The sequence below is a fragment of the Aotus nancymaae genome, unplaced genomic scaffold (genome assembly GCF_030222135.1).
Source record: "Aotus nancymaae isolate 86718 unplaced genomic scaffold, 86718_ANA_hifiasm-v0.15.2.pri h1tg000019l, whole genome shotgun sequence".
Classification (NCBI taxonomy): Eukaryota; Metazoa; Chordata; class Mammalia; order Primates; family Aotidae; genus Aotus; species Aotus nancymaae.
This window is the reverse complement of record NW_026988431.1, coordinates 499,625-1,003,213: the sequence shown is the minus strand read 5'-3', so window position 1 is coordinate 1,003,213 and position 503,589 is coordinate 499,625. Positions and strand designations below refer to the sequence as shown.

General features: G+C 38.3%; 4 protein-coding genes, 2 long non-coding RNA genes, 1 other non-coding gene and 5 pseudogenes across 66 annotated transcripts; 6 read left to right on the top strand and 6 right to left on the bottom strand.

Annotated features, from left to right (window-relative positions):
- The first annotated feature begins 26,324 nt into the window (after nt 1–26,324).
- LOC105705550 (septin-7-like) lies at nt 26,325–27,621 on the top strand (annotated as a pseudogene).
- A 16,037-nt stretch (nt 27,622–43,658) lies between these two features.
- Nucleotides 43,659–161,390, top strand: FBXL2 (F-box and leucine rich repeat protein 2). Of its 4 annotated transcripts, XR_001104711.2 has the most exons (16): nt 43,659–43,719; nt 57,096–57,157; nt 108,187–108,241; nt 108,498–108,572; nt 119,835–119,929; nt 129,088–129,156; nt 129,256–129,351; nt 129,568–129,694; nt 129,837–129,911; nt 131,459–131,589; nt 133,673–133,733; nt 134,511–134,555; nt 135,078–135,134; nt 140,042–140,254; nt 141,810–142,038; nt 159,797–161,390. XR_001104711.2 is itself a non-coding variant. In XM_012435546.2 (15 exons), exons 1-15 carry the CDS (start codon nt 43,717–43,719, stop codon nt 141,915–141,917), a joined length of 1,272 nt encoding a protein of 423 aa, XP_012290969.1. In that variant the 5' UTR covers nt 43,659–43,716; the 3' UTR covers nt 141,918–145,422. The 4 variants fall into 4 exon arrangements, 3 of the variants coding, with proteins under 3 accessions (XP_012290969.1, XP_064234648.1, XP_021522152.1); XM_012435546.2 differs by lacking the exon at nt 159,797–161,390 and having other exon boundaries at nt 141,810–145,422; XM_064378578.1 differs by lacking the exons at nt 141,810–142,038; nt 159,797–161,390 and having other exon boundaries at nt 135,011–135,134; nt 140,042–140,159.
- On the top strand, nt 85,521–86,247 carry LOC105705622 (glutaredoxin-1-like). The gene has a single exon (XM_064378575.1). The coding sequence runs from the start codon at nt 85,529–85,531 to the stop codon at nt 85,847–85,849; it is 321 nt and encodes a 106-aa protein (XP_064234645.1). The 5' UTR covers nt 85,521–85,528; the 3' UTR covers nt 85,850–86,247.
- Nucleotides 130,347–130,508, top strand: LOC135275983 (U1 spliceosomal RNA). The gene has a single exon (XR_010343559.1). It is a non-coding gene; the product is annotated as a U1 spliceosomal RNA (small nuclear RNA).
- On the bottom strand, nt 144,456–195,086 carry UBP1 (upstream binding protein 1). Of its 6 annotated transcripts, none has more exons than XM_021666475.2 (16): nt 194,878–195,086; nt 179,634–179,785; nt 171,159–171,235; nt 168,848–168,953; nt 167,886–167,992; nt 165,768–165,920; nt 165,565–165,675; nt 165,018–165,125; nt 159,354–159,457; nt 157,207–157,261; nt 156,442–156,535; nt 153,281–153,371; nt 152,402–152,520; nt 149,576–149,718; nt 148,799–148,850; nt 144,456–146,269 (listed from the first exon to the last, which is right to left on the bottom strand). In XM_021666475.2, exons 2-16 carry the CDS (start codon nt 179,695–179,697, stop codon nt 146,232–146,234), a joined length of 1,422 nt encoding a protein of 473 aa, XP_021522150.1. In that variant the 5' UTR covers nt 179,698–179,785; nt 194,878–195,086; the 3' UTR covers nt 144,456–146,231. The 6 variants fall into 6 exon arrangements, 5 of the variants coding, with proteins under 5 accessions (XP_021522150.1, XP_064234647.1, XP_021522148.1 ...); XM_064378577.1 differs by lacking the exon at nt 194,878–195,086 and adding an exon at nt 194,293–194,311; XM_021666473.2 differs by lacking the exon at nt 194,878–195,086 and adding an exon at nt 193,347–194,022.
- Nucleotides 195,087–197,081: 1,995 nt separating this feature from the next.
- On the bottom strand, nt 197,082–216,818 carry LOC135275862 (uncharacterized). Of its 2 annotated transcripts, none has more exons than XR_010343424.1 (3): nt 216,726–216,818; nt 202,218–206,491; nt 197,082–200,325 (listed from the first exon to the last, which is right to left on the bottom strand). It is a non-coding gene; the product is annotated as an uncharacterized LOC135275862 (long non-coding RNA). The 2 variants fall into 2 exon arrangements; XR_010343425.1 differs by lacking the exon at nt 216,726–216,818 and having other exon boundaries at nt 202,218–202,368; nt 206,367–206,615.
- A 1,634-nt stretch (nt 216,819–218,452) lies between these two features.
- Nucleotides 218,453–227,801, bottom strand: LOC135275863 (uncharacterized). Of its 2 annotated transcripts, XR_010343426.1 has the most exons (5): nt 226,263–227,801; nt 221,384–221,459; nt 220,270–220,323; nt 219,739–219,839; nt 218,453–219,536 (listed from the first exon to the last, which is right to left on the bottom strand). It is a non-coding gene; the product is annotated as an uncharacterized LOC135275863 (long non-coding RNA). The 2 variants fall into 2 exon arrangements; XR_010343427.1 differs by lacking the exon at nt 220,270–220,323.
- Nucleotides 227,802–229,098: 1,297 nt separating this feature from the next.
- On the bottom strand, nt 229,099–468,339 carry CLASP2 (cytoplasmic linker associated protein 2). Of its 50 annotated transcripts, none has more exons than XM_021666448.2 (43): nt 468,145–468,339; nt 442,798–442,876; nt 435,867–435,970; nt 434,314–434,405; nt 433,114–433,189; nt 430,800–430,897; nt 415,938–416,008; nt 396,159–396,305; nt 381,983–382,065; nt 377,252–377,344; nt 370,048–370,193; nt 367,550–367,685; nt 360,054–360,124; nt 356,357–356,416; nt 355,202–355,279; nt 354,384–354,551; nt 351,922–351,977; nt 350,729–350,902; nt 343,538–343,561; nt 341,451–341,468; nt 338,619–338,720; nt 338,437–338,463; nt 334,897–334,923; nt 330,926–331,096; nt 328,056–328,163; nt 322,876–322,938; nt 321,832–321,938; nt 320,127–320,150; nt 318,578–318,822; nt 316,251–316,314; nt 306,265–306,428; nt 305,095–305,173; nt 304,913–304,963; nt 297,099–297,242; nt 291,057–291,200; nt 289,879–289,985; nt 285,479–285,632; nt 282,344–282,572; nt 250,566–250,759; nt 249,600–249,728; nt 245,479–245,685; nt 234,530–234,646; nt 230,493–231,598 (listed from the first exon to the last, which is right to left on the bottom strand). In XM_021666448.2, exons 1-43 carry the CDS (start codon nt 468,337–468,339, stop codon nt 231,512–231,514), a joined length of 4,713 nt encoding a protein of 1,570 aa, XP_021522123.1. In that variant the 3' UTR covers nt 230,493–231,511. The 50 variants fall into 50 exon arrangements, with proteins under 50 accessions (XP_064234612.1, XP_064234609.1, XP_064234613.1 ...); XM_064378525.1 differs by having other exon boundaries at nt 381,983–382,062; XM_021666452.2 differs by lacking the exon at nt 304,913–304,963.
- On the bottom strand, nt 234,658–239,507 carry LOC135275861 (small ribosomal subunit protein RACK1-like; annotated as a pseudogene).
- Nucleotides 274,745–275,504, top strand: LOC105705594 (arginine-fifty homeobox-like; annotated as a pseudogene).
- Nucleotides 448,271–449,747, top strand: LOC110567298 (heterogeneous nuclear ribonucleoprotein A3-like; annotated as a pseudogene).
- Nucleotides 468,340–485,133: 16,794 nt separating the features above from the next.
- On the bottom strand, nt 485,134–485,205 carry LOC135276009 (U5 spliceosomal RNA; annotated as a pseudogene).
- Nucleotides 485,206–503,589: the final 18,384 nt, after the last annotated feature.

The following is a 503,589-nucleotide window of genomic DNA, read 5'->3' as shown; positions in this document are numbered from 1 at the left end:
ATAGCACACAAATAACTAAATGTAGGAACTGGTGGTAGTTAAGAATTTAGTACCAAAAAGAATCCTTTGGTAATACAGCTTAAAACTCTTCCTGGTTCTAGTATAAAGGTTGGAGCTCAGAAAACTGAGTTTCTTAAAAGGAAGTGTACCTATAATTGTCCATTGCGGAAGTGGGGAAAAGAAAAGGAAGGATAATGAAGAAAAGGAACCATTTCTGGCAAGCAGTAACAGAGAGTCATGTGCTCTGATGGTGTCCTCACTTTCTCTTTGATCAATGACATTCCCGCCTTTAATTTTCCATGACCCGTATCAAGCTAGATAGGCACAAAATATTGTTCCTTATCCACATGGCATTTCACTTAAACAGTTATAACGGGGTGAAACTCTAATGGATTACAAAAATATTTATTTAAAAGGAATTAAAAGGGGCACAAAATACCTTGTTCAAAAGTTAATATTAGCTCCAATTTATTCTATCCGCATTCTTTAAAATCAGCTTAATTTTCAATGTCAGTCAAAAAACACTACAGCGAAGAATTATCGGTAGACTGCTAACAGATATGGGATCCTTTTGGGGGGTGATGGAAATGTTCTGGAATTAGATGCATGCAAACCATGGTTTTCACAACATAATGAATACACTAAAACCCACTTAATTGTACATTTCAAAATGGCAAATTTAATGTGAATTATGTGTCAATTTAAAAAATTAACAGTGGTTACTAACAGCCTTCAAAGTTAAAAATGTTTTGTCTCTAACACCCTCTCTGAGGATATGGAGAAATAAGACATTCATTCTTAATTAGCAGCGAAGAGCTTTTCAAGCCTGCACTTAAAACAGAGAGCACTAAAAACTCTAAGACCTAGAAGGTTTTTTCCTTGGCTTTCCCCTTTCTCTGACAATCATGCTTTTTTCTTTCTTTCTTTTTTTTTTTTCTGTCTTCTAGTTTCACCCAATATCGTTGGCTAAATAAGAATCACGTTTTAAAGTATACAACGCATCTTAAATTGATGGAGGGCTTTTCTCTTCAGTCAATCTAATTCGTCCTAAGCTAGAACTCCCTCATGGGTGTGAGACTGCTGGCTTTAAGCTTGCTTCCTTCAGATGCGCCTGTACCGAGTCAGCGGGATTTTGTTCCAATATGAAAACACAGCTGAATTAGCTTTTCGAAACGGAATGGATACAGATCTCCAATCCTGCTCATTTAAGGCAAGTATTAAAAGCTAAATTCAGACTCAAAAAACAAGCAAAAACTGGCTCAATTCTCAGAGAAACTGCCATAATCTGGCCCCTGCCCTTTTCTTTACCTCATGTCTCAAGACGTCCCCACCTAGCACCCTCGACTTCAGACACTTCGCTTTATCATTTGTCCCGTTTTTCCTGCCACTCAGAAACTTTGCACGTGCCATTCCCTCTACCCAGGCCACTCTTCTCTCCCCCTTTGCCTCTCCGATTTCCACGCATCTTTCAGATCTTCCAGGACCACGTCAAAATATCCGAGGGAGTTTTCTAACCATCGGCGGTGTCCTCTGGGGCACATTAATAGACGTGGAGAAACAAGGACGGTGGAAAGTCACCCGCTAGCAGAGGACGTTCTAGGGCACCTTAGAGGTGATTTCATTTGAACTTTTCTTGGAGACCTTAGGAAAGCCAGCGGCGGGACTGCGGGACCTGCGCGCTCGGCGCTCAGGGAGAGTCCAGGCACCAGGCGGGCGTTTGGGCGCGCGAGCACGCGGAGACTTGGTGGGCCAGGAGAGGGATGCTGGGTCTCAGGACCGCTGCTCGCTCGTTCCTCTAGGGCTTGCACTCGCCGCTTGCTGGCCGGTCCGAGGGAGCAGCCCCGGCGAGCTGCGCCTTCCCTGCCCGGAACCCACGCTCCACCCTCCGCCCCGCCGCCTCACGCACACTCACCATCCGCCCGCACCGAAAGGCGCGGCAGAACGAGCAGGAGCAATGCCGCCGCCCAGAGCCCGAGCAGGCGGCTGTGCCACTGGGCGGGCAGGCGGGGTCCCTCGGCGGTCATGGTCCGGGAGTGCGCGGGCCAGCGGGCTCGGGTGACTGCTCCGGCTGCGCTCCGGTTGCCCAGGCCACTTCCCAGCGTGCGCCACTCGGCTTGCGCTCTGCGCTCGGCTCGCGAATCGCAGGCTTTGCGCCGGGCGCGCAGAGAGGGAGGAGCGCGAAGAGCCCGGGGAGTCTCGGGACGCTGGAGCCGGAGCGCCTGGGCCGCCAAACTCCCGGGGGTCTTCTCTGTGGCGCCGAGGAGGCGGCTGTAACCCGGCTCCGCCTTCGCGCTGGGCACCTGGAAACCTCGGTGCCAAAAGGGGCTGCTCCGGACCGCGCGCTCCGCAGGCGCAGCGCGGCGGACGGCGCAAGGAGGCGGGAAGAGTGACGAGCCGGCCGCAAGGAGCTCCCGCCCGTCTGGGGGACCCTCAGCGAGAGGGTGACGCAGTCTGAGAGCTCGAGCCCCTCTGGCAGGACCGTTAGAAAACGGTTGTCTAACTCTGTCCTCTGCCTCTGTACTTTTCAGTTGGACTCCTCCCACTACTTTTTTTTTTTTTTTTTTTTTTTTTAATGAGTAGAGGAAAATCTAACTTACCAACCTCACTCTAAGGTGTGAAACGCACGGAGTAGCGAAATTCCATTTTCCTAAAAGCGTAGCTTGAGAGTCACTGAGGAAAAGACATCTTGAGGAACGCTTCCTTCACCACTCCTCCTGGTACACTCTGGTATTCTTTAAGGAGCAGCAAGAGCGCTGGTAAGGTTGTCACCATTTTCACCCACCTCCCAAATCAGGGCTCTTTGACCTCGAAAGGCTCTGAGATTCGGACTCTGTCGGTCTGATCTGGGAGTCTACGCTCTAAGTGTCCCAGCGGATTCTGATACAGGCCAAGGAGGTCAGATCATGAGGTCAGAAGATGGACACCGTCCTGGCCAACCCATGGTGAAGCCATGTCTCTACTAAAATACAAAAATTAGCCTGGCATGGTGGTGCGAACCTGTAGTCCCAGCTACTCGGGAGACTGAGGCAGGGGAATCGCTTGAACCCGGGAGGCAGAGGTTGCAGTGAGCCTAGATTGCACCACTGCACTCCACCCTGGGCAATAGAGCGAGCCTCCATCTCAAAAAAAAAAATAATTATATATATATATATATATATATATTTATGTTTACTTAGCTCCTTCCCTTTTAACAGTTAGCTGGTAATCTAAGGACTGAGGCTTCACATGTCTGGACTGGAGGGGACATTTTAAAGCCTGGTTAGTGCTGAGAACGGAGGGGAGAGATCAGGAGGTACCTACCAGAGCTACCAACTCACTCACTCAGGAGCTTTACCTAGTAACATTTTTAAAACAGTCAATTGAATATTACTGCTTAATCCTACTGACATTTTAAAGATTCTGTTTATTCACAATTGTCTTGGCCTGTTCTGATGTGAGATGGCATGCTCTAAAGGTAATTGATATGGTTGCTTTTGAAGACTGGCTGTTTCATGTAAACATATACCTGCCTTAGGACCCAGAAATTCCTCTCCTAGAAGTATGTCCAAAAGAACGAAATCCTGTATTCACAAAAAAAATCTGTGCACAAGTGTTTGTAGTAGCTTTATTTGCAATGATCAAAAGCTGGAAGCAATTCAGGTATCAACAGATGAACAGAAAAACAAACAGTCATATTCACGCAATGGAATACTGTTCAACAATACAGGAATGAGCTACTGAATGAACTACTCGACATGTGAATGAATCTCAAGGATAGCATACAGAGTGAAAGAAGCCTTACACAAAACAATTCACACTGTGTGATTCCTTTTATATGAAGTTCAAGACAGGACAAAACTAATCTGTGGTGAAAACAGTGAGCACAGTGGTTGCCTTTGACGGAATGGGAATACAAGGGAACATCTGAAGTGATGAAAATGTTCTGTATCCTCTAATGACCAGTGATGATGAGTTTTGTTTTTTCATATATTTGTTGGTTGCATAAATGTCTGCTTTTGAGAAGTGTCTGTTCATATCCTTTGCCCACTTTTTTACAGGGTTTTTTTTTCTTGTAAATTTGTTTAAGTTATTTGTAGATTCTGGATATTAGCCCTTTGTCTGATGGGTAGATTGCAAAAACTTTTTCCCATTCTGTTGGTTGCCAGTTCACTCTAATGATACTTTCTTTTGCTGTGCGGAAGCTCTTTAGTTTAATTAGATCCCATTTGTCTATTTTGGCTTTTGTTGCCATTGCTTTTGGTGTTTTAGTCATGAAGTCCTTGCCCATGCCTATGTCCTGAATGGTATTGCCTATGTTTTCTTCTAGAATTTTTATGGTATTAGGTCTTATGTTTAAATCTTTAATCCATCTGGAGTTAATTTTTGTATAAGGTGTAAGGAAGGCATCCAGTTTCAGCTTTCTGCATATGGCTAGCCAGTTTTCCCAACACCATTTATTAAATAAGGAATCCTTTCCCCACCTTGCTTGTTTTTTTTCAGGTTTGTCAAAGATCAGATGGTTGTAGATGTGTGGCATTATTTCTGAGGCCTCTGTTCTGTTTCATTGGTCTATATCTCTGTTTTGGTACCAGTACTATGCAATTTTGATTACTGTAGCCTTGTGGTATAGTTTGAAGGCAGGTAGCATGATGCCTCCAGCTTTGTTTTTCTTGCTTAGGATTGTCTTGGCTATGCGGGCTCTTTTTTGGCTCCATATGAAGTTTAAGGTGGTTTTTTTCCAATTCTGTGAAGAAACCACATTGAGATACCATCTCATGCCAGTTAGAATGGCGATCATTAAAAAATCAGGAGACAACAGATGCTGGAGAGGATGTGGAGAAACAGGAACAGTTTTACATTGTTTGTGGGAGTGTAAATTAGTTCAACTGTTGTGGAAGACAGTGTGGCGATTCCTCAAGGATCTAGAAATAGAAATACCATTGACCCAGCGATCCCGTTACTGGATATATACCCAAGGGATTATAAATCATTCTGTTATAAAGACACATGCACACATATGTTTATTGTGGCACTCTTCACAATAGCAAAGACTTGGAACCAACCCAAATGCCCATCAATGACAGACCGGATAAAGAAAATGTGGCACATATATACCATGGAATACTATGGAGCCATAAAAAAGAATGAGTTCATGTCTTTTGCAGGGACATGCATAAAGCTAGAAACCATCATTTTCAGCAAACTGACAGAAGAACAGAAAACTAAACACCAAATGTTCTCACTCATAAGTGGGTGCTGAACAGTGAGAACACATGGACATAAGGAGGGGAACATCACACACCGGGGCCTGTCGGGTTGTAGGGGACTAGGGAAGGGATAGCAGGTGGTGTGGAGGTAGGGGAAGGATAGCATTAAGAGAAATACCTAATGTAGATGATGGGGTGATGGATGCAGAAAAAAGCTAAAAAAAAAAGTTTTATATTCTGATGGGGATGGTAGTCACATGAGTGTATATGTTTGTCAGACATTCCTAAACTGTACACTTGAAATCTTTGCCTTTAATTGAATATTTATACTTCAGTGACAAATACTTTAAAAATCAGAAACTCAGTCCTTTCCCTAAAGAGTAAAAAAGGTTAAATAGAAGATAGTTTGATGAAAGGATCACATATGGTGATGTAGACAGGTCTGAGAGAACCAGTAAGGATGGTGAAACTCCTGGGTCTAGCAACAGCTGGAAGCTGTAGGCACTCTGAGCCCTGAAGGTGTGAGGGAAGGTTGAGGTGTTACCAAACTAGCAAGAACTGTGGCCATGAAAGAGGCCGCCTGAAAGGAGGATAGCCATAGGTAGAAGAAACAAGACGCTGCCACTGGTCTGGTAGGGAGTGAGTGAGGAAGAAAGACCCTGACCTCTCTCTCCTTCTATCCCATTCCTCTTGATGCTTCCTATTGGCAGAACCATTTAAAAACTAAATGGCAGAGAAGCACAGATGCAGCGCGGTGGCTCACGCCTATAATCCCAGCACTTTGGGAGGCCGAGATGGGTGGATCACAAGGTCAAGAGATCGAGACCATCCTGGTCAACATGGTGAAACCCCCGTCTCTACTAAAAATACAAAAATTAGCTGGGCATGGTGGCGCACGCCTGTAGTCCCAGCTACTCGGGAGGCTGAGGCAGGAGAATTGCTTGAACCCAGGAGACGGAGGTTGCGGTGAGCCGAGATCACATCATTGCTCTCCAGCCTGGGCAACAAGAGCGAAACTCCATCTCAAAAAAAAAAAAAAAAAAAAAAAATCACCCCGTTAGGGTGCAGAGTTGGACAAAGAAGGACGAAGAGTGGATCTGGAATGGCCAATGGGAAACAACCAGAACAGATCATCTGCTTTTTTCTTTCATTTGAAGAAAAATAACAAGAAATAAAACAGGAGAAACACAAAATCCTGTCAGTCCTGTCTTGTATGACCTGGGAATAATGTCAACTCGATCAAATTTCTGTTTGGAGCTAAACTGTGAAATTAACCATCAGTGGTTACATTCACATAAATGTTGTCTCACATAAACAGAAAAGGGGAGAAGGAAACAATTGTCACAAAATATAGATTCTACTGTCCCCACTTCTATAACTGGTCATGAGACCTTAGTTGACCATCATTGCAATGTTCCCCTCTACTCTCTGAGCATTTAGGCCTGCATGAGTTTTTTTTGTTTTTTTTTTTTAAACTGATGAGAGGGGCCTAAAGTTGCATTCTCGCCAAGGACTTATTTTTATTAGTTTGCCACTGACCATAATTATTGGATATGGGAGTCCTCTGAGGTCTAGACATAGTCATCCTATTATGAAGCAGGAATCCAATTTCCTCTTGGTAATCAGGATCAATCACCCAGTCAGCAAACTAGCCTTCTTTTCTGTCTGTTGGTTCTTCAACGTGAGGACTACAAAATTACCAGAGTGCCGTCTCAGCTTCCAGTCTACAAGGGCCATTCCTGTTGTTGACTGGTGGAAGCATTTCTGTCATGGGCACCCAAACCTCCCAACTCACCAATCTTTTTTTTTTTTTTCTCTTTTCACCCACCACTAAAAGTTTTATCCCAACACACCAATCTAAAGGATGTGGGGATACTATGCAAAGCTTTGATAGGCAGGTTATTATGTGTAATAGAAAGGTCCCACTTCAACCTTGGTCCTTAAACCAGTCTATTATGTCTATAAGAGAAATGACACCACATATTGGCTACTGGTTTAGGGCATTTATTGTAACTGGAGTGAGTGCCCCAAACTCCCGGGGTGCTGTCTTCTAGCTGCTATCCTAACTCTGACTTACCTTTCTATGAAGCCACCTGCTTCTAGGTAAATAGCATGAGATGAGTCTATTGCCCCACTGATTTCTACAAAATCAATTTCTGGATTAGAGATGATACAATGTGCGCTGCTATGGCCATAGGTGAGAAGACACTCTATACATCTATGTATAGTGGTGCCCGTAGAAGCGAGGCAGGCAAGGAAGGCAAAATCAGATCTAGGACAAGAATTTATTTCAACAAATAAAGAAGAAAAAAAAGAATTTATTCCAATCAGGACAAATAACTTCAGTCTCTATGAAAAAAAAAAGAGATCCAATTTAAATAATCTTTCTCTACGTAGCCAATAGGAGAGGCTGGCTAGGGAATAATGCCATGTGGAGACTCATGGTGGCCTCTGATGTTGGCACATTGGACGCTCAGCAGTGCTGGTAATCAGAGGGGATCTAAAGAGAAGTTTGTGTTATTGCACTCCTGCACAGCCTCCATCTCTGCCACCGTGGTCTCTATATACACAGGTCCATCAAACAAGCACTGATATGGCTGGAGAAAGAGGCACTGATGACCGAAGACTAGGTCATCTTGCCTGCCTGATTATCAGGAGCCTCCTCTCCATTGACTGCCTCTGGTGGATAAAGGATGTATATATATATGCACATACATATACACAGACTGTGCCCATCCAAGAGAACCACACTGACATCCTTGCTATCCGTCTCCTAGTTCTGAACCTTTCAAGTCACTGACTGATGGTTAGCCATTGTCCATAAATCAGTGAAGATCCATAAATGAGGCCATCTCTCCTTTCATGTAAACCAAAGCTCCACCCGCTGGGAAGATTCTCTTCTGCTAGTTTTTACTTTTCAATAGAAAAATGTTACTCTAATAGAAAATACATAACATTTATCATTGTAACCATTTTAAGTATACAGATCAGTGGCATTAAGAACATTTACATTGTGCAACCATCACCACCGGCCACCTCCAAAAGTGTTTCATCATCTCAAACAGAAACTCTGTACCCGTTAAACAGTAACTGCCTATTCCCTCCTCCCTCTAGCGGCTGGTGACCGCTGTTCTACTTTGTGCCTCTATGAATTTAACTATTCTAGGTACCTCATACGTGTGGAATCACACAATATTTGTCTTTTCATGCCACTGTTGTTTTTAGTGCTATTCCAGTGTGAGGCTAACTAGTGCTACCCCATGGACACCCAAGGGTAAAGCAGGTTCAAGTTTTTTCTCCTCCGTTAAGTAAAACTCCCCATGAAGCCATGGGTGTGGATTGGGGGAAAGGCAGTAAAGCAGTGGAAGCAAGTGCCATAGGCGTCTAAGTCTCCTGCTCATGTAATTTACATGTTCATTCCAAGCCTACTCTCGTATGTACCATTTACATTTAATAGTAGAATTCTGCTTCGTGATTCAAAATATTCATGAGACCGACTAAGGTATCATACTCATGCAGTAACTTGTGGTCCAGCAGTCAGTCCCTATCAGGGCCAATAGCAAGCTAGGAAATGCTTATCGTATGGTGAATAATTGACTGTACATGAAAACTGTAGGCGTTTTTACTGCAATTTTTTGGGTTTGCACAGTGCTTCATAAGGCATTTTTATCTGCCACAGACACTTAAAATGTTGTACCTCTTGTAACATAAGGTCAAAGTGGCAAGGCAACTTGTACTGCAACTTAGACGGTGCAGAGCTCCCTCTGCTTTCAAAACTGTAAACCTTATAGGTTACCACATGGTAAATGATTTCAGAAACATCGTATCTTTTTATGTGTGCTGGTAGTACCTGGGTATCAATTTGTCTCTAGATATGATCCTGAGATAAGATAGTAAAAGTAGGCTGCTGTCCTTGGTAGGTGGAAGCAAACTGTTTCTGTTTGCTGACTGAATTAAAAATGAAGCATTTAGGCCTGACATGGTGCCTCACGACTGTAATCCCAGCACTTTGGGAGGTCGCGACAGCAGATCAGTTGAGGTCAGGAGTTCAAGACCAGCCTAGCCAACATGGTGAAACCCCATCTCTACTAAAAAATTAGCTGGGTGTGGTAGCAGGCACCTGTAATCCCAGCTACTTGGAAGGCTGAGATGGAAGAATCTCTTGAACCTGGGAGGTGGAGGTTCCAGTGAGCCAAGATCACTCCACAGCACTTCAGCCTGGGTGACAGAGTGCGACTCTGTCTCAAATATATTTATATTAAGCATTTACTGGGTCAATAGCTACATAGCAAGTACCAGAGCCAGTGTTGACTTTTTCTAGCCATAACAACATACCTGGAAGAATAGTTACAACTGGAATCAATGATTGATTAAGTGGAAGATAAACAAAGAATTTTTTCCAAACACTTCTGGTTTTTGCTTTTGCAAACCGGAAAGAAAACATTGAATGGCTAAAAGCACATCTTATTTTCCCTGATCTGTTCCTGGTGTGATGTAACTAACTTCTCTCTTTCAGGGACAGTATGCGGAATGATCAACTACATAAATCAAGTGCACTCAGACACAAGTGTCTAGGGACGGCTCACTCCTTATGGTCTCTGGTCGTGGTGGAAGAATATTCAAAGCCTCTGCCAGCCACTCAGTTCTTTAGGCAGTTTCAGTAGCCTCTAAAAATGCGGTAGGCCAGTGGGAAATTTGAGAGATTGTAGATTAGGTTTATGTAAAATAGGTGCAGAAAACAGAGACTAATGAATACTGTCCTGGAGCCATTTGTGGGTAGTTTGAGTGCTCTTGCTACATAGAATAATCATTTACCTTATGGTGTAAACCTACGACTGTTTAATTACTTTATTGTTTGGTAACCTATTTATTTTTTAGTAAGTCCTTATTATACTAAGTTTAAGAATGGAAGTGCATAATTAATGTAAAATATTCTATTTCCATTTTGCCCAAAATATTTGCCAACATTTGTCATTCATCATGGGATTGAGGGACAACATGAATATCAGAATACATGACTCTACTGAAGAAGCATCAGCAACCATTTCAAAAGTTGGGAATTTTTCTTTTAAAGATAGGGTCTCACTCTATTGCCCACGCTGGGGTGCAGTGGCACAGTTATGGCTCGCTGCAGTGTCAAATTTCTGGGCTCAAGTGATCCTCCCACCTCAGCCACCCAAGTAGCTGGAGCTACAGACATGTACAATGGATTTTTTTTTTTTTTTTTTTGTAATCAAGGTCTCTCTATGTTGCCCAGTCTGGTCTTGAACTTCTGGGCTCAAGTGATCCTCCCACCTCAGCCACCCAAGTAGCTGGAGCTACAGACATGTACAATGGATTTTTTTTTTTTTTTTTTGTAATCAAGGTCTCTCTATGTTGCCCAGTCTGGTCTTGAACTTCTGGGCTCAAGTGATCCTCCCATTTCAGCCTCCCAAAGTGCTGGGATTATGGGCATGAGCCACAGTGCCTGGCCGGAAGTAATGTTAAGAGCACTGCGTGAAGATAATATTTTAATAGGCTCAGTAGAGAAGACCCATTTACATATCATTCTATAAAACACCACTTTTCAATTAGATCAAATGGCTGTTCTTCTAAATTAATTTCATTCATTTTTTTTCTTGTGCACATATGTTGGTTCCATGAACAGTTAAATGATGCCAGTTTTACACAGGGCTATCAGACACTTTACACAGAAAATCAGTTAACTTCAATAATGATTCAATTATTTCATCCAATACCCAAAATTAAAATAAATCTTTTTGAAGCTTATTCTGTCAAAGAATAAACATCTGATATTATTTAAAGACTATTCTAAATTCACCTCATTTTTTTCTAGTGATTATACAAATGCAAATTTTGATGGCAAAAGTAATATTCACACTAAGTAAAGAACCCTCTGGATATTTCTTGAATTGCTGAATAAGTTATGATGCACACATAATTCATCATTTCAAACAAGTTGTGATATTCTGCAGTTTTGGAAAATTTTATTATATTACGTATTTGATGATGTTCCCTTTCCCCTTTACAATCTCTTGTAGTTTATTTATGTATTTATTTATGTAAGTATTTATTTATTTATTTATTGAGATGAAGTCTCTCTCCATCACTGAGGCTGGAGTGCAGTGGCGCCATCTTGGCTCACTTCAACCTCCACCTCCTGGGTTCAAATGACTCTCCTGTCTCAGCCTCCCGAGTAGCTCGGATTATAGGCACCCACCACCATGCTCGGCTAATTTCTGTATTTTTAGTAGAGATGGGGTTTCATCATGTTGGCCAGGCTAGTCTTGAACTCCTGACCTCAGGTGATCTACCTGCCTCGGCCTCCCAACGTGCTGGGATTACAGGCATGAGCCACCATGCCCATCCTACAATCTCTTGCATTTTGAAAAGTATCCTACTTTTTACATGTCGAATCTCCTGAAATAGCTCTCTAATTGTCTTATTTTTTTCTCCCCTATTTTCCTTCTCTTTGTCTTTCTGCTATGCTTTCTGGGAGATTTTCCTCAATTTTATTTTCTAATTCATCTATTTAGTTTTTCATTTATTTTTTATTTTTTTTAAATGGAGCTTCACACTTGCTGCCCAGGCTGGAGTGCAATGGCGCGATCTCAGCTCACTGCAACCTCCGCCTTCCAGTTTCAAGCAATTCTCCTGCCTCAGCCTCCCAAGTAGCTGGGATTACAGGCGCACACTACCATGCCTAGCTAATTTTTGTATTTTTAGTAGAAATGGGGTTTCACCATGTTGGTCAGGCTGGTTTTGAACTCCTGCCTTCGTGATCCGCCTGCCTCGGCCTCCCAAAGTGCTGGGATTACAGGCATGAGCCACCATGCCCAGCTGAGTTTTTCATTTCTAATATGGAATCATATTTTAGTTTCCAAGAAATATTTTTTTGCACTCTGAACATTTCTTTTTGTGATACAACCTCTGGTCCTACATTCTTGAGTGTCTTATCTCCATGAAGGAAGTAAAGTCCTTGTTTTCAAAGTGTTTATGTCCCTGCATAATCTCTTCTAGACTGCTCTTATTTCCCCTATTTCTTTAGCGAGGACTTTATCTATCACATTATAGCTACTCCTTCTGTATCTGGTGATCCTGCATTGTCTTTCTATCAATTTATGAGGTCATTAAGGGATGCGTGCTATAATGATACACACAGGGAACCATCTAAATCATGAGACATGCCCATTTTACACTTCTATGATTACGTGATTTACATGACATTTCCTAGGGTCCATGCTGCATAAATCCATTGATTATGGGTTTGTTTACCATAAGTAATCTTAGACAATGAGGTACATCCTTCTGAAAGCGTTTCAGGGATAAACACTCTCCTGCTAGCAAATACTGCCAGTTTGCCTACCAGGAGGTCTGTCATTAACATGTTTACAAGGAGATTTGACAACATCACCTTCTTTCTTTTTTGATTATGTCTCCCAAGTAACAAAGAAAATGAATCACAGAACTGTTGCTTAACCAATTACTGCACTGTGTTTACAATGTGCTGGGACCTCTGTAATCCCAGCAATTTGGGAGTCCGAGGTGGGTGGATTACTTGAGGTCAGGAGTTTGAGACCAGCCTGACCAACATGGTGAAAGCCCATCTCTACTGAAAATACAAAAATTAGGCTGGGCATGGTGGTGCAAGACTATAATCCCTGCACTTTGGGAGGCCGAGGCAGGTGGATCACCTGAGGTCAGCAGTTAGTGACCAGCAGAGCCAACATTGTGTAACCCTGTCTCTACTAAAAATACAAAATATTAGCTGGACATGGTGGCAGGCACCTGTAATCCCAGCTACTCGGGAGGCTGAGGCAGGAGAATCATTTGAACCTGGGAGGCAGAGGTTGCAGAGTGAGCCAAGATGGCATCACTGCACTCCAGCCTGGGCAATAAGAGTGAAACTCCATCGAAAGAAAGAAAGAAAGAAAGACAGAGAGAGAGAGAGAGAGAGGGAGGGAGGGAGGGAGGGAGAGAGAGAAAGAAAGAAAGAAAAGAAAAGAAAGAAAGAGGAAGGAAGGAAGGAAAAGAAAAGAAAATTAGTAGCTGGGCATGGTGGTGGGCACCTGTAATCCCAGCTACTTGGGAGGCTGAGGCAGGAGAATTGCTTGAACCTGGGAGGTGGAGGTTGCAGTGAGTCGAGATCACACCACTGGATTCTAGCCTGGGTGACAGAGTGAGACTCTGTCTCAAAGGAAAAAAAAAGGTCTCTATGAGTGTAGTATTATTATATTATCATCCCCATTTAATAAATAAGGATGTGAGGCTCAGTGCTTACGGTTTCCCTGAAGTCATGATACCGGGTAAAATCTCAAATGGCCTAACCTCGAGTTTTCTTCCCCATTGCATTCCCAAAGATAAAGTCCCCTACTCAAATAACCCTTCTTATCATAGGGGCCAGGCACAGTTTCTGTGTAACCCTGTCTCTGCTAACCCTGAATAGCAGGCTTCAGTTCTCTGTCAGTCTGAGGAATTGTTCAAACAAGCCAATCACACCCTCCCTCAGGAACCAGAAGTCACCCCACTCTCTTGTTATTACAAAGCCAGTGGCCCATAGCCCCTGCTTGTTCACTCTGTTCTCTGTTCCCAAATGCAACCCCTGTGTAGCCCTGCATGGCATGTGGTGTCCTCCTCCCCTAGACTGTGAGCATATGCGCCCAATAAACTGTTGTCAATCTCATCTTGGGTGCCACATGTTCAGTCATCCTCATAACCCTAGGGTGGAATCCCTTGCTCACTGATGGGGTGAAGATGAGACAATCAAAACAATCAGCAAATCTGACTTCTAAGTCCACGTGCTTTGTATTACGTCACACTGCTTCCCACAGCTAAAAGTCATGCTCCCTTCACCATCTCCAAAATGTAGACTCAGGAAGACACCCAGACATGAAGCTTGAGATTAATGAGGAATGATACACCTGGGATATTGACCTTCTCCTTGCCTGGGATCTCAGCAAAATATATCTAGGATTTCTCTAGGGTTGTTACCAGTTACTTGCATCCAAGGCAGAATTACAGCCAGTCTCCATAACCATTTGGAAGAACCAGAAAAATGTCAAAAGGGACATTCCAAAATGACTCTGATGAGGCTGTTTCATTAGCAGTGGGATCTTTCATGGGACTTGGAATCCAGGAGAGCTTCCTCCTCCCACCAGAAGTGCTGCTGGATTCCTTTTTCTCCATGCATGTCCATATATAGGTAAGGTGCATCTTTTACCTTCAACACCATAATTGATCTTTTACCTTCAACAGTGTAATTGATGTCCGTTTTTTCATCACATGACACTTCCTGTCACATCATGATCACAAATATGATGTAGGTAGTGTATTTATAGTGATGATGGGAAGCTAAGGGAGGCAGGGACTTTACAAGGGGGAAAAAATTGGGGGTGGGAGAGAGCAAAAAAGAGGGGACCTGCGGGGAGGAGTGAAGAACAAAAGAAGATGGCCGAGGAGAGTGACAGACTGGCCAAAAAGAACTGTTAAGAATAGGGAAGCCTAATACTCAGTTTTAACTTGTTTGCATTCACGTGACAAAACTCATCACTTTTCTAAAAGCTTTGATAAAAGGCTATCTTATACGTAAAAGCCTTCCGTGAATTTGGCTTGAGGATTTCGAATGGAAATAAAAAGTGCTCCAAAATGAATTTTACATTTGGGTGTACATCATGGTGGAGACAAAGGAACCGCCATTTTCTGAAGAACCAGAAAGAAGGTAAGGCATTAGAAACTAGAGGTGATTCTGATAACCCAAGCGTTTCAAACATTTTCAGAAACCTTTGGGTAGACATTGAACTTTTTGCAGAACTTAATAGATAATTGAGCTAACTATATTTCAATCTTGCAGAACAGGAAGACCTTACCTGACAATATGCAAATAATAAAACTTGAGTGTGTTTCAAGCGTCGGGGTAGTTATGTTAATGGCAGTGGTGGGGGTCCACTTCTTAAACCACGTAGCAGGACATCTATTAGCTCACAATTATTAAAGTAGTTTTTTTAAACATGTAGCAAGTGTTTCCTGTCACGTGATGATAACAAGGATGATCATACCATCTTGTTATATAAAATTGAAATGTGTGTTTTTTTTTTGAGACGGAGTTTTGCTATTGTTGCCCAGGCTGGAGTACCCTGGTGCAATATCTCTGCTTACTACAACCTCTGCCTCCTGAGTTCAAGCGATTCTCCTGACTCAGCCTCCCCAGTAGCTGGGATTACAGGTGTAAGCCACCACGCCTGGCTAATTTTTTTGTATTTTTAGTAGAGACAGGGTTTCACCATGTTGGTTGGGCTGGTCTCAAACTCCTGACTTCAGGTGATCCACTCACCTTGGCCTCCCAAAGTGCTGGGATTACAGGCATGAGCCACTGCACCCAGCTGGAAATACGTTTATCTTTCTCAATTCAGTATTAGCATCATCTCTGGGAAGTCTTTTGTGACTAAACCCAGTCACTCCACTGATAACCGTCTCCTTTGTGCCTCTACTGTACCCTCAACAATTGTCTGTCTTAGCAACTGGGGCTCTAATGGAACTGCAGATCTGTCCCTCCCAATAGTCGGAATGTCCTTATGGGCAGAGACCACATGTGTTCTGTGTTTTGAGTCTCTAGTGCCTTGAGAAGTGCTTGGCTCATGGTAGGTCCTCGGTCTATGTTTGATGAATTAATCAGACACCCGATCTGTCAGGTTAACTCATCAAAGGACCCCAACGAGAGAGCAAGGATCATGGCAATGCTGTCATTAAAATGAGGAACTTGCCAAGAGATCGCATGGGTCTGAGCATCTTCTTTTTAGGACAATGACTCTGTCCTTCATGTTTTTCTATCCTGTTGGCTACTCTAGTGCCTAGCACATAGTAAGCATTTATTTGATTAAGCTCTGCTGAATGGAAAGATGAATAAGTGAGGCTCAGTAGCAACATACACCAGCCTGTGTAGAATTTCAAAAGCTGATGGATCTGTAGGCGTCTCACAAATCATATGCTACCAGCCTGAAGCCCCTGAAGTAACTGAAAAATCACTGCACAATGAAGCATTTTCCTGCAGGCTGCCTTCGGGGCTGTGGAGGTGGTGACTGCTCCTGAGTAAACACAGGCTGCACTGAAGAACCATTGTGGGCGCTGGTAGTTCTTCTAAGTCCCTCTGGGGTCTGAAGTTCAGCCAGAGCCAAGTCCCTGCCAAGCCCCCACACAACCTCCAACTTATCCTTCCCTTCTTCATCTTCTTTCTTTTTTAATTAACTAAAAGAAAAATAACCAGGGTGTAGCAGTTAGCGGTGGGCTGCCAATGATAGAAAATTTTCTTTTGTTTACTCAGAGTGTTTGCACCTGACCTACTGAAAAACAGTAAAGAGCCCTCAGAAAGCAATTCAGATGCCCTGGCCCCAAAGGAAGACAGGCTTTGAACTTGGCAGGAAGGTGTCCGGTGTCCAGGGCAGCAAGGAGTGGGGCCGTGGTGTCCCTCCTCAGGATGAGTCTCATTTCCAGGCAAGTGTTGTCCACAGGCTGCTTCTGTGCTGGCATTCCCGGGACCCTGGGAAGTCTCCAGTGCTTCAGCCTCCCAAATAGCTCCTGTCGGTCCTAGTTTGAATCCTGTTCCTTGTTGAAATACAAATGTCACTGGGAAGGACAATCCTAGATAGGAGTCAGATGAACTGAATTTAATTCTGGATTTTGCAACTTAACCTTTGGAAATGTGAACACAACAATTTACATCTCTGGGTCTCAGTTGTTTTACCCGTAAAATAGAATTGATTATGCCATGTGACATATAGGATTTTTGAAGTTGGAATTACTTTGTAAATTAAAAAAATCTTTCTATGAATAAAAGTATTATCTGTAATAATTTCTACATGCATGGTACCTTAGCACATTGCAGCACTGTGCCTCTCTATAAACTGCTTGAAAGCAAGGACTGTGTTTCATTTTGTATTCACAGCAACTAGCTCAGTACAGGGCGAAGGATAAATAAATAAATAAAGGGTAGACGAATTGAGCAGGGCTAGTTTACAGAAGCAGGAAGTTTAAGTATACTCTAACCTTCTATCATGCCTAACATTAAGATCTTCACTTCTTTAAAGATCGCAGGGTAACCACTGAACTGTATCTTTTTGCTCTGGGAAAGCAGGGCAAACTGACCATCCCCACTGAATTCCCTGTGGAACTCTGAGCCATTAAACACGATGACTGCTATTCCGGGAACTCTTCATCCCAGATCTGCCCCAGAGAGTCCACAGGTTACTATAGGTTGAGCATCCCTTATTTAAAATGCTTTGGCCCAGATGTTTTAGAGTTCAGATCTTTGCGGATTTGGGAATATTTGTGTTATACCAATTGAACATCATGAATCTGAAGATCCAAAATCTGAAATGCTCCGATGAGCACTTCCTTTCAGCATCATGTCTGCACTCAAAAACGTGTGAATTTTGGAGCATTTCAAATTTTGGATGTTTGGATTTGGGATGCACAGCTCGTGGACAGTCTTATTGTGCTCTTTGGTATAGAGGTGCTTGTCAGGCTATGCACCAAATCTTTGTTTCCAGAAGAATATTTATCATGTACAAGGGACATGGTGAGACAGCAGGAAAAACGTAATGATGTGACATGTTAAAATCACTCATCTGAGCCCATATGCTGATTTGGCTTTTTTACTGAAGCTGAGCAAAGAGACAGATTTTTTTAAATTTACTTTGAGGTCGGGCGTGGTAGCTCACGCCTGTAATCCTGGCACTTTGGGAGGCTGAGTCGGGCGGATCACCTGAGGTCAGGAGTTTGAGACCAGGTTGGCCAACGTCCTTGTCTCTACTAAAAATACAAAAATTAGCTAGGCATGGTAGCAGGCACCTATAATCCTACCTATTCGGGAGGCTGAGGCAGGAGGATTGCCTGAACCCAAGAGGCGGAGGTTGCAGTGAGCTGAGATTGCACCACTGCCCTCCAGCCTGGGCAACAGAGTGAGACTCCATCTCAAAACAAGTAAAAAATAAAATAAAATAAAATTTACTTTGAGAAATAATGTGGACCCAACACTAGGGCCATCAGAAAATTGAATTCTATCATCATCAACTTATTGTTGGGGTAATCATTCCTTTGCCCTCCATTTCTTGTTCAGCAAAACCCAGCAAGTGGAGAGATGACTTCTAAGGCAATTTCGATTATCCTGTATGGGTGCAAAGCACAGCTGTTTTCTGTGTTTAGAATGTCTCCTATTGACCATGCTGGAGTTTCCACTCCCTCTCTCAAAATTGGTCGGAGCATGGGACCAAATCTGGACCATGCGAGACAGAGTTGGAACAGTATTATTTTGGGCCTGCCACACGAGTTCATCTGGAGAAGCAAAGAGCTGCCCAGAGCTGAGAAAAGAGCTGCACAGGATCCCCAAAAAAGATGCATCCACAAGACACATGGGAGACCAAGCCAGTGAAGAGAAGACTCATGCCAAGCAAAGGTATGCATTTTGCTTTAATTTTTTTCTTTTTTCATTAAAACAATTTTTTTATTTTGTAGAGACGAGGATACACTATGTTGTCCAGGCTGGTGTCAAACTCCTGGTTTCAAGCAGACTTCCTGACTTGGTCTCCCCAAAGTGCTGGGATTATAGGTATGAATCACTGTACCCAGCCCACATTTTGATTATTAAGTGTCTAGTGCCAATTTCTGAAACAAAACTGTGTTTGTAACTTAAAGTGGCAATGAGACCATTACCTATTAAAGTGGAAAAAAGCCATGGATCCACCATAGGTAGGGGTACAGGGACAATTACTGTATTAAATAATATTTAGGCTGGGCATGGTGGCTCACACCTATAATCCCAGCACTTTGGGAGGCTGAGATGGGCGGATCACCTGAGGTCAGGAGTTTGAGACCAGCCTGGCCAACATGGTGAAACCCCATCTCTACTAAAAACACAAAAATTAGCTGGGTGTGGTGGTGCACACCTGTAATCCCCGTTACTCAGGAGGTGAGGCAGGAGAATCGCTTGAACCTGGGAGACAGAGGTTGCAGTGAGCCAAGATCGCGCCACTGCACTCCAGCCTGGGAGACAAGATCTCAATAATAATAATAATAATAATATTCAAAGAAACAGTGGGAGATAAAAATGAACTTCTGCCTTGATCACAATCCATGTATCACTCTTATTCAACATGCCAACTTATATACTCCAAAGATTTTTATATTCATTTGAAACCTCAGTTTATTGTCTGAAGATATATATATCAGATTGTGTAAAAATATTTTTCTCTTTTAATATTATGCACTGGAGGTTAAAAAAACCACTCATTACTGAGTTAACAAATTAACAATAATTAGGTTTAGTAATTTATAAAATGTAAGATATACACATTGTAGAACTATACACATGACCATTTTCTAGGCACTTGACTAGAATTGACTTGGTCCCAGATAGATAATGAAGAAGGGAGATAAACAGATTTTGTGTTTCTCCTCTGCTCCCTACAGCGGGTAACAAAATGCTTAAGAGGGAAACACGTGGGGCTTGACACTCAGTAGTAGTACCACCAAGAGCAAATTGCTTAGCTGTCATTCATTCATTTTGCGCAATAAACAAGTGATGGTGAAATAAGAAGTTGGGAAGTAGTCTCAAGGAACATTCGGGTTTGAGGAGGTTGGCAGCCATAGCCTAGGGATGAAGCTAGGCTGGACTCCAGAGAAGCCCACCAGGGCACCTGGGAGGTACTGCAGGGCATATAGCCCTGAGGACCCCACTGGAGATTGAATTGGGCTCTTTAATGCCCGATTAAACCCTGCAGAAGGGTGTTATACAAGTCTCTCCTGCTACGGGGAGACTTGTACTAGCTGCATCTTGTATTGCTAGGTCTGGCATCTGCTATCTTTTAAAAAATTATTATTATTTTATTTTTGAGATGGAGTTTCACTCTTGTTGCCCAGCCTGGAGTGCAGTGGCACAATCTCGGCTCACCACAACCTCCGCCTCCCGGGTTTAAGCTATTCTCCTGCTGCAGCCTCCCAAGTAGCTGGGATAACAGGCATGCGCCACCATGCCCAAGCAATTTTGTATTTTCGGTAGAGATGGGGTTTCTCCATGGTGGTCAGGCTGGTCTCAAACTCCCAACCCCAGGTGATCCACCCGCCTCAGCTTCCCAAAGTGCTGGGATTACAGGCGTGAGCCACCACACCCAGCCCCATCATCTTAGTCCCTGTTTACTTTTGCTATCTTAGTCCCTGTTTACTTTTATGCCATCCATAAAACAGTAGCTAAACTTGCTTTAGTTTATTGCAAAGGGTAGGAATAGCCTTGAGAGTATAATTAGAAGCCCACTGTTTTTCATTACATTTTAAGACAGCATATTTTCCTGTCTACTGACTTTTAAGAGGGCCCTGCCAAACGGTCTACGTGAGAGTAAATGAGCAAATAAAAAGATTGCTTTGTAGCTATTTGGACTTGGTGTTTAAGGGACTTTATCTTCCTTCACATAAAAAAATAAACAAACTCTAACTTCAGTTACTCCAGCTTCCACAAAAATGTACAACGTGTGCCTACAGAAGCAAAAGGGAGAAAAGGATGGAAAGAATGACTTAGTATTCAGAGGAAAGGACTGCTACCAGTGAACAGAGGGCACTTTATGGATTGATTAGGCAATGATATTGACAAATTATTGGGAAAAATGGAAAAGCAGTAGGATCTTTTGAAATGCCATAGGGGGGAAATCTACTATAAACATAGCATGTTGAAAAATAATCCCAAAATGCCAAAGAAATTGTCTGGGAACAAGATGTACTTTTCCCTGAAGTTCTGTTCTTACTCCAAATTGTCCTTTTCACCTATATAAAAACTTTGACCACCAACCCTATCAAAAACCAGAGATACCCACCACTGTAAGTTTGATGGGTAAAGTTGTGTTTTTAGGTTTTTCTTTTCTTTTCTTTTCTTTCTTTCTTTTTTCTTTCTTTCTCTCTTTCTTTTCTTTCTTTCTTTTTTTCTTCCTTCCTTCCTTCTTTCCTTCTTTTTTTTGACATGAGGTCTGACTCTGTCACCCAGGCTGAGGTACATTGACACAATTATAGTTCACTGCAGCCTTGAACTCCTGGGCTCAAGCGATCCTCCCACCTCAGCCTGCCAAGTAGCTGGGACTACAGATGTGGGCTGCCATGCCTAGCTCTTTTCGTTGTTGGTTATTTTTGTTTGTTTGATTTGGGGTTCTTTTCTTTGTAGAGACAGAGTTTTACCGTGTTGCTCAGGCTGGTCCCAAACTCCTGGGCTCAAGCCATCCTCCTGCCTCAGCCTCCCAAAGTTCTGGAATTCTAAGCATGAGCCACCATGCCGGGCCTAAAGTTTGTAAAAGAATGAGATAGATCTATATGTTATAATTTTTTAGAAGTCCAACACATATTGTTGAGAAAATAAGGAAATTCACTGAGTATACATTATGATACTATTCGTGTAAAAAACAAAATACACTCTAGATAATACTACATAGTATCTATTTACCTATCTATTTACTATGTTACTGCTCCTTGATGCCTTTAAGTAGATGTTTTCCAAACCTTTTTAATCGATTTTTTATACTTATATAACTATCTATAGATCTCTAATATTATCTATATCTTTTTTTTTTTCTGAGACAGGGTCTCACTCTGTTGCCCAGGCTGGAGTGCAGTGGCATGATCTCAGCTCACTACAACCTCCACCTCCTGGGTTCAAGCAGTTCTCCTGCCTCAGCCTCCTGAGTGATTGGGATAACAGGCATGTGCCACTACACCCGGCTGATTTTTGTATTTTTAATGAACATTGGGTTTCACCATGTTGACCAGGCTGATCTCGAACTCCTGACCTCAGGTCATCCACTCGCCTCGACCTCCCAAAGTGCTGGGATTACAAGTCTGAGCCACCATACCTGGCCAATATATCTACTAATTATCTACAGATATGCTATATCTATATATGTGAGAATAGATAGAAAAGGTTTCAAGGAATTTCTACTTCTGGTAGTAGTAGAGATGCATCTACTTACAAGCATCTATTTAAAGGCATCAAGGAGCTATTAACATAATGAATAATTATTAGGCTAGGATCCAAGGAAGGGTAAGGGTTCAGAGAGATGATTCCAGTGTTTGGGATCTCTCTTTCCTTTGGGAGTTATTTCACCATTTACAAGGGACTGCTGAGAGCACAAGAAACTGGAAGTTTCTTTTGATAGTCTTGTTAGGCTAAAAGAACAGGAAAATGACAAGGTTAAATGAATAGTCTAAACACACTAGCTAAAGACAGAAATTTCCAGATGGATAAAAAGTCAAGAACCAATTAGGACAGAAATTTCCAGATGGATAAAAAGTCAAGAACCAATTATATGTTGTCTATGAGAACTAAGTTTAAATAGAAAAACATAGATGGGTTAAAAGTAAAAGGAGGGAGAGAGTCTTGCCACGCAAACACTAGACAAACAAACAAAAAACACTACAGTAGCTACAAAGGAATACCTCAGAGATGTTGCAGGTTCACTTCCACACAAAGGCAATAAAACATATATCACAATAAAGCAGGCCACATACATTTTTACATTTCTCAGTGCATTTAAAAGTTCTATATAGACTATACTGTAGCCTATTAGGTGTGCAATAGCATTATGTCTAAAAAGTGTACAGACTTTTATTAAAAATAAAAGGCTAACAACCATCTGACCCTTCAGTGAGTTGCAATCATTTTGATGGTGGAGGGTCTTGCCTTGATGTCGATAGCTGCTGACTCAGGGTAGTTGTTGCTGAAGTTTAGGGTAGCTGTGGCAATTCCTTAAAATAATGACAACAATGAAGTTTGTCACATCGATTGACTTCCTTTCACAAAAGATATCTCTGTAACATGCAATGATGTTTGATAGTATTTTATCCACTAGAATTTCTTTGAAAATTGAAGTCAATACCTTCTGAAAACTGAAAAGGAAAAAAACAATGAAGAAAAGCAATAAAAGCAAAAGCTGGTTCTTTGAGAAGATCAATAAAATTGATAAGCCTTTAGCAATACTGATGAGTAAAAAAAAAAAAAAAAGGAAGACAAATTGCCAATAACAAGAATGAGAAGAGTGATATTACTACAATTTCCACAGACGTTAAAAGGATAATAGCGCCAGGCATGGTGGCTTACACCCGGAGTACCAACATTTTGGGATGCCAAGGTGGGTGGATTGCTCGAGCCCAGAGATCCTAGATCAGACTAAGCAATATGACAAAACTCCATCTCTGTGGAAAAAAAAAAAGAAGACAGGTGTGGTGGACTAAGCCTGTAGTCCCAGCTACTTGAAAGGCTAAAAAGGATCACTTGAGACTAGGAGGGTGAGGCTGCAGTGAGCTCAGATCACACCACTGTACTCCAGCCTGGGTGAGAAAATGAGATCTTGTCTCAAAAAAAAAAGGTGGGGAGGATCATAGAATATTATAAGCAACTTATTAAATAATTCCAGCAAATTTGAGAATTTATATGAAATAGACAAATTCCTTGAAAGATATAAACTACCGACAAAATAGACTTTAATAGTAACAAAGACTAAAAGAAACAAAGAAGGACATTACATAATGGAAAAGGACTAATGCAACAACAGGAGTCAATGATCACAAATATATATGCACCCAATACAGGAGCACCCAGATACATAAGACAAGTTCTTAATGACTTATAAAGAGACTTGGACTCCCGCACAATAATAGCAGGAGACTTTGACACCACATTGTTAATATTTGACGAATCAACGAGATAGAAAATTAACAGGGACATCTATGATTTGAACTCAGACCTGGAACAAGTAAACTCAGTGAATATTTATAGAATTCTTCATCCCAGGTCACAGAACATACATTTTTCTCAGTATTACATTACACCTATTTTGAAAGTGACCACATAATTGGAAGTAAATCACTCTTCAGCATTTGCATAGCATTTCACAGACTTAAATGAAATATTGGTTGGCTGTTTGTTTGTTATTTTCTTCCCTTATTCCTTCCTGTCTTCGCTATTAAGCACAATTATCGGCATAAAAGAGGTTTTTAATACCTATTTTTAGATTGCATTCCAGCCTGGGCAATAGAGCACGACTCCTGTTCTCTCTCCCCCTTTTTCTTTCTCTTTCTTTTTTCTCTTTCTTTTTTCTCTTTTTCTCTTCCTCCCTCACTCCCTCTTTCCCTCCCTCTCTCCCTCCTTCCTTCCTTGATTAAAAAAAAAAAAGATATAAACTACCAAAGCTCCCTCAAGAAGAAACAGATCATCTAAATAGCCCTATATCTAAGTTTTAAAATTGAACTTATAATTAAAAACCTTCCCACAAAGAAAATTGTTAGGCCAAATGTCTTCACTGTTGAAATGAATTAATTTCATGACAACAACCTTATCCTAACAGTCAAACCAGACAAAAACAGTGCACAAAAGGAAAATCACAAATCCATATCAGTCATGAACATAGATGCAGAAATCCTCAATAACAAAGCAAATTGAATCAAGTAAATATATAAAAAGGATAATACACCATTACTAAGTGGAGTTCATCCAAGGAATTGATTCAACATTTGAAATATTTTATTCAACTTTCAACATTTGAAAATCAATCAATGTAATTCATAATATCAGACTAAAGATGAAAAACCTCATGATAATCTCAACAGATGTATAAAAAGCAGTGGACAAAATTCAAAATATATTCAGTATGAAATCAATCAAACAAACAAACAAACATAAAAGCCTCCCAGCAAATTAGAAATAAAAGAGAAGTTCTGGGCTGGGCGTGGTGGCTCACGCCTGAAATCCTAGCACTTTGGGAGGCTCTGCCTCCTGGGTTCAAGTGATTCTCCTGCCTTAGTCCCCTGAGTAGCTGGGATTACAGCCGCCTGCCATCATGCTCAGCTAATTTTTGTATTTTTAGTAGAGACACGGTTTCACCATGTTGGCCAGGCTGGTCTTGAACTCTTGACCTCAGGTGATTCACTTGCCTCAGCCTTCCAAAGTGCTGGGATTACAGGCATGCGCCACTGCACCCAGCCTTCATTGTGGTTTTGATTTGCATTTTCCTGATGATTAATGATTCTGAGTATCTTTTCATGTTCTTATTGGCTATTTATATATCTTTCTTAGAGAAATGACTATTCAGAGCCTTTGCTCATTTTTAAATTGATGTATTTTTTCATTATTGAGTTGTAAATATTCTTTATACATTCTAGATGCAAGTCCCTTATCAAATATATGATTTGCAAAAAATTTCTCCCATTCTGTGGGCTGTCTTTTCTCTTTCTTGTGTCTTTTGATACACAAACGTTCTATATTTTGATGAAGCCTCATGTATCTGTTGTTTTTTCTTTGGTTGCTTGTGCTTTTAGTGGCATATCTAAGAATTCTTTGTCAAATCCAAGGTGATGTAGATCAATCTCTATATTTCATTCTAAGAATCTTTTAATTTTTAGCCCTTACATTTAGGTCTTTGATCCATTTTGAGTTTGTTTTTTGCATGGTGTGAGGTAAGAACTCAACTTTACTTTTGTTTTTGCATGTGGATGTCTAGTTATCCCAGTACCATTTGTTGAGAAGACTATTATTTCTCCTATTGAATGATCTTGATCTTTTTGCTGAAAATTGACCATAGGTGTATGGGTTTATTTCTGGACTCTCAATTCTATTGCATTGACAACACAACTTTAAATTTTATCTAACACAAAAATTGACAAAGGATCCAAGAGATATTGACAGCCACAGTGGAAGTTTAAAAAACACTTCTTGGCCAGGTGCAGTAATCCCAGCACTTTGGGAGGTTGAGGTGGGAGGATTGCTTGAGGCTAGGAGTTCAAGACTAGCCTGGGCAACATGGCAAGATCCCATCTCTAAACAAAATTTTTAAATTAGCTGGGTGTCGGGGTCACCACTTGCAGGGGTCTGCCGGCAGACTCTGACTCAACGATGGATGATAAATTCACTCACACCCAGAACTTTGGGGTGGGGTTTGTCAGTCAGTGTGAGATCCGCTACTGAGGAGAGAAGTGTCAACAGCAGCACCATGGAAATCTGGAACACTAGAATGATGGAAATGTGTTCTTTACAAAGTAGCTCAACAGAAGAACCCTGAAGGCTCTGTGGGATTTGCCAATCTCCAAAATTAAGTACACAGAAAATCAGGGAATAGAGGGTTTGAATTCTTGCTTATGGTAGTGGGTGAATGTGGATTGGGAAAGTTGACATTAACCAACTCATTATTCCTGACAGATTTGTATTCTCCGGAGTATCCAGTTCCTTCTCATAGACTAAAAAAGACTATACAGGTTGAACAATCCAAAGTTTTAATCAAAGAAGATGGTGTTCAGTTGCTGCTCACAATAGTTGATACCCCAGGATTCGGAGAAGCAGTGGATAATTGTAATTGCCGGCAGCCTGTTATTGACTACATTGATAGTAAATTTGACGACTACCTAAATGCAGAATCCAGAGTGAACAGACGTCAGATGCCTGATAACAGGGTGCAGTGTTGTTTATACTTCATTGCTCCTTCAGGACATGGACTTAAACCATTGGATATTGAGTTTATGAAGCATTTGCAAGAAAAAGTGAATGTCATCCCACTAATTGCCAAAGCAGACACACTCACACCAGAGGAGTGCCATCAGTTTAAAAAACAGATAATGAAAGAAATCCAGTAACATAAAATTAAAATACATGAATTTCCAGAAACAGATGATGAAGAAGAAAATAAACTTGTTAAAAAGATAAAGGATTGTTTACTTGCTGTGGTAGGTATAATAATATCACTGAAGTTAATGGCAAAATGGTCCGAGGAAGGCAGTATTCTTGGGGTGTTGCTGAAGTTGAAAATGGTGAACAGTCTAATTTTACAACTCTAAGAAATATGTTGGTAAGAACACACACTTGAAATATCTAAGAAATATTTTGGTAAGACCACACATATAATTATAAGAAATACGTTGGTAAGAACACACACTTGAAAGATGTTACTAATAATGTTCACTGTGAGAACCACAGAAGCAAAAAATAAAAGCAGCTGTGACTTATAATGGAGATGCTAACAAGAATAAAGGGCAGCTGACTAAGAGCCCTCTGGCACAAATGGAAGATGAAAGAAGGGAGCCACGTAGCTAAAATGAAGAAAATGGAGATGTAGATGGAGCAGGTGTTTGAGATAAAGGTCAAAGAAGTTCAAAAACTGAAGGACTCTGAAGCCAAGCTCCAGCAGCACCACGAGCAAATGAAGAAGAATTTGGACACAGCACAAAGAATTAGAAGGAAAATGTCATCAGTTTGAGGATGAGAAAGCAAACTGGGAAGCTCAATAGCATATTTTAGAAGAACAGAACTCTTTGAGGACCTTGGAAAAGAACAAGAAGAAAGGGAAGATCTTTTAAACTCTCTATTGACCACCAGTTACATATTAGTTGCCAATAGGCCAGCTTGGACATCAGTGTTTGTTGAATCCATTTGACCAATTTGCACCAGTTTTATCCGTAATGATGGATTTAACAGCATGACAAAAATTATTTTGTTGTTGTTGTTCTTGATGGAAATTAAGATGCCTTGAATTGTCTAGGGTGTTATGTACTTAGAAAGTAACAGCTCTAAGTACCTTTCCTACATTTGTTTTTTTATTAAACAGGTATCTTCAGTTTAATGCAAGAGAACATTTTACTGTTGTACAATCTTCTGGTGGTTTGACTGCTTACAGAATATTCCCAAATAAAAGGACTCTGGAAGGTTTTCGAAAATTAAATAAGCTAAACATCCATCTCAAGATGTCATAAAAAGATTGGAAAATAGAAAGCTAAGAGCAAAACTGAGTAAACAGAATATAATCAATGAAGAACAAATTTGGTTTTTTTGAAAAGACTAATAAAACCAGCAAACTCTAGCCGAGATTGATTAAGTAAAAAAGAATGAAGTCACAAATAACCGATATCAAGAATAAAAGAAAGGATAACTATGGATCTTATAGATTTTTAAGATAATATGAGGATATTATGAACTAGATATGCCAAAAAAATTTAACAAAAATGATTCAAGAAGAAATAGCCAAATAATTCCCCAAATGTCAATAAAATTGAATTAGATATTTATTCCCACAAAAAGTCCATATCCAGATGGCTTTATTAGCAAATATTACCAAATATTTAAGAAAACATTCACAAATTACTCAACAGAAAAACAATATATCCACCAACTTGTTTTATGTCACATCATCCTACAATCTTCTAATCTCAGTGGTTTTCAATGAGAAACCAGCTGTTCATGTTACTGAAAATCCCTGTACATGGTAAGTTCCTTCTCTCTTTCTTGCTGCTTTCAAGATTTTCTCCTTGTCTTTGGTTTTCCACAGTTTGATTATTATGTGTGTTAGTGATATCTCTTTGAATTTATCCCACTTAGAGTTTGTTGAACTTCCTGAATGGATAGATTAATGTTGTTCATAAATTTGGGAAGTTTGGGCCATAATTTCTCCAAATATTCTTTCTTCCCTTTTTCTTTCTTCTTCCTCTGTGTATTCCATAATGAATATATTGATATGGGTGAGATTATCTTAGGAGGGTCTTAACCTCTGTCCAATGTTTTATTCTTAATTCTTTCTTAAATTTTTCAAAATTAATTTTTTTTTATTTCAATCGTTTTTGGGGAACAGTCGTTTTTGGGTGTTTGTTTACATGGATAAGTTCTTTAGTGGTGATTTCTGAGATTTTGGTGTATCTGTCACCCAAGCAGTATACACTGTACCCCATGTGTAGTCTTTCATCCCTCACCTCCTTCTCACCCTTCCCCCAGAGTCCCCAAATTCCATTATATCATTCTTATGCCTTTGTGTCCTTGTAGCTTAGCTCCCACTTATAAGTGAGAACATACGATGTTTGGTTATCCATTCCTGTGTTACTTCACTTAAAATAATGGTCTCCAACTCCATCTGAGTTGCTGTGAATGCGATTGTTTTGTTCCTTTATATGGATAAGTTATATGCATATATATGTAACTTATTCTTTACCCAGTCATTAGTTGTTGGGCATTTGGGCTGATTCCATATTTTTGCAATTGTGAATTGTGCTGCTGTAAACATGCGTGTGCAAGTGTTTTTTCCTATAATGACTTATCTTCCTCTGGATAGATACCCAGTAGTAGGATTGCTGGATCAAATGGTAGTTCTAATTTTAGTTATTTAAGGAATCTCCACACTGTTTTCCATAGTGGTCGTATTAGTTTACCTTCTTCTCACCAGCAGTGTAAAAGGGTTCCCTTTTCACCATCTCCATGCCAGCGTCTATTTATTTTTTGATTTTCTAATTATGGCCATTCTTGTAGGAGTAAGGTGGTATCACATTGTGGTTTTAATTGCATTTCTCTGATAATTACTGATGTTGAGCATTTTTTCATATGTTTGTTGGCCATTTGTATATCTTCTTTTGACAATTGTCTATTCATTTCCTTAGCCTACTTCTTGATGGTATTATTTGTTTTTTTCTTGCTGATTTATATGAGTTTCTTGTAGATTCTAGACATTAGTCCTTTGTCAGATGCATAGTTTGTAAATATTTTCTCCCACTCTGTGTGTTGTCTGTTTACTCTGCTGATTTGTTGTTGCTGTGCAGAAGCTTTTTGGTTTAATTAGGTCCTATCTATTTATCTTTGTTTTTGTTGCATTTGCTTTTGGGGTTTTGGTCATGAGCTCTTTGCGTAAGCCAATGTCAAGGAGAGTTTTTCTGATGTTATCGTCTAGAATTTTTATGATTTTAGGTCTTCGATTTAAGTCTTGGATCCATCTTGAGTTGATTTTTGTATATGGTAAGAGATGAGGATCCAGTTTCATTCTTCTACATGTGGCTTGCCAATTATTCTGGCACCATATTTTGAATAGGGTATCTTTTCCCCAATTTATGCTTTTGTTTGCTTTATCAAAGATCAGTTGGTTGTAACTATTTGGCTTTATTTTTGGTTTCTCTATTCTGTTCCATTGATCTATGTGCCATTTTTATACCAGTACCATGCTGTTTTGGCAAATAGAGCCTTGTAGTACAGTTTGAAGTTGGGTAATGTGATGCCCCCAGATTTTTTTTTTTTATGGCTAACAAGTTCTGGGATACATGTGCAGAATGTGCAGGTTTGTTACATAGGTATACAGGTGCCGTGGTGGTTTGCTGCATCCATCACCCCGTCATCTACATTAGGTATTTCTCCTAATTCTATCCCTCCCCTATCTCCCCACCCCCTGCTATCCCTCCTGTAGCTCCCCTACCTGACAGGCCCTGGTGTGTGATGTTCCCCTCCCTGTGTTCTCATTGCTCAACACCCACTTATGAGTGAGAACATCTGGTATTTGGTTTTCTGTTCTTGTGTAAGTTTGCTGAGAATGATGTTTTCCAGCTTTATCCATGTCCCTGCAAAGGACATGAACTCATTCTTTTTTATGGCTATATAGTATTCCACGGTGTATATGTGTCACATTTTTTCTTTCTTTCTTTCTTTTTTTTTTTTTGGTTGCTTCCAGTACTTTTTTTTTTCATTTTTTTAAATAGTATTTTGGGCTCTGATGTACATGTGTACATCCTGCATCCTGCAGGATTGTTGCATAGGTACATACATGCCATGGTGGTTTGCTGTCTCCATCCCCCCACCCCCGTCACCTACATCAGGCATTTCTCCCGGTGTTATCCCTCCCCATCCTCCCCGCCCACCCCTGCTTTCCCTCCCCTCCACCCTGACACCTAGCCCAGTGAGTGTTGTTCTCTTCTCTGTGCCCAAGTGTTCTCATTGTTCGTCACATGCTTATGAGAGAAAACATGCAGTGTTTGGTTTTCTGTTCTTGTGTCAGTTTGCTGAGAATGATGGTTTCTAGATTCATCCATGTCTCTACAAAGGACACAAACTCGTCACTATTTATGGCTGCATAGTATTCCATGGTGTATATGTGCCACATTTTCTTTGTCCAGTCTATCCTTAATGGGCATTTGGGTTGGTTCCAGGTCTTTGCTATTTTAAACAGCGCTGCAATGAACATATGTATGCACATGTCTTTATAATAGACCGATTTATAATCCTTTGGGTATATACCCAGTAATGGGATTGCTGGATCAAATGGTATTTCTATTTTTAGATCCTTGAGGAATTGCTATACTGTCTTCCACAATGGTTGAACTAATTTACACTCCCACCAACAGTGTAAAAGGGTTCCTATTTCTCCACATCCTCTCCAGCATCTGTTGTCTCCTGATATTTTAATGATTGCCATTCTAACTGGCATGAGATGGTATCTCAATTCGGTTTTAATTTGCATTTCTCTAATGACCAGTGATGATGAGCTTTTTCTCATATGTTTGTTGGCTGCATATATATCTTCTTTTTTTTTTTTTTTTTTTTTTTGAGACGGAGTTTCGCACGTTACCCAGGCTGGAGTGCAATGGCGCGATCTCGGCTCACCGCAACCTCCGCCTCCCGGATTCAGGCAATTCTCCTGCCTCAGCCTCCTAAGTAGCTGGGATTACAGGCACGTGCCACCATGCCCAGCTAATTTTTTGTATTTTTAGTAGAGACGGGGTTTCACCATGTTGACCGGGATGGTCTCGATCTCTTGACCTCGTGATCCACCCGCCTCGGCCTCCCAAAGTGCTAGGATTACAGGCTTGAGCCACCGCGCCCGGCCGATCTTCTTTTGAGAAGTATCTGTTCATATCCTTCACTCACTTTTTGGTGGGTTTGTTTGTTTGTTTCTTGTAAATTTATTTAAGTTATTTGTAGATTCTGGATATTAGCCCTTTATCAGGTGGGTAGATTGCAAAAATTTTTCCCATTCTGTTGGTTGCTGGTTCACTCTAATGATACTTTCTTTTGCTGTGCAGAAGCTCTTAAGTTTAATTAGACCCCATTTGTCTATTTTGGCTTTTGTTGCCATTGCTTTTGGTGTTTTAGTCATGAAGTTCTTGCCCATGCCTATGTCCTGAATGGTATTGCTTAGGTTTTCTTCTAGGGTTTTTATGGTATTAGGTCTTATGTTTAAATCTTTAATCCATCTGGAGTTAATTTTTATATGAGGTATAAGGAAGGGATCCAGTTTCAGCTTTCTGCTTATGGCTAGCCAGTTTTCCTAACACCATTTATTAAATAGGAAATCCTTTCCCTATTGCTTGTTTTTGTCAGATTTGTCAAAGATCAGATGATTGTAGATGTGTGGCATTATTTCTGAGGCCTCTGTTCTGTTCCATTGGTCTATATCTCTGTTTTGGTACCAGTACCATGCTGTTTTGATTACTGTAGCCTTGTAGTATAGTTTGAAGTCAGGTAGCGGGATACCTCCAGCTTTGTTTTTCTTGCTTAGGATTGTCTTGGCTATGTGGGCTCCTTTTTGGTTCCATATGAAGTTTAAGGTGTTTTTTTCCAATTCCGTGAAGAAAGTCAATGGAAGCTTGATAGGGATAGCATTGAATCTATAAGTTACTTTGGGCAGTATGGCCATTTTCACGATATTGATTCTTCCTAACTATGAGCATGAATGTTTTTCCATCTGTTTGTGTCCTCTCTTATTTCCTTGTGCAGTGGTTTGTAGTTCTCCATGAAGAGGTCCTTCACATACCTTGTTAGTTATATTCCTAGATATTTTATTCTTATTGTAGCAATTGTGAATGGGAGTTCACTCATGATTTTGCTCTCTGTCTGTTATTGGTGTATAGGAATGCTTGTGACTTTTGCACATTGATTTTGCATCCTGAGTCTTTGCTGAAGTTGCTTATCAGCTTAAGGAGATTTGGGACTGAGACATTGGGACCTTCTAAATATGCAATCATGTCGTCTTCAAATAGAGACAGTTTGACTTCCTCTTTTCCTAATTGAATACTCTTTATTTTTCTTGTCTGATTGCTCTGGCTGGAACTTTGCCCAATACTACGTTGAATAGGAGTGGTGAGAGAGGGCACCCTTGTCTTGTGCCGGTTTTCAAAGGGAATGCTTCCAGTTTTTGCCCATTCAGTATGATATTGGCTGTGGATTTGTCATAAATAGCTCTTATTATTTTGAGATACATTCCATCGATATCTAGTTTATTGAGAGTTTTTAGCATAAAGGGCTGTTGAATTTTGTTGAATGCCTTCTCTGCATCTATTGAGATTATCATGTGGTTTCCTTTTGCTCAGTATTGCTTTGGCTATGTGAGCCCTTTTTTGGTTCCATATGAATTTTAGGATTTTTTTTCCTACACCATGAAGAATGATAGTGGTAGATTGATGGAAATTGCATTAAATTTATAGACTGCTTTTGGCAATATGATCATTTTCACAATATTGATTCTATCCATCTATGAGTGTGGGATGTGTTTCTGTTTGTGTTATCTGTCATTTCTTTCATCAGTGTTTTGTAGTTTTCCTTGTAGAGATCTTTCACCTCCTTAGTTAGGTATTGTGGGTAACTCCCCTTCTAGGCACCAAGGAAGGAGAGCTAAGCAGACCCCCAGCACAATTAGTGCCTTAAGAATATCTTACTGCTCATTTATTTTCTTTTATATATAATCTCTTTATAGATAATCATATCTTAGTTTGTAGTCAGAGGAATGTCTAGAGCAGACACATTGCAGAGCATGAACTAGGGAAAAACAGCCACACCAGGACAAGAATCAATGACCCAGGAGGTAGTGCCCCTGCCTGAAAGGGTATGCACTACATGGCAGGTTGGCCCAGGCAGCAGCGTTCAGTATTGTAAAGATACCCGCTGTATGGCAGGCTTGGAGCAAGAGTCACTCCTCCTGAAAGGGAGTTGTAGTATCTTGCATCCAGTTCTTGCGGAAAGCTGGCCTCAGGCTGGCAATCCCGCATATGTCTGAGGGCTTAAAACCCCTCCGGTATAATCGTGCCTAGGTGGCTGTATACCCTGTCAGCTCTGTTGCTACTGTGCTGACTCATCATCATCAGTGAACAGCAACAGTTTAACTTTCTCTTTACTGATTTGCATGCCCTTTATTTCTTTCTCTCCTCTGATTGCTCTGTCTAGGACTTCCAGTACTATGTTGTGTAGAAGTGGTGAAAGTGGGCATCCTTGTCTTGTTCCAGTTCTCAGGAGGAATGCTTTCAACTTTTCCCCCATTCAGTATACTATTGGCTGTGAGTTTGTTATAGATGGCTTTTATTGCCTTGAGGTATGTCCCTTCTATGCTGATTTTGCTGAGGGTTTTAATCATAAGGGGATGCTGGATTTTGTCAAATGCTTTTTCTCTATCTATTGAAATGATCATATGATTTGCATCTCTGGTATGAAACCCACTCAGGCCAGGTGCACTGGCTCATGCCTGTAATCCCAGCACGTTGAAAGGCTGAGGCAGGTGGATAACCTGAGGTCAGGAGTTTGAGACCAGTCTGACCAACATGGTGTGACCCCATCTCTACTAAAAGAATTAGCTGAGCATGGGGCAGATGCCTGTAGTCCCAGCTACTAGGGAGGCTAAGGCAGGAGAATTGCTTGAAACCATGGGGTAGAGGTTGCAGTGAGCTGAGATTGTGCCACTGAACTCCAGCCTGAGTGACAGAGCAAGACTCCATCTAAAAAAAAAAGAAACCCACTTGCTCATGGTGTATTACCTTTTTGATATGTTGTTGAATTTGGTTAGCTAGTATTTTGTTGAGGATTTTTGCATCTATGTTCATTGGTCTGTAGTTTCTTTTCTTTTCTTTTTTTTTTTTTTTGTTGTTATATCCTTTCCTGGTATTGATATTAGGGTGATACTGGCTTCATAGAATGATTTAGGGAGGATTCCCTCTTTCTCTATTTTTCTGAATCATTTCAGTAGAATTGGTACCAATTCTTCTTTGAATGTCTGATAGAATTCAGCTGTGAATCCATCTGGTCCTGAACATTTTTTTGTTGGCGATTTTTAAATTATTGTTTCAATTTCACTACTCATTATTGCTCTGTTTAAGAGTTTCTATTTCTTCCTGGTTTAATCTAGGAGGATTTTGGTTTTCAGGAATTTATCCATCTCTATGTTTTCTAGTTTGTGCACATAAAGGTGTTCATAGTAGCCTTTAGTGATCTTTTGCATTTCTGTGGTTGCATATAGATGGCTTTTGTTGAATATTTATTGAGATTACTTGAATATTCTCTCTTGTTTTCTGGATTAATTTTACTAATGGTCTATCAACTTTGTTTATCTTTTCAAAGAATAAGTATTTTGGTTCGTTTACCTTTTTTTTGTTTGTTTGTTTCAATTTCATTTTGTTCCAATCTGATATTTGTTATTTCTATTCTTCTCCTGAATTTGGGTTTGGCTTATTCTTTTTTCTTTATTTCCTTGAGATGTACCTTAGATTGTCTATTTTTGCTGTTTCAGACTTCTTGATGTAGGTATTTAATGCTATGAACTTTCCTTTTAGCACTGCTCTTACTGTATTTCAAAGGTTTTGATAGGTTGTGTCACTATTATCTTTCCGTTCAAAGAATTTGTTAATTTCCCTCTTGATTTTATTGTTGACCCAAAGATTATTCAGGAGCAATTATTTAATTCATTCATACATTTATATAGTTTTTGGAGTTCCTTTTGGAGTTAATTTCTAATTTTATTCCACTGTGGTCTGAGAGGGTACTTGATATAATTTCTATTTTCTTAATTTATTGAGACTTGTTCTGTGGCCTATCATATGTTCTCTCTTGGAGAATGTTTCATGTGCTGATGAAAAGAATGTATGTTCTATAGTTGTTAGGTAGAATGTTCTGTAAATAACTGTTAAGTCCATTTGTTTTAAAGGATAGTTGAAGCCCATTGTTTCTTTGACTTTCTGTCTTGATGACCAGGGTAGTGCTGTCAGTGGAGTATTAAATTCCCCTACTGTTATTGTGTTGCTGTCTATCTCATTTTTTAGATCTAGTACTAATCATTTAATAAATCTGGGAGTTCTAGAGATAGGTGCATATATATTTAGGATTATGATATATTCCTGTTGGACTAATCCTTTTATCATTATAAATGTCCCTCTTCATCTTTTAAAACTGTTGCTGTTTTAAAATCTGTTTTGTCTAATATAAGGATGGCTACTCCTGCTTGCTTTTGGTTCCCATTTACATGGAATATCTTTTTCTACACCTTTACCTTAAGTTCATGTGAGTCCTTATGTGTTAGGTGAGTCTCTTGAAGACAGCAGATACTTGGTTGGTGGATTTTTATTCATTCCATCATTCTGTATCTTTTGAATGGAGCATTTAGGCCATTTACGTTCAATGTTAGTATTGAGATGTGAAGTACTGTTTTATCTAATGTGCTAGAGACCTTGTTTCTTTTTTCATTGTGTCATACATTGCTTTTTTTTCCCCATTGTGTTATTGCTTTATAGACCCAATGAGATTTATGCTCTAATCTCAAAATACACTAAGATTTTGGTGTATTTTGAGATTTTGTTTCAAGATTTAGAACTCCTTTTAGCATTTCTTGTAGTGCTGGCTTGGTATTGGAGAATTCTGTCAGCATTTATTTGTCTGAAAAATACTTTATCACTCCTTCATTTATGAAGCTTAGTTATGCTGGATACAAAATTCTTGGCTGGTAATTCTTTGAGGAATTTGAAGATAGGACTCTACTCCCTTTTGGCTTGCTGGGTTTCTGCTGAGAAATCTGCTGTTAATCTGATAGGTTTTCCTTTGTAGGTTACTTGATGCTTTTGCCTCACACCTCTTAAGATTTTTTTCTTCTGTCTTGACTTTGGATAACTTGATGACTATGCACCTAGGTGATGATCTTTTTGTGATGAATTTCCCAGGTGTACATTGAGCTTCTTGTATTTGGATGTGTAGCTCTCTAGCAAGGCCAGGGAAGTTTTCCTCAAATGTTTTCCAAACTTTTAGATTTCTCTTATTCCCCAGGAATGTCAATTATTCTTAGACTTAGGTTCATTTTCATGCTGCTAATAAAGACATAACCAAAACTGAGAAAAAAAAGAGGTTTAATTGGACTTACAGTTCCACATGGCTGAGGAGGCCTCAGAATCATGGTGAGAGGTAAAAGGCACTTCTTACACGGCAGCAGCAAGTGAAAATGAGAAAGATGCAAAAGCAGAAACCCCGGATGAAACCATCAGATCTTGTGAGACTTATTCACTACCACAAGAGAACAGTATGGGAGAAACTACCCCCATGATTCAAATTATCTCCCACCGAGTCCCTCCCACAACACATGGGAATTATGGGAGTACAATTCAAGATGAGATTTGGGTGAGGACATAGAGCCAAGCCATATCATTCATTTAGCATAATCCTAAATATCATGGAGTCTTTGTTCAATGTTTTTAAATTTTTTTCTTTGTCTTTGTCTGATTGTGTTAATTCAGAAGCCTTGTCTTCAAGCTCTGAAGTTCTTTCTTCTACATATTCTAGTCTATTATTCAGTGTATTGTGTATTTCTCTAAGTGCGTCTTTCATTTCCAGAAATTGTTATTGTTTTTTATGATATTTATTTCTCTGGAAAATTTGTCATCTGTATTAAATATAAAAATTAAATTTTCTGTTAATTTATTTAAGCTATTTTTTTAACTTTCTCTGGTATCTCCCTGATAATCAGCCTTTTGAAGTCTTTATCTGGCAATTCAGAGATTTCTTCTTGGTTTGAATCCATTGCTGGGGAGCTACTGTGATCTTCTGGGGGTGTATAGAACCTTGTTTTGTCATAGTACCAGAATTACTTCCCTGGTTCCTTCTCATTTGGGTAGACTATTTCAGTGGAAAGATCTGGAACTCAAGGGCTGCTGTTCAGATTCTTTTGTCCCACAGATGCCACACTCAGGGTCAGGTTCTGGCCCATGCTGAGGTCTGAGGGGAGTGGGTGGATGGGCATTTAGCTGAAAGAACACTTGGGGGTCCGTAGGCAGGTGAGTATTGTTTTATTCAGCAGCAGCTCTCATCAACAGTCTTCTCATCAGCAGCTTATTACACCAGCTTTCTCACACTGTCCATCTCTATCTCAGCTGTCTGCTCTGGCTCTGTGGCTCCTGCCATCCCCCAAGGCTACAGCTGCACGGCCAGCTCTCCCTTGCCTTTACTCTTTATCTTTCTGGGCACCAGCATGAGCTGTGCTGTGGCTCCCCTCTGTCTGTCTTGAAGACGGGTAGCTCTGGTTCTCCCTCTCTCTTTCTCTGGACACCAGTGCCATGCCAAGCCATGCCCAAGAGCCCCATGCCCAGTGTCAGCAGGGCAGTTACACCTTCTACAGACAATAGTGGCTTCGAGCTAAGTATGAACTTACACAAACAACTTATATAACAAGTGGAAGTGTGCGCCAGTGGACCAATTCCGCTGAATCATGCAGGCCTGGATGTCTGCCTCAGCCTCTTCCTTGACTAAAGCACATCTATGTATCTTACAGATGATTTCTGTGAATTTCTTTCTTTCCCTTGTGAGTGGGCCATACTTTCCTGTTTCTTTGTATGCCTTGTAATTATATTGCTGAGAATTGGACCTGTTGAATATTATAATGTGGAACTCTGGAAATAAGACTCTACCCAAGGCTTTAATGTCCATTGTTGAGGGCTGCAGGCATCCACTTGTTTAATGAGTTTCTAAATTGTGTTTGCCAAGACTGTATTCCTTGTCACATGTGCCTATTGAAGTCTCTGTTTTGTTACCTTCGCAGTTGACTAGTGACCTGAAAGAGATTTCCTTAAATGCCTAGAGACAGAAAAGAAAAAAGAAAAAGAAAAACACCCACAAAACCATAAGCCCCTGCATCTGGTCTTCACATTCTGGCTCTAAGCTAGGACACTCCTTCAAAGCTAAGTCAAGCTGGTGGCAACCCTACCTTAGCCTTCACTTCTTGCTTGTGTGGAGTCCAAAGATCAGCCACAAGTATAAGTCTAGGATCCTCTCAAGCCTTTTCTGATTGTGCATCTGGGCCCACACATGTATACTCTACTCCAGATTCCCCAGTATATGCTGTAGCCTTCCAAGGCTCTCATTCCCCCAAGAATCTTCCTCCTGATTCTCAGGCTTTTGGGTCTATCTCTTGCTTGACTCATCCTTCATTTCTTCCCCCAGGCAGCAGTGGATTGTGCATGTCTTTAAATATTTCCATCAGATCCCATGCAGGAAACTCTTCAACCTGAGGAGGTCAAATTAAGGGTCAGCCTCTATGTCAGTCTCTTACAGTAGGGGTCCCCAACCCCAGGGCCATGGACCAGTACCGGTCAATGGCCTGTTAGGAACTGGGCTGCACGGCAGCAGGTGAGGGGCCAGTGAGTGAAGCTTCATCTGTATTTACAGCATTCCCCATTGCTCCCATTACCACCTGAGCTCCACCTCCTGTCAGATCAGTAGCAGCATTAGATTCTCATAGGAGCACAAACCCTACTGTGAACTGCACATGCAAGGAATCTAGGTTGTGCATTCCTTATGAGAATCTAATGCCTGATAATCTGTCACTGTCTCCCATCACTCCCAGATGGAACTGTCTAGTTGCAGGAAAACAAGCTCAGGGCTTCTACTGATTCTACATCATGGTGAATGGTATGATTATTTTGTTATATATTAAAATGTAATAATGATAGATATAAAATACACAATAAATATAATGTGCTTGGATCATCCTGAAACCATCCCCCGTCCCAGTCTATGGAAAAATTGCCCATAAAACCGGTCCCTGGTGCCAAAAAGCTTTGGAACTGCTGCCTTAGAGAATGCAGAGATGCAGAGTCTGGTCAAGTGCATAACCAAAATGTTTTGAGAACACGGTCATATTGCTCAGCCTGGGACTAGAAGCTGCATCAGAACACAAGCCACCATCCACAAGAGTACCACCGGCTGAGGAGTAGGGGGTGCTAGATGGGCAAGCAAATCCCCCCACAATTCTTATCAAAATCCAGCTGCCTCTTTCTTTATTAAGCACTCCTTGGTTGGCTTAAATGTTTTATTAGACTCCAGAGTCTGAAATGTCGATTCTGTCCATTTTCCCCACTTAATGGTTGCTTCAGTAGAAGGACCAATTCTTGGAGCTCCCTATTCTGCTAATTTTATGATGTCACTTCTGTTGCAACTACTTTAGAAAATAATTTGGAAAACATAAATTGCTTCAGATTTATGGAATAAATCTGTAAACCAACAATTCTACTCTTTGTTGACATTCTAGAGCTGTGGTTCTCAAATGGGGCAATTTTGCCACTCTGTGGACATTGGAAATGCCTGGAGACATTTTTTTATTTCACAACTGGGGTGCGTCATTAGCATCTAATGGGTAGAGATCATGGATGTTGTGAAACATCTTACAATGCACAGGACTGCCCTCTCCCTCTAACCTGCAGTAATAAAGAATTATCTGGCCTAAATACTGAAGTTGAGTGCTAAGATTGAGAAACCCTCACCTAGAGAAATGTGTCCATGTATAGTAGGAGAATGCTCATAGCTTCATCATTTATAAGAGTCCTAAATGGGAAATGACTCAAATGATCCAAATGTCTATCAACAGTGGAAGGGATAAATATATTCTTGTTTGCATTCAGTGAGATACATTTTAGCTATAATAATGAAGTACAAACATTTATAAAGAACTACAAGAAAGTACTAGGCACAGTGGCACGCACCTGCAGTCTCAGCTACTGAGGAGGCCGAACTGAAGGATCACTTGAGCCCAGAAGTTCGAGGCTAGCCTGGGCAACATAGCCAGACCCACCACCCGCCAACCTCCAAAAAACAAAAATAAAACAAAGAAATAAAGAAATGCAAGAAGGTGATTTCCATAAATTTCAGGACAATGATCACCTATAGGGAAAAGTTGAGTGGGGAATTCAGATTAGTAGAGTACACATAAGGATCATCTGGGTTGCTGGCTATGTTCTATTTCTTGAACTGGGTAGTGTTTATATAAGTGTTCCCTTTAAGAAAAAGTACATTTGTATTCTATTACTTTTATTTATATCACATAATAAAAAATAAAAATAAAGTCTGTCAGTAATTACAGTATTTATTTTCTATTACACTCCCTACTGTATCTAGTCATATTCTTATTTGGATCTTCAAACTGATCATACAGTCCTAGGATAGATGTTCATTCAGTCAATCATCAATATTTATTGAGCATCTACTATAAGCCAGAAACTGTTCTATACACCAGGAATACAGAATGGAACAAGATAGACATCTTGCATTCCAGAGTGGGGAGACAGGAAGCAATAAACAAAAAGCTAAAAAAGATCATTTTGAGGGGTGGGTAAGTACTTTGAGAACAAGACAGAGTTAAATGAGAGAGGCTGACTGAAGTGAGAGTGACTGGAGTGAGATATTTTAGGTTGGTAAAGGTTTTCGTGAAGCTGACAGTTGGGGTGGTAACTGACCTGTATCAAGTGAAGGAAGGGGCTATGTGAAGTTCTGCAGGAAGAATATTCCACATAAAGGAAGCAGATATTATTGAGGCTTTTAAGTACAAAAGCATTTGACAGGTTTGAGGAACCCCAGGAAATAAAAGTGTGGCCAGTGTGGCATGAATCAGGGAAGAGTGGCAGGAGATGGAGTTGGTGCAGAGGGCAAGGCCTCCATCGTGTACCATTTTGATAGACCATGAAAAGCATTTGTATTTTTTTCTTTTCCTTTTCTTTTCATTGTTTTGGAGATGGAGTCTTGCTCTGTCACCCAGGCTGGAGTGCAGTGGTGCGATCTTGGCTCACTGCAACCTCTACCTCCTGGGTTCAAGCAATTCTCCTCTCTCAGCCTCCTGAGTAGCTGGGACTACAGGCACCCGCCACTGTGCCTGGCTAATTTTTGTGTTTGTAGTAGAGATGGGTTTTTGCTATGTTGGCCAGGCTGGTCTTGAACTTCTGACCTCAGGTGATCCTCCCACCTTGGACTCCCAAAGTGCTGGGATTACAGGTATGAGCCACCACGCCCAGTCTGTATTTTTTCTAAGTGTGTGAGAAGCCACTGAAAATGCTGCTGTTGTATAGGATGCAGGGGGGAAGACATGGGGTCATAGTCCACTTGTGCTGCTATAACAAAACACCACAGGACTGTGTAATTTATGAACAACAGAAATTTATTTTTTACAGTCCTGGAGGCTGGGAAGTCTAAGATCAAGGTGCTGGCAAGTTTGATGTCTGGTGAGGGCTGCTCTCTGCTTCCAAGATGGTGTCTTGTTGCTGCATCCTCTGGAAGGTATTGCTGCGTCCTCCCATGGCAGAAGGGATGGAAAGGCAAAAAGAGGCCACATTCACTCCTTCAAGCTGTCTTATAAGGGCATTAATCCCATTCACGGGGACAGAGCTCTCATGGCCTACTCCCCTCCGGAGGCCCTCTTCCTAAAGCTGTCACATTTGATGTGTTTTTACATAATGTTTGGAGGGGACACAAATATTCAAATCATAGCACATATGGAGATGAATTGGAGTGAGACAGTAGTGGTTGTGAGGTGGAGATGTAGACTGGTCAGGTTGAGAATTTAAGGTGGAGTCAAGAATATGTATTAATGGACTGGAAGTGAAGTGTGAGGAAACAGAGGAATCAAGGACAATTCCTAGGTTTTTGTCTTAACAATCAAGGGGACAGTAGGGACTTTTGCTTTGAGGAAGACTGGGGAGTAAGAAACTTGGATCAATAGGTTTATTTGGGCCATATTACAACATCGTGTCTATTAGGCATTCTGGGGCAGATGTCAAGTCAGCTGTTGAATATGATTCTTCACAGATTTTTTTTACATTTTAAAATTCTTTTTTTAAATAACTTTATTTTTGTTGCTGTTGTCTTTATTTTGCCTTTTTTTTTCTGCTTTTAACGCACCAAGCACATTCTTTTTTTCTTTATTTTGTAGAGTCAGCCAGGTTGGTCTCAAACTCCTGACCTCAAACAATCCTCCTGCCTAAGCCACTGAAAGTACTGGGAATACAGGTGTCAGCCATCACACTGGGTCCTTCTTCATAGAGTTAATGGGCTGGATGTGAGGACATCTAGAGTTCCCTTCCACCATATTCAAAACATTCAACAAATTGCCAGTTGATTTAATGAATTACACAACATGCATAGAATGCTATTCCATGAAGTGGCATGCAAAGATAATCATTTTTAATCTAAAAAAGTAGATTATAAAACAGTTACCTACGGTTTGCCACCATTTTTAAGAATATAGTATATTATAACATATTTCATTGGAAGCTTGAAGCAAATAGACTGGAATCTGAGCAGTGGCTACTTCAGGTGCTGGGATGAGTGTGGTTTTATCCTTTTAAATTCTTGTTATTGGTAATTTAAAATGTTTTCAATAATCAGGCATTACCTGTATAACGTTTTTTTAAATAAAAGAAAATCCATGGTGTCTTTCAGCTGGGCAGTCTGTCAGGTGAGGGTCATCAAGGTGATCAGGCTGAGAGCAGGGACCAGATGCAAAGTGGGAGAGGCGAAGAAGCTCCGTCCCAGGGCCGGGGGCGAGCGGTGGGCGGTCCGAAGGGCACCGCCCCTGCGGGTCACGTGCTAGCCGGCCACCAATGGCCGCCTCCGAGCCCACCTTGGGGACGGGGCGGGGCGCCTGGCTGGCGTCACCAGGACAACGGGCGTCGCCGGCGCCGTGTGACTTCGGGCTGTGGGCTTGCTCGCGGCTCTTCGGCCATGGTGAGTCTGGGACCCGCGTCTGCCCAGACGCCTCGCCCTACCCCTGCCGGGTCGGGTCCCCACACCGCCGCCAGCTAGGGTCGGGCGGGCGGCGCCGGGGTCGTGGAGAGGCTGGGCCGCGGCCTGCGAGGCTGCTGGGCTGGGCTGGGCTGGGCTGGGCTGGGCTGGGCAGGGCTGGGCGGGCCCGGGGAGGGGTAACCTGGGGGGTCCGGAGCGCCCACCTGCCCGGGGGCGACCGCGATGCCGCGTTCCCCGCCGCTGGAGTCTGGGTGACAGCCTGGACCCCCACCCAGTGGGCCGCCGGACGACGTGACGCTGTTTGGCCCAAGAGAGCCTGGGAAGCCACCCAAGGAGGGTGTGGTTAAAAAAACCATATACATGAATATCGTATGTATTTATATTGACACTAAAGCAGTCTATGTGCCTCCACTTCTGTTTCTATGCAATTATATATAACTAATATAAGACATTATCTTCCTTTCAGAATCATTCTGATAGGTTCTTTAGCACGTGGAAATCAAAATTTTGTATTTTAGAGACCCCCCCTCCCCTTTTAAAAAATAGGGGACATGAAGCTGAAGGTTTTTTTTCCGAGTGCCGCACCCTCACTGAGGGATTTAATTAATTCATAATTAGTACATTGTAAACGTCTTAAATCATTACCTTTGTTCAGTTAACCTGAGACGGCGTGTGCATGACACCTGGCCCCCTTTAAGCTCGTTTTAAAAACATGACGCGGTTTCACTCGCTGGAGGTGCTGGCTTGAATAGACAAGTTCAGAGAATTGCCTACCGAAGGTATGATTCTCCATAGGCCTTCATGGGGTGAAAAGAAGAGAGGAGCTAGACTCCTTGCTTGGGGACACACCCTTGGTATAGAATACTTGAGGAGGTATGGGGGTAGGCGTCGTTTTTAGAAACAGGTTCTTTGTTTTAACCAGGAGTAATTAAGTGGAGATTTTCTCCTTATCTGCAGGAGTTAGTGGAAGTGCTGATGAGCTGAGAATGCAGGGTGCTCCTCAAGTGCCAGCTGGCCTCATGGAGAAAAAAAATTATCATTTGGAATCCTGGCTGGCTCAGTTTTTTTCTTAATAACCAAGGAGAGGGGTGGTGGTAGGAGAAGGTGGATGGTGTCTCTCATTGACTGGAAAAGCGGCTCCCAAGTGTATGGCATTATTGCTGGCAGGAGAAGAACATCACCCACAAATCACAGTGCTATGTAATGTCTTCTTTATTTTGTGTACGTTTCTTTTTTAAATTCTGAATTGCTTTTTAAGTGACAAATTAATGGAGCTGGCAAGATTTTCAGAAAGTGAATTTTACAAAGATAAAAGTGTTTCAAATATTACAGTCATTTACTGTTATATGTGAGAAAAGTCCTAACAATTGTAGCAAGAAGAAAGAATATCCAGGAATTAAATTTTCACAGTTCTCTCCTCATATTCCTCCTGTCATCCATTTTTCTTTGTTTTTACTTATTCTACTTCTTTCGTTCTGACCGACAGCCCACCCTCATTCACTATTGTGAATTTTAGAGTTTTACTTTAAAATAAAGGCATTTACTGTACTTTTGTATTATCGATTGCTCTGCCGAACTTGTAATGCTTTGCTTTTTGTATATCTTTAAGCATTAAAAATTTAACTCATAGGAGCTTAATTGATTGAGTGGTGAGGTGCCCAGGCTTCCATGGAAGTGGGGAATGGTTGGTATAGGAGGGAGAAGGATGAAGAGGCTGCATATATATGTCATCCCCAAAACTGTATTATTATTATTATTATTTTTTTTTTTGAGATGGAGTCTCACTCTGTCACCAGGCAGTAGGGTGATCTTGGCTTACTGCAACCTCCACCTCCTGGGTTCATGCAATTCTCCTGCCTCAACCTCCCAAGTAGCTAGGACTGCAGGCGAGCACCGCCATGCCCAGCTAATTTTTGTATTTTTAGTAGAGATGGGATTTCACCATGTTGGCCAGGATGGTCTTGATCTCTTGACCTCATGATCTGCCTGCTTTGGCCTCCCAAAGTGCTGGGATTACAGGCGTGAGCCACCACTCCCGGCCCCTAAAGTCTAAATCACATTATACTTCCTTAAATGCTTGAATCTGAACATAAAACTTTAGCCATTGATATGTGACTTTGCACATTAATTTTGGAACTATTTCTCAATGAAAATGTTTACAATTAAGCCATTTATTTCTACTCTATAATAATGACAGCTAACATTTATTGTGTATATATGTACATAGTTATTACTATAGAGGCAGTAGAAATTTTTCTAAGGGTCTTAAATGATCCAGCAACCTTGTGATGAAGATACCTTTACCCTATTTTAGAGTTGAGGAAATTGAAGTACAGAGAAGTAACTTGCCTAGGTCACCGCACTGATAAATTGAGCCACATTCAAAACCTGGCAGTTTCTTTGAGAACCTGTTTATAGATTGTACTGTAATGTATAGTGTATCTTTATATGTTTCCTCATATATATGTTAGGAAATTAGTTCTCTTTCTTATTTGCACTTTAAGGTTTTTGAGCACTTATGAATGATTGTTTTTGTTGTTCTAGCACTGGGTTAGATACTACAGAATAGGGTAGATGTGCCTAGCCTTCTCTCCCCTCTCTCTCCTTCCCTTCTTTCACAAAGTTGAAATGAGAAGGAATTAATAAAGACATGAATTAGATTGGCATTCTTACTCACAGCTATTTTAGCATTGAATTTCTCCTGTCACTTCAGTTCAGTTAAGGAATTGGCATCGGCTTTTTGTGTGAATCACAAAGACAAGTGTTTTACAGAAAGCCTTTTGGATATGAGGGATGTAACAGTGTTTTTGAAAAATGTATTCTCTGAGAGTTTCCTAATTTTTAGATTTTAGTTTTGTATTCTACGGTTGTCACAAAAAGACTTCAAGGCTGGGCTCAGTGCCTCACGCCTGTAATCCCAGCACATTGGGAGGCTGAGGCGGGAGGATCACTTGAGTCCTGGAGTTCAAGACCAGCCTGGGCAACATGGTGAAACCCCCATCTCTACAAAAAATTTGAAAAATTAGCCAGGCATGGTGGTGCATGCCTATGGTCCTAGCTATTTGGAAGGCTGAGGTGGAAGGATCCTTTGAGTCCAGGAGGTCAAGGCTGTGCTGAGTTGTGTTCACACCACTGCACTCCAGCCTGGGCAACAGAGCAAGGCCCTGTATCCAAAATAAAGGAAAAAAAGGCATCTAATAATTGTTTAAATTTTAATTCATGTGGAACAAAATCTGTTGGAATATATATTACTTGTCAAGTTTTTGTTATTGTTTAACACTTTAGCTTGTAAAGCAGATTTATTTTTTGGAAATAACATTTTGTCTTCTACTTTTTCATTTTAATTCGTTTCATTTGGACTTTCCTGTTTTGACACTTCTCTTTCTGTATTTGTGGTCAAGACTTGTCAGAGGTATTGGGAAGCAGAAGATGGAGGGAAACACCACAGAAATATTTAATTGTAGTTTTTCCACATTAAAATGATTTCTTTTACCTCAAGGTTTACAGACAGTTTTGGTCTTTCTGTCATTATATGATATTAAGAGAATTTGTATGATGAGATCTATGTTAATAGATCAAGAAAAGTAGAGGCTTCTCCATTAATTGTCCTACTCTTGACAATATTGATCTCCCTTTTGTCTGCACTGTTGTGGGGTAGGAAATAATTTTTAGTAATTGTAACAATAGCTTTCTTTTATAGAGCCCGTTCTCTGTATCCAGTTCTGGGCTGATCACATTTATCTTAATTCTTCCAACCCTAAGAGATTGACGTTTGTTTGTTTATTTATCTATTTATTTATCTATTTATTTTGGAGACAGGGTCTTGTTCTGTCACCCAGGCTGGAGTGCAGTGGCTCAGCTCACTGTAGCTTCAAACTCTTGGGCTCAAGCAATCCTCCCACCTCATCCTCCCAAAGTGCTAGGATTATAGGTGTGAGCCACTGCGCCCAGCCCAAGTTTGCCATTATTATTCCCATTTAACAGGTCTTAACTGAGTAGGCAGTTTGCCCAAGGTCACATAGTTAGTGAGTGGCAGAGCCAAGATTTGAACTCAACCAGTCTGTTTTCAAAGCCTGGGCTCTTAACCATTACATTATGGCTTCTGGCCAAACTAAAGATTGTGCCCAGTGCCTGGCACAAATGTACTAATTACACCAAGATTAAGAGTCTTAATGTCCTAGCTGAGTCAGCAGGCTCTTTTAAATTTTATGACAAACTGTTGTTATGTTGTCTAATGACATCCTGAAGGATTTACTGGGTTTTTTTTTTCCCAGTTCAGACAGCCAAAGCTCAGATATGGACAGCTGTGGGTTGGCTACACACTTACTGCTGTTTTTCCTACCTCACTTTGAATCTCACTGCTACCCTGTGTAGTGTCTACATCAGCCACTGCTTCTTCCAGCACTGGGGTGGCCATGAGAGAGACAGGGATGGATAAGGAAGTCTAAGGAAACAGAATAGGGCATTTACTGGGAAGTTTTTAATGGAGTCAGAATCAAGGTTCAAACCCAGATTTCCCAGTTCTCAGTGCTGCCTCTACAATTGTGTCTTTCCATTGGTATTTTTGTTCTTTGGGCTTTTGTCCAATAAATATTTATTGTGTGCTACTGTGTGCTAGTGTCTGTTCTAGTCAGTGAATATCCAGCAGCGCATGAACCGAGAATGGCTCCCTTCTCATGAGACTTATATTCTAGTGTCAGGGACAAATAATACACAGTAAGGTGGTAAAAAGTACTTTGGAGAAAAACAAAGCTGGGTAGGAGAGAATTCTAGGGCAGGGTTGGAGAGTGAATGAGGGAAGGGAGGTGTTGCTTTTAATGCAGAATAGAAGGGAAGGCCTCTCTAATAAGGTGACGTTTGAGCAGAGGGTATGCCATGAGAATGTCTGAAGAAAGACTGTCAGGAGAGGGCACTAGTCAAAGGTGCTGAGGCAAGAACATGCCTGGTGTGTTGATGAACAGCAAGAAAACCACATAGGGGAGCGTGGTAGGAAGGAAGATCAAAGTAGTTAAGGAAGTCAAATCACGTAGGAATTGTAACCTGTGTAAAGGATTTTGACCTTTCCTTTGATGGAAGGGGAAGGGATTGGTGGGGTTTAAGTAGAGGAGTGGCATATGTGACTAACCATTCTGGAGTAAAATGAGGGGAGAAGGGACAAAGCAGGGTGACTGTGGCACTGTGGGAGTAATCCATAGGATTAGCTAATGGAATGGTTATGGAATATAAATGATTTTGAGGATTTCAGCCTGAGCAAGAGGAAGAACTGCTATTTGCTGAGATGAAGACCATGGAAGGAGCAAGCTTGGGGTAGGGATAAATAAAGCAGGAATTGGATTTTATTGACTCTTGGAGTGTTAGAGTTGGAAGAGACTTTGAGTTTATCTAGTACAATTGTTTCCTTTTACAAGCTAGAAATACTAAATACTAAGAGGTTAAATGACTTTCCCAGAGTCAAACAGGCCTATCCTACCTGTTGTGCAGCGTGAAGAACCCTGGAGTTGTAGTCATTAGATGTAAGTTCAGTTCAAATTGTAGTTTTTCTGTTTCTTAGCTCTGAACCTTGGTCAAGTCATTTATTTTCTCCAAGTCTGTTTTTCTTCTATCAAAAAGGATAATAAAGATTTCCATTTCCTGTTAGGATGTTGAAAGTTTTAACTGTTGACATTATTGCTCCCACCCTGGCAATGAGAAAAGTAAGAGAAGGTATAAAATCATAATTTAAAAAAAGTATCAGAGAGTTGACGTAAAAAATCTCAACAAAAATCTGGAAAGTAATGAATCCTTTTCAGGAGAAAAAAAAAAGAGGGAGAGATACATAGATACTGTCATCTATCATGGAACAGCAAGAGAAAGAATTTGCAGTAGATAGTTAAAGAGAAGTCAACTGTTATTGACTGCATGTAGGGTGGAGTGACAACTTGGAATCCTGAGGAGCTCCAGCCACAGTGCAGGACTACACCTACCTGCCAACTTCCCATGGCCCTTCAGTTAGTACATTGGAATAGGAGTTCGGATGCTGGGGCAAGGGAAAGAGAGCTAAGAAGGATCCCGCTGAGGTGGGCGGATTCAGCTGAAGGCTGGGGTAGGGCAGGAGAATCAACAGAAATCTCTGTAGTGTACCAGGGGCTTTATGAAGTCTAAGGCTGGGGCTGCAGCCGCCTGGGGGCATGGCAAGACAGCTAAGAAATCTCTTTATGACTGTCTAGGCTTTTACTGAGGACAAGTGAGCTTTTGAGAAGGTATAGTCAGGGTAACAGAGCAAAGAGAGATCTCCTCAAGGCACAGAAAGCAGAAGGTGCTGCTGGAGAGCAAGGACAACTCCTTAGCTGACAGCTGGAATGTGAGGGGAGGGCAGAGAGGTGGAAAGCTATCCCACAGTTCCAAAAGCTAGCATAGGTTGTAAAGCTCAAAGAGCTCTGTGAAGCTTCAACAGTGCTCCGATTTTAGATTCTCCTGAAGGTAAAGTTCTGATTTCACCCTGAAATTATTATAAACCAATCATGAACTAACACTACATACAATCTCAAACCCAGCTCAACCATAGGTTAGAAGGATGGAGCCTCCACTCCAGTCTCCTAGCAACTTAATTGAAGAAGGAACTTCCCTTGATGGAGATAAATTAATGTTCTTTTATACACAGTATCTGGTATGAAATAAATTATGAGATATACAAAGAAACAAGAAAATGTGATCCATGGTCAGGGGAAGAAAGAGGCAACAGAAATAGTCTCAGTGATGGCCCAGCTGTTGACCAATATGGATAGACAGAGAAAATTTCGGCAGAAAGATGTAAACTATGAAAAGAACCAAGTGGAAATGCTAGAAATGAAAAATACATTAAAAATGAGGAATTAATTTGATAGGCTTAAGAGCAGACTGGACACAGCAGAAGAAAGCCCCAGTAAACTTAGGGACAGATTAGTAAAAATCAGCATTCGAGATCTGTGGGACAATACAAAATTGTCTAGCATACATGTAACTAGAGTTCAAGGAGAGGAGGAAGAGCAGGGACAGAAGTCTAAATTGAGGTTCGTCAGAGTCAACTTTCTGAAAATCAAAGATTTTTATAAAGGACATCTTAAAAGGAGGTAGAAAAGGAAATACATAAAGATGAACAGTAATATGAATAATTGACACCGCATCAGAAACAATGCGGGTCAGAGGACTATGAAATAATTTTTTTTTTTTTTTTTGAGACAGGCTCTCACTCTGTCACTCAGGCTGGAGTGCAGTGGTGTGAACGTAGCTCACTATAACCTTAATGTTCTAGGCTCAAAAAATTCTCCCACCTTAGCCTCTTGAATAGCTGGGACTACAGGCACATGCCACCATACCCAACTAATTTTTTAAATTTTCTGTAGAGACAATGTCTTGCTGTGTTGCCCAGGCTAGTCTCAAACTCCTGAGCTAAGTGATCCTCCTGCCTCATCTCCCAAAGTATTGGGATTACAGGTGTGAGCTGCTACGCCTGGCCTCAAATAACTTTTTTAAAGTGCTGCTTTTTTTTTTTTTTTTAAGCAAATCTGCTAACCTGGAATTCGACATTCAAAATACAGATATTTTTGTCAGAAGCAAAAGCAATTTGTCTACACCAGACCTATATTACAAGCAATGTTAAAAGAAGTTCTTTAAATTGAAGTCATAATAAATGAAGTTCAGATTTGAAAGAATGAATTACACCAGGAAGGATAAATAGATGGATAAATATAAGGGACCTTTTAAAATCTATTTCTTTAATACATACATTTATTTAAAAAATATGGACTATTTAAAGAAGAAATAATAACATATTATTTGTTATATAATAGAAGTAAAAGTAAGCTATACAACAGTAAGTATACAACAATCAGGGGAAGTCAAATGAAGTTAGACTTTGATAAGTTAAAGATCCCCTCTGTAATCACTAAAGCAACTATTGAAAGGATATTTGAATATCCTTTGAAATATCCTTTCAATAGAGGATACTATAAGATCATTGAAGGAAATAGAATAAATGTCACATTACTAAAAAGTCAGGAAAGCAGAATAGAAGGACAAGGAAGAGATGAGGCAAATGGAAAATAAATATAAAGATGGGAGACTTAAAGTCAATCATATCAATAATTACATTAAATATAAAGACCGTCTCCAGTTAAAAGGTGGCAATTGTCAGGCTGGATAAAATAGCATGGTCCAACTATGTGCTATCTTTATGAATCACTATAAATATGAAACAGACTGAAAAAAGGTGAAAAAGATGTACCATGCAAAAAGCATAAGAAAGTTGATGTTGCTATATTAACAAAGTAGACTTTAAAACAAGGATCATTTCTAGAGAAAAATAAGGATCATTTATAATAATGAATCAGTTCATTAAAAATGCATAACAAGCTGACCACAGTGGCTCATGTTTGTAATTCCAAAACTTTGGGAGGCCAAGGCAGGTGGATCACTTGAGCTCAGGGGTTTGAGACCAGCCTGGCAAACATGGTAAAACCCATCTCTATTAAAAATACAAAAATTAGCCAGGCACGGTGGTGCACATCTGTAATCCTAGCTTCTTGGGAGGCTGAGGTGGGAGGATCATTGAGCCTGGGAGGCAGAGGTTGCAGTGAGCCAAAATCATGCCCCTGCATTCCAGCCTGGGTGACAGAGCGAGCCTCTACCTAAAACAGAACAAAACAACAACAACAAAAAACCTTAAACATCTATCTACCTCACAACAAAGCTTCAAAATACATGAAACAAAAATTGACAAAACCAAAGAGAGAGGCAAAACCACAACTGTAGTTGAATATAACAGCTCTATCACTAATTGACAGAACTTGAGGGAAAAAAAAATTAGTAAGGATATAAAAGATTTGAACACCAGTATCAACCAACTTGATCCTTGGCATTTATGAAGCAGTACACATCACTACAGAATTTTAAAAATAGCAAAATGGCAGACATAAGTCCTTCCTTATCAGTAATTACTGTAAGTACAAAAGGATTAAATTTACTAGTTAAAACTTAGACACTGGCAGAATGGATAAAAACAAACAAGCAAAAAAACTCCCATATGATCCAATGTTATGTTGTGTACATGAGACACTTGTTAGATTAAAAGACAGTTAACAGTGAGCTGGTTGGCTATACTAATATCAGACAAAATAAACTAAGTTATAATAATTGTTACATGAGACAAAGGTGATTATATGTTGATAAAAGGTTAATTCCTACTGGAACCGTAACAGTTATAAGCACATATACACCAAACAACAGAGCCACAAATATATGCAGCAAACTGACAGAAATGAAGGGATAATTTTTTCTTCTTTTTTCTATTTTTAGAGGTGTAGGTCTGTCTGTGTTGACCATCCTGGTCTTGAACTCCTGGCGTCAAGCAGTCCTCCCACCTTGGCCTTCCAAAGTGCTGGGATTACAGGTGTGCAATACTGCACCCAGCTGAGAAGTGGTTTTATAATAGTAATTGGAGATTTCACAGCTGTCATCATAGCTACCATTTGTTAAGCACTTAACTATATGCCAACATTATTCTAAGCACTTTACGTTTATGAACTCATTTCATTCACAACACTCCCATTTTGCTGAAGAGGAAACTATGGCATAGAAAAGTTAAATGACATGCCCAAGGCTTACAAAGGTGTAAGTGGCAAGACTCTTTTGGGAAATTAGATTTGATCCCTAGGGGTTTCCTAGTCACATCTCCTACTGAAAAAGGGATTCCTTTCCCTGACAATCCTGGTTCTGTGGACTCTGCAGGAGCACTGAAGAAGGGGGCATCACTGCTTCAACAGCAAGACATTCTAGTATGGGCTATTCTAATTGCTAGAAAGTTGTTTTTTTTCCTGTGTTGAGGTGAAATCTCACAACTTTGATTCACTGGTCTTTTTAATAACAGAAAATAAGCCCATTGTTCTGACTGTTGGGATACGTGAAGGTTTTCATGTTATTCACCATCTATCCCAACATCAGTTGGAGACTTCAATATCATACTTTCAATAATAGAACATTTAGACAGCAGAATAAGGAAACAGAAGTCTTGAACAACACTCTAAATCAATGAAACCTGACAGAGTTATGTGGATCACTTAACCCAACTACAGTAGAATCAACATTCTTCAGGATAGACCTGTGTAAGATCACAAAACAAGTTCCAATAAATGTCAAAAGATTGAAATAATACAAAATATCTTCATATCTTCCTTGATAACAAAGGAATGAAGCTAGAAATCAATAAGAAGGAAAACTGGAAAATTCACAAATATGTGAAAATAACACTTTTTTTTTTTTTTTCTGAGATGGAGTCTGCTCTGTCCCCTGGGCTGGAGTGCAGTAGTGGCGATCATAGCTCACTGCAGGCTCAAACTCCTGGGCTCAAGCCGTCCTCCTGCCTTAGCCTCCTGGATAGGGCTGGGATTATAGGTACATGCCACCATGCCCTGCTAATTTTTAAATTTTTTGGTAGAGTCGGGTCTCACTATGTTGCCCAGGCTAGCCTTGAACTCCTGGCCTTAAGTGATCCTCCTGCTTTGGCCTCCCGAAGTGCCTGAGTTACAGGCATGAGCCACTTGTACCTGGCCCCAGATAAACACATTATTAATCAATAGGTGAAAGAAATAATGGCTATTTAAAAATACTTTAAGATGAATAGAAATGAAAATATATCAAAACTTATGGGATACTGTGAAAGCAGTACTTAGAGGGAATTTTATAAATGTAAATGCTTACATTAAAAAAGAAGAAAGGCCAGGCACAGTGGCTCACACCTATAATCCCAGCAGTTTTGGGGCCAAGGCAGAAGGGTCACTTGAGCCCAGGAGTTCAAGACCAACCTAGGCAACATAGGGAGACCCTGTCTCTACAAAAACTTTTCTAAAAAATTAGCTGGGTGTGGTGGTTCATACCTGTAGTCCCAGCTACTTGGGAAGCTGAGGTGGGAGGATCGCTTGAGCCAGGGAGGTTGAGGCTGCATTAAGCTATGATCGTGTCACTGCACTCCAGTCTGGCTGACAGAGTGAGACCTTGTCTCAAAAAAAAAGTCAAATCAGTAATTTTACACCTCAAGGAACTAGAAAAATATGAGAGAATTTAGCTATTTCATCTGACATAGTGCTTTCTGGAGCTTGGAATACAGTGGGCACTTACTAAATATATATACAGCACCAAGACTACTCATTGACACTACTTTGAAAATAAATGTAGGGTACTATTTATGTCACTATTTCCACTTCTGCAGTTTGTTTTGATGGATTGTTTTTTTAATCCAGGTTTTAAAAATTGAGATATTCATCATATACTATAAATTTTGCTCACTTAAAAAGTACAATTCAGTGGGATTTAGTATACTCACGAAGTTGTGTGAACATTACAGCTGTCTAATTCAAGAATTTTTTCCTGCCTTCCAAAGAAACCTCATAAACATTAGCAGTCACTCTCCAGCCCTAGGCAACTACTCGTCTGTTTTCTGTCTCCATGGATTTGCCTTTTCTGGACAATTAATGTAAATGGAAACAAGCAATATGTAGCCTTTTCATAATGGGGAAAGAAACTGGAACTCTCATACACTGCTGGTGGGAATGTAAAATGGTACAGCCACTTTGGAGAACAATTTGGCAGTTCCTCAGAGGTTAAAAAGAGTTATCGTATGACTAAACAACTCCACTTGTAAGTCAATAAAGAGAAATGAAATATAGGTCTCTATAAAAACTTGTCCATAAATGTTCATAGCAGCATTATTCTTAACAGCCAAATAGTGGAAATAATTAAAAAATATCCTTTAACTGAAGGGATAAAAAAAATGTGGCATTCCAAGATGTGAAATACTAGTCAGCAATAAAAAGGAATTAAGTACTGATACATGTTACAACAGGAATGAGCTCTGCCTCCCAGGTTCAAGCTGTTCTCTCATCTCATGCTCCTGAGTAGCTGAGACTACAGGTGTGTGCCACCACACCAAGCTAATTTTTATACTTTTAGTAGAGAGAGGGTTTCCTCATGTTGGCCAGGCTGGTCTCGAACTCCCAACCTCAAGCTATCCGCCTGCCTCTGCCTCCCCAAGTGCTTGGATTGTAGGGGTGAGCTGCTACGCCCAGCCAGGTCTTTTTCTTTGATGAAGTCCAGTTTATCAATTTTTTTGATGCTTGTGCTTTCAGTGTCATAGCTAAGAAACCATTGCATAATCCAAAGCCACCCAGATTTATGCTAATGTTTTCTTCCAAGGGTTATAATTTTAGCTCTTATATTTATTTAAGTCTCTGAGCCATTTTGAATTATTTTTTTATATGAAGTGAGATGGGGGGCCAAATTCATTGTTTTGCTTGTATATATCCAGTTGTTCTGGTACCATTTCTTGAAAAGACTATTCTTTCTCCATTTAAATTAATGCTCATAAATGTAAGAGTTTATTTATGGATTCTCTTTATTTTAGCCAATTTCATAATTTTATTTTTGATTATCTGTTCTGTTCCATTGATCTATATGTCTACCCTATGCCAGTAAACACATTGTTTTAATTACTGAAGCTTTGTAGTAAATTTTGAAATCAGGAAGTTTGAGTCCTTCAACTTTTGTTTCTCTTTTTCAAGATTATTTTATTCTGGGTCCCTTGCATTTTCATATGAATTTTTTGATCAGTCTTTCAATTTCTGTAAAAAAGGCAGCTGGAATTTTGAGAAAGATTGCATTAAATCTATGAATTACTTTAGGAAGTGCTGCCAACATAACAAGTCTTTCAATTCATGAACATGAAAGTCTTTTTATTTAAGCCTTCTTTAATTTTTCTCAACAATGTATTGTATAAGGTTTCAATATGGAATTCTTATTCTTCCTTTGTTAAGTTTATTCCTAAGCATTTTTTCATTTTGATGTTGTTGTAAATAGGGTTGTTTTCTGAAATATATTTTCAGGATGTTCATTGCTACTACGTGGAAATTCAGTTTATTTTTGTTTAACTATATTGTACATTTATATGTTGTTTCCTGTAGCTTGCTGAACTCTGATTAGTTCTAATTGATTTTTGTGCACTTTTAGAATTTTCTGTATGCAAGATCATGTCATTTGCAAATAGAGGTTGTTTTACTTGTTCCTTTCCAATCTGGACGTCTTTTTTATCTTTTGTCTAATTGCTTTGGCTAGAACCTTCAATACAACATAGTATCAAATGGCTACGTATTGCTATTTTTATGAAACAGTGATAGGGTATAAAATATTTTCTGTTACTAATATTAGAATGTGGTGGCGTCATGAAATTAGTAACACCCTATTTGTAGGACAGTGATTGGGGCTGTTCTGATCTAGTAGTATAAAAACAAATAACTTTTTTCCACATTGATTGAAAACATTTTCACAATTTCCTTTTTTTTTTTTCTTTCCAGGTTTTCTCAAACAATGATGAAGGCCTTATTAACAAAAAGTTACCCAAAGAACTTCTCTTAAGGTAAGTGTAGATAAATTCTGGATGAAGAGTTGAGATTTGATTTAGTCATCAAGTTCCGAGACTATCTTCTGTCTCACTGTGAGTCCACAGCAGAGAAAAACAGACAGAATTAGCCTAACTGACTTTTTGTTTTTGTTTTATAGAATGCTGTTCAGCTTGTTGTTAAATTTTACTTGGTCTAATCCAGAATGTACTAAGTATGTACATAGCATTGGTCTGGATTCTTTTTGTAATGTGGTAAGTATTGTAATAATCTTCAGTAGGTGCCATTGTTTTGGTTTCAGTAGATAATCGTGATGAAGTCAGTAATTTGAGGAGAGATTATTGCAAGGTTGTGAGCTCCTGAAGTCATAAAGTTTTTGATGTTTTCTGGCAGAAGAGTTGAAAAATAAATGCAAAAAATAAGCACAGTTATGATATATTCTTAGCACTTAAAATGCTGTCAACCCCAAGTATTGATATGTTTTTATTCATTTTATGAGAAGTATAAGTGACAATACTATAAAATAGGCTTTTTATCTTTTATTTCTGGCTTCACTGAATATACAGTAAATGTTTTTTTGGTGGTGGTTTTAACCAAGTAAAGCTATCAAACCAACATTTGTTAGCCTGGAGGCACTTCGGTTTTCTTTAGTATTATGCAATCATCAAAAGAAATCTTATTTTAAGGCCAGGAGTGGTAGCTCATGTCTGTAATCCCAGCACTTTGGGAGGTTGAGGTGGGTCTCGAATTCCTTGAGGTCAGGAATTCAAGACTAGCCTGGCCAATATGGTGAAACCCCATCTCTACTAAAAACACAAAACAATTAGCCAGGCATGGTGCACACCTGTAATCCCAGCTACTCGGGAGGCTGAGGCACAAGAATTGGGAGGCTGAGGCAGGAGAATCATATGAAGTTAGGAGGCGGAAGTTGCAGTGAGTCTCGACTGTGCCACTGCATTCTAGCCAGGGTGACAGTGAGACTGTCTAAAAAAAAAAATTTTTTTATTTTTGTTTTAGATGTTATATTTTAATTCTTTACAAGGATTTAATAAGTGTATATCTGGTAATCCTTGAGAGTCATTTCCCTAACTCTGTTTCTCTTATCACTGATACTCCACCAAGCAACAGCAACAGAAACCCAGTTTTTATGATCAAATGACTGTAGGAAACACTGGGTTAACAAAACCTACAGGACTTCACAGGGCCTTAATAGGCTAATGTGTATGGTAACGATACACATTGGGTAATTGTGGCATTTCAAACTTACTGACCATGGAATCCTTTTAATATTCCATAGAAAATTTTGGGGGAAATGCTGATGTGCAATGAGAGATTAACCAGATGAGTCCATTCCCTGGCTGTACTAAATCTCATTTTAACATTTGGGGAATGAGTATGAGTTTTCTTTAAATATTGGAAATAATTATTTTCATCTCTTCCCAAGTTCACCACAGAGCCACTTTGTAGATGCCTCTGATTACTCACCTTTGCTGTCATCAGGTTATTAGACATTTTTCCTTCAGTTAGAAATGGGGTGAGGACTTAGCTTCTTTGTGGTAGTGATCACATTTCAGGGAATTCAGGGGGTGTTTCATTAGTCATCGGGTGGTGTTTGACACTATTGTCATGAGCTTCTCAGTGGATAAAAAAAATAAAACTGAGGCAGGATTGTATGAAAAAATATCAATTATGTTTTATTCCAATAAAACAAATTTTTTTTGGATAAGAGAGAATGTTCTTTGGCATTTTTGACAAGTTTAAAGTAAACTTTCTTGCTGACAAGAAAGAAATGTATGTTTACCATGTAAACCCAAAAGGCTTTGCACAAGCACAGTAAGTTGTTAAAAGCAATATGACTGTGTCAGGATGGGCAAGTTGTCACTATACAACTGCACAGATGCCATCCACGTAGACTACAGCGTAGATGGTGTCCCCTACGATTATGCAGTGCTTCCAGCCTTCGTCTGAACATTTCTCTAGAATGAGCATCAAGCTGTAATCTAAATATGGTATTATCCTGGGGAATCATAAGCGGCTTCAAGCAGGCCCATGTTGATCACTAAACACTAGGGTGTGATTAAACTCCACCCTTCTCATGCATACTGCTGCTGTGACTCAAGGCTACTAACTGAATGGTTTTTTCCTCTGGTAGGGTTGGCTTTTATACTCTACTCAGCTTCTGAACAGTTTCTGTCTCTTGATACCAAAAAATAAAAATAAAAAGGAATTATATCACTTTCTGTAATAGTGTCTTGGAAACTTCAGTTCTTTTAAAGATCCATGATGGACTCAGGAATTCTGGAGGTCATCTTCACTACTTAGAGCTTTTGAATCGTGCCATAAGGCTCATACATAGATCATTTTTCAGAAAGAATTGCCATTTGAGAGCAAATGTTCATGTCTCTTCATAGAGTTACATTCCCACTTGTGTTCTTATTTCGGAATCTGTAAGGGGAATTTAAATTATTGCCTCTACAGGTCTTCTCCAACTCGTGAGTCTCAAAATTAACCCTAGCCAACCATGTATTTTAATTTCAGAATTTTTTGCTGGCTTTTAAAAATTTCTGTCATTTTACTTTCAGACTTTACATTCTCTGTGTTGCTTTCCCTTTTCCTAGCTACCCTTTCTAAGAAAAAATTTGAAAAAGGGTTTGAACCAGGTTACCTAAGCATCCATCTTCATCATTAGTTAATTCCACAACACTGGGTGTAATGAAGCCCCCCGCCGCCGCCCACCCATGAAGCTTAAATCTTGCTTATTTTCTGCTCTGTTAAATTATGTCTTCATTGTCTATCCTTGGCTTCTATTTTTATTTCATGTTGTAGATTTCTTTGTGACAGTGCAGTCTCTTGCTCCTAATCTTGTTGAATTCCTGTTCACCTTCAGTCTTACTTCCTCAATACGTGTGAATTCTTTGACTTTGCGATAGACTTACTTGCTTTCAGTCTAGATCATTTTCTCTCCTGCAACTTTTGACTGCTTCTGTTACTGCCATCTTTTATTCTCAACTAGCTTCTGATCATATCAACTGAAACTTCAACTTCCTCTTTGGAACCATTAACAAGCATAATCTGGAATAATATGCTGCTTTTCATCTCTCTGCTATCACTTTGAATACACTTAGAAAAATCTATGTTTTCTTTTCATCTGATCATTTTATTGATAGTTTTAAGAAAATATGTTAATTCACAGGTTGCTTCTCTACAACTCATTTTTAGTTTGTTACTGAACAAGTTTTTACAATTTTGCTTTTTTAAATCCAACTTTTGCTCATAAATTAAGGCTAATGAAGTTTTTTTTCTACCCTTTGCTCTCATATAGCCCAACAAACAGCTTTTTTTTTTTTTTTTTTTTTTGAGATGGAGTTTCGCTCTTGTTACCCAGGCTGGAGTGCAATGGCATGATCTCTGCTCACCGCAACCTCCGCCTCCCAGGTTCAGGCAATTCTCCTGCCTCAGCCTCCCGAGTAGCTGGGATTACAGGCACGCGCCAAAATGCCCAGCTAATTTTTTGTATTTTTAGTAGAGACGAGGTTTCACCATGTTGACCAGGATGGTCTCGATCTCTTGACCTCGTGATCCACCCGCCTCGGCCTCCCAAAGTGCTGGGATTACAGGCGTGAGCCACCGTGCCCGGCCCAAACAGCTTTTTAATACTATTCTTCCTGGAGAGTCAGTTACATACTTTTTATAATAATGGAAATACTTAATTCATTGCAACCATTATCTATTAGTGAGTTGGATTATCCTTGCATATATTTTTTCCACATTGTTATTGTCCATATTACTGTTGGAATCAGACTTTCTGGGTTCATATTTCAACCCTTCTCATTTATTAGTTGTGTGACCTTGGTTGCTTAACTTTCTGGGCCTTAATTTCCCCATCTGTAAAATGGGAATAATAATAGTTCTTACCTTATGGGGTTGTTGTTCTTAGAGTAACTGGCATGTAAGTGTTAAATAAATGTTAGCTCTTATTGTTATTAATGTCAATTTTTGGATACCTGAATAATAAATGCTATTTGACAGTGAGTCCACTTTAATGCAAACAGCTGTTGAATCTAGCTCTCAATGTGCATCTTAATACATGACACTGCTAAAATTATCTCAGCAAAGTACCTGGTTATTAAGTAATTCTGTGAAGGCCCAATGCTTCATTTCATTAAACTGGACTAATTCAGTCTCAATAGAAATTACATACTACTGTCATATTAAACTGAAAATTACTATTGCTTAAGCAGATGTGTGGTTTTGTGACAACTGATTTACAACTGCAGTTACCTTGCATTATAAAAAAGTCCCTTGGAAGGGACTATTCTTTTTTTGAGAAAGAAAAAAAGTATTCTATGAATTGAATATTGGCCTAAAATTCAGATTATAAATTTTAATAGTAATTTGACTTTAAGTTTTAATTTCTGTTATGGTTGCTTTCAGATGTTAGTGATGAAGTACAAGCACATGTAAACTGTCTCGTAGGAGATAGTGATACCTGCAGTAAACAGGTTCAAACATTCTGAGAAGACAGAGCTCCAGTTAGTCAGAAATAATAATGAAAGAAAATTACTAGGCACATTGAAAAAATTAAATTACTATTATTCATGTAATTTCTTTTTAAATTTGTGTGGATATATGATAAAATTAAGTACAGTGTTTATTGGCTTGATAAAGGATATGGACAATATGAAATCAAAGACACAGTTTCATATAATATGACAGTTTTAGTAGTTGAGTTTGCTAGGAAAAATTATAAAATGACTAGCACATACATTTTCAAATTTACCTTTTCTCAAATTTGTAAGCCAATCCCATGAATGAAAATCATTGTGGTTTTTGTTGGCATCATTAAGATATAGCCCAGTGCTTATCATAGGGCCTGGGCAAGCAGTGCAGTAAAGGGCTCATTCCTGCTGTGGGTGTCATTGAGTGGGGTTCTCGCCTGCTGGTTGGTTCCAGCACTCCATGGACTTTTTAAAGGACTGCTGCCTCTATTTCCTGCTGTCTGCGATGCCTACTGCCTTATATATATTCCAGGGCATCCTAACAGGTAAGATGCTCTTTGAGGGGTACATGCTGCACATTCAAATTTAAGCATCTCTGCAGATTTCTTCCTTTTTGCCAAAGAGGTTTTTTTTAGGTTGGTTTGCTTGCTCTCGTGGTTGTTTTCTGACTTGTGTGTGGCAGTGTGGGACCGAATAAATGTGTATGTTGAAATCAGATGTAGAAGCTTAAAGGCCCTCTTTTTCATTACCTCCCTATACTGTTATGTACTATTTTGGGGTTGGAACCAAAGTCCAAATTGGCAGAAGCAACTTTTCTTTAGTCTAGATTGGGGTTATGCTTGTATATGAAAACTCTAAGGATGACTTTGGATTTTATATCTATATATTGATGCCATGAAGCACCAATAAAGCTCTTCTGATAAGAAGGATAGAAACTAGATACATTTTGCCCCAGAGCCTCATCCCTAGCAAATTATGTTAGAACATCTATTCATTTAAAAACTGTGAATTCAGTACACAGAAAAGATTGGTAAATTTGACTCTATGAATAGTGAAGTATGGTAAAATTATACCATACTAAAGATAAATAGTACAGTGGTGGATGAAATAATTAGATACACATTATGAGCAAAGGCATTATTCTTAAATATGCAAAGAAAAAACTCAAAATTATTATTATTATTATTATTATTATTTTTTTTTTATTTTGAAATGGAGTTTCGCTCTTGCTACCCAGGCTGGAGTGCAATGGCGTGATCTCGGCTCACCGCAACCTCTGCCTCCTGGGTTCAGGCAATTCTCCTGCCTCAGCCTCCTGAAACTCAAAATTATTAAGAATAAGGGGGCCGGGCGCGGTGGCTCACGCCTGTAATCCCAGCACTTTGGGAGGCCGAGGCGGGTGGATCACAAGGTCAAGAGATCGAGACCATCTGGTCAACATGGTGAAACCCCGTCTCTACTAAAAATACAAAAAAATTAGCTGGGCATGGTGGCGTGTGCCTGTAATCCCAGCTACTCAGGAGGCTGAGGCAGGAGAATTGCCTGAACCCAGGAGGCGGAGGTTGCGGTGAGCCGAGATCGCGCCATTGCACTCCAGCCTGGGTAACAAGAGCGAAACTCCGTCTCAAAAAAAAAAAGAATAAGGTAGATTGATTTTCTTAGAAATACAGTTTGAAGAGCCACAAACAAAAGAAGAAATACAGATGGCCAGCAAATGTATAAAAAGATGCTCAACAAGCCCCATATTTAAGTACAAATCGAAATAACAGTGAGGTATTACCCAAAAGTTCGATAATACTAGATTTTGGCAAGGAGGTAGGAGATACTTTTGGTGGGAATATAAACTGTAGCAGCCATTGTGTAGGGCCACTGGAAAAAATTTTTTAAATGCTAAATGTATATTCACAAATTCCATTTCTAGGAATTTACTAACATATATTTGCAAAAGCACACTGAGGCATATATGCAGGATGGTTACTGCAGCATTTTGAAAACTTCAGTTATGCAGAATTGGATTACTCATAATTCTTGGTTAATGATACATTTTATCATTGATCCATGCATTGCCCTTTTTTATTCATTTTGTGATATAAGGAATGTGCACAAATGCTGCCCCTCCTCGTTCCCCACCATCAAGGTAGTAACAACTTTGTATCTATGATTTCCTCTTAAAAATTTTTTATCTTAAATATATTTTAACTAAACAATATGTTTACTTATGCTTATTTGTAAAAAAAAAAAAAAGTATGTGTATGGCATATTCTTAGAAATGTTTTTCACTCAAAATTATGTTATGAAAGGTGATTCTTGTTTCTCTGGTTGGCTGTTGCTCATTCATTTTTACTTTTATATAATATTCTGTGTGAATGTACCAAAATTTTATTTTTTCCCCCTTTACTAAGTACTTTGATTGTTTCCAGTGTTTGTCAATAAGAGCAGTGCCGCTGTGGACATCCTTACATATGTCTCCTGGTGAACAAGTACACAATTTTCTCTGAAAGTAGAATATATGAGGGTTATAGGCTATGCAAATATTTAACTTTATAAAGAAATAATCATTTTCCAAAAAGGTCTTGCTAGTTTATATTTATACAAACAGTGGATAAGAGATTCAGTGCCTAACTGAATCTCTTTCCAATACTTAGAGTTGGTCACATCTTAGTTTTTGCCAAAGAACTGTAGAATGGCATCTTACTGTGCTTTTGTTTTGAATTTCCCTGGATTCTAGTAATGTTGAGCATCTGTTCATATGTTTATTAGTCACATGTGTTTCCTCTTTAGTGAAACACATGTTTTTGTTTTTCGCCTATTGGGTTATCAGCTTACTGATTTGTAGTTCTTTATATTCTCGGTACAGTCTTTGTAGTGATATTAACGTTTGGCTGACAAGTACTTTCTCCTATCTTCTAACTTGTTGTTTTGTTTTGTTTTTCCACATTCTAAGGCCTCTCTTAATGAATAAATGCCTTTTGTGAAGTCAAATGTATCAGTATTTTCTTTTATGCTTAGTATTTTTTGTGCTTTCTTAAGGAACTTGCTCCTTACCCTGAAGACAGAGATATTCACGTATATTTTCTTCTGAAAACTTAAAAACTTTGTTTTTGATATTTCAGTTTTTAATCACTCTGGTACATATTTTTATATGTAAGATAGGAATCCATTTTTGTTTTCTTTTGCATATGGATTATCAAATTTTCTAGGTTGATTTGTTGAATGATCCTTCCATTTCTACAGAGAAATGCCCTTATCACCTCTGTCATATATGCATAAGTCTATTTCAGTCTTCCGTCTTTTCTGTGTTTCAGTACCACATTTGGTAAGGCATCTGTATTTTTGAGAGACCAGGGGCCACAAATTTATTTCTCATACCATCTTTATTTGATTTTTGAATTAATGCCTCAAATAATTGAGTTGAGCAGTATTCACATGTTTTTCTGTTCTCTGGAAGTGTCTATTTGTCTTGGTTTAATTGTTCCTTGAAAGTCTGTTAGAACTATAAAATTATGTGAGGCTAGAATTTTCTTTGTGGGAAATTAATTGCTACTTTAATTTGTTAGAGATGAATAGCATTTTTCAAACTTTTTTTCTGTTTTTTCTTGAGTCACTTTTACTAGTTTTATTTTTCTAAGAATGTGTCCACTTTGAGTTTTAAATTTTGTCTTGGTAGCTGTCTTTTTATTTTCTTTGTGAACTCTGCTGCGTCTGTTGTAATGTACCTACTTTCTTCCTTAATATCATTAGTTTATGCTCAAGTGTTTCCTCCTTTCTTGATTAGTCTCACTAGAAGTTTACCTATTTCCTTAGTCTTTTCAAAAAACTAGATTTTGGCTTTATTTTTTTCTATTTTTTTCTTCAATTCTATTTTAATAGCTTCCATTAATAGCTCTGTAAAAATTTTTTTCTTTGAGTTTTATTCTGTTTTCTTTAGCTACCTTCATAAGTTGGACATTTAATTGCTTATTATTTTTTGAGCCTTAGACACTTAAAGCTCTACTTTTGTTGCATTCTACAAATTTTGAACTGTAGTGTTTTTCTTATTCAGTTTCAAATATTTATCATGTACCATTTTTGCTGCTTCTACCCGTCCATTATTTAAAAAAAAAAACTTTATTTTTTTTCTTTTTGTTATTATTATTATTATTATTATCATCATCTCCAATGGAACCTTGAAGCAAAAAAAAACTTTATTGTAAAATGCAATATATAGTCAGAGAGCTACACAAAAACAAATATATGAGACCAATATCCTTGTAGACACCACCTAAGTCAATAAATAAACTTTGCCAGTCATGAAAGAAGCACCTCTGTGCCCATTCAAATCACAACTGCTTTTTTTCCTCTTTGGAAGGAACCACTATCTTGACTTACAGCTATTACTATGTTTCATTTCTTTGTAGATTGATCACCGATATTTGCATCCTTACACATTAAAGTTTAGTCTTGCCCATTTAAAAAAATTGTAAATCTTTTAAGTCTTAATTAATCTTCAGGTCCTCTCTCCATATCTTTCTCTTTCATACATTTTGTCTGTTGCAGAACTTGGATTATTTGGCCTGTAGAAGTTCCCACAGTCTGGATGCTTATTGTGTCCTTGTGGTGCAATTTCAAGTTTCCTCCATCATTTGTATTTCTTGGAAGATTGAGAGTTGGATCCAGAGACTTTATCAGATTGATTCTACCCCTTTGGCTTCTGTGGTGCTGTATTTGTTCATCAGGAGTCATACAATGTCTGGTTTTATCTTTTTTGAGACGCTAGTGTCAACGCTTATTGTCTACATCATTACTGGGGCTGCAACGTGGTGATACTCTCATGCTTTTCGTTCCTTTTATTCCCACTTATTGGAATACATTTATAGAGAGGCACTTCAGTTCTACTTGAGTGCCCAGTGTTATGTTATATTTTATATAGAAAAGGCATGGAAAATGCTTGGTTCTGTCCTTTTATTTACCAGTTTTAGAAATAATGAGATTATCAGAAATAATGATGAGAAACAAAATATTTACATAGTTTCAAATAGTCTTTCCACAAAAGAAATATTAATTACAAAAGGAAAAATGGTAACTATAATAGGCCAGTCTGGCAGACACCAACTTAAGCAAATGATCAAAGTTAGCGTCACCAGTAACAGTACAGATAGACATCATATGCCTCCTCATGCAATGTACTAAGAGCACAATATCGTATCTGTGGCATTCCTGACAAAAATTTATATAACCCAAATCTAATCATGAGGAAGCATTAGCTGTACACACAAGGACATTCTACAAAGTAATTGGCCTATTTGCTTTTTAAAATATTGAAGTTATGACAGATAAACGCTGAGAAAATGTTCCAGGTTAATGGGTACTGAAGAGAAGCCATGACAGCCCAATGCAGTATATGATCCTGAATTGGATCCTGGGTCACATTTTTTTTCTTTTGCATTAAGAACCATTAATGGGACAGTTGGCAGATTTTTAATAAGATCTGTAGATTAGATAATAGTAGTATATCACTGTTAATTTCCTTATTTTGGTAATTATACTGCATTTTTAAAAGAATATTCTTGTTTGGGGAAATTCCCTTAGATTCTTGTTTGGGGAAATACCCTTAAATTTGAGAATTTAAGGATAAATGGGCATCATGTCTACAAGCTATTCTCAAATATTTCAGAGAAAATTATATATATATATATATATATATATATATGTAGAGAAAATGATAATGCAAATGCAGTGTAAGTTACCTTTGGCAAATTTGAGTGAAGAATATGCAAAAATTCTTTGTCATGCTTTTGCAACTTTACTGTAAGTCAGAAATTATTTAAAAATAAAAAATGGTTTATCCTCTGAAGGTGACCACATAGATTTTTTTAAGTTATAAATTTGTGAATTTAAACATATTTGGTAATTTTCAGTCCACTAAAATTACCTTTACTGAAAATCAAATTGTCCTGTCTTTTTGGCTCCTGAGTTCTTTTACATGATCTTAGTAGGGCTTGTTTTTAGTTTTTTGTTGTTGTTTTTGTTTGTTTGCTTGTTGAGGCAGGGTTTTACTGTTACCCAGGCTGGCCTTGAACTCCTCAGCTCAAGCAGTGTTCCTGCCATTGCCTCCTCAGTAGCTGGAACTACAGGCATGTGCCACTGCTCCTGGCTTCTTGTAGCTTTTGCTAGTTTCCTTCCTAAGATAAGACATACCAGGCTTATCTCATATAGCCCCTACCCCAGACCTGGAATGAGCCATTTCTTTAGAAGTATTGGTTTCTTTCTATGGGAAAGGATATTTCAAGACTATAGTCTGGTTACTAGAGATATTCATGATTATTGGGCTGGTTATTATTTCTAGGTATTTTCAGCACACTGAATTTATATCACGTATGAGAAACTCATAATTTCATACTTAAATTACTTATTCAAATTTAGGACTATAGGTATGACTTAATGTCATCAATCTTACATCTCTGTCTTCTTTCATCCACACTGATAGTCTTGGTTCTGGCACATGAGATTATGGAATTAGAATATCCTGTAATTACTCATTTGCTTTATTCCACATTACACATACAACAGCCTCAGAATAGTACTAATACAGTTGTCACCAACGTGAGTCCTGAAAACAGTTAATAATTTTTCTTCTTATTTCTCTCAGCCTCCATTTTTTTTGAGGTCTTTTTTCTTTCTTGATGCTGGTGTTTAATGTTCCCTCTTGTTCCCTCTCAGAACTGCTTTTGCTGCATCCTTTAAGTTTTGGTATGCTGTGTATCCATTTTCATTTATTGAAAGATATTTTTATATTTTTCTCTTAATTTTTTCTTTGACCCATTGGTTGTATAGAAGCATGTTGTTTAATTTTAGAAATTCTGCTTTTTATTGGTTTCTAGTTTCATACCATTGTGATTAGAAAACATATTTGATGTGATTTGAAACTGCTTAAATTAGTCAAGACTTATTTCATGGACATAAGATCTATCCTGGAGAATGTTCCGTGTGTGCTTGAGAAGATGTGTATCCTGCTGCTGTTGGGTGAAATGTTCAAAATATGTCTGTTAGATTCTTTTGGTCTAAAGAACAATATTTTGGTCTAAAGCACAATATTGGTTCAAGTACAATATTTCCTTATTGATTTTTCTATCTGGATTATGTGCTATTACTGAAAGTGGGATATTGACTATCTCTACTATATCTATATTGCAATCTTCTATTATCTGCTATTTCTATATTGCAGTCTATGGCTCCCTTCTGATCTGTTAACATTTGCTTTTATATATTTAGGTGCTCTGATATTGGATGCATATATATTTACAATTGTTATATTCTGTTGATGAATTGATCCGTTTTGTCATTATATAATGACCTTATTTGTCTCTTTTTATAGTTTTTGACTTAAAGTCTATTTTATTTGATATAAGTATATAGCTTCTTATGCTTTCTTTTTGAGTTCCATTTGCATGGAATATCTTTTTCCATCTCTTTTCTTTCAGTCTATGTGTATCCTTGCAGAGAAAGTGGGTCTCTTGCAGATAGCATATAATTGAGTCTTTAAAAAAAACACATTCAGCCACTTTATGTCTTCTGATTGTAGAATTTAATATGTTTACATTAAAGGTAATTATTGATAGGTAAGGTCTTATTACTGCCATTTTGTTAGTTATTATCTAGTTGTCTTGTACATCATTTGTTCTTGTTTTTCACTCACTTGCTGTCTTTCTTTGTGATTATATGATTTTTCTGTAGTGGTATGCCTTCATTCTTTACATTTTATCTTTTGTGTATATACTATAAGATTTTGCTTTGTAGTTACCATAAGACTTACATAAAACATTTATATTTATAGCACTCTATTTTAAGCCGTTAACAACTTAAATCATGTACAGGCCAGGCATGGTGGCTCATGCCTGTAATCCTAGCACTTTGGGAGATTGAAGGTGGAGGATCCCTTGAGACGAGGAGTTACCAGGCATGGCAACAGACCAAGACCTTTTCTGTGCAAAAAGAAAAAACAAAGTCACATATAAAAACTCTACATTGTTACTTTCCTCCCCTTGACATTTTATGTTTTTGATGTCTTAATTTACATTTTTAAACATTGTGTATCACTTAAAAATGATTGTAGCTATATTTATTAATAGTTTTATATTTTAATCTTTATATTAAACATATGTGACATAAATGCCATAATTATAGTATTAGAGTATTCTGAATTTTACTGTGTACTTTTACCAGTGAGTTTCATACTTTCATATTTTTTATCTTATTAATTAACATCATTTTCTTTTACCTTTAAGAATTCCGCCTCAATTATTTTTTGTAAGGTAGGTCTGATGGTGGTGAACTCCTGAAGCTTTTTTCATTTGTCTTGGAAAGTTTGTCTCTCCTTCATTTCCGAAGGATAGCTTTGCTGGGTAAAATATTCTTAGTTGGCAGGTTTTTAAAAAATTATATATTAAAACAAAATATTTGAGATGAAGTCTAACTCTGTCATCCAGGCTGGAGTGCAGTGGCACAATCTTGGCTCAATGCAAACTGCCTCCCAGGTTCAAGCGATTCTCCTGCCTCAGCCTCCTGAGCAGCTGTGATTACAGGCACACACCACCACACCTGGCTGATTTTTTTTTTGTATTTATAGTAGAGACATGGTTTCACCATGATGGCTAGGCTGGGCTTGAACTCCTGACCTCAAGTGATCTGCCCACCTCACCCTCCCGAAATACTGGAATTACAGGCATGAGCCACTGCACCTAGCCATTCTATATTTTAAATATATCATCATTTGAATAAACCTTACAACTTTTATAATTTGCAAGGTTTCTGCTAAGAAATTTGCTGATAACTGCATTGAAGTTTCCTTGTATGTGATATGCTGCTGTTTTCTTGCTGCTTTCAGGGTTCTGTCTTTCTTTAATTTTTGACAGTCTGCCAGTCCTGTGTTTTGGTGTAGTCTTATTTGGATTGAACCCGATTGGAGATTTTTGAGCTGATTTTGTGTGAATATTCATATCTATTTCCAGACTTGGGAAGTTTTCTGTTATTATCTAAGCTTCTACTGGCACCACCCCACCCCTTTCTTTTTCTGTGCTCCTTTTGGGATCCACCTCCCATAATGGATATATATTACCTCACTTCATGGTGTTCCATAATTCTGATAGGCTTTCTTCACTCTTTTTCATTCCTTTTCCTTTTGTTCCTCTGAGTGATTAATTTTAAATGACCTGTCTTTGGGTTCCCTGATTCTTTATTCTGCTTGATCAAGTCCGCTGCTGAAGTTCTCTGTGGAATTTTTCAGTTAAGTCATTGTGTTCTTAGATAAGGAATTTGTTTGGTTCTTTTTATGATTTCTCTTTGTTGAACTAATTTTGTTTTCCTGATTTCATTTAGTTGACTTAATGTAGCTCGGTGAGCTATGCAATATAAATGGACAACTATTTTTTTTTTCTTTTTAATTTTTATTTTGAGACAGGGTCTCACTTTGTCATCCAGACTGGTGTGCAGTGGTGCAATCATAGCTCACTACAGCCTCAACCTCCTGAGCTCATTCCATCCACCTGCCCCAGCCTCCTGAGTAGATGGGACCACAGGAGTATGCTACCACACCTGGCTAATTGTTAAATTTTTTTGTAGAGACAGGGTCTCATCATGTTGCCCTGGCTGGTCTCAAACTCCTGGGCTCAGACAATCCTGCCTCGGCCTCCCAAAGTATTGGGATTACAGGCATGAGTTACTGCACCTGGCTTATTTCTATTTATGTGTCAGGCAGTTTGTAAATCTCCATATTTAGGGCTGGTTACTGGTGCTTTATTTTGTTCCTTTGATGGTGTCATGTTTCCCTGATTTTTGTGATTCTTGTGGCTATGCATTGATGTCTGCATTTGAAGAAGTAAGGACTTATTCTGGTTTTTGCAGAGTGGCTTCAGCAGGGAAAGCTCATCACTAGTCAGCCCATCCAGAGATTCTGGGAAAGCTATCTGGCTTCCAGCCCCCATTTCTTAATGGTTGTATTAAAATAAATCTACATTGTTGAAGCTTTTAGCTACCATATGTTATACTTTCTCTCTTTAACTCTTAAACTTATTATTTATTTATTTTATTTATTTAACTTTTTTAACATCAATTATTTATTATCCTAATAGCCAGACTGAGTAGAAGGAAAAAGAGACAACAATTATCAATTTCAGAAATGAGAAAGGAGATATCACTGCATGTTTTACAGTTATTAAAATGATAAACCAGGAGTGGTGGCTCACGCCTGTAATCCTAGCACTTTGGGAGGCCAAGGCGGGTGGATTGCCTGAGCTCATGAGTTTGAGACCAGCCTAGGCAACACTGTGAAACCCCATCTCTAGTAATATACCAAAAATTAGCCGAGCGTGGTGATGTGACCCTGTAGTCCCAGCTACTCGGGAGGCTGAGACAGGAGAATTGCTTCAGCCCAGAAGGTGGAGGTGGCAGTGAGCTAAGATTGCGCCACTGCACTCCAGCCCAGGTGACAGAGTGAGACTCTGTCTCTAAGGAAAAAAATGATAATACAATATTATAAACAACTTTATGCCAATAAATTTAAGAACTTAGATAAATTCCTTGAATTTAAATAAATTCCTTGAAAGTCACAAACTACCAAAACTCACTCAAAAAAAAATAGGTAATCTAAAGAATTCTTTTTTTTTTTTTTTTAAATTTTAAACACCATCAAGTCCTGGCAAACTAAAGATTTCTATACATATTAAAGAAATTGAATTGGTGGTTGAAAACCTTTCCTTCCAAAAACATGCAGAACCAAATGGTTTCAATGGTGAATTCTATCAAACGTTAAAAAACAAAACAAATATCAAATTCTACATAAACCCTTCCAGAAATTTATTTGTTTGTTTGTTTAGAGAGTAGGGTCTCACTCTGTCACCCAGGCTGGACTGCAGTGGTGTGATCATGGCTTACTACAACCTCAACCTCCTGGGCTCAAGCAATTCCTCCTGACTCAGCCTCCCAAGTAGCTGGGACTATAGATGCATGCCACCATGCTCAGGCTATTGTTTTATTTTTATTTTTATTGCATTTTAGGTTTTGGGGTACATGTGAAAAACATGCAAGGTTGTTGCATAGGTGCATACGTGGCAGCATGATTTGCTGCCTTCCTCCCCTTCACCCATATCTGGCATTTCTCCCCATGCTATCCCTCCCCAACTCCCCACCCCCCCGCTGTCCCCCCCACTCCCCCACAACAGACCCCCCTTGTATAGTGCTCCCCTCCCTGTGTCCATGTGTTCTCCTTGTTCGGGTGTTTTATTTTTTTTTTGTAGAGGCAGGGTCGTCTTATGTTCCCCAGGCTGGTCTCAAACTCCTGGCCTCAGGCCATCTTCTCACCTTAGCCTCCTGACACAAGCCACTGCACCCAGCCTCATTTAACTTATTCAGTACTCATTGTCAGTCCGTATTTAATTTCAATGTCATCATTTTATTTTGATTGTGATGCTTGTTCTCCAGAAGATATCTCTGAAAGTGTTAATGGGACCAGTATTCTCTGAGTTTTTGTACATTGATAACAGTTTGTGCCTTTTATACTTGAAGGTCAGTTTTGCTGGATATTAACTTGGTTCATGTTTTCTTTTTCTGATTATCTTAATTATGCTATTCCATTTTCTTCTGGCATAAAGCTTTGCTATTTAAAACTCTGATGATGATCTAATCTTTATTCCTTTATATCTTTATATACTTTTTATATTGTTTATAGATCCTTGATATCCTCTAAATTATTTTTTGCTTTTTACTTATTGTGAAATATTTAATTGATAAAGATTGAATATATTTAAGGTATACATGACAACATGATGATTTAATATAGGTACATGTTCTGTAATGATTACCACAATCAAAATGACACATCTATCACCAGTCATGCTGTACATTAAATCCTTAGAACTTGTTCATCTTATAACTGAAAGTTTGTACTGTTTGACCAACATCTCCCCATTTTCCCCTGCTTCCCCAGCCCCTAGCAACCACTGTTCTACTCTCTGCTTCTATGAGTTCAACTTTTTTACACGCCACGTATAAGTGAAGTCATAGAGTATTTGTCTTTTCTGTGTCTGGCTTATTTCATTAGCATAGTGTCCTACAGGTTCATCTGTGTTGTCACAAATGGCAGGCAGGCTCTTTTATGGCTAGAGAACGTATTTGTTGGAACTTAAGTGGTTCTCTTAAATGTAGGAAATAATCTTTTGCATCTATACAGTTGATTATGTGTTTTAATATATGAGTTATTTCCAAAAGAAGGCATTTTTTTAACCACAAATAGCTTTTATTTTTTTTAAAAAATTGAAATATCAAAGCATTTCTTTATTCATTTGATATTTGTTGGGTGATTATTTTGGTTCACATACTTTTCTAGGGGCACAAGAAGGAAATTAATGTCATTTAGGAAAATGTCGCATTATTTATTTTTGTTTCATTTACCCAACTTCAAACATTCTACCTAGATTTTCTTTGCAAAAATCTTTCTTAGGCTCAATATAGTTTCATAATGTTGACTTTGCAAATTTTTCCTCTCTAGCTTCATGGTGCAGTTTTCTAACCGGGAAATTTCACATTTTTATCAATCAGTTGACTTACAGTTTTAAAGTGAACCGAATCTTTCTTCTTCTAGGGACTCAATTATGGATTCTTTAAGATTACTACTAGCGTTATAGTTTCAGTGGATTAATCATTATTTAAGCCTCTTGCATTTGCATTAAATCATTGATCTTTCCTTTAACTATACTCTTCTTGTTAAAATGCCTTTAAAAATTTTTCATCAGAAGCTAATTTGATTTTATATTGTGTTTTATTTTTGTACTATTTAGTTCTCAATATTTATCATGAAATGTTTATTCTTGAATTAGTAATAGAATAAATGGAACCCAGCCAAAAACATTTCTCTTCTCTCCCAAAAAGTGTAATGATTGCAAATTTTAATAATGTGCTAGTTAATTTAGCTTTTAACTTCCCTTGAAAATATAGAGTCAAAACCAAAGTGAGATTGTGCATACGTATTAGGCTCATTCTGCTACTCTGTGTCATTTTTCTTTCTTTAAATATTTCTTTATTAGATTCCTTTTAAATTCAAAGGCATGCTAGTTTTAGCAAATGAAACAACAGAAGTACATAAAGAAAAATATAAACCTCCCTTCAGCATCCCTTAGCTCTCATACGCTGAGATAACAAATGTGAATAGTGTGTATATTTTTCAATTGAATTCTTTGAAGCTGCCCTTACACCATGGAATACTATGCAGCCATAAAGAAGGACGAGTTCATGTCCTTTGCAGGGACATGGATGAATCTGGAAAACATCATTCTCAGCAAACTGACACAAGAACAGAAAACCAAACATCACATGTTCTCATAAGTGAGTGTTGAACAATGAGAACACATGGACACAGGGAGGGGAACATCACACACTGGGGTCTGTTGAGGGGTGAGAGGCTAGAGGAGGGATAGCAGGGGGTGGGGAGTTTGGGGAGGGATAACATTAGGAGAAATAATGTAGGTGATGGGGGGGATGGCTAAGGTGGAAGGATATCTTGGGCCTCAGAGGTTGAGGCTGCAGTGAGCCATGGTGCATCATTGTACTCCAACCTGGGTGATGGAGCAAGACCCTTCAAAAAAAAAATGCTGATCTAATGAAGATAGAGAGTAGATTGGTGTTAACGGGGGATGGGAAGGGTATGGGGTTGCGGGGATGAAGAGAGGTTGATTATTGGGTACAAAATACAGTTAGGTAGAAGAAATAACACCTGGTTTTTGATCAGTAGAGTGACTATAGTTAGCAATAATCTATTGTGTATTTCAAAATAGCCAGAAGAAAATAATTCAGATGTTCCCAGCATAAACATAAATATTTAAGGAGATAAATACCTCAATACCCTGATTTGATCTTTACACATTATATGAATTTATTAAAATATCACATGTGGCAGGCACAGTGGCTCACACCTGCAATCCCAGCACTTTGGGAGGCCAACACAGGCAGCATATATACACACACAAATGTATATGTGTGTATATATATATATACTTGTATATCAAATATATATATGTGTATATATGTATTTGTATATATACACACACAAATGCATATATACATATATATGTGTGTGTTTATATAAAATACATGAAATGTTGTATATATAATATGTATCTCACATGTACCTGAAAATATCTACATCTATTATGTATCAATGAAAAATTTTTAAATATTTTACATCAACTAGCTCATGTACCCAGTTTTTTTTTGCTATAGAAATGGCAGTGAAGGATAGTTGATATTCTAACCTATAGACCAGACTATTATGTGCCATATTATTAATTGTCATAAAAGAAGAAAACACCTGAATTTAGAATTCTGTAACTTTAGAATGGGACTAGCATGAAAGCATAAGTAGAAAAAATGGTTACAATAAAGTAAAACAGAAAAGTATGTAGTTTAAGAAAGTCATCTGAGGATACATTCCAGTTACAAGTATCCTAAGATTAGCCAAAGCAGATACCAGGCTGTCTGTAATGGCTAGTAGCCCTCACAGAGAACAGGGATAAGGTCTTTGAGCATGTACAGGTAGAAGAATTAGATATGTGACCACTATACAATGCAGAGACCCTGGAAAGCCTCCCACCCTCCACGTAAGATGGGACTTTAAAAATTTAACAGAAAAGAAACCAGAGAAATTTCTGTTTCTTCTCAGGGCTCTGGGTGAAGGGCTCTGGATGAAGGAGAGGAAACTTTGAAAATTCCTGTTTGTTCTCAGGGCTCTGGGTAAAGGGGAGGAAACATTGTCTCAAGAAATCTAGTACTATGTATAGATGATTCAGAAATTTCAAGCTAAGAAATTAATGTAAAACTGATGCTAGAAGGGTGAAACCTTTAGGAGAACTTGTCAGAATCAAATCAAACCTCTGGGGGAAAGTTTGTCTTGAGAAATATGGTACTATGTATAGATGATTCGAAATTCCAAGCTAAGAAATTAATGTAAAACTGATGCTAGAAGGGTGAAACCTTTAGGAGAACTTTATAGGGACCTTTCACAAACTAAGATTCCTGAGCTTTCCACACCTCAGCAATCAGATGAAAAGGAGGTCATGATAGATCTTATAAGTTACTTAAGGAAATGATCCTCAGTAAGGGAAAGTGGATTAAATAACTATTAGATCAAGCTGAAAGGGAATTAAAGCTGAAAAACATAGATGATGAATTTATACAAAATTTTGCATAAAGATGGAGAAATATAGAAAATGTTAAGAGACCCAGATGATGGGATTAGATTATTTCTAAAGGAAATTATAGACAAGGAATAGAGAGAGAATGTGGGAAGGATAATGTTTGAAACAATAGTGGCTGCAATTTTTTAGAATGGATTAAAGATATAAATCACCAAATTGGAAAAGCACATCAGGTTCTGGAAAGGATTAATGAAAATAAATTCATACCTAGATACAATATAATAAAATGGAAGAACTTTAAAGACAAAGTCCTAAATAATCTGCATGGTGAATAAGATTACCCAAAAGGATCAGCAATTAAATTGACAACAAATCTCTCATCAGCCAAAATAGAAGCAGGGTGGAAAAATATTTTCCATGTGCCAATGGAAATGCAAACCTAGAGTTCTTTACTGAGCTAAATTATTCTAAAATGAAGATGCAATAAAAAACCTTTTCCCTAATGGTGTAGCCACTGCAGAAAACAGTTTGGGAGTTCCTTGAAAAGTTAAACATAGAATTACTATCTGGCCTAGAAATTCCACTCCTAGGTGTATACCCAAAAGAATGGAAAACTTCAACAATACTTGTACACGAGTATTCATAGCAGCATTTTTCACAATAGCCAAAATGTAGAAATAATCCAAATGTTCATCAGTGGATACATGCATAAACAAATTGTGGTGTGGTCATGCGTCACTTGACATTCAAGATACATTTTGAGAAATGTGTCAGGTGATTTTGTAGTTGTGTGAACATTACAGAGTGCACTTATGCAGAGCTAGATGGTATGGCCTACTGCACATGTAGGCTATGTGGTAGCCTGTTGCTCCTATGCTACAAATCGGTAAAAGCATGTTACTGTACTGAATACTGTAAGTGATTGCAACACAATGGTATTTGTGTATCTAAACGTAGAAGAGATACAGTGAAAATGTATAATCTAGGATCACCATCATATATGTGGTTGATCGTTGAGCAAAACATGCAATGTATGATTGTATATATGTACAGTGGCATATTATTCAACTATAAAAGGGAAAGGACTCCTGATACATGTTACAATGTGGATTAACCTCAGAAACATTGTATGAAGAAATTAAGCCAAACCCAAAAGGTCGCGTGTTGTCTAATTCCATTTACATGAACTCTGCAGAGTAGATAAATCCACGGAGACAGAAAGCATATTGGTGATTGTCAGAGGCTGAGGGGAGTGGGGGACGTGTGACTGCTTAATGGATATAGTGTTTTCTTTTGGGACAATGAAGATATTTTGAAACTAGATAGAAGTCTGATTGCACAACATTGTGAATGGTTTAAATGTCACTAAATTGCACACTTTTTAGAAAAAAAAACCAAAATGTAACCATTTGGATAAATCTCAGTAAGTATTGATTGATTAAAAGAGAAAATATCAATAATAACTAATATGTTGAAGATTTGATGAAACAAGATGGAGCTATAATAGTCAACGGTTTAGTTGGATGATGGGAAGAGGGTGATTAAAATGAATTAAGGTTGTTGGATAGAAGTATTGATTAACTTTAGACTTTAGAAATATTGACATAAACTAGACCTTAAGATACTAGACATTATTACAAAGACTTCTGCTTCTACTTAGGAAGAACATGAAAGACTTTTGCTCCCATGGTAATCATTAAAGCTACAGAGTTTTAAAACCATACTTGTTATGGGGCAAGTAAAGAGCAGTGGCAAAGAGGAGGTCTGAAAAGTCTGAATTTCACAGAAAAATAAGGCCTTCATACGTGAGTATGAAGGGAGCCACAGCAGGTTCATACCTGGGGGTGGATGCCTGATCATGGTACAAGTGGACCTGATTTAGACAGACACTAAATCAGCCATGCCCTAGAGGCCAAAACGCAAAGAGGAATCATTTGGCCTAGAAATTCTTCCCCTTTTTTCCCCACTCCCTTGCTAAAGTTAAAATTTTGCTAAGAAGGCCACAATGGAGGAGCAGCCAGTAAGCAGAGAGAAATCGTCTAGGTCTTCACATTCTTGCAGAAATGGATTCAGAGTACTTGCCAGACTTGAACCAAAAAAAACAAACAAAAACTATCTGAAATTGAAGTTAAACCCTTCTTTATCACTTACTAACAAGATTTTTTTTTTTTAATGTAGTGGATTAAGGGGTTGGATATTGAGCCAAACACAACTGATAGAAGTGTACTTTTAGCTGCGACCCAGCTCCAGCTCAAGTCCAGAAGGACTATGAATGAGCAGACGCTAACTTTAACTTCAGACAGAGGGAAGGGCTTGTACTCTCTGGGAAGTTCACAACCCAGAATGAGATTATACTACATTCTTAACTGTTCTGTCTGGAATATGTTCTAAAATTATGAGCTATACAAATTAGCAGAAAAATGTGACCCATAAACAAGAGAAAACAGTCAATGTAATCCGACTTTATGGTAACCCAGTTTTTGGAATTTAGTACATGAGGGCCTTAAAACATCTATGACAAATATATTAAAGAATTTGCAGGGAAAGATGGATATAAGGAGTGAAGGGATGAGATATTTCAAGGGATTCATGGAAGTTATAAAAGAATCAAATAGAATTTCTATAACTGAAAAATCTCAAATTTAAAAAATCATTGATAGGCATTTCAGCAGATTCTTCACTGCACAAGAAAATATTAGTGAACTTGAAGACAGCTTAATAGCAATTAACTGAATCACAAAGAGAAAAAAGACAGAAAAAATTAACACATCATCAGCAACTTGTAAGGAAATATTAAAAGATAAGGAAATATTAAGAGGTCTACATGTATGTTAAAAGGTCTACAAATATTAAGAGTCGACATGTCTAACATACGTGTAGATCTCTTAATATTTCTGTAGAAGTTGCTGATGTAATTGGAGGTGCAAAAAAAGAGAAGACAAAGAATAGGGCATAAAGTGTGTGAAGAAATAATGGCCCCCAAATTCCAAATCTTAGACAACCCAGATTTAAGAAGGTCAGTGAGTAAATATGAAAAACATACCTAGGCACACTATTAAATTACTAGAAACCAACAATAAAGAGAAACTTTAAGGCAACAGAAGAAGGAAGGCTAAAAAATTTGGGGGGAAGCTGGGTGCGGTGGCTCACACCTGTAATCCCAGCACTTTGGGAAGCTGATGCAGGTGGATTGCTTGAGCTCAGGAATTTGAGATCAGCCTAAGCAGCATAGTGAAATCCCATCTCTACCAAAAATATGCCCCCCCCCAAATATATATATATACACACCAGGCATGGTGGTGCATGCCTGGGAGGCTGAGGCAGGAGAATCACTTGAGCCTAGGAGGCAGAGATTGCAGTGAGTTACGATCACACCACTGCACTCCAGCCTGGGCAACAGAGTGAGATCCTTTCTCAAATAATAAGAATACTACTCACTGACCTTTAAGAATAATTGAAAACCAAATTAAATATATTTGAAATTCTCTTCTAAAAATTACAACTTTTTCAGGTAAAAAAAAAAAAACAGAGGATTCATCACTAACATTTCTATAACTAAGAAATACTAAAGGAAATTTAGATAAAGAGAAATGAAACTCAGATCTATAGGAAGGAATGAAGAACAGAAGAACACAATAAACACTAAGTATGTGATAAATATGAAATGCCTTTTGCCTCTTTTGAAAGGTCCTTTAAAAGATAACTGTTTAAAGCAAAGATCATAATAATGTATTGTTGTCAAGTAAAATATTTGACAGTGGCACACGAGATAGGAAAAACAGTGAGCCAAGATTGCAGCACTGCACTCCAGCCTGGGTGGCAGAGTGAGACCCCGTCTCAAAAAAAAAAAAATTAGACAGGAAAGGATTAAAGGAAAAAATTCACTTTTATTCCGATGATAGAAGCAAAATATTTCCAGGTAGACTGTAAAAGGGATGTAGTTCATGTAGAACAACCATAAAATATGCATAAATATTTAATTATTTCAAAAGAGGTCTGAAAAGGGGAGGAAAGGAACAAAAAGTAGATGGGACAAATGGAAAACAAATAGCACGGTGGTAGATTTGAACCATATTCATGATTAAATGTAAATGAGCCTAACACTCCTATTAAAAGCCTGGGCGACAGAGTAAGACCCTGTCTTAAAAGAAGGAGGCAGGGGAGAGAATTTTCTGCTTTCACACTAGTGTAAAATTACCTAAGACTAAATCTAACTCTGTTAGATTTGCAAGTCTAAGTCCTAAAAAAACATTGCTGGAGAGAAATTTCAATAACCTAAATAAATCAGGAGGTGCTTCATGTTTATGGATTGGGAACCCGAGTTATAGATTCAAAACAATTGTATTCATAACCCTGGCAGGTTTTTTTGTTTGAAAATTGGTAAACTGGTTCTAAATGTTATATGGGAGTAGAAATGTCTTAGAATAGCCAACACAATCACAAAGAAGAAGAGCAAAGTTGGAGGACTTATGTGGCTATATGTCAAGGCATATTATAAAAACTGCAGTAATCAAGATAGAGTGGTATGTTAGTGTGAGGAAAAATACATAATTTATTGGCAGAAACAGATCCCCATATAAGGATCACCTGATTTACAAAAGCACCATTACGGTTCTATGGAAAAAGAATGACCTCTCAGTAAACTGTGCTAGGTCAATTAAAAAAAATATGGAAAAGAAAAATGAACCTTAATTCCCACCTCAGAACATATGCAAAGAGTAATTTGAACTAGTTCATACATACAAATTTGAAAGGTAAAATAGATTCTAGAATAAAATATACAAGAATATCTTTATAACCTTAGGGTAAGCAAATATTTCTTAAAGATGACATACTATTATCTTCATAACCATTAAAAATAATTGATAAGTTAGACTTCACTAAAGTAGGAAAGTTTATTAAAAAACAACCTTGGCCAGGTGCAGTGGCTCACGCCTGTAATCCTAGCACTTTAGGAGGCCGAGGTGAGCAGATTGCCTGACTCAGGCATTCATGACCATCCTGGGCAACACGGTGAAACCTCATCTCTACTAAAATACAAAAAATCAGCTGGGTGTGACAGCATGCACCTGTAGTTCCAGCTACTCAGAAGGCTGAGACAGGAGCGTCGCTTGAACCTGGGAGGTGGAAGTCACAGTAAGCCTAGATTGCGCCACTACACTCCAGACTAGGTGGTAGAACAAGACTGTCTCAAAAAAAAAAAAAAAAAAAAATTTTAAGAGAATGTGAAAGGACAGTTGGAGAAGACATCCTGTCCAACAAAGTTATCCAAAACATAAAGACCCCAAATGGCCAATGATTATATGAATAGGTACTCAAAATCATCGCTCATAGCAGGGAAATACATTTTAAGTAATACAATATTATTACATCCTCATTAGAAGAATGGTGTTAAGAAAACCAACAATACCGAGTATCCATAAAGGTGTGGAATAATTGAAACTCTCATAAATTATTCATGGAATGATAAATTGGCACAACTATTATAGCTTGGAAAACTTGTTGGCAATAACTACTAAAGGGGAAGTTCTAACCATAGCAATCAGGCAAGAGAAAGAAAGAAAAGGGATCTAGGCAGAAAGAGAGGAAGTCAAATTATCTGTCTTCTCAGATGATTTGATTCTATACCTAGAAAACCCCATAGTGTCTGCCCAAAGGCTCCTAGATCTGATAAACAACTTCAGCAAAGTTTCAGGATACCAAGTCAATGTACAAAAGTCAGTAACATTTTTATAGACCAATAACGTCCAAGCTGAGAGCCAAATCAAGAATGCAGTGCCATTCATGATAGCCAGAAAAAGAATAAAATGCCTAGCAGAACAGCTAACTAGGAAAGTGAAAGATCTCTACAAAGAGAATTACAAAACACTGCTGAAAGAAATGAGGATGACACAAACAAATGGAAAAACATTTGATGCTTATGGATGGGAAAAATCAACGTTGTTAAAATGGCCATACTATCCAAAGCAATTTACAGATTCAGTGCTATTCCTATCAAACTGCTAATGACTTTTTTCACAGAATTAGAAAAAAGTATTTTAAAATTCATGTGGGGCTGGGCATAGTGGCTCACACCTGTAATCCTAGTACTTTGGGAGGCCAAGGCAGGTGGATCGCTTGAGATCAGAAGTTCAAGCCCAGCCTGGCCAACATGGTAAAACACCATCTCTATTAAAAATACAAAAATTAGCTGGGTGTAGTAGCAGCCACCTGTAATCCCAGCTACATGGGAGGCTGAGGCAGGAGAACCACTTGAACCAGGAGGCAGAGGTTGCAGTGAACTGAGATCATGCCACTGCATTCCAGCCTGGGTGACAGAGCAAGACTTCACCTCAAAAAATAATAATAAACTAAATCAAATGCATATGGAATGAAAAAAAAAAAGTTCAAATAGCCAAAAGTACCCGATGCAAAAAGAACAAAACTGGGAGGCATCGCACAACTGGACTTCAAACTATACTGCAAGGCTACAATAACGGAAACAGCATGGTACTGATATAAAAACAGACACATAGACCAATGGAATAGGTTAGAGAACCCATAAATTGAACTGCACACCTACAACCATCTGATCTTTGACAAAGGAGGCAATAACAAGCAATGGGGAAAGGACTCCCTATTCAATAAATGGTGCTGGGATAACTGGCTAGCCATATACATAAGATTGAAACTAGAACTCTTTCTTTTACTATATACAAAAATCAGCTCAAGGTGGCTTAAAGACTTATGTGTAAAACCTAAAACTGTAAAATCCCTAGAAGAAAACCTAGGAAATATCATTCTGGACATAGGCCCTGGCAAAGGTGTCATGATGAAGGCTCCAAAAGCAATTGCAGCAAAACCAAAAATTGACCAGTGGGACCTAAGTAAACTAAAGAGCTTCTGTGCAGCAAAAGAAAAAAAAAAAACTGTCAACAAAGTAAATAGACACCTTACAGAATGGGAGAAAACATTTGCAAACTATGCACCTGCCAAAGGTCTAATATCCAAGACCTATAAGGAACTTAAATCCACAAACAAAAAACAACCCCATTTAAAAAGTGGGCAAAGGACATGAAGAGACACTTGTCAAAAGAAGACATACATATGGCCAACAAGGATATGAAAAAAAGCTCAACATCGTTAATCATTAGAGAAATGCAAATCAAAACCACAATGAGATATCATCTGACAACAGTCAGAATAGCTATTATTAAAAAGTCAAAAAACAGATGAGGGTCCAGAGAGACGGGAATGCTTATACACTGCTGAAGGGACTGTAAACTAGTTCAGCCACTGTAAAAGGCAGTTTGGAGATTTCTCAAAGAACTTAAAGTAGAACTATCATTTGGCATGGATGCAGCTGGAGGCCATTATCCTAGGCAAACTAATGCAGGAACAGAGAACCAAATATTGCATTTTTTTTTTTTTAATAAGTGGGAACTAAACCTTGAGCATACGTTGTCACAGAAAAGGAAACAGTAGGCATAGAGGCCTTTTTAGGGTGGAGGGTAAGAGGAGGGGAGGATTGAAAACCTGCCTGTTGGATACTGTGCTCATGACCTGAATGACAAAACGGTTTGTACATCAAACTCCAACAATGCACAATTTACCCATGTAACACACTTGCACATGTACCTCCCCAAACCCAAAATGAAAGTTGGAAGAAAAAAAAACAACACTGCTCAAAGTGGTTTTTTTAGTCTAGCAGTTTCAACCCTTCAGTCTAGCAGTTTCTTCCTAGGTATATGTTCAGGTGAAATAAAATGTATATGTCTGTCAAAAGATGTGCACAAGAATCTTTATAGCAGTTTTGTTCATCATAGCCAAAAATTAGAAGCAACCCAAATGTCACTTAACCACAGGATGGAAAAAGAAATTGTAGTATATTTATTAAGGGAAGACTACAGAGCCAAAAGAAAGTCCAAACTGCTGCACCATGCAACAGCACTGGCAAATTTCACAGACAGTTAAAGTGAAAAGGTAAAACCAAAGACTGTTTGATTCCATTTATGTGAAGTGCAGTATCAGTTGAAATTAATCTGTGGTAATAAAATTCAGAGTGTTTACCTCTGGGAGATTGTGTATTTTATCTCTGGGTGTGTAAAAGGGCAAAAGGGGACCTTCTGGTGTTGAATGTGTTCTGTCGAGAGTAAGGTAGTGATTTCATAAGTTTGTATATGTATTTTTATACCTAGGATTTGTACACATTAGTGGATGAATGTTATACTTTAATAAAAAATCATTTTTGTGGGGGCATACTTTAGAACTGGCCATGAAGCATGCAATAGCGACCATCCGGTATCATTGTGCTACCTTAGCATCCAGATTATGGTCTGGCAATACTATCTTCCACAAAATCTGGGGGTTGGACAAAGGCTGATTGTAGGACTGAGGCAGAAAATGTCTGAGATGAAACTAGAACACTTTATTGTAAAAGACAGCCAAGTAAACTGAAAGAGTTGTTTGAAAAGTACTCAGGAACCAACATGAAGGGGCTCCCCCTGGCCAAAATGGCTTATTTTGATTTTTTTTTAAAAAAGGAAGTAGGCTGGTTGCCGTGGCTCACACCTGTAATCCTACCACTTTAGGAGGCCAAGGCAGGCAGATCACCTGAGGTCACGAGTTTGAGACCAGCCTAGCCAACATGGTGAAACCCTGTCCCTACAAAAAATACAAAAATTAGGCTCAATACCCCAAGCAATACCTGCTACTGAGCGTTTTTCTTGGGAGACCGCAGCCCGTCGACATGGCTCAAGAGTTTGTCAACTGCAAAATCCAGTCTGGGAAGGTGGTTGTGTTCATCAAGCCCACCTGCCCATACTGCAGGAAGGCCCAAGAGATCCTCAGTCAATTGCCCATCAAACAAGGGCTTCTGGAATTTGTCGATATCACAGCCACCAACCACACTAACGAGATTCAGGATTATCTGCTACAGCTCATGGGAGCAAGAACGGTGCCTCGAGTCTTTATCGGTAAGGATTGCATAGGCGGATGCAGTGATCTAGTCAGTATGCAACAGAGCGGGGAGCTGCTGATGCGGCTAAAGCAGATTGGAGCTCTGCAGTAACCACAGAGCAGGTTCCACGCTGACGTCCCTCCTCAGGAGATGGATGGCATTACAAATGATGACAGCATTTCCTGGTGGATGAATTTGGGAGCACAAACAGCTTTTTTCTTCTTTCGGCTCAGTATTTAAAAGTGGATCAACTTGCTCTTAACCACAGTGCCAGGAAGATTGACAGGCCATCTTCGTTTTCTTCTAGATGCACTCTTTGGTTTTCAGAAGACTGTGACAAGTCGTGGGCTAGGATTCGTTCACTGATCCTCAATTGTTCTTTCTCTTGGGCACAAATTTCTTTCTCTTTTTTTTTTTTTTTTTTTTTTTTTGAGATGGAGTCTTGCTCTGTCACCCAGGCTGTAGTGCAGTGGCACAATCTCTGCTCACGGCATCCTCCGCCGCCCGGGTTTAAGTGACTCCTCTGCCTCAGCCTCCTGAGTAGCTGGGACTACAGGTGCATGCCACCACGCCCGGCTAATTTTTTGTATTTTAGTAGAGACGGGGTTTCACCATGTTGGCCAGGATGGTCTTGATCTCCTGACCTCGTGATCTGCCTGCCTCAGCCTCCCAAAGTGATGGGATTACAGGCGTGAGCCACCGCGCCTGGCCTGGCACACATTTCTTACTGTTCTCCATGTGTCGGCATGCCTCTACCTCTAAGCCAGTGTTTTTTAACTGTTTATCCAGACTCTTTCTCCACAATGAGGAATCCATAGTTGGTTTTCTGCTACTGCCCATTAGCTGAAATCATTTTGCTGCTTGACTTTATGGAGTTTGTGTTACGAAATCAGTGAGTATTTTGAGTGTGTTCATTCAAACTACATGCAACTCTCCACTCAACCCCACCCCATCCCATCCTACCTTGAGAGTCACTGCTCTGAACCAGTGTTCTCCAGCTTGTCCTCTCACAGATCTCATAGGAAATGATCTTAGGACCCAATTGGAGAAATCACATGAAAAGTTAAGCATAGTTGGTCTTGTTGTCACATGGATCAGAGGCACAGGCGCAGAAGCTGTGAGCATGTGGAACACGCTGTTATTTAAGCTGGCCATACAGACAATCCTGAACACTGTGTATCTATTTGATTTAGAGTACCAGCAAAAATTAAAGCAAAAATGTAAAACATTTGAGAAAATTTACAGCTCCCTACCCCAAGAGTACATCTGTGAAAGAGCCCCACACACTATGAAAACTGAAGACTCCCTTATCATGAAGTTTGGCTGTTCTAGAATTGTAAGATTGTTAATTCCCTTCTTCAGTCCCTAGTGAGAACACTTAATTTCTAATAAAAAAGAAATACCTATAGATGTAGAAAAAAAATACAAAAATTAGTTGGGCATGGTGGCACGTGCCTGTAATCCCAGATACTAGGGAGGCTGAGGCAGGAGAATCACTTCAACCTGGGAGGCAGAGGTTGCAGTGAGCCAAGATCGAACCACTGCTCTCTAGCCTGCGTGACAGAGGAGGAAATACTTAAATTGCCTATCTTATGCAAACTGTACTAGTAAGTAAAAGAAGAGTGAATTAGACTTTTAAAAAAAATTATACGTTAAGTTCTGGGGTACATGTGCAGAACGTGCAGATGTGTTACATAGGTATAATTTACCATGTTGGTTTGCTGCATCCATCCCCCCATCATCTGTATTAGGTATTTCTCCTAATGTTATCCCTCCCCAGTCCTCCACCCCCTGCTGTCCCTCCCCTAGCCTCCCATTCCCTGACAAGCCCCTGTGTGTGATGTTCCCCTCCCTGTGTCCATGCATACTCATTGTTCAGCACCCACTTATGAGTGAGAACATATGGTGTTTGGTTTTCTGTTCTTGTGTAAGTTTGCTGAGAATGATGGTTTTCAGCTTCATCCATGTCCCTGCAAAGGACATGAACTCATCCTTTTTTATGGCTGCATAATATTCTATGGTGTATATATGCCACGTTTTCTTTATCCAGTCTGTCATTGATGGGCATTTGGGTTGGTTCCAAGTCTTTGCTATTGTAAACAGTGCCACAATAAACATATGTGTGCATGTGTCTTTATAATAGAATAATTTATAATCCTTTGGGTATATACCCAGTAATGAGATTGCTGGGTCAAATGGTATTTCTATTTCTAGATTCTTAAGGAATCACCATACTGTCTTCCACAATGGTTGAACTAATTTACTCATCCACAAACAGTGTAAAAGCGTTCCTATTTCTCTATATCCTCTCCAGCATCTGTTGTCTCCTGATTTTTTAATGATCTCCATTCTAACTGGCATGAGATGGTATCTCAATGTGGGATATAGATATATATATAGATATATAGATATATGTAGTACTTTAGGTTCTGGGGTATATGTGCAGATCATGCAGGACTGTTGCATAGGTACATACATAGCATTGTGGTTTGCTGCCTCCATCCCCCCGTCACCTATATCTGGCATTTCTCCCCATGTTATCCCTCCCCAACCTCCCTACCCCCTGCTGTTCCCCCCCTAGTCCCCCACAACAGACCTCAGTGTTTGATGCTCCCCTCCCTGTGTCCATGTGTTCTCATTGTTCAACACCACCTATGAGTGAGAACATGCGGTGTTTGGTTTTCTGTTCTTGTGTCAGTTTGCTGAGAATAATGGTTTCCAGATTCATCCATTTCCCTACAAAGGACATGAACTCATCATTTTTTATGGCTGCATAGTATTCCATGGTGTTTACTTGCCACATTTTCCATGTCCAGTCTATCATTGATGGGCATTTGTGTTGTTTCCAGTCTTTGCTATTGTAAACAGTGCCGTAGTGAACATATGTGTGCATGTGTCTTTATAACAGAACAATTTATAATCCTTTGGATATATACCCAATAATGGGATTGCTGGGTCAAATGGAATTTCTATTTCTAGGTCCTTGAGGAATCGCCACACTGTCTTCTACAATGGTTAAACTAATTTGCACTCCCACCAACAGTGTAAAAGTGTTCCTGTTTCTCCACATCCTTTCCAGCATCTGTTGTCTCCAGATTTTTTAATGATCAACATTATAACTGGTGTGAGGTGTTATCTCAATGTGGTTTTGATTTGCATTTCTCTAATGACCAGTGATGATGAGTAGTTTTTCATATGTTTGTTGGCCTCATATATGTCTTCTTTTGAAAAGTGTCTGTTCATGTCCTTTGCCCACTTTTTTTTTTTTTAACCTTTTTTTCTTCTTTATCAGTTTCCAATTGATAAGTGGGTTTTAACTTCGACCACTTTTGAATGGGTTTGTTTTTTTCTTGTAAATCTGTTTTAGTTCTTTGTAGATTCTGGATATTAGCCCTTTGTCAGATGGGTAGATTGCAAACATTTTTTCCCATTCTGTTCATTGCCGGTTCACTCTAATGATTGTTTCTTTTGCTGTACAGAAGCTCTGGAGTTTAATTAGATCTCATTTGTCTATTTTGGCTTTTGTTGCCAATACTTTTGGTGTTTTAGTCATGAAGTCCTTGTCTATGCCTATGTCCTGAATGGTTTTGCCTAGGTTTTCTTCTAGGGTTTTTATGGTGTTAGGTCTTATGTTTCAGTCTTTAATCCATCTGGAGTTAATTTTAGTGTAAGGTGTCAGGAAGGGGTCCAGTTTCTGTTTTCTGTACATAGCTAGCCAGTTATCTCAACACCATTTATTAAACAGGGAATTCTTTCCCCATTGCTCGTTTTTGTCAGGTTTGTCAAAGATCAGATGGTTGTAGATGTATGGCATTATTTCTGAGGCCTCTGTTCTGTTCCATTGGTCTATATCTCTGTTTTGGCACCAGTACCATGCTGTTTTGATTACTGTATCCTTGTAGTATAGTTTGAAGTCAGGTAGCGTGATGCCTCCAGCTTTTTTCTTTTTGCTTAGGATTGTCTTGGCTATGCAGTGTCTCTTTTGGTTCCATATGAAGTTTAAGAGGGTTTTTTCCAGTTCTGTGAAGAGGATCATAGTTATCTTGATGGGGATAGCATTGAATCTATAAATTATTTTGGGCAGTATGGCCATTTTCACAATATTGATTCTTCCTAACTGTGAGCATGAAATGTTTTTCCATCTGTTTGTGTCCTCTCTTATTTCCTTGAGCAGTGGTTTGTAGTTCTCCTTGAAGAGGTCCTTTACATCCTTTGTTAGTTATATTCCTAGGTATTTTATTCTCTTTGTAGCAAGAGAATTCTCTTTGTGAATGGGAGTTCGCTCTTGATTTGGCTCCCTTTTAGTCTGTTATTGGTGTATAGGAATGCTTGTGATTTTTGCACATTGATTTTGTATCCTGAGACTTTGCTGAAGTTGCTTATCAGTTTAAGGAGATTTTAGGCTGAGACGATGGGGTCTTCTAAATATACAATCATGTTGTCTGCAAGTAGAGACAGTTTGACTTTCTCCTTTCCTAATTGAATACTCTATTTGTTTTTCTTGCCCGATTGCTCCGGCTAGAACTTCCAGTACTATATTGAATAGGAGTGGTGAGACAGGGCATCCTTGTCTAGTACCAGATTTCAAAGGGAATGCTTCCAGTTTTTGCCCATTCAGTATGATATTGACTGTGGGTTTGTCATAAATAGCTTTTATTATTTTGAGATACGTTCCATTGATACCTAGCTTATTGAGAGTTTTTAGCATAAAGGGCTGTTGAGTTTTGCCAAAGGTCTTCTCTGCATCTATTGAGATAATCATATGGTTTTTGACTTCGGTTCTGTTTATGTGGTGGATTACGTTTGTAGACTTGCGTATGTTGAACCAGCCTTGCATCCCTGGGATGAAGCCTAATTGATTGTGATGGATAAGTTTTTTGATGTGCTGTTGCAATGGGTTTGCCAGTATTTTATTGAAGATTTTTGCATCTATGTTCATCATGGATATTGGCCTGAAGTTTTCTTTTTTTGTTGAGTCTCTGCCAGATTTTGGTTTCAGGATGATGTTGGTCTCATAAAATGATTTGGGAAGGATTCCCTCTTTTTGTATTGTTTGGAATAGTTTCCGAAGAAGTGGCACCGGCTCCTCTTTATACGTCTGGTAGAATTCAGCTGTGAACCCGTCTGGACCTGGGCTTTTTTTTGGTTGGTAGGCTATTAATTGCTGCCTCAACTTCAGCCCTTGTTATTGGTCTATTCAGGGTTTCAACTTCTTCCTGGTTTAGGCTTGGGAGGGTGCAAGTTTCCAGGAATTTATCCATTTCTTCCAGGTTTACTGGTTTATGTGCATAGAGTTGTTTGTAGTCATCTCTGATGGTAGTTTGTATTTCTATGGAATCGGTGGTGATAGCCCCTTTATCGCTTTTTATTGCATCTATTTGATTCTTCTCCCTTTTCTTTTTTATTAATCTGGCTATCAGTCTGTCTGTTTTGTTGATCTTTTTAAAAAACCAGCTCCTGGATTTATTGATTTTTTTGAAGGGTTTTTGTGTCTCTATCTCCTTCAGTTCTGTTCTGATCTTAGTCATGTCTTGTCTTCTGCTAGCTTTTGAGTTTTTTTGATCTTACTCCTCTAGCTCTTTCAATTTTGATGATAGGGTGTCAATTTTAGATCTTTCCTTGCTTCTCATGTGGGCATTTATTGCTATAAATTTCCCTCTAGACACTGCTTTAAATGTGTCCCAGGGATTTTGGGACATGTGTTTTCGTTCTCATTGGTTTCGAAGAACATCTTTATTTCTGCCTTCATTTCATTGTTGATCTAGTCAACATTCAAGAGTCAGTTGTTCAGTTTCCATGTGATTGTGCAGTTCTGAGTGAGTTTCTTAATCCCGAGTTCTAATTTGGTTACACTGTGGTCTGAAAGACTGTTCGTTATGATTTCCATTCTTTTGCATTTGCTGAGGAGTGATTTCCTTCCAATATGTGGTCAATTTTAGAGTAGGTGCAATGTGGTGCTGAGAAGAATGTATATTCTGTGGATTTGGGGTGGAGAGTTCTGTATATGTCCATTAGGTTTGCTTGGCCCAGATCCGAGTTCAAGTCCTGGATATCCTTGTTAATTTTTTGTCTCATTGTTCTGTCTAATATTGACAGTGGAGTGTTAAAGTCTCCCACTATTATTGTGTGAGAGTCTAAGTCTCTTTTTAGGTCATTAAGAACTTGCTTTATGTATCTGGGTGCTCCTGTATTGGGTGTATATGTATTTAGGATCCTTAGCTCTTCTTGTTGCATTGATCCTTTTACGATTATGTAATGCCCTTCTTTGTCTCTTTCATTCTTTGTTGGTTTAAAGTCTATTTTATCAGAGACTAGAATTGCAACTCCTGCTTTTTTTTGCTCTCCATTTGCTTGGTAAATCTTCTTCCGTCCCTTTATTTTGAGCTTATGTGTGTCCTTGCATGTGAGATGGGTTTCCTGAATACAGCACAACAAAGGTTTTTGACTTTTTGTCCAATTTGCCAGTCTGTGTCTTTTGATTGGGGCATTTTTACATTTAAGGTTAATATTGTTATGTGTGAATTTGATCCTGCTATTTTGATGCTAGCTGGTTGTTTTGCCCATTAGTTGATGCAGTTTCTTCATTATGTTAATGGTCTTTACCATTTGGTACGTTTTTGGAGTGGCTGGTACTGGTTGTTCCTTTCTATGTTTAGTGCTTCTTTCAGGAGCTTTTGTAAGGCAGGCCTGGTGGTGACGAAATCTCTCAGCAATTGCTCGTTCTTAAAGGATTTTATTTCTCCTTTGTTTATGAAGCTTAGTTTGGCTGGATATGAAATTCTAGGTTGAAAGTTCTTCTTTTTTTCAAGGATGTTGAATATTGGCCCCCACTCTCTTCTGGCTTGTAGGGTTTCTGCTGAGAGATCCACTGTGAGTCTGATGGGCTTCCCTTTGTGGGTAACCCACCCTTTCTCTCTGGCTGCCCTTAGCATTTTTTCCTTCATTTCAACCCTGGTGAATCTGATGATTATGTGCCTTGGGGTTGCTCTTCTTGAGGAATATCTTTATGGTGTTCTCTGTATTTCCTCGACTTGCATGTTGGCCTGCATCACTAGGTTGGGGAAGTTCTCCTGGATAATATCCTGAAGAGTGTTTTCCAGCTTGGATTCATTCTCTCCATCACATTCAGGTATACCTATCAAACATAGATTAGGTCTTTTCACATAATCCCATATTTCTTGGAGGCTTTGTTCATTTCTTTTCATTCTTTTTTTCTCTAATCTTGCCTTCTCGTTTTATTTCATTGAGTTGCTCTTCAATCTCTGATATCCTTTCTTCTGCTTGGTTCATTCAGCTGTTGAAACTTCTGTATGCTTTGTGAAGTTCTCATGTTGTGTTTTTCAGCTCCATCAGGTCATTTATATTCTTCTCTTAGCTGTTTATTCTCGTTAGCATTTCCTCAAACCTTTTTTCAAGGTTCTTAGTTTCTTTGCGTTGGGTTAGAACATGTTCTTTTAGCTCAGAGAAGAGCTAAAAGGTTATTACCCACCTTTTGAAGCCTGTTTCTGTCAATTCATCAGACTCATTCTCCATCCAGCTTTGTTCCCTTGCTGGTGAGGAGTTGTGATCCCTTGGAGGAGGAGAGGCATTCTGGTTTTTGGTGTTTTCATCCTTTTTGTGCTGGTTTTTTCCCATCTTCGTGGATTTATTTACCTGTGGTCTTTCTAGTTGGTGACTTTTGGATGGGATTTCTGAGTGGACATCCTTTTGGTGATGTTGAAGTTATTTCTTTCTGTTTTTTAGTTTTCCTTCTAACAGGCCCCTCTGCTGTAGGACTGCTGGAGGTCCACTCCAGACCCTGCTTGCCTGGGAATCACCTGCAGCAGCTGCAGAACAGTAAGGGTTGCTGCCAATTTCTTCTGTTGTCTTCATCCCAGAAGGGTACCCGCCAGATGTCAGCCTGAGCTCTCCTTTATGAGGTATCTCTTTGGATAAACAGGGGTCAGGGAGCTGCTTGAGGAGACAGTCTGTCCCTTATAGGAGCTCAAGTGCTGAGCTGGGAGCTCCATTGTTCCGTTCAGAGCTGCTGGGCAAGTATGTTTAAGTCTGCAGCAGCAGAACTCATAACTGCCTTTTTCCCCAGGTGCTCTGTCCTGGGAAGGTGGGGCTTTATTTATAAGTTCCTGATGTGCTGCTGCCTTTTTTCAGAGATGCCCTGCCCAGCAAGGAGGTAGTCTAGTTATAGTCTGCCAGCAGAGGCATTGCTGAGCTGCCGTGGGCTCTGCCCAGCTGTTGTGTGAACTTCCTTCTGGCTTTGTTTACAGAGGTACAGTTAGAACTGCTTTGGTAATGGTGGTCTGCATTAGTAATGGTGGACTGCTTCGGTAATGGTGGACTGCCTCATTAGTCCTGGACTGCCTCTGTAATGGCTAACGCCCTTTCCCCCACTGAGCTTGACCATTCTGGGTCCAGCTGTGCTTGCTGCGAAACTCTCAGTCCAGAGCATTTCAGATTGCTGGTCTTTGTGGGGTGGGGCCCACTGAGCCAGATCACCTGCCTCCCCATTTCATCCCCCCTTTTTTTTTCAGTTGAATGGGTGGCTCTGTATCCCAGGCGTTCCAGGTGCCAGTTGAACCAGCTGCCCAGATTTTTATGAGTTTTTGTGTGGAGACCTGCAGTACCGGCTGAAACAGCCGTGCTGAAAACTCATGGCGCCTTTCAACCCAGGAATCTCCTGGTCTGTGGGCAGTAAAGACTCATTTGGAAATGCAGTGATCACTCACCCTCTGCATTGTTCTCACTGGGAACTGCACTCCAGAGCTGCTTCTGTTCGGCCGTTTGGGAACTGTCTCAATGTGGTTTTGATTTGGATTTCTTTAATGACCAGTGATGATGAGCTTTTTTTCATGTTTGTTGGCTGCATAAATGTTTTCTTTTGAAAAGTATCTGTTCACTTTGGGAGGCCGAGGAGATCATGAGGTCAAGAGATTGAAACCATCTGGCCAACATGGTGAAACTCCATCTCTACTAAAAATACAAAACTTAGCTGGGCATGGTAGCACATGCCTGTAGTCCCTGCTACTTGGGAGGCTGAGGCAGGAGAATCACTTCAACCCAGGAGGCAGAGGTTGCAGTGAGCAGAGATTGCACCACTGCACTCCAGCCTGGCAACAGAGCGAGACTCTGTCTCAAAAAAAGAAAAAAAAAGTATCGTTCATATCCTTCGCCCACTTTTTGATGGGGTTGTTTTTTTCTTGTAAATTTGCTTAAGTTTTGTGTAGAGTCTGGATATTAGCCCTTTGTTATATGAGTAGATTGCAAACATTTTTTCCCATTCTGTTGGTTGCTGGTTCACTCTAATGATAGTTTCTTTTGCTGTGCAGAAGCTCTTAAGTTTAATCAGATCCCATTTGTCTATTTTGGCTTTTGTTGCCATTGCTTTTGGTGTTTTAGTCATGAAGTCCTTGCATATACATATATCCTGAATGGTATTTGCCTAGGTTTTGAGGAATTTCAGCTAATAAATGAAAGAAGACTGAATTATAATGTCACCATTTTATAGCCCTTAATAAATTAATAGATCTAGCCACTGAGCTTTCAGTGTTTCTTATTACAAAAGGAGAAATAACCAAGTATTATGTGCCTCCTGATGATAAATTAGGGATGATAAATACAGAAAAGGAATTGAAGAGCATTAAGTGGCAGGATGGTGGCTACACTTAGAAGAAATGGAGGATGGTATTGTCATTAGAAAGGGACATGTGGGGCCCAGTGTGGTGGCTCACGCCTGTAATTCCAGCACTTTGGGAGGCTGAGGCAGGCAGATCACCTGAGGTCAGGAGTTCAAACCAGCCTGCCCAACATGGTGAAACCCTGTCTCTACTAAAAACACAAAAATTAGCCAGGCATGATGTTGGGTACCTGTAAGCCTAGCTACTGGAGAGGCTGAGGCAGGAAAATTGCTTGAACCTAGGAAAGGGAGGTTGCAGTGAGCCAAGATCATGTCATTGCACTCCAGCTTGGGCAACAGAGCAAGACTCTGTCTGGAAAAAAAAAAAGAAAAAAGGGACATGTATGGGGCTCTGGGGTTGCTGACAGAGTTCTATTTCTTGACCAGGGTAGGGGTTATAATAAGATGTTTGTCTTATAAGTCATTGGTCTATACATTTCATTTATGCAATTTTCTTTATATGCATTATATTGCTAATAGGAAAATTTAAATACATATATTAAAAATGTAAAGCTTATGAATGATAAAGAAGAAAAAACCAAACATTCAGTAAGACTTGCTTTTAGTAGACTTGTTCTGCTTTTTTCACTCTCATAAGTCATTTTTAACCAAAGTTCCTCAATTATGAAAAATATAGTGCTTTTGATAATATTAGCATTTGTTACTGTGTTTATTTGAAATACTGCCATTCTGAACCAACATGGTAAGCATTTTTTGCTTTTAGGTATTTATGATGAAGAGTAAATTTCTAACAATTCTTTTTAATACTTCCTTTCCCAAATCGAGGACCAAATGCAGAATAATAAAGTTATTTTGATCTATTTACAGCCATTAGATTCTTGCAAAACAAATAAAACTTCCTGATATTTTTCATTCATCTTTTTATTGCTTACATGCATGTTATAATTTATGATTTTGCAGGTACTCGTGACTTAGTATAATATTCACAGCAATTATATATATGTAACAGTTAAGGAACATTTTATAATATTCATATGACACTTAAATCTATGTATATGTAGGTCTAGTTCTAACAGGTAACAATACCAACATAATTTTGTGCAATAACAATTTAATTTCTCTTATGCTACTTTGTTACTAAACTTGAACATTATATGCAAGCACTTTTGGTATGCTTTCTAATCTTAAGTATTGTTTTTATAGATTTGTTGCTGTCTCCAGCTGAAACTTCAGCCTAGTGAAGTTTCTCCAAATTCAGATTAATAAAAACTTTAAAAACTACATGACTCAAGAAAAGTTGTCTAATTTGGCATTCCCAATAATAGAACAAAAATTATATAAAAACATTAATTATACCTTAATTATAACAACATAATGAAGCAAGAAAAACATTTTATTAATTAGAACTATAATATTTAGTATTCTGTGTATCTTTAGTCTATTATTCAAATACTGAAAACTCTTCAGAGCACCCAGTCGTGTAATAATAGTTATATTCAATCTTTAGTATTTTGCCTACTTCAGTTATATAGTGTAATTTTCTAGTTTTTAAAAAAATTTTGTTGTTATGAAGATATATCTGTCAAGGAGGGAAGAAAGAGCATGTTTAAGAGTTTGCTAGCTTGATTTTTATAACTTTAAAATATTTAAACCTATAATATGTGAGTCTTCATTTGTACTCTCGCCCTTGGGCCTGCAGATGTTATGGATAATCTGTTATTTTTGTTACATAGCATTTTCCAGACATACTAGGCAATGAATTAAAACAAGAAACAAATTAAAAATATGAGCATGTATAAGATATCATTAATTGAGACAATCTGTTCTTCTCCATAGCAATATCAAAAGAATCAATGACTCTAAGAGGGTATGGTAATATTATTGGATATACAATTAATATCTAACAATCAGTTTCAATTGAGTATTAGGAAAATAAATACAAAAAAGATAATACTCATAATAGCTCCCCCCCCAAAAATAAGGCTATAAAGTACCCTGGAATAAACTGAACCAAAAATAGGACTTTTTTGGAGAAAATTAAAATTCTCTGAAAGACTAAAACAAAATGCAAATAAATGTCAAAGTAAACCACATTCCTGGTTGTGAAGACTCAGCACTTGTAATTTCAGTCAAAATCTCAGGAGGAAGCTTTGGATAATTTAACACATTGATTTTAATATTTGTGTATAATAGTGAAGATGCCCATATAGCTAATACAGTTTTGAAGAAGATCAAATTGAGTGGACTTACTCTTTTGCATACTAACATTATAAAGCTATAGTAATTATAATGATGCTATATTGGAACAGTACAATGGAAAAGAATAAAGAATATAGAAACAGATCTGTGCACAAATAGGTACTCAGTGTAGGATTGAGGTAAAATCATCAATCAATGTATTAATGTTCAAAAATAAATTCCGTATGGATTGAAAACCAAAAACATGGTAAGTAAAATTGTACACTATTAAAACAGAAAGAGTAGTAAAAGTGAAAATCAATTACTTGATCATCATTTGTAAGGAAATAAAACTAAAGTAAGTGGTAGGAAAGAAAATTAGACTAAAATTAAGGAAATGCAAAACAAACACAATAGAGAAAATTAACAAAGCCCAAAATTGATCTTTTGAAAAGATTAATTAACTTATAAATTCTTACTAAAACTGATTAAGAAAAGAAAGAAGGCACAAATTACTGGTACCAGAAACAGAAGGAGGACATCGCTATAACTTCTACAGAATTACTAACACTGACACCAGAAAAAAACAAAGTCTGAAGATTCCTCTATCTGTTAAAGAAATTGAATCCACAAAGCAACCTCCATGCCCAGATGGCTTCACTTGTGAATTCTTTCAGATGTTAAGATAGAAACAATGTCAGTCTTAACATTAACTTTTCCCAGAAACAGAAAAAGAACATTTACTATATTCATTTTCCATGTCTGCTTTAACAAATTACCAAAATTTGGATGACTGAAAACAACAGAAGTGTATTCTGTCTCAGTTCTGGAGACCAGAGTCTGAATTCAAAGTGTGAGCATGGCTATGCACCCTCTGAAGGCTCTAGGGGAGAATCCATTCTTTCCTCTGCCAGCTTCTTTTGGCTGTACCACTCAGCAGTCTGGGTCTCTGCGGTCACATTGCCTCCTTCTCTTCTCAAGATCCCTAATTTAATTACATTTGCATGCTCCTTTTTCCAAGTAAGGTAATATTCATAGGTTCTGTTGACAAGGTCACAAATCTTTTTTTGGTGGTGGTAGGGCACGTATTCAACCCACTACATTTACTAATTCATTTTGTGAGACTAGGATAATTCTGGTATCAAAACCTACCAGAACATTTTAAGAAAGGAAATATACAGACCAGCCTTCTTGTGAACATAATGCAGAAATCCTGAAGAATATACAATAACATCAGTTAACTAGAACTGGTAGACATTTATCGAATGCTTTATCCAACCACAACAAAACACACAAAATACACATTCTTCTTAAGGTTATATGGAACATTCACCACGATAGACCACATTCCAGGTCATAAAACACTCAGTTCATTTAAAAGAATAGCATACAAAGTGTTCTTATAAACCACATTGAGTTAAACTAGAAGTAAACAACAGAAAGCCAAAAAATCCCAAAGTATTTGGAGATTAAACAACACATAAATAATACATGGGTCAAAGAAAAGGTCTTAAGAGAAAAGCAAAAATATTTTTAAATAAAAATGATAATGCAACTTACCGAACTTTGTAGTAGGCAGTGTTTAGAGGGAATTTTACTGCATTGAATGAATACATTAGAAAAAATAAAGATCTAAAATCAAGAATCTGGTGAGGTGTGGTGGCTCACGCCTGTAATCTTAGCACTTTGGGAGTCCAAAGTGGGTGGGTCACCTGAGGTCAAGAGTTCGAGACCAGCCTGGCCAACGTGGTGAAACCCCGTCTCTACTAACAATACAAAATTAGCCAAGCATGGTGGTGTGTGCCTGTAATCCCAACTACTTGGGAGGCTGAGGCAGGAGAATCACTTGAACCTGGAAGGCGGAGGTTGCAGTGAGCTGAGATCACGCAATTGCACTCCAGCCTGGGCAACAAGAGTGAAACTCCATCTCACAAAAAAATAAAAATGAAATCAAGAATCTAAGCTTTCATTTTAGGAAATTAGAGAAAAATGGGCAAGGTAAAGAAAAGAAATAATGGGCTGATGCAGGAGGATTTCTTGAGATCATGAGTTTGAGACCAAGTGAACATATTGAGACCCCGTCTCTTAAAAAAAAAATTAGCTGGGCGTGGCGGCATGTGTCTGTAGTCCTAACTACTCAGGAGCATCCCTTGAGCCCACGATTTCAAGGTTACAGTGAGCTATGATCACCCTAGAGTACTCCATCCTGAGTGATATAGTGAGACCTTGTCTCTTAAGAAAAAAAAAATGGAAAGGAAGAGTAGAAATCAAGAAAATTAATAACGATAGAGAAAATAAGTGAAACCAAAAGCCAGTTCTTTGAAATGTTCAGTAAAATTGCTAAACCTTTAGCCAGACTAACCAAGATAAAAGAAGAACCGAAGTACCAAGATCAGAAATGAAAGGGATCATTGTTACTGATTACATGGGCGTTAAAAAGATAATAAAGGAATATTAACTCTGTGTTCATATTTAAAAAAAAATTTTTTTTGTGGGTACATAGTAAGCATATATATGGGGTATATGAGATAGTTTGATAACAGGCATGCAGTGTATAATAATCATACCAGGGTAAATGGAGATATTTGTCCCTTCAAGCATTTATACTTTGTGTTATAAACAATCCAAGTACTCTTTTAGTTATTTTTAAGTGTAGAACTTATTACTGACTATAGTTACTCTGTTGTGCTATCGAATACTAGGTCTTACTCATTCTTTCTAACTACTTATCTTACCCGTTAACCATCCCCATGTCCCCTCCACATCCTCCTGCCCTCACTCTTCCCAGCCTCTGGTAGCCACCCTTCTACTCTCTATCTCCATGAGTTCAGTTGTTTTAATTTTTAGCCCCCACAAATAAGTAAGAATATGTGAAGTTTGTCTTTCTGTGCCTGGCTTATTTGACTTAACATAATGACCCCCAGTTCCATCCATGTTGTTGTAAATGACAGGATCTCATTCTTTGTATGACTGAATGTGTATGTGTTAGATGTATATATGTTGGCTATATATGGATGAATGTATCCATTGTATATATGTCCCACATTTTCTTTATCCGTTCATCTGCTGATGTACACTTAAGTTCCTTCCAAATCTTGGCTATTGTGAACAGTGCCACAGCAAATGTGGGAGTGCAGGTATCTCTTCAATATACTGATTTCCTTTCTTTTGGTTATATATGCAGCAATGGAATTTCTGGTTCATATGGGAGCTCTGTTTTTAGTTTTTTGAGGAACCTCCAAACTGTTCTACATAGTAGTTGTATTAATTTACATTCCCACCAACAGTGTGTGAGGGTTCCCTTTTCTCCACATCCTTGCCAGCATTTGTTATTGCCTGACTTTTGGATGTAAGTCATTTTAACTGGGATGAGATGATATCTCATTGTATTTTGATTTGCATTTCTCTGATGATCAGTGATGTTGAGCTCCATTTCATATACTTGTTTGCCATTTGTGTCTTCTTTTGAGAAATGCCTATTCAGATCTTTGGCCCATTTTTAAATTGGATTATTAGATTTCTTTTTCCTATAGAGTTATTCCTTATATATTCTGGTTATTAATCCTTTGTCGGATATGTAGTTTGCAAATATTTTATCCCATCCTGTGGGTTGTCTCTTCACTTTGTTGATTGTATCCTTTGCTGTGCAGAAGCTTTTTAACTTGATGTGATCCCATTTGTCCATTTTTGCTTTAGTTGCCTGTGCTTGTGGGGGTATTACTCAATAAATTTTTGCCCAAAACAATGTCCTGGAGCATTTCCCCCAATGCTTTCATGTAATAGTTTCATAGTTGGAGGTCTTTAATCCATTTTAATTTTATTATTTTATATGGTGAGAGAGAGGGGTCTAGTTTCATTCTTCTGCAGATGGATATCTATTTTTCCCAGCACAATTTATTGAAGAGACTGTCTTTTCCCCCGTGTATGTTCTTGGCTCTTCTGAGTTTACTGTAGGTGTATGAGTTTGTTTCTGGGTTCTCTATTCTGTTCCATATGTGTCTGTTTCTATGGCAGTACCATGCTGTTTTGATTACTATAGCTCTATAGTATAATTTGAAGTCAAGTAATGTGATTTTTCCAGTTTTGTTCTTTTTGCTCGGGGTAGCTTTGGCTATATTCTGGTCTTTTGTGATTCCATATGAATTTTAGGATTGTTTTTGTTCTGTTTTTGTGAAGATTGTCATTTGTACTTTTATAGGGATTGCATTAAGTCTGTCATTTGCTTTGAGTATATGGACATTTTAACAATATTAATTCTTGCTTAAACCCAGGAGGCAGAGGTTTTAGTGAGCTAAGATCACACCATTGCACTCCAGCCTGGGTGACAACAAAACAAAACAATTGATTCTTCTAACCCATGAACATGGAATATCTTTCCATTTTGTGTGTCTGTGTGTCCTTTTCAATTTCTTGCATTAGTGTTTTATATTTTTATTGTAGAGATCTTTCACTTTTTGGCTAATTTGATTCTTATTTAATGTTATTCAATTTTATTTGTGACTGTTGTAAGTGGGATTACTTTTTAAATTTCTTTTTCAGATTGTTCACTGTTGGCATATAGAAATGCTACTGATTTTTGTGTGTTGATTTTGTATCCTGCAACTTGATTGAATTTATCAGTTCTAATCATTTTTTGGTAGAATGTTTAGATTTTCCCAAGTATAAGATCATATCATCATCAAACAAGGATAATGTGACTTCTTCCTTTCCAATTTGAATGCCCTTTATTTCTTTCCCTTATCTGTTGCTCTAGCTAGGACTTCCAGTACTATGTTGAATAACAATGATGAAACAACATAGTGGGATCCCCGTCACTTAAAAAAAAAATAGTCAACATAGACTTCCAGTACTATGTTGAATAACAGTGGTGAAAGTGGTCATCCTTGATCTTAGCAGAAAGGCTTTTAATTTTTCCCTATTCAGTATGATACTAGCTCTGGGTCTGTCCTATGTGGCATTTATTATGTTGAGGTATGTTCCTTCTATGCCCAGTTTGTTGAGAGGTTTTATCATGAAGTGAGACTGAATGTCATCAGTGCTTTTTCAGCATCAATTGATTATGTGGCTTTTGCCCTTCATTTTGTTGATATGATGTATCACATTGATTGATTTGCATATGTTGAACCATCCTTGCTTCCCTGGAATAATGCTCACATGGTCACAATGAACGATCTTTTTAATGTGTTGTTGAATTCAATTTGCTAGTATTTTGTTGAGAATTTTCACATCAATATTCATCAGAGATATTGGCCTGTAGTTTTCTTTTTTTGGTCTTGTCTGGTTCTGGTATCAGGCTAATACTGGCCTTGTAAAATGAGTTTGGAAGTGTTTCCTCCTCATCTGTTTTTTGAAATAGTTTGAGTGGGATTGGTAGTAGTTTTTCTTCAAATGTTTGGTAGAATTCAGCAGTGAGGCCACGAAGTCCTGAGCTTTTCAAAACTTGGTGACTTTTTATTACGGCTTTGATCTCACATTCACAAATTTGATAGCTTAGATGGAAAGGACCGATTCCTTGAAAGACACAAACTAGCAAAAACTCATACAACGAGAAGTAAACTGAATAGGCATATATATTAAAGAAATGTAATAATTAATAACCTTCCAAAACAGAAGGCACCAGACCCAGATGGTGGTTTCAGTGGTGAATTTTACCAAACTTTTAAGAAAGAAATGATACCTGTTCTCTATAATAATATTGCCCATGAAATTGGAAGCAGAACACTTCCCTAATTCTTGGAGCCCAGTGTTACCATAATAACAAGACCATATAAAAATATTACAAAAAGGGAGCACTCAAGACCAACATTTTTCATAAAAATAGATGCAAAAATCTTTAACAAAATATTAGCAAGTCAAATCCAGTGATATACAAAATAATTGTATCCACAATAAAGCAGAATTTATTTCAAGTATGCAAGACTATTTTAACCATTCAAAAATCAGTGTAATCTATTGCATCAACAGACTAAAGAAAAAATCTTACGGGTCACATCAGAAAATGCAGAAAAAATACTTGACAAATTGTGGCACCCATTCATGATAAAATTGCTCATCAGACTAGGAATAGAGGGGAACTTCCTGACTTGATAAAGAACATCTACACAAGACCTACAGCTAACATCAAATGTACCACACTCAAACAGCATGTTAATGATAGGGGGAACTACGTGTGTTTGTTGGCAGGTATGCATATGGTAACTCTCTGCACTGCTCACTCTTATTTTAAATAAAAATTTTAAAGAGATAAATGTGAGAGGTGTCAAAATCATCCATGTGCAAAATGGAAATATTTTACAGGATGTAACAAAGGAATTAGAAAATAATTGAAAGGCCGGAAAAAAAAAACCATATAGTAAACATCATCATAATTGAATAGTGGCAGCTTTTTCTCTGAGATGAGAATGCGACAGAGATATATTTCATTACCAGTTCTTTTTATCATTGTACTAGAGAAGATCATAGCCACTGTAATAAGCAAAAGAAATAGAAAGTATAATTATTGGAAAGGAGGAAAGTTGGTTCATTATTTAATAGTGAATTGATGTTTTATGTAGAGACAGAGCAAGACTCTCTCGGGAAAAAAAAATCAGAATGAATAAACAAATTTAGAAATATGGTTGGGTACAAGGTCAGTATATGAAAATTAACATTATAAACTAACAACAATTAAAGAATGACATTTAAAATATTCCCCTTTTTTTTTTTTTTTTTTTTTGAGACAGGGTCTCACTCTGTCACCCAGGTTCACAGCTCACTGCTGCCTTGACCTTCCTGGGTTCTGCTGATCCTACCACCTCAGCCTCCTGAGTAGCTGGGACTATGGGCATTCACCACCACACCCAGCTAATTATTATATATATTTTTTGTAGTAATGGGATTTTACCATGTGACTCATGCTGGTCTTGACTTCCTGGGCCCAGGTGATCCTCCTGCCTCAGCCTTCCAAAATTCTGGGATTATAGGCATGAGCCACCATGCCCACCTCAAAATATTCCATTTTAATAATAAGAACATTAAATAACCAGAAAAAAAATCTAAAGATGAGTAAGGTATCTATGTGGAAAACTGTAACAATTACTGTGAGAAATTAAAGAAGTCCTAAATAAATTTTGGAATGGATCTTGTTTCTGGATTAGAAGATTTAATATGGTAAAAATCTGAATTTTTCCCAAATTTTCTATAAATTCAATGCAATCCCAGTAAAAATTTCAGAAAATTTTCTTGTGGAAATTGATATACTGATTCTGAAACTTAATTGGAAATTCTGAGTATCGAGAATAACTAAGATAATCTTGATAGAGAAGAACAAAGTTGAAAGTCTTACGTTACCAGACATTGTGACTTATTATTGAAGCTTCATAATTAAAACAGCCTTACTTGCACAAAGGCAAACAGACTAATGGAGCACAATACAAAGTCCAAAAGTGCATCCAACCCTTTGCTCCCCTGTGTGTATTTCTAACCAGGGTGCTACTGTAGCACTTGCCTCATAAAGTTGAGGTTATCACATTTGAGATAGGAAGCACTTTCCAGGAAAGAATGTTTTGGAGGGGTTGGGACTCAGTTTGCCACTCGTGTAGCTATCTGCGTTTCTATTGCCAGTATCCCCGGCTGTGTAATTCAGTGCATTACTTTTATTCATTGAAATGTGAGTCAGGAATTGGCTTTGGCGTCAGTGTGGTAGTTTGGAGTATTGCCATGCCTATTTGTGCAAATTCAGCTACTCAGTGTAAAAGGTTGGTGAGAGGGGAAATAATGTAAATACTTTAGGCAAGCTATTTTTTCATTCACTAATCATAAAACTAGGTAGTAAGCATGAGATGAAAACTGTGAATTCCTGTTCCACCTGTTGGTTCCTGTGTGTCTCAATGTGTGCGCATCTTGCTTCATTTGTGAGTGAAGCATGAATCCAGTTTGTTCCAAACAGCATACTCACTAAATGAAAACTACTTCATCTGTTATCAGTTAAGAAATAGCACTGTAGGCTGGGTGTGGTGGCTCACACCTGTAATCCCAGCACTTTGGGAGGCCAAGGCAGGTGGGTCACCTGAGGTTGGGAGTTTGTGACCAACATGGAAAAACCCCATCTCTACTAAAAATACAAAATTAGCTGGGCGTGGTGGCACATGCCTATAATCCCAGTTTCTTGGGAGGCTGAGGCAGGAGAATTGCTTGAAGCTGGGAGGCGGAGGTTGTGGTGAGCCGAGATTGCACCATTGTACTCCAGCCTGGGCAACAAGAGTGAAACTCCATCTCAAAAAAAAAAAAAAAATGCACTGTTGACCTAAATAAGGAAACTGAGGCAAAATTAAGCTAGAGAGTTTATCTCAAGGTTGAGACTGAATCAGGAGAGGGGGCGATTACAGAAGTTGTTTTTTGGGAACTCTCATTGGTTTCCAGAGTAACATTGATTAGTGATTGGCTGTACATTGTTGAACTATGGGGTAGGAGTTATGGTGACCAGTGTATGGCATTGTCGGGTTACTTTATAGCTACTTGTGTCAGTCACTCTAGAGCCCACATAGCAACTGACATCTCTTAGATTAAAAGTTTCTTTTCTTTCTCGGGATCTAGTCCAATTCTGAGGGAAAAACAGCTGTGTTAAACTTTCCAAAGCAGTATATGTAATGGTCATGGGCTTGTGCTCTTGAGCCAGACTACCTGGGTTGAAATCCTAGTTCTGCCTTTACTATCAGTGTGCCCTGGGCAGGTTACTTAACCTCTATGCTCAGTGTCCTTACCTGTAAAATGAAGATAGTAATAGCACAACACCTCATAGCAGTGTTGTGCCAGTCAAATGACTAGCATGTAGACCATGGCTGGCACATAGTCAGTGCATAATCAATGTTAACTGTTTTTTTTTTTATTATTGCCAGTGTTATTATTACTGAGCTGTGATAAAGGTGGTATACTCTTAAGGGATTTTCAAGGGAAACAGCTAACTCTTTTTTTTACCTTTGACTTATGCTTTTAGAACCCAATCCCTGCATGAAATCTGATTCTACTGTACCAGGCTAGTTTCTCTGTCTGGTGCTTGTTTCCTGCAGGGAGCTGACAATTGGATATGGCTAGCTGTGGGATGGTCATATGGCATAGGACACAGCTCTTAGGGGCAGGAGAGCCTTTGAGTTGGGCACTGTAGATGTGTAAATACCCTGAAGTACATTGAATATATATGTTTAAGTACTCATATTTTAGCCGCCACCAGCATTTTTCTATGTACTACAAGCCACTGAATCTTTTTTTTTTTTTTTTTGAGATGGAGTCTCGCTCTGTCACCCAGGTTGGAGTGCAGTGGCGCAGTCTCGGCTCACTGCAACCTCCACCTCCCGATTCAAGTGCTTCTCCTGCCTCAGCCTCCTGAGTAGCTGGGATTACAGGGGCCTGCCACCACACCCGGCTAATTTTTGTATTTTTAGTAGAGACAGGGTTTCATTATGTTGGTCAGGCTGGTCTCAAACTCCTGACCTTGTGATCCTCCCGCCTCAGCCTTCCAAAGTGCTGGGAATACAGATGTGAGCCACTGTGCCCAGCCAGAATCTTTAAAAGTCAATGTAGCCCATTATGCTTCTGTCCTTTACTTTTCACTAGAAAATGACTGTAGCCTATACTGTAGATGGCATCTGTGCAGTCACTATCCCATGGAACTGCATGTGGGTGTGTTATTGTAGGGTACAACACTCTGATGTTTTATGATTCTACTCTCCTTCCCTGAGCCCATGGATTTTTACCCCACCACTGATTGTTACCTTTGAAGAATTTTGAGGAACATTATAGGTGGCTGTTTGCCATCTTCCCACTCTCCCCCTTCCACACTCAGAGGCACAGACTCTCATATTTACTTTCCAGGACCCTCAGAATTGAGGCACTGTTCTTGTTCCTGATTTCAACCCTATCCAGCCTTCTTTCACAGAAAAGCTGACCTTTGTTTTTGGCTGTCACTCTGCAGTACTGAGGCGCACACGGCTGTTTGCTCACATGCTGTCAGCGGCAGCTCCTCTCCTTGACTGCCAGGATGTTAAGGCTTCACTCTGTCCCCTGCCAAGCTGGCAGCTACTGGTCCCTCTAAGGCATTACCAATGCCAACTAAGATTTTGTTTGCTTCTGTCTGCCTTTCTTTCCCCCATCTTTCCTATGTTCTGTGGTTCCTTGGCTTTTGGCTAGGAAAAACTGGTCACTTACAGATTTTGCCAACTAATGAGCTCCATCTTTCTGCCAGGCGAACAAATACTTCAAATGGGCTTTGTCATCAAGCTTTTTTTGACAATGTTATTTGAGGCTCGGGCATCTGAGCCTGTTTATTGCATCTACCACCAAAAGAGGGCTTATTCTGCTGAAGAGTTGGTCTTCAAATAGAACCAGTTGTGGTCTTTCTCGTGTCCATTTCTTAGAACAAGGGAAATACAAGCTTAATGATTTCTAAGGTAATTTGTACAGTGTGTCCAAAACTTCTTAATATGCAAACATTTAATATTTCACTGTAGTGATATAAAATTATAGCGCACTTGTATATTGCAGATTGAGGAATCTTGAAAAAACTGACGTATCCAGGTGGCACATTAGATTTTATCTTTCAAGTTATAATTATACTGAAATGTTAACACCATCTCGTGTTTGTGTTTTTTTCCTCTCTCTATAGAATATTTTCCTTCTTGGATATAGTAACTTTGTGCCGATGTGCACAGATTTCCAAGGTAGAGTATTCACCAGATTTTTAATCAATAAATATCAAGTTGTATTAGAATGAGTTTTAGTTCAAATTACTGAAAATTAAAACTTTATCTTTATACTTAATATAACACAATGGTATAATTTTGCATTTGATGATTTACTTAATATACATCAAAAATAAAAGCTTGGAAATAAAGGTTAATCAAAGCTTTCTTTAATAGTCTCAATAAATGTTTTTCTTTCACCCCAATCCCTCTTCCTTTACCTCCCACCTTCCAGGCTTGGAACATCTTAGCCCTGGATGGAAGCAACTGGCAAAGAATAGATCTTTTTAACTTTCAAACAGATGTAGAGGTAAGTTAGCTTTGGTTTAGACAGAAAACTTTAAAAGGCTGAGTAGCTGTTCCCTGTTTCCCGCCTTTTTATATTTTACTGCATTTAGATCTACTATTAAAGTGCTGAGGTAGAACAGAAAAAAGAAAAACTGGAAGAGATTTGCATACATCAAACCAGAATCCTGCTTGCATTTTAAATTGTATCAGTAACAGACTGCTTTTCCCTCGTTTATGTTTATAGTCTGAGTTTTACTACTCAGCTTTTTAAAGCCACACACCTGCATCATTAATACCTGGTTCAGTGCTTTAACCTTAGGAGACTTCACAAATATTTATTGACCTAAAAAATCTGCTGAGAGTTTTAATTCAGCATCAAAAGTGGAGAAATGGCAGAAGCACAAGCCCACGAGTAAGGCTGGAAATCTAAAGTGTCATCCCAGCTCAGCCACTTAAGTCGTATAATCTCTTAGTACTTCTGTTTTATTATCCGTAAAATAAAGAAGTAAAGTAATAGTTAAGTCTTTTATAATTCCAAGATGCTGATATATTTATCTGTAAATATGTAAATGTCTCCATTTAAGTGTGATAAAAGTGACTAAATAAGAAAAGTTTATTTTAAAACAACTTTAATACTCAATACTAAATTTCTAACCAAAAAGAAAGTTGAGGCAGGGAACATTAAAGGGCGTTGTACTTAGGAATTGTCTGAAGCGCTGGTTCGAGGGTCTTGAGATTCTGAAATTTATCTACCTCATGTGAAACCTAATTTATTTCCAGTTTAGCCAACTAACTTACAGTAGTGGAACTGCATTTTAATTTACTTACTCACATAGTATGTTTGCCATGTGTTTTTACCAAGGTGTACATGGTGGGGTTTTTTTTTTTTAATGGATGAGGAAATTAATATGTTTAACAGTAGGATTGAGCCAAGCAATTTCCTGCTAGCTACTTAAGCTGGCTTGACTTAGACAAACTAATGGTCGGTTGTGGAGACTCTTCACCTCCTTCTTTAGGTTACTTACTGCACGAGAGTCTCTGGTCCTCACCTTAAACCAGTGGAGCACAATACTTCCAGTAAGTGGGGCAGAGCAGAAGATTTCCCTTTATTAAATCAAAAGAGAAACCCCTTATTTCTGTCATATTGTGGTGTTCTGAGCTTGGAAGGAGCAGGGACCTCAAGGATTTGTGCCCATCCTGGAAAGATAAGCTCTAGGTCCTGTCTTAACACTGTAGTTTCTGAATTAGGTGTTCTTTAGTGCTCTTTTGAGACTTATTGGCAGCGATTACAATAGTGCCCACCTAAACATGCCAACATTCCATGCCAGTGAATGTAATTCCCCTTCAAACTAATCATCTCTAAATCTTTGTTCACTGTGTCTACTTAGTGATGATGTAGAGGACCTTTAATTTCTAAAAATTGTAGTCATTTCTACTGACCAAAAAGAGCATTATTGTTTTGAAAAAGTTGAGCAAAATAATTTCTCTTTTTCTGTGGTTCTTCACGTCTCCTCAATTTTGATGACTTTTCCAACCATACAACCTTTTTGGAAAACACATGAAGAACTTTTAAAGTCAGGCCGGATGCAGTGGCTCACACCTGAAATCCCAACACTGTGGGAGGCCAAGGCGGGCAGATTGCTGGAGCCCAAGAGTTCAAGACCAGCCTGGGCAACATAGCAAAACCCTGTATCTACAAATGAAAAAAACAAAAATTAGCCAGGCACAATGGCACACACCTGTAGTCCCAGCTACTCAGGAGGCTGAAGTGGGAGGATCACCTGAGCCCAGAAGGCAGAGGTTACAATGAACTCTGATTGTGCCATTGCACTCTAGCCTGGGTGACAGAGTGAGACCCTGTCTCAAAAAAAAAAAAAAAAAAATTAGGGCAGCACTAAGATGGCCGAGAGAAGGCAACACCAGAATGCAGCTCCCAGCAAATGAGATGCAGAGGGCTAGAGGACTTCATGATTCCAAGTGAGGTGCCAGGTTCGTTTTAGGGGGACTGGAAGGATTCTGACAGTAGCTCAGGGAGGGAGCCAAAGCAAGGCGAGAGCCACCCAGGGAGAAAGAACCAAGACAGGGCGGGCGTGTCCCCACCTGGAATGTGCAGCCAGCTTGGAGGGTCAGGGGACTTCACCCCCTCTGTGCTCCGATTCGGATCCTGTGCTTACCTCATCCCTCCTGCAACCCACAGTCCACGAGAGCCCCAGACTGAGGGTCGCGGTGGGTTGTCGATGCATATCTGAGCCATGGCTCCCACCTGGTGCCGAAAGTTGTTGACTGGACCTGGGCGGAAATTTGGACTAGCGCCAGCGGGACAGAACCCACAGAAAGAGGCAGAGTTGAAAGCAGGGAAACAGGTCTTAAGGCCTGGCAGGCCCCACCCCCAACAAAACTCAAACTGAAGCCTGTGCACCAGAGAGCTTGGCAGCAAATACACCAGTTTGACCCCAACCAGGAAGATCGAGCTCAGGGAAGGAGAGATGCCATTGGGAAGCGGGGGTCTAATTTCACCTTCACCCCAGGGAAGGACCACCCACCCAGCAACCTGACTGAATCTGAGGCAGCCCAGCAGCGCCTCTACAGGCCAAAAAAGTTATAGCTCCAACTGCAACAGAAAGGACATCCACTCAGAGATTTCTCCTGAAATCACCAACTTCAAAGATCAAAGGGAGATAAATCCATGAAGATGTGGAAAAAACAGCGCAGAAAGGATGAAACCTTCAAAGACCAGAAAACCCCTTCCCCTCCCAGGGATCATAACTCCTCACCATCAAGGGAACAAAACAAGACAAAATGAGTGTGATGAATTGACAGAAGCAGGCTTCAGAAGGTGGATAATAACAAACTTCTTTGAGTTAAAAGACCATGTTCTAACCCAATGCAAAGAAACTAAGAACCTTGAAAAAAGGTTTGAGGAAATGCTAAATAGAATAACCAGCTTAGAGAAGAACATAAATGACTTGACAGAGCTGAAAAACAGCACAAGAACTTTACGAGGCATGCACAAGTTTCAACAGCCAAATTGATCAAGCAGAAGAAAGGATATCAGAGATAGAAGATCAAATGAATGAAATAAAATGAGAAGGCAAGATTAGAGAAAAAAGAGTGAAAAGAAATGAACAAAGCCTCCAAGAACTATGGGATTATGTGAAGAGACCTAATCTATGCTTGATCGGCATACCTGAATGTGATGGGGAGAATGAATCCAAGCTGGAAAACACTCTTCAGGATATTATCCAAGAGAACTTTCCCAACCTAACAAGGCAGGCCAACATTCAAATCCAGGAATTACACAGAACACCACAAAGATATTCCTCAAGAAGAGCAATCCCAAGGCACATAACCGTCAAATTCACCAGGGTTGAAATGAAGGAAAAAATCCTAAGTGCAGCCAGACAGAAAGGTCGAGTTACCCACAAAGGAAAGACCATCAGACTCACAGCGGATCTCTCGGCAGAAACTCTACAAGCTAGAAGGGAGTGGGGGCCAATATTCAACATCCTTAAAGAAAAGTCCTTTCAACCCAGAATTTCATATCTGGCCAAACTAAGCTTCATGAGTGAAGGAGAAATATAATCCTTTACAGACAAGCAACTGCTGAGAGATTTCATCGCTACAAGACCTGCCTTACAAGAACTCCTGAAGGAAGTACTAAACATGGAAAGGAACAACCAGTACCAGCCACTACAAAAACGTACTGAATGGTAAAGAACAATGACACAATGAAGAAACCATGTCAACTAACAGGCAAAACAACCAGCCAGTAACAAAATGGCAGGATCAAATTCAAACATAACAAGATTAACGTTGAATGTAAATGGCCTAAATGCTCTAGTCAAAAGACACAGACTGGCAAGCTGGATAAAAGTCAAGACCCAATGGTGTGCTGTAGTCGGGAAACCCATCTCATGTGCAAAGGCTCACATAGACTCAAAATAAAGGGATGGAAGAAGATCTGCCAAGCAAATGGAGAGCAAAAAAAAGCAGGGGTAGCAATCCTAGTCTCTGATAAAATAGACTTTAAACCAACAAAGAACGAGAGAGACAAAGAAGGGCATTACATAATCGTAAAAGGATCAATGCAACAAGAAGAGCTAACTATCCTAAATATATATACACCCAATACAGGAGCACCCAGATACATAAAGCAAGTTCTTAATGACCTACAAAGAGACTTAGACTCACACAGTAATAGTGGGAGACTTTAATACTCCACTGACAATACTGGACAGATCAATGAGACAGAAAGTCACCAAGGATATCCAGGACTTGAACGCAGACCTGGACCAAGCAGACCTAATAGACATTTACAGAACACTCCACCCCAAACACATTCTTCTCAGCACCACATCACACTTACTCTAAAATTGACCACATAATTGAAAGTAAATCACTCCTCAGCAAATGCAAAAGAACAGAAATCATAACAAGCAGTCTCTCCAACCACAGTGCAATCAAATTAGAACTCAGGATTAAGAAGCTTTTCTCAAAACTGCACAATCACATGGAAACTGAACAACTTGCTCCTGAATGATGAGTGGATAAACAATGAAATAAAGGCAGAAATCAAAATGTTCTTCAAAACCAACGAGAACGAAGATACAACATACCAGAATCTATGGGACACATTTAAAGCAGTGTCTGGAGGGAAATTTATAGCAATGAATGCCCACATGAGAAACGAGAAGATCTAAAATTGACGCCCTATCATCAAAATTGAAAGAGCTAGAGGAGTAAGATCAAAAAAACTCAAAAGCTAGCAGTAGACAAGAAGTAACTAAGATCAAAGCAGAACTAAAGGAAATAGAGACACAAAAAACCCTTCAAAAAATCAAGGAATCCAGGAGCTGGTTTTTTGAAAAGATCAACAAAATAGACCTCTAGCCAGATTAATTAAAAAAGAAAAGGGGGAAGAATCAAATAGATGCAATAAAATACAATGAAGGGGATATCACCACTGATTCCACAGAAATACAAACTACCATCACAGATTACTACAAACAGCTCTATGCACATAAAGCAGTAAATCTGAAAGAAATGGATAAATTCCTGGACACTTGTACCTCCCGAGACTAAGCCAGGAAGAAGTTGAAACCCTGAATAGACCAATAACAAGGTCGGAAGTCAAGGCAGCAATTAATAGCCTACCAACCAAAAAAAAGTCCAGGTCCAGACGGGTTCACAGCTGAATTCTACCAGATATACAAAGAGGAGCTGGTACCATTCCTGTTGAAACTATTCCAAACAATACAAAAAGAGGGAATCCTCCCTAACTTTTTCTATGAAACCTCTATCATCCTGATACCAAAACCTGGCAGAGACACAACTAAAAAAGAAAACTATAGGACAATATCCATGATGAACATTGATGCAAAAATCTTCAATAAAATACTGGCAAACCCATTGCAACAGCACATCAAAAACTTATCCATCACAATCAAGTAGGCTTCATCCCAGGAATGCAAGGCTGGTTCAACGTATGCAAGTCTATAAACGTAATCCACCATGTAAACAGAACCAAAGACAAAAACCACATGATTATCTCAATAGATGCAGAGAAGACCTTTGACAAAACTCAACAGCCCTTTATGCTAAACACTCTCAATAAACTAGATATCGATGGAATGTATCTCAAAATAATAAAAGCTATTTATGACAAACCCACAGCCAATATCATAATGAATGGGCAAAAACTAGAAGCATTCCCTTTAAAAACCGGCACTAGACAAGGATGCCCTCTCTCACCACTCCTATTCAATATAGTATTGGAAGTTCTAGCCAGAGTAATTAGGCAAGAAAAAGAAATAAAGAGCATTCAATTAGGAAAAGAAGAGGTCAAATTGTCCCTATTTGCAGACAACATGATTGTATATTTAGAAGACTCCATCGTCTCAGCCCAAAACCTCATTAAGCTGATAAGCAACTTCAGCAAAGTCCCAGGACACAAAATCAATGTGCAGAAATCACAAGCATTCCTACACACCAACAACAGATAGAGAGCCAAATCATGAGCAAACTCCCATTTACAATTGCTACAAAGAGAATAAAATACCTAGGAATACAACTAACAAAGGACATAAAGGACCTCTTCAAGGAGAACTAAAAATCACTGCTCAAGGAAATAAGAGAGGACACAAACAGATGGAAAAACATTCCATGCTCTTGGTTAGGAAGAATCAGTATTGTGAAAATGACCACACTGCCCAAAGTAATTTATAGATTCAGTGCTATCCCCATCAAGCTACCATTGACCTTCTTCACAGAACTGGAAAAAACCACTTTAAACTTCATATGGAACCAAAAGAGAGCCCACATAGCCAAGACAATCCTAAGCAAAAAGAAAAAAGCTGGAGGCATCACGCTACCTGACTTCAAACTATACTACAAGGCTACAGTAATCAAACAGCATGGTACTGGTACCAAAACAGAGTGATAGAACAATGGAACAGAACAGAGGCCTTGGAGGCAACACCACACATCTACAACCATCTGGTCTTTGACACACCAGACAAAAGCAATGGGGAAAGGATTCCCTGTTTAATAAATGGTGTTGGGAAAACTGGCTAGCAGTGTGCAGAAAGCAGAAACTGGACCCCTTCCTGACACCTTACATTAAAATTAACTCCAGATGGATTAAAGATTTAAACATAAGACCTAACACCATAAAAACCCTAGAAGAAAACCTAGGCAACACCATCCAGGACATAGGCATAGGCAAGGACTTCATGACTAAAACACCAAAAGCAATGGCAACAAAAGCTAAAATAGACAAATGGAATCTAATTAAACTTAAGAGCAGGCTGGGTGCGGTGGCTCACGCCTGTAATCCCAGCACTTTGGGAGGCCGAGGCAGGTGGATCATGAGGTCAAGAGATCGAGACCATCCTGGTCAACATGGTGAAACCCCATCTCTACTAAAAATACAAAAAATTAGCTGGGCATGGTGGCCCGTGCCTGTAGTCCCAGCTACTTGGGAGGCTGAGGCAGGAGAATTGCTTGAACCCAGGAGGCGGAGGTTGTGGTGAGCCGAGATCGTGCCATTGCACTCCAGTCTGGGTAACAAGAGCGAAACTCCGTCTCCAAGAAAAAAAAAGACAAAAAAATAAGCTTAAGAGCTTCTGCACAGCAAAAGAAACAATCATTAGAGTGAACCAGCAACCAACAGAATGGGAAAAGAATGTTTGCAATCTACCTATCTGACAAAGGGCTAATATCCAGAATCTACAAAGAACTAAAGCAGATTTACAAGAAAAAAACAAACCCATTCAAAAGTGGGCAAAGGATATGAACAGACACTTTTCAAAAGAAGACATATATGCAGCCAACAAACATATGAAAAAATGCTCATCATCATTGGTCATTAGAGAAATGCCAATCAAAACCACATTGAGATAACATCTCACGCCAGTTAGAATGGCGATCATTAAAAAATCTGGAGACAACAGATGCTGGAGAGGGTGTGGAGAAAAAGGAACACTTTTACACTGTTGGTGGGAGTGTAAATTAGTTCAACCATTGTGGAAGACAGTGTGGCGATTCCTCAAGGATCTAGAAATAGAAATTCCATTTGACCCAGCAATCCCATTACTGGGTATATACCCAAAGGATTGTAAATCGCTGTATTATAAAGACACATGCACATGTATATTCGTTGCATTGCTGTTTACGATAGCAAAGACCTGGAACCAACCCAAATGCCCATCAGTGATAGACTGGACAAAGAAAATGTGGCACGTATACGCTGTGGAATACTATGCAGCCATAAAAAACGACGAGTTTGTGTCCTTCGTAGAGAATGGATGAATCTAAAAACCATCATACTCAGCAAAGTGACACAAGAACAGAAAACCAAACACCACATTTTCTCTCATAAGCAGGTGACAAACAATGAGAACACTTGGGCACAGGGAAGAAAACAACACTCACTGGGCTAGGTGTGGGGTGGAGGGGAGGGGAGGGGATGGAAAGTGGGATGGTGGGGAGAATGGGGAGGGATTGCACCAGGATAAATGCCTGATGTAGGTGATGGGGGTGGGGGTGGGGGTGGGGCATGGAGGGATGGAGACAGCAAACCACCATGGCATGTATGTACCTATGCAACAATCCTGCAGCATGCAGGATGTGCACATGTACACAAGAGTCCAAAATACAATAAAAAAATTATTTTGATATTAAAAAGCACTACTATTTCAAGTAAATATCACTACCTGTGGATTATTTGCTTATAAGATTTTAACTGACTGCTGACTTTCAGCTGACTGCTATATAAACACATCCCAGAAATACTTAAAAGTACAAAGGGGAAGCCAGTTTAAGGTTCACCAGTTACATAAATAATTGAATGTGAAAACCTAAAATAGCTTGCACCAGGTTTCAATCCAGTCGTAACACTTAGCTTCCCTTTTGGGCTAGCACCCTGAGTCCAGCCTAGATTATGAACCAAGTCTTGGGGTCCTCCATAGTCCTTAAACAAGACCCTTTGGAGGATGCTTGCCCTAGGAAACATTTTATGGATAGTCTTAAAAATATGCCCTTTGGGAAGGAAGTGACAACTTTTGGATATGTTGAGAGAAAAGAAAAGTTGCCTGGCACTGCTGTCAGCACTTTGCATACATTAATGCATTTAATTCTCTTCAAAGCACCGTATTAAAGAAACCGAGGCACAGAAAAGGTTGAGTAACTTACCCAAGGTCACTCACCTACTAAGAGGAGACTGTGGTTTCGTTTAACAGTGGGTTGCATGACTGGCACAATTCAAAGAAAAGGCAGAGTAAAGCATACAGGTGGCAAGCATGCAGGTGGCTTTCCTTCATCACGCTTTCCTGAACGCGTGTGCGTTACCTGGAGTTTGGGTTGGCATTTTCTTTGCCTTTAAAACTTGGATATTTTGTTGTCGGTGTTTTCATGGTTATCGAAGATTGTGGTCGGCCAAAAACGAGAAACAAGTAGTGTGTGAATCTAAAGGTGCTAACTCCAAGGGTGCTGAAGCCCATTTTAGGGCTTATTTTTCTCTAAAGCCCTTCATTCTAGAATGAATGCCTACAACATATTGTCTAGTAGATAAGACACAGAGTCATTGGCTTGAATATTGCATTGAAATGGATTTGCTTTTTTCCTCCCTCTTAGTTGGAAACAGTGGAACAGAAAATTGTGTTTGTAGTATTTTAATCCAGTACAAGAACTTTGCCCCAAAAAAGGAGGAATAGAAAGTTTATATAAATGTTACTAACTTGAAATGGAGAACAGTATATTAGTTGCTCCATTTGTAGACATGGGTGTAGAGGTGTGTTTTTTTTTTTCCTGTTTATTAGGAAAATAAATACTTATCTTTGATTTCTAAGTCATAATCTTTTTCCCCCTGATGACAAAGATTTATTTTACACTTGTCTGGAATTTTGCTTCCAAAAATATTAGTAATTATTAATACAGGTAGTCTCAAGAAAGTATAAATGGATGCTAGCAGTATCAAAGGTTGGATTTTCACCATAATTAAGATCTTAAGTAGGTAACAATATGTATCCTATGGGGTTTTTTGTTTGTTTGTTTTTATGAGATGGAGTCTTGCTCTGTCACTCTGGCTGGAATAGTGCAGTGGTGTGATCTTGGCTCACTACAACCTCCGTCTCCCAGACTCAAGCGATTCTCCTACCTCAGCCTCCCGAATAGCTAGGGCTACAGGTGTGCCCTATCATGCTTGACTAATTTTTGTATCGTTAGTAGAGATGGGGTTTCACCATGTTGGCCAGGCTGGTCTTGAGCTCCTGACCTCCAGTGATCTGCCCTCCTCAGCCTCACAAAGTGCAGGGATTACAGGCATAAGCCACTGTGCCCAGCTGTTTTCGTTTTGATGTATCCTGGTGAATTCATCATGCTCACAGTTCAGTGCCAAGATTGCCGTTTTAGAAAATGAGGATAATAGTATTCCAGACATATGAAATTGTTCCTTTTGAACTTTTCCTCCCTTTGGAGGCAGAGGTTGTAGTTAGTATTTATAACTGCCTTCTTCCACGATGCTTTTCTGTATTCCTTTGCTTTCAGCAAACACCTCAGCTGGTCATGGTTCTTTACCTGGTGGAGCGACTCAGACCTTTATTCCTGAAGGGTCTGGTCATTATAGTCCTGCATGGATTGGGTTGTTGTAGTTTGCTACTGGCATAAATCACTGGGCATGGTAGTACTATGGGGTTCCCTAAGGGATCTTCTGTATCCCACACATACTCTTCCTTACCTCCATTTTGGGAGTGTTCATGAAGTTTTTTTGACTATTAAACGAGCCATAATAGTTACAAGAAGTTGTTCCTGAAAAAATAGAAGTTAACCAGGTGCATGTTAGGGATGTGACCTTGGGACAAATCATTTCACCTGGCTAAGTGTCAGTTCTTTATTCTGCAAAGTTGGAGCAGTTATAACTCCCACAGGACTGTTATGAGCGTAACAAGAAATAATATGTATGAAATAATCCTGGTATGTGCCTGTAGTCCTAGCTATGTGGTAGGCTGAAGCAGGAGAATCACTTGAGCCCAGGAGTTAGAGGCTGTAGTGAGCTATGACCACACCACTATATTCCAGTCTGGGCACCAGAGTGAGACCCCACCACCACTAACTCCGTCTCTAAAGTAAAAAAGTGATTTGAAATAGAAAACAATTTTTTTTAAGTGGAAGTGCTTAATCAGTGTTCATTTTCTTTTTGCTTCCTGTAATATCTCTGCCAGTACCCAGCAAAAGTTCCTTTTTCAAAGCAAATGTGTTTAAGAAGGGGACTGCTAAGGAGGATGAGGGGGAGCTTTTACAATGTATTGTTATGCTTTTAAAGTGGTAATGTTTAGCTAAAGTAGGATTTTCTTTTTAAAGCAGCATTGTCTTAGATCTCTGCTCAGTGGCTGATATTCCCACAGCTAACCTCAAAAAGCCTTATGAAAAAAAAAAAAAAAGAAAAAAAAAAAGCCTTATGATCGGCAGAATAGCTGTGAGCCCTGGGTAGGGAAAGCTTAACCCCAGGGCTAAGGCTTTCAAAAGACAGGGTACAGGTTTTTGTTTTTGTGTTTGTTTTTGTTTGTTGGTTGGTTTTAGAATAATTAATGCTTTAATTGAGAATGTTTTTCAGTGCTTGCAGCCCCTTTATGCATTAAGGATAGAACTGAGGTGCAAGAAGAATGTTCCAGAATATCTTCTATTACACTTGGAAAAATATATTCAGTTCCTAGATTTCAGGTTATTTTGCTGTTAGATAAGCAGCATGAAAAAAACTGTATTTTTCCCCCAACTTTCTTGATTAAAGGGTCGAGTGGTGGAAAATATCTCGAAGCGATGCGGTGGATTCCTGAGGAAGCTCAGCTTGCGAGGCTGCATTGGTGTCGGGGATTCCTCCTTGAAGTAAGTCAAATCCAGTGGCTCACTATCATGGCAGCTTGTAGCAGACATCTTCATCAGCAAAAATAAACTAAGCCTATTATATGCTCTGTTAAGATTCTTTCTGTGGTAATTTGCATAGAGTAATGAAAGGACCAAGACTTTGGAATAGCAAACCTGGGTTGGAAACTGAGTTGTTCTGTTGTTAGGGATGTGACCTTAGGACAAATTATTTCACCTGGCTGAGTGTCAGTTCTTTCTTCTGCCAAGTCAGGGCAGTTATAACTCCCACAGGACTGTTATGAGCATAACAAGAAATAATATGTATGAAGTGACTAGCACATAATAATATTATTTGTTCACCTCTTTTATATTCCCTTTTTTTCTGCATCTTCCTAGTTTTCCTCTCATAATATTAGCTACTTTTATATATAAATTGTACTAATTGATAAAATAACTATTTCAGAATTTTCCTTGGTGTAAGCTAGAATTTTGCTTACTCATAATGGGATGTGATTTTTACATTAATTTTATTATAGTTAGCAATATATCTTATCCAACTAAATATTTGCCCCTCTCTTACTGGATAGCCATTATTTATTGGGAATGGTTTTTGTTTTTTGTTGTTGTTGTTTTGTTTTGTTTTTAAGACTGAGTCTCACTCTGTAGCCCAGGCTGGAGTGCAGTGGCACAGTCTCTGCTCATTGCAACCTCCGCCTCCCAGGTTCCAGTGATTCTCTTGCCTCAGCCTCCCGAGTAGCTGGGATTACAGGCATGCACCACCATGCTCTGTTAATTTTTGTATTCTTAGTAGAGATGAGATTTCACCATGTTGGCCAGGCTGATCTCGAATTCCTGACCTCAAGTGATCCACTCGTCTTGGCCTTTCAAAGTGCTGGGATTACAGGCATGAGCCACTGCACCCAGGCTATTGGGAATATTATCAGTGTTAAGGGTGTGTGCTGGCCAGGCACAGTCGCACATGCCTGTAATCTCAGCACTTTGGGAGGATGAAGTGGGAAGATCCCTTGAAGCCAGGAGTTTGAGACCAGCGTGGGCAGCAAAATGAGACCCCTTTCCTAAAAAAAAAAAAAAAGATATGTGCTTTGCGGTTTTCTGGAGACAGAGATGATTTAAACTTTCATGTCTTTATCCTCATGGCCTCTTGTATTGCTTATGAAGTTCACTAAATTACAATGTATCCCCCCCATAACCTTGGAATACACTTTGTGTTCTTGCAGACCTAAATATTACCACAGTGTACAGCAATCACAGACTTCCAGTAAGAATGTGCAACAGAGTGAATGCAGACAGTAGAATTTATAATTCAAACATCTGCTATACCATTTCTAAAAAAAAAAAATTGATTCACAACATCTTTTAAGTATAAAAACACTCACTTTAAATGTTATGGAACAAAATGATTTTCTTTAAATCAAGAAATTCAGTCCATCAAAACAAATTTTCTGCTAATTCGAAAGCTTTATAAACCAGTGGAATGGGGTGATTCTATCTTAATAGGAAGTTTAAATGTACCAATAGGTTTTAAGATAATTTGTAATAGAGAACATAAATCTAATCCTGGTTTCTTTGAAGAAACTCAAATAAATTAGAAGATGTGGATAGTCAATGACGCTATCAAAGAAGTACATTCTTGGCATTTGGAATAAAGTCATATCTACTAGCAAAACAATCTTATGGGACTAAGAATGCTTATTGGTTTACCCTGAGTTTTAGAACAAAAATCTATATAAATTGGTTAGATATCTGTACACATTTTTACATGTGAAGACCAGATTACATTGAGAAATAACTGTAGCTTTATAACATCTGGAAATCAGGTTGTGTTAGTTTTCCAACTTTGCTCTTTTTCAAAGTTGTTTTGGCTACTCCACATCCACCACATTTCCATATGAATTGAATTGTCAATTTTTATAAAACAGTCTGGTGGGATCTTGACTAGGACGGTGTTGAATCTATAGGTCAGTTTGGGGGAGAACTGACATCTTAACAATATTGAGTCTTCCAATCCATGAACATAGTATATCTTTCTGTATATTTAGGTTTTTAAAAATTTCTCTCAGCATGTTTCGTAGTTTTCAGTGTACAGATTGTGCACATCTTTTGTAATATTTATCACCAAGTATTTTGATATACTGTTGTAAGTGTATTTTTCAATTATTCATTTCTAGTAAATGGAAATATTATTGATTTTTGTACATTGATCTTGTTTCCTGTAACCCTGACAAACTCACTTGTTAGTTTTAATAGCTATTTTTAAAAATTCCTTTAGATTTTCTGCATACTCATGTTACCGTAAATGAAGATAGTTTTTCTTCCTTGTTTCTAGTTGATGCCTTTTTTTTCTTTCTTTTTCTTTTTTTTTTTTTTTTTTACCTGATTGTACTGGCTGGAATCTCTAATACAATGTGGAACAGAGTGGTGAAAGTAAATATACTAGCCAAGTTTCTCGATCTTACAGTGAAAGCATTCATTTATGATGTTAGCTATAGATTTTTTTCTAGATGATCATCAAATTGAGGCAATTACCTTCTGAAATTCCTAGTTGGCTGAGTGGTTTTTTTTTTTTTTAATTAGAGATGTTAGATTTTTGTCACATGCTTTATCTCCATCGACATAGATAATCATATGGTTTTTCTTTTTCAGTTTGTTAAGATCATGAATTAGATTGGCTCATTTAAACATGTTTAAACAACCTTCCATCACTCAGATAAAGCCCACTTGAATTGCCATGTATTATATATTTTATATATTATTGGATCCTATTTGCTACAGTTTTGTTAAAAAAAATTTGCATTTGTGCTCATAAGGAATATCGTCTTATGATTTTATTTTCTTATAATGCTTTTTTTCTGGTTTAGGTATCAAGGTAATACTGGCTTCATGGAATGAATTGGGAAGTATTTCCTCCTATTCACATTTCTGGGGATGTGTTCAGTGGCTGACATCTATAATCCCAGTGCTTTGGGAGGCCATGATGGGAGAATCACTTGAGCTCAGGATTTTGAGACCAGCCTGGGCAACACAACAAGACCACATCTCTAAAAAAAAAAAAAATTAAATAGCTGGGTGTGGTGGCACATGCCTGTAGTCCTAGCTATTTGGAAGGCTAAGGTGGGAGGATCACTTGAGCCCAAGGGTTCAAGGCTGCAGTGAGCTATGATCATACCACTGTACTCCAAGCTGGGTGACAGAGACCCTATCTCTAAAAAATACCAAAAAAATTTTTTTTTAATTCTGAGAGTGTTTTTGTACAATTTGTATTTTTTAAAAAAATGTTTTATAGAATTTACTATTGAGGCCATCTGCTCCTACATTTTTTTTTAGGGAAAGGTTTTTAATTACAAATTCAATTTTCTTTTTTTCTTTTTTTTTTTTTTAGATGAGTTTTACTCTTGTTGCCCAGGCTGAACCTCAATAGTACAGCCTTGGCCCACTGCAACCTCAAGCGCTTCTCCTGCCTCAGCCTCCCAAGTAGCTGGGATTAGTGCCTGGCTAATTTTTGTATTTTTAGTAGAAACAGGGTTTCACCATGTTGGCCAGCCTGGTCTTGAACTCCTGACCTCAGGTGATCTGCCTGCCTCAGCCTCCCAAAGTGCTGGGATTACAGGTGTGAGCCACCACACCTGGCCTCAATTTCTTTAATATGTATAGAACTTTTCTGATTATTTCCTTGCAAATGAGTTTTGGTAGTCTGTGTCTTTCAAGAAATTTGTCCATTTCACCTAAGTTCTTGAATTTGTTAGCATTAAGTTGTTTATCATATCCTCTTATCATTTTAATATCTGTGAAATCTGCAGTGATTTCCCCTCTCTGATTTCTGAAATTGGTAATTGTTGTCTTTTTGTGTATGTGTGTGTGTATGTGTGCTTGTCAGTCTGGCTATTAAGAGGTCTGTCAATTTTATTGATATTCTCAAAGAACCAGCTTTCATTTTCACCCATTTTTCATTGTTTTTCTGTATTCTACTTCTTTTATTTCCACTCTGATCTTTATTATTTCCTTCCTTTTGTTTACTTTGGGGTTCATTTGTTTTTGTTTTTTCTCTAGTTTCTTAAGATGGAAGCTCAAGTCATTGATTTGAGACCTTTTTTTCTAGTATGGGAGTTTCATGACATAAACTAAGTAAATACTTTGGGGAAAATTTATGTCAAAAATTCTTGTAAGCTATGTTTTCACTTTCATGCAAAATGCATTCTAATTCCCCTTTTGATTTCTTCCCTGAACCATGGGTTGTTTAGAACAATATTATTTAAATATTTCCAAATATTTGGACATTTTCCAGAATAGCACGTTACTGATTTCTAATTGAATTTAGTTGTGGTCACAGAACATAGTTTGTATGCCCTGAATCCTTTTAATTTTATTGAGACTTTTTTTGTGGCCAATAATATGGTCTCTCTTGGCAAGTGTCCCGTGTACACTTGAAGAGAATGTATGTTCCACTGTTAGATGAAGTGTGCTATAAATACCAGTAGGTCAGGTTGGTTGATAGTGTTGAGCAGATCTTCTGTATTCTTACTGATTTTTTAACTACTAATTTATCAACTAATAAGAGAGGAGTATTGAAATCACTGCCTATAATTTTGCATTTGTTAATTTCTCCTCACAGTCCTATCAGATCTTGCTTCCTGTGTTTTGAAGCTGTTATTGTGCATATAGACGCTTAGAATGGCTATGTCTTTTTTATTGATATGCCTTCTTTTATCCCTGATAATTTTCTTTACTATAAAATCTACTTTGTCTGATATAGTCACTCCAGCTTTCTTTTAACTAGTGTTGGCATTATATAAGTTTTCCTATCATTTTACTTTATTTGTATCCATATTTAAAGTTGATTTCTTATAGGCAGCATATAGTTGGGTGTTGCTTTTTTTTTGAGACAGAGTCTTGCTCTGTCACCCAGGCTGGAGTGCAGTGACACAATCTCCGCTCACTGCAACCTCCACCTCTCAGGTTCAAGCGATTCTTCCGTCTCAGCCTCCCAACTAGCTGGGACTACAGGCATGTGCCACCATGCCTGGCTAATTTTCCGTGTTTTTGGTAGAGACAGGGTTTCACTGTGTGCCAGGATGGTCTTCATCTTCTGAGCTCATGAGCTGCCTGCCTTGGCCTCCAAAGTGCTGGGATTATAGGCATGAGCCACTGTACCTGGCTGGGTGTTGCTTTTTATCCAGTATGACAATCTCTGCTTTTCAATTTGGGTTAGACCATTTGCAGTTAATATGATTATTATGGTTAGGTTTAAATCTACTCTTTTGCTTTTGTTTTCTGTTTGTCCCATACATTTTTTTCCCCTTTCCTCTTTTTCTTCCTTCTTTTAGTTTTTTTTTTTTTTTTTTTTTTTTTGAGACAAGGTCTTGCTCTGTTGCCCAGGCTGGAGTGCAGTGGCACAATCTCAACTCACTGCAGCCTCCACCTCCCAGGTTCAAGTGATTCTCGTGCCTCAGCCTCCCAAGTAGCTGGGATGACAGGCATGCATCACTATGCCTGGCTAAGTTGTGTATTTTTAGTAGAGATGGGGTTTCACCATGTTGCCCAGGCTGGTCTCAAACTCCTGACCTCAAGTGATCTGCCCACTTCGGCCTCCCAAAGTGCTGGATTACAGGCATGAGCCGCCATGCCTGGCTGAGATTAAGTATTTTTTATGATTTAATTTTATATTCTTTTTTAGCTTAGTTTCTATAACTCTTCATATGTTTAGTCGTCGTTTTAGAGTTTATTGAATACGTCTTTAATTTACGACAGTCTCCCTTCATATTGTATTACATAACACTTCCATTTCTTCTCACTCGGTCTTGATGCTATTGTCGTCATACATTTTAATTCTACTTACATAAACTCCATAATAGATTTAGTATTTTTGTTTAACAGTCAATTATTTTTAAGAGATTTATTTATTTAGTTATTTTTATTTATTTATTTTGAGACTGAGTCTCACTGTGTCAGCCAGGCTGGAGTGCAATGGCATGATCTAGGCTCACTGCAACTTCCGCCTCCTGGGTTCAAATGATTCTTGTGCCTCAGCCTCCCAAAGTAGCTGGGACTACAGGCATGTACCACCCCACCTGGCTAATTTTTGTACTTTTGGTAGAGACAGGGCTTCACCTTATTGGCCAGGCTGGTCTCAAACTCCTGGCCTCAAGGGGTCTGCCCACCTCAGCCTCCCAAAGTGTTGGGATTACAAGCATGAGTCACAGTGCCCAGCCTATTTTTAAGATATTTAAATTTAAAAATTGTATGTACCCAAGTAGTTAATATGTCCAGTCATTTCCTTTCTGTAGATATATTTTTTTAATCTGGTGTCATTTTCTTTCTACCTAAATAAATTTTTTTACATTTCTTTTACTGCAAGTCTGATTAATTCTTTCAGCTTTTCTATGTCTAAAAAAATCTATTTTTTCCTTCACTTAAAAAGAATCCTTTCACTGAGTATAGAATTCTATAGTGACCATTTTTTGTTTTCAGTGTTTTAAGGATGGTGCCCCTCTGTTTTCTTGCTTTTTCATTACCAGTGAGAAATCTGCTGTCACCCTTATGTTTTATTCTCTTTATATAACATGGCTTTGTTCTCTGGCTGTTTTTATGGTTTTCTCTATCACTGGTTTCTCTCTCTCTCTCTCTCTCAATGGAGTCTCTCTCTGTCATCCAGGATGGAATGCAGTGGCACAATCTCAGCTCACTGTAACCTCCACCTCCTGAGCTCAAGTGATCCTCTGACCTCAGCCTTCCAAATGGCTGGGACCACAGGCATACGCTACCACACATGGCTAATCTGTCACTAGTTTTGATCAATTTGGTTATGACATGCCTTGGTGTGTTTTTCTTCATGTTGCTTGTACTTGTGGTTCTTTGGGTTCCTTGGGTCTATGGGTTTATTGTTTTCATAAAGTTTGGGAAAATTTTGGCAATTATCTCTTCAGTATTTTTTCCTCCTTCCTCTGTCTCCTCTTATTTAGTGATTCCAGTCACATGTATATTAGGTTGCTTGAAGTTGTCCCACAGTTTATTCATGCTCTGTTCTTTTTCTCTTTTATTCCCCTCTGTGTTTCATTTTTGATAGTTGCTATTGTTACGTCTTCAAGTTCACTAATCTTTTCTTCTGCCATATATAATCTGTTATTAATTTCATCCAGTAAAGTTTTATTTCAGTCATTGTGGTTTTCTTATCTTTTTTTTTTTTTTTTCCAAGATGCAGTCTTGCTCTGTGGCCCAGGCTGGAGTGTAGTGGTGCAATCTTGGCTCACTGCAACCTCCACCTCCTGGGTTCAAGTGATTCTCCTGCCTTAGTCTCCTGAGTAGCTGGAACTACAGGCATGTGCCACCACACCAGCTATTTTTTATTTTTATTTTTTATTTTTTTAGTAGAGACAGGGTTTCACCGTGTTGGCCAGGCTGGTCTTGAACTTTTGACCTCAGGTGATCTGCCTGCCTCGGCCTCCCAAAGTGCTGGCATTACAGGCATGAGCCACTGCACCTGGCTGTTTTTCATATCTAAAAGTTTAACTTGGATCTCTTATTTTTCCATGTGTATATAACATGTTTATTTGTTAGCTTCATAGAAATATAGTCTAGGCAAAAACATTATAACTTTTAATGTCTTTGTTCTTTCTGCTATTTGTGTCAGTTTAGAGTAGGTTTTAGTAGATTACATTTTCTTTTTATTATGGATATATTTTCCTCCTTCTTTGAAAACATGATAATTTTTTGTTCAATGCCAGACATTGTGAATTTTACTTTGTTGGGTGCAGATATTTTTGTATTCCTATAAATACTCTTGGGTTTTGTTCTGGGATACAGTTGAGTTCATTGGGAATAGTTCCTGTTAGGTCTTGTTTTTAAGATTTGTTAGGTTGTATCAAAGCAGTGTTTAGGGCTAATTGTACTCCACTCCTAAAGGAAGACTCTTCTCAATACTCTACCCTATGCCCCCAAGAAATGTGGCATTTTTCACTCTATCTTGGTAGAAATGGACACTGTTCCTTGCCCTGGGTGAGTTCTGGCTACTGTTTGCTTTAATGCTTTTTGTTGATTCTTCTTCCCTGGCCTCGGGCTTTGGGAGTTTCATGACACACATGCACTGATCAGTGTGGTGCTGAATTCTTGTCGTCGTTGTTGTTCTGGAGATACACTCTCACCATGTTGCCTCGGCTGGTCTCAAACTCTTGGGCTCAAGTGATCCTCCTGCTTTGGTCTCCCAAAGTCCTTGGATTACAGGCATGAGCCATCGTGCCTGGCCTGTACTTAAGTCTTGAAGGGCACCCTCCACAGATCTCTGTAGTTTTTGTGACATTCTCTCCACTCCCATGCTCTTGTGAGATAACTCCAGCTGCCTCGGTCTTCCTAGACTCTCAGCCCCATCTCTTCATCTCATACAGTCCATCAGGCACCAGCTTGGTTCCCCATTTCTGTACCAGGGCAGGTTGGAAGGAGCAAATAAGGGTAAGGTTAGGTTTTGATGGCTTTGGGGTATAGCATGAAAGGGTCAGGACTCCATCCCATATGTCAAAACTGTATTTCAAATTGATGGAGATGACTTGAGCTAGTCCCTGCTGAATATGTTAAGCACTGAGTGCTGAATGGGGGGTTTTAATTTGCTGCTTCTGACCTTGCTACCAACCCACAGATCAATGAGGAAGTTTCTCTTCATGACTGAGTGTCCTCACCAGTAAAATCAGTGGGTCTTGACACTGATTGACTGCTGACGTCTATCAATTGCCAGAGATGGTTTCTCTGGAATGGCTCTAGGGTAAGCAAGTGACAGCATGGCACAGTACAAGGTTTGCCCCCTTGCTTCAAATTAATTTTTCTGTAGAGCAGAAGGAGCAGGGAGCTAGGCCTCTATTCTCATGATTTGGTGATGACACCAAGCTGTGGGTGAAGGAGAACTGATTGATGGGTAGTCAGTCTAGGACTCCGCTTCTCAAAATGTGATCCCCAGACTGGCAGCAGTGGCATCACCTGGGGGTTTCCATGAACTGCAGACTGTCAGGCTCCATTCTAGATCTATCGTCAGAATCTGCACTGTGACAAGAACCCTAGGTGATTCTTACATGCTTTAAAGTTTGAGGGAGCGCTGTTCTAAACGTCAATGGTTTCATGTGCCCTCTAGTGGCTGTCCAGCAACTTGCAGGGAGCTTTAAAATGTTTTCTCATTTTAGGACCTTTGCACAGAACTGCCGAAACATTGAACATTTAAACCTCAATGGATGCACAAAAATCACTGACAGGTAAGTAATGAAGATTAATTGGTGACTAAATAGCCATGGGGAGAGTGAAGGGAGAGAAACATGGTTGAAAATATCTTTAGCGCGCCTGCTCTTTTTCAGCACGTGTTATAGCCTTAGCAGATTCTGTTCCAAGCTGAAACATCTGGATCTGACCTCCTGTGTGTCTATTACAAACAGCTCCTTGAAGGGGATCAGGTAGGAGTGCCCATTGTTTGTGGTCAAGAGAAACACCCAAAGCTATGAACATTCTGGAAGCCTTCCTAATTGTCACATTGAAGCGAGAAATAGGTGACTCCAAGAGGTCCCAGGCATGGTCTCTCCTGAATTTCTTGTGATGTAGTAAACTCAGAGTTAGTAATGAACGCTCTACAGGAGAGACTGCATGTAAGTTTTTGTTTCTTGTTCTCTCAGTGAGGGCTGCCGAAACCTGGAATACCTGAACCTCTCTTGGTGTGACCAGATCACAAAGGATGGCATCGAGGCACTGGTGCGAGGTTGTCGAGGCCTGAAAGCCCTGCTCCTGAGGGGCTGCACACAGGTACCAGAGCGCAGATACAGCCGTTTGTGTTACGCGTCAGGTGTGGGCACATCATCGGGGAAGTTGCTTTTGCATTCGTCTTGGTGTCCCCCTGTTCCCTCCCCTGGATTCCAGCTGTCTTTTGTTTTCTCTGTCCACTCAGTTAGAAGATGAAGCTCTGAAACACATTCAGAATTACTGCCATGAGCTTGTGAGCCTCAACCTACAGTCCTGCTCAGTAAGTGGCGTGCCTTTCCTCAACACCATCTGCTCTATGCTCTCCCAAAGCAGTATGCCCCGAGCCTCCCTGCAGCCCTCCCGGCAGCCGAGACGGGCTGTGATGCCACACCTGGATTTTTCATCCTGAGTCCTTATATGACCTACCAATTTGTCACAAGATGGAAGAACAGCAGCAACCAAAAGGAATCGTCCTCGATTCAAAGCCACTGACATCGCCCCTAAAATAACACAAACCAGGTGTGATTTTTGTTGAATCGAGTACTAGGGACACTGTCGAGGAATGCTGTGAACTGGTCACTAAATAGTTGTAAGACCTGAACAATTCATGATAAGATCTGTGTCTTTTTAACTTATAAATTGAGGATGATGACTCCTCTCACGTTGTTTCAGTGGATAAAATGAAATAACACATGTGAAATTGCTTTAAAAAATAAAACGCACCTGGCAGGGGAGACACCATGATCACGAAGGTGGTTTTCCCAGGGCGAGGCTTATCCATTGCACTCCGGATGTGCTGACCCCTGCGATTTCCCCAAATGTGGGAAACTTGACTGCATAATTTGTGGTAGTGGGGACTGCGTTTGCGCTCTCCCCTGGTTAAAAAATAATAAAAAAAATAAAGCGCATATGCAAGAGCAAGGTGGTGTTTTCATCAGGGTATTAGCCTATGAAAAACCGCTGGTCCTTCCCCACCACCATTGCAAACATGGCTACCTGAAGAGGATGCTTGCTACCTCCCACCAGGCTTTTCAAGGGAACGTAGATTTTGAGAAAGGTAAGGGAACCCCTTGCATTCGGCTTTAAATGAATATATTCTAAATCTTTAGAGTCTCTGAGGGTGGGAGAAAAACCAGAAACTATCTTCTGGACAAATGTTGACCTTATAACCTGGACTATTCAAAAACAGGACCTTGACTTATGTGTAGGACAGCACTGGCAGAGGGCTTGAAGCGTAATACAGATGTGCCGTGTATTACTGTATTGATTAGTCTGTCTAAGTGAACATGCTGTTTTGAATCTTCATGGCAAAATTCATAAAATTCTAAGGTATTAATAATTTCATGATTTTTCCTATTGTCTAAAACATTTGATGAAATATAAATATACATGTGTATATTATAAATATCTAAAGCATTAATCTGCAGAAATCCAACCAAATATTAATATGTCACCTAAACTAGGAAAGTCTTGTAAGTTCTTTAATCAGATTTTAAAATTATGCATTTATGAATTTTATGAAAAATCGATATTTTGATGACTCTAGTGAGGGAGAAATGGAATTTTAAACTTTTATTCTCCATTCGTAATAACAAAAGGTCTTACTTTTTCCTGGATGCATGTATCTTATCTAAATTGCTAGACTATTTTAAAGCTGTGCAGAGATAACACAGTCGTGTCTACCCTCTACTTATTCTGTTGAAGTTGTTTGGATAAAATGCTAGTAATCACCAAAATTAATTGAACAGCAGCAGGTCTTTTTCTGCTGCTCCTGGTTGAGTACTGAGGGCATCCTGTGACTTTTCTTTCTGTGCTGCGTTTCCTCAGCGCATCACGGATGAAGGTGTGGTGCAGATATGCAGGGGCTGTCACCGGCTGCAGGCCCTCTGCCTTTCGGGTTGCAGCAACCTCACAGATGCCTCTCTTACAGCCCTGGGTTTGAACTGCCCGCGACTGCAGTGAGTACACCGCACTTTTTGCTTTGCAGCTGAGAGTTTGGCTGAGTTAACCAAGAGGGCTTCTGGCAGGAGAGGACAGGCTTGCCAGGTAGTGGTGGTGGAGGTAGCAGTTGTGTGTTGCTGGCTTTTGTTGGGTAAATTGGAGTGGGACAGTGTGTAAATCCAGTTCGCTGCGGGATGTACTGGGAGAGTATAACATGTCTACCACCAGTGAATGTTCACCTCATCCTGGTATTTCTTTAAGCATCCGAGTGAGCACATGGCGAGCAGAGCGATAGCCTCACATACAAAGGACATGAGCTTCTCCTCTAGACCTGCTGCCAGACGGACAGAATAGGGGGAATATCACGATCGCCTTCTTACTTAGCTTCTTCCCCAGTAGGGAAAAAGGGTTTGTTTTTAACAAATAATAATTTAGGCTGGCCACGGTGGCTTACGCCTGTAATCCCGCACTTTGGGAGGCTAAGGTGGACGGATCGCCTGAGGTCAGGAGTTTGAGACCAGCCTGGCCAACATGGTGAAACCCCATCTCTACTAAAAATACAAAAATTAGCTGGGCGTGGTGGCGGGCACCTGTAATCCCAGCTACTCAGGAGGCTGAGGCAGGAGAATCGTTTGAACCCAGGAGGCAGAGGTTGCAGTGAAAGATCATGCCACTGTGCTCCAGCGTGGGTGACAGAGTGTGACCCCATCTCAAAAAACAAATAATTTATATTCTGATCCTCAAGGTAATAGATTATCATTACCAGCTATGAATATTAAAATTTTAACAATAGTAGCAATAATAGTTTGACCTCAGAATCAGCAACCTTAAATTCTATCCAAGAGGCAGAAAAAATGATACTTTTTTTTTTTTTTTTTGAGACAGAGTTTTGCTACTGTTGCCCAGGCTGGAGTGCAGTGGTGCCATCTCGGCTCACCGCAACCTCCGCCTCCCGGGTTCAAGCGATTCTCCTGCCTCAGCCTTCAGAGTTAGCTGGGACTACAGGCATGCGCCACCACACCCAGCTAATTTTGTATTTTTAGTAGAGACGGGATTTCTCCGTGTTGGTCAGGCTGGTTCCTGACCTCCCGACCTCAGGTGATCCGCCCGCCTCAGCCTCCCAAAGTGCTGAGGTTACAGGTGTGAGCCACCGTGCCCAGACAAAAGAAAAGATACTTTTTAAAAATCTCTACTTTCCAATGAAACTGACCCATTCCCATGCTCACATCAGTTCTATATCTTTTAAGAATTATGTATTTCTCCTTTTACCAATTTTTTTTACTGTTACAGAGAAGGTTCTATATCATTTAGATATTTCTGCTTAGTAGGAGGAATTTGGATGATCAAAACTGGTCAGAAAGGAGGTCAAAATTATTGCTGTAAGGGAGTATTTACCTTAGAAATGTTATTCATGCATCCATCCCTATTAAGCATGGGTAATTGAGGATTAACTTATTTTTCATTGTCTACAAATTTTTTAAATTTCCTTTAGGGTACCTGAGAATTTCCATAAATGCGGGAAATCTCAAGATGATTTTATTGAGAAAAAGCTCATCTTAAATGTGTTTAAAAAGTGAACAAGGCTGGGTATAGTGGCTCATGCCAGTAATCCCAGCACTTTGGGAAGCTGAGGTGGGTGGATCACCTAAGGTCAGGAGTTTGAGACCAGCCTGGCCAACATGGTGAAAACCCTTTTCTACTAAAAATACAAAAATCAGCTGGGCATGGTGGCAGGCACTTGTAGTCCTAGCTACTTGGGAGGCTGAGGCGGGAGAATCGCTTGAAGCTGGAAGGCAGAGGCTGCAGTGAGCCAGGATCCTGCCACTGTACTCCAGCCTGGGCAGCAGTGTGAGACTCCGTTTCAAAAATATTAGAATAATATTTCAAAACAACATGCTGGTATAGCAGGAAGATTCCTGGATTTACTCTGAAGTTTGGAATGGAACTGCGGGGCCTTGGGCAGGTCACATTCCCTAAGGGCTGTTAACGGAAGCAACAGCATGTCAGAGAGCAGAAAAGACTCGCGTGTGCATCATAAAGTATGTGTTTCCATTATTCACTAGCTGGTAACTTCTGCTCCCCTGTATACTTTCTCCCCAGAATTTTGGAGGCTGCCCGATGCTCCCACTTGACTGACGCAGGTTTTACACTTTTAGCCCGGGTAAGGCATAGATTTAAAGAATAGAACCAAACTGTAATTCACCTCCCGAATTCCAAGTGACTTGGAGTGGTTTTGGGTGTGCAGATAACTACCTTCAGAAAAGACAGGCACCACATAGAGCCGAGCCCCTAGGGTGCGCACTGCAGTTTTTCCGGTTAGCCAGAAATCTAGGGACGTCCTGTAGAGGGTTCTGTAAAGGGTCTGGGCCTCACGCTTGGTCAGGTGAGTCAGGTGGGACAAGCCTCCTCCTGGCAGGAGACTCATTTCCTCATATGGACCCCAACGTGGCCTCTCTGCAGTGCCCCCTAACTGGCTGTACTCTGCCCTTTGCCCTGCGAATGCTGACCACTGGGGGCCCCTCTGGACCTGCTGCCAGGAGCCCATGTCCTCTTGGGCTGTTGATGCACTCCGCCACCTCCACCCAACCCCCACAGTGTGGCCTAGTGCTCCACATCTCCAGGCCCTCTCAGAGCCAGGTCTGTGGCTAAAATATCCCCGCTGATGTCTGTGAGCACTGGGATGGTTGTAAACAACTCTCTTTCCTGGCCGAGAGAAGGAAATGCAGCCAGAGGCAGCCCTATTCCCAGTTCCAAAGCACTGTGGTTCAAAAGACAGCTGCTCAGAAGTGCTGGTTTACTGGGTGGCTTTAGAAACAGAGCATACTTCTTAATGGATGAGAATAAGGACACTGGGCCAGTACGCAGAGGGACAGGGCAGCCACCGTTGTTGCCCTCACCGCTGGCTCACATGCGGGGTCTGTCTTGTGGACTCTTCCAGAATTGCCATGAATTGGAGAAGATGGATCTTGAAGAATGCATCCTGGTGAGTGGACTCTTGACAGCCCTGCAGGGCAGACTGCTCCCCAGTCTCTGCCGGCTGGTGCAGCCCACCCAGAGACATCCCGAGCCTCCTGCATCACCTTGGGTGGCAGGACTTGGAAACCTGTAAGGCTGTGGCAGTGGATGTGTGAGCTTTTGGCTCTTCTCAGTCACCAGACTGAACTACAGAAGAGAACAGGATAGCTCCATAAAATAAGCTTGCATGTCCAGTGATGGGGTGACTCCAAAGAGGAGAGTCCTGGGAACGCTCCTTGCCCACTCCCTCTTTGTCCCTTGCCCTAAGCCCCCTTACAGCACCAGAAGAGAGACCAAAGAACAGTTTTGCATCTCTAGAAGCAGGCAGATTTTAGAGTGCTGGTGAATAGAGGAGCTCCCAGCCCTGGAGTGTTTGAGATGAGTTTTTAATTCTCTTTTACACCTTTTGATTCTCACGTTCAGGAGAAGCCAGGATTAGGTATTAAGTTCTGGTGTGGAAGCCACACTGACACAGCGTGTTTCTCTCCAGATAACCGACAGCACGCTCATCCAGCTCTCCATTCACTGTCCCAAACTGCAAGCCCTGGTGAGTCTGAGTTTCTGTGACATTATTCACCTGTTAGAGATGAAAGCCCTCCTACCACAGCAAGAAGCTGTTTGGGTTCTCTTTCTGTAAGGTATTGTCTCTGTTGATTTCAAAGATCAATAGATCTGGGCTAACTTGGGAGGCAGGGTATCTAAATGATTACTGCTTTCATTGAATGGATAGTTTTAAGATTCTCGGGAAAAAAAAGTCCAGATCCAGTGGTTTCATTGGAGAATTCTACCAAACATTTAAGAAATTTACATCTTTTTTTTTTTTTTGAGACAGGGTCTCACTCTGTCACCCACGGTGGAGTGCAGTGGCATGGTCTCAGCTCACTGCAACCTCCGCCTCCCAGGTTCAAGAGATTCTCCTGGCTCAGCCTTGCGAGTAGCTGGGATTACAGACACGTGCCACCACACCCAGCTAATTTTTGTATTTTTGGTAGACAGGGTTTCACCATGTTGGCCAGGCTGGTCTTGAACTCCTGACTTCAAATGATCTGCCTGCCTCTTTGACCTCCCAAAATGCTGGGACTACAGGTGTGAGCCACTGAGCCTGGCATGAATTAACATCAATTCTATATACTCTTTTAGAAAATAGACAATAAAATATTTTATAACTCTTATTTTATGTTTTTGAGACAGAGTCTTGCTCTGTCACCCAGGCTGGACTACAGTGGCACAATCCTGGCTTACTACAATCTCTACCTCCTGGGTTCAAGCTATTCTCCTGCCTCAGCCTCCTGAGTAGCTGGGATTACTGGCGTGCACCACCATGCCCAGCTAATTTTTGTATTTTTAGTAGAGACGGGGTTTCACCATGTTGGCCTGGCTGGTCTTGAACTCCTGACCTCGAGTGATCTACCTGCCTTGGCCTCCCAAAACAACTTTTTTTTTTTTAATGAGGCCAGTAAAACCGTCTTATCAAAACTGAACAAAATTGTACCAAAAAAACCCTACAGACTGATATTCCTCATAAATATAGAAGCAAGTATCTATAACAAAATATTAGCAAATAGAATGTAGCAATATATAAAAATAATTATAACACCATGGCCAACCAGGGTTTAGTCCAGAGACACAAGTCTAGTTTAATATTTGAAAACTGACTGATGTAATCAACCATGTTAACTAAAGAAGAAAAGTTACATGATCACGTCAACTAATGCAGAAAAAGAATTTGACAAAATTCAAAAGAAAAAAATGTTATTTAAAAAAGTACCAGGAATATAAGAGAAAAATGCCCAGTTGCCATGTTGCCTGCACAGGGATAACCACTATGGCCAATTTCTGTCCTTCTCAAGAAATTCCTTGTGCGAAGAAAAGTGATTCTCTTTCTCTGTCCCTCTCCTCCCTGTCTCTTTCATGCACACACAGCCGCACCACATCCATGGGAGCAGAAGACACCTCCACCTCCCATTCTGCATGTTCCGTCCCACCACCTTAACCCGCTCCGAGTCAGAAATGTTATATAAGCTGCTCACTTCGAGAATGCCTCACTGCCAGGGATGAGTGACAGTGCATGACAGGAGAAAAAGCTTTAAGGCCAGCCTGAGCTGGCTATAACTGGCAGGTCTCAACGTTTTTAAGCCACAATGCTGTCGTCTGTAAAAACGGAATCATAACACCTACTCTACAGAGTTGGCCCAAACCAGACAGCTGTGACTATTCTATGTTGTTAGTGTTAATACAGAAGGCCCACTGCTGTAGGAACCGTGTTGGCAGCGGATTTTCCTGTTAGGACAGGTCAAGCACCCTCTGATTTTCCTTAAATCAGTTTTTAAAATTTCTGTGTATACTTGCATATGCCAGTATAAGTTTTTCTTTTCTTTATTTTTGAGACAGTCTTCCTCTGTCACCCAGGCTAGAGTACAGTGGCGCGATCTTGGCTCACTACAAACTCCACCTTCTGGGTTCAAGCTATTCTTCTGCCTCAGCCTTCCAAGTAGCTGGGATTATAGGCGCCCACCACTGTGCCCGGCTAATTTTTGTATTTTTTTTAGTAGAGATGGGGTTTCACCACGTTGGCCAGGCTGGTCTTGAACTCCTGAACGCGGTCCACCCACCTCTGCCTCCCAAAGTGCTGGGATTACAGGTGTGAGCCACTACGCCCGGCATACAAGTTTTTCAATTAATATAACAGTATCTCCTCAGTCTCGTATATTACTGCTAACTTCTTGATTTCTGAATTTCCCTGTATTAAAACAATGGAGAAATTGGCATTCATACACTATCTCCATCATCCTCTTTCTCCAATCTGTGTTTATAAATATACACATATGTATGTGTGAATCTATATGTAAATAAAATGAAATAAGCCCAGCACGGTGCTCATGCCTGTAATCCCAGCACTTTGGGAGGCTGAGGCGGGTGGATCACCTGGGGTCAAGAGTTCGAGACCAGTCTGACCAACATGGAGAAACTCCATCTCTACTAAAAATACAAAATTATCTGGTGTGGTGGTGCATGCCTGTAATCCCAGCTACTCGGGAGGCTGAGGCAGAAGAATCGCTTGAACCCAGGAGGTGGAGGTTGCAGTGAGCCAAGATTGCGCCATTGCACTCCAGCCTGGGCAACAAGAGTGAAACTCCATCTCAAAAATAAAAATAAATGAAATATATACGTACACAGGGAGACACTTTTTTCTGGTTCAATTTTATTATAAATAATTTTTTTATTTCCCAATTTTAAACAGCCTCCTAAAGAACCATAATGAAGTTCTGGCTTTACTCATAAGTCAATTATAAAAGCTAAAAACCAATGAACAACATTGATTACATAAATACCATTTGATGTTAACCATGTGGAGGGATTCGATTCATGAGAAAGTAAATATATTCCATATTGTTAAGATGAAGCTCAGAGAAGAATCTTTGAAGCATCAAGTTCCAACAGAATTGCTCTCCTCTAGCTTCCCTTCCCTCAAGGTTGTACTCTGCTGCCTAGTTCACAGAGCCAATAGTTCTAGTTTCTAGTAGTAGCTTCTAGTTTGGGGCTGTTACAACCAGTATTGCTATGTCTTGGATTTTTTATTTTTCAGGAATACCTTATACCATCCACTCAGGTCTCCCCACCAGGACTTGTCCAGTCCGAACTCTCAGGCATCTCCTTGCTTCACAGACTGCAGCAGCCATTCTCTAAACTGAATCCACTTCTGCACTAAAAAATTTGGCAGTCAGAGTGGTTTATATTTTCAGTTTTAACTTTACTGAAGTAAAATATACATGCAGAAAAGTACACTTATCATTGGTGTATAGACCAATGCAGTTCCATAAACTGAATACACCCTGATTGAAGGTCAACATTATTCTGACCCTGGAAAGCCCCTTTCTGCTCCCTTTCAATGACTGATCCTCCAAAAGTCATGACTTCCAAATAGCATATATTAGTTTTACCTCTTTTTGTATTTTATTTAAATTATATGAATGGAATGGTGAATACTCATCTGCTTTCCTTATCCATATTGTCGCATGTAGTTGTGTACTGTTCATTCTCATTGCTTTAGAGAATGGATACACTGTGATTTCTTTATCCTTTCTACTTTTGAATATTTGAGTACTGCATCTAGTTTGGGGCTATTACAGCCAGTATTCCTATGTTTTTTGGTTAACACATGTATGCATTTCAGTCAGAAACATCAGAATAACCCCTGCAGCCTATGAGACTTACAGTTGCTCCACATCCTCACCAACATTTATTTTCCATCTTTTTTGAAGAACAATTGTAACATCGCATTGTCTTTACAGCTCTTCCCACTGACCTTGGAATCAGAACGACGTAACCTACACAACTCGGTGATCTGGCCTTTACCTCCCCAATTCCATCTGCATCTACATGCGTCCTCTTACTTCCCACTTACTAGATGTTGATCTTCTTCCTAAACACAGTGCTGGCCATTGTCCTGCTCCCCTGGGCCTTGCACACAACAAACTTTTGCTCTTTCCTAGGATTAGCTCCTAACCCTTCAAACATCAACTCAGTGGTCTCCTTCTCAGGACAAATCCTGCTATCATATGCTCTCAAAGCACCTCAGCTTCAGTTTAAAGCTTAATTAGCATTATTTGATTTTCTAGACTCTCCAGTCTGGGCTCCACCCGTGCAGAAAAGTATACTTTTACTCATGATTGCACACATGGGGGCTGGGACAGATTTGGGGCTCATATATTTGAAAGAACAAATGAACAAATGAACAAATGGGATGTTGATGCAGTACTTCTGCCTCTCTCGTTTTCATGGTGGGGTGAATCTTACATTTGATATGCATTGGGGAAAACTGTCAGGTCTGAAACTTTTTGATACGGAGAACTTAAAGGGAATTACACAAATGTCATTTGGCTATATAATATTCATCTGAATTTATCTTCTGCAACCAAGGTAAGTTAGTAATGTCAGATCACACTGTTCAAGGTGTATTTGATTTATACACCTTGCAGAGTGTTCAATACGTCTCTGGGTCATAGCTGTTTGTACAGTTTTCTAAATGAACAAGGACATGAGCTGCATTGATTTCACTGGCATCCCCTCAGATGGAGAACTGGCCAATAAAATAGCTCTCAAGGGGGCAAACTCTGAAATTTCCCCTGAAAATTTTAATTCCATCTTTATACAATTAGAAGAGAGAAGCCACCCCCAGGGCAGCAAACCCATGACCAGAGGGCTCCAAGGTTTGTGTTTGGTCCTCACTGCCTAATGTCTCAGTCTGTTTTGTGCTGCTACCACAGACTGGATAATTTATAATGAACAGAAACTTCTTATAATTCTAAAGTCCAGGAGCTGGCATCTGCTGAGGGCATTGTTGCTGTGTCATCCCATAGCAGAAGGGCAAAAAGGTTAGCTTCCAGCTTTTTTTAGGACTTGAGCCTTGGAACAAGGGTCCTGCAAACATTTACTCATTTCTCCCTATTCCAGAGCCTGTCCCACTGTGAACTCATCACAGATGATGGGATCCTGCACCTGAGCAACAGCACCTGTGGCCACGAGAGGTTGCGAGTACTGGAGCTGGACAACTGCCTCCTCATCACTGATGTGGCCCTGGAACACCTAGAGAACTGCCGAGGCCTGGAGCGCCTTGAGCTGTATGACTGCCAGCAGGTTACTCGTGCAGGCATCAAGCGGATGCGGGTAGGTGTGGGGCAGGGGAGTCAGTCACACCTGACATTTCTAAGCAACAAAGGAAAACATCAAGAATCAGGCCAGGTGCAGTGGCTCATGCCTATAATCCCAACACTGGAAAGCCAAGGTGGGTAGATCATTTGAGGTCAGGAAAGACCAGCCTGGCCAAAATGGTGAAACCTCATTTCTGTTAAAAATACAAAAATTAGCCAGGCGTGGTGGTGGGCACCTGTAATTCCAGCTACTTGGGAGGCTGAGGCAGGAGAATCACAAACTTGGGAGTCAGACATTGCCCAGATCGCACCACCGCACTCCAGCCTGGGCCATAGAGTGAGACTCTAGCTCAAAAAAAAAAAAATTTCTGTTATGCGAACTGACGTCTTCAAAATGTTCTTGCTTAGACTTCACCCTGGAAGATTCAACCTAAGTGGGTCTGGTCTGGGTGGAGATTTCACATGGTCTGGTGATCAGAGCCCTTATAAGAAAGCCTATGTTGGGCCAGGCGCGGTGGCTCACACCTGTAATCCCAGCACTTTGGGAGGCCAAGGCGGACAGATCATGAGGTCAGGAGTCAGACCAGCCTGAGCAACACAGTGAAACCCCATCTTTACTAAAAATACAAAAATCGGCTGTGCATGGTTGCTGCCTACTCAGGAGAGTCTCTTGAACCCGGGAGGCAGAGGTTGCAGTGAGACAAGATTGCACCACTGCACTCCAGCATGGGTGTAAAAGCAAAAAAGCAAAAAAAAAAAAAAAAAAAAAGCCTATGTTAAAGGCAAGCAGTTAAGCAATTTAAGGTCATTATGAGTAGGAGGTAGAACTATTTTGGCTAATTTCCAGGTAAGAGGGCTTAACAGAATTTTAAGCCCTCTTAAAAAATTAAAAATTAAAAATTTTAATTTTTTTTTTTTTTTTTTTTTTTGGAGACAGAGTCTCGCTCTGTTGCTCAGGCTGGAGTGCAGTGGCATGATCTCAGCTCACTGCAACCTCCACCTCCTGGGTTCAAGCAATTCTCCTGCCTCAGCCACCTGAGTAGCTGGATTACAGGCGTGAGCCACAATGCTGGCTAACTTGTATTTTTAGTAGAAATGGGCTTTCACCATCTTGGCCAGGCTGGTCTTGAACTCCTGACCTCATGATCCCCCGGCCTTAGCCTCCCAAAGTTCTGGGATTACAGGCATGAGCCACTGCACCCGGCCTCATCTACATTCTTGATTATGCTTTAAGTTTAGGCAACTGCATTTACGTCCCAAAACAGCCCCATCCAGGGTGCTACAGCTGTAGAGAACATTCACTTAGTTTGCAAACAGGGCTGGTTACTACCCCTGGGTGGAAATATATCAATGTATATCAACTCAAGTGTTTTCACTTATTCTTAAAATGTACTATTGGGGGGCACAGGGTAGGGGGAGTAACAGGAGTAGCTCTAATCTATAGCATAAATTCTATTTGAACTGACTTATTAAGGTGAAGATTTTTAATGGAGGACTATAGGCTTTTCTAGAATTATGACCATAATCCTAAAAATACCAGTGTAAAAACTCTTTTTTCTTCATCCTTCCAGGCTCAGCTCCCTCATGTCAAAGTCCACGCCTACTTTGCTCCCGTCACCCCACCGACAGCAGTGGCAGGAAGTGGACAGCGATTGTGCAGGTGCTGTGTCATTCTCTGACAGCAGCTGCCAGAGCCCAAGGGGTGATGAGGCATCCTCTTCTCTAGAAGACGTTGAGTCTTCCTGACCTACTCCACCATCACCCAATCTGTTGATTCTTCACTGGGAAAGGCATTTACAGGTAAAATACTTCTGTATGGATTGCAGTAACTCTGGTGATAGTTTTCACCTTTATTCTGCTGTGAAACAATCAAAGCCTTGTGTCAGTTAACACGTGGCAAGTGGTCTCAATGCAGCCAGCACCATGCCAGAAACCTGGATCTCTTAAGAGATGGGTACCTACCTAGGTACTAAAGTCCTACCCTTGGCATTCTCAGCATTCCTCAAGCAGACCATCAGTGTTAGCACAAACTGAGCAGAAAAAATAAGCTGTTGATTTTCTACCTGATATTTAAGCCAGTGGCCTACTTTAATTCACAATTCCATTTTGATTAGCAGGACTTTTCCACTTTGAAGATAAAATAGCAACTTTATCAAAGTGACTGTACTGCAAATTCATAATGCCTGATAGTTTTATATGTAGAGACTTATGTGGAAGGCATGTTAATAGGTTTCCATGAGACACCAAAGAAAAGAGGACTCTATACTGGGTGGAGCAGGGTCTTCACCTTTCTGTTTGTCAACTTGTCATATACACCTCCAGGGACCAAAAACAAAAGCAGCTCGGAGTCTGTGTTGCCTGACTGGAAAGTAGAAGCTCTGGTGTATGCTACAGCACATCATGCATTTTTTATTAAAGGAAAAAAGCTAATTATGTCCACGCCTCCCTAAAACTGAGGGGACCTTAAAGAAAAAGAATGAGGCTTAAGTTAACTGTAATATAATCAATTAAAAGTAATGAATGGATGCATGTAAAATGGATGTTTTTGTTTTTCAAGTTTATTTTGAAATCTTAGAAATCAGGTTACACCATAACTACTCAAAAGTTTTACAAACTTAAAACTCAGATCAGTAAGTGTTGGTACCTTTTAGACTCATAAAATTGAATAAATCATTGCAATGCTTTAAAAAAAAGTAAGTCAGAGGGTTTTATTGCTATGATTTTATGGCAGACACATCCAAGGAAAACCATCTTCCAAATTGACCCTTCCTGATGTTATCTGAAATCTGGTAAGATGACCCTACTCTTTACTGAGGTTGATTCTTGCTCCACGCTGTCCACATTTATGATCTTTATTAAGAACCTATCATCATCACCTTCATTGTGAACGTAGGTGTTCATGGTGGCCAGCCCTTCCTCACAAGAACTCCCCCAAACTGAAGGGCCAGGAGCTCATGAAAAACTTAAGTGGAACAGCAAAGGCAAGACATTTTCCCATGACTAGCAATACCTTTATTAGATATACAGTTTTATATGTATTATTTTTAAGGATACGTTACCTCAGCTGCATTCTAGGAAAAGAAAGCAGATACATTTATCGTCCCATAGATGGACCTGGCAAGATTATCCGAGTAAGCATTAAAGTCATTTTATTGCCTTATGATATTTTCCAGTATTCCTGGGTCTAAAGATTGTATGGATACCATAGCGGTTACTTAAATATACATTTATACCCACTGTTGTGGAGGAGATGGGGGAGGAGGACTGATGCAGGAAGCAACGTCAATAAATGAGCATGTAACAGACTTGCTTCAGTGATGATTATGAATTAAGAGTTTTGTTTTAAAAATTAACAAGGCTAGGCGCATGGTGGCACACACCTGTAATCCCAGCACTTACTTTGGGAAGCTGAGGTGGGTGGATCACTTGAGGTCAGGAGTTTGAGACCAGCCTGGCCAACATAGTCAAACCCCATCTCTACTAAAAATACAAAAATTAGCCAGGCGTGGTGGCATGTGCCTGTAATCTCAGCTACTCGGGAGGCTGAGGTTGCAGTGAGACAAGATCATGCCATTGCACTCCAGGCCCAGGCAACAACAACAGTGAGACTCCATCTGTCTCAAAAAAAAAAAAAAAAAATGACCAGAGCCTTCTATACGCGATTTCTTTTGAGCCAGCATACAACCTATCATCAATCATCAATCACAGCTATTGGACTCAATGCTCGCTCAATGACTCATGGCCTCATTTACAAAACAAACAACAGGAGAAACTCTTGTAAGAAAATCAGGTTTGCTTCCTTTTAAAGTTTGGAACAGTTACTGGAATAAAAATCCTTAGTTGCATCAGCTTTGACAAAAGAAACTGAAAAGGCAAAAACTATGGGCCTCACCTCTTATTATTACATTTACACTGACACAGAACACACACAGGGAAACCCCTTGATTCTATTACATAAAGTGGCACTAGCAGGAACTGGGATTTTAAATGAGACACACATTTGCAAAACAATCAGAAAACATTTATTATCCTGAAATGTGTACATCCTACTATTAAAAAAACAATAACAAATTTGCTGGTGCCATAATTTATTTAGCCTGTTTCACTGGGACAAACTCATGTTCAATGCCACTCAGTATAATTTCAAGTTGTTTGATAAACATCTAAGTATTTTTACCCCGCTAGTAAAACCTGATGAAGAATTCAAAATAAGCACACAGCATTAAATGACATTTATTGTTCCATAAATCTTGAGATCCGAAAAGGAATGCTAAATAGACAAGCAAAACTTTTAAAACAAGAGATAAACTCACTTCTTTCCCCAGTGACTGGTACAGAAAACGTGGTCACACAAAAGCAAAGGGAAAAAGTCAGAAAGGAAAGCTCTCTGCCTATAGGGTCTATTAGAGTTACAGATATTTTCAAACTGAAGATGAAAACAGACCGTGCTTCTCTGTAGGAAATAATTAACCCCCTTTATGAATAAAACATAAAATGTCAAAGCTTTTACCCACTGAATTAGTTTGTCTTCTAGGAGAGATTTCAAACTCAAAATTACTCATTTCCTATTTTTGCCTGAACAAAGATGAGGATCAAATACTACATTCAAATCAGGACATCTGGGTATAAGGACAGAGAGATGCTACAATTAAAATGGAATAGACGTTTTAAAAAAATTCAGTCCCCTACACCACAGGCCTCAGACATGCTTGCTGATGGATTTTGGGAAGGTTCTGGATGAAGACGGAGATATAGGAGGGAAGTGAGAAAACAGTGGATTCCCTTTGAAAAGTATGCTAGCAGACAAGCATTTGGTTTTATTAAAGAGGCACTCTTTTTATAAAGAAAGAAGCTATAACGTGGTGTATAAAAAGCCCCTAAATAATCACCAGCATGTCTATCCATGATTGTACTAAAGCTCAATATTTGAGGAGAGGCTTAAGGGATTTGGATGGTACATTTTAGTGTTTGACAGATAACATCTAGTGTTTCCATGAAAAAAATTCATCTTGTTCATAATGAAGATCCCTTAACATCTAGTCAGAAGCTACCAACAATAATACTTTCTCCCCCTACTTGGGTCACCTATTTCCAATGTCTGGGGTAGGGCGTTAAAGGGATGGTGGGGGTGGGGAGTTAGGGTGAGGTGGGGGATGGTAGTCAGAGATGGAGAGAGGAAGAAAATGAGAGGAAAAACCACGAGTTTAAAAGGCAAAGAATCTCCAAAAATGAAAACCAGAAACTAAAATGCTAAAAGTGGAAGCAGAAGCAAAAAAGTTTTTCAATAAATCTGTGACAAAGCCAAAACACAAAAGTCTTTGTACCTATTAGGATTTACACTGATCCTCTCACCAAGGTACTCCTTATAATGCAGTTTGCTTCAAGCTCATCTTCCTGGCTTGGATCTTCTCCGATCTGGCATGATCACATCAAACGTACACCCTTAGACATGATTTCTTCCAAGAAGGTGCCAAGCCTCTTACCTGACCACCAATGGCTGCATCAGCACAACACATCTCTCCGCATACAGATTCACTGCTGGCTCCACAACAGCACTGTCCCCACATATCTCCTCTCCAGGTCAGCATAAAGTTCAGGCAACAAAAGCCAAACTGGCACAGAAAGGTAAATGCCCTCATAAGTTTTTACATTCATTTCCAAACCACATACAGTGTAAAAAGACAGCAAAGGCTGCTTCTAGGAACTGTATTTACTGGCCTCTGCCAGAGAAGCAGGCAGCTATGCCTGCACCGTGGCCTCCAGAGCTGGATGCATGCTGTGCCGATGTGCTCACTCTCACGAGGATGCTTGGCTATGGCAGTGACAGTGAGGAGATTCACCTCTCATACAACTCATTAGAAAGATCATCTTGTGTTTTCAATATGAAACATTTCATATGGTAAAATCCAATCCCAAGACTTCTTGGATTCAGTCTTCACACACTTGTAAGCGTGACTATTTGGTACTGAATATAGTTCAGTCTATATAAGACATCACTTCAAAATTATGTGGATGCCATCACTATTTTCAGCTGCAGAAAAGGGAAAGAAATTATTTCTTCAGTCAGGCTTAGGAAATTAAGCCTATTAAATGGAAAACTCCCTGCAAACTACAACCTCCCTTCCCAACTCAGAGGTTACCTTTAAATGATTCTAGAGAAACAAGCACATTAACTTGCTCTAGCTCCTCTTCCCCCAAAAAACTTCATGTACGCATTCCCTTTTTAGACATTCTGCACTTTTCACGCTTGGCCCACTATCAAAGCCCCTGCCTCCAACATTGTCTGCCAGTTCTGGGGATGGGGGGACATCTATCAAGACAAACAATAGTAATGCTTCCAAAAGCGGAACAAGAGCTGGAGGCAGAACAGGTGAAAACACCGTCAGGGCAGAGGATCTGAGGGAGGAAATGCAAATGCGTACATCTGTCTTTTCCAGAAAAATGAGCTACTCAGAGGGAGATTTCAAACATTTAAAAAATGTATCATTCCAGGCCGGGCGCGGTAGCTCACGCCTGTAATCCCAGCACTTTGGGAGGCTGAGGTAGGCGGATCACAAGGTCAGGAGTTCAAGACCAGCCTGGCCAATATGGTGAAACCCTGTTTCTAGAACTAAAAATATAAAAATTAGCCGGGCGTGGTGGCGGGCGCCCGAAGTCCCAGCTACTAGGGACAATTAGAATTACCCGAACCCAGGAGCTGGAGTTCAGTGGAATTCAGGCAATTAGAATTACCCAAACCCAGGAGCTGGAGGCTGCAGTGAGCCAAGATGGCGCCACTGCACTCCAGCCTGGGCGACGGAGTGAGACTCCATCTCAAAATAAATAAATAAATAAATAAAAGTAGTATCATTCCTTTTGCCAAGTGCCTCTCAGTAAATAGAAACATACAGGCATTCATTTAAAAAAAAAAAAAGATTTTTCTCATGAGGTCAAAGTTTGAAGAAATATAAACGGTAAGAGATCCTATGATTTCTAACACCAGAAAATGTCCACTGGTTTTACAAAACAAAACTATACAATTGTATGTTTTCTTTTTTAGACAATGTGAGTTATGCAGGGTAAAAACTGTACTGCTGTGAGAACAAAAGATTGAGCAGAAGGGTACTAAGCTAAAGATGTTTCTGAAAGTAAAAGTTAGAATGACCCAGTTCAGAGTTAAAACTCAGCCTTGCAGGTAACCTTGATGGCATATTTAACATGTTAGGCACAAAGTAAAATCAGTATTTCAGTAGTTTGGGGACACTTGATACACATGACATCTTCCTCTTCTAGGGGCAGCTTTTGTGCTAAGACTGGATTTGGATCTTGGCTCACCTGATTTTAAAACAGTCTATGAATGTATGATCTCTTCTCAAAGAATTTTACATTTAAGAATCCCTCCTCTTGAATGTTGGAGCCACCTGAACCTGGTCCTGGCTCTTCTCACATTCTCTCCCTAAATGACTTTAACAACTTCTACAGCTTTGAGTCACTGTTGATATGCTGAAGGCTTCCAAATTTACATCTCATGCCTCTGAGCCCCCAGACTGATGGTCAACTGCCTACCTGACATTTACACATATCCAAACCAAACTCTTGGTTGCTTTACCCCAATCATACTTACTTCTTCAGTGAGATCACCATCTGCCCAGTTACTTTCCAAAGAAAAACAGGAGTCAGAACTATTCCTCCCTCAAATGTAGAGCCCACCAGGCCCTGTCTATAAATCTGTAAGATACACCACCTTTCACCAGGATATCTCCTGCCTCCAGTTTTGCCACCTTCTCATCTATCTCCACAGAGTTGTGACAGTGAAAGTAAAATCTAGTCATATTACTACTCCTTTGTTTAAACAACTTCGGTGACATCCCAATGCATTTCAAGTAAATCCAAACTACCATCACCATCCGGTCCTGCATGCCAGACCCAGCCTTCTGCTTTGACTCCACCCTGATCCGCTCACCCTCGCACACTGCATGGCAGCTACATGGCCCACTGCCGGACTTTCAAAGAAGCCAACTGTTTTCCTTGCACACAACCCCATATTGCCTGGGGGATGCTACTCCTGTGGCCAGCTCCTGTTCCTTCTCATTCTTCAAGTCTCAGGATTAATGACACCTCCTCAGGGAAGCCTTGCCTTACAGTTTCACATTACCCCCAACCCAGATCTCCCTTATCCATAAGTACTCCACACTTTCCTGTTCCTTCATGGCACTTAACATATTGGTAATTTTGTGTATCTCTTGGCCAATTTTGGTTTGCTTTCCCCAAAAGGAGTTTCATGGATTGTTTTATTCAAGATCTATTGAGTGACAGAAGCATGGTGTCTGACACAAAGTGCTCACTAAGATGTTGGCTGAATGAACCGAGATTTTTTTTTCCTGTCATCTAGAAAGACTGACTCTTCTTCCTTATTTGCTAATTTCTATTACAAGTACTAAAAATGTTCTTACTTTCTCAAACTTTCTTCTTAAAATGAGTAAAGCCATTTTAAAGAATAAACACACAAGAGGCACTAATTAGAGGCCCACACTGTCTCTCACGATTCCAGCATTTTAAGACACACATACATGCAAAGTACCTTTTACGGTGGAGAATAAAAAACAACTCTCATCTTGAAAGTTCTGAACCATCTAGAAGGATAAAGTAAATATGTAAGTACAATTAAGATCCAAGTGTCGTTTCTTAACTAGAAGTGATTTTAAAATAGGAAGTATTCTTCTCACACAAATACAGGACTCAATGGTCAAAACGGTAATTCATGAAGGCAGTGTGAGGTAGCAAAGATGCACACGTGCTGCTCTGCCCTGTGTTCACTGCATCATACCTGCCCATAATGGTCCCCGAGAGACCTGGCTGGTCACCTGTGTGACCCACAGGGGCACATTCCCTGCCAGCTCCTATGGATGATGACTCTAACACAAATTGCATGAAGTGCTCTTCTATTATTACTTGCTTGCCACCAAACACTAGGGGAAAAATTATGTATCTAATCTTACATGTTTTTTAAAATTAGTCATCAAATAATAGACAAAAGGAAAACACATCCAATGACTCACCTCATAAAAAGGGCTGAAGCCTGCCACTATCCCTAGAGTCCCCCAGTGATTGGCTGCATCCTAAAGGGCTGAGGGAAGGCTAGGCCAGTTTTCCTTGGCTTGTATTCCGTATTATCACTAGGATGCCTGAAACTCTTGGTTATAAATTCTTCCAAAGTGATTCCCAACTCTCTGAAAATGATTCTCTTAAGTGTTTTCAAAAGAGGTCACAGAATTTTTCTACAGTTCTACAATTACATGTATAGAAGTAAATACCAGTGTGAAAAGGAAAGGCAAATGAGCATGCCTATTTGATTTACCTGATCACTAACAAGAATGTGAATACCAGTGGGACCCTGTCTGTAAACCTGATTAATTTGGTGGAAAGGAATATTAAACACCAGCGCAAGTTTTCGAGCGACTTCTGAGGCTATCATTTCTTCCAAGTAGATTGCATGATAAACTGAAATTAAAAGAAAAAAAAAGAACAGCATTTTAACAGTAATCTTTGATCTGTTTTCTACCTGATCTGTAGGCTCTGTAGAAAAATCAAACCTTTCAAAGTACCAAAAAAAAAAATTGTTTTTAATGAGAATAAACTATTTCTTTCCCCATTTTACTACCTTGAAATCTTGAACTATCAATTTAAAATGTAAGAATACATTATTTATATCCAAAAATATAATTTAATAAAGACTAGCAGAAATCCCTGGACAAAAAGATTTGAGGTTTGAGTTTTTCTTTATTCATATTTTTTTGCAATGAATATAGTTTCATGTATTCAAAGTTTTTAAAAACAGGAATTGGCTGCAAATGGACCTGGGGGATCATCCTGAAGTAATGGGACTCAAATTGGATTTTGACAATGGCTGAAAAACTCTGTAAATTTGCTAAAATATCATTATATACTTAAAATGAGAGGACTTTATGGTATGTAAATTATGCCTGAAGAAAGCTGTCTTTAAAAATAATATGTATTTCATGTATTTCTAGCAGTATACAAAAAGAACCCTAAAAGAGCCATAGTTCTTTTTGTTTTTTTTGAGACAGTCTCTCTGTTGCCCAGGCTGGAGTGCAGAGACACAATCACAGCTCTCTGTAGCCTCTGCCTCCCAGGCTGAAGGAATCCTCCCCACCTCAGCCTCCTAAGTAGCTGGGACTATGGTGGTGGCACACGCCACCACGCCTGGCTAATTTTATTATTTTTTATTATTATTATTATCTGTAGATACAGGGTTTCACCACGTTACCCAGGCTGTCTCAAATTCCTGGGCTCACGCAATCGACCCTGTTAAGCCTCCCAAAGTGCTGGGATTACAGGCGTGAGCCATCATGCCCAGATAAACATTATAGTTTTTGATCCAGTAATCCTACTACTAGGAATTTATCCTAAGGAATAAAAGTTATCTGTATATGCCCCTCTCCCACAAAAAAATTTAAATAATATAAAAGATACTATATGAAAAGCTAAGAATATAAACAATGGAGCGTGATGCTTCCTTGCAGAAAGCCCCAGTCACATTCCATCCAGTGTTCTGCATTTTTGCTACACAGATCTTTTCAGCAGACATCTGCACAGTGCACATCTGTAGTGAGTCTCACTCTCGTAGGTCCTGCTCAATTACTGATTAAAGCCAGACATGAATCAGGAATATCATTACTGAGAACTGTGCTTCCCCAAACAAGGGGTTTGTGAGTATAGAAACCCAGATTTTACATTACATAAAACTGAGAAGTTGGAACTAAAATTGCAGTAAGACTGTAGATATGATCTAGAGCAGGGGGTCACCAAACCACAGCCCAGACGGGCCAATTCCTGCCCTACACTTTTTTTTTTTAAATAAAGTTTTACTGGAACAGCCTTATATACATTTACATATTGTCTATGGCTATTTTAGCACTACAATCACAGAGTTGAAGGTGAGAAACCCTATGTATGGTCTAAAGAGATGGAAATATTTACTACCTGACCTTTTACAGAAAAAGTTTGCTGACCTCTGATTATCGGAAAATCTCCATTATTTTCCCACATCCCTCCACAAACACTCATGTTTTAGGAAACAACTTCCAAAATATTATAATGTTGACCATATGTAAATGAAATACAAGATCCTGATGATACATGGAGAGCTCCTTTAAATTTTTATCCTGTAAGAATTTGTATAATCTCAAAATTCAGAGCTTTTGAAGTCAAAATGATACCAAATAGAAAAGTTCATATAGTGATGGTATCCTTCCAATTTTTTGTAAAATTCAAACCACAAAATATTTTTCAGAGCTCTACTACTATTAGGGCAAATAACTGCATCTCCGAATTCCATTAACCCATCTTTTTTTGAAAAAGTCTGAGCGTGTTGCCTTTGTTCTACTTTAGAGTATAGAAAGAAAGAAATATTACCATATATCCATGCTATAAATGAGAAAACATATGCCTTCTAAAATATTTGCTTTCTTTAAGGGTCATATTTAGAGGCGAGAAGAGGGAGGGGCCAGAATTTTTATCTCTGTCCTAATCTAGCACTATACTGCACAATTAAATCCTCAGGATGAGAAGTCCTCCCAAGATAATGTACTGTGTATTATTTACAATGACATAAAGACAAAGCACCAGACTTGCCACACACAGGTGCAAAGTGCTGGCCAAACACTGGCAGTGACAAGTCCACACACTTAGGGACTATTACATACATACACTCTTGCACATATGCGGTGTTTTAAGAGTTTTCCCCACCCCTAGTCAGGAAAATGGGAAAAAAAGGAAAGAAAAACCCTCCTGCTTTTTGTTAAGCTGCCAGTGTTATAGTCATCATTTCCGTAAGTCTGATATTAAAAAAAAAAAAAAAAGCCAGAAAAGATCTCCATCCATTCAAGCTAGTTTTTCACTTGTTAGATATTTCCGGCATGAGGGGCCACATGAAAAAACAGACCCTCCATGTGGCTGAAATAACTGAGAAAGAATGCCTTTCCTCTTCTCCCAAGGACTTGGCCCTAGGGCTGCCACCTCTCATTACTGTCAAGGCTCCCACAAGAGCAACTTGGCATTCCTAACACAGCAAGAGTTCTCCAAAGCCTGCTCCATCAAGTCCTTCCCATTTCTGACGATCTCAGAAAAGAAGTGACAGAATCGAGATGCCCTCCATACCTACCATAGGGTGCCCCACTGCCATTCTCGCTTGCACTGCCTGCAGCTTGCTGCTGCCCTTGCAGCACTGTGCTGCTTGGCTGCTCCCGGCAGACATAGATGGTTAAACGGGGCCTAACCGACCTGCAATCAGAAGATGCCACTGATAAGCCTGGGAGAGAAAGCTGCCTTACCACACGTACAAATATGACAACTACAGGAATCTAAGTTCTATTTCCTTACGAGAACTTTATAATGTTATTTCATTATACAAAATAATTTACTAATAAAAATATAAAAACCACACACCTCACACCAACTATCACAGGTGGTCTAATATGATGATCCAGACTCTAAACCATTGAGATGGTCTGTCAGATGCTGGTAAATTTAAGTTTCAAGATTAAGTCAGCAAATTAAAAATCAGTAAGATTCAATTTTAATGGAATTCTCACAAGTATAGAAAGAGCAATAATAGTAAATGGTTCTTACAAGCCAGCACAATTTACATTTTCTGTCATTTTAATTCACAATTAGTTTACATTTTTAATAACTGTTTAGTAATAGTCATGACCTTGAAAACCATAGATTCTGTATAGCTCACCTAAATTAGAAGTTTTGTTTTCTTGGCAACAAACCCAGTCGTCTTCAAGAAATCAGTACTGCCCATGTGCATTTCTACCAGTCTTACAGTCTACCTCTGCCCTCATCAGTGCCTGCATCATATCTGGGCCTGCCCTGAAGGTGTACACAAAACAGTCTTCTTGTGAGCACAATGCTGCCGATGCTCGACGGCGCACACAGGCACACACGCCAACCTAGCGTGGAAACACATTCTGCCCAAATTCCCCACACGAAGAAAGGTACATTCTTATTTCAAGCGAAACAGTTTACAGTATTTTACCTTGACTTCAGTGAATTATAGAGCCGAATTCCATCGGCTGCACCACAAATTTGAACTAAATCCTCCTTGGTCAGTTTTAATAAGTCGGCACCTAGAGAAGAGCAAAAATATCTTTCTCAAATAAATGGAAAAAGAACAGAACTGCTTTACAGGCATCTGTCATTATGCAGTCCAATGTCCTTCAAAATAATCACAGGTATCCTGAATATACGCATATACATCAACAATACAAGAAGACACACAGACATCTGTCCTTCAGAGCCAAGGAAAATGCTGACTCTTCCATGTTCTGTTTCAAGAAGGTGCTTAGAAGTCTAGAGGCCGGTGAATCAAATCAATGAGAGCAGGGCCTATAGAACTCTTCCAAGTACAGGATTTCACTCGTCTACCTTATTTAGTGGCTGGGTTGGGCTATGTGAAGAAACATGTTTCTGACTCACTCCATAGAAACAAACCCTGAGATCACTCAGGCTAGTCAACCTTTTTTACAAAAAAGGAAATGGAAGTCCAGAGTTTATGGGACTTGCCTAAAGTCTGTAACAGATGGTAGCCGAACTAGGACTGGGCCTCTCTATACTGAAACATGCAATGTAAAGTCAAACATTCTATAACATAAACACCATCACAGCAGCCAGTTTTAACAGAAGAATGGTGGAGAATCACACATTATACCCCAAGATTTCCCCCAAGCACATCCTACTTACCGTGTCATTTAAAAGTGGGAATGTCTCTCTACACAGGTTTCCTACAGCACCACCTAGAGAAGCAGTGCTTGACACTTTTAAAAATTCTATCTAAACACTCCCTACACTTACTATACAAGAAAAAAAAACCTTACACATTAAGTATATAAAAGCCATATCTGAGTATATACACATCATGAACTACTACTATTTCAAGTGTAAATGATACGGCATCTAGGATTTGCTCTGAAATACAACTGAAGGCAGGAGAGGAAATGGTGGAGAGCAAGACTGACCAAATGCTGGTGGTTTTTGAAGCTAGGAGATGGCTGCATGGGAGTTCATCATATTATCTCTACTTTTTAATGTCTGAATATTTCCATAATCTTTGTTTTATTCTCTTACTAACAGCAAGGATGCAGTTTATTGGGGGAATTAAGATGACCTTTGGGATGAAGGCATGACTTCCATATGATAAATATCCACTTACATATGTAAGAAGATAATGGAGTCATCTATTTTTAAAGGCTCAAATGTGACAGCCTACTAAATTGCTAGTCTGTAAAACAAAGATCAGAGAAGCACATCTCCCATGAGACATAAGCATCAACAGAGTCATTTTATAGAGTCAGGTAAGCAGAGAGGCTCTCTTTCATCTCTCTACTAGGGCTTAACTATATGCACCTCACAGTTGTGACCAGAGAGTACTGTGTATGTGTGTGCACACCCTTAACCCATATGGAGAACTGGACAGATAACTGCATGTACAACCCTTCCTGAAATGTGAATGCCCACAAAGATCAGAGCAAGAAGCCTCACTCTCCTCCTTACCATGCTACTGTCAGTGCTGTGACTCGTGAGATCTACCCAAAGGGTACCATGGCTAGCTCCTCACCCACTTTCTTGGAAGAAGCCCCCAGGATAAGGAAAAGGGAGAAGGTCACGCCATGTGGACACTGCTCACAGTAAAAAGGGCTTAAAACTCACCAGACAGAAACGCCAATCTGCCTAATATAACAGGAGTAATGTGGGGCCTCCCTCAGTTCCAAATGTTGGCGCTTTTTCTATGTGCTATGCTTTTCATCTGCCTTCCATACAACAGTGCAAGACAAACCCCAGCTCCCCTACCCTGAAATTTTATAATTTCTAGTTTTTCATCCATAAAAAGTTTTACTTAATCATAAAGAAATGTAGCCCCCAGCTAGCAAATGACTTCCGTGTGGAACTATAATTTTAAAGAGACAACTACATGGGGAATACCTACTCATTGCATAAACACTACCACGGCATAGTAAGAAACCATGTTCTTTGTGAAATCAAGCTTTCCTTCAGGCTGAGTGTGTGTACACACAAGTTCTGTCCTCTTAAAGGATTCACAAAGTTGTGTTTTCGTGGCCCTACTGCACTGCAGGTGAAGGAAGCTAACTACCACTTTACTGTGATCCAGCATGTCTCAGGATGTTTGGCCAGGACATGTTACTAGGAGGTCATGATGGAAAGGAGTCCCAGAGTCAAATATATTTGGGCAATGCTCCCTTTGCCCCATCTCTCATTATCTATTACTGTCCCTCTAAGTAGGTTTCCTATAGCACCACATGAAGAAGCAATGCTTGGTACCTTTTAAATTTTTTCTGAACATTCCCTTAGCTTACTGTGCAAGAAAAAAAACTTACATGTAAGTATATAAAAACCATAATTGAGTACACTCAGACTATGAAAAGTACTTAGTAATAAAAAGGATTAAACTACTGATATACACAACAACTTAGGTGGTCATTATGCTAGTGGAAAAAAGCCAATCTCAAAAGATCATGTACTGTATGATTGCATTTATATAACACTCTGAAAATTACAAAATCATAGAGACAGAATATAAAGTGGTTGCCAGGGATTAGGGATGGTGGGGGAAGAGAGAGAGAGAGAGAGAGAGAGAGAGAGAGAGAGAGAGTGTGTGTGTGTGTGTGTGTGTGTGTGTGTGACTCTAAAGGGGTAGCAGGAAGGAGACCCTTGTAGTGATGGCATAATTCTGTATCTTACCTGTGGTGGTGGTTACACAAATCTATTGTGCCAATGTCAATTTCCTGGTTTTGCTATTGTACTAAAATTAGGTGAGAAATGGAGTGAAGAGTACACCAAAACATCACTGTACTAGCTCTGTAACTTACTATAAAACACAAATTATTTCAAAACAAGGTTAAAATAAAAAAAATATGTAGAACTATATACACATACACACAAATGAGTGCACGTAAGTCTGGTAAAACTGTTGACTGAACCAACATCAATTGTCTAGCTTTAACAGTATTTAATAAAAATACAAGACACTCCTATTGGGGGATAGATATACAGAACTTCCCTCTACATTTTTCTTTGCAACTTCATATTTATAGTTATTTCAAAATTTTTAAAAATATAGTTAATAAAAGAACAGAAACAAACCCCAAACATTCTCATGCACACATACATACACACACATACCTGAAAAATTAGAAAACAGTCTCGTGTAGGAAGAGAATCTGTTTTTGAGCAGCCATTGCTGTGTTTCCTGGATTGTAGCTGAAGGTTGAATTTGCTATTGACAATGAAAATGAACATAAATAAAAGGAAGCTTTCAAACTTAGAACACTTAAAACACAGAAGGACTCAGAGTTTGAAGTAAACAACACCCAAAAACAGCATGAGTCTCTACTCAGCAACCCAAATAATAACGCAAGCCCTTGTCAGCAACTTAAACATGATACACAATGGGATGCTATTGAGCCATAAAAAAGAGAAAATGAAATCATTCTGCTGCTAATGAAATCATCATTTGTAGCAACATGGACAACATGAACATTTCATTGTCTTAAGTGAAATAAGCTAGGCACAGGAAGACTTATATTCTTACTTATATGTGGGAGCTAAAAAATTTGAACACATGAAGGTAGAGTGGAAAAATAGGTAAGAGAGACTGGGAAGAATGGGTGGAGGATAAGGGAGAGGATAAGAACTGGACTAAAGGGTACAAACAAACATACAATAAAATAGGGGTAAATTCAATATTTGATAGCAGAGTAGAATGACTATACCTTTAAAAATGTACTCTACTCAGGTGACAGACACCCTAAATATCCTGACTTGATTACCACACATTATATACATGTAAAAAAATTTCTTGCATACTCCATAAATTTGCACAAAAAACAAAACTTTAAAATGTAGAACCCTGAAAGCATCAGACAGATTTAGTAGAAAGATACTTACTTCACCAGAGGCCTGTGTAGCTCCATCTCCCTGATGATTTGGGGAAGAAGAATTGCTGGGGAGAAAGGAGAAAGAAGGAAATGATTTGTATAATACATACATGTTTAAATCAAGGCATTAAAAGCTGTTAAACTATGCAAATTCAAGTAAGGCAATAATGTGGGAGAAAGCTATGAAAGTTTGCAGCAAAAATGCAAGCACAACAGGTTAGGGTGTGGGCATGATGACAAGATTAAGACACAGAAGACTATGTCTTAATTTGTGCCTTCTTTTTATCTGTTCTATTAAGAAATTCAAGTTTTGTTAAACAAAAGGGCTTCCCCAATTATCTTCAGGAATCCCAAGGAAAATGAAGGATACACATTCATTTTTAAAAGTTAGGGAAAAAAACATGAACATCAAATTAAACTGTTGAAAATAATTGCAAAAAAAAAAAATGAGCTACAAGAAATAGTATAATGATCCTAAACAAAAATATAAAATGATACTCCTTTAAGTAATACATATATCCAAGATTAAAGAGGATGAATTTCAAGAGAACAAAAGAAACTAACTTGTACCACTATCCTTGTGCTTCTGAGTAAAATGTAATGAAAAACAACTCCACAGGCAATAGGGCTACCTTCTGGTTCTTGATCACCTTTCTTAGCACCCATGCCTTAATTGCTTAAGTTTATTATCTTGATTGTTTATATCCTTTCTACCCACGAGAACGTAAGCTCCTTCGGACAGGGGTCTGTCTGCTTGGTCACTTATGTTGCGCAACACTTAGAAAAGTGCTGGGAATACAGTGAGTTCTCCAGTCTACTAGTGAGTACATAAACTTACAACTCACCTTTAAAGCCATAATCATTTTCTAAGATTATTCAGACTGGACTGACTAGGAAACTATTTGAAGCCCTCAGACATGGTAACCTTCTGGTCCTTGGTCACTCCTCTAAGTTTCTGAGTCCAAGGGTATTTTCCTACTCTTAAAGCATAATAGCCAGGCTGGGCGCAGTGGCTCATGCCTGTAATCCCAGCACTTTGGGAGGCTGAGATGGGTGGATCACGAGGTCAAGAGATCGAGACCATCCTGGCCAACATGGTGAAACCCTGTCTCTACTAAAAAATACATAAATTAGCTGGGCGTGGTGGTGTGCACCTGTAGTCCCAGCTACTCCCAGGGAGGCTGAGGCAGGAGAATTGCTTGAACCCAGGAGGCAGAGACTGCAGTGAGCCGAGATTGCGCCACTGTACTTCAGCCTAAGACTCTGTCTCAAAAAAAAAAAAAGAAAAAGAAAAAGAAAAAAAAAAGCATAATAGCCTATATAACAAGAAGCTGCCTTCTCAGTTTATCTATCCATCTCCTCAGAGAGAGAGAGACATTTTTTGTTTGCTTTCTCATCAGACCTTGTCAGCATGACTGGACAACATTTTCCTTTGTGGTATTAAGCTTTCATAATTTTCCTTCCCAACAAGAAACTTCCTAAAAATAGGGAACTCTGATGTGAACTACTCTGCATTAGTTCTGCAGCACAGCCCTGGAACGGAACGCCTCCACGGGGTACCACTGCACCGTTAAGAAGCCCCAAGTGTAGTCTCCTCCTCCCACCCTGGGCTCACTAGACTCTTGCCAGTCAAGGCTGGATAACAGAATAAACAGAGCCCACCATTTCCATTTCTAAAACCACAGCAAATCTGCAGAAATTGAAAGGTCTTCCTTTAATTTTAAAGATTCAATTTTAAAAATAGTGTATCTGTTGGGAGAGAAAAGAAATAAAGCAGAAAACCCATTTGATATGATAAGCATTGTAGACACATGAATGAACTTAGTAATAAACTCCCTTGGTCCTTCTCTCTTTACCTGTAGACACTATTAATGTTGTCTTTGATCTCACAAAGAATATATCTTGGCTATATCTTGAAAATGACCCCTTGTCTACAATAGTTGTGAATATGTAAAGCACAAGGGGCTAGGAGTAAAAATGGCTGGTAGGTAAAGAAAAGACAATGATTGTCCTCTGCCACAGAGGTACAAGCTACTTCCCTTTACTATTTTCTTCAGGTACAATACAAACAAAAGGCTGCTGTACATGGAGAGATGGGGAAATGAAGGTGCATGAACATTAGTTAGCTGCAGGCACACGATCATGCAAACTAGATACCTGTCCGGGACACTGCAAGTGCTCTGCTGTGGGGAAGTGAAAGTGGGTGCTGGGGAAGGGCTGTTATTCACATAGGCTGTGGAGGCATCGGGCCACGGAGAACACTAAAGACAGAAACAGAAATAAATTAATGATATGCTTTTAAAATATGTGGAAGAAATATTTTTGTAATTTACTCACTAGCCAAATGCAAGATTATAAAATGCAAGACACCTGACATTTATCAAGCAACCTCACAGACACATGTCAGATTTACTTCTGTGTGGCAAAGAAAAGTTTTACCTGCTGTGTGCATCTAGACACTGATTAATCTTAGAGAAGACCTAAAGTGGACAGCAGCAAAAATTTATAAAGGCATTTAAAATATATGCTTAAGTATAATTTGCTTTCGAGAACTTTCTCCTCCCTCTTTACCGGTATCCTCTTTATCACTTTCCCAACAGACACCTATCAAGATTTAAGAATGGCGAAGACAAGAAAGGATTTATAAGCAACATCTGACATCACATGGTGACCTGAACCATGGCTCTGACCTAGCTAGTGCTCTTTTTGTCCTCTTCCCTACTGAGTAGCCTCACCAGTACCCATGTCGCTTCTCTGATACCTCTAGAGATTAATAATTCTCAAGACAGACCAGACAGACCCAGCATCAAGATACATCAACTGTGTACAGTATTTCCTCTATCTACCTGTCTGTCTATGTTTTATATTTTCTGGAAGGGTTATGATGAAACTTTAGTATTTTTCAGCTCCAGGCAAAATTCCAACCAGAAACGGAACAAAGACACGGAGATACACTAAGTATTACAATTAGAAGAGTTGAAAAAGTCAAAGTCAAAAGCATACTAAGCACACCAGGGTAATCTCAAATACAAGTCTTCAGACCTGAGATACAGACATCACATGATATGATTTCACTCTACAGGTATTCTTTCTAAAAACCAATGGATCTGAGGACTCGGTTTCAAGGGTCCCCTTTCATAACATCCTTCTCTCATTTTACACAAGAAAGGCATCACATCTAACCATAGCCCTGGGGTATAAGACTCTCCCAGGCTGGACATGGTGACTCACGTCATTAATCCCAGTACTTTGGAAGGCTAAGGTGGGAGGATATCTTGAGCCCAGGAGTTAAAAGACCAGTCTGGGCAATATAGTGTGAGACCCTGTTTCTACCAAAAATATTAAAATAATAAATATAATGAAGAAAGACTCTCCCAAAGCCAAGCTAAAGATACTAGGATTAAAAAAAAAAAAAACAGCCATGTGTGGTGGTACATACCTGTAGTCATAGCCACTTGGAAGGCTAAGGCAGGAGAATCGCGTGAACCCAGGAAGGGGAGGCTGCAGTGAGCCCTGACTGTACCACTGCACTCCAGCTTGGGCAACAGAGTGAGACCCCCATTTCCAAAAAAATAAATTAATTAAAAAAAAGAAAAAGTATGTAACACTAATAACTGAGTTTTTCTGTAAGTCAGGTAGGTGATTTTCAATTCTTTGCTTTCAAAATAATTCAGGAGGACCTACTGTCAACTGACATATACTGAAATAATAAACTAGATCATACAAAAATGGCCCTGGGATTTTTGACAGACAATTCAAAAAGACTTTCAGGACCTGAATGACACTGATGAAGAAAAATTAAACCAAAATTTCTCACATCTATAAAATTCTAGAAGTTACGTTCTACGCTGCCTCCTCATTCGAGATGCATTTCTGATAACATTTCTATTTTTACATTTAATAAATATTCATCAAAATCTGTATGATTTGCTGTTTTGATAAATTGGTATTAATAATGTTTTAAATTTCTTGACTGATTTAAAAGGCAATGGCCACAGGAAATTTTAAAAATTAAATTTCAATTTATGTAAATTTGTTGTAAGGTAATTTTTTTAGGTGATCATTTAAAAATTTCAGTTAGGTCATTTGAAGACTCAAAAAATATAAATAAGAGGCCGGGCGTGGTGGCTCACACCTATAATCCAAGCACTTTGGAGGCCAAGGCGGGCGGATCACCTGAGGTCGGGAGTTCAAGACCAGCCTGACCAACATGGTGAAATCGCGTCTTAAATATATATATATATATATATAAGAAAAAAAATTTCTAAAGATTTTCAGGTATAAATGTCATATTAAGATAAAATTTAAGAGGCGTGAAATAGAAACATGAGACCAAGAAGGAAGAACGGAGTAGAATTTTGGATTTAATGAACTTTTTGATTGAAGAATGGCAGTGGTCAAATTGCTATGGCATTTAGATTCCACAGGATGCATTTCAAGAGTAATGTAACAGTTGTATCTTAAATTATAAATGCAAATCGCCACCATGCCAGAAAATTGCTTCCTTTGCAACTATTTAAATTTATAATGAAAAATTTTATGATGAAAACTTTCAGATGTCAATTTGGTAAGGTGTAAGCATATCCTTTTTCAAAATTATTTTGAGGCCAGGCATGGTGTCTCATGCCTGCAATCCCAGCACTTTGGAAGGTCAAGGTGGGAGGATCATTCTGAGGCCAGGAATTGGAGATCAGCCTGAGGAACACAGCAAGAACTGTCTCAACAAAAACAAAATTTAAAAAGTAGTCAGGCATGTTAGTGTGCACCTATAGTCCTAGCTACTCAGGAGGCTGAGGTGGGAGGATCATTTGAGCCAAGGAGTTTGAGGCTGCAATAAGCTTTGATCACATCACTGCACTCCAGGCCCAGGTGACTAGACAAGACATTCTTTAAAACAATTTAAAAACTATTTTGAGTAGGTAAGTGTCAAGACCACTGGTGTAATGGAGCTAAAAAACTCTGAAGCACTCTGAGGGCAGAAATTAAGTCTCACCAGGGGCTTAAAACACTTGTCTGACATTCATCAAAAGCAATGGATAAATGGAAAATAATCTCAACTACCCAATTATGTATCCTCTTAAAAATGAGAAAAATGATTGCGGACTTATTACTTCTATTATCAGTCAACTTTCAAAAAATAAGTCTAATCTAGCTGGAGAGCTTTGATAAACTTATTGCATGGCATTTCGCTATAAATGACATTTTAGAGAACAATGCTCATTCTTTTAAAATTAGGGCCTCTTAAGCCGAGTGTGACGGCACACACACACCTGTAGTCCAACTACTCAGGAGTCTGAGACAGGAGGACTGCTTGAGGAGTTTGAGGCCAGCGTGGACAACACAGTAAGAGCCCATCTCAAAAAAAACAAAAAGACAAAAAAACTAAACCCTTGTTTTGCATTCCATTTTACAAAATATCATGTCCTCAGTTTACACTGTTTGATGAACCCAGGACCCTGTGAGCTGACCAGCAAATCTAATCATGGGTATCACACACTGTCATCTCATCTCTACTATCTGAAAGCTTTTCCTGCTACATCATCCCCCTCCACATATAAAATAACACAGCATAACATACACATCTAAATAATGTAACCATTTAATATTAAAAGTATCAAGTATCTCTAAACTTTTGGTGATTACTGCCAGCCATTTGAAGAAATGAAGCCATCACAAAGCTTCAAGTTAGCATGGCAGAGTAAGGTAGAAACACCAAGTTTACCAAAATTCCATAAATACCCATTTCTCTTTTAGATATTTAGATTCTTCTAACATTCAAAAAATAGTGCTATTAAAAGCAAGCAATGGTGCAATGCATGTGCTCCTGAAGATAGCCTGTAATTCATAACGGCACTAGCAATGCCTGGCCTGGGTATAGTTATAGTTTCAGTACACTGTGAACACAGTCCCTCCCCTGGTAGATTAAAGAATGATCACCCATTTTAGGCTGTAGAAATTGGGAGTCATCGTTTGAGCCAATTACATACAGCTCAGAGATGAAGACCAACAGACGCACTAAGAGTTTTCTTCACCTCCAGGTAAGCAACAGTAGTGACTATTCAGTCTGGGACCATTAAATTTGGCATCTTTTCGACTCTAACACTAAGTCTGGATATCCCTTCTTACTGAAAGCCAATTGTAACTAGCCAAAAACTCTACGAAATGTTGGTCTTCCTTTGTAGGAATCTGAAGAAACATACGAAATACTGCAAACTTTCTTTTGTAAGGGATCAATCTGTACCCTGCTTTTTTAAAAACAGGTTTTCAACATGAGCTGTAACCACCCCTAGAAGCATCTGAACAAAATCAAAGACAGCCAGGGCAGCAAGCAATACACTAGGAAGATGTGAAATCCCAGGCCAGTGAACTGCTGACGTTTTGCATACTTCAGACTTGAGTTAAGAATCGTTAAGAATTCACCAACAACTTTCCCATCTTCAGATTATCTCTGGGCTATAATGAATATTTTTAATTTAGGAATTAGCAGAACCCACTTCTTTATCAATTAAATGGTTTATAACAGGAGGGGAAAAGTGAGTTATTAAAATGCCCCCAAATAAGTTTACTAAGAACCATTGGTGGGTCTTCAGCTGGGAAATCAGAAAAGGATAAAAACAAAATTGCTGCGGTGGGTGTTTTAGGAAAGAATATACAGCTGTTTTAACAATCCTTGATTTGAATTAAGAAAAAAAAAAGCCCAGTTAAAGAAAATATAACATGTGTGCTTCCAGTGGCACTGAGATGAGTACAGTTTCAGTTTCGCTGCACAGAGAAGCATGAAAACATTTTTATTCAAGACTGTAATTTGGAAATTAGTTTCTTGTGATAGTGCTTGTGACAGTAACATTCAAAGTCTACATTTAACCAGAGTAATTGTGATATGTGTAAGAGTGAAAAATCCTCTAGCAACCTTAATAGTGCAAACATTGCAAAAATGAATACGGTAGTCATGAATACATATGACGATAATTATTTTAAATGACTAACGTTCTCTGTTTGTATCTACTGAAGGTATGTAGCTGATCTAAGTTTGCAAAACAGGATCATCCTTTGTGGACTCTTCATCTGAAGAGTCATGCCATGAAATAAAGATTTGTTATACTTAACCTGACAAAGCACATACTAAACTAGATGCCCCCTGACTGCATGTTGCGGGGATCCAGGTCTAAGTGTAGCAAGGAACACTACTTTGGCCTGAAGCATTCATTCACAATGCAAGTGCCAAGAAGAAACATGAATGCCATCAGAGATTTTTTTCTACCAGTGCTGCCAAACAGGCTTTTAGAAGCACAGACAGACATACATTCTTATGCTACATGCAGAAAAATGTGACAAAGAACTGCACATGTTAATGTCAAGCTTGCTGCCATCATTTCTCTGTCCACAAAACTTTCTTATCAAGTATACATATGAGAAAGCAAAACCCTTTTCAATTACACAAAAATAATAGCTAATTTACTAAAGAAAGTATTTTCAATTAATTTCAGTGCTCTTGAAGGAGGTATGTGTGTGAAGGAGAGAGGGAGGGAAGGAGGAAGGGAAGGAGTTAGGGAGGGAATACATATCTCTGAGTGTCTTTTTTTTCCCTCCAAAACCACCCAATATGGTTAACATTGTTTTTGCTTTGTTTTAAAGTGTTAGATTTAGGAAATTTTCCTCAGTGAGGAACAAACAGAAGCAGGAAGTCTAAACAAAAGCAAATTAAATCAAGACATGGACATCAAAAACAATTTTGGGTTTACTTTGCGGTAGAAGTTGGTCCTATATCTAACACTGCACAAGGTTTCTTGCACAATGAAAAGAGAAGCAGAAGTCCCTTACACTGCCTCGCTTTGCCAGAGAATCACCGTAGTCTGCTGGCAAAGTCCGCTTGCTGGACTTTTTCTGCTCATGTTCAACTGCATCTTCAATTATAGGCTCAAGCCTCATCTGGACAAACACCAAAGATTGGGATCAATGTCTTTTCATTATACAAAGAAAGATCTAATACCCTGTTTCATGTCTCTGCAGTCCAATTAAACAAATGCATGACTAAGAGGAGTCAAAATTAAAGAAAATGCAAAACCCCAGCAGTGATAAAAATTGGACATTCTAGGCCCCAACTTAAGTCTCTTGCCAACTGCAAAGTTTTTAAGGTCTGTTTCAAAGACCTCATTGGGATTTCAGCATCTTCATTTAAGATCCCACCCAGGAAACAGTCTATCAAAATCCCCAAATTTAAGTATTTTCCCCACAAATTTCACAGAGAATATCATGTCAGGCTGCCACCCCATCTTCCCCAACCCATTTGTAACAAAACGCATCTTAGAAATAGACTAATATGCAAACCTCTGCTTCTCTTCCAAAACCAAATGCTGTACTACATTACCTCTGTGAGGATAGTGGTATCATAGGACGGCTGATACTTTTCTTTTTCATGAGCTGTTCTCTTTTCCATCTTCTCTCGGTCAGTTTTTTGTTTCCTGTCTGCACCTTTAGGCTAAAAAACAAAGTATATTATGTCATCCATCAGGCTGCAGACACACAGCTTTACAGCCCTTAATTACTGAAAACCTGGGTTCCCTCTCTTACCTTAAAAACTTTTATTTGGCAGCTAGCTGAGTGTAGATGATCTGTGTATTCCCCATTTTCATTCTGCTTAAAGGTGTCAACCTGGATCCTAAAGGGCACTCCCTTTTCACCTCCGTGCTTCCGTGGAGTAAATTCTGTGCTGATGCAGTGCACCTATAAAATGATTCAAGCTGAAATGGATTCAAAGACCTTCCACTGATTATTTTTTGATTTTGTTCCATCTTGGGTGACCTGCCACCACTATATATAAATTCAAGATCCTTTAAAATGAACTCATCACACATATTACCCAAATCATCTACCATGACCTTCCCTAATTGTTTTTAAGATATGGCTTCCCTTTCACATATCCAACTGAGCCTTTCTGAGCTCTTGCCCAACACAATGCCTCTCATTTAATGCAGGACTTGCTTCAATCTGGGATACAACACTACAGTAGCTTCCTATGTATACTGCCTACCTCCACCTCGGACTGCCTGCTAATCTCAGACCCAGAGTCCTAAGCCCTGTTCAGTCCACAGCAATCTTCACCTCATTATTTAGAGCTGCTGTTGTTAGCCCTCTACTGCCATTACCCCTGCTCTACCCAGCCAACCATCTTACTGCCATTCCTACAGACACCAATTTGTGATACTTTGCCTAGGGAAATTTCACAGTCCAGAAAGCCTACTACTCATCCTATCTGTGTCCACCTAAAATCTCTGGTTAACTCTTCAAAGTCCATTCAGGATCCAGAGGGCAATACTCATTTTCTACCACTTCTGCCCTCTCTCCTAAAACCCACCCTGGATGACAGCCTTAGGGTTTCACAAAGAGTTACTAGTAAGACCTTGGTTATTTCTGACTGCTACATATCTCCTCTTCTAATGATTATTAAAACTGATCTCTGCAATATAACAACACAACCTGAGATGTAAAGCCAGGTCTTGTATCACTTTGATTTACTATATAACTAGTTGCCTTATAGACAAAAACCAACAGTATGAGTTTATATCAATATTCAACTGATATAAACCATGCCTCCAGTGATTATTAATTGATGGAGCATAATACTTGGTAGAACACCAAAATGCAAAATATAAATTATTTTTTACAGTTCATGCAAAGCATAGCTTATGTAGGTTGATCAGCAACTAAGTGGTTTTCCTCTTCTATAGATTTCCTACCTGGTAGTTTAAATTCTACCACATACAAATTTGAACATACTGGGTATTAGAATTACTATTTTTGTTAACATAGAATAATGATATTATCACTACTTTTTAAAAATCATCTCTTAAAGACATGTTTATGGATGAAATGGTATGTCTGAAACTTGCTTTAATGTACTACAGTAGGCCGGGCATGGTGGCTCACATCTGTAATCCCAGCACTTTAGGAGGACAAGGCAGGCAGATCACTTGAGGCCAGGAGTTCAAGACCAGCCTGGCTAACATGGTAAAACCCCTGTCTCTACTAAAAATACAAAAATTAGCTGGGCATTGTGGTGCACACCTGTAATCCCAGCTACTCGGAGGCTAAGGGATGAGAATTGCTTGAACCTGGGAGGTGGAGGTTGCGGTGAGCGGAGGTCATGCCACTGCACTCCAGCCCAGGTGACAGAACGAGACTCATCTCAAAAAAAAAAGTACTCCAACAATAACTAAAAGAAGGAAACAACTAAAAACTGCAAAAGCCAGGTGATGGTTACATGGACAATTAATCATCATTATTATTCTATTTGTGAAAGTTTGAATTTTTCAGTATTAGAATGTTTTTAAAATAATGCTACAGGGAATTTTAAAACTTCAATCTTTTTTCAATCATATCCTTTTGAATGGCAGCTTTTGTTCAAGAGAAATACATCTCATGAAAAACAGACATTTTTATTACTGGGACTACTAGTGGTAAAAATAACATTTGAATAATGCTTTACATATCATAGAATGTCTTCATATTTATTATGCTACAATAGGATGAACTTATTAGATTAAACCTAACTATGTTTATAGAAAGACACTACAACATAGTTTACAGGTAAGCATTTAAGGGAAATGATACCAGGTCAAAAATTCAATCCTGCCATGACCTAAATAACTAGGTTAGTATGCTTTTAATTAATAATGTAAAAATCCAAACCTGAATGAAAGCAGAGGTGCGTTTTGCTGGGTCCCACAGAAATTCAACCGCATTTAACTGGCTTGGATTTGTCCTTGTGTCAATTATTCCCACAGACATTGGAATATCTATGTTTTAAAAAGAAGTTACATAAAAACTCATCCACTTTAAATAACTTAAAAACTTACAACTTTACTATGTTATGTTCTAATGAAATAATTGTAACTACTTTGAACTTTGTCCTTCAATGGTCTCCATGATCAACTTCTTCAATATCAAAACCCACCTAAACGAGTATCATAGTTTCTCCTACCATGGTTTATATTTCATGCTATTAAGAATATGATAAAACCAGGTGCGGGGGCTCACACCTGTAATCCCAGCACTTTGGGAGGCCAAGGCAGGTGGATCACCTGAGGTCAGGAGTTTGAGACCCGCTTGGACAACATGCTGAAACCCCACCTCTACTAAAAATACAAAAATTAGCTGGACGCAGTGGTGCATGCCTGTAATCCCAGCTACCTGGAAGGCTGAGGCACGAGCATCGCTTGAACCTGGGAGGTGGAGGTTGCAGTGAGCTGACTGAGCCACTACACTCCAGCCTGGGCAACAGAGTGAGATTCCGTCTCAGAATATGATCGATGGTACCAGTTGAGAATTAAATGGTTTCAAAATCATAAAATTCCGGGTTCATGTTAGTTTACCACCAAAAAGTTACTTGACTTTTTAACTAGAAAACAACTTTCTCAGTTCTTTATAATACAAGGATGGGGAAAAAAAGAAAAAGAAAAAATATATACTCACATACATACGTGTGTGTGTGCGTGTGTGTGTGTGTGTATGTGTACAGAAAACAACTCTCAAGACACAAGATCCTAAAACTTTCCCCACACAAGTAATAACACATGATGCCAACACAACACATTACTGGGCTTAGCTAAACAATATCCTCATCTCCATGGTCTTTTGATCACCACCTGTACCTAAATCAAGAAGTCTGTCTCCTGGGCGATTCCACTTCCATCCTTCAAGTTGCTGATGCTCTGTGTATTGTAGCCGTCTGTCATGGAATACAACCCTTATGATGCTCTGTAGAATAAGTGGGGAAAAAGAGTATTTTTAAACTGCTCCAGCTGAAATGCAGAAGCATTTCCACTACTTTTGTGTTAACCTGTAGCAGTAGAGCATATACAAGCAGATTCTGTTTTAAACATTCCATAAGTGAACTCTTCTGCCCTCAAATACCTAGATTACTGTACAATTATTTGGTGCAAAGAATTATAACTTAAAAATTAAAATCATAAATGATTATTTAGGTATTGATTTTATAAAGTAACTTGTTATTGCAATTCAGCAATCTTGCCCCTAAAATTCATATTCCTATAAAGAAAATGCCAAATGCATACAAGAGTTATTGAAAATGAAAAGACAGACAGAGAAACCCAGGCACAATGGTAAAACTTTGTTAATTTAAAATAGTAGTTAACTACTGAGTTTTTAAGAAAAGAACTGGCACAAACAAAAATCCAAAACACTGCCTGCTCCCTTGAAAAAAGAGAACTTAAATGCAAAATCCATTCTCAACTATTTAATCTGCAAGTAAGATTATCTGAAGTATCTGAGGGGGAAAAATAATCACAGGTAAAATTTGATCCAAGCACTTATTTCACTCTATTCTACAACTTCTAGACAAATTCTCTGCTCTCCACCCCTGCCTCCTTCACTTCCTATAGGTTTGGAGTACCAAACACTGTCTCATTCCAGGAACAGTATAACAAGTCATCAAAATGCATTCAGAGAGGCCAGGCACAGTGACTCATGCCTGTAATCCCAGCATCTGGGGAGGCTGAGGTAGGTGGATCACTTGAGGTCAGGAGTTCAAGACCAACCTGGCAAACATGGTGAAACCCCGTCTCTACTAAAAACACAAAAAGTAGCTGGGCATGGTGGCATGTGCCTGTAATCCCAGCTGAGGTAGGAGAATCGCTTGAACCTGGGAAGCGGAAGTTGCAGTGAGCGAGATCACGCCACTGCACTCCAGCCTAGGTGACAGAGCAAGACTTCATCTCAAAAAAAATGCATTCAGATATCAGGCTTGTACTAATGCTTCTGAAATATTTATAAATAACTTTCTTAGACTATGATACAGTTAATATTTTCATTGAGTCTCTGCTGGCTTGAACAGGAAATTATTTGTTAACAATATATAAAAATATGACTTTAGTACCCCTGCTTCCCCCACCCCTCAAATATTATCCAAGCTGATAAATGTGTTGAAGGCAGTCAATTAAAAGTAGCAATATTTTTCTTTGAGACAGTTTAAAAAAGAGGCTAATGTGAGAGAAATTTGTAGGGCTCAGTGGCTGAAGAAGTTCCAAAGCACCTTTCGTAACCTATCATTTGATCCCCAAGTATCAGTCCAGGTGCCCTCCAGGTACTGGGCAGCTGGCCTTCCCAGACATGCCAAATTAGTTAACACACCAAATTTAGATTGACTGAATCCAATTCCCACCACAAGGCTGCCCTTCCCATGCTCACCCACTAAAAAGGCAGATCCACAGAGGGGAGGGTCTTTCCAACAGAATGCCCCTCCACACTGAGGGCCCAGCGGCACCTGGGCCCTGACATGCCACTCTGTGGGAAGATGGAAGGATCAAGTGAACTTGTCCCTTGCTAACACTTAGCCACGTGAGGTTTTACCTTTCCCCAATTAAGATTCTTTCATTAACCCTGCCCTGTAATGCTGTGGAATTTATAACTAGCCATGATGTATAACAGATACAGGCTAGGTGGGGCCACGCTGTATGACACTGGAGGGGGCAGGGATGAAAGTTCTGAAGATATATTCTAAAAGAAACAGGTTGGCCAGAAAACAGCTATGCCTCCTATACCTAGGATGACTGAATTCTTCATTCAGATACATCAGTAGGTTGAACAGATATTTCGATTTTTTTAAAATGAAATTTTAAAAAGCAAAGGATTTTTTTAAAGTTTTATGTCCACATTTACATTCTTCGCCATATTATCTTTTACTTTTAGAGATGCTTATAGTTTTTTGTTGTGGTAGTAAGTTTTTTACCCCATAACTGCAACTAACTTTTCTACTACTCCTTGATTTCCAACGTCTATCACAATTATTCTACCCAGTAACTGCTCTAATTCCCATTTTACAGGTGAATAAACAAAATACAGCTCAAAAAGTTAAAAAGTTTTAATACAACAATTTTTGAAGTGAAATTAATTTTTTTAAAACAAATACATTATCTGTTGGGAATTAAAATGGACTGTCCTTACCTTTACTAATTTTCCACTAATCTCAGGCATATCACCCATTTTCCGATTATCCAGCATCCGAATTTCATAAGACTGGCCTATTCAAAGAAATTGTGTATAAAAGATGATCCATATAAAGAACATCACTTTGCTTAACATAATTCATATTGTATGTTTCTCAGAACATACATTACACAATGATATTTGTTAATTTGCTAGAGAAGCAAATTCAGGTTGATCATTCTCTTCCCTGAAAATCACACCAACCTTCTGTTTGTACATTATTACAGGAGACAAGAGTTTCTGTCAATTTATCTTCATCTGCCATTCTCTTACACTAAATTTTTATTATGCTTGCATTATCTAAGACTAATTTTTCTAACAGCTTTTCTGAGATAGTTTACATACCATAAAATTCATATTTTAAAAAAGTGTGTAATTCATTGGTTTTCAGTATAGTCAGATAGTTTTCAGTGCAACCATCACCACTAACAGTTTTAGAGTATCTGCATCATCCTAAGAAGAAACCTATAAACATTAGTAGTCACTTCCCATCCCCCTTCCACACCTGCTAATTGGTAGCAATCACTATCTACTTTCCATCTCTACAGATTTGCCCACTCTGGATACTTTTATAAATAGAATCATACAATATGTGGGCATTTATGCCTCACTTTTTAAACTTATCATAATGTTTTCAAGGTTCATCCATACGTAGTATGTATCAGTCCTTTTCACTACCAAATACTACTTATTCCTTTTTATTGCCTAATACTATTCCACTGTGTGAAGAACATACCAAATTTTGTTTATCCATTCATCAGTTGATGGATATTTGGGTTGTTTCCACTTATAGTGTTCATTAGAAAACACGGATATTCACATATCAATCTAGATAATTAGGAAAATGCTGCTATAAGAAAATAATGTACTCCAAATCCACAAAAATATTTTCTGGATTATCTGTTATTAAATAACAAAAATGATAGTATAACTTGGCATGCAGAAAATCAGCAAATATTAAAGAATGCTTATAATATCACACGAAGTCGAGAATCTTTGTTACTACCAATATCTCGTTGATACTCCCATGGGGCTTACAGAAAAATATACAAAGAATTCTAGATGATAGAATCAAAATTCAACAAAGGGTTATCAAAATGCAACTACATCACTCCAAGGCTGGTGACGGAAAACAACATATATATAGTCTGTTACAAAGAAGTATTGCTTACGTTCATCCAACAGAGAAACACTAAAAACACCTTTATGGCAGGAGACATTTTTAAAAAATTAAAGACATAGATTGCAAGAAGATATATGCAGTATATTTAACAATGGATCTAAATTCTGAAAACAGTAAGAAATAATTTTCAAAATAAAGAATATAAATTTTTTTTAAAAAATGCACCATTTAGGCCAGGCACGGTGGCTCACACCTGTAATCCCAGCACTTTGGGAGGCTGAGGCAGGCAGATCATGAGGTCAAGAGATCAAGACCACCCTGGCCAACATGGTGAAACCCTGTCTCTACTAAAAATACAAAAAAATTAGCTGGGCATGGTGGCGTGCACCTGTAGTCCCAGCTACTAGAGAGGCTGAGACAGGAGAATTGCTTGGAACCCAGGAGGTAGAGGTTGCAGTGAGCTGAGGTCGCACCACTGCACTCCAGCCTGGCACCTGGTGACGCAGTGAGACTCTGTCTCAAAAAAAAAAAAAAAAAAAAAGAAAAAGAAAAAGAAAAAAAATACACCATTTATATTTAAAATTACACTCAACTTCACAAGAATTTAGGAAATAAAAATTAACAAAAGGTTTATGCTGATTATCAGATCAATAAGAAATATTTATTTATTACTTTTTTTTTTTGACATGGGGTCTCGCTGTGTTGCCCAGGCAGTGGCGCAATCTCAGCTCACTGCAACCTTCACTTCCCAGGTTCAAGCAATTCTCCCTACTTCAGACTCCCGAGCAGCTAAGACTACAGGTGTCCACCACCATGCCCGGCTCATTTTTGTATTATTTTTTAATAGAGACAGGGTTTCACCATGTTGGCCAGGCAGGACTTGAACTCCTTACCTCAGGTGATCCACCTGCCTTGGCCTCCCAAAGTGCTGGGATTACAGGCGTGAGCCACTGCACCCGGCCATAATAAGTATTTAATTAAAAATTGAGTGGGCAAGTATGGGGAGAAATAACCTTGAATAATGTACAGAATATAAACTAAAAGGCAATCTGGCTGCACCTGTCAACAAATTACTATACCCTTTGACTCAGGGATTCTGATTCGTAAGTAGCATTACACACAAAGGGCTAATCTCCCCAATACATAAAGAGCTCCTACAAAATTGCTAACAAATGTCCAGTATCTCTAGAGAGGAAAATAAATGAGCAAAAGAAATGAACATGTGAGTTCACAAAAGAAGGAAATGCCAACAGTTCTTAAACACATTAAAAAACACTCAACTTCCATTAGAGAAATGCAAATTAAACCACACTGAAATCATTTTTCACCTATCAGATCAGCATAAATCCCTCAGTTTTCTGCTGTATTAGATATAAAGTCTAACAGAAAGAAAAGTTGAGGATTACTCCTGATTTTTAGTCAAAGAATTAAAGAAGAGTTGCCATTTCCTGACCTCAAAGACAGTCAGAAGCAGAAAAATCAAGAGTTGGCTGGGTGCAGTAACTCGCACCTGTACAGTCAGAAGCAGAAAAATCAAGAGTTGGCTGGGTGCAGTAACTCGCACCTGTAATCCTAGCACTTTGGGAGGCCAAGGCAGGCAGATCACTTGAGGTCAGGAGTTCAAAACCTGCTTGGTCAATATGGTGAAACCCTGCCTCTACTAAAAACACAAAAAAATTAGCCAGGTGTGGTGGGGGGGGCACCCGTAATCGCAGCTACTCGGAAGGCTAAGGCAGGAGAATCACTTGAACCTAGGAGGCAGAGGTTGCAGTGAGCCAAGATTGTATCACTGCCCTCCAGCCTGGGTGACAAAGCAAGACTCCATCTCAAAAAAAAAAAAAAAAAAAAAAAAAAATCAAGAGTTAACTGAATATATTAAGTCTGACTGAGATACTTACAGGATATCCAAGTTAATAACCAAGTTGATTTACAAATCTAGAGCTACAAGAAAGAGTATGGTTGGAGATATTAATGAAGGGCTCTTCAGGGTACAATTAGGTAAACCCATTTAAAGACAGGATCACCTAAGGAATGAGTGTAGAGAGAAGAGGGCCAAAGTAGTCTCCTGGCATGATGAAAGTAATCCAGAGAAAAGCAATCAGAGAGGTGGGAGGTGGACAAATTGCACAGGGTCCTAGAAAAGCCCTTCCTTTCATTTGGCTGCCATGGAGGGGAAGAAAATTTGTCTCACTGGGATTTTCTTCTGATTCTCAGAATTGAAAGAAATCAGGAAGAAATCTCAATGTTCCTCTCTTCTTTTGTACTATTTTTCCTGGCCAATCTAAGGAGGAAACATCTGTACTCTGAAGAGCCCTTCCATCTATTTCCACACATAGGTCACAAGACTTATTGCTTCTATATTAAAGCACTCTAAATTTTTATTCTTCTAAAATCAAAGTGGGTTTTTAGAAAAGACTCTTCTAATAAATTAACTTTAAAAAGAAAAGACTCGCTGGGCATGGTGGCTCACACCTGTAATCCCAGCACTTTGGGAGGCGGAGGCACACGGATCACCTGAGGTCAGGAGTTCAAGACCAGCCTGACTAACATGAAGAAACTCCGTCTCTACTAAAAATACAAAATTAGGCCAGGTGCAGTGGCTCACACTTGTAATCCCAGCACTTTGGGAGGCCAACGCAAGCAGATCACAAGGTCAGGAGTTCGACACCAGCCTCGCCAACACAGTGAAACCCTCTCTCTACTAATAATGCAAAAATTAGTTGGGTGTGGTGGTGAATGCTTGTAATCCCAGCTACTTGGAAGGCTGAGGCAGGAGAATCACTTGACCCGGGAGGCGGAGGTTGCAGTGAGCCAAGATCATGCCACTGTACGCCAGCCTGGGCAACAGAGCTATACTCCATCTCAAAAACACAAAACAAAACAAAACAAAACATTAGCCTGTGGTGTGGTGGTGCATGCCTGTAATCCCAGCTACTGGGGAGACTGAGGCAGGAGAATCGCTTGAACCCAGGAGGGAGAGGCTGCAGTGAGCCAAGTTTGTGCCATTGCACTCCAGCCTGGGCAACATGAGCAAAACTTCATCTCAGGGAAAAAAAATAAAAAAATAAAAAAATAAATAAAGAAAGAAAAGGCTCTGTAACATTTGTTATGCTTCAAGTGGTTTCCCTATTGGAAACTATTATATTCTCGTTTTCTCCTGACTCAGCCTCCCAAGTAGCTGGGACTACAGGCGTGCACCACCATGTTCGGCTAATTTTGTATTTTCAATTACTCGGGAGGCTGAGGCAGGAGAATCGCTGGAACCCGAGAGGCAGAGGTTGCAGTGAGCCGAGATTGCCCCACTGCACTCCAGCCTGGCAACAGAGCGAGGCTCCATCTAAAATTGAAAAAAAACAAACAAAACAAAGAAACAGGAGTATTTTTTTTGTTTTGTTTTTTAATTTTAGACAGAGTCTAAAAAAACCTCACCTTATTTATTTATTTATTTTAAAGTGATTTATTTATTTAAGAGAGAGAGAAACAGGAAGAGAGAGAAAGAAACTGCTAACTCTCACACTGAGTGAGAGAATCCAGAAAGACAGAATCCAGGAGAGGAAAGGAGCTTCCACAATGAGTGGAAGGGAATAGAGAGAGATGGAGTTTAGGAGGGGAAGACAGGCTTCCACGAAGGGAGTGTTCGTGGAAGGGGATCCAAACGTGGAGTCCCAAACCACCTTATTTCTAAACTCCTATTCCTATCATAAAACCTTAGTGACAAGAACTGAAACTAATCAGAAGGAAATCTATTATGAAAAATGAAACTAAACAAAAAAAAATTCTGAAACATTTAATGGAATTCTTAATCCAATAAACACGCTGTTTCTAGGGCCTAAGATCTGAATTTTAATTAACATCCTTTTTTTTTTTCTTTGAGAGTGTCTCAGTCTATTGCCCAGGTTGGAGTATAGTGGTGCAATCTCAGCTCACTGCAACCTCCATCTCCCAGATTCAAGCTTTTCTCATGCCTCACCCTCCCAAGCAGCTGGGATTACAGGTGTGTGCCACCATACTTGGCTAATTTTTGTATTTTTGTAGAGACAGGATTTCACCATGTTGGCCAGACTTACCAGTCTCCCAACCTCAGGTGATCGAACTCCCAACCTTAGGTGATCTGCCAGCTTCGGCCTGCCAAAGTGCTGGGATTACAGGTGTGTTAATTAACATTCTTAGCAGAGTATTCTCCAAGTAGAACTCAGCCTCGAAATGAAAATGTATTTGGGAGTAACTAGGAGAAACTCTTTTCATTTGAAGACTTAGGGGCTGATCTAGCAGCAGCAATGCAGGCAATCTGGAGTCAGAAAGGAGGTAAGATCAAAAGTCTCACTCATTATCATGAGGTGTGCTCAGCCCCTAGTTGTTAAGACAAAAGGCATCCTATTCCAGCCAGATCCCTGCCCAAAGGGAGAGCCAGCTACGAATTCTCCACCCTCCAGTGGCTCCATGTTGGGACTACAGTTTTTACTCCACAGTTAAAGTCAGAGACTTAATTCCTCTTCTTATTCGGGAATAACCAGGCAAACACAAATACAAGTTGCTTTCTGTTTTGGGGGGGTGAGGGGGACCAAGCTTTGCTCTTGTCACCCAGGCTGGAGTGCAGTGGTACGATCTTGGCTTACTGCAACCTCCACCTCCCAGATTCAAGAGATTCTCCTGCCTCAGCCTTCCAAGTAGCTGGGACTACAGGCATGCACCACTACGCTTGGCTAATTTTGTATTTTTAGTAGAGATGGGGTTTTCCCATTTTGGCCAGGCTGGTCTTGAACTCCTAACCTCAGGTGATCTGCCCACTTTGGCCTCCCAAAGTGCTGGAATTACAGGCATGAGCCACCACACCCAGCCTTAAACACAAATACAGTTTTTAAACTTGGCCCCTCTGTGGTTCAAAAATAATACAAAAAATGACACTAAGACTTTAATACAACTAGAAAAACTTGCTCTAATTTCTACTGACAAAGAGAAGACTACGCAGAATTTTATTTTTACTATTCTTTACAGCATTACATAGTGGCAAATATTCTTCATCAAGAATGACCATTTCAGCTGGGCGTCACGCCTGTAATGACCATCACACCTGTAATCCCAGCACTTTGAGAAGCCAATGGGTGGATCACTTGAAACCAGGAGTTTGAGACCAGCCTGACCAACATGGTGAAACCCCATCTCTACTAATACAAAAATTAGCCACGCATGGTGGCTTGTGCATAGTCCTAGCTACTCCGGAGGCTGAGGCAGGAGAATCGCTTGAGCCTGGGTAGTGGAGGTTGCAGTGAGCCAAGACTGCATCATCGCACTCCAGGCTAGGAGACAGACTGAGACACTGTCTCAAAAAATAAATAAAAAATAAAATAAAATACGAAAAGAAAAGCAAGTCTAGTGAGCTGAAAATACTTTACTAAGTCTGGGTGTTTGTCTTATTAGTTTAAATTAGTAAGCTTCCATTATTCAGTAGACAAAGAGGTAGGGTGAAAAATACTAAGAAATGTCTCAGTCTGGTCCAATCCTGGTGGTGCACACCTGTAGTCTCAGCTACTCAGGGGGCCTGAGGCAAGAGAATCGCTTGAGCCCAGGAGTTCAAAAACAGCCTGGGCAACATAGCGAGATCCTATCTCCAAAAAAAAAAGAAAAGAAAAGAAAAGAAGAAAGGAAAGGGAAAGAAAGGAGGGAGGGACGGAGGGAGAAAACAAGGCGAGGCTCAGTGGTTCATGCCTGTAATCCCAGAACTTTGGGAGGCCGAGGCAGGAAGATGGCTTGAGCCCAGGAGTTGGAGACCAGTGTAGGCAACAAATAGTGAGACCCCCACCATCTCTAACAAAATTCTTTTTAAAATTAGCCAGGCATGGTGGCCTGTGCCTATAGTCACAGCTACTCAGGAGTCTAGGGTGGGAGGATCACTTTAGCCTGGGAGGTCACAGGGCAATCAGCCATGATTATGCCACTACACTCAAGTCTGGATGACAGAGCAAGACCAAAAAGAGGGAAATGGGAGGGAGAGGAAGAGGGAAATGGGAGGGAGAGGAGAAAGGAGGGAGAAAGGGGGGAAGAGAAATGGAGCAGAGAGCGAAAGGAAGGAAGGGGAAGGAAGGAAATATACACATACAGAAAATTTTAAAACTAGTTTAAGAATTCATGGAAAATCTTGGGTTTAAAACTTTTGGTCAAGATGATAAATGCTAGGATTTAAAGACAGAAAAATAAACACTATATACTCTTAAGTGAACAAATGTATAATTCCAATTTTTTGAAAGAAAATGTACATACAGGCAAGAAACAGACCAAAAATGTTAGTCAATTTTCAGCATTATCCCTTCACATATTTCCCAGTTTTTCTACAATGAGCATAAAACAGTAAAAAAGTTCAAAAAAATTTTTTAAATCAGAATTCAATGTGCTTTCAGTGTATGTATCCAACAAATTAATTTCTGCATTCCAAGTACTTTTGTTTACAGTGGTAAGTCACATCAGCCTGCACCTACACTCCAAACAGCAATCTCTCCTCTTTCCAAAGATAAACTCAGCCGGGTGCGGCAGATGGATCACCTGAGGTCAGGAGTTCAAGATCAGCCTAGTCAACATGGTGAAACCCTGTTTACTAAAAATACAAAAAATTAGCTGGGCATGGTGGTGTTTGCCTGAAATCCCAGTTACTGGGGAGGCTGAGGCACGAGAATTGCTTTAACCCGGGAGGCGGAGGTTGCAGTGAGCTGAGATTGCACCACTGCACTCCAGCCTGGGCAATAGAGCAAAACTCAGTATCCAAAAAAAAATAGTAAACTCTACCCCCACATCTCTATTCTCCCTCCTTCCCAGCCATCCGTTTCATATCCCTGAAACGTAACACTCTGACATAAAGTACTAACAAAATATAGAAGATAAAATTTGATGCTGTTTATTTAGCCACAGACTCCATCCTGGTGCAGCTTAAGTCTATTTTCAGCACATAAGTGCTTCATGTTCAAAATTCAGGTTTCTTGCTAGCTGGACTTCTGATTCATTCTCAAGTTCCATACTGAAATCACAGTCCCTAAAAATAACTGACATCCTTTCCTATTTGCTATTCATTTGGATTATGTCTTAAAAATCCTATAATAAATCTTCCTCTTCAGACCCTCTTTAATGCAAATCAGTTTACACAAACTATTACTTCAGCTGCTCACAGTAAAATTCCTACAATTTTCATTAAGTTGTAAAATATAAGAAAAAGATCCTAATTTTTAATTATTACCAATAATAAATATTGGCTACAATGCCAAAATATTTATTTTATATTTCTGTAAGTTCTTACATGTCAAATGTGACATATCCACACTAACCTTGGTTCAAGTAAGTAAGTGTTTCATCGTGCAGTTTTACTGCTGGCGATGTTGCAGCACACATCACATACTGAAAGGGTGGATGCTCTGTTTCACCATCCAATGGAAGGCTGGAATCTTCCTGCTTGAAAATGGGCAATGCCAAGACATCACTGAAAAGCACAAAACCAACACTGACTTTACTTTGGGTTTGAAATATTTGTCTACAGCCGTAACACCCAGAATGCACCCAATCTCATCTGAAATATTTAAAGGCATGTAAACATTTAGGGGTAGCATGTTTAAGATTAGAAATCATATGTAGAATAAAGGAACTATTAATACTATGTGGTTCATCTAAAGGATGGCATTAAAAACTCCTATCTCGGGGAGGGAAGTTGGGGAGGACAGCAGGGCAGCTCTGATGAAGTGGATAAAAGACGGACAGTGCATGCGTGCGCGCGCGCGCGCACACACACACACACACACACACACACATATATGGCACTTTAAAACTTTTATGGTCCAGATTGTTTCTATAAAAAAGAGCAAGTCAAAATTACATAGCTACTTGATTGAAAAGGCAAGAATTACTGGTGCCAAAGGTGGGTCACACTGACACCATGGAATTACAAAGAAGCATTTGATTAAAATCGTGCTTTACAAAAAGTTCCCTGCTGTGCCTGGCAAGTAGTAAGAACATAAAGCTTCATGCCTAGTCTAAAACAAGGGCTCCTTCTGAGAGGTAAACAGTAGGAGTAGAAACAGCTGCTATGCTTCCCCCAAGAATAATCTGGGGCATTGATTAGGAGAGAGATGAGGGGGTCTTCTGGGGCACTGTCTATATTGGATGTAGTTGGTTTTAACAGCTTTATTGAGATATAATTTACAAATCATAAAGTCACCCTTTTAAAGTATGTAATTCAGTGGTTTTAAGTATATTCACATCATCAGTATCTAATTCTTTAATTCTAAAATATTTTCTCCCCTCAAAAAGAAATCCTGTACCCATTAGCAGTCACTCACCATACTATCCCAGACCCACTCAGCCCCTGGCAACCACTGATGCATTTTCTATCTCTACAGATTTGCCCATTTTGGACATTTAACGCAAATGGAATCATATGACTATGTGGTCTTTTGTGATTGGCTTCGTTCACTTAGCATGTCTCTTTTTTATTTAGTTTTTTTTTTTAAAGATGGGGTTTCACCATGATGGCCAGGCTGGTCTTGAACTCCTGACCTCAGATGATCCACCCACCTCGGCCTCCCAAAAGTGCTAGGATTACAGGCGTGAGCCACCGCACCCAGCCCACTTAGCATGTTTCAAGGACCATCCATGTTCTAACATATGCCAATGCGTCATTCCTTTTTATGGCTCCATTCCATTGCATAGACATACCATATTGTGTATCCATTCAGATGATGGGCACCTGGGTTGTCTCCATAGCAATTATGAATAATGCTGTTATGAACACTTTTCTACGTTTTTATATAAATAAATTCTGCTAGGTATACACCTAGAACTGGATTACTAGATTGCATGGCAACTCTGTTTATTTATTATTTTTTTGGAGACAGTCTCGCTTTGTCACCCAGGCTGGAGTGCAGTGGTGCCATCTTGGCTCACCACAGTCTCTGACTCCTGGACTCAAGTCATTCTCATGCTTCAGCCTCCCAAGTAGCTGGGATTAGAGGCATGTGCCACCATACCCGGCTAATTGTTTTGTGTGTGTGGTTTTTTTTTCGAGATGGAGTCTCACTCTGTCACGCAAGCTGGAGTGCAGTGGCACGATCTCGGCTGACTGCAACCTCTGCCTCCTGGGTCCAAGCAATTCTCCTGTCTCAGCCTCCCAAGTAGCTGGAACTACAGGCGCCCACCAGCACACCTGGCTAATTTTTGTATTTTTATTAGAGATGGGGTTTCATCATATTGGCCAGGCTGGTCTTGATCTCCTGACCTGGTGGTGATCCACCCGCTTTGGCCTTCCAAAGTGCTGGGCTCACAGGCGTGAGCCATCATGTCCGGCCTCCGTTTTAACTTTTTGAGGAACTGCCAAGCTGTTTTTCAAAGTGGCTGCAACCCCTTTTACATTCTCCTTATTAATGTATGGAGGGTGATTATTTGTCTTTGAGATAGTTACCTGAGTTGTACATTTGGATCTTAACTTTTCTATGCTCATTCTTCAACAAAAAGTAAAATGAAAATAATAGTAGCAACAATAAAACATCCAAATGAATAACTACTATATCAACACCAATAATAGGGACTTGCCTGAATTGCTTATTTTATTTTTCCCACAAGTTGTTCACTCAGATACCTGGGTAGCCAGGTCAATTCAATTCAAAAACAGAATGTGAAAACAAGTGAAATGGGATGGAAACCCTGGAAGAGAATGTAGTCCCTACTCTCCACATGCATTTCTATTAAAGCACTGTGCTGATTTTCAAAGTTACTATCTTATCCACTAATTCTGCCTCTCTTATTTATACCAGGAATTGTCAAAACACTACTAGGTACACAAGTAATAACTAAGGATTACATGGTTAGCAATGGTCCCCAACACTTCCATAGAGTTCTCCTCAACATCTTGACCTAGGGATTTTGCTCTACCTAAGCTCCTGCCCTAGGGGCAGATATAAAAACTTTTTAGAAGACTTCGGGCCAGGAGCAGTGGCTCACACCTGTAATTCCAGCACTTTCAGGCTGAGGCGGGTGGATCACCTGATGTCAGGAGTTCCAAACATGGCAAAACCCTGTCTCTACTAAAAATACAAAAATTAGTTGGATATGGTGGTGCATGCCTGTAGTCCCAGCTACTTGGGAAGCTGAGGCAAGAGAATTGCTTGAACTTGGGAGGTGGAAGTTGCAGTGAGCCAAGATCGCACCACTGCACTCCAGCCTGGGTGACAGAGCGAGACTCCATCTCAAAACAACAAAAAAAATCAGATCACATCTTTATAAAAATCAGTCCTAATAGTCAAATTGGCTCCAGGGAAGATGAAAATATATACTGCATGTTATATATATGTAAGCATTTAAAACCCTCTCAGAAAGAAAGAAAAGAATTAGATGAGAGTTGTGACTCAGAACCATTATTTATACTGAAAAATGACAAACGGAATAATTTAACACTTCAATGCTAACTCCTTGGATTGATCATTAGACACAGATCATCAAAATAAGATGTAACACTGCATGAGAATGGCTTTTTATAAATTGTCACATATGGAAGACACAATGTTACATGTTTCAGATCCTAGAAGACAACCACCTTTTTATTCACTTGGTTATAGTCTCAATGATCCACACAAAAAATACCATGCTCATGGTAGGTGCTAAACGACTCTTGAACAAACTTAACATATAAACACATAAAGATCATTTGTTATTAAATTTCTAATTAATTTTTTACGTAATAAGAAAACGCCTTCCAGTCAACAAAGCAACCAGTGATCCTTTTCAAACAGAAGTTAAACCATTTCAATTCTCTGAATCCTTCCATCAGCTCACTTTCAACCAAAGTTCTTACGAAATCCTACAAAACCCTATGCAACCAGCTCTTCACCCCCTCTTCTTGTTCCCCTCATTCCCCCTGCTCCAGCTACACCAAGCCTCCTGGCTCTACTCTTCTACTGGATGTCCTAATGGCTCATTTCATTCAAATGTCATCTTTTCAGTGGTAACATGACACTACAGTCCTCCCACCCACACTCCCAATTTCCCTACCCTAGCTCTATACACAACTCTTACCACTTTCCAACAATATACAAGACTTATTAAGTTTGTATCTGCCATTGGTACATAACTCCAAAAATGTATTTCTTCACTGACTGATGCCAGCTTCTAGCACAAAGGAGCTCAAATACTTGCTGAAGCAATGAACTAATTGCAGCATCAATAATCAAGCAATTAGTATTAAGATTGAAAACCAGGTCTCCAGACAAGATTATCATTTCTACCATGTTCAAAGTCCTAAAACTTTGAACTTGGGATTTTTGTAATTCCATAAATGGAAACAGACTTTTGAGTACTAAAGACAGAATGTTAAACTGAACTAAAAGACGTAGGATATTTATTTATTTATTTATTTATGAGACAGACTCTGGCTCTGTCTCCCAGGCTGGAGTGCAGTGACATGATCATGGCTCACTACAGCCTCAACCTCCCAGCTCAACCTCCCAAGTATCTGGGATTACAGGCATGCACCACTGCACCAGGCCCAAATGATGCATTTTAGAAGGCAAAACTGAAAGATCTACATGTTGGTAAATTTTAATGTAGCTTAGCACCAAAAGTCAGAATGCTATAAAAGACTGAAAATCACAACAAGCTTGATCAAATGATCAAATGAAGTATAAAAATCTACTAGGACACCTAAAATTCCAGCAATGTAAGATGCCTTCAGGGAGGACAAATGAATGACTGCAAGACCCTATTGTGAGGCAGAGACTGCATCGTACACACTTTCATAGCTTATGAATATCATTATATGAATGTACCAGTTTTTAAAAACAGGTGAAAATTTGCATTTTTCTTAAGATAGATAAAACATATTTGGAAATTAAGTGAAAATTCTAAAGAGTCATGTAAGAAACTAAGTAAAAAAAACAACATAGAGAACTGACCATTTAGTAACGGCAGGTAAGTAATTTAAACGAACCTATACCACATCCACCCTCACTGAGAATGGGGGAAAAAAAGCTGTCAGAGAACACATATATCCTTAAAAGTACTGAAGAACTAACAAGATAAGGAAACAGGCCAAAATCTGAAAAAGTGCAGCAACTCCAAGCAAGCCTAGAACTGAAAGTGGCTTTTACCTACCCGACCTGAGGAAAGAACTACAAAGCCATGTTGCAGTTTTAGTGGCCTTGCTGGTAGAGAACACAGCCATCCACATTAAACTGGGATGGAAACTGCCAGATGCTCAGGGTAAGGGTGAAGAGAAAGTACTGGTTAGTTTCTCCAACGTGGTCTAGGGAACCACTGACAGGTAGGGCTCCCAGGGGTCCGACAAGCAAGTGAAAAGATTCAGGCATCAAATTATTCCAAGTAATATTGAAATGCCGGTACCCCAAAATAACCAGGCCTAAAAGGACAAACAAAACTCTAGGAGCAAAAATGAAGAGCAAACACAACAGATGACATATATCCAGTTCCAGATTTTGTCTGTTGGTATTCAGATCTTTTCTGCCTCTACTGCAGAAGGTTAGAAGCCTGAAAACTACATATAGAAGAATTATTGCTAGACAGAGTCCTGTCAGGTTCTCCAAAGGCAAACACTGGTGGGAAATTAAAGAGCAGGAAAGGGAAAAGCCAGATGCAAAAACAGACAACTACACAGAATGCAGCTGCTGGAAATTTCAGGGCATCAGTAGCCGAGCCTCCAGGAACAAGCCCAAGAGCAACCAGGTAACATGACCTCCTCCTCCAACCCTTCCAGCTCCTTTGCAATCAAGTACTTCACTAAATCCCTCTCTGCTTGACACATCTAACTGATTTCTATTTTCCTGATTGGACACAGACCACCAGAGATTTCAGATGCTGGAATTATCAGATCCAAATTAGAAAATCATGCTTATTCTGTTTAAAGAAATAAAAGAGAAGCCTGAAAATATCTGCAAAGAACAGAAATTTTAAGGGAAAGCAAAACCGAGAAAGAGCAAATAGAACTTCTAGAACTGGAAAATAAAACTGTTCAAAGTAAGAACTCAGGTTTACTAGCAGCTCAGACAGAAGTGAAGACTGAATTAGGAGACTGGATTATAGGTAAAAAGAAGTTACCCAGAAAGCAGCACAGAGAGGGAAATGATGGAAAATGCAGAAGAGAAGTTAAAAAAGGACAAAGTGAGAAGATTTTGCATTAAATTGAAGTCTCAGAGAATGGAATAGTATCCAGTATCTAAAGACAGGAAGGCTGAGCAAATTCTAGAACTAGTGAAATATACCAATTCACTGATTCAAAAAGCCCAAATGACCAAACCAGGATAAATAAGAAATACACACCTAAATACACCATAGAAAAAACTCACAAGCCAGTAAGTATATGAAAGTTCCATTTTCCTAGTAAAGAACTAAGGGAATCAGTTGAAAATAGGCATGAGGGAGGTAGAGTTGTGAGGCTGAAGAGGTGTCATCAAGCTTTCCAGAGGGTAGGGGAGGAAACAGATGTTACAGTATAAACTACAGAGCAGCAGGAAAGACATACTTGACACCCAAGGTCATGAACCAACCACAACTAACAAAATCTGAATACCCTCACATCCATTAAATAAACTACACGTGTAGTCAAACATTTACTCAACCAAAGAAAGTTAAAATTGACTAGGTGCAGCGGCTCACACTTGTAATCCCAGCACTTTGGGAGGCCAAGACAAGTGGATTGCTTAAGCCCAAGAGTTTGAGACCAGCCTGGGTAACATAGTAAAACCCCGTCTCTACAAAAAACACCAAAAAAATTAGCCAGGCATGGTGATGCATACCCATAGTCTCAGCTACTAGGGAGGATGAGGTGGAAGAATTACCTGAGCCCGGGAAGTCGAGACTGCAGTGAGCTATGATTGTACCACTGCACTTCAGCCTGGCCTACATAGTGTGGCCCTCTTCTGGCTAAATTCTGTGTTTTGGCAAAGCTTTTTAATTTAAAAAAATTTTGGCCAGGTGCAGTGGCTCATGCCTGTAAACTGAGCACTTTGGGAGGCTGAGGCGGGCAGCACCTGAGGTCAGGAGTTTGAGACCAGCCTGACCAACATGGAAAAAAACCGTCTCTACTACAAATACAAAATTAGCTAGGTATGGTGGCACATGACTCTAATCCCAGCTATTCGGGAGGCTGAGGCAGGAGAATCACTTGAACTCAGGAGGCGGAGGTTGCCATGAGCCGAGATCACGCCATTCCACTCCAGCCTGGGCAACAAGAGCAAAACTCTGTCTAAAAAAATTAAAATTAAAATTATGGTCAATACACAATGGTTTGTAATTGTTATTCAAAATAAATTTTTAAATGTTTTCAAATTTCTTGATACTTTCATTATGAAGTTACTACAAAATATATAGCATCCTATTTATATCTAGATAGATCGAGACAAAGTAGTAACTAAAAGAAACTGTGGTCCTACTCTACTCAAAATTACTGCTAAAAATAAGAGATCCCTTCAAGGCTAAAGAGTATTCACAAGTATATTTTATCTTTGCATTTTATATAAATATAAAATTACATGTTTATAAAACAGTTTGACCACTACACATCAAAAGTGTCAAAATCATAAAAGAAGAAAAAACTAAAAATTGTTACAGGAGACAAAAACTAATGTAATATGGAATCCTGGATTGGAATCTGAAAGGGCCAAAGGAAGAAAGCTGTGAATTCCAAATACGCTTTGTAATTTAGATAATAGTACTGCACCAAGTCTAAATTCCTGACTTTGACAATAGTAGTCTGGTTGTGTAAGTAAGAGAAGCTGGGTGAAGGGTACATGCGAACTCTCTATACAACTTTGTAACTTGAAAAATTTCAAAATGAAAAGTAGTTAAGTTGAATGTTCAACTATGAATATATAAATGAGTAAAAATTAGTTTTATCATAGTTCTTATCAAAGGCAACAATTTCAATTTCACAATCTCCAAAAAACTCAGAGTTAATTTTTTTTTTTTTGAGACAGTCTCACTCTGTTGCCTAGGCTGAAGTACAGCAGCGCAATCTTGGCCAACCACAACCTCCGCCTCCTAGGATCAAACGATTCTACCTCAGCCTCCTAGGTAACTGGGATTACAGGTGCATGCCACCATACCCGGATGAATTTTGTATTTTTAGTAGAGACGAGGTTTCACCATATTAGTCAGGCTGGTCATGAACTCCTGACCTCAAGTGATCCACCTGCCTTGGCCTCCCAAAGTGCTGGGAGTACAGGCGTGAGCCACTGTGCACCCAACGTGTTTTCAAAAAGACTCTACCATCAAAGGCTAACAATTTCATATTCATCTATTAGATCTGCCCCAAAACAAGCAAAGTAAATACTACAATGCTTCCCTTAAATTCAGTCATGAAGCTGTGGCACCACGCCTGTGGTCCCAGCTACTTGGGAGTCTGTGGCAGGAGAATCCCTTGAGCCCAAGAATTAGAGGCTGTAGTACAGTGATCATGTCTGCAAATAGCCACTGCACTCCAGCCTGGGCAACAAAGCAAGACCCTGTTTCTAAAAATAATAATAACAATGTCAGTCACAGAACCTACAGCTAAGAAAGAAAGAAAAAAGCATCAGACGGTATTTCTATCCAAAGCAAATGTTTAAATGTGTCTGGGCAAACCAATAAATGCCACCATGAAGAAACATATCAATATACCACCAAGCTTCAAACAGCCCTTACTGAAGGATATAAACTGTACTATATCTTACAGGGGCAGGGGAACCCTAATTTTGAAAACTGAACACAGTAAAAAAAATCTATAGGCAAACAACAGAATTACATAAATTAGCTGAGCTAGTTCTTAGACTACATCAATTTCTTGAACGTAAGATTTCAGTCAGTAAATCTTTTTTTCTTTTTTTTTTTAAGAAAGGGTCTTGTTCTGTCTCCCCAGGCTGGAGTGCAGTGAAGCAATCTCAGCTCACTACAACCTCTGCCTCCCGGGCTCAGATTCTCTTGCCTCAGCCTCCCAGTAGCTGGGATTACAGGCATGCACCACCATGCCCAAATAATTTTGCATTTTTAGTAGAGATGGGGTTTCACCACATTGGCCAACCTGGTCTCGAGCTCCTGACATCAGGTAATCTGCCTGCCTCGGTCTCCCAAAGTGCTGAGATTACAGGCGTGTGCCATCACACCAGGTGACTCCTATCCTTTAGCGCAAGGGTTGACAAGTTATGGCCCAAGAGCCAAAACCAGCCAGCCTGTTTTTATACAATTATGGGGTAAGAATGGTTTTACATTTTTTAAAGGGTTGTAAAAAAACAAAATATGACAGAATCCATACAGCCCACAAAGCCTAAAATATTTACTACCTAACCCTTTACAGTAAAGGTTTGTCAACCTCAACTTTAAGGTAATAAATTTTAAAATGTGAACACTATAATCTGAAATCAATAAATTTTTTAAATTAGTTAATTTATTAAATCATTTCCTGTACTGCAGCCAAGATTAAATCCAGGAAAAAGTTTTTAAACCTTGAAATGAGAAGTTTTATAGAAATTGCTTCATGAAAAGAGTTTAGGGAAAAAAAAAAAAAAAGAAATTACTGCCAATTCTGGGAGTATTTTGAAGAACCATAATAAAATTTTTAGATTTCACTAATCCTAAAATTGTTCTACACAGATGTTCCCTGACATACAGTAAAGTCCCAATCAACCCATTATAAGTTGAAAATATCATAAATCAAAGATAAATTTATCAGCCTGGCTAACATAGCAAGACTTTCTCTCTACTAAAAATAAAAATTTAAAAATTAGCCAGGCATGGTGGCACCGCCTGTAGTTCCAGCTACTCTGGAGGCTGAGGTGAGAAGATTGCATAAGCCCAGAAAAGTCAAGGCTGCAACAAGCCGTGACTGTTCCACTGTCCTCCAGTGTAGGTGACAGAGCAAGACCTTGTCTCAAACAAACATTTCATGTACCTAACATGTGCATCGCAGCTTACCTAGCCTACCTTAAACATGCTCAGATCAGTTAAATCAGCCTAGAGTTAGGCAAAACCATTTGGCAACACAGTATACTGACTGGAAGCGATGGCTCACTGTCACTGCCCGACATCACAAGAGAGCATTATACCATATATCACTAGCATGGGAAAGATCGAAATTCAAAATACAACGTACAGTGTCTACTCGAGGTGTTTCTGCTGAATGTGTATGGCTTATACAACAAAAATTTTACATTAAACCATCCTAAGTCGGGGACCATCTGTACTTCCAAGATATATGTCACCTACTCAGGGACATTCTATTTTAGCATGAGACAAAAAGAAAATCATCAGCTATTAATAGCTACATAATAAACCCTATCCTTACTAATCTTTCACCCTAATACTGATCTAAGTTGAAATTCTGTTACCTTACAGGGTCTGTAACACTAATTTTTTTTAACTTTTTAAAAAATGGCTGAGTCATTCATGGGCACCCCAACCCTCTCAGGGCTCCAGGGCCAGACATGGAAACTACAATAGTGTACATTACCATGTACAACATGATGTTCTGACATATATACACTCACTGTCCAATGTTTAAATTCAACCAATTAATAAATGCATTACCTCACAGTTACCATTATTGTGGTGAGAACATTAACATCCACTCTTTGCATTTTTCAAGAATACACGCATCATTAACTATAGTAACCTTGCTGTACAATATAGATCTCTTAAACTCGCATTTTACCTTTCAATCAATATAGGAACTGGTATCAGCTCAAAAGTTTTGATTTAGCAAATTATTTGTAAACTATGGATGTACCTCCCATTTCAATATATACAATGTATATCTTTTGGTTCAAGAGATTTATACCATAACGAAGTTTAACAAACAGGGCTCAGACAATACCTTTTGTAAAGTAATAATTTAATATCAAAATTTTTATAAAAGCTAAAGAAGCCATGATTTCCTATTATCTTCAAAAACATTTCAATACTGATCCCCCAAATCCTGAAAATTAACTTGGCTACAGATGATAAATTTCATACAGTGAGATGAAAAGAAAATTACCAGGTGGTCCAAAAGACCCTCTTTGAAGTTTTAATGTGTACTATTTTAAAAAGTCATTTGGTTATCTACTCCACACTTCGCAAAACAAGAATGACCCAGATTTCAAGTTACCATGGGTTTCAGTCTTCACTCTGTGTGGGGAGAAAAAAAATCAGCCTTCATCTGTTCAAGCCAATCACTTTAACATCTATGACCCTCAGATAATGCATTTACAGTATAAGAAATGGAGTGGTCTAGATTCTAAAAGGTTTCTAAGGTCTCTGTCTCTAAAATTCTGTTACTGTAACCAATATTTTTAAAAACATTTGTGACCTGCCTCATTTCAAATAGAATCTGCTGCATTTCACATCTCACATCCAAGTATAATACAAAAAAAAAACTAAACAAAAACAACAACAAAAAGTATAATACAACAGCATACAGAGAACACCTGAGAACCAGAGCCAAAAGAAAAAAGAGAAGCAAAGGTAATGTAATTAGCTCCAAAATACTCCCAATATTATCAGCCTATATTATTTTACACAAACATATTTTTCCTACTTTTTTTTTTTTTAAAAAGAGAAAGGGGGGAAAAAAAAAAACTAAAGAGAAAGGGGTTTCATTCTTGCCCAGGCTGGAGTGCACTGGCTATGAACAGATGCAATCATAGCACACACTACTGCCCTGAACCTCTGGGCTCAAGCAGTCTCCCAAGTAGCTAGATTTACAAGCACACCAAAGATCACACCTGGCCATTTTTAAGTCAGACCATAGAGAGAAGCCATTTCTTCCTTTCAAACTATCCTCCCAGAAGTTGAGGAAACCGTTCCCTAAGAGAAGTCTTAAGAAATACCTCTTGTTTTAAGCCATCCAAAAAGCAAATACAGTAAGCATGTTTCGTTTTGAAAGAAAAATGGAAAGCTGTCTACAAAATCAGTTTGTATCAAGAAGTCATTTTCCCAGTAATTAAGTTTACTTCCTGAACTTTGAAAGATTAAGCTTTCCTTCCCACTAGATGCCAGACGAAGTGAGTGAATGCTCATGCTGGAGAATGGGTGAGCCATTCACGGGTACCCCAACCCTCTCAGGGCTCCAGGGCCAGGCATGGAAAGCACAACTGCAGTCCAGGGAGGCCTGCAGTAGCCAAGGCCTTCTTCAGACTTTCTCCACATCAAATCAATTTTGGAATTTCCTTAGTTTGAGAATTTCAAACAAAGAGCCTTGAATTTCCAAGAGACAAGCACTCTTCATCTCTTAGTTTTTGAGGACTCAAATATGAAAAAAATAAGCTTCTTGAAAATGGTAATAACCTTCAAATTTCTTGGAAAATTTGGATTAAATGACACAACCAAAAGCATTCAAGGGAAAATTATCCCTGTGAAGAGTGTTGTAGGTTACACAGACTTACAAAGCTCTCACACATTACTTTAAAAATACATGGTCATCAAGACTGTATTTCCTTTTCACGGAAATGAACTACATACAGACGTTATTACATTAAGTTGGCTGAATCACTAAATCAAAAAGTACAGCTCATATAAAACAGTAGAAAAAGTAAAAGCTCAAAATAGCTATCAATAAGTAAGCTTTTCAACAGCAAACTTTCATTTACCATAAAAGAGAAGCAACTGAGGAGACACACATACTGAACCTGCTTCACGTGCGTCTTTTGCCTTGACTGTAAGCCTCGTGCTTCCAGTGGAGCTAAAGAGCAGCATGGCACTAGAGAAGTGCGTTTTCACAGAGAAGTACGGCCTCTAATACTCCCCTCTGGGGTGACTCCATGACTTTCAGTAGCTCAATTTCCTCAACAACTGAGACAGCTGTTTTAGAAAATAAGCCGCCTCATCTAGAGGCCTCAAGTTATACAACTGCAGAGAGAGGAGGTGCCAAGTTCAGGGAGCCCAGCAGAGACCAAATCAGAGCCAGACGCTGGGGAACTCCGGGTGTAAAATACGCTTTCCACCACTCGCTTCCACACTCCAATAAACGTCTACCTTTCCGAGAGTTCTTTATGGCTTATAATTTCTCTTCAAGATTTAAAGACCCAATTATTTCAAGGAGCAGCCCCCACCATTCCAGGCCAGCTTTGACCCCGAAGTCCTCCTCTAGAGCTGCAGTAAGATGTATGAATGCTACTGGGAGACTGTAGAGCACTTTGAAGACATCAGGCATTTTCTAAAGAACAGAAAGCTACACTTATCCACGTTAATGAAAAGCTGCCAAACCACCGATTTTTAGACTTTATTATAATCAAGTCAACGCTCTGGTAAACTATATTTCAATAAAGCCACGAAAAAAATACAGAGCTTCCAAATTCCTAACAGTTAAAAAGGATAAAGGGCAGAGACTAAGCTCAGATCTGTTTCAACCTCTCAATATTAAAATGAATGGTTGCTGGTACAGACAGGAAAGACTAAACAATTGCTTGTGGTGCAATCATACTGCATCTTCAAACCCTCAAGAGCAAACAGCCTGAGAGGGTAGTCTCCAAAATGAGAAACTTCATTTTGAGACAATCAAAAAAACAAAACGAAGTCACTGTGCTACTCCCACCGCTGCTATTCTTTCAATTATGATAATTTACTAACATCAAGTGATTAAAATCTGCAGCCAGAAGAGACTACAATGTAGGACAACAGAGTAGGAACTGATGCCAAAACGGTGGACATTATTTTCCCAATATAAGTGCTGCCTTTTCCGCACAGTGTATTCTAGCTCCAATGGAGCTTGTTAATCACTTGTAAGGAAAGGAAACCCCTTCCCCCACCAACCCAAGCCATCCTAACAGCTGGGCGTGTTTTACAGCAAATATTACGCCCTCAGGAGCGGTCCGGGGCCGAAGCTTGGTGGGGCCACCTTCCCCGCCCGCCCGTCACCAGGGTTAGCAGGGGCCTTTGGGGTTCCATGGCCCCCGACCGCCACGCGGCAGAACTCCGACCCCGCAGCCCCGGAGGCCCGCGCACCTCTGGGAGCAGCCGCATCTGACAGAGACTCAGGGCTGCGCAGGCCTTCCCCAAGGAGACAGAGGCTTCTCCCCGCCCGAGGCGCCCCGTACCTCATGCTGTAGGCGCCGGCGCCCAACTCCTGCCCGATGCCCGAGAGGCTGGCGTCGAAGTCGTGCACCAGCCCGGACTCGATCACCTCGTCCATCTTGAGCACCCAGGCCATCTTCCGGCCTCGCCGTCGCCCCGCACAGCGCGGCCTCCGCGTCCGGGGCGAAGGGGCCGGAGCTCCGCTGGCGCGTCCTGAGGGAGGGCGCGGGTGAAGCCTCCGGGCGGGGGGGGCGGCGAATGGTCACCAGCGGCGGCCGGGACCGGAGCGGCGGGGGTCCCACTGGCAGGGCACGGCGAGCCCAGCGAGCAACTGCAGCGGGAGCGGCCCGGCCGCCGGCAGCGCCTCCCTCCCGCGGACACCGGCCCCGCGCCACATGCCGCCGCCGCCGCCCAGTCCCCGCGCCGCTAGCGCTGCAGCCGCTGCCGCCCGCCCCACCCGGGACCCCACGGTCGCATCTTCCTCCGGGACTGCGCGGAGACCGGACCTCGGGGCGCTCCGAGAACCACACGGGAGCAAGCCCTCCGCCCGCCCGTCACCCGCTCCCCAGCCTTGACTCCCCGCCCCTGGCCCGCCCAGGCTCTAGCGCCACGCCGCTACGGGAAACCCCGCCGACGCCGCTCCGCCAGCCCGGACACTAGCTTCAAGGCGGCTCCGACTTAGGCTCGCGCGCCGCTTCCGCCTCCCCGGCCACGCCCCGGCCCCGCCCCCGCGTTCGCCTCACGCCCCGGCCCTCCCCGTACAGCCCCGCGCTTAGGGCCACTCCCCGCGCCTCGCGGCCCAGGAACTGCCTGGACAGTGCAATCCGGCCCCGCCCACGCGGCAGTTCCCAGCCGGGGCGGCCTCGCTGCCTCCCAGCACAGCAGCCCAGGAAGAGGAGGTGCCAAAAAGGCTGCCAGTTCCCGCCCCTTCCAGCGAGCGATATGATTGACAGGCCAACTGAGCAATACCTGCAAGCGCTAGGAAGACGCTCCCGTGAGTCTTTGTGTCCCCCGACTAAACAACCAATCAAAGTGTTCTTCCCCTTGGGCGGGCTCGAAGACGGAATTTGCTGCCAAAAGAAAGAGTTCATTGGACTGCACTGTAGGAAGCGGCTCCAAACGCCACTTCCGGAGGTGATTTGCTCCTCTGTGGTATTTCCCGGTAGTCTCGGCTTTTTACCCTCTCTAGAGAGGGAGACAGCGGTTCGCACCCGTGTGGTGTGGGAAAAGCCAGTTTTGCAGAAAAGCTCGATTGGCGTGAGAGTAAGCCAATCAACGCTCCCGAGAAAGAGCTCTGGAAAGGCTTCCCCCATCGGTTATATTGCCGAGAGCAGTTGGGTTATCCTGAATTAAACTAGCTGTTGGTCATTGTAACCGCAGGCAATCTCCTGACCTTGGGCTCCGAACCATTAGGACGCGCCACAGTAAGAGCTACGCTGCTCGGAAGGCCGGAAGGGTCTTACGACCTATGGGCACTCGCAACTGGGGCCAAAAGACAGAAATCCTTTTACCGAAAGAGATGAACTAGAAAGCAGGAGGCAGAGGCTGACTTACAGAGCCAGTGTGCGGATCAGAGTTCCTTAGGTGCGGCTACTGACGCTTGACGGGCGGAATCCTTGCTGAAGAGAACGTCAAGACCCGGGCCTCGCCCTGCATCGAATTTACGGCCTCAGAATAAGACCCACATGCTGAACGCCCCGCCCCAACTCGCCAGTTTAAGTGCAAAAATACTAGATTAAAATGTCAGCCTAATAAAACAATGGCACTGAGCCAGAAGAAAGTCTTAGACGCAGGAGGCTGAGGCAGGAGAATTGCCTGAACCCAGGAGGCGGAGGTTGCGGTGAGCCGAGATCGCGCCATTGCACTCCAGCCTGGGTAACAAGAGCGAGACTCCGTCTCAAAAAAAAAAAAAAGAAAGTCTTAGACGCCTGTGCGATGTAAATATTAACTTGCAGACTCACGCCTGTAATCCCAGCACTTTGGGAGGCCGAGGCCGGTGAATTAGTTGAGGTCAGGATTCGAGCCTGGCCAACATTGTGAAACTCCGTCTCTGCTAACAATACAGAAATCACCTGGGCGTGGTGGCGCACCCACATAATCCCAACTACTAGAGAGGCTGAGGCGGGAGAATCGCTTGAACCTGCGAGGAGGCAGAGCAAGACTCTGTCTCCAAAATTAATAATAATTACTTGCAGAATGTTTTTCTCTTTGCACATTTTTGCAAACATTTCATTTTATACAGCTACCAAAGTAGATACAAAAGAACACTTAGAAATGAGGTAATTTAGGTGCAAATGTGTAAAGATTACACGGTGCAAGCTCACACAGTAAGTAGCTAAACCAGGGCTTTTTGACTAAACATTAGATTGACCATCAGTTCAGGAAGCTCCATTCCACTATTACAAATAAATCTGCACAGATTGTCAACGGAAACATTGGCCTCATTGAGATGTCAGATATGTTTTTATTCCATGATCTCAACTCACTTCCGTAACCCAATTTATAACCAGATTAACCAGGCCTACTATTTGTTGTTGGAAAATTTGGAGAAATTGAATTGGGGGAAGATAATTCTCTGATTTTTAGAAAGAGCGTGACAGTACAAGCTACCATCAGTTTTTCAATCAGGCTGTGCCCTAAGGAAGTACTGGGTCAAACATTTAGAAATAGAGCCTCTGGCTGGGCAGTGTCTCAGGCCTATGATCCCAGCACTTTGAGAGGCCATGGTGGGAGGATGGATTAAGGCCAGCAATTGGGAGACCAGCCTGGGCAACATGGCAAGGTCCTGTTTCTACAAGAAAAAAAAAAAAGTAGTTGGGCATGATGTCATGCTTCTGTAGTCCAAGCTACTCAAGAGAGGCTGAGGCAGGAGGATCACTTGAGCCCAGGAGTTTGAGGCTGCAGTGAGCTATGATTGTGCCACTGCACCTCAGCCTGGATGACAAGATGAGAACTTGTCCTCAGAAAAACAACAACGAAAAACAAAAAACAACAACAAAAATTAGAGAAGTGTAATCCCAGCACTTTGGGAGACCAAGGTGGGAGGATCTCTTGAGTCTAGGAGTTGGAGACCAGAGTGGGCAACATAGCAAGACCCCTCTACAAACAAGAAAGAAAGAAAACTCTTAAAAATTACCCAGGTATGGTGGCCTCCACCTGTGGTCCCAGCTACACCAGAGGCTGAGGTGGGAGGATCACGAGCCCAGGACGTCAACGCTTGCAGTGAGCCATGATGGTGCTAGCCTGGGTGACAGATGAGACCCTGTCTGGAAAAAAAATAGAAGTATCAAGCAGTACTAAATAGTAATGTCATAAAGACAACAAAATATAAAGGAAGGATAGTGTTAAAAGAAAACTTTAAACAAATTAAATATAAGAGTTTAATGAAAAAAAAAAAAAGATTTGTGAATCAGGTGGCCACCCTGAACCAGAATACATTCAGAGAGACCCCAACACAAGGCCAGGTGCGGTGGCTCAACCTGTAAGCCCAGTACTTTGGGAGGCCGAGGCAGGTAGATCACCTGAGGTCAGGAGTTTGAGACCAGCCTGGCCAACATGGCAAAACGTGGCAGGTGCCTGTAATCCCAGCTACTCAGGAGGCTGAGAAAGGAGAATTTCTTGAACCCAGGAGCTGGAGGCTGCAGTGAGCTGAGATTGCATCACTGCACTCCAGCCTGGGCAACAGAGCAAGACTCTGTCTAGAAAAAAAAAAGAGAGAGAGACTCCAACACTGTTGCATGGTGGAAGAGGATTTATGGACAGAAAAAGGACAATGATGTACAGAAAACAGAAGTGAGATACAGAAACAGCTTGACTGATTGTTTTATTTGAACAGTTGGCCTCCCGTGATTGGCCAAAATTCAGTGATTACTACAATAGGTTATAGTCCATTTATGTATCCAGTTAGGTTACAAGTTACTATGTACGGAGAAACCTTTAGGCTGAACTTATAAGGAGGCAACTTTAGGCTCAATTTAACAATTTCTCCCCTTTTGGTCAGTCTCTCAATTTGACCAAAATAGAGAGGTTGACCAAAATTGTAGACATTGACATTACTTTCTGACCATTGCAAATGTACTTATTGGTCTTAAATCCCACTGGGAAATAGTATAACAGGTGGGAACAGGACTCTAGGTTACTTTCTGGTAAGTGTTAGAGTAGAGGAGACTTTTTTTTATTATGTTGGAATTTTTATTTATTTAAATTTTATGAACATTTTATGGATGATTGTATGTAAACATTTAAAACTTTAAAAAGAATATAGTTCATGTAGGAGACTACTATTAACACTATCAAGAGGATAATACCAAGACTTAGGAGTGTGCTCCTTAGCCAGAGTCACCATGAACTAAATGCTTGGTGCCACAAAGAAGAGCTAGAACTGAGGCAAAAAGTTTTCTCAACAAGGCAATTTACTTCTGCTGAAGGGTACTGCCTGCATCAGTCACCATTGCAAGATCACCCTGAGCAAAGGAGAGAAGGGGTTTTATCCCTAATGCAGTTCTTTTCCCTGTGTCTTTCTGCTATTGGCTAGGGTTGGACCACACAATCTAAGCTGATCCTGGTTGGCTAAGGCTTAAACTTTTCTAAATATGGTTAGCACACAATTTGTAAGAGAAGGAGAGTGGACTGTCCATTATAGTACAAGGGATGCCTGGACATATCTGGGCTTGTTAGGGCGTGACTAGAGCGAGAGAGTGGTTTGCAGGCTGGAAACAAGAGGGTACAGCCAGGTTGGGCTTTTGAGCAAAGGATAAGAGTGTTACACAAAAACCTTTGAAGAGGAATTTATTATTCCCTAACAATCTTCCCCATTGTCTTTTGATAATTCTTCCTCTTCAAATTTTGTAGCATGATTTGGCTTTGTTGCTCTTGATTATTTAAGAACAAGAACTTATCTGAGTATGGAGGAGGGTAGGGGAGGGTTTTGTGAGAGCTGTTTCTCTAAGTCTTGACATTAACCCCTGGATACAGGGTATGATGCAGCTTCCCGAAAAAATGAGTACACATATGACAATTTCAAGAGAGGTTAATATTGAAGACATAAGCCCCCTTCCATTTACCAAATCACCTTTCCATGAGACTCATGAAGGGGTCATTTATTCTGGAATTCTTGGCTAACTCATTTGATAAGGAGGTAAGGCCTTGTAAGGCCTTTGTAATTGTTCCATCAGGGACTGTGTTGTTGGGGATAAAAATATAGCATTGGACTCCAATCATGACACAGACTCCAGCTTTTTCTACTAACATCATGTCCAGGGCTATTCTATTTTCCCAGGCCATTTGACTAGTGGGGCCTAATTGTTCAGCTATCCCATTAATAGCATCTCTGGTATAACTGACAAATCACTGTTGATTACAGTAGATGTACTTTATCTAATCTACATTTTTGTTTATAGTTGACCACCAAAACAGTACAGATTTGAATCTTGTTGCCATCTGATATCAAGCTTTAAATTCATCTGGTACCTCTTGTGGGACCCCAATAGCATCTATGTAAATATGAGGACCAAAAGACTCATGAGGAGCACTTCTTTTTATTTGATTCTCTTTGCTGTTTTACTGATGTCATGCCAGGTTGAAAGGGATGGCCAATTGAACCAGAGCACAAGTGCTGCTCCAGTTACTTGGCAGAGTACCTAATAATAGTCCACCGCAATACCACCATACATCTGCTCAGGAATGAACAAGGGCAAACTGACTGACGAGCTCTTGGAAAGGCTTGATTTCATTGCATTCTTTTAGGTCTCTGAAAGACGTTAATTTTTCCCCCTGCCATGAGAGACACGAGGTAAAATTAACATCCGAGGTTGGAGGCTGGATGATCCTCAGGGGCTGACCTGCAGAGCCTTTAATTTCAGGGAATAGCAGTGAGACAGTCTTGCATGCTTCATTGCCCCAGCCTGTGGGGTTTTGAGAGACTCACCATGCAGCTTATGCCTAGTAGGTCAGAAGACTATCAGAGTGGGAAGGGGACTATTTGGGCCTCTGGCTGCCTGCCACACAAGTGTAACAGTTGCTTTTGCTTAATGTGCAAACAGAATATTTAATATATTCCAGCCAGGCATTCGCATCTTAGTATCCTGTTTCAGTTGCTAAAGTTTGTTTTATATCTTTAACTTCTACAATGTCTACTATAGTTTCATCATTGGATACAGAAAGAATAACTGTTTGACTGGAAGAAGATTTAGAAGGAGGAGGAAGGGAAGAGGGTGGAGGCACAATGAAGCACATCTTAAAGAATTCTATAGGGTCTGTTCCAGGAATATCAGCTCCTAGGTCATAGAACTGACCTAAAATGGGGTTACTGTCAGTAGAGGTGGGGACAGTGATGGAGATTTGCACAGGGTTACATTGTTGGAGTTGACAATTAGAGGGAGTTGTCCCTTTGGTAAAGTGGATGTAGGGTTTTAGGTTAATGCAACCTCCTCCTGGGGAGGTCCAGCCTTGACACTTGGTGGTCCAGACCACATCTCCCCAACCATAACAGAACCTCCACTGACTTCCCTGTGCCCGTTTGGTGCAAGAGTCACGCTTACAGACAGTCTTATTAACCCTGGAAGGGCAAAGGTACTTTTCTGAAGAGGCTAGCTTTCTTTGGTTCCCGAGATCTCCACAGGGCATAACAAGACAAGCATCAAAGGTAATGGCTTGAGGGGAACTAGACCTAGTTATGACAACAAGATGTGAGGTTGCTGGGGAGAGGAGGAAAAGGAGGAAGAGACAAATTAAACTTCTTTTCAACATTACTCCGGTTCGTGGGTCCTGGAATGGCAGTCCCTGATTCTGGAGAGGGTGATGCCTTTTTGACTCAGGTATGATGACTCCAACCTTTTTCAGCAGTCCCAAAGCCATTTCAGTTCTTAGGAGAACTAGAGAAGGTCCTCCTCAGATGGGTTCAAGCTTTCCCTCTTTCCAACTTCTGATGAGGACATGGTCTCTGGCTGGTGGTGGGGGACTGGAAGTTCAAGGGGTGAGGCTTGTGCCAGAAGGCCTTGAATCCTGAGGAAAGAAAAGGTGAAGCACAAACATAATATATAGTTTTTGAGAAACTGATGTTTTCTTTCAAATGTAGGGAGGTTAGCAGTGGAATTTTGATAAGGCAGCCTATAGAGCATTTTATAAGGAACAGACTTAAGGAAGTAAGGAGTTTTTCCTGATCAACATGTAGGCCTATGCCTAACCTTAACATAAAGTCCCTCCCTAATAAATTACTTCTGCTTAGGAAATTAACAAGAACTTAGTAATGGCCAACTTATTTTTATGTTTGTTTTTAAAAGTCTGTTTAAGAATTCCATGGGCCCTCTCTCTTTCCCTTGTACATTAAATGCTTGGGAAATATTTTGGGTCCGAGGCACTGATTCCCGAATTCCTTTATCATATCCCTGAGGTTTTTTATGTTTTCTCAGTGGGCTCCCATTGAGGGTCCTGGGGTGGGAATTTTTGCTCTGCTGCAGGGATATTTTGAATATGAGGATGTTCCAGTTCCTTGATTACTATAGCAGCCCTGCAGATCATAGTTATCTTTTCTCCTGAGAAGAGAATAACCTAAAATAGACGTTAATTCAGCCCAAGTGTACAGTATGGCCCCAGAAAGTGGTTGATTGGATTTGCTACTCCATAGGGATCATGTAAGAGTGGTTTGAGCTCTCTTTTTAAGCTTCAGGCTTCTGAGCTGTTAAGGGAGTATCTACAAAGGCAATGCCCCTCCTATTAGAGGTACTTCCTTTAAGGGAAAGAGGGTTAGAGTGGATTCTTTGGAGGTAGCAGGGAAAGAGAAGTTTTGGATATCTTATTTACATTGTTCTATCTCATGTTGAAGTCTTCCTGGTGGAGGGCATTTGGGCTGGGGACAGACCCAAGAGTCAGGATTATAAGAGTAGGGGGACAAAGTGAGCAGGGGAAGAGCTGGGGTGGCAGCACTTGCTTGAGGGGGAGGGAGGGATTTGGCAGAGGAAGGTGGTCTAAAGGGTCCTGCTTATTGGTGGACTTTTTATGGTTAGGAACCTCAACTTCCTGAGGGGAAGTAGTTCCTGGCTTTTCTCCTGTAGCTTTTAGAGGATAGAGGAGGATAGGCCCTTGCCACCAGCACAGGGCATAGTCTATTTCTTCCTGGGAGACAGGACTTTTGTTATTGACACACTTTATTAAAAGTTGACAAATCCAATCCTCATTAGACCTAAACTTTGGCCAGAAAATGGAGGGTTTGAGGATAGGTTCCTTGGCCCAGATAAAACAGCAATAGTTTATTATGTGTTGTTTTTTCTTATGTTTAGTCCTTTCATTATCCCTCCAATATTTTAACGTGAGACCCAAGGGACCATCAGAGGGAATGTTATTATTATCACTAGCTTTATTTCTTTTATTTCCCATCTTACTTGGGGTGTTTCCCATCCTGGAGGTTTGGTGTGGGGCTCAATCCTTTGTATTAGAGATTTCTTGCCTTCCGTTCTCTAGAGGTTCAACCCCTGCTACTGGAAGTTTCTTGCACTCCTCTTCTTTCATGTCATCCTTCTCCAGCCGCCTCCCCAGAGGGAATATTTCGGGTCCCTCTTAGCATTGGTGTGTTGGTTTAAGCCCCATGAGAGGAATCCACCATAAGCCATATGAGGTGTCCACAAAACTGCAGTTCCAGATTCCGCACTCACTTCGTGCTCAATTGCACGTCTCATTCACACACATTCAAAAACCTCCAGATGTCCCAACCAAAGAATACGTCACCACCACCCCAGATTTTCTTGCCTTGGTATGTCCTGACCAAGGAATACTTCATTGCCCCTGCAGATTTTTCCACCCTGCTATGTTCCAACCAAGAAATACTTCACTGCCCTTGGGGCTTTTCTTACCTTGGTTTTGACCAAGAAATACTTCACTGCCCCTGAGGCTTTTCTTACCTTGGTCTCTCATGAGGAGATAGGTCCCACTGCCTCTCTATGGTAGCCTCAGGGATGATGGATCGTGACCTACTGCAGTGTGACGAATAAACTCAGACTCTCAGCAACATGGGTGGAAAGGATCCTCACATACTGTGGCGACCAGGTAACTCTGTGCACAGACCAAGGTAAGAAAAGTCACGGGGGCAACAAAGTATTTCATTGGTGATCGTGACATCTTGGAGGTTGAAAGTGTGTGAATGAGATGCACAGTCAAGTGCAAAGTGAGTGTGGAGTCCGGATCTACGGTTCTGTGGTCACATCATTTGGCTTAGGGCGGCTTGCCTGTCGGGTGATTACACTGACTGGCCAATGCTATGAGGGACCTGATGTTCCCAAGAGGGAAGTGGCCAGAGAAGGATGAAGCAAAAGAAGAGTGCAAGAAACCTCCAGTAGGGGTGGCTGAGCCTCTAGCTGAAAAAAGGGCAAGAAATCTCTAGTCAGAGAGGTTAAGCCCCACAAACTCTCTAGGGGGCAAGAAATCTCTAATAAGAGAGGTTGAGCTGCATGGAATCAAAGAGACACTTTCTCCAAAATGGGAAATACCTCAAGTAAGGCAGGGGATAAAAAGGACAAAGCTAGCAACAGTAACATTCCCTCTGATAGTCCCCTAGGTCTCATGTTAAATTATTAGAAGAATAATGAGAGGACCAGGCATAAGAAAAAGCAGCAAATGATAAACTACTGCTGTTTTATTTGGACCAAAGAACCTATCTGCAAATCCTTAGTTTTCTGGCCAAAATTAGGGTCAACTGAGGATTAGATCTGTCAACTCTTAATAGAATATGTCAATAGCAAAAGTCCAGTCTCCCAAGAGGAAACAGACTATGCCCTGTGCTGACCACAAGGGCTTGTCCTCCTCTACCCACTAAAAGCTATAGAAAACAAGCCAGAAACTACCCCCCTCAAAGAAACTTAAGCCCAGGCTGGGTGCAGTGGCTCATGCCTGTAATCCCAGCACTTTGGGAGGCTGAGGTGGGCAGATGACAAGGTCAGGAGATAGATACCCTCCTGGCCAACATGGTGAAACCCTGTCTCTACTAAAAATACAAAAATTAGCTGGGCATGGTGGCATGCACCTGTAGTTCCAGCTACTCAAGTTTCAGAAACTCAGATCCCCACCAAATGGAAAATGCTGTCCACTGGCACCTAGACCTCAGATAAGGGGGAACTGAGAACTGAAAAATGACCACCGTTCTTTTTTTTTTTTTTGAGAAACAGTCTCACTCTGTTGCCTGGGCTGGAGTGCAGACGTGATCAAGGCTTACTGCAGCCTTAATCTCCTGGGCTCAGGAGAGAATCCCACCTCAGCCTCCCAAGTAGCTGGGACTAACAGGCATGTACCACCATGACTGGCTGAATTTTTTGTGTATTTTCTGTGGAGACAGGGTTTTGCCATGTGGTCCAGCTTGGCTGACTGCCATTCTTTGTTCTGAATTTCTTCTTGAGGATCCTGGAGGAAGTCATGCTCACAGGCGGTTACTATTGGAAGAGATCCAAGTTCCCCTAAGTTACTGGTAGCATATCCTCACAGGTCCATAGCAACTTCAGTCCTTGCCTCCTCAGAAGAAGGAATTAGACTGATGGGCATAAAGCAGAAAAAGAGACCAAGACAAGTTCCAGAGCAGGAAGAGAAGTTCATTTTAAAAGTCATTAGAATAAGAAAGAAAGGAAGGTATGCTTGGAAAAAATCCAGGAAGGCACATGAAGGTTAAAGAGAGAAGGTCAACTGCCCTGTTTAGCTGTGATCCTAGGACTTTTTTTTTTTTTTTGATCCTAGGACTTTTATGACCTCGCTTCTTTCCTTTGATTCTTCCCTTAGGGTGAGCTGCCCACATGCGCAGATCCCTCCTTACCTTTGGGAAGTGAGCACACACAGTGTGATTAGGGAGTTGTACACATGCATATTGGAGGCTTTCTTCCCTTACCTGGTGGAGTGTACGCAGAAGATCATACTTCGGCCATTTTTGTCTCTTAATATGCATGCCCAGGAAGCTGTTTCTCCCTGGGGCCTGCATTCAATTTACATTTCATTTTGATGTCAACAGGTGTAGACCACCAGGAAATGGTCTCTCCCTGGTGCTGCCGAATTATCATTTTTAGAGAGGAAAAGTGATAATTGCTGAAACATCATCAGACATTTATAGTGTGTCGGGAGAGAGCCCTCTCCTGCCTAGCTGATGCCTAACTACGGATGCAACATTCTTTGCTCCTTAGCTTAGCTAAATCTGGCTTCTTTTCTCACAATCAGGAAGAATTAGGCACGTGGACATATTGCATGTTGAGGAGGACAGAATTTATTAAGCAAAAGGGGAGCTCTCAGCAAAGAGAGGAGTGCTGCCAGCAGGCTCCCACCTTACAGATTGAATACCAGGCCATCACACACAAGCTGAAGAGGCCAGGCTCCTCCCCTCCAGAAGGCGTGGATTTCTGGTGGCTCCACCCCAATCCCCCAAAGTATGTGGGCCTCCAGTCCATTGAAGGCATGCCTAGGAAAGTCCCTGTGTGGGTTCACTTATCTGCACAAAAACATCTGGTGTAAATACTTGTGGGGTGGATTAGAGATTCTCTAGGGACCCTTCCTTATCTGCCTAGGCATTTGTCTGCCTTCTGCCTCTATCAATCCCCCCTCTAAAGTGGTATGTCTAACTGCCATTTAGAATAGGGACAAAGACCAATCTTAACTGCTTCCTGATGACAGGGGTGCTTTTTTGGGAAAACAGCATCAGATTTTCCTCAGAGGCCTATCTAAGGGCTCCCAGTAAAAGGGGCCATTGTTTCAGGCTCTGGTTGCATGACTATTTGGAGTTTGATGGCCTGAAGGTGCGAAGAGACAAACTGGGTTATTAGCAGACACGTATCAAGATGAAACGATGTGTGGGGAGCAAGGACAGCTCAAAAATCCCAAGGTTGCCAACATGCTCAGATAACTGGTGGCTATAGTTATGCTTGTTGAGATTTGGGTGGATGGGGCTTGGCTTTGGATAGCATCCTTGGTCTTATTTTCCCAAAAAGGGTAACCTCCAGGTAATGGGCACCCTGTTTATTCCTACCACCTGGCAGGATTTGTAAGATAATTGCCCAGAACTAGAATATTGATCCAGATTTTTACATTAACCATCCCTTTGTGTTTCTTCTGAGCTGCAGCCAGAGATCGCTGGTAGGTTCACAGGAATAAGCAGGGTTAGTCTAAAAATGTAGGCAAAAAACTTAAACACAACTAATGAGTCTAGATTTTAGAGACAAATGTATGATAAGTTTTGAAACATACTTTCCATCTCTCTAGTCATCATTTTTGTTAAAAACAAATCATGATAGGACTGAATTGTTTGCAAAATAAACTTTAGTCTTATACTTGGCCTGATTATTTGCATAAAGGACAAGAATAATTATTTTTGCATAGATGTTGTAAATTGGCTTTAATGGAGCTCTACTCCACAAGGAATCTCGATAAGACTTTTTAAAGCTGAGCCCAGCCAAAGGTTTGTACCATCAAATACCTATAAGTAGGGTGAATTCCTCTCTTCTAGAGGTCCCAAGAACATGGGGTTCCTAGGTCTGTTAGAAAGTGACATTCTTTTTTGTTTTTTGAGACAGTGTCTGTCACCCAGGCTGGAGTGCAGTGATGCAATCTTGGCTAACTGCAACCTCCACCTCCCAGGTTCAAGCAATTTTTGTGCCTCAGCTTCCCAAGTAGCTGAAACTACAGGGACACACCACCAAACCTGGCTAATTTTTGTATTTTTAGTAGACCTGGGTTTTCACCATGTTGGCCAGACTGGTCTTGAAGTCTTGAGCTCAAGTAATCTGCCTGACTTGACCTCCCAAAATGCTGGAATTACAGGCATAAGCCACTATGCCTAGCCAGAAAGTGGCATTTTTTACTCATCACAAGTTAGGAACCCTGTATGGGAACTGTATAGACAAGGTATGAGACCAGCTTTCCCAAGGGGCTTTTATCGGCTCTGCAGGTTAAGCTTGATTCCTTAAAGGAAAGCACACCCTTCGAATTAAAGCTTCTCCAACTGTACTCTGTTGCAAAAGAAAAAGGATTTTTTTTTTTTTTTGCACTGATGCAAACAACCGTTGTCATAAGTTAAGAATACTCACAACTAGTTTCCAAATTCTGGAGAAGCCAGGTAGAGAGAAACAAATATGCTCCAAATTTTGTTCACAGGAGTTAACTTACTTGATTATTAAAGGCTGTACATATTCCAAAATAAGTTTCCTTGACTCTGAAAAACAAAACAAGAATCAGCAATGTTTTAAGCAAAAGTTAAAAAAAAAAAAAAAAGATTACTTCAGTTTTCTGTTAGTTCAATCCATTATATTAACTCTTGTTCAGCTTGATACTCATAAACATTTCAGTTCTTCATGAGTCCTGTACATTTTTCCTTTATTTCAATGTAACAATCTCCACAGTTATTAGAAATCTGCATTTGAGAGCACTAAAGATCTATACATGATTATAAACCATCTTTTGAAGAGCATCAAAACCAGATAAGAATTGTCTGTGATTAACTGGAAAAAACCACCTTAAACTTCATATGGAACCAAAAGAGAGCCCACATAGCCAAGACAATCCTAAGCAAAAAGAACAAAGCTGGAGGCATCACACTACCTGATTTCAAACTATACTGCAAGGCTACAGTAATCAAAACAGCATGGTACTGGTACTAAAACAGAGATATAGACCAATGGAACAGAACAGAGACCCTGGAGGCAACACCACACATCTACAACCATCTGATCTTTGACAAACTTGACAAAAACAAGCAATGGGGAAAGGATTCCCTGTTTAATAAATGGTGTTGAGATAACTGGCTAGCCATGTGCAGAAAGCAGAAACTGGACCCCTTCCTGACACCTTGCACTAAAATTGACTCCAGATGGATTAAAGACTGAAACATAAGACCTAACACCATAAAAACCCTAGAAGAAAACCTAGGCAAAACCATTCAGGACATAGGCATAGGCAAGGACTTCATGACTAAAACACCAAAAGCATTGGCAATAAAAGCCAAAATAGACAAATGGGAGCTAATTAAACTCTAGAGCTTCTGTACAGCAAAAGAAACAATCATTAGAGTGAACCAGCACCAACAGAATGGGAAAAATTTTTTGCAATCTACCCATCTGATAAAGGGCTAATATCTAGAATCTACAAAGAACTAAAACAGATTTACAAGAAAAAAAAAACCCATTCAAAAATGGGCAAAGGATATGAACAGACGCTTTTCAAAAGAAGACATATATGAAGCCAACAAATGTGAAAAAATGCTCATCACTATTGATTATTAGAGAAATGCAAATCAAAACCACATTGAGATACCATCTCACACCAGTTAGAATGGCAACCATTAAAAAATCTGGAGACAGCCGGGCGCGGTGGCTCACGCCTGTAATCTCAGCACTTTGGGAGGCCAAGGCGGGTGGATCACGAGGTCAAGAGATCGAGACCATCCTGGTCAACATGGTGAAACCCCATCTCTACTAAAAATGCAAAAAATTAGCTGGGCACGGTGGCGCGTGCCTGTAATCCCAGCTACTCGGGAGGCTGCAGCAGGAGAATTGCCTGAACCCAGGAGGCAGAGGTTGCGGTGAGCCGAGATCGTGCCATTGCACTCCAGCCTGGGTAACAAGAGCGAAACTCCATCTCAAAAAAAAAAAAAAAAAATCTGGAGACAACAGATGCTGGAGAGGATGTGGAGAAATAGGAGCACTTTTACACTGTTGGTGGGAGTATAAACTAGTTAAACCATTGTGGAAGACAGTGTGGCGCTTCCTCAAGGACCTAGAAATAGAAATTCCATTTGACCCAGCAATCCCATTACTGAGTATATACCCAAAGGATTACAAATCATTCTATTATAAAGACACATGCACATGTATGTTCATAGAGGCACTGTTTACAATAGAAAAGACCTGGAACCAACCCAAATGCCCATCAACAATAGACTGGACAAGGAAAATGTGGCACATATACACCATGGAATAATTTGCATCCATAAAAAATGATGAGGTTGTGTCCTTTGTAGGGACATGGATGAATCTGGAATCCATCATTCTCAGCAAACTGACACAAGAACAGAAAATCAAACACTGCATGTTCTCACTCATAGGTGGGTGTTGAACAGGAGGGGAGCATCACACACTGGGGTCTGTTGGGGGGAGCCAAGGGAGGGACAGTAGGGGGGGACTGCAGAGGTTGGGGAGGGATAACATGGGGAGAAATGCCAGATGTAGGTGATGGGGGGATAGAGGCAGCAAACCACATTGCCATGTGTGTACCTAGGCAACAATCCTGCATGATCTGCACATGTACCCCAGAACCTAAAGTACAATTTAAAAAAAAAAGGATTGTCTCTGATTAACAAGATGTCCAGGGTAGTTACAGTTAAAAACATGATTGACAGATAAATTTGGTTATCTCTGTGGTTTACAATAACTCAACATAATAACCTTAATTATGAGTGACAGCATAAACTCAGAACTCAGGCATTAGAATTTTAGACATCCCATATAGTTTTGGAACATTTATTAATATTCTTTCCTAAAATATAACCTGAAGAAGATTAAACATCTTTTTGGCAATCCCACATACCCGAACATGTCAAATAATCCTATTTACCTTTCTTCCGCATGCTTCAGGGGCCCTCTGTAAAATCCAAAAGCTGGGGTCAGGAAAGACAATTTTGAAACTGAAGTTTGATTTTGGGAAGCCTGTTAAATATCTTAGAGGTTTAAAACACTTGATAATATGAAATACAATTCCAGATTACCATGTTATTTATTTTGCCAAATTAATGACTCAAACTTTTTGTTTTTGAGATGGACTCTCACTCTGTTGCCCAGGCTGGAGTGCAGTGGTGTGATCTCAGCTCACTGCAACCTCCGCCTCCCAGGTCAAGCAATTCTCCTACCTCATCCTCCCAAGCAGCTGGGATTACAGGCACCTGCCTCCACACCTGGCTAATTTTTGCATTTTTAGTAGAAAAGGGATTGTGCCATGTTGGCCAGGCTGGTCTCAAACTCCTGACTTCAGGTGATCTGCCTGTGTTGGCCTCCCAAAGAGCTGGAATTACAGGTGTGAGTGAGCCACTGTGCCCGGCAACTCAACCATTTTTTTTTCAAAGGCAAAAAACTTCAATCATTAAGCAGGAAGACTTAGCTTTTCAAACAATTCGTGTCCTGTTTTCTCTTTCTCTTCCTTGGCAGCCTATCCACAAGGCTAACTAAAATCTTTAGTTATCCTTCATTATTACATGAGAATCTTGTACAAGGAAGAGAAAGCCAAATTTTACCCTTACGTTAGTTTACTATTAATGTCAACCCCAATTTTTGAATGAAACTTTATAGACAATTCTATCCTATCTTAACCGGTTTGTCCATGAGGTGAGACTCTTATAAACCTTTTATAACCCTTTACAAATTTTGCTAAAAAGCAAATTAGTCCCCCCAAAAAAAAGAAAGAAAATTGCCAGAAATGTGCCCTCCCCCCCCAAAAAAAAATAAATAAATAAAAAGCAAATCAGTACCTTAAGAAAACCTTGTGCTTTTATTTTAATGCTCAATTTATAGAAAAACCATATAAGACCCTTTTGAATTTAGTCAGTGTTAACACAGATAATTTCTTTTGCAAGATTAATTTTTAGAAACCTTCCATAACTTGTTTAAACCTCTAGCTTTATCTTATCTAATTTAAAGCAATCCTGGCCAGGCACAGTGGCTCATGCCTATATCCCAGCATTCTGGGAGGCCCAGGAAGTTGAATCACCTGAGGTCAGGAGTTCAAGACTAGCCTGGCCAACATGGTGAAACCCCATCTCTACTAAACATAAGCCAGGTGTGGTGGCAGATGTCTGTAATCCCAGCTACTTGAGAGGCTGAAGCAGGAGAATCATTTGAACCTAGGAGCTAGAGGTTGCAGTGAGCTGAGATTGCGCCACTGCACTCCAGCCTAGGCAACAGAATGAAACTCTGTCTCAAAAAACAACAACAATAACAATCACACACACAAAAAAATCCTTTAACCCTAGGCAAAAATTTACATTTCCATGCTTTCTTTTCTTTTCTTTCTTTTTTTTTAAACAGTTTCGCTCTTATTGCCCAAGCTGGAGCGCAATGGCCTGATCTTGGCTCACTGCAACCCTGTCTCCCAGGTTCAAGTGATTCTCCTGCCTCAGCCTCCCAAGTAGCTGGGATTACAGGAACACGCTAGCCAGGCTAATTTTTTGTATTTTTAGTAGAAACAGTGTTTCACCATGTTAGCCAGGCTGGTCTCAAACTCCTGACCTCAGGTGATCCGCACACTTCAGCATCCCAAAGTGCTGGGATTACAGGCGTGAGCCACCGCACCCGGCCCACGGTCTTTTATCTTTTATTTATTTATTTATTTTTGAGACACATTCTTACTCTGTTGCCCAGGCTGAAGTGCAGTGGCATAATCCTGGCACACTGCAAACTCCACCTCCCGGTTTGAGCAATTTTTCCACTTCAGCCTTCCAAATAGCTGAGATTACAGGCACATGCCACCACACCTGGCTAATTTTTATATTTTTTAGTAGAGACGGGTTTCACCATGTTGGCTAGGCTGCTTTTGAACTCCTGACCTCAGGTGATCCGCCCACCTTGCCCTCCCAAAGTTCTGGGATTACAGGCACCCAGCCACAATCTTTTATCTTACCCTGAATATTTCGTTTCTATGATCCCAGGCCTTTAGATAAACTCAACCAATTGTCAACCAGAAATTGTTTAAATTTATCTACAGCCTGGAAGTCCCTGCTTTGAGTTGTCCCACCTTTCTGGTTCAAACCAATGTATTTTTAAAGTGTATTTGATTGATGTCTCATGCCTCCCTGAAATGTATAAAACCAAGCTGCGCCCTGACCACCTTGGGCACATGTTCTCAGGACTTCCTGAGGATGGTGTCACAGGCCATGGTCATTCACATTTGATTCAGAATAAATCTCTTCTAATATTTTACATAGTTTGACTCTTTTCATTGACACTTTGACTTCCCTTGTTACCCGACTTCAGCCATGCCAGTCGGCCAATATTTCTAGCTTTTGAACTTGACCAAAAGTAACCTCACAGGTGAAATCAACAAGCCTCAATTAAGGTTATGACTTTATCACCAGTGTATGAGGTACTTTCACAGAAGTGGTAAGCAGTTTTTACAAAATCTAGAACTTTGAAAGGTGGCTCAGAGAAAGGAATTTCAAGAAAGGAAGCTAGAAGTTGTTCATGGAGGGGCAGAGAATCAGCAAATGGTAAAAGTCACATATATTAGCCAGAAAGTACTCATTCTCTAAGTTAAGATTGAACTCGGCTGCCATTGTAAAATGGCAGAGACTAAAACCAACTACTGCCACATGGTTATAGGTCACCCTTCCAAGGACATAAAACAAGATGGAGGCCTACAGCAAGGTTTGTCACTGCCAGTTTCCCAGGCTGGCTTGAACAGCAGGCTTATGTGGGCCTCGGCCTGCATCCTATCCCAAGGTAGCCCTTTTTTTTGACAGAACCGTACAGAAAGACATACAAAGCACACCAGAGTGGCTACAGCTTGACACCAACCTCATAAATCCTTTTTCATTAATCAAAACTTTACAGAGGATATAAATCGTGATCCTTACCATTTCTTTTACCAGTTTGCATGGGGAGAGGGAGGCCAAAAGTCCAATTGGTTAAAAAAAAACTTTGACCCTTTTGCTGGCATGTCAGGCTTCTGGGTTCCCTTCCCTCAAGCCAAATGTGGTGGCACGCTCCTGTAATCCCAGCTACTCAGGGAGGCTGAGGCAGAAGAATTGCTTGAACTTGGGAGGCAGAGGTTGCAGTGAGCTAAGATGGTGCCACTGCACTCCAGCCTGGGTGACAGAGTGAGACTCCATTTCAAAAATAAATATATAAATAAATTTTTAAAATAAATAAATAAATAAATTTTGTATGAGTGTATTTTTAAATATAAAAGCTCAATCTTAGCTTGAGCAATATAGTGAGACCCTATCTCTACAAAACAATTTAAAAAAAATAGCCATAATGGTATGCACCTGTAGTCCCAGTTACTCAGGAGGCTGAGGCAGGAGGACCACTAAAGCACAGCAGTTCAAGGCTGCAGTGAGCCATGATCATACCACTGCACTCCAGGCTGGATGACAGAGTGAGATCCTGTCTCTTAAAAAAAAAATTAAAATTAAAAAATCTCAATATTTACTACCCAGAGCATGCTATAGATTCAATGCAATCCCTATTAAAATATCAATTACATTCTTCACAGAAACAGAAAAAAAAATTCTTAAAATTTGTATGGAATTACAAAAGATCTTAGATAGCCAAAGGAATCGTGAGCAAAAAGGACAAAGCTGGAGGCATCATATTGCTAGATTTAAAATATACTACAAAGCTTTAGTAACCAAAGCAGCATGGTACTGGCATAAAAATAGACACATAGGCCAATGGTACAGAATAGAGATCCCAGAAATTGATCCATGTATCTACAACTAACTCATTTTTCACAAAGGCATCAAGAATAGTCATGGGGGAAGGACAGTATCTTCAATAAGCAGTCCTGGAAAACTGGATATCCATATGCAAAAAGAATAAAATTAGACTCCCCACTGCTCATTCTATACAAAAATCACAACTCTAAATGGTTTCTGTTCATTCTTCCCCTTTCTAGTAGTCCCCAGTGTCTATTGTTCTTATCTTTATGTCCATGTGTACCCACTTTTTTTTTTTTTTTTTTTGAGACAGTCTCACGCCATCACCCAGGCTGGAGTGCAACCTCTGCTTCCTGGGTTCAAGCAATTCTCCTGCCTCAGCCTCCTGAGAAGCTGGGACTACAAGCATGTACCACCACACCTGGCTAATTTTTGGGGGGTATGCTTAGTAGAGACAGGATTTTACCATGTTGGCCAGGCTGGTCTTGAACTCCTGGCCTCAAGTGATCTGGCTGCCTTGGCCTTCCAAGGTGCTGGGATTACAGGCATGAGCCACCATGTTCCACCCCTTAGCGCCCACTTAAAAGACAGAAAGCACATGTGATATTTGGTTTGTTCCTGTGTTAGCTTAGGATAATGGCCTCCAGCTCCATCCATGTTGCTGCAAAGGACATGATTTCATTCTTTTTTATGGCTGTGTTGTATCCCATGGTATATATGTACCAAATTTTCCTTATTCAATCCACTTTTGATAGACACCTAGGTTGATTCCATGCCTTTGCTATTGTGAATAGTGCTGTGGTGAACACATGAGTGTGTGTGTCTTTTTAGTAGAACAATTTGTTTTTCCTTTGGGTATATACCCAGTAAAGAGATTGCTGGGTTGAATGATGGCTCTGTTTTGAGTTCTTTGAGAAACCTCCAAACTGCTTTCCACAGTGGCTGAACTAATTTACACCATCAATAGTGTATATGCATTCGCAGGGAACTGTCACATGCCACTGGTGGGAATGTAAACTAGAACAGCCACTATGGAGAACAGCATGAAGATTCCTTAAGAAAATGCAAATACAACTACCATATGATCTAGCAATCCCACTGCTGGGCGCTCATCCAAAGGAAAGGAAATCAGTATGTATTGAAGAGGCATCTGCATCCCCATGTTTAGTGCAGCAACATTCACAGTAGCCAAGATATGAAATCAACCTAGGTGTTCAACAACAGATGAATGGATAAATAAAACGTGGCATATATACAAAATGGAACACTCTTCAGCCATTAAAATAAAGAAATACTGTCATTTGCAACAGCACGGACAGAACTGGAGGACATTATGTGAAGTGAAAAAAACCAGAAACAGAAGGTTAAACACTGCATGTTGTTACTCACATGTGGAAGCTAAAAACACTTGAACTCGCAGAAGTAAAAGGTATAAGAGAGGGTACCAGAGGCTGGGAAGAGTAGGGGAATGGCAAGGCGTGGGGATAGGGAAAGATTTGTTACAAAATACAAAATGATAGCTAGACAGCGGGAATATGGTCCAGGGTCCTGCCCCACTCTAGGGTGACTATAGTTAATGATATGTAGTTTCAAACTCCTAGAAGAAGAATATTGAATGTTCCTAACGTAAAGAAATGATAAATGTTTGAAATGGTGGATCTGCTACTTACACTGATCAGATCATTATGCATTATGTGTACTGAAACATCACTATGTACTATACAATTGTTACATGTCTTTTTTTGTTTTAACATGTCTTCTTTTTTTCCAACAGGGTCTGGCTCTGTCACCCAGGGTGGAGTGCAGTGGTGCGATCACAGCTCACCGCAGCCTTGATTTTGCGGGCTTAAGCGATCTTCCCACCTCAGCCTCCTGAGTAGCTGGGACTACATGTGTGTCCCACTCTGCCTGGCTAATTTTTTCTATTTTTACTTTAGAGACAGCACTCATTGCATTGCTAGGCTTATCTTGAACTTCTGGGCTCAAGCGATCCACCTGCCTTGTCCTCCCAAAGTGCTGGGATTACAGGCATAAGGCACCATGCCTGGCCTACTATATGTCAGTTTAAAATATAAAATAAAATAAATTTATAAAGTTCAATCTTTAGAAAGACTTACAAATAATCCCCGTCTAATTATAGCCAACTTGATCATACACAGAATTCCTTTGATGTATCCCCTTTTACACTATCGGTCATGACTTAGACTTTGATGACATGCTTGGAGTTTCTGTTTCTTCATTTCGGCCTCTGTGGCAGAAAAAAAATTGTGTTGGCGAGATATTCTATATCATTACTCTGAGCTCGGATTTTGACCTTATTGATCTGAGAGCCTCTTATAAACATTTTTGTAGTTATTTTTCTTTTAGATAACTAATTTCTCAATTAAGTGTTCCATCACCATATACATTTATTTGTCAGGCAAACCTAAAAGGTGTCTAGATTATTGGTTACCATGGAGCTATTGTTACTTGTAAAGCCATTAATTTAAAAGTCCTTAAAACTTTTCTATTTTAAATCTTGGCTGGAATAGCATATGAAATGAGTTCTATTTCAACACAGTAGAAAAGCCAGCTGACTTAAAGTAGGCAGAAAAAAATAGATACAGAAAGAATTTAGAACACTCTACATGTTAACCTACAGCTACAGATTTTTCAAATAATGACCATTTGAGCTTTGAATTATCCTTGATGTAATTTTGCCCATCAGTTTAAAAATGTGCATAAGTACCAGGCACAGTGGCTCACGCCTGTAATCCCAGCACTTTGAGAGGCCAAGGTGGGCAGATCACTTGAAGTCAGGAGTTTGAGACCAGCCTGGTCAACATGGTGAAATTCTGTCTGTACTAAAAATACAAAAATTAGCCAGGCATGGAGGCATGCAGGCACATGCCTGTAATCCCAGCTACTCGGGACACTGAGGCAGAAGAATCACTTGAACCCAGGAGGTGGAGGATGCAGTGAGCCAAGACTTAGCCATTGCACTACAGCCTGGGTGACAAGAGCATAACTCTGTCTCAAAAAAAAATGAATATCTATATACACACATAAATATATAAAAAAAATTTTTATATGTATAAATATATACTTTTATATATATATATATAGAGAGAGAGAGAGAGCCGGCTAGAGTACCAGACAATTTGGTGTACTTTAATGTCTAAGAATCCCATTTTATTTCTTAATAATCTCTTGAGAGCAATGGAAATCTTATAAATTTTCCCAGCAAACTGACACAAGAAGAGAAAATCAAACACTGCCTGTCCTCACTCATAGGCGGGTGTTGAACAATGAGAACACATGGACACAGGGAGGGGAGCATCACACACTGGGGTCTGTCAGGGGGAACTAGGGGAGGGACAGCGGGGGTCAGGAGTTGGGGAAGGATAACATGGGGAGAAATGCCAGATATAGGTGGTGGGGAGGAAGACAGCAAACCACATTGCCGTGTGTGTACCTATGCAACAATCCTGCATGTTCTTCACATGTACCCAAAACCTAAAATGCAATAAAATATATATTTAAAAAAAGAAGTTTGCCAGGGAATGTCAGGAGTTTGAACTGGCGTTTTAGATGATGGAGACTGCACTAGTGGCTTTTAGTTATCCATCCTGCGCCCGCCATTTAGAGTGTTTATTTTCGCTCCTGGGCAACTTTCAGAAATAAGCAAGGGAAAACAGTCAATCCAAATCAAAGGAAATCAGATAAGAGTAATCACAAACATTTGAACCACAGGCATGCAGATCAAACAAAATATTAAACTAGGTGCACAGACCAAATGAAAAGTAAATTCACCAGAAAAGATAAACCTCACAAACGGAAGGTAAATTCTGTGGAAGCCACTGTTCTCAGTCCAGAAAGACAAAGGTCTTTATACCAGAAAGGACTTACTAGAAAAGCTAAAGGCCTTGTATCATCCCAGGAGGTATGTACAGTTCTTCATTTAGGTGACTGAATCCAAATCAGATCCCAACTAATATCCAAAAGCCCCTACCAAAAAGAGAACGGCTCAGTTTGAAAGAAAACTCACCGGGAAATAAAAGGCGAACCGTGTAACGCACGCCAGTTCCAAATATCACTGCTTCCTTCCAAGAATAATCTTTTTCAGGTCCCTTTTCAGACACCAGATATTTCAACCTAAATAAACAGAGAGGCTCTCTAAAAGAAAGGGGATCTGTTTCGGGAACAGAGCATTGCAGTGAGAATGCACGTGCTATACGAAACGCTGCGCATATTTAGGGTGGTAAGGGAAGGAAGACAAAGACATTTTTTTTTTTTTGAGACAAGAGTCTCACCCTGCCAACTAGGCTGGAGTGCAGGGGCGTGATCTCGGCTCACTGTAACCTCCGCCTCCTTGGTTCAAATGATTCTCCTGCCTCAGCCTCCTGAGTAGCTGGGATTACAGGTGCCTGCTGCCACATCTGGCTAATTTTTCTGTATTTTTAGTAGAGATGGGGTTTCACCATATTGGCCAGGCTGGTCTGGAACTCTTGACCTTAGGTGATCCACCCGCCTCGGCCTCCCAAAAGTGCTGGGATTAAAGGCATGGGCTACTGCACCCAGCCAACAAAGATTCTTAAAGGAAGAAAATGAGAAGGACTGCATAATTGTTTTGAATTAGTTACGCTTGGCTACAAAGATCAACAATAAGGCAGTTGCTGGGCCAGTGTCGCTGCTGAAGTATCTTTTTGTGAGGTTCCAATGGCATTTGTGCAAGGCAATGGTTTTTGCAGTCTTTTTGATAGTTTTCATTATCAGGCATACAAACAAACCTTTTCTTCATGGCCTTTCCCAGCTCTATTTGTCAGGGTATTTTTTAATATTAGTGATTTCATTTTTATTCTGAAAACTTTCACAGTATAATAATACATGGCCTTTTGTGTTTGGCTTATTATATTTTCTTTCACTTATGCTTTCAAAGTTTATACATGTATAAACTGTATCAGCACTTCATCCCTTTTTATGGCTGAAAAATATATTCCATTGTATGGATATAGAATATTCTGTTTAATCCATTCATCAGTTGATGCATTTGGATTGTTTTTACTTTTTCACTTTTTGGCTATTAAGAGTAATACTTACTAGCTGTGACTAGGGAGGGTTAAAAAATAACACTGCTATGAGAGTGTATGTACAAGCTTTTGTGTAAACGTGTTTTCCATTCTCTTACATACATACCTAAGAGCAGAATTACCACGTCATACGGGAACTCTGCTTAAACCCCTCTCTGTCGCCCAGGCTGGAGTGCAGTGGCACAATCTTGGCTCACTGCAACCTCCACCTACTGGGTTAAGCGATTCTCCTGCCTCAGCCTCCCGAATAGCTGGGCCTACAGGTGCCTGCCACCACGCCTGGCTAATTTTTTGTATTTTCAGTAGAGATGGGGTTTCACCGTGTTAGCCAGGATGGTCTCCATCTCCTGGCCTCATGATCCACCTGCCTCAGCCTCCCAAAGTGCTGGGAGTCACTGCACTCAGCCTGCTTAAACTTTTAAGGAACTGCCAGGCTGTTTACCCAAGCTCAAGCCAGTGTTCGAACCCAGACAGTCTCACTCTGTAGCCCTATGTTATACTTCCTCCATGGAAATGGTAATAAAAGCCATCCCACTTAAAAAAAAAAAACAAAAAACAAAAAACGGTGAGCCACCACAAAGGCCCACATTAGTTTTTTTTTCTTTTTTTTTCTTGAGGCAGAGTTCTGCTCTTGCTGGAGTGCAATGGTGTGATCTTGGCTCACCTCAACCTCCACCTCCCGGGTTCAAGCGATTCTCCTGCCTCAGCCTCCCAAGTAGCTGGGATTATAGGCATACACCACCATGCCCGGCTAATTTTGTATTTTTAGTAGAGATGAGGTTTCTCCATTTTGGTCAAGGCTGGTCTCGAACTCCCGACCTCAGTTGATCCGCCAGCCTCGGCCTCCCACAGTGCTGGGATTACAGGCATTAGCTGTGGTGCGTGGCCCCACAATTAGTTTTAAAGGGCTAGAGTCAAGCTGTTGGAGGGGTTGCCTTCCTTCGGAGACTCCAGGGGAGAATCGTCTTCCTTGCCTTTCTCAGCTTCCAGAAGTGGCCTCCGTGTCTGCGTTACCACAGTCTCTGCTTCTGCAATCTCATCTTCCTTGACTCTCCTGCCTGTCTCTTTCACTTGTAAGGATAATCCAGGATAATTTCTCCTTCTCAAGGTCCGTAATTCGATCCCATCTGCAAAGTCTCTTTGGCTAAGTAAGGTAACATATTCACAGGTTCCAAGCATTAGGATATGGACGTTGTTGGGAGCTATTATTCTGCCTGCCACACTCCACTTCCTTCATGTCTTTGCTCAATATCCCTTTCAGCGAGGTCTTCACTGACCAGCCTTCATAAGATCCCATTACATCTTTGCCTTTAAAAAATCCCCCCTCCCTTTTTCTTTTTTAGGGCTCACTACTATCTGAGGTATGCTACATTTTTCTTTCTCTCTTTTTTTTCTTTCATATGCAAGCCTACCTGAATGAACATTTTTCTTATTTATCTTTTGTCTCTGACCAGAATATGAGTTCCATGAGGGGACAGATTTTCGTCTGCTTTTTCAGTGCTGTGTTCCTAGGGCCAAGAACAATGCCTGACATTTGAATAGGTATCCAAGTACTGGATGAATATAAATTTTTAAATGGAATGTCATTACGTTTGTAGTATTTATTTCTCAGAAGAATAAACTTGATTGGTAACTTGGTCAAGCTAGTTGGTATTTCATGATGATACAACATGAAATTTCATGAACAAAGGGTGTGTGATCTCAGGGATGCAGTACTGGAATTCCGTATTTGCAGTTAATACATTTGTATATAGATTTCCTATGGGAATCTGCAATGAAAAAGAAAAGAGCTGCTAACTGGAAGCATTAAAAGTGGAGTCCATGAACTCCTTGTTAATTGCTAAAATAAAGAGCTTTTGAAATCAAAGCATCATGCAATATGAAAATTCGTGTTATAAATACCTCCAGACTAGTGCTTCTCAAACTTTAACATGCATATGAATCATAAACTGTAATGTGCATATACATCACCTGGGAATCTTGTTAAACATGCAGATTCTGACTCAGTAGGTCTGAGGTAGGGTCTGGCATTCTGTATTAATAAGTTTCCGGGTGATGTTGATCGGGCTGATCTGTGGAAGAGCAAAACGTTTCATGATGTTAACACAGAAATTTCAAAAGTAGTATTTTTTCTTTTATGGGAAAGATGTTAAAAGCTGAAGTCTGAAAATCTGAAGCAAGAATCCGTCTGATCAAATCATACCATCATGGGTTACTGATGTGATAGGCGATTTTCTGAACTGAAATATCATTTTCCTCTGACCAAACATCATGCACTTAAGACTGACATTTGTGATGTATAACGGCTGGTTTAAACATGAAGGCAGGGAGAAAGGTGGACCGTGGGTACACTGAGGGGTGGTGAGGGATCAAGGAAGCAGAGGAAAGGACTAGAATGTCCACTTAATTTTTTGTGGGGTATATTAGTCTGTTTCACGCTGCTGAAAAAGACATACTTGAGACTGGGTAATTTATAAAGAAAAAGAGGTTTAATGGACTCACAGTTCCACGTGGCTGGGGAGGCCTCACAGTCATGGTGGAAGGTGAAAGTCACGTCTTATGTGGCCGCAGACAAGACAGAATGAGACAGAATGAAAGCCAAGTGAAGGGAAACCCCTTATAAAAGCATCAGATCTCATGAGACTTCACTACCATGAGAACAGTGTGGGGGAAACCATCACCATGATTCAATTATCTCCCACTTGGTCCCTCCCACACTGTGTGGGAATTATGGGAGCTACAATTCAAGATGAGATTTGGGTGGAGATACAGCCAAACCATATCATAGGGCAAGACTTTCATAAATACATACCTATATTAACAGAAATGAAATTAATATATCCCATATGTCACATACTCCTTTTCTCTCTTCCTCAGTCCTCCTACCCCACCTCCATATCACACGTCTGCAATCTTGAATGTATACCTGCACTTTTCCCAAACTTAAAATCATATATCATTCACACATGCATTGATTTTTTTGGTTATTGTTTTTGCCATCATGAAAAGCACACATCTGGAAGTGCTAGTATAATTTATCTATTTTTAAAAGAATATCAAAGAGGGGAAAATCTTAGAAACCTTTAGAACATCCATTAATACCATTAGTGATTTTATCTGATGTTCTGTTCTAGATACTTTCTATTGGCTTTTTTTTTTTTTTTTTTTTGAGGATTCTTACTTTGTTGCCCAGGCTAGAGTGCAGCGGTATGATCTCGGCTCACTGCAACCTCTGCCTCCTGGGTTCAAGCAATTCTCCTGCCTCAGCCTCCCGAGTAGCTAGGATTACAGGCACCCACAACCATGCCCAGCTAATTATTTTTATTTTTATTTTTATTTATTTTTTTAAGATGGTGGTTTCACCATGTTGGTCAGGTTGGTCTTGAACTCCTGACCTCAGGTGATCCGCCCGCCTTGGCCTCCAGCTAATTTTAATATTTTTAGTAGAGACGGGGTTTCACCATTTTGGCCAGGCTGGTCTTGAACTCTTGACCTTGTGATCCACCTGCCTCAGCCTCCCCCAGAGTGCTGGGATTACAGGCATGAGCTACCACACCCAGCCCTAAATCCTCCTTTTTCTTTCCCTTGGAGACCTTCCTCCTGGAGGCAACTATACCTGATTCTCCAGGGTTGGCTATTCCTCCATTGGGTTGTTGTATGATGTCTTCCTGAGACTCTCTTCACCATCCAGGCTTGAAGACAGACAAACAAAGGGAGAAAGGACAATTGGAAAAGGATGATGCATTCAGAAGGATCAGCAGTCTCAGTGAGCTGTAGGGCTGAAACATTAGGAATTGGAGGTGAGGGAGCTGCAACCATGGAGCTCTTGCTGCCCTGACCAGGCCCGCTTTAGGTTATTCAGCATCTACCTCCAAGACAAATGTTGTTTGAGTTGCATCATGAGGCCTCATTATATTAATGCTTGCAGTACAAAAGAGAATATAGAAACTGCGTCCTTTTCTTTAACAACTATGAATATTCCTTTTACTTATTTTGAGTGCTTACCTAGGTCACGTATGTACATTTTGAGAAACTCAGTATTGTCATGGGCCAGTTATTCAAAAGCAATTTTGAAATGCCATTGGATTTTTTTAAGGCCTTAATGAACATTCATATTCACAAAGAGGAGAAAATCTTAAAAATGTTCATGTAGAATAACTAGGGCACTGATAGCACACACAGAGATTAAGTTTTCTGTCCCTGGCCTCAGACAGTCTGGGTTTAAAGCCTGGTTACACAACTTACATGCTACAAGACCGTGGGCAAATCAATTAACTTCTCTAAGTCCGTCTCTTCTTCTGTAAATTGGGGATGATGATAAAATCATAATAATACCTGCCTAAGGATTCAAATGAAAAGAAGTAATGCATCTAATTGCTTAGTGCAAGACTAGACACATAGAACAATTAACATAAAGTACTTATTACACACTTTCTTGCTGAAATATACAGGAGCAACAAAAGTCTGAATGTGAAAAGCCATAGGACAGTTTTATTGTTTTTAGGAGATTTGGATATTCTAAAGGCTCACTGAACTAATTCATTCCTGTATTTGTTTATGAAACAATTATTAAGTACTTACTATGATCCAAGTATTGTTCACAGTGCTGGAAACACATAAACGGTTAAAAAGACAACACAAATGCCCATGCGGCATTACTCACGATAGCCCAGAGGTGGAAGTCACCCAAATATCCATCATTGGATGAATGAATAAAGAAAATGTGATAAATGCATGCAGTGGAACCATTACGCAGCCTTAAAAAAAGAAAGAATTCTTGTCATGTGCTGTGATATGAATGAACCTTTGAAGAAATTATGATAAGTGAAATAAGTCAGTCCCAAAAGGACAAATACAAATAAGGACTGACTTATTTCACTAATCATAATTTATGTATAGTATCTACAGTAGTAAATTTATCATAATTTATGTATAGTATCTACAGTAGTAAATTTATCATAATTTATGTATAGTATCTACAGTAGTAAATTTATCATAATTTATGTATAGTATCTACAGTAGTAAATTTATCATAATTTATGTATAGTATCTACAGTAGTCAAAAATCATAGAAACAAAGTTGAGAAATGGTTGCTGCCAGGTGCAGTGGCTTACGCCTGTAATCCCAGCACTTTGGGAGGCCAAGGCAGGTGAATCACCTGAGGTCAGGAGTTCGAGACCAGCCTGGCCAACATGGTGAAACCCAATCTCTACTAAAAACTACAAAAATTAGCTGGGTTTGGTGGTAGGTGCCTGTGATCCCAGCTACTTGGGAGGCTGAGGCAGAATAATTGCTTGAACCTGGGAGGCAGAGGTTGAAGCAAGCCAAGTATGTGCCATTGCACTCCAGCCTAGGTGACAGAGCGAAACTCTGTCTCAAAAAAAAAAAACAAAAAAAAGTGGTGGCCAAGGACTAAGGGAAGTGGGAAGGAGGAATCAGTGTTTTATATAAGTATAGAGATTCAGTATTCTAAGATAGAAAACATTCTAGAGATGTTACACAACAATGTAAATATACTTAACACTTGAACTTTACACTTAAAAATGGTTAAGATGGCCGGGCGCAGTGGCTCAAGCCTGTAATCCCAGCACTTTGGGAGGCCGAGGCGGGTGGATCACGAGGTCAAGAGATTGAGACCATCCTGGTCAACATGGTGAAACCCCGTCTCTACTAAAGATACAAAAAATTAGCTAGGCATGGTGGCGCGTGCCTGTAATCCCACCTACTCAGGAGGCTGAGGCAGGAGATTGCCTGAACCCAGGAGGCGGAGGTTGTGGTGAGCCGAGATCGCGCCATTGCACTCCAGCCTGGGTAACAAGAGCGAAACTCCGTCTCAAAAAAAAATGGTTAAGATGACAAATTTAACGTTATGTATTTTTAAAATCACAATTAAAGCCTGCAATTGGCAAATGAAATGCTGAGTTTATGATTGTTAAGATGGAACAGGTTCAGGGCCAGGGCTGGGAAAATAACTGAGCTTGAAGAAAGACAGCAGTAGTCAGGGACGTCAGTTGGATGGCTATCACCATCTATTAAGACTATAGTCCTGGCTGGGTGAAGTGTCTCATGCCTGTAATCCCAGCACTTTGGGAGGCTGAGGTGGGTGGCTGACGAGGTCAGGAGTTTAAGACCAGCCTGGCCAAAATGGTGAAACCCCGTCTCTAAAATAAATAAATACATAAATAAATAAAAATAAATTAAAAAAGACTATGGTCCTGAAGGCCATCACTTGCAGATATCAGGCTATACTCAAAAGACAGACATTATTTCAGTCATCACAACCAATCTTACATGATAAGTGCTATTGTTTTTGCAGTTCTGTAGATGAAAAACTCAATGTTTTCAGAGGTTAAGTAACTTGTCTGAGTGGTGGAAATAGTGATTTCTATTTGAGTCATTCCAATGCATAACCTGTTCTCTTAACTACTCTGCTATACCTCCCTTGGGGAGACAGGGAAATTTGTGGGCCAGATGCCAAGTCCTTGATGCAACAGCAGAAGGCAAGGGCGATAATGATAGGCAGGTGGCAGATCTGCCTATAGGATGAAACTTAAAGGAGGTATAGTGTAGACAAAATGGATCTGATTATATATGCCAAATTTAGAAAAACAAAGAGATCAGCAATGAAGTCAGAATCAGTGAAATTGACATTAGGAACAAGGTAAGCAGAGAGAAAGTGAGACAGGAAGCAAAGACAGAAATCTCACAGTTCCTGTGGGGAAACACTCTCAATACAGCTGCTTTTAAAAAAAAGTTGCTTCGCCGGGTGCGGTGGCTCAAGCCTGTAATCCCAGCACTTTGGGAGGCTGAGGCGGCTGGATCATGAGGTCAAGAGATCGAGACCATCCTGGTCAACATGGTGAAACTCCGTCTCTACTAATACAAAAAATTAGCTGGGCATGGTGGCGTGTGCCTGTAATCCCAGCTACTCAGGAGGCTGAGGCAGGACAATTGCCTGAACCCAGGAGGTGGAGGTCGCGGTGAGCCGAGATCGTGCCATTGCACTCCAGCCTGGGTAACAAGAGCGAAACTCCGTCTCAAAAAAAAAAAAAAAAGAAAAAAGAAAAAAAAAAAAGTTGCTTCAATTTGCCTACTTGTTCATATGCATATAAAATCATCTATGTAGATATTCTATATATTCTGTCTCAACATCCTTACATATAATCTTTCATAGTAATTAGATTAGGTAGTAAACAGGGTTCTAATCACTTTAATATTTCAAACTCATTTTTTTAAAAATTTCATTTTTTTAGACAGGGTCTTGCTGTCAACAGAAGTACAGTGGCTCAATCATAGCTAAATGCAGCCTCAAACTCCTGGGCTCAAGTGATCCTATTGCCTCAGCCTCCCAAGTAGCTGGGACTACAGGTGTGCGCCACTATGACTGGTTAATTGTTTTTTGAGACAGAGTCTTACTCTGTCATCCAGGCTGTAGTACAGTGGCATGATCTCGGCTCACTGCAATCTCTGCCTCCAGGGGCTCAAGTGATTCTTGTACCCTAGACTCCAGAGTAGCTGGGATTATAGGCTTGTGCCACCACGCCTGGCTAATTTTTGTATTTTTTAGTAGAGATAGGGTTTCACCATGTTGGCCAGGCTGGCCTCGAACTCCTGACCTCAAGCAATTCTCCCATCTTGGCCTCCCAAAGTGGTGTGATTACAGGTGTGAGCCACTGCACCTGGCCTTGAACTCATTATAATGACCAACAAGTTGTTTTATTGTTTTTAACTGCGGAGAAATACATGTAACAAAATTTATCATCTTAATTATGTTAAGTCTGATTCAGCGATATGAAATGCACGCACCATGTTGTGCGACCATCATTGCTATCCATCTCCAGACCTCTTATCCCAAACAGAAACCCTGTGTTTATTAAATACCTCCTCATTTCCCTCTGCCCCAAGCCCCTGGCAACCACCATTCTATTTTCTCACATCTAAGTACTAAACAGGCCCAAACCTGCTTAGCTTCTGAGATCTGACAGGATTGGGCCTGATCAGGGTGGTATGATCACAGGTCACCATTTTCTTTTCTGTTTTTATGACTTTGACTACTCTAGGTACTTCCTATAAGCACAAGCATACACTATATGAATGACTATCTAATGTTTAAGACTGCCCAGCCAATGCCAAGGTCATTCACTGCTGCTGACCTGCCTGGAGTAAACCTCACTGTAAGGAAATTCTCTTGCCTCAGGGGCTGAACATGAGTTTTTTGAAATAAAAATCACTTTTATGAGACCACCATTCGAGGGACTAGCCTAGCATTAAACAGAAACTTCAAAATCAGATAAGCTATAGTAGAAAATGAGCAGTGTTTGGGTTGAGTTGAGGATCAATGATTTGTGTTAAATATTTGGCACGTGCATTCATCATTTATTAAAAATGAGAAAATTTATCCTAAAATCAATCAGTTAGAAGTGATCTCTACATTGTTCACCTTTCTATTTATTAGTGTAAAAAACTGATTCAGGCCAGGTGTGGTAGCTCGTACCTGTAATCCCAGCACTTTGGAGGCAGAGGACAGATCATTGCTTGAGGCCAGGAGTTCAAGGCCAGCTTGGGAAACACAGGGAGACGCCGTCTCTACAAAAAATAAACATTAAAAAAAAATTAACTGGAATAGTATCGCGTGTCCATAGTCCTAGCTACTCAGGAGGCTGAGGTGTGAGAACTGCTTGAACTCAGTTTAGGTTACAGTGAAATGATTGTGCCACCGCCCTCCAGCCTGTATGACAGAGTGAGAACCTATCTCTAGAAAAGTAAGAAATAAAACACTGATTCAGTGCTTCTAACCAGGGCTATATTAGGACCTATCTATGGCAACTCCTTTGCTTTAGGGCAAGGTTTCTCAGCCTGTGCATTATTGACATTTGAGGCCAGGTAAGTTTTTGCTGCGGAGGGCTGTCTGTCCTGTGTATTGTAGGTTTTGCACCTTTCTTGGCCTGCGCCCACTAGATGCTAATAGTGCCTCCACATGCAAATTAAGACAATCGAAAATGCCTCCAGATATTGCCAAATGTCCTCCAGCAGGCAGAAGTTACCCACAGTTGAGAACCACTGCTTTAGGTAGATGGAGATATTTATTAAATTAAAAAAAAAAGAGTGAAAAAAATCCCAAGTTCCTGATGTTCTTCATTAAATTAAAAAAAAAAAAGGAAGATGGAGAAGAAAAAGCACATTTTTTGCTTTATTGATGTAATCTAACATTGATTCTATGTCTCTACTCCGACCTAAACTTTGATGAAAATTAGTGTAAATTTGGCTTTAGACTAAAACTAGCAAAATTGTCAGGCAATCTCTTTTTGCATTCACTTCCAATAAATAATAGATTTACACTTTCTTAAGGGGAAAAATACTGTCCTATGAATCTGACATCAACATTGAATGGATACGGGAGACCAGAGCTGCACAGAGCACGCTGGTCAGCATGGTTTGCAAAAAGCAGCATCCCTGGGTGCTTTCCCACCCCGAGTAACAGGCCAGCCCCTCCCATAACACTCTAATTTCCGAGACACATTAACATGTTTCTCCCATCACCAGATCCACAACTACATATTTACAGCATACAGACTTTAGGGGTGTCAAGATGCACAGCAGGTGCTCAAATATTTAATAAGTGAATGAAGGATCAGAACCAGGTTAGTAGAAGCCAGTATGTAAAAAACTGGAGCCTAAAACATCTCACTTCTGAAGTTTTCAGATTATATAAAATTGAAGTGTTTGGGATGTTAATTTTAATTGCATTATTCTGCTGAAGTCTTCAGTGGAATCCTTAGTTCACATGTATCCTAGAACATCAGCTACTCCATCTCGGCCCATTCCCCCACTAGCTCAGGTTCTGGTCAAACCAAGTTGTGTAACAATGCCCAGATGGGGAGGCACGAAGTGCTATGTTTGGTTTGAAAAAGAAAATTCAACAGTATAACTTTACAAGATAAGAAAAACTTTTGAAATGCTAACCACTAAAATAAAAGCTATATCCAAATTTGCTTGCTTGCAAAGATGCAGATTTTTTTTCTTTTGTATTTTAGAGATGGGGGTCTCACTATGTTGCCCAGGCTGGCTTCTAACTCCTGGGCTCAAGTGATCCTCCTGCCTCACCCTTCTGAGTATCTGGGAGCACAGTATCTGGGCCACCACAGATGGCTGTTTTTGTTGCAAATATTTTTAAAGGAGAAGGGAGGGAAATTTAACAGTAGTTTAAAAAGTTCCAGTGACACGCCCTAATGCTTCTTGCCATTTTATACATCACTGCCTTGCTACTCTTCTCTGCCCACTCTATAACCCCCAATGTATCTCAGACACATTCCGCCTTTAGACTAAGTTTAGGCATCACCTCTTGGAGTCTCACTCTGTCACCCAGGCTACATTAGAAGCTACCTTTTAGAAGAAAGAATATATTTGAAAGTATTGTTAAGGGCTGGGCATGGTGGCTTATGCCTGTAATCACAGCACTTTGGGAGGCCGAGGTGGGGAGATCATCTGAGGTCAGGAGTTCAAGACTAGCCTGGCCAACATGGTGAGACCCTGTCTGTACTAAAAATATAAATTTCTTTTTATAGGCGTGGGGGTATGTGTCTGTAATCGCAACTACTTAGGAGGCTGAGGCAGGAGAATTGCTTGAACCTGGGAGATGGAGGTTGCAGTAAACCGAGATTACATCACTGCACTCCACCCTGACTGGGAGACTCCATCTCAAAAAAACAAACAAAAACTCCCAAAAGTATTGCTAAATACATGCATAGAAGTATTCAAAATGTTAGTTAATTCTAATCCTACGGCTTTCAGTATTAAATCAAATTCATTATCTTAGTATTCTAAAATAGCAAGCAATATAGATTATCTCTAGTGGTGATATTAAAAGTAATTTTTTTTTTTTTTTTTGAGACAGACAGTCTTGCTCTGTTTCCCAGGCTGGAGTGCAGTGGTGCGATCTTGGCTCACTGCAAAGATATAAAAAAGATATAAAAGATATAAAAAATTGCAAAGATAAAAAAATTAAGTTTAAAAAGCCTCATGTATTATGAAGTAATATGCTAATTGCCGTTTCTATTTACTGTAAATGCTGTTCTAGTTGAGCAATTATAAGCTACATTTGAATTAACAAATATTTGGCCTTATCAATGATGTTATCAGTTAGATTCCAGTCTTTTACTGTAAGACATAACTTGATAATAAAAGTAATTTTGACTTAAAGTTTGTAAGAATAAAATACGAAGAAACACAGCAGATTAACTGCAAAACTGAAGGCTCAGTTTCAAACCACATCTTACTTGAAAATGATAGAAGTCTATTATAGATTTTGAAACCCAAAAGAAATAAACATGTTTCTCAATCTGGAATATATGCTTTTAATTAGTTCTCAGCAGTGCAGTAAATGAACACTAATAATTTGGTAGAGAACAGCAGGAAGAAAAATTTAAACAGTAGCTTTTTGTGACTGTTTTTAAATAGCTGACATCTAAAAATGTTTCTGGAATGAACAAATTAAGGGTCTATCATATATAGTGATTTAAATAATCAATAACTTTCTTATAGCCTTATCAACTGAAATTATAGAATTGTAAACTTTTCTTTGTGTTTATATACATTAGCTTTCATTTGGACACATTAAACCATGTTTTTCCATTGTGTAGTTAATTCATTTCTTGAGTGGCTGTCTGCCACTAGATGCCAGGTACTTGATCTAATTTTCCAATTAGAGTTACTATTCAGCTTAAGTCACTCTACTTAGTTGTCAACAGTAGTTAAAGCAGTATCTTAAACCAGAGGTCAAAATTAAATCAATATTTTGATTCGAAATGATTACAAACATATCCGAAGGTCATGTTACAAACATATCCAAAGGTCAAATCTACTGAGAAGAGTTCAATGTTTAAAATGCATTTTCTTCTTACAGACAAGCTGTAATATATACATGTGTATATAGCTATATACCTTTGATTGTGGTTGCTACACCTGAAAAATCTTTTCTCCTCAGATGGACTTAGAAAATTCAAGAAAACACCACTGATACAAGACCTAAAGTTAAAGAAAAACTTTAACTGAGTAAGTGACTTGTTACACTGTGAGACAGAAAAATGACTGATATACATTATTAACTTTTTCAAGTAATGTTATGTACAGTTTTATTGCCAGTATATGCACAACAGTAAGCATAGAACTATAAATACACAATGTAATTAACAGTAGAAAACAAAATTGTTACAGGTAGAGGGAGAGGATCTAGAGAACTTTGCCTGCTGCTAGAACAGAAACAAAGGAAGGGGAAAGCCTGACAAATCATCCGTTCCGTACTCTTGTCTTAAATTCTTTACATACATTTCTACATTTTTTTCAATTAAACAAAGAAAGTACAGATGACTCTGTAACAATAGCAAATTGCTTCCCTAATTGCTATTTGCCTTTTCAATCAAATTCACTTTATATTAGGATTAAAAAAAAGTCAAGATGAGAAATCATTAGTATCCTGGTTCCAAATTATCTAATTTGGCCTTTCACCAAAACTGGTAATTTTTGAAAGTCGGCTGCACATGAAAAGAATGGGTGTAGCAAAAGGTGATTAAAAAAATGTTAAAAAGTAACAGAAAAATCACCCTTTAAGTAGTTCTCCAAAAGACACTATAGGCAGCAGCTCAGTTAAAAGTATTAGCCCTGAAGAGGTAGAGAATTTGAGCCCATTATACTAAGATAGCCTTGGCATCACCTTCTCTCTCATCAGGATCAATATTTTCAAGTAAGACAATTTCATGGTAAAAGGAAACCAGGTTCCACCATTTAAAGAAAAGGTGCTGGTCACTCCCATGTCTCAATAATTAGTTTGTTTATTACGTGAGATACAGAAGACGTCAAGGACACACACGCACTTGATTTTTTTTTTGTCTGTTTCCTTTATCAAGTTTATTTGTAAGTGAATTTGATATTAATAAATACAAAAAAAGCATCATTCACAACAAAGATATAAACAAACCAAAAAAACCCTGCAATAAAACCTTCTATTTCAGTATCAAGAAAAAAACAGGCAGATGATTTGGTGCAGCTTTCTTAAGGGATCATAGAAGGGGCATGGTTTTAAATAAAGATGGCAAGATCAATAACCAACAAACAATATCAGTTTTACAGAACTGGCTGATTCTGTAACATTTGTCTTTGAGGTTTTAGTTTTCAAACTACAGATCACCCCAAAGAAGTTGCAACTAATGACATGTATCACCATTACACAAACAGAGTCCAGCTGTAGTTCAAATTAGTCCTGCTTTGTTTCACATCATTTAAATATTTCTAGCATAGGACATGATACGGAACAAAACTCAAAGTAGCAATAAAAATATTATTCTGCAGTTGAATAAAGGCAAAAATGTTTTAGACTGTTAAAACTTTTAAAGCTTTAAGCATTCCTGTTTAACCAGCATTTAAAAAAATTTATACAATCATAACACTGGCAAAGTTAATGGGAAGACAAAGTACAAACATGTGAAATGATGAATCAGATTAAAAATTACTTTGTATCGATCAATTGATGTTAATACTGCTTCTTCTTGAATTTGGAATAACTATCATAAAAGTTACATGCAGACTGAGGATAGTCCTGTGTTACAGAAAATACAAAACAAAAAACAAAAAACTAAAACTGGGAAACAATAGTAAGTTCCAAAGGATGTGTTTGAGAATTTCCTTTCATTGATGAGGGTGGTCTATCTGTCCTTTCTTTTGAGACCTGGTTCGCTTTGACGAGCTTCACTAACTTTGTCCAGAAACATCAGTAGTGGGATCAGCTCCTCCAGAACCCGTTTGTGCACGTTTGATATAAAGATTCAGTAGCTTCATCTGCAGATTCAAGCCAAATAAATGTCATTTGAGCAAGTTGATCCAAATTATAAGATGCTCATTAAAATATTACATACATATATGTGAGCTTTGAAAGATATATTTTAGGCTGGGGGTTATGATAATGCCCGAGTTATTGCTGATAATTAAGAATAATAAATTACTACTTTTTTTGGCTAGCACATCTGAAAAGAAAAAATATGTAAAAAAACAAAAAAGTGTTTAAGTCTTTAGTTATTCACGACAGAGTATTTTATCATGTCTTTTCAAAATATGTTGTATGGATCTCATATAAAACACTTGACATGGTCTGGCTCTGTGTTCCCACTCAAATCTTATCTTGAATTGTAATCCCCGTGTGCTGGGGGAGGGATCTTGTGGGAGGTGACTGAATCCTGGTTCCCTATGCTGTTCTCGTGATACAGTGAGTGAGTTCTCACAAGATCTGATGGTTTTGTGAGGGGCTTTTCCCCACCTCACTCTGCACTTCTCTCATTATTTTCCTTCCTGTCATCATGTCAAGAAGGACGTCTTTGCACACCCTTCTGCCATGATTGTAAGTTTCCTGAGGCCTTTCGAGCCATGCAGAACTATGAGTCAATTAAATGTCTTTATAAATTACTCAGTCTAGGGTAGTTCTTTATAGCAGCATGAGAACAGACAAATACAACATTAAAGTAAACTCAGAAGTCACCATTAAAGCAATAACAAACAATTGAGCACCAGGTGTTACACAATATGCTGTTTTACATTATCCCTTTATCTTCACATTTTGAGGACTACAGAATGGTTATGTTTCTGCCTGAGATAACAGGGGTGGGTAAGAAGTGGGCAAAAGGCTGAGTGCAGTGGCTCACGCCTATAATCCTAGCACTCCGGGAGACTGAGGTGGGTGGATCACCTGAGGTCGGGAGCAAGACCAGCCTGACTAACATGGAGAAACCCCGTCTCAACTAGAAAATACAAAATTAGCAGGGTGTGGTGGCACATGCCTGTAATCCCAGCTACTCGGAGGGCTGAGGCAGGAGAATTGCTAGAACCCGGCGGGCGAGGTTGCAGTGAGCTGAGATCACACTACTGCACTCCAGCCTGGGCAACAAGAGGAAAACTCCATCTCAGGGTGGGACGGGGGGAGGCGGGGAAAGAAGTGGGCAAAAATAGGAATTCAGGTATTTGGGTTATAGGACCTAAGGATCTTAGACCACGAAGTCACTACCTTCTTACCAAGAATGTTTTTGGTATGTGTCATTTTGCAGCCTTTGACTGTAAGAAATCACTATTTTATCAAGTTTGTAATCAATATATATACAATTCTGTGTTCTAATTGTTTTTTTTTTTGGAGACAGGGTCTTGCTTTGTTGGCTAGGCTGGAATGCAGTGCGTGATCACGGCTCACTGTAGCCTCAACCTCCTGGGCTCAGGCAATCCTCTAACCTTAGCCTCCCAAGTAGCTGGGACCAAAGGCATGTGCAACCGTGCCTGGCTAATTATTATTATTTTTTTTTTCCGTAGAGACAGGGTCTTCCTGTGTTGGCCAGGCTGGTCTCGAACTCCTGAGTTCAAGTGATCCTCCCACTTTGGCTTCCCAAAGTGCTGTGGGAGCCACCACATCTGGCCTACTTGCTTCATCTACTGTTATTTCATAATGTTTTTCCACCTCTCTACTGACTTCACATGTGACATTATCACTGGCTACCTACTGTTCTGATAAAGTGCTGAGTTTTAACTGTTTTGGAAGGTTTGCTTTTTAAACATTAACTCTTTGATCCAAGAGTTTTTAACCTGGTAGCCATGGGATTCAGAGGATCACACCCTTTGAAACGACATGCAATTGTTTCCATTATGTATTTTTCTATTTTTTTAAACTTTGTCTTTTATGGTTTTATCTGAATGCATTTTTCTTGAGATGAGATTTTACCTAAGTCTTGAAGTGGTTTGTAACCCAGAGTTAAGAATTATTGTTTTAATCTATCTAGAACTTATACAGATACTTAACGTAAGGTGTGTACTTTGGCTCATTTTCCATTATCTATATATTCTGCCTTTTTGCTGTTAAGAAATAAATTTGACCACAGTTAAGACAATTCTAGGATTTGAGAAGTTCTTTAAGTGATGGTGAGTGCCTCCTGCTAACTGGCTCATAAGCCATAATTCAACAATCATAAGTTATCCTCACCCTGGAGAACAAACTTCTAATTCAGAAAAATTATTATTATCTTTTTATTGTTAGAGACAGGGTCTTCTCAATATGTTGCCCGTGCCTGGTCTCAAACTCCTGGTCTCAAGTGATCTTTCTGCCTTGGTCTCCCAAAGTGATGGGATTACAGGTATGAACCACTTTGCCTGGCCACCTTAGTAGAATGAATTTCAAAGTTCTGGTAGTAGCAATCAAATGAGAAAGGCAAGACTCATTTATTTTTTTAAGTCTGAACAATGAATCAGAAACTTTTATTTTTTAACATTTCAAGTTAAAGTTGGACATTAATTTGGGTAATAGAGAAGGAGAACAAATATTTGATTATCATAGTTCTTAAGGGAAAAACTTTAAAAATGTTCAAGTATCCTATATTTTGAGAGATACACAGTAATTCAAGAATATATAACCACAACAATATATTTATTCTTAATAAAACAGTGCTTAGGGGTAAAGATTTGAGTCTGGGATTTGGTAAGGAGTCATCTGACTATTACAAATAACTAGAAGTTGCAGGCATTTTTCTCTCACAGAAACCTACTAACCACCCCAGCAAACTGCTGACTTCACCTGAGTGACCAATGTTAGAGTAGAAACAGATAAAATACAAAATAGAAATAATAAGGGCAAGTTGGATACTCAAAGCATGACTTACTAAATGCCAAATAAAGACATATAACTAAACTATGAATGATGTACTACGGCCACCATCTTTAAAACACAGCAGCACTACTTACTTTACTGCCAGTGAGTTGACTGAGATGTGGTTTTAGCTCATCACCAATTACCGCATGAACAGCCACCAGACAGAAGACACAAGCTTTCCGAACACTGCTCTCTGAATTATCATAACCCTATAGAGAGAAGTCCACTGTTAGTATTCCAGGGGATCTGAGAAAACTACCTTTTTAATAGGGATAGAAGATGAAACTGGAAGATGAAATCTCGAGCGTACTGAGGAGAGAAAACTCTGCAGATCGAAGTTAACTTTTTAATCTTTTCAAGCATAGACAATGCCCTTCTTTCCCCCTTACTTCCCCCACTGTGCCCTCACTCTGTTAGCCCTCTCTATCAGGTTCTTACTTAGTTAGCCTGGAAAGATGCACTTCTCTGACTCTGAGGCTGCCCTCTTGCCAATTCACCCTGAAAAAAGTCTCCAGACTAATTTTCCTAAAGTGTTAGGCTTTAAGGCAGTCAGCACCTCCCCGCTATCCAATGAAACCTAAACTTGGTTGTTTGGTAGCCCAAGGTACTCCTATAATCCAGGCCTAATTAAGTTTTACATCTGTTCCATCCCTGCAATTACTTTCTCCAATAAATCCAGTCTATGTAAACTATTCCCTTTTACTTTTATTATGCCTTTAATAACCTCATTTTATTTTAAAAATTATTTTGTTTCTAATTGACAAATAATAATTGTATATATTTATGGGGTATGTGATGTTTCAATACATGTACACGATGGAATGATCAAATCAGGCTAATCAACACATTTATCACCTCAGATACTTATCATTTCTTTGTAACATTTGAAATCCATTTTAAAATAATTGCTCTTTTGAAATATACATTATTAACTAGTTACTGTGCTGTGTAATAGATAGCCAGAACCTACTCCTCTTTAACTGAAACTTTGTACCCTTTGACCAACATCTTCCCTTTTTTTGTCCATCTCCCCCATTTAATGCTTTTTTTTTTTTTTGCCAGTTTTTTTCTTTAATTTGTAAAGCTGTGCCACGAACTTCTAGCGGGTGCTGATGGTCACCTGCCACACTTGCACCAGGTTGTCTGTGTAGCCAGCAAACAGAGTCTGGCCATCAGCAGACCAGGCCAGGGAGGTGCACTGGGGTGGTTCTGCCTTGCTGCTGGTGCTAACTTCCTGCTTCAGTTAGTCTACAATGATCTTCCCCTCTAAATCCCAAATCTTGATGCTGGGGCCTGTGGCAGCACAGAGCCAGTAGCAGTTAGGGCTGAAGCACAGGGCGTTGATGATGTCCCCACCATCTAGGGTGTAAAGGTGCTTGACTTCGTTGAGATCCCATAACATGGCCTGGCCATCCTTGCCTCCAGAAGCACAGAGGGATCCATATGGAGAGACAGTCACTGTGTTCAGATAGCCTGTGTGGCCAATGTGGTTGGTCTTCAGCTTGCAGTTAGCCAGGTTCCATACCTTGACCAGCTTGTCCCAGCCGCAGGAGACAATGATAGGGTTGCTGCTGTTGGGCGAGAAGTGGACACAAGACACCCACTCTGAGTGGTTCTCATCCTGGACAGTGTATTTGCACACACCCAGAGTATTCCATAGCTTGATGGTTTTATCTTGAGATCCAGAGACAATCTGCCGGTTGTCAGAGGAGGCCACACTCAGCACATCCTTGGTATGGCCCACAAATCGCCTCATGGTGGTGCCCGTTGTGAGATCCCAGAGGCGCAGGGTTCCATCCCCGGAGCCTGAGAGGGCAAATTGGCCATCTGAGGAGATAACCACATCACTAACAAAGTGGGAGACCTCGCAGAGCACGCTGAGGGATTCCATAGTTGGTCTCATCCCTGGTCAGTTTCCACATGATGACGGTCTTGTCTCGAGAGGCGGATAGGATCATGTCCGGGAACTGAGGAGTAGTAGCGATCTGTGTTACCCAGCCGTTGTGGCCCTCGAGGGTGCCACGAAAGGTCATCTGCTCAGTCATGGCGGTGGAGAGCGCGTGTGCTGCTGCACCGACGAGGATGGCACTGGATCCACTTAACGCTTTTGATCACACTACTTATTCTATTTCAATAGTCTACAACAATCGTATCCATGAAGTATTTTTGAATCAATTATCTGAATGAATATGCACATTTTACTTGGGGGAAAAATAGAGTTCACCTCCACTAAAGTCCTAATCATTTTACGTTTCTAAAACAACTGCAGAAACGTTAAAATATCAACAGATATCCACCTAAAATAAGTATATTATTCCTAAGTCATGCAATCAATGTTAATTTTATTTTCCCTCATTTTTATATAATTGTAATTATAATGTAAATTAATTTTTCTAGTCTTTATAATCATATGAGGCATTCATTTCATGTTTCCTAATTTAACCACTATAAAGTATTGTAAGTTTAAATCCTCCTCCCCAACAACCTCCTTCCTGCTAAATTTTTCCTAGTACAAATAACACTGCAAACAGTATGGCATTCAATGTTTAAATATCATCAAGCATCTTTTCATGTACTGGCTGGCCATTTGTACATGTTCTTTGAAGAAATATCTATTCAAGTCTTTTGCCCCTTTAAAAGTTATTTGTCTTTCTGTTGCTGAGTTATAAGAGTTCTTTACATATATTCTGGATAGTAGACCCTTATCAGATAAATAATCTGCAAAAATGTTCTCCCATTCTATAGGTTGTCTTCTCAGTTTTTTGATTAGGTCCTGTGAACAGAAGTTATTAATTTTGATGAAGTCCAATTAACCTATTTTTTATTTATTTTTGATGCTTTAGGTGTCATATGTAATAATCCACTGCCATAGAGGATGACCTTAAATCTAAGGTCTAGGGATTTATCCTTGTTTTCTTCTATAATTTTTATAGTTTTAGTTACTATATTTAGATCACTGATTTGAGTACATTTTGTTTATGGTACGTGGCCAATGAAGTCTGTCATTTCAGTAGTCAGCCAGTGACCTGACAGAGATATCTTTAAATGGCTGGAGTCAAAACAAAACAAGACAAACTCTCCCAGTCTTTGCAGATTGACTCTGAGCTGGGTAATCATTCAATTAGCTAGGTTGCCTACAATTCTGTGTTAGCCCAACTCCTACTTGCATGGAGCCCAAAGAACATCCAGAGATCCAAGCTCAGGGTCCTCTAAGACAGTGGTCCCCAACCTTTTTGGTACCAGGGACTGGTTTCGTGGAAGACAATTTCTCCACAGATGAGGCAGGGTGGTGGGGGGATGGTTTTGGGATGAAACTGTTCCACCTTGGATCATCAGGCATTAATTAGATTCTCATAAGTATGGAACCTAGATCCCTTGTAGGTGCTGTTCACAATAGGCTTTGTGCTCCCATAAGAATCTAATGCCACTGCTGATCTGACAGGAGGTGGAGCTCAGGTGGTAATGCTCGCTTGCCCACTGCTCACCTCCTGCTGTGTGGCTCAGTTCGTAACAGGCCATGGACCAGTACCAGTCCATGGCCTGGGGGTTAGGGACCCCTGCTTTAAGGTCTTTTCTGAGCATACTTTTGGTGGATTCCTCAGTTCACATGATAGCCCAGCAAAACCCTTATTTCACCAATTATCTTCTTCCTCAGCTTCCTCCTTCCCAGGCTTTTCTGTTTGCTGCTTGTCCTGTCTGCTCTCCCTTGCCTCAGGTGGCTATGGGTAGTATGTTTTTAAATCTTTTCAATAGACACCACTTAGGAAGCCAATTCAGCCTGATGGGAAGTGAAACAAAGGCTAGTCTCTGTGCCAGTCTCTCAGAGAACGCCAGAGATTTAAAAATAAATAAATAAATAACCAAAATTTTTTGAGAACAAGGTCCATGTCTTTCCTGGCACCAGCAAGCTACACTGCACATACGGGCCACCACCACCAAGGCTACTGAGCATGGGAGATGGTAGGCAGTTAAGTAACTTTCTTACTGAAAGTAAAAAAGTACTTTTCAGTACATGAAAAAGAATGAAGCTGAAACCCTATCTCACACCATATAAAAAAATTAACTCAAGGAATGATGTCATAGAAAATGGCAGACACAGTAGGAAGCTTACAGAATTGATACTTCTACTTAAGCAACCACTGAGCTGGCCAAAATGAATAGAATCATGCTACAATGATATATAATTTTCAGTGGCTGCAAAATCATTAGGTGAAAAGATGATGGGGCAGGGTATATAATGAAGGGGTTACACTAACAACATCTGAACCTACTGATCAGTCTTAACATCACTTAAGGTGGGACAACTACACATTATGTGTTTTTCAATGAGATGCCACCTAAAAAAGTTTTCTTGTTTGGCTCAGTGGCTTATGCCTGTAATCCCAACACTTTGGGAGGTGGATGCAGGAGGATTGCTTAAGCCCAGGAGAAAAGCTTAAGCAACATAATAAGACACTGTCTCTACAAAAAATTTTAAAAATTAGCCAGGCAACTCACCATCCAAAACAAACAGGAAATTAAGCCAGAAAGTAATCTTTAAAACATTATACTATGTCCTGGAAGTATTAAGCCAGAAAGTAATTTTTAAAGTATTATGCTAGATCCTTAAAGTATAAACTTCATGAAGTATTTAATATGACATACTTATAATCTGCTTTGAAATAAAATTTGGTGTATTTTAATTCATTGTAGCATTACTCTAAAGTACTGAAAGTAAGAAAGTAAGCCTCTTTCATTAAGTACTCTCTTGGTTACTATCAGTTTTTGGTTAGATCCTAGAGTTCCAAAAAAAGTTGACTCTATTCATTTTTGCCAGCTCAGTGGTTGCTTAAGTAGAGGAATCAATTCTTGGAGCTTCCTACTCTGTCTGGCATTTTCTGTGCATCACTCCTTGAGTTAATTTCTGTGTATGGTGTGAGGTGGGGATTCAACTTCATTCTTTTTCATGTGGAAACTCAGTTGTCATAGCATCACATTTCTTAGAAATACTCTTCTTCCGGCCGGGCGCTGTGGCTCAAGCCTGTAATCCCAGCACTTTGGGAGGCCGAGGCAGGTGGATCACGAGGTCAAGAGAGCGAGACCATCCTGGTCAACATGGTGAAACCCCGTCTCTACTAAAAATACAAAAAATTAGCTGGGCATGGTGGCGCGTGCCTGAAATCCCAGCTACTCAGGAAGCTGAGGCAGGAGAATAGCCTGAACCCAGGAGGCGGAGGTTGCGGTGAGCCGAGATCACACCATTGCACTCCAGCCTGGGTAACGAGAGCGAAACCCCATCTCAAAAAAAAAAAAAAAAGAAATACTCTTCTTCCTCACAAAAAAACTATGATAATCAGTTGTCTATAAATGTGAGGGTTATTTTTGGATTCTATTTCATTGATCTGTAAGTCTACCTTTATGATGGTACCATGTTGTCTTTACTACCATAGATTTGTAATGTGTTCTAAAATTGGGAGTGTGAATACTCCCAATTTTGTTCTTTTTCAAGTTAATTAGATTCTTGAGACTCTTTTTTTTTTTTTTTGAGACAGAGTTTCACTCTTGTTACCCAGGCTGGAGTGCAATGGCGTGATCTCAACTCACTGCAACCTCTGCCTCCTGGGTTCAGGCAATTTTCCTGCCTCAGCCTCCTGAGTAGCCGGGATTATAGGCACACGCCACCATGCCCAGCTAATTTTTTGCATTATTAGTAGAGACGGGGTTTCACCATGTTGACCAGGATGGTCTCGATCTCTTGACCTCATGATCCACCCGCCTCGGCCTCCCAAAGTGCTGGGATTACAGGTGTGAGCCACCGCACCCAGCCTGAGACTCTTTAAATCTTTAACAGTTGATAACTTCCTCTTCCTCTTTCTTCATGCCACTTCTTTATTAAAGGAATTTGGCAGTTTTTCTCGTAGAATTTCCTACATTCTGAATTTGAACTGAATATACCCTTAGGGTACAATTTAACATGGTTCTCTATTCTCCAAACTTCCTTTAAACTGACAGTTAAGCTAAGACTTCATTAGATTTAGGTTCAACTGCTTTAGAAAAGAAAATTTTTTATTTTTCTTTTTTTCTTTTTTCAACACTGATCAGGAGAGAGATGGAGTATATTTTTATTTTTTTGAGACATGGTCTTGCTCTGTCACTTAGGCTGAAGTGCACTGGTATGATCATGGCTCACTGCAACCTCCACCTTCTGGGCTCAAGTGATCCTTCCACTTCAGCCTCCCAAGTAGCCGAGACTACAAGCACATGCCACCATGCCTGGCTAATTCTTTGAATTTTTTGTAGTGACAGTTACTTATTATGTTGCTTAAGCTGTTCTCCAACTCCTAGGCTTAAGCAATCCTCCTGCCTTAGCCTCCCAAAGTGCTGGGATTACAGTGTGAGCCACCAAGCCAAGCAAAATAACTTTTTCAGGTGGTGCATCTCATTGAATGACACATAATGTCTAGCTGTCCTGCCTTCAGTGATGTTAAGAGTGATCAGTAGGTTCAGATGTTGTTAGTCTAACCCCTCCATTATATATCCTGTCCCATCATCTTTTCACCTAATAATTTAAGTGGCTACTGAAAATCACTTCATATATCCATTGTTTCAATGAGGCCACCCTGCGTGCACGCACGCGCGTGTGTGTGTGTGTGTATTTTTATTATTTATTTTTTGAGACTCTTGCTTAGCCACTCAGGCTGGAATGCAGTAGTATGATCACAGTGCACTGCAGCCTCAAATTCCCAGGCTCAGGTGATTCTCCTGCTTCAGCCTCCTGAGTAGCTGGGACCACAGGCATGCCACCGTGAGCCACTGAGCCAGGCAAGAAAACCTGGCTAATTAAAAAAAAAATTTGTAGAGATGAGACATCACTATGTTGCCAGGCTGGTCTCAAACTTCTGGGTCAAGTGATCCTCCTACCTCGGCTTATCAAAGTGCTAGGATTAAAGGTGTGAGCTACCACATGCTGCCTAAAAAATGATTTAAAAAAAAAAATCTTTTTTTTTTTTTTGAGACAGAGTCTCACTCTGTCTCCCAGGCTAGAGTGCAGTGGGGCAATCTCGGCTCACTGCAACCTCCACCTCCCAGGTTCAAGCGATTCTCCTGCCCCAGCCTCCTGAGTAGCTGGAATTACAGGTGCCCATCACCAGCCTGGCTAATTTTTATTTTTAGTAGAGATGGGGTTTCACCATGTTGGCCAGGTTGGTCTTGACCTCCTGACCTAAAGTGATTTGGCTTCCTTGGCCTCACAAAGTGCTGAGATTACAGGTATGAGCCACCACGCCTGGCCGCAAATAATTTTATAAGTCAATAATTTCTTTAAATTTATGAGCTGGAATCCTTCTAAAAGTATTTTATCTCATCAAATACTTGGTTATCCTGAAAATAGGATAGGTAGTCTATGTGCTTTGATTCTTTCTCTTTATTAACCAATTTTGAGAATAACCCAATAATCTTCAAAGTTGGCCAGTTTTTAAAGTTATCAATATAAACTCATGAATTTCACTTTAAAATTTGATGTATTTTAATTCATTGTAGCATTATTCTTTCTGACTCTCAAATATTCATAGTTTCCTTGCTTTCAGACAAGAATTCCCAGGCTCATTTTATACATTACCTGTTCCAAACCTGGACTCAGTCATTTTCCCAAAGATACCTGACTCTTTTGAGTGGAAAATGGTATTTGAAGATCACAATCTGGGAGGTAAGGATGCTCAGTGTTACTGAGTTGATACTGATTTAGAGGCTAGGTCTAGGAAACACTTTTTGAGATAAGAAATTAAATAATATTTTCATTTGACATGTCTAATTCAAAGTTGAGGTTTTCTTCATTTTATGACATCATTATTTGCTTTGTCCTGATCTGTCTATCTATCCATCTAATCTATCTATAGATATGTGTATCAATGTTATTACTATTCAAAAATAACCAAACCAGTATCTTTCCTAACTATCAATATATTGAATGCAGTTCAGGATTTCTTTGCAGTTTCTTTTATCTTTAGGATATAGCCCATTAAAGACTGGTAATAAAATATTCTTTCTTAAGCTCTGACTGCTGTTTTCAATAGATCTATTGTCTAATTCCCCCTTTACAAGCTTTAAAAACTCTGATTCATGCTTTTTATTCGTTTCTATTGTTTTCTTACATTTTTAAAACCTTGTCTTCTTAAATTTGGGTTTAAGTTTTCATTTGCTTTGTGTCCTTATGTTTCTAGTGTACCTTCACTGTAGGCATATTTCAGGCCATTATTTTCTTCCTCTTTTTTGAAGAATAGGCAATATGTTTGTATGGGCTTGACTGCCACAACACTTTTCTGTTGCTCATGTGTAAGTGAAAGACACTTTTCTGTATTCTATATTTTAAAATAAAATCTTCTGTGTGGGGGAGTGGATTGGGCCACGAAAGCTTTTCAAGCTTCATTGCTGCAGGATTCTTTCTTCTTGTTACCCTTCTTTAAAAAAAAATTAGTTTTGTTTACAGTTCTGGGATATATTTATAGGACGTGCAGGTTTGTTACACAGGTAAACATGTGCCATTGTGGTTTGCTGCACCTATTAACCCATCAACCTAGGTAGTAAGCCCCACATGCATTAGCTAGTTATCCTGATGCTCTACCTCCCCCTGCTCTCTCCCTTGACAGGCCCCAGTGTGTGTTGTTCCCCTCCCTGTGTCCATGTGTTCTCATTGTTTAGCTCCCACCTATATGAGAGAACATGCGGTATTTGATTTTCTGTTCCTGTGTTAGTTTGCTGAGGATAATGGCTTCCAGCTCCATCCATGTCCCTGCAAAGGACATGATTTTGTTCCTTTTTATGGGCTGCAAAGCATTTCATGGTATGTTATTCTTATTAAATATTTAAAAATACGGCCTTTGGGTAGCCACCTCTGTCACAGTATTGCTACAATATTCAGTTTATTTTAGATTCAGAGGGTACACATGTAGGTTTATTACATAAGTATACTGTGTGATGCTGAGAGTTTGGGCTTCTATTGATCCCATCACCCAAACAGTGAACATAGTACCAAATGGGTAGTTTTTCAACCCTTCCCTTTTCTCCCAACTCCTTTTGGAGTTTCCAGTATCTATTGTTCCCAATTTTATGTCCAAGTATATCCAAAATGTTTAGCTTCCACTTACAAGCAAGAACATGTGGCCTTTTGTTTTCTGTTTCTGTGTTAATTCACTTAGGATGATAGCCTCCAGCTGCATCCATGTTGCTACAAAGGACACGATTTTGTTCTTTCTTATAGTTGCGTAGATGCTCAGTTTAGACTCTATTCCAAGGAATTTTTTGCTAAATAAGCTCTTTCTGGAAGGGAGCTTTTGCGGTATTTCTAAGGGCCCTGAGGATACAGGCCACTCCAGCATGATCCTGGATTCCTGCAGTACCTTTGCCTTCACCTCCAATTTTTTTTATCAGTTTTGTATACTTAGCCTTTCACTAAGAATAGGGACACCTCTTTTAGGGGTGAGAACCTGTGTGATTCTCTGGTTCCAGGGTCTTAAAAGTAACTTTTGACTTTCCTTCACACTTTTCTATACCACTGATATTTGCAGGGGAACTTGCTGCTGCTGATGGTTTGGCCCTATCTGCTTATATTTTGGGTTTCACTGGGATACCTTTTTCTAATTTTGTTGAAGATGTTTTTCATGTTTTTTGTATGCTAGTTGCTCAGTGAGATAATTTTCTGGTGAGAAAATCTGAAGGTATTCAAAAACTATATTGCTGTTACCTTCTTGCCTTTCATTGCTCTGGTCCTACTATCTACACACCCTAATTTTAATAGTCTATAGCAAAGAATTAAAATGCTAACATTTATATTCATTACCATTCTTATGCTTTTCTGATAGGTAAGATGTCTTTTCCCTATAATCATGTATGCAATAAAATCCTGCACCAACCTGTCAGCAGAGGAAATAAGAAATGTATAAGAACTTAAAGCCATAATAGCTCTTTGCTAGTATCCTTATACTCTAAGTTATTTACCCAGCAAACATGTATTCAGTACCCATTATATGTATGATAAATATATATGACATATAGTCTGTTCTTAGTACTAGGGCGTAGACAAAGAGATTTGATCTTATGTTAGGACCTCACAATTTAGTAATATTAAGCTTAGAATAGAATAAAAAATACAATACTACAGATGCATAATGAATGATTAATTCTCTTTAGACGGGGTCTTAATATACAATACTATTAATATTAGTCAGTCATTAAAATTACATTGTAAAATTTTATTTGATGAAAAAAGTTCACAACATATGGTTAAATTAAAGCATGTTACAAAATACATCTTATTGTTGTTAAAATGTTTCTATGATTGGGTTTATGTGGCTAAAGAGAAACACATTACATCTATGACTGTAAATTAGCATAACCACTATGGAGTGAAATCTGGCAATGCCTAGAAACTGTCTCTAGATGTATATATATAAGTGCATGAAGATATTACAAGGAAATTCATTATATTTGTTAATAAAAAGGAAATAATCCAAATATTTATCAATAGATGAAGGGATTAACAATTCGTGGCACATACATAAATGGCACATTATTCATTCATAAAAAGAAATGAAATTCTGATGCATGCTACAATATGGATGAACCCTGAAAACATTATGCTAAGTGAAATAAGCCAGACTTAAAAGGATAAATATTGTATTATTCCACTTATACGGAATCTAGCAGAAAATAGAATAGAGGTTACCAGGTGCTAGGAGGGAGGGAGGAAGGAATGGGGTTATTGCTTAATGGGTATAGTTTCAGTTTGGGATGATGAAAAATTTCTGTATGTGGATAGTAGTGATGGTTGCATAACATTGTGAATTTATTTAATGTCCCTAAATTGTACACTTAAAAATGGTTAATTTTATGTTATACAAATTTTACCCCACTCACATCCACCTGGCTGGTTATGAAGAGTCTTTGTCCTGAATATTGCAAACGGGAGGAAGGCTTGGTCATGCCACTAATGTTGCCTGGAAAGTACCTAAAATAACTGAATCCCAAATGTATCATGGCTTATTCCCCTACAAGCTTTGTTGCTTACCTGTATTAGACCTGGCATAATCTCTGGCAAAAGCAGATTAAGGGTTTCCTTGGACACTCTCTCTATCACTTTTGTTTGCATTTTGATTGCAGCCAGATTAATTGGGTAATCTGCAGTTTGAATGATAGGACAAAGCACTTTGATGCACTGCTCTGGACTAATTGAAGTGGCCAACACTGATGCTGCTTCTTCAGCAGATCTCACCACCTAAAAAAACAGGAAATTCAGCCAGAAAGTAATTTTTAAAACATTATACTATGTCCTGCAATTATAAACTTCATGAAGTATTTAATATGACATAATATTTAGATTTGATCTGAACATGAAAAGTGTGGGTACAGATTATAGAAAGGATTGGCAAAATGTCAGTAACAGCTAAAGCTAGATGATGAATACATAGGGCTTAGCATACTATTCTCCCTTCTTGTATTCTTTTTTGCTGCTAGATAAAGTAGGTTTTTGTTTGCTTGTTTTTGTTTTTTGAGACAGGTTCTTGCTCTGTCACTCAGGCTGGAGTGCAGTGGCTTAATCATGAATCACTAGTTCAAAGTGATACTCTCACCTCAGCCTCCTGAGTAGCTGGAACTACAGGCATACACCACCACACCTGGCTAATTTTTTTTAATTCTTAGTAGAGATGAGGTCTTGCTATGTTGCCCACAGTGGTCTCAAACTCCTGAGCTCCAGTAATCGTCCCTCCTTGGCCTCTCAAAGTGCTGGGATTACAGGCGTGAGCCACCGCACCTGGCCCTAAAGTAGTTTTTAAATCAAATTGTGGTCTAGTTGTGTTACAGTGAGGAGGCTCTATTTACTAGACTACAATGTGACTGGAGTCCCCTGCATCAGCCATTATTAGTACTCTCATCTCTAGCACTGCTCATTATTAGTACTCTCATCTCTAGGAGTGCTTAAGCCCTTTGTATCACATTAATGAGAAATAAAATAAAAATCATATGATTAATGTGTTGTCCAGAGTTAACAACCTATTTCTCCTTGTTTTCATAATGATTTTTTCCCTTCTGTAATAGGCTTGGTAGGGTAAAACACTGGTTTTGTGATGAAGACAAGAAACGGCTGTCTATCTTCTTATTAGAGTCTGTAATCTCAAGATCTAAATATAGTCTTAAGAACATATAAATATAATTGCTTTTGATGTTACTTTGGCAGTGTCTCACTTATGATCTTAATAGGTGAAAAATGCTTAGATAGGTACTGTGGGAAATACACACACAAAAAAAGAAAAAGAAAATACACTGGACATTAGAAGACTCGGGGCTAATTTCAGTGGTAATACCTTAAGGGTGTCAATTTTACGTTTTGTAGGGATGTTACAGGCCTTATTTGAGTCAAAAAGTGGATAACTAAACTATAAATATTAGATATCATTTTTAAAACTTTCAATGAAATGCCATAGATGTACCACTACTAAACACTGGTTGAATAAAACAAAAACAGAAACAGAAACAAAACTGGGCTGGGCAGATCACTTGAGGCCAGGAGTTTGAGACAAGCCTGGAAAACGGTGATTTTTTTCACTACACAAAAATTAGCTGGGCATGGTGGTATGCGCTGGTAATCCCAGCTCCTCAGGAGGCTGAGGCAGAAGAGCCACTTGAACCCAGGAGGCAAAGGTTGCAGTGAGCTGAGATCGGGCCACTGCACTCCAGCCTGGGTGACAGAGCAAGATTCTGACTCAAAAAGAAAAAAAAACAAAACCCCTCCCCCTCAAAACCCCTGCAAAAACCCAGATAGATTTAAAAGTTATGATTCATTCTTCTAGAATATTCACAGTCAAATCTTTTTAAAAAGTAATTATCCAATGGATTTCAATTTCCCTGCATCCTCACCAACATAATGTCTTTATTTCTTTTGGGTGTTAAGTGGTCTCTCACTGTGGCCTTGGTTACATTTTCCTAATGACTAATGATGTTGAACAGCTTTTCATGCACTTATTGCCATCTGTGTATCTTTGGAGAAATGTTTATTCAGATCCTTTGTTCATTTAAAAAACTGGCTATCTTTTCATTGCTGAGTTGTAAGAATATATATTATGGATATTAGTACCTTATCAGATACATGTCTGCAAAAATTTTCTCCCATTCTATGAGTTGTCATTTCACTTTCAGGATAATGTCCTTTGAAGGACAGAAAATATTTTCTTCAATTTTTTATTTCTTTTATTTTTGTTTTTGAGACAGAGTCTCACTCTGTCACCCAGACTGGAGTGCAGTGGCAGGATCTCAGTTCACAGTAGCCTCTGCCTCCTGGGTTCAAGCAATTCTCCTGCCTTGGCCCCCCAGATAGCTGGGATTACAGGCTCCCACCAAGACACCTGGCTAATTTTTGTATTTTTAGTAAAGATGGGGGTTTCACCATGTTGGCCAGGCTGGTTTCAAACTCCTGACCTCAAGTGATCCACCCGCCTCTGGCTCTCAAAGTGCTGGGATTATGGGTGTAAGCTACTGTGCCTGGCCACAATTAAGAAAAAAAGTTACCTGACCACTAAGCTAATAAAGCACAAAAATATTTAATTTTGATGAAGTCCAAATTTTCTTTTTTGTTGTTGTTTTCTGCTTTTAAAGTTATATTATGAAATCAATGCTTAATCCAAAGTAGCAAAGATTTATACCTCTGCTTTACTCTGAGAGGTTTATTGCTTTAGCTCTTGCATTTGGCTCTGATTCATTTTATCTCATTGCTTTTTTAACCTTCCTTTTTTGATTTGTCTTTTGCTTCTGTCTTGGTTCTACCAGAGATACCTAATTCTATTATTGCTCAGTTGCTTTCTCTTAGAAATGTAATTCTTAGAACTAAAAATAGAGCTACCATTTGATCCAGCAATCCCACTACTGGGTATCTACCTAGAAAAAAATAAGTCATGATAGGAAAAAGATACTCGCACACATGTGTTCACAGCAGCACAATTTGCAATTGCAAAAAATGGAACCAGCCCAAATGTCCATCAATCAATGACTGGATAAAGAAATTGTGTTATATGTGTGTACACACGCGCACACACACACACACCATGGAATACTACTCGGCCATAAAAAGGAATAAAATAATGGCATTCACAGCAACCTGGATGGAGCTGACGACCTTTATTCTAAGTGAAGTAACTCAGGAATGGAAAACCAAACGTCATATGCTCTCATTCATAAGTGGGAGCTAGACTACGAGGATGCAAAAGTTTAAAACGATACAGTGAACTTTGGGGACTTGGGAGAAAGAAAACAGGGTGAGGGATGCATCAAAATCTCAGAAATCACCACTAAAGCACTTATTCATAGAATCAAATACCACCTGTTGCCCAAAAGCCTACTAGTCCCTTTTTGATATTTTTTTCTAATTCTTTCCGAGATTATAATAAAAATCCTCACAGTTATCTGATCAATGTCACTGGTGAAGAAGGGGAGAGAGATATCATGACTACCAAGTACTATGAAATTTCATGAAAGCTGTCCTCATTACTTTGGTGCATAAACTTGTAGCAGATATATAGTTCCCCTAGGCAATTTATCACTTAAAAATAATAATGACCTGCCTGGGCAACATGGTGAAACTTCATCTTTACAAAAAATGCCAAAAATAGCCAGGCGTGCTGGTTCATGCCTACAGTCCCATCTCCTTAGGAAGCTGAGGTGGGAGAATCACTTGAACTGGGAGGCTGAGGCTGCAGTGAGCTGTGATCATGCCACTGCACTCCAGCCTGGGTGACAGAGTGAGATCCTGACTGAACAAACAAACAAACAAACAAACAAACAAATTCCCCCCTCAAAACAATGATACCTTCATTAGTTATTTAAAAAAATCAAATTCTTACTGCTAAATGGAAAGTGAAAATAAGATTGCTAAACTCTAAGTAGAAAACTAAAAGTGAGGTGAAGGAGAAAATGAAATCAAATTATTTCCTAGAGTGGGTCTATTTTAGGTGAAAGGCCATGGTATCACTGTTTAATTCATTTAATAGAAAAAAATATGCTTGCATCTTGATCAGGTATTACCTTGAATGTCAAGGCAAATGTTCAAGAAAATGATTAATAAGGCTACATTTTACACAATGTTTACATGTTTCATGAAATAAAATAATGAAAGAATAATTTAACTGCCAGGTAACTTACCTCCTTATGAGGATCTTTATGTGCTTCCAATGTTTTCATGACAGTCAATTCTGCATAGTTTTTAAATCTTGCTGGTTGATGCCTTAGGATTTCTCTTAAAACCTTTAATGCCAAAGCCCTGATTGTAGGCTAAGAAGAAACATTTAAATATTTTTAATATTTTGGGTTGTAGATAATCTTTAACATTTTCAAATTTTGTAACTTTAGGGTCTTACTATTGGAAGAGGAATTGTAGACAACTGCATAAAGTATGTGGTATACTACTAATTAAGTTTTCTCACCCCTAGTTCAAAATTTATATTACACTTACTATATTTGCAAGAAATCAAGAATTACATTCAGACTATAAAAAGAAGGTTTGGAGCCGGGCACAGTGGCTCATGCCAGTAATCCCAGCACTTTGGGAGGCTGAGGCAGGTAGATCACTGGCAGTCAGGAGTTTGAGACCAGCCTGGCCAACATGGGGAAACCCTGACTCTACTAAAAATACAAAATTAGTTGGGCATGGTGGCACATGCCCATAATTGAACCTACTCAGGAGGCTGAGGCAGGAGAATCGCTGGAGCCTAGGAGGTGGAGGATGCAGTGAGCTGAGATCATACTATTGCATTCCAGCCCGGCAAGAGTAAGATTACTTCTCAAAAACTAAAATAAAATAAAACTAAATTAAAAAAATAAAAAAAGAAGTTGCTTCTGAACAACTAATCTAAACATGTAAAATAAGTAACATGTACTTTTATATAAGAATTCAGCCCGCAACCTTTCATTTTTCCTGTTGTTAATTGTTCAAAATTGTTGAGGTACTTGGTTTAGAAGAAGAAGTACTTCACAGTGAAAACTTTATGCAGAAAGAAGCAGCAGAAGAGACTCATTCTCCCAATTTCTAAATCCGTGTAGCACCGGATTAACAGGCAATCTAAAAGAGACAGGAAGGACAGGCTACTGTTTACATATTTTGCCATTTACCTCTTTATCTCCAAGGGTTTCAAGCAATAAAAGCAATATTGTTTTGAAATGTTCATCCCAAACACTGAAAGATTCTTCCTGTGTCAGTTTCATAAGTTCATAGAGAGCGATTTTTCTTTCTTCTACACGTTCATTGTGGTTAGACAGCTCCTTCAACAACTCTGCAACTAGGTCAGAATGGTCTAGGGAAAGATCTGTCAAAAGGACATGATATTAGTTCTGTAAGTTTATAGGGTGACTCTCACAAGTATGGGGATGACAACTTTATATTACCAAATACAGATATAACCATTATGTTTATTGTAAAAAAGACAAAGAAAAAAAGACATAAGTAATTTTCTTTTCAATTCTGTCATTCCCAAAACACCAGTGCTATTTTAAAACTTTGTATAATAAAAATACACAAAAGTGAGACCAGTATAACGAACCTTTATATACCCATCACCCAGATTTAACAGTTTTTAAGATTTTACCGTTTTTTTTTTTTTTTTTTTGAGACAGTCTCACACTGTCGCCAGGCACCAGGCTGGAGTGCAGTGGCACGATCTCGGCTCACTGCAACCTCTGCCTCCCGGGTTCAAGCAATTCTTCTGCCTCAGCCTCATCAGCAGCTGGGACTACAGGCACGAGCTACCATGTCCAGCTAATTTTTTGTATTTTTAGTAGAGATAGGGTTTCACCATGTTGGCCAGGATGGTCTCGATCTCTTGACCTCGTGATCCACCCGCCTCGGCCTCCCAAAGTGCTGGGATTACAGGCGTGAGCCACTGAGCCCGGCCAATTTTACCATTATTAGGTCATCTTTGTCCCTCCTTTCCTTTTATCTGAAGTATTTCTAGCAAATTCCATATATATTATTTCCTCTTTATATACTCCAGTATATATTTCTATGGTTTTATGCCAGGAGACTTAAATGGCTTTTAGTGATGATAAAAATAACCACTGGATTTAGGTATTGACAATCTAATCCCACTATTGTAAACTTCTCCATAAATTACCCCCCCCACCGCCCTTTTTATCTGAAATAAGGTTTCGTTTTGTCGCCAAGGGTGGAGTGTAGTGGTATGATTATGACTCACTGCAGTCTCCACTTCCCAGGCTCAACTGATCCTCTCAACTTAGCCTCCTGATTACAGCTGTGCACCTATACACCTGGCTAATTTTTGTGTTTTTTGTAGAGATGGGGTTTCACCATGTTTTCCAGGCCAGTCTGGAATTCCTGGGCTCAAGAGATCTACTGGCCTCCCAAAGTGCTGGGATTACAGGCATGAGCCACAGTGCCCAGATTACAAATCTTTTAACCAATGGTTTATCCCACTCATTGTTGAATCAGTTATTTTAAAAGGAGTTAAAAATGGTGATTATCTAATCATACCGTCCTTTCCATGGGGTAGAATTCTTCTGTAGAGAGTAACTTTATCAGCTAGACCTATTCTGATTACCCTGAAGTACAGTGATAGAAAAGGCAGAATAGATTCTTAATACAGTTTTCTTTAAATTTCAGTGTTAAGAGTTGGGCCCAGTGGTTACCAAGGAGGTTTGATTTGTTTCTGCCTTCTTTTTAAAAGCATAATTACAAACTCATGGATTTTATAACCATTAAAAGTCACTTACTTCTTATTTTTAAACAAGTTATCAGACAGTGCTTTAAATCATTTTTGTAAGAATAACAGTTAAATCGAAGAACTCACATTTGAACATTACAAAATACCAGAGTTCCTCTTAAAATTTTTTGATGATCAAATACATGATAAATTCAGGCCCTGAGGGATTTCAGCAGGTAGTGGCCTGGGCTTGTGTCATACACTCATTTCCTTCCCATCTCTCTGGAATGAAACAACCATACAGCATGCTGCAGACCAATATTAGAACACTATTGCTGGTTTTAACAAGAACTATTGCAGCAGGATGAACGCACCTCTATAAGCCAGAGAAAAATCACTCCCATAAAGTTATATGTTATCAGACTTTCCAAGACGTTAGAGGATCATTCTAACAATGTATTTTATTTCAGATGGATGAATGGAATTCACAAGAAAATGCTTTACACAGGAAGTCAGTTCTCTTTTCCAGGTAAGCAAGCTTTGTAATTGCCCTAGCAGATAATTAGAAATGACTTGACATATAATGGTCTGGATAGATGACTGGCAGAAAAATAATTTCTTACAGAGAAAGCACATAGATTGTTACAAAACTGAACTATCTGTATCATACTAATGAGATAATCCAAAGGTACTGAATTTTTCCTCTTCCGACAGAGAGCATCATCATGGGCAAGTAAAAAGAACATAAGCTTTGTAGTATCATTAAATCTCTTCCTCTTATACTCTGATTGGAGTATTTTCTTAATTATTGCTGAGGTACAGTTTTATTATCAGTAAAATGAGAAAACAGCATCCATCTCCTAGGGTCACGGTGAGGACTTGGGGCCAGAATACAGTAAACTCATTAATATTAATTTTCCCGTGTCCTTCTGACAAATACTGACACAACTGTAATTCTGCTAATAAATTTTTGTGGCAGTGCTCAAGAAGTATGAAATAGTCTTTCAGGTTGGCAAGCTTTTATATGAATAACTCCACTATCCTCACTAGAAGCAGAATTCTAGAATATTATAGTTCCTAGTAAACTTTACAAAGGTTATCAGTGGCTTGTTTTGGACTTGTTAACTTTGACAAATGTGTATGCCTGACTGTAATGTGTGCAGAAACACTGGGTAAGAAACATAATCAGTAGGTATTAGATATTGAAATAATTTCCTTTTATAGAAATTCTGATTTGAACAAAATAATTATCTTTTGCCAAATTTTAGATTTTAAAAACAAACAAAAAAAGAAGATAAACTGCATGAGGGAGGAGAATAAAAGAAAAATCGGAACAGAAATAGAGAACAACTAAAAAAAGAATAATGTTAACAATGTTCATAATAAAATAGGTCAAACAGGGTCTTCCTCATCTCAAAATTAAAAATGAAAATAGACAATAAATGAAAATAACTGCCACACAAAGCTTGGGACTGCTACTACTACTGTAGGTTTTTTTTTTCTTTTCTTTATACTACTGTAGTCTAACTGAGGGCTTATCCATCTTCAAAGAACACTTACTTGAACATAAAATGGCTACCTATGTTTCAGAAGTATATCACACATTAGGCTGTGATGAAATAGTGTTCTCAAGTTCAAAAATACTATACCCAATTTAGATTTCAGTCATATAGTTTCCAAAAATGTTTCCTTTAACAAATATAAAACATATGATCCTTAGTAAAGGAGATGAGAATTAGACAATAAGGGAGTGATCTTATTAAAATGACATAATTTTGGCTTTATGATATTTTTGATATGTTGTCTTTCTCTATCTCTCTTATTTTTTTTGAGACAGAGTCTTGCTCTATCGCCCAGGCTGGAGTGCAGTGGTGTGATTTTGGCTCACTACAACTTCCATCACCTGGATTTAAGCGATTCTCATGCCTCAGCCTCCTAAGTAGCTGGGATTATAGGCGCCCACCACCATGCTTGGCTAATTTTTGTTAGAGATGGGGTTTCACCATTTTGGCCAGGCTGGTCTTGAACTCCTGATCTCAGGTGATCCACCTGCCTCAGCCTCCTAAAGTGCTGGGATTACAGCGTGAGCCACTGTGCCTGGCTGATATATTGTCTCTTGACATGAGAAGTTGGTAAAAACATAATAATTCTTCAAGCTCATTAGTAATCAAATAAATGCAAAGGATAATTTTTAAAAGTTATCAAAATTATAAATGACCAGGCATTAGGACACAGATTCTCGAACAGACCACAAGGAGGGTCTCCACTGGTGAATATATCAGTTTTCAACCCAGACAGGTAGGAAGGGTGTCCACATAGAGTAGTAATCAGGTGTGATCTGTTGGAGCTGAAGTGGAATAAGAACGGCATCCATGGTTTTGGATGAGGATGGAATGGCAAAGCTTAGCAGAATGAGGAGTATATCTGTGCAAGTGAGGAGGTGGTAGCAGAGATAGCAGAAAAACTGGTAGCAGAAGAACTGGTTGCATACAGATCAAATTGGTCAATATATTAAAGATAACAAAAGCTAGGTTTCTCACAGTAAGAAAAGAGGGTTATCAATCTGGAAATCAGAATTTCCTTGGTGCTAGAATGGAACTGGAACCACTGGTGTAAAAACATGGCTTTTGACAGATACGTAAATCTCTACCCACGCACACTCCTTAGCTCTGCCCACTGAGAGATCTAGAGAGCAGTGACATCCCACTAGCAGTGAGCACATCTAGAGTCCAGACCTTAGCCTTTAAAAACCATTTTCCATTAATAGGAACAATAGATCCTTGGAGAAATGACTGACTCCGGGACTGAAGCAGGGATAGTACAACAGTACCAAAATGCAAGGATGGGACATGTCAAAAGAACAACAAAAGCCAGATTGAATGGAATCCTATTAGTCAAATCAAGGGCAATTTGAGCTTCAAAATAAATAAATAATGATTGTTATAATGGGAAAATATGAGTCCACACTGTTACAAATATGTATGTGAATTTTCTAAAATAAACAGAAAATAAAAAATTTTCTAAATAAATAAATTTAAGTTTAATGATGAACAGAATATTTAATCTGTTTAAAAATATTAGGACCTTGGCCGGGCACGGTGGCTCACAGCACTGTAATCTCAGCACTTTGGAAGTCGGAGGTGGGTGGATCACCTGAAGTTGGGAGTATGAGACCAGCCTGGCCAACGTGGAGAAACCCTGTCTCTACTAAAAATGCAAAATTAGCTAGGCGTGGTCTAATGTGATCCCAGATACTCAGGAGGCCAAGGTAGGAGAATCGCTTGAACCCAGGAGGTGGAGGTTGCGGTGAGCTGAGATTGTGTCATTGCATTCCAGCCTGGGCAACAAGAGTGAAACTCCATCTCAAAAAAAAAAAAAAATTTGTATCTTCTGATAAAACACTTATTAATTACAAAGAAAAGTCTTGTATGCCCCACCATAGTCAAGAGATCAAAGTTAACATCAAAGTGAAAACCATGTGTTACTTGATAGGGTACAATGAAAATAATGCACCATTGCTTCTGTGACACTGATGCAAAGAATGTATAACCTGATTTTAATCATGAGAAAACACTAGACAAAACTACATTCAGAGAAATGCTACAGAATAACTTCAAAAGTGTCATGGTCATGAGAGCTAAGGAAAGACTGAGCCCTGGAGGAAAACACTGATAGAGACATGATGATTAAATGCAATGTGTGATTCTAAAATGGATCCTTTAGCTATAAGATATTGAGAGATTCTGGAAAGATGGTGGAGTAGGAAGCACCAGGACTCTGTCTCATCACCCAGACAAGAGACTCTGTCTGATGTAACTATTTTGGAACTCTAGTGTACTGAAGGCTTAGAAATTTTAAGGAAAATCTTGGATAGTAAAGTGCAGTTAATTTCTATCAATTTCAGCTCTTAGTACAGTAGCAACTACCCATCTTTCATCACCAGCCCCAGCTTATTGGCAGGCAGCTGTGCACATGTTGCTGGAACAGCTTGCACATAGCTTGTGAGATGCAAAAACAACCTTATCCTGTGAATACTGAAGATCTGTGAGCTATTGACTGCTGCTTTTCTTTTTTTCTTCCAAAGACCCTTTCCATGTCATAGACACTGCTGCTTCTGATCACAAAGGTACAGACAAAGGCAGGCAGCCATTATTGTTGTACCTTTCCTCACTATTGCAAGACGAAGGGCTAAAGTGACTTGCAGGGGCTTAAAGGCCTAGCCCCTCCCATTACATTTTTCTCTTTTTCCTTTTTGTGAGACAGACATTAAAGACCAGGATATACAAAAACAACTGCATATACAGGGAGAGTTAGAAAGTGACAGTGCATGCCCAGAAAAAGATAGAGGCTCAGAAAGGATCTGAGAAGACCTTAAGTTTATACCTCAGGCTGAAGCTGATCTTTGGCACAGAGAAAGCCTACAACAATCAAAACCAGAAACAACAAGCAAAAATAAGTCAACAAGCTCTGGGGTATGGGAGAATCTGATTTCCAATGTAACCACATTATTAGATTCAAATATCCAGTTTTCGACAAAGAAATCACAAGGCATATGAACAACCAGGATAGTACAGCATATTCAAAGAAAAAATAAACAGAAACCGCCCTTGAAAAAGATCTGATGGCAGACCTACTAGATAAAGACTTTAAAATACCTGTCTTAAAGATGCTCTAAGAAATTAAGATGTGTATAAAGTCATGAAAATAATGTATGAACAAAATGGAAATATCAGTAAAGGGATAGAAAACCTAAAAAGAAATGAAAAAGAAATTCTGGAACTAAGAAGTATGGTAACTGAAATAAAAAAAATTCACTAGTGTGGCAAAGCGCAGTGCTCACGCCTGTAATTCCAGCACTTTGGGAGGCCAAGGCACGTGGATCATGAGGTCAAGACCATCTGGCTAACATGGTAAAAACCAGTCTCAACTAAAAATACAAAAAGTAGCTGGGTGTCGTGGTGTGCACCTGTAGTCCCAGCTACTTGGGAAGCTGAGGCAGGAGAATTGCTTGAACCCAGGAGGCAGAGGTTGCAGTGAGCCGAGATCATGCCACTGCACTCCAGCCTGGTGACAGAGTGAGACTCCTTCTCAAAAAAAAAAAAAAAAAAAAAAAAATCACTAGTCTAATTACTTAATAAGCGTATTTGAGCAAGCAAAAGAATCAGTGAACTTGAAGATAAGAAAATGGAGATTATTAAAGACTGAAGAAAAGTGAACAGAGCCTAAGGGATATGTGAGACATCATCAAGTGAACAAATCTACTCGTTGTGGGAGTATCAGAAGAGAATAGAAAGAGAGAAAGAATATTTGAAAAAATAATGGCTGAAAACCACCAAAATCTGATGAAAGAAATGAACATAAACATACAAGAAGCTCAATGACTTCCAGGTAAATTGAACTCAGTGATCCACATCAAGACACATGATACTCAAACTTTCTTTTTTTTTTTTTGAGATGGAGTTTCGCTCTTGTTACCCAGGCTGGAGTGCAATGGCGCGATCTCGGCTCACCGCAACCTCCATCTCCTGGGTTCAAGCAATTCTCCTGCCTCAGCCTCCCGAGTAGCTGGGACTACAGGCATGCGCCACCATGCCCAGCTAATTTTTGTATTTTTAGTAGAGACAGGATTTCACCATGTTGACCAGGATGGTCTCAATCTCTTGACCTTGTGATCCACCTGTCTCAGCCTCCCAAAGTGCTGGGATTATAGGCGTGAGCCATCGCGCCCGGCCTGATAATCAAACTATCAAAAGGCAAAGACAGAATCTTGCAAGCAGCAAGACATAAGTGACCAGTGCCATAAAAAGGATCCTCAATAAGATTATCAGAAGATTTCTCATTAGAAACTTTGGATGTCAGAAGGCAGTAGGTTGATATATTCAAAGTGCTAAAAGAAAAAAAGTGTTAACCAAGAATCCTGTATCTGTCAAAACTGTCCTTCAAAAGCGAGGGGGAAATTAAAAGTACACTAGACAGTATGAAGAAATAAAGATCTCAATAAAGATAAATATATACATGGGCAATTATAAAAACTACTATTATTAGGGCCGGGTGCAGTGGCTCACGCCTGTAATCCCAGCACTTTGGGAGGCCGAGGCAGGTGGATCACGAGGTCAAGAGATCGAGACCATCCCGGTCAACATGGTGAAACCCCGTCTCTACTAAAAATACAAAAAATTAGCTGGGCATGGTGGCACGTGCCTGTAATCCCAGCTACTCAGGAGGCTGAAGCAGGAAGGAGAATAGCCTGAACCCAGGAGGCGGAGGTTGCGGTGAGCCGAGATCACGCCATTGCACTCCAGCCTGGGTAACGAGTGAAACTCCGTCTCAAAAAAAAAAAAAAAAACTACTATTATTCTAATAACAGACTGTAACTCTACTTTTTGTTATTCTACATAATCTAAGAGACTAATGTAATAAAAGATAGTTTGTATTTCTGAAGACAATTATATAAAGATGTAATTTTATAATGCCAACAACTGAAAAGGGTGGGGTCAGAGATGGAAAGGCATGGAGTTTCTGTATGTTTTTGAAATTAAACTGGCATAAATTTAAAGTAGCATTATAATTTTAGGATATTAAATGTAACCCCCATGGAAACAACCAAGAAAATAGCTATAAAATATACACCAAAGGAAATAAGAAATTTAAACATTTCATTACAAAATAACTAAACACAAAAGAAAGTAGTAACAAACAAATGACAAACTATAAGGCATACAGAAAACAAATAGCAATATGACAGAAGTAAGTCCTTTCTTATCAGTAATTACTTTAAATGTAAATGAATTAAACCACCCAGTCAAAAGACAGAGATTAGCAGAATGGATAAAAAGCACATGATCTATATGCTTTCTACAAGAAACTCATTTTAGATCCAAAGATGCAAATAGGTTGAAAACAAAAGGATAGAAAAATGTTCCATACTTTTGTAAATAGTAATAATACTATTTGCATGGTATATCAATAGTAAAAGTAATAGATACATCAATAAATAATAAGAGAGCAGAGGTGGCTATACTAATGCCAGACAAAACAGGCTGGGTGCAGTGGTGCATGTCTTTAATACCAGTACTTTGTGAGGCCAAGGGAGGCAGATCACTTAAGCCCAGAAGTTGAAGACCAGACTGGGCAACATAGCAAAACCCATCTCTACTAAAAATACAAACAATTAGCCAGGTATAGTGGCACGTGCCTGTAATTCCAGCTACTTGGGAGGCTGAGGTGGGAGAATCACTTGAGCCTAGGAAGTTGAGGCTGCAGTAAGCCATGATTGAGTCATTGCATTCCAGCCTAGGCAATGAAAGTGAGACCCTATCTTTAAAAGGGGAAAAAGAAAAAAAAAGAAATCTGACAAAATAGACCTTAAGTTAAAAAAAAGATTACAAGAGATAAATAAGGAGGATATTATATATTAATAAAAGATTCAATATACATCAAGAATAAATAACTACAAACATTTATGCAGCTAATGACAGATCATCAAAATATATGAGGCAAAAACTGACAGAATTGAAGGGAAAAATAAGACAGTTTTACAATAATAGTTGGACTCTCACTACTGAATTCTCACTCTCAATAATGGATAGAACCAAGAGACAGAAGATAAGTAAACAGAGGACTTAACACAACAAAACAACTACATCCAACAGACATACATAGTGCACACAGGACATTTTCCAATATATGTTGTATGTTGAGACACAAAGTAAGTTTCAACAGATTTTAAAATATGGATATAATATATAGTATCTTCTCCCACTATATGATGAAGTTACAAATAGTAATAGAAGTAAAACTGGAAAATTCACAAGTTTGAGGAAATTAAACAACACACTCTTAATGGATCAAAGAAGCAACCACAAGAGAAACTAGAATATAGTTAGAGACAACTGAATAAAAACAACTACATGCCAAAAGTTACGGGACACAGTGAAAATAGTGCTAAGGGGGAAATTTATAGCTATAGATGCGTTCATTTAAAAATGAGAAAGGATAAAGGGGCAAGATGGCTGACTGGAAGTAGCTAGTGTGCAAGGCTCTCTCTCACAGAGAGAAATGGAAAGGGTGAATAAATACACCTTCAACTGAAAAGGGTGAATAAATACACCTTCAACTGAAACATCCAGGTACTTGCATTGGAACTAATCGAGGAAACAACTTGACCCACAGAGAACAAAGAAAAGTAAGACAGGACGACAGCCCACTAGAGAGCAACACAGAGCCAGGGGAACCTCTCCACCTAGGAAAGTAGTGAGTGAACGTGTCGCCCCAGGAAACCATGCTTCTCCCACGGATCTCGGCAACCCTCGGGTCAGGAGATCTTGTGAACCCATTCCACTAGCCTTCAGTCTGACAGAGCCATGTGGAGTCTTGGCAGAGGAGCCACTCAGGCATGTGTGGAGACCCTGGAGCCTTAGATACTTGGGCTTTTTGGCAAAGTGGGAGGTCAGACCCTGTACACAGCCTTAGCAAAGAGGCTAAATCCAGGGGGCTGAGCAGCGACAGCCTGCAGGCCCCACTTCCACAGCACCTCACAAGATAAGACCCACTGGCTTGGAATTCCAGACTGTCACTGGTAGCAGCATTGCACCTCCCTAAGAAGGAGCTCCTGGAGGGAGGGGCAGGCTGCCATCTTTGCTGTTTGGGTGACTTGGCTGATCCAGCCTTTGGGCTTTATAGAGTTTGAGCTGACCAGGAGGTGGAAGAAACTCCCCAGCATAGCTGCTCTACCAAAGCATGGCCAGACTGCTGCTGCTGCTGCTTCTTTTTTTTTTTTTTAAATTTACAGCTAGGATTACAGGAGTGCACCACCACGCCCGGCTAATTTTTGTATTTTTAGTAGAGATAGGGTTTTGCCCAGTTGGCCAGGCTGGTCTTGAACTTCTGGTGTCAAGTGATCTGCCCGCCTTGACCTCCCGAAGTGCTGGGATTACAGACGTGAGCCACCACGCCTGGCCAGACTGCTTCTTTAAGTGAGTCCCTGATCCCATTCCTCCTCACTGGGTGGGACCTCACAACCAAGGCCTCCAGCCACCTCCTGTTGGTTTTCTACAGCCAACAGAGATTTGTAACCTCCCTGGGAAAAATAAGCTTCTGGGATGGAGCTTCCAGAGGGAGCGGTGGGCCACCATCTTTGCTGTTCGGGCAACTTAGCCATTCCAGCCTTCAGAGTGTCTGAGGTGACCAGGGGCTGCAGTGGGCCTCCAGCACAGCACAACTGCTCTACCGAAATATGGCCAGACTGCTTTTTTAAGTGGATCCCCGAATCTGTTCCTCCTCACTGGGTGGGATGTGGGCTCTCCAGATACTTCCTATGCGTGCCTTTGGGCTGGCAACAGGCCCGTACCTCAGTGGGACACAGCTCCCAGAGGGCGTGAAAGGCTGCCATCTTTGCTGTTTTGTAGGCTTCAAAACAGTAGGTACTACAAAATCTTAGGGACTGCAGCAGGCCCCAAGCATAGCACAGCAGCCCTATGGAAAGTGGCCAGACTTTATGTGGGTTCCTATTCCCATATCTCTTCACTGGGCAGGTCCTCCAGGCCTGAACCTCCAGTCACCTCCTGCCAGAGCTATCAGCTCACTAGCAACATGTCAACACCGTGGACAGAGCCTCCAGGGACAAAGTAAAGCCTCTCTGCCACTGCATCTGCAGTGGAACTGCCTTTTCCACCCTTGGACTAATGAAGGAGCAAAGACCTTAAGTGGCTTATCCATACCTCCAGCAAGATTCAGGACCAGTCAGTCCATCTCACACAGATCCCATACACCCCTCACTGCTTGTCACCAGACAGGAAACCCCTGGCTTGGGCCCATAGCATAGACCCTCCATCCTGGGCTGATCTCAATGAGTGACTGCTGACCTGTACTTCTCTAAGGTGAAGCCCCTAGAAGACAAGCAAACTATTCTCAGCCACCACCACTACTAAGATCCCTTCCTTTGCTGCCTCCAAGTTGGGGAAGGAATAACATTAACACTAAGATTGTGCTAGAGCTTCACTGGACAACTGAGGAGTGCCAAGTTGTGATCTATAGCCAACAATCAAGGGGGAAAAGAACCCACACTTTCAGAGCATTGAGAGGGAACATGGCTGCAACTGTGAGGAAACACAGGGGACCACACAACTGAGTAAGAGGCTACCAACTGACCAATAAGCTAAAGTGCCACCTGCTGGATTACACCCCAAAGCTTTAACACCAAAAATACTTCACTAACTGCTATGGTTTGGCTGTGTACCCATCCAAATCTCATCTTGAGTTGTAGTTCCCATAATTCCCACATGTCATGGGAAAGACCTGGTGGGAGGTAATTGAATCATGGGGGCAGTTACCCTCTTGCTGTTCTTGTGATACTGAGTTCTCATGAGATCTGATAGTTTTATAAGGGGCTTTCCACCCAGTCCCTTCACTCATTCATCTGTCTCCTGCCACCATGTAAGGAGGAACTTGTTGCCTCCTCTTTCACCATGATTGTAAGTTTCCTGAGGCCTGCCCAGCCATGCAGAACTGTGAGTCGATTAAATCTCTTTCCTTTATAAATTACCCAGTCTCAGGCATGTCTTTATTAGCAGCATGAGAATGGACTAATATACCCCTACCTGAAACCAGAGACAAAAAGTCAGCTTCAAATAAAGACCCTGTATAACGCTTCAGTCTGGTGAAAATATCCAAAAAGAAGTCTATTTGACTGTACTCAAGCTACAATGCAGTTAAAGAAACACCCACATGCAGAGATGAGAAAGAACCAACGCAAGATCTTCAGTAACTCAAATGGCCAGAGTCGTATGTCCTCCAAATGACCTCACCAGTTCTTCAGCAAGAGTTCTCAACCAAGCTGAACTGGCTGGAATGACAAAAATAGAATTCAGAATATGAACAGAAACAAAGATCACTGAGATTCGGGAGGATGGCAAAACCCAAATAAGGAAAATCAGAATCACAATAAAGTGATACAGGAGCTCAAGGATGAATTAGCCAGTATGAAAATAATAACAGAAGAATAAGCCAAGCTGAAGAAAGAATCTCTGAACTTGAAGACTGGTTCTCTGAAATAAGACAGTCAGGCAAAAATAAAGGAAAAAAATAAAATAAAATAAAAAGGAATGAACAAAACCTCTGAGAAGTACAGGATTATGTAAAGAGGCCAAATCTATGAATCACTGGCATCCCTGAAAGGGAGGGGAAGAAAGGAAACAACTTGGAAAACATATTTCAGGATCTCATCCATTAAAACCTCCCCAACCTTGCTAGAGAGGCCAACAGTCAAATTCAGAAAGAGAATTCCTGCAAGATCCTATGCAAGAAGATCATACCCAAGACACATATTTGTCAGATTTTCCAAGATTGAAATGAAAGAAAGAATGTTAAAGGCAACTAGAGAGAAAGGGCAGGTCACCTACAAAGGGAACCCCATTAGGCAAACAGTGGACCTCTTGGCTGAAATCCTACAAGCCAGAAGAGATTGGGGCCTATATTCAACATTCTTTTTTTTTTTCTTCAACATTCTTAAAGGAAAAAAAAAATCTTCAGTCAAGAATTTCATATCCAAACTAAGCTTAGCCAAACTAAGCTTCCTAAGTGAAGGAGAAATAAGATCCTTTTCAGATAAGCAAATGTTGAGGGAATCCATTACTACCAGTCCTGCCTTACAAGAGATCTTGAAAGGCGCACTTAATATAGACAGACCATACCAGCTAATACAACAACACACTTAAACACACAGACCAGTGTCACTGTAAAGCAACCACACAAACAGGCCAACATGATAACCAGCATGATAACAGCACAATGACAGGATCAAATCCACACATACCAATACTACCTTTGAATGTAAACATGAAATGTCCCCACTTAAAAGGCACAGAGTGGCAAGCTGGATAAAAAAGCAAGACCCAATGGTATGCTGTCTTCAAGAGAACCATCTCAGATGTCATAATACTCAGAGACTCAAAATAAAGGTATGGAGGAAAATCTACCAAGCAAAATGTAAAACAGAAAAAAGCAGGGGTTGCAATCCTAATTTCAGACAGAAGAGATTTCAAACCAACAAAGATCGAAAAAGACAAAGAAGGACATTACATAATGAAAAAGGGTTCAATTCAACAAAGAGATCTTACTATCCTAAATATATATGCACCTAACACAGGAGTACACAGATTCATAAAGCAAGTTCTCAGAGATCTACAAAGAGACATAGATGCCCACACAGTAACAGCTGAAGACTTCAACACTCCACTGATAGTATCAGACATCATTAAGGCAGAAAATTAACAAAGATATTCAAGAACTCAACTCCACATTGGACCAAATGGATCTGATGGGCCTTTACAGAACTCTCCACCCCAAACCAACAGAATATATGTTCTCATCATCACATGGCACATACTCTAAAACTGCCCACATAATTGGATATAAAATAATCCTCAACAAACGTAAAATAACCAAAATCATATCAAACACAATCTTGGACCACAGTGCAATAAAAACAGAAGTCAAGACTATGAGAATTGCTCAAACCATGCAACTATATGAAATTAAACAACATGTCCCTGAATGACTTTTGGGTAAATAATGAAATTAAGGCAGAAATCAAGTTTTTAGAAAACAGTGAGAACAAAAATACAAGATACTAGAATCTCTGAGATACAGTTACAGCAGTATTAAGAGGTAAATTCATAGCAGTAAATGCCAACATCAAAAAGTCCAGATCTTGCAGTGGCTCACGAATGTAAAATCCCAGCACTTTGGAGGCCCAGGTGGGTGGATCATTTGGGGTCAGGAGTTTGAGACCAGTCTGGCCAACATGGTGAAACCCTGTCTCTACAAAAAATACAAAAATTAGCTGGGCACGGTGGTACATGCCTGTAATCCCAGCTACTCAGGAGGCTGAGGCAGAATTGCTTGAATTTGGGAGGCAGAGGTTGCTGTGAGCCAAGATCACACCACTGCACTCCAGCTTGGGCAACAGAACAAGACTCCATCTCAAAAAGAGAAAAAAAAAAGAAGTCAGATTTCAAAACAACAATCTAACTTCATAACTGAAAGAATTAGAGAAGGAAGAACAAATTAACCCCAACAGTTAGCAGAAGATGAGAAATAAAAACCAGAGTTGAAATGAAAGAAATTGAGACACAAAACATCATTCAAAAGATCAATGAATCCAGGAGTTGAGTTTTTTTTTTTTTTAAATTAATAAAATAGTCCACTAGCTAGACTAATAAGGAAGAAAGGAGAGAAGACACAAATAAACACAATTAGAAATGATAACGGGAATGTTACTACTGACTGTACAAAAAATAAAAACCATCACAAACTACGATGAACACCTCTATGCACACAAACTAGAAAACCTAGAAGAGACAGATAAATTCCTGGACACATACATTCTCCCAAAACTGATACAAGAAGAAACTGATTCCCTGAACAGACCAATAACAAGCTCCAAAATTGAATCACTAATAGCCTACCAAAAAAACCAAAAAAAGCCTAAGATCTGATGAATTCACAGGTGAATTCTACCAGATGTACAAATAAAAGCTGGTAGCATTCCTACAGAAACTATTCCAAAAAACTGAGGAGGAAAGACTCCTTCACAATTCATTTTATGAGGCCAGCATCAAAGAATGATACCAAAATCTGGCAGAGGCTAGGCATGGTGGCTTACACCTATAATCCCAGCACCTTGAGAGGGTGAGGCAGGCAGATCATCTGAGGTCAGGAGTTTGAGACCAGCCTGGCCAACATGGTGAAATCCCATCTCTACTAAAAATACAAAAAATTAGCCAGGCATGGTGGCATGCACCTATAATACCAGCTATTCGGGAGACTGAGGCAGAAGAATTGCTTGAACCCAGGAGGTGGAGGCTGCAGTGAGCCAAGACTGCACCACTGCCCTTCAGCCTGGGTCACAGAGCAAGACTGTCTCAAAACCAAACCAAATCAAGCAAAAAAACAAAAAACACAACAAACAACAACAACAATGTCAGACCAATATCCTTGATGAACACCAATGCAAGATCCTCAAGAAAATCCTGGCAAACTGAATCCAGCAGAACATCAAAAAGCTAATCCACCATGATCATGTAGGCTTTATCCTCTGATGCAAGGTTGGGTCAACATACATGAATCAATAAATGTGATTCATCACATAAACAGAACCAAAGACAAAAACCACTTGATTATCTCAATAGACACAAAAAAAGACTTGATAAAATTCAACACTGCTTCATGTTAAAAACTCTCAAAAAACTAGGTATCGAAGGAACATACCTCAAAATAATAAGAGCCATCCATATAAGACAAACCCACAACAGCCAACATTATTCGGAACGGGCAAAAGGTGAAGGTATGCCCCTTGAAAACTGACACAAGACAAGGATGTCCTCTCTCACAACTTCTATTAAACATAGTACTGGAAGTCCTAGTCAGAATAATCAGGTAAGAGAAAGAAATAAAGCGCATCCGGGTCAGGCGCAGTGGCTCATGCCTATAATCCCAGCACTTTGGGATGCTGAGGTCGGTGGATCACTTGAGGTCAGGAGTTCGAGACCAGCCTGGCCAACATGGTGAAACCCACCTCTACTAAAAATATAAAAATTAGCCAGGTGTGGTGGTGCGTGCCTATAGGCCCAGATACTCGGGAAGCTGAGGCAGGAGAACTGCTTGAGAGTCAGAGGTTGCAGTGAGCTGAGATTGAGCCACTGCAGTCCAGCCTGATGACAGAGTGAGACTCCATCTCAAAAAAAAAAAAAAAAAAAAAAAGGGCATCCAAACTGAAGAGAGAAAGTCAAACTATCTCTGTTTGCAGATGGCATCATTTTATATTTAGAAAACTTTACAGTCTCGGCCCAAAAGCTTCTCAAACTGATAAACAACTTCAGCAAAGTTCAGGATATAAAATCAATGTACGAAAATCACTAGCACTCCTATACACTAACAACAGCCAAACCAAGAGCCAAATTAGAAAGGCAATCCCATTCACAACTACTATAAAAAGAATAAAATGCCTAGGAACATAGCTAATCAGAGAAGTGAAAGATGTCTACAATGAGAATTACAAAACACTGCTCAAAGAAATCAGAGAAGACACAAACAAATGGAAAAACATACCAGCTCATGGACAGGAAGAATCAATATCATTAAAATGACTATATTGCCCGAAGCAATTTACACATTCAATGCTATTTTTATCAAATTACCAATGACATTCTTCACAGAACTTGAAAAACCTATTTAAAAATTCATATAGAACCAAAAGAGAGCCCAAATAGCCAAGACAATACTATGCAAAAAGAACAAAGCTGGAGGCATCACGTTACCTGATTTCAAACTATGTTACATGGCTACAGTAACCAAAACAGCATGGTACTTGTCAAAAACAGACACACAGACCAATGAACAGAAAAGAGAGCCTAGAAATAAGACCGCACATCTATGACCATTTGATCTTCTATAAAGATGACAAAAAAAAAAGCAATGGGGAAAAGACTCCCTACTCAATAAATGGTGCTTGGATAACTAGTTAGCCATATGCAGAAGATTGAAGCTGAACCCCTTCCTTACACCATATACGAAAATCAACTCAAGATGGATTAAAGACATAAATGTAAAATCCAGAACTATAAAAACCCTGGAAGACAATCTAGGCAATACCATCCTGAACATAGGAATGACCAAAGATTTCATGACAAAGATACCAAACCAATCACAACAAAAGCAAAAATAGACAAATGGGATCTAATTAAACTTAAGAGCTCTACACAGCAAAAGGAAGTGCCAACAGAGTAAACAGACAACCTAAAGAATGGGAGACAATATTTGTAAAAATGCCTCTCTGACAAAGGTCTAATACCCAGCAACTTAAACAAATTCACAGGAGAAAAAACAACCCCATTAAAAAGTGGGCAAAGGACATGAACTGACACTTCTCAAAAGTGGCCAACACCATATGAAAAAAAGCTCCATATCTCTGATGATTACAGGAATGCAAATCAAAACCACAATGAGGTATCATCTCATACCAGTCAGAATGGCTGTTCTTTAAAAGTCAAAAAATAACAGATGTTGTTATTCACTATCATGAGAAAGAGAAAAAAATAACAGATGTTGGTGAGGTTGTGGAGAAAAGAGAACACTTAAACACTGTTAGTGGGAGTGTAAATTAGTTCAACCATTGTGGAAAGCAGTATGGCAATTCCTCAAAGAGCTAAAAGAAGAACTACCATTCAATCCAGCAATCCCATCCACTGGGTATATACTCAAAGGAATATATATCATTCTACCATAAAGACACATGCACGTGAATGTTCACTGCAGCACTATTCACAATAGCAAAGATATGGAATCAACCTAAATGTCCATCAATGATGAACTGGATAAAGAAAATGTGGTACATATATACCATGGAATACTATAAAGCCATAAAAAAGAATGAGATCATGTCTTTTTAGAGGGCATGGATGGTACTAGAAGCTATTATCCTTAGTAAACTAATGTAGGAACAGAAAACCAAACACCACAAGTTCTCACTTATAATTGGGAGGAGCTAAACGATAAGAACTTATGAACACAAAGAAGGAAACAGACACTGGGGTCTACTTGAGGGGGTGAGGGTGGGAGGACAGGAAGAGGAGAGGAGCAGAAAAGATAACTATTGGGTACTGGGCTTAATACTTGGGTAATGAAATAATATGTATAACATGTGTTTACGTAGGTAACAAAGCTTCCCATGTGCCCCCAAACCTAAAATAAGAGTTAAAATAAATAAATGAGAAATATTTCAAATCAGCAACCTAACTTTACAACTCGAAAAGAACAACAAACTAAACCTAAAGCTAGCAGAATGAGGAAAATAATAAAGATCAGAGCAGAGAGCAACAAAACAGAAAAACAGAAAAAAAATCAATGAAACCAAATGTTGGTTCTTCAAGAAGATAAAACAAGTTGACAAAACGTCAGCTAGATCAGCAGTCCCCAACCTCATTGGCACTGGGACTGGCTTTGTGGAAGACAATTTTTCCATGACCAGAATGGACAGGGAATGGTTTTGAGATAAAACAGTTTCATCTCAGATCATCAGGCATTAGAATCTCATAAGGAGCGTGCAACCTAGATCCCTCCCATGCTTGGTTCACAAGAGGTTTGTGCTATGAGAATCTCATGCTGCTGCTGATCTGACAGGAAGTAGAGCTCAGGCGGTAATGCTCACTAGCCCACTGCTGACCTCCAGCTGTGTAGCCTGGTCCCTAACAGGCCACAGAGTGGTACTGGTCCAAAGCCTGGGGCTAGGGACCCTAGAGCTAGATGGAGTAAGACAAAAAGAGAGAAAATAAAAATTACTGAAATCAGAAATAAAAGCAGGGACATTACACGCCCAGCTGGGTTTTGTATTTTTAGTAGAGATGGGGTTTCACAATGTTGGCCAGGATGATCTTGATCTCTTGACCTTGTGATCTGCCTGCCTTGGACTCCCAAAGTGCTGAGATTACAGGTGTAAGCCACCATGCCCAGCCAATCTTTTATATATATATATATATATACACACACACACACACACATACATACATACATACACTATATATACATACACACACATACATTTATTTTTTTTTTTTTTGAGACAGAGTTTCACTCTCGTTGCCCAGGATGCAGTGCAACGGCATGATCTTGGCTCACCACAACCTCTGCCTCCTGGGTTCAAGCGATTCTTCTGCCTCAGTCTCCCGAGTAGCTGGGATTATAGGCACCCGCTACCACACCTGGCTAATTTTGTATTTTTAGCAGAGACGGGGTTTCTCTATGTTGGTTAGGTTGGTCTTGAACTTCTGACCTCAGGTGATCCACCCACCTTGGCCTCCAAAAGGGCTGGGATTACAGGAATGAGCCACCATGCCTGGCCCAATCTTTGTATTATTAAGGAGACTGAATTAGTAATAAAAAATCTCCTGACAAAGAAAAGTCCAGGACCTGATGGCTTCACTGCTGAATTCTACCAAACATTTAAAGAAGAATTAGTATCAACCCTTCTTGAATTTTTCTGAAATATTGAAGAGGAGGGAACACTCCCTAACTCATTCTATGAGGCTAGCATTACCCCGATACAAAGCCAAAGATACTAAAGAAAAGAAAACTACTGACCAATATCCCTTATGAACACTGATGCAAAAAACCTCAACAAAATACTAGCAAACCAAATTCAGTGATATATTAAAAGGATTATACATTATGACCAAATGGGATTTATTCCTAAATGCAAGGATGGCTCAACATATAAAACCTGATCAATGTAATATACCACATTAACAGAATGAAGGAAGAACACCCAACACATAATCATTTCCATGACTAAAGAAAAAGCATTTTATAAAATTCAATATCCTTTCATAATAAAAACACTCAACAAGCTAGGAATCAAAGGAAACTACTCCAAAATAATAAAAGTGATGTATGAAAAACCCACAGTAAACACACTTTCTTCTAAGATCAGGAATAAGGTAACAATGCCCACATTTGCCATTTCTATTCTACATAGTATTGAAAGTTGTAGCCAGAGCAATCAGGCAATAAAAAGAAAAAAAAAAGGCATCTAAAATGGAAAGGAAGAAGCAAAATTATCTCTGTTCACAGATAATACAATCTTATATTTAGAAAACTAAAGACTGCACACACAAAAATTAGAACTAATAAATGGATTCAGCAAAGTCGTAGGACACAAAATCAACCCCCCAAATCGTTTGCATTTCTATACACTAACAATGAACAATCTAAAAAGGAACTTACACAAATAATTCTACTTCAGTAGCATCAATGGGAATAAAATACAGTCACGTGTTGCTTAATGACCTGAATAAGTTTCGAAAAATGTGTTGTTAGATCATTTCCTTACTGTGCGAACTTCACAGAGTATATGCACACAAACCCTAGATGGTATAGCCTACTATATACCTAAGCTATATGGATAGCCTATTGCTCCTAGACTACAAACCTGTAAAGCATATTAATGTACTGAATACTGTAGGCAACTGTAATATAATAAGTATTTGTCTATCTAAACATAGAAAAGGTACAGTAAAAATACAATATAAAAGAGAAAAAATGGTACACTTGTATAGAGCATTTACATGAATGGAACTTGCAGGACCGGAAGTTGCTCTGGGTAAATTAGTGAGTGGTGAGTGAAACTGAAAGCCTAGGATATTACTGTAGACTTTATAAACACTGTACACTTAGGCCATACTACATTTACAAAAAAACTTTTCTTTCTTCATTGATAAATTAATTTTAGTTTACTATAAGATTTTTATTTTACAAACAAATTATTTTTTTTTTGAGATGAAGTCTCGCTCCGTCTCCCAGGCTGGAATGCAGTGGCGTGATTTCAGCTCTTTGCAACCTCCACCTCCCAGGTTCAAGCAATTCTCTGCCTCAGCCTCCCGAGTGGCTGGGATTATAGGTGCCTGCCACCATGCCTGGCTAATTTTTTTGTATTTTTAGTAGAGATGGGGTTTCACCATCTTAGCCAGGCTGGTCTTGAACTCCTTACCTCGTGATCCACCTGTCTCAGCCTCCCAAAGTGCTGGAATTACAGGTGGGAGCCACCGTGCCTGGTCACAAACAAATTTTTAAAAATCTTTTGACTCTTCTGTAATAACACTCTGCTTACAACACAAACACACTGTACAACTGTAAGGAAATATTTTCTTTACATTGTGTTTTTTGTTTGTTTATTTGTTTGTTTTCAGACAGGGTCTTGGTTTGTTGCCCAGGCTGGAGTGCAGTGGTGCAACAGCAGCTCACTCTACCTCTTGGTCCTCAAGTGATCCTTCTACCTCAGCCTCCCAAGTAGCTGAGACCAAAGATGTGTGCCAGCAGGCCTGGCTAAAAATTTTTTTAAAATATTTTTTGTAGAGATAGGTCTTCCTATGTTACCCAGGCTGGTCTCAAATTCCTGGCCTCAAGAGATCCTTTCACCTTGGCTTCCTAAAGTGCTGGGATTACAGACATGAGTCACTGTGCATGGCTTTTTCTTTATATTCTTATTCTAGGAGCCATTTTCTATCAAAAGTTTTTAAAAATTTTAAAACTTTTTTGTTAAAACCTAAGACACAAACACATATATTAGTCTAGGCCTATACAGTTTCAAGTTCAACTTCACTGTCTTCCATCTCCATATCTTGTCCCACTGAAAGATCTTCAGGGGTAATAACATGTATAGGGCTGTCATCTCCTAGGATAACAATGCCTTCTTGTGGAATACCTCCTAAAGGACCTGACTGAGGCTGTTTTACAGTTAACTTTTTTTTAAAGTGTGAGTATACTCTAAAATAGTGATGAAAATTATAGTATAGTAAATATCAAAACCAGGCTGTGCGTGGTGGCGCATGCCTGTAATCCCAGCATTTCGGGAGGCTAAAGCAGGCAGATTGCTTGCACCCAGGAGTTTTAAACTAGCCTGGACAATATTACAAAACCCCAACTTTACAAAAAAAATTACCTGGGCATGGTGGTGTGCACCTGTTATCCCAGCTACTCAGGAGGCTAAGGTAGAGGAATAGCTTCAGCCCAGGAAGGTGAGGCTGCAATGAACCAAGATCATGCCACTGCATTCCAGCCTAGGCAACAGTAAAACCCTGCCTCAAAAATAAATACATAAATAAATAAACAAACCAGTAACACAGTTGTTTGTTATGGATATCAAGTATTACGTATCACGCATTATTGTATGCACGATACTATATTGTGCTATACGTTTATACAGTTGGCAGCGCAGTAGGTTTGTTTACACCAGCATTATCACAAAAGTGTAATGCACTGCACTATTGTGGTATGACAGCTATGATATAACTAGGTAATAGGAATGTTTTAGCTCCATTTTAATCTTATGGGACCACTGTCAGAAATGCAGTCTGACATTGACTGAAATGTTAAATGCTGCATGACTGTACATCAAAATTAACTTAACTGAGGTGAAAGACTTGCACAATGAAGACCAGAAAACACTGCTGAAAGAAATAAAAGATATACATAAATAGAAGCACATCCCACCTTCATGGATTGGAAGACAATAATGTTGAGATATCAATATTATCCAAAGAGATCTACAGATTCAGTGCAATCTCTATCAAAATCCCAATGACACTTTTTACAGAAATAGAAAAATTACCCTAAAATTAATAAGAAATCTTAAGTAACAGCAAATTGCCACAACAGTCTTGGGGGAAAAAAACAAACAAACAAAAAAAAACAAAGCTAGAGGACTCATACTTCTTCCTGATTTCAAAACTTACTACAGAGCCGGCTGGGTATGGTGGCTCAGGCCTGTAATCCCAGCACTTTGGGAGGCTAAGGCAGGCGGATCACAAGGCCAAAAGATAGAGATGATCCTGGCCAACGTGGTGAAACCCCATCTCTATTAAAAGTACATAAAATTAGCTGGGCGTGGTGGTATGTGCCTGTAGTCCCAGCTACTCAGGAGGCTGAGGCAGGAGAATCGCTTGAACCCAGGAGGCAGAGGCTACAGTGAGCCGAGATCATGCCACTGCACTCCAGCCTGGCAACAGAGTGAGAATCTGTCTCAAAACAACAACAACAACAACAACAACAACAACAACAACAAAAGACCAACCAACCAACCAACGAAACAAGAAAAGACAAAAAAAAACTTACTACAGAGCTACAATAATCAAAACAGCATGTTAATGGCATAAAGACAAACACATAAAACAGAATAGAATATACAGTTCCAAAATAAATATATGGTCAAATGATTGTTGACAATGGTGCCAAGACCATTCAACAGTGAAAGACAGTCTTTTTAACAAACGATGGTGGGAAAACTGGATTATCAATGAGCAAAAGAATGAAGCTGAATCTTGCCTTACAGCACATACAAAAATTAACTTAAAATGTATCAAATACCTAAATGGAAGAATTACAACTATAGATTATTAGAATAAAAATAGGGCAAAAGTGTCACAATATTGGATTTAGCAACAATTTCTTGGATATGATCCCAAAGGCACAGGGAACAACAACAACAAAAATAGACAAATTAATGAAAATTAAAATATTTTGTGTCTCAAAAGACAGTATCAACAGAGTAAAATTTCAACCCACAGAATGGAAGAAAATATTTGCAAATCATATATCCGACAAGGTTATAATATCCAGAATATACAGAGAACTCTGCCAACGATAATAAAAATAAACAAACTGATTCAAAAATGGGCAAAAAAGTAGAATAGACATTTTTCCAAAGATGATAATCAAATGGCCAATAAGCACATGAAAAGATGGTAAACATCACTAATCATTAGGGAAATGCAAATCAAAACTACAATGAGATATCACCACACATCCATACAGATGGCTACTAAAACAACAACAATGACAATGAAATAACTAGTATTGGTGAGGGAGGATATGGGGAAACTGAAACCCTTCTGCACTGTTGACAGGAATGTAAAATGGTACAGCTGCCGTGAAAAACAATACAGTGTCTTAAATAAATTAAAAACAGAACTACAATATGATCCAGCAATTCTACTTCTGGGTATTTAGCCATCAAAACTGAAAACAGATGAGGATGCGCTAAGGAAACTGCATTTCCAGAGAGAGACACAGCAAGCAGGACTGAAAATGGTTAGTCTAAGGCGATTCAGGACAGCAACATGGAGAAGGCATCAAGAACGTACTTCATTCACCCGTGAACAGTATGAAGAGCTAAAAGCTCTGTTTAGCAAGAACATGTTCTGACATTTCCTGAGAAATTGTCAGGAGAAACTAGCTTTGAAACTCGACCTACCGGAGTCAACAGTAAAGGTTTGGTTCAGGAACCGGCGATTCAAACAGAAAAAGCAGCAGCAGCAACAATCAGCAACGCTACCAAGCAAGATCCTTCTATCCAAGAAGGATGTGCCCACTTTCCTGAGAACATCTATCATTTCTTACGCTTTTTCTCCTATGGTTTCAGATTTCTACAGCTCCCTTCCACCTCAGCCCTTAGGCCCTTCCAATTGGGCATGGAACCCTACCTTCACTGAGAGTTCCACAAGTGATTTCCAAATGCAAGATACTCAGTGGGAGAAGCTGGTAGCCTCAGTTCCTGCTTTGTACTCTGATGCCTATGACATATCCCAAGTGATAGAACTGTAGGATCCTCCTGATGAGAAAGATATCCAGCTCTTCTTTCCACTGTCTGTATCAGTATCTCTCACCCACAAAGCATCAGGTAGGAGGACAGGCTTCCTCCCTCAGCATCTTTGCTGGTCCAGCTGTAGGTCTATCTGCCGTACAAACCTGGCCCAGCATGACAAGCCGAGGCTTTGAAGCCTACAGTCTAGCAGACAGCCTAGAATTCTAGAAAACCTCCAATATGGTAGCCTTTGGATTTTTCTGATCAGAGTACTAATAAATATGGACCATTTAGAAAAGAGGTCTTTAAAAAATATTTTTTTAAAATAAAAAAAGCAAAAAGAATGAAAAATGGTGGGGTGCGGTGGCTCACTTCTGTAATCCCAGCACTTTGGGAGACCAAGGTGGGCGGTTCACTTGAGGTCAGGAGTTCAAGACCAGCCTGGCCAACATGGTGAAACCCTGTCTCAAAAAAGATTTTTTTTTTAAAAAAAGAGGTCTTGCCTCTTGTACATGACTTTTTTTTTTTTTCCTTTGTCTGGTTTTAACCCAAACATCTGGGTCTGTGTCTCTTTGATTTCCATGGAAATGCTGTGAAAAGAGTTTTCCAAATATAGCTCAGCAGTACGCGATAACCCCACAATTCTCCCTGAGAAGCTTTCTAGTTCCTTAAATGGTCAGTGAGACTACAGAAATTCCCTTCCCAAAGCTATCTTGGATTTTCTAAAAGTAGGACAGTGGTTTTGGGGATTTTCCACTTTATTTATTTTTTTGCAACTAAGTCTCACTCTGTCACCCAGGCTGGAATGCAGTGGTATGATCATGGCTCACCAAAGCCTTCACCTCCTGGGCTCAGGTGATCCTCAGCCTCCTGAGTAGCTAGGACTACAGGTACCCACCACCATACCTGGCTTTTTTTTTTTGAGACAGTCTCACAATGTCACCCAGGCTGGAGTGCAGAGGTGCAATCTCAGCTCCTGCAACCTCCACCTCCTGGGGTTCAAGTAATTTTCCCACCTCAGTCTCCCGTGTAGCTGGGATTACAAGCACCTGCCACCATGCCTGGCTAATTTTTGTATTTTTAGTGGAGACAGGAGTTTGTCATGTTGCCTAGGCTGGCCTCAAACTCCTGAGCTCAAGTGTTCTTACTACTGCCTCAGCCTCCCAAAGGGCTGAGATTACTGGTGTGAGCCACCTCGCCTGGCCAAAACAGTTTTTTAGAAATAAAGTATATTAGTCCAGGTGCAATAGCTCATGCCTATAATCCCAGCACTTTAAAAGGCTAAGGCAGGCAGATCACCTGAGGTCAGGAGTTAGAGACCAGCCTGACCATAATTTTTTCTCTATTGCTTTTCTATTCTCTATTTCATTTGGAAATATGAAATTTTGCCAAATGAAAATTTCATTTTCTTGGGAGGCTGAGGCAGGAGAATCACTTGAACACAGGAAGCGGAGGTTGCGATGAGCCAAGATTGTGCTATTGCACTCCAGCCTGGGCAGCAAGAGCAAAACTCCATCTCAAAAAAAAAAAAAAAAAAAAAGAAAAGAAAGAAAGAAAGAAGGAAAGAAAGAAAGAAAGAAAGAAAGCATATTAGACAACAACAAAGGAACAATTAACTTGAAATATATGATAACTCTGAACTTGTATATACTTCACATATACCCAAAATATATGAGGCAAATTTTAACAAAAATTAAAAAAATTTTTTTTTTTCCAGACAGAGTCTTGCTCTGATGCCAGGCTGGAATGCAGTGGTGCGATCTTGGCTCACTGCAACCTTCACCTCCCAGGTTCAAGCAATCCTCCTGCCTCAGCTTCCCTAGTAGCTGGGACTACAGGTGCACACCACCATGCCCAGCTCATTTTTGTGTTTTTAGTAAAGACAGAGTTTCACCATGTTGGCCAGGATGGTCTCGATCACTTGACCTCGTGATCCACCTACCTCCGCCTCCCAAAGTGCTGGGATTACAGGCATGAGCCACCATGCCCTGCTGAAAATTAAAATTCTTAAGAAAATGTCACCAATATATAGTCATAATGTGGTATATTCATACAACACTCTCAATAATTGATAATAACAGTCCAAAGAAGCCAGAGAGAAGGAAAGCTTAGAGCAGAAGTAAATGAAATAGAGAATAGAAAAGCAATAGAGAAAAAAAAAATTATGAAATCAAAAGCTGGTTCTCTGAAAAGATTAACAAAATGGCAAAGGTTTAGCTAGATTGACAAAGCCCCCCAAAGACTCAAATTACTAGAATCAGAAACAAAAGTCAAGATTTTACTATAAACCTTGTAGAAATAAAAATTATTTAAAAGAAACACTATGAACAATTGAATGCCAACAAATTAGATAATTTAAATGAAATGGAAAAATTCCTAGGAAGACACAGAATACCAAATCTGACTCCACAAGATATGAATCTTATGAATAGAGTTTGCTATTGTATGAATGTGTCCCACACAGCTCATGCATTGGAAACTTAATCCCCAAAGCAAGTATTGAGAGATGAGACCTTTAAGAGGTAATGGGCAGAGCCCCCATGGAATGAATTAATGCCATTACATTAATAGGAGTGGATTAGTTGTCTCAGAAGTGGGTTCCTGATAAAAGGATGGGTTCAGCCCTCTTTTCCAAATCTCTCTCTCCCCCACCACCCACCCCCACCTCTCTCTCAATCTCTCTCTCAATCTCTCTCTCTCTCTCTCTCTCTCTCTTCCCTCCTCCTCTTCTTTCTGCCATGGGAGGATGAAACACAAAGACCCTGGCCAGATGTCACCCCTCTATCTTCCATCTGAGGCTGGAAGACTTCCCAGCATTCAGAACTGTAAGAAAAAATCTCTCTTCTTCATTAAAAAAAAAAAACAAAAAACAACAACAAAAAAACCTGAAAACAGGGTATCAAAGAGGTATTTGCACACTAATGTTTATAGCAACATTATTCATAACAGCCAAAACTTGGAAGCAATCCAAGTGTCCATCGATGAATGAATGGATAAGCAAAGGTGACATGTACACACAATGGAATATTATTCAGCCTTACAAAGGAAGGAAATTCTGTCAAATGCTGCAACACTAATCAACCTTGAGGACATTATGCTAAATGAAATAAGCCAGTCACAAAAAGATGAGTAATGTATGATTCCACTTATACAGTGTACTTAAAAGCAGACAAAAATCAGAGAGACAGACAGGAGAATGGTAGTTGCCAGGGGCTGGAGTCAGGGTGGAACTGGGGAGTTATTATTTAATGGGTATAGAGTTTCAGTTTTACAATCTGAAAAGAGTTATGTGAGATGAATGGTCATGATGGCTATGCAACAGTATGAATGTACTTAATACAACCAAACTGTATATATAAAATGCTTAAGATAGTGAATTTTATGTGTATTTTAACACAGCAAAAAAAAAAAAAAAAAAATTGGAAAAAAGATAATACTGGGACAATTGGCAAAATTCTAATGGGGTTTAAGGAATAGGTGGTTATTAATATACCAGTGATAATTTCCTGATTTAAAAAACTTTTTAAAAAATTCTGTGGTTTGGGGGGCAGAAAAGAAAAAAATTTTTTTGGTAATTATTATATTTTTAGAGACAGAGTCTCATTTTTTTGTCCAGGCTTTAGTGCAGGACTATTCACAAGCATCATCATAGTGTACTGAAGCCTTGAACTCCAAGCCTCAAAAGATTCTTCGGCTCAGCCTCCTGAGTAGCTGGGACTACTGGCACTGGCAAATTTCTTTTCCTTTTTCTTTTTGAGATGGAGTCTTGCTCTGTCGCCAGGCTGGAGTACAGTGGGATGATCTGGGCTCACTGCAACCTCCGACTCCCTGGTTCAAGGTATTCTCCTGCCTCAGCCTCCCGAGTAGCTGGAATTACAGGCATGTGCCACCACACCCAGCTAATTTTTGTATTTTTAGTAGAGATGAGGTTTCACCATGTTGGCCAGCATGGTCTCGATCTCCTGACCTCATGATCCGCCTGCCTTGGCCTCCCAAAGTGCTGGGATTACAAGCATAAGCCACCACTCAGCTGGGTAATTTCTTTTCTTTCTTTCTTTTTGAGATGGAGTCTTGCTCTGTCACCAGGTCAGAGTGCAGTGGCACAATGTCAGCTTACTGAAACCTCCACCTCCTGGATTCAAGCAATTCTCGTGCCTCAGCCTCCCGAGTAGCTGGGATTACAGGCATGCACCACCACACCCAGCTAATTTTTATATTTTTAGTAGAAATGGGGTTTGACCATGTTGGCCAGGCTGGTCTCAATCTCTTGACCTCATGATCCGCCCGCCTTGGCCTCCCAAAGTGTTGGGATTACAGGCGTGAGCCACTGTGCCCAGCCATAATTTCTTGATTTTGATGAGTATTTTGTTGTTATGCAGGAGAATGTCTTTGTTAGTTCTTTGTACTGTACCCCCAATTTTTATGCTCTTGATCATTTTAAGATTAAATATATATATACATATAGTATAATTTAGGCAAGAAATGTCAGTTGACATTTAGTCTGACAGTTTGTGACTCATGTGCATAAATGATTTTTAAATAATTAATGCTACTGAAGCTAAGTCTCAATTTACCAGGCTGTTGATACTACATAGTGTTTAGTGGATACTTTCATGCTATGTTCAATTTATTCACTCTAGTTATACCGCTGTCATGACTAAACCTCAACAAGACAGTCAACCATTTGTGACAGATTAAAACACATCAAACTCTGTAATTGTGGCAATTTTCTAGATCCTTATGCAATTTAAATTTAGTAAACTGTCATCATTTTGGCTTTTTGATATTTGTGATACATAAAGTGAAGGTAATAAAAACCCTCCTCAACTTCCCTAGTAATCAAATAACTACAAATGAATCTATTTCCTGTTAATAAAAATTTTAAAAGATTTCTAATATGTAATTACTCAATATCTAATAATCAAGGAAATGCACAGTCCATCACAATCACAAAAATTTTTAAACATTCTGTGTTGGTGAGAACATCAGCATTACTTAAACTAGTCAAGTATTTTGAAATGTAAATAGGTAATAAGTCTCAAACTTTAAATTCACCTATCCTTTAAGTAAGCAATTCTATTTCTAGAAATCTCTTAAGAGTGAATTACCTTCATTGTTCTTTTTTAAAAAAAATTTTATTATTATACTTTAAGTTCTGGGGTACATGTCCAGATCATGTAGATTGTTACATAGGTATACATATGCCATGGTGGTTTGCTGCCTCCATCCCCCCATCACCTACATTAGGCATTTCTTCTAAAGTTATCCCTCCCTAAACCCCCCACCCCCTGCTATTCCTCCCCTAGCTCCCCAACCCCCAACAGGCCCCAGTGTGTGATGTTCCCTTCCCTGTGTCCATATGTTCTCATTGTTCGATACCCACTTATGAGTGAGAACATGCAGTGTTTGGTTTTCTGTTCTTGTGTCAGTTTGCTGAAAATGATAGTTTCCAGCTTCATCCATGTCCCTGCAAAGGACATAAACTCATTCTTTTTTATGGCTGCATAGTGTTCCATGGTGTATATGTGCCACATTTTGTTTATCCAATCTGTCACTGATGGGCATTTGGGTTGGTTCCAAGTCTTTGCTATTGTAAACAGTGCTGCAGTGAACATACGTGTACAGGTGTCTTCATAACAGAACGATTTATAACCCTTTGGGTACCTAACCAGTAATGGGATTGCTGGGCCAAATGGTATTTCTATTTCTAGATCCTTGAGGAATTGGCACACTGTCTTCCACAATGGTTAAACTAATTTACACTCCCACCAACAGTGTAAAAGCGTTCCTATTTTTCCACATCCTCTCCAGCATCTGTTGTCTCCAGATTTTTTAATGATCACCATTCTAACTGGTGTGAGACGGTATCTCAATGTGTTTTTTTTTTTTTTGAGACAGGGTCTCACTCTGGCCTCTCAAAGTGCTGGAATTACAGGCATGAGCCACTGTGCATGACCATCGATTGTTCTTAAGATTCTTGACACACACAAAAAGAATTATTTATGGGCATCAAGGTTCACGCAGAAATATGCTCACTGACGGCAACATTATGAGAATAAAGAAAAACCTGAATACAGCATCATGGGATAGTGTTGAGAGAAAGGCTTTCAAGTTTATTTATGTATGGATATATATTACTATATAGTACTAGAATCTTAAAAACACAAAAGTATTAATTAATTAATTATGAAATAAAATGCACATTTTCTTACTATTAAAAATAACTAGGTCGGGCCCAGTGGCTCATACCTATAATTCCAGCACTTTGAGAGGCTGAGGTGGGAGGATCACTTGTGGTCAGGAGTTTGAAACTAGCCTAGGCAACATAGGGAGGCAACATCTCTATAGAAAATTTATTAAATAAAGTAAAATTAGCTGAGTATGGTGGTCCATAGTCCCAGCTACTCAGGAGGCTGAGGTGGCAGGATTGCTTGAGCCTAGGAGGACAAGGCTGCAGTGAGCTATGATTAAGCAAATGCACTTCAGACTGGGTGACAGAGTGATACCAGTCTCTTAAACAAAACACTAAAACATTTGTAGTGTTTTGTGCTTTATCATCAGTTTTTATATCACTTACCTGCATCTTACTCTACACTGGGATTAGGACAGGTAGGATAATCGTCATCACCCTTTTTTGGAGGTGATAATTGAGATTCGGGAAAGTTAACCATCTTGCCAGGCTATGCAGCTTAGTACGCGTTAGAGCTTAGAACTAAGCCCATTTCACCCAAATCCAAATCCTTATGGTAACTTCCTTCATGTTTTGTTCTTGAAATGTATTTTATTAATATAAATGACCAAATAAATTCTTTCTAGAGATGAAGTATATTTATAAGCTACAACTGGTTTTAGTTATTTCTGGGAGATAACTAAGGTTTTCTTGATTTTCAGCATGATCGTCAAGATGACTACCCTGTTTCTCATTCAGAGGAAGAAAACAACCAAACCACTAGAGATGAGTTCCCAGAAGATGGGAGAAAACATTCTTATTCTAAAAATCCTTACTTTTTGGGAGTTATAATAAAAGAGCATATGCATTTCTTTTACTTCATTGATTACCAGGTTCTCCAAAACAGACAGTAGCAGAGTGACCCAGAACGTACCGTCAGGAAACTGGTCAGCATCATCATCAAACATGGCTTCCTTGAGGGCAGACTTGTTGAAGGGACTGATGCTATCTGAGTAGTTATATGGATTATAGTCTCGAGAGCGTGGAGAGGAGTGAGTAGGCATCGAATGGAGCAATGAAGCTTTATTATCAAGAGCTGTTTGGCTTGAGTCAGTAGCATCACCTCCTGCTCTTAGGTCAGACATCCCAGGACCACCACATATCTATCAATGGGAAGGGGAAGGCATAGCAAATTAACTCATTTTAAGTAATTATTTATATCTATTTAACATTCTAAAAAGATATTTCTCTACTGCTTAAAAGACAATTTAAAAAAGATAACAATAACCAGCTAAAAAATTTAAGTAACAGCAATCAACATTGTGAGTTAAAACATATTCCAGATGTCAAAGCTTAAACTACAGCTGTGAAGGCAAATAAGAACTGTAAAAGAATGCTGCCTCTAATGATTATTAGAGTTCCCTTGCCAATGACTTGGTCAGACAATATATACAGTGTGACTACCAGCAGCTTCTCCATGTCAGTTAAAGATACAAAAGAACTTTCATAAGCAACACAGCACTACAAACTGCCAGATTCCATTAATAAGGTAATGGTATATCATACGATGGTATGTCAACAAAGCATAATAAAATCAAATTTAAAAAGGCTTGCTTTACGGAAAAAAGAAAAGAAAGGCTTAAAAGGCCTGCATAACTTTTGGAAGAATGACAAAGGAATTTGGGCACATTGCTGAACTTACCAAAATATGAATATATATACTTATACAAATACTGGTATCAAAGTAATTACTGCCACGAGTATCAGCATCACCACCTGCCACTGGGCAACTATGTGCCAAGCCATTTGCTAGGCACCTTACAAATATTCTTAAAATATTTACTATGCAACTATTATATGCCTGGCATTGTTCATGGCACTGGGAAATACATTAGTGAGCGAAAGAGAGAAAGATATCTATCCCAATGGAGTTTATATTTAATGGAGGGACAGACAATAAAAAAAACTTAATAAATGAATAAAGTATATGGTATGTTAGAAGGAGGAATCATAAATGCTGAGGTGGGAGGATGGAGTTCACACATTAAACAGGGTGAGTAGGGTTCACTGTGAAGCCATTTTAGTAGACACCTGAAGGAAGTAAGGGAATTAGCCCAGGGGCTATCTGGAGGCAGAATGTTTCAGGTAGAGAAAACAGCCAATACACAGATCCTGAGGAAGGAACATGCCTAGTAAGTTCAAGGAACAGCAAGGAGGCCAGTGTGGCAGAAGCAGAGTGAACAAGGAGGAAACTAGTAGGAGATGAGGCCAGAGAGGTAACAGAAAAAAAGCCTATTGTGTAGACTCTGGTTTTGACTCTGAGACATGGACCTCCTACAGAGTTGAGTGAGAGTGAGAATAGTAGGAGGTCAAGGGCATAATCAAGGAGGCCAAATTTTAATAATCAAGGTGAGAGAACTGGTGAAGATGATGGTTCAAACCAGAAAGGCAGTGGTGAGAATAGGCTGAATTCTGGATACATTCTGTAGGGGGAGCCAACAGATTTCCTGACAGATTTGGTATGGAGGATGAGAAAAATAGAGGACTCAGTAACAACTCTTGTCCATGGTTTTTGGCTAGGGAACTAGTGTTGCCATCAACTAAGATAGGGAAGATCAGCTTCAGGGGAGAAGACCAGGAATTCAAACAGGCAGCTGAATGTGAATGTGGAACTCAGGAAAAGAGGTCTGAGCTGAAAAGAGTCATATGATTTACTACACTCACAAGAACTTTTAAGGTAAGCAGTGATATCCCTATTTTCTTAATGAAGACATCGAAGCTTAAAGGTGATAACCTCATTAGCTAATAACTACCTGGAACTGGGATTTGAACTCACTCTGTCAAAATTCACAATTTGAGTTCCCTACCCTGTATTATGCTGTGTCTGAAAAAAACAAAACCAAACTGAGTCTCAATGAAGCAGTGATTCTTACTAATCTGTTATTGCTACCACATGCAGCCTTTAAGGGTAGGGAAGCTCAAATATCAGTGATAAGCTGGGTTTTGGCAGCCAGTTTACTAGGCCCACCACAATTTAGCTCTGCCAGATAGGCACTGTGAGAAAAACAACAGAAGGAAAGATGGCAGGAAGGCAGAGGAAGGAGCCCTTTAGAGATGTGCTGAAGCACTACAATGTTCTGTAACTTTGCAAACACTGAAAAACAATGAATTCCACAGGAACTGGTGGGATGTCTCATTTTGTGAAAAGTCTAAGCTGTTAGAGAAAAGTCTAAACTGTTAGAGAAAAGTCTAAGAAGCAGCAAAGTAAAAAACCACTCTGTACATAATAGCAGAAGCAATAAACTAAACAATATTCAAATATGTCAATAATATTAAATATATAAGAATTTGTAGGTTACAACATTCTTACTTCAGTGTAATGTCTTGTGATTTTAAAAATACTTTGAGAGTCAGTTACTTGCATGTTAAAAAAAATAAAACATTTGGCACATTAACTAAAAAAACAAAATAAAACACATTCTTATCTGGAGCCACATAAACTGATGATGCAAATTACTATCACTACACCTAACGAGAAAAAAAAATTCTCTAACTCCTTAGGTATTCTTACAAGACTCACTGTGATCTGGCCCATGTTCCACTCCTCTTTTCCTCTCATAATGCTCCAACTACACTGGTTTTCTTCCTAGTCCTCAATTGTACAAAGCTTGTTCCCATCTAAATGACTTAAGATTTGCTAATTCTTTCATGGAATTCTCCTCTGGATTTTATGTGGCTTTATTTAGGTTTCAATGCAAATGCTACCTTTGGAGAGAGGTCTTCTCGGACCACAAAATCTAAAATAGACTCACTTTCCTCCAAAGCACATTCTATCTTAAAACTCTAATACTCATCTCTATATGAAAATCTAAAAGGAATTTGGTGATTTTGTCATATAAATCTAATGCCTCAAACAGTGACTGCTATGTGGTAGATACTCAGTAAATACTTGTAGAGTGACTGATCCCCAAATAAGTATATTCAAAAATGAGAGAAAGCAACTTTTAATTTAAAAAGTTCTTAATGAACAATGAAATAGTCTGCAAAGTAAAGATATTAAAATACTCACTGAATCGCCATCATCTTTTTTAGAATCCCTTTTCAATGGCTCATTCATATCTTCTTGGCTACGGAAGCTGAAATTCTGGATTGCTTCGGTAACACCTCTAAGAGAGCTATAAATATCTTCAGAGTTCATATTTTCTGTGTCATAATCAAATGCACTACGAAAAAGACGACAGTAATTTTCATTTAGGTGTAGTTTTAAAATACAAACACATTTGAGGAAATTATATAAGGATATTTACAAAGACAAGATTAGAGAATGTATATTCTCCAGAGCATAATTAGCAAAACAAAAAATAGCGCTATATATAGTTAAAGTACATGTCCCTTTGTCCTTCCACCAAAGACACCTTACAGTTACTCTAGAATGCACAGACCTTAATAACTGGTTTGTGTTTCCACCTTCAAAAATGTTCTGATTAACCACAGGTCAGCAAACTATGGATGGCAAGCCAAGAATGTTTCTTACATTTTTAAATCGTTTTAAATTTTATTCATGGACACTGAAATTTAAATTTTATCTAATTTTCTACAATTTTTCAAAAGGTCAGGAAAAGGAAATAAAATTTTAGTCTACTAAGGAGTCAAGAATGTCATTTGAAATTCAGCTCATGCTTGAATCACACAAGTGTGTGAAAATTATACACATCTTTTATTTTGTATTAAGGACCAATCTCTCAGTCATATTTTTTCTTCAGAGGTATATATTCACTATTTACTTACTATATATATGTTTATACATATATTCATATATAAATATAATGAATTTATATACATGAAAATTAGATAAAATTTAAATTTCAGCGTCTATAAATAAAATTTTATTTAACATAGTTATGCCTATTTATTTAGGTATTGTCTATGGTTATTTTTTATTTCTATTGTTGATGGTTGTTTTCATACAATAGCAGAGCTGAGTAGAGACTCAAAGACCATGACTCAAAAGGCCTAAAATATTTACCACCTGACCCTTTACAGAAAGTCGGCCAATCTCTGTGATTAACTCCCAATAATGGTACTGCTTGAAGAAGAGATAAATGTATTTTAAAACAAATTTGTAAGAAGGGAGAGGATTTTTAACATTGAACATAACTTTTTTTTTTTAGACAGAATTTCAGTCTGGTTGCCCAGGCTGGAGTGCAGTGGCACAATCTCAGCTCACTGCAACCTGTCTCCCAGGCTCAAGCGATTCTCCTGCCTCAGCCTCCCAAGTAGAGGCTCCTGCCACCATGTCCAGATAATTTTTTCGTATTTTTAGTAGAGATGGGGTTTCACCAGGCTGGTCTCGAACTCCTGACCTCAGGTGATCTGCCCACCTCGGCTTCCCAGAGTGATGGGATTACAGGTGTGAGCCACCGTGCCTGGACAATTTATTTATTTTTTTTAAGGGACAGGGTCTTGCTGCTGCCCAGAATGGAGTGCAGTAGTACGACCATAGCTTACTGCAGCCTTGAAACTCCTAGGCTTAAGCAATCCTCCAGCCTCAGCCTACCAAGCTGCTAGGACTACATAGGACTACAAATACATACCATCATGCTTGGCTGATTTTTAAAAATTCTTTTGTAGAGATGGCGTCTCTATATGTTGCCCAGGTTTGTACCAAACTCCTGGCCTCAAGTGATCCTCCTGCATTGGCCTCCTAAAGTGCTGGGATTTCAAGTGTGAGCCATTGTGCCTGATCCATAAATGTTATTAACATGAACTCTATAATCAAATGCTAAAATTCAACTGAAGCTGGAATTTAGCTACCAAATTTATCATATATGTAGAATGGAAAAAATAGGCTAGAAAATGTTTGCAATATATTTTTCTTTTTTAGATGTTGATGTATTATCCAGTAATTTTAAAGAATAACTTGATGAAGCATACTATAGTACATGGCTAATGACAAAAGTCAAGCTATTAAATATGAATACCAAACTCCTCGTTTTTTTGAGACTGAGTCTTGCTCTGTGACTTAGGCTGGAGTGCGGTGGCATGATACTGGCTCACTGCAACCTCCGCCTCCTGGGTTCAAGTGATTCTCCTGCCTCAGCCTCCTGAGTAGCTGAAACTATGGACATGCGCCACTATGCCCGGCTATTTTTGTATTATTAGTAGTGATGAGGTTTTGCCATGTTGATCAGGCTGGTCTTGAACTCCTGACCTCAAGTAATCTGCACGCCTCAGCCTAGCAAAGAGCTGGGATTACAGGTGTGAGCCATCATACCCAGCCCAACTCCTTTTGAAAAAAAACTTTTAAGTTCAGGGGTATTTGTTCAGAATGTACAGATTTGTTATATAGGTAAACGTGTGTCATGGGGGTTTGTTGTACAGATTATTTTATCAACCAAGTATTAGGCCTAGTGTCTGTTAATTATTTTTCCTGATTCTCTCCCTCCTCCTACCCTCTGCACTTTGGTAGGCCCCAGGGTGTGTTGTTCCCCTTTATGTGTTCATGTGTTTTCATCGTTTAGCTCCTACTTGTAAATGAGAACACATAGCATTTATTTTTTTGTTCTTGTGTTAGTTTGCTAAGGATAATGGTCTCCAGCTCTGTCCATGTCTCTGCGAAAGACATGATTTTATTTTATTTTTTTTATGGTTGCTTAGTATTCCATGGTATATATGTACCACATTTTCTTTAACCAGTCTATCACTGATGGGCATTTAGATTGATTCCATGTCTTTGCTATTATGAATAGTGCTACAGTGAACATACACGTGCATGTGTCTTTACAACAGAATGATTTATATTCCTTTGGGTATGTATCTAGTAGTGGGATTGCTGGCTCAAATGATATTTCTGTCTCTAGGTCTTTGAGGAATTGCTACACTATCTTCCACAATAGATCAACTAATTTACACTCCCAACAATAGTGTAAAAGTGTCCCTTTTTCTCTACAACCTTGCCAGCATCTGTTATTTTTTGACTTTTCAATGATAACCATTCTGACTGGTGTGAAATGGTATCTCTTTGTGGGGCTGATTTGCATTTCTCTATTGATCAGTAATGCTGAACTTCTATGCAAACAATTTTTCAAAAGGCAAGGAAAAGAAAGTAAAATTTTAGTCTACTAAGGAGTCAAGAATGTCATTTAAAATTCAGCTCATGCTTGAATCACACAAATGTGTGAAAATTATACACATCTTTTATTTTGTATTAAGGCCCAATCTCTCGGTCATATATTTTCCTCAGAGGTATATATTCACTATTTATTATGTATATGTATATACATATAATTCATATATAAATATAATGAATATATGACACATTTTATATTATTATATACACAATGAATTACACAGATATTATATATGTAATGAATTATATCTATATAATATGTAACAGATTATATCTATATAGTTTTTATATAAATATCTATAATTCATATATTTATATAGATATTATGATTTATATATTAATTACATATATAATGATATATATCTAGATATAATTCATTACATACATAATGAAAATATTAAGCTTACAGATAAAACATAAAAATAACAAATAGGGAAGGGTTATATATAATGAATATATGACATATTACATATGTAATTCATTAAATATAGTTATATATGTAATTCATGATATATAATAAATATATATTATATATAATAAATTTATATTTATTTACATATATAATAAATATGTCATATATTCATTATATATTTAACCTTTCCTTATTTGTTATATATTTTTATGTTTTGTCTGTAAACTTAATTTTTCAAATTCATCATTATAATTGACCTTATCACCACTTATACTGAGTAGTATAATGTAATTGAAAGACATAATTTACAATTTACTGGATTTATATAGCATTTCTGAGAAATATAATTATGCCATTTAATATAATAAGCAGTAATTTATTTTAAAAAGTTGTCAGGTTTTCTTTCCACTTATTAAAAAATTCCAAATCCTATGTATTATCATTTAAGTAGTTAATTTTCAAATAAACTTAAAATTTTTTAAATTTGCTAAGGTTCTACTTTTCTAAGACCTTTCAAGTCAAGTGGGAATTGACTGGAATTATATTAATGCTTGCTTTTTAAGAATGGGAATTTACAGCCGGGCGTAGTGCCTCATGCCTGTAATCCCAGCGTTTTGGGAGGCTGAGGCAGGCGCATCACCTGGGTCAGGAATTTGAGACGGGCCTGGCAAACATGGTAAAACCCCGTCTCTGTCAAAAATACAAAAAATCAGCCAGGTGTGGTGGCGTGTGCCTGTAATCCCAGCTACTTGGGAGACTGAGGCAGGAGAATTGCTTGAACCCAGGAGGCGGAGGTTGCAGTTAGCTGAGATCACACCACTGCACTCCAGCCTGAGCGACAGAGCGAGACTCTGTCTCAAAAAAAAAAAAAAAAAAAGAATAGGAATTTACAAACACAAACCATCATGAAAAATCATCCTTTTATTACCTTGGAGATAAAGTATTCTGTGATGTATTGGTAGGAGAAGTAAGAGGACTGGACCAGTTAGCTGGTGATCGTGGTGCTGGTCTTGTCAAAGGACTCCCCATGGAACTCTGATGAAGGGAGTCAAAGAAATATTAACATATTACAAATAAGTTCACTTAAAAAAATTCTTAAGGAAGCCACACAAACATTAGGTTGAACCACACTTAAAGGCTATATTTCCAGGTCAGTATTTTAAATATTCATGTAGTTATGTCTGGTTTTCATGGGAAAAAATTTCTTCCTACTTAATTATATAACTCTTTAGACTTTTTCTGTTCTCACCTACTTCCTGCTCTCAAATATTATCAACATCCTTTCCCTCAAGGATTCAATGATATCCTAAACTAGTAATTTTAAATTAGCTTTCTGTTCTAAGCTAATTTCCTTCTTCTAACCATTACTAATACTCAAATTTTATTCCTCCTTGACTTTGCTTTACACCAAGGGAGTTAAATCTAGTCATATTATTAATATGTCTATTTTTAAGATATAATGACATAATCCTTACTCCTTTTCAAAAGATGACTGACTCTGGTTCACAAGAAATTGTTTTAGGATTACTTTTAACCCTCCTCAGACTTTACCTTAAGGCTGCCATCAGTGCATCTCCTTTGTTTGCTATCAAATGTCTCTCTTTAATTCTTTAGTTCAATTCTTTAGGCATATTATGTAAAGTTATTTCATACCAGTAAAAAATACATACATGTATATACAAACACACACACATATATATACACACACATATATCATTTCAAGGTTTCATTTACTCAGAACTTATTTCTTGAGTCATCCCCATTAGTACTCAAATAATAATTGGTTCAACTAAAGAGCATGTCCTGATTCTAACGGCTTCCAGCTGGTGCTCTCATCTATGTTTTGCTCATATTTTGCTTTTCTTGTTCATGCCCTAGCCACCGTTTACCACCATCCTAATCTATACAAATTATAATATAATATAAACAGGACAGGCATAGGGACTCTATTCTTTCCAAGACAATATTTAATTCTGCTCAGGAAATGCCAAATAAAGATGCAAAAATTATATAGTAAGGATCAAGTTTACGTTGTATAAAAGAAAGCAATTATTGTTAAATCAACCATCACATTATAGAATAGCCAAGAAAGTAAGTCAGAATTACCTGGGTTCCATTGCCAGTGTTTCGAAGGTGATTATGAAGAAGCTTGGTAGCACCATCCTGAAAAGTTTTTGGTAAAGCTCCTAATAACATTGTAAACTCTGGGGTATTGAGTTCAAATAATGATATCAGCACTGACTGTGCTGCCTAAAAAACAGAGGCATACAAGAAGTAGATGAATATATTTTTGTTACTCAATGAGACCATTTTCTACCCCCATATTTTTGTTCAATAGCACGAAGCTTGAGCAGCTTTTCCAGGGCAAAGGAAGAGACTCTTATTTGCTTTCAAACTGCTTTGTTAGAAAGATAAAAAAATATTGACTTACCATTTTTTTTTGAAGGTAAGAAGGGAATATGAAAAGTATAATAACTATAACCTAACAGACAATGGCAAAAGTTAACCATGACAGTTTCCAGGGTTACTCTGTTACATACTAGTACAGTACTTTAGTTTTCCTAGCAAGCAATTACAAGGAGAAGGGATATCTAATCTTCTCAAAAGCAGTTAACCTAACAAGTCTACAATTTGAAGTTAAAGTAAGTTTGTTCTGTGGAAATAGGAACAACGTAAAGCTTACTCAGATCATTTAAGATAAGTTACATAATTCTTTTCTGCTTAGGAAGTAGTCAACTGCATTACTTTGAAATTCAAATTATATAGAGAATTAAGGAAGAGAGAAACTCAAATCATTTATAATCACGTGACACAAGTATCCAAATCTGCACACTTCATTTTGGACCTTGCTGAACCTACTCTATGAAAAATACATCTGAATATACAACATGAGGGGAATAAATTATGTTATACTGAAACAATGGAATACTATACAACACAGTCTTGGAAGATGGCACAGCTCTCAATGTAGAAATTGAGAAACATCTATTACATACTGCTGAAGACAAAACTATAGGATTACTTCTATAACAGGCCAGGCACGGTGGCTCACACCTGTAATCACAGCACCTTGGGAGGCTGAGGCAGGCAAATCACTTGAGGTCAGGAGTTCGAGACCAGCCTGGCCAACATGGTGAAATCCTGTCTCTACTAAAAATACAAAAATTAGCTGGGTGTGGTGGTGTGTGCTTGTAATCCCAGCTACTTGGGAGGCTGAGGCCAGAGGATTTCTTCAACCTGGGAGGCAGAAGTTGCAGTGAGCGGAGATTGTGTCACTGCACTCCAGCCTGGGCAACAGAGTAAGGCTCAGTCTCAAAAAAAAAAAAAAAGAGTGCTAGAATATATACTTTAGTTCATCTAGTTTACTTTGGTTTAGAGATTCAGCATTATTTCTCCCATAGGGACAGACATCTCAATTGCTCCCAAACCATATACCAATAATCCTTTCCTCGTGAAGTGACACCTCTAATCTCCCATATAAACCTAAGTGTCTCTGGACCTTCCTTCACGTTCCATTGACCTATTTGTCTATTTCTATACGAATTTCTTCATTTATCAGCTTGAGACATTTTCTAGTGATTTCCTAAAACAGATGACAACTTAGGTTCCTTTCAATATCAGCTTTACCTTTTCCTCTTTCCTCTCTTACACTAGTCCATTTTTGTCACATCAGACAGCATCTTTAAAAACATAATTACTCCGTGCCTTAAAAATGTGCCAATGATTTCCACGGTCACATCAGTACTCTTGTTCTTGGAATACTGCAAAATTTAAATTTTGATGAACTCCAACTTATCTGTTTTTCCATTTGTTGCCTCTGCTTCTGATACTGTATCTAACAATCCACTGCCAAATCCGAGGTCATGAATATTCCTGTTTTCTTTTAAGTGTTTTATTTTCCTATGTCTATTCAGATAATTATGTGGTTTCTGTATTTTTACTATTGATATAGTGCATTATATTAACATTTTTGGATGTTAATCTAACCTTGCATTCCTGGGAAATATCCCAATTGGTCATTGATATGGCTTGGCTCTGTGTCCCCACCCAAGTCTCATCTTGAATTATACTCCCATAATTCCCAAGTGTTAGAGGGACCCATGGGAGATAACTGAATTATAGGGGTGGTTTCACCACATTGTTCTTGTGGTAGTGAGTAAGTCTCACGAGATCTGATGGTTTAATAAGGGGAAACCTGTTTTACTTGGCTCATTCTCTCTCTCTTTGCCTGCTGCCATCCATGTAAGACGTGACTTGCTCCTCCTTGCCTTCTGCCATGATTGTGAGGCTTCCTGAGCCACATGAAACTGTAAGACCAATTAAACCTCTTTCTTTGCAAATTGCCCAATCTCAGGTATGTCTTTTATCAGCAGCATAAAAATGAACTAATACAGTCATGATATATAATTCTTTTATATACGTTGCTAAATTTGGCTGGCCAGCATTTTGTTGAGGATTAAGGCATCCATATTCATAAAGAGATGCTGGTCTGTGGTGTTTTTTTGATGTCTGATATCTCTGTCTAGTTTTGGTATCAGGATAAAACTGCTCTCACGGAATAAACTGGGAGGTGTTCTTTCCTCTTCTGTTTGGAAGAATGTGTGAAGAATTGATATTAATGTTTGATGAGATTTACCACCAACGATGCCATCTGAGCCTGGGCTTTTCTTTGTGCAGTTTCATTTTATGTATTTATTTTTTTGAGATGTGGTGTTGCTCTGTCACTCAGGCTGGAGTACAGTGGCATGATCACAGTTCACTGCAACCTCGACCTCCAGGACTCAAGTGATCTTCCTACCTCAGCCCCTTAAGTAGCTGGGACTACAGATGTGTGCCACCATACTCATTTTTGTATAAATAGGGTTTCACCATGTTACCCAGGCTGGTTTCTTATGGTCTCAGGCAATCTACCTGCCTTAGCCTCCCAAAGTGCTAAGATTACAGGTGTGAACCACTGTGCCTGGCTTGTGCATAGTTTTTGATTACTAAATCAACTTCCTGTTGTACTTTTTTTTTTTTTTGAGACAGAGTTTCGCTCTTGTTACCCAGGCTGGAGTGCAATGGCGCGATCTCGGCTCACCGCAACCTTCGCCTCCTGGGTTCAAGCAATTCTCCTGCCTCGGCCTCCTGAGTAGCTGGGATTACAGGCACGCGCCACCATGCCCAGCTAATTTTTTGTATTTTTAGTAGAGACGGGGTTTCACCATGTTGACCAGGATGGTCTCGATCTCTTGACCTCGTGATCCACCCGTCTCAGCCTCCCAAAGTGCTGGGATTACAGGCGTGAGCCACCACGCCCGGCCTGTACTTCTATTTATACTGTTTATTTCTTCTTGAGTCAGTTTTGGTAGTTTGTATCTTTCTAGGAATTGTCCATTTCATCTAAGTTACCTCATTTACTGGTATATAATTATGCATAGTATTTCTCTATAATCCTTTTTTATAAGCTCAGTAGTTATGTTAAAATAATTTTTAAGTCTTTAAATCAAAAACATACATACAGATTTAAAAAAACAGTTTTAGGAAACATTTTATAAATCTTAATTCCCTTTTCAGCTCTCCAGAGTTCCCTTTTGTAATGCTTGTTTTTAATGATAGGATTGATAGACTTATACAATTATTTTTTCATTATTAGCTTGAGACATTTTCTAGTGATTTCTTACTAGAATAGATAATGATTTAGGTTTCTTTTCATTTCTTTTTTTCTTTTGAGTTGGGAGTCTAACTATCATCCAGGCTGGAGTGCAGCAGCACAATCATAGCTCACTGCACCCTTGAACTCCTTGGCTTAAGTGATCTTCCTTCTTCAGTCTCTTGAGTAACTGGGACTACAGGCATGCACTACCATACTCACCTAATTTGAATTTTTTTTTGCATAGATGAGGTCTTGTCATATTGCCCAGGCTGGTCTCAGACTCCCAGCCTCAAGTGATCCTCTCACCTTGTCCTCTCAAAGTGTTGGGATTACAGGCGTGAGCCACCACACCCAGCCACATTTGTAATTCTAGTAATTTGAATGTTCTCTCTTTCTAACCTGATACATTTAGCTAAAGGTTTGTCAATTTTGTTGATCTTTCTAAAGAACCAGCTTTTGGTTTCACTGGTTTTCCCAGTCTTTATTTCATTAACTTTTGCTTTAATCTTTATTATATCCTTCCTTCTGCTGTCTTCAGGTTTAGTTTGCTTTTTTTTTTTTTGCAGTGTCTTATGGCGGTGAATGGAATGACTGATTTGAGAGCTGTCCTCTTTTTATTGTAGGCTTAATTTATAGCTATAAATTTCCCTTGAAGCACAGCTTTAGCTTTATCCCATACATTTTGGTCTTCATTTTCATTAATCTCAACGTATTTCTCAGTGTATTTTCTTATTTCTCTTTTGATTTCCTCTTTGGCTCACTGATTACTTAAGAGTGAGCTGTTTGTGGGTTTTCCAAATTCCTTTCTGTTATTGACTCTAATTTCATTCTATTGTGATCAGAGAACATACTGTGTATTAGTTCTATCATTTTAATCTATTGAGGTTTGTTTCATGGCCTAACATGCAGAATGTTCCATGTGTACCTGAGAAGAATATATATTCTGCTGTTGGGTGTAGTGCTCATCACTGGAAATAAAGATCACAAAAATGTATATTCTGTGTACTCTTTATTTTTTTTTTTGAGATAGGGTCTCACTCTACCATACAGGCTGGAGTGCAGTGGCACAACCTTGTCTCACTGCATCCTCAACATCTTGGGCTCAAGCAATCCTCCCACCTTAGCCTCCCAGGAAGCTAGGGCTACAAGTGCATGCCACTGCACCCAACTTTTTATATTTTCAGTAGAGCCAGAGTTTCACCATGTTGCCCAGACTGCTCTCAAACTCCTGGGCTCAGGCAATCCATCTGCTTCAGCCTACCAGTGTTGAGATTGTAGGCGTGAGCCACTGTGTCCAGCCTATGTGTACTCCTTTTGCAGCAAATGTTGATGGAAATGATTCACCAGAAAAGAAAATAAATAGAAGTAGATATAAGATGCAAGAAATAGGCCAGGCGCAGTGGCTCATGTCTGTAATTCCAGCACTTTGGGAGGCCCAGGTGGGCAGATCACTTGAGAACAGTTCAAGACCAGCCTGGACAACATAATGAAATCATGTCTCTCTTAAAAATACAAAACTTAGCCAAGTGTGGTGATGCACATCAGTAATCCCAGCTACTAGGGAGGCTAAGCCATGAGAATCACTTGAATCAGAAGGTAGAGGTTGCAGTGAGCCAAGATCATGCCTCTGCACTGCAGCCTGGGTTAAAAAACGAGACTCTGTCTCAGACAAACAAACAAACAAACAAAAAAACACAAGATGTAAACAGGGATAAAGATAAGTCTCAGGAAGACACTCAAGTGAAATTGCAGGCAGATGTGTGTACAGCAGGCCTGAGGAGAAAAATGTCAAAACTGGAGAAAAGAACAGAGTGTCCAGGAAGGAGCTCTCTAGAAAATAAAATAATAATCTATGTTTTTGAGCATATGGAAAATAATAGCCATACACATGTAGCAGAGATGTTGAAAATACTATACTTAAAAAAAAAAATACTAGGCAAATGAAAAAGCAGGCAAATTATCAATAATGTATCTATAAGAAAGCAAGCAGTTGCAAATCACTTGGTATAGAAGTGAATACCTGCACAGTCAAATGTAAATCTTTTCTACTAATAACTAGTAATTGATTCATAAGTATTTTATAAATACCTTAGAAAGGATACAGAAAGTTTGAGAAAGCTAAGTCCTCACTTTCTGAGATAGACGGATATACCAAATGTCTACATTTATCAATAGATTTAAAAAAATGTCTAAAAATGGATAAATCAAACAATAGTATAAGCTCTTATTTGAAAAGTATAGGTAAATGCAGGGGGAATGATTTGGAATATTTTGAATGGTTATAAAATTAGAGGGAGGACAGTTGTAAGGGTAGGTATTTTTGATTCTAAGTTTGAAAATTATGCTTATATTAATTGGATACAATTTAAAACAACTTAAATTTTTTTTAAAAAGTTCTTCATAACTCACTGCTAATTGGTATGGTCCTGAAAATATTAGCTTTGTTCACTGTCAATCCATAATGACTGACTTGCTTTCCCAATTTATCTTCTCAACATTGTATTAAAACATACCTTCCGAACATCAGAACTTTTGGGTTCTGTTGTCCAAGTGATGACCCGAGATACTGCTAAGCGAGTTTCACTAGAATTTATAAAATCTGCTGGATCCATCTGTTTGGCCAGAGTTTCTATGTATTTAAGGATAGCAACCTTCACCTGCAGAGGAAAGCACAAAGAGAAAGAACAGTAAGATGGTTATTGTGAGACACTAGAGAATATTTCAAAAATAATAAGGTGATTATTTTTATTATTTTTTATATACAGATAGGGTCTCATTATGTTGGTCAGATTGGTCTTGAACTCCTGGCTTCAAACAATCCTCCAACCTCAGCCTCCCAAAGCGCTGGGACTACAGGCATGAGCCACCATGCCCAGCCAGGTGATTATTTTTTGACAAATAGAAAATGAACAAATAGCATCAACAACAACAACAAATACAATCACCTACCTATCTGAGGTACAAGTATATGACAGTGTTGATGATTTTTTTCACACATAATCAGAACTTTGAGGTCCCAGGTGTTTCATTCCCCAAGTTTGAACAACTGCTAAAGACTATCTTGACAAGATTATAAACATTTCTTTAAATCAGCCCTCAGAGCTTATGGCTGACCCTTAGCTAGCCTCAGAGAGCTAGTCTTATTAACCCAGTGTAATTTCGTTTTTGGGAAAATGAACAAAAGTATTTTGGAAATAAGGTATGGCAAATCAAGGTGGCAATCAAGGTGGGTAATATAGTCTTTTTTTTTTGGTCAAACATAGACTCTCACAATGAGATGAGGTTCCTTAATGAGTCCATCGGTTGTCAGAACTGCCTTCCAAAAGAACTGTCACAAAAATGAGTTATACAAGTACCACTGAAGAAAAGACAACACCTATGTGTATAGAAACATTATGTGTCAGTTTAAAGGTCTCGATATTCTCCCAGTAATCCTGATGTAAACATGCATGGAAGGCAGATGTCTGAAATATATATATTTGTGGAAGGGCTATAATTGAGCTAATTAACACATACATTACTTCATACACTTAATTTTTTTTTGTGGTGAGAACACTTAAAATCTATTCTCCTGGCAATTCTTTTTATAAATTCAATTTTAAAGTTTTATATATTTAATGTATATAACATGATGTTTTGATACACATATACACAGTGAAATGTTTCCTACAGTCAAGCAAGTCAATGAATCCATCATCTCAGTTACCCGTTTTGTGCATGTAGCAAGAACACCTAAAACCTACTCTTCTAGCAAAAACAAATATAACACAATATTATAAACTATGGTCTTCATGTTGTCCATCAGATCTCTAGACTTAATCATACTATAGATTTGCCACTTTGTATACTTTGACCTACATGTCCCCATACGACATCCCCCATTAGCGATTTTCAAGTATACAATACATTGTTATTAACTATAGTCACCATGTTGTACCTGTGCACTTAACAAACAGCACTTGACATAGTCCTGGGATACAGCAAGGATGCTAAACATACATTAAATGCTAATTTGCTGATGTAAAGAAGGTTTAAATGTATGATTGAAACTTGAGAAAAAATTGTCAAATTTTAAAGTAGTATGTTTTTCTACGTTTTTTCTTCCCTTACTATTGATTTTAATGTCATTTTTGTCACTCAGGCCAAATACGGTCTCTGGGAAGTGCCATACTGAATAAATTAGCAGGAAGTAAAATATTAAAATAAGGTTCTGACACTTATACAATTTTCTCTTCCTACTTCCAGTTAAAATAAAAAGAAGAGATCAAATTACATTTTTCTTTCCTAATGAATGAATTTTAACAAGTATTTGTAACTTTACACAGGCAACAAAAGCAAAAATAGACAAATGAGATTGTATCAAACTAAAAAGCTTCTGCATAGCAAACAATACAATCAACAGAGTGAAGAGACAACTAGAAGTGAGAGAAAATATTGTACTGCAAACCATACATCTGATAAGTGGTTAAAATCCAAAATATATAAGAAACTCACATGACTCAATAGCAAGAAAACAAACTGTTTAGGAAATGGGCAAAGGATCTGAATAGACGTTTCTCAAAAGAAGACATATAAATGGCCAACAGGTATATGGAAAAATGATCAATACCAGCATTCTTCAGGGAAAGGCAAACTAAAACCTCACCTCACACCTGGTAGAATGGCTGTTATCAAAAAGATGAAAGATAAGTGTAGGTGATGATGTGTAGAAAACGAAACTCTTCCACACTGCTGGTGGAAATGTAAATTAGTACTGCCATTATGGAAAATAATACGGAGGTTCCTCAAAGAATTAAAAATAGAACTGCCATATGATCCAGCATTCCACTAGTGGGTATATACCCAAAGGATATGAAATCAGAATGTGGAAGTGACATCTGCACTCCCATGTTCACTGCAGCATTACTCATAATACCAAGATATAGAATAAACCTAACAGTCTATCAAAGATTGGAAAGATAAAGAAAGTGTGGTGTATATACACAATGGAATACTGTTCAGCTTTACAAAGGAGGAAATCCTGTCATTTGTGATAATGCAGGTGAACCTGGAGGACAACATGTGAAATAAGCCAGACATAGAAAGACAAATACTATATGATCTCACTTACATACAGCATATAAAAAAAGTCAAATTTACAGAAACAGAGAGTAAAATGGAGGTTACCAGAGGGTAGGGGACTGGAGAGATGTTGGTCAAAGGGCATAACATTTCAGTTAGACAGGAGGAATAAGTTCAAGAGATTTGATTTCTCCATCAGCCAGGAAGGTTGTTAGAGTAGAGGTTGATGAAGCTACCAACGACAGTAACTACCATGACTCCCAGTGCTATGATGAAATCTCGGATGTGTGGCCTTCTGGCCAAGTGTCTGCAATTTCATATTGTAGGAGCATTCATTGTACCCCTGTGGGTAGCAACTCTTTATAAGTTTGCTGTACCTAAACCAAGAAAGAAGGCACATGAAGATTTCTATGGAAATTATGATTCCATGAAAGATTTTGAGGAGATGAGGGAAGGCTGGTATCTTTCAGAGTGCAAACAAATTATGGAATATAAAGAATTTCTTCAGGTTGAACGACCTTGAAGTTTGTAACTGACTTGTATTTCTCAACTATGAAATATGAATATGTGGGCTAAGAAACAGTTTCTCTTAATAAACAACAACAACAAAGAGAGACCTTTTGTACATCATGGTGACTACAGTTAAGAACAATATATTGTCTATATGAAAACTGATAAAAGAGTGAATTTTATGTGTTCTTACCACAAAAAAAAAAGATACATGATACACCTATGAGGTAACACAAATGTTATGCAACTTGATTTAGCTATTCCACAATGCATACATGTATCAAAGCATATATAGAATTTTTACTTGTCAATTAAAAGACATATTTATAATTTTAAATAAATTTACTGCAAAAACCAAAAGTTAACCTATTAACCATCAGATATGTGTAGTAGACAGGAAGAGAGACTTATGGTTAGTTTTAAAGTACCAGGCACAACTAAATTGTGACAGCACATAATATTCTGAAAAAAATTTTTTTTTTTTTTTTGAGATAAGGTCTCACTCTGTCACGCAGGCTGGAGTGCAGTGTTGTGATCTCGGCTCACTGTAGCCTCAACATCCCAACTCAAGTGATCCTCCCACCTTAGCTTCCTGAGTAGCTAAGATCACAGGCGTGCATCACCACACCCAGCTCATTTTAAAAACTTTTTTTGGTAGAGACAGGGTTTTGCCATGTTTCCCAGGCTAGTCTTGAACTCCTGGGCTCTAGCGATCTGCCCACCTTGGCCTCCCAAAGTGATGGGATTACAGGTATAAGCCACCATTCCCAGGCCAATATTCTGAATTCTTGAAGCAATTCCATCCTCACTCAGTGTGAATAGCTGGAAGGTGACTATGTTAAATCAAAAAATGAACATCAATGTATTTTGTTTATAATTTGCCATCATCAATAACTGAATATATTTATTTATACTATGTGAGGTTCAATTAGTGCAGTTGCTTGGCAACTTATTGTCATGCAAAATTTTAAAAGGGTTTCACAGAATGTATGTGTTTACTATACTAATAGGCAACATAACAACAATACATATATAATCATTTGAACATGTACATTTATTAGGATATTTTACAAGGTTGTACCCAGTTTATAATTTTAATGCAGCAAACACGCATTCTTCTTCAGAGAAGAAAAAAACAACCTAGCTGCTAGGGATGTGAAATTCTTTAACTTGTTTGTGAAACCCAGAAAAAAGAAGTCAGCAAAAATTACATTTATCTTTAAAGTATTATTAACTCAAATAAAACCACTTTGTATTGGCATTTCCCCAGTTGCTTCCGCTTGACATGTAATCACATGACACTCTGAAAGAGATGTAAAATTTTACATAAACATTCATCATTTATGTGAAAGATCAATAAAAAATTTTTTTAGATCTGATACTCAAGTTATTTGTAGTTTTCTATAATCTGATAAATTTTTTATACTTAACACTTAACCCTGTTAGCCACTTGAAAGCTGCTTTTATTTTTGACATAAGATATGGCTCCAATATAACTTTTCCCTGCTATTCTAAAACACTGATTTAAGAATTAAAAAGTTATTTTCTTTTTTTTCGTGAGACGGAGTCTCACTCTGTTGCCCAGGCTTGAGGGCAGTGGCACAGACTCGGCTCACTGCAACCTCTACCTCCTGGGTTCAAGCAATTTTCCTGCCTCAGCCTCCCCAGCAGTTGGGATTACAGGCGCCCACCACCATGCCCAGCTAATTTTTTTTGTATTTTTAGAAGAGACAGCGTTTCACCAGTTGGACAGGCTGGTCTGAAACTCCTGACCTCAGATGATCTCCTGCCTCAGCCTCCCAAAGTGTGGGGATCACAGGCGTGAGCCTGTACCCAGTCGAAAAGTTATTTTCCCTCATGGATTTGCTAATATATCTATATTAAATACATATTTATAAATAATTTAGGCTCTTAGAGAAACGATTTGTGATTCCAGTTTCCAGTATAATGTTTTCCAATAGGAAAGCTAGTTTTAACTTGTGCATATCTCATTTCAAATCTTCGCTTTGTCTGTCTTTCTCTTCAAGTCTCCAGCAACTTATTCTCTCTAAACTCAACTATCAACTCCTTGTTTTTTGTTTTTCTTTTTTTGAGACCGAGTCTCACTCTGTCTCCCAGACTGGAGTGCAGTGGCACGTTTTGACTCACTGCAGCGGCACGATTTTGAGTCTCGTTCTGTCTCCCAGACTGGAGTACAGTGGCATGATTTTGACTCACTGTAACCTCCGCCTCCTGGGTTCAAGCAATTCTCCTGCCTCAGCCTCCTGAGTAGCTAGAACTATAGGTGCCTGCCACCACGCCTGGCTAATTTTTGTATTTTCAGTAGATATGGGATTTCTCCATGTTGGCCAGGCTGGTCTTGAACTCCTGATCTGTCTGCCTCGGCCTCCCAAAGTGCTGCTGGGATTACAGGTGTGAGCCACTGTACCCAGACTCACCCTTATTTCTTAAGCTGGTTTAGACTTTCATTTGCACTGGCCCGTGAAACATCTCTATATACATATTCTATACTCCTTTCTTCCCTCTCTCTCTCCCTCCTATGTCCTACCCTCTCTCCCTTCCCTCCTTATTTTTTAATTTTTATTTTTTGAGACAGAGTCTCACTCTGTCTCTAACAAAAAGAGGCTCCCAGGCTGGAGTGTAGTGGTGTGATCAGAGCTCACTGTAATCTCAACTCCTGGGTGCATGCAATCCTCTTGCCTCACCTCCTGAGTAACTAGGACTATAATAGGTATGCACTACCACACTGAGCTAACTCTACATATATTTTAGTAGCACTTGAACACAACTACAGGTACCTGTATCATAACTTTTATTACCGTTTAGAGTTTATTAGATATTATAGTTAATAATAAAATTATAGACTTGATAGTCCCAGAAATACCTAGCACAATGCCTTGGTCATAAAATGAGTTCAAAAATATCTGTCAATCATATCAAGTAAATTCTTCTTTTGCAGGTCACTTTTTATAAAAAATATATATATATATATTTATATAATTTTTACATATATATTTTTATTTTTTATATATATTATATATATTGCCAAAAAGGAAATTAAAAAATGATATATATATTTATAAATATAAATCATATATATATATATATATACACACATTTTTTAATTGCCTTTTTGGTTTTGGGGTACATGTGAAGAACATGCAAGATTGTTGCATAGGTACATACATGGCAATGTGGTTTGCTGCCTTCCTCCCCACCACCTATATCTGGCATTTCTCCCCATGTTATCCCTCCCCAACTCCCCACACCCCGTCGTCCCTCCCCTAGTTCCCCCTGACAGACCCCAGTGTGTGATGCTCCCCTCCCTGTGTCCATGTGTTCTCACTGTTCAACACCCGCCTATGAGTAAGAACAGGTCACTTTTTAAAAGCAAAAGATGAAACCTCTTTCCCCAAGAAGTGCTAAGAAAACAACATTATACTGAGTGTAAGTTGTGAAAGGAAAATAAAATGGCCTATGCCAAAGGAAAGAGTTAAGCTTGAGAAATGAGTCATCCAAAAACTGCCTCCCATTTGTTCATAAACAGACAGCTCCAAGATAGAAGGCTACATATCTCTTCAGATGGTCTCCCTCATGCAGACAATGTAAATTAACAGTTTATTTTCGAGGTAGAGGACAGAGATGAGCCTAGAAATCATCCTTCCACTCACCCAGAGACAAATACATATTTGACTCCTTCCTCTACTCTATGTTTACTTTCTCTTATGTAAGATGCAGATTTATTGAGCATGAGATGAATGCATACATAACTGACTGTTCCTCTTTCCCCTCCTGCTGGCTCTTTCTCTTTTAAATACTAAACTCCTCAAAACCCTCTCTGGAAAAAAAGCACATGTCACAGATCCTACTTGTTGTGTCTATTCCTCCCAGATGCATCCTCGATCTTGGCAAACTAAACCTCTAAATTGATTGAGACTTGTCTCAGGCACTTTTTGGTTTAACGAAGTCAATCCTGGTAAGAAACATAATTGTGATTCTGAGGGACAACTGCATTCAGAAACGTAAGGGAAAAACCAATCCTGGGCAGTAATGCTTGTAGAAATATATTTCGTGCAGGATAGAGCAGAAAAATATAGGACTTGTTGTAAGCACATATGCTTGTTATTTCCCTGACTTTAATCTCCTTTAATAAAACTCACTAAAAAAACCTTTTAGTAAAGAATTCAGGGGTTATTCTTTTATATTAATTTTTTAAAATTATATGTAAAATTTAATAATCATTTAAAATCACAAATTGGAATCCATCTAGTTTTTATATTAACTGCAAAATGTGTGCATATAACAAATGAGAAAGTTAACTATAATTCCAAATATTATGCATACATCAGGGAAAAAAAAGTTACTATTTCAGTTAAGGATAATTGAAGAAAGGCATTGAGATTAAATTTAAAAATTCTTTGCTTAGTTAATGCATAGGCAAAACGGACATTTTGCCTAAAATACCTGTTAAAATGCCTAACACTTTAAAAAGTATTGGGAAATCACAAACATAAAATTAGTTAAGAGTGAGTTTGCATAATCAGCTTAGGGTTAGATGGCCATACTGTGATGCCTTCTAAATATGTATCATCATTAAGTTTCTCCAAAAGACTTAGAGTCTGATATTTAAATAACATTTGAAATCAAATATGTGCATGCGTAGAAGGCTTACAAAGGTTAGTAGTTGAATATAGATGCAAACACTGCAGAGAGTTAAGAAAAGAAATAATGCAGATGAAAACAAAAACAAAAAAACCTTGGAGCTCCAAAAAGAGTGAAGCTGGTCCCGAAGTGCTGGCTTGACTGTCTGAAAGTTTATAAAAACAAAACCCACTGATTGAACAGCTTCTCATATGACGGAAATACAAATATCAATATCACTTTATTAAAAAATACTTCAATTCCTTATAATGTCTTTAAAAGACCTCAAATTTTTACCTTTAAGCTTGGTGTTTGGGTCTGATCAACTGTAAATCTCATTAAAATATTGAACTGAAGATCATTTGGAAAAGATTCTCTGAAATAAGAACAGAGCAAAACAAAACAAAAATTAAGTAAGTATGTATGTAACAGCAAAGACTATGCTTAATACCAAAACATAATGTCACCCAAAAAGCATGCATAAAGTGGTATCTGCATGTGGTATAACCTATCTGGTATAGTATAAAATAAATGTATCCTCAGAAAAATATAAACATTTGAATTGGTACTCAGTACAGGGTTAAAAAGCAACACTACAGTAAATAACAGCCTATCTTGCCTCAACTATAGATTTAATCAGAAAAATATATTTAGTAAAAAGTTTAACATTCTCAGAAATGTTTCTTTACACCTAAAATCTGAATTCTGACTCACCTCAACCTAGTAAATGGGTATTTGAAATAAGTGACTTCAACAATCTACACAAGAAATAGAATTACATGATTGGTTCAAAACCTTCTGAAAAGAGATTCAGAATACTGAAATGCGTAATAAAACATTGTTTAAATAAACATAAAATACTTTTTACAGTGGATTAAATAAAATCTTCAACCTTACTTTGCTGATACCTTTTTCTTTTTTTTTTTTTTTTTGTAGACAGAGTCTCGCTCTATTGCCCAGGCTGGAGTGCAGTGGTACAATCTCAGCTCACTGCACCTCCACCTCCCAAGTTCAAGTGATTCTCTGGCCTCAGCCTTCCAAGTAGCTGGGATTATAGTTGCCTGGCACCACACTTGGCTAATCTGTATTATTTTTAGTAGAGACAGGTTTTTGCTATGTTGACCAGGCTGGTCTTGAAGTCCTGACCTCAAGTGATCCATCTGCCTCAGCCTCTCAAACTGCTGGGATTATAGGTGTGAGCCACTGTGTCCAGCTGCTAATATATCAATTAAGATTAAAATACCACCTTGAATTACTCAACCAATATTAATACAATTTTTATAAAAGAAATGCAGGGTTTGACCTAAAAAAAAGTTGCATTAAATATACAATGTGAACAGGCATAATTAACAGTCTTCTAATGGAGTCCATGCAGTCTAAATTGTTCAAAGGGACTCAGAAATCTGAACTATTAATATACAAGTTAAATATTCCCAGTTATTATCTGGTTAACTTGAAATATATTACCTTGTAACATCAAGGGCTTTCTGAACTTTTGCCTGAACAGATCCAAGCAAATCAGCACCCATTTTTTTCAGTAGCTGTGTCAGCAGCACAAACAACCAATCTTGAAGATCATCTTTGTGGACTTGTATGAAATCCACTAGAGTCTCCAAAAACATGCTGAATACCTACAGTTGATAAAGGGGAGAGGTAGGGAGAAAAAAAGAGGAAATATTGACCTCTATGTTCAATTCAAAACGAATATAGAAAGGAACACAGGAATCAGAGGCACAGCGATTGGCAGCCAAGCGGAAAAACAATCTCTCTTGCTTTTCATTGGACACTGTGATACAAGAGTACATTTGAACTGGTATCCAACTTCTGCAGAAGTTCGACAATTAGCTATTCCATGCAGCATCACTTGGTAAAGAAAGTTTGGCCATAATGGCTGGCACACCTAATGTTATCAATGACACCACAGCTTAAACTGGTTAAAGTGAAATCCATTTTATATAAAATGTAGGGAAAGAAGGTATAGTTTCACTAACTCTCAGCTTTTCCAAAGAGTGGTGCTGCATAAATAAAAAGATGACTATAACGACCTTAAAGTATAAAATTTATCTGGCATAATAATTAGAGAATTCTCAGATTTCTCAAAATGACAATTGTCATAAATAATTTGGTATGGAATATGACATTTATTAAAACTGCCTCAATGGTAATTTTAAATAATTTGAGATAACTGTAACTGCATCTAAAATAAAATAAATTCAAGATGAATGTCTACATCTAAACTTTAGTGATTTTTAAAAAGTCCTAGATGGCATACTATTAGTCTCCATATCCATTTATGGATTTTTTACCTATTTCCAACATTAATCTATTTGTTTAAAAATTTTCATAAGGTTGAAAAAATTATTATAGTGAAGGGAAGCTAATGTTTATAAGTGATGTAGCTCATAAAAATACTTATGAAAAGTGACCTTTATCTAGGCTGTATCTCTTTATAAGACACTCAACACCACACTAGAAAATTAGTTTCTAGGTAAAGAAGAAAAACCTCTTAAGACTGTCAGCCATAATATATTACTGGACAAATTATAATAAACATATTAATAATAGATTATGGGTTAAAAAAATCTTTTTTTTTTTTTTTTGAGACAGAGTTTCGCTCTTGTTACCCAGGCTGGAGTGCAATGGCGCGATCTCGGCTCACCGCAACCTCCGCCTCCTGGGTTCAGGCAATTCTCCTGCCTCAGCCTCCTGAGTAGCTGGGATTACAGGCACGTGCCACCATGCCCAGCTAATTTTTTGTATTTTTAGTAGAGACGGGGTTTCACCATGTTGACCAGGATGGTCTCGATCTCTTGACCTCGTGATCCACCCGCCTTGGCCTCCCAAAGTGCTGGGATTATGGGCGTGAGCCACCACGCCCAGCCAAAAAAATCTTAAAATCATTAACCTTTCGAGCTAATCTCAAAAAGTAATTATGTTAATTTGAGAATTAAGGGTTTTGCTCTCAATGAATATTTCTTGAATTCCCTTTATACAGTTACAGATAAACTCTTGTTTTTTCTTGTTAGAAATGAAGGATTTTCTTTATCAGAATTATAATTAATCTTTAACATTTAAACTGAGTTAAAAATAAAAATATACTTTAGCCATTTGCTTAAGATGCTCTATACCTGTAACAGCAGAAACTATAAATTTTTGAGTATTCTCTGGTCCCCAGCAATGTATCCTTCAACACTGTTCTTACTCAGTGTGGATTCCTTTAACTCTCATCCCACCCCTACCCCAACAACTCCCCAAGACCTTGGCTTCTATTAGATTCCAAACTTGGCCAACTGCTTCATTAAACTGTCTCTGGCCCTATCCTGAGGGCCAAGAATATTGTCAAGGAACTTCACTAGACCTAGTCTATGACAAATGCATGTAACTAATCTGATCCTCATTCTTACTGTTACCTGGCAAATCTGTTCAGTTATGTGCTGGCATCAGTTTGTACCTATCTAGAGTCAACTGTTAAATATTCAGGAATTTTGTGAAGTGGTTGGTAGCTTGACATCTACCATGGGATAGGAGTATTTACATCTCAGAAATTGGTAAATGCTACAAATCAGGGCTTCCTGCCTCTCCTCTAAAGCTCATTTACCAGGACACCATTATCCTATTCTTTGGTTCATTTTCACCCTTGTTTCAACACTTGTCTATGCTCCTGAAGATTGCAACTTCAAGCTTTCCTACATGAAAATCCATTCTGAAAATCACAGACATTAGAATGCCTAGGTCAACCCTCCTATTTTATGGATGAGGAAACAGGGAATCAAAGAATAATATGACTTGCCCAGTGTTTCACAGATGGTTAATAGCTAGGCCAGGACTTAAGGCTAGGTCACTTGGTTTTCAGCTGTGCTCTATTCACTCTATTGCCAGATGACTTACCTCATCTACTTTACTGTCATTCAACATGAAATTCTCCATTGACTCTTCCCTCAATTTGATTTCCTCTGTACCTATCCTTCTAATCATCATCTCTCCAAGAAAGAAGTGATCTCATTCATTTTAAGGCTAATCTATTTTATATTCTTGCTCTCTTACTTTATTCTTTTATTCTCTACTTAAATCCTTTGCTTACAGTTGCAGATGTCATCCCAAGAAATTCTCCTTCTGCTTCCATTCTATTGCTCCCACCAATTACTTTCTAATCATGATGTATAATAGCTTCTTCATTAAGTTTGGGATATTTGGCCATTCTGTAACTTGACACTGCTTTCCTTTTGTTTCCCTTCTTTCTAGTTGCTAGGAATTCTCCTTTTGCATGTCTTCATCATGATTCTGTTTTCATCACAAGTATGGCCTACTTGACACAGTCTCTCTGATCTATCTGATGAGGCCTCAGAACCTCTAGAACAGCTTTTTCCTGGCCTTCTCCAAATCTGTTTACCATACCATTACTGAAAGCACCAAGTCTTTCTGACCTCAGGTCTGGATTTCTGTAGTAGCCTGACATTAGTTTTGTATTTCCTGTATACCAGTGGTCAATAAACCATTTCTGTAACAGGCCAGATAGTAAATATTCTAGGGCTTTGCAAGCCATGTGGTCTCTATTGCAACTACTCAACTTTGCTATTTAGCACAGCCATAGACACCACATAAACAAATAAGCATAGCTGTGTGCCAATATAACTTTATTCAAAAGACAGGCAGCAGGAAAGATGTGGTCTGCAGGCTGTGGTTTGTCAACTCATGTTTCTTTGTCACCATCAGACTGTGATATCACTCTGGATGGAAACAAAACCCTTTAATGTCCCTGCGCTGTCTATAACGTCTAAAATACTTAGACAAGTTTCTAACTCCAGATTGATCTTGGGTTATCTGGCAACACAAACTCCTTATCCTTGAACACATCTCATACACTCACACTGATTTTCTAACACATCCCCGCTCCATTCATTTACACACAGTATGTGACTCCCTATAGAATTTACCACTCAAGTCCTGGTCAAAAAGCTTCTTGGACTGCAAGTCAGGGCCACCGATCTTCCTGGCTTAGAACTCATAGAGGGACTAGCTATTTACGGTGCTATTTAGGGTGCTATTTAGCTTTTCTGTATTTATGTTATCTTCCCATTTCCAACACATACCATTTGAAAATAAAGACTATATTTTTATAGTCTTGTGTGCACCAATTAGAACTAGACCAAGCTTAAAAGTTATCAGAGGCTGAGAACCCAATAAAAAGTTGATTAATAAAATCAAGTGAAATTTATCCTCTAATTGGCAGCCAACCCTTTTTCTTCAATGCAAGGAAAGACCTTCCCCTTATCCTAGCCAACATTAACTTCTTTTTATTTCCTATAAACTTTCTAGTACCTCCCACTTCTTTTTCTGGACTCAGGCTAGCTACTTTCAATAAGCCCTTTATTCTCACACTGACATATCCAAAGCTTATTTCTGTTAAAGATGTGAGATGCCATTTTCTTCAAGAAGATTTCTCTGAGTTTCCTAAGTAGAAATTTTGTTTTGTTATATAAAATGTGAGTAACTAAATAAAAATGTGGACATGTTATTTGCTGTACCCTAGATAAGGAACTGTACTATTTTTAAAATTTTGTTACTGTTTTTGAGACAAGACAGAGTTTTGCTCTATCACCTAGTCTGCAGTGCAGTGGCACAATCATGGCTCACCACAGTCTCAAACTTCTGGGCTCAAGCAATCTTCCCACCTCAGCCTCCTGCGTAGGTAGAACTACAGGCATGCACCATCATGTCCAGTTAATTTTTTTTAGTTTTGTAGAGATGGGGTCTACCTTTGCTGCCCAGGTTGGTCTTGGACTCCTGGCCTCAAGCAATCCTCCCACCTCAGTCTCCCAAAGTGCTAGGATTACAGACATGAGCCATGTGTCTGGCCTGTACTATTATTTTTAAAAAATGCTTATATCCTATCAATGGTACTAAATGATCATATGCACATACACACACGTGCACATGCACATACATACACACACACACACACACACACACACACACACACACAGAGCTGACCCCTGAACTACATGCTTCTAAACTGTGTGGGTCCATTTATACGTGGATTTTCTTCCACCTCTGCCACCCCTGAGACAGCAAGACCAATCCCTCCTCTTCCTTCTTAGCCTACTGAAGGTGAAGATGACAATAATGAAGCTCTCTATGGTGATCCATTCCCCCTAATAATTAGTAAGCAAATATATTTTTTCTTCCTTATGATTTTAATAACATTTTATTTTCTTTCTGAGATGGAGTCTCACTCTATCACCCAGGCTGGAGTGCACTGGTGCAATCTCAGCTCACTGCAACCTCTGCCTCCCAGGTTCAAGTGATTCTCCTGCCTCAGACTTCTGTGTAGCTGGGATTACGGGCTGGCGCCACCAAGCCCAACTAATTTTTTTGTATTTTTAGTAAAGATGAGGTTTCACCATGTTGGCCAGGCTGGTCTCAAACTCCTGACCTCAGGTGATCCACCCATCTCAGCTCCCAAAGTGCTGGAATTACAGATTGTGAGCCACCACACCTGGCTAATAACACTTTATTTTCTCTAGTTTAAGAATATAGTATATAATACATATAATAAAAAATATATGTTAATTGACTGTTTATGTTATTGGCAAGGTTTCTGGTCAACACTAGGCTATTAGTAGTTATGTTTTGGGGAGTTAAAAATTATATGCAGGTTTCTGGTTGCACAGGGGTCTGTGTCCCTCCCTGACCTCCTCATTGTTCAAGGGTCAACTGTACTTACATATACATACATATATACATATCCATCTTCATTCGTTATCCATATCCAAAATTTATTGAAAATTATATACAAAAATTCTTACTTGATTGTCCTACCAAAAAGGGTTCTTGTCAGATGTTAATATGCTCCCATTTCCTTATCTATGATTAAAGGACAAAGTAGAAAGTGGCTATGCTAATATAATACTAGTGATACACATTTTCTTTCAGAAGACAAAGATGAGAATTACCACTCCATAATCTACTCTGTTTGCTTTAATGGCATGACATTAATAAAATGTCATTTGTGGGAAGACGGGGGCTAAATTTTTTTTTAATTGTGAAACTTCGGAATCTTTAAAATAATTCAATGGAAGTAATTTTCAATAGAATCAATTTATTATCCCACATATCTCATAAATATAATTTGTTGGAAAATAATTAAAATATTCGAATTATTACAATTGAGGCAGACTTTTCTTAAACTCCCTTATATCTTAGGTGTGCCAGTCATCAAATATAGAACAGAAGAACATAATCAAATTAGATTAATTAGTAGATTAAAAAGCACATCTCCAAACAGAATGATAGTTTGCATAACTGCAAATAGCATTTCGTGGATTGCAAAGGTTCCAACACTGCATGAACTCTTCGGGAGAGAAAATAGAGAAAAAGGGTTAATTTCACAGTCATGCAGTAAAGTTAGGTTTCCAACAAATATTGAACCAACTTACTCTCTATTGAGAGTTCCAACACAGGGGACAGCATGCAAAAAGAAAAAAAGAAAAAAAAGAAAAACACACAAATTAGTCGCCATCAATGCAAAGTTCCTGTATGGAAGAAAAACACTTAGAAAATAAAAGTGACAAATGTTTTTCAAAGTTTTATGAAAAACTCAAAATAGTTTTTAAAACAAGACTTAAATGAATTGTATGGGAGAAGAACATATGATTTTGTTTCTGTTGCACTTCCTTGCCAGCAAAATTAAGAAAACTAAAGACAAAAACTCTTCTTTTCCAGACCCTACCAATCTTTGAGGCCAAACATGTGAAAAAAATCCAACACACACTCCCACTTCTGAATAGGGCCAACATTTGGTTCCAAAGCATAGTATCTAGAACTTTTTTTCTTTTCTTTTCTCTTTTTTTCGTCCACTCAGAAGCAACATTTTCACAGTTAAAATATTTCTGTGAAGGCTTGAAACAATAACTATTGTTTGGAAGTAAAAGTAATTATACTATACTTTTTATTTTCCCTAGGTAAGATGTGTGTTATGGTCTCCTGATCCAAAGACTGCAGACTGGTGAGCTGTCTAGAATGTCTGCCAGGAGAGTCAACTGTGCCTCATTTTAGTAGCCACAGACTGAATTCCTACCCTAGTTGTCCAAGACTCCAGAGTATGATTCAAGAGGTAGTGTTACAAATACCATAACATGCCAATTCAAAGCATGCACCATGGTGAAGGTAGTTCTTTCCAGAGTCAAATGCCAGAAATATATGGGATAGTTTTTGGCAACTCATACTGCTTGCATTTGAGGGGGAAAAAATGGGTCCAGAGCAGTCAAAATAAAAATCTGCCTCAAACTCCTTAATTAAAAATCTGCCTCAAACTCCTTAATTTAAAAAACTTATTTGATTTTTTCAAAACTTATATGATACTTGGTATGTTCTAAGGGTTTACATATATTAACTCATTTAATCTTCATCACAATCTTATGAGGCAGATATTACTATTAACTGTTTTACAGACTAATAATAATTAAGGCACATACTGCTAACAAATTGGAGGTAGAATCTGAACCCAAGCAATCTAGCTCCACTATCCATACTTGTTATTTTAAATTCTCCCTCACATTGCTTAAGTAATCCTTCCAAAAGGTACATCTTCTCTACCAGTTTAAAACCCTCAGTGACTGGTCAAGATAGTGTCCTCAAGATAATGTCCAAACAAATTTTACAGTACAACATTTGTTGTACTGCTTCATTTATAAAAATATAAAAAGGCTTTACATTATACATTTGCTGATTTATGGTCTAAATTATTGTCTTAGATGTGTTGTGGGTTAATTACTTACTTCTATATGGGTATATAAAGTAAAAATAGTTCATTTATCAAATTATAGACATCAAATAATTTCAGCTTCCAAGGGTATCGGTTCCTGAACATATGTTTCTATTTTAGTATCAATAACAAAGGGTTGATCATATACGACAAACTATGATTTGCAAGCTATTTCTAGTTCTTACATTTTAAAAAATGACTTTAAAAGCAATCAGAAGGCTATTCAGTGACACATGAAAATTATATAAACACATGGCCAGGCACGGTGGCTCATGCCTGTCATCACAGCACTTTGGGGGGTCAAGATGAACAGATCACTGGAGGCCAGGAGTTGAAGACCAGCTTGGCCAACATGGTGAGAACCTGTTTCTACTAAAATACAAAAAATTAGCAGAGTGTGGTGGCACAGGACGGTAATCCCAGCTACTTAGGAGGCTGAGGCATAAGAATTGCTTGAACCCAGAAGGCGGAAGTTGCAGTGAGCTGAGATCATGCCACTCCATCACTCAGCCTGGGTGACAGAGACCCTGTGTCCAAAAAAAAAAAAGTGTATAGACACACACACAACCCCTCACATTTTAATGTTCATAAATAAAGTTTTACTGCAACCCAGCACATACATTTGTTTACTTATTGCCTGTTATGGGTGCCTTCATGCTATAATGGCATAACTGAGTAGCTGGGACAGACACTATTATGGTCTGCAAAGCCACATTATTTATAGAAAATAGTGGCTGACTCCGATATATTAGAACAAAGTTGCATTCAGAAAGATGTTAAAAAAAAAGTTGCTTGATTCTGAAGATGGAACTGTTGGTCTAAAAATACATTTTAAAAAGGGAGGGGCGCAGCTGCTATTTTTAAAATATCAGAATACAATGCAAAAACTAACATTTTTAACTCAACACAGGATGGTGACATGTCTAGTCTATCCTTAATGAATTACATTATTGACAGAGCCTCTGATGGACAATCAATAGCCAAACAAAGACATGAAAATCTTCCCATTACATTTGTCTTCACAGAACTGACTAACAAAGAAAAACCAAAACCAAACAAACAAACCAGATGGGTAGATAAGAATTTTATGCTGCTATAAAGCCCTAAGAAGAGAAATCCTAGGGAAAATAGCAGCTGGTTCTCCATAACTATTAAGAGAGGTCAAACATTTGTGCCCAGTTAAGTTCCTATACCAATGTTAAACTTAGCTCTTCCTATTTGATCTTTTAAAAAAATGTTTCTCTTTATTACTGTATATCATGGCAGCCAACCAAATTGCATTATTGCCTTAACAAAAAGTCAAAAACTGACTTCAAGAAATAATCTAGTTTTGGTCTTATATCTTCCAGTAGCAGGAATTATTGAAGATGCTTAATAACTTTATATTTCAAAGTTGAATAGATTGTTAATTTAAATGTTTAATAAAACAAGTTCACCCAAATAACTTTCTTGTCCTTTGGCTTATATGGTCAACCAAAAATATCAAAAGTTAATCTGTTCAGGATTTATAGAAATTTTTACATTAAAGCAAGACTTACAGCTGTAATCAGTGACAGCAATATCAATATAGAATGGTTTAGTTATCTACATGTTCAATTATAAGATACAAACTTTACCAAATGTATTTTCTTCTTTGTCCTTTAATGGGATATTTAATCCTCAAATAAATATAACTTCTGATCGAATAATATTTGAAAATATTGTTTTAAAGTATAAGCAATTTATTTAAATAATTAAGTATAACCCCCACTGGATTTAAATCTTTAGCTGGATTTTAGTTTATGTACAAAGTGGGATTTCAGTATCTTTAAGGAGTGTTGTAAGTAGTGAAAATACTAAAAATAGAAAAAAATGGGGAGGAAATGAGATGTACAACAATGAAGTGAAGACAATAAAAAGAAACAGTAAAGTGAAATTCATTGATAGTTTTCTTATCATTTCCTTGCCACATCTCCCTCTCACTTAGTTAGAAAACCTCCTGTAGACATTTGGCATCCTAAGCGAAGATTTTACCAGTGTCAAACACATTGCTGGAAATGGAATATGTGACCACAGTTTTATAACAGTACTATGTATCAAGGTAAACCAAAATTTCACAGTACACATGCAGATTACATACAAGTATTTAATTAAATATGTTTTAATCAACATTAAAAATTGAACAAAGTTCTGAAAATTTTTATGGACTATTTCAATGTATGAAATGTCTCATATTACTACCAAACTATGGCTAGAACCACATTTTGTGCCTTTGTGTTAACTAATGACAATTCTTTTCTAAAAAGTTATTATTTCAAAATAAGAATATATTTACATTAATGCTATAATTAATCACAGAAGAAAACAGAATAAAATGTTAGAAACTTTTTAAATTTACCCCAATTATGTCTTTTACAAACACTAAAACATTCACAGAAACACAAAATACACACCCTGACTAAATTATATAAGTTGAAACTGTATCTTCTTTAATTTTCAGTCTTAGACCATCTATCATTGGAGAAGCTCAAATGGTTACCAGAGATTAATTTCTAAATTATGTATGATACCAAACACTTAATTTTAATTATGTTTGAAAATATTACTGCCATTTTGGGACAATAAAATAAAAATGGCTTACAGTTTTCTGCTTTGACAAAATACAAATGATACCCTGTAGAAATAAGTAATCTTAAATACTAAAACATACCTTGCCATGAGGATCAGCAAACATTCTTGTGAAAATTTCACATAATCTTTTCAGTTCAACTCGACTGCCAAAATAATATAGCAGTTAATTAATATCTTGCTCTAGCAAGAAGTCATATAAAAGTAACTTTACATATAATTCAGTTTCTTTAAAAAAAAAAAACAAAAAACGGTTAGGTTGGGCACAATGGCTCATGCCTACAATCCTAGCATTCTGGGCAGCTAAGGCTGGAGGATCACTTGAGCCCAGGAGTTCGAGACCAGCCTGGGCAAGATGGCTAGACTCTGTATCTATAAATTTTTTTGTTTTATATCAGCTGGGAATGGCCAAGCATGGTGGCTAATGCCTGAAATCTCAGCATTTGGAAGGTCGAGGTGGGTGCATCACTGGTCAGGAGTTCAAGATCAGCCTGGCTAACATGGTGAAACCCTGTCTCTACTAAAAATATAAAAAATACTGGGCATGGTGGCTCACGCCAGTAATCCCAGCACTTTGGGAGGCCAAGGCGGGCAAATCACAAGGTCAGGAGATTGAGACCATCCCGGTCAACATGGTGAAACCCTGTCTCTACAAAAATTAGGTGGGAATGGTGGTGTGTGCCTTAGTCCCAGCTACTTGGGAGGCTGAGGCAGGAGAATCGCTCTAGGAGGGGGACGTTGCAGTGAGCCAAGATTGCGCCACTGCACTTCAGCCTGGAGACAGAGCGAGACTCCTTCTCAAAAAAAAAAAAAAAAAAAAAAAAATTAGCTGGGTGTGGTGGTCCACACCTATAATCCCAGCTACTTGGGAGGCTGAGGCAGGAGAACTGCTTGAACCCAGGAGGCAGAGGTTGCAGTGAGTTGTGATTGTCCTACTGTGCACCAGCTTGGGCAACAGGGTAAGACTCCATCTCAACAACAACAACAAAAAAGCAAATCAGCTGGGTGTGGTGGTGTAAGCCTGTAGTCCCAGCTACTTGGGAGGCTGAAGTGGGAGGATTGTTTCAGCCCAGGAATTCAAGGCAGCAATGAACTATGATTGTGCCACTGTACTCCATCCTGAGTGACAGAGATCTGATCTCTTAAAAAACAGTAACAACAACAATGAAATCGTTAAAAGAAAATCAGCCCTAAAAATTGAGAAATTTGTGGGATTTACTAGTCAGGGCTAAATACAAAGTTACCAAATATCACAATTGTTCTGTTGTAACCCACACTATCTTAAAGGTTAAAAGTTATGAAGAGAAATACCATTATCGTTCATTAACAGAGTATGACAGGGGAAATTTTACATATGGCATCCCCAACACATGAATTTTATCCTTTTAAATGTTAAGACTTTTCTTAAATGTTGCTACTTACAGGCTAAAAGCATTCTAAACTATGTTTACTCCCTTGCCATTTAAAATGATACACGAAATCTAATAACTTAATCTTGATGGGCTGGGAACAATATTATGATGTGGATCTCAGTGATTCATGAAGTGTGATATGCACACATGAAAACATATTTAGGTAATACAGAAACATTTATTTTAAAGTATATAGTTCTAATAGTTCCTAAAATAAATACACAGCAAGTAAGTACATCAAACTCTCATTTCACAGGTATCAAGTCACGAAGTAACCTTGTATATTCCACTATGCTCAAACCTATGAAATACCTGAAGCTAGGTTCTCAAAGGGGTCAACTATAAAGGTTTAAAATATTACACAGACAAGGACAATGAAGAAAGCAGGGGGAAGAAAGCTAATGCCACTAATAAAGGAAACAAAATCCCAAATCCAAAACATTAACAAGTATCTGTTCTTAGAGAAATTCATTCCAATTCAACTTTGTATTACACTAAAATTCACATATTACATGCACACCAAGAATATATCTTCATTTCCAAATAAACATAAACATTCTTCCTCTCATTGAAAAACTTACCAGGAATAAATTTTTATAAACCAGTCAGTTGTATCACTATTTATTCACACATGGAAATTAAATTTAAAATGTTACTTATTTTAATATAAGTAATTATTAAAATAATCAAAAAATAATTTAATCAAAAATTTTTAATTAATTAAAAAAATAAGTACCATTTTAAATTTAATTTCCATGTGTGAATAAAAAGTTTCCTTTTAAAATGTTCTGTTAAATAGAACAAATACATTATTTTTTTAATGCAAATGAAAGTATAGATGGTCCTAAAAGACTAAACCTTTGGAAAGACACTTGGATGCAACCATATGAATTCAGGACAAGTCTGTTTCTATACCAGTATCTCTAAAGTGTTATAGAAACAAAGTAAAATCAGAAAGTGCTAATCTGATAGTAAAATCATTTTAAGACAATCTTACCTTAGTGTTCTCTGATTTTTCAGTAAGTTCTGCAGACCTAGGAGACCTTCCTTCCTTTCTGACCAATTGGAACTAGCACATCTGTTGAGGACTTCTGCCACATCTTCTGTCTGCCTCATATATGTAGGAATACTACCATTTCGAGAACTATAGGAGCGTTCTGAACAAGCACTAGATGCATCACTGTTGGCATCATCATCTGAATGCATTCCATATGATTCATATCTTCTTCGAGCTGGTTTTTTCTGTTTTACATAAAGAATCTCATTAGCAATAGTCAAAAGAATATACTGGTATTTCACAATTTCTACTGACCACAAAAGGACTGATTTTTGTTTTAAAATCAGTGCAAAGCATGCTCCTAATCATTGTAATAACAAAATGTCAGTATTTAGTTTTTCTTCAGAAAACAAGTTTTAGAAGTTAGTAGAAGGTGACATATTCTTTAACTATGGGAAGTGGTAGAAGCAGAATAAGATTATATGGAAGTTCAGATATGTAAAGTGGAAAGTGCTAAAAAATGTGGGTTTTTCCTTTCCTCCTTTCATGGAAAACCAAGAACTACTAGAATGTAAATGAATAGAAACTATACTAGAAATCTGAGTTGGTAAAAAGAAAGTATTACATCTTTTTAAAGAAAGTATAATGGATCAGAAAAACATTTTCCATGTATAAAGCTCCATTTTTTTCTTTCTACCTTTTCTTTATTCTCCTTTTACCTCCACTACCACTTCTCTTGCCACTATTCCTTCCCTTGTACTCAGCCCTCATGTCTCCTAGAGAAATAAAATACAAAGAATGATGAAAAGCTACTTAGTCTGCTACTATTTTAAGGAGGCAAACTCCTTGAGAGCCCTCCATGCTTTTCTCAATGTATCTATATTGTTTACTTCAATAAATATAAGAAATCATATTCAGATTCCTTTGATTTCTTTACATCTAAATCTTATTCGTTCAATATGTAACTACCAGTTATACCTTGCATATTTCAAGTGAAATGAGAGAGAATAAATAATTTATTTAAGACTTCCTTAAAAGAGTTGGAAACAAATCTTTATGTTATCTGATATTTGAATTTTGGCTGATTAGTGGTGAAGATATCTATAAAACAGATTAAACACAATAGTTCCAGGTGGCAATAAGTTCTCCAAAATCTAAAATCCAAAAAAAAATTATTTAAAGTTAATTCAATATAGTGTTAAGAGATGTTTCCATCACCAAAAACCTCATATTGATTTAGAGACGCCAACTTAATTTTGAACGGTAATGTTTCCTGTGTTGGGCTCTAGGATCACTTTTGTTATAGATGTCAGTGTGAATGACCTCATTTCATTTGGATGAAATAGTCAAGCTGAAAGAACCAGCACCTCCAGAGGACATTATTCAAGCAGTCTCTCTTTCTTGATAACCATATTTACAGAAAAATAGATGTCTAAGGAGTTTATTATTTCTACTTTAATTTTTAATAGAAGACCATCATTTGTTAAATTGATGAAAGAAAAAAAAAGTTATGGTATCATAAGATGTCAGAAAATAGCAATGTCTATACCTTAGTCCGTATGTCTCCTAAGAGCTGAGAGCAGTAAATTTTTAAAGAGAAAAATTGAAAATAATGAAGAACATATTGCTAAACAGCACAGTGAAGTAGGCATTAACAATGCCTATAAACATTACGTTTTTTTAAACACATAGGTACAAAGAACTGCTTATTAGCAGGCTATATCTTTAATCTTGTCAATATTCTTTAGTTCAAAGAGAAATATTGATGCTACAAAAATATTCCCATAACCAGTTTTCTCAAAGAAACCTAAATGTTCTTCCTAGTTGGATCCTTTTGTCACTTCCAACGTTAAATTTATTTCTATGATTTTCTCCAGCACAAATTAGGCTTACGAGCTGGAAAGTTTTTTCCTAAAAATTGGTAGTTGTAACTGGAACTTCTGTGCTCTGTAAGTAATTGAAGTATTTGGAATCAGATTATTGGGAGTCAAACTTTAGCCTTGATAGTTAAACATTCCTCATATAGTTCAAACACACCATCTCAGTGTTCTAAGTAATAGTTCAAGAATAACCCGATCAATGTATAACATTTATGTAAGCAGAATTTAACTGGTAAATTATCCAATTAAAAAAACCCAGAAAACATGATTTGAGATACAGGGATGAGGAATAGTAAATCTAAAACATCTGACTAATTTCATATCATGAGAACAAGATTCGATCAATATATCCCATGCTAAGGAGAATAAAGTCCCCACTTAATTATATTAATTTATAAAAAATAATCCAGTGTTGAGGTAATGGGAAAAATTCGGCACAATGAAATGGTTAGAGCAGAACTACACATGTGATAGTCAATAAATTATAGCTATTACCAACAAATATTTTTAAAAACTTGCTTTTTCAAATCTGTGGCAAACATTGTACTATATCAACACTAGTTAAGATAGGATCTTCAATTTTAAGAAGCATATATTCTTTTTTTTAATTTCAAAACAAAGATGAGGTCTTTTATAAGTTCTAGGCAAGAAACTGAGTAAATGTTTCTCAAACATAGGATTAATATAACTGGAAAGAGGAAATGATACTCAATTGACGTGGGAAATTAGCCAAAGCTAATTACATACATTTTTTTAAATGCTACTTTTTACATAATTTTAAGTGAGAAAAACAACAATGATATATGTATAGCAATCCTCTGACAAGCTATCACGGATCTATAGAATGTGTTTTTAAATCTCAGTTTAATGTGTCAGACATAAAGAATCATGAATTATATCTAACTATAAGATATGATTATGTCTTAATCATAATTTACCTTGAGGTTGTACTTTTAGTTCAAAAAACACAATTAAAAGACTAAACAAAATCCCACCTCAAACTAAAATAATCCCTAAATACCAATGCTTCAGCTAGCCTTAAAATTACATGCTTTTAAGTTCACATATTTAAATACTAATTTATCTACCCTTTCCTTAAATATACTATAGTGTATAAAGCACATTATCATATTAAAGACATCTATATTTATACTTCTGACAACTCATCAGTAATACTGGCCCTGGTATAAAATTCTGATTAATAAAGATCAAGAATTAATTATATTGTTCTGCTTTATACACTGCCCACATTTTATCTTTAGATTTAATCACTGATTTCTCCCCATCCCCTTTCCCACATGGGTGGACTGGCTTACTCATTCAATAGTTTCATAATTGGGACATCTGTAATGATAAGAAAATGAAGAAGAGTACCAAGGCATCTGCTACTGCCTCCTCCACATCAGAACCTGTGTTCAAGACTCGCATGGCACTAACAGAAGACGACAGTCGACTTGATTGGCTGATCCCATAACCCGGACCTAATTAATCAAAAGAAGGAAAACAGCTTTGAAGGAGTCATAAATATAACAGGGTCAGGTTGGGAAACTTTAAGACCCTTACGGGGGAAGGAAAAAAAACCAATGGGGCAAAGCATTTTAAAAGCAATATTGTATTTTCTGGGCACATTTAGTTTTTGGCAAAATAAAAGGGTAAAGGCAATTAAAATTACTGACAATGTGTGAAAAATAAAAAACAGTTGCTATTTATTTATGACCACAAGGTAGAAGAAAACATGGCTTGCAGATTAAGGGCTTCCAAGTCTATAGCCCTGTAATCCAGCTCTATCAGTTCAGGCAAATCTCATCCACATGGCTGAACCACAGAGTAACCAGGAACAAAGATCAATCCTCAACCAATAGTGGTTAGGGAGATCAATGAAGCCACACTAGGAATTTACAAGGAAAATAAGCTCTAATTATTATCTCCTCTACTTCCAGATAAGTTGGTTTTATTCTACAACTAAGAGAGCTCCATTCGATAGCTGTTAAGTGTCTACTATGTGCCCGATATTCTGAGGTATACAGAGACAAACCAGAGATGAATTCTATCCCCCTCAACTGCTTTCTATACCATCATTTACAATTAAAACACTTCATCCACCATTTTGGTTTTTTTTTTTTTAAACATATATACAAAGATGAGAACATAAAACAATTCTATATTTAAAAATGACATAACAGGTTATAAAAAAAAAATGTCCATATACCAGTGAGAAAAATGCTCAATGCAGTTGCTAATGGGGAAAATGCTGCTTGGGAGAAAAGAAAAAAAAAAAAAAGGTTTATCCTCCAACAAATTAAATTTAAACAATAAAAAGAAATCAATTTTAAAACATGAATATTATTTAATGGAAACTGAAAAGGATGAAATCTGAGATGAACGCCAGATGATAGTGAAAATGTACTCATCCTTCACCTGAGGCCCCATACACATCGGGGGCGTAGAGGGCACCAGTTGATCTGGAATGGTGTCTGGAGGCTGGAATAACAGGACCATACAAACCTCATCTATTACCACAGAAACAAGGAATAGTGGCAGCACTACTGTCAGGCAAGGAGAGTTAGTTAACACTGGTGTTATTCTTTATAGTTAATGATAAGAGTATTGCCAAATAGGGCAATGGAACGTTAGCATTGCACCATCATTCCTGACACAAAAACACATCTTACACCTAAGTGGACAGACAGGCCTACAGGAGACAAAAGAAGTATTCAAATGGAAGGAAATGTTGAAAGTACAAGCATGAAACAAAAAAAACGAACATTATAGTTTAAAAAAAAAACCACTATGGTAACTAGTAACTAATAAAATCTTATCTCCTTTAATTCTGACATCCAATGAGGTAGTAAATTACTATTCAATTTTACAGATAGTGCTATGGTCTAACTGACTGACCCTCCCCAACACCCCCTTCATTCACATATAGAAATTTTAATCCTCAAGGTGATGATATTAGGAGATAGATGAGGCCTTTAAGAGGCAATTTGCCCTCATAACTGGGATTAGTGTCCTTATAAAAGAGAACCCAGAAAGCTAGCTAGCCCCTAGTAACATATGAGAACACAATGAGAAGCCATCATCTGTGAACAAAGGAATGGGTCCTCATCTGAGAGATACCAAATTTGCTGGTTCTTTGATATTAGACTTCCTAGTCTCCCAAACGATGACGAATAAATTTCTGTCAGTTAAAAGTACACAATCTTTGTTATTTTGTTACAGTAGCCTGAACAAACTAAGACAGATGGGGAAGCTAAAGCCTAGAGAGAGATTAATTTGATTATAGCCACACTAGTAAGTGATACACTTCAATATCGGTGCTTTTTCAATTCTTCTGCCCTTAAACAGTAGATGTACCACCTTAACATTGTTCAAAAGTTAATACACCTCATTTTGTTAACATTAACATTTTCCATAATGGTTCACAGAATATAAATTCTGCATTCAGTAGATTATTGAAATATCAAGGCACATTTGAATATAAAAAATATTAATTTAACTAAAATGCAGAAATTTGTGAAATATTGCTCTAAAATCTAAATTTAGCATATTTTGCATAATACCATAAAGTCAACTTTTCTCTTACATACAGAAATGAACAGCCAAAAAATGTATTTTAATATTTAATAAAATATATTACTTTAATTTAAAAAGTTATTCTTCCTCAGATATATCAGAGCAGTTAAAATACTTTTAACATGAGTCACTCTTTTGTTTGCTACAGGACAGCCTTAATAAACAGGAAAATTATCAAAAAGATTGAAAGAAATGAAGATTAAACAAAGACAATACTGCACAAAATGTTTAGCCCTGCCTGAAAGGTGACTGGTCTAAGTAGTAATATAAACTAAAATACATTATTAGTTTTAATTTGACCTAACAGAAATAATTTCTAAAATGATGAAGAGGAGTTGAACAAGTTTAGAAATGTCTAGTGGACAAAAATCTTTGAAACATTTTACGGAATCAATAGTTATCTGTGAATGACAATAACAGGTAAGAGGCACCACTGTGTTTGAAATAAAGTAAGCCTTTAAAGAAATCTTGGTTACAGAAATAAATGGAAACTAAAGATGCAAGTTCCAGAGAAGCTAAGCTTTGCTCAGCTATGATTTATTTCTGATGCTTTAGGTTCCTCACACTAAACTTGTAATACAAATAAATATGTAATAAGCTATGTGATTCACCTGCTGAATAACAATAGCCAGGCATAAGCAACAATAAGATTCCACCAAAGAAACAAGTAATAGAAAAGACCAAAGAATGTAGGCAGGCCAGGCACGGTGGCTCATGCCTGCAATCCCAGCACTTTGGGAGGATGAGGTGGGTAGATCATGAGGTCAAGAGTTCGAGACTAGCCTGGCCAAGATAGTGAAACCCTGTCTCTACTAATAACACAAAAATTAGCCAGGCATGGTGGCGGGCGCCTGTAATTCCAGCCACTCAGGAGACTGAGGCAGGAGAATCACTTGAACCTGGGAGGCGGAGTTAGCAGTGAGCAGAGATCACGCCACTGCACTCTAGCCTGGGCGACAGAGCAAGAGTCTGTCTCAAAAAAAAAAAAAAAAAAAAAAAAAAAAGCAAAATTAAGGCCAGGCGCAGTGGCTCATGCTTGTAATCCCAGCACTTTGGGAGGCCGAGACGGGTGGATCACCTGAGGTCGGGAGATCGAGACCAGCCTGACCAACATGGTGAAACCCCATCAGAAAACAAAAAAAAAAGAATGTAGGCAAATGTAGCAGAGAATGGGAATAGCAAGAACAACTTAATCTCTGGGAATGCTACCTTTCATCTCTGCAAAATAAACAGGGCTAATCTGCTGCCTTTGCTATGCAGTACCCATATGTAAATAAAAAGGCTATAAAAAAGCCAATTCTACCAAAACTATGACTAAAAGACCCCAGAAGGCTAGCTAGCTCCTTCTAACATTTGAGAACACAATGAGAAGACATCATTTATGAACAAAGGAATAGGTCCTCATCAGACATCAAATTTGCTGGTTCTTTAATCTTAGACTTCCTAGTCTCCCAAACCATGGCGAATATATTTCTGTCATTTAAAAGTACATAATTTATGGTATTTTGCAGTAGCCTGCACAGATGACAACAGTCATCTTCAGCGCAAATAGCAACTTCCATGAGAATCAGGAAAACTCTTTCCTTTAGTAACAAAATTTAAGTAATTTTAAATTGTCAAATGGAACCTTTGAGATGAATCTAGAATATTAATGACTAGACAAAATATTTCTTTAAGAACTGGCATATTAAACAATGTTTACTTTTACAGTAATTAGTAGTGTATTATGAATTCCCTCTAATCTCTAACTACTGTACAGGTTTACAAAGTACAGAAACACATGTTGGTTTCTTCTTGATATATTTTTGAATAACCTGCAATATCAACATTATATAAATGCAACATTATATAAAGAAAGAAATCTTAGATCCTTGCCACTGAAGTGTAATTAAATGGTTTCTAGAGTATGTGATTAGAGCTTCAGCGGGAAGAGGCAGAGTGGTAATGGCAACAGTGGTATTTTTCATTTATGAGTCTCCAAAACAATCCCTTGTTTTACAGATAAGGAAACTCAGGCATAGAAAGGTCATATAGCTGGGGAATGAACCGAAGCCATGTGACCTGACAACATACTTTTCATTTTTTTTTTGAGATGAAGTTTCACTCTTGTTGCCCAGGCTGGAGTGCAATGGCACCATCTCGGCTCACTGCAACCTCCGCCTCTTGGGTTCAAGTGATTCTCCTGCCTCAGGCTCCCAAGTAGCTGGGATTACAGGCATGCACCGCCACGCCAGGCTAATTTTATATTTGTAGTAGTGATAGGATTTCTCCATGTTGGTCAGGCTGGTCTCGAACTCCTGACCTCAGGTGATCCACCCACCTCAGCCTCCCAAAGTGCTGCGATTACAGGCATGAGCCACTGCGTCCAGCCTACAACATACATTCTTAAACCACCACACACCCAGTCCAATTCCCTCAGCTCCTAAAAGTGGCATGATTATTTTATACACATGTGGGATTTCTTTAAATGTATATCCATGAGGATGCACCATGTATACATGTGTGCGCAGCACACACATACAGGTATTCTACAGACAAACTATTGCACATGAACTAAAAATATCTCTGACAAAGTACCTGTCACACAGCCTTAGTGATTCGTAACAGTTCTTTTTACTTTGGCACCTCCTCGCAGAGGGAAAAGAAAGAGGGAAACTCTCTGGCAACTGGGGCTGGAACATAAATAAGGGCTGAGCATATTCCTGTGGCTCTAGCTTTAATGGGGTTTTCTAAGTCAGTACAGGAAAGCCTAGTTTATTTGAGCCAAATGGTCCAGAGAACGAGAAATTAACCACTAGAAATTCTTGGCCAGGTGCGATGGCTCACGCCTGTAATCCTGGCACTTTGGGAGACCGAGGCAGGTGGATCACCTGAGGTGAGGAGTTCGAGACCAGCCTGGTCCAACATGGTGAAACTCTGTCTCTACTAAAAATAAAAAAATTAGCTAGGTGTGGTGGCAGATGCCTATAATCCCAGCTACTTGGGAGGCTGAGGCAAGAGAATGAATCCCTTGACCCTGGGAGGCAGAGGTTGCAATGAGCTGAGATTGTGCCACTGCACTCCAGGCTGGGCAACAGAGCAAGACTCCATCTCAAAAAAAGAAAAAAGAAAGAAAAAGAAAAAGAAATTCTGTACTACCATACATATCTGAGGAAATAGGAATTCCAATGGACAAGTAGAACTACGTTCTCCCTGAGCATTCCAGAGTCTGAAGAGCAACCTTCTAAATGTTACAGTAAACTGTACTGTGTTAAAGCAAAAAATCTGAAATGGTTACAGGCTTGTGCATATAAACAAAGTACTAGTTAAAATGCTGAAGGATCATGCAGAAATTCTAAGGATTCTCAATGTACATACAAAACTGTACTTCTCCAGTTATCCTTATAATACTGAAGGTTTAAAAAATCATTTAAGATTTTTGCAATTGAAGTAAATATGGTATTACTATCAGCTACAATACAATATAATCGGGACAAACAAGTTTTACAGCAGTGACATACAAAAGCAGTAGCTCATAGGAAATGACTGTTAAACTATAAAATACTATAAAAATGTTAATCCCTCCCATTAATAAGTAGTTCATATATTATTTTGTGGCATTCTTTTTAGTAACCTAAGTTAAATGATCTAAGTTGAAATGTTAACATTTCCAATGAAAAAGACAAAAGTATTTATCAAACTAGTTCACATTTCACTTGAGATTATATATTTAAATATCTTTAAATTTGTAGGTTTACTTGTTAAGAAAAATCTAGACTTCAATATTCCGAAGTTTAAATGTGTGACATTACTTGATTATGAAGGTAATCTGTTAATACAATGACTAACATATTCATTTCAGACACGTAAATCAAGTCAAAGGAATTTCCCAAACATATAATTTCCTTTCCTCAAAATGACAGAAAAGGGGTAGGGAGAAAGATCTGTCGACAAAGAAAGCTAAATCTCAGGTATGCTGAAGTTATCAGATAGTGATAACATAAGGGATAAGCAATGCACACAACACCTGCTCAAATACGTACCGAGGGGCTGAAAAGAGCGAACAGGACTTGTGTCCCTGCTGCTCTCCCGACTAGCTTCCCGGCTGCATCCTTGACTCACACTTGGTCGAGGAATACGACTGCTTCGGGCTGGTGTGAAGCCACAGCAGCATAGTAAGGGAGAAAACAGAACAGAGTTTGCATCTTAAAAATTTTTTTTTCTTTCTTAAAAACTGATCCGTAACTTAATTTTTTCTAAGGTTGAGAAGAAATTACTTTTGCTGAAGCATTACCAGGAATATAGTTAAATTCTTAAATATGGTCCTCTAGTCTGTATGAAATTAGAAAGGTAAATAGTATTTTGCTAAACTAAAAAGTCTGCAAATAAAAAGATTTAACATACTGTACAATAGTGTAAAACTCAATTTTTCTCTTTGTTCACTGAATTATAGAGGCTTCTATCACTTTTGGTATCTTAGGTTAAAATCTTATTTTTAATAGACAGAAAACTGTATACTTATCAAATATTAATCTAAAGTAAAATACCCGTTCTAAAGTTCTTAGTTCAAGATAAAGAGGAAAAAATGCCAGGTGCAGTGGCTCATTCCTATAATTCCAGCAACCTGGGTGGGTGAGAAGGGAGGATTGCTTGAGGCCAAGAGATCAAGATCAGCCTGGGCAACATAGTGAGACCCTGTCTCACTACAAAAAAATACAAAAACTAGCTGGGCATGGTGGCACATGCCTGCTGGCACATGCCTGAGCTACTTAGGAAGATGAGGTAGGAGAATTGCTTGAGCCCAGGAGGTCAAGGCCACAGCAAACTATGAGTATTCACTGCACTCCAGACTGGGTAACAGAGTGAGACCCTGTCTCTAAAACAAACAGAAACAAAAGAGGAAAAAATAAGCCAATGCTTTCAATTCCCATTCTTTTTCTCACCTCCTCACAAATGAAAAACCCACAAATACAGAAAGAAATAAACAATAAACAGGGGTGAAGAGTAACTAAAGGTGAAGTAGAGAAATTTAAAATAATGTATGGAAAACAAAAAGAAGTGAATTAGTTAGATAAAAACTTCAGAGGCTTATTGGCCCAATACCAGGCTCAGCATAAATGAAAAAGTGCTAGGAACAGTAATTCAAAATCTGTAGGCTTAAAAGAAATCTGTGCCATCTACTGAATAAAGACATTCTGAGACAAGTAAGGTTTCAAAAAGCTTCACTCCTACACAAAATTTCTAAGGAATTTATTTGAGAATGTGTATGAGCAAAGCAAAAGAGCAAAGGAAGAGAAAGAGGATCCAGGAGGTAGTGCATTCAAACCAGGAAAGCAGCAAATGAGAATCTCAAGAAGATAGCTGAGCAAGAGGCTTGGACAGCAACTAAACCAGAGAGTACTATAAAGAAAATCTGGAAAAAATAAGGAACTGCATATTTCCCTTCAGCAGTACTGAAGGGAAAGCAATACTAAAGGATATGAGAAGTGCACATTATTCTTAGTCACTTTCTATATACAAAGCAAATGAAAATGTGGTAAAACTGTAAATAACTGATAGGAGACTGCAAGAAAAGAGAATTCGTCTCTTTATAACAGGAACATTCTCCTTCAAGTGGTCCCTAACACTCAACACTCAGCGTACCTTTGGGAAGAAAAGGGTTCATAGTACACTATGTGTCTTGGCTGCAAACAACATTCATTTACTCGCAACACAGTATATGTTATTTATAGCTTTTTATCTTTTAAAGCCAACTTATGGAAGAAGGACATAAGACTTGCTTGTGGATATAGAAGAAAATGTATGTGTAAACTTTAATAATGTAAAAGTTGATAACTCTAATAGAGTGGAAGGTGAAGGGAAAAGTATGGAAGTTGAGCTTCCGATTGAGGTTGATGAAACAAGAAACACATATATGAGTATTTTCTTTAAATATGAGAATATTTTTTAAAGTTACATAAGTAATCTTTAAAACAGTAAAAAAGTTATTAAAAATAAATTGGAATAATTAGGGACCTTTTGCTCTGGAAATGACGGATCAAGTAGCAGCTATCCTAAGGACAAAGTCAGTAACATGGTTGATAAAGCAAAAAAGAAGGAAGGGAGAGTGTGAGAAAGGGAAAATAGAGAGATTCTGGGTTCATGACAGCAATGTTAATCAATCCTGAAGGCTGTACAATCTTCGCACCGTTAGTTAGAAGAACCAATAAATCCACTTTTATTGTTTAAGCCGGCCTACTGTCATTTCTATTACCTGAAATTGTAAGTAACCTAATCAATACACAGAGAAAATATTAAAGTATTTGAATAGGACTGAACTATAACATGAATGTCAAATATACAAGCAACTGGGTATGTATGTGTATATGTAATAAATATGTTATAAATTCCATAATAACCTTTTCCTTTAAAATATTAGCTATATTTTTCAAAGCTCCTGTAAGTTACAGGGTTTTTTTGTTTGTTTGTTTTAGGGCTTTTTTTTTTTAAAGACTGAGTCTCTATTGCCCAGGCTGGAGTGCAGTGGTACGATCGTGACTCACTGCAGCCTCCTACCCCCGGGTTGAAGTGATTCTCCTGCCTCAGCCACCCAAGAGCTGGTATTACAGGCAGGTACCACCATGCCTGGCTAATATTTCTATTTTTAGTAGACATGGGGTTTGACCATGTTGGCCAGGCTGGTCTCAAACTCCTGACCTCAAGTGATCTGCCCTGCCTCAGCCTCCCAAAGTGCTGGGATTACAGGCGTTAGCCACCATACCAGGCCCTGAATTATACGTTTAAGATACCTAATTCAACTCATGACCTATTCTTCAATTGTTGAATTTGTAACTATCTTATTCCAAAGTTTTCAATGCTGCCAAAGCCTGAGGGAAAAAAAAAAGTCACATGTCTCACATGAAAAAAATCTTACCCACTGAAAGCCTAGATGGACTAGCCTCTCTGCTACAGCCCTGGCTCCGTGGTATCTTGCTTCTTTTTTGTGCTGAGGCTGAATTGACCAGGACTCTTTGAACACCAGAGCTCACAGTGGACAGGGCTGTTGTAGTCAGAACTCTTCCTGGAGACCCGGACCGGCTACCAGCTGAACACCAAACACACATACAAATGTTAAGATGTGAACTCCAAGAGAATTTGCTGAAAGGATAAAAATTCAAGAAATACTGATAATAAAGAGAAAACTGTGATAGTATGGCAGGTTCTAAGTTCAAAGGAAATAGACCAAGGAAGATTTAAATATAATTATAACCTGGAAAAAAAAGGTATACTACATATATGAGCACTGAATGGTAAATCACCTAAAATATACTTTCAGTTTGGGGAGTATAAGACACTATGTTTAATAAGGACAACATTATTCTAATTTTTAGAACACAATGGTATACAAGATTTCCAAAGGAGTCACTTATCTGACAATACATGGCTATCATGTTCAATGTCAATAAGCCATATACAGTCATGTGTCACTTCACAATGGGATACATTCTGAGAAATGTGTTGTTGGGAGATTTTATCATTGTGTGAACATCATAGAGTGTACTTTCACAAATCTAGATGGTTCAGCCTACTCCAGACCTAGGTTATATGCTATATAGCTTATTGCTCAGAGGCTACAAATCCTATAAAGTATGCCATTAACAATACTGTTAGCAACTGTTAACACAATGGTAAATATTTGTGTATCTAAAAACATCTAAACATAGAAAAGGTACAGTAAAAATACAGTATTATAATTTTTTAAAACTTTATTTCAATAGTTTTTGGGTAGAGGTGGTGTATGGTTATAAGGATAACTTCTCTAGCGGTTATTTCTAAGATTTTGGTGCACCTGTCACCCAAGCAAGGTACACTGTACCCAATATGTAGTCTTTTATGCCTTACCTCCTTCCCAGTATTATAATTTTATGGGACCACTGTCACATATGTGATCATTGATTAAACGTGGTTATGCAGAACATGACTGTATTTAAAGAAAAATCCCAGTAATTCTATCACTATTTTTTTTTTAAGTATATAATAATGATAATCTGTTTCATTTTAAAGCAGTTTACCTGCTGAGATTTCTCTGAATGGGTATAGCAAAGCTATCTGTCTTACTGTTGGACATAATTTTTAACTTAACAAAATTAAATTTTATTTATTTAATTTATTATTATTATTTCTTGAGACTGAGTCTTGCTTTGCTGCCCAGCTGGAGTGCAGTGGTGCGATTTTGGCTCAATGAAACCTCTGTCTCCTGGGTTCAAGCGATTCTCCTGCCTCAGCCTCCCGAGTAACTGGGATTACAGGCATGGGCTACCATGCTTGGCTAAATATTTTTGTATTTTTAGTAGAGACAGGGTTTCACCAAGTTGGCCAAGCTGGTCTCGAACTCCTGACTTCAGGCAATCCACCCACCTCAGCCTCCCAAAGTGCTGAGATTACAGGCTTGAGCCACTGCTCCTGGCCACCAAATTAAATTTTAAATGCTGATAAAATTGGGCCAGCTGAAAAAGAAACTTGTTTTTTGCTATTTGTCTTCAAATAGCAATGAGCTCTTGGGTGGTGACATTCTGGGTTAAGGAAGTACTAAGGGTTGAAGAGGAGTAAGGACAAACATCAAATAAGTCAGATCCTTTTCTTTCTTTTTTATTTTTTTTCTTTCCACGAGATGGAGTCTTACTCAGTCACCCAGGCTACAGTGCAATAACGCAATCTCAGCTCACTGCAACCTCTGCTTCCCAGGTTCAAGTGATTCTCCTGCCTCAGCCTCCCAAATAGCTGGGATTACAGGCGCCCATCACCACACCCAGCTAATTTTTGTATTTTTAGTAGAGATGGGGTTTCACCATGTTGGTCAGGCTGCTCTCGAACTCCTGACCTCGTGATCTGCCCACTTCGGCCTCCCAAACTGCTAGGATTATAGGTGTGAGCCACCGTACCTGGCTTCTTTTCAAATGGGTAATTTTTAAGTCTTGGAAGGTGGACATATGGTCAGGAACACAGGTAAAGTTAGACAAAATCTTTTCAGAGACTGTGCAGAGGTTTAAAAAAAGTTTTAAAAACATGGTTTTAAACTAGAAATGCAAGGGCTAAATGTTAAGGACATAAGCACCATGTCAATCAAAGCACTTTATGTGTACGTGGAATAGAAAAATGGACTAGATAAGAACTCTTAAGATATAATCTAAATCTAGATTCAGAGGAATAAAAGAAAAATTAAATTTGCAATTAAATAAATCTTCATGAAAGCAACATTTTCCCTTCGCGGGCACTGCTTCTACCCAGTAAGAGTGCTGTACAGTTATATGTTATACAGTCTTACCCAATCAGGCTTCATTTCCACAAAGACTCAAATGCCAATGGAGATAAGCACAGGATGTCAGAAACGAGAAGGGCACTGTGTAAAGCAGGGAGTAGTAAGACGACTGATCAAGATGGAAGTGCAGGCACTGCCCTTTCCTGAAGTGGGAGGTGACTTTTTATTTCTAGCCACTTCTGTCTTGAGGTAATAGTGGATAGGTCATGGGATTTTTAAAAAATGAAAGTTTTGATATTTCCAGATTTTTATCATGTTCTATGGGCCAAATAATACATAAATGGAGATACACTAGACATAGTCCATGGGCTGCTGATCTGTGATTCTTACTACAGTTTTCTTGGCATGGTCCTGCTGAGCACAATTTATATTCCTGCTTAATTCTTAAACTGTTCCAGCATACAAAATGAAACTTATTTCCTATTAGTGACAGCAATATTGTAAAACAAAGCAGCGTCTCCAATAAAATTAACAATTTACTATCTGTACAAAAGGAATTCTGAATTATTGTAGGGAAATTATTCAAGTTATTTAAAATAGCTCATTTGAATGTTTCATGTTTCAACTGAAGAATCTTTAAATCCAGTTTCTTTCAATATAACCTTAAGGATACTCATATACAGCACTTGTTTTCTCCATGCAGTGTCTAAACTAAACATACACACCAAAAACATCCAAACACCCAACATGCCACAACTCACAATGCAAGATAGGCCAATGGAATATTTTATGGGAAAACTTGCAACAATATAAAAAGTATAAATAATGAACTGAGCACATACAATATGGTATTCTATTTAGACCAATATAAATTTAGGGGGTGAAGTGTGGGTAGGAGAGACTGCAGAATTTCTTGAAATGTGGGTCTATTCAGCAGATAGGAAACTTGCAGTTCAGAAACAGAGTAAACTTTCCTTTCTACTCTAGATTTACTGAATTTATCAGAATTATGTAAGTGTACTCTATACATTTAAATTCATTCCTGGCCTATCCTAGGAAATAAAATTGTCAGTGTTCATTTTGCTTTAATCATTACCCTCTCCTCTGCAAAACTCCTGATTCCTACCAAGAGTGTGATAATTCTAGTACCTATGACTCACTCTGGAATTATTCATACTTAGAAAAAAATACCAAGGCTCCTTCCCCAGTAAAGAGTCACCAACGCTAATTATTTCTTTTAGGAAAACCAGAGTTAATGAAAAGTGTCATGATGTATCCAGTGAATCGCATGGTACCAGAAAATATCCATATTTGCAAAACTTGACATCGAACACCTATTTTCTCTTGTGCTACCTATAGATTTCAAACTATCATTTTATACTTTTTATAGTATTTCAAAGCATGACAAAAGCTCCTGTTTCTTTTGAACGTTTACATCCATGGTATTAATCTGTGTCATTTTAAAAAAATCAGGATTTTGGTAATAAGACAGGCCAAAGAAAAACTGCAATTGGCAATTTTTGCCCCAATATGACTACAAATGATAAACTATGATGTTAAGAATTTCTGCTGAATAGAACCCATTCTTCATAATGAAAATAGGTGATCAAACAATAGATGCACACATAAAGTCTATAGATTCTTACCACCAATGGTATTAGCAGATTGTGATCCTGAACAAGTGTAAAGGCAGAATTAGGGTAAGGATTATAATCCATGAAGAGGAAAGGAGCAGTTTTAAATGGATGGCAGATGGAAATAAAAAAGCTTTAGTCAGTTCTCAGAAAATAAAAAAACCCTAAAGCAAAAAAAGCAAACTTTAAAAAATCTCAAAAGCACAGATGTCTTTAACAAAAGCAGTACACGTAGTAGTTTTTAAAGCTTATCAACTGAAATCAGACACTCATGTACAAAGCAGATGAAATGAAACTGCAACAGTAAATGTAAATTCTTCAGCTTTTCTACTACTGACAGTTGAAAATCAAAATCATTAAATGTTTGTTTTCATTAAACATTTAATTTAAAACTACTCATAAGGAATAACTACAACAGTGCACAGCTGAAGAGAAATTACACAAAAAAGCTACAAATGTCATCTTTCTTAAGATGCACAGAAGAAAAACAAAAGATGGGAGGAGAGGAGACAAAGTTTCTGACAGGCTGTACAACCATGTGTATACAACCAGTCACTACCAACAGAAAAAGAGACACGATTCTGTCACAAATACAGATCTAGTGGTCTCTCCATTGAGTCTCCATTTATTTATTTATTTTAGTTAGCCATCAGAACACACCTGCTTTGATCTGAGAGACTTTTTTTTTCTAAGTAGTGATACAAAAATATGGTAAGACCATGCAAGCCCTAATGAATTACTTGATGACAAAGTAAGGATGATGACCACAGTAATATTTCTGTGCAAATATATTGTAAAGAAACTTGCATACAAATCACATAATACCTTTTTACAAAAGAATTTGGAATGGAACATATAGTCATTCAAATAAATAAGCAAGCAAACAAACAAAAGTCCCTCCAATAGAACTCAAACCCAAATGATTTTATAGAGGAAAAGTCTTCTAATATTAAAGCCCTATTTGGTCTAAGAAAGCCAATTATTGTGTTTTCACAATTTAGGAAAAGATTTGGAGTATTATGGCATGAGTTTCAAAGTGAAAAACCAAATGCAAAAAATTATTCTATTTTTTAGTGACATGATTTTTGTTACAATGTACCTGAAAAGGTCTCTTAAGTATTAAAAAAAAAAAAAAAAAAAGCCCTTTGAATCTTTGCCCTGAGATCAGCCTCAGTATTATTTCAGAAAAGAATTAATATCTCACAATTAAGTTTTATCCTTAGATACTGAACATTAACGACTCCTGGTTGTTATCTTTGTGCTTTAAATTTCCTAACTTCATTATTTATTTCTCTGTTTACTGAAGGCAGTAAGAATAACAAGGTACAGACGTACACAAAAGCAGTCTAAAATTCAGCTGACATTTGATTAAGAATAATAATGAGAATCATCTGCAATATCTAAAAAAAATTAAAAAATTAAAAAATAATGAAGACAATTTTATTAGCCAACATATATAGTGCTTATTCTGGGCTAGGCAATATTTTATGTATATTAAATAAACATACTACATCATTTAATCCTCACAACAATCCTATGTAGATGTTATTATCTTCTTCATTTAAAAAACGAAATTATAGAAGTGCAGTAATTTCAAATAACCTCAAAGAGCCAGTATTCAAACCTGAGCAGTACGTCTCCAGTATCTATGATCTAAAAAACCAGTATGTACTTCTCAAACTTTATTGTGATACAAATCACTTGATGATCTTGTTAAAGATTAGATTCAGTAGATCTGTAATGGCACATGAGATTGCATATTTCTAAATAGCTCCCAGATGATGCTAATGCTAGTCTGGGCAGCATATACAGAAGAACAAGTCTTCTAACTACTATGCTACTCTGCTAAAGATTAAGCTACTTTAAAAATATACAAGATCAGGGAAGAATATGTTATGATCTACTGATTTGGTTGAGATAAAATTCCTTGCCTAGAGGACATTTGCCAGTTTTCCTATTCATAAATAATCCTCAAGTTGCAAACCAATTTGCTTCCGCTTATTTTTAGGTACTTTTATATTCTTGAGTGCTCCAATCATTACTCTGCCTGGATTTTCTAACTTTGGAAAGAGAGAAGGATCTGCTTGGTAAGACCTGCGTAACCATTATTCTGCCCCTCAATGCCCCATTCTCTTTCCTGATTTCAAAATTTAGGAATCAGGTTAAAAACCAAATAGGACACCCATAGCCTAATAAATCACCTAAGCAATGGTAGAAGAGAGTTAAATTTATTTGTTTCAAAAATAGCTAAGTAGGCCGGGTGCAGTGGCTCACACCTGTAATCCCAGAATTTTGGCAGGCAGAGGCAGGAATATGGCTTGAGCCCAAGAGTTCAAGACCAGCCCAGGCAACACAGTGGGAACCCACCTCTATATATTCATAAAAAAACTAGCTGAGAGTGGTGGAATGCACCTGTAGTCCCAGCTGCTTGGGAGGCTGAGGTAGGAGGATCCCTTGAATCCAAGAGTTTCTGGCTTGCAGTGGGCCATGATTGTGGCACTGCACTACAGCCTGGGTGACAGAGTGAGATCCTGACTCAAAAAAAGAATAACAAATAGTGCAATACATGAATAACCTTTCCCTAGAAAACTGTCCTGGTTTTAGTGGTAAGCACTAATGAAAATCTCTTGGTAAAGAAGGAACAGGAACAAATAATTTTAAATTAATAATGCCATAAATGCGACCAGGAATGGTGGCTCACACCTGTAATCCCAGCACTCCTGGAGGCCAAGGTGGGAGGATTGCTTGAGGCCAGGAGATCAAGAACTGTTTGGGCAACATAGCAAGACCCCATCTCTTAAAAGAAAAAAAGCAAAAAATTAGCCAGGCATGGTGGTGCAAGCCCGTGGCACCAGCTACTCAGGAGGCTGAGGTGGGAGGACTGCTTGAGCCCAGGAGTTGGAGGCTGCAATGAGCTATGATCACACTGCTCTATTCCAGCCTGGGCAACAAAGTAAGATCCCATATCTAATAAATAAATAAATATTTTAAAATACCATAAATGCTTACTATTCTGAAACATAGAAATAAATGATTAATTTAGCTAGACCTCAAAATTGTGTTTTTTAATTGTGCTTATGATAAACTCAGCTTCCAGTGAAATAGCAAAAATATAAATCTTAAATTTAACATGAATGCAACAGAATTGGTCATTTCAACTTATGTTTCCTCACTATAAATTAGTATATACCTGCCAAAAATGCTAACCAAAAATAGATAATTTAATAGATTTTGGGGAGAATAAGACATCAAGTATCTGTCCTTGAATATACAACCAGATTTTGATGCTAATATATGGCAATTATTTTGTCTCTAAAAAGCACAATTTTCTACATTAGCAAGTTTCTGAGTAGAATGTGAACACCTTATTGCTAAGGATTTGTGCTATTTAAAAGATTTCCATGCAAAAGTTTGTACGGCAGATGAAGTTTTTCTTTCTAAGTGGCAGCTATCAATGATGCAGCCCTAATAACACACCAAAGACAAGACAACACCCACTCAAAAAATTCCAAAACATGCACAACAACTGATCCAAAACATTGAAAAAAATACCTTCATTTTTGTCAGGTGATGATGAACCTAAAGTACAGAACAAGAACTCAGTATGTGGCTTGTCTTTTTTTAAATTAGCTTTGTCTTTATCCACTGGTCAATCTTCTAATACAGTAATACACAAGCAACACCATTATCCTAACATAGTGACAAATATAGGAGGGCTGATAAGCAATACATACGCTGTGACTGAGACACCATTTTTGTTCGACTTCTTCCTCTAGAATCTGCCTTGGCATTTCCCATGCCAGCAAGTGGTGCTGAAAGTTTTGCTCTCACCCGGCCTGAGAAATAGAATATTTACATAATTAAAAACATTTTTCTCTAATAACATTTAATAATGAGGGGAGAAAATCTCACTATTTTTAGGTATTGTCAAATTCTGTAATAATGTAATCATCAACTACGGGTTCTATTTCTTTTAAAAATTTTATAAATGGTATTTTTTTTTTTTTACGTGTTATACCATAAGCTAACTTCCCTTCAAGGATAAGAAGAAACAAACTAAAAGACCTACATTCTTAGTTTATATATTAGTCCAGCAGTAGATAATTACCATAAGCATGTCACTTATTTCTCAACTGGTAGTTGCAATTCTGAAATTTCAGTTTCCATGAAGTTTGGATTATTCTCAAGTCAACCCTACAGTTTTAAATATAAGCCTAATCTTAGAAACAACTCAAACCATCCTTTTGACTGAAAATGTACTTTTTTTTTTTTTTTTTTTTTTTTTAGACAGAGTCTCACTCCGTCACCAGGCGTCAGGCTGGAGTGCAGTGGCGCGACCTCGGCTCACTGTAACCTCTGCCTCCTGGGTTCAAGCAATTCTCCTGCCTCAGCCACCCGAGTAGCTGGGACTACAAGCGCGTGTCACCACGCCCAGCTAATTTTTTTGTATTTTTAGTAGAGACGGGGTTTCACCATGTTGGCCAGGATGGTCTCGATCTCTTGACCTCGTAATTCGCCCGCCTTGGCCTCCCAAAGTGCTGGGATTACAGGCGTGAGCCACCACGCCCGGCCTGAAAATGTACTTCTAAAGGGATATGAAGGAAGAGATATAATTAAGCAAAATATTTAATCTCTTTGTATCAGATTACTACAGATATATATGGACATGTTTACTCATCTCCTCCAATCACCATTTCATTTAGAAAATGATTTGAGGAAATATACAGCACGTAAGAGTTGGCATTTTTCTCAATATATTCCTTTTTCACCTCACAAACTGCACTTTCTACTCTATCACTGCCTATTCCCCTCTAGAAAACTAGGCCACAAACATCCTCGCCCTATTTCTAGGGCTCTTGAACCAGAAGAGATATGTTTGTCAACTGTTTAAGTTAGCTGCAGTTAATTAAAAAAAAGTGATGACAGAATATATTATTGGTAGGCACTTTGGTGTTCTTAAACAATACTCTCAACAACTATAAGGTTTGTCATTCAAAAAGAAGGGCTCAGAATTCTTTTTAGTTAAAAGATACAATTTGTAGGGTATACGAGAAATACTGGCTAGCTCAATATGACCATATTAATTAGGAAAAAACATACTCAAGAATAAGAATAAAAACTCCTTAAAGAATAAGGAGATAATACAAAATTAAGAAATGAGTGAGAAAAGATGAGAGTAATAAGAACTAGGAATAAAACAGAACCAAAACTACAAGTGTAATTGGTAGAATACCAGCATACTATCAACTTCAAGGCCCCTAATGAGCCCATGGTTCAGGCCTCTCACCCTTTTAATGTCTATTGTGAGTAGGACACAAAGTTGATTCAAAAGTAAAACAAAATGACCAAATTATTATTTTTGAAATGGAGAATTTATCTACATTGCATATAACAAAGAAATGAGAATGCCAAGTATTTTGATATTAACACTTGAAATTACAATTCCACAGTTTCAGAAATCATGTTTGTTTGTTTGTTTGTTTATGTTTGAGACACAGTGTCGCTCTGTTGCCCAGGCTAGAGTGCCATGGCATGATCATGGCTCACTGCAGCCTCAATTTCCCAGATTCAAGTGGTCCTCCCACCTCAGCCTCCAGAATATCTGGGACTATAGGTGTGTGCTACCACATCCAGCCAATTTTTAAATTTTTTGTAGAGATGGGTTCTCACTATGTTGCCAAAGTTTGTCTCAAAGTCCTGGCCTCAAGCAATCCTCCTACTTCAGCCTCCCAAAGTCCTGAGATTTTAGGCGTGAACCCCTGCGCCTGACCAGAAATCATGTTTTTGTAGAGTATTCCAATTTAAAACTTAAAATAGAAAATTATTTTAAATGTATCAGAGTAAATATAAGAACAAATTAAAAAGTTAATCTATTTGATTTTGTATTGAAAAAAAAAGTCATCCACATAAAACTTAGAGGAAAAAATATATACTTTGAATCAGAGGCTTTAAAAAGACAGACTTGAGGTAGAATAAATACAAACACTGAATTGTTTTCTACAAATTCAAAACTACAAAAATTATTTTTAAGGTGGACTGACTCGGTAAGATATGTATAGCAATTCTGGTGTAATCTCAAATTTAATTTGAATCTGTTACCAATTCCCCAGTTACTAATTCAAAAGTAGAAGATATATTTAAAAGCAGACTAAATAAATGCATTTGAACTTCAATGACAAAGCAATGGTGCATGATTTCCCAAAGTATAAATGAATTGGCATAAATTAAAAAACAAAAACACAAACACATAAGAAAAGCATTAATGTCACACTATAAAAAATGAAATTATATGCTTTATACTAAATATTATTAAATATTTTAAGCAATTATGTTTTTCCAGCATGAGATGATCCAAAGTACAAAGCAAACTAGCAGGATGAAGAATTAAAAAAACAAAAAAAATCCACACATTACTAAGACAACCAAATATGAAATGTAGAAGTTACTACCACTGGCAAATTATAAAGATTTGCAAAGAAATTAGCCTATTTTAGTTTTAATTTCTACCAATGAAAATAGTAAGGTAGAGGTATCTGTGTTACTAACAAAATGTATATAATTCTTACCATCTTCAGATGCTGTTCCTAAATAAGAAAAATAAAACAATATTTCAACAAATTCTGCCAATGTTGATATTAAGACCTACCTCACAATCCCCAACCAACACTATAACGAAAGGGTAAAAATAAAAAGTAACTTTTAGTCTGATAGCCTTAAATTAACTGTGGAAAGGTTCATTTTGAGAGAAACAAAATTTTAGGTAATCTAATGATTCACAGCAAAGAGATAAAGGTTGAAACGAGACAAATGAAAATAGCAAAATTCTATAGGAAAAACTTTTTGTCTGCTATATTTCATTCTTAAAATTTGAAATGGTATAAAAAAATTAGAAAAATTAATCACTCAAACTCTGTAATTACTCTTTGAAAATGAAGTTTTATAGACCTTTCCGAAGTAGAAATGTTTTCTCTGCATTTTCAAAAGGTCCATAAAGGAATTAGAAAAAGCTAACTGGGAAACACAGAAATAAAATCTATGTCCTAGGCCTCGTTTACCTATTTTCATCAAAGCATCTGCAAAGCCAAAAACCTATTAATCCAATTAATTAGCTATTTATGCAATATTTATGTGCACTCAAGATGTCAATGAAATCTATCAAAAATGACTAAGTATAAACACCGTAACTCACCACTACTAAAGGGCAATAATATACATGTCTGTGTATTTTTTTAAACATAGGATTGAATATCAGTAAGAGTAACACATCATATAACAGAAGTGACTCCTCAAATAAATTGATATTTCCTACCCAATCAAGAAAATATTTTGAACTGCAAAGTGATAAAAGTTTGTATTCAAAGGATCCAGCGTATCAATATTAGGATGTCTAAGGGTTTGATACATAGAAACTATCTCTTGATGGGCTATCATTTCATTCAATATTTTATTAAAATCATACAGAATAGCAGAGTCTAATATAACTAGCAGTCATGTCCTTAACCCAAAGTTTAATAAATGTTCTATCTCATTAAAATAGAAGATATATTAGATCAATTTTCCATTTACATAATAATTTAAAGAAAAATATATAGTGTCTTTGTTTTTCCTAGATCTCATAATGTGACTTACAGACTTTTTTTTTTTTTTTTTTTTTTTTTTTTTTGAGACAGAGTTTCGCTCTTGTTACCCAGGCTGGAGTGCAATGGCGCGATCTCGGCTCACCACAACCTCCGCCTCCTGGGTTCAGGCAATTCTCCTGCCTCAGCCTCCTGAGTAGCTGGGATTACAGGCACGCGCCACCATGACCGGCTAATTTTTTGTATTTTTAGTAGAGATGGGGTTTCACCATGTTGACCAGGATGGTCTCGATCTCTTGACCTCGTGATCCACCCACCTCGGCCTCCCAAAGTGCTGGGATTACAGGCGTGAGCCACCGCGCCCGGCGACTTACAGACTTAGTATCTTAAATTATTTTAAAAAGGTCAAGCTCTTAGGTAACATTACAGTATCTGCCAAAGTGAAGGGAGAGTGTGGATAATATACTATCTAATATCAGACAAAAAAATATCATACAGGGTTGTTACTGAACCAACAGATAAACTATAATCATTTGAATATTGCAATTAAAAAGGCAAAGCTTAAAGTTCAATTTTGACTAAATGTTAGTTTACAATGCACTCTTAAAAAGTCAGCCTCTGTAATCTGCATTTCATTTTCAAAAATAATCATATGAATTTATCAAATATGTCATTTGTCATATCAGTTAGTAGACTAAGGAAGTGAATGAAATGACTTAGGAGATTCTTTTCCATTCTTCTGAATCCAATATTTTCCATGAGGACTTAACAAATAGAGAAAATTCAGAGACATACTTCTAAGAGCTCAGGAAAACATTTTAAGGTAAATTGATTAAAGTTAAAACAAAATCAAATAGTTACCTAGTATTTGAGTAGACTGGGATATGGTATGCCCAACAGATAAGCCTAGCTCCAAATTTATTCAGAGAATTATGTAGCCATTTTCACACTAAGGTTATTACTAAATAAGTATTAATAATATATTTTCAGAAATTAAGAGAAGAATGAACAAGGATATTACATAGAATCTAGGAGCCATAAAAATCTTTAGTAGAATTAGGAAAGGAAGTTCTTACCATCCAGCTTTTCAGAAGTATCCTCTTTGATGAAAGTGCAAGCAAAGAACAGAGGAAAACTTAGTATATTAGAAGAAATTATTTTTATAATTCCTAGAAAACATTTTCTTTTAAGAAGACAGAATTTATAGCACAGACATATACATCAAGCTTGTTTTCAACTAAAACAGACTAGGAAATTAAACAAGATGTGAGATAAAGACTTCCCCTAGTGCACTAAGTAGAGAATTTTTAAAAAGTTGGCAGTGACTCTTATTTTCATCAGCCTAAAAAGAGAAAGGTTAGTGAGGCCCATGTCCCAGCCTTGGACTTTGCCATCATGCCATTCCCTACTCTAGTCTATTTTCCCAGTCACAGTACCTTGTTTCTTTCCTCTCTTGCCTATAATATACCTCCAAATTCCAAACTTAGGCCCTCTCAACATTAGCCTCTGTTTACCACCTTGTTGCTTCCCCACCCACATCCTTTCTTAGAACTTTCTGCCCCTATAAAATTTCACATCTGGATGAATCTAACTCACTTCCTCTATTCTACTACTTGAGATGCCCCACAGAGAAAATTATACAACCATGAAGTCATGCATACTGGCACTACTAGAAACTGGGATAAATATCTGCCTTGGCATTTAGTGCCTGTGCTGAAAGGATTTAACACAGCAGAACTGATGTTGCTCTTAAGAAGTGTCTGCTTATGGGGCTGGCCTCTGGCAATCGGTTTGGATGCTCCCTATATTAACGATAAGGTTATTTTTAAGAGTGTGTGAGGGAGTTGTAGGGACACTAAACTCTGCCACAGTGTGCCTAAGCTGTTTTTGCAAACAGTGTGATTTGTGGCCAATACCTCCTTTCTTTTTAGGAGTCTGGGATTCTGGTAATTGTGGCTGGTTGTGTAGGCAGAGTACCTTATGTGACACTCCCAATTCCCTACTGACCTCCAAGCATGAGTCTTAAGCGAGCTTCCACTATGAACATGTTGCACTGATGCATTTCTTTTTTTTTCTTGAGACAGTCTCGCTCTGTCACCCAGGCTGGAGTGCAGTGGTATGATCTCGATTCACTACAGCCTCCACCTCCCAGGTTCAAGCGATTCTTGGGCCTCACAGCCTCCCGAGCAGCTGGGACTACAGGCACTTGCGACCACGTGTGGCTAATTTTTGTAATTTTAGTAGAGACAAGGTTTCACCATGTTGGCCAGGCTGGTCTCGAACTCCTGACCTCAAGTGATCTGCCCACCTCAGCCTCCCAGAGTGCTGGGATTACACGTGTGAGCCACTGTGCCCAGCCTGAATTGCTGTATTTCATTGCTTGAGGAAGGAGTAGCCCCTCAGTCACCAGCTCTGGAAGACAAACTTTGGAAGCCTGTGCCTAGACTCCTTCAGACTATCTCACAGGTCCTTTTTTGACCTGTGAATCCTTTTGCTCTAATAAATGTCAGCCATGAGTGTCCCACCTCTTGTGTCTACTCCCCCTAAATGGCTATTCTAAACTTCAAGTCACCTCTTAGCACATGATCCTGACTATGAATCTTCAGGCAGAAAGTCAAAACAACTTCCCCAATCACACTCTTCTTAATGCCCAATTTTCTAAAATATCATATCTGATATCTATTACCTCCTCCACTTCCTTCCCTTCTATATCAGTGAAATGGTTGACCCTTCCACATTCAAGACTATCTCCCAGGCTATGCTCCATGTCACATTTCTCATGCCTTCCACAGCAACTTAGCTACTAATTATCTTCTTTCATCCTTACACTTCTAACTTTTCCATCTCTACTGACTTGCCACCTTAGAATACAAACATAATTAACTTCTCCAATTTTCTAAGACAGTAAGTTCTTTCAACCACAGATAATTCCTACAGCATTCTTTCAGCCCTTTTCTTGACCGTCAAACATAAGAATAATTTATAAAGATTCTCTTTTCAACTTCTCAATCAACCAACTAAAATCTGACTTCTGTCCATATGACCTCGTTGAAACTATATTTTATTTTCCACTCAAGTAATTCCAAAAACTCAATTGTTAGAATATATATTCACAAATACGCACCCATACATCAAGGTTACCTTAACTTAAATTCCTGTTTCCTACCACACCAATTTTCCTCTTCAGGCTGAAGTTAAAGGGTGAACTTCAAAACACTTATGATATCCCTGCTGCCAAAAAAATTCAGTACTTTAGAGATAACAAAAACCAGTGGCAACTGCTTAAAGAAGGAATGCTCTGAGTTTAATATTGATTACAGTAAAAATATAAAATGACTTCTAAATCTAACCTAATCTAATCAGCATAGCTGTTTACTAAGTGTTTTTTTTTTTTTTTTGAGACAGGGTCTTGCTCTGTCACCCAGGCTGGAGTGTAGTGGTGTAATCACCACTCACTGTAGCGTCGACTTCCCAGGCTCCAGCAATCCTCTCACCTCAGCCTCCCTAGTAGATGGGACCACAGGCATGTGCTATCACGCCTGGTTAATTTCTGTTTGTTAGAGGTGGGGTTTTGCCATGTTGCCCAGGCTGGTGTTGAATTCCTGGGCTCAATCAATCCACCCGCCTCGATCTCCCAAATGTTGGATTTACAGGTGTGAGTCACTGTGCTGGGCCTCTCTGCCAAGTTCTATACCACTATATACCAAGTGTCCACTGACAACTTCTAGTTTGAAGTCTCCCAGGGACTTCAAACTCAAAATGTATAAAACACAACAAACTTTTAGCTGCTCATCCTTCAGCAACTTATTAACAGACTGAGAGATTCAGTATAGAGGCATATACTTCTGGATCCCTGGTACCTAGCAAAAAATAAGTACTCAAATCAGTGTGTGTTGAAAAATAATAGAACACTCCCTCTAATCCATTTATGTACAGCCATAAGTGAGGCTCAAAGTAGAAGAAAACAGAGGTAATACCAGTCTCGTGTGTAAAAAGGCTACAGGAGACACAGAGGGTAGGGTGAGGTGAAGGGAGAGAGGGAAAGGAGAACATCCTTTATCTGACCCGGGAAAGAGCAACAGGCAGGTGGCTGATTGTCCCTGAGTGGAAACCTGGGTCAGATGAAGAAAAGAAAAAAGGAGTGGCACTTCTCCTTTTTATATTGAAACATGCGATTCAAACCTTAAATAACAATAGGTTCTTACCAAAAAATATATTGCTGCAAATTGGCTTTCTAGTACATATTAAAGCACTTTAAATACAATATTTTCCTTCTGGTAAAAATAATACATATTAAAAGTAATGTGTTTACTTTTAAGACTCAGGATGAAGAGAGGTTTTTTTTTTTCCAGTTTTCTTCCCACTTTGAAAAAAATTGATATATAATTCACACGTATAAGTCACCCTTTTATAGTAAATAATTCAGTGTTTTAAATATATTCAGCACTGTGCAACCCTCAGCACTAATTCCAGAACATTTTTATCACCCCTAAAATAAATCCTGTACCTAGTAACAGTCACTCCCTATCGCCTCTGTTTCTATCTCTCAGCAACAACTGATTTACTTTCTGATTTGGTGGACTTGCCTATTATACCATTTCATATAATTGGAATCATACAATGCATGCCTGTTTGTGTATGACTTCGTAATTTCAAAGTTGATCCACCTTGAGGCAGACATTTTTATGTAATGTACTCTAAATTTTAGGACAATAATATTCCATTCCATTGCATAGACATGTCCTATTTTGATTATCCATTCACCAGCAAAAGGACATTTGGATTGTCCTTTTGGCTATTATGAATAATATTATGAATATTCATGTACAGGTTTTTGTGAGAACATACGTTTTCTGATCTCTTGGGTATATAGCTAGGAGCAGAATTGCTGAGTCTTTGTGGTGACTACATTTAACTTTTTGAAAAACTGTCAAACTATTTGCAAACTATTTTCATCATTTAACATATGTTGCAGTTTTCAGTATACAAGTCTTACACTTCTTTTGGTATATTTATTCCTACATATTTTATTATTTTTACTGCTACTATAATTATAATCATTTTCTTAATTTCCTTTTTGGATTGTTCACTGCTAGTGTTTAGAAATACAACTGACCTTTGAACACTTTTCTTATATCCTGCAACCTTGCTGAACTTGTTAATGCTCTAATAAATGTCAGCCATGAGTGCCCCACCTCTTTTGTCTAATCCCCCTAAATGGCTATTCTAAACTTCAAGTCACCTCTTAGCACATGATCCTGACTCCGAATCTGCAGGCAGAAAGTCACAGCAACTTCCCCAATCACACTCTTCTTAATGTCCAACTTTCCAAAATATCTTATCTGATATCTATTATTATCATCTGATATTATATATATATGTATTTCGTGGATTCCTTAGGATTTTCAACACACAAGATTGTGTTTTCTGTAAACAGAGATAGTTTAAGTTTTTCTTTTCCATTTTGGATACCTACTATTTCTTTTCTTGCTTAACTGCCCTGGCTAGCACCTCCAATTTAACATTACTCCTAGGCAACGTTAAATAGAGTAAAACTAGATATTCTTGTCTTGTTACTGATCTTTGGGAAAAAAATCCAGTTTTGTTTTTTTTTTAAATATCAGGTAGGATGCTAGCTGTGGATTTTTCAAAGAAACTCTTCATCAGGTTGAGAAAGATGACTTCTGTTCCTAGTTTGCTGAGTATGCTTATCACAGAAGGGTGTTGAATTCTGTCAAATGCTTTTTCTGCAGCTACTGAGACGATCATGTGGTTTTTGTCCTTTCTTCTATTAATATGGTACATTTGTTGACTGGTCTTCACATAACGAAATAATCTTGCATTCTTGGCAATGTAATGCTTTGAAACAAAAAAGTTTTCTGAAAATTAAAAGCAGTAATCAACCCACTGTTAACACCTTTGTATATATCACGCCAGTCCTTCATCTATGTATAATTTTACACAAAATGATGAAATAACTACATACTATTTGGTAGTCTGCATAATTCAATCTGTTGAAATATGTCTTGTTAATGGCTACACAGCATACATAAAGATACAATATAACTCAACCATCTCCTCTGTTACATGTTAAGGCTGATGCTAATAACTTGTTATTAAAAACATGAATATTCTTTTTTTAAACATAATTGTCGAAACAGTGAATTATTAGGGCAAAAATTCTGATTTAAAAATGCTTCATGGAATTCATAAATCAGAACTCAGAAAAAGTGTTCCATCACTAATTCACACCAGTGTGCTTGATAAGGCCCTTTTTTTTTTTTTTTTTTTTTTTGAGACGGAGTTTCGCTCTTGTTTCCCAGGCTGGAGCGCAATGGCGCGATCTCGGCTCACCGCAATCTCCGCCTCCTGGATTCAGGCAATTCTCCTGCCTCAGCCTCCTGAGTAGCTGGGATTACAGGCACGCGCCACCGTGCCCAGCTAATTTTTTGTATTAGTAGAGACGGGGTTTCACCATGTTGACCAGGATGGTCTCGATCTCTTGACCTCGTGATCCACCCGCCTCGGCCTCCCAAAGTGCTGGGATTACAGGCTTGAGCCACCGCGCCCGGCCGATAAGGCCCTTTTTACAACATTCTTGAAAACAGTGGGCACTACCCTTAACTTTCTTGCTATAGTTATAGGTCTATCAATTTGTATTTGTTTGATTATAGCTGAGGTTCAAAATTTACTGTTATTTGTTGGCAATTTTGATATATGCTTTTCTTGATATATGTAGAATTTTTTCTATAAAAATAAGCCCATCTGTTTTTAATAGACTTGAAAAACTTCTCAACATTTTAACTTTTTTACTAGTATGTGGCAAAATTTTTTCTCCTTTTAGTTTTTGCTTACTTGATTTCATATTTTCATACTTTAGATTTAAATTCAAAAGATATTCTCCTTCATGGTTATTTGCTTTTATGTATAGAAATTCCTGTCCCAATCTGAGATTTGAGGAATACTCACCTATTACATCTTCATCAAGTTGCTTTATGCTTTTGTTCAATGTTTTCATCATCTGGAATATATTTCTACATGGTGCATAACATGATTCTAAATTAATTTTATACCAGATTGTAAATTATGTGTCTAAACACAATTTACTGAATAATCTATTCCTCTTCATGGTTCTGAATGCAGCTGTGCCAACATTATCACGTACTACATTCATACCTGAATTCTCTGCACTCTTACAGGTTGAGTACTCCTTATGTAAAATGTTTGGGGCCAAAAATGTTTTAGATTTAAAATTTTGAAATATTTGCATTTATACTTAACTGATTGAGCATCCCTAATTCAAAAATGCAAAATCCCCCCCTTTTTTTTTTTTTTTTTTTTTTGATAGAGTCTCACTCTGTCACCCAGGGTGGAGTGCAGTGGCGCGATTTCGGCTCACTGCAACCTCAGCCTCCCGGGTTCAAGCGATTCTCCTGCCTCAGCCTTCCCAAGTAGCTGAGATTACAGGGGTCAGCCACCACACCCAACTAATTTTTGTATTTTTAGTAGAGACAGGGTTTCGCCACGTTGGCCAGGCTGGTCATGATCTCCTGACCTCAAATGATCCACCCACCTCGGTCCGAAGTACCTTTGAGTGTCAAGCTGGTACTCAAAAAGTTTCAGATTTTGGAGCATTTCAAATTTCAGATTTTCAGGTTAGGTATGCTCAACCTGTATTGTGTTCTGGCAATTTGCCTGCTTAGTGTTCCACCAGTACTACCCAAAAGAAAAAAATGAAGCACGAAGAAGAGGTACACAATATGGATAACCAACCTCAACTTTTTAATATGATGGACATAAAAACATGAAAAACCCAACTGAATAGAGTTTTAGAATATGTTTAGGGTTTGATTAGACACAGTAGAGCCTTACAGTTCTCCCAGATCTCCAAAGGGCTTCACATTCTTGCTAAGAGAAGAGAAGTAGGAGAAAGAGAACAGGAAAGCTAGATACAAGGCCAATTCCCTTCCCAAACCCCCTTAGTAACCAGTGGCTGGATGTGGTAGAAGTGCAGTTATGAAAATTCTACAGGCAATCATGGACTCAAGAATTGTTTCTTTGATCAAGATGATGGTGAGGATAAGAGAAAAGGAGAAACAAGGCAGCTCAGATTACTCAGAAGCATGTCCCCAATATAGAATTATATTAAAACATATGAACTATCCTTAAATAACAAGAATGAATAGAAATCATGACAGTATATGAACTTGTCTTCACAGAGGCCAGGGAGATAACACGGTACAATTTTCCATCATCAGTTGTCTTACCTAGAGATGCATAGGAACCTGGATTCAGGGCACCTGCACCCAACCGCCCACTTCGCACAGACTGTCCTGCAGCATGATGTGCCTTGGCACCAGCAGCAGCATTCACATCAATGTCACTTCGTGAACGCTGCAGGCTTCCTGGAAGGGAACTGGCTTTGCTGCTGCCAGCTGATACTATGAAAGACAAAGCAGAGGTAAGCTATATTATTTAAATCACTGAAAACATGAAAATTATATAAACCTGACCATTATGAGCTAATCTGATGACAAATGGGCAACAAAAAGGCAGTGGTCAAACAGACAGTACCATCTAGTATTTAAAGTCAGAATGCCTCAGTTTCAATCACAACTAAGTCTTCAGCAATTTTCTCAATATTTTTCTATCTTGTTTCCACTCCCATAAAATGGGAAAAATGGTGACATTCTGACCATAAAATTCACAGGACTGTTTTGTAGATGAAGAGATGATGTTCAGAACTGATTTATGAAAAGGAAGTACTGTACAAGATGAATAGAAGGCAGCAGTATTATTTTTTACTATGAGAAAAATACAAGAAAAACTAGTCCAGGAGTAGAGATATTCAGAAATTAATGGAGGTTCTGCCACTCCATGGCAATGCAAATTAAGCCATTCAATTTCTGGTCTTTAGTCTTTCAGTTTTTAATTTTTATTTATTTTTATTTTTTTTTGAGACAGAGTCTTGCTCTGTCACCCAGCCTGGAGTGCAGTGGCGTGATCTCAACTCACTGCAACCTCTGCTTCCTGGGTTCAAGCAATTCTCCTGTCTCAGCCTCCCAAGGAGCTGGGATTATGGGTGTGTGCCACCATGCTCAGCTAATTTTTATATTTTTAGTAGAGACGGGGTTTCCCCATGTTGGCCAAGCCGGTCAGGAGTTTTATAAACTGTGAGCCATGACCCACTAGTAGGTTGTGAAATCAACTGAGTGCGCCATGAGAAGCATTATGAAGAAATGTAACGGAATGAAACGGAATGGAAAACAGGGCATCACAAGTAAGAATAAGTACTGCTTCCCGGAACTTCGGGTTATACACGTATACATATACAGGTACAGTGCATATGTGTGATACTGGGTTACCATGTAAAATGATCTCACTAAAGAGCACAGCAAAAGAGTTTGAAGGCTACTGTTTTAAAGATAAAATAGGCTATAACTCTTAAAGAGAAAATTACCTCTTCCAGCCACAGTTGATGGATTTGCTGTAGACCATTTGGAAGAAAAAGGGCGACTGCAAGGTATAAGAAATGCTTTTAGTAAGAAGACAATTTAACATTCCTCTGATAAAAAACAATAAAATACTACCAAATTTTGTGGAAAGTTGAGAAGTACTTCTTCTTCTTTTTTTTGAGACAGAGTCTTGCTCTGTTACCCAGGCTAGAGTGTAGTGCCACAATCATGGCTCACTGCAGCCTTGACCACCCAGACTCAACCTCTCAAGTTAACTGGGACTACAGGTGCATGGTACCAAGTGTGGCTAATTTTTAAATTTTTGATAGGGATTGGGTTTCCCTATGTTTCCCAGGCTGGTCTCAAACTCCTGGGCTCAAGTGTTATCCTCCTACCTCAGCCTCCCAAAGTGCTGGATTTATATGTGTGAGCCATGGTGCCTAGCTGGTACTTCTAATTTTAACTTTCCTTTTACAAATCACTTTAGAATAGTTCCTCCAAATCATCACATATCAACGGTGTCTCAATAAGCTATGAAGCAAAAATAAAATAATTGGCAATGAATATAGACTGTAAGCCCTACAGAGATAGGGATCAGGTTGCCTTTGTTCACTCTGCCCCTCAACACACATCCTAATAACCACCACAGAGGACTCGATAACAGTACTACTATCATTCACTTATATCCTGAGATATTTTACTTAGAAGAAAGGGGTAGTGTTATCACTAGCACATAGGAAACAACATAACCAAAGTCTCTCTCACCTAAGTTGTCAGGGGTTATGTCTGTGTAATATTTAATATAACTATATTATTTTTATAACTATCTCCTAAAATTTTTATTCTTTTAGATTGAGGCAGATCACTTCAAGATTCACAGAATCTAAAGTTGTTTGTGTTTAAAAATGTTATAATAGAGCAATATAAAATATCTTGCTTTAGATCCTTTGTCCTCAAAGTATGGTCCATGAACAAACAGCATTTAGCATCACCTAGGAGTTTGCAAAAAAATGAAAAATCTCAGACCCCAACCCCAAAATTACTGAATCAGATTCTAGATTCTAACAAGATCTTCAGGTGATTCAGATATACTTTAAAGTTTGAGCATAGTTAATAAAAAGAGAACAAAAGCAACAAAGCTCTTTTCAGATGACGAATTTATCCCAAATTTAAATAGAAGTTTAAACAGAAATTTAATTAAGTTTAGATAGGTCATTATTCCTACAATAATTATTTTTGAAATCAGATCATATCTGCTTTTATTCTGAAAAACCTATAAGAAACTAAACTGTAGTACAGTATTTGCATGACCCAGTGAGTGCCTGCTTAAATTCTTTAAGCACCCTAGGTGCCTCACTTGCCTCACCCTGGTCCCCCAGTCCTCCATCTGAGTTGCCAAGGCAACCAGCAATCTTTGTGGTGGTCAAGATCCCAAAAAGAAAAGAATTACAGAGAAGTAAGCTGACATTCTCTATTTTTGTTTTTTTGAGAAAGAGCCTTGCTCTATTGCCCAGGCTGGAGTGCAGTGGCACAATCTCAGCTCCCTGCATCCTCCGCCTCCCAGGTTCAAGGGAGTCTCCTGCCTCAGCCTCCTGAGTAGCTGGGATTATAGGCACCTGCCACTGCACCCAGCTAATTTTTGTATTTTTAGTAGAAGTGGGGTTTCACCATGTTGGCCAGGCTGGTCTCGAACTCCTGACCTCAGGTGATCTGCCCACCCTGGCCTCCCAAAGTTCTGGGATTACAGGCATGAGCCACCATGCCCAGCCTAAGCTGACATTCTCTGAGCTGCTCCTCCCCGGGGAAATCTGCAGATACATGGAGCAGGGCAAGAGCTCACAAAGATGGACAGGGCCAGTGCTAGGAAGTGGAGAAGACATCGGAAATTTTAGCAATCTCATAGGGCTAGAGAGACAAAAAACAGGGTTACGGCTGCCAAAGCAGCAAGGATTTGAGGTAGCTGACATCATGATGAGAATGGAGTTACAGAGAACTAAGTCAGATACTAGATCATGTTGTCCCTTGAGGCATTTCCAGAATTTTTAAGCTGTGCGAGAGGTTAGAAGGAAAGTAGTAGAGTTTTTTACCAGTCACACAGTGTTAAACAAGAATTGTCAAGATAACTTCTGAATCTCCATTATAATTCCTCCATTTAATGGGCTATTTATTGTTAAGTACTATTTTTGTGGTATTAAAAAAAAAATGTAGTGCTTTCCAAGCTTTCACAGACTTGAATATATAGAAGCAAAATGTGAATCCAGAATTCTTTACCCAAAGAGAAGGAGTTATGCTGGCAAGTAACCAAACCCTTGAAACAACAGACCAAAATCAGTAAGTATATTTGAGTTACCATTCTTTCAAGGCTTTACGTGAAAGCAAACAGGTAGATATTCAAGTAGCCAACTTAAGAAAGTTTAGGGAGTTGAGGATAGGAAGAGACTAGTAATCATCATTTATATGATCTTACTTAAGACTTTCCTGTGAGCTAGATGAGGACCTGTCTGATTGTGGAAGAGATGCTACACTGCCAGAACTCTTTAAGTAAGTTTGAAGACTCTTCTGATAAGATGGCTCAAGGGAATTATATAATGTTTCAGCTTCACCAGGAAAGTGGTTTCTAAGACCCATATATGTCCTGTTAAAAAAAAAAAAAAAGAAAAGCAGATGAAATAATAGCTTTACATAATTAGACATTAATAGTAAAATGTGTACATTCAAGAAGGATGAAGATAAGCCCACTGGTTTTCAACATTATCTGCTCTGTGTGAGGTGAACACTTGCTAAATTTAACAAGTTCCCATGGAAAGACTGAAGGCTTTTGAGAAAAGCAGATCTCAGTTCAAAACCTGCTGTGCCACCTGGGGTTTGTGTGGCCTTGGGTAAACCCCTAAATGTCTAAATTTCAGTTGCCATCTATTGAGATAACACTATCTTTGGAGGATCATTCTAACGATTAGAAAATAATATACAACAAGTACCTCATACAATGTCAGGTACAAAATACAAATCTGATAAACGATACTTCTTTTTATTCATGATGAAAGTGAATAGGTTATGATTAAAAAAAGAATACTAATGATTACATATCAGTGGCAATATGTAGCATGCTATTAGATGTCTAGTACAGATTTAATGGAGAAAAAACAATCTTAATTTTACTGGAGAGCTAGTTAAATAAAATACTTACTTAGGCACTTCTGATATTTTCATTCTCCCAATACATTTTGTTTAAAAAAAAAAAAAACACAGATTAAATTGTCACAAAAGTATACTACACCGACTTACTTTCTTGCCTCCACTCTGGCCTCAGCATCAGCATCATGAATTCCCTTTTTAATAGTTTCAACCAAGACGGCTGCATGCCTGTAAAATAAATACATCTTTAGAGTTATGATAAAGCTGCATGTTTCACCACAAATGATACTTACTGCCTATATGCTACATATTAATCACAAAGGGGGTAGGTGAGGTAAATAAAAATAAATTAATTAGTACACAGTAATAAATCTAAGACCATAAGATTTTCTAATTATCTGGCCCACATGTTTTATTCATGTATGGTTTCCTTCTGACAATCCAATCACTATAAATCAAAAAGTAATTATTTTATATGGAATTCAGAGAGTGTATAAATATATAGTACCTAAATTTTAAACTTTTAATAAATTAGAGAAAAAAGAATCTTCTGTGTGGTTCCTCACTAAACCACTACTGTAGAAATTATTTGCTAAGTGTGATCAGTTGTGATCTGACCAAATTTGAATAACTGCCACAAAAGAACACAAAAAAACTTGAAATTTTCTTATGCCTACATTAAACAACAAATTCAATTTTTTAAAAATGAGCTTTAAGAAGTCAAGAATTTTCAAGAAAATGCAAAATTAGCACTGTATCTCCCAAGCTTCAAACTTGAAACTAATGAGAAATATAGCCATGCAAATAGCCAGTAACCAATCAGTTGCCCATATTTTCCTCTCCTTCATCTTAGAGTTACATTAGACATTGCCCAGTATATACCTGACCAATGACATCTAACAGCTGGCGTGGAGAAACTTCCCAAAAATATCTTTTTAAAAATCTCTTTCCTCTGAAAGGAAGCTCCTTCCATCTTAAATCATTCATTACATGATTGACTGCACCTCAGGAAACTTATATGATATGACTAGAGATACATTTAAAAACTTTTGCCCAATTCAACTTGGAGAATCTTATATAATCCATTCTATTTGAGAAACCCTTGCCCATTTCACAAAGAAGAAAATCATACAATTCATAGCTCTAATGATTAAGAGGGGCACAATACACCACAGCTTTAAAGGAAAACCAGTACAAACAACCTTTGAAACAAAATGAGAAATAACATAAAACCAATACCGTCAACTTGTAAAGAACTAGTGACAATGGGGAGGGAAGGTGGAGGAAGGAAGAGGCAATGCATACCTTTCCAATGAATGAGTCTGCCACTCCTGTAACAATAAATCTAAAAATTCAAATGAACGTCTGAAAAATAAAAGTTAAATGATAACTAAACGCTGTATTGAGGAATATATTTATACTACTACACGTTGCCCCCCCAAATTTAAGCATAAGACATGATTTTTAGATATCTTGGTTTTTGTTTTTTTTTTTTCAGACGGAGTTTCGCTCTTGTTGACCAGGCTGAAGTACAAAGCGCCATCTCAGCTCACCACAACCTCTGCCTCCCGGGTTCAATCAATTCTCCTGCCTCAAGCCTCCCAAGTAGATGCAATTATTGCTATGCTAAACAGCTCAAAAAGGTTTTAAGAGTTCCTTATAATTTTAACTTAAAATGTTTGTCAAATATAAAACTTAAGGCTGGGCATGATGGTTCACACCTGTAATCTCAGCACTTTGGAAGGCTGAAGTGGGTGAACCACTTGAGGCCAGGAGTTCAAGAACACCCTGGTCAACATGGTGAAACCCTGTCTCTATTAAAAACACAAAAACTAGCTGAGCGTGTGGCACGCGCCTGTACTCCCAGCTACTCGGGAGGTTGAGGTGGGAGAATCGCTTAAAACCAGGAGGTGGAGGTTGCAGTGAGCCAAGATAATGCCTAGGGAACAGAGTGAGAACCTGTCTCAAAAAAATAAAAAATAAAAAAAATTTAACTAGTTTCACTTATTAATTTAAAAATATTTATTAAATATCTATACACTTGACACTGAAGATATACAGTGGTGATTAAGAAAGGCACAGCAATCTGGATCTTTCATTTTTATACTGTTTCCTTCAATATGTATGTATATGACTTTACATAAAGTTTGTGTACATTTTCTCCTAAGTCCTCTATTTCTCAGTTTCTTCAACTGTCTCGTACTTGAGCTCCTCTACTTCCTTGGTATTTGATGACACAGCTCTATCCTGTATTTCTTCTTTTATTAACATTTTTTCCTCCACTTCCTTTAAACAGATGCTCACCTGGTTGGTGCCAATATTAGCCCACTTATCTTTTTATAGTCTTTCTACTGGGGCAACATCATCTGTACCCTTAGTTCTGCCTATAAGATATAATTATCACATCTAGTCCTACATCTCCAGCATTGGTCTGTCACTTCAGCAGTTAAATCAAAGTTCAAACTAGTTTATGGATATCTCCACATAGGCAGTGAATGTCAACTCAAACACTACATAGAAAACAGTAATTAATTCTTACCCTTTCAAATCTTCTCTTACAGCTCACGAATTACAGATTAGGAAATGAGAAATGGAGAGGTTAAATTAACTTGCTCAAAGTGATAGAGCTAGGACTTAAACCCTGGCATTCTGACTCCAGAGCTCACAGTATGAAGCACTTGACACTACCCTCCTCATCTATATCCAATTATCAAGTCTCATTTCTACACACGAAATATATTTTGAATTTGTTAATTAAATAAAACCGCCTTGAATCAATTATCAACACAGTTCGACACAGTTCTGGTCCAGACTCTGTTTCTCTCTTCTATGAATTATAACAACTCCTACCTAATTAAACAATGCTTTTCACTGTTTCTTTTCAATCACTTTCATAGCTGGAGTAAAAACTAGGCTTGGACATCACCTCCTCACTAAAAATCTACAACTGTCAAAGATTCCTACTATCTATGAAATAATGTCAAAATTCCTCCTCATAACATTCAAAGCCCTCCACACTATGATCTCAGCTACTCCTCAGCCCTCAACCAGCCTCTTTTCCCATTGAAACCTTCCACTTATCATATGTTCTAGCCTCAGGGGACTAACTGATGGCTCTGCAATATATGGCATAGCTTTATATTTCTGCTTACGTTATACTCCACTCACTGTCCCTACAGTTAAAGGATTGCTCCCCATTTTTAAGGCAATTCTATAATACGTTTTCTGACTTTGTCTTCTGTCACATTCTTATTTCTCCAATTACTATTTTCCTCAGTTTAAGACAGGGGTTGGTTAACCTGTTCTGTAAAGGGTTGGACAGTAAATATTTTAAGCTTTGTGGACCACATACAGTTTCTGTCTCGTATTCTTCCCCCTACAACCCCGCATTTTTTTAACCACCCTTTAAAAATGCAAAAAACACCCTTAGTATGTAGGCTGTAGAAAACCAGACTGTTGGCCACATTTTACATGTAAGCTGTTGTTTGCTGACCCCTGACACAAGACATACGACTGAACAACTATTATCAAAACTCTAACCACTTAAAATAACAATGTCTAATTCAGCTTCTTCCTAACAAAGTATTTAATTAAATATATTTATCTAATTTAAAAAGGTAGAATTTGCCGGGTGCAGTGGCTCATGCCTGTAATCCCAGCACTTTGGGAGGCTGAGGCGGGCGGATCACGAGGTCAAGACCATCCTGGCCATGGTGAAACCCCATCTCTACTAAAAATACAAAAAGTAGCCGGGCATGGTGACACACGCCTGTGGTCCCAGCTACTCGGGAGGCTGAGGCAGAAGAATCGCTTGAACCCAGGAGGTGGAGGTTGCAGTGAGCCGAGACTGTGCCACTGCACTCCAGCCTGATGACAAAGCAAGACTCCGGCTCAAAAAAAAAAAAAAAAATGTAGAATTCTTTATAAACACCAAGTATACAAATCTTGTTTCTCCTGTCTTTATTATTGTTGGTTACAGTGGTGTGGAAAGTTGCCAGAATCAAAATGAAGTCACTTGTGTTAAAACACACACACACACACACACACACAACAAACAGAGCTGAGGAAGGCCATTAAGGGAGCGCTCCCATGCATAAATGACTGATAACAAGAGCTATCACCAAAGACTCCAAAAAAACACAACCTTTCACAAAGGCTATTGCAACCTTACAAAAAAAAAAAAAAAAAAAAAAAAACTTTTGCAAGGACATCTACCCAGCAAGTGCCTGCCCAACCTCAACTTGGCTTCACCGTTATTACTGATCCTTGTAGCCCAGGATAAGTACCTCAAAACAATTATGTAAGCCTCCTTATCTTTCCTTTAAAAACCTTTGTTTTCCTTTATCTCCCTGAATATGCACAGTTTACTGTTTTATGCATATTACCACTGCAATGCTCATTCCTGCATAAATACTAATATCATTTTCTTTCAGAGGGCCTCTCTGATATTTAGGTTGACAGGTGTGATGTTAAAAATTGTAGAAACAGTAGAGAAACACAGACACAGAGATAGACGCTAATTGAAAGACCTGATAGGGCTATTTACTTGTTCCAAACACCAGGTTATATTCTACTAATGTGTATCTCATTTAATCCTTATGTTCTATGGGGTTGACATTATTAGCTTTACTAACCTATGCAGGGACTAAGATTCAGAGCAGTTAAATAATTGCCTAAGGTAGAACTGTCAGTGGCATTTGTAGGACTCTAGCCCAGACCCTGACTCTCTACTCCTTGTTCTCTGAAAACCAAGGCAACCAGCAGCCCAAATAAACCAAAGCTTAATATGACAAAACTGAGAAAAGTGGGTGCTCATAATAATCACTTCATCCCTTTTCCCTTACATAAAATATGATTTTTTAAAAAAAGCACTTTTTTATGATTTTCTGGAAGGCAAGAAATTAATGACCAATTCTTGCACCAGACCAAGAATTAAACAATGCAGTATCAGAGCTACACCAAAAATAATAATAATAATAATTTAAAACAAATTTAAACTTACCTCCTCACAGGAACTGATTTTGATGTGCAATTGCTTGTTATTAAAGGTATAAGTCTGGGTACATGAGTATGCTGAAAAAGATGTTTTAGAAAAGGTTGAAAATACTACGCACTTCACGTAATCCTTTCTTCTATTTGCCTTACATTCAAGTATTTAGTTACATTACGAGAAGACAAAAAGACCAGATATCAGATTTGAAAGAAATCAAGACCAGTCTTGAAAAATTTTCCCGAATTAAAGTAACAGTAATGATGATACAGTTTCAAAAGGACAGGTGTGGATGTAATATTACATAACAAAGAAAAGTTAACTGTGTAACTGCAAAGAACTGTTGGACAATATAGTTTTGGGAGAAAAGGAGTACTAAGGCAGCCACATTTTCTGAAGTACCATGGCTATTGCTGGTAAAAAATGGTTAATTACAATGTCATCAAAGCAGGTACTTAAGTGAATCTATATCCCTAACTACTGGGAATGGACTATGAAATGGTGATTTTAATAGAACTTTCACTTTATTCTGGCTGAATTATATCTCTCTAGAATTCAAGTAGAAGTTCAATACACAAAATCTTCTGATTTCTATTAGTAATTATTATGCTCTTCTTTAGTGAAGCAAACACTAAAAAGTTCATAATAGACATTAACATAAGCATACATTTAATTTCTTAAATCTCCTGTATTCCTTCTGAGCTAATGGTACAGGCTGGGTTATCTAGGAAGTAGGCTATGAGATGGAGTTTAGCATGCAGGATATTTGTTAGGAAATGCCCTTGAAAGACAAATATCACATGTTCTCACTCATGTGAGAGATAAACAAAGGTGGACCTCATGAAGATAGAAAATAGGCTAGTCATAATCAGAGGCTAGGAAGAATAGTGGGGAGTAGGGGATGAAAAGAGGTTAATAGGTATAGAGTTAGAACAAACAAAATACAGTGTTCAATAGATCAGTAGGGTGACTATGGTTAACAACAATCTATTGTACATTCAAAATAGCTAAAAGAGAATAATCAGAATGTTCCTAGCATAAAGAAAAGGTAAGTATTTAAGGTAATGAATTCCTAATTACCCTAATTTGACCTTTAAACATATGAATGCATTAAAATATCACATTTACTCCCAAAATATGTACATCTATTATATATTAATTTTTTGTAAGTGCCCTTGGGATTAGCACCTGTGGAAAAGAGAAGAAGGAAGCAGGAGTGGAATGGGCAGAGGAAGAAATGGAACTTTGATACAACCCAAGGCTATCTTTGCCCAAAGCCATTTTAGAAAGCTCTAGAACTGAAATGCTCCCTCGGAACACTCTTGAATTGGTCCTACATGGACAAACCTTTATATTTCCACATCCATCAGTCATTGGATATGGGTAATACTGGAAAGGGGCAAGACCTTGGGAAATGCAGCTCTCTAGCTGAAATAATCCTTTAAGAGACTGGCAGCTAAAGGCTGTCTACTAACAATTCTCCTGGCATTGGAGAAGTTTCATTGAAGGATATGGCACAACAGTGTTTGCCATAGCTAACTCAACCAAAATAAAAGGAAAAACCTTTTTTCAGCTACTACAGAGAGAAACCATTTACAGACTTGAAGCTGTTGAAGATGAGAATAATGCAAGAAAGTGTGCTGACATGCCTGTTAGTCAACTGTTCAATTCAGCATGGAAGGACTCTGTGGACCTGCTCTCGAAAGCATTCACAAGAGCCCATTTCCCAAACATTATTGTGGAGGTAAAGCCCATGGAGATCCCCTAGCCACAACTATAAAGGAGGTCTTATTTACCACATTTCTCCTCTTTCTTTTCTAACCTCCCAAAAATCCTAATGCTGGGTTAACCACATCCACAACAGTGGCAAGGATGGGGAGATAAACCGACCTAACGATTGCTACATCATATTCAGGGGGAACTGTACCAAAGGAAAGTAAAAAATTACCTCAATTACAGAAAAAGCATTTAATCAAACACTAAGTCAGAAAGATTTACACTTTATTACTACAAGTTGACAATGGGGAAAAAAAGCTTCTCTAAAATTAAAAAGAGAATTAGAAATTAAGTAGAGCAATCTAAGGAAGCAGACCCTTAAGAAATAAAACAGAGAAAAACTGTAGGTAACATTTAAAAATCATTGTATTATTGGTGAGATGATAGGCTAGTATAATAACATAAAAAAGTTTGTGAAAAATGAGCAATTTGAAAACAAAGGATAAAGAGTAAAGCCTGAGAATCACAAAATGGGTACTTTCAAACAAGTAGAATTTAAAGGAATTTTTCCTGAGAATACACACAGATGTAAGACAGAGACAAAAAGTTACTCAAAAAATGATAAATGACATCGAGGATTTCAGAATTTGTGTAACAAAAGCAAGAGCAGGAAAAGATCTGAGCAAATAAGACAAAAGTACTAAATAAAGAAAAGATTCATAAAAATTAACATAAATTTAAGATAAACCCATTTCAGTCAAAAATCCTTGTCTACTGTTTAAGAATAGTATTAGTAAAAGACAATTGACTCCTAAACCTGCTGCGGGGAAACTCTTCACACGAAGGGACTACTTATAAAACTTCCTAAAGGTTGTCTGGTGGTGGTAGAGGTTGTTTTGCTATAAAATAATCAAATAGTCTCATTTTTAGAGACAACAATAAAAAGTTAAGAAAACAGGCCAGATGTGATGACTCATGCCTGTAATCCCAGCACTTCGGAAGGCTGAAGCAGGAGAATTGCCTCACCTTCCCAAAGTGCTGGGATTACAGGCGTGAGCCAGGAGGTCAGACCAGCCTGACCAACATAGTGAAACCTCACCTCTACTAAAAATACAAAAAGTAGCCAGGCGTGGTGGCAGGTGCCTGAAATCCCAGCTACTTGAGAGGCTGAGGTAGAAGAACAGCTTGAACCTGGGAGGCAGAGATTGCAGTGAGGGGAAATGGCGCCACTGAATTCCAGTCTGGGTGACAGAGCGAGACTCCACCTCAACACCACCACCAAGAAAAAGCAACTGTGAAAGAAAAGGAAAGTGAACCTGAAGTTCCACAGTCAAATTTTCAGTCCACATATTTTGAATTGGCAAGGAAGAGTCAATTCAAAAGATAAAAATATATATATTGAAAAGTGAGAAAACACTAAAGCAAAACAAGAATGACCCAGAATCAATTTTTAAAAAGGAAGTGAGAATATACCAATAAACAATGGGTCAGAAATAAAAGCAGTAAAAAAAACCACAGTTAATTACAATTGCTAAAAATAAAAATATCTTTGTTAAATTTAATTCAATGGGTAAGGGACAAAACGACAGGAAATGAATAAAATGTACACGTATACTTTTTAAAGGGAGCATAACACGGATTTTATTCTTGACAATAAGGAACTTCTAAATTACAAAAGAAAAAAAGGGAAAAAAAAAGCACAATGAACAGAAAACAAAATATAAGATAGAAAAAAATACTATTTCAAGATGATAATTGTAAAAAACCTTGACCATACATAACGTACATATAACAAGAACTGTTAGAAAAATGAAATTGACAAGAATCAGAATTTGTCACATAAAGATTTTTTTAATGAGACCATAAAAAACTTGAATAACATAAATAAAACATAAGCTAGATTTAGTGATGAGCGAAGTACTCAATTCTCTGCCAAAGAATTCTATATTTCTAAACGCTAACAGTCTACCTATATAAACTGATGACATGCTAGAACACAAAATTTCCAGGCATTCACCACAAAATAAATCATACAACCAAATTCCCTGATCAGAATGTCATGAAATTAGAAAATAATGACAATAAGAACAAAAGCACCATCTGAAAATGAAAACAATATTATTATACAATTCAAAGTTGAAATGGAAATTACAAATGATTGAAAACACAAATTAAAGAGAATGTGGTAAATTTAAATCACTGAGATGCTGCCAAAGTCAAACTCAGAAGAAAATCCAAAGCCTTATAATAATAAAGAAAAAGCAATGCAAACTGTCTAAAGATATTCCACAAAAATCTAAAAAGATAAAATGAGTCAAAAGTTGGAAAAATACATAGAAACTAAAAAATTAGAAAAATTAAATAATCTTACTAGTCAATAAAATTTTAAGTTGAAGTTTATGAAGAACCCAAAATAATGCTTCTGCCAAATAAATATAAAAGAATGTATAACATTCTAATTAGAAAAAGTCAGCTGGATACAGTTGTAATCCCAGCTACATGGGAGGCTGAGGCGAGAGGACTGCCAACATTTCAAACTAAAGATTCAAGATGCCCAGAGTCTAAAACGTTGGAAATGTTACTAGATAATCTTAAAGGCCATTAAACTCTAATAGCAGAACAATATATTAACAAAATATGTAAAACTGGAAAAAAATTCACAGAATACTTATTCATTTAAATGAATGCCAAAATCTTACTAAGTATTAACCAACCTAATCTAGCAGTATCTTAATGAACAATGGCCAAGCAGAATTTAGTTCCTGATGTATAATGGATAATGAAAAAACAATAATAATCATTTATAAAGATATTAAAGGGTTACCTGATAAAATTCAACATCTATTTCCAATCAAAATTTAGCAAAATGTGAGTAGAAAATTTCCAAAATCTAATATACTATATTCATAGAAACCCATTAAAAAATCATATTTAAAGTTAAATATGATGCCACTCACCTCAGGGATAAAACAATGATTTCAGTAATTCCCACTATACTTCCTAACATTGTTACAAAAATTCTGAATTAAGGTTGTCTACAATCTTTAAAAAAAAGAAAGAAAGAAAGAAAGCTAAAACAGGGGGGAAAAAAGGATCATTTTTGAAGATTTTAAATAAGCATTTTTAATTTTATTGGTGAAAAAGAACATTTCCTGGTAAGGCAGTATTAGGAATAAACAATTTTTTTAACAGGAAAGGAGAAACTGATCAAAGAACCTGAAAATACATTTAAGAAACAGACTTTAACATATTTATGGAAATGTATTACATGAAAATGGCAGCATTTCAAGAAAAGGCTACATTGTAATTCACCACATGCTACTGGGTCAATTGGTTTTGTATTGGGGGAAATACCGAGTTAGAAATCTTTATTTCATACGAAAATAAAATCCAGTTCGATCTAAATCTAAGAAAAAAAATCATAGAAGTTCTAAATGATTGAATATTTTTGTGTAACTGTGAAATGGGAAAGGTAATGTTTTAACTATAATAAAACCCACAAAATGAACAAGTCTCAATACATAAAAATGTAAAATTCTGATATATAACAAAGGAGCTTATGTAATATTTGAAGAAATGTCAGACTGTAGAAAATACCACAACACATACAACACAGAATTAATATTCTTATGATATATAAAAAGATCTTGGCCGGGCGTGGTGGCTCAAGCCTGTAATCCCAGCACTTTGGGAGGCCGAGGCGGGTGGATCACGAGGTCAAGAGATCGAGACCATCCTGGTCAACATGGTGAAACCCTGTCTCTACTAAAAATACAAAAAATTAGCAGGGCATAGTGGTGCGTGCCTGTAATCCTAGCTACTCCGGTGGCTGAGGCAGGAGAATTGCCTGAACCCAGGAGGTGGAGGTTGCGGTGAGCCGAGATCACGCCACTGCACTCCAGCCTGGGTAACAAGAGTGAAACTCCGTCTCAAAAAAAAAAAAAAAAAAGATCTTAGAAATAAGTGAGAAAAAACTGACAACCCATAGAAGAATTATAGAAGGAAAAAAATAGCTAACGTCCCTAATAACACAGGAAATGCAAAGTAAAATATGAAATAATGCTTATTAAATTATAAAACCTTAAAGATACTGATAAAAGACAATATTGGTAAAGGGATGGAGAAAAAGGACTACAGGAAGAAGACTGCAGGAACGAGACTAGTGAGGATAATGGATAGTTTTTTTTTATTTTTTGAGACAGAGTTTCACTCTTGTTGCCCAGGCTGGAGTGCAATGATGCAATCTTGGCTCACAGCAACCTCCACCTCCTGGGTTCAAGCAATTCTCCTGCCTCAGTCTCCCGAGTAGCTGGGATTACAGGCATGTGTCACCACACCTGGTTAATTTTGTATTTTTAGTAGAGACAAGGTTTCTCCATGTTGGTTAGGCTGGTCTCGAACTCCTGACCTCAGATGATCCATCCAAAGCTTTGGCCTACCAAACTGCTGGGATTACAGGTGTGAACTACTGCACCTGGCCTGGTGAGGATAATTTGATGCTACATCCTTAAACGAAGACTAATTTAGACATTAAAAAGAATTACATAAATGGATAAGGAGAGCTGCCCAAGCACATGAAGTTTAAAAAAGAAGCTAGGCTGGCACGATGGCTCACGCCTGTAATCCCAGCACTTTAGGAGGCTGAGGCAGGCGGATCACTTCAGTCCAGGAATTCGAGACCAGCCCAGGCCAATATGGTGAAATCCTGTCTCTACTAAAAATACAAAAAATTTGCTGGGCATGGTGGTGGATGCCTCTAGTCCCAGCTACTCGGGAGGCTGAGGCAGGAAAACTGCTAGAACCTGGGAGGCAGGGTTGCAGTGCACTCAGTTTGCTCCACTGCACTCCTGTCTGAGTGACAGATAAGATCCCATCTCAAAATAAATAATATATAAAAGAAGTTAAAGAATATATTATATATATTTACATTTTCTATATGTGTAGCAAATACATTTATATAGGCACAGAATAGAAGTTTAGAAAAGTACACATTAAATGGCTAGAGTGATTAGCAACAAAGGAATAGAATTCAAGGGGAGATTTATTTTTTCAACTCTGTTCTTTCAGGCATCCTCAAGATATGAATGAAGAGAAATACAGTCATACCTCAATTAATGATGGGGATACATTCTGAGAAATCCATTAGGCAATTTCATCATAATATGAGCATCATAGAATGTACTTGCATAAGCCTACATGGTATAGCCTACTCTACACCTAGGCTGTATGTTATACCCTATTGCTCCTAGGCTACAAACCTGTACAGCATATAACTGTACAGAATACTCTAGGAAAGAGTAACACAATGTTAAGTATTGTATATCTGAACATATCCAAAAGTAGTAAAGCTTTGGTAAAAATACAGTATAATCTTATGGGACCACTGTTGTAAACACAGCCCATCACTGACTGAAACTTTGTGAGGTGGCACATTACTATAAAAAATTTGCCTTTTATTATTTTCTGTAATATTTGTGACTATACACATATGTAACTCTATACACATATATGTATTCATACGTACATGCATGTGTATATTATATTCCATATACAAACATGTTTACTTTGCAATCCTCTGGTTCTATAATGACCATCTATGGCTTTTACTTTCAGAAAAATGATTCAAAAATAATTTGCCTTTGGGGTTCAAAAAGAAACCCAATGACTTATTTAGGTACATTGAGAGATGGCGGTGGGGTGGGGAAAGGAGAGAAAAAGGAGGAAGAAGAAAGAAAAAGTGGGTGGGGGAAGTGGGGAGAAGGCAGCAGTGGAAAAGGAGAGAGCAAACCTACCCGAATGATAAATCTGATTGCTGCACATCCAGAAGTTGCCATGACTTTTGCACTATTGGGGACCAGATTAAAAAGTGTAGGTACAATGGCTTCAGCGCCATGATCAAACTTGTTGCCCAAAACTGTTGAAAGGTGGCTACAAAGGAAGACAAAAAGTATTTTTTAATAGTTTAACATTAAGTACAGATAGAACCATATAATTTTAAATACTATTTTACTGAATTAACTTAGAAATTTTTATTTTAATCAGTTGTAATTGCAGAAAAACAGAGAGAAAGGGAAACCTAGATACTATGTATTCCCTTCTTTTCCCTATCTTTTAACTGGCTAGTCCAAAGTTGAAGTCTGGCATTTTTCTCATCTGTTTGCAATAGCACTTGAAGAAGCCATTTGATTTCAGAATTTATTAACTCTAAGGACACATCAGGTGAAATAATCAGCTCTGATGGTTCTGACCTTTGGTATTTATCCATGAGATATTTCCATTTTGATGATCCATTATCAATCCTAAATTCAACATATTTTTACAAACAAATTCAAAATCTTAAATCAATGCTCCTCAAAATGTTCTCCATTTCTACTAACAGTATCACCCCTTTTTAGTCATACATACTCCCTAACTTCTTTGGAGTAGGATTTCCAAATCCGCAGTCAAAAATACAATTCTACCATATTTTAGTTGGGTAATCTTTAGGACATCTGACTTCTCTTTCCAATTGTGTAGGTTAAACAACTAAATTAGCCTTTAATTGTATGATTTTAGTTAAAACATTTAGGAGGGATATTGTAATCACTCAAAGTGTTGACAATGCTTGCAATACTGGTTAATTTCTATATGTTTATATGTTATTGAAAATACATGGTTGGGATAGAGTTAGCTCCAATAATTCAGGTTCTTGATTCAAAGAGGTCGTATTCAGACCTATTTACTAGTGCTATTATGTTAGTTTTCCAATGTCTGAACTCACAGGCAAAAAGGAACCTCAAATGAAAAGCAAGGAGGTGTGGATATGTTTGGATGTTGTCTTCCTTTAAAGGGCATGAGTTTTACTCTGGTAGGCAGGTAATGTACTTGGGAATCAGCTTGATCTTTACAAGCTTGTTGGGAGAGGCAGAGTCTAGAGCTGCCTTACTTTAGAGGTGGTTTAGTACTATTCCTATGCAATGGCCTTTCTGGGGTTTCTACTGACTGCCTTGGGTGATCACCAAGGTTTTTCCATTCTGGTTGGTCAGATCCTAAACTTCTCCTATGAGCTCTGGGAACTGTTTATCTTATAGCTCCCAAGCATTAGTTCCTTTCCTTGCTCAGGGAGTGGTACCTTTCACATGGACAGGTTAGTGTGCAATCTAGACTCATGGGTTCCCATATACAGATCTCTGTAGCTCTTTGTGTTTGTGTGTGTGTGAATCTCCCCTCTTCTCTCCAGTATTCTGCACTGACAATTTTGACCACTTCAGCCTCTGAAACTGTAATCTTTGTTTCCTCACCTCAGTGAGATTGCCTTGCTAGGCTTAGGTTCCCCCTCCTTTCCCCATAGTGCCTCCAGGTCAAAACTTACACTGTTCAACATTATTTGTATCTTTTAAGAATTCCATTCCTGCCCTGTCTGCTGTCTAGTATCTGGAAACAGATGTTTTACATATATTGTCCAGTCTTCTGCAAGAGAGCTAGTCATATTTTAAGTGTATTTTTCATGGTTACGTTTTAATGGATTTTTGTATGGATAATGGGTTTTCTTTATTAGTTAGAGATACTGGATCATTTTAATATACTAAGACTTGTATCTTGCAACTGTGCCAAAGTCCCTTTATTACAGTAATTTATCTGTAAATTCTCTTACAGTTTTCTGCAGATAGTTATATTGTCTGCTAATAATGGCAGTTCTGTTCCTTTTCTTGCTATCCTTATATTGTCTTTTTTTCATTTCTGACTAGAATATCTAATATAATCCTGATTAGAAATATTGGTAGTAGGCACTGTTGTGTTCCCTATCTTCAAAGGAATGCATATGCAACAACACTGCTTAGATCAGAAATAGTAATAAATAGAATTTAAGTTCTATCATCTTTGTATTGTAGAAGACTACAAACTTAAAGTTTAGATTTTGCTAAGTTAATGACATATGTTGTAAAGCCAGGATAATTGCTAAAATACCAGAAATTAAGTGTTTAATATCCAAACTAGTAGTGAGAAAAGTGAATATAGCCAGTTTCCAGACCCATTCATTTTCATCTTATACTTGTAGAGTTAATGATCAAAAATCTACCAATAGGCTTTAGATACTTTAAATATCTTTATACCAACCTTAAATTGTTGCTATAAAGAGCTGTTAAGGAATTTAAAAAAAATCATACCGATTGAATTCTTACGTATAATAAAAATGATTTGGGGATCATATACTTTTTTGGCTATCTTGCTACTACTTGATTTAATGAGCACTGAATCAGTGAGTACTAAATTCATTCATAAAAAACACTTATCCTTTTATGATACTTACGCTACAGTAATGCAAGCTTCTCTAACCACCTGGGATCTAAGATCCTTAGCTGAAAGTTTAAGTGCTCCATCCAACAAGCGTAAATGTTGAAAAAAGCAATCATACTGCGCAGCTCCAGCAACAAGCAGTGATCGAATCTTCTTCAGCTGAAATAAAATGAATTTTCATTATTGACAAAAAAGGTCAAAGTGCAAAAAAAAAAAAAGCTACCTAAACTACATTATTCAAACAAGAACTTTCTAAAAAATAAAACATATGTAATGTTTCATTATATTACTATATTCTGACATTTTAGGAGCATGAAACGTATCTTGTATATAAATATGCCAACAAAAAGCCATCTGAAAAATAACATTATAGATTGTTATAAGCACAATGGAGAAATGTAATCTATAAGTACATCAATTGTAAAGTTTTAAGGGAATCTTTCTATTTTATTTATTTATTTGTCTTTTAGCTTAATCTCCAGTGTGATAATAGGGAGTCTTTCTTTTAATTGTGGTAAAATACACATTAACAAAATTTACTATTTTAACCATTTTAAAGTATGCAATTCAGTGACATTAAGTGCATTCACAATGTTGTGTGACCACTACCATCACTATCTACTAAGGGAGCCTATTTTTTAAAGTGTCAAATTTGGAAACCTTTAGCATTACTGTTTTTTTTTGAGACAGTCTTTCTCAGTTGCCCAGGCTGGAGTGCAGTGGTGCTACTGTAGCACACTGCAAACTGTACCTCCCGGGTTCAAGTGGTTCTCATGCCTCAGCCTCCCCAGTAGCTAGGATTACAGGTACATACCACCATGCCTGGATAATTTTTGTATTTTTAGTAGAGATGGGATTTTGCTGTGTTGTCCAGGCTGGTCTCAAACCCTTAGCCTCAACGGACCCACCCACCTCAGCCTCCCAACAGGAGTGAGCCACCACATCTGGCCTGCTGTTGAATTTTTAATTTTTAAAATTTTAAATTATGGATACATAATAGTTGTACATTTTTATGAAGTACATGTGATTTTTTGATAAAAGCACACAATGTATAACAATCAAATCAGGGTAACTGGGGTATCCATCACCTCAAACATCAATCATTTCCTTCTGTTAGGAACATTCCAGTTACACTGTTTTAGTTATATTGAAATATAAAATAAATTATATTTTACCATCAATCATTTCCTTCTGTTAGGAACATTCCAATTCCACTGTTTTAGTTATATTGAAATATGAAATAAATTATTGTTAACTACAGTCACCCTAATGTGCTGCCTAACACTAGATCTTATTCTTGTTTAACTGTATTTTTGTACCCTTTAACTATCTCCTCTTTATTATCCCCCTGCAACCCCCAACTACCTTTCTCAGTCCATGAGAACCATTATTCTACTCTCTATCTCAAGTTCCATATTTTTTTTCAGACTAGATGAAACTTGGTTTCTCATTAGCTGATTCAGTTCATATGGCCCAAATATGGTCCCCAAAACTCCAACTTTATATCCTTATCAGCTCTGCACTGTAGCTAGCTAACTGGAGTGTCTGAGTCATTTTCCAAATTCTTTTTTTTTTCTTTTTTTTTCAAAGACATCAGTGTAACCTGCTTTCTTCCATTCTCAAAGCAGATACAGTGTTCCTAACATTCTAAACCTAGGAATAGGACGACAGGTCATGGGACCAGCATTTTAATTAGCTAACGGGAACTTATTGATTTGAGTTCAGAACATGGTAGGGAGGGGTTAATATACATTTTTTTCATGTCTGGATTTTATGATAAATTCACCATGTACATAGCTATTCCATTTTTTTTTTTTTTTAGAAAGGAAAAAAAAGGAAGAAAGAAAGAAAGAAAAAAAAAGAATGAAGAAGAGGAAGAAAAAGGAAGAGAAAAAGAGAGAGAGAATGGGAGTATTGCTTTCTTGCCCAGGCTAGAATGCAGTTTAGTAATGGGTATTGAAAACCTCTTTTATACCAATAATTATACTTAATGTCGACAAGAAAGAATAAGGGAAGAAAATAACAAACAAGCAGCCAACCAATATTTCATTTAAACCTATGAAATGCTATGCGATTACTGAGGAGTGATTTACTTCCAATTATGTAGTCACTTTTGGAATAGGTATGAGGTGGTAATGTATGTAAGTGGGGAGTTCTATAAATGTTTATTAAGTTTACTTGTTCCAGGTCTGAGTTCAAGTCCTGGATGTCCTTGTTAATTTTCTGTTTCGTTGATCTATAGAATCGTTAGCTCTTCTTGTTACATTGATCCTTTTGCCATTATGTAATGTCCTTCTTTGCCTCTTTTGATGTTTGTTGCTTTAAAGTCTATTTTATCAGAGGCGAGAATTGCATATCCTCCTTTATATTTATTTGTTTATTTTTACTCTCTGTTTGGTGGGTAAATCTTTCTCCTTCTCTTTGTTTTGAGTCTTTGTGTATCGCTGCATGTGAGATGGGTCTGGATGCAGCATACTGATGGGTTTTGGCTTTTTATCCAATTTGAATATATATGAGTTTAATACTGCCATTTGATGCTAGCTAGCTGTTTTGTCCATTAGTTGGTGTAAATTTTTCACTGTGTTGATGCTCTTTGCTTTTTGATATATTTTTGGAAAGGCTGATATTGGTTGTTCCTTTATATGTATAGTGCTTCTTTCAGAAGCTCTTGTAAAGCAGGCCTGGTGGTGGTGAAGTCTCTAAGTACTTGTTTGTTCGCAAAAGATTTAATTTTTCCTTCGCTTGTAAAGCTTAGTTTGGCTGGATATGAAATTCTGGGTTGAAAGTTCTTTTCTTTAAGGATGTTAAATATTGGTCCCCACTCTTTTCTAGCTTGTAGGGTTTCTGCTGAGAGATCTGCTGTGATAGGTTTCCTTTTATGGGTAACCTGACCTTTCTCTCTGGCTGCCCTTAGTATTTTCTCCTTCATTTCAACCCTAATAAATCTGGCGATTATGTGCCTTGGGGTTGGTCTTCTTGAAGAATATCTTTGTAGTTCTCAGTCCATGAGAAGCATTATTCTACTCTCTATCTCAAGTTCCATTTTTTTTAGCTTCCACATATTAATGAGAACATGCAATCTTTTTCTTTCTGTGACTGGCTTATTTCACCAAACATAATGTCCTCCAGTTTCATCCACATTGTTGCAAACAACAGGATTTCATCCTTTTTATGGTGGAATAATATTCCAATGTGTATATGTGCCACATTTTCCTTATCCGTTCATTCACTGATGGACACTTAGGTATACTGCATCTCCTGGCTTTTTGTGAATGGTGTTGCAATAAACATGAAAATGCAGATATCTTTTTGATATATTGATTTATCTTCCTTTTGATATATACCCAGAAGTGGGATTACTGGATCATATGGTGGTTTTTAGGTGTTTTTTGTTTGTTTGTTTTTTTAAAGAAACTTCCATACTGTTCTCCCTGCATGTGGTGGCTCATGCCTGTAATCTTAGCACTTTGGGAAGCCAAGGCAGGTGGGTCACTTGAGCCCAGAAGTCCGAGACCTGTGTGAGCAACAGAGGGAGATCCCATCTCCACAAAAAAATTTTAAAAAGATAAAGGTAAAAAGTTAGCTGGGCATGGTGGAATGTACCTATAGTCCCAGCTACTTGGGAGGCTGAGGTGGGAGGACTGCTTGAGCCCAGGAGGTCAAGGTTGTAGTAAGCCATGACTGCGCCACTGTACTCCAGCTTGGGAAAGAGAGTGAAATCCAGTCTCAAAATACAATACAACAACTAAACTAAATAAACTAAGCTAAAATAAAGAACAAAACTAAACTAATTAAACTAAACTAAACTAAAATTTAAATTTCTATTAACAATGTACAAGTGTTCCTCTTTCTCTACATCCTTGCCAACATTCTTGTTTTTTTGCCTGTTATTGCCTGTCTTTTAAATAAGTCATTTTAATGGGGGTGAGATAATTTCTCACTGAAGTTTTAATTTGTATTTGTCTGATACCTAGTCATGTTGAGCATTTTTCCACATACTTGTTGGCCATTTTTATGTCTTCTTTTGAGAAATGTCTATTTAGATCTTTTGCCCACTTTTAAATCAGATTACTTACTTTTTTCCTATAGAATTGTTTGACTGACTTATAATCTGGTTATTACTCCTTTATCAGATGGGTAGTTTGCAAATATCTTCTCCTATTCTGTGGGTTCATTTTATTGACTGTTTCCATTGTACAGAAACTTTTTAGCTTGATGTGATCTCATTTGTTCATTTTTGCTTTGGTTGCCTATACTTTGAGGTCTTAATAAATCTTTGCCGAGACCAACATCCTAGGGAGTGTTTCTCCAATGTTTTCTTGTAGTAGTTTGATGTATTAAATTTAAATCTTTAGTCAATTTTGATGTATGTATGTGGTGAGAGATAGAGGTCTAGTTTCATTCTTCTGCAATGTGGACACCTAGTTTTCCCAGTACCATTTAATGAACTGTCCTTCTCTATTGTATGTTCTTGGCACCTTTGCTGAAATGAGTTGACTATAAATGTGTGGATTTATTTCTGGGTTCTCTATTCTGTTCCACTGGTCTATTTATCCGTTTTTACACTAGTACCATGCTGTTTGGGTTACTATAGCTTTGTAATATTATTTGAAGTCAGGAGGGATGCCTCCAGTTTTGTTCCTTTTGCTCAGGATTGCCTTCACTCATTATTGTTGGTCTTTTTTAGTTCGATATGAATTTTAGGATTGTTTTCTCTATTTTTATGAAGAATGTCATTGGCATTTTCACAGGGATTGCACTGCATCTGTAGATTGCTTTGGGTACTATGAACTTTTTAACAATATTGATTCTTCCAATCAATATGAACATGGAACATATCTTTTGTTTTTTGTGTCCTCTTTAATTTCTTTCATCAATACTTTTATAGTTTTCATTGTAGAGATCTTTTACTTCTTTGGTTAAGTTTATTTATAGATATTTTATTTGTAGCTATTGTAAATGGGGTTAAACTTTCAGTTTCTTTTTCAAATTGTTTACTGTTGGTATATAGAAATGCTACTACTTTTTGTACGTTGATTTTGTACCCTGCAACTTTACTGAAAATTTTTGGTGGTATTTTTAGGTTTTTCTAAATATAAGATATCATCTACAAACAAGGATAATTTGACCTCCTCCTTTCCAATTTGGATGTTCTGTATTTCTTTAGAAGAAATGGATACATTTCTATACACAAACAACCTACCATGATTGAACCATGAAGAAATCCAAAACCTGAACAGACCAATAACAAGACAGAAGAAGTAACTAAAAGTCTCTCAATAAAGAAAAGCCCAAGACCTATTTCACTGCTGAATTCTACCAAACATTTAAAGTAGAACTAATGCCAATTGTACTCAAACTATTCAAAAACATCAAGGAGGAGGGAATACTTCCAAACTCATTTTATGAGGCTAGTATCACCCTGATACCAAAAGCAAAGACATAACAAAGAAAACTACAGGCCACATGCCTGTAATCCCAGCGACTAAGGAGGCTGAGGCCAAGAATTGCTTGAACCCGACAGGCAGAGGTTGCAGTGAGCCGAGACTGCGCTACTGCACCTCTAGCCTGGGCAACAGAGCAAGACTCCATCTCAAAAAAAAAAGAAAACTACAGGCCAGTATTTCTGATGAACATAGATGCAAAAATCCTCAACAAAATATTATTAAACCAAATTCAACAACACATTTAAAAGATCATTCATCATGATCAAGTGGGATCCCAGGACACAAAGATGGTTTAATATACACAAATTAATAAATGTGACACATTGAATCAGCAGAATGAAGGACAAAAACCACACAATCATTTTTATAGATGCCAAAAAAGTATTCAATAAAATTCAACATTGCATCAAGATAAAAATTCTCAAAAAAATTGGGTATAGAAGGTACATGCTTCTTAACATGATAAAAGTTATATTAAACAAATACACAGCCAATATCATACCGAATAGGTAAAAACAGAAAGCCTTTCCTTCAAGGTCTGGAATAAGACAAGAATGCCCACTTTCAACACTTTTATTCAACAGAGTACTAGAAGGCCTAGCCAGAGCAACTAGATAAGAAAAGGCATTACTTTTTCAGTATTTGATTGCCAACTGTTATCCACATAAAAACCAGACATACATAATAAAATTACATTGATCAAAAGAGATATACACACTTGCACATCTGTGCTCATACACACCCAGAAGCCAAAAGTCTACTTATCCTACCATTATTGTGTATAATTTCACATTTAACTCAGAGGTTTTCTAAATTTTAAAATATATCTTTAAAGTTAAATCAGATGCAAAAAGATGTAAATGTAAAAAAAACCCTGCTATGGTATCTTCGTATTTCTGGCCATGATTGACCACAAATAACTGAAGACTTCCTAACAAAGACAAAACATGGTCCTTTGTTCATAGGGTCATTAAAGCCTTATTTGTCAAAAGGCCCTCCCTTTCATTTAGTTTATCAAAATGGAGATTTTCATGATCAGCCAAATTGGGACCCTTCAGAGCAGAACAGTCTTCAAATACAGCCCTTTTCTCTGGCTTCTTGAAAACTCTGAGGTACTCATTTGGTAAATGTAATTTGGTTATATAAACAATAAGTTCACAAATTTAAAAAATATATTGCTTACTGTCAATGCTAATATTATTTTAAATTTTATCAAATATTTTCCTTAAGGAATTTAGGCTCAGTAAAATATTCTTAACTCAAGGATATCTGACCTTTATAAATGAAATCACAGAAGAAATATTCATCACATTCACACGAGAAGAAAAAAAGCCAGATAAATGTACATCCTGCTGTGAATTTACGTTGATGCTATGAAAATACCGAGCATGCAGGTAGGTAAAGTGAACTGCTTTACTGGGAGGCCTTACGTGTCTTGAGGATAGTGCTAATATGCAACTATATAAGTCCACAGAAAGGCCAAAGCCCTCTGAATCTCACAGATTTGGTGATCAGTCAAAAACAGCACATGTGGTGATGTTACCAAATGTGTAGGATAGGCACCATCTGATTAGCCAAACCAAAATAAAAATCAATCCTAAATCAGAAAATGACTATTATATCAATATATTCTCCAGAAAGAAATGTTACCTATCAGACACTCTATTTTGTAAGTGAATACTATATAGTACTATAATTGAATTTCCATGTTTTTAAAAAGGAACATCGAAAAAGAAAGAAGATAAGACAATTAAAGATAAAAAAACTTACTGCATTGGCACGCTGATCCCAGTCATGTTTGTCATCTGACAAAATTTCCCTGATTTTATTTAATGTTTCTTCAAGTTCTCGACTAGAATAAATCTTAAAAAAAAAAAAAGATTCATAATTATAACAATGTTTCTTGCCATGAACAATATCAAAATTATGCCCTGATGTTTAAAATAATCTTTCAACTAATAAGTTTATTTCCCATTCTAGCACCATTTTTAAATAGAGACTAGAAATACATTATAGACAATTAACACAAAATGCTTTATTTTTCTTCCTTGTTACCCTTTTTGCTGTTTCTTCCCTCATGAATAATTTCAAATATACTCTTAAAATGCTTTGTAATTTTAAAAACAAGATGTGAAATATCTAAGAACAAAATTAAGTCTAATTTCTCAAAATGACTTAAAGTGTATAATTTATCTTATTGCATTCATACACATTTACACAATATTACCAAAAGGAAATGTTGTAAGTTAGTTTTGATTTTCCCTCCTCTGTCATGATAAACTATAGTTAAGATAGCTACATATTTTGTTTCCTTTGGAGTCAATCCTTTGTCAAACTGCGACATACCATTAATCTTTCATTCATTTAACAAATATTCACGTAACACAGAGGTACTACGCTAGGCAATGAGGAGACTATGGTTAGCAAAAATAGACATGGTCTTTGCCTTATGGAGATTACAATCTACTCAGGGAGATTTTAAAAATCAATTAAAGTTGGGCATAGTAGCTCACGCCTGTAATCTCAGCACTTTGGGAGGCCGAGGTAGGCAGATGATGAGGTCAAGAGACCAGCCTGGCTAACATGGTGAAACTCCGTCTCTATAAAAATACAAAAATTAGCCAGGCATGGCGGTGCACACCAGTAGTCCCAACTCTTTGGGAGGCTGAGGCAGGAGAATTGCTTGAACCTCAGAGGCGGAGGTTGCAGCAAGCCGAGATCATGTCACTGCACTCCAGCCTCGTGATACAGTGAGATTCCACTTCAAAAAAAAAAAAGACAGAGAAGTAGTGGACAAAGACGTAAGGAGAATAAAACAAAAGAACATCATATCAAAAACACCTAAAAAGAAACAACAAAACAGTGGATATAATCAACAGTGCTAAATACTGATAAAACATCAAGAAAAATCAAATAAAAAATCCCAAATCAGTTGATTTTGGTGCCTCAACGATGATCAGTGATTTACTCAAGACCTGTTTCAATGTAAGAATAAGCTGGAAAGAAGTGGGATGTAGTGAGTAACAAGTAAAGTTACAGAAATACCAAGTACAGACAACTCTTTCAGAAAAGCTGACTGTGAGGACCAAAATAAAAAATAATATCTGGATGATACGGCGTCTAGTGAGACTTATTTTTTTAATTGAAGAATCTGGCCATATTAAGAGATAAACAGAAAGAGCTTTAACCCACATGAGATTACTGATTTTGTAAACATGTGAAGGAAGCAGAAAATACTAGACTTTGGAGCACTGGTGGAGGTGCTGACCTTTGAAGAAGAAGAATCATGTTCCTGGAGCAACAGGACAGAAGGAATGTACAATAGAGAAGAATGTAACAGAAAGATCATGTTCCCATTTGATGGTGACTACTTATTTACCAAAGTAAGAGTACGGTAGGTCATATACTGAGAGAAGAGAGGAGGACAGAGACAGGCTGATGGATAGAAAGGAAAGAAACATGTCTGATAGCTATATTAAGCAGAGAAACAACTTGATCACAGAAACGTAGTAAGGATATCAGATTGTTGAGGACTCATTTTATGTGAATTCCACTAAAAATCATGTGCTCTAATCTGATTTTCTCTAGCAGCACAGTTTCAGGACGTAGAGAAAACAAAAAGTTGGGAATCACCCACAGTTGTAGTTTTGCAAAATGTGTATTAAAAGAAATCATTGGTTAATCTTTGTTATGAAGAAAAAAACAGATGAAAGGGGTTTTAGTATATTATGTACAGACCTACTGCAAGAAACCATGGTATCAAAGGTTAGATAAGAAGAAAATCAAAGCATAGATGAGAAGGAAAATTTAATTGAGAGATGATTAATTGAGAGTGAGTAGAAAAGACAATGGACTGAAGATCCTTGAAGTCGTGGAGAAGTAGTTGTTAGAGTACTTAAAAAAGCAAGGAGATCCTGGGCAGTAATGAGATACTTCAATTAATGATTTTGGAAACAGAATGGTAACACACAGATGACATCAAAATCCAATGTGTGACTATGAACTGTGTAGCTAAGGTGAAGGTAAGGAGGAGGTCTAGAAACTGAATTCATCAATGTGTGAAAATTTAGGAAAATAATAATAGCTAACATATACTTTTTGCACTTTATCTGTACTATCACAGCTATCCTCACAATAACCTTTGGTGTATGTACTAATAATTCCTATTTTAAGATGAGAAAACTGAAGTAGAGAGGGTTAAGTAATGAACCTAAGGTTACACAGCTAATGTGGTAGAGCTGGAATTCAAACCTAGGCAGCACTGGAATGTTGTCCAGAACAGTGCACGCCAATAATAAGGAGGCTGGCCAGAGAGCATGAACCTCATACAAATGGGTATAGGAATAATGGTCACAAAATGATAATAAGGAGTGCAAGCACAATAAACTTATTATCAATTACTAAGAGTATGAGAGCCAAGAATAATAAACAGCTTCATCTTTAAAGATTATTTAAAAAAAAAAAAAACAGGCTGGGCATGGTGGCTCACACCTGTAACTCCAGCACTTTGGGAGGCTGAGGCGGGCAGATCATGAGGTCAGGAGAACAAGACCATCCTGGTCAACATGGTGAAACCCCATCTCTACTAAAAACACAAAAAATCAGCTGTGTGTGGTGGCGCATGCCTGTAATCCCAGCTACTCGGGAGGCTGAGGCAGGAGAATCGCTTGAACATGGGAGGTGGAGATTGCAGTGAGCCGAGACTGCGCCACTGCACTTCAGCCTGGCGACAGATTGAGACTCTATCTCAAAAAAAAAAAAAAAAGTCAGATTCTAATCAAGGCAAGGACAATGAATGGATCCTTTAAAACTGGGGTTAAATACTCAAGGGAGTTGCTGTTTATGAAAAAGATGTTTCCAAGAGAACAATGGAAGGTGTGGAACATTTACAGGGTGTTGAGGGTGGCAGAGAGGGTCAGCTGGAAGAAGCCAATGAGTAAGTGTAAAATAGCTTTTTCCCCTCCATATATTCGAGTAGCCCTTGGCTGCCCATACCATGATGTTACCAGTCTGACAAGAATATACCGAACAAAAAAAATATTCAAGTTCAAATAAGTTTTACTGATTGTTCCTACAACACTGATCTTACCCTTATATGAAAGTCTGTAAAACACAAAAGGAGGAAGGGATATGTTTTTCCTATTAAAAGTATCTTAAAAGAAGAAAAAACATGTATCTCAATAAAGGAACAAAATACAGTCGAATCAGAAAAGTTTTTAAAGCTTTCTTGTAACTTTTTAAGATCTTAAATACCTTAAGGACAACTCTTTCTTTTGAAGCTAAAAAAGGTAATACAGGCAATGGAAGGTAGTTGCACGTAAAGTAATGTGAGAATAATTTCAAATAGACATGCTAAATAATATTCAGCATTCACAGCCATCATACTTGTAAAAATACTTTAAAAAACAACATCAAGTGTTGGCAAGGATGTGATGAAATTAGAACTATCATACCTTTCTCACTGGAATTTTAACTGGTACAACAACCCAACAGAATAACATCTAAGTAAACTTTACTATAACCATGCAATTCGACTCCTACATTTATGCCTTAAAGAAACTCCTACCTACAAATAATCAAAGACATATGTACAAAAATATTAATTGCAGGCTGTGCGTGGTGGCTCACACTTGTAATCCAATACTTTGGGAGGCTGAGGCGGGTGGATCACTTGAGACCAGCCTGACTAACATAGTGAAACACCGTCTCTACTAAAACATTAGCCAGGCATGGTGGTGGGGCGCCTATAATCACAGCTAGTCAGGTGGCTGAGGCAGGAGAATTGCTTGAACCCGGGAGGCGGAGGTTTCAGTGAGCCAAGATTATGCCACTGCACTCCAACCTGGGCAACAGAGGACGACTCCATCTCAAAAAAAAAAGAAAAATGAAAAAAAAATCATTGTGGCATGATATGGAATAAAAAAAAATAGAAACAACCTAAATGGCCATCAACAAGGCAGATAAATGAATTGTGGTCTGTTCATACAATAGAATGCCATGTATCAAGCCAAATGAATGAACTAGAATCACAATTTTACATTGTGAAAAAATATAAACAACAACATTGAGTAAAGAGTTAGGCTGTACACTATTGTGTACAACATAACATTTATGTATATTTTTAAGTCATGGAAATAATACTCTTATTTATACATGTGTCAACTCTGACTACTTCAATTATGTCTACATGAATGACTTCCAAATTTCTATCGTCAACTAATCTAATATTCTCTGAGCTCCAAACACATTAATTAAAGAATTTGAACACTGCAATGTAATGTGATTCAACAATATGATTCAATTTTATTTTAGCCTCACTGAAAATTCACTTGAAAATCTAATTGTACCAACAAATAATGGCTTGGTAATAATAAGTCAAGTATTTCATTTATAAAGCTACTTAAGGAAAAAAGAATTCTTAAAAAGGGACAGAGACAAATAATTAATTATATGAAAAGGCACACAGGCAATATTCATGGGGAGTGCCACTGGTAGCCTTACCTGAATAGAAGGGACATCTGTAAAAGCTTTTATAAAATCATCTTCATCAACTGCTCCAGCACCTCCTTCCTTAGAAGTCCCTGCTAATTAAAAGAAAATTAATTTCCTAAGGTTTATTTTTAAGCATCTTAACATTAATGATAACATGAAAAATAAAACTCTGATAACGATAAATATATAATTTTGAGGGATATTCCATTTTATAAAAAAGCATTTTAAAAAATCTCCAACTTTCAGAAACGTCAAGGTACTTTGTAGTAGTCAATTAACTATAAGGTACTGGGCTAGGCTGGTTGTAATATTCAAACTGTAAGAACACAGCCCTGAAACCCACCTCCCCATTCAATGCACCAGCAAACACACATAAACGTAAGTAAGAATAAACATTCTAAAAGTTGAACAGCAACTTAATATGACATGAAGTGTCAATAAATAACAGTGTGATGCAAAGGATCTGTGTATGGTTGGTCAGGAAAGCATTCATGAAAGAAATGAGAGTCGGGCTGGGCGCAGTGGCTCACATCTATAATCCCAGCACTTTGGAAGGCCGAGGCGGGTGGATCACGAGGTCAAGAGATCGAGACCATCCTGGTCAACATGGTGAAACCCATCTCTACTAAAAATACAAAAAATTAGCTGGGCATGGTGGCGCGTGCCTGTAATCCCAGCTACTCAGGAGGGTGAGGCAGGAGAATTGCCTGAACCCAGGAGGCGGAGGTTGTGGTGAACCAAGATTGCGCCATTGCACTCCAGCCTGGGTAACAAGAGTGAAACTCCATTTCAAAAAAAAAAAAAGAAATGAGAGTCTTGAAATTAAATTTATTTACACAAACAAATCTTCCTTTATTGCACATTGGCAATAAAAAAGTAAACTTTGTAGGCAGTAGTTATTTAAGAGCCAATAATTAAGCTATTGTCTTTCAGCTCCAAACCTACTCTTCTATACACACTCTGCTTTGAGATGTTGAACCTAGTATTCATTAAACCATTTTTTTTCTGTTAATTTTAACGTTTCTTCTTAAACTCTGGCAATAGGGGGTGTTGGAGAGAGACTGGAAGTTAAAGGAAGAGACTGGTTTCTTCCTGCTTTCCATTCTTTGCAGTAGAATCCTAGCAACTCTGGTAGACCACTCACTCTAGGAGCAGCACCTGATTCCAGTTTGCAGCTTTTCTAACAATCACTGAATCGGTTCACTGTGCCATCACACAGCACCAAGCAGCCTCCACTCTCTTCTTAGAGGTCTGAGTCCCAGATCTGTAGAGCCCCTGGATTTTCATTTCTGAATATAGGCTCCTTCTACAATGTGACTCTGTGGCTCATCCTATCCAAAACTGAAGCCCCCAACCAACATGTGGGGCAGAGGCACCTAGAATTCTTGAGTTGAGACAAAAGAGGCTGACAGAGTTCTGACTGATGATTCCCCAGTGTCGAGCAGGAATAAATCTTCTCTGGAAGAATGTTTGTGGTAAGCCCAAAGGACTCCCACCAACTAAGTTCAAGCAATGAGTTAATAATAAAAGATCAAATATACAAGAAGGCAAGAGTCACAGGGAGCAGACAACAGATTTGAGAACTGTTGATGTTAGAATTGTCCAGTACAGATTACAGAACAGATGTGAATATATATGTTTAAAGAAATCAAGGATGGACTCACAAAGGTGGCCAATCAACAAGAGGCCATTAGGAATGAAGAGATGAACTTGGGAGTGGGGGGATGAAACAACCTGAATAACTGAATAATACAACAGCTGAAATTTTTTTTTAATTAAATATATTTAAGAACAAATTAGGGAGCTGGAAGATACACCTGAATACATTCCCCAAAATGTGGCAAAGAGAAAAAGGGAAATGGAAAGACATAAAGAGATACAAAGGACATTATAAGAATATCTAATTAACATGTCTACTGGGGTACCTGAAAGATACATTGGAGAGAACAGAAGAAAGGTAATATTTAACAAGAGATAACAGCTGTGAACTTTCCAGATTAATGAAGCAAAAATATTTGTAAATTTAGGATGAGCAACATAACCCACGCAGGATAAATAAAAACAAATCCAAACCTAGAACTTGGTGGTGTAACTGCACAACTCCAAAGATAAGAGACAGTAATCAGAGAAAGAAGAGATCACCTAGAAAGAAACAACAATTGGAACAACAGATTTCTCAAGTGCAATAGTGGAAGCCAGGGAAAATATATGAATAATATCTAGCAAGTTTTGAAAGAAGAAAACATTGGCAAAATATTATCTAAATTGAGTACCTAGCACAATTTTTAAGACTACAAGTAGAAAAAATTAAATGTACATAAAATGAATATAACAAAATTATCATTACTCAAGTGCTATGATGGTATCAGGGAGTGGCAAACTTTTTCTATAAAGGGTCACATAGTAATATTTTAGGCTTCAAGGGCTATATGGTCTCTGCTGCAATTACTCAACTCTGCAAATGAATGAGTGTGTCTGTGTTTCAATAAAACTTTATTTACAAAACCAGGTAAGTAGCCAGATTTGGCCTGCCAGGTGTAGTTTGTCACACTCTGGTATAGAGAGAAAATCCAAAAAATATCCTTTGACCAACAAAGGATATAAAATTTCAGTAAGAAGAAACACGTTCAAGAGATCTATTGTATAGCATGACTACAGTTAACAATGTATTGTATTCTTGAAAATCAGTGAGAGATTTTAAGTATTCTCACCATTAAAAAATGAAGTGAAATAATGTATATATTAATTCTTCAATTTAGTCATTCTAAAACAGATACATATTTCAAAATATGTGGTACACAATAAATATATATAATTTTAGTTGTATACACACACACACATATAGTAAAATCATTCAAAATTCAACTTTCTAAGGTAGCTGGATATAAAATCGATAATCAAAAATCAATTTCATTTCTAACCACTAGCAACGAACTTAGAAATCTTAACTTGAAGAGTTAAAAAATTTGGGGAAATAAATTTTAATGAAATTTAGAGTACTGAAATAAATGGAGAAGGGGGCACGGTGACTCACACCTGTAATACTAGCACTTTGGGAGGCCAAGGTAGGCGGATTGCCTGAACTCAGGAGTTCTGAGACCAGCCTAGGCAATATGAAGAAAACCTGTCTCAACTAAAAATACAAAAAAAAAAAAAAAGCTGGAAGCGGTGGTGTACACCTGTAATCTCAGCTACCTGGGAGGCTGAGGTACCACAATCATTTGAACCTGGGAGGCAGAGGTTGCATGAGTGTGAGCCAAGATGGCGCCACTGCACTCCAACCTGGATACACAGTGAGACTCTGTCTCCAAAAAAATATTACAAATGAAATAAATGGAGAGATATTTCATGCTCATGAACAAGAAGGAATGGTATCATCGAGTGTCCAGTCTTCCCTAGGTATTGCAATAAGCTTCCAAAAAGGTTTCTTGTGAAACTCGTCAAGCTGATTCTAAAATCTGTTTGGAAGAGCAATGAGCCAAACATTCCTGCAGAAGAAAACAGGGGCTACTCGTGCTACCAGACAGCAAGACTTACAAAGCTGAAATTATTCAGGGAATTAGGTTTTAGTGCAGGAATAGACCAACTAACCAAATAAATAAAATAGAAAGTTCAAAAACAGACTCACAAATGTAAGAAATTTTAAATTTTGATACACGAAAAAGAAGTGATTCAAAAGGTAGAAACTATTCAATAATAATGTCCCAAAATTCAACAATACGCAGAGCCAATGGATTATTCAGTTTTTTTTTTAAGTTTTTCCTTATCCAGTATTAAGACTTGCAGTAGACATTCTAGCCCTGGGAAAATGGTAGGCATCCAAACACAAATCAAATATACAAATAAATATTCCAAAACCCACAGAGAGCAAATAAAATTACCTATTGCCCATGCTTTTAATGCAAGTAAGAGACAAATAAGACTTTAAACGTAATTTCAAGTAAATGAGGAAAATATAAACATCCAAGACCAGCAATGTTAACTACAGAGCCCTTAATGATAAAAATCAGAGGAAACTGTGTGGGAAAGAATCCTGGTATTTGTATAATGTTGACGTCAACTAAGGTTCTCCCTAGGACAAGAGGTAAATAGCAATTAGAAAGGAAAGGTATCCTTTTGAATCTTGGTGGATAAAGAAAAGGAAAAAACAAAAGATAAGGGCTCTATTCAAATAAGATGGTAATCAAAGAATGAGAAGTAGAAAGCCCCTAACAAATCACATAGTAAAGAAGATGCATTTCACTATATCAACGGAAGAGGGCGTTCTTAAACTTAAAAACTAAGCAAACCTTTTTTTGCTGGCCCCACCGAATCCACTTGTTACTTGAGGTCTATGAAAATCCAATACATTACCATAAACAAAATAAATAATCTAACATCTATACTGGGCTCCAAGAAGAAAACAAAAGAACAAAACTACTTTCTGCTGATAAAAGTAACTCCCTCTAAAATTAAAAAAAAAAAAAAAAAAAACACCTACCAAGAAGGAAACTATAACACAATTCTTCAACATGAATTCAATATAACTAAACAGCAATTATAGGTATAAAAGAAAGGTGAGAATACAAAAAATTCTAAATATATGAAGACTATAAATAAACCAAAATTTACTAATTGTTAATATTATTTTTTGAGATGGAGTTTTGCTCTGTTGCCCAGGCTGGAGTGCAGTGGTGCAATCTCAGCTCACTACAACCTCTGCCTCCTGGGTTCAAGCGATTCTCCTGCCTCAGCCTCCCGTATAGCTGGAACTCCCAAGTAGCTGGAATGGCTAAATTTTGTATTCTTAGTAGAGACAGGGTTTCACCACGTTGGCCAGGCTGGTCTTGAACTCCTGACTTCAAGTGATCCGCCAGCTTCAGCCTCCCAAAGTGCTGGGATTACAACCATGAGCCACTGTGCCTGCCCAAAAACTTTATTTAAAGATAAAATCACTTGAGAAATAAACAGTAAATTACCAACTATCCAAGAGAGAATAAGTATATCCTGGCTTGAATTTTAAAAGCTATAAAAAAATATTCTGGCCAGGCTCAGTGGCTCATACCTGTAATCCCAGCACTTTGGGAGGCTAAGGTGGGCAGATCACAAGATCAGGAAATTGAGATCATCCTTGCTAACACGGTGAAACCCTGTCTCTACTAAAAATACAAAAAATTAGCCAGATGTGGTGGCATGCACCTCTAGTCTCAGCTACCCGGGAGGGTGAGGCAGAAGAATCGCTTGAACCCAGGAGGTAGAGGTTACAGTGAGCCAAGATTGTGCCACTGCACTCCAACCTGGGCAAGACAGCAAGAAACAAAAAACCAAAAAAACAAAACAACCAAAACAACAGTCTCAAAAAAACAAACAACCAAAAAATCTTAGGACAATTGAGAAAACCTAAATATGTAGATGAACTGACTAAAAAGAAGTGAATATATAGGTTAATAAGTTTACAGAAAATAAAAGTGCTAGAGAAATAAGTTAAATAACACCACGAAGAAATCAGATGAATACAAAACGCAGGACAATCTTAAAAAACAACTGGCCTAGACTCCAAAAAGTCAATGTCACAGAGATAACTCCTTAACTGTTTTACAGATAACATTATAGAGTTCTCAGGTGTGGTGGCTCACATCTGTAATTCTAGTATTTTAGGAGGCCAAGGCAGGTGTTCAAGACTGTCCTGGCCAACATGGTGAAACCCAGTCTCTCCTAAAAATACAGAAATTAGGCAGGGCACAGTGGCTCACACCTGTAATCCCAGCACTTTGGGAGGCCAAGGCAGGCAGACTGCCTGAGGTCGGGAGTTCAAGACCAGCCTGACCAACATGGAGAAACCGCATCTCTACTAAAAATACGAAATTGGCAGGGTGTGGTGGCGCACGCTTGTAATTCCAGCTACTCGGGAGACTGAGGCTGAGGCAGGAGAATTGCTTGAACCTGGGAGGCAGAGGTTGCAGTGAGCCAAGATCACGCCACTATGTCACCGCACTCCGGCCTGGGCAACAGAGTGAAACTCCTTCTCAAAAAAAAAAAAAAAAACATATATATATATATATATATATATACACACACACACACACATAAAATTCTCTTGCATATGATAATAATATTATGGTTATAAAGGAGTATGCTTTTTTAAGTCTTAGAAAGGCATATTAAATATTTATGGGTAAAATGTCATGATATCTACAATTTACTTTCCAATGGTTGAAATTTTTAAAAGTAGATGTGGGAATACACCTATATAGAGAGAATTCAAACAAATATGGGTTAGTAAATTTAGGTGATGAGTATTCACTGTATGTCAGCTTTGCTGTATGCTCAAAATCTGTAATAATGAAAAGTATGAGAAACCATTTATTATAAAGGTACAAATAGGTACAAATAGATCAGGGAAAATAAAGAGAAACTCCAGAAACTGTCCAAAATACAAAGTGTAGTATTTCAATTCAATGGCATAAGGATGTTTATTTAATTGCACAGAAATAATTGGCCATGTACAAGAAACAAATTTAAATGGTGATTTAACCCTTCATAAAAAACAACATTCCAGATTAAACAAGCTACATGTAAAATAATTCATGTTTTACAATAAACGAGACTAGCTTTATAACCTTGGGAATGAACAGGAGTCCTGTAGGACAATAAATTTGAATGTCAAAAAAAAAAAAAAAAGGACAGATATTTTACCTACCATAACAAAATATTTTAAAATTGGATGCAAAAATGGCACAGATAAAAGAGAGACTGAGGAAATATTTGTAACGTTTAACAAAAGAATAAAAAATCTAATCTTTGAAAAATAAATTCTAACAAATTGATGAGAGGACAAAATAGCATGTAATTTGCAGAAGAGAATATGCTAATTTCGATTAACAGATTTAAGTATTCTGAACTTTGGCCTGGTGTAGTGGCACACACCTGTAATTCCAGCGCTTTGGGAGGCTGAGGCAAGGTGGATTACCTGAGGTCAGGAATTTGAGACTAGCCTGGGCAACATGCTGAAACCTCATCTCTATTAAAAATACAAAAATTAGGCCAGGCACAGTGGCTCGCATCTGTAATCCCAGCGCTTTGGAAGACTGAGGCGGGCAGATCACCTGAGGTCAGGAGTTCGAGACCAGCCTGGTCAACATGGTAAAACATCGTCTCTTCTAAAAATAAAACATTAGCCCGGTGTGGTGGCCTGTGCCTGTAGTCCCAGCTACTTGGGAGGCTGAGGCAGGAGAATTGCTTGAACCCAGGCAGTGGAGGTTGCAGTGAGCTGAGATCACAACACTGCAGTCCAGCCTTAGCAACAGAGCAAGACTCCATCTCAAAAAAAGAAAAAAAAATTCTGAACTAGAATATAAACTCCAGGAGAGCAAGGTCTTTGCGTTCATTTACACTTCCCAGAGAGTTCAAAACTAGCAGCACAGTAAAAGCCTTTAGTAAATGTTTGCAAGCTGTAGGCCAGACGGATAGGTGGAGGGAAGAATGCAAATTAAGGAATCACCATTTTCACAATGGCAATAATTAATGAAGTTGTTATATTCAATGCTGCAGAAGGTAAAATAAAGTCTTTATTAAAATTAAAAACATATAAAACCTTTGATTAAACAATTCAATTTAGAGGAATCTATTTTATAATATAGAAGCAGCAGAATTTCAAAACACATAAGTATATGAAGATCTGCATTTCCTGTACTGACTTAAAGTTGCAAACAACCTGAATGACATTGACAGGGAAACAGTTTATTAAATCATGGCGCATCAATAATGTGAAATACTGTTATCACTAATTAAAAGGATGCAATAGCTGTCCTTCTTGATGCTGAAGGATATTCTGCGAAAAAAAGCAACTTGGAAAGTTTTTATTAGTAAGTTTAATATGGGAAAAATAAAACTTAATGAGTACCTACATAAATGAACATGGAGTAATTCGTGGAAGGATACATATCAAACTTAACACTAGTTACCTCAGAGTAACGGGATTAGAGAAGCAAGATGTTATTAAAGTTTTTAAAAACTCTCCACTGTTTAACAATGAGCATGATTTTCATACTTTTTAAAAATCAAATTAGGTCTTTCAAGTCTTTTCATTAGAAAGAAATACATAAACTGGTTTTTAAAAAGAGAGAAATGATAAGCTGATGAAAAAATTCATTTATATTCACATGCCCATTTAGAAACAATGCTTCTTAACATGTAAACTATATTAGAATGTACGTAATAAATATAAGCCAAGTGTACAGTTAATGTAACTTCTACTTCATATGGATCAAATATAATGAGTCTAACTAATGGAAAATTCTTCATATGTGAGATAATATTAATGACATTTCACTCTTTTCTGAGGTAAACCTTCAATTTGTATTCCTATAAGAGACTACAATTTTCTAACACCCACATTTCAGTCAAAAAGTATAGGCAAGTAAAGTATGGGAGGACCAAAATGCTAACAATAATTAACATTAGTTGGCAGAATAATAGGCATGTACTGAATCTTTCTAAGTTTAAAACCATGAATTAAACATTCCATATGGTCCTTTTTCTGGAGACAGGGTCTTGCTGTAACACAGGTTGGAGGGCAATGGTATGATCATTGTGCACTGCAGCCTCAACCTCCTGGATTCAAGCAGTCCTCCCAGCTCAGCCTCCTTAGCAGCTGGGACTACAGGCACGTGCCATCACGCCCAGATAATTTTTGTATTTTGTGTACAGACAGGTTTTCCCATAGTGTCCAGGCTGGTTTCAAACTCCTGGGCTCAAGTGATCCGCCTGCCTCCATCTCCCAAAGTGCTGGGATTACAGGCGTGAGCCACCAAGCCTGGCCCCAACATGGTCTTCTTTGTTGATTAACTTGGAGCCTTGCCATAGTAAGCACTATATACAAGTGTAAATAAAAACAGTAACTTATCCACAGAGAGGCTAGGTCTTCAGTTAGCCTATTCAATTTCTCTTTTCCTAAACATTCTGAATTCCTCAAAAAACAAACCTTGTACAATAAAATGTCTTTGTCACTTTAATTTTTTGCACAAGAGGTGAAAAAAAACTAAGGTCAAATAATATAATTACAGTAAAACACATATTCTCACACACAGTGAGAAATAATGTAACTTATTGTTTTATAGTTATGATAATTTATATATTATTTACTCAAATCGTATGTACTGTAAAATCAAAGTTAAGAGGGAAAGCAGCAGAGATGGACAGTCAATGATCTGGGATTCACAGTAATTTCAGACAGACTGGCAACTGTCCAATCTCTAAATTCCAGATTTCAATAAAGTGATCTGCTATGTGGGATTAAAAATAATAAATATGTACCATATACAGTATTACTTAGGAGATTACTCAGAGATGATTCAAGAGGAAGCCCCTGTGAGTGGGTCAAGCACTGGGTTCTCATCTCATCCCTACTAACCATCTGATCTTGCTCATCATTCAATGCTCTGAGGCTCAATCTCTTTTCCTGAATCTGGGTCAGTTCATCTTTAAGACCCCTTTAGGGTGAAAATCTTCTGAGTTTTAGTATCTTCTTCAGTAAGGGAAGAAGAGAGGAAAAAAACAAAACCAAAACATGGAATTGTTATATGGTTTCACATAAAGCTCAAAAATAAAATAATGAGGTCTACAAGTCAAAAATTTAGATTCCAGAATTAAAAAACAAATTCTTAACATTTGTTTTATTATGTATATACTATTCTTGTGATCTTTATTTGTTCAAAAGAAAAACAATTTTGTTGTCTGCATGATGGGAAAAATGGGAATGACTAGCATCATTTGTAGAAAACATATTTGGACATTCTTAAAATCTGAGGTCAGACATAAAGTGCAGTAAAACAAACAAAATATCCTAAAGATTAGTTAGTACTACTAAATGCAAAATGGCAGTAACTACCTAATTAGAAGAACTGAAAGTTAAAACCATTTCAAAGTGGTCTTTGACATTAGAGAGAAACAATAGAGAGAAAATATGCTGTCCACTTGAGTGCGTGACTGAGTGAGTGAGTACAAGAGAACTTAAAGAATTGAAGATTTGGTCAATGATGTGGTTCAAGCTTCAATGACAAATCACTAACCTCAAAATGTGGTACTAGTATTTTTAAAATGACAATTATATCATCATCTAATTCAACTGTTATATTTTAAAAAGAGTAGCAGCCAAAATGATTGATAAAGGAATAGGGATAATATAACCCAGAAAATAAACTTGAAGAAGGCAATTTAACAAGAAAATACTGAAAAGCATTTCTATTTACAATGTAAAATTTAAAGGTCTGCGTTATTCCAAATGCTCTATTTTGCTGGGAATCATACTAGTTGAGCTTTAAAATGACTGGTTTATGGGTGCCAAAAAGTAGTGCTCATTTCTGCAGATTACAATCTCCATGCAATAGAATCTAAAAGAAACCTTATTTACCAATAGAAATTAGTGTGATGGCAGTATAGCGAAGTGATTTTTGTGCTTTGCCCTCTTATTAGATTAATGACCCTGGGCAAGTTACTTCTCCAAACTGCAGTTTGCTCATCAGTAAAATCACTTTGCTCAGGGATGTTCTTATATATATTCTTTCATTTAAATCTCAGAATCGTTCATTTTGAGATTTGAATGAAAGAATATATATAAGAACATTAAAGAATTATAGTAAAAATTGTTACCTAAAATAATGTAAAGTTATAAGTATTTTAAATAATCAGGTGTTTCCAGCAATTCTATTAACCATTAAGTCAAAAGAAAGAAAAATGTGTTTATCTAAATTCCTACAATGAAGTTACAAATGTTATTCAGAAAATAGACTATTTGAGAATTTACTTTATCCCTATTCTAATTAGTAAGGCACAAAGGTAACACTTTTAACACTTACATAATATGGGTTTTTATAGCAATGATACATTGGTATGAACCTAGCCACAGCCTTTTTAACTTAAAGGCTACATAATTATTAATACAATATGAGAAGAAAAGGTTGGCATACTAAGGCCAAAGAACAAAGTAAATTAACATACATGGAAGATTAAACACAAGACTTAGGAGCTTTAAGTAACTGGATAGGATACTTTGCTAAAAATAGCATACATTCCTAATCTTGATAGATATCTCTGGAAGAAGTAAAATGTATTCCAAAACTACAAAAGCAGATTAAGTCATGATTCTAAAGAAGCTCACCGTATTTTTTTATTTTAGTAATCCTACTTGAAAAGAGATTTGTTAAACCCAGTGGGCTGTGTCTGGCTTACACCACTACTATACATTTCCACCTACTATATTCCTTTAATTTGAAACTAATCACATCTATTTATTATATACCTTGGAGTAGCAAATAATACATTGAGACTGAACCACTACCATTCAATATAAAATCATGGGAAAGAGAATATATAGTATAGAAAACATAACAGTCACAAAGAGAAATAAAACAATCTTCAAGTATTTGACAGCATGTTAACAAATACTTCATTTTCCCTGTATATGTTATAAGGATGTAGATTTTAATGCAACATAAAAAAGAATTTGTTTATTCAGAATTGAAATGGGCTTGTTTCTGAAAAATACTTTGCCAAACTGAGAAAACTCTAAAAATCCCTGCATCTTTCGATCCAGTGAACTTTAGAAATTTATTCCAAAGAAATCATTGAAGACATGATGAAAGATACACAAAAGAATGCTGACACAGTTTATAGAAGCAGAAAAGGCTTATGGCAACCTAGGTATTATTTAGCCACGAATAATTTTCAATTAATAATTTAAGACAATGAGAAAATGCTTAGGGTAAAATATTAGTTAGAAAAAACTACATAATGAATAGTGCCAATTTTGTTCTTCTCCTGAGAAAATATTTGTTTATGTAAAAATAATTGGAAAAGTAATTGGAAGAAAGCACATCACAATTTAGCAGTTGATTATGTCTATGTGTAGTGGCACTGTAGGTGATTTTTGTTCTAAATTTTAATTCAGAGCAGACAGTACTTCTTTAATCATGTTGAATAATCATCTATCAGGAATTTTATGAAAGAACTATGTAACTCCCAAGGTCTTTTCCAACTCAAAAATTCTACAACTCTAAGAAAACTTCCTACAATGAATTTAAAAATCAACAATTCTCTGCCAAGACCAGAAAATCTACAGTTAAATTTTCAAAGAAGGACTGACAGCCAAGAATGGCATTTATTTCAGAAGTATTATCAATATCCTCTGGCTGGTAGCTCTTTTCTTAGACAGAAAAATGGGTAATGAACCTAAATGAGCTGTGATAAACAAAAGAAACAAGAATATACCTGCAATTGCCAGGGAAAAAAAAAAGAGAGAGAGAGAATAGGAAGAAGAAAAAGGAGGAGGAAGAGGAAGAGAAAAGGGAAAAAGGAATGAAGCCTTCTCCCTTATTTTTGGCCGAAAGGCTGCTGCCGAGATGGCTGATAAAATCTTTAAAAGATTAATTACTACAATCATGAAAGCTACTTAACATTTTCATTTAACTGCTAGGACTAAAAACTACAAGAATGGGGTTGGGAGAGCTTAAGAAAGTTTCTCCTTTTTACAAAAGAGTATCTGATTATATCAATATGATTAATATCAGAATTAAATGACTCATGATAGTAAATTTCAATTTTCTTCTAAAAAGATAGCAAACCATGAAAAAAAAATTATAAGCCACTGGTTCAATTCATAAAAATGTTAACTATTATCACCATAAGCCTCAAATATCACCCATTTTTAAGCTAAAAAAAGTTTCATAAAGTTATTTATTATCATAGATTTGAATTCTATAATTCAAAATTAAGAAAAATATTCCCCTTGTAGTGACTGAAGAGAGCTATTTGTTATAAAAGGAAGAAACCAAAAAAATGTCATATACTTTTTACTAGCGGTAAACAAGAATGCAACAAAAACTATCTTCTAATGGGGTATCATACTAACATTTGGACAAGAATACAACAATAAAATTACAAAATAAAAAGAAAATAATTAAAAATCTAAAGTATAGGTTACTTGGAACATCCAGAGAAATTGGTAAGACATTTTAATTTCAGCCATTTAGGTGTATGTGCATATATCCACATAAACATATTTATATTTATACACACATATGTGCATGTGTATATATATATCATACCATCTTTATTGCTCATTATATGACACATAAAATAGTTTAAATGAAATACTTATGATAGTTTTTCTATATTTAGAATCTCATATGATGGGAAAAAATTGGCGGTTTATATAGGAAGATCAAGGGAATACAACTCCTTATGAAACCTGGTCAAAATACACAGCTTATTTTTCTTTCCTTTTTGGTTTTTAATAAAAAGTATTACAGACAAAAAGAAAAAGCAAAAATCCTCAAGACCATGATTTTCTCACCAGTTATTGTAAGGAAAGATCTGCTTTCCCAAAATATTACAACTAAGACACATATTTATTTTTAAAAAGGAAATGAAGGAAAAGAGAAAGATATTACTGTCCTTTTAGAATTAAATACTTACCCTGGTTTTTATAGATTCATTCTATCAGAAAGTTCTAGCAGAAACTAACACCAGAAATATACTCATGGTTTTCTAATTAACACATGGAAAAAATACCCATTAAAAATATTAAAGATAAACAATATGCTGGAAACAGTTCTAATCTGATCAATGAATATGCCATGTGTTGTAAAATTGCATGAAACCTGCTTTTTCTTATTTACTTATTATTATTTAATCCAGGAACCATTTTTGAGGCAATTTTACTTGACCACCACCCATTTCCTATTGTGACAAATGATTCAATACCCAGTATCTTCAACCATTTTTTAAATGCTCGAGTATTTAAGACTTACTACCTAGAGGAATGTGTAAAAACATTACATAATTCAACATTTCTGTAACAGTTACTGCACTTGAAAATTAGTAACCAAATTCTGAAAAATCTGTTCTCTGCTTAAAACAAAAAACAAAAAAACAAAAAAAACTTCCATAAATCTTTTTCAAAATGGCATCTGAAAAATAAATGCCCTCAAGAAGACACTAATTCACAAATGCTCTTACAGGAAATAGCAGGAAACAATATTTTATACATTTCAAAAGGGCATCATATTCTTCTGAGCATTCCAACAGACTCCAGATCTGCAATCGTGCTGCAGTCATGAATAAACATATTCCTCTGAAGTTCTAAGTATGTGTGGCCATATCAAGGGCATGGAGCATGTATAACAGATTTGAAATGGATTTACATTACCTCCAACCTTAGGACCACCTGCTGAACCAGGCTTCCTTGCACTGTTGACAGGATTTCCGGATGTTTTAGGTGCAGGAACCTTGAAGGCTGAAGCAGCTGATGATGGCCTATTTCCATCCACTGATTCTTCATCATCGAAGCTTTTATCTGCACAAAACATTAGAAAAATGTATTTAAGAGAACTAAGCTTTGTTCCATTTTCCGTAAGGCTCAAAAATAAAATAAAGCCATATATAAAATCATTACTTTGGTAAGCTATGTAATACAAAATAAAGGTCCTTTGACTAAGCATTTATATATTGGCTAACACCATATAAAATTATCCTCTGTAATTTAAAATCAAAATGCAGTATTTTCATATTTCTTATACATATTAAGTCAAAACATAAAACCAAACATATTAACTCTAAAGGTAGTAAAAGTAATTTTCATGTTTTTGCTACTCATATAAGCATTTTCTGCCAGCTCCTCCCATAGTGCATCTTGTAGCATGCCCTGCCTTATTCCTTATTCCCAGATTCTGCAACTTACAATCACAGATGCGTTTGCAAATCAGTCGCCTCATTCCTCTGAAAGCTCTTAATTTCCCTCACCCTAGGAGGCTCCCAACAGTTCACATGGCCAAATACAGTAAATTCGATACTAATCAAAGATTCTATCAAAAAAAGACAGAAACAACCACAGAACCACCACTGAGGTTTGTGCCGGCATTTTTCTTTCTCTTCCCTGCCCTAGGTGCTGTAACAGCCAATCAGCTACAAGGTGACATCATCTTATGGCAGCTACTGCCAGATGAAAGGTAAAAATTCTCCATGCATCTAAAATATTCTATAATCCTTATTCTATATCAAAATTTCAAAGGCATTCAAAACTAAAGGTTTAGAAATCTAAATATGTGTTCTTATTTGACATGAAAATTTATATAAATAGAAAATAAGGTTGTATGCAATATTCATTCTGCTGGGGTGCTTATTATTGCATCAGTAAAGCATAGACTGCCACAGTGCTCATTATTGTGCATAATTAACTCTGTAATCTTAAAATCTGCTATTTAAGCCATAGAAATCAAACAAAACAATTTGTTTTCATAAATGATTCTACAAGGCTCCTTTCGGAATATGAATGACCACACTAGCATCATCTACTTATATGTAAATGAAACACCTCCCAGCATACACATACACACACACACATGCACACGCGCACGCGCGCGCACACACACACACACACACACACACACACACAGTATATGCATTTTACTCTCCTGAGAAGATGGTTTTCTCTAGGACCCTGCACAAATCAACCATGACAAATAGATGGGCGAGGCAGGGAAGCAGCTTTACCACAGGCTTCAGATCAATATGCCAGAATCTTTTCCTTTCAATGGGCTTTCTTTACCTAAACAAACACCCAGTCACCTAGAATTAAATAATTCCTATAAAGAGATACTATCGATACAACTATTAAATATATTTTAAATAAAATATGCCAAGAAAGTTTTAAGACTTTTATTTATTAAAGGAAAAAAGAATCAAACAGACACTCTAATAAAAAGCCACATTCTATTTCAGAAAGTGTTTTAAGTAATACAACTTGCAGGAAAAAATTATCTTCTACTCTTAAAAAACTGTTTTGTAGCATAACACTATTAGGGAATCAGCTTGGATAAATTAATAAGCTTAAAACCTATGCAGTACATAGACTGCTCTGTTAAAAACACTAATATAATTCCAAATAGACTTTTTGCTAATATTATGTTAAAAAATACAGCTAAGAAAGACAGGGTAGACATACAAATCTACAGAAAGTTAATTACTAAAACACAAAGTAGCCAGAAGTTCCCATGGAAACAGTATTCTGTTCCTACACACACACAAGGATTGAAAAGAGGAAATATGTTCCTACCATTAAAAAAAAAATTAACTCAACATTCTCAAACTACTGGGAAATTAATTTTTAAACTTTTTATCAAAATACAGCAAAGTGGCCGGGCGCGGTGGCTCAAGCCTGTAATCCCAGCACTTTGGGAGGCCGAGGCGGGTGGATCACGAGGTCAAGAGATCAAGACCATCCTGGTCAACATGGTGAAACCCCGTCTCTACTAAAAATACAAAAATTAGCTGGGCACAGTGGCGCATGCCTGTAATCCCAGCTACTCAAGAGGCTGAGGCAGGAGAATTGCCTGAACCCAGGAGGCGGAGGTTGCGGTGAGCCGAGATCGCACCATTGCACTCCAGCCTGGGTAACAAGAGCGAAACTCCGTCTAAAAAAAAAAAAAAAAAATACAGCAAAGTATACAAATCATCCGTACGCAGCTAATTAATTTTCACAAAATGACCATGCCAGTATAACCAGTATCCAGATCCACAGATTATTACCAGCATCCTGTAAGTGCCCTCAAGACTCCTAAAAGTCTACATTTCCTTCCAAAACTAACTAGTCTTGAATTCTAACACTTGGCTTTGTTTATTTTTGAACATTATATAAAAGGAATACAATATGTATTCTGGTATCTAGCTTCTTTTTACTCAGTGTTGGAAGATAATGTTTGGAAGAGTCATTTTCATTGCTTATAGTTTTCTAGTGTATGAAAGTACCACAATTGATTAATATCCATTCTACTACTGATAGGTATGGGCTGTTCCAGTTTGGGGTTATTATAAAATGGTACTACTAAGAGGTAAGCAAACAAAGTTAAAGGTTTCTAAAGACTTCAGCCTTATTGAGGAAGTAGTAAATACAGTAATTTATTTTAGATTATAATAAATCAAAGATGCATAGTAATATCTAGGGCACTGGTTCTCGAAATGTAGTCCCTATACCAGCAGCTGAGCGTCTGGCAATTTGTTAAAAATGCAAATTATTGGGTCCCAACCGAAACCTACTGAATCAGAAACTCTAGAGATGCAGCCCAGTAATTTATGTATTCACAAGCCCTCCTGGTCATTCCGATGCATGATCCAGTTTAAGAATCATTCCCCTAGGGGAGGGGATGGCATTCTTTCTCTATAAAGGACCACGTAGCGAATATTTTAGGCTTTGTAAACCATATATATGTGTCCTTTCCATACAACTACTCAATTATGACATTATAGCACCAAAGTAGTTATATAAACATAATATGTAAACAAATGAGTGTGGTTGTGTTTCAATAAAATTTTATATACAAAAACAGGAGGGCAGATGGATTTGGTCTATAAGCAACAGTTTGCCAATCTCTGCTCTAGGCTAACTACTAAAGAAAAGTAAGTATACACATAGAAGAAAAAGAAAATAAATTTAAAATATCTGATTGACTGAAAAGAAGGAAGAGAGACAAAAAGAATAAAACAAGTGGATAAGATAGAAAATAAAATAGTAAATATAAAACCAAGTATATCAGTAATTCTCTTAAACATAAATGAACTAGTACAGGTGAAAGACCCAGACTGAATTTTTTAAAACTGGCTGCTTAAATGAGATATATTTTTACCTATAAGATCACAAAAAGGTTAAGGAAAGATAGACAAATGATGTAGCTATACTAATTTCAAATAAAGCAGTTTGAAAAAGCATTACTAGAGATAAACAGAGATGTTTAATAATGAGAAAGAAGTTATTCCATGGGAAAAAAATCAGAGCCCTGAATATTTATGTACCCAATAACACAGCTTCAAATATATAAAACAAAAATTGAAAAACTAAAAGGAAAAATAAATAAATCTACAAACACAGGAAGAAATAAAATTTTACCCACCTCCAATAAGGTTATGGTTTTTTTTGACTATCAGCTAAAAGAATTCATAAAACTAATTCATTATCACTACCCCTAAAATTTAAAATTTGTTAAACAATAAATATTCTGGGCTTAAATTTTTTAAAAATAACTATGAAATATCAAAACAAGTCTCAATTATTTTCTTCCTAGCAGGTATCACTTACTGAAATAACAGACACTAATTTTTCTATGTAGATTGGAAGCTTCTTAAGAGCAGAAACTTTGTCTTGTTCATGCTGCAACCCCATTACCTAGAATAGTCTAAAAATAATTGTCAGAGCAAACTAACTCTTCCTGCTGCTTGCCTTGTCCCCTAACGTTTATTCTCAATATGGCATCCTGGGTTCAATAAACTCATAACACAATGACTGTTCACAATCCTCTTATGACTACATAAAAAGGCCTACCAGAACTCTAAGATCTTAAATGTCATGTAGGTCTCTCCAACCTTATCTCCTACCTATTTTCCCTGTTTTCCCTAATCCCGCCCCACCAACCTAGCCTCACTGCTATAATCCATGTCAGGGCCTTTGCACTTGCTCCTTCTGCCCTGAATGCTTTTTTCATCCATATCCATATTGTTCATTCACCAGTTTCATGTCTTTATTCATCTGTTGCCTTCTCAATGAAGTTTTCCTCTCGATACTAAAATCACAAACACCCTAGTGTTTTCCCAACACTCTATTACTCTGATGTACCCCTGCCTCCCTGCATTATTTTTTCCTGGCACTTACCATCTATATATTTCACTTATTTTGCTTATCTGTGTTCTGCTGAAATATATGAGCTACTGGATAAAAACTTTTGTCAATTTTGCCCTCTGTTTTATCTTCAACATGTAGAACAGTATCTAGAATGGCACACATTTCACAGTATGAAGACTTTCAATCATCAGTGAAAACATGGTTATTTAAAGTAATACTACAAAGGCAAACAATAATATACACTAAATAATGCAGCACATATTTTAATATGTAATAAAAGCAATAAATATTTTATAAGATACTAAAAAATACAAGGATAAAACCAGTACAGTGGAATATCCTTTCCAAAGGCCTTGTGGGGCAAAGGGAACAGAACTCAAAGTCCACATTAGATGCAGAGTCTAATAAAAGACTCTTCCCACCAAAAGCTGGTATACCAAACAACTATACCCTTGAGGTTAAAGTAAATCATAAGTAAGATCTTATCTTCCTATAGTCAATTCCTTTCAAGCTTTTTTCAAAAGAGAATAACAGAGAAGTGAATTAAATAGAGTGCTTCACTAAGGTCAACCGCTTGGGCGGTCCAGACACTCAAGATCTTAAACTCTGTGGGCTCAGACTGGCAGTACTTTCAACCAACAGCCAAACAAAATGCAAAATTTCCCTGAAAGAAAGGTGTCTGGCCTCAAATTACTCCCACAAATAATTTTCCAAAAGGCACCAGGTACAACAGGAAACAAGACACCACGAGCAAGAACAAATAAAAATAAACAGACAATAGGAAAAGACCCACTTAAAATCCTACAGATACCAGACATGGACTATACAATAACTGAGCAAACTTGACTTTGGGGACTGAAAAATTATAAAAAGTGACATAGATTTTTTAAATAACCAAATGGAATTTCAAAAAATGAAAATACAGTAACTGAAATTTAAATTCAGTGGGCAGGCATAACTAGCTTAGACACAGCTCAAGGGATCATTAGTGAACTAAAAGGTAAGTCAGAAGATACCACTTAGGATACATATAGTAGGCACTCTAATATGTACTAAATAAACAAAAAAAGGATAAAACACAAAAAGCAAACTACAAATTATGGCTGTGTTGACACTTTTGTTCTTGCTCCAAAGTTTCAAAAAAAGACTAGCATTGCTGGGCACATAAACTGTATAAGGTAAGTATATTAAAATATATTAAAGGACAGAAATGAATAAAGTGAGCAGGCTGCAGTGGTTTTCTATATAATGGAGATGGAAAACATGGAAAGAAAATGGAGGAAAGAAGGAGAGTAGGAAGAGATGGAAATAGAGAAGGAAGAGATGGAAATGAAGGAGGAAAAGATGGAAATGGTGAAGGCAAGAGAGGGAGGAGATGAAACAGGAGGAGGAAATGGAGAAAGATGGAAGAGATGGAGAGGAAGAAGAGGTAGATGGAAGAAGAGATTAAAAATAGAGCAGGAAAAAGAAGAGGAAGAGACTGGAGGAAGAAGGGAGAAGGGGAGAAACAGGCAGAAAGAATATGGAAAATGAAGACCAAGTAGAATAAGGTTTTACCTTTTGTTGCCTTCATGTAACACCTGGAAACTGTCCCCAGCAAGCACTGAGACAGTATAGGCCCACAATGACATATATGCATGCCTGAAAGTCAAAAAGCTCTGAAAACTCAGCTTTTGTTTTGTCTTTTAAACTCATTTGGTGGCATAAACTGATCTGAACTCAAGTTTATGACAAAACATGATGTGAACTGTTATGAGGCTATTTATTATATTTATTCTACTCAGTATGAATTCACACACATTTAATTCCAAAAACATGGTTGGGAGTGGTGGCTCACGTCTGTAATCCCAGCACTTTGGGAGGCCAAGGCAGGTGGATCATTTGAGGCCAGCAGTTTGAGACCAGTCCGGCCAACATGGCGAAACCTCGTCTCCACAAAAAATACAAAATTTAGCCAGGCATGGTGGTGCACGCCTGTTATCCCAGCTACTTGGGAGGCTGAGGCAGGAGAATCTCTTAAATCCAGGAGGTGGAGGCTGCAGTGAGCTGAGATTGTGGCACTGCACTTCAGTCTGAGCAACAGAGCGAGATCCTGTCTCAGAAAAAAAAAAAAATTAATGTGCTTGATTATAGGGTGCTGCCCCAGGCCCAGCAAGAGCTGTTACATAATGCATGGGGTATATATGACCTTATTAATTTTCCTTTCCCTTCCCCTTCCCCCTTCCCTTCCCCTTCCCCTTCCCCTTCCCTTTTCTTTTCTTTTCTTTTTTTTTTTTTAAAGATGGGGTTTCACCATGATGGCCAGGCTGGTTTTGAACTCCTGACCTCAGGTGATCCATCCACCTCAGCCTCCCAAATTGCTAGGATTACAGGCGTGAGCCACCACGCCCGGCCTAACCTTATTAATTTTCTAAAATCTGATACATTCTGAATTCCAAAACACAAGTGGTCCCGAAGGTTTCAGATAAGGGTCTGTGAATTTATATTCATCATGCCTTGTCCCTTTTTTTCTTTTTCTCACTGCAGGAAAGCCATGAAATGGCTTTTTAAACTTTGTACCTCACTTTTTTTTTTTAGACAGAGTTTTGCTGTTGTAGCCCAGGCTGGAGTGCAATGGCATGATCTTGGCTCACCGCAACCTCTGCCTCCCAAGTTCAAGAGATTCTACTGTCTCAAGCCTCTTGAGTAGCTGGGATAACAGGTATGTACCACCATGCCCAGCTAATTTTGTCTTTTTAGTAGAGATGAGGTTTCACCATTTTGGCCCAGATAGTCTTAAACTCCTGACCTTAGGTGATCTGCCTGCCTTGGCCTCTCAAAGTGCTGGGATTACAGGCATGAGCCACCACACCCGGTCTCCACTTAACTTTTATGGGTACATGTATTCCAAAACCCAAAAGTTCTGCTTCTCAAATTCATATAAAAAACTGTTCCATATTACATGGCAAATAAAGGAGCAAGTCAAAATTTTACCACATCTCATAGGAAAAAAATTCATTTTGTGTGGATTTTCTTCAGTGGAACAAACAATTCAGTAAGAAGAACCCGCAACACCATGAATTTTCATGCACAAAATACGCTTTACTTCACATTAAGTAGTTTCTTATACCAAAGTTCCTCTTTTCTCTTGAAGCTGTATCCTTCCTTATTCTAATTAAAACAATGAACAACAAGACTTGGGATTTGTGAGCTGTTTTACACTCTTAACATATCCAGCAGTAACTATGGTTATACCTAACAGCCAAATTACAAACTGAGATTAGGAAACAGTAATCCCTATAAACTATTATACACAGATGTCTTGGAAAACTCAAATTTTAGCTGTTTATACTTCCCACACTGTACTTTTGCAATGAGATGCTTTCCTTGGCTTTTCTCTAATCTCACACGTCTCTCTAGCAGCTCAGTCTCTTCTGCCGGCTGTTCTTTCTCTACCCCATAATTAATTAAATGTTGACTATTCTCCTTCTCTCCAGACTATCCACTCTCTATATGACCTCATTCATTCTCAATGGTTTTAAATACCTTCTATATGATGTTTGTCTCTAGCCTAGACCATCTCTGTCTATACCCTAGACCTATATATCCAATTGCCTACTAGATATCTCCCTCATGGGTTATCTCCAAACCACTCTAATTTGATATAGATACAAAATACCAACATTATCCAAAACTGATTTCCCTAAGTTCTCCCCCATCCCAGTAAATAACATCAGTGTCTATTCAGCTACTCAAGTTCATAATGTGGGAACCCACCTCAAGTTTTCCTTTGACCCACACACATTATCTACCAACAGTTCTTGTGTATAATTCCAAGCTGTATCTTAAATCCACCTATTTCTCTTTGCCTCTGCTGCCACTCCTAACCTAAAGCCAGACCAGTATTGTCTCTGCCTATATTACTACCACAGCCTCTTAAATGGTCTCCTTGCTTCTATATTTGACTTCCTTCCAAACCACAAAGTAGACAATATAATCTTCTAAAAAAGTAATTTGGATCAATGGCTGCCAAAATCACTAAATGAAAGGCTGGGAGGGGGGAACTGTAAAGGACGGATCAGGCTGATAACACCTAAACACACTGTTCAATATTTGCATCACAAAGAAAGACAATCAGACAGCATATGCCTTCTTACAGAAATCCAAAATACCACACATGAAAATATGTACCAACCCTACTCTAATAAATAAGACTTGATTCTGATCAAACCATTAGAAAATTTTTCAATTTTGAGCAAATATAGGAGATACAGAAACATTAAAAAGCAAAAATATAAAAGCAACATATGATGCAATAAAAAATTCTAGTGTGCAGGAAGAATATTTAACAGACTTTTTTCTTCAATAAATAAATGACAAGAGGAGAAAAAGTGAGATAAATCCTATAGATGAATAGAGCCTTAAGAAGTCTATCAATCAATTGCAATGGTGAACCTTCTTCAAATACTGATTTAAAACAAACTGTAAAAAGATATTCATAAAACAACTGAGAAAATGTGAATACATTATTTGACACTATGGGTTAAACTTTTAGGTGTGACAATGGTATTGTAACTGTCTTTCTAAAAGACACTTTATTTGACATATGTGATGAGTATTATGTGCATATACACACACATCTTAGTCCAGCAGGGTAACAGAGATGGAAGAAGATAGGGTAGGGATATAGATAAATAAATACTAGTCATGTACGATAATTTCTTGGAACTAGATGAGTGTAATGGAGGTTCATTAAAATACTCTCTATTTCTGGGTATGTTTGAAATGCTTCATTAAAAAATTATAATAACTTTAATCACTTTACTCCCTTGCTTAAAATCCTGCAATGGAATCCCAATAAACAACTCAAAAGGGCAAAGAAAATGAGATGAGGGTGAAATATGTGAAATCAGCATGTAAAAGATCACAGCAAATTCTTAAAAGATGTAAATAAAAAGAAGGGACATTCCCTTTGCCCTGAGTTGCCAAAAAAGAAAAGAACAGCTACTGAAGAATAACGCCATATCACAGCAAAGCTGCAATTTGGAATTCTCAGACGCTAAAACAGCAGAGAATTGATCTACCTTGCAGAATAACAGAGAAGTGACTATTTCTAAGCCAGAAAGTACAGGGATGAGTACAAGGAGCAACTGAAAATCTATGGAATGGTTTTATTAAACTCTTTCCCATCCCCAATTCAGGGAGCACAACATTTTACACAGTCTGCGCACACACACACACACACACACACACACACACACACACGATTTTTTGAAAATGGAACCACTCAAAAAATAAAAAAAAGTAAGTTCTTGGACACATTTAAACTTTTGTTTGTCAAAGTTAAAACTTAATAGAAGGATTGGGTGAGAAAGTCAAGGATATCTCCCAGAATATAGAGTAAGAGAAAGACATAAAACTTGAAAGCGAAGACAAAACATAAACATAAAGACAGAGGATCAACACAGGAGGTTCAATATCTGAATAATAACAATTAGGTAAGAAAAAACTAAGCTAATAAAAGGGAAAAGAATCAAATAGTAAAAATTTAAAACATCTTCAATTGAAACTAAAATGAAAAAATTTAAAAGTAAAAGTATTAAGAATCAAAAATTCAAGCACTTCAAAAAATAAGACAATTGGCTATATTTTAATATTCACATGAAGATGCAGTATTCTCAGCAGCACAATCTTTAGTTAATTATTTTATTTATAAGAAATAAAGTCAGTTTTATATAAAGTTTATAATAGAGGCTAAGATATTTGATAAAGTATCTTGAAATTTCTAGGTAAATATAACTGACTAGTAGTTAATATATTTTAAGACTTTTAGTCTTTTATTTAAAGGGGCCCTTTCAAAATTCAAGACTTTGAACAGTTCAATGAAGTAAAGAGACAATCACAATTTAAACCACTATTTTGTATTAATGAAATTAAATGACGCATGCCATAATAGCCATAATATCAAACTAATTAAGAAATGAGGCTCAGAATCAGATTTAGAACCTTTATAAAATCAAGCCATGTCCACTACTTAAATTTTCAAGACAGTTATAGACTGACTATTGCAGCTGTAAGAACATCAATTGTACTATTCTATATGTATAAAGAAAACATATAAACCTTTTCTTGAATATTCAAGTTTATTAGCAATATCAGGTTTGAGGATATGTTACTACTGGTGCCCAACCCCCTGGAGCCAGGGAGTTAAATGAGACTACCTCAGAAGGGTACATTATTTAATTATTAAAAATTAATAAGTAATTTACATATTATATAATTTATATAATAAAAATTTTGAATAATTATTTATTCAAAGGTACAGTATATGCACTTATATGCCCTTACCACAGACCTAAAACACAGGATGGTTGTACAACACCATTGAATGGCTACAGCGGGAGGGTAATATAGAGTTGCTTTATTTTAGTCATTGTCTATTTTCAACCTTTGTGCCTGCTGCTTACTGCCTGTATTACTACTGCTAATGCCCAATCTTCTGTCTCTTGTAATTTACTTTTTTGCCTTACAGACTTCTTTTCCCTCTATCAATGTTCCTACAAGAAAAGTTAGCCTTTTTGACAGTAAGTCAAATGGTTGCTTTCTTTCATTAATTTAAATTACCCAATCCTAGTGTATCACAAAGAATATTCAACCACATGGAAGAAGAGAGATCTATTTAGTATTAATGTCTTTCTACTGTTCTATAAACAATCGTTAAACCAAGTTATATATTAGTTTGATGTAGTCCTAGAAGGCTGGTCTCCAGAAAGCCATGGTTACGTCATCACTTGTATATATATTTTTAAAGACTCATTTTTGGAATAATAGACCGTATTGAAATGCTAAAAGTTTAGAAACACTCTATTTACAACAAAACCTTATTTCTTTCCAGCCACTCTGTAGCATAACAACAAAAGGCCAAATTCCTCTTGCACGCTTTTTGAGGCAGATTGCAGGGCTCAGCACCACATAATAATCCTACAGGTTTTTAACTCTATCTGATTTGATTGTCCAGAGCTACTGCATGATTATCTGACTGCTTGGTTTAATACTCATGGGTAAGAGTGAAGATAACTAAACTGAAAAGCCCCCAAAACCCACCCCCAATTCTTAAGTGAAAGCCATTACAGTGTTTCACAAATCCAAGTTTGCCTAGAAATAAAACTGCTAATGAAATCTTTCCTACGGTCTTTAAGTTAAGCTTATATAACACATTCAATAAATAACAGATTAGTAAGTGAAAACTTATTAATCTGTTGGTCAACCAACCAAAAAGTTGGCTAAGGATGCTGAAAAACAATCTACAGAAAAGGAAATATAAATAACCAAACATATGAAAATGATCAATCTTATCAGAAAGCACAGATGTTTATAGAGGGTGAGATATTTTTCAACCATCTGATAGGCAAATTTTAATAATAACCAGAACTGAAAAGAATGCAGGACAGCAGGCACTACTGGTGGGAGTGTAGGTGGGAAAGCCTCTTCTGGAGAAAATTACCTATACCTAACAATTCTAAAATGAATGAAAACTTTGTTTCAGAAATTCCATGTCCAGACTATTTTAAGAAATATATATGTATGTGTATACACAAACACATGTGGTTTGTACGAAGATGCTTATTTCAGAACTATCTAGAAAAATTACATATAGTAAATAAATTTCTACATAAGACAAAATGGCTATAAGATATCCATATTATAGAATACTATGCAACAGTTTAAACAAATGATAGAGAATAACACAAGATCGTATTTTTTTAAAAAATTCTCTATGCCATACTGAGTAAACACAGCAAATGGCAAAATTACATTCAGAATGGTATCATTTATGTAAACACAGTCAAAGCAAAACCATATATTTTGATACTTAATATATATGTGAAGGCACAGTAACAGGTAGGAAAAGACATATTCCACATTATTAAAAGTGTTCTCCTCTGCTTATACCTGGAATCAGGGCTTAGAGGTAGTTTTGAAAGGATTTTTGCTTTATCTTCATTGTTTGAATTTTGAAAAGGAAATGACATTTGTATATTAAGTTCATAATCAAAATAAACATAAAAAACATTAGGTAGGGGCAGTGTAATCCATTTGTTTTATACATTCATGTTGTGTATGTTTACATGATTCTGGTATAGAGTATGTGCATTGGATGTGACAAAGACTAATATGTAGAGGAGTATATATCAAACTGTTAAGAACTATACAAATCCCAAGATAGCCTATTACTATAGACATATCTTTATTGTTTAAATTTTTTAAGAAGGCAGGTTTTTTTTTAAAGAAGAGAATTAGCTAGAATGTTACCCTCTGATATTTGTCAGAGGTTGTTACTATAAAAAAAAAAAATTCCTAAAACAGTCCACATGTTGTTATGTATTATTTGAAAAAACAAAAAGTAAGTAAATATAAAACTATAACTATTTAACCTAAAATGTTTAAGAAAGAAAATAAAATCTGGATATGGCCCACACCAAATGCAACATTTAGACTTATCTACAAATTAAGGTGGTTTTTTTTTTTAAATAGGAAGAAACTTGGCAATTCCCCTAAGTATATGAGAACTTGTCAATCCTGCTTTTGTTTCTTGTCAATCCTGCTTTTGTTTTAAAAATTGGTATTGAAAAATTATTTTCTCAATTATTTCCATAAGATCATATAAAACAGTTACATAAATTCTTGGAATAAATCATAACAATATGCCAACCAAATTTTCTATCAGATTTCCATTTAAATGTACGTAATAGTTTAAATGATTGTCTACCAATACCATCATTTTGATGAATTTGTATCCTATTCCTCATAGGCCCTAGAGGAATCACTTCTTAGAAAGAAGAGGTCACTAAATACATAGTCATAGGAAGGCTGAAACTGTTAAGAGTTAAAACCTCCAGACATGGACCAGTCTTCCTTAAGAAGCTAGCAAAAAAACACTCAAAACATTTTTGAGAAACCTCAGATTTCCCGTCATAACATATCTGTGATGTTGATGTCATTATAAAGTATACCTCTAGGCCTCGTAACAAAAAAAGGTGTAATGAAAAAAAAAAGCTCAAATATTAAGTGTTATAATAGAAAATACCAAATGCACATTTGTGACTCTAGATTTGGTTCTGGCTTGCTTTCTGTGCCTGAATCTGGGACATATCATCCCAGCAAGTCTTAGTTTCCCAATCTGTAAGATGGAAATAGCAAAATACTCTGAACACTTCACAGAGTTATTCATAGCTGAGGAGTTAAAATATATTAAGTATATGAAAGTGCTTTGGAGGACTACGAGGCATTATAGAAATAATGTGTTTTAAAAATTATCCTTACCAAACTAAAACACTGGCAAAATCAATTTTTAATCAAACTATACCCTGTGTATAATCTTAAAAGGCTAAATATTTTCTAGAAAATTGTTTACTAGGACACTGACAATTAATAATCATATGAATTAAAATAGTGCCCATGGCAAGCCATTTTGCCTCTTTAAATATTTCATTTCCACAGAATTCTACTTGTGTTAAATACAACAGGAAAGATATCAAGCTGGCTAGTCAAATCTTCCTGCCAAAATCTGTCATTCCTCCCAAGGCAATGTTCTTCCTCTAATCTTTTGCATATATTCTACGTTTCTTCCAATATCCCTTCGTATCTACCACCAAGACTGGAGCTTGCTCGGGTTGCAAGGTAAATTGTCACCTTATGCTTGCCAGATCCCACACAGACACATCAAGTGAAAAAAGATGTCAAATGACATGCACACACATGCACAAATGCACACACAAGTGTACATACAAACACACAAGTGTCCTTCATTCTTTAGGGAGAAATATATTTCTTACACAGCAAATGATCGTCACCCTAAAAGGAAGTATATAACACAAGCAAAAGAAGAAAAATAAATCTTACTCACCATCTCCCATAGCCATTCAGATGGTCCAGGGAGCTCTCTGAAACCAAGAGGTCAAATAGCACAGCAAATAAGTGCAGCTCAGTGCCTGCGCCACTGGGCTCGGCCTGCAGCCACCCGGAGCACTGTGTGACCCAGGCCTCGCTGCAGCTCTGCACCGCAATAGCCAACAGCTGCTACTCCACTTCAAAATAAAAGTCTGGGGTCCTGCTGAAAACCCTCGTTTATTTAGCAGAGCCAAGAAAGACTTGATCAAGATTATTCTTCAGCTGCACATATGCTGTTGGATACAGGTTATGATGTTTCTCCTTGTACTAGCCGCCTGAAATTTAATCTAAGAAAAGCTCTGGGAGCCAATAAATGCCATCCCGCTGGGGGACTTTTAATGCAATCATCAAAACACAAGGCATGTGTTCAGCAATCATTTTCTGCTTCCCTAAAGATATCCATGTAATCAGTAGCAATCACATGATCTGATGGATTAACTGATTTGCGCCTTTTTAAAAAGGTTTTCATCCTTTTGTCGTTACCTTTTAATATTTACAACAGAAGATTGCTAGAAGTGCACAAACAGGAATAGCCCAGTTTCCATGATTAACTGCTCTCATTATGCAGGAAGCATTTCTGGCTGCCGTAAACAAATCACGTCAAAGGCAGCCCATCAAAGGCTGCTCTGTGTGTGGACAGCAGGGCCACACGGAACAAAGCTTGCTTCTGGTGGAGACAGAACCTAGCCAGTGCGCAGCTGCAGGGGCGCAGAGCACCCACTATCCAAGCTGCACAACCATCAGCACATTGTCAAGCTCCAAGAAGGCCCTGAGGCTCATGGTCACAAACAGATACATTTTAAAAATCAACCAAAGAAAAGAGCGTCTTGCTTTTCACCAAAGGGTGTGTTATAAAAATATATAAAGCTGGACTGAAAGTTATCTTACTGACTCACAGAAGCCAAATATTAAGGTAATTTCAAAGCCTAATTTCCAGGTTTTATTTTACTGCCAGCCTCCAAGGACAATTCTTTTCCTAGCAACTGTTTCAAACACAGAAACCAAAAAATACCTTACAATGATTGCATGGGTAAGACTGCATTAGGTGCTACACACACACTCGACAAATAAGAATTATGCATAGTTTTTTCACAGTGAAAGAGACGATTTGCAGTTACAGCCACCAACCCTCCTAGTGTTTACATCCTTGGTTTGCGCAGGAGATTGTCTAGAAAGCTCCATAACGACACCAGAGCCTGCTATAATCACAGGGGGACTCCAACTTTCAGTCTTTTTTTTTAAAAGGGCTGGTGTTCCCTCTTTCTAGTCACGATCTGACAAATTTTAAATCCAGTTTTCTTCTAATAGCAGAACTAATTCTACTGCACTTAAGGATTCTGCCTAAGGTACTTTTGTAATATAACAAGTTGAGTTCAAAACACCAGTAAGATGAAAAAAAGATGTTCTCTCACTATTTTAACTAAATGATATGCTCAAATCTCCGATAGAATTTACTTAATGTTCGGAACTAGGGCTTTAGAAAATCATGTCAAAGAATCCAATCAGAACTTAAAAGAGTATAGAAACGGCAAATGTGAAAAAAATCAGAGACAAAAGTATGAGATGTAAAAGTTATGCATTTGAACATGCAGGAGAGAAGAGGTAGAATAAAGAGAAAAAATAAAGAGACTACTTCTCTGAACAATAAATGTAAAAAAGATAGTGTTAGGCAATGTCTTTCCGACTTACCTTATTTCTCTCTAGCCTAAAACTCTTTAGAGATTTCCTACTCCTAGAAGTCCATCAAAACTCCTCCTATGGGGGACAAGGCCCCGATGCTATGGTTCCTACTCTTCTCCAATTAGCTCTCACACTGGTTCTTCCCTCCAACCCACTACCAGCCTCACTGGGCTCCAAGCAGCCCGGTACTCCCTTCTGCTCTTCAAAAATACAAGTCCTTTTCTACCTTTGGGTTTTTATGATCACTATTTTCTCTGCCCAAAGTGTTTTCCAACCATTTATCCCATGACTGGCTCATTCTCATTTACCAGGTCTCAATTCTCATTTATCAGGTCTCAATTCAAATATGTCACCTCTTAGAGAGGCCTGTCCCACTGTTCTATCTAAACTGACATCACTGAGTTATTTACCATCTCAATACTCTATTTACCTAACTTAATGGTTGTTCAGATGACTTTTAGCTATAAAAAAGTTATATCACCTTTATAATGAATCTTTTGGGTTCTTGTATTTAGTAAAATAATTTTTTTCAACACAAAACACTCTAAATCAATATGCTGTAAGATGTGTGATGTCTCACTATTATTTAAGGTAAAGACACACTAAAAAATCTTATTTACCATAATAGTTTCTGGTCACAGAATATCATGTGGAACAAATCTGAATTGTGTGCCATGTTTGGATAGACCCAAAACAATCTTTTTTGCATAAATACACCAAGTGAGGGAGAGAAAAGGTGGTATCTTCAATAACTCTTTGTATGCATGAACTATTTTCATAAGATTTCACGTTGAGCCTTTACCCTGTCCTAAGATGTTTTCATGTTTCTATAACTTTATTTACAGTTTTAGTTTTAGTGTGCAATAAAAATGAATCAACAAAGGCCTGAAAATTTTGTGGGGAAAAACTGTCCAGAAATAAAGAAGCTGAATTAAACTCCATGATATTAGTTTATGTACAATGTGTCCTTAAATTGTTACTTACAAAAATTTGTTTTCAGTATTTAATTGACATATTTTTCCACCTGGGAAAACTACTCAAGTATCACGGGCTGGGATGAAACACACCATCATTTTTCTCATTAATACTGGTGAAAATAATTTTTTCATCTAATGGTCTTTCACTTGGCAGCAGGGTGTTTAGGAATAATTTAAATTCATTAAACAAGGAGTAGTTATATTTCCTTCACTACCAACTGTAACTACACTGTATATTCATTTGTTTACTTGTTTATGATCTATTTCCATCACTAGATTATAGGATCCTTAAGGGGAGAAATTTCATTATCTTTTTCCTGCTGTGACATGATCTAATTTACACTTTAAGAAGATTCCTATGATTTCTGAGTAGCAAATGTATTCCTGGGGGCAAACGTAGAACAGAAGTCTATTGAAGTACTTCAGGTAAAAGCTAAAGGAGATTTAGGGTAGGATATCAGCAGTAGAGACAAAAAAATAAGCAAATTTGGGATATGTTAGTATTTCAGAAGTAGAAATATTTGATCAGTTAGAATAGGAAATCAAGTTAGGTTTCCAGCTTGAGCTGATGGTGCCACTGACTAAAATGGCTAAGACTGGAGAAGGAACAGATCTGAGGGGCAAGAAGAGACAACAGGGTTTCATTTTTGGATATAGTAAGCTTAAAATGCCTGTTAGGCAGCCAAATGGGAATGTCATCAAGGCCACAGGATACCAATTCTAGATCTAACCCAAAAGAGAGATGACTAATGGCTAGAACTACACACTGGGAATCATTAGCAAAGAGTTATCATTTAAAGCATTTGAGCAGGGTTAGATCACTAAGAGAGAATCAAAACAGGGAAGAGGAGACCTGGGCCCTAGGATTCGCCAACATGATAAATAGGTTTCCTTCTTCTAGCATCCTCTCTTGTTAATTACTTCATTAAGGAGTTTTTCAATGACAGCATAATATTATCATCAAAAACATTATGACCAATATAGACTTTAACTTTCACATTTGACCATACTTGCAACATTCAGACTGTAATAGTCAATGCAAACAATCTTTGAGGTCTTCTTCAAAAAAAGTAAATGCCAGAGACTAACTCCAAACCTCTGTTTATGGAGTGATAAAGGAATGGGAACTAAAGAATAAGAAATAAAAAAGCTTGGGCCGGGCGCAGTGGCTCATGCCTGTAATCCCAGTACTTTGGGAGGCTAAGGTGGGCAGATCATAAGGTCAAGAGATGGGGACCATCCTGGCCAACATGGTGAAATCCTGTCTCTACTTAAAATACAAAAAATTAGCTGGGCGTGGTGGCACGCGCCTGCAGTCCCAGCTACTTGAGAGGCTGAGGCAAGAGAATCACTTGAATCCGGGAGGTGGAGGTTGCAGAGAGCCGAGTTGCGCCACTGCACTCCAGCCTGGCGACAGAGCGAGACTGCATCTCAGAAACAAACAAACAAAACTCTATTTTGAAGGTAACAGAAATAATGCCACAAAATACAAGAATAACAGTGCTTTCGAAATAAACCATACCCAAACAATGAATACCTTAGATTTTACAAGTATTCTACTTTTTTCCTTAGAGTTGTAACTACTTAGTCTGAAATACACAAACGATCATGTTTTGAAAACACGCAAGTTCAGGGATCTTGTGTATAGCAAATCTCTTCCTACTGTTTCTGATTTCTATAGAAATCGACAGAGGTAACTGCTAGAAAAATGAGGAGGAGGTACTTAAGACACTTTCTGTTCAGAGAAGAGAAGTGAGAAACTTCTGGCATTCAAGGTGAGGACTGGTAGCACTGAAGTCAATTCATGCTTCTGGAACTAAGTTTAAATGTGGGTAAACAAAATCTTTCTAATGCTCACTTATTCCATCTGACTTCCTGCAACATATCATTGTCTTGGTTTAACCCAAAGAACAGTAACTAAATTATATTAGTAACTAGTTTTCCTTTGACTATAAATTCACATACTCAATTTTTACTCCAACATTATTTATATTACTAAGTTAACCACACTCTCTTTAATATGAAGCTACTTTACTAGGTGGAAAAACAACTGATACTATCTTTGGAAATATATTCTTTACATATATGGCTAACTAATATTTAAAGTCTCAAGTGTAGGTAAATGCTACCCAACAAAGCTAAACATAATTTATCAACTTCACAAAAAGGAGAGGAACCACAAAAATCAAGTAAGTACAAGATATTAACTCCAAACCTCCCTAAAGTCCAACTTAGTCTCATTTTACTTAAGAAGCCCAAAGCAATGTATGCTAGTCAAGTTCCTGTGTATGAGCCTCTTCATCATTATCATCCATGATAGTCTGCACATAGATATAATAGAACCCATCAACCCCACAATTTCTATTAAAGACAACTAAGTAAAACAATTATTGTAGGTATAAAAATACATTTTATGCATGGAAAATGGAAGGCAACAGGGTCATCATACCTCGACCCAGAAGACACAAAAAATAAGGCAGTATCACAAAAAACAGAGCACCATCATGTTACATAATTGACCTACTATTACATTTTCACTCACACCAAAAGAATCAAGAGGATAATTATCAGCAGGATGTAAAGATTTTGTTATTATATCTCAACTAAGTTTTCAAGCCACAAAATCAACTCTTTTGAATCAGTGATATAATCGTTGACCTGAAAACACATTTTAGTTCCTAAAATTTTGCTAAATATTCTTAGAAGTGTTTGAGAGCTTAATTACTCTTACCTTTGCAGACACTCAAAATCATACCGCCTGAACTTTGCACTTCATCAAATTTGGCAAATATCATTTCTAATCTGGGAATAAAGAATACATTGTGTTTGTTTGATTTTTTTTTTTTACATATAGATTAAATAGAAACAATTTCCTTCACCATTCCCTTAGAAAAAACAATTGTAGGGATTCAGCTACTTTTCTATACAACTCTCTTTCACAATTAACTCACTTACTAAAAGAAGACACAAAACCCATATCTCTTCAGTTGAAAGAAGTAAAATATAGGTAGGACTCTATATACTTGCAGGTGAAAAAACAATTTTTACACAAAACAATTTCTCATCATTGATCATAAAATCATTTCTCCAAATCTATCAAAAATATGCTAGTTCCAACCTCCTAAGTGTACTCAGTCACCACCAAGACATCTTTTAAAGGCACATAAAAGTCATGCCAAAGTAACTTAAGGCAAACATAAAAACAATGAAATATAAAATATCAAAAACTAAAAAGACAGCTAATATCACTGATAGTCTGATGCTGTCCCTGTTAACATGATTATTTTCATACAAAACCAATTCCACTGGTGCTTCTAATTTTATATTCAGGATAATTACACTTTCTACACTTCTGCTATCACTTTTCTTAGTTAAAAATGTGTCTATTATGAAAGTAATGTACATTCATTATAAAAGAAAATTAGGAAATATAAATAGGAACAAAGAAAAAACATTTCTATCAATCAGAGAACGTATTTATTAACTGTATCCCTTCTGATACTTTTCTATTCATATACAAATTTTCTTTAGAGTGAAATGGGATCATGCTGACAGCACTTTTTTTTTAGTTTTTCTTTCCCTTTCCAATATATTGTGCTATGATTTATTCTTAAATTCCTAACTTAGAGAATTGGGGAAGGGAGGAGGGTCACTGTCATATTGCCTTTAGTTGCCAAATGTACTCCTATAACTTATATATACATATCTGTCACAATTTCATTTCCTAAAACCTTACTTAAGCCTTGGTCCTCATGGCGGTCATTTCTTACCAGTAAATTAAAGATATAGATACTTTTTGAAATAAATCATTGGCTTATTTCAGTAAGAACTAAATGCTTTTTTTAATTTGAAATCTCAGAAGAATTAATTATAACAGGATTTCTAAACCTTAACATCACCTCCTACTTCCAATAAATTCAACAAATACAACTATTTACGTATCTTAAAGCATTTGAGTTCAAAGACACAGGTCCCTTTATCCTACAGAATAGTATTTTCTGGAGGGTTGGACACACACCAAGCAGGTTGCCCAGAGATAAAAGGTGGACATGAGACAGAAGGAAGCTTTAGAATTAGAAGCTGGAACCTCAGAAAGGATGCCAGGTGCAGAGGCTCATGCCTATAATCCCAGCACTTTGGGAGGCCGAGCAGGGCAGATCACCTGCACTCAGGAGTTCAAGACCAGCCTGGCCAACATGGCAAAACACACATCCCTACTAAAAATACAGAAATACAAAAATCAGCCAAGGCGTGGTGGCACACACTTGTAGTCCCAGCTACTAGGGAGGCTGAGGCGCAAGAATTGCTTGAAACTGGGAGGCAGAAGTTGCAGTGAGCCTAGATCCTACCAGTGCACACTCCAGTCTGGGTGACAGAGTGAGAGTTTGTCTCAAAAAAAAAAAAAAAGAGAGAGAGATTGGATTTAGGAGAGAGTTGTTTGAAAAAAAGCAGAACAAGACATGAAGGGGCATAAGATTAACACTCAGCTATAGATTAGGAGAACAGCAGTAGAAAATTCAGGACAGAAAGCTTGGAAAGAGAAGCGGGTTGGCAAGGAATTAAGGTAAGGCAGATAATACATGGAGACAGGAATGGAGATGTAAGCAGCTTTAGCGGAAGAGGGGTCAAATGAAATAGTAGGCAAATATAATAGGAATATGGGAGAGAGGAGGGGAAGGGAAAGGAAGAAAAAAGGGGTCAGAGTAGACGGTATCACCCAAAGGTCTTTTGGGACTGGATTGGGCTAAGAAAGACACACAAAGGAGATGATTACCTTACAGCATTCATCTTGCTGCCAGCTGTCCAGTTACTCTATATATGCTTCCTATGATTGTTCTACTCTCTCTTCTCAGTCTCTCTTTCCTTCTAATGCTTCCCACTTTACCAACTTTCAATAAAATTAACATCTGACTTTTGTTTGGTATTTATTAAAAATATTTTAGTCACCGGCTCAAAATTTTATAAAGGATAAATTCATAACTTCTTATCTTTAATGCAAACAAAATAACAAACACAGTATAATTTTCTATGTGGTCCTCACTGGATCCCTCCAACCCCATCATTAAACTCTATACACTTATTTTAGAAAAACAAACGTAATTATAATAGATGATTACTGTACCTATAATTTGATGAAAAAAGGAAGAAATAAACAATTTAAGAGCAGAGAGAACAGCCTAAGCTATTTTAAGTAATTCAGGGGAAAAAATTAGGAAATTCAATGGAAGAAAAATACAACAGAGACTGGATTGTCCAAAATATTATAAACACAATTTAGGAGATCTATAAAGCTCTCTCTAGGAAGGTTCTGACTTAGGATAAGGATAGAGGCCAGTAAAGCATTAGGAAGGTTATGACTCATAGGGTAAGGAGGACAGAATTAGAAAAGCAACTCTAACCAAAGTCCAGACTTAAAAGTTTAGAATAAGAATAATAAATCCCAAGTACAACATGAAAGAGATAGTTAGGTATCTCAGACTTTATCTTTTAAAAATAACAGCATTATTGAGATAGAATTCAGATACCATACAATTCACCTCTTTAAAGTGTACAATATAATGATTTTTAGTACATCTGCAGTTATGCAACCACAATAATATCTTTTAGAACATTTTCAATCACCCCCAAAAATAACCACATACGCGTTAGCAATCATTCTCCATTTACCCTGATCTCTCTAGTCCTAGGCAAACACTAATCTACTTCCTTTCTCTAAAGATGATATATAGCCTATGAGTTGCCATATCTGGCCATTTCATATAAATGGAATCACAATATGTGGCCTTTTGTGACTGGCTTCTTTCATGAACGTTTTCAAGGTTGATGCATGATGTATCAGTCATCCCCGTTATGACCAAATAGTATTTCATTGTATGGATTTACCACATTTTGTTTATCCACTCACCAAGTAATGGACATACCTAGATGTGGGGTGTCTCTATTTTTTGGTTATTATAAATAATGCTGTTATGAATACCTGTGTGTAGGTTTTTGTGAGGAATATGTTTTCATATCACTTGCATATATAGCTAGGAATGGAATTACTAGGTTATATGATAGTTCTATGCTTGACTTTTTTTTTTTTTTTTGAGACAGAGTCTCGCTCTGTCGCCAGGCGCCAGGCTGGAGTGCAGTGGTGGGATCTTGGCTCACTGCAACCTCCGCCTCCCGGGTTCAAGCAATTCTCTTGCCTCAGCCTCCTGAGTAGCTGGGACTACAGACGCGCGCCACCACGCCCAGCTAATTTTTTTTTATATTTTAGTAGAGACGGGGTTTCACTATGTTGGCCAGGATGGTCTCGATCTCTTGACCTCGTGATCTGCCTGCCTCGGCCTCCCAAAGTGCTGGGATTACAGGTGTGAGCCACTGCGCCCGGCCTATGCTTGACATTTTAAGGAATTACAAACTGTTTTCCAAAGTTGCTGCACCATTTTACATTCCCAACAGCAATGTATGAGAGTTCCAATTGCTCTACATCCTCAATACTTGTGATTGTCTATCATTTTCTATTTGTCTATCATTTTTTATTTTAGTCATCCTGGGGCATATAATAGTTTTGATCTTATATCCCTCATGGTTAAATGGTGTTAAACATCTTGTTATGGACTACTGTCATTTGTATATTCTTTTAAAAGAAACTCAAATCTCTTCTCTGTTTTTAAAATTGGGTTATCTGTCCTTTTACTACTGAGCTGTAAAGAGCCTTTTATATATTCAAGATATGTGTCTTATAAGATATTTGATTTCAGTCAAGTATGGTGGCTCACGCCTATAATCCCAGCACTTTGGGAGGCGGAGACAGGCAGATCACTTGAGGTCAAAGGTTCAAGACCAGCCTGGACAACATGGTGAAAGCCCATCTGTTCTGAAAATACAAAACATAGCCAGGTATGGTGGTACATGCCTATAATCCCAGCTACTCAGGAAGCTGAGGCAGGAGAATCACCTGAACTTGGGAGGTGGAGGTTGCAATGAGCTGAGATCGTGCCACTGCACTCTAACCTGGGTGACAGAGTGAGATTGTCTCAAAAAATAAAAATAAAAAAAGAAAAGAAAAGAAAAATTTGATTTGCAAGTATTTATTCCCATTTTGTGGGGTTTCTTTTACTTTCTTGATGGCGTTCCTTGAAGCATAAGTTTTTAATTTTGATGATATCCAATTTATCTATTTTTTTCATTGTTTTTTTTTTTCCATTGGTTGTTGTGGTTTTGGTGCTTTATCTAAGAAACCATTGCCTAGTGCTTTCTAAGAGTTTTATTATTTTGGCTCTTACATTTGGTTCTAAGGTCCATTTTGAGTTAATTTTTGGGTGTGGTGTGAGGAAGAGATGCAACTTCATTCGGATATCCAGTTTATAAAGCACCATTGTTGAAAAGACTATTCTTTCTTTCCCTACTGAATGGTCTTGGCACCTCTGACAAAAATCAACAGACCAAAAATATGAGTTTATTTCAGTACAGTTCCATTCATCTATATCTGGTGTTATACTAGTACCATACTATCAGAACTTATCTTTTAAAAAATATTTGATAGAAAAAAATTGTTTAATTATTATTTTAAAACTGTTTGGCTTGGCTAGGTGCAGTAGCTCACCCCTGTAATCCCAGCACTTTGAGAGGTCAAGGCAGGTGGATCACTAGTTCAGGAGTTCAAGACCAGGCTGGCCAACATAATGAAACCCCTTATCTACTAAAAATACAATTAGCCTGTAATCCCAGCTACTCAGGAGGTTGAGGCAAAGAGAACTGCTTGAACCCAAGAGGCGGAGGTTGCAGTGAGCCAAGATCATGCCATTGCACTGCAACTTGGGTGACAGTGAGAGACGACAACTCAAAAAAAAATTTTTTTTGACTTAATGTCTTTATGAATTATACTTTAGTTGTTTTAACAAAGAAGAATTGTTCTGATATAAATATAGGAATGGTCAAAAACAAACTTTAACCATAAATTTTGGAAAACATAAAGGGAGCAGTATTTGAGAATCAAAACTATCCCTTCTAAAAATTAAAGCTAGAATTTGATCACTATAACAAAAGAATAATTTGTTTCAAATGAATGTAATATTCAGTATAATGTTAACTCTTAAGAATATATGCTAGCAGAAAAAGGGAAATAGTGGAACAATAGTCTGAAAAAGGTATAAACCAAAATTAATCTGTGCTTTAACTTATAAAAGTTTAAGAACTCATTAATATGTATTATTATTTTGAGGATTCAAAATACTACCTATAAATAATGAGGCCATAGGCATCAAGAGTAGAAAACATTCTGTATGTTTGAAAAGCAAAACTCATGTACCCATACAGAGTCCTTCTCCATCGCCTACTACCTGCTAAAGAAGTATCACCAAGGAGAATGACACAAGCACAGCCTGGAAGAAAGAACAATAGACTGGGTACCATCAACCTCTCACCGACTAACTGTCACTGCTCTGGGTCTCAGAGTCTTCATCTACCAATTGGCTACCCACTTAGGGGAAGGAGAAACAGTAAGAACGGCTAGGGGTAATAAGTCATTGGCCTATTTCAATAAGAACATTAAAGTATTAGCTACCTGCATATGATAAAACCCCTATGAGGTTAATTCTAATGAGAGGAAAATCAAATAAAGAGTTTCCTCTAACAACTAGTATTACTAACAAAAGACAGAAATCAAGAAGAAGAAAGGAAAATTATAGGCCAATGTCATTTTGAGCATAGATGCAAAAATTCTAAGCACATACATGCACACTTAATTTATAATAAAATAAGAAATGAAGAAAGATGTTTTCAATAAGTGGTGCTGGGTCAAGTGAATATCCACATGAAAAAAATTTTTACCTATAGTCTTATCATTGCATTTGCCAAAAAACAAACAAACAAATCCAAGTGGATTACACATCTAAATGTGAATAAAATTTTAAGACAATTATATAGAAGAATGTCTTCATACATAAGGGAAAGCAAAGATTTCATAAAAAGAGCATAGAAATTTCTACTCATAAAAAAAATGACTAAGAATTACATTAAAATTAAGAACTTATGGACATCAAAAGGTATCATCAAGAAAGTACAAAAGCAAGTCATAGAGTGAAAGAAGATACTTGAAGCATATAGCACTGACAATGGCTTGTACAGAGAACATATAAAAAAGTTCTACACATCAAGTTTTTAAAAAGATAACTCAATTAAAAACATGGGAAAGCAATCTGAAAAGAACACCACAAAAGACGACAACCAAATAGCTGATAAACAGATTGAGTGGTGCTCCTATTTGTATCAGAAAAATGCATGTTACAACCACAATGAAACCACACCTCATCCATTAAAAATCTAAAATTAGTAAAAAAATAAGCCTAATAATACAAAATATTGGTGAATATGTCAAATAATGAACACTTGCAAACAGTGCCAGTGAGAATATAAATGGATACAACCACCCTGGAAAACTGTCAATATCAACTAAATGTGAACATACCCTCTGACACAGCAATTCCACTCCAACATATTCCAAAAGAATGAATTTGTATGTACACCAAAAAGCATATACAAGAAAGTTATTAGCAGCATTCTCATAAAAACCATAAACCAAAAGCAATGCAAATGTCCATCTACAGTTTGGATTCATAAAGTATAGTCTATTCATACAATGGAAAACTATAAGGCTATGAAAATGAACAACTGTAGCTGGATCCAACAACCCAAATGAATATATAGACATATATATATTATATAAAAAATATATACATATGTATTTTTTAAAACATAATTTTAATTACAAGAAGCCAGACACAAAAGAGTATATGATTCTATTAATACAAAATTCAGAAACAGGCAAAACTAAACGATGACGTTAGAAGTCAGGATTGAGGTTACTTTTGGGAAGAGAAGAGGAACACATTGAAAAGGATTTGAAGTGGCTTCTGGGATGTTGTAATGTTCTACTTCATTTGTATGGTGGATACAAACATGTATGTATTCACTTTGTTATAATTTATACAGTTGTATACTAATGATTCGTGCACTTTTCTGCACGGAGTTCCTACTGGAATAATCATTTAAAAAAAATTTTAAGTAAGTAATTCCCACCTCCGATTTCCATATGTAAAAAGCTTGGAAAGTTGCTACTCTGCCCTAACAACAAATAAAAAGTCAACAACTAAAAAATCAACAACTCTTCTTAGATCTGTAGGAAAAGTGAGGTCACAGGGCAAACCTCTGCACCAAAAATTGGAGATAGACAGATGAAAACAGAGAATCACAATTTACCAGAGCTGAACCCATCAGTAGAAATCTGTGTGGAAACCAGTACCAGGGTGGGAAAACCTGACCTGTAGTTGACAAATTGCTGGAGGCTCACAGTGGACAACTCTTGAGAGGTAAAAACTACAGGGGGTCCAGGTGCAGTGGCTCACGCCTGTAATCTCAGCACTTTGGGAGACCAAGGTTGGGGGGATCACAAGGTCAGGAGATCGAGACCATCCTGGCTAAAACGGTGAAATCTCGTCTCTACTAAAAATACAAAAAAATTAGCTGGGGTGTGGTGGTGTGCACCTGTAGTCCCAGCTACTCTGGAGGCTGAGGCAGGAGAATTGCTTGAATCCAGGAGGCGGAGGTTGCAGTGAGCCAAGATTGCGCCACTGTACTCCAGCCTGGGCAACAGAGCGAGACTCTGTTTCAAAAAAAAAAAAAATCTCCAGGGGACCCAGTCATGGGAGTGAGGAGGGAGACCACACTTTTTTGAGTTTTACCTTCAAGAGCTCAAACTTGGTTTTCAGAGTGAATGTCAGTGCAAATCCTATCATGTTTCCAGCAGGAAGAACTAAAAAGGAACCATTTTGAAATATGCGAGAGTATTCTGTTCTCCTTAACAATGTCTGACCTTAAGTGAAACTATTTAATTAGACTTAACCTGCTGGGGTTTTATCAGAGCCTAGCTAACCTAGGAAAATACCCACCTCCTGCTGCTCTATTTTCCACGTGGAGAAATGGAAATCTGGAACTCTAGCTTCCTATAGCCTTCCGCATTAAAAAAAAAAAAGGGAAATATATCACTCCAGCCTACTCTAGGTAGCCATCCTATCCCACCTAAGTGAGGGGAGAGGGCAGGAATAACTTAGAAACATTTGTGAAGTTCACAATCCAGAAGCAGAGGCTCACTAAAAGAGACCTACTCATAGGACTATAGAACACTTCCTCTCCCCGATACCTTACCAACATATTACTAAAGGCCCGTTTTAAGTAGCTCCTTTTACCTGACACATCATGTCCAACTATTTTTTAAAAATTACATGGCATAATAAAAGACAAAAAGAGAGAGACCAAGTATCAGAATCAGACCCAGAAATGGAAGATATGTTGGAATTACCAGACCAGGAATTTTTTTAAAACTATGATTAATATACTAAGGGCTCCAAAGAATGAAGTAGACAGCATGCCAAAAAGGGGGAAAAAAGAGATGGGTAAGCAGAGAGAGAGAAATTCTAACAAAGTACCAAAAAAATAAAAAAGCTAGAGATCAAAACATAATAAAATCGAAGAATGTCCTTATTGGTTTATTAGTAGACTGAACACTGCTGTATCTATGAGCTTGAGGAAATCTCAATAGAATTCTCTAAAACTGAAAAGGCAAAGAGAAAACAAAAGAGAAGATGCTATCTAAGAACTGTGGGCATCTATAAAAGATGTAACATACATGTTAAGGGGGATAATAGAACAAGAAAGATAGAAAGGAATAGAAAAAGTATTAGAAATAATAATCACTAAGAATATCTCCAAATTAATGTCAGATACCAAACCACAGACCCAGGAAGCCTAGAGAACACCAAACAGACAAATGACAAAAGAACTATACTTACACATATCGTATTCAAACTATAGTAAATCAAAAATAAAGAAAAAAATTCTCAAAGCAAACAGAGGGAAAAAAACACTACCTACAGAGGAGCAAAGGAAAAACTACATCCCACTTCTCGTGCAACCAAGAAGAGAATGAAGTAAAATAGAAGAGAGTGAAGTAAAATATTTAAAGTGTTGAGAGAAAAAACACACTAATCTAGAATTCTTTTTGGTTTTCTTTTCTACGAATCTAGAATTCTATACCCACTAAAATTATTCTTTAAAGGTAAAGAAGAAATAAAGACTTTCTCAGACAAAGATTGAAGGAATTTGTTGCCAGTAGAAATGCTTGCAAGAAATGTTAAAAAGGAGTTCTTAATAGAGAAGGAAAATGATACTGGTCAAAAATTCAGATCTACATAAAGGTATAAACCTAACGAAATTAGTGTAAGACTTTATGAGGAAAAGTACACAGCTCTGATAAAAGAAACCAAAAAAGTTAAGAAATAAATGGAGATATAGTCCATGTTCGTGGATATGAAGGCTCAATATTTTAAAGATGTCAGTTCTTCCCAACTTGATCTATGGATTCAGTGCAATCTCAATCAATATTCCAGCTAAGTTGTTTTGTGGATAACAGCAAAGCAATTTTAAAGTTTATAGGGAGAAGCAAAATAGCTAACACAGTATTAAAGGAAAAGAACAAAGATGGAAGATAGACACTATCTAACTTACAAGACTACAGGCAGTGTGGTATTAGTGAAAGAACAAACAAGTGGATCAGTGGAACAGAATAGAGAGACCAGAAACAGACCCACATAAATATGATGATAAAAATGATCTTTGAAAAAGGGACAAAGTCAATATAATAAAGAAAAGATAGTTTTTTCAACAAACTGTGCTAGGACAACTAGACATTCACAAACAAAAACATGAATCTAGATACAGACCTATATCCTTCTCATAAGTTAATTCTAATGGATCACAGAACTAAATACAAAATGCAAAACTATAAAACTATTAGAAGATAACATAGGAGAAAATCTGATCGACCTTCAGTTGGTGATGACTTTTTAAATACAACACCAAAAGCATGAACCATGAAAGAAATAACTGATAAGCTGAACTTCATTAAAACTAAAACTTTCTTCTCTTTGAAAGACACCATCAAGCGAAAGGAGAAAAGTCTCGGACTGGGAGAAAGTATTTGCAAAAGACATATCTGTTAAAGGACTGCTTCCCAAAATAAACAAAGAACTTTTAAAACTCAACAATAAGAAAGTGAACAACCCAAATTAAATAAGAGCAAAATATGTGAACAAACATCTCACCGAAGAAGATATACAGATGGCAAACAAGCATACAAAAAGGTACTCCAAATCAGAGGTCATCCGGGAAATGCAAAATTAAAACAACAAGACACTACTAAACACCAGTTAAAACGGCCAAAACCCAAAACACTAACAAGATCAAATCCTGGTGAGAATGTGAAGCAATAGGAACTCCTTCATTGCTGGTATAAGCACTTTGGAAGACAGTCTGGAAACTTCTTACAAAATTAAATACTGTGATTGTATTCTTTGGTATTTGCCCAAAGGAGACAAAAATGTATGTCCACACAAAGCCTGCACATTCACAGTTTCAGCAGTTTTGTTCATAATTCTCAAAACTCAGAAGCAAATTAGTTGTCCTACAGCAGAATGGAAAAACTGTGGTATTTTCAAATAATGGAAAAGTTTTCAACCCTAAAAAGAAATGAGCTATCAAACCATGAAAAGACATGGAGAAAACTTAAAATGTGTATTAGTAAGTGAAAGAAGCCAATTTGAAAAGGCTACATACTATATGAATGTGACTATATGGAGATAGTAAAAAGATAAATGTTGCCAAGGGTTAGGCCAGAGGGAGGGATAATCAGCTGAAACATTATGGATTTTTAAGGCAGTAAAGCTATTCTTTATGATACTATAATAGTGGACACATGTCATTATACATCTGTCCAAACCCATAAAATATACAACACCAAGGGTCAATTCTAGTGCAAACTACGATCTTTGGGTGATAATGATATGTCAATATAGGTACATCAGTTATAACAAATGTACCACTCTATTGAGGGATATTTATAATGGGAGAGGCTATGTGTGTATAGGGACACAGAGTACATGGGAAATCTCTATACCTTCTCTCAACTTTACTGTGAACCTAAAAGCGCTCTAAAAATAATGTCTAGCCAGGCGTGGTGGTTCAAGCCTGTGATCACAGAACTTTGGGAGACTGAGGCAGGAACTTCTTGAACACAGAAGTTAAACAGCAGCCTGGAAAACATACGGAGACCCCGTCTCTACAAAAAAATTTCAAAAATCAGCCAGGTGTGGTGATGTGCACCTGAAGTCCTAACTACTCAGGAGGCTGAAGTGGGAGGATTGCCTGGGGCCAAGAGGCTGAGGCTGCATTGAACCATGGTCACACCATGGCACTCCAGCCTGGGCAGGAGTGAGACCTTGTCTCAAACAAAAATTAAGTTAAAATCTATTTAAGAATAAAATAATTTCAATATAAATTTAGAAAAGATATGACGTATACATATACACAGACCCACAAATGTATATGCTAACATCACTTCTTTCTTTCATCCATATAAAATGATGTAGAATTTACTCAAATGGAATTCTTGTTAGTCCTGGAAGCAGAAAATGTATAGATGATCAAGTCAACAAAAAGCGTATTTCTGAGACAACCTTATTACCAGCAAATAACTGGTACTGGGAAACAACTACTGGTAAGAGAGAAAACCAAATATGATGAGAAACATGATACTGGAAGATATCACCACCTATGAAGTCGCCTTGCTCTTCCTGACATCCGCCCACCAAGTATCTGTTGAAATCTCTAGATTTAACCACACACTTACAGAATATGAAGACAAAATAACATGTTAAACCATACCACAGGAAAAGAACTGGCAAACTCCAGAATGGGGGAAGCTTCACAGAATAAACTGTCGGCTTATTCAACAAATAAAACACAAGGATAAAAGAGTGTTGGAGTACATAAAAGTTTTAAAAGACTTAACAAAACATAATGTAACATATGGACTTTATTTGAACCCTGATTCAACGAACTGTTAAAAGCACATACGTACTGCTATGGTTTGAATTTGATCCCTCCAAGCCTCATGCTGAAATCTGATTTCCAATGTTGGAGGTGAGTCTCAATGGGAGGTGTTTGGGTCATGGGTATGGATCCTTCATGAACAGATTAATGTCCTCCCTGGGGTGGGAGGAGTAAATGAGTTCTCCTGGGAGAGCTGGTTGTTAAAGAGTCTGATTCTTTTCCTCTAGCTTTCTCTTTGGCCAGGTAATCTCTGTAAACACCACCTCCTCATCGTTTTCCACTGTGAGTGGAAGCAGTCAGAGGCCCTCACCAGAAGCCCAGCAAATGCTGGTACGATGCCTCTTGTACAGCCCCCAAATCATGAGCCAAAAAAACCTCTTTTCTTTATAAATTACCCAGCCTCAGATATTCCTTTATAGCAACACAAAACAGACTAAGACACATACTTAAGACAGTTATGAAACAACTGGAAATTTGAACCCGGACTACATATTTGATATTATAGATTTGAAAAAAAAAGACAACTTTATTATATAGAGTGTGATGATGGTATTGTGGTTGTGACTGACAAATTTATTTTTCTTTTAAAAATATACTGAAATATTTACAAGTGAAATGTTATAACTTGGAGTTGCTTCAACATAATACAGCACAAGAGTAAGTAGTCTAAGGTATAACATAAAAAACTGGACACAAATCAGTAATTGTTCAAACCAAGTAATAGATAAATGAAGGTTCATTATTTTACTCCACCTACTTTAGTATCTGTTTGAAATGCTAAATACCATAATAAAAGGTTGAAAAAAATTTCTTTAGTGAATCCCCTTAAAATTTCATCATAAAGAGAAAAAAACACTTTTAAGAGGAATATACTTAATAAAAATATAAACTGAGAATAAAGAAAAAAAGCCATTGAAAAATATTTTCTGATACACTAGAAGATTATCAACAGGACCTTTAGTGATCTGACTAATGCCACACTATTCATATATTCTTGATTTCCTTTTTATATGACCAAGTTTTAAGAGTAGGTTTTGGGCTGGGCGCGGTGGCTCAAGCCTGTAATCCCAGCACTTTGGGAGGCCAAGGCGGGTGGATCACGAGGTCAAGAGATCGAGACCATCCTGGTCAACATGGTGAAACCCCGTCTCTACTAAAGATACAAAAAATTAGCTGGGCATGGTGGCACATGCCTGTAATCCCAGCTACTCAGGAGGCTGAGGCAAGAGAATTGCCTGAACCCAGGAGACGGAGGTTGCGGTGAGCCGAGATCACGCCATTGCACTCCAACCTGGGTAACAAGAGCGAAACTCTGTCTCAAGATAAAAAAAAGAAAAGAGTAGGTTTTAACAGTAGTGACAATTTTTTTTTTTTTTTTTTTTTTTGAGACAGGCTAGAATGCAGTGGTGTAATCAGCTCACTGTAAATTCAAATCCCTGGGTTCAAAGGATTCTCCTGCCTCAGCCTCCTGAGTAGCTGGGAATACAGTTGCATATCACCACACCCAGCTAATTTTTAAATTTTTTGTAGTGTGAGGGTCCGGCTTTGTTGCCCAGGCTGGTCTTGAACTCCTGGCCTAAAACAATCCTCCCACCTCAGCCTCACAAAAGTGCTAGGATTATAGGCACGAGCCATGCCATCATACCTGGTATGACTGATTCTCATACAGCTTCTGTTACCCAATAAATCATATGGTACCTTTCAACAGTACATACATTTAAAGTATTTACTTGATGAATATATTAATATTTTTAATAAATCCTTGCTCAAGCATCTCCCAAATAATGACAATTACTACCTGGTATTAAAGGATGATTACCTGATAATGGTACATAATTATATACTAAATAATAAATACATAATGAAACAGTGACCAAAAATATTATGGGACCTTAAGAACTTTTTAAATGGTAATAACATATATATATATACTTTTGTATTTTTTGAATTTTAAAACATTTCAGCTGGCTGTGGTGGAGCACATCCATAATTCCTGGGAGACAGAGGTGGGAGGATTGCTTCAGCTCAGGAGTCCAAGACCAGCCTGGGCAACATGGTGAAACCCCATCTCTACAAAAAATACAAAAAGTGACCAGGCATGGTGGCACATATCTGTTGTCCCAGCTACTTGGGAGTCTGAGGTAAGAGGATGGCTTGGGCCTGGGAGGTGGAGGTTGCAGTAAGCCGAGATCCTACCACTGTACTCCAGCCTAGGCAACAGAGCCAGACTCTGTCTCAAAAACAAACAAAACAAAAAAATTTCTACATATTTGAACCTGTATAAAATAAACAGGCTGGGTGTGGTGGCTCTCGCCTCTAATCCCAGCACTTTAGGAAGCTGAGGCAGGCAGATCACTTGAGGTCAGGAGTTCGAGAACAACCTGGTCAACATGATGAAACCCTGTCTCTACTAAAAATGCAAAAATTTTTAGTGTGTTGGCATGTGCCTGTAGTACCAGCTCATCAGGAGACAGGAGTGGGAGAATCACTTGAGCCCAGGATGCAGAGGTTGCAGTGAGCCAAGATCGCACTATTGTACTCCAGTCTGGGTAACAAAGCAAGACTGTCTCAAAAAAAAAAAAAAATTAACAAATACAATGAAAACTTTTAAAACTAGTGGTTTAAAAAAAAAAAAAGAAACAAATTTAGCAAGACTTACCTAGCAGGGGGAATTCCTCTTTTATAAAGATCCATCCTCACTTTTTCTCCCACATGTCTATAAATCTCCACTATAGCCGATATTGCAGCATCTCTCACCTGTCAAAGAATTCAGAACTTTTTAAGAAACTTATATGTATGATACAATAAAATACTTCGTCTCAAGGTAACGTTACACCAACAAACCAACTTGACGCTCTCATTTTAATGCCTCTAAACCCCTGCATATACAGCTTGTCATTAGTAAAAAACCAAGAGGACCTGCCAAGATACCTCTAGAAAAAACTAAAAGACGAATTTACAGAAATTTGAGAAACTTGTCAATGAAAACTACTAATTAAGCTTTTTAAAAATCTATTTGAAAGCTGGGTGTGGTGGCTCACACCTGTAACACTTTGGGAGGCCAAGGCAGGCACATCACCTGAGATCAGACGTTCGAGACCAGCCTGGCTAACATGGCGAAATCCAATTTCTACTAAAAATACAAAAAAATTAGCCAGGCATGGTGGTGTGTGCCTGTAATCCCAGCTACTCGGGAGGCTGCGGCAGGAGAATCGCTTGAACCTGGGAGGCAGAGGTTGCAGTGACCCGAGATCACATCATTGCACTCCAGTTTGAGCAACAAGAGCGAAACTCCATCTCAAAGAAAAAAAAAAAAATCTATATGTAATAAGATCATATAAACAACTGCCAATAATTATATTAATACAAATTATGATCATGGTTAATGTATTTTCCTGTATTAAAACTGCATTTCAAGAATGTGGCCTGAACTCAAACAGATATTTTTACACTAATATTCATAACAGCATTATTCACAACAGCCGAAACGTGGAAACAACCCAGATGTCCATCCACAGATAAACAAATAAACAAAATGTGCTATATACCACAATGGAATATTATTCAGCCTAAAAAAGAAGGGAAGGAAATTCTGATACATGCTACAAGATGAATGCGCCTGAAGACATTATGCTAAATAAACAAGCCAGACACAAAAGGACAAATATTCTATTATTCTACTTCTATGAGGTACACAGAACAGTCAAATTCACAAAGACAGAAAAGAGAATGGTGGTTGCCAGGAGCTGGGGAGGGAGAGGGAGCTGCTGGGGACTGGGCAGTTAATGCTTCTTGGGTACAGTGTTTCAGTTTGGGAAGATGAAGAAATTCCAGAGCTAGATGGTGGTGATGGTTGTTGCAAAACAATGTGAATGTACATAATGCCACTGAACTTACACTTAAAAATGGTTAGAATGGTAAATTTTATATTGTATTTGCTACAATTCAAAGAAAAAAAAAGAATATGGTCTGAAAACAGGAATTTGAAAGGTAGCTCTAGTTCCCTTGCACAGCTCTTTGTGAAATAGCAACTGAAGAGACAGTAGAATTTACTACAAACCTCTTGAGCAACAGCTAGGATCTAAAAGAAGGGAAAATCTTACCCGAGGTCACTCCAAATGCCCAAGCTGTGCCAAAAAGGTTACAGTCAAGATTCAAGTTCGTCATGAAGGACATGATCCAGAACATATACCTGTATTATACCTATAGCGTAGACTAGGGGTCCCCAAGCCCCAGGCCACGGACCCATAACAGTTGGTGGCCTTTTCTAGGACTACAACAGGAGGTAAGCAGCAGGTAAGCAAGTTTTACTGCCTGAACTCCACCTCATATGAGCACAAACCCTATTGTGAACTCTGCATGCGGGGGATCTAGGTCGCATACTCTTTATGAGAATCTAACTAATGCCTGATTATCTGAGGTGGAACAGTTTCATCCCGAAACCATCCCCACCACCCCATGGAAAAACTGTTTTCCACAAAACAAGTTCCTGATGCCAAAAAGTTTGGAGACCGCTGATATAGACGGCTCAGATAAAAAAATTTCTAACAACTGATATACCACTGATATAAATCCTCTTTGTTAAATAGGGTTATTACAATTGCAAAATGTATGCAGCCAATTTCAGCAATAACCAAAGGAAGCTGACACTCTGTCTCCACAATTAACATACAGGAAGACTAGCAGAGAATCTATGCTCTTTATTACTCAGTCTCTCACACTCCAGAAACAGCCATTAAGTCCCATCTATCCTTACTACTAGCCAAACTATCCTTACTACTGACAAACACAAGCAACTTTCATGAATATAATGTTTTTAAAAACTAACTTTGATAGATTTTTTTTAAATGAGGTAAAATCTTGATTTCAGCATCCCCTCCACCCTCTCTCTTCTTTAAAAGTAGAATAAGAGGACTAGAAAAGAAATGGTAGCCAAAAAAGTAGTCAATGCTTGAATGTAAATAAAATTTTACCTGACCGTTGGAATCTCCAAACAGGATACACAAATGTGGTACCAACTTGCTGATGACTAGTGACTGAGCCCCAAAACTAAATATAATTTGAGAAAAAAATAAAGAGAATTTGTTTTTAATAAACAGTAAACAAAACATCCTTATGCCTTCTTCTTGTCTGTAGCAATAAGACAAATATGGTGGGGAGGATGGGCACACATCATTAAAACATGAAGGATATGAGACACAAGCAAAAAATAATTACAAGCAATGTAAAATACGCAAACTTTAATAATCACGACTGACAGTGAAGACAATACATCACCCAATACATAAAAATGTTCAACAATGGCACTCTTAAACTAGCAACCCATGAACAACTTAAGAAAATCAGAGTTTTCACTTTTGAAATTGTGATTTTTTTAGACTCTGGGTCTCAAATAAATGCATTCCCATTCAGTAAATTAAAAGATCTTTAAGCTTACAGCAAGAGAGCCAAAACCCAGAGCAAAGAGCTGTGCAGACTGAGTACACTTATAGGCTCTAGAGGGCAGAAAGGACTATAGAGTAATAAATGAAAATATAGTTAAGAAAAGGAGGTAACACTATAGGAAAAGCTGAAAGCTACTACATATAACCTATGACATTGAGTAAAACCTAAAAAACTAATCCAGAGCAAGAAAAGTCCTAGTTTACACTTTTTCAGATCAGAGTCACAGTTCTGTGGCAACTATGGCTGCCAGAACTGTACATACAGCCACCAGTCTCACTGTCTAGTTACCTGGGAAAGTTTTGCTTGGTCTACGATTCTGGTACCCACCCACACTGCTCTAGGGGGAGGATGGGGGATGGGAAATGGTTATAATATGTGAAATATCATTGAATTAAAAACAATTCCAAATTTGATCCAGAACAGAAACAGATACTAAGTAAGGTATTAGCATATCAGTTCCATGACCATCTGTTTTGGGTGGCTACTATTAACATATTAAAGAAAAAAAAGAGAAACACTTAATACTGATATAACTGAAAAATTAAGAACATGAAAGATAGTAACAGACATAAAAAATGAACAGTAAAGGTATCAAATAAAAAGTTATATGCTTTAATAACAATTTTAAATGTGTTATTATCCATAGCTTTCCTTGAGTTTGTGAACTGAAGTTTTTTTTTAGAGAAACAAAAAACAAGACAGCTATTTTCAATAATCATAAAACTTACATGTTTAAGGTTTCAATAAGACACAGACACACGCCTTCTCGAGATCGAAAATTCTTGTGTTTAAAACCAGAAGCCAACTGCTCCCAAATGTACTATTTGAAGGAAAAGTAAAAACGTATAACAAAAAATTAAATTATTCATGTTATAATCTTTTATTTCTTCCCGATCTTACTACCAACCTTAGTAGTAACTGAGTATTTTCAAACTGTTGTTCATTTCTCCACTACTTACAAGTTTTTCTAAGCCAAATTACAAAATTGCTCTTACCCATTTTTATTACTTTAATCACATTTTAGTACTTATATATATTTCACTTTAGATTTTGATTATTCTCAAAAGAACCATGTACAACAACTGAAAACCTTAGAATTTCCAAGGACACAGATTTCTTCTATGATTCAGAAACCTTCAATAACAATGCTACCATTGTAAGTCCAGCAGTCCAGTAAGTATTTAAGTGGTCCAACACTGCCTAGTAACTAATATAGACTCACATGGAACAGGCCTTTTTTTTTTTTTTTTTTTTTGGATATTTCATAATTCAGACTTTTTTCCTTTTAATACTGGATCCAAATACAGAAATGTATTTGGGCAATTCATTTTGTAGCTACCTACCATACTTTTCTTTTAGGAAAAGCACAGATAAACCTATACCAATAACTCAAACCAAGTATTTTGCGCGTAACAAGAAATCCAACTTTATTTTACCAAACATAAAGCCAACTGGACCAATCAATCCTTTCTTCACATTTGGAAACACCACTTTTACCATTTACTAAATTCATATACACGACATACACAGCCATCCTCTTTCTGTACTCAGTATTCTTTCTGGAGTCTGTATTCAGTTCTACTAACGTATTTCTCTCTCCCAAGCAAACTTTCAAGAAGGTGGCTTAAGAAATTACAAAAAAAAATAAAATCTTAAATGTGAATAATCTGACTCACCAATACTACCTCTGGAATGCTATTCTATATAAATATGAACATTTCTGTTCAAAGATACATGTAAAAGGGATGCCCCTTATGATACTGTTTGTAATCACAGAAAGCCAAAAACAACCTAAAATGTAAATGAATAAACAAGTGTGGAAAGATATCAACCACAATATTAAAAAAAAATAGTTCTGAAATATAAAATACTTGGGAAACACAGTAACCACCTGTGAAAAAATTTTCTTCTGGTCTCTGTAGGAGTTGCAGAAATGAACAATACAGCATTCAGTAATTCTCAAAATAAGCTTTCTCAATAAACATTTCATAATTTACAGAAAAGAGAAACCAGAAAATCCTAAAGTATAATATAATCCATACACCGTCAAATCACTGAAATCTATTAGTTAGCTTTTTTAAAAAGCATTAAAGAGTATGAAATAAGAATAAGAAGCAAAAAGCCAGAAAGTCAAACACTGACACTGTATCTTAAATGTCAACTTCTTAAAAGCATTAGCAACAAATTACTGTTTAAAATTTCAGTGTTCATGGTTGCTGTGGCTTTAATGACTTGCTATGATTACCATTAGCAAAATCTAAATTTTAAAATGTAGGCTTACCATAGGTGGTGCTACTTGATCCATTAACTTCAGCATCAGAGTCTGAGCTTCCTCTCGAACCTTGTCTTTGGCATCTCCCATTCTGTCTATTAAAGCTACAATAACTAAAGAAGGGGAGGGAGTAAAAGAGTAATTACTTATAACTCATCTCCATTAAAAACTATATTTTACAAAATTACAAATAGCAATTGCTTCCATAAACGAAGAGTTGTGAAGTAAAGACATTGTTTTAAGTTCTTTACACATGGATCCAATAAAAAAAAACTGAGAAGTTTCAAAAGAATACATGCAGCATGATATCTCCTTATAATAATGTTCAAAAAACAGGCAAAACTAAATATTATTTTTCTTAGAGAAATGTATATATGAGGGGACAAGGAGGAAGTAGAATTCAGATGGTACAGGTTCTAAAGTCAGTTCATAGTGCAAAAATACCACATAGTCAAAATCATCTTCATGTAATCCCTTAAATTACCACTACCATTTAGTGTGGTCTCATTAGGTATGTGACCCTGGACACATTATTTAACCACCTTTTATCTATTTCCTCAGCCATAAAGGTGGTTAGCAGTACTTATCTCAGAGGAGTATTGAAAATTTAAAAATAATAAAAAGAACTAAAAGAGCAAAGGGCAGAGTAAGCACTTTCTATAATATGTCACCTACTATCACTATCACTATCATCATGCTGCATGTTCAAAAGCAAGGAAACTTCCTTTGTTACTCTTCTGATATTACAGCTATACAGTAGTCCCCTTTTATCCACAGCTTTACTTTCTGTGGTTTCCCATGGCCAACTGTGGTCTGAAAATATTAAATGGAGAATTCCAGAAATAAACAACTCATACGTTTTAAATTGTGTGCCGTTCTGAGTAGCATGATGAAATCCTGGGCTGTCCCATTCCATTCAGTATGGAATGTGTATCCTTCCTTTGTTCAACATATCTGCACTGTTTACATTACCTGCCTATTCGTCACTTAGTAGTTGTTTCAGTTATCAGATCAAAAACACATAGCATGTATAGTAGCAGTCCCCAACCTTTTTGGCACCAGGTACTGGTTTTGTGGAAGACAATTTTTCCACAGTGGCAGGGGGTGGCAGGATGGTTTTGAGATCAGGCATCATAAGGAGTGCACAACCTAGAACCCTCACATGCACAGTTCACAATAGGATTCATGCTCCTATGAGAACTAAATGCTGCGGCTGATCTGACAGGAGGTGGAGCTCAAGTGATAATCCTCATTGCTGGCCACTCACCTCCTGCTGTGCAGCCCAGATCCTAACAGGTCATGGACTGGTTTGGACTATCGGAGGCTTCAGGAATCCACTGGGGGTCTTGGAACACAGCCCCTGAAGATAATGGGGGACTACTACATAGCTTTCCTTTCTCTGAGTCAATGGAGGACTAAGTCTAGTTTAAACAAGGGAAGGAGAAAGAAACGAGATCAAGAAAGAAATATTTCTCTAGTTTATTTACAGACACATATAATTAAATGTGTATATAATCTGAAGCCAACGTATTATCTGTAATGTAATAACCCAAACTGATGTAGTAATGAACAAGAGTCAAAGAAAAAAGAAATTACATTCTTTTTGGGGAAAAAAATGACTAGAGTGAGAAGGCAACATACCAAATGGAAAGATATCATCCAAAAATCTTAAGCTTAATCAAGGAAATATCCTCACCATAAAAATCATAGGTCTAATTATGAGGCAATGTTCATCAATGGAACAATATAGATTCTTCTCATCCTGCTTGGATGTATTGTTAACACTAGAGGAATTTATCAACATCTATAAGGTTGGCCATTATAGGATTCTGGTTCTGATAGCTTCTGAAAGGCAGAAGACAATAGTAAACACTTAACAAATATTAGATATTACTATGTACTAACCACTGAATTAATTATCTCATTTAATCCTCGCAACAGTCCTATGAAAGAGAGTAGGTCCATTTGATAGAGAAGGCATAGCAGGATTAAATAACTTATCCAAGGTCACACAAACAACAAGTAGTGAAACCAGGTTTTAAATAATCTATACTGGCCGGGTGCAGCGGCTCACACCTGTAATCCATGCATTTGGGGAGGCCGAGGCAAGTTGATCACTTGAGGCCAGAAGTTCCAGACCAGCCTGGCCAACATGACAAAATCCCATCTCTACTAAAAACATAAAAATTAGCCAAGCATGGTGGTATGTGTCTGTAGCCCAGCTACTCGGGAGATTGAGGTGGGAGGATGGCTTGAGCTCAGGAGGCAGAGGTTGCAGTGAGCTAAGATCATGCCACTGTACTCCAGCCTGGGCAACAAAGTAAGACCCTGTCTCAAAAAACAATAACAAATAAATAAATATCTATATAATGTGAAGTCACAGTCATAACCATCTCCATTTACTTATAATTTGAGGTGTTTGGGTGTATGTGTATATGTTAACAACCACGTAACAATAATGGAAAAAGAAGTTGCTTCATTCCTGAGAGGTGAAATTTAACCCCAACAAGAAAATTCAAATGTTGGCTCCAACAGGGATTCACTTCAATGTTAAAAACCATTTTGCGAAACATAAACAAAAACAAAAAACCTCACATTACATAAAATTAGTATTGCAGCTATTAATTAAAACAAGAAATTCATACAGTTTTTGCACTGGAATTGCTTTTTAACACATACTACCTTGGAGTCAAATAGAACAAGATTGTATTCCTAACTCTACCAGTTACTAATTATAAAACAGAAAATTTCCTGAATTTCAAAGTTTCCTTGTCTGTAAAATATGGGAGGATGACAGAACTATACCTCACATGACTCGTGACAGGATGAAGTAAAATAAGGAAAAAGCACCTGTGCCAAGCCCATGATAACCGAATTATCATTCAATATGATGAACATTCAACAAATATTTATTGGGTATCCAGAACAGAATTTTTCACTCAATAGGCTCTCCATATGAATGTGTTAAACAAAGGAATCAATCTATGACAGACTGGAATTTGGACAATGAGACATGGAAGAAGGTTGAATCATAACTCTTAGTATTTTTTTTTCTTCTTTTAGCATTGTACAAGATGCAAACCATTTACTGGGTAACCTAACTATTCTTGTATTCCTTCTACAATAACATTTTGGGTTAAAATTGTTTAAAATTTTAGAACAGTTTACAAAATTTGTAAGATATGAGATCCTTTATGACTCAGTTATGAAACCAGGGCTGGTGATCAACATTAAATATATATTGTATATTTTTTGTTTGAAAATTATATTTTTCCACAATATATGTGGGTCACAAAAGGAAACTAAAATATTTTCTATTATTAGTACTAGGTATATATATAGATTATATATTTAAGAATTACATTAATAGAGCTTATATTCTTTTCGGAACTGTATCTAAAACTGAAAATGAATCTCAATTTTCCTAAAACACTTTTCACTTTTAACATAAAAGAACATTAAAAATACCTGTAATGATAGCTAATAACCTAAGTGCACCAAAACTAAACATTATTTTTCAAATCAAGTTATATTTATCTAGAGTTAGAGTTCAAAAAACCTTCAGAACATATTCAATTCAACTCCTTCTTTTTACAGAAAGATTCCTAAAGTGATTTGGCTAAGTTCTGTAATAGAGATAAAACCAAAACGCTAACCCTGGGATTCTCAGTCCAGTTCCTTACCTCTCTAAGAGCATACAGATATGCTGCCTATCTTGCAAAGCTGTTCTACAAATTAGAAATGATGTGAGAATAATCTTTCACGTATGTGAAGTCGTAAAGGAGTAAAAAGTAAACAGGTAAAAATGGGTAAAAAGTCGGCATTCAACTAATGATAGCAAAGCTGTAATAAAATTTTCCTATTATACCACACTGACTCTAAAGAAATAACAAGTTTAAGTTTCATTAAGGACAATGATGAGCACTTATGATTCAAAGTGAAAACAATACTGACAGACAGTAAATGCACAGGGATAACTGGAAAGAATAGGAGATTAAAAGAAAAAACTACACATAGAAGAGTGTATGAACATATGCCATCTACTTGCACAAATACAAGTGAAAAACACTAACAAAAGCAAATTAATGTAATTTATTAAGTATTTAACTGTATAAGAATCACAGAGTAAAGAAAAATTCAGTGTAGGGTGAGGTTAACCTGAAAATCCCTCAGATTCTCAAATTTGAAGTACATTTTTAGAAGGGAAAGAAAGGACCATGGGGAAGAGGAGATTTCAAAAAAAAAAAAAATAAGGGCACAGCAGAGGCATAAACAACTTAAGCTAGACCTAGAAAGAGTGAGCAAGTTTCTGATAAGCTTACAGTGGAGACAAAGTACTTGCTAAAGATTACAAAGAAAACGTCTACTGAGATGGAGAAGGAACACATATGTTAAAAGACAGCATAAGAGAAGGAAGTTCTGAAAGCAAGACAGGGTTAGGAGTCAAACTAGAATTCTGATCCCAATATTCCCATTGCCTCAATATGAATAGTCAGTACATACAACCCCATGTGGTCCTTCTGATGTCTGAAAAATAAGTGAGATACACAATACCTAGAAGTACTCAAGTCTAAATGTTCTCTGTAGCAATTAATAACAGGGAGCTACTACAGGGCAAGAGTCACAAACACAAATGTCTATGGCCAGGGAGACACAGGAAATGCTAAAATTGAGCCAGTTTAAGAAGTGCAGTATTCCAACCTTACCATATTATACCCAACTTTCTCAGTGACAAAGAGACAAGAGGATTTTGGGGGCGAGAGAGGTTATATGAATTGGAAAGATCATCACCTAGACACAAGAGAAACTACAAAGTAACTTCTTATCAGGGTTACTACATTGGCCAATTTCTTGAGACAAGCCAGAAATACAAATTTTCATGTAAAACTTCTCAATTTTAGACACTGATTCAAAATATTTTAAGAAAATACAGGCTGGGCACAGTGGCTCATGCCTGTGGTCCCAGCTACTCAGGAGGCTGAGGTGGGAGGATCGCTTGACTGTTGAGGAGGCTAAGGCTGTAGTGAGCCACAATCATACCACTGTACTCCAGCCTGGGTAACAGAGCAAGATCCTGTCTCAAAAAAGAACAAAAAAAAAAAGGAAAGAAAAGAAAGAGACAGAGACAGTGAGAGAGAGAGAGACAGAGAAAAAACATAAACAAGTAAAATGCTTGCAGAGCAGTTTTCAATATCTACTATAAAATTTCTTTTATAAGAGACACAGGTGTACTCTGTTGCCCATGCTGAAGCATGCTGGTGCAATCTTTGGTTATTGTAAACTTGAACTCCTGGGCCCAACCTCCCATCTCAGCCTCCAGAGTAGCTAAGACTACAGCCACACACCACTACGTCTGCTAATTTTTTTTTTTCTTGTAGAAACATGGTCTCACTATATTGCCCAGGCTGGTCTCAAACTCCTGGCCTCAAGCAACCCTCCTACCTCAGCCTCCTAGTGTTGGGATTACAAGTGTGAGCCAGTGAGTACCCTGGTCTATTATAGAGTTTTTAGTGGAGATTAACAGTTAAAAAAAAAAAAAAACTTTTCTGAAAATATTAACACAAAGGATCAAGTGGAATTACGTGTTGATTAAAACTAAATAATAAAGATAGGAAACCCCACCAGATGCTTCTGTTGAAAAGATAACTAGGAAATAAAAGAAAAAACTGACAGAATGGTTAAGTAGCATACCAAACATGAAGAAAAAACTTAACCACAGATATAAGAAAGTGGGATGATACACTAATATTAGGAGGCATTAACTTAATCCACAAAAGAAAATCACTGGCCAGGCATGGTGGTTCATGCCTGTAATGCCAATGCTTTGGGAGGCCGAGGTGGCAAGACTGCTTGAGCCCAGGAATTCAAGATTAGCCTGGGCAACATAGCAACACCCTGTATCTATTTTAAAATATGAAAGAAAAAAGCAAAGAAAAATCACTAATATCTGAGGCTACCCTTCTATATGCTATATAATGCTGCTGTATCATAGGATCAAACCAATTTATAATATACTCTAAAGGTACATGAAGGTCATTTGGGTTTAGAAAATAAGTCAGAGCCAACTTTGTAATCCTAATAACTATACAAAGCTGAGCATTATCCTACCATATGCACTGTACTACAAACACACTGTAAGTAAGTGCTATTCACGTATGATCAGCAGCCTAGGATCAATCTATAGACTGTCTATGATAAGGAAATTTAGAGTACCTACAAAATGTTTTTGAGGCAACTCGACCACAGAAATTTTGTTTGTTGCATCTAATGATAAAAAAAAAAAGGGCCTTTTTTTTTTTTTTTGCTGTAACCGATTTTATTGTATTTTATAAAATATTGGTCTGCAACATGCTGGCAATGAAGAAACTGACCCTTCCCCACAGATAGTCTGAAACATGGCACTGTAAGTTATATTGCAAATCTTAGCATTTCACAAAACAGTAAAAGATCCAGTAAATATTTTATTTATTTATTTATTTATTTGCCTCAAGGGTGATTTAAGTAGGTTTAAAGCCTTTTCTCTGGGTAAACTGAAATGCTAAGTAGCAGATCTCTGGGTTATATAAAATTCCTTTTTTTTTTTTTGAGACAGATTCTTGCTCTGTCACCCAGACTGATCTCAGCTCACTGCAAACTCCGCCCCCTGGGTTCAAATGATTCTTCTGCCTCAGCCTCCTGAGTAGCTGGGCTTACAGGTACATGCCACCATGCCCAGCTAATTTTTCTATTTTTAGTAGAGATGAAGTTGTGCCACGTTGGCCGTGCTGGTCTCGTACTCCTGACCTGTGGTGATCCACCTGCCTCAGCCTCCCAAAGTGCTGGGATTACTGAGACTACATTTTTAAATTTACAGGGAACTATTTCTGTTAAACAAAAACTAAGGAAAAAAGTCATCATGTCAAATCTTATTTAGAATTGTAAACAAATAAAGTTAACTTACCCATTGCTACATAGGATTTAAATCGTGTTGATAATTTGTCCACAAAGGCACTTAAAATTTCCAATCCCATTAATGATACCTACAGATAAAAAGGGATTTTAATGAATAAATATTACTGATGCATATTTTAATATCAGTATATAATTTTTAACATATAAAAGATCTTCAAAAATATACTGCCACATTTTTAAAAAATGAGATTTAAGTATTCAAGGGTAAATAGTTATGAGGTTGGAGCACCCTAATCTCAAATGGTTCAACAATAAACACAACAATAATAATGTGTACATACGAAGATAGCAATAAAGCATATTTAGCACAATGCTAACTGGTAAATTAGGCAGAGGTTACACAGGAGTTTACTGACTGAAGTCATGCCTCACTTAATGATAGGGATACATTCTAATAAATCTATCGTTAGGTAATTTTGTTATTGTGCAAACATCAGAGGGTACTTACACAAACCTAGATAGGATAGCCTACTACAAACCTAAGCTATACAGTATATCCTGTTGCTCCTAGGCTACTACTTATACAGTATGTTACCGTGCAAAATACTGTAGGCAACTGTTAACACAAAGGTAAATATATGTGTATCTAAACAAAAAAGGTAATGAAAGCACTACAACACTGCAACAGCCATGATGTCACCAGGCAAAAGGAGTTTTTCAGCTCTTTTTTTTTTTTCACTTTTTTTTTTTTTGAGACGGAGTTTCGCTCTTGTTACCCAGGCTGGAGTGCAATGGCGTGATCTCGGCTCACCGCAACCTCCGCCTCCTAGGTTCAAGCAATTCTCCTGCCTCAGCCTCCCGAATAGCTGGGACTACAGGCACATGCCACCATACCCAGCTAATTTTTGTATTTTTAGTAGAGACGGGGTTTCACCTTGTTGACCAGGATGGTCTCGATCTCTTGACCTCGTGATCCACCCGCCTCGGCCTCCCAAAGTGCTGGGATTACAGGCGTGAGCCACCGCGCCCGGCCTTTCATCTCTATTATAATCTTATGGGATCACCATTGTACATACAGTCCATCACTGACTACAATGTTGTTATATGGTATGCATAACTGTATTTGTAACTTTGAAATGTTTCCTAAATGAAACAGTTAAAAATTAAGAGCCTCTTTAATTACAGAGGCTCTTCTGTAATTAAAGAGGCTCTTATTTCATCTTCTGTCTGTGATGTAGAAACTGTAAAGAACATCCCTCTCTAACAAGAAAAAGCCCACTGGGTCTTCAAAATCATAACTGTTCTTGAATCCATCAGAAAGCTAAGGCTGAAGAATAACCAACCAACCTGAAATTAAACAAAATCATGGGACACAGCAGTAGGTCACATGTGACAGAGGACAGGAGGAAAATGAACCCATGATATAAGTGGGTAAGAAGTACTCAGTTATACTTAACAAAACTCTTTACGACTGAGTGTGGGCTAGCATGAAAATACAATCCCTACTAGCCACAGACACAAGGAGAACGCATATGCACTTAACAAGCTCTAGTTCACACCTACTTGCAAGCTCTTTCTCCACAAACCTCCACTAGACACTCTAAGACTGAGGACGGAGCAGAATATTGGATAAAGTATCTCTTGGTGGTACGAGCCTGGAGGAAGGAAACAGCTGCCTGTGCAGGAAAGGCACAAAAGCTCCTAGTACCCTTGTCCTGTAAGAAACAAAAGTTTGAAGCTAAGAAATAAAAGTTTGAAGCTCCTCAGTGAAGAATATCAAACACTGTTACTACTAAGGCACAGGTAAAACTCAATGCTGTTATGGAGAGGAAGAAGATAAAAAGCCTTCTACCCCAGAAGAAGGAGCAGAAAAACATCCTGGGGCCCATATAATAAGGTCTCTAGTTGGGGAAAGCCACGGTCTTCATAAAGCCTCACCCCGGCAGGGCACAGTGGCTCACGCCTATAATCCCAGCACTCTGGGAGGTGGAGGCGGGCAGATCACAAGGTCAAGAAAACGAGACCATCCTGGCCAACATGGTGAAACCCCGTCTCTACTAAAAATACAAAAATTAGCTGGGCATGGTGGCGCGCACCTGTAGTCCCAGCTGCTCAGGAGGCTCAGGCAGGAGAATTGCTTGAACCCGGGAGGCGGAGGTTGCAGTGAGCCAGGATCGTGCCACTGTACTCCAGCCTGGCGCCTGGCGACTAAGCGAGACTCTGTCTCAAAAAATAAAAAATAAGGGCCAGGCGCGGTGGCTCACATCTACAATCCCAGCACTTTGGGAGGCCGAGGCGGGTGGATCACGAGGTCAGAAGATCGAGACCATCCTGGTCAACACGGTGACACCCCGTCTCCACCAAAAATACAAAACTTAGCTGGGCATGGTGGCGCAGCCTGTAGTCCCAGCTACTTGGGGGGCTGAGGTAGGAGAATTGCTTGAACCCAGGAGGCGGAGTTTGCAGTGAGCCGAGATTGCGCCATTGCACTCCAGCCTGGGTAACAAGAGCGAAACTCAAGTCTCAAAAAAATAAAAAAATAAAGAAAATTAAAAAAAAAAAAAAAAAGCCTCACCCCAAGACTCAAGGACAAAAAGCCTCCTCAGACTGAAGCTCGACCAGAAAAAGAAAGAATGACCCTGTTTCCCCTAACCAGACCAGCAAGCATGAAATAAACAATAGCAGTCTACCAGTGGGGAAGGGACAAGAACACAAAGAAGAATCCTCTATGAAGCCCCAGAAAATACAGAAGATCTAAAGTGCAGAGTTGAGTAGAAACTTGAGGAAAACTCTTCATAAAATTAACCAGGTAACAAAAAAATGTGAAGCAAATATGAACTAAAGTAACTACAGCAATCATAACATCAAAACCTAACTCAACTCCTGACTAGACTGACTGCATAGCTCCACACTATATATAAGCTTAGCAAAAAAAAAAAAGGCATGTCATTTCCAGGTATAAGTACTATTTAACTTAGTCTTAAACATCTTAAACACTGTCCAATTTTCAACTATGAATTATGAGACACATAAAAAAAGCAAAAGTGGAAAAACACCAAGATCAAGAAAAAACCATGGAGCAAAACAAAATACATAGATAATCTAAAAGCTAGAATTATCAGAGCATTTAAATAACTATGATTAATGTATTAAATGTCCTAGTTAGAACAGCAAACAACATGCACGAATAAAAGGAATTCCAAGAGAGAGACAAAAACTTTAAGGCAGAGTCAAATGCAAATAATAATTTTTTTTAAATGCATTAAAAACAAGGTACAAGTGATTAAGATACTTTTGACAGGTTCATCAAAAGATCTGACACAGAGAAGGAAAGAATCAGGGAACCCGAAAGTACATCAATACAAATTACTCAAATTGAAATACACAGAGGAACAAAAAGGGAAGGGGAGAGACAAAGCATTCAAGAGCAGTGAAATAATATCAAGTTGTCTAACATATATATCATTGGAATTCTAGAAGAGAGAACAAAGTAGAAGAAATATTTGGAGAGAAAATGGCCAGGAATATGGTGAAAATAACGAAAGGCATCAAACTATACATCTAAGAGTCTCAGATAACCCCCAAACAGAAAATTCCAAAAAACACCAAGACACATCCTATTCAAACTGTTAAAACCAAGAGAAAGAAAAATCTTAAAAGTCAATGAGAAAAAGAAAAGACATTAAATACACAAGTATAGGAGACCTCCAGCCAAAAAGTATGAGAGTGAGGAGACAATGGAATGACACTGTTACAGTACAGTAGTCCCCCTTATTCATTTATGTAATACATCCCAAGACCCCAGGGGATACCTGAAACCATAGACAGTACTGAGCCCTATATATATTATAATTTTTCCTACAAAGACATACCTATGATAAAGTTTAATTTATAAATTAGGCACAGTAAAAGATTACCAACAATAAAATATAATAACCATAACAATATACTGTAACAAAAGTTATGTAAGTGTGGTCTTGTCTATCTTAAAATATCATATTGTACTTATCTGTTTTGGGACTACAACTGACCACAGGCAAGTGAAACCGTGGAAAGCAAAACCACAGATTATCATACTACAAAAAAAAAAAAAAAAAAAAAATCCTGTCACTTCAGAATTCTATCCTTAGTTAAAATATCTTTTAAAACTAAAGGAGAAATAAAAAGTTTTTCAAACAAACAAAATCCGATAGAATTCATTATAAGAGATCTGTATCACAAGAAATGTTAAGGGAAAGTCCTTAGGGAAAAAAATACATTGACAGCAGACAAAAACTTAGATCTACAATAAGAAGTAACAGTAAATAGCTGAAATTAAAATAAATATTTAAAACCTTAAAAATAAGCTGGATACAGTGGCTCATGCCTATAATCCCAGCAATTTGGGAGTCTCAGGCAGGAAGATCACTTGAGGTCAGAAGTTTGAGACAAGCCTGGCCAACATGGCAAGACCCCATCTCTACTACAAATAGAAAAATTAGCTGGGCGTGGTGGCACATGCCTGTCATCCCAGCTACTCAGGAGGCTGAGACACGAGAATCGCTTGAATTTGGGAGGCAGAGGTTGCAGTGAGCTGAGATTGTGCCACTGCACTCCAGCCTGGCAACAGAGCAAGACACTGTCTCAAACAAACAAAAAACCTTAACAATATACATATTTAATCACTGTAAAAACAGACGCACTAAAACAAATACTAGCTCTACTGCGTTTAGTGAAGTCATAAGATAAAAGGTCACTATAAAAAAATCAATTGTGGGCCAAGCAGGATGGCTCACATCTGTAATCCCAGCACCTTGGGAGGCCAAGGCAGGTGGATCACCTGAGGTCAGGAGTTCGAGACCAGCCTGATCAACATGATGAAACTCCATCTCTACTAAAAAATACAAAAAATAAAAATTAGCCAGGCATGGTGGTGGTTGCCTGTAATTCCAGCTGCTTGGGAGGCTGAGGCAGAAGAATCACTTGAACCTGGGATGTGGAGGCTGCAGTGAGCTGAGATCATGTCATTCCACTCTAGCCTGGGTGACAAGAGCAAAATTCCATCTCAAAAAAAAAAAAGGCGGGGCACAATGGCTCACGCCTATAATCCCAGCACCTTGGGATTCCAAGGCAGGCGGATCACCTGAAGTCAAGAGTTCAAGACCAGCCTGATCAACATGGTGAAACCCATCTCTCCTAATAATATAAAAATTAGTTGGGCGTTGTGGCAGGTGCCTGTAATCTCAGCTACTTGGGAGGTGGAGGCAGGAGAATCACTTGAACCTGGGAGGCAGAGGTTGCAGTGAGCCAAGATCATGCCATTGCAGTCCAGCCTGGGCAAGAGTGAGACTATCTCAAAAAAATAAACAAATAAATTGTTCCTACATACCAGCACTCAACAATTGGGAATTTTCAAAATACTATATCATTTACAACACTAACAACTATCACAAAATACTTAGATATAATCCCAACAAGTCCACGATCTACACACTGAAATCACAAAATGCTAATAAAAGTTATTGAAGGAGTCCGGTCTCAAAATGGAGGTAAAACCGCCGCCCAGTCGCCCCCAGCCTGACTCCGGCTGTCGCCGTCACTGCCGGGGGGAGGAGGGCCATGATCAAAAGGAACTAGAGCAGTTGAGAAAACTGTTTATTGGTGGTCTGAGCTTTGAAACTACAGATGATAGTTTAAGAGAACATTTTGAGAAATGGGGCACACTTACAGATTGTGTGATAATGAGAGATCCCCAAACCAAACGTTCCAGGGGCTTTGGTTTTGTGACTTATTCTTGTGTTGAAGAGGTGGATGCAGCAATGTGTGCTCGACCATACAAGGTTGATGGGCGTGTAGTGGAACCAAAGAGAGCTGTTTCTAGAGAGGATTCTGTAAAGCCTGGTGCCCACCTAACAGTGAAGAAAATTTTTGTTGGTGGTATTAAAGAAGATATGGAAGAGTATAATTTGAGAGACTACTTTGAAAAGTATGGCAAGATTGAAACCATAGAAGTTATGGAAGACAGGCAGAGTGGAAAAAAGAGAGGATTTGCTTTTGTAACTTTCGATGATCATGACAGTTGATAAAATTATTGTTCAGAAATACCATACTATTAATGGGCATAATTGTGAAGTGAAAAAGGCCCTTTCTAAACAAGAGATGCAGTCTGCTGGATCACAGAGAGGTCGTGGAGGTGGATCTGGCAATTTTATGGGTCGCGGAGGAAACTTTGGAGGTGGTGGAGGTAATTTTGGCCGTGGTGGAAACTTTGGTGGAAGAGGAGGCTATGGTGGTGGAGGTGGTGGCAGCAGAGGTAGTTATGGAGGAGGTGATGGTGGATATAATGGATTTGGTGATGGTGGCAACTATGGCGGTGGTCCTGGTTATAGTAGTAGAGGGGGCTATGGTGGTGGTCGACCAGGATATGGAAACCAAGGTGGTGGATGTTGTGGCAGTGGTGAAGGATATGATGGTTACAATGAAGGAGGAAATTTTGGCAGTGGTAACTATGGTGGTGGTGGGAACTATAATGATTTTGGAAATTATAGTGGACAACAGTAATCAAATTATGGACCCATGAAAGGGGGCAGTTTTGGTGGAAGAAGCTTGGGCAGTCCCTATGGTGATGGTTATGGATCTGGTGGTGGAAGTGGTGGATATGGTAGCAGAAGGTTCTAAAAGCAGCAGAAAAGGGCTACAGTTCTTAGCAGGAGAGCGAGCGAGGAGTTGTCAGGAAAGCTGCAGGTTACTTTGAGACAGTCATCCCAAATGCATTAGAGGAACTGTAAAAATCTGCCACAGAAGGAGCAATGATCCATAGTCAGAAAAGTTACTGCAGCTTAAACAGGAAACCCTTCTTGTTCAGGACTGTCATAGCCACAGTTTGCAAAAAGTGCAGCTATTGATTAATGCAATGTAGTGTCAATTAGATGTACATTCCTGAGGTCTTTTATCTGTTGTAGCTTTGTCTTTTTCTTTTTCTTTTCATTACATCAGGTATATTGCCCTATAAATTGTGGTAGTGGTACGAGGAATAAAAAATTAAGGAATTTTTAACTTTTCAAAAAAAAAAAAGTTATTGAAGAAGAGCTAGTTAAATTTATATATATATATATATATATATATATATACGAAGTTCATGAATTGGAGGACTTAATATTATAAAGATTTGAAACCTCATAAATTGTTCTAGTGTGAATGTAATCCCAATCAAAATTCCAGTAGAATTTAATGCAGAAATTGACAAGCTGATCCTGAAATGTATTTAGAAAGGTAAATGAATTAGAATACTCATATCAATATTGAATAAGAAAAATGAAGTTAAAGTGTAATTATCTGATTTGAAGACTTAATATAAACTTAGAGTAATCAAGACAATGGTGGGGGCTGTGCACAGAGGCACATGCCTGTAATCCCAGTACTTCTGGAGGCTGAGACAAGAGGATTGCTGGAGACCTGCCTGGGTAATATAGTGAGACCTTGTCTCTACAAAAAAATTTTAAAGTAGCTGGTCATGGTAACACAGGCATTTAATACCAGTAACTTAAGAAGTTGAAGTAGGAGGATTACTTGAGCCCAAAAGTTTGAGGCTGTAGTGAGCTCTGAATGTACCACTGCACTCCAGACTGAGTGACAGAGTAATACCCTGTCTCAAAAGAACAAATATATAGATCAATGAAACAAAAGACAGAGTACAAAAATAGACACATATATAGTAAATCGATATCCAACAACTGTGCAAAGGCAATTCAATGAAGGAAATAAATACACTTTTTCAACGAATGGTGATGTTACAATTGGATATCCATATGCAAAAAAAAAAAAAAAAAGAAAGAAACTCATCCAATACATCACATCATTTACAAAAATTAACTAAAAAATGTATGAGACATAAACATAAAACCAAATTATAAAACCACTAGAAGAAAACACAGAAGAAAATCTTTACAACCTGGAGTACACAAATAATTCTTAGAGACAACATGAAAAGAAACATAATTTAACAAGCCAATTCTAAAATTGATAAGAAAATTCAAGGGGCCCAGAATTGTCAAAACCCAAGCTCGAAAAAGAAAAAGTTGGAAGACTCAAATTTCCCAATTTCAATACAGCCTACAAAGCTTCTGAAAGCAACACAGTGTGACAATGGCACAAGGAGAGAAATATAAATTAATGAAATAGAACTGAGAGTCCAGAAATAAACCCATACATTTTATGGGCAACTGATTTTCAACAAGAGTGTCAAGACCATTCAATGGGTAAACATTCAACATGTGGTACTAGGACAACTGGATGAATGTGGACCATTACCTCACACCATACATAGAAATTAACTCAAAATGAATCATAAACCTAAATGTAAGAGCTAAAACTCTATAGTTATTAGAAGAAAACATAGGGTAAATCATTGTGACCTTGGCCATGGTTTCTTAGACAGGACATAAAAAGCATTAACAACAAACAAAAAAAGAACCAGAGTTTATCAAAACTAATAACACCTAGTCTTCAAGAAAACAACATGAAAAAAGTGAAAAGACAACCAACAGGAGAAAATATTTGTACAATATATATCTGATAAGGGACTTGTATCCAGATTACATAAAGTACTTTTACAACTTAATAGTAAAAGGAAAAATAACCCATTTTTTAAAATGAGCAAACATTCGAAACTAGCCTGGTCAATATAGTGAAACCTCATCTCTATTAAAAATACAAATTAGCCGGGCGTGGTGGCGCACCTGTAGTCCCAGTTGCTCAGGAGACTGGGGCAGGAGAATCATTTGAGCCCAAGAGGTGGAGGTTGCAGTGAGCCAAGATTGTGTCACTGCACTCCAGCCTGGGTGACAGAGCAACACTCCGTTTCCAAAAAAAAGAGAGAGCAAAGAGAAAAGAATAGAAAGTCCAGAAATACACTCACATGAATACAATCAAATGATCTTTGACAAAAAAGCAAAGACAATATATGAAGAAAAGATAGTCTTTTCAACAAATGGTACTGCAACAACTGAGATCCCCATGCAAAAAATTAATCTAGACACAGACCTTGTATCCTTCCCCAAAAATTAACTCAAAGGATCATAAAACTAAATGTAGAATATATAACTCCTAGAAAATAACATAAGAAAAAGTCTAATTGACCTTGGGTGTGGAAATGTCTTTTTAGATATGACACCAAAGGCATGTTCCATGAAAGAAATAACTGTTAAGCTGGATTTCATTAAAATTAAAAACTTCTGTTCTATTAAAGATGTCTAGAGAATGGGAAAACAAGCCATAAAACGGGAGAAAATATTTGCAAAATACACACCTGATAAAAGACTGTCATGCAAAATATACAAAGAACTGTTAATACTCAACAATAAGAAAATAAAGAACTCAAAAAAATCAGGCCGGGCGCAGTGGTTCCCACCTGTAATCCCAGCACTTTGGAAGACTGAAGCGGACAGATCACGAAGTCAGGAGATCAAGACCATTCTGGCCAACATGGTGAAACCTCGTCTCTACTAAAATACAAAAAACTAGCCAGGCATGGTGGCACACACCTGTATTCCCAGCTACTTGGGAGGCTGAGGCAGGGAAATTGCTTGAACCTGGGAGGCAGAGGTTGCAGTGAGCTACGATCGCACCATTGCTCTCCAGTCTGGGGACAGAGCGAGACCCCATCTCAAAATTAAAAAAGAGAAAACCTCAAAAAATGGGCAAAGATCCAAACAGTGCCTCACCAAAAAACATGTAAGATATATAAATAGCAAATAAGCTATTTGCTATTCACCAACAACACTAAGCACTGGCAAAGGCAGGGAGAGAGAGGAACTCTCATTCACTGCTGGTGGGAATGCAAAATGGTATAGTTATTTTGGCAGTTTCTTATAAAGCTAAATATACTCTCCTCATATGATCCAGTGATCATTCATGCTCCTTGGTATTTAGCCAAAGGAGTGGAAAACTGATGTCAACAAAACACCTGCACACTTTTTTTGTTTTGTTTTTTGTAGAGACGGATTTCACCAGGTTGACCAAGCTGGTCCTGAAATCCTAGACTCAAGTGGTCCACCTGCCTTAGCCTCCCAAAGAGCTGAGATTACAGGCATGTGCCACCATGCCCAGCCCACACTCATATTTAAAGCAACTTTATTCAGCTGTCAAAACTTGGAAGCAACCAAGATGTCCTTCAGTAGATGAATGGATAGATACATGGTACATTCAAACAATGGAATAGTATTGAGCACTAAAAGGAAATGAGCTACCAAGGCATGAATAAGACATGAAAGCACTTTAAGTGCATGTTACTAAGTGAATGAAGTCAGCCTGAAAACGCTTCATACAGTTGGAGTCCAACTATATGACATTTGGATAAGGCAAAACTATGGAGATGGTAAAAGCATCAGTGATTGCCAGGAACTGGGGTAAAGAGGAAGTTTTAGGCAGAGCACAGAGTATTTTTAGGGCAGTAAAATTATTCTGTATAATACTATAATGGTAGGTACATTCCATTATACATTTATCAAAATCTACAGGATGTACAACACTTAGAGTGAACCCTAATGAAACTGTGAGCCTTGAATGGTAACGACGTGTGAATGTAGGCTCATCAATTGTAACAAGTGTATAACTCTGTTAGGGGATGCTGACAGTAGAGGAGGCTGTGCATAATGCAGAAGCAGGGGGATACACGAGAAATCTGTTTCATTCACTTTTACTGTGAACCTAAAACTGCTGTAAAAAAAATAAAACTTATTAAAAAACAAAAATGGGCAAAGAACTTGAATAGGCATTTCTCAAGATATATGAATGGTGTATAAGCACATGAAAAGATGCTCAACATTATTAGTCATTACAGAAATGCAAATTAAAACCACAATAAGACACTACTTCACACCTACTAGGAAAACAGAAAATGTCAAATGTTGGTAAGGACATAGAGAGATTGGAACCCTTATATGCTGCTGGTGGGAATGTAAAATGGTACAGCCATTGTAGAAAACAATTTGGCAGTTCCTCCTAAAGTTAAACATAAATTTACCACATGGCCCAGGAATTCCACTCTTAAGTATATACCCAAAGGAAGTGAACTCAAACAGATATAGCCATACATACTTGTATGTCAATGTTCATTGCAGCATTATTCATAATAGTCAAAGGTGGAAACAGCCCAAATGTCCATCAACTGATGCACAGATAAACAAAATGTGGTATATGCATTCAATAGAATTTTACTCAGCCATACATACATGCTATAACATAGATTAACCTTGAAAAAACTATAAGTCAAAGAAGGTAGTCACAAGAGACTACATGTTATATGGTTCAATTTATAAGAAATGTCTACAATAGGCAAATCTATAAAGATAAGAAGTAGAACACTGGTAGCTTAGGACGAGGTTGGGGTGGGTATGGAGGGTGGGATAAAGGGTACAGAGTTCTTTTGGAGGTGATGAAAATGTTTTTAAATGTGGTGATGGTTGTACAAACCTGTGGCTACTACAAAAATCAATGTACACTTCGAATGAGTGAATTACATAGAATGAGATATCAACAGAGCTGTTTAAAAAAAAACCTGAAAATCCAAAATAGACTCAATTACACACATATGAGCCAAGCAGTATCTCAGATAAGCAGGAAAAATGTGTACTCTTAAGAATATACTTAGGAATCTATCCCCTAAGATATTCAAGTAAAATTATGAAAAGACGTGCAAAAATTATTCACTACAAGAGACTGAAAACTATCCAAACATTCATCAGTATGGTTCAGATTCAATAAACCATGGTATATCCATACTACAGGATACTATGACACTTTAAAAATAAAAATGAAGACTACACTAATCCTTCTATTCAATGATCTCCACAATATACTGTTAAGTGAAAAAAGCAAAGTTGTGAAAAGTATGTATATCAAAGAAAAGGGGAATTAAATAGATATAAACAGACATAAATGCTTATAAAAAAAAAAACAATGATGGTTGGGTGCGATGGCTCATGCCTGTAATCCCAGCACTTTGAGAGGTCAAGGTGGGAGCATCGCTTGAGCCCAGGAGTTTGAGACCAGCCTGCACAACATGGCAAGACCCCATCTCTATAAGAACTAAAAAATCGGGCATGGTGGCATGCACCTGTGGTCCCAGTTGCTGGGGAGGCTGAGATGGAAGGATCACCTGAGCCTGGGATGTCAAGTCTGCAGTGAGCCATGATGACGCCACCGCACTCTAGCCTGAGCAACAGAGTGAGATCCTGTCCCAAAAAAACAAAAAACCACACAGACATCATGATGGAAAATAAAATTTTAATGGTGAGAACAAGATACAAGGAATAGAGAAAGAAACTAGACTAGAAAGAAAATAAATGAATCTAAATATATATCCAATTAGTGGCATAACCACACAGAAGACTATTTTCAAGCGACTTTAAAACACAGTAATTTGGCTCTATCTTGTCAATGGGATACATCACACAGACTAAAACAAAACTCCAAAAAAGAGAGTTAACTGTCTGTATAAATCTTGTTGTTGTTGACAGAAAAAAGATACAGTTACAAGATAGAAGTAAAAACTGTAGTCTTAAATCTGAATTAGAAATATCAGTATTAAAAGAAAAAAAGGAAAAGGAAAAAAAAGAAAAAACAGAAATATCAGTATGAACTCATGATATATTTTTCTTTCAAATTAAAATAAAATCTAGGTTAGGTGTAATGGCTCATGCCTGTAATCCCAGCACTTTGGGACGCCAAGATGGGAGGATTGCTTGAGCCCAGGAGATCAAGATCAGCCTGGGCAACATAGGGAGACCCAACCTCGACAAAAAAAAAATTTTGTTTTATTAGTCAGGCGTGGTGGTGTGTGCCTATAGTCTAATATTGGGAGGCTGAAGTGGGACTGCTTGAGCCCAGGAGGTTAAGGCTGCAGTGAGCTGTGTTTGTGCCACTGGACTCCAGACTAGGCAACAAAGACAGAGAGACCCTGTCTCAAAAAATAAAAATAAAGCAAATAAAATAAAATCTAACTCTGTCCATTGAAAGAAATCTAGAAGCAACGACCAAACAAGGAACAAGGAATACCACTAGCACCACACTGCAGTATCTAGGCACTGCTTCCCATGAAGAAAGATCAAGAGCTTCTTGGAGAGGTGGCTCATTCCACGGCTGGAGCAGAAATACAACATCTTGTGATGACAGACAGCAAAGAAGCAGTCAAAGATTACTAGGGTCATGTCAAGATAGGACAGTTTGAATATGAAAAAGAATAATAACTGCATTGTCTTGAAACAGATATGTTAAAATATATGAGCTCATAACATGAAAATAAAAACAAAAATACATTTGAAGGATACTAAAAAAAAAAACCTCATTATTTTCACAATTAGTAGGTAAATGAAAAGAATCGTAGAAATATACCTATCATTCTATATAAACCACTATATAAATCATTTGGTAACCAAGTAACTGTCAATGGGGAACGTTTCTCTTTATAAAACTATTCCAGCCAATAAATGAAAAAATAACAATTCAAGTATCACCATTTTGCAAACTCTAATGAATTAATAGATCTAAACACTAAACATTTAAGGCCTCTAACATCACACATACACACATACACACAGAGACCTAGACCTTATGTGCCTTCCATACCTCATGTGCCTCTAGGAAGGAGATGGCCTTGCCCCCTCACCCCCCAAAAAAGGACTCAATAAGTTTTAGATCCAACTGAATTACCAATTTACAGGAAAAATAGAGGGAACAGTCAAACATCAATACATGAATGAAATCAGCAAGACCCAGACTATGGGAAACTCTACACAAGTAAAACTCAAGAATTTTTTTAAAACAGAGAGAGACTGAGGGGGAAACATTAAAAAACACTTAATAAATATATTAACGCTTAAAGGCAGAATAACCACCTCCCAAAGGCATTCACAATCCCAGAACCTCTGAATATTGTATCACACTTGGCAAAAGGGACTCTGCAGTTTAAGGATCTCGAGAGGGAAAAAAATTACCCTGGATTATCCTAGACCTAAGATATCACAAGGGTTTCCCTCCCCAACTGTTTTGTGGTAAGAACTTGACATCTATGCTCTTAATAAATTTCAAGTACAATCTACATTATTACTGACTATAGTCACCATACTGTGCATTAGGTTTCCAGAACTTATTCATCTTATAACAGAAAGCATGTACCCTTTGACCAGTATCTCTCCTTTTTCCGCATTCCCCAAGCCCTGGTAATCACCATTCTATTCTGTTACTATCTATAAATTCTATAAATTTGACCTTTTTAAGAAAGATTTGACATAAAAGTAAGATCATGCAGTATTTGTCTTTCTATATTTTATAAGTATTTTGGCTTATTTCACTTAGGATAATGTCTTCTAGGTTCCATGTTGTCACAAACAGCAGGATTTTCTTCCTTTTTAAGGCTGAACAATATTCCTTTGTGTGTGTGTGTTATGTGTTGTGTGTGTTTACGTAAACACATATATATACACACACCCCACATTTTCTTTATCCATTCATCTGTTGATGGACACGTGGATTTTCATATCCTGGCTATTGTGAATAATGCTGCAATGAACAATGGAATGCAAGTATCTCTTTGAGATAGTGATTTATTTTCTTTGGATATATACTCAGAAGTGCAGCACATGGTAGTTCTATTTTTTTTTCCTTTTTTTTTGAGACAGAGTTTCACTCTTGTTGCCCAGGCTGGAGTGCAGTGGCACAATCTCGGCTCATTGCAACCTCCACCTCCTGGGTGCAAGCGATTCTCCTGCCTCAGCCTCCCAAGTAGCTGGGACTACAGGCCTGCACCACCAAGCCCAACTATTTTTGTATTTTTTTTAGTAATGACAGGGTTTCAACATGTTGGCCAGGATGGTCTTGATCTCTTGACCTCGTGATCCACCCACCTCGGCCTCCCAAAGTATTGGGATTACAGGTATGAGCCACCGCGCCCGGCCAGTAGTTGTATTTTTAATTTTCTGAGAAACCTTACCATTTTTCATGATGGTGTACCAATTTACATTCCCATCAACAGTATACAATTTTCTTCTCCACATCCTCTCCAATACTTGTTATCTTTTTATTTTTTTATAACAGATATCCTAAATGGTATGAGGTGATATTTCACTGTGGTTCTGATTTACATTACCCTGACAATTACTGATGTTAGTTATCTTCTCATATTTAGATGAGTTTCTCATACATTTTGGATATTAAACCCTTATCAGACATGATTTGCAACTATTTTCTCCCATTCAGTAGACTGCCATTTTGTTTTGCTGATCGCTTCCTTTGCTGTCCAGAAAACTTTTTAGTTTGATGTAGTCCCACTGTTTTATTTTTGCTTTTGTTGCCTGTGTTTTCATGTCAAACCCCAAAAATCATTGCCAAAACCAAAGTCAAGGAGCTTTCCCACTATGTTTTCTTTTAGGAGTTTTACAGTTTTAGGTCTTGCATTTAAGACTTTAATCCATTTTGAGGTAATTATTGTATATGGTATAAAATAAGGGTCCAATTTCATTCTTTTGCATGTGGACATCCAGTTTTTCCAATACTGTTTATTGAAGACACTATCCTTCCCCCATTGTGTATTCTTGGTATCTTTGTGAAAAATTAGTTGACTACATATATGTAAATTTATTTAAAGGGTCCTTATAAGGGGGAATCCTTAAAAAGACAAGAGTACTTATAAGAAGAAGGCAAAGAGTCATAGTCAGAGGAGATTTGATGACAGAAGAGGTCAGACAGAGAGATATGAAGATGTTATACTGCTGACTTTGAAGATGGAGAAAGACACCAAGAACCAAGCAATGCAGGCATCCCCTAGAAGCTGGAAAATTCTCCCCTGAAGTCTGTAGAAGGAATATAATCCTGCTGACACCTTGGATTTTATCCCAGTGAAACCCATTTTAGATTTCTGACCTCTAAAACTATAAAAGAATAAATGTATAAGGGTTTAAGCTAGTAAGTGTGTCATAATTTGTTAGCAGCAATAGGAAGATAATATATTAATGAATCTCAATATTGGCTCTTATTTGGTTCCTAATTTTTCTTAAAATAACTTACTAAAAGATTTAGAAATGTGAACCCTGGACATGTGACATGAAAGAATTATTGTTTTATAACTGTGATGATGTTGAGGTTATATTAGTAAGTTTTAAAAAAGAACATACATCTTTGAGACAGTAACTAGGAAGTCCTAGGGATGAAACAATGACGTCTGTGATTTGTGACATATTGATGGGACAGGATTGGCCACAGGCTGATAAGCATTATGGTTGAATTTATTTTACTGTCTACCTTTACACATGTTCAAAATTCTCCATAATAAAGTTTTTGTAATTACAGAAAGCATGATTCCTAATGGTAAGATGTTAGAAAAAAACCTTGGTATCCAGTACACAAGGATGTACATTTTCTTTTATTCATCCTCATCCTAAGGGTTTTAGCCAATACACTAAAACCAAGCAAAACTGTTGTTAGTCTGTGAAATATTTGTAGAAAACCTTTTAAAAATCCACAAATTGGCTGCATGTGGTGGCTCATGCCTGTAATCCCAGTACTTTGAGGCCAAGGCAAGTGGATCACCCAAGGTCAGGAGTTCGAGGCCAGCCTAGTCAACATGGCAAACCCCAACTCTACTAAAACATACAAAAATTAGCTGGGCATGGTGGCAGGCGCCTGTAATCCCAGCTACTTGGGAGGCTAAGGCAGGAAAATCGCTTGAACCTGGGAGGGGGAGGTTGCAGTGAGCCGAGATCGCACCACTGGCCTCCAACCTGAGAGACGGAGCAAGACTCCACCTCAAAAAAAAAAGTCCGGGCCGGGCCGGGCGCGGTGGCTCAAGCCTGTAATCCAAGCACTTTGGAGGCCAAGGTGGGCAGATCACCTGAGGTCGGGAGTTCAAGACCAGCCTGACCAACATGGTGAAACCCCATCTTAAAAAAAAAAAAAAAAGTCCACCAATTGCAGAATAAACGTTTTTCATTATTATAATAATAAGCAGGTTACCCATAAAAATCAATAAGCCAAATGTAGTTTTATTACTATATGCCAAAAAATATAATTTTTAAAGGCACAGTGGCTCATACCTATAGTCTCAGCTACTCAGAAGACTGAGGGCAGAGGGTCACTTGAGCCCAGGAATTGGAGGATGCAGTGAGTTATGACTGTGCCACTGCACTCCAGCCTGGGCAACAGAGTAAGATCCTTGCCTCCAAAATAAATAAATAACAAAAATACAAAAGAACAAATAGCATTTATGATACTCTCGAACACTTAAAATTACTTAGGAGTTGGCCAGGCGTGGTGGCTCACACCTGTAATCCCAGCACTTTGGGAGGCCAAGGCAGGCAGATCACAAGGTCAAGAGATCGAGACCATCCTGGCCAAGATGGTGAAGCCCCATCTCTACTAAAAATATAAAAATTAGCTGGGCATGGTGGCACGCACCTGTATTCCCAGCTACTCAGGAGGCTGAGGCAGGAGAATCACTTGAACCCGGGAGGTAGAGGTTGCAGTGAGCCAAGATTGCACCACTGCACTCTAGCCTGGTGACAGAGTGAGACTTTTGTCTCAAAAAAAAAAAAAAAAGAATTCTGATTCCTTCAATTTTCTCAGTGAAGTAGGAAGCAATGCCTCAGCTGACAACAATGATTGTAGAAGAGGTACTGGTAGGACCAAGGGGAAAGGAAAAGATGTAGAAAGATGTAGAATAGTTGTTTAACTGAAAGAGTGAATGAACTAAGAAAATATAGTGGCTGGGCGCGGTGGCTCACGCCTGTAATCCCAGCACTTTGGGAGGTCAAGGCAGGTGGATCACGAGGTCAAGAGATCAAGACCATCCTGGCCAACATGGTGAAACCTCGTTTCTACTAAAAATACAAAAATTAGCTGGGTGTGGTGGCGTGCACCTGTAGTCCTAGCTATTCAGGAGGCTGAGGCAGGAGAATTGCTTGAACCTGGAAGGCAGAGATTGCAGTGAGCCGAGACTGAGCCACTGCACTCCAGCCTGGCACCCGGATACAAAGGGAGATTCTGTCTCAAAAAAAAAAAAAAAGAAAGAAAAAGAAAATATAGTTTGACTGTCAGGCAGCATTAAGGGCCCACATGATGGTCAGGAATTTAAAATGAAGCCAGTTAAAGAGGTTTCATATTTTCCCCCAACCACCTTCAGTTGCACTAGTACAGGTATAGAGTAGGCAGAGTGGGATTAGCCAGTATTGCATTTTTGTTTTTGAGACGAAGTCTTGTTCTATCACCCAGGTTGGAGTGTGGCATCACAGTCTCAGCTCACTGCAACCTCTGCCTCCCCGGTTCAAGGGATCCTCCCACTTCAGGTTCCCGAATAGCTAGGATTACAGATGGGTACCACCACATCCAGCTAAATTTTTAAAAAATTATTTTTAGTAGAAAGGGGGTTTCACCATGTTGGCCAGACTGGTATCAAACTCCTGAACTCAGGTGATCCGCCTGCCTCAGTCTCCCAGAGTGCTGGGATTACAGGTGTGAGCCACCATGCTCAGGGCAGTATAGCATTTTATCAAAAAATGACCATAAATCAAGAATGAAGAGAGAGAACAGAATTAAGAATGAATATAAGGACTAATATCCAGAATCTACAAAGACATCAAACAAATCAGCAAGGAAAAAAAAAATCTGATCAAAAAGTGGGCAGAGGGCATGAATAGACAATTTCCAAAAGAAGACATACAACTGGACAACAAACATACGAAAAAAATGTTCAACATCACCAATCCTCAGGGAAATGCAAATTAAAATCACAATGAGATACCACCTTACCCCTGCAAGAATGGCCATAATTAAAAAGTCAAGAAACAATCAATGTTGGTGTGGACGTGATGAAAAAGGAACACTTTTACACTGCTGGTGTCCACTACAGAAAACAGTATGCAGATCCCCTAAAGAACTAAAAGTAAAACCACCATTAGATCCAGCAATCCAGATCTTTTCCTTTGGGTAGATTTCCTCTGGGTATCTACTCAAAGGAAAAGAAGTCATTGTATTAAAAAGACACAGGGACATGCCATGTTTATAGCAACACAATTCACAATTGCAAAGATATGGAACAAACCTAAGTGCCCATCAACCAATGAGTGAATGAAGAAAATGTGGTATACGTACACCACGAAATACTACTCATCCATAAAAAAAAACAAAGTTGCTGTCTTTTGCAGCAACTTGGATGAGCTGGAGGCCATCATTCTAAGTAACTCAGAAAATCAAATATATGTTCTCACTTATAAGTTGGGAGCTAAGCTACAAGGGAATAAAGGCATAAGAATAATATAATAAATTTAGGGTCTCAAGGGGAAGGTTGGGAGGGAGTTGAGGGATAAAAGACTATATACCGCCAGTGTATACTGCTTGGATAACAGGGGCACTAAAATCTCAGAAATCACCAACAAAGAACTTATCCACGTAACCAAAAGCCACTTGTACCCCCAAAACTACTGAAATAATAACAAAAATTTTAAAAAAAATAATCAATGTAAATGTACGATTAATGGGTCAGCTTAATGAAATAGATGTCACGTGGGGTGGTAAAATTCTTTAAGTTCAAAGAAATGAGGTTCAGAATTTAGAGTTCCAGAATATCAAAATCACCAACAGTAATGTCACTGGTGAAAGTGTGAATTAAGGCCAGGCGCAATGGCTCACGCCTGTAATCCCAGCACTTTGAGAGGCTGAGGTGGGTGGATCATCTGAGGTTAGGAGTTTGGGACCAACCTAGCCAACATGGCAAAACCCTGTCTCTACTAAAAATACAAAATTAGCTGGTCGTGGTGGCATGCGCCTGTAATGGCAGCTACTCAGGAGGCTGAGGCAGGAGAACCACTTGAACCCAGGAGGTGGAGGTTGCAGTGTGCTAAGATCACGCCATTGCACTCCAGCCTGGGTGACAAGAGCAAAACTCCGTCTCAAAAAAAAAAAGTGTGAATCACCAGCAACTACACACTTGTAGTGGTCTGAACTGGTAGTGGCAGCATTTACAACCATGTAACTATCATTATGTTTTCATGGGTGGTCAGGTTGACTTATTTACATGTTGAAATATATTTTATCTCATAAATTATGTGTGATTTTCCTTTACAGTACAGTTAGGAGATTATGGAAATTTTTAAATTTATGTGTATCAGATATTATCTATAAATTTTATTTCAGAATTGAAAAGGGAGACGGGGGAATTAAAAGAGGGCACTGACTCTGACAGGATTGAGACTCACTTGCCCTAGAAAAAATTTTCATGCATATGTAACAAGGTAACAAAAAGCACAATGTTAAAGGTAAAGAATTGACAACAACCTGGATGTTCACCTATATGGCAGGTAAAAGGAATAGGCAACATCAACACATATTAATGAGTAGATAAACCTCATCTCTTTTGGCAAACTAAAAATGGCATATCTTTTGATTAGTTTATAGGATATATAATTGAGGTGACACCAATGTTGGGAAGTATCCTCCTCAGAATGCCAAAGGGGCTATGATTTTGAATTCTCAGAAAATACATGAAATCCTAGCACACAGCCCTGCCCTACATAGGGCTACATAGTTATAAATGCTTTCACTGTTTTCTCCATTTTTTTTTTTTTTTTTTATTCTGAGACAAGTCTGGCTCTATTGCCCAGGCTGGAGTACAGTGGCCCAATCACCGCTCACTGCAGTCTCAATATCCTGGACTAACTTTTTTTGTAGAGGTGAAGTTTCACTATCTTGCTCAGGCTGTGTTTTCTCAGTTTTTTAGCATCAACTTATCCTGTCGTTGCAGATGAAATGTAAATGTTACTAATCCTCATAACATACAAAGTAGAGCTGACAACTGAAGAGGTTTATTAAAGTAGAGAAAAGGAGTATGGATATTCCAATCTCCCTAGGCTCAAGCAACTCTTCCACTAATTTATCAGATCTGTGGCCTAAAGCAAGATACCTATGCCTCCTTTTCTACAAAGGAAGGAAAATAAATCTTAAGGACTAAATGAGACAATGCAAATAAAGCATTTGAGAGTGCCTGGAACTCACTAAGAACTAGGTAAATGGTGGTTATCATACTTAATTGTATTTTATGAGGGAAATTTTATTGTCATAATACCATTTTAAAATTTGAGGACTCCTGAAATTGCAGGACCATTCTTAGTCAATATCAACTGTCAGACTACATATATTATATATACACCTATTTTCTTTCTTTCTTTTTTTTTTTGAGATGGAGTCTTGCTTTTGTCACCCAGGCTGGACTGCAATGGCACAATCTTGGCTCAGTGCAACTTCTGTCTCCCAGGTTCAAGCGATTCTCCTGCCTCAGACTCCCGAGTAGCTGGGATTATAGGCGCCCACCACCATGCCCAGCTAATTTTTATATTTTTAGTAGAGACGGGGATTCACCATGTTGGCCAGGCTAGTCTCGAACTCCTGACCTTGTGATCCACCCGCCTCGGCCTTCCAAAGTGCTGGGATTACAGGCGTGAGCCACTGCACTGACCTATTTCCGTATTTTTCATCTTCAATTATGACTTCTCCATTGAACTCGGGACCCCAACCGTCTATCATCTCAACTTGTAGGTTAAACAACCTTCTCATAACTAACACAGTAAAAACTAAACTTTTTATATCCTTCACCCAATTTTTTCTTCTCTCAGTCTTTCCTATTTCAATAAATAGCACAATCTAACCTACTGCTCAAGCAAGGCAATTATCCATAATTCCTCTCTTTCAACCCTCAAACCCAATCCAACGGGCGCTCTTACTGGATCTACCACCAAATCATAGACCAAATTTTCCACTTCTCAACATTGCCATTGGTATCAAATCAGGCCTAGCCACCATTCTCTCTCTCTCTGCTGCTTCTGTTGTTCCTTTATAGTCAACTCTCCACAAAGCAGACACCCTCTACACACATACAACCCTCCACTGTATTTTTTTTTTAGACAGGAACTTGTTATGTTGCCCAAGCTAGTCTCAAACTCCTGGTTTCAAGTGATCTTCTGTCTCAGCCTCCCAAGTAGCTGGGACTACAGGCACAAGCCACCATGCCCAGTTCCCTCCACCATATTTAGAATAAAATACTATGACTTTATACCTGCCTCTTCAACTTCATCTTTCTTAACACCTCACTTGTTTAAACTTTAGCCAGGCTGGCTTTTTTATGTTCCTCAAAAAAACTAGGTTCTCTGAATTTGCTGTTTCCTCTGCTTCAATCATTCTTCACTCGTCACTCATGTTTCTTCAGTGTCTGCACTCACGTCACCTTTCCTGACCACCCAAAATACAGTCTCAAAATCACTTCATACCATGTTAATTTACAAGCACATGCTACCAGAAATGATCTATTTTCTATACCTGTCTATCTCTTTCTAACACAATTGCAGGGATCTCACTTTCCCATCTTCTGTTAAATCACCCTTTCAATTAGGTCTTCAATGACCAACAATTTAAAATTCCAACATCTGCATCTTGCCTAGTATTCCCTATTCCTTTTACTGTTCTTTCTCTCCAAACCACTTATCACCATATAACACACTATACGTTTTATTTATCTTGCCTGCTTATTCCTCTCCTACTACTAGAATCTAAGTCCACAAAGGCAAAGATTTGTCTTTTTTTCACATTGTATCTGCAATGCCTAGAAGAGTGAGTTCCTGATAATAACAGGTCATCAATAAATAGCCTAATGAAGCTGAATGAATGAGCCTTGTCTTGTTCAAAGCTGGATGGATCCTTAGCATCCTGAATACATAGCATACAGGAGGCATTCAAATTTACTAATACAATGACTGTTACTGAGACATTCAGATTCTGAAGTACTACCAAATCCAAAGAAAAACTGCATTTTGTTCAGTATAAAATGAAACTGAAGTATGATACTATTTGTATGTTCAAAAATTTCTATGACACACTTTTTAAAATAGAGTTAAATATGTTTTATTGTATCTTAAAACAAAAAAAAAAGATTACCCAGTTGGGTAACTTAGTTTATAAAACCCAAAAGCAACAGATTAATTAGAATGCCCTTTCCCTAACAATGTCAGACAAGTTTTTATACTATAGAATTCAACAGAAAGGGGAAAACTAGTAATTTAGGAAAGAGAGCACAGAACTGAATGGATCAATGTCCTTGAGTAAGCAAGAAGGCATGGAATCTAATACTTTTGTGGAGGGAATGGCATAAATGAGGAAAGTAGGCAATTCATCTATTATAATAAGGAAGAAAGTAGATTATATAGTCACAGCTACAAGGCAGTGTATAGATAAGGTGGTGGGAGGCTGTGGCAGTTCTCTCCCGATTGCTGAAAACTGTCTTGGGCTACATTACCTAGTGAGGAGCACAAAGAAAAGATGTAGTAAAAACAGATGAGAAGCTGGATGAGACCTCTGATGGATTCTAACTCTTAACGAACAATTAAAAACACAGCACCAAGTGGAAGTAGGGCTTAGAGGTATAACAAAAAATTAGCACACTGTGGTATCACAGACTATCAGCGTGATTGCTCAACTGTCATTCACTGATGATACATCTGAGGAGTGAAATGGCTCAAAGCCAATTTACAACAGCTTGTGTAGAAGATGGCACATGAATCTTCACTTGGGAAGGGGTGCAAACATTATCAAAGTGCTGTCTTTCTACAACAGTCTACGCTGCAGCATAAAATCAGCTATCTTATGGCCAGGTGCCGTGGCTCATGCCTGTAATTCCAGCACTTTGGGAGGCTGAGGCGGGAGGATCACCTGAGGTCAGGAGTTCAAGACCAGCCTGACCAACATGGAAAAATCTTATCTCTACTAAAAACACAAAATTAGCCAGGCATGGTGGCACATGCCTGTAATCCCAAATACTGAGGAGGCTGAGGCAGGAGAATTGATTGAACCTGGGAGGCAGCGGTTGCTGTGAGCTGAGAGTGCACCACTGTACTCCAGCCTGGGCAACAAATGCGAAACTCCATCTCAAAAAAAAATAATCATCATCAACTATTTTGAGTGTGAATATGTATATGCCTTTCTCACAGAGTAAATAAATTTAGCTTGTTTCTTCCAAAGAAATAATCTCCCAAATGATAATAATATATCATTAACTTTTCCCCAAACTTTTTAAAAATAATAATCAAGAGCTGATATGTAATGAAGCATCAATGTGGTTAGTTCTCAAACTTTATTATCCTTATAAAAAGTCTAACCTTTCCAAAACTCATCTGGGTTTTACCATTAAATCTGCATCATAATTCTAGAATTTGCCCTTCTTCTCTTTTTGAATAAAAGGTTTCAAAGTACAGCCTATTCACTGAGTTATGAGAGTATGTTACTAAGAAGAATCACTTCATTCATGGGAAGTTGCAGCCAGCATTTTAAAGCAACACTGCCACCAGAAGACAAGAAAGAAAAGTAACTACTAACGACTACAGGGAATGTTAATGGCAAAATATTTATCTGGCCTCCCAACCTAGCTACATTACAACCTGCCTACCAACGACTCTTCAGAAAGGCTCATTTCTTCTTGTACCTCATCTTTTTATTTTTCCCCAGCACTGGCCTATCTACTAGGACACAGTTTCAAATCCAAGTCAGTCCTAAACCCCGAGGGAAAGCAAAATGACAGCGAGTTCAATTGCTTTCTGCTCTCAATAAAGGAAAAGCAAATAAATAACGTCAGGGGGTCAGCATCTTTTCATTAGATGTAAAAGTCAACACAATCAGGGACCTGCTTAATCCTTAAGGATGCTTTAGAGACAAAGATAAGAACATCCCAAACATAAAATTTATTTTAAAAATAAACAGATAAAAACCATTAAGAGGGAATTAACTTGACATCTCCTTTCAACCTAAAATCGTATCCTAATGTACTATGTGTTGGTCTGGGTAGTGTTTACACAGGTGAGCACAAATGTTGAAGTGTTTCACTGATTTCTTTTTTTTAAATAAGTGATCGACATTGTGTCCTACTGCCAAGTAACACCGCAACGTATCACGGAATCGCTGAATTAGTCACTGTTCACAAGTGTAGAAAAATGTGGTCAGAAGTCAGTCCTCGGTTCGCGTACGAAGAGGCAGGCTGCCCAGTGGGGACGGGGGACCCGTGTTTCCCCCTTTTTTTTTTGGCGCGATCTCGGCTCACTACAATCTCCGCCTCCCGAGTTCAAGCGATTCTCCTGCCTCAGCTGGGATTACAGGCGAGCGCCACCACGCCCGGCTGATTCTTGTATTTTCAGTAGAGACGGGGGCTTCACTATGTTAATCAGGCTGGTCTCGAACTCCTGACCTCGTGATCCGCCCGCCTCGGCCTCCCAAAGTGTGTTTCCCCTCTTACGCGGTGGTTCGGTCGGGAGCTCTCCCGGCACTGCGCTCCCGCCCGGGATTAAAGGGCCGCAGCGGAGGGCGTGACCAGCCCAGCCTCGCCGTCGTCGCTTACCCGGTAGTTGCTCGAACCCACCCAGCCGGTGAGCGCGTCGACGGTCTTGCCCAGGCGGCCCAGGTCCTCCTCCAGGTCCGGGATGGCGCCGGGGGCGCCGAGGTAGAGCAGGAGCTCCTGGCCGACCTGCAGCCGGCCGCCGACGTCCTTCTGCTGCACCTGGGCGCTGAAGTACTCCATGCTGCGGGGCTCCATGGCTGCGGCCGCCCGCCCGCCCGCCTGCCAGTCTGTGAGCCGCCAACTTTCTCCGAGCGCCGCCCAGCCTCTAGTGCGGGTCCCCGCGGGAGCGGGCGGGTCTCACTTGGCCCGCTAGAGGCGCGGCTTGCGGGGCGCAGCGGGCGGCGGGAGCAACGCCAAGCGCTCAGCGGCCCCCAAACTAGTCAAACTCGGCGCCCCCCGAGCCCCAGCCCGCTTCAGAGGCCGCGGCCGCCGGCGACGTCAGCACGCGCGTGACGTCAGCACGACGCCGGCGAGGGCCCTCCCGTCCGGCTATCGCTTCGCGACTGAGGTGGCGGCTGTAGCTGCTGAGACCGCTGGGAGTGATAGGACCACTAGGGGGAATTGGGGCCCGACTTGGGTCGAGCCCCTCGGGAGGCGGGCAGTTCTGCACTGGCCGCTGTTGGCGGCACCCTGCCCTCGCCCTGTGAAATGTACAACGTTTCCAAGTTTTCCTCCACTCACTTCTACTCAACACTAGGGAAAGTTTCTGGTACTTGGCATCCTCCTTTCCCACCCCCCACTGCCATTTTTTTAAAAAAAGCGGAATACCCTTTAATATTCTTCCTTATCAAAAACATCATGAATTCTGCTTCCAGCCACTACCACAGTCACTGTGTAATAATAATAAAAAAAAGGCTTCGGTTTGCAGAAAGTCAAACGCACAGATTTTCAGCGTATACTGCATGAGTTTCGGCAAAGGTATTCACCCGTGTAAGCACCACCCCAGTGAGGGTACAACACGTTTCCAACACCCCAGGAAGTCCCAAGACTTCCCAATAACCGCCTCCTCCCTAGGCAATTCTAATTTGATTTCTATCTCGGTAATACAGTTTTCCCTGTTCCTGAACTTCATAGAGTCTTCACTTTTTTGGAGTCTGGTTTCTTCTTCTCAGCATAAGGTCCATCCAGCACTGTCAGTGTCTCAGAAGTCCATGCCTTTTTATTGCTTTCCATTCTGTGGAATCACTTCCATTTGTTGATCCATTCACTTGTTGGTAGACATTTGGGTTGTTTCCAATTTTTTCACAATTATGAATAAAGCTGCGACAACAGTTAGTGTACAGGTTTTTGTGTGGATATATTTTCTTTTCTCATGGGTAAATACCAAGACTGGCATTACTAGGTCTCGTAAGTTGTATGTTTAACTTTAGAAGAACCTGTCGAATTGTTTACCAAAGTGACTGGATCATATTAAATCCCCACCAGCAATGCTTGTTCCAGTTGCTCCACAATATTTGGCATGGTCAGGTTTATTCGTTTTAGCCATTCTAGTGGGGGTAGAGTGGTCTAATCCATTCCAAATGCGCACTGTATTTATCTTTCTGCCAGTTATTCGCAATCACGATGAAATGATTGTGTAGTGTCTTTCTCTTCTGATACACAGAAAGCTCCAGGAACCTTTGTGTTTTCCTAGGATGGTGTCTGGCAAATAATGGGTGCCCAATTTATGTTAAAAGAGTGAATGAATTCAACAAAAATTTATGTTTAAAATATTCGCGAATAAGAATAAACAAACTCAAAATTCAAAGAAATTTACTGTTTTCTGTTCTTTTTTCAATATTTCTGTGTTTCACATTGTATTGTGGTTGTAAAGTTTCTTTCATCTTTAATTAGTTGTAATTTCCCTCAGACTGTGCCTCAATCAAGTAAACTATGTGTGATGGTTAATTTTATGTGTCAATTTGACTGGGGCGAGAGATGCCCAAATAGCTGGCAAAACATTATTTCTGAGTACATCTGTGAGAAACTTTATGGAAGAGATTATCATTTGAATTGGTGAGCTGAGTAAAGCAGATGGCCCTTCCCAATGTCAGTGGACATCATCCTATCCGTTGAGGCCTGAATAGAGCAAAAAAGGTGGAGGAAGGCCAAATTTCCTCTTTCTGCTTGATCTGAAACATTCATCTTCTCCTGCTCTCAAACATTGGTGCTCCTGGTTCTCAAACTTTTGGATTCAGGCAGAAACTTAAGTCATCAGTCCCCCAGTTCTCAGGCCTCCAGGACTGTATTACACCACCAGCTTTCCCAGTTCTCCAGCTTGCAAACAGCAGACATGGGACTTCTTGGCCTCTTTAACCATGTGAGCCAATTCCTATAATAATTCTCCTCTCTTTAGGCCAAGTGCAGTGGCTCACACTTGTAATCCCAACACTTTGAGAGACTGAGGTGAAAGGATCACTTGAGCCCAGGAGTTCAAGACCAGCCTGGGCAACAAAGTGAGACCCTGTCTCTATAAAAAATCAAAAAAATTAGCCAAGCATGGTGGTGCACACCTGTGGTCTCAGCTACATGGAAGGCTGAGGCAGGAGGATCACTTGAGCCCAGGAAGTCAAGGCTGCAGTGAGCTGTGTTCGTGCCACTACACTCCAGCCTGGGTGACAGAGCAAGATGTCTCAAAAAAATTATTTTTAATTTTAGAAAAATTATTCTCCACATATCTATCTATCTACTGGTTCTGTTTCTCTGGAGAACCCTAACTAATACATTATGGTAATTATTCCTTGGGTGTCTAAAGGTTCTGTCCTTAAAGGGTTGCAGAAGGATATAAAACGAGGTTCCTGTCCAGAAGAACTTTACATTGTAATTGCTGGTGACCAAGTGCAGTATGTGATATAGAAAAAAAACAAAATGCAGGTGCTCTGGATTCTAGGTGCCGCTCTACCTGTTCCTATGACCAAAAGTGACTGCTGCTCTTCACCCTTGGTTGTCCCTAGTCCCCTTTCTGAACTTGCGTAACTTGAAAAGCACACTAGATGGTTTTTAAGTTGTAACTAAATCATCTTTAGGAGTAACCCTGGAAGAACCTATACAATTATTATTAATTATCATTTCTTGTGTTTTATTTTTAGTAGAGATGAGGTTTCACTGTGTTGCTCAGATTAGTTTCGAACTTTTGGGCTCAAGCAATCCTCCCATCTTGGCCTCTCAAAGTGGTGGGATTACAAGCGTAAACCACTGTACCTGGCTATAAAGTTAATAGCAAACATTGATTATTATTACTTATATATTCTTTCTGTGTTTCATTAATTCATTAACAAATATCTTCTGAGCACCTGTATTGTGATAGCTACTGTGCCAAAGTTCCAAAGATACAAAGTTCATTTAGACCTGGTCTCTGCCCACAAACTCTAATAGGGTCAAGAAAATCAACATTTCTGAGATGCTATGATAAACAGAGGGTTTTTGAAACCTAGATGAGAGGCTCCTTATCTAGATAGTACTGAGTATGGGAGTAGAAGAGTTATAAATTAGAGAAGGCTTCTTGAAAGAGGTTATATTTAAATTGAACTTTGAGGATAACTAGGAATTAACTAATTAAAGAATTGGTTTCCTGGAGAGTTGCATGTTTGTCTACAAGATGTAATCTCAACTATTTAGATTAACCATTTGTTATTATCAGTAAATACCTACTACAAAATCTACATCTTTATTTATATCACTGTTATCTGTCCTAGGTTAAACATTGTTAGAGCAGAAAGTTCACAAAATTGATATCATTTTACTCATTTTTTCACAGCACCCCTGGACCAAAAGAAATACCTAATAAGTCCATTGAACAGGTGAGATCCAAACAACTTAGTATTTATATCCTAGCGACTTACTAGGCATATGAAGAAATGATATACACAAATCAAAAAATTTATTTTTAATTTCATTCTTGAACAACCACACTGATAAATTAGATGTCTGTGCCTGTTGGTTACTGCCCAATTTCTCTAACCTTGAAATAAGACTTTCTCGTTCTGTTGCACATTGATAATCAGGCAGTCCTTTTTTTTTTTTTCATCAACACAACCACAGAAAACACAGTCTTGCAAAGATATGAAATCGGTGAAAAAAATGTACTATAATGCAAAGATATGATATTAATGAAAAAAAAAGTGCCACAATCTGATGTTGAAACTGTGCACTACTTGGAGTCATTACATGTATGACAAATACATGTAATGTATTTGGTCACCATTTCCCTTCAGAATTTAAAATATCTTGGAGTGCTCTTGGTGAGTTTGTTTCGGCACCCCAGGGTGCTAGCCACACAATTTGGGAACTTTGGCGCAAACCAATGCCTGATGATGCCCAAAGTTTCAGAAAGACAAAGGGAACAGCAAAGAGTAATCATGCAGGAAGAAGGTATGGATTCGATAAGGACTGGGCTTCACAAAGGCTCATGTCTAATCATATGTTAGGGCTTTTAATCCTCTAAGCGACCCCGTATGGAAGATATTATATCCCCAACTTAGAAAGGAAAAGCTGAGGCTCAGAGATTAAGTTCCCAGCCTCATTCATGATTTCAGATCCATGACTCAAACCCAAGATGTCTGGCTTCTGTGGTCTTTCAAATAGATAAACTTAAAGAAAAGAGATTTGGAAGAAGAAAGTTTTGAATTAACTACCACAATAATAACGCTCCTTACAAAACACACTGAATTTCTTTGAATATTTATTTATATTTTTATTAGAACTTGCCTTTCTCTGAATTGCTGTTAAAAAGAAAAAGGAAAGGAGATGGAGAAAATGGGGAGGAATTTTAAAAAAGAAAATGGCATAGGAAATATTACATTCGTTTATGATTAGTCACTAAAATTTATCTGGGAGCAGAAGTCTATTTTTAACCGGCAACAAGACTGAAATAGATCATTTAAATACAGCAGACTGCCTTCCTGACTTATTTGTTCATTATTTGTGATAATAGTGGAAACTTTGAGTAGACTTTGTTCTGCCACTGGACTTTATTTTCCATACGAAGGCTAGGAGACAAATAAATCACCACACAGCTGTTTGAAATCATGCTTCAACAAATATCCTTCAAGAAGGGCATTGTGTTAGAGTGGGGGTGGGTGAATAGATGGGAGTGTCTTGCCAAAGATTTATCACAATCTTTCTTTAAAGGTTAAGAGGGATATACATATATATGAATGTTCACAGCTTTATTCATAATAGCCCAAACTGGAAACAACCCATATATCTGTCAACTGGAAAATAGATAAATGTGGTATGCCATACAATGGAATTCTGCAAAGCAGTAAAAACCAAACTACTGATATATTCAACAATGAAGATAAATCTTTTAAACAATCACAATCAGCACATGAAGCCAGACACAAAAGAGTACATATTGTGTGATTCCATTTACATGAACTTCTAATGCAGGAAAAACTTATTTATGGTGATGGCAATTAAATAGTGGGTATCACAAAAGAAGGGAGTCAGTGGACATTGACTAGAAAAGGGCCTGAGGCAGCTTTCTGCAGTGATGGAAATGTTCCGTATCCTGATCTGGTTGGTGATGATAAGAGTGTATGCATTGGTAAAAATTCAGCAAGTTGTGTGCTTAAGATAAGTACATGATGTATGTATTATATGCATGTTATACCCAAAAAAGGGTAGGGATGGGGGGAGACTAAGAACAAGAGATTTAAAAAGAAAAAAGAAGGTAAAGCAGTTACAGTCTATTTCAGTGCTACCCAATAGAAATATAATATATATGTGAGCATATAGTATATGTAATTGAAATTTTTCTAGTAAACACATTTTAAAAAAAAACAAGGTAAAGTTGCATTTACTAATATGTAAATTATATTTAATAGTATTATATATAGAAATACTTTAAAAATATTTAATAAAGTTATGTTATAATGTTTTGGTAAACATGTTTATAATGCCTTTATTAAATATCTTTTTTTTTTTTTTGGGAAAAGGTATCATTTTGTCACCTAGGCTGGAGAGTAGTGGCAAGATCACAGATCACTTCAACCTTGAATTCCTAGGCTCAAGCAACCCTCTCACCTCAGCCTTCTGAGTAGGTGGGACTACAGATGTACCACCACATCCTGCTAATTTTTTTTCTATTTTTTTGTAGAGGAGGGGTCTCACAATGTTACCCAGGCTGGTCTTGAACTCCTGGGCTTAAGTGATCCTCCTGCCTCAGACTCCCAAAATGCTATGATTACAGGCGTGAGTCACTGTACCCAGCCTAAATATCATATTAATATTATATTATTTATACTTAATATTTTATTTATATTCAAATAATATTTAAGCCTGTGATTAAAACAAAAAATTATATAAAATATTTTACATATTAGACAATGCAAGTTTCTTGGAAAAACTCATGATCTGATATTAATGGCTTTGTAAATATAATAAAGTCCTCTATTACCTTCTCTGAGCTTCATTGTTTCAGTCTAAATAATGCAGATTCATAACGATTGTTGGGAGAGATACTCTTGAAACCCTGAGTCATGTATATGTTTTGCTAGGTATGCCAAAACTACAAGGCCCTGACTACTCATTACCTGGCTTATTTCTCTGGGTTGTTTGCAGCAAGCAACCTTGAGTGATGAAATAACATCTCCCACCCAGACAGAGACCAGATTTGCTTACTGCTTTCTATAAAATTGCAGGATCCCCAACTTCAGTGTTTCTCTCCATGAGATTTGGGAGGCAAAGTGCATGAGTTTATGCTACTTGCTGTGTCATGAGTAAAAAATTCCTTTGTCTCTGACCCAGGAGTCTCAGGTCTTCTGCAAGTATCAATGAAATAGTAATAGGCAAAGTTATTAGTTTGTAAACAGGGTTTAAAAAATCCTGTCACCCACCACCAAATGCTATTTATTTCTTTTCTTTATGGTAATAATCAAATTAAATCTATTAAAAAGTGAAATGACTCCATACAATGTAGTAAATAAATTTTCATACCAATATTAGTTGGCATATAATTAACCCCTAGACCAATGAAACGCCAGTATTAAGGAAGTTAAGCTAGGAAGGCCAAATAAAACTACATACATTGCCATAGAAATTAATAAAGGATGAAATACACTTGTCCCAGCAATATTTGCATTAACATTATTTCTGTAAGTAAATACATTTGTCCCAACAATGTTTGCAATAAAATCATTTTCTGTGAGTAAATATTTTCTCATTGATTTCCAATGTAAGAAAGTCAAAAGTGGGTTCCCAATGAGTGCAGCGCTTTGCTGAAGAAAGTGACTAGGAGTTAAAATTGAGAGTTGTGGAGTTTCTACCCCCTTGCCTATTGGAAAGACTCTTCTCGTCTCTGTACCACCAATGGCTTCAATTCTCCTAACTTCCCACTATTTCCACAAGGTGCAGAAGGACTTATTCATGTAACCCTTCAATTTGGGAATACCTTTGGGCATCCTACCATTTTCAAGAATTCGAATTAAGCTCTTATAAAGAATAATTCACATCCAGAAGGAATTTAAATTCTTCTGTGGAAGAAAAATTTAACTCCAAATTTCCAACTCCAAAAATGTATGAATTACAAATGCTAAATGTAGAAATAGTCATAAATGGGTATGGTCCAAGCTGGGAGAGAATAGTCTTACATGGAAGATTCAAGAGAAGCTTCTTGATTTGGGAGCAAATGGGGTGAATGGGACCGTGGGGGTGATTTCAGCAGGGAGAGGCAAAAAAGAAACTTCAGGGATGAGAAGTCTGGAGGCCAAGGGATGAAATGCCAAGCAGAGCTCAGTAATCACGGCCACACTAGCTCAGCTGGGACCTATATGAGCGAGTTTTTGTTGAAATTTTTAAGCCCTAAAAAGGTTTAGTCACATGCATTTAATAAGGAAACAAAACAATATACCACTTTTTCATGACAGTCAATGTCTTGTTTCCATAAAAGCCAGGAGAAACAGAACATTTTTATGTGCAATGAATGACAGGAAAATTTCGTGCTTTGATGTTGCCAGTGATGTTTTCCCTGTCAAATGAATCAAAAACATGTCAGATGGTGGTAAGATAGACCATGAAAATATTACTGCTATCCATTGTATTAACATGACCTTTCTTGTTTAGTCTGAAGATCCACCCAGCCAGTATTTTCAAAAATAAATTTTCCACCTTATGAAAGACTTTAAAATTTTTTTGTGACAAAAAGTTATTCAGTAACTCCCATAAAATAAATTCCCATCTTAGTTGCCTATGACCATCTGACCAGACGTTTTGTTCTAAATGGCACCTTTTCCAATTATTTAGCAGAGTTTTCTTTTATCCTTTTTATTTTCCTTCCTTTTTTTTTTTTGAGATTGAATCTTGCCCTGTCGTCCAGGCTGGAGTGCAATGGCGCGATCTTGGCTCACTGCAACCTCTGCCTCCCAGGTTCAAGCGATTCTCCTGCCTCCCAAGTAGCTGAGATTACAGGTGCATGCCACCAAGCCTGGCTACTTTTTTGACTCTTTAGTAGAGTCAAAGGGTTTCACCATGTTGACCAGGCTGGTCTTGAACTCCTGACCTCAAGTGATCCACCCACCTCAGGCTCCCAAAGTGCTGGGATTACAGGCATGAACCACCGTACTCGGCCCATTTAGCAGTTTTCTGATAAGAAAAACATACTGAAAAGTTCGTGTTACAACTTTGGTTTCTGTATGGTTTTCTATATTAGTTTATCTACTGCTGAGTAACAGATTATCTTCATCTTAATGGTTTAAAACAACGTATATTTATTATTTCACAGATTTCAGTTGGCCAGGAGTTTGAGAGCAACTTACCCGGATGGTTTTGGATCAGGTTCTTTCATGAGGTTACAATCAAGATGTCAGCCATGGGAAGGTGGCTCATTCCCACACTTGCTGGCAGGAGGCCTCACTTCCTTTCCTCAAGGGTCTCTCCATAGGACTATCAAGATTGTCTTCCTGACATGGCAGCTAACTTCCTCCAAAGTGAGTAATCCAAGAAATACCAAGGAGGAAGTCACAATATCTTTTATTACCCAATCTCAGAAGTCACACACCATCTTTTCCACCATAGTCTACTGTTGACGTAGGTCAGTCCTATTCAGTGTGGAAGAGAACTATGCTAGGGCATAAAAAACTGGAGGCAAAGATGAAGGCCATTTCGGAAGCTGACTACCACACTATCTTTAATTGTAATACTTTTTTTTTTTATATTGTATTTTCAAATATAAGCATGAGTCAATGGTTAAAAGGAGTAAGTTTTTTTTTTCAGGAACACATGCACTTTATCAAATACCATTGTAGAAAAATATGTGAGTATAAACTGCTGCATCAAGGAGCAGAATCGAGTGAGCAGGGCCAACAGCCCTAGGCAAGGTGCAAGGCCAGCAATGGATGGTGGAGTACGTGGGCACAACTACGGCCTTGGAGATCCTTTATCAACTGAGAAGTTGCTTGGAAGATTATCACTGAGCTAGTGGTGAAAACCATGATGAGCATAGTGGTCACAAAAATGCCAAAGATCAGGACGTAGATGTTCAGGCACTTGGCAGTGGAGGCATAGCAGGGCCCCAGTCTGGTTGCCAACCATCTTCCTGTCCCTAGACTCTACAGAGTAGGTGAGTGCTATGAAGCTTAGGCAGCACCAGTTGAACAGGGACCAGATGACGTGGTCAGACATGGCGGTCTCGCTGCGGATGTGGATCACGGTGCATGTGGAGGACAGCTGTGGGACGCCCTCAGCAGGGCCACCTCCTTCTCCTCAAAAGGCGTAAGTTTTAATTTTAAGTTTGAAACCATGAAAATGGCATATATTCAGAAAAACCTGAACTTACTGAGATTATTGACAGCCTAAACAGTGGTGATTGGTATTCAAGTCACCATTCTAACAAGCTGAAGTCCGTCCAAAATGTACAGGATATGCTTAGAGGTTTGCTTGTAATATAAATTTCCATTATTATGGATATGTGAATGAGCCTAAAGATTGGTATTTGTTATTTGAGAAAAAAGAGTAATAATTTCCTGAAACCATTATTATTTCCTTTTTTTTTGTTTTTTGAGATGGAGTCTCACTCTGTTGCCCAGGCTGGAGTCCAGTGGTACAGTCTCAGCTTACTGTAACCTCCACCTCCCAGGTTCAAGTGATTCTCCAGCCTCAGGCTCCTGAATAGCTGGGATTATAGGCACCTGTCACCACGCACAGCTAATTTTTGTATTTTTTTTTAAGTAGAAACGGGGTTTTACCATGTTGGCCAGGATGGTCTTGAACTCCTGACCTCAAGCAATCCACCTGCCTCGACCTCCCAAAGTACTGGGTTTACAAGTGTGAGCCTCCATGCCCGGCCTTGAAAGCTTTATATTTGAAACGACATTTAACAACCAATTTTACAAATTTTAAAGAAAACTGTGATCACTTTTTTTCAGTTATACAGAAGCCTGACAAGAGTATTATAATTAAATGTACTTAAAAAATAATTAAACATGCTGATCATTAAAAATTGCATAAAACTTCAAAACTGGCTGTTGAATTACCTTAGGAAACTGAAGTTTATAAAAAAGAAGAAAAATTAGTGACACCCTAAAAGGTAGATATGACCATATCTGTTTAGGTCGAAAGAAGCTGCCAATCATTTAAAAAAAAGTGTTCTTATAAAAATGGCATAGTTAATGCACACATTAGAATATTCATTTTTTTAAAAAGTCATATGTAACCCAGTTCTTTTTCTTATATTTGGATGAATGCATGATTGTTATTGATTAGGCAATTGTTTATTATCTTTGTAATGAACTAGGAGCATGTCTATATTATAATGTCTGTGAAGATGCATGTTAGTAAAATAACTGGCGAAAACATTTTCAATCCGATAGTAAAGAATTTTAACACACAGAATTTTCTGGAAACGAATCTATGGGAGTATGCAGAGATAAAGCCAAATACCTGACAGACAGAACTCCATGAAGAGGTTACCCATTTCAAGGTTTCTGCCCTAAGAATATTTTGTTGCAGATAATTTATTTTTATATTTTCTCAGAGGAATAGTAAAGAAGTAAATGTTGCTTTAAAAAATTAAATGGCAGGCTGGGTGCGGTGGCTCACGCCTGTAATCCCAACACTTCGGGAGGTTGAGGCAGGTGGATCATGAGGTCAGGAGTTTGAGACCAGCCTGGCCAACATAGTGAAACCCTGTCTCTACTAAAAATACAAAAAATTAGCTGGGCATGGTGGCAGGTGCCTGTAATCCCAGCTACTTGGGAGGCTGAGGCAGGAGACTTGCTTGAATCCAGGAGGCGGAGGTTGCAGTGAGCTGAGATTGTGCCAGTGCACTCCAGCCCAGGCAACAGTGTGAGACTCTGTCTAAAAAAAAAAAAAAAAAAATTAAATGATTTAATTATTTGATTTTTGAGTCAAATTTATAATAAACATGTTGATATTGAAAGCTTTCTTGCCGGGCGTGGTGGCTCACGCCTGAAATCCCAGCACTTTGGGAGGCCGAGGCGGGCGGATCACGAGGTCAAGAGATCGAGACCATCTGGCCAACATAGTGAAACCCAGTCTCTACTAAAATATAAAAATTAGCTGGGCGTGGTGGCGCGCATCTGTAGTCCCAGCTACTCAGGAGGCTGAGGCAGAAGAATTGCTTGAACCCGAAAGGCGGAGGTTGCAGTGAGCCGAGATCGCGCCACTGCACTCCAGCCTGGCGCCTGGCAACAGAGCAAGACTCTGTCTTAAAAAAAAAAAAGAAAAGAAAAGAAAAGAAAAGAAAGCTTTCTTTACTATATAGTTGTATACTGGCTTAGCCAAGAGTACCTGCTTGTCAGAATTTTCTATCTCAAGGCTTCATGGTTATTTTTCGTTGTGGGGGAGAAAAGGGTATATCTACTTTTGGGTCTTTGAAAACCCTGACTAATACAGAACCATTGAAACTTTTTGAGCCAGGTGCAGTGGCTCATACCTATAATTTGAGTGCTTTGGAAGGCTGAAGTGGGAGGATCACTTTGAGTCATTTCACTTCAGGATCACAGGAGTTCAAGACCAGCCTGACAACATGGTGAGACCCCATCTCTACAAAAAAAAAAAAAAAAACTTGAAAAAACTAGTATTATGGGCAGGAGAAGGCCAGTGATGAGACCCCCTACAAAAGTTCAATGCAGTTCTCTAGACAAAGAATAATGACAGCTTCCACAAAGATAAATGGCTACTTATTCTGCTTTCCACCTGATTCATGCAAAGCACCAGTCATAAAAGGGAAAGTATGTATTGAATACTAAACAGTCAACATATACAAACTTTTCTATTTTTATTAAGCAAACTCTTAGATAGCATTTACTAAGAGCTGGGTACTGTTTTAAGTACTTTATAAGCTCATTTAATCCTCATAATTAACTTATGAGGTAGGTACTATGAATATTCCCATTGGACAGATGGGAATATAGAGGCAAAGAGAGATTAAGTAACTTGCCCATGTTCACCCTCCTATTGAATGTCAAAGCCAAAATTTGAATCCAAGTAATTGAGCTCCAAATCTCTTATCTTAACTGCAAAGCTATGCTCATTTAAGGGAGGAAACCATACTATTTGGGCAGTGATACTCAAGATATACAGTTTAAGTCATCAATTGGAGACAAAAAATATAAACAGGTGAGAAGAGATGTATCTTATAGTCCTTAATCATTCAGAGCTCTTAGATGAATTTGTGCAGCAGAATTTGATCTGTGTATTAAAAAAATTGCTAAGCACAGCAAACCATCTATGAGGCTGTTTTATTAGCTCCACCTTGGTTGATGCCTAGGCCAAAAAAAAAAAAAAATTAAGAACATGTGATTATGAAGGGCGGATAGACTCCTTCTAAAAAAAAAAAAAAGAAATATTTAATACTTGCACATGACTTCAAAAAAACTCTTGCAGGATTTGTGGCAAATAGTTGGTCAGTTCCTCAGAAAGTTCAACATAGAGTTATTATGTGACTCAGCAATTCTACCCAAGAGATATAAAAAGGTATACACCCAAGAGATATACAAATAGACAAAAATTTGCATGCAGATTTCATAACAGTATTATTCATGACAGTCAAAGAGGAAAACAATCCAAATATCCATCAACTGATGAGCTGATAAAAAAAAGATGGCATATCCATAAGAAGAAATGCAGCAGTGATACCATGCTACAATATGAACTATGAAAATACACTAAGTGAAAGATGCCACCATAAAAGACTGCATATTGTGGGCCGGGCGCGGTGGCTCACGCCTGTAATCCCAGCACTTTGGGAGGCCGAGGCGGGTGGATCAAGAGGTCAAGAGATCGAGACCATCCTGTCAACATGGTGAAACCCCGTCTCTACTAAAAATACAAAAAATTAGCTGGGCACAGTGGTGCGTGCCTGTAATCCCAGCTACTCAGGAGGCTGAGGCAGGAGAATTGCCTGAACCCGGGAGGCGGAGGTTGCGGTGAGCCGAGATCGCGCCATTGCACTCCAGCCTGGGTAATAAGAGTGAAACTCCGTCTCAAAAAAAAAAAAAAAAAAAAAAAGACTGCATATTGTATGATTCCATTTATATGAGATATCAAGAACAGGCAAATCCACAGGACAGAAATTAGATTACTGGTTGCCTATGAGCTGGGAATTCCTTAGAGGGAGAATAGACAGTGACTGCTAAAGTATGTGGGATTTCTTTTGCAGTGATGAAAATGCTCTGAAATTAGATAGTGATGATGGTCGCATACCTCTCTGATTATACTAAAAAAACCCATTGAATTGTGTACTTTAAATGGGTGACTTTTTTTTTAAGACAGCAAAGTTAGGATGACTTTTATGGTATATAAATTATATTCCAGTGAAACTTATTTTTAAAAATGTTCTAACTTTTTGTTTAATATTATAACTAAAGAGCAGAGAGGAACTTGTTCTTGAAGCTAAGCTGAAGTGGTTAATGGAGTTATGACTGGATGTCATTCTGCCAGTCTTTACCGCCCTAAGAGAGGTTATATTAGGAGTTGGAGCAAACATCTCTTTAAAGCCAGTGTCTGGTTGAGAGAATAATCTCCACTTCCCTAATGCCTTCTCCTCAAAAAAGGTGGAGGATCTCACAGTGGAGGTTTAAGGATTATTTAAGAAAAGGAATGAAACTGGCCAGGCACAGTGGCTCACGCTTGTAATTCCAGCACTTTGGGAGGCCAAGGCGGGCAGATCACCTGAGGTCAGGAGTTCAAGACCAGCCTGCCATCAACATGGCAAAACCGTGTCTCTACCAAAAATACAAAAACTTACTTGGGCGTGGTGGCAGGTGCCTGTAATCCCAGTTACTTGGGAGACTGAGGCAGGAGAATCGCTTGAACCTGGGAGACGGGGATTTCAGTAACCAAGATCGCACCATTGCACTCCAGCCTGGGCTACAAGAGAGCAACTCCATCTCAAAAAAAAAAAAAGAAAAAGAAAAGGATTGAAACCAATGTGATAGTATCTAAATGTTGTTTGTTATGATTTTCTGTTGAGTAGTTCTCAACCTTGTCAGCATGTTGGAATCATCTGGGGAGTTTCAATAATACCAATGCCTGGGCCCCACCTCCAGAGATTCTGACTTACCGGTTCTGCGGTGTGGCCTGGGGACTGGAACTTTAGAAGTTCCCCAAGTGATTCTAGTGTGCAGGCAAGGTTAGGGGGCGCTGCCATGGAGAAAAGGGAGCAGCAGACTACTTCACTAATTACTGGTTCCTCAGAGTTCTGAAATTTCCACTTATTGTTCATTTTTAAAAGCTTGAAATTAGGCTTAGCCCAAACAAATGATGTTGACAAAGACCTAGAACAGCTAAATTATTCTTAGCAGTAGTTATTATTTTGGTTACTATTTTGATTACTAACTTTTGGCTTCTAAGAGCCATGTTGTTAAGTTTGACAAAAGTAAACAATCACATAGAAATAACTCCAAAGGCAAAAATAATCTATATCTGGTCAACTGAACTTTAGTCAAAATGAGCAGTTCAAATCCCTCGTTAAGACTGAAATTGCTGATGTACCTTAAGAACAGTGTAGAAAAAAAAAGACTGTAAAATTTTTAAGAATGCAACCAGCTTTCTGAGAAAGTCACAGTTAATCTTTTATTTCAAAAGAATGAGTAATATTGTTTATTGCTTTTTCTTCAGAAAACTCCAAAGTGCTTGAGAACCACAGACCAACGCTCCTGGAATCATACCTTCAGAAACACTTTTAGTGGCTCATCATTGCCATCAACAGTAAATTATGCCCAAGGCCCCACGTATAAAGCCTCTTATGATTCCTTTGACTTATTTAAATGTATTTTTTAAATCAAAATTTTACATGCAAATGTGAACATTTATGTATGTATATTTCAACAAAATATTTTAATTATACATATGAATAATTTTTGGGTTTTTTTGAGACGGAGTTTTGCTCTTATTGCTCAGGCTGGAATGTAATGGCATGATCTCAGCTCACTGCAACCTCCGTTTCCCAGGTTCAAGCAATTCTCCTGCCTCAGACTCCCAAGTAGCTGGGATTACAGGCATGTGCCACCACACTTGGCTAATTTTGTATTTTTAGTAGAGAAGCTCCCCAGGTGATTCACCAAGTTGGCTAGGCTGGTCTCAAACTCCTGACCTCAGGTATCTGCTCTCCATGAATAATTTTTTTTTTTTCACAGTGAAAAGTGCTTTTATTTGCATTGGGAATTTGAGCTATTTTTTTTTTTAATTGCATTTTAGGTTTTGGGGTACATGTGAAAAACATGCAAGGTTGTTGCATAAGTGCATACGTGGCAGTGTGATTTGCTGCCCTCCTCCCCTTCACCTATATCTGGCATTTCTCCCCATGCTATCCCTCCCCAACTCCCCACCCTCCCACTGTCCCCCTCACTCCCCCCCAACAGACCCCAGTGTATAGTGCTCCCCTCCCTGTGTCCATGTGTTCCCATTGTTCAATACCCGTCTATGAGTGAGAACATGCGGTGTTTGATTTTGTGTTCTTGTGTCAGTTTGCTGCGAATGATGGTTTCCAGGTTCATCCATGTCCCTACAAAGGAACGCAAACTCATCATTTTTGATGGCTGCATAATATTCCATGGTGTATATGTGCCACATTTTTCCTGTCCAGTCTATCATTGATGGGCATTTGGGTTGGTTCCAGGTCTTTGCTATTGTAAACTGTGCTGCAATGAACATTCGTGTGCATGTGTCCTTATAGTAGAACGATTTATAATCCTTTGGATATATGCCCAGTGATGGGATTGCTGGGTCAAATGGAATTTCTATTTCTAGGTCCTTGAGGAATTGCCACACTGTCTTCCACAATGGTTGAACTAATTTACACTCCCACCAACAGTGTAAAAATGTTCCTATTTCTCCACATCCTCTCCAGCATCTGTTGTCTCCAGATTTTTTAATGATCGCCATTCTAACTGGCGTGAGATGGTATCTCAATGTAGTTTTGATTTGCATTTCTCTAATGACCAGTGATGATGAGCATTTTTTCATATGCTTGTTGGCCTCATGTATGTCTTCTTTTGTAAAGTATCTGTTCATATCCTTCACCCATTTTTGAATGGGCTTGTTTGTTTTTTTCTTGTAAATCTGTTTTAGCTCATTGTAAATTCTAGATATCAGCTCTTTGTCAGACGGGTAGGCTGCAAAAATTTTTTCCCATTCTGTTGGTTGCCGATTCACTCTAATGACTGTTTCTTTCGCCGTGCAGAAGCTGTGGAGTTTGATTCGGCCCCATTTGTCTATTTTGGCTTTTTTGCCAATGCTTTTGGTGTTTTGGTCATAAAGTCCTTGCCTACGCCTATGTCCTGAATGGTTTTGCCTAGGTTTCCTTGTAGTGTTTTTATAGTGTTAGGTCTTATGTTTAAGTCTTTAATCCACCTGGAGTCAATTTTAGTGTAAGGTGTCAGAAAGGGGTCGAGTTTCTGCTTTCTGCATATGGCTAGCCAGTTTTCCCAACACCACTTATTGAACAGGGAATCCTTTCCCCATTGCTTGTTTTTATCAGGTTTGTCAAAGATCGGATGGTTGTAGATATGTGGTGTTGCCTCTGACGCCTCTGTTCTGTTCCATTGGTCTGAGTTGTTCCTCGCCACGGAAATCTTTAGTAAAAGGCGAAAGATTTATACGATCTGAAGAGAAACTAGAGTCATGAATAATTTTTAAAGGTCAAATAGTTCCATAAACCTGATAGTGAAAAATAGCAATCCCCTATCTATACCTTTCCCCATTTTTCCTTTCCACTCCCCAGAAGTACCCTGTTTAACCATTTTTAGCTGGATTTTTTTTTGTATTTACTACCATATTTCTAAATACCAGTGTATGTGGCCATTTTTAAAATTTTTTCAAAATTAAACATTAGCTATTATCTTTTCCAAATGGAAATTGAGAATCTATTTTTCCTACATGCCCATCTTCCTTTCCTCACCTTCACTTCCTCTCATCCCATTTTTCCAATATATTTAAATCACGATTTGTGGTTAGCTTAATATTCATGGTTATTTTATTATGAACTATGTAACTATTATTACTGAGCCACATAGAAAATTGTGATTATATCTCCTTTCTGTCCAACTTTTTGTTCATGCAACCTATGAATATATAATTGCCTTAGTTTTTTGTTTAATATTTCATACAATTAGCATTAATTCATTCTCAAAATATTTGTAAGAATCATAAAACTTTTCCCAATGGCTATAAACACATAGAAGTTTATCAATACAATTGTTTGATATTTTTCCTGGAGCCCTCTGTTCTGTCCTAGCCTAGGCTGATTGCTTTCTAGGTGGGCTACACAGTTCTCTTGACTTCATTTTACTAAAATTCAAGGAATTCCCTTTTCCTGTTTCTTGTGTATTGGAACCTAGTTTTCTCCTTCTTGGTTTATACCTGTATTTTGTGAGGCAAACCCTCCACTGGAAGATAAATTATTTAAGACCTAGTATATCTAACTGTATTTATTCTACATTTATTCTTGAGTGGTTTGCCTATAGAATTCTATGTTGCAAATAAATTTATCTTACATTTTAGAAGACATTGCTCAAGGTCTTCTGGATTTCAGTGCTTTGTTGAGAAGTTTTAGAATGCTTTATTTCAATTGTAGTAAACTTTCAGGATGATGTATCTTGATAGAGTTCATTGTAATATATTTTTCCAGGCACACATGAACTCTTGCAATCTGGAAATCCATATCTTTAATTTGGGGAAATTTTGTCTGTACTCTTTGAAAAAATTGTCTCCTCTATTTGCTCTGTTTTCTCTTTCCACAACTCTTATTTGCTGGATGTTGAACTTCCTGGACTAGATGCAATAATTTTCTTATTTTTTCTTCTATGTCCCATATCTTCTATTTTGGTCTGTTTTCTAGGTGACATAGTATGTTGTAATATCCAACCTTTCTATTGCAAAGGGGCTACAGGCCCCATGCAAGTTTGAAATCCAATAGGGCAGTCATTAAACCTTAAAGTTCCTAAATGATTTCCTTTGACTCCATGTCCCACATTCAGGTCACGCTGATGCAAGAACTCAGCTCCCATGGCCTTGGGAAGCTCCACTTCTGTGGCTTAGCAGGATACAGCTCCCCTCCCAGCTGCTTTCATGGGCTGGCGTTAAGTGTCTTGGCTTTTCCAGGTGCACTGTGCAAGTTGTTGGTGGATCTACCATTCTGTGGACTGTAGGATGGTGGTCTTCTTCTCACAGCTACACTAGGCAGTTCCCTAGTGGAGACTCTATGTGGGGGTTCCCACCCCACATTTCCCTTCTGCACTACCCTAGCAGAGGTTCTCCATAAGGGCTCCACCCCTGCAGCACATCTCTGCCTGGACATCCAGGTATTTCCATACATCCTCTGAAATCTAGGAGGTTCCCAAATCTTAAATCTTTAAATACCACATGTAAGCCACCAAGGCTTGGAACTTGCACCCTTTGAAGCAACAGCCTGAGCTGTACATTAGCCCCTTTTAGCCACAGCTGGAGCTGAAGCACCTGGGATGCACAGCATCATGTTGCATAGAGCAGGGGTGCTTCATAGAGGAGGGGAGCCCTGGGCCCAGCCCACAGAATCATTTTGGCCTCTGAGACCTCCAGGCCTGTGATGGTAAGGGCCATCATGAAGGTCTCTGACATGCCCTGGAGACATTTTCCCCATTGTCTTGGTGATTAACATTTTGATCCTCTTATGCAAATTTCTGCAGCAGGCTTGAATTTCTCCCCAGAAAATGGGGTTTTCTTTTACATGCATAATCAGGCTGCAAATTTTCCAAACTTTTATGCTCTTCCTCTTTTTTTTTTTTGAGATGGAGTTTAACTCTTATTACCCAGGTTGGAGTGCAATGGCGCGATCTCGGCTCACCGCAACCTCCGCCTCCCGGGTTCAGGCAATTCTCCTGCCTCAGCCTCCTGAGTAGCTGGGATTACAGGCACGCACCACCGTGCCCAGCTAATTTTTTGTATTTTTAGTAGAGACGGGGCTTCACCATGTTGACCAGGATGGTCTCGATCTCTTGACCTCGTGATCTGCCTGTCTCAGCCTCCCAAAGTGCTGGGATTACAGGCTTGAGCCACCGTGCCTGGCCCTGCTCTTCCTCTTGAACACTTTGTTGCTTAGAAATTTCTTCTGCCAGTTACCCTAAATCATTTCTCTCAAGTTTAAAGTTCCACAGATCTCTAGGGCCAGGGCAAAATGCTGCTAGTCTCTTTGCTTAACAAGAGTTATGCAAAGTTCCTCATTTCTACCTGAAAAAAATGAGATAGAAACAAGTTCTTCATTTCTACCTGAAACCACCTCAGTCTGGAATTTATTGTCCATGTCACTATCAGTATTTTGGTCAGAGCCAATCAACAAGTCTCTAGGAAGTTCCAAACTTTCCCATATCTTCCTGTCTTCTGAGCTTGCCAAGTCTCTAGGAAGTTCCATACTTTCCCACATTTTCTTGCCTTCTTCTGAGCCCCCGAACTGTTCCAACCTCTGCCTGTTACCCAGTTCCAAAGTCACTTCCACATTTTCAGGTATCCTTATAGTAGCATCCCACTCCTGGTACCAATTTAATGTATTAGTATATTTTCATAATGCTATGAAGAAATATCTGAAACTGGGTAATTTATAAAGAAAAAGAGGTTTAATGGATTCAGAATTTTACATGACTGAGGAGGCCACAAAACCATGGTGGAAGGCAAAGGAGGGGCAAAGGCACATCTTCCATGGCAACAGGCAAGAGAGCATGTGCAGGGGAACTTCCCTTTATAAAACAATCATATCTCATGATATTTACTCACTATCATGAGAATAGCATGAGAAAAACCCATCCCCATGATTTGATTACCTCCCACTAGGTCCCTCCCATGACATGTGGGGATTATAGGAGCTACAGTTCAAGATAAGATTTGGGTGGGGACACAGGAAAATCATATCACTCCCCAAATTGATCTCTGGATTCAGTGCAATTCCAAAAAAAGACCCAGCAGGATTTTATATAGAATTTGACAAGCCGATTGTAAAATTCAAATGAAAATACAAAGGTCCTACAACAGTTGAAATAACTTTGAGAAAGAAGAACAAAGCTGAAGGTCTAACACCACTTAATTTCAAAAGTAACAAAGCTATGGAAATCAGGACAGGGTGGTATTGGCATGAAGAGAGACAAATAGAGCAATGGAACAGGATAGAAAGAAGAGAAATAGACCCATACATATATGGATAACTGATTTCCCCAAAGTATGCAAAGGCAATTTGGTGGTGAAATTATAATATTTTCAACAAATGCCTCTACAGGAACAATTGGGCATCCATATGCAAAAAACAAAAACAAAACAAAAAATTTTTAAAAAACAGCCTTTGGCCAGGCACAGTGGCTTTCATCTGGAATCCCAGTGTTTCAGGAGGCTGAGGTTGGAGGATTGCTTGAGGCTGGGAACTTGAGACTAGCCTGGGCAACATAGTGAGATCCCAGCTCTAAGAAAAAAACCTGAGTGTGGTGGTACGCACTGGTAGTTCTAACTACTCAGGAGGCTGAAGTTGGAGGATCACTTAGCCCAGGAGTTGGAGGCTGCATTGGGTTAGGATTGTACCACTGCACTTCAACCTGGGTGACAAAGCCAGATTCTGTCTCTAAAAAATAAATAAATAATAAAAAACTTCAATTAATGGGTTGTACCCTAAACAAAAATTAACTCAAAATGGATGATGGACTTAAATGTAAAACTATAAAAGTATAACACTTCCAGGAGAACACATAAAAGAAAATTTTTGTGAGTTTTGACTAGGCAAAGATTTCTTAAATATAATGTCAAAAGCACAATCTATAAAAGAATAAGTTGATAGAGGCTGGGTGCAGCATCTTGTGCCTGTAATCCTAGCACTTTGGGAGGCTGAGGCAGGCAGATCATGTGAGGTCAGGAGTTCAAGACTAGCCTGGCCAACATAATGAAACCCCATCTCTACTAAAAATACAAAAATTAGCTGGGCATGGTGGCGCATGCCTGTAATCCCAGCTACTTGGGAGGCCAATGCAAGAGGATTGCTTGAAATCTAGAGGCCAAGGTTGCAGTGAGTTGAGATCATACCACTGCACTCCAGCTTGGGCAACAGAGTGATAAATCATTAAAAAAAAAAAAAAGGAAGGAGAAGGAGAAGAAATAATTGATAAATTGGACTTCAATAACATTTAAAATGTCTACTCTTCAAAAGACATTGTTAAGAGAATAGAAAGCCAAGCCACAGACTCAGAGAAAATATTTTCAAAGTAAAATTATGATAATTGTATCTAAATTATATCAAGAACTCTCGAATGCCAATAATAGAAATATAAACAACCCAGTTAAAATATGGGCAAAATATCTGAACATACATTTTGCCAAAGAAGACATATGGATGAAAAGATGCTCAACATCATTAGTCATTAGGAAAATGTAAACCAAAATCAGAATGAGATATCATTGCAGACTTATTAAAATAAGTAAAATTTAAAAGACTATACCAACTGTTGTCAAGGATGTTTCTACACTGCTGAACAATAACCACTTTGAAAACCAATTTGGCAATTTCTTAAAAGTTAAACATATACCTATCATACAATCCTGCCATTTCAATCCTAAGTAGTTACCCAAGGGAAGTAAAAGCATATATCCACACAAAGACTTGTTCACAAATATACATAGGAAGTTTATGTAATAGCCCCAAACTGGAAACAATGCAAATATTCATCAAGTAATGGATAAACGATGTGGTATGTCCATACAAAAAAATATTATTCCACAATAAAGAATGGACTATTGATACCTTCTACAACATAACGCTAAAATAAGTATGCTGAATGAAAGAAGCCAGAAATAAAAGATTACAAATTGTACAATTTCATTTTTGTGAAATTCTAGGATGGAAACTAATATATAATGACCAGAAAACAGATCAGCGGGTGCCTGGGAAAGGGTATGGGGTGGGAAGAATCTGAAGGAGATATTACAAAGGGGCACAAGGAAACTTTTAGGGATTATATGTAAGTTCATTATCTTGATTTAAATGCCGATGGTGGATATACATATATATGTGTGTGTGTGTGTGTGTATACATATAAATATACACACACACACAGACACATGCATACACTTATAAAACTGTGGACTTTAAATGTGTGTAGTTTGAATGTCAAGTGTACCTCAATAAATTCATTAAAAATTCAAGTATAGGCCAGGCAAGATGATTCACGCCTGTAATCCCAGCATTTTGGGACGCCAAGGCAGGCAAATCATGAGGTAAGGAGTTTGAGACCAGCCTGACCAACATAATAAAACCTCATGTCTACTAAAAATACAAAAATTAGCCAGGCATGGTGGTGCACACCTGTAATCCCAGCTACTCAGGAGGCTGAGGCAGGAGAATTGCTTGAACCCAGGAGGCGGAGGTTGCAGTGAGCCAAGATCACGCCACTGCACTCCAGCCTGAGGGATAGAGTAAGACTTCATTTCAAAAAAACAAAACAAAACAATTCAAGTATAGTTGTTGGGGTGAAATTTTAGAATGCAGTAAAATAAATAGATTTGGTTAATCTGCCATGTTTAACTAAAAATCGAATCACGTAACTTTTTGAATAATTCTGTTTTCATTTCAAAACCACTCTTTTTTTCCCTTTTGCTTTTATGTTTGCTCTCTTTCCCTCTATTGCTCATTAATACTTCCATTCATTTATGCCCCATCTTGTTCATTTATGCCCCATCTTGTTCTCCAATCCAACTAAGTTCTGGGTTGGGTACTAGGGATTGGCCCCAATGCAATAAATTACCAAGAGGGGTTGGAATGTTATTGCCCAAAGATTAATTTGTGAGTTGAATCAGAAAAAGATCTGTCCCTGAAGCAAGAAAATAGACTAGGCAATCGTTCAGGTTCTTTTCTTTTTCATATATTCATTAAATAGTCATATTATAAATGGTTGTTCTTAAAAATGAAGGAGGCAGATAAATTACATAGTGGGTTTTGGCGTTTACAGCTCATATACACTCCTCCCCCTCCCCCTCCCCCCCACCCTTTTATTTAAGTCTTAGTGATAACTGAGACAGTCCTTTACTCTACAGGTTCCTGGGAGGGGTGGGGTGAGCATAAATCATGTGCACATGTAAGGTATGCAAAAGATGTGTGCCCATGCCAGAGGCACACCTATACCATGATTGGTAGATCTAGATTGAAATTATTTTCTCCAGAATTGCTTCGATCATGCATTACTTCTTTTAATGAAAGGAGCCTCTGATTTTACCAGTTATATTTTACTTACAACCCCGGTAGGCAAATAATGTTTTTAATTTAAAATGTGTTCGTTTTCACAGTGAATGGGAGAGTCCCAAAATGTTCAGAAATTTTTCTTGAGTATAATTCCAAAACGGAAACCCCAGATCACAAAGTTATTTAAATAGAAATCAGAAGGCTCCACCCTGGAGTAGCACCTTATAAATGAGGTAAAGTACTTTACTAAATTGTCAAATGAATCAAGGAGGGGAAAGGGAGAAAATTGGAGAGAATGAGCCCATTAAGGGTAGTGGCCATGTTTTATTACCTCTGTATTCACATTACCAAGAACAGTGGGTAGACATCTGTTGGACATACGGGTGTGATTTGCATTCATTTCCGCTTACTCTGGTACCAGGACACCTCTTTTCTGTAGGGGAGCCATTTCATGTGGTTCCAGTGAGGCTCTCCATGTTCACTCACTCACAGGTGACCAGGCCTGGCTATTCTTCCTCCTGGAAACAGTGATTGGTTCAGACATAGGCATGTGAACCAAGCTGGACCAATTAGATTACTCTCCAGGGCTTTTCTTGCTTTTTTTGTTGGAACGAGAGGTTTTTGAGAGACTGCCATAGCTACTGATTATTGGGGAAAAACATGAGTCCCTGAGAACAGTGTTTGAGCCTCCAAATCCAACGGTAGTAGAAGGTAACCACAATCCTTTTCTATTTGAGCTAGTTTGGGTTTTTGTCACTTGCAACAACAAAAAAATCCCAACTGATGCAATCATAATGATTTAATCATACCTTTTTTTTTTTTTTTGTGAGACGGAGTTTTGCTCTTGTTACCCAGGCTGGAGTGCAATGGCGCGATCTCGGCTCACCGCAACCTCCGCCCCCTCTGAGTTCAGGCAATTCTCTTGCCTCAGCCTCCTGAGTAGCTGGGATTACAGGCACGCGCCATCATGCCCAGCTAATTTTTGTAGTTTTGGTAGAGACGGGATTTCACCATGTTGACCAGGATGGTCTCGATCTCTTGACCTTGTGATCCACCTGCCTCGGCCTCCCAAAATCATACCCTTTAAAATATAACTTTAAAAATAAATATGAAGGCCAGCTGTTTTCCAACTCAAACGAAAACAAAATATGAGAAAATAAAATTTAAATACATCTTGGGAGAGTACAGTTTAAAAGTAGGAACAAATATAAAATAGTAACATCTCTTAGACAATGAATAGAGGTAGTGAGGGAATGTACAAAATTCTTTTTTGTAATTTTTAGAAACGATTTATCATCAGAAGTGACTTAGCTACCTAGAATTGAACAACAAGTCATATAAGACCTCCGAGAATGCAACAATAGCCTATATGCCTAAGTTTCACTAAACTTAAAAATAAAATGAAGCTGGCCGGGCGTGGTGGCTCATGCCTGTAATCCAAGCACTTTGGAGGCCAATGCCGCCGGATCACCTGAGGTCGAGAGTTCAAGACCAGCCTAACCAACATAGTGAAACCCCGTCTTAAAAAAAAAAAAAAGAAGAAGAAGCTGGACTTGTTTTGGACATTAAATTTAAAAAATAAAAAATAAGATGAAGCTTGGCTGAGCATAGTGGCTCACGCCTGTAATCCCAGCACTCTGGGAGGCTGAGGCAGGCAGATCACTTGAGGTCAGGAGCTTGACACCAGCCTGGCCAACATGATGAAACCCCATCTCTACTGAAAATATAAAAATTAGCCGGGCGTAGTGGCAGGTGCCTGTAATCCCAGCTACTTGGGAGGCTGAGGCAGGAGAATCTCTTGAACCCGGGAGGTGGAGGCTGTAGTGAGCAGAGACTGCACTACTCTACTCTAGCCTGGGAGACAGAGCGAGACTGTCTCAAAAAAAAAAAAAAAAAAAAAAAGGGCTACGTTTTCTTTAGTATTCTATGACTTTGAGCCTCTGCCTATCCACTGAAGTACCTAATCTGTGCTTATACGCCCTGTATTTTCTCACAGTTCTCCACGTGTTGTCTCACATGCTGGGGACAGAATTACTCTCACTCTTCTATTCCTGCTTCTCATCAGCTTCCTTGACTGTCTGAGTTCTCCAAGAAGAGTTCGTGGCCAAGAAAAGTCCTTTCTCCCGAATTCCCTACTACCTCCCAGGCTGCCAGAGCTACGTGGGTTCTCAAGCCAAGGTGGGAGAATGCCCTCCCCATAAGTGCCTATTGCATATTGTCAGCTGAGTGCATTAAAGTCTCATAAAGCTGATCATGAAAACAGGCTGAGCCATAAGCTGCCTAGTATGAAGATGCTTTATCATTGTCATATGAAGCAATTTAGCAATATGGAGTCTTTCACATCTCCATTTCAAAAGAAGCTTTTTGGTTTACATTTTTTAAAAAATGGAATTGGCATAATTTATCACTTTCTTCTTTTTGTATTCTTTGGATTTGCATTTTATTTTATTTTATTTTATTTTTTGAGATGGTGTCTTCCTTTGTCACTCAGGCTGGAGTGCAATGGTGCAATCTCAGCTCACTGCAACCTCCATCTCCCAGGTTCAAGCGATTCTCCCTGCCTCAGCCTCCCAAGTAGCTGGGATTACGGGTGCCGGCCACCTAGTCTGGCTAATTTTTGTATTTTTAGTAGAGATGGGGTTTAACCATGTTGGCCAGTCTGGTCTTGAACTCCTGACCTCAGGTGATGTGCCTGCCTTGGCCTCCCAAAGTGCTGGGATTATAGGCATGAGCCTCTGTGTCCAGCCTTTTATTTTATTTTTTGGTGTCAACATTTTACTGATTTAAGTGAAGTATAGAACCCCGACCTCCTTTTAATTCCCTTTACCCACCTTCATTGGCAATATATTGTCTAAAATGTTTCCTCTACATATTTTGAGAATCACATTAGCCAAGGTTATAATTTTTGCTTCAACAATTAAACATAATTTAGAAAACTCAAGAAGAGAAGTCTGTTGTACTTATCTACATTTTTATTTCTGTTGTTCCTTTTTCCTTCCTGATGTTTCATGATTGCCTCTAATCATTCCTGTTTAAAGAGTTCCTTTAGACATTCTTTTAGGGTTGGTCTGCTGGTGACAGGTTCTTTTAGTTTTTCTTAATATGAGAATGTCTTGATTTCACCTTCATTCCTGAAGACTATTTTTGCCCATATGTAAAATTATGGGTTCACAGTTCCTTCCCTCCTTCCCTCCCTCGCTTCCTTCCTTCCTCTTTCTTTCCTCCCTCTTTCTCTTTCTTTTGATAGGGTCTCACTCTATTGCCCAGGCTGGAGTGCAGTGGTGTGATCTTGGCTCATTGCAATCTCCGCCTCCCAGGTTCAAGCTATTCTCCTACCTCAGTCTCCCAAGTAGTTGGGATTATAGGCGCACACCACCACGCCCAGCTAATTTTTGTATTTTTAGTAGAGATGGTGTTTCACCATGTTTGCCAGGCTGCTCTTGAATTCCTGACCCCAAGTGATCCACCTGCCTTGGCCTCCCAAAGTGCTGGGATTACAGGAGTGAGCCACCGCCCCCAGCCCACAGTTCTTTTCTTTAAACACTTCAAAAATCTTGTGACACCTCCTTTTGGCCTGCATGGTTTTGGATGAGAAATCTGATGTTTGAATTGTTTTTTTTCTACAGGTAAATCATCATTTCTCTCTTATCGCTTTCAACTTTTTCACTCTTTAGTTTTCCAAAGTTTGATTATAATGTGTCTTGGTTATATTTCTTTGTTGTTGTTGTTTTCTGCTTAAGGCTCGATTACCCTGTGAAATCTATAGGTTTACGTCTTATGCCAAATTTAGGAAAATTTTAGCCATGACTTTGTTGAACACTTTTTCAATCCCACACTCTCCCTCCTCTCTGATAATACAAATGATTGGTTTTTGTTAAGGTTTCACAGGTTCCTGAGGTTCTGTTGATTTTTTTCTTCAGTGTATTTTCTTCACGTTGTTGAAGCTGGTTATATTTTATTGATCTAACTTCAAATTTATTGATTTATTCTTTTGTCTTCTTTAGTCTATTATTGAGCCCATCCTGTGAGTTTTAATATTTTATTGTATTTTTTCAGTTAAAGGTTTTATTTGGCTCTTCTTTATACATTCTATTTCTTCACCAAAGCTTTCTACTTTCATTTGTTTCACGCATGTTTAGAATTTCTCATCGATTCATTGTATGATGAATTTAAAATCCTTGTCAGACAGTTCAAATGTCTGTGCCGTCTCAGTGTTGCCATCTGTGGACTGTCTTTTCTCATTCTAGTTAAGATCTTCTTGGTTCTTGGGATAATGAATGATTTTAAAAATGCAATCCTGGATGCTTTGGTTATTATGTTATGAGACTCTGGATCTCATTTATATCTTTGGTTTTAGCAGGTTTCCTCTGATACTGCACCAGTCGGGGGAATGTTGATGCTGCCTTGTTACTGCCAAGTGGAAGCGAAAATCCAGGCTCTTCACATGGCCTCCCCTGAAAATGTGGAGAATGGAGGGGCTTGTTACCGCATGATTAGGATGACGATCCTGCATACCCCACTTGGTCTTCTCTGACACCATCACAGCGTTGGGGAAGGAAGAGAGGAGGAATGCCTCATGTCAGCTGGGTGAGGGTGGAAGTCTGGGCTCTTTAAGTCTAGGACTCTTAAGTTGCTGACAAGGGTGGGGATGGGGACCTCAATTTTTCCTGTGGCATTTGGCTACAGTAGGATGATTACTGTCTAAGTTTTCTCTCTTGCTAGGTTTCTTCTGTTCTGTCCCTTGGTGAGAAATAACAGGCTTTTTTCTTGGGCATTTTTCCCTCTTTTGTATATGTCTGTCGGCATTTCTGGTTGCCAGCTTCTCCAGTACTCAGGTGAGGATACAAGGAGGGGAAAAATCCAGGGCAAACAATGCGTGGCATTTTTGGGGTTCTGAGGTTCCAAGTGATTATATTTTCTTTCCTCCATCTTTCAGAGTCACCTTTTATTTGTCTTACATATAATGTTCAGGGTTTTTAGCTATACTTAGTGGGAGGAATGAAAAGTGTGTATTTCATCTTGTCCACAACTGGAAGTCTCTTTAGTTTTTCATACCTGAAAGACCCAGTTGTGAGTCATACTGCTCATTTTGAAATCCCAATAGTGCCATCCTGGGTGATTCTTTAAGTCTCTGTTTTCTCATCTGTAAAATAGTGATTATATTAGCACTTGCCTTATGGGGTTGTAGTGATAATTAAATGAATATCACTACATATTGCCAGGCAATATTGACATGCATGTATAGTCTCTTCTAATTGGGAAGCTGAAGCAAGATTGTGGCTTGAGCCATGATTGTGCCACTGCTCTCCAGCCTTGATGACAGAGCGAGACCCTGTCTCAAAAAATAAAATAAAAATAAAACCGTATATCATCAATCATCATTACTCCTAAATCATCCATACTCTCTCTATATAGATGATTTATCTAGAGAGAGAAAGAGAGAGAGAGAGAGAGAGAGAGAAAGAGAGAGAGAGAGAGAGAGAGAGAGAGAGCGCTCAGCCTAATGACTGGCACATAGTAAGTGCTCGATAAAGCATTGAGCTATTATTACTTACAACATACTGGACAGATTGTACCAACCCATGGATTAGCAGGCTGTCACTTTTTGTTTCAAGGTTTTGTACTATTTAACATTTTCCAGAAGAGAGTATCTTAAGTCCACTCCTGAATAATCCACAACTTGAACCCAACCTTTTGTGTTGTTTGCCGTTTCCTGCTGGTCACCACTTCCCATGTTATAACTGCCCCAGGTGGTTGCAGCCCCTGTCTCAAAAAATGAAATAAAAATAAAACCGTATATCATCAATCATCATTCCTCCTAAATCATCCATACTATAAAATGTTGGTTATTTTCTATCAGCGAACACTCTTCACTTTATTGTTGTCTTTCGCTTTATTGGTTGTTAGAGCTGTACTGTTTTCCCTAATAACCTATAAAGCGAAAGACAAAAATTATGACTATAATTTTTCAAACAGCAATATTTTTTCTTGTCCCTATAATACTAGAAACAGTCTACAACAAGAGAGTATTAAAAATATCTTTAAAATTTTTTTATTTTAGGTTTGGGAGTATATGCAAAGATTTGTTACATAGATAAACACATGTCATGGGGGTTTGTTGTAGGTATTATTACATCACCCAACTTATTAAGCTCAGTATCCAATAGTTATCTTTTCTGCTCCTCTTCCTCCCCCACCCACCCACCTCAAGTAGACCTTAGTGTCTGTTGAAAAACATCTTTTAAAATATGTTTTTTTGTGTGTCTTTCCACCACGAATTTATTTTATTTTTATTTTATTTTTTTATAGAGACAGGGTTTCACCATGTTGGCCAGGTTGGTCTCGAACTCCTGACCTCAGGTGATCCACCTGTCTTGACCTCCCAAAGTGCTGGGATTACAGGTGTAAGCCACCACGCCCAGGCTCCACCACGAATTTAAACATCTTAAGGTAATTTCTAATTAATAACATCCTAAAGCCTTAATTAATAAATAGATGTAAACATCTTAAGACCTAACTAGTAAACAATTAATTATGTAACTCTATATAACTTTATATCCTCCAAACAAAGATATATTTTCTTTTTATGTGTCCAAGAAGTCTTTACAAAGCATGACAAATATAATAGTCCACATAAAATAATCAGGCTGGGCATGGTGGCTCATGCTTGTAATCCCAGCACTTTGGGAGGCCAAGGCAGGAGGATCACTTGAACTCAGGAGTTTGAGACCTGCCTGGGCAACCTGGCAAAACCCCATCTCTATAAAAAATACAAAAATTAGTCAGGTGTGGTGGCATGCTCCTGTAGTCCCAGCTACTTAAGGGCCTGAGACGGGAGAATTACCTGAGTCTGGCAGATCAAGGTGGCAGTGAGCCATGATCATGCCATTGCACTCCAGCCTGGGAGGCAAAGACTTTATGTCAAAAAATAAAATAATAAATAAATAAATAAATTAATTAAAAAAATAGAAATATTATAGGCAACATTATTTTATGCCTAATGAAATTAAATTAGAAATTAGTAACAAAACTGTACCAACAAATCAAAAAACAATTTTTGGATCAAAAAGGAAATTGAAATGAGGAAATACATAGTCGAATATTTGAGATTCATATAAAGCAATGCTTGGAAGAAAATGCAAAGTTGTAATGTTCAAATCAAGACATAAAAAAAAACAGAAGAAAATAAATTAGTGAAATAAAAATAAGTGATTTAATAAGGATAAAAGCAGAAATTTAAAACTTTGAAAAAATGATATATCTGATAAATACATCTAAAATTTAATTCTTAAAAAACAAAACAATTTATTTAATTTCATTAAGGGAAAACAGAATCATAAACATGCAAAACAAAAATTTATATGAGGGAATTAAATATAGATATGTGAAAAATTTAAAAATTCAGAACAGATAACCTGGTATATTAGTATAAAAATAAATTTGACAACCTGGATCAAAATGAGGGATTACAAAAACTGACCTCACAATGGATAAAAAATATAAATAGACTGATTACCAGAGAAAAAGTGGGGAGTAAACATTCAAGAGCTTCTCCACAAAAAGTATCCTGACACAGCCATTTTCACTGAAGACTTACCAAACCTTTAACTAATCATTGTGGAACACAATGAGGATGCTACTTGTCATCACTGTTACTCAAAATAGTACTGGAAGTCATAGCTAGAGCAATCAGACAAGAGAAATAAATAAAGGGCATTCAAATTGGAAAGGAAGAAGTCAAATTATCCTTGTCTGCAGATGATATATTATGTTTGGAAAAACCTAAAGACTCCATGAGAAACTATTAGAACTGATAAACAAATTCAATAAAAGTTTCAGGATACAAAATCAACATAAAACAATCAGTAGAATTTTTTTTTTTTTTGAGACAGTCTCACTTTGTTGCCCAGGCTAGAGTGCAGTGGCTTGATCTCAGCTCACTGCTACCTTCACTTCCCAGGTTCAAGTGATTCTTGTGCCTCAGCCTGCCAAGTAGCTGGGATTACAGGTGTATGCCACCACTTCCAGCTAGTTTTTGCATTTTTAATGGAAATGGGGTTTCACCATATTGGCCAGGCTGATCTTGAACTCCTAGCTTCAAGTGATCCACCCACTGTGGCCTGGAAATCATTATGCTAAGTGAAATAAGTCAGGCAGAGAGACAAACATCACTTGTTCTCACTTATTTGTGAGATCTAAAAATCAAGACAGTTGGGCCGGGCGCGGTGGCTCATGCCTGTAATCCCAGCACTTTGGGAGGCCGAGGCGGGTGGATCATGAGGTCAAGAGATCGAGACCATCCTGGTCAACATGGTGAACCCTGTTTCTACTAAAAATACAAAAAAATTAGCTGGGCATGGTGGCACGTGCCTGTAATCCCAGCTACTCAGGAGGCTGAGGCAGGAGAATTGCCTGAACCCAGGAGGCGGAGGTTGCACTGAGCCAAGATCGCGCCATTGCACTACTCCAGCCTGGGTAACAAGAGTGAAACTTCGTCTCAAAAAAAAAAAAAAAAAATCAAGACAGTTGGACTCACAGACATAAAGTGTAGAAGAATGGTTACCAGATGCTGGGAATGGTAGTGGGGAGCTGAGGGGAGGTGGGGATGGTTAATGGGTACAAAAAATAGAAAGAATGAATAAGACCTATTATCTGATAGCATAACATAACCTGTATGTACATAATTAAGGGACCAATTACCTAATTACAGTAGATACATACAACAGAATATTCAACAGCCTTTACAAAAGGAACAGCATTATGTTTACTGGTTAGGAGCTGTCTCCAAGATACAGTATCAAATAAAAAGGCAAAGGAAAGGACAGTGAAAGTGTATGATACCATTTGTGTATAAAACAAAAACAAACCCAGAAAACTGTATATTTAATACAGTTATTATATATTTATGTTTTTTATATTTCTGGAAGTTTACCCAAAACACTGGCAACCTTGATTATCCCCTCTTAGTGAACTGGGTGGCTAAAAAAGACACAAGAAGGAGTATTATTTTTCACTCTATGTCCTTATCTATGTCCGTTTCCCTATAATTAGAGCCTGAGACAGAGATTCTTGAGTCTGTGCTCTTCTAAGGGGAGTGAAGCTAGCAGGACAGGGCCTGGATCAAAAATCAAGCAAGGATGTGGTCTTAGCTGGAGCCTAGCTTCTGCTGGAAACCCTGACAGGCTCTGGAGTGTGAATAGTTCCATAAAGTTGGTCCTACTTGGAGACAAAGGGGCCAGGCTTTTGTACCTTTCTCAGTCAGTCACTGGCTGTGAGCTGCCTTTCAGGAGAGGTAGCTCCTATTGGCCAGGGGAATTTTCTAGAAAAGGAGGCAGCTCTGCGCAATTAGCAATTAACCTTCAGAGCAGCTAAGGAACCAGATTAGAAAAAGGAATCTGGGCCTGATAGGGGTCTGCTACAATCTTATTGTGTTTTCTGAAATCTATGGAACATGTATTTACCTCCTCAAAAAAATCAGTTTAAAAATCAGTATTACAGAGGGTCTCTTTTTGTGGTTTGCAGGGATTTCAAATTCAGCATGGATGCCAAAATTTAAAACAGTAAAAGCTAGCCTTGGAAATCCTTAGCAATTTTTGGGACCTAAATTGGCCATTTTTTCCACCAGTATTGAAACAGATTATGTTTCTTTGGACCAGCACTATATTTAATAGTTGGCTTGCATTTAGGTAACCTTCTATTTGGAAAATCTACAACATTAAACACTGAGCTCATATTCATCGATGTGCATCCCCAGGATGCTTTTTAGAGTAGATTTTTTTATCCTTTATCTCAGGTTCATCCAGAATGGACTGGTACGGAGATCGAGCATATTATTTATCTTTGTCCTTTATTTTTCCACATCTAATTATATGGTTATAAATGTAGTAGATGTTATACTGGAAAAAATTTTCCAAATATGAACAAAAGGCAAAAAAATTCTACTAAGTGGCCTTCTAAAATCACATTACACATTTTCTAATAGCCCCACTTGAAGGTGATATTGCTCAGGAAATGTGACTTCATAAAAGTTATTAATAGATGTTAACTTGTAAAACTTGGTAAGGTATGAGTTTTTTCCCTCTCTCTGGTAGAGAAGTTAACTCAAAAGTTATGGTTTTATTGACTTAGTCTTTTTTTTTTTTTTTTTTTTTGAGACAGGGGCTTGCTCTGTTGCCCAGGCTGGAGTGCAGTGGGGTGATCTTGGCTCACTGCAGCCTCGCTACCCCTCTGGGGTTCAAGCAATTCTCCTGCCTCAGCCTCTTGAGTAGCTGGGATTACTGGCACCCGCCACCACACTTGGCTAATTTTTGTATTTTTAGTAAAGACAGGGTTTCTCCACGTTGGACAAGCTGGTCTTGAACTCCTGACCTCAAGTGAACCGTTCACTGCAGCCTCTCAAATTGCTGGAATTACAGGTGTGAGCCACCATGCGTGGTCTTATTGCCTTGTAGCTTATAACCAGTTTTTATATCTAATTTTTTTTGAGACAATCATAGCCCACTGCACCTAGCCAAGAAAATAGTCACTCCTGCTTCCCTCTTCTTCCAATCTTTGGCAACTGCAAATCTACTATCTTTCTATATGGATTTGTCTATCTGGACTTTTTAAAATTTTAATTTAACCTTCTTTATTTCTGAGAGAGGGTCTTGCTCTGTCTCCCAGGCTGAATGGAATGCATTAGCATAATCATGGCTTGCTGCAACCTCAACCTCTCGGGATCCAGCCATCCTCCCACCATAGCCTCCTGAGTAGCTGGGACTAGAGGCGTGCTCTACCTTGTCCAGCTAATTTTTTATTTTTTGTAGGGACAAGTTCACACTGGCTATGATTGTATCACTGCACTTCAGCCCATATGACAGAGCAAGACCATGTCTCAAAAAAAAAAAAAAAAGTACATTGCTAATTGTTTGATAGACTACTGTTCTACTATTGTTTCATAAACTTTTAAAAAAAGTATATTGTTGGTATTTAGGGCTGAAGTTTCTTACAATTTTGAGTAAGGAATAAAATTTGTTGAAAATGACAACGTGTGGAATTGATAAGGATGTAGAAAATAGATACTGTCAACAGTCTCCTACTGAAGATACAAATTGGTACTAAATTTCTGGAAGGCAACTTGATAGTATGCATCAAGATTTTTTAAATTTACGTAATAATTGACTTAACAATTCCAATTCTAGAAATGTAACCTAAGAAAATAATTGAATCAATGTGTAAAGCTCTATGTTTATTGTATCACTATTTCTTCATTTAGAAAACATACTGTAAGCAGTCTGAATTTTGGCCAATAGGCATTAAGTTTGACATAGTCACACAAAGACATACCCTGTGGCCATAATGGTATTCATTATCATGGAAAGATGTTTAAAATATACTATTGGTCAAAAAAAGCAGTCTATCAAACAGCATTTATAGATTAATCCCACTAAAATAATACAGAGTTCACAGTTACCTTATTTTCTGCATTTTTGAAGTGCACATGTGTTATCACTTCTCTGCCTTTTGACTAAGATCAAGTGCAGTGCACATGTGTTATATTTATAATCATAAAAATCAGTAAAGCTATTTGCATCTTAAAGAAAAAGATGCCTCACTTTCCAATAATGAGTGGTTATGCCTTCCTGCCTTATCTTCTTTAAGTACTAGACAAGATTCATGTCTTGGATTTCCTCTGAACTTCTCTACTACACTACCTTACAAGGAAGGCAATGTGGGTATCTCCTTCTTCTCTGACAACTTAAGAGATGTAAGGTCAGGGCAAAGGTCACAACAGGGGAGGACACCGATAGCCAATTCTGGGGCCTTTATCCCGTTGTTCCATT

Bases quoted from the DNA above. Each gene is read 5' to 3' on its own strand.
- FBXL2 (XM_012435546.2), top strand. The intron at 129,157-129,255 runs GTAAGTAATGAA...GCTCTTTTTCAG, and splicing joins TGCACAAAAATCACTGACAG to CACGTGTTATAGCCTTAGCA. The intron at 135,135-140,041 runs GTGAGTCTGAGT...TCCCTATTCCAG, and splicing joins GTCCCAAACTGCAAGCCCTG to AGCCTGTCCCACTGTGAACT.
- LOC105705622 (XM_064378575.1), top strand. From the start codon at position 85,529: ATGGCTCAAGAGTTTGTCAACTGCAAAATCCAGTCTGGGAAGGTGGTT.
- UBP1 (XM_021666473.2), bottom strand. From the start codon at position 193,459: ATGGCCTGGGTGCTCAAGATGGACGAGGTGATCGAGTCCGGGCTGGTG. The intron at 167,993-168,847 runs GTACAGGTGGTG...TTTAAAACATAG, and splicing joins AGACAGACTTCTTGATTTAG to ATATTCCAATGTCTGTGGGA. The intron at 165,676-165,767 runs GTAAGAGAGGGA...TTTGTTTTTTAG, and splicing joins GCCAAATAAAAGTTTTTAAG to CCTAAAGGTGCAGACAGGAA.
- CLASP2 (XM_021666448.2), bottom strand. From the start codon at position 468,339: ATGGAGCCCCGCAGCATGGAGTACTTCAGCGCCCAGGTGCAGCAGAAG. The intron at 318,823-320,126 runs GTATAGACATTG...TATGTAAAACAG, and splicing joins TAGGAGACATACGGACTAAG to AAAAAACCAGCTCGAAGAAG. The intron at 304,964-305,094 runs GTAAAAATTTGA...ATAAACTTTCAG, and splicing joins CCCAAACACCAAGCTTAAAG to ACAGTCAAGCCAGCACTTCG.